The 486,958-nt window shown below is 39.0% G+C and overlaps 4 protein-coding genes, 1 non-coding gene and 1 pseudogene across 22 annotated transcripts; 3 read left to right on the forward strand and 3 right to left on the reverse strand.

The window, feature by feature from the left end:
- Positions 1-668: 668 nt before the first annotated feature.
- Positions 669-3,109, reverse strand: FGFBP3 (fibroblast growth factor binding protein 3). Its single transcript, XM_023240723.2, has 2 exons — positions 3,016-3,109; positions 669-2,747 (listed from the first exon to the last, which is right to left on the reverse strand). Exon 2 carries the CDS (start codon positions 2,656-2,658, stop codon positions 1,876-1,878), a length of 783 nt encoding a protein of 260 aa, XP_023096491.1. The 5' UTR covers positions 2,659-2,747; positions 3,016-3,109; the 3' UTR covers positions 669-1,875.
- An 11,585-nt stretch (positions 3,110-14,694) lies between these two features.
- On the forward strand, positions 14,695-137,119 carry BTAF1 (B-TFIID TATA-box binding protein associated factor 1). Of its 2 annotated transcripts, XM_011287417.4 has the most exons (38): positions 14,695-15,012; positions 28,374-28,497; positions 34,800-34,914; positions 37,844-37,990; positions 45,523-45,686; positions 48,177-48,313; positions 51,675-51,804; positions 52,061-52,129; positions 53,224-53,313; positions 53,965-54,060; positions 54,157-54,333; positions 55,455-55,595; positions 56,604-56,728; positions 59,208-59,328; positions 78,215-78,319; positions 79,492-79,641; positions 79,953-80,095; positions 80,363-80,537; positions 81,995-82,198; positions 91,774-92,200; positions 93,360-93,550; positions 95,074-95,227; positions 95,306-95,415; positions 97,424-97,625; positions 98,619-98,767; positions 105,809-105,961; positions 106,190-106,311; positions 106,418-106,585; positions 118,287-118,364; positions 118,493-118,622; positions 120,934-121,075; positions 121,164-121,294; positions 123,447-123,572; positions 125,162-125,314; positions 131,119-131,330; positions 133,047-133,206; positions 133,586-133,756; positions 135,564-137,119. In XM_011287417.4, exons 1-38 carry the CDS (start codon positions 14,999-15,001, stop codon positions 135,705-135,707), a joined length of 5,550 nt encoding a protein of 1,849 aa, XP_011285719.1. In that variant the 5' UTR covers positions 14,695-14,998; the 3' UTR covers positions 135,708-137,119. The 2 variants fall into 2 exon arrangements, with proteins under 2 accessions (XP_011285719.1, XP_019669095.1); XM_019813536.3 differs by lacking the exon at positions 28,374-28,497.
- A 23,169-nt stretch (positions 137,120-160,288) lies between these two features.
- Positions 160,289-356,814, reverse strand: CPEB3 (cytoplasmic polyadenylation element binding protein 3). 17 transcript variants are annotated; one of them, XM_023240731.2, is made up of 13 exons: positions 356,441-356,576; positions 355,725-355,810; positions 322,017-322,130; positions 320,782-321,794; positions 285,028-285,187; positions 275,004-275,060; positions 257,587-257,610; positions 243,878-244,045; positions 241,679-241,768; positions 214,722-214,840; positions 199,756-199,870; positions 190,060-190,241; positions 160,289-166,105 (listed from the first exon to the last, which is right to left on the reverse strand). In XM_023240731.2, the coding sequence occupies exons 4-13, from the start codon at positions 321,781-321,783 to the stop codon at positions 165,878-165,880; spliced, it is 2,145 nt and encodes a 714-aa protein (XP_023096499.1). In that variant the 5' UTR covers positions 321,784-321,794; positions 322,017-322,130; positions 355,725-355,810; positions 356,441-356,576; the 3' UTR covers positions 160,289-165,877. The 17 variants fall into 17 exon arrangements, with proteins under 17 accessions (XP_023096499.1, XP_023096498.1, XP_023096502.1 ...); XM_023240730.2 differs by lacking the exon at positions 355,725-355,810 and having other exon boundaries at positions 356,441-356,573; XM_023240734.2 differs by lacking the exon at positions 322,017-322,130 and having other exon boundaries at positions 356,441-356,570.
- On the forward strand, positions 339,524-339,630 carry LOC111557224. Its single transcript, XR_002737071.1, has one exon. It is a non-coding gene; the product is annotated as a U6 spliceosomal RNA (small nuclear RNA).
- Positions 356,815-356,911: 97 nt separating the features above from the next.
- MARCHF5 (membrane associated ring-CH-type finger 5) lies at positions 356,912-414,200 on the forward strand. Its single transcript, XM_003994212.6, has 6 exons — positions 356,912-357,043; positions 376,280-376,482; positions 401,242-401,372; positions 409,821-410,004; positions 410,136-410,302; positions 411,265-414,200. Exons 1-6 carry the CDS (start codon positions 357,009-357,011, stop codon positions 411,379-411,381), a joined length of 837 nt encoding a protein of 278 aa, XP_003994261.1. The 5' UTR covers positions 356,912-357,008; the 3' UTR covers positions 411,382-414,200.
- Positions 370,436-373,274, reverse strand: LOC111557107 (annotated as a pseudogene).
- Positions 414,201-486,958: the final 72,758 nt, after the last annotated feature.

Consider the following 486,958-nt stretch of genomic DNA (forward strand, 5'->3'; position numbering starts at 1 on the left):
AGGGAGACACAGAATCTGAAACAGGCTCCAGGCTCTGAGCCGTCAGCACAGAGCCCGACGCGGGGCTCGAACTCACGGACCGCGAGATCATGACCTGAGCGGAAGTCGGACACTTAACCGACTGAGCCACCCAGGCGCCCCCTGGCCCCAGTCTTAAGGGAGTGGTCTCTAACTACTCTGAACTTCCTTTCCACGGCCAAGATGAATTTTATCTAATGGTCAACATTACTCAGAATGTGGCCTCATAAAGCTGGCCTGAAACCATGTGCAGTCCGAATGTTTTGCCAATTGTGTGAATACAAGAAGGTACAGAAAGGTGAGACATAGCTAACATTTCTTAGAGGCTGGTCAAAGAAAGTTCAGGAGATGTTCGGTATCTGTAAGATTGTTGCATTTACCACTGTTTTAAAGGAGTGGGTGTGAGAAGAACAGAAGGTCAGAAAAAGGTAACCTTATATCTAGCAGTGGCTTAAAAGTCCCATGGGCTCAGGCCTGTAATATGAATGAATAAAGTTTACAGATAAGATTTCTAGGCACAGCAGAAAACTCTACACAACATGCCTGAACTACAATGGGCAGCCAATATTCAGTGTCAGCCAAATGGTTGCCTTGTTGGAAGGTAGATCAAAACATGTATAGATCTGATTTTTCAAGAGAATTCAGAAATCTTAATTTTTATATGAAATTATTTAATTTTTAAATGCTGGCAACACCTCCAAATTGAGAGGGAGGAAGAAGAGAGGAAAACTGAGAGAACCACATGCAGGCCAAAAGAACAATGATACAACCCAAGGTTTGCCAGTTTGACACTCCTGCTTTATGCAGACTTCTTGTCTTTTCCTTACCATTCAAGAGATGTTTGGGAACTTACTTCAAGCTACACTCAGAACTATATCAAATGCAGTCAGAATTTCCATTGCCCTGCCAGCTCTTTCAAGTTATCCATACAGTCTTTATTGAGCACCTAACATGCGCAAAGTTATCATCGCATCTTACTTAAAATGAAATATGTTAACAGTTAATTACATGAAACAGATACAACTTCCATACTGGTCCAAATGACTCTGAGATATATACTTAATTTCAGCTTTTTAAAAAAATATATGGTCAATTGTAAAGAGGATCCTTTTTTTAAACCTACTGGAGCACTACAATCCACCTCTGAATTTAGAAGATTAATGGGAAAATTTCAGAACATAAGGCATCCCTCTGCTTAAAAGTAACACTTCTAAAAGAATTCAAGGGCAACCATCCTGAAAATCTTTTCATTGGAGGCAATTTTGACCTCTGAATGGCTTCTATCCCAATAGAGGTCATCTATGACACGAAGCAGTACCCAAGTTCATACTAATTCCAAAAGGAGAAAAAAAAGAGTTGGGAATCTCGTCAGCTGATTGGGTGAGAAGTCACTAAACAATTCAACCTGGCTCAGGGTATCAATAGATCCTGATTACATTTTAATACAAATGTGTTAAACAGTACATGTTGTATCCTGATTCCCACATGAGATTTACATCACTCTCCTCACTTTTCCCCCGTTAGTTTTTTCCAGCCTCCCTCTATACTCCTGTCTCTCTCCCCAGTCTACAGTTTTTGCACATTTAAGGTATGCCTACTTCTGTTTCCACTATTTTTTCTGCTCTTAATCAGGGTTGAGACTCTTCAAAAATGTTTAACGTCTCTGCTGTCTCAGAGATTCTCCATACCCCTTACACTCTCATCCCAAGGCCCACGCCCTCCCACCCCCTCGCCCCATTCTAGAACCTGGACTCCTCCCCACTCTCCATCCCTTATCTCCTGGCCTAAGATGCCCTTAACTTCTCCTCCCCGGCTGCGTACCTCCCCCCACCCAGGTTCCTCCCCAGGCGGGCAGCCTCAGCCATTCCAGAAATTGACAAAGAAGTTGCAGAGGGAGTGCCACTTCTCAGCACAGTAGGTCTCCGTGAGCTTCGCGTTCTCGTCCAGCCCGTCGGGATCGGGCCCGGTCCCCAGGGGTCGCTCCTGGTCTGGGTCCGAGGCCGCCTTCCTCTTGCCGCCGTTGGTCTCAGACGGCTTCCCTCTGGGAGACGCGCCGGCGGGAAGTCGGGCCCCTCCGGAGGGGCCGGGCGCGGGCTCCCGGAGGCGCCCCCGGCTCCTGGCGCGGGGCTTGGGATCCGGGGGGAAGCCCGCCGCAGTGGGGCGCGCGGGTGAGGACGCGTGGGGCACCAGGCGCAGCTCAGCGCCGTGGCCCTTCTTGCCCGCGCACACGCGAGCCTTGAGCGGAGCGGGGTCCTGGCACGGCCGCCGCTTCTTGCGCAGCCCGCCCAGCACCTGCTTCCAGTAGTGCGCGCCGCGGGCGGCGTAGGCGGCGCAGCGCTCCGGCTCCCCGCGGTAGGCGCACTGGTGGCGCGCCCCGTCCGGGTCCTGGCAGCGCAGCGCCAGCTCGCTGCCCGCCGCGGGCCCCGGGCCGGGCAGCAGGAGCTGCCAGCTGCACGCGTGCCGCTCGGGGCTGACGAAGCGGCCGGAGGAGCCGCCCGCGGGACCCGGGGCCGGCTGGGCCGCGCTGCCTGCCGCCCCCTTGTCTCTCCGGGCGGCCACGAGGAGGCAGCCGCCCAGCAGCAGCAGCAGCGGCAGCAGCAGCAGCAGCGGGACCGACGCTCGCTGCCTCCGAGGACTCATGGTCCGCGGGGTCTGCGCTCAGGTCGGATCTTCCGGGACGCCTGGGCGCTTCAGTGATGGCAGGGCCAGGAGAGCAGCGTCCCTCGGACCTGGGCACAGAAGCAGAGACCGCTGCTGCAAACACATCTACGAATTCCCCTTCCCACAGCAGCCTGAGAGAGGCCCTCTGAGAAAATTGCTTACTGTCTGAAAAATCGTTTTAAATCTTTTTGAAACCCTGCGCGAAGACGAAAAGAAAGCGATGCCTGAAAATTGCCGCTTCCACCCCCTCCCTTCTTCACCCTCCAGTAAACTATCTACAAAAACGTTTCAGATTATTTCCGGGAAACATGCATTTTGACTGCACTTTGGACTTACCGAGTTCTAGGAGAGGTGGTGGATCTTTATTAGGGTAGAGGGAATGACTGCGTGAGAGATTAGTCGGTCTTAGCCGGCTCCCAGTGAATGAACGTGTTATGAATGGGACAGGAGGGGCCTCCCCCCACTGTGCCCCTCCCAGACTTCTCTCACACTGGGAGATTTCCCACCATCACACACATACATACACACCCCAAATGTATGATAGAAGTGACACTGTGGCATGAAATATACATCTTGTGTTTAGCTTCCCATGTTTAAAATAATCATGCAAATTTTAACAAGTCATTCTTTTCTTTCCTTTTACATGTTTAACCATCCGAACATAAAGTTAAACAGATCTAAATTTTAAGAGTTAATAAAAAATTTCATGTTAGAAACAAAACAACTGTCCGTGTTCTAAACCAGGCATTGCATTCTCTTCATATCATTCTGAGTTCTGTATTTTCACCGAGCACTTCCGTAGTGTTTCTTATCCTAATAATGTAATCTGAATAAAAATAACAAAATGTACAAATAAAAATGTATCCTAGTTTATTAATATACCATAGTGTCCTGCAGTTCACCCAGGGATGGGCATTTGGGCTTTTGATTATTTTTAAGTATTATAAATCAATTATAAAACTGCTTGCAAAAATTAGAAGTTAAAAAAATAACTTATTTGGATTATAGTTACAAGGTAATATTACCAATTCACATGCTGTCATCTTTAAGAGTTAATGTATTCTTGAATCTTGAAAATTTTATATTTAAGCAAAGCTTAAAATATTTCATCTTTAAAAAAGTGTTCTCAGTAACAAATGTGTTTTTTCATTTCAAGAGTTTGTAACACTTTATAATTGTTCTATACATGTGAGTATTTTCCTAAAATAATTACCCACGATGTCAAGAAGTCTCATTATATTTCCTAGTGTTTTACTGCAGACAGTATTTTCTATGACTGAACTCCTTTTTGGTATTGTATTTGAACTGTTATAATTTGATCACTTATAAAAACCAAAATATTTCAGAATTAGAAGAATGAATTTAAATATATGTTAGTATATATTAAATATATAGTAGTCTATACTGATCTAAGAATGGAAATTTTTATCTCTGGTGAGATCAGACAGATTAAATGACTTACCCAAGGTCACACATCATTTAGCGATAAAGCCACAAGCTTTCAGCGATCAATAACCTTTACATTTCAGTTTTGTATTACATTATCACTTTCAAAGTCAGTTATGTCTTTGTTACATCAATTCGATGTTTAATGAAAAGCAATTAGTACCTATGCAGTTAACAAATATTAATGTAAGTTTCATAAACAAGAGTAGCATATTTATGTACTTCAAAGATGGAAACTTCTCTCTTTCCCAGCAAACCATGTTTGTAGAGTAAAGCACCGCTAAGGAGAGTTACAGACTTGTCTGTTGCTCTGGCATTACTTCTGATCGGCTACTGAACGGAATTGGAATCGTTTCTCAGCTAAAGAGTGACATCTTGTGACATTCTGTACTAATTACAATGAAAAAGTTGATTAATTTGAAAAGTCCTAATCCTTAAGAGAGAGATTCCAGAGGCATTGTCAGAAATATTGTTCCCCGAGGAAAAAGGATACACAGATGTGCTCTGCCACGTCAGAGAGGGGTAATGTCTTACTACAAGTTACTTTTTATTAACTGTGGTAAAATATACATATCACAAAATTTACCATTTTAAACATCTTTCAGTGCACAGTTCAGCAGCACAAGTACATTCACACTGTTGTGCAACCATCAGCGCCCTCCATCTCCGGAACATTTTCTTGTCTTCCAAATGTACCCATTACACAGTAACTCCTCATGCCTGCCTTCCTTCACCTCCTGGCAAGGGGCATTCAACTTTCTATTTCTAGGAATTTGACTATTCTGGGTACCTCCTGTAAGTGGAATTAGATAGTATCTGTCCTTTTATGACTGGCTTACTTCACTTCGTATAATGTCTTCAAGGTTATTCCTTGCTATAGCATTTGTCAGAATGTCCTTCTTATTTAAGGTGGAGTAATACTTCACTGTATACACCACATCTCGTTTGTCCATTCGTCTATTGATGGGCTCTTGAGTTTCTTCCACCTTTTGGCTCTTGTGAATGATGCTTCTCTGAACATGGCTGCACAAATATCTGTTTGAATTCCTGCCTTCAATTCTTTTGGGAATATACCCGGAGTGGAATGAATGGATCATATGGTAATTTTATTTTTAACTTTTTGAGGAAACCCCATACTGCTCCCATAATGGGTGCACCATTTTACAATCCCTGTAACAGTGCACAAGTGTTCCAATTTCTCCAAATCCTTGTCAATGTTTGTTATTTTATTGTTTGCTTGCTTGCTTGGTTTTGTTATTATAATAGCCATCCTAATAGGTGTGAATTGACATCTCATTGTGGGTTTTTTTTAAGTTTATTTATTTTTGAGAGAGAGAGAGAGCAGAAGGAGGGCAGAGAGAGAGAATCCCAAGCAGACTCCCTGCTGCCAGCACTGAGCCAGATGACGAGCTTGAACCCATGAACCGTGAGATCATGACCTCAGCAGAACCTGGACCTCTTGAAGTCCTTTGCCCATTTTTTAATCAGGTTATTTTTGTTGTTGTCTTTGAGTTGTAGGAGTTCTTTATATATCTAGATGATAACCTCTTTTTCAAAATATTTTTAAAGATTTTATTTTTAAGCAGTCTCTACAACCAACATGGTGCTCAAACCCACAACCTCAAGATCAAGAGTTACATACTCCACCAACCGAGCCAGGTGGGCGCTCCTAGATATTAACCTCCTATGGATATATGACTTACAATATTTTCTCCCATTCTATAGGTTGCCTTTCACTCTGTGGATAGTGTCTCTTGATGCACAAAAGTTTTAAATTTTGATGTAGTCCAAGGGAAGACACTATTTAAAATATCGTGGTGTGACATATGTAAGAAAACATGAAATATGTGTCTTAATATTGATTTTAAAAATGATCTTGTTCGCATCAATGATCCAATAGGGCTGTTTGGATTCATACTAGGCTACCTAATAGTTTAGAATGGGATGAATTTCTTGATAATTTCAGTGATTAGCTGCTTAGTCCTGCCCTGTGAACTGTACGAAGGAAATTTATTACCATAAGGAACAGTCTATGGGATACCTCCTTCCCTTCTCCTAGAGGTTAGCTGCAGCACCTGACTCAATAAATTTCTGAGGTGATAGGCCTCCTGCATTTTGTTTTTTTTTCTTTCCTTTTTAATTTTTTAAAAAATCTTTGTTTTTGAGAGAGAGACAGAGAGACAGAGTGCAAGTGGGAGAGGAACAGAGAGACAGGGAGACACAGAATCCAAAGCAGGCTCCAGGCTCCGAGCTGTCAGCACAAAGCCCGACGCGGGGCTCAAACTCACGAACTGTGAGATCATGACCCAAGCCCGAGTCAGACGCCCAGACAACTGAGTCACCCAGGTACCCTGTTTTCTTTCCTTTTTAAAGTAATCTCTACACCCAACGTGGAACTTCAAACTCATGACTGCGAGTGGAGATCAAGAGTTGCATGCTCTATCAACTGAGCCAGCCAGGTGCTGCGGGCATCTTAAGACCACATAATATTTCTGGGAGGGAAAAAAAAAAAAGACCACATAATTCTTTCTGTATGTAAAATCACCTTTGCACAGTTGAATATTCAAATTTCGTTTGTTTTATCTGTATTTGCCTAATCTTGCAAACTATATTGTAAAGTTTTTAGACAAGGATGATTTTTTTAGTTCTTTTGTACCTAATACAGTGTTCAAGGCAAAAAGTTGATTGCTTGAACTCTCACACATTGCTGGTTGGAGTATAAAGTGGTACAATCACGTTAGAAAACTGCTTGACATTTTCTTATAAAGTTAAATACTTTATGATCCAACCATTCTACTTCTAGATATCTACCCAAAGTAAATGAAAACGTATGACCACAAAAAGACAGGTAAAAGAATGTTCATAGTACTTTATTCATTGTAATAGACTCGAAGTGGAAACAAACTAATTATCCATCAACAAGTGAGTGGATAAACAAATTGTAATAAGAAATCTGTTTATTATCTGTTTGTGAAAAGGAATGAACTGCTACAGCATGCAACAATTTTGAGATTAATCTTAAAACCGTAGTGTTGGGGCACCGGGGTGGCTCAGTTGGTTAAGCGTCCGACTTCAGCTCAGGTCACGATCTCGCGGTCCAGGAGCTGGAGCCCTGCGTCGGGCTCTGGGCTGACGGCTCAGAGCCTGGAGCCTGCTTCCGATTCTGTGTCTCCCTCTCTCTCTGCCCCTCCCCCGTTCATTCTCTGTCTCAAAAATAATAAACGTTAAAAAAAAATTAAAAAAACAAAAACAAAAACGTAGTGTTGATCAAATGAAGCCAGACAACAAAAGACAGATACAAAATGTATGATTGCATCTATATGAAATTCAAGAGCAAACAAAACTAATCAATGGTGGGGAAAAAATCAGAACAGAGCTGCCTCTGGGGGATGAATGATGGCTTGTGTTAGCCATGAAGGGATATAAAGGAACTTTCTAGGGGTTATATATTTCTAGGGCAACATATTATATTTTGGTAGAGGTGTAGGTAACACCTAAGATTTATATATTTTATTACATGTCAGGTTTGCGTAAAAAAGAACCCAAACCTGTAAACAATTATTCCACCTAAGTTAATGATATCCATGTTTTGTATTTAGGGATAAAATGTACTGATGCTGGCAACTTGTTTTTAAATGTATAAAAAAAAATCTGGATGATATGAATAGAAAGACATGAGGAGTAGATAGTTATGTTATAAAGCAAATATAGTAAAATGTTAACTGTGGAATCTAGGTGGTAGGTATATGGGTGTTCACTGCATAATTTTTTTCAACATTTCTGTATTTTTGAAATATTTTAAAACAATTGTAAAAGTAGAAAAAAAATTCAAAATTATATCCCTACAATTAAGAATTAACATATATTAATGTCTTGTTGTATATGTGTTCCATGTTTTTTAAAGAAAAAAATGTTACGTAACTCTTATATTTTCATTATCCCTATCGAATCCCATTTTCCTCCCACCCTATGCCCAGAATTTTTATCATAAGTTGGGGTGTATTCTTTCAATCCACTTGTAATAACTTTTTATGTTTACGCACATATATGTAAAGTTCATGTCAAATATATTCATTGCAGCTTTATTTATAATAATGCAAAATTGGAAAAACCTAAGTATCAGTCAGTAGAGAAATGAATAAATTATGGCTTTTTGTATAATGGACTAGATCTTAGAAACATAATGTTAATTAATCGGTTAATTAAAAATGAGCTTATAAATGACACTTCTTATTGTTTATGGATACACACATATATATAGCAAAACGATAAAAACATGGACAAGAAGTATACACACAAACTTCCTAACAGTTATTTTTGAGAAGGTAGGGAGGAGAATGGGATTAGAGAGGAGTAAAAGACCTTGATTACATCTTTTTTTTTTTAATATTTAAAATGTTTTTATTTATTTTTGAGACAGAGAGAGACAGAGCATGAGCAGGGGAGGGGCAGAGAGAGGGGGAGACACAGAATCTGAAGCAGGCTCCAGGCTCTGAGCTGTCCTCACAGAGCCCGACGCGGGGCTCGAACTCACAGAGTGTGAGGTCATGACCTGAGCTGAAGTCAGACGCTTAACTGACTGAGCCACCCAGGCGCCCCACATCTTTAATTTCTTGAAATTTATCTGAAACAAATATGGTAAAATATTAATACATGTTAAACCCGGAGGATAAGTACATGGGTGGATTTTATTCTCTATATTTTTCTGTGTGTTTAAAAGAATTCATAATTAAAAATATAAATACTATTGCTTTGTAAGTATAGTTTTTAGAATTTATAGAAATTTTATGATATCGTACATATTGTTCCATATCTTGCTTTTTTTTACTTATGGTTTTGAGCTTCATCTATTTTTTTTTATGTTTATTTATCTATTTTTGAGAGAGAGAGCAGGGGAGCGGCAGAGAGAGAGGGAGAGAATCCCAATCAGGCTCTGCGCTGTCACAGCAGAACCCAACATGGGGCTCAATCTCACAAACTGTGAAATCTTCACTTGAGCTGAGATCGAAAGTCAGACGCTTAACTGACTGAGCCACCCAGGCATCCCAAGCTTCATCCATATTGGCATATGTAGATCTAGTTAATTTATTTAATTGCTGCTGTTGGCATGTCACTATATGGCTATATTACATTTAATTTATCCACCACTCTACTGATGGATATTTAAATCATTTCCAGGTTCTAGATGATAAACAATGATGCAGTAAACACCCTTGTAGAGATCTTCTTGTGTACAAGAATGCTTCCTTAGAGCAGTGGTCTTTGAACTAGAGTATATGTACCACTGAGGATACCTAAAAACTTTTCAAGAAATGTATAGGCTTAAGTAGATTTTTAAAAAAATGCAATTTCAAGGGCACCTGGGTGGCTCAGTTGATTAAGCCCCTGGCTCTTGGTTCCCACTCAGGTCATGATCTCATGGTTCATGAGTTTGAGCCCCACATCAGGCTCTGTGCTTATGGTGTGAAGCCTGCTTGGGATTCTGTCTCTCCCGCTCTCTCTGCCCTTCCCCTGCTCATGCTCTCTCTCTCTCTCTCTCAAAATAAATAAATAAACATTAAAAATGTTTTTAGGGGCGCCTGGGTGGCGCAGTCGGTTAAGCGTCCGACTTCAGCCAGGTCACGATCTCGCGGTCTGTGAGTTCGAGCCCCGCGTCAGGCTCTGGGCCGACAGCTCAGAGCCTGGAGCCTGTTTCCGATTCTGTGTCTCCCTCTCTCTCTGCCCCTCCCCCGTTCATGCTCTGTCTCTCTCTGTCCCAAAAATAAATAAACGTTGAAAAATTTTAAAAAAAATGTTTTTAAATAAAAAGAAAAGAAAAACAGAACTCTAAAACTATCAGGAAATTATATTGAAGAATATTTGATCTTGGGATAGGAAAGGATTCCTTAATGCATCTCTTATCATATTTACCATTGAGGAAAAAATAGGTAAACTTGAACTCACTAAACCATAAAACTTGTATATTACGAAAGCAAAACACACAAGGAAAGGGGACAGGGTGGGGTGGGGGGAAAATTGGTTTCCATGAGTCTCTTTTTTAAAAACAGGACTTTCTTAGAAGCTGACAGCAAACTTCACAACAAAGTGTGCAGAATTAGGTCACACACCCATAACTAAACTAACCGTTGGCAAAGGGAATGGAATTATCCTTAGACTACCCAGAGGATGAGAATAGAGTCAGCTTCTGAGACAACCTTTTCTGAGAGAGCTGGAACGAAGGCTGCTTCACCTCCAGGCATCATACATCCAGGAAAACAAAGGAGTAAGAGGTAATGTTTGTCTCAAGAAAGAAGAAAGTCTTCCCACTAATTCTTAGCGGACTTATATCTCATTGGCCAGAACTATGTCATGTGGCCACTATAACTGCAGGGGATGCTGGGAAGATTGTGGAATGATACATCCACTAACTTTATCTTTCCTTCTCATGTGATCAAAGGGAGTTTGATATGAATAGAAAAGTGTAGATTATCCAGTTAAATTAACTAGACTTTCACATCAAAGTTATTAGGACTACATAGTGTTGCCTCATGCTTAAATTTTAAAAACAAAAATTTAGGGGGTCCCTGGCTGGCTCAGTCTGTAGAGCATGTGACTCTTGATTTCAGGGTGTTAAGTTCAATCCCCACATTGGGTATGGAAAAAACTAAAAATAATAAGAATAAATAAAAATATATAAAAATGTACATGTAGTAAATATTATATAAAATCTCAAATGAGATTTGAAATAGATGATAACTATGCCTTTCTTTAGTCAACTGAGAGAAAGGCAATTGTGAAAGGAGGTATAAAAGGAGAACCAGAATAATACTCCAACCATAGGTCCATATGCATGCCTATGGTCGAGATAAACAGGTGGAGGAAAACATGCACACGGAGGTTGAGGATCTTGAAATTGAAAATTTTTAAAGTTTATCCATTTATTTTGAGAGAGAGAGCGAGCGAGCATACGTGCAGGGGAGGGGCACAGAGAGAGGGAGAGAATCCCAAGCAGGCTCTGCACTATCAGCACAGAGCCTGATGTGGGGCTCCAACTCACGAACCATGAGATCATGACCTGAGCCAAAACAGAGTTGGACGCTTAACCGACTGAGCCACCCAGGCAACCCTATTTTATTAAGAAAAATTTTTTTAATGTTTATTTATTTTTGAGAGAGAGACAGAGAGAGAGAGAGAGCGTGCACGCGCGCACAAGTGGGGGAGGGGCAGAGAGAGAGAGAGAGAGAGAGAGAGAGAAACCGAAGCAGGCTCCAGGCTCTGAGCTGTCGGCACAGAGCCTGACACGGGGCTCAAGTCCACGAACCATGAGATCATGACCTGAGCCGAAGTCCGGCACTTAACTGACTGAGCCACCCAGATGCCCCTATTTTTTTTGTAAAGTAAGTTCTACAGCCAACCTGGGGCTTAAACTCACAACCCTGAGATCAAGAGTCACGTGCTCTACCAACTGAGCCAGCCGGGCACCCCTAGTATAGAACTTTTTCTACTTTTAGTAGAAGTTTTTCACTTTTAAAACTTTAATCCATCTGAGATTTCTTTTGGGATATGGTATGAAGTAGGGATTTGATTTTTCCCTGCACATGGAGAGCCAATTTTCCATCATTCTTTGTTCAATAGTTTGTTCTTTTTCCATTGATTTTTGAAACCACCTTTCTGCTGGTAAAAAATAAGAGCTAATATTTATTTAGCACTTAATATTTTTTAAGTGTATCATGTATCACTCATTTAATCCTTACCATAACTTTACAGAGTACAGGTTCATAATCCATTATTTACAATTCTGAAACTGAAAAGGATCTAAAAACCATACTTAAAAAAATTCATTTGGCAGCAAAACCTGACCTGACCTGGCATAGAGCTATTTACAGTCTTTGATTTATTCCTGTTAATATGGCTATTCATACATTTTGCTGCAGAGCTATAAATGTATTTGATTATAGGGTGCTGCCCTAGGAGCTGTTGGGGTATGACATAATACAAGGTATATGCATTGGATTACTAAATCCAATCAGAACCTAAAATCTAAATCTAAATCTTAAAAAAACCTTTAAATTCAGAAAACCACCTGACAGAGATTTCAGATATGTGTTGTGGACCAGTATAATGATCATCCCCATTTCACAGATGATGACACGGAGACATAGAAGTTAAGTCTCTTGCTCAAGGTCACATAGTTAACAAGAAGAATAATCAATGTCATTAATAATATTTTTGCGTGCTTACTGTGGCAGTCACTTGGCTAAATGCATTTTATTCATTATCTCATTTAATCCTCACTACCACCCTAAGAGGTCCTATTATTATCCCCATTTCACAGATGAAAGAATTGAAGCTAAGAAAGGTTACATGGCTCCCTTGGACACACAGCTGTTAAGTGTGGTGAGGAAGGATTTAAAATCAAGTCAGTCTGACATCAATATATTTGATTATTACACCATCCCTTACAAACCCATGATATTAGTCATTTCCTCTCTTCTAAATGTCATTTAGAACTATATAGCTACTCACCTCTTGGATTATCACAGAGTCATATTTTTAAAATATATATCAGATCATTTTATGCACATGTTAAAACTCTCCTGCGACTTTCTACTGCATCTAGAGTGAAATTCAAATTCCTTACGATGGCCCCTTTCTATCTCTCCCAGTTTGTTTCCCAACACAGTAGACTTCTCCTTGGCTTTTACACTAGGTGTATCCTCTACCTGAAAGTCTCCCCGGATCTTTACACAGCTGGCTCCCTCCCGCCATTCATGCCTCAGGTTAGGTGCCTCCTAGTTTTTCCTTTATTACCCAGTCTAGAGTCTAATCATCCTAGAGTCTAATTTACCCCAGCATTTGGTTTTACATGGAATATAAACATGATGTTTTCTTTTTTTTTTTTAATGTTTTTATTTATTTTTGAAGGAGAGAGAGAGACAGGGCATGAGCTGGGGAGGAGCAGAGCAAGAGAGAGACATAGAATTTGAAGCAGGCTCCAGGCTCTGAGCTGTCAGCACAGAGCCCGATGCAGGACTCAAACTCATGAACTGTGAGATCATGACCTGAGCTGAAGTCATATGCTTAACCGACTGAGCCACCCAGGCGCCCCGTAAACATGATGTTTTCTTGTTTACCTGTTTGCTCTTTTTATTTCCGTTAGGGTGTAAGTTCAACCAGAGTGGGCACCCTGTCTGTTTTGGTTTCTTTTGAAGCTTCAGTCTCTAGTAGAGGTCAGCAAGTGGTAGATACTAAATTTTGGCTGAATAAATGAATGTAGTGCGTAATCAGTTAAGTAGGTACCTGCTTGTCAGTTTCAGTGGTGGGAAATACATTGAGAAGGCAGGTGTGAAAATACCATGAAATGTGAAGATACTTGAACATCAGCTTAATCAGATGTTGTCTAACAGTACAAACAGTGCCTAGTTAAGTGTCTGACACAGAGCAGGTGCCAAGCAAATATTTGTTGAATAAATGAACAACAGTAAATATTACTAACTTGGATCTTGGGCAAATTATTTAAACTTTCCAATGTTAGTTTCTTCACCTCTAAATTCAAGATTAAAATTTACTTTACAGGGTTGGCCTAGGAATTATGAGATAATGCATGCCAAATGCCTACTACATAGCAGGCACTTGTTAGTTTCTTTCCCCTTAATATACTAATTTGTGGTTTACAAATTTCTTGTAAGCTCCCCTAGATACATGACCTCATTTTATTTCCATAACCTTCTACAGTACTCACTAGCTTCATTTTATAGATGAAAACCAGACTCAGGGGTTGAGACATAGAGTCTTCAGGTAATGAGACGCCAATGGACAAGTTTTATATACAGTGACACGATAAAAGCAGTGTTTTTGAATATTCATCTGCTTGTGGCCTCTAAGATGGGCTCGACTACAGAAGCTGGAGAAATACTTTGGCCACTATCATAAAAATCAAGTTTAAGGTGGTAAGGACCTGCACTAAGTGACAGAAGAATGTTTGAAATCAAAACGAACTAAGGGACTGAATAGCCACATTAGCAAAAAAAAAAAAAAAAAAAAAAAAAAAAAAAGAGGGCTGGAAATTTTTACCTCTGGTTGAGAAAATTATGGTACCTACAACATAAACAGGTAAGAAGAAAAACTTGGTTTGGCAAAATGGTTGGCGGAAGACCTTCCCTACAATAGCTACGCAGAACTTCTGGCAAATATGGCAAACACCGGAGCCGTGTCCTAAGTGCCACTGCAGATCTTTATTACTTTCACCCCTCCCACTGGCATCGCCACCTGGAGCAGAGCATCATGCCCAAGGTCTTTCGGATCCTGCGTTCTCCAGCAATCTGGTGGGATGAGGGTGAGGGCAGTAAAGGAATTAGAAACCAAGTTTTTGAACTTCCAGAACCTTGGCTAAATCGCCTTTTTTCCCTTCTAGGAAATAAGGGGACCCTTATTTATCTTTCCTGCGTCGCTAATGACAAACAGATGACCACAAACGTTTTCTCCCAGGCGCATGCCGCCAAGCAAAAACTGCTCGCACTCTTCGGCCTCACCCTCCGTAGCAAAGGCCCTGGCGGTGAGCTGACGTCACTTCCGGCGCGCTGACGCTCAGTCCGGCGTGCCGACGCCTGCGTCAGCAAAGAGCGGGGCTGGGGGCCCCCGGTTTGAAGTCGTGCGGGTCGGAGGACTGCCGCCTCCGCCGCCGCCTCAGACCCTTGCTCCCTGGCCGCGGCGGGGACGAGTTCGGGCAGGCGGCGGGGCAGATGCTCCAGGGCCCGCGGCGGGACACCCCGCGCCGCACCGGCCGCTCCCCTCTGACCGCGGCCTGGGCCTGCGCCGCTCCGCTCTCTGGAAACTAGCGCCTCGGCGGCGCGGCGCGTAGCTCGCGGGAGCTCCGAACCGCCGGCGCCCGGCCATGGCGGTCTCCAGGTGGGTCTCGCTCCTGACGAGCGGACGGGAAGGTGGCCCAGGCGAGGCACGGTCCCCTCTCGGTGCCCCCACTCCTAGATAGGGTCGGTTCCCATTGTCACTGGGCTCGGGCGCCTTCTTCCACAGACTTCGGAGTTCGCCCCAGCGTCTGCGAGGGTTTGGGCTCGAGTTACTCCTCGTAAATCGGTTCAAAATGTCTTTTTCTTGTTGAATAGACCCCGTGCCACGTTAGAGCTAGTGTTTCTCTTTCCTCACCATGCTTCTCTTCTCTGGTTTCTCTTCCTTCTTTCAGTTCTAGAGCCTGTTACCTCTCTTAGTGTTCTAAGGCAGATCCCTAACCTCCATTTCATGGGAAAACTTGGTAATAACTGTCGAGGTCTGGGAGCGTTGAATTACTTGTCTAAATGAACTTCTAATTGTGTTAGAAATTATTTGTGGCTTTAGGGATATGTTCTTTATGAGGGCTTTTTTTCTTACGGTATAATTCTTTTGTTCAACAAACATTCAGTCGTCAGGAATCTTTGGCAAGTTATTCTGTTAGCACCGTCTTTCTTAACTAAGGCGTGAAAGTTATCACAGATCTTAAATTATTTTAAAATAATGTTGCCTATCAACAGGAAAGACTAGGAAACCTGCAGACCAACCAGTAAGACATAAGGCTATGGGAGGAAAGTCTGATAGGACGGTGGGAAAACTTTGTTAGAGGTTTGATTTTGGACGTGTAAGTAGGGGGATAGTCCCTGTGGTAGCAGTCAGGAATCACCACGTTCACTAGAGTTGATAAAGTAAGTTTTCGTGAGAACTGGGTCTTTCTACCACTTAGGCTAAAGGAAGCAAGGATAGTTCAGAAAACAAATAGTTTTCATTCATTTTTGTACAGTTAATTGGACACCTTCCTTGACACCATAGATACTCAAGCTCTGTCTGTTTTGCAAGTGAAGAGAATAACCCACCCCTCACAGACTCCCTAGATAACTGATGAGATCGTGTGTGGGAGAAGTCCCTGGGAGTTGATTTAAGGGGGTTGCTAGGTACCTGTAGAATGGAGCATCTAATTTTTATTTCATAGATTAATTGAATCCATTCAATGTGAGGAAATTCTTATTTTGGGATATATAAAATTGCCTTGAAAGAATAGAATGGCATTAAAAATTTTTGCAAGTACTGGAAGGTGTATCTTCTAATTTGTTACCTCCCATGTAAATATATACATTATAAATACATAGGTATATCAACTTAATAAGAGATTTGTTTAACAGGTGATACAATGTTTAAGAGAAAGAGTAGCTCTTGAAATTTCTCTTAGAGCAGACCACGTTTTCACAGTATTGGATGTAGTTTTGTAGAGACAAAACGAAAGTATTTAAAAAGAGACTAATCTGCTTGGCCTATGCTAATCTATTTACAGAAGTTTAGGGCACCTAAATTTCTGAATGAATGGGTTTTGAAAGCTGCTGTCTTTTGTTCTTGATACTGGATTTCAAAGAGTGGTGCTCTTTTTTAATGTAGATTCTTTGCCAAAATTCTGTTAAATTCTACTTTTAAAATTTTTGAGAAAAAAAGCCTGTCCTAGTTGTATGAAAAACCTATTCCTGTGTTTATTTTGGTAATATGATCATTCAAGGAAGAAACTTTTGAGACACTGTGTCTGTGTTTTGGGATACCATCAGTCCTTGCCATTTTAATTTGCAGATTCACTTTGAATAGCAAACTTTAATTTCAAGCTGGCCTTCTTTGTACACTAAGCATGTTTCTTTACTAATTAAATTTCCTTTTTCCCCTGTTGGTGTGTGCTTGTAGAATACAGACTTATTTTGATATTTTATGCAGAATAGGTGGAAGATAGCTCAAGAGGTAAAAGTCATATTTGCCAGAATCATATCTAAAACATTTTTTTGCACTGTAATATTTTTAGGATCTTGTAAATATTTCCAGCAGAAGGGAAATGATTAGCTGGTACCATCATTCCCTCTAATTGCCAGGAATCTGGGAATAATAAACGATTTCTCCCTCTCTCTTCCTCCCCCCATCCAACCAGTCACCAGATCCGATCCTGTTAATCTATCTTTCCAATCTTTCTCTGGCCAGTCTTCTTTCTTTCCATACCAGTTACCACAATCCTGCTCCGTACCACCATCATCTCTAATCCAAGACACCTGCAACAGCAGCCAGTTGTCTTCCTGCCTCCCATGGCATCTCTAATTTTTTTTTTGGAACTTTTTTTTTAAGTTTTTAAATTTATTTTTGAAAGAGGGAGAGAGAGTGAATCCCAAGCAGCCTCCAAGCTGTCAGCACAGAGCCGGATGTAGGGCTTGATTTCATGAACCGTGAGATCATGACCTGAACCGAAGTTGACGCTTAACTGACAGAGCCACCCAGGCGCCCCTCTAATTTATTCTTCACTTCAGCTATATTATTGCTAATATGCAAATTTTACGGTCATTTTTCTGCTTAAAACCTTCTAGTTGTTTTCTTTTGCCTTAGCATGAGTGCAAAATAGATTCTTTGTGATCTGGTTCCTGCTTCACCTTTTTAGCTTCATCACCTTATATCAGGTTCTCTGTATCTCTTGCATCTCTCTCTCTCTCCCTCTCTTGCTCTGTCTCTTCTTCTTTCCCTTTCATTTTGAATCTGTGTTCTCACCTCCCATTCTTTCTTTCTGGAACATTTCTTTCCTACCCCCCACCCCAAGTCTAACCTTGGTTTTTGGGTCTAAGCTTATATGTACTTAGGGAAGCTTTTTCTAGTTTTACTTCATCTGAGTTACTTGCACCAATATGTACTTCTGTCAGTCATAATATCATATTTTGTAATTGTTTAATTATTCTCCCTGCTTGGATTTACATGCACTCTGGAGAGAAGGAACTATGTCTGATCTTTCTATTCCCAGCAGAGTGCCTGGCTCTTAGTGTCCTATACACTTTTTTTTTTTTTTTTTTTAATGAATGAGTGATTTTGTTTCTTGTTTTAATAGCTGTCATGATTTTACCATAGTTTATGTATATAGTAGAGTATTTCCAGTGTTTTTCAGTGAGTCCTTGTAGTTTAGCTATAGTTTTTCCCCAGGAGGACAAACTTTCACCATAGCTTTGAATATCAGCCAGGATTATAATTTTAAAAACATAATGTTATCAGAAAAGTTTATAATATAGTGCAATTCCATGATAGTGTGGTCTTGTATAATGCAAATTTGATATAATACAACCTTGTACTCTGTGATTAAATTTTTTAGACCCTACTTACAGTTTTATAAAGGCCTTGTTTTACTGTACATTGAATTGTAAGAATGTGGCAAAATTATCAAATACATGGCCAACTGTTAATTTGTGGGAGAGTTAAGTCTTACAAACAAGCTTTGATACTCTAAAAATGCAAATACAATTGTAGTTATTTGAAGTTCTCTGTAAAATGCAGAGAAGTATTACTGAAAAATATACGACTCCTTTAGACTCTTTTCTTAAACGTTTTTATTAAGTAATCTCTACACCATTGTGGGGCTTGAACTCATGACCCTGACACCCCAAGGTCAAGAGTTGCATGCTCTTCTGACTGAGCCAGTCAGGCATCCCTTCCTTTAGACTCTTAATGTAGGAGTTGAGAACAATGTTGCCCTTAAGATGTGAATGCTGGAAAGTCAGCTAAGCTCATTCATGAGCTACTTGCTCCCACAAAACCAACCTCAGCAAAAAGACATTAATATACATTACAGCTTTCAGTGTTGCTTGCCAACAGCTGAAATAATAATTGTTAAATCTTTGCTGCTGTTTTGCCTTGTGAACCTTTCTCCCAGTAACATTTATCACTTGGTTGGGCCATCAACAGTAAAGGCAACCTTAGAGAAATTAAGACTTATGTTCATTACAGAAGGTGGTGAACCCATGGGCGTTAATGTTACCTTCCACAAGTTACTACAGGATTTTTTTTTTAAGGTTGTTTATCATACCTTTGCCAGTTTATGCCACAGTTGGTTGAACTGACCCTTGTACTTTGACTAGCTAATATGAACATATTTTTCCCTTGATCATATAAATTAAAAAATGCAATTTAGAGAATTTTTCCTCATTGATCTAAACTATAAAGGTCATGTCTAAAATGTCTACACAGTAATTATGATTTGCCTGCATTATTAGACTCTGCATTATTTGTATCTGAAGTCTGTGCCATATTTTTGCATTTGAAAATGATGCACTGTTCAGAGAAGTTTCTGGAAAAAAGGGATCATACCCTCTTATGGAAGAAACAAATTACTACATTTGATCAGAACTTTGCTCAGTTTTGTTAATTCTCTCTGTACTGCTGATACTTCAGAGAAACATTGTTTCAACAGTCCTGTTCTGCCAAATAAAAGGAAGTTTCTTAATGTGGGGGAAGTTCCAGTGGATCCTTCCTACTGACAGAGAAGATGCTAAAATGATACTCATGATCTCTAGGACAGCACAGGTTTCTTGTGTTTGCTAGTCCTTTTCCTCCATTACTGCTAATTTCAACTCATTATAGGATTGACAGAAGGAACTATTGTAAATTACAATATGTCAAATATTTCATACTTTAAAAAAGTTAGGGACAAAAAAGCCAGGAGAGGGAGAAGAGGTATATAGAAGCTTTTACATTTCAATCTGTATAGTTTCCTTTGGTTTATTCCTCAAAGGGTTTTGTTGTTGTTAAATTGTGATAAAATACACATAACATAAAATTCACCGTTTTAGCCATTAAAGTGCACAATTTTTTATGAACTTATAAAATAACATATTCCTTCTGAAGAACCTAGATGTTATCTTTTTTTTTTTCTCCATTGGAATTGTGGATCTTGGAATTTTTATTTTTGTTTTTGTTTTTTTTTTGGTACAAATACATTTATTTTTTAATTATTATTAAAATTTACATCCAAATTAGCATATAGTGCAACAGTGATTTCAGGAGTAGATTCCTTAGTGCCCCTTACCCATTTAGCCCATCCCCCCTCCCATAACCCTTCCAGTAACCCTCAGTTTGTTTTCCATATTTATGAGTCTCTTATGTTTTGTCCTCCTCCCTGTTTTTTGTATTATTTTTGTTTCCCTTCCCTTATGTTCATCTGTTTTGTCTCTTGATGTCCTCATATGAGTGAAGTCATATGATTTTTGTTTTTCTCTGGCTAATTTCACTTAGCATAATACCCTCCAGTTCCATCCACGTAGTTGCAAATGGCAAGATTGCATTCTTTTTGATTGCTGAGTAATACTCCAGTGTGTGTGTGTGTGTGTGTGTGTGTGTGTGTATACCACATTTTCTTTATCCATTCATCCATTGATGGACATTTGGGCTTATTCCATACTTTGGCTATTGTTAGTGCTGCTATAAACATTGGGGTGCATATGTCCCTTTGAAACAGCACACCTGTCTCCCTTGGGTAAATACCTAGTAGTGCCGTTGCTGGGTCTAGAATAGTTTTATTGAACCTAGATGTTATCTTTAAGATAAAGTAATGCAAAAGACTGTAGCTTGATGGATGGATCAAGAATGGAGGTTAGAAAAAAATGTCCTGGAGAAAATAACTCAGTTTGATTGTACTTTTTCAGCATTTATTTAATGAGTATTTGTGGAATGCTTTCTATGTTCTAGGTGTTAGAAATACAACAGAACAAAAATGGAATCCCCATTTTAAGAAATTCATGTTCTACTGTGGTAGTGGGGGAATGCAATTTATTCTAGCATGCACCTGGCCTTCCACCTGCGTTTGGTTTGGTTTCATATCTTCATATTGATTCTCAGTTTTGTCTGTGGTCTTAACTAATCTTTCTTGTTTAAAGAATATGCCATTAACATAGTTTCAGATTACCCACGTTATGATCTAGAAGGTATACATTTAAAAACAGCAGTCTAGGGGCGCCTGGGTGGCTCAGTCGGTTAGGCGGCCGACTTCGGCTCAGGTCATGATCTTGCGGTCCGTGAGTTCTAGCCCCGCGTCGGGCTCTGTGCTGACAGCTCAGAGCCTGGAGCCTGTTTCAGATTCTGTGTCTCCCTCTCTCTGACCCTCCCCTGTTCATGCTCTGTCTCTCCCTGTCTCGAAAATAAATAAACGTTAAAAAATTTAAAAAAAAATAAAATAAAAAAAAATAAAAACAGCAGTCTAGAGAATTTCTTGGAAGTTGTTTCTTTTGACCATAACTTTCTTGTTTAATAATAATATGTGAGACTTTATAATACAGTGTTCATATCAGGTATTTACTTTCTTATTTCCTAAGTCACACAGAAAAGTAAAAAATTCGAACAGTTTGTTTTAAATTTTACTGGACTTTTGTTAAATGTGAAAATGTGTAACAAACTGGACAGACTTGACTGATCATTCTCTTAGTTAAGGTGAGGTATTCTCCTAGTTGACCTTATACTATTTTTCAAAGATGCTTAATTTAAATTCTGAGAATATTGGGGTTGGGAGTAGATTGAAGAAGTTATTTTTATACCCCCTGCCTTTTTTTTTTTTTTTTTTTAAAGTAATCTCTACCCCCAACTTGGGGCTCCAACTCACAATGCCGAGATCAAGAGTTGCATGCTCTACTGGGTGTTATATGTAAGTGATGAATCACTAAATTCTAATCCTGAAATCCTGAAGTCATTATTACACTATATGTTAACTAACTTGGATTTAAATTAAACAACAACAGTAGTAAAAAAAACAGTGTTAAAAAAGATTGAGTTGGGCTCAATGTCATGCCCCTAAATAAACAAAAAAACTGACATACTGAAGAAATAATCATTTAATAAAGCCTCCGGAATTGGGGGGGAAAAAAAAAGAGTTGCATGCTCAACTGACTGAGCCAGCCAGGCGCCTGTACCTTTTCTTCCCCCCTTTAATCTTCAAATGACCAAGGAGTTGGGAACACAACATATACTTCTTTATTTTTTTATTTGTTAAAATAATTTTTTTAAATGTTTATTATTTTTGAGAGAGAGACAGAGACAGAGAGCAAGCAGGGGAGGGACAGAGAGAGAGGGAGACACAGAGTCGCAAGCAGGCTCTAGGCTCTGAGCTTTCAGCACAGAGCCCAACGCAGGGTTTGAACTCACAGACTGGGAGATCATGACCTGAGCTAAAGTTGGCTGCTTAATCGACTGAGCCACCCAGGCGCCCCAACATATACTCATTTAATAAACGAGTGATGAAGTAGTAACCTAGGATATAGTTCAAAATGTCTATGATTTTCTTCCATATCTTTTTATATCTTTACATCATTATGCAAACAGCTGAAGAGAAGAGGGGTTAGGTTGCACCTGCCTGAATAACCTTTACAAACTTCCATGTACTCTTTCTTTTTTCTAGGCAGCCTTTAGAGCACTTGCCTGTAGTCACAGGTTGGTAAACAAAACATGAATCATATCTTGTATAATTCTCTCTGAATTAAAGTCCAAATTGAAAATGGGCCAGATTTCTTATCAGTAAATTCATAACCAGTAGGTATTGTCAAATATAATTGCCTTCTGTTTTATTTATTTTTTCAGTCTTTGGTACCTTTCATACAGCTTGACATCTATTACCTCTTTCTGCTCCATCTGTCTGTCCTTCAAAGAATGAAGAATGGCATTTTTCCCCCCTACTAGCTATTCTGCAAGAGAAGGTTTAGCCATAAGAAATATTGTGGGGCTCCTGGGTGGCTCAGTCGGTTAAGCCTCCACTTCTGCTTAGATCATGATCTCACAGTTTGTGAGTTTGAGTCCCGAATCTGGTGAACACAAGCCCTGCTTCTCTCTCTCTCTCCCTCCTTCCTCCTCTCCCTGCCCCCCGCCCCCTGCTTGGCCACTTGCACGCTCCCTCTCTCTCAAAAAGTATTGGTGTAAGTACTGTGTTTCCTCAATTAGCCCTTCTTTTAACTTCCTTTCTCTTCTGACCACTTAGCTTCCATCACATCTCTCCCTCACCAAGGGCCCTATCTGCCCTCCAACCTGGTACTGACCCTGGCTCATGCCCCTTCTCCTTCCCCCACCAGTTCACTATACCAGCCTTTTCCATTGAGTCCTGACCCTGATGCTTACCCTGCTTGCTCATAGCTGGCTACCCCAGGGTAACAGATCATACTGCCCTCTTGTCAGATCCTGGTCTGCTCACCCCTTTGTTCTTCCTTTTGTGTGGTGTTTATTCTGCTGTTTTGGATAGAGGAAAGGAGAACTCCACAAACAAACAAACAAAACCCAAGGAAGCATTCTTTTATCCCCATTCCTCTATTCAGGGAGGCAGGCTTTGCTACTACCAAGGTGGAAGATGTGAGAATAAATAGGCCTGGATTAAAGGAGAGAGTGAGCTGATCTACTACCCCCTGGACAGTTGGCTGATGGAAGAGCAGAGGTTACATGACATGGCATTGGGATAAAAGGCTTTGCAGAGAGGAGAGGCAGGAAGAACTATATGGATGTGAGAGGGGATCAGCATTAGTTAGAGAGGAGTTGAAGGTCTTTGGGCAGGAGTGTGGTTCCAGTGAAGCTGGCTAGAGGGGACTAAAGGAAAGTTTAGAAAGTATGGAGATTATTGAAGGAATACAGTACCCATTTCATGGTCTCTTTCAGCTTGCTATTTGGAGCAGGCATAACTGCCTTGATGTTCAGAATGCTGAAGTACTGCTGTGCTGATCTTACCACTTACTGAAGCATTACCTTAGCATCAGTTGTTATTTTTACAACTTGTTTTCATATAGTATAGGTATTACAGATCAAGGGTATTTCTCAAAGGAAGCAAAAAAAATTCTAATATAGCACCACCTCCCCCCCCCCCCTTTTTTTTAGCACACAAAATTTTTTTTGCTTAAAAATGGTGCCTAAACTTGGCCCTAAGAAATGTGTACTTTTCTTTATAATTTTAATTTTAGTAAATACCAACTAAGCAAATATTTGAATACTAAGCAAAGACTTTGCAGAGACACTATGCAAAGTATTGTGGGAGACAAAAAGAATCACTGAAGGAGGTGAAGCCTAACGAGCATAAGACATCATGTGACAAATTAATGTAAGAGGTGCCATAAAACAAAACATAATAAATACCAAAATGGCTACTCAAAATGAGAATTTGTGTAGATTACAGGAGTTCACCTCTGTAATACAGTAGTCTGAGATCGTTTCAAAAGGGTAAAGGATTTTAAGTCTTGATGGGTTGTAGCTAGCTCAAGAACTGAACCAAAAAAAGACATTCCAAGTGGAAGAAATGATATAGATGAAATTGTGGAAACCAAAAAGGCCCATGTTTGGGAGATACTTTTTTTGATTTTGATTATTGTCTGATAGGTAAGGGTGAGCCATTGACAGTTCTAGGGTAAGGTAGTAATTTGGTCAAAGAGTACTTTAAGAGTACTATAAATCTAGCAATAAGATCATGTTACGAGGGGGTTATGCTTACCAGGCAGTTGGAAGTGTGGCACTAGAGCTCCTAGATAGACTAGTTTTGGGGATTATTTGTACCTTGTTACAGTTTAAACAAATAACCTAGTTTCCTAAGGGAGAAACTGGTGGGGTAAGGAGCCAAGGATTGAATATGGGACAGCAATAAGAGGGAAACCAGGGGAAAAATGGAGAATTCAGATGGAAACAAGGTAATACAAAGTTGTGAAAAGTCAGGAAGAAAAATGTCTTAAAAATGGGGTACTTACTGATATCAGATGTTATAGAAAGGTCAAGAAAATTGAGCTTAAAAAAATTGGATTTAGAGCTTACAAGTTTATTGGTGACCCATCAGGTGTGCTATTTTAGTAGAAGAGAAGAACAGAAACTTGACTGATAAGGATGAAATTGTGTATAGTGAGGAAAGAAACGATTTCTTAAAATGTTTTATTTACTTATTTCGAGTGCGTGAGAAAGAGCACGTGCAAGCAGGGGAGAGGCAGAGAGAGAATCCCAAGCAGGTTCCATGCTGTCAGTGCAGAGCCTGAAGCGAGATCATGACCTGAGCCAAAATCAAGAGCTGGACGCTTAACCGACTGAGCCACCCAGGTGTCCCTAAAAGAAGTGATTTTAAACACTTGTTTGTGATGCTTGGCAGGAAAAAAAGTAAACTAGGAGATGAGGAGCAAGCTGTTTATTTTCTCTTTAGAGACACACTTTCGCATATTTAAAGGTAGAAGGGAATAGATTAATAAGGCAGTGATTTAAGGTATTAGAGAAAGGATGATTGAATGAAGCTAGAAGAGGATGATATCAAGGACACAGTGGGACAATATCTAAGCCTTAAAGAGAAGTGAGGACTGTCTTTCCATTTGAAATAGGATGAGGGTAGCGAGCAATCTTTAGAGGTAGTGAGGAGAGAACTTGAGATCTGTTACAAAGCCTAGAGATCTCCTCAGTGAAGTAGTGCATTCCTTTTTTAAGGAATGAGGAATGGTAATGGCGTCTTGGGGAAGGTGGAAATGATGGGGGAAAATGTTGCAATCTGTCCATTTTCTTTTAACTTTATAAACAGGGTAGTGTCACTTCCTTACAGTGTTCATTTTGCAGCCAGCTTTGCTTTTGGTCATAAAAAGCAGAATCTCCATTCTGGAAAAAGAATTAATGAAGTTAGTTGAAATCTTTCCAGAGGTGAGGTCTAAGGAACTTCACATCAAATAAGTCAGAGATATGACAAATATTACGTTACATAAGAAAAAAGGGAAAAAAAAACCCCACAGTGATGTGAAACTAAAATATGCCTAAATTATCTAGTTTTACCCTCCAAAATAAGAGGTTAAATGAAGTAAATTTCCCTGAATCCTCCAACGTGTGACAGCAGTAAGACTTCTAAAGGTCTCCTAACTTTCAGTCTAGTTTGTTTTCCATTTTACCACAGTTTTCTACAGGAAAGTCTTGAATCTCCATGAACTGTATACATAGAAGAGAGCCCAGTATTGTTACAAAAAAGACATGCAGCATATACAAATATAAGTCCACTTAGAGTAGCATAAATTTGACCTAAGACTAATCATTCTTTGTAATAAAACTTATTTAATTTTTGATAATTTTGCCTACCATATAATATACAAAGGTTTTTTTTTTTTAAGTAGGTTCCATGCCTAACGTGAGGCTTGAACTCACAACTCTGAGATCAAGAGTCGCATGCCCTACCAACTAAGCTAGCCAGATACTCCTTAATATAGAATATTTAAAATGAATTTTTGTCTTGATAATTACAGAAAGTTGTTCATAGATGTTTGAAATCTCTTTTTGCAAATTTCATTGACAAAATCATATGGTAATAGCAACATGCAAGTATTTGTTGTGGAGGCTCAGAGATGATTCTCCTGAACATTAATATCACAACTTGATTTAAAAATGAAAATAACTCAAGGGGCATTCTGAGCGTTATGTATGGGATGGGGGGAAGATCATTTTATGGAGAAGGGATTTGGGTCTGACAGGCATAGAATTTTTTAAATAATACCAGTTGTCAAAAATTTTTTTTCTCCTATTCTTTTGTCCCACTATTTCTGAGTCACTGTTCACCAAATCTGTAGCAAAACCTGATAAATAAATGGGTAAAGGCAAGTATTTAGACAGCCTTGAATTAATAAGGAGAATAATTGTTTCAGCAGGTGGATTGTGTCATACATGGTGTATATATAAAGTAAGTTAATTTTTGTGTGTCTTACAAAAATTAGTTTCTTTATAATCACTCTGTGTGCCATTCATTGTATCGGAAGCAAAAACTGTGTTGTGTTTCTGTTTTTCTTTGTTATCACTGGCTTTTTTATTACCTCACATATTTTTCTTGAAATTTGTCCTTTCTATATACCCTTAACTATAAATTTGAACCTTACCTCTTAGTGTTTTGTTCTGAAGCAGTTGAAAACTTTTCAAAGTACCCTTACTGTTCTTGACTGAAAAAGATTTTAGTTCTATTTCTTACTAGTTATAATGATTCTGTGCTTATTAGTGACTGGCTAGTTTGATAAATACTACCAGAGAAAAGAAAAGAACAATCCAGCCCATTTCATTTGCCCCTTATAGGTTTATCTTACAAAAGACGTTTAGAGCTTTGTTGTGTAATTTTTTTTAGCTCTTTGTGAAAGAAAAATACCTGTAATCCCAGAAGTAAAATACAAGCTTCACTGTAGTTTATTGATGCTTAATGCTCATGGTTAGCTTTGGGACCTTACTTGCTTTCTCTTTCTCATTAGATAAAATTTGAAAATGTATTCTTTAAATTCCCCTTTGTGTAGGATTAGGCAGTTGATATAACTTTACCATCCTCTGTATTTTTTAAAGTACCGATTTATTCCCTATATGAAGTATGAGGCTCTTTTCATTACTTCTGGCATTCACTTTGCATTACTGAGCCTGATTAGTAGTGTGATAGGAAAGCTAGATCTATATATGATAGGTGGACAGCTGGTGGTAATTACTTGTGACTTGGCCTTTCTCCTTTCTAAAACCTTAGGATTTTCCTGTATCCCAAAACCACAAGAACATAGTGTTCCACTTCTCCTCACCTGTTCCAGGTATAAGGCATTGTGATATTCCAAGCTTTAGTCATTGGTTAAATGGTAGAACTGGAGTTTGAACTGTGATGTTGTGATTCTAGAATTTGTGCCAGTATGCTGTATGCCTTTGGAAACTCTTTCTCAGAGATTTTATTTATTGCCACATTTGTCACTTCTACGCACATGACTTCATATACCTATATACCTGCAGTCTCAATTTTTCCTGAACTTCACATCTCTATTCCAACTATCTTTTTTGGTTTCTTGTAGCTGTCTTGTCCCTGCCACTAGTAAGCTTGTCATCATTTCCCACAATATTTCCTCTACTAGTTCCCATTTTTTTAAGTGACCTCTTCATTTTCTAAGATCCAGAGTCTGAGAAATCTTTCATTTCCTTGACATTTCTTATTACACTGTGTTTTGCCTCTGCAATGTCTCTCCCAACTTCTTTCTAGGCTTCTAGTCATGATGGTAGTTTAGGTCTGCACTTTTAGACTAAAATTCTGTAAAAGTTTTCTTCCATTACATTTCATGCTTCACACTGCTGCCAGATTAATCTTCCTAAAATAGAGCTCTAGTCCCATCTCTTTCTTGAACCAAGACCTTCATGGCTGACCTATGAAAGTCCATCCCATATACTATTTCTTTTATGAAGCCTTTTCAATATTACACAGTTGGGGATATATAGTATTTACTTCCTCTGTTCCCACTCCTCAAAGCGCTTTGCATTTCTTTTCTGGAATATGTGTTATTGTACACTGTATTCTAATTATTTGTGTACTTGCCTTCCTTCCCACCCTACCCCCAATTGCAAGTTCCTTGAGTGTAGAGATTTCTCCTGCAACCCTAGAATAGGTCTTCTTTCATAAATGCTCAATACATTTGTTGACTCAAGCTTACACCTATAAGGAAAAATGTTTCAGAATAATCATTGTATTTTTGTTATTTTAGGCTTGACCGTCTTTTTATCTTACTGGATACTGGCACTACTCCAGTTACAAGAAAAGCTGCTGCACAGCAACTTGGAGAAGTGGTAAAGCTTCATCCCCATGAACTAAATAATCTTTTATCTAAAGTAAGAACCCCCCCCCTTTTTTTTTCCATTGAGTATAATGCTATTGTAGAAGTTTATTTGTGGGTAGGAATATAATGATAGAAATTGTCTTATTTTTATTTCTTTACTTATTTATTTAAAATTTTAATGTTTATTTTTGAGAGACAGAGAGACCCAGAGTAGGCACAGGGGAGGAGCAGAGAGAGAGGGAGACACAATCCGAAGCAGCTCCAGGCTCCAAGCTGTCAGCACAGAGCCCATCGTGGGGCTCGAACTCACAAACTGTGAGATCATGACCTGAGCCAAAGTCGGATGCTTAACCGACTGAGCCACCCAGGTGCCCCAGAAATTGTCTTATTTTAGTCACAGTTGTGGTCTTCAGAGTCCATTAAATATCTTACTGTGTCTCCAAATATTTTTTTAAATTTCATCTTTTTGTCACAAGATTTAAAATATTTTGGCTTTTTTTCTGGTATCAGGTTTAATTGTCTAAGGGATTTGACAACATAGAACCTTTTGCCTGTGGCACAAATTTTAATCTGACCCAGTTTGGTAATGAGCTAAGTTGTTAATCTAGTTCATTAGTGGTCTAACCTGTTTTTAACAGCTAGTAATTATAGTTGTTGGTCTTCAGATGATTGAGTACTCATGGGAAATGATTGAAATATATGAGAAGCAAGTTGTCATTACATTTAAAAAAAAATTTTTTTTAACGTTTATTCATTTTTTGGGAGACAGAGACAGAGTGTGAGCAGGGGAGGGGCAGAGAGAGAAAGAATTTGAAGCAGGCTCCAGGCTCCGAACCAATAGCATAGAGCCCGACTCGGGGTTTGAACTCGCAAACTGTGAGATCATGACCTGAGCGGAAGTCAGATGTTTAACCGACTGAGCCATCCTGGAGCCTCTGTCATTACATTTTTCGTTATCACCTGTTTTGAAAGTGGAGGCTTTCTGCTTTGATGGATCAGTGTTTTCATAATCCTAGCCCGTATTCTTTCCCTAAGCAATGGCTGTGTATTTATTGAACTCTGTTGACTTGTAGAAGTGTGCCTGTATGATAGTAAGCAATACATTCCACATGCTTAATAATTCTCTGGCATGCAGAATAAAAACAGGAGCGCTTTGTGTGTTGGGGAGCTTGGGTAGGGAGGAGGGTGGGAGAGCAATATAATAGCCCAGACATTAGAAATCCCAAGATGACTCTCTTCCTGCTGGTATTACCCCCTCCTTTCATTCTCATCTGTTTCTCTTTGATTCATATGAGTAGGAGTTCTAAGCTGTTGTGAATGTACAAATCTGTACTCTATAGTTCCTGTCATGAGGGCTGACAGTGATTGTCTTTTCCAGTATGTTTCCCAGTTAGATATTATCAGTACTTTCTAAACAGTATGTAGACGAAGAGACAGTGGTTTGACATCCACAGGCTCCATGTTCTCAGAATGGAGAAGGATGCATGTTTTGTTTTTTTAATTTCTAAAATGTTTATTTATTTTGCAAGAGAGTGTGTATGCAAGCAGGGGAGGGGCAGAGAGAGGGAAAGAGAGAATCCCAAGCAGGCTCTGCACCATCATCACAGAGCCCAATGTAGGGCTCAATCTTACAAACCACAAGATCATGATCTGGGCTGAAATCAAGAGTCAGACGCTTAACTGACTGAGCCATCCAGGTGTCCCTGGAGAAGAATGCATATTAGATGCATTATACTCATGTGTAGGGTAGGGGGATAGAGAGGTATACCCATTTCTTCTCATCCCAAGGGAAGAGATTGAGGACTGAATGAGCTGAAACTGGAAACAGTGAGCAAAACTAATTTGTGCTGAACTGAGAAAAGGTTTCCAGCCTTCCAGGTGAGTTCTGGCCTTCTTAACTTAGGTCCCGGCTTGCTGGCTGTCATCAAATAATTCCAAAAGAGGCAAAGTTTGTCTTTAGTACCTTCTCACCTCCTATCCTCTTTTTTCTCCCTTCATTGTTTTCCTGTTGCCTTTTGGTTTTGTTTTTTAAACTTATTGAAATATAATGTACATACCATACAATTTGCCCATGTAAAGTGCACAATTCAATTATTTTACCTTTTTTTAAGATTTTATTTTTGGGGCGCCTGGGTGGCTCCGTCGGTTAGGCGTCCGACTTTGGCTCAGGTCACGATCTCGCAGTCCGCGAGTTCGAGCCCCCCGTTGGGCTCTGGGCTGATGGCTCGGAGCCTGGAGCCTGCTTCCGATTCTGTGTCTCCCTCTCTCTCTGCCCCTCCCCCGTTCACGCTGTGTCTGTCTCTGTCTCAAAAATAAATAAATGTTAAAAAAAAAAAAAAAAAAGATTTTATTTTTAAGTAATCTCTATACTCAGTGTAGGGGTCGAACTTACAACTCCAAGACCTACAAGATCCACTGACTGAGCCAGCCAGGTTCCCTCTCAACGATTTTAGATATGTGCAATCATCACCACAATCTAATTTTAAAATATTTTTATTTCCCCCAAAAGAAACCTCATGCCCATTAGCAGTCATTCTCTAGTACTCCTCCCATACCCATCCCTAGGCAACCTAATCTGCTTTCTGCCTATAGATTTGCCTATTCTGAATATTTTATATAAACATGACTGGTTTCTTTCATTTAAAATAATATTTTTAAGTTTCTTTCGTATTGAAGTGTGTCTCATTACTTCATTCCTTTTTTCCCCATTTTTATTGTCAAATAATATTCCATTGTATGGATATGATATGAATATATTATATGGATCTATCACATCTTATTTATCTGTCCATCAGTTGATGGACATTTGGGTTGTTTCCATTTTTTGGCCTTTGATGAATAATGCTACTGTGAAAATTCACATACAAGTTTTTGTGTGGGTGTATGTTTTCATTTCTCTTGGGTATATACCTGCAAATAGAATTGCTGGATCATATAGTAACTACGTTTAACTTTCTGGGGACCTGCCAGACTGTTTTCCAAACTGGCTCCATAGTTTTACATTCCTAACAGCAGTTTATGAGAGATCTAATTTTTCTATATCCTGGTCAGTGCTTGTTATTAACTGACTTTGATTATTTCCATACTAGTGAGTGTGAAATGATATGTCATTATAGTTTTGACTTGCATTTTCCTGGTGACAGTGATGTTTTATGTGTTTATTGACCATAAACTGACTGAACTGTCTAGATCCTTTACCCATTTTTAAGTGGGATATTTGTTCTTTTAATATTGAGTTGTAAGAGTTCCTTATATATTTTGGATACAAGCTCCTTACCAGGTATTTGATTTGCAAACATGTTCTTCCAGTCTGTGGTTGTCTTTTCACTTTCTTTCTTTCTTTTCTTTCTTTTTTTTTTTGTTTTGTGTTTTCACTTTCTTAAATGTATCCTTTGGAGTACAAAAGTTATTAATATTGATGAAGTCATATTTATCCTTTTTTTTTCCCATTATCTCTGTGCTTTGGGGATCAATCTAAGAAATCTTGCCTGATCCAAGGTCCCAAAGGTTTACCTCTGTATTTTCTTCTAAGAATTGTATAGTTTTAGCTGTTATTTTTAGATTTATGGCTCATTTTGAGTTAATTTTTGTGTATGGGATAAGGTAGGTGTTCAGTCATCATTTTATTGCCCCAGCACCATTTGTGGAAAAAACTATTCTTTCTCCATTGTATTGTCTTGGCATTCTTCTTAAAAGTCAGTTGACCATAAACACAATTTTATTTTTAGACTCTCAGTTCTTTTCCATTGATCTCTATACCTGTCCTTTTGTCAGTACCACACTGTCTTGATTACTACCACTTTGTAGCAAGTTTTGAGATCAAGAAGTGTGAATATACCAACTTTATTATTTTTTTTCAAGATTGTTTTGGTGATTCTGGGTCCCTTGCATTTCCATATAAATTTTAGGATCAACTTGCCCATTTCTGCAAAAATACCAGCTGGGATTTTGATAGGAATTATGTTGAATAAGTAGATCAATTTAGGGAGTATTACTATCTTAACAATATTAAATCTTTTTCTTTGTTTTAAAGTTTATTTATTTTGAGAGAGCATGTGTGTTCATGAGCCAGGTAGGGGCAGAGAAAGAGGAAGAGAATCCCAAGCAGGCTCTGCGTTGTCAACCTTGATGTGGGGCTCGAACTCATGAACCATGAGATCATGACCTGAACTGAAATCAAGAGCCAGATGCTTAACCAGCTGAGCCACCCACGCGCCCCAACAGTATTAAATCTTTATATCCATGAACATGAGGTGTCTTTCTGTTTACTGTATTTAGATTTTATTTGATTTCTTTTGATGCTGTTTTGAATTTTTTGGTAATGTTCGGTATATGAGTCTTGCATTTTAAGTTTATTTTTAAGGAGGGAGCCAAGATGGCGGAACAGCATGGAAGTTTTTTATGTGTCTTGTGTCCATGAAATACAGCCAGACCAACACTAAACCATCCTGCACACCTAGAAAACTGATCTAAGGATTAAGTTTATTTTTAAGTATTTTATACTTTTTGATGCTATTATTAATGAGATTTTTAGGGGCCTGGGTGGCTCAGTCAGTTGAGTGTCCAACTGTTGATTTTGGCTCAGGTCATGCATGATCTCACGGTTGTGGGATCTCTACAGCCCCAACAGGGCTCTGTGCTCAGTATGAAGCCTGCTTAAGTTTCTCTCTCCCTCTGTCCCTCCCCAGTTCGTGCGGGTAGACTCTCTCTTTTTAAAAAAAAAAAAACAACAGGGGCGTCTGGGTGGCTCAGTCGGTTAAGCGTCCGACTTCGGCTCAGGTCATGATCTCGCAGTTCGTGAGTTCAAGCCCCGTGTTGGGCTCTGTGCTGACAGCTCAGAGCCTGGAGCCTGTTTCGGATTCTCTCTCTCTGACCCTCCCTGTGTCTCCCTCTCTCTCTCTGACCCTCCCTCGTTCATGTTCTGTCTCTCTCTGTCTCAAAAATAAATAAACTTTAAAAAAAACAATTAAAAAAATGTGATTTAAAAATTTTTATTTTCAAGTTGTTTATTGAAAGTGTATTGCAATGCAATTCATTTTTTTAATGTTTATTTACTTTGAGAGACAGTGTATGCCCTCGCTAGTGGGGGAGGGGCAGAAAGATAAGGAGCTAGAGAATCCCAAGCAGGCTTGGAGCTGTCACCCCAGAGCCAGACACCCCAGACCCTGGGCTTGATCTAGGAAGTATGACATTGTGACCTGTATGAGATCATGACCTGAGGAGCCAAAATCAAACGTTGGAAGCTCAACTGACTGAGCTACGCTGGCATCCCACAATTAATTTTTGTATATTGATTTTATAACTTCCAATCTTGCTTAACTCATTTATTCTTTCTGCTAGTTTTTAAAAAATGTTTATTGTGAGAGAGAGGCAGAGAGCATGAGCAGGGGAGGGTCAGAGAGAGAGGGAGAGAATCTCAAGGAGGCTCTGTCAGAGCAGAGCCTGACATGAGACTCCATCCTACAAACAGTGAGATCATGACCTGAGCTGAAATCGAGTCAGATGCTTAATTGACTGAGCTACCAAGGCGCCCTTATTCTTTATACTAGTTTTTTAACTCTTTGCAATAAGTAATGGGACGTCATGAAAATACACATTGTACTTTTTAGTATGTTAAAAGCTAGGTTATTTTTTAAATGCACTTAAGTATTTATTTTTTTTAATGTTTGTTTATTTTTGAGAGAGACACGGAGTGTGAGTGGCGGAGGGGCAGAGAGGGAGGGAGACACAGAATCCGAAGCCGGCTCCAGGCTCTGAGCTTCCAGCCCAGAGCCCAGTGCGGGGCTCACACTCACAAACTGCAAGATCATGACTTGAGCTGAAGTCGGATGCTTAACCGACTGAGCCACCCAGATGCCCCAACACTTAAGTATTTTTTAAATAAAAGTTTCCTGTTTCCCTTTTTTTTTTTTTCTCAACGTTTATTTATTTTTGGGACAGAGAGAGACAGAGCATGAACGGGGGAGGGGCAGAGAGAGAGGGAGACACAGAATCAGAAACAGGCTCCAGGCTCTGAGCCATCAGCCCAGAGCCTGATGCGGGGCTCGAACTCACGGACCGCGAGATCGTGACCTGGCTGAAGTCGGACGCTTAACCGACTGCGCCACCCAGGCGCCCCAACCTGTTTCCCTTTTTTAAGGTGTAGTGATATTTCCCGTGAATGATAGAATCTTGTAAACAGTAATTCCAAGGTGTATGTATTTATATGTATTCACATATATATCTATAATTTACATATAAAGCCCAAGTACTAAACTATAAATTAACAACAAATAAATTTGTATTTCTCTGTTCTGACTACCTTGAACAAACAATATTTTTTGGAGTAACTATTGTATCTTTTAATTTTTTAAGGTGTTGATATATTTAAGGAGTACAAATTGGGATACCCGCATTGCAGCAGGACAGGCTGTTGAAGCTATAGTGAAAAATGTACCTGAGTGGAATCCAATACCAAGAACCAGACAAGGTGCTTTTAAGTGGTAAAAGTAGTTTGCAATAAAAATCTAACTGTGGAATTAATTATACTATACATTTTATATTTTAAAAATTACAGTTTTAATTTAAAGCCTTAATTTTCAGGTACAGCTTTGTCGGGAAATGACATTGAATAAGGTGATTTTCACCATGCTTTAAGATATTAGATAAATTATATTTTCATATATATTTTTTAAATTATTAATTCTATGCTTGATTTATGGAGATTATTGCTTCCCTCAAGGAATTTATGTCCTTAAAAAAAAAAAAAAAGGAAACCAAATCAGTGCAGTGTAAATATTTGAAAGTGTTTTCTCTTGTTACTGGGAGACTAGTGTAATTATTTTTTAAATTTAAGCACAGTTGTATATGGATATTTGGAGGGGTCTTTAATTTCTTATGTGTCCTTTAGATATCTTGTAGTGGAAATTATTTTTCTGACTGCCTGCAATGATAGTTAAAAATGAATGTATGCTTTTAAAAATTTGTATGGCACAAAAATAGACACATAGACCAATGGAATAGAATAGAGACTCCAGAATTGGACCCACAAAAGTATGGCCAACTAATCTTTGACAAAGCTGGAAAGAACATCCAATGGAAAAAATACCGTCTCTTTAACAAATGGTGCTGGGAGAACTGGACAGCAACATGCAGAAGATTGAAACTAGACCACTTTCTTACACCATTCACAAAAATAAACTCAAAATGGATAAAGGACCTGAATGTGAGACAGGAAACCATCAAGACCCTAGAGGAGAATGCAGGAAAAGACCTCTCTGACCTCAGCCACAGAAATTTGTTATTTGACACATCTCCACAGGCAAGGGAATTAAAAGCAAAAATGAACTGTTGAGACCTCATGAAGATAAAAAGCTTCTGCACTTCAAAGGAAACAATCAACAAAACTAAAAGGCAATCAACGGAATGGGAAAAGATATTTGCAAATGATGTATTGGACAGAGGGCTAGTATCCAAAGTCTATAAAGAACTTACCAAACTCCACACCCGAAAAACAAATAATCCAGTGAAGAAATGGGCAGAAAACATGAATAGACACTTCTCTAAAGAAGACATCCGGATGGCCAACAGGCACATGAAAAGATGCTCAACGTCGCTCCTCATCAGAAAAATACAAATCAAAACCACACTCAGATATCACCTCACGCCAGTCAGAGTGGCCAAAATGAACAAATCAGGAGACTATAGATGCTGGAGAGGATGTGGAGAAACGGGAACCCTCTTGCACTGTTGGTGGGAATACAAACTGGTGCAGACACTCTGAAAACAGTGTGGAGGTTCCTCAAAAAATTAAAAATAGATCTACCCTATGAGCCAGCAATAGCACTGCTAGGAATTTACCCAAGGGATACAGGAGTACTGATGCATAGGGGCACTCGTACCCCAATGTTTATAGCACCACTTTTAACAATAGCCAAATTATGGAAAGAGCCTCAATGTCCATCAACTGACAAATGGATAAAGAAGATGTGGTTTATATATACAATGGAATACTACTTGGCAATGAGAAGAATGAAATATGGCCCTTTGTAGCAACATGGATGGAACTGGAGAGTGTTATGCTAAGTGAAATAAATCAGAGACAGATACCATATGTTTTCACTCTTATGTGGATCCTGAGAAACTTACCAGAAGACCGTGGCGGTGGGGAAGGAAAAAAAAAGGGTTAGAGAGGGAGGGAGCCAAACCATAAGAGACTCTTAAAAAAAACAGAACAATCTGAAGGTTGATGGGGGTGGGAGGGAATGGAGGGTGGGTGATGGGTATTGACGAGGGCATCTGTTGGGATGAGCACTGGGTGGTATGGAAACCAATTTGACAATAAATTTCATAAAAAAAAAATTGTAAACGTGTACATTTTAATTGAAAATATGGTGCAACCTGTTTTAATTTTCAAGTCACTTTGATAACTTCACTTTTATTATACATTTTAGCTTGTCTAAAATTATTGCTTTAATTATCTAGCACCTGTTATTTTGAATGATTATATTAATTTGTCTTCCCTCATCAAATGAAATACATGACCAGAAGTTATAACTTGTTCTAGAAAAGAGCTTCCTCTTTTTCAGCTTATTTCCATGCTTATTTTGGTATATAGAGATATTAGAACTTAGATTCTTTTTATAAAATAATAAATTAGTTACACCAGCATTAAAATTTATGGTAAGGTTGCTTATCATCACTGGAAAAGTTAAAGCAATTATGCTTTGTTTAATAGATGAATTATATGCAAATACCTGCTAGGTAAATTATTAAGTCAGTGAACAGTTACAGTAGATTTTCAAATTCATCATGGTATAACCTTTTTTGGGAGGAATACAAAACATTTTACGGATACTTTTAGGCCTCAGATGGATGTATGATTTTCGCAATTTACCAGGAGATTATAATTTGATCATATTATGAGGAGACCTATTGAATGAATAGTTTGCTTTGTGTCATAGATATTCCTCAGGTATAGGGAGGAATGATGATTATTAGCTTATTATATATGAATATAGTATGTGAATATGTTTGTCTTCCAATTTTGCACTATAATGAACTCAGGCTATTACGCTGGTATTTTCAAACTGTTAAACAGTAAATGGAGACAGTATGGCATTTAGCATACGTTTTTCAATATGGGATGCATTTCTTCATATAATGTGCTTTTGTAGTCAAAAACAGCTATACCTACACCCACTGGCATTCTGATAGTTTATAGAAGTGGGGGGGGGCTCCAACTAAATAGTTTATTCGTAAATAAGAGCTGATCATAAGTAAATCCACAGTAGCTTTTCTACTTAATTCTCCCTTTTACTTGTCTTAAAATGTTACCCAACCACCCCACATGATGCTGTTTTCTTTCATTCTATACTTTGACTTTATAATCAAATTAAATATTTTTCAACCTCATTTAGAATCTACTTCAGAAAGTGCTATGGAAGATTCACCTGCTACAGATCGCTTGAATTTTGACAGATTTGATATATGTAGATTGTTACAGCATGGGGCATCACTTTTGGGATCTGCTGGTGCAGAATTTGAAGTACAAGATGAAAAGTCAGGTATGTAGTAGTCCGATAGAAGAAAATCTGAAATGTGTGTGTACAGACTAATTTATTACTTGGCATGCTATATATCAGCCATGCAAAATCAACATAGATGTTACAAAATGTAAATTGACTGAAGTTTGCAGTTGGGAAGGTGGAGGCCCTGTGGGTGGAGAAGATAACCAAAAATATTTGGATCTAATGTACCATATGAATATTTTCTTTTAAGTGACTTTGTACTATATCTGTGCATTGTTAATATATACATACTAGTATTTGAACAGGCATTTTATTATGTATTAGCGAAATTATAAAGTGTGACCCAAGAGCCTCAGTTGAATAGATTTTTTTCTTTCAAGTTTATTTATTTTGAGAGAAGGAGAGAGGGAAGAAGAGAGAGAGAGTCTCTAGCAGGCCCTGTGCTGTCAGCGCAGACCCCAACATGGGGCTCACATTCATGAACCATGAGATCATGACCAGAGCCGAACTCAAGATGGTTAAAACCGACTGAGCCACCCAGGTTCTCCCAGTTGAGTAGATTTTAAAAGCCTGGATTAGTACAGATTGTGATACTGTTTTCACAATTCGGGACATTTGGGAGACTGTATGACAGTTTTCTTTTTTATCATGTGTTTTAAATTTTAAATAATTGGATCTACTCATGCTGGTGACCAAAGCAAACACTAAAAATGAAAAATAAATGTTGGGTAGGTACTTGTCCCATTATCTTTAAACTTATAGAATCCATCTGGATATAAAATAATGTTTTGGCCATTCAGGATTCATGCTTTGAGTGGAAAAAACCTTGATGTTTTTGATGGATTTCTGTAAGTAAATAAGTTGCTCTTTTGCCTAAGACCAAAAGAGAACAGTTTTTGTTGCTAATAAAATTAGTTATTACTCAAAGCATATCTGTCTAGCTAAGTTAATGAAGTGATCTTCACTTGTTCCTCTTAAAAAAAAAAAAGGCAAACAGGGCGCCTGGGTGGCTCAGTCGGTTAAGCGTCCGACTTCAGCTCAGGTCATGATCTCGTGGTCCTTGAGTTTGAGCCCCACATCAGGCTCTGTGCTGACACCTCAGAGCCTGGAGCCTGCTTAAGATTCTATGTCTCCCTCTCTCTCTGCTCTTCCCCTGCTCTGTCTCTCAAAAATAAATAAACATTAAAAAAAAAAAGACAAATACCTATTAACTCTTAATATGGTTTCTTTCTTCCTTTTTTTTTTTTTTAAGTTTATGTATTTTGAGAGAAGGAGCAGGAAAGGGGCAGAGAGGAGAGGGAGAATCCCAAGCAGGGATTTGACTGGGGGCTCAATCCCACAGACTGTGAGATCATGACCTGAGCCAAAGTCAAGAGTCAGACACTCAACTGAGTCACCAAGGCACCCCAGTATGGTTTCTGTTGAAAGATCTTTGGTTGACCTCAGAACAACATAGGTTTTTGAAATGTGTGGGTCCACTTATATGTGTTTTTTTGTTTGATAAATATAGTACAGTACTGTAATTATGTTTTCCTTATGACTTTTAATTTTTAATTTTTTTTAAGGTTTTATTATTTTTATTTTTGAGAGAGAGAGAGAGAGAGCATGAATTGGGGAAGGGCAGAGGGAGAGAGGGGGGACACAGAATCTGAAACAGATTCTAGGCTTCCAGCTCTCAGGAGCCTGACGCAGGGCTCAAACTGGAATGGCTAGATCATGACCTGAGCCAAAGTCAGAGGCCCAACCTACTGAGCCACCCATGCACCCCTCCTTATGATTTTCTTAATAACACTTTTCTTTTCTCTAGCTTATTGTAAGAATATGTAGTGTATAATATATAAATATATGTTCATCGATTGTTTATGTTATTGGTTGTGTTTATGTTATGATATGTTTATGTTATTGGTGAGGTTTCTGATCAACAGGAGACTATTAGTAGTTAAGTTTTTGGGGACTCAGAAGTTACACAGATTTTTAACTGCTTGGGGGATTGGTGTCCCTAACCCTTGTGTGTTATTCAAGGGTCAATTGTAGTTTAATTATTTTTGGAGAGAATTAAAAGGAGAATTTGGTTAAGTTCCAGAAAACCATAGTTTTTCTAATGTGGGAGGTAGAAGTCATTTCAAAAACTTTCCAATTTGAAAAAAGTTCTCTCTCAACAGTAAGCTTACTAATTTTACTATTGTCATCATATCAGAGATCATTGGTCCTTATCCAGGAGTAAAAGTCAGTGCCCCCCCTGTCACTTAAAAAAATACGTGTTTGGTCTTACTTTAGAAATTCTGATTTAATAGGTCCGTGGAGAGCTCTAGGTCTTTGTATTTAAAAGAAAAAGCTACACAGGTGACTCTGATATGTAACCAGGATTGGAAACCCCAGTTTTGGGGGAACTTGGATTTTAATGATGATAAGTCACAGTATGCTCAACAGTGCTCATTTAAAATCCTCTAATTAGATTTTCTTTAAATATCTCATCTGTTTGTTTCCTCATATATGAAGGACACATACATGATTTGTATAGGTGCTAGTCTGATTTTCCTTTGCGGTTGTGTGGGTTACTTTCTGCAGTAGGACTTTGCCTGAAATGAGAAGACTGATTTTAGACTTCTGTGTATCATGGACTTGTGATCCAGCAGTCTTCGCTTTTGGATGCCTAGTGTTTTTCTCTCCACGTAGAGCAGACTTAAATTTTTAAAAAAATAGCTTTGTTGAGATATAATCCATGTACCATACAATTCACTCATTTTTAAAGCATACAGTTCAGTGGTGTTTAGTATATTCATAGATATGTGCAGTCAGTTTTAGAGTATTTTCCTTATCTCAAGAAGAAACCCTGTATCCTTTGGCTATCAACCTCCTACACCCTTCTTTCTTCCCTCCCTTTCTGGGCCCTAAGCATCTTGCTGTCTCTCTAGATTTGCCTATCCTGGACAGTTCTTATCAATGGAATCATCTAAAATATGGTCTTTTGCAACTGGCTTCTTAGCAGAATGTTTCCAAGGTTTATCCATTTTGTAGTATAAGTACTTCATTTTGATTCCCTCTATAGTTTTTATTCCTGTTATAGGATGTGTCAGTTTTTTAATTGTGGTAGACTATAGATAACAAAATTTACATCTTAACTATTTTTAAATGTATAATTCAATAATATTAAGTACATTTACACTGTTGTGCAGATATTCAGAACTCTGTGTTTCAAAACTGAAACTTTATACAGTAGTCTTATCCATAAAGGATACGTTCCAAGACTCCAGTGGATGCCTGAAAACGTAGATATTACCAAACTCTATATATACCATTTTTTGTTCTACATACAAAACTATGATGAAGTTTAGTTTATGAATTAGGCATAGTAAGAGGTTGACAACAATATCTAATAATAGAAGTATTATAACAATATACTTTAATAAAAGTTATAGAAATCTCTCTTGAAATGTCTTACTGTATTGTACTTCACCTTCTTGTGATGATATGAGATGATAAAATGCCTGTTTGATGAGATGAAGTAAGGTGAATGACATAGGCATTGTGATGTAGTGTTAAGCCACTCTCTTCTTTATTTCTTTTTTATTTTTTTTTCAATGTTTATTTTTAGAAAGAGACAGAGCATGAGTGGGGGAGGGGCAGAGAGAGGGAGATACAGAATCCCAAGCAGGCTCCAGGCTCCGAACTGTCAGCACAGAGCCTGACATAGGGCTTGCACCCGCTGATTTCTGCCAAACACCGCAGCCTGAGACTGAGCATCCAAGCGTGGGAGGCCATCACCCACAATCCTCCAGAGAGAGAGAGAGAGAACAGAGAACACCTTTGGCTCATTTGTGATCATGTGATGTTCAGTGTCATGTACTACTAGCATTGCAAGACATTGCTCATTTATCAAGTTAAAATTTATTAGAAATGTTTGCTTGCCTTGCAGAATACTCACAGAACAAGTTACTCGCAATCCGGGGGTTTACTGTAAAAGTTTTTGTATGGACGTGTTTTCCTTTCTCCTGTATGGCTACCCAAGAGTGAAATGGTTTGATCATGTGGAAACTATGTTTTACCGTATGAGGAAATGCCAGACTGTTTTCTAAACTTGCTCTACCACTTTACATTCCATCAGCAGTATATGAGGATTTTGATTTCTCCGTGTCCTTGCCAACACTTGTTCTTAACTGACTGATTATAACCATACTAGTTAGTGAATGTGAAGTGATATCCTATAGTTTTGACTTGCATGTTCCTGATGATTCATGACATTGAACATCTTTTCATGTGTTTATTGACCGTTTGTGTATCTTCTTTGAACTGTCTATTCACATCCTCACATCCTTTGCCTATTTTTTAAATGAGATACTTGTCTGTTATTGAGTTGTAAGAGTTCTTTATATATTCTAAGTACAAATCTCCTATTGGTGACTTACAAACATATCCTCCCATTCTGAGTTCTCTTTTTACTTTCTAGATGATAGCCTTTGAAGCACAAAAGTTAATAATTTTGATGAAGTGCATCTTATCTTTTTCTTTTCTTCAAAATTTTTTTTTTCTTCTTCAAATTTTTGATGTCATGTCTAAGAAGCTATTGCCAAATCTAAGGTTATTTACTCCTGTGTTTTTTGTAAGAGTTTTAGAGCTTTAGCTCTTCTATTATCATGTATTTGACCCATTTTGAGTTAATTTTTGTGGTGTTGTGAGGTTAAGGAAGGGTTTAACTTCATTATTTTGCATGTAGTTAACCTGTTGTGTCAACACCTTTTTTGAAAAGAACTTAATGATGTTGGCACCATTGTTGAAAACCAATTGGCCATAGAACTATAGTTTTATTTCTGGACTCTCAGTTCTGTTCCACTGATTATCTTTATGCCAGTATCTCATTGTCCTGGTTACTTTGGCTTTGTGATAAGTGTTAAAATCAAGAAGCTTGAACCTCCAGTTTGTTTTGTTTTGTTTTCTTTTTCAGGATTGTTATGGATGTTTCTGGTTCCATATGAATTTTGGGGTCAGTTTTTCGGTGTCTCCAGAAAAGTCAGCTGGCATTTTGATAGGAATTGTGACTCTGTATCAGTTTGGGAAGTATTACAGTCTTAACGATAGTAATTGTGTTATGATCCATGAACATGGAATGTTTTTTCATTTACTTAGATCTTTAATTTCTTTCACCAAGATTTTTGTAGTTTTCAGAGTATAAGTTTTAAGTTTTGCTTTTAATGATATTGTAAGTAGAATTGTTTTTTTAATCTCATTTTCAGGTTTTATTTCTTTAGGTCTTTTTTTCCCCCTCCCTGTTCTTCAGATTGGGTACTTTTATTCCTCTCATCTTTAAATTCACTTATGCTTTGTCTGATATTTCCATTCAGACGTTAGGCCCAGTCTGATTTTTAAAATTTCAGTTTCTGTATAGTTCAGTCCAGATCTACTTTTCTTTTTTTTTAAATGCCTTTATTGGCATATTTTGCACATCATATAATTCACCCTTTACAAGTATATAGTTCTTTCAGCTTCTTTTTTATAGTTTCTGTTTCTTTCTTTCTTTTTTTTTTAACTTTAATTTTTTTTTTTATTTTGAGAGCGAGCATGAGCAGGGGAGGGGCAGAGACAGAGGGAGAGAGAATCCCAAGCAGGCTCCCTATGGTCAATTTGGAGTCGTATGTAGGACTCAAACCCACAAAGCACGAGATCATGACCTGAGCCAAAGCCAAGAGTCAGATGCTGGGGCACCTGAGTGACTCAGTCGTTCAAGGTGTCCGACTTTGGCGGTCTGTGAGTTTGAGCCCCGCGTTGGGCTCTGTGCTGATGGTTTGGAGCCTGGAGCCTGCTCTGGATTCTGTGTCTCCCTCTCTCTCTGCCCCTCCCCTGCTCACACACTCTGTCTGTCTCTCTCTTAAAAAGAAACATTAAGAAAAAAAAACTTAAAAAAAAAAAAAAAAAGTCTGACACTTAACCGAATGAGCCACCCAGGTGCCCCTATGGTTTGTTTCTTTATTGAGGTATTCTATATTCTCATTGTGACAGTATCTTCCTTATTAACCATTGTTAAACTTGCTGTTTAAAAATCATGTGTTCTAATTCTAACATCTGGGTCATCTCAGAGTTAGTCTTCCTTAATTTTCTTTTGAGAGTGGGATACATTTTTTGATTCTTTGTATGTTGCTTAATTTTGAATTCTGCCCCTCACGTGATAAATGCTATATATATTGTTTAGGCTGGATTCCGTTATATTCTTCGAAAAAAGATTTTGGTTTGATTTTTTCTTTTTTTGCTTGTTTTAGCAGGCATTTAATTATGTGAAACTCAAATTGCAATTCCTCTGAGATGGGCAACAGCTCAAATCTCAATTCACTTTTTAGCTTTAGCTGGACTGTTTGGAGTCTGCCATGTGCTCACATAGTTTATAATTAAGCTAGAGTTTTGGCTGAGGTTTTACAGAATTTGGGTCTTCTCTCTGGCTCTCTCTTTTTTGGGTTTTCTTTACCTTTCAGTGGCGATAGTGAACTTTAACTCTTTTTCCTCTAGTTCCTCAAACTAGAAAGACTGGAGGCTCTTTTTTTTTTTTTTTTTTTTTTTTTTAATGTTAGAGGAAGAACATGAGCAGGGAAGAAGGGGCAGAGAGAGAGAGAGAGAGACAGACAGACAGACAGACAGACAGAATTCCAAGCAGGTTCTGCACTGCCAGCGCAGAGCTCAGTGCAGGACTGGAACTCACAAGCCATGAGATCATGACCTGAGCTAAAATCAAGAGTCAGACACTTAACCAACTGAGCCATCCAGGTGCCCCTAGTATGCAACTCTTGATCTCAAGGTCGTGAGTTCAAGCTCCATGATGGGTGTGGAGAATGGATGAATGAATAAATAAATAAGATTGGTTTATTTCCATAAGCATGAATCTCCTTTTGTATATACTTGATAATTGATAGTGGGGCAATGGTGGGATCTCAGTGAAAATTCCTAGAATGTTTTGTTAGCGAGAACATTATTTTTCTTTTTAATGTTTATTTATATTTGAGAGAGATAGTACATGAATGGGGAGGGGCAGAGAGAGACAGAAAGAGAATCTGAAACAGGTTCGAGGCTCTCATCTGTCAGCACAGACCTGACGCAGGGCTCGAATTCACGAGCTGTGAGATCATGACGTGAGCCGAAGTTGGATACTTCACCGACTGAGCCACCCAGGTTCCCCTAGAACACTATTTTTCAATCATAGTTAGATAATAGAGTTTATGACATGTTCAGATTGTGAGTATGATTTGTTTTATTGTCAGGAGGGGTGGTTTTTGTTTGTTTTTAAATGTTTATTTATTTTGAGAGAAAGTGCATGTGTTAGCAGGGGAGGGGCAGAGAGAGGTAGGGAGAGCATCCCAAGCAGACTCGGCACTGTCAGCACAGAGCCTGACGTGGGGCTCGGTCCCATGAACCGTGAGATCGTTACCTGAGCCGAAATTAAGAGTTGGACTTTAACTGACTGAGCCACCTCCTGAGAGGGGTGTTTTAATAGTTAAATTTTTTTTACTCTTAATCAAGTTTGATCTTCATTGATTAGAAAACTTCTTACCTGATTTGGAGGAAATGTATTTCTTTTCTGTTTAAAGGTGAAGTGGATCCTAAAGAGAGGATAGCACGCCAACGGAAACTATTACAAAAGAAACTTGGTCTTAATATGGGAGAAGCCATTGGAATGAGTACTGAAGAACTCTTCAATGATGAAGATCTGGATTATACTCCAACTTCAACAGCCCTTGTAAACAAACAACCTGTAGGTAAAATCTTTGGTTATTTGACTGCAAGTAATACAAGCGTTTTGCTTCATCTTGCCATGTTATTGCAATGAAAAAAAAAATGCTGTTGCTCATTGCGGCTTGTTCCACCATAATTTAGTATTTAGTGTCTTCATAAATTGGATTTCTGGTAACAGATTCTAAAGAGATAGAAGTTCAGCCTACCTTATAAACTCTGGATTGACTGTTAGATAAAAGCTGTGGTGGGCCTTTTGGAGCCACTGCTATTGAGAGATCCCAGTTGCACCAATTGCTTTTTCCTTTGTTCTTCAGTGGAAAAAAAAAAAAAAAAAGAGTAAATGTTTGAGAGAGTAGAGGATAGTAAGGGCTAGTATGATATTAGAAATCTTTAGAGCAGTGATTTATTGTTCTATTTAGCAAAGTAACAGATATGATAAGAAAATTTTCAAACAATGAAAAAAGGTATACAATATGAAGTAAAAGTTTTTAATAATTGATGGACATGCATGTCCCCATGCCCCACAGGCAACCTTTCATGAATTACTTGCACATGCAGACACAAGTATTTGTATTTTAAGCCATATTTATCTTTTCCCATTTCATGTAGCTGAATATATCAGTATATACAGATTGATCATGTATTTTTTTGATAGCTTCTTTCTCTTTTGTTCTATGGATGTACCATAATTTTGCTCTGTATTTCTCCCTTTTCTCCATTCTTCAAATTCCCATTGGATGCTCGCAAGCTGCTGCTGCTTTTTTAACGTCCCAAACTGCTTAAGCTCCAGTAAAAAAGCTGTGGCTCTCTCCTAAGAAAAATTCACATGCAACTGAAATATTAACATTCAAGGGGGTTGGTATTCTTTCCTCTTGCCACTGCAGTATCTTTTTAGAGTTTCCTGGTCCTTATTAAGAATTCCTGCTTTGCAGTCATGAAACCCTTATCTTGTCTTTCTTTTGGCCTTTTCCTTTATACTGGTTCTCTAAACCATCAGAATTTTTGAACCTTTCTTTAGGGTTAATGGAGTATGTGTTGATGAATAACTTTTGCAGACAAAAAAAAAAAAAGAACATTCCTGAGGAAAAAAGAAGAGTATAAAGAGGCAGAAAATATGACAACTGTAAAGAAACAGAAAGAAATGAGGTGCAAAGAGAAGCATGAGGTGTAAATAAAAAATAAAAATAGAATAAAGGAGAACAAAAATGTAGTAATGTGATTATAGTGTGGTTATTGTGTATGGTATAAGAAAAAAGATGAGCCAAGTATATTAGAGAAGATAGGGTATGGACAGAATAGTTGTGTGTAGGATGGGCAGCAGAGACTTTGAGGTTTGTGAGATCCAAGTTGGGTTGGCCTTATATGTCATGGACCTTTGGGAGGAGGTGCTTAATGTTACTTGTTGCCATAGGTTTATCATTGCTTGTATATGCGCCATTGGTCTCTGGACTAAGACCATAGCGGGGTATCCATACCAGTGACCCAGATTAGTGGTCAAAGTGAATTTTAGTTGAATCTTAAATCAGTTAAGGGCAGAAAGGATTATTAGGCTTGAGCTGAAAGCATTTCTGTCTCACAGCCTTTATAATGTCTCCCATGAATGGAAAAGATAGCAAAAACAGTAGATAGTGATGGCTGAAGAGAAAAGGAGCAATATGAGTTAAGTTGACTATAGGATGCTGGATCACTTATGCCTATAATTTTTTTTCAATAGGTGATATTGAAATTAATTAATATTAATTATTTATTTATTAATATTAATTAATATTCTTTATTCCTACAACTTTAGGGTGGTATTACAGTTTTTTTGTTTGTTTTATTTTAAATCCAATATAATTAATATACAGTGTTATTAGTTTTGGGTGTACAATGTATTGATTCAACAATTCTATGTTACTTGGAGTTAAGGTAAGTATACTCTTAATCTTTTTCACCTGTTTCACCCATTCCTCCACCCACCTCCCCTCTGGTACCATCAATTTGTTCTCTATGATTAAGAGTTAGTTTTTTGGTTTTTCTTCTTTTTTTTTGTTTTGTTTCTTAAAAGTCCACATATGAGTGAAATCATGGTGATTGTCTTTCTCTGACTTATTTTGCATAGTGTTATACTCTAGATCTATCCAGTTGTTGCAAATCGCAAGATTTTGTTCTTTTTTATGGCTGAGTAATATTCCATTGTATCTGTGTACCACCACATCTTTATTACTGTGGTCATTTTGAAGTATCACCTTTTCAAAACCCTATCTGTGGGTTATGATCATACATTTGTGCTACGTCGGTGACAAAAAAAGTTAAGAAACATACAAACATCTGCTGAGAATTGGAAGAATAGGAAATAAGGAATAAAAGAGTGAAATTATGGTAATAACTATATAACAGAATAGCATGAAGCTGTCAAACTGTGGTCAGTTTGGATATAGTGAAATTTATAGACTTAGTACTGTTCTGAGGCTGTGGGTATTTATTTTAACTTCAAAAGTTCAAACTCAGCATTCTTTTATTCTTTTAGACTCTCCAGGCAGCTGAATTGATTGACTCAGAATTTCGAGCAGGAATGAGCAGTAGACAAAAGAACAAAGCTAAAAGAATGGCCAAGTTATTTGCAAAACAGAGATCCAGAGATGCAGTGGAAACTAATGAAAAGAGGTAGTAATTTTTTTTTTTTTTTGCTTATTCATTTAAAACAGTGATGCTTTATAGATTAAATTTGTGTCTGCCTGATTTTTAAAAATATTTGCTGACATTGTCTTTAGCTGTGGAGTACCATTTGGATTGTTTTGCTCAATTGTCAGAGATTATTTATTATTACTAGGGACTAGGACAGCTTCCCCAGAATAATCCACATATGCAGATTTATTTTTCCTTACCAATTATGACCTTTGAATGGGGGCTGAAGATCTTCCGAGGGAAGTGCATTCCAGGCAGAGGGAACAAATTTAAATGCCTTAATCATAGACTATTCAAGAAACAGAAAGGCAGTATATCTAGGATGAGTAGACGGAGGTGAGGGTAGGACCGAGTGAAGTCAGAGAGGTGGTCTAAGGGCCACAAGTTTGTTTTTGTTTTTGTTTGAATGTTTATGTTTGAGAGAGAGAGAGAGAGAGACAGCGTAAGGGGAGAAGGGGCAGAGAGAGGAAGACACAGAATCCGAAGCAGGCTCCAAGTTCTGACCTGTCAGCACAGAGCCTGACATGGGGCTTGAACCCACGAACTGCGAGATCATGACTTGAGCCGAAGTTGGACGCTTAACCAACTGAGCCACCCAGGCGCCCCTAAGGGCCACAAGTTAAGAATATTGATTAGTATAGAACTGTCACAGTGTTACATCATCTGTCTTCTAGTCTGGTGGCTAGACCAAATAGGAGGTAGTAATCCAAGTTTATTTACTTAATCTTGTAGGAAAGAACTCTGGATAAAATCACTGTCCACATTTTTTTTAATGAATTAATAAAAGTGGTATCTGTTTATGGTCTGGAACAGCATTTCTAAAAGAGTGGTTCAAAACAACCTTGTTCAGAAGCACTTTGAGGGGTGTGTTAAAATGCAGATTTTCATTTTCATTTAACAGAGCTGAATGGGGCATTCATTAAAATGCCCCATTCAGCTCTGTTAAATCAGAATCTTTTATGGTGTTCTAGAAATGTTTGAGTAATTAAACACATGAAAACTTACAAAGTTTTTTTTGCAGATGACAGGACCTTTTGTTTTTTCCATTTATAAATATAAAGCTAAAATGTAAGTGTTTTATAGTATTTATTTAAAAACTAGGTGCAAAGGGAGTAAATAATGAACATCTATCTACTTGGTATAAATTTTTACTTGTTCAGTATGAAATTTTAATTGAACTTCATTAAACTACAGGGTTTTTTAAGTAAACAACTTATTAGGATTGTATATAGTAACCTAATAGGTTTCTGTTGGCTTTATTTGTATAAGCACTTTTACCCAAATATTTGAATATAGAAATAGTAGACTTTATTTTTCAGAGTTTATGATTCATTCATTACACAAATATTTACTGAATACCTTCTGAGTGCTAGATACTGTTCTAAGCCCTTACGATGCATTGGTGAATAAAATAGATAATTCTGCCTTCACGGAGCTTACATTCTGGAGGAAAAAATGAATAAGGGAGAAGATAAATAAGTAGAGGCATCTGGCTGGGTCAGTTGGTAGAGCATGCAACTCTTGATCTCAGGGTTATAAGTTCAAGCTCCATGTTGGGTGTAGAGATTACTTAAACATAAAATCTTTTTTTTTTTTTTTTAAAGAGGATAAGTAGGAGTGCCTGGGTGGCTCAGTTGGTTAAGCATCTGACTTCAGCTCAGGTCATGATTTCACAGTTCATGAGTTCAAACCCCACCTTGGGCTCTGTGCTGATAGCTCAGAGCCTGAGTCTGCTTCAGATTCTGTATCTCCTTCTCTCTCTACCTCACCCCCTGCTCACACTCTCTCTCTCCCTCTTTCTCAAAATAAATAAACATTTAAAAAAAAAAGAAGATAGGAGCACCTGGGTGTCTTAGTTGGTTAAGAGTTTCACTTTGGCTCAGGTCATGATCTCGTGGTTCGTGAGTTCAAGCCCCACATCAGGCTCTGTGCTGACAGGTCAGAGCCTGGAGCCTACTTCAGATTCTGTGCCTCCCTCTTTCTCTACCCCTCCCCATCTTGTGCTCTGTCTCTTTCTCGCAAAAATAAATAAACATTAAAAAAAATTAAAAGATAAGTAAATATATATATGTATGTATACACACACACATATACGTATATATGCATATATCATGTTAATGATAAAAGTTAAGTAGGAAAAAGATAAAACAAGGAAGGAACATATGAAATGTGTTGTGGGGAGAAAATTTGATATTTTAGATAAGGATAGTCAGGGAGGGATTCACAGAAGTGACTTTTCTTTAAAGATCTGAAAGGAGTGAGGATACGAGTCCTATGAATATTTGGAAAAGACATTCCAAATAGAGGGAACATAAGGGCAAATGTCTGGAAGGAGAAAAATGCTTAACAAGTTCAAGGAGAGTAAGGTGGCCAACCAGTGTTTCTAGATTGGAGAGAATTAGGGGAAGATTAATAGAGAATGAGACTGAGGAAGGTTAGATTTCTTTCATCACATTTATTTATTTGTTTGTTTGTTTGTTTATATAAGTCTGTTTTAAGAGATAGCATAAGTGGGGGAGAGGCAGAGAGAGGGGGAGAGAGAATCCCAAGCAGGCTCTGCACTATCAGCGAAAAGCCGAAGAGCCTGATGTGGGGCTCAGACTCATGAACCACAAGATCATGACCTGAGCTGAAACCAAGAATTGGACACTTAACCAACTGAGCCACCTAGGTGCCCCTCTTTCATCACCTTTAGAAAAAATGGTTGGCCAAATAAGTCACATTATTAAGATACGGGGGATATTTTAGAAAATAGTGCTGTATATACCTCAACTGTGCTGATTGTCCTTTCTGTTAATACTGAATAAAGTGGTTTTGTCTTCTCATTTGTTATGTTTTATTATTACGCTAGCCTGAATATTTTTTTTCTAGTCATAAAGTAACATTTCTTCAGATTTTCTGGACACATTTTTCATTGGTCATTTATCTCTTTTTTTTAAAGAGCTAGTAGGACTATAGTGTGTTACTCAGTGTATTTCCTCTAGGGTAGAAAAGCCTAGAAAAGTTAAGCTGGGCCAGATTTAGGTTGTTAGGCCAAGGGAGTTTAAAATGAAAAGGAGAAGAGCTGGTTGAAGAGAGGAAGAAAGAAAGAAACTGTTAAATTTGTGATTGAGTTTGAAAGCAAGAATTCATGAACCTATTTTACATTCATTAGTGAGAGTAGGGGAATATATTCTGCTCACAACTTTTTACATGGTTGATCTTACTTATTTGATATACGAAGTTTTAAGTAAACCATGAATGTGGCAAAACAAGTGTTCATATGATGTATTCTTTTACATTCACTGTGGTTCACATTATTCTTTATTCACTTTTTAAAATGGTGACTTTTATTTTTTAGCAATGATAGCACTGATGGGGAACCAGAAGAAAAGAGACGAAAAATAGCAAATGTTGTTATTAATCAGTCTACAAATGATTCCAAAGTTTTGATTGATAATATTCCAGACAGTTCTTCCTTACTTGAAGAGGTACTATTGAAATACCCTAAAGTGTCTTTTGAAATTGTTTATAATTTTTTCATACTGATGTGTCAGTAGGTAATAATCTATCCATTGAGAGAAATTTTATTGTATCTTTACTTCATTAGTAAAAATTTTAATTATTAAAATTTTTAAAGCATATTTTTACTAGACCTACAAATAAATACACTTTTATTAAGTTACTTAAATTGTTAGCATAAAACAGACCTTTTGAATTAGTAGTAATTCTGTTTTTCTTATTCAGACAAATGAATGGCCTTTAGAAAGCTTTTGTGAAGAACTTTGCAATGACCTTTTTAATCCTTCCTGGGAGGTAAGATTTCTTCATTACAGCTTCTCTCAGCTCTATTTTTTTTTTTTTTTTTTGCTAATGAAGGGAACCATGTGAAACATCATTTTTTTTTTAGGGTCCCTATTCTTCCCACTGATCTGGGCACTTCATATCACTCACCTTCTAAGTGGAAAACTTTAGACTGATTTTCACCTTTCATACCCTTTTTGATCATATATCTTTAGAGAACTATTAGTTTCTTTTCATTTTTTTAGCTGTGGTATAAAGACTTGCGTATCTCTACCAAATAGTAAAAACTTCCTTTTTAAGAGGACAATTTGATTAAGAGTAATAGTTTCCAAACCAGCTTTTTAGTCTCAGAAATATTTCTTCAGAGAAAATCTTGATCATATCCCAGCATGTTAAAAGAGATGAAAGTGAGGTTCCTCTGATTGAAGTCGAGGGTTGGTGGTCTCAAAGCATTCTGTCCTACTTCGGTTGGCTTCTGGGTAATTTAAAACCACTGCTGTGGAATACCTTTTAGTGGTCTTTCTGCTCCTTGATGTACATCTGTTTAAAGTTATTCAAGTGTTAACTTAAATTGGGTCTTGAATAAGTAAGTGGGTGGGTGAGGTGCCAGTGGTCTGTTTCCTCCCTTCCAGATGATGCTTCAGAATGCTATAGGGTGACAGTGAAGCATTAGTCATGAGACAGTTGAATTGTCTTCCTTTCACATTTATACTGGTATCTTTGGAACTTAGTTTTAATATATATATTTGTAAAATATTGATGTTGGAGCTATAGGGAACAACATGATTCTTTCCTCACTTTTGCTGGGGATAATGCTAACTGCAGGTAAAAGGTAGGGAAATCATAGCCAAATAGATTAATATCTCAGAAGGATGTTAGGGTAGTTATTTTCTTAGCTTGATTTTAGAAAAATTCGACATAACCAAAATTGTGAAACTAATGCATGTAATTTTTCTTGGATAGCAGAAGAACACGTTTTTTTGAAGTGCCACTTTAGTTTATTCTGATTTCTTAAAAATCTAGAATCCCTTTTTCATATTGAAGAAAAGTTAAACTCAGTTTCTTAAGCATTTAACCTTTGACATTTGCGTCTTGTTTGTTTTTAGGTTCGGCATGGTGCAGGCACTGGACTTCGGGAAATCCTTAAAGCTCATGGAAAAAGTGGTGGTAAAATGGGAGATAGCACTTTAGAAGAGGTAAGTGTAGTAAAGGATCAGTTATCAACAGATTTTAGTAGTTTGCTTCTTTTCTCAAGACAGGGAAGTTACAGAGTTGTGCCATGACATAGAAATGAGAAAGATAAAAATATAGAAAGGTAAATATGAGGAAAAATGTTTAAAGGTCAGGAGGAAGTCTATTTACTAACAGAAAGAATGAGTTCATGGGAAAGATTTGTTCAGAAACATTGAGTGGAAAAATATATAAGAGCAAGATACAAAAGATTGGAAAGTAGAGTAGGAGGTGTAAGAAGATAGTTTAGATGTCATTGAGCAATATGACTGGTGTAGCATGAGACACAGGTAATAGGATAGATAATAGATACATGACTGATATAATTGAAATTAGAGCAACCTTTAGTAGTTTCTTAATTTCTCTTAGAGTGCAAGTAACATAATAGAATTCATGAATCTTAAAGATCTTGGTGTAGTATATTTGAACCTAATTAATCAATAAACACGATGTGGTTAATATTAAAGGTAGTAATTGGAACTTTTCTGTATTTTGGTTGTTGTTCCTACAGCAAAACCCGTCTGTCCCAATATTTTAGTTTTGATTTTGGACTTAATGTGTCCCCAACCCCCAATACAAAGTATGATTTTGGTAATTAAAAATGATTGTTTTAACAGATGATTCAGCAGCATCAAGAGTGGTTGGAAGACTTAGTTATTAGACTCCTTTGTGTTTTTGCATTAGACAGATTTGGAGACTTTGTTTCTGATGAAGTAAGTATCACCTAAGGGAGGCTTTGTCCGATCAAATTTCAAATTCAACAAAATACGTTTTTTTGTAAATGAGTTTTCTTCCTTTCTTATTCATAGGTTGTGGCACCAGTTCGTGAAACTTGTGCTCAGACATTAGGTGTGGTGTTAAAACACATGAATGAAACAGGAGTTCATAAGACTGTGGATGTGCTTCTTAAATTACTTACTCAAGAACAATGGGAAGTTAGACATGGTGGTCTGCTAGGAATAAAGTATGCTTTGGCAGTTCGTCAGGTAAACACTTCAGGTTTTGAAGCATGTATGGGAGAGGTTTTTTCCCTCTTATTTTTATTGTATGAAATGACCTTAGATTCTTAGTGTTACAGATGAGCCAGCATTTCAAGATTTGCCTTCTTGAGGTAGTAGCTTAGAGATAGGTGGTACTGTAAGAATTTAAGTACAAATCAAAAAAAAAAAAAACAAGAAAAAAACCAAACAAACAAAAAAAAGAATTTAAGTACAAATCAAAAGATGGTTCATTAGGTTTGAATACTTGTTCCTGTTTCATAGGAAGACCGATTCTCAGGGTGATTCCTTGTGTATGATCCCAGAAATAGACTCTGGGGGCTGGCTCTATTTAGGGAGGTTGAAAGGAGAATAGATTGAAGTATGGAGAGCAGGAAATAAGGAGAGCTTTTCCTGCCCTTTTCTCTCACACCCCTTTTGGTTGTCATTAGTGTTGAATAAGAAATAGAAATTGAGGGTCCAGCATAGCGGTATGTATCTGTATGTGTTTACACAGGGAGTTCATAGTTTTACCTCGAAAACATCTGATGTTTTAAGTCACATTTAATAGATACTTGATACTGTTGTGGTTTTTCAAATGGGATTAGTTACAAATAGACTTCTGTTGTTATTTTTCTTTTTTGTTTATGTGATTCTTTTTTAATAAAGATTGGGACTTTTAAAAAAAATGTTTTATTTATTTTTGAGAGAGAAAGAGAGCGAGAAAGACTGAGTGTGAGCGGGGAAGAGGCAGAGAGTAAGGGAAACACAGAATCTGAAGCAGGCTCCAACTTCTGAGCTGTCAGCATGGAGCCCGACGCGGGGCTCAAACTCAAGAACCGCGAGATCATGACCTGAGCCGAAGTCAGATGCTTAACTGACTGAACCACCCAGGTGCCCCTAAAGGTTGGGATTTTTGGGGCACGGGGCTGGTTCAGTTGAAGAACATGTGACTCTTGATCCTGGGGTCATGAGTTTGAGCCCCACGTTGGGTATAGAGATTACTTAAATACGTAAACTTAAAAAAAGATTGGGACTTGTGCTTTCATATGGTAAATTTAATAAAACAAATTTTAAGCACAATAATTGCATTAGAGAAAATTAATCTGTTTTGATGTACTGTTTTACAGGATGTAATTAATACTTTATTGCCTAAAGTTTTAACTAGAATAATTGAAGGACTTCAGGACTTTGATGATGATGTCAGAGCTGTTGCTGCAGCATCACTAGTACCTGTGGTAGAAAGCCTTGTAGACCTTCAGACACAGAAGGTAAATTAAATATTTTTGCATTTTCTTCTATAGAGCTTGTTTACACTTGGGTATAGAGTATTAGGAAAAACATTCAGTATTTTTTTCTCCTTCATTCTCCAATTTTTTAAAATACTTTATTTATTTATGTATTTATTTTTTTAATATGAAATTTATTGTCAAATTGGTTTCCATACTGAAGATTTTATTTTTAAGTAATCTCTGCATTCAATGTGGAGCTTGAACTTAGAACCTCAAGATTGAGAGTCACATGCTCAGCCAGCCAGACATCCTGTCCTCCCATTTTTCATATAACAGATAGTCCTCTGACATATACAATCTTAATTATATATTATCCTTGAAATAGTGAATTTTGTTTATTAATCTACTTCCCCTTTGTGTACAGAGTATATAAGGAACTTACTTGAGAAGAAAGCAACCATTTCTTCTTTATTTTACTCCTGGTTTTTAGACATATGGGATTTGTGTTTGTTTTGATTTTGGTTTTGGCTTTAAGTTGTTTTAATCTGGTCTCATTTTTTGAAATGCCTCTTTTAAGGTCTTTCTTTTTTATTATCAAAACCATAACATGTATACAGCATTTGGAAGTGCAGCAAGCAGTATTTATTTAAAAACTTAAAAACTAAATTTACCTTTTCATGATGACTAGTGTCGTTTTAAGTATATTAGTTTACAGAGAAGGTCATGTCTGGTGTATGTACACTATATTGTTTTCCAATTTTAGTTTTTTACATAAAATAAGAGTATTGGCTATCTTATTTCCTGAATTCTCCCTCCGTTATAAGCCTGGGTATGAAGGGAAGTGTCAAAGTAGAGTTGAGTGCCATTTAAAGAGGGGTAGAGAATTACTAAAGGCAAATAATGTCTCCTCTTTAATTTTGCTCAAAACTGACACTATCCAAGGGCATGGGGATTGTATATGTTTTTGAATCAGTAGTGACTACAATTTTGCATGGCTTGTGAGTATATTGTGTAAAATAACTGTTTTCTTAATAACTGATCCTGTAGGTACCATTCATTATAAATACACTATGGGATGCTCTTCTGGAACTAGATGATCTTACTGCTTCAACAAATAGTATTATGACTCTTCTTTCATCCTTATTAACTTATCCTCAGGTCCAACAATGCAGGTAATTATTTGTAGTTAGTAAAGTAAAATATGTTTACATACATTTCCAGATAATCCTAAAAATAAAATAGTTTGGCATCTTTAAGTACAGCACTTAAAGTGAGTTGGCAATGCCAAAGACTACTATTTTCAAATTGGCCTTTTCTTTACTCTCTAGCCACAAGCATAGTTGGGGCAGGAGCTTAAAAAGGTCATGTTTATCCTTGGGGTACTTTGGTTATATAATTCTTCATTTTGTTCATCCTGTGATAGTTAACTTCAAGAATTTAATCATTGCATATTATTTTCATATCCAGTCCGAATACAGAACATTAGCTTTAGAGACATTTAGCTAATAGAATTATCATTGAACATCAGCATTACATTTTCCAAAATTTGCTCCTCAGTGAACTTTTTCTTTGTAATGTTCATTTCAACTCTTGGTCTTGATTTCAGTAATTATCAGGAAGGGAATAATACATAATAATGCAGTATAATGTCCAAAGACAGAGGTTGAGTGAAGCCAAAAACATAAATCAAAAAGTGTCACCTATTTTCCTGTCCTGATACTTGAAATAAAGTTCAGCTAATTAATGTATTCCCTACCTTTTAGATTGCCTCCTGAATAATACTATTTCTATTAATAGTTTCTTTGGAGATACAGAAGAAAAAATTCACATGCAACTTTAAAAATCACAGATGAGAAAATTAATTACTGTTCTTAGCCTAGAGAGGATGTTTAGTGAATGTGCATATGCTCATGGTTATAAATGATTTCTGGCTCTGTAAGTCTATTTCTAATGAAAATCATAGGTGTGTTAAAAACATGTTCAGAACATTTCAAGTAATACTGGCCCTGCTAAGAGTACTTCAGGGGTAAATTTAGGGCAGTAGGACAACCTACAAGTTGGAATTGCAAAATAAATGCCTGTAAAAGCAAACGAAGAGAAAAATTGGTAGTGCATTTATGGGATTTCCTAATATTCAGGTATTTCACTTAGTAGTGAAAGCTATAGGGATTAAATGTGTTCATCTGTGTGAAAGCCCTTCTCAAGCTGCAGAATGCAAGAGTTTTTAATTACCCTAAATCAGAAGTTGGTAAACTTTTTCTGTGAAAGCCCAGATAGTGGTATTTTTGGTTTTGTGGGTTATATGGTCATTGTCAAAACTACTCAGCTTTGCCATTGTAGCTCAATAGTAGCCATAGACAACGCATAAGGAATGAATATGGCTGTGTTCCAGTAAACCTTTATTTAAAAACAGGGTGATGTGGGTTTGGATTGTGAGCCACTGTCCTAAATAAAGGGTTTAGGACTTAAAAAAAAAAACAAAAAACTTTGAGTAGTGTCAGGAAAGCTAGATAATGTAAGGAAATGAAAGAAGTAGTAAAAATTCTGTTAATTCAGAACTAATGTATGAAATACAATAATGTGTGAAATAATGTAGCTTTTATGTATTTATTTTTCAAAATTGCCCTGTTAGGAAATTTGCTTCACATATTATGATATTTGGCAGATACTTTCCAGCTATATAAGAAGAAATGCAGCATGTCATTTGGAGCATGAACAGTTAAAAGTTACTCTATTAACAAGACCTTGTTATAATGCTTTTACATAGTTTGAGTCTGTTTTTTGTCTCTGTTCATGTGTTTAATAATTTTGTAAGTAAATTTACTGAACATGTAAATAAATGTGAGAAGAGATGTTCATACAAACCTGCAAGTGATGAAAATAATGCTAAAATATAGACCTTAGGGTAACCACAAAAGAACATATAGTTAACACCTGCCATATTCTTTTTTATTCATGCCTTTTTCTAGAGTTATATATTTCAAATGCTATTTCTAAATCATTTCCTAATTCAAGGTAGTTTTTATAAATGACTCATGGATATGACAGGAATTCTATGGTCCAAGTTGTTAGTCTAGAAGTGGCTTTGCTTGCTTTTCCATTTAAATTCTAATTGTGAGAAGGAAGATAATCTGAGTTTTTCTAACTTTAGTAATGCTAAATCAGGATGACAGATTTCGAAGCTACTACCATGCCACCTCTTGCTCATTTGATAATGTGGCAGAGATGACCCCAATGGGGAATATAAGTTATGTGCATCTAATGGTTACTGATTGGGGTTAGCCATGGGAAAGAAGAAAAACTTAATCTTGAGTTTGTGTAGCTTACCAGTTAAGACACATGTTCCATTTTCCTAAGAACAGATTGAAAAAAGGGCAGCTATATTGGAAAGTTCTACTTTGACAAAGGTAATTCGTGGCATTAGTACCATAGAACTTAATGTTGATATTTATGACTGCATTTGTTCTGGGTATTCTGGGGCTATAATAACAGTTTTGAATGAGGATGTTAAATGAACGTTCATATGAAAATACTACCTTTTTAGAATTTATTCATCAAGAAAGGTATGAGGTCTACAGGACATATTTAGAAAATGAATCAATAGAATTTCAACTGAAAATGAGTAAGCCTAATTTGTGTCTTGTTTATTAGTATTCAGCAGTCACTCACAGTTCTAGTTCCACGTGTCTGGCCTTTTTTGCATCACACTATATCATCAGTTCGAAGAGCAGCATTGGAAACTCTATTTACGTTATTATCAACACAAGACCAGGTAAGAACTAATAACTATGTGTAGTGATACTGAAATTACATAGAATAATTTTATAAACTCAATCAATCTGGTTACCTTTGCTACATATCCAAAGATAAGGAGGATGCTGGGCCTAGTAGAAATGGTATGGTGACCATGTAGACATATAAAAATATAATCACCATGAGGGCAGAAATATTTTAATATTTTGTTCTAGGTCATATTCCCAGCACTTGGACTAGTGCTTAACACATAGGAGGCCTTCAGCAAATATTTGTTGAGTGAAAGATCAATCGAATAATCTCTTTGTCTCAGAGATCTATTATTCAGTCTTAGCTTGCTTTATGTGGTTGTCAGATAGGTGGTTGGCAGAACATATCCCAGGTTAGGAGGCTACATTTGGAGCTCTACAGTATGACTTCTAAAGAGTGTTGATGAAATTACTAGGCACTTGCCTCGCTTAAGAATTAATCTTAAGCACATGGTATTTCCAAGGATAGTAAACATCAGAAGTCACAACATGAAGTGCCTAGAGAGATCTTCAGGTAATATCAGTATGTGAATGGAGTCTGTGCTGACCTAAGGAATCTTTGCCCTGCCTATAAAAGACTTAACATTTCTATTTTTAAAGTAACTATAGGTCAAACGAAATACTAGAACGTAGGGAAGTATCATAATCCATTCTTAGGACATGCTGTTATTTGTTGGCACTACAGTTTGAGCCAGTGATCTTTAAAAAGCAGTGGGTTTTTGTGTTTGTTTGTTTTGTTTTTTTAAGACCGTAGATTCTAGGATGGGTAAATGTCTCTCTTATGTTCACTAACCACACATTTCTTTGTGAATTAGAAATATTCCATGTAGACTTGCTTTAATCTGCAGCATGGGATTGTATTGTACTTCTTTGAATCAGTGTCTATAAATTTTGTTTTGCTGTATTTTTTTATTTGATCTAATCAGAATCTTCTGAGGTCTATCTTTCAGGGGTGTTTTATAATCCTCATTTGATGAGGCATGGGCTGATAAGACACACTGGCATGGGTTGTTTTGAATTTTCACTTCATTTTTGTTTTGTGGTTTTTGTCTAAATGTTTTTGGTGTAAGGTTAAATTTGCTTTGGTTAATCCTCTTAAAGTTAACAGATTTCCTTATTTCATGTTATTGTTTTTCTAACAGATTTACTTTTAAGAGCAGTTTTAGGTTGACCAAAATATTGAGTGAAAAGTATGTAGTTCGTATATGCCTCCATATTCCCCCACCCACACTTTTCCCTATAGTTAACATCTTGCATTAGTGTAGTACATTTCTTATGCTTGGTAACCAATATTCATCCATTATTATTAAGTAAAGTCCATAGTTTATATTAGGGTTCACTCTTCATACTGTTTTGTATGGGTTTTGGCAAATGCACAGTGGTATGTATCTACCATTACAGTATCAAATAAACTAGTTTCACTGCCTTAAAAAAAATGCCTGTGCTCCACTTAAGTACCCCTCTTTTCCTCCTTCCGGATTCTTTTTTTTTTTTTTTAATTTTTTTTTTTTTCAACGTTTATTTATTTTTGGGACAGAGAGAGACAGAGCATGAACGGGGGAGGGGCAGAGAGAGAGGGAGACACAGAATCGGAAACAGGCTCCAGGCTCTGAGCCATCAGCCCAGAGCCCGACGCGGGGCTCGAACTCTCGGACTGCGAGATCGTGACCTGGCTGAAGTCGGACGCCTAACCAACTGCGCCACCCAGGCGCCCCCTCCTTCCGGATTCTTAACAGTCACTTACCTTTTTTTTTTTTTTTTTCAACGTTTATTCATTTTTGGGACAGAGAGAGACAGAGCATGAACGGGGGAGGGGCAGAGAGAGAGGGAGACACAGAATCGGAAACAGGCTCCAGGCTCTGAGCCATCAGCCCAGAGCCCGATGCGGGGCTCGAACCCACGGACCGCGAGATCGTGACCTGGCTGAAGTTGGACGCTTAACCGACTGCGCCACCCAGGCGCCCACAGTCACTTACCTTTTTTAAGTCTCCATAGTTTTACCTTTTCCAGAATGTCAAATAGTTGAGAGTCATGTAATATGTAGCCTTTTCAGATTGGCTTCTTTCACTTAGCAATGTGAAATTAGGTTTCTTTATGTCTTTTTGTGACTCGATAGATCATTCCTTTTTATCACTGAATAATGTTCCATTGTATGGGCATACCACAGTTGATTTACTCACTTATTGAGGATATCTTGGTTGCTTCCTGTTTTGGACAATTATGAATAAAGTTGTAAACATTCATGTGCAGGTTTTCGTATGGGCACAAATTTTCAGTGTGCTTAGGTAAACACCAAAGAGCATAAGGAGATGTTTAATTTTATAAGAAAGTGTCTTTCAAAGCGGCTATACCATTTTGTATTTCCATCAGCAGTGAATGAGAGTTCTTGTTGCTGCGCATCCTCACCAATACTGGATATTGTCTGTGTTGTAGATTTTAGCCCTTCTAATAAATGTGTAGCGGTATCTTACTTAAAATTGCAATTTTCCAGTGATATGTGATGTTGAGCATAGTTTCATGTGCTTATTTGCCATCTGTATCTCTTCTTTGCTGAAATGTCTATTCAGGTTTTTTCCTTTTTTTTTTTTGGATTGAGTTTTCTTACTCTTGAATTTTAAGATTTCTTTGTGTATTTTGGATACACATCCAACATTGTTCTTTTAAGTCTTTCTGTTTTTTATTAAGGTGATTAAACTACTTGCAGCCTCTTTTTAACTTCAGTGGTTTTTAATTATTTGGTAATATATTTACTTAAGTTAGGTATTTTAGTAATTTATTTATAGTATTATATATAAATGGATTTTCTAAATAACTGAAACATACTTTTTAACCAAAAATAGTTAACATTAAAATGATTGACACACCTGATCATGATCTTCAACTGTATTAAACATAAGGTAATATTTTTTGATCAATCAGCCCACCAATATTGTTTGTTGGTTATTAGTTTTTATATGGTGCTTACCATGGTATAGTGTGGGAATATTGTGATACATGAGAGGCGCTGCTGTCAGTGATTGAACTGTTCTTTTTCAATTGTTCTTTCCTATTTTTTTTTCTCTCTCTAATCTGTCAATCTCAATCTGACTTCTCTTGTTAGTCTTATAATGTGGTGTTTCCTCTTGTATTTCAAAATTTTTACAGTTTAGGTAAGATACCAAGGTTGTTCTAAATCCTCTTTGTTTTTTAGCCCCTAAATGATTGTTGATATTGGTTATTAAAATTACATGGTTGTGAAAACGTCTCTATGTTCTGCGGTGTTGATTTTCTTATCTAGGACTGAACTATTTTTGTCTTTTGAATTTGCCTTTACTGGCTTGTAAATGAAACTTTGGCCCTAGCATATGTAAAAAATTGATGATGATGACTCTTGATCATATACCAGAACTCTTACTGTTCTTTATTTGTGATTTGTAGTATGTCAGCCACCACTTATGCAGAGGTCTCCAATATTTATTAAATAAATTTGTATAAAATTCTATGCAGGTTATTCAGAGAAATTTTTTAAAAATCCAACATGGTTCTTATTTTTACCTTGTAAAAACTTACAGCGTGATTGTGACAAGACTCTTACATGATAAGTTTTTTTCTTAAACATTTATTTATTTTTGAGAGAGAAAATGTGAGCAGGGGAGGGGTAGAGAAAGGGGGACAGAGGATCTGAAGCGGGCTCTATGCTGACAGCAGAGATCCTGATGTGGGGCTTGAACCCATGAACCATGAGATCAGGACCTGAGCCAAAGTCAGAAGCTTAACTGACTGAGCCACCCAGTTGCCCCTTCCATGATAAGTTTAATAAAAGAGTTAAATAATGCAAGAGCAGAAAATGAGAGATGTCAGGAAGCAGCATTGAAGGTTAGACTAAGTGCTGAAGGACCAGGAGGATTTGGGTGATAGGGCTAAAAACTAGTCTTCCCAAAAAAACCCCACAAAAAACAAAAGACCCCTAATCCTCCCTTATTTATTTATTTATTTACGTATGTATGTATGTATTTTTGCATTTTTAAATGTAAATTTTAGTTAAAATACATTGCAATTTTGATTTCAGGAGTAGAATTCGGTGATTCATCACTTACATACAACACCCAGTGGTCATCATAAGTGTCTTCCTTAGTACCCGTCACGCATCTAGCCCATCTCCCTCTGTCAAACCATGGTTTGTTCTCTGTCATTAAGAGTCCCTTATAGTTTGTTTTCCTCTCTTCTCTGTGCCCCCCATTGTTCCTCTGTTACATTTCTTAAATTTGACATATGAGTGAAATCATATGGTATTTGTCTTTCTCTGATTGACTTATTTCACTTAGCATAATATATTCTAGCTTATTCACGTTGTTGCAAATGGCAGGATTTCATTCTTTTTGTTGGCTGAGTAATATTCTACTGTAAAGTATATGTATATAACACATCTTTAAATAAATTTTTTTAATTTTTTTAATTTATTTTTTAAATTTACATCCAAGTTACTTAGCATATAGTGCAACAGTGATTTCAGGAATAGATTCCTTAATGCCCCTTACCCACTTAGCCCATCCCATCTCCCACAACCCCTCCAGTAACCCTCTGTTTGTTCTCTATATTTAAGAGTCTCTTATGTTTTGTCCCCCTCCCTGTTTTTATATTTTTGCTTCCCTTCTCTTATGTTCATCTGTTTTGTATCTTAAATTCCTCATATGAGTGAAGTCATATATCTTTCTCTGACTAATTTTGCTTAGCATAATACCCTCTAGTTCCATCCACGTAGTTGCAAATGGAATATTTCATTCTTGATTGCAGAGTAATACTCCACTGTGTGTGTGTGTGTGTGTGTGTGTGTGTGTGTGTGTGTGTCTGCTTTCTCCTCGAGGATATATATATATATATATATATACACACACACACACACACACGCACGCATGCACACATACATATATATACATATATATACACACACACACACACACACACACACACACACACACCACATCTTCTTTATCCATTCATCTGCTGATGGACATTTGGGCTCTTTCCATACTTTGGCTGTTGTTGATAGTGCTGCTATAAACATTGGGGTGCATGTGCCCCTTCGAAACAGCACACCTGTATCCCTTGGATAAATGCCTAGTAGTGCAGTTGCTGGATTGTAGGGTAGTTCTATTTTTAACTTTTTGAGGAACCTCCATACTGTTTTCCAGAGTGGCTGTACCAGTTTGCATTCCCATCAGCAGTGCAAAAGAGATCCTCTTTCTCTGCATCCTCCCCAACATCTTTTGTTGCCTGAGTTGTTAATGTTAGCCGTGGCTATTCTGGCTGGTGTGAGGTAGTATCTCATTGTGGTTTTGATTTGTATTTCCCTGATGATGAGTAATATTGAGCATTTTTTCATGTGTTGGTTTGCCATCTGGATGTCTTCTTTGGAGAAGTGTCTATTTATGTCTTTTGCCCATTTCTTCACTGGATTCTTTGTCTTTTGCATGTTGAGTTTGATAAGTTCTTTATAGATTTTGGATACCAACCCTTCATCTGATATGTCATTTGCAGATATCTTCTCCCATTCAGTCAGTTGCCTTTTAGTTTTGCTGATTGTTTCCTTTGCTGTGCAGAAGCTTTTTATCTTGATGAGGTCCCAGTAGTTCACTTCTGCTTTTGTTTCCCGTGCCTCTGGAGACATGTTGAGTAAGAAGTTGCTACGGCTGACATCAAAGAGGATTTTGCCTGCTTTCTCCTCTAGGATTTTGATGGCTTCCTGTCTTGTGTTTAGGTCTTTCATCCGTTTTGAGTTTCTTTTTGGGTATGGTCTAAGAGAGTGGTCCAGGTTCATTTTTCTGCATGTCGCTGTCCAGTTTTCCCAGCACCACTTGCTGAAGAGACTGTCTTTATTCCATTGGGTATTCTTTCTTGCTTTGTCAAAGTTTAGTTGGCCATACGTTTGTGGGTCCATTTCTGGGTTCTCTATTCTGTTCCATTGATCTGAGTGTTCTTGTGTCAGTACCATACTGTCTTGATGATTACAGCTTTGTAATTCAGCTTGAAGTCCGGGATTGTGATGCCTCCAGCTTTGGTTTTCTTTTTCAAGATTGCTGTGGCTACTTGGGGTCTTTTCTGGTTTCATGCAAATTTTAGAATAGTTTGTTCTAGCTCTGTGAAGAATGCTGGCGTTATTTTGATAGGTATTGCAATGAATATGTATATTGCTTTGGGTAGTATTGACATTTTTAACAATATTTGTTCTTCTTATCCAGGACCATGAAATATTTTCCCATTTTTTTGTCTCTTCTTTATTTTCTTTCATAAGCTATCTATAGTTTTCAGTGTATAGATTTTTCACCTCTTTGGTTAGATTTATTCCTAGGTATTTTATGGGTTTTGGTGCAATTGTAAATGGGATTGATTCCTTGGTTTCTCTTTCTGTTGCTTCATTATTAGTGTGTAGGAATACAACTGATCTCTGTGCATTGATTTTACATCCTGCAACTTTGCTGAATTCATGGATCAGTTCTAGCAGTTTTTTGGTGGAATCTTTTGGGTTTTCCATAGAGTATCATGTCATCTGCGAAGAGTGAAAGTTTGACCTCCTCCTGGCTGATTTGGATGCCTTTTATTTCTTTGTGTTGTCTGATTGTTGAGGCTAAGACTTCCAATACTGTGTTGAATAACAGTGGCGAGAGTGGACATCCTTGTCTTGTTCCTGACCTTAGGGGGAAATCTCTCAGTTTTTCCCCTCTGAGGATATTAGCATTGGGTTTTTCGTATATGGCTTTTATGATCTTGAGGTATGATCCTTCTACCCCTACTTTCTTGAGGGTTTTTATGAAGAAAGGATGCTGTATTTTGTCAAATGCTTTCTCTGCATCTAGTGAGAGGATCGTGTGGTTCTTGTCCTTTGTTTTATTGATGTGATGAATCACATTGATTTGCAGATGTTGAACCAGCCCTGCATCCCAGGTATAAATCCCACTTGGTCGTGGTGAATAATTTTTTTTAATGTATTGTTGGATCCAGTTGGCTAATACCTAGTTGAGGGTTTTTGCATCCATATTCATCAGGGAAATTGGTCACTAGTGCTTTTTAGTGGGGTCTCTGTCTGATTGTGGAATCAAGGTAATGCTGGCTTCATAGAGTTTGGAAGTTTTCCTTCCATTTCTATTTTTTGGAACAGCTTCAAGAGAATAGGTGTTAACTCTCCTTAAATGTTTGGTAAAATTCCCCTGGAAAGCCATCTGGCCCTGGACTCTTGTTTTTGGGGAGATGTTTTTTTATTAGTAATTCGATTTCTTTACTGGTTATGGGTCTGTTCAAATTTTCTATTTCTTCCTGTTTCAGTTGTGGTAGTTTATATGTTTCTAGGAATTTGTCCGTTTCTTCCAGATTGCCCACTTTATTGGTGTATAATTGCTCATAATATTCTCTTACTATTGTTTTTATTTCTGCTGTCTTGGTTGTGAACTCTGCTCTTTCATTCTTGATTTTATTTATTTGGGTCCTTTCCTTTTTCTTTTTGATCAAACTGGCTAGTGGTTTATCAATTTTATTAATTCTTTCAAAGAACCAGCTTCTGGTTTCATTGATTTGTTCTACTGTTTTTTTGGTTTTGGTAGCACTGATTTCTGCTCTAATCTTTATTTCCTGTCTTCTGCTGGTTTTGGGTTTTATTTACGGTTCTTTTTCCAGCTCTTTAAGGTGTAAATTTGGTTATGTATCTGAGACCTTTCTTCCTTCTTTAGGAAGGCCTGGATTGCTATATACTTCCCTCTTACAACCGCCTTGCTGTGTCCCTGAGGTTTTGGGATGTGGTATGATCATTTTCATTGGCTTCCATGTACTTTTTAATTTCCTCTTTAACTTCTTGGTTGGCCCATTCATTCTTTAGTAAGATGTTCTTTAGTCTCCAAGTATTTGTTTACCTTTCCAAATTGTTTCTTGTGATTGATTTAGAGTTTCACCATATTGTGGTCTAAAAATATGCATGGTATGATCTCAATCTTTTTGTACTTGAGGACTGATTTGTGTCCCAGTATGTGATCTATTCTGGAGGACATTCCATGTGCATAAATTTTTTTTTTAAGTTTATTTTGAGAGAGAGAACGCGCATGCAAGAGCAGGGGCAGGGGGCAGAGAGAGGGGGGGAGAGAATCCCAAGCAGGCTCCACACACAGCCTGATGTGGGGCTTGAACTCACGAACCACTGTGAGATCATGACCGGAGCCAAAACCAAGAGTCGGATGCTGAACTGACTGAGCCATCCAGGTGCCCCAACCACATCTTCTTTATCCATTCATTAGTTGATAGACATTTGGACTCTCTCCATAGTTTGGCCTTGTTGATAATGCTGCTATAAACATTGGGGTGAATGTACCCCTTTGAATCTGTATTTTTGTGTTTTTTGGGTAAATACCTAACGGTGCAATTGCTGGATCGTAAGGTAGTGTATTTTTAGTTTGTTGAAGAACCTCTATACTGTTCTCCAAAGTTGCCGCACCATTTTGCATAACCATCAACAGTGCAAGAGGGTTTCTCTGCATCCTCTTCAATACCTGTTGTTTCTTGTGTTGTTTATTTTATCCATTCTGACAAAGTGTGAGGTGGTACCTCATTGTGGTTCTGATTTGCATTTCCCGGATGATGAGTGATGTTGAGCAAATCTTTTCATGTGTCTGTTAGGCATGTGGATGTCTTCTGTGTAAAAGTGTCTATTCATGTTTCTGCCAGTTTCTTAACTGGGTTATTTGTTTTTTAGATGTTTGATAAGGTCTTTTTTTTTTAATGTTTGTTTATTTTTGAGAGAGAGAGTACAAGCAGGGGAGGAGCAGAGAGAGAGGGAGACACAGAATCTGAAGCAGGCTTCAGGCTCTGAGCTGTCAGCACAGAGCCTGATGCCAGGCCCGAACCCAGGAACTGTGAGATCATGACCTGAGTCGAAGTTGGATGCTTAACTGACTGAGCCGCTCAGGCACCTCGATAAGTTCTTTATAGATTTTGGATACTAAACCCTTATCGATAGGATGAGTTTGGGAGTTTTCTTTCTATTTTTTTTGGAACAGTTTGAGAAGAATATTTATTAACTCTTCTATAAATGTTTGGTAGAATTCCCCTAGGAAGCCATCTGGCACAGGACTCTTATTAGTTGGGAGATTTTTATTCAGTTTCTTTGCTGGTTATGGGTCTGTGCAAATTTTCTATTTCTTCCTGTTTCAGTTTTGGTAGTTTGTCAGTTTCTACGAATTTGTCCATTTCTTCCACATTGCCCTGTTTGTTGGCATGTAATTTTGATAATATTTTGTTATAATTGTTTATATTTCTCTGTTGGTGGTTGTGATCTCTCCTCTTTCATTAGTGATTTTATTTGGATCCTTTCTCTTTTCTTTTTGTAAGTTTCGCTAAGAATTTATCAATTTTGTTAATTTTTTCGAAGAACCAGCTCTTAGTTTTGTTGATCTGTTCCATTTTTGTTTATCAATTATTTCTGCTCTAATCTTTATTATTTCCCTTCTTCTGCTGGTTTAGACTTTATATGCTGTCTCTTTTCTAGCTCCTTTAGGTGTAAGATTAAGTTGTGTAGGGACCTTTCTTGCTTCTCAAGATAGGCCTGAATTGTAATATACTTCCTTGTTATAACTGGCTTTGCTGCATCCCAAAGATTTTGGACTGTCATGTTTTCATTTTCATGTGCTTCCATGTATTTTTTAAATTTCTTCTTTGATTTCCTGGTTAATCTGTTCATTCTTTAGTAGGATGTTCTGTAACCTTCATGTATTTAAGGGCTTTCCAAATTTTTTTCTTGTGGTACACTTTAAGTTTCATAACACTGTGATTTGAAAATATGCATGCTATGATCCCGATCTTTGTGTACTTGTTGAGGGTTGATTTGTGATCCAGTATGTGATCTCTTCTGGAGAATGTTCCGTGTGTACTCGAGAAGAATGTGTATTCTGTTTTAGGGTGAAATAAATTCCATCTGGTCCAGTGTGTTCAAAGCCATTGTTTCCTTGTTGATTTTCTGCTTAGATGATCTGTCCATTGCTGTAAGTGGGGTGTTAAAGCCCCCTACCATAATTGTATTGTTATCAATGAGTTTCTTTATGTTATTAATTGATTTATATATTTGGGTGCTTCCAAGTTGGCATGAATATTTACAATTGTTAGATATTTTTGATGGATAGACCCCTTAATTATGATATAATACTGTTCTTTATCTCTTGTTATAGCTTTTGTTTTAAAATCTAGATTGTCTTGTATTAGTGTGGCTACTTCAGCTTTCATTGATGTCCATTAGCATGATAGATGGTCCTCCATCCCCTCACTTTCAGTCTGCAGTTGTCTTTAGGTCTAAAATGAGTCTCTTGTAGGCAGCATATAGATGGATCTTGTTTTTAAATCTGTTCTAATACCCTGTACTAGAGTATTTCATCCATTTACATTCAGAGTGATTATTAAAAGATATGAAATAGGGCCATTGTGTTACCTGTAGAGTTGGTGTTTCTGGTGATGCTCTGGTACTTTTAAGTCTTTGTTGCTTTTAGTTTCCCTCCCCTCCTCTCCCAACTCAAAGAATTCCCCTTGAAATTTCTTGCAGGGCTGGTTTAGTGGTCACAAACTCCTTTAGTTTTTGTCTAAGAAACTCTATCTCTTACTCTATTTTTTTTTTTTTTTTTTTTTTTTAGTATTTTTATTTATTTTTGAGACAGAGAGAGACAGAGCATGAGCGGGGGCGAGGGGGCAGAGAGAGAGGGAAACAGAATCTGAAGCGGGCTCCAGGCTCCGAGCTGTCAGCACGGAGCCCGACATGGGGCTTGAACTTACGGACGGTGAGATCATGACCTGAGCTGAAGTCGGCCACCCAGGCGCCCCTCTCTTACTCTGTTTTGAATGACAACCCTGCTGCATAGAGTATTCTTGGTTCCATATTTTTCCCATTCAGCACGTTGAATTTATCTTGCCTCTTCTTTCTGTCCTGCCAAGCTTCTGTGGACAGGTCTCCTGCAAACCTGATTTGTCTCTCAGTGTTAGGTTAATGACTTTTTTCCCCTTGCTGCTTTCAGGATTCTTCCTTTGTGTATTTTGTGAATTTCACTATGGTATATTGGTGATGCCTGGCTTTTGTTGAATTTAATGGAGCTCTCTGTGCTACTTGGATTTTGATATCTGTTCCCTTCCCCAGATTAGGGAAGTTTTCAGCTGTAATTTGCTCACATAAACCTTCTGCCCCTTTTTCTCTCCCTTCGTCTTCTGGGATTCATATAATATGAATGTTACTACTTTTTTAAATGTTTATTTGTTTTGAGAGAGAGAGAGCACACAAGCCTGGGAAGGCCAGAGAGAGAAGGTGAGAGAGAATCCCAAGCAGGCTCCTTGTTGTTAGCACAGAGCCTGACGTGGGGCTCGATCCCATGAACTGTGAGATCATGACCTGAGCTGAAATCAAGAGCCTGACACTTAACCAGCTGAGCCCCTCAGTCGCCCCCGAATGTTATGTTTTAATAAATCACTGAGTTCCCTAATTCTGCCTTCATGATCCCTGACCTTTGTTTCCCTCTTCTTTCAGCTTCATTGTTTATCTTCTGTACTGGTAATTTGCTCTTCTGGCTTGTCCATCTTCGTTTTTATGGCCTACATTTGGAATTGCCTCTCATGTATAGCATTTTAAATTTTGACCTTACTAGATTTTAGTTCTTTTATCTTTGTAGAAAGGGATTCTCTGGTGTCTTCTATGCTTTTTTGAAGCCCAGCTAGTATCTTTATAATTGTTGCTTTAAATTCTAGTTCAGACATCTTATTCATATCTGCATTAGTTAAATCCCTGGCCATCATTTCTTCCTGTTCTTTCTTTTGAGGTGAATTTCTCTGTCTTGTCATTTTGGAGGAAGAAAAAAGTAATATTAGAATGAAATAAAAATTAAAGAATTAAAAGAATCAAATAAAGGAAGTTAGATCCTAGGTGTGTTTTGGTCTGCTTATTAAGAGAAGCTTGATAGAAAAAAAGAAGAGAGAAAACATTTTTTAAGTAGTAAAATAAAATAAACTTTGCTCCTTCTGTATCCAAGAAAACAAAAATAGCAAAACCAAAACAGAAGCAACAACAACAACAAAAATGAACAAACAAAAAACCCAAATGAAGCTAGATCTCCTTTGCCCTGCAGGTGGAACTTTGCAGCAGTCTATGGTCAATTGACTAAGATAGAGGAAGGGATTTGTGCTGATCTTCTGGGAGAAGGACCTGCTACTCTGATTCTCTGGCCCACATGCCTTAGAGTAGAGGTGCCTGGAGGGCTCAGGGAGGTGGAGCTTGGTGTAATAGCTTCATTCTCCACTTGGTGGCACTGTTTGGCTCACTGGGGTTTGATCAGTGTTGGTGGCCTGATGATGAAAATGGTGTCTCTGGTCTACAGAACAGGAAGTTTGCACCCTCACAGACACACGACCAGTCATTCCTTCTGTGACCCCCCCCCCCCCATTCTGCCAAGTGTGATATTTCACTGTAGCTTTGATTTACATTTCCCTGATGATGAGTGATATTCAGCATCTTTTCATGTGTGTGTTAGCCATGTGTATGTCTTCTTTGGAGAAATGTCCATTCATGTCTTCTGCCCATTTTTCAATTGTATTTTTTTTTTTTTTTTTTTGGTGTTGAGTTTTAGAAGTTCTTTATGTATTTTGGATACTAACCCTTTATCAGGTATGTCATTTGTAAATATCTGCTCCCATTCTGAAGGTTGCCTTCTGGTTTTGTTGATTGTTTCCTTTGCTGTGCAAAAGCTTTTAGTTTATTTTTTGCTTTTGTTTCCCTTGCCTGAGGAGACCTATCTAAAAAAAAAAAAAAATGTTCCTATGGCCAGTGTCAGAGAAATTACTGCCTGTGCTCTCTTCTAAGATTTTTATGGTTTTAGGCTCACATTTAGGTCCTTAATCCATTTTGAGTTTTATTTTTGTGTATGGTGTAAGAAGGTGGTAGTCCAGGTTCATTCTTTTGCATGTAGCTGTTCAGTTTTCCCAACAGCATTTGTTGAAGAGACTTTTTCTCATTGCATATTTTTGCCTCCTTTGTCAATGATCAATTGACCATATAATATATAATCATGGGTTTATTTCTGGCTCTCTATTCTGTTTCATTAATCTATGTGTCTGTGTTCCAGCACCATACTGTTTTGATTACTACAGTTTTGTAGTATAACTTGAAATCTAGGAATGTGATACCTCCAGTTTTGTTCTGTTTTCAAAATTACTTTGGCCATTCAGGGTCTTTTGTGGCTCCATACAAATTTTAGGAATGTTCTAGTTCTGGAATGTTTGTTCTAGTTCTGTGAAAAATGCTGTTGGTATATTTTTTTAAATATTTAGGTTGACATTTATTTATTCTGACAGTGCTGACAGTGCAGACTCGGCATAGGACTTGATCTCATGAACTGTGAGATCATGACCTGAGCCAAAATCGAGTCAGGTGCTTAACTGACTGAGCCACCCAGGCACTCCCTGTTGGTATTTTTTTTCTTTTTTAATTTCAGTTTTCTTTCTTTTTTTAATATAATTTATTGTCAAATTGGCTTCCATACAACACCCAGTGCTCATCCCAACAAGTGCCCTCCTCATTGCCCATCACCTACTTTCCCCTCTCCCCCATCCCCTCTCCCTGTTGGTATTTTTTTAGGGATTGTATTAAATCTGTAGATTGGTGTGGGTGTTATGGGCATTTTAGCAATATTTGTTGAGCATGGAATATCTTTCCATTTGTGTTATCTTCAGTTTTTTCATCAGTTTTATTTTTCAGGGTACAGGTCTCTCACTTCCTTGGTTAACTGTATTCCTAGTTATTATTTTTGGTACAGTTGTAAATGGGATTATTTTCTTCTGTTTCTGTTGCTTCATTATTGGTGCAGAGAAATGCAGCAGATTTCTGTATATTAATTTTATACCCTGCAAGCTTACTGAATTCATCTGTCATTTCTAGTAGGATTTTGGTGAAGTCTTTAGGGTTCTCTACATATAGTATCGTGTCATCTGCAAATACTGACAGTTTTACTTCTTGCTCACCAATTTGGATGCCTTTGATTCCTTTCATGAGAGTATTTTGGCACATGGCTCATCACTTGTCCCTTCCCCCCCACATATTCACTGTCCTTCCAAAATATTATCTCCCTTTCTTTCTGTTCCTTCAGGGAATAGGGCAGTTCTCTAGTGCCACAAAACAATTCCAGCTTCTATAACTCACTGTGATTTTTTTGTTGTTATTACCTAACATCATGATGCAGTGAAAACTTAATGGTTATATTACTTTTATGATCTCAGCAACATTATTTACTGAGAAAATATCAGAGTAAACTATGTCCGATGGTTGTATCTGTTATTGTATTCTTCTCTACAGAATTACCTGATGGTTGCTATTGACTGCTTCATAGCTACCTGAAAACTGTCTTATAATACAAGTTCATGATCTCTTATTTGCAGTTTTGAAATCCGAAGTTTTTTTTTTTTTGTAAAGTGAACCAACTTCTCAAACTACTCATTTGGTGAAAAGCCTGCTCATCTTGAAGAGAAACTTTAAGTCTTTATCCTAGTAAATACGCCATTCACAAATTTTGCTTCAGAAATAATAACATATTTGGGTGCCACCACAGGCCCTGTTGAGGATATTACATAGCATGCAGTATATACAACCTCGGTATTGTTATAAAATTTGAAAAATTATGAATTTCAAAATATATTTGGCTCCAGGAATTTGGGTGAGAGATGATAGACATATGGTGATGGTAAAGGTCTATTCTCATTGGGGTACCTGGTGGCTCATTTGGTTAGGTGCCTGACTGTTGATTTTGGCTCAGGTCATAATCTCACTATTTGTGACATCGATAAACATTAAAAAAAAAATCTGTTCTCACTTGAACTTCCCTTTTTCTGAGCTGCTTTCTATGACTACTGTTACTTCAGTGGCTTAATGAAAAGATGCCTTAACTAAATAAAAAATCTGGATTCTAACCTTGGCTCTACTGTTTGTTAAATTTATGATCTTGGTCAAGTTGATTTAACTATTCTGGTGATAATCTTCACCCAGTGTTCCTTAGACTTATATGGGCTAAGTACGATAATGTAAATGAAAGTGCTTTATTAAAATGTTAATGCTGTACAAATAATTAATAGTACAGATAGTAAGAACGATAATACTTCAAGTTCTGGGAATTCTTTTCTAATAATTTGCAATCTTATTTGTATACTGAGGTGTAAGAATGATATTTGATTATAGTAATAATCCAAGTTATTATTGAGGCCTTTATGCTGTGAATGCTGGTAAGCATGTAACATGGGTGGCTACTGCCATTCTGTGTTGCCGATGAAGGAACTGGTGACCAAAAATTAAACTTTCCCAAGCTCTTGTAGCTGCACAGTTACTGATTTCAGGCTCAGAATCTGGTCCAATTCTGGCTGACTTTCAGTTTTAAATTTTACATGGAGGGGTGCCTGGGTGGCTCAGTTGGTTAAGTGTCTGCCTTCAGCTCAGGCCATGATCTCATGGTCTGTGAGTTCGAGCCCCATGTCAGGCTCTGTGCTGACAGCTTGGAGGCTGGAGCCTGCTTCAGGTTCTGTGTCTCCCTCTCTCTCTGCCCCTCCCCAACTTGTGCTCTGTCTCTCTCTCTCTCAAAAATAAAAAAAAATGTAAAAAAAAAATTTATAAATTTTACATGGAGACAAAATGGATTTAAGTGCCTATTGAATTGCTTTCTCACTTTTGTATATTAAGTCATCTTAAGTACAAAGTGAAAACATGAACTCTTCTTTAAATTGCCGGTAACTCTATTGCTGAAACTGGTTTCATTTTCTAACTTCTCAATCCATTCCTCTCAATAACTGCAGTGTTGAGGCTAAATCTGCACTGTACCTCTTAAAGACTGATGCCTCTATTTCCTTGAAAGGATTCTGATTATCTTTAGTAATTTTTTGTTATGTTTTACTTTATGAAACCAGAAGACTTTATGACAAAGATGCCCTTAATCTTAAGGTTTATCCCATTATGACTGTGTATGCAGGCATACACGTCTCTAAAATATCCTTAAATAAAACGACAGTTAATACAGTTATTTATGAAATCTTATTACCATTAGACTTCTCTGTGACATACCATACCGTTTGTGATGTTAACATTTGGAAGTATTGGCAAGCCTGGCTTCTTAGGGAGCATGAAAGAATAACTTCTAAGCATACCAAACTAGTTTCATTTGGTAAGGACTTAACATCAAAGTGTAACTTTTTTTGTTAAACTAGTAGTTTGGCAATGAAAGTGAAGGAATTTACCATGTGATTTTCCTTTATGTTTTGTCTCATTAGCTTATGACTGTGTGTGTACATACAAGAGTGCTGTCTATGGATCTCTATGTCTCTCAGTGAACTACTTTACTGGAATATCTAGAGTAACTAGTGTTGTAACCACTAAGAGTTATAGCTGGAACTTGACTCATCAATCTAGAAAAGTATGCCAGACATTAATCTTTTGTTCTGCTGACTGGGTCAACTTTTCCATTCCACTTGCATCACAGCCACTTTATGAGTCATTCCAAAATCTCAGTTACATACAGCATTGACTTGTTTGAAAGGCAAACTTTAGCAAGAAGCTTATATTTAGCATGAAGGTATATATGAAATTGAGTTGGAATGTGGGGATTCAAGATATAAGAAATTTCACATAGGCATATGTAGAAGACCAAAAGAATACACTTAAATAAGATTGGCATTAGAGAATATTTGCATAATTAGGTATGGGCCAGCTATTACAAACATGTTAAAAAGCAAGAGCAGAGGTTAAATATTTAGCTGACTTTCAATAAATATTGATTGGACAAATTAATAGAATAGAGCATTATAAATTGTGTAAGAGTTTGGCGCGCATGTGCGCGTTTGTGTGTGTGTTTCTCTTGTGGTGGGCCAAAATAGGATTTCAGACCAAATTTGTGGAAGAACTCAGTGTGATTCTTCACTTTGTTGTAACTTCATTTCAAATCTCCTTCCCTGCAACCCCAAATCATTTGATATGGATATAAATGATGATGAATTTGCCTCCAGGCAGGAAATCAAATCAGGTGTTCCTGGTGGTGGTGATCAGATTGTTGCTTTTTTTCCACATCTACTCATTTTGTGAGCATGCTTGTGGGAAGACAGAAGAGGTGTAGCAAAAGAAAAATGGCAAGATCTTACCCTGTCAGTTTTGCCAGTTAGGGATTTATTACCAACTATTAATTGTGGGAAATTTTACACATTACTGTCTGTGACGTTGGACCATTTCCTCTAAGCAATATGGATTTATTCAACAAATATTTTAGTGCCTAATATGTGTTTACAATTCTTTAGATACTGACCAGAAAGAGACAGGTCTCTACCCTTTTATAGAGCTTAAAATAGGAAACTAAACAAGACAGGAGAAACTCCCAGACAACTAGACAAGCTCTAATAACATAATGAGGTGAGTGTCTGGTAGAGGAAGTAGATGATGCTGCTGGATCCTAGCTAGTGAGGTGAGTGAAGGTCAGGGAAGGTCCTGCTAAAAGTGAAGTCTAAGCTGAGATCTGAAGGATGAGTAGAATTTAACCAGTGAAGAGCAGGGTAAAAGGAAGGAGCAGCAGGTGAAACTCTGGAAGCTGGAGAGAACATGATGGCAGTAAAGAGGAGGTGAAAGGAAATTGGCTGGAGGATAGAGTGTGAGGGAGTATAGATGGCTAGAAGTCTCACCTTGATTTTCAGGTACAGTGAACTGTATTATAATCTGATTTCTGTGTGTCATCAGTTCTCTTTATTCTGAGTTCTAGAAAGGAGTACATTAGCAGGGAACATCAATCTGAATAAAACAACTGGGAAGAAACTACCCCATCTGTGTCACACTAAATAACCACCATTTATTTTTCTCAGTAATGCCCACAGATGCACTCCCCTCTGTCTGATGCTCACTACAAAAATGTTGGGGACTACATGTAACACTAACATAAAGTGCTAATGATTGTTGTGTTAATTATTTAACACAGACCAAAACATTTTTTTCAAAAGCCATTCTTAAGCTTGAATTCACATATAACTTTAGTAATAGTGTTCCAGGTTACAGTTAATTTAAACTTGGTGAAGTAAACAGACTGTGGCAAGAATTTTTCTGTATATTAGTTTACACTGTACTGGATTAATGCTAAATGGTCATCAAACTTGGCAGACTTTCCCTAAGATTAGGGGGAAGTTTTTGATTAGTAGAGTCCTAGTTAGTAGCATACTACAGGTCCATTAACTACTTAAAAAAAAGTTGCGGGAGAGGAATTCCGAGGAGGATAATCTCTAAAGGAGTGAAAATAATAATGAGCTCCTCATTGCACCCCGTTCCCCCACCAATCTAATTAAAGAGACGTGTAAATACAAAGTAACAGCATTAGATTTCCTGCCTAAATCATTGCCTGCTAGAAGACAGGTGCAAAATTAATGAAAATAGGTCAGCCAGCTTTCAGATCTGCAATAGACAGATTGGCCCTGGATGGGCTGTCATACCTTGTGATTTTTTTAAGATCATACTAATAGTGAGCTAAAACCATATTACGTTTTGCAACCATATTGAAAAGGAGATGGTTGCACACTTGTCAGGTGAAGTGAATTCAGCCTCCAAATATTTTCCCAGCCTTATCTGATATTTTCTACTAAGCAGACTTTATGCTGTGCTACTACAGAATCTGCATTTTTAAAATACTAGTTCCTCTGATGATATTTAATTTCTCTAAATCTTTGAAATAAGAAATAGGATTCTCTTGCTCCAAAATCTTGTAAAAATTTATCACCCAGTTGAACCTTTTTGATAAAGCCATATAACAGTTGTATTACTTGACTTATAACTCTTTAAATAAGCTAACACCCAAGAATTGTATACTATAGATTTGCTGTTTTTGTTTTCAGAACTCTTCATCTTGGCTTATACCTATTCTGCCTGATATGCTGCGACACATTTTTCAGTTTTGTGTATTAGAAAGCAGCCAGGAAATTCTGGACCTCATTCACAAGGTACACAGTGAATATATCTGTACTCTTTTCCCCAGTGATTTGGTAGATTTAAAAAATTTTTCACAATCGCTATACTGTTGTTGGTCAGGAATTTTAAGAAATTAGAAATCAAAACATTTGAAAAGTCAGAGATTGCTGTTAGTTTGCTATTACTGTCATATCAAATGACCACAAATTAGTGGCTTAAAACAGCATAAATGTATTACTTCACAGTTCTATAGCTCAGAAGTCTGACATGGGTATCCTCAGGCCAGGGAAGAAATGACAAGAAAATAGTCTTCTTATGGAATATAATAGTTAAATCTACTAGGCAAGTGTTTTAAGCACTTTCTGATAGCCTCAGTAGAGAAAGTAAAATGAAGGAAAGACTTTTCTTTATCACTTATTTTGCTGTTTATAAGTATGCTTATTGATCCTGTGAAGTATCTTTTGGAATTCATTGGTAATACACAGAGTCTGATCGTTTTAGTTTAGATTTGTACTTTTCCCCCTTATTTGCAAGGTGTATTGGGATCTTTTAAGATGAGCCATTTGATATATTTAACTGTTTATAAAGGGAAATGGTACTGTTTGACCTTTCAAATCTGTTAATTGAGTCTCGAATTATTGCCTCTGAGGTGGCTCATTGTTAACAGCCTTGGATTAACAGTGGTGTTATTTCTACAGGCTTTTAATTACATTTAATGTTACGCATCAAGAAAGGTACCTTAGTAAGATCATGAATCAAGACTTACATTGTTCTTAATTTATGCTAGGACATTACCACCTCTAACTTTAGCAGAGGACATCTATCAGGAACTGTTAGATGTTGAAGAGTGTTATGTTGAATATAGGACTGCATTAGTATTGAGCTTTATGATACATGCAAAGGATTTCAACAGCTGAGATTTTGACAACTCTTATGGGTATCTTACATTTTAAATGATTTTTGCAAAATACTGAAGAAAACTCTTGTATTCCTCTCCTTAAAACTTTCTTTTGTGTTTTTTAGTATACAAAACTATCAAAAAGCAGCATTTAAAAATAAGCTTTTCTATTGCTTTTAAAATTGATCTCTGTGCTATTTCCAACCTTTTTTTTTTTTTAACTCAGTATCCCTAAAAATAAGTATTAGATTTTATTACCCCATACTAGAAAAATTTCACTTTTCATGTTTCTCTTTCACTTTGTAGGTTTGGATGGAACTGTTGAGCAAAGCTTCAGTTCATTATGTGGTAGCAGCTGCTTGTCCCTGGATGGGTGCTTGGCTTTGCTTGATGATGCAACCTTCTCATTTACCTATTGACTTAAATATGTTGCTAGAAGTAAAAGCCAGAGCCAAGGTGAGTGTAAAGGGACATAATGTATTTGTATATTTAGGTCTAAATATTAATATAGTAAACTATGTAAGAAATTTGTATTCCTTTATCTTAAGTGTAATTTAATTAATTTAATGTAAGGACAAATTACTGTTTTATGAGGACCTTGACAAAATGCATAGTAATTTTTATCCATTAAAATTTTGGGAAAAGAAATGTATTTTACTGGGATAACAAATGAGAGTATTTTTGCGTATAGAGGAGAGTTGCCTATTAAATTTTAATGATTAATCTTTAATTATAGTTTCCCCTCCTCCCCCCACCTTTCTTTCTAGGAAAAAACATGTGGTAAGGTACGCCAAGGCCAAAGCCAAACTAAAGAAGTCCTTCAGGAGTACATTGCAGGTGCAGAGACCATCATGGAAGATCCCTCCACTAGGGATTTTGTGGTTATGCGGGCCAGAATGATGGCAGCCAAGTGAGTATACAAAAATTGAGAAGGCTTTTAAAAGAACCAAAATATTCTTCTGTGTTTGTCAATACTTCCTCCATCACACTAGTTACAGAGTAAGAAAAAGTGTAATTAAACGTTTTTCTTTTTTTTTTTTGAAGTTTTAAATAAGATTTATATCTTTTTATGAAGATGAAAGAGGAGTTATGTCTTTGTTGTGAAAAGTTATACCTTCAATAGGGGAAACTTTACTTCAAGTAAGTTCTATAGTAACTTCTTTTTTCTCCCTCCTAGGTTGTTAGGAGCACTTTGTTGCTGTATTTGTGATCCAGGTGTAAATGTGGTAACCCAAGAAATTAAGCCAGCTGAATCCCTTGGCCAGTTACTACTCTTCTATTTGAACTCCAAATCTGCCTTGCAGAGAATTAGTGTTGCATTGGTAATCTGTGAATGGGCTGCTTTACAAAAGGTAAGATTTTTCCCCAAAAGTAATGAAGACAAGTTAAGTAAACCAATTTCCATTAGCTGTTAAGATTATTTTCATTATATTTTATAAACAGAACAAAATTTTCTCTGTATAAAAATCCGACAGTTCTAGAAAAGTATTCTAAATTGTAGTGAAACATTATTTCTCTTCCAGTTGCTTTTAACCTTAGACTTTTTTCTTAGAACCCCCAGTTTCGTACCTGAGACTACTAGCTATGACCATACTTAATGTTTGCTCTTGATACTATAATCTGTTAAGAAATGTCCCTCCAAAACAGTCATGTGTATGTGTGGAAGCAGTCCAGAAACTGTTGGTCATTCATTCCTTAATATCTGAACACTACAAAAGATAAGAGGCTTTGAGATTGATTTGTATGAGTAGTAGCAAGGGCAGAATTTTTGGTCACAGGAAGAATAAAACCTCCATCTTTAAAGTCTTCATGTTTCCAAGTAAGCCATTCTCTTGCAGCCCTTTTAACCTTTAACTTCTAATAAGATATGTGATTTTGTGTAAGACTTACTTCTGTAAATCAAAGAAACTTCCTGCTGGCTTTGTTTATTCCATTAACTGGAATTCTGGAAATTTAACTGTCTGCACTTGCTGTGAGAGTTTCTTGTTACTGCCTCTTAGCAGTTTGTCAAAGATATGTCTAAAAGTAATTGAGCCATGCTCTGTTGCATCTGAGACCCCAGCTTTGCCTCTGGAAAGAAGCAAGGCTCATCTGTTTTTAGGCAGGACTCGGTGTGCTGGAGAGGCAGTGATGCTGTGTTTTTGTGCCTCTCAGACTCAGCAGCAAGTGTTGACAGTTCGGTTTCTGGACCCTCACAGAGCTTCTCTGGACTTACTCTGTGAAGCCCAGGCTGACCACCCAGATCCCACAGAACCCCTCATGGCTCACCACTGAGGCCATTCCCCCTCTGGTTGGGGCAGGCAACAACCAGAGAGAGTGGGAAGGGTTAGTTAAATTTGGGGGCAGGTAAGTAGCTTTTAAATTATATATATCCATTTCTACAGTATGGCATGTGAAGCTATGGGTTCAACTGTTAAGAAATCTAATAATGAGTTTTTAAATAACATTTTTAGTGCATGCTAAGTGTTCTTTTCTGACTGATTTCTTTTTACAGTTATATTTTTAAGTCCATGCTATATATATATAAAAACTTGGTATAAATTCAGAGTAAAGTAGGAGTAATTAGGTGCAAAATTTAATGGAATTATAATAGTTCCATGTGCATGTTCTATAGTGATTCATATTAAAATTATAGTAGTTTGGGTGTGATACCTTTTCTCTGCAACTAACGATGTTCTGGGAGGTAACAGAACATAGATTCAAGATGAATAGGAATTTAGAACTTTGTAGTTTGCAAGTGAAAATGTATGCATCTCTAGAATTATGTTTATATATTTGTCCTGAATATTTCTTGTCTGTTATATTTTAGGAGTGTAAAGCTGTTACCCTAGCTGTGCAGCCACGTTTACTTGATATCCTTTCAGAACATTTATATTATGATGAAATTGCCGTTCCATTCACACGAATGCAGAATGAATGTAAACAGCTTATTTCATCATTAACTGATGCACATATTGAAGTTGGTAGTAGAGTAAACAACAATGTTTTTACAATAGATCAAGCTAATGACTTGGTGAGTAAAGAAGTAACTTTCTTAATTTTAGATAGAGCATGAAATAAAGATTAGAAATTTGTCATGTGATATTTACCACAAAAACACTAATTTGTTGAATCTATCCATGGCTTGATAGCCTGTCACTCCTGCCCTTCAGAAAAGTTTTCATTGCATTGATTTTTTTTTTTTAATTTTTTTTTACATTTATTTATTTTTGAGAGACAGAGACAGAGCACAAGTGGGAGAGGGAGGAGGAGATACAGAATCTGAAGCAGGCTCCAGGCTCTAAGCTGTCAGCACAGAGCCCAACGCGGGGCTCGAACTCACAAACCATGAGATCATGACCTGATCCGAAGTCGGACACTCAACCGACTGAGCCACCCAGGCGCCCCTTCTTTTTTTTTTTTTTTTTTTTTTTTTTTTTTTTTTTTTTTTTTTAAATTAGAGGAGGGGGAAGGAATTTTCTTTAAATCTCAGGTTCTAACAAACCAATGTGCCTTTATTAGAAAAACCTGTTCCATTTTTTTTGGTCATTTCTCAGTTTTGCTTAATACTGGCAGAGTATAGAATAAACTGCTTCTGTATAAGTTCCTGAGTATTTCTCAAGCCCTCTCTCAACTTATAATGAAAATATTTAAACATAAAAGTAAGGGAGGGGCACCGGGCTGGGTCAGTTGGAGCAGCATGTGACTCCTGAGTCATGAGTTCAGCCCTCATGTTCGGTGGACAGATAACTTAAATAACGAAAACTTAAGAAAGAGAGAGAAGGTAAGAGAATTACACAAAGAACATTCATATACTCCCCAACTAGATTGCAGAGTTAACATTTTACTAAATTTGCTTTATCACATATATTTGCACTGTCTACTCATCAGTCTGTCTTTTTTGATGCATTTATAAATTAGTTACAGGTATCAGTAAACTGATATATCTATATATGTACCTGAATCATTAAAATTCAGTATTTATGGTTTTTGCTCTTTTATGAGGTAAAATACTATGAAGTCCACAAATCTTAAACTATTTGATGAATTTTAACAGACGATACCTATGAAAACCAAATCCCTATCAAGATACAGACAGTACTGTCACCACTTTGTAGTCAATCCCTGCCTGTCCCTGGCCTCAAGTAACCATCGTTCTGATTTTTCCTCCATCATAGGTTACTTTTGCCAATTCTAGAAATTTGTATAATTGGAATCATAAACTCTGTGCTGTTTGGTTTTAAGGTTTTTTTTCCAGCATGATTTTTAAAAATTCATCCATGTTGTTATATATATCAATAATTCATTTTTTATTATTTAGTTTTATTCCACTGTATAAATACACCACAGTTAAGCCCTTCTCCTGTTAATGAACACTTGGGCTATTCCAGGGTTTTGGCTATTATGAAATAGCTGTTATAAACATTCTTGTACAAGTGTCTTTGTAGACATATTTTCATTTCTCGTGGGTAAATATGTGTGAGTAGAATTGCTGGATTTTAGGGTGGTTGTTTACTTTTATAAAAAATTGCAGACCTTTTCCCAAAGCGGCTATATCATTTTATCTTCTTACCAGCAATATGTGTGAGTTCTGGTTGTTCCACATCACCATCAACATTTGGTGTGGTTGCTCCTTTTCACTGAAGCCATTCTGGTCGTTGTATGATAGTGTCATTGTGGTTTTTACTTTGTGTTTCCTTGATGGCTAATATGTTCAACACTTTTTTATGTCTTAGTGGCCATTTGAAGACCTTCCTGTCTGAAATGTCTGTAGAAATCATTTGCCTGTTTTTAATTAGGTTGTCTTTTTATTACTGAGTTGTAGAAGTTTTTATATATATCCTGAAATACCAATCCTTTGTTAGATAGATGCTTCCTGCATATTTTCTCCCAGTGTGTGGCTTGCCTTTTCTTTTTCTTGTCTTTAGATGAGCAGATATTTTTAATTTTGATGAAGTCTAGTTTAATAGTTGTTTTCTTTTACGGTTATTGTGTTCTGTGACCTAAAGTACCTTTTCTTATCTCTAATTTGTGAAGATAGTTACATATATTTTCTTCTAAAGTTTTGTAGTTTTAGCTTTTGTATTTAGATTTATCATCCATATTGAATTAATGTTTATGTTTACTATGAAGTACAAATTGAATTGTTTGTTTTTCAAAAAGAACCATTTGAAACATTTTTAAAAATTTATTTTGAGAGATAGCCTGAGTGGGGGAGGGGCAGAGAGAGATGGAGAGAGAGAATCCCAAGCAGGCTCTGCACTGCCAGCACTACTTAACCAACAGCCACCCAGGTGCCCCAAAGATAACCAGTTTTGCAAGCATCTTTTATTGAAAAGATTTTCTGTTCCCAGTCCCAATTGGAATTCTCTGGCACCTGTGTCAAAAATTTGTTCAAGTATAGGTGTAGATCTATATCTGTATTCTGTTCAGTCGTTTTGTCTCTCATGCCATCACCAGTGTCTTGATTTTTGTAACTTTGTACTTACTAAGTTCTTAAAGTTAGGTGGTGTAAATGAGTTCTTCCTTTTTGAGTTATCGGATCAGGAACTGAGGCACTTGTGTTGATTCCTGTGAAACAGCAGTCTTCATTTCTTATCCTCTTTTCTAATTAGAAAAAATTATATACTGGAATTTGTTTTCACCTGTGAGAGAAGGCTAAAATTGCTATTTTTTTCCTGAATTATTTTATAAAGTTGTTTTTCTGATTGTTGTAGTTCTTTATCCATTTTGCCTTTGCTTCCCTTCTTCCCTCCCTACTATTTCTGACAACTTTTTTTTCTTATGCTGAAAACTTAAAAAAAAAAAAAATTAATGTTTATTTATTTTTAAGAAAGAGAGAGAGAGTGAGAGAGAGAGAGAGAGAGAGAGAGAGAGAGAGAGAGAGAGATTGGAAGGGTAGATAGAGAGGGAGACACAGAATCCGAAGCAGGCTCCAGGCTCTGAGCTGTCAGCACAGTGCCCGATGCGGGGCTTGAACTCATGGACTGTGAGATCATAACCTGAGCCGAAGTCAGGTGCTCAACCTACTGAGCTATGCAGGTGCCCCATTATGATGAAAACTTTTAAGGTTTACTATCTTAGCAACTTCCAAATATGCAGTTCAATATTACTGACTGTAGTCATCATGCTGTACATTACATTCCCATAACTTTATTATAGAACTGGGAGTTTGTACTTCTTGACCTCCTTTACCCATTCCACCTCCTCCTTATCCCTTTCCCCTCTGGCAACTACCAGTCTGCTCTCTATTAGTTTTGTTTGTTCCTTTGTTTTTCAGATTCCACAGTAGGTGAAATCATAAGGTATTTGTCTTTCTCTGATGTATTTCACTTAGCATAATGCCCTAAAGGTCCATCCATGTTGTTGCAGTTGGGAAATTTCATTCTCTTTTATGGCAAAGTAGTGTCCCATTGTAAATACATACTGCATCTTTATCCATTCATCCATCCATGGACACTTAGGTTGTTTGTGTATCTTGGCTATTGTGAATGATGCTATAGTGAACATAAGCGTGCATGTATCTTTTCAAATTACTGTTTCATTTTCTTCAGATAAATATCCAGAAGTGGAAGTGCTGGATAATCTGGTAGTTCTATTTTTCATTTTTTGAGGAACTTCATACTGTTTTCCATAGTGGTTGCACCAATTTACATCCCCACTAACAGTGCACAAGGGTTCCCTTTTTCCACATCCTTGCCAACACTTGTTATTTCTTGTCTTTTTGATAATTGTCATTTGGTAGGCATGAAATGATATCTCATTGTGGTTTTATTTGCATTTCCTTCATGATAATGAGCATCTTTTCGTGTACTATTGGCTATCTGTATGCCTTCTGAAAAAATACCTGTTCAGAACCTCTGCCCATTTTTTTAAAAATTATTTTATTTATTATTTTTTAAATGTTTTAATTAATGAAATGATTTAATTTACATCCAAGTTAGCATGTAGTGCAACAATGATTTCAGGAGTAGATTCCCTAATGCCCCTTACTCATTTAGCCCATCCCTTCACCATCAACCCTCTGTTTGTTCTCTGTATTTAAGTCTCTTATGTTTTGTCCCCCTCCCTGTTTTTATATTTTTGCTTCTCTTCTCTTATGTCCATCTGTTTCGTATCTTAAATTCTTCATATGAGTGAAGTCATACGATATCTTTCTCTTACTAATTTTGCTTAGCATAATACCCTGTAGTTCCATCCACATAGTTGCAAATGGCAAGATTTCATGCTTTTTGATTGCCAAGTAATACTCCACTGTGTGTGTATGTGTGTGTGTGTACACACACACACACACACCGCATCTTCTTTATCCATTCATCTGTCAGTGGACATTTGGGCTCTTTTCATACTTTGGCTGTTGTTGATAGCGCTGCTATAAACATTGGGGTGCATGTGTCCCTTCGAAACAGCACACCTGTATCCCTTGGATAAGTACCTAGTAATGCAATTGCTGGGTCATGGGGTAGTTCTATTTTTAATTTTTTGAGGAACCTCCATACTGTTTTCCAGAGTGGCTGTACCAGTTTGCATTCCCATCAGCAGTGCAAAAGAGATCCTCTTTCTCTGCATCCTCCCCAACATCTTTTGTTGCCTGAGTTATTAATGTTAGCCATGGCTATTCTGGCTGGTGTGAGGTAGTGTCTCATTGTGGTTTTGATTTGTATTTCCCTGATGATGAGTAATATTGAGCATTTTTTCATGTGTTGGTTTGCCATCTGGATGTCTTCTTTGGAGAAGTGTCTATTTATGTCTTTTGCCCATTTCTTCACTGGATTCTTTGTCTTTTGCATGTTGATAAGTTCTTTATAGATTTTGGATACCAACCCTTCATCTGATATGTCATTTGCAGATATCTTCTCCCATTCAGTCAGTTGCCTTTTAGTTTTGCTGATTGTTTCCTTTGCTGTGCAGAAGCTTTTTATCTTGATGAGGTCCCAGAAGTTCATTTTTGCTTTTGTTTCCCTTGCCTCCGGAGACGTGTTGAGTAAGAAGTTGCTATGGCTGACATCAAAGAGGATTTTGCCTGCTTTCTCCTCTAGGATTTTGATGGCTTCCTGTCTTGTGTTTAGGTCTTTCATGCATTTTGAGTTTCTTTTTGTGTATGGTGTAAGAGAGTGGTCCAGGTTCATTTTTCTGCATGTTGCTGTCCAGTTTTCCCAGCACCATTTGCTGAAGAGACTGTCTTTATTCCCTTGGATATTCTTTCCTGCTTTGTCAAAGATTAGTTGGCCATACGTTTGTGGGTCCATTTCTGGGTTCTCTATTCTGTTCCATTGATCGGAGTGTCTGTTTTTGTGCCTACTGGCACTGTATTGTCTTGATGTCTTAAGCCACTGTATTGTCTTAATGATTACAGCTTTGTAATTCAGCTTGAAGTCCGGGATTGTAATGCTTCCAGCTTTGGTTTTCTTTTTCAAGATTGCTGTGGCTACTTGGGGTCTTTTCTGGTTTCATACAAATTTTAGGATTGTTTGTTCTAGCTGTGAAGAGTGCTGGTGTTATTTTGATAGGGATTGCTTAAGTTTTTATTTTAATTCCACTTAGTTAACATACAGTGTTACATTAATTTCAGTTGTAAAATATAGTGGTTCAACAATTCCATACAACACCCAGTGCTCATCATGACAGGTGTTTTTCTCAAAATCCCCATCACCTATTTCATCCATCTCCCCACCCAGGAAGGGCAATTTTATTTTTTTATTTATATTTTTTGGGAGAAGGGCAATTTTAAAAGGTTAGTCTTAGCCTTGGCTAAGAGCCACTGCTTTTTAAATTTTTCACTGAATCCTGTTTTTTCTCTTACCTTCCGAATATGAGTGTTTCCCTAAGATTTTTATCTCTTATCATTCTCACAAGTTAGTTCTTACCCATGTGCTTTGCTATCTTCTCTTGATCTCTTGATGTTGTTCTTTTAGGCATTTTTAGTTGGATATCTCACTGTCACTTCAGCTTAACCAAAACTGGAATTAAAAAAAAATTTTTTTTGTAATGTTTATTTCTGAGACAGAGAGAGACAGAGCATGAGCGGGGGAGGGACAGAGAGAGAGGGAGACACAGAATCAGAAGCAGGCTCCAGGCTCTGAGCTGTTAGCACAGAGCCCAAGGCGGGGCTTGAACTCACAAACCGTGAGATCATGACCTGAGCCGAAGTCAGAGCTCAACTGACTGAGCCACCCAGGCGCCCCAAAAACTGGAATTTTTTTAACAGTAAAATTCCTTTTTAAATCCACAGTTGCAAATCTTGTTACCATTGTCTTCCAAAAAGCCTCATATGTTCATCTTTTCCCTGTTTTCATTGCGACAACCCAGTCAAGGGCCATAGTACTTCATGACTAGGTCCTGACTCATCTCTGAGGCTCTAGGTGGTCTCTGGTCCATTTCATCCTGCATGTTGTGCTAGACTTGTAAAGTCCTTTAGTGCCACTCTGAAGGCATCCCTCCCCTGCTTAAAAACATTATTTTTGTTTTCCTTTATTTTAGCTTTTTTGTTTTTCTTTTCACACCTTTAAATTCCTCATCTCTTAGCACTGGGTGTTGTATGGAAACCAATTTGACAATACATTTCATAAAAAAAATAATTAAAAATAAATTCCTCATCTCTTACTATTTCTCAAACTTCCTCCACTTAAGTGTAGTTAGCTTTCTTGCAGAAGTATACTATATGCTCACTCACTTTCTGTGCCTCACTCATTCTCCCTTCTGAGTCTGAGCTCCCGTTTCTTTCGTCAGGAATTCCCTACCCTCCACCCTCTATGCTTATCCAGAATTCATCTGTTGACATTCTTCCATTTATACCTTGTCCTCAGGCCATGATTAGCTGTTTTTAGGTCCCTGGACAATGCCTCACTTACCATCCTCACCTCAGTCTGTTTGCCAAGATGACCCTACAACTCCTGACTTACCCCATTCTTTAAAAACATCACAAGTGTTAACTTCGGTGGGACAAGCCTCCACTTATCTTATCACCTGAGAAGAGTTAAGCATCCATTGTGTCTCACGGCAGCCTGCGCTTACCTCAGTTATATGTTATGTTTTCTTATTTACTTATATGTCTGTCTCCCATATTAGTCTCTACATTGTTTTGAGGTTATGAAGACATTAGGTCTTACTCATCTTTTAGTATTTCTCAATAAGCACTTGAGTACTGAGTGAATGAATCAATGAACTTGGGCTGATTGGAAAGCTTTTCCTTAGCTGCTTAGAATCACTAAAAATTGACAAAAGCATATTACATTTAGGACAGTGTTTTCAAACTTTTAGCAGTGAGGTCCTGTTTCCAATAAATCTTATGCAGAAGTTGAATAAATAAAACAGATAATACAAAGTGGAAAGTATAAGCTAGAAATGGTATGTGATTGTGTTTCTGTATAGTGAGGAAACTGACAAGGTCAAGCAGATAGAGCTCAATTTAAAAATTTTCATGTTTTATAATGATAAAATCTTACTTGTGTGCCTGTTTTGTTTTTTATAAGAGGCCAGCATTATCAGTCTTGCCCATACTAGAATTGATAATTTCTTTCTCTTTTAAAGTTTATTTATTTATTTTGAGAGAGAGAGTGAGCGAGCAGGGGAGGGGCAGAGAGAGAGGGAGAGCGAGAATCCCAAGCGGGCTCTGCACTGTCAGCATAGAGCCCAACGTGGGGTTTGAACTCACAAACCATGAGATCATGACTTGAGCTGAAATCAAGAGTCAGACACTTAACTGACTGAGCCACCTAGGAGTCCCAGAATTGATCATTTCTAAGTCTGAAAAATTAGGTTCTCCTGATGGAGGAGGCTTCTCTGACCAATAGTCTTTAGACTGGACCTATTTATAGGGCCTCTCTGTGATTACAGTTACCTGTCAAACAAGAAGACTATTTTTGTTATGCAAGCCCTCACACAGTCTTTAGATGGTAATTTAAAAAACATGGCCCCACATGGGGCTCCTCTATGGCTCAGTCGGTTGAGCATCTGACTTCAACTCAAGTCATGATCTCACAGTTCATGAGTTCAAACCCCATGTAGGGCTCCCTGTGTGTAGGGCTCTCTCTTGTCAGTGTAGCCCGCTTCGGATCCTCTGTTCCCCTGCCCCCACCCCTTCCCTGCTCGTGCGTTCACGCTCTCGCTCGCTCTCTCTGTCTCTCTCTCTCAAATAAACATTTAAAAAAAAGAAAACATGTCCCCACAAAAATTTGTACATTAACCTTCATGAAATAACTTCATAATAGCTAATGGGTAGAAACAACCCAGATATCCATCAACTAATGAATGTATAAATACAATGTGGTATATTTCCATATAGTGCAGGATATTAATTGGCAAGAAACGGGAAAGAATACTACATTCATTACTACAGTACTGATGAATCTTGAAAGCATTGTGCTAAATGAAAGAAACCAGTCACAAAAGATTATGTACTGGATTAGTCCATTTATATGAAATATCTAGAATAGGCACACATATAAAGATAGAAAATAGATAAATGGTTGCATAGGGCTGGAAGGCAATGAAGAATGATTGTTAACAGGTATGAATTTTATTTTGGGTATGATGAAAATGTTCTAAAATTGTGATGGTTGTACAACTCTAACAAAATAAAAATCATTTTAATTGTACACTTTATTTCTTTTTAATTGTACACTTCAGATGGGTCTTTTGTATGTGAGTTATATCTCAGAGTTGTTAAAGATGTATTGAGCAGTCTTTTAATGTGGCTTGTAAAGTAGTCTGATATCACAGGGTTATAGCTTTAGGCAGCTCCTGGTAAGTAAAATATTTGTGAATATTGTACCAGTTTCTTTCCCTTTTTTGCCCCCTCCTACTTGGGCATTTTTACTGGAAGGGAGGTCAAAGAAAGAATGTAAATAATCCAGTTAGCAATACTTAGCCAATTATCAGTAGCTGCCCCCAAAGTTTTTAAGTTGAGAAGAAGAGTTTTTCCCTGAAAGGACATTTGTGAGTTTTGATATTTGTTAATTAGGTTAGTTTGTATTTGTTGATAGTTTTCTCATTTCACCAAACTACTGTGTTGGCCTTCTGTGTAATGTTCTCCTAGACTTATCAGATATGTTGGGGCGCCTGGGTGGCGCAGTCGGTTAAGCGTCCGACTTCAGCCAGGTCACGATCTCGCGGTCCGTGAGTTTGAGCCCCGCGTCGGGCTCTGGGCTGACGGCTCAGAGCCTGGAGCCTGTTTCCGATTCTGTGTCTCCCTCTCTCTCTGCCCCTCCCCCGTTCATGCTCTATCTCTCTCTGTCCCAAAAATAAATAAAACGTTGACTTATCAGATATGTGTAAAGGATAGGTAATTTTGTTGATCTCAGTAGACTTTGTGTATCCATAGCTGACACACAATGATCCGTTAGTTTCAGGTTTACAGTGTAGCATAAGCAGTATAGTCAATGGTATTGTAATAGTGTTACATGGAGACTGTCCTAGAGAATACAGTGCTAATGTTAAATTAATCAAGTTTCAAGTTGGGAGGTTTGGACATTTTTTTTAGTTTACTGAATACCAGCAATACTAAATTCTGTGAAACTTAAAATTGAAACAGCTTGCTGTTGCCCTTTGGTTTACAGAGTATTTGGGGTTAATGTCATTAATGATTTTTAATTTCTCTTTTTCTAATAGGTCACTACTGTTTTTAATGAAGTCACATCATCTTTCGATTTAAATCCTCAAGTGTTACAGCAGTTAGATAGTAAACGACAGCAGGTCCAAATGACAGTTACAGAGACCAACCAGGAGTGGCAAGTGTTGCAATTGCGAGTGCATACTTTTGCTGCGTGTGCAGTTGTGAGTTTGCAGCAGCTTCCGGAGAAGTTAAATCCTATCATAAAACCATTAATGGAAACAATTAAAAAAGAAGAGAATACACTAGTGCAAAACTATGCAGCTCAGTGCATAGCAAAACTCCTTCAGCAGTGCACAACAAGGACACCCTGCCCCAATTCAAAAATTATTAAAAACCTCTGTAGCTCACTTTGTGTGGACCCATATCTAACTCCTTGTGTCACATGTCCAGTACCAACACAGAGTGGCCAAGACAATTCTAAAGGTATATGTCTGAACCTTCATTTGGGATAGGGAATTAACCATTTACATCTGTTTTTATTGACTTGTAGGTATCATTTAAGCACAAATCCAGTTTATGTGAGAGCTTTTTCCCATTTTGTATATATTGGTAATAAATATAAATATATAATATATATAAAAAATATATATATATTTCTCTAAACTCAAATAAGGTATTCATAAAAGACCTAAAAAAACCCCTGATATTTCATATAAGATGACTGAAATCTGTGAGACAGGTGTTAACCCTTAACCTCTCTTTCAAGAACATCATTATAGGATTTTACTATTAATGAGGCTAGAAACTTAATTGTATCAAATGTTGAATACAAATTCTTCTATAAAACTCTTGTTTCTCTATTTTAATGCATGCTTTGTAAGATAAGTGAACTCTGTTACCTTTAGTAAATAATGTGTAGCCATTCTGATTTCATCTGGAAAATAAGAATTGCTTTCTATAGGCTAGTATCAAGGACCAATGTTTCTTTCCATGCCTTAGTCCAATATGATTTACTTATTTATTTTTGTTAGTAGGATTTTGGAAAAGCAAGTTATTCAAAATGTAATAAATTTACAACTTTAGTATGGTATATGTATTGAAAAATATGTGAACAAACTGGAAGAGGAAAGTTGCATTTTGAATATTAACATCTTAAAACTATAATAAGGTGACAGTCTTTCCCCAGCCCCACTCCTGTCACCCCCTTATGCTATTTGAGTCAGTAATATTTTGCAGTGGTCGATGTCTCTGAATTTATGGTGACTATGGACATTTCTTTTAGAACAGACATTTCTTGCAATGTTTTTAATTTTCTTTTTATGCCTAGAAGCAGTCGTTGATTTTTTAAAAATTAATATACTTTAACTGAAGGACCCAAATCATTCTTGTGTGTTCTATTTCTTGTTAACATGATTCTACAACTTTGTATTAAGTATAGTCTCATGCAAATATCAAAACAATTAATGTTACAAATTATTGACTGTTATGCTACCATTTCATTGTCTAAAGAAAATGTCATTGGCTTTTAGAAATTGAGGCTTAAAAGACATAGTTTTAAAAATAATGTTGTATCTCTTTTGGAGCAGGAAGCATTTGGTCACCTATATTATCCTTAAAAAGTTATTTAACTTTTTCCTTTTAGGATCCAACTCTGAAAAAGATGGGATGCACCATACAGTCACCACGCACCGAGGTATAATTACACTCTACAGGCATCAGAAAGCTGCTTTTGCTATCACAAGTAGGCGAGGTCCTACCCCCAAAGCAGTAAAAGCTCAAATAGCTGATCTTCCTGCAGGAAGTAGTGGAAACATCCTTGTTGAACTTGATGAGGTAAATAGGTGTTTTGTTTTTGACCACTCTGATTTTTAAACAGATATTTTACAGATTGAGAGCTAAATTGTCATATGAGCCTCCAGTATTGTATTTTTATATTTTTCAAAGTGAAAGAACTGGAATTAATAATCTATCATATTAGTTTCACAACATGATCCAGAAAAACTGCAAGCTTCTTTACAAATTTCTGTTGATACTTAATTTATAAGTGTCAAATAATTATTGCCTGCTTGACTTTTAGTCAGCCTGGAATTTACAGTGTGTGATGTGAGGTAGGGATCTAAATTTATTTTTCCACATGAACAGCCAGTTATCACATTATTGAATTCTTCTCTCCCTGATTTATAATGGCACCTTTGTTGTAGCTCATGCTTCATGTATGTGAATATCTATTTGGCTTTCTTTTCTGTTTGGTCTACTTGTTCTACAGTATTATCTTCTTTAAAGGTAACTTAAAAGTGTTTGGTTTTTGAAATTTTTGCAGTTCCATTATTAACAGTGAAATGAATGTTCTAGGTAGCTCTTTAGGTTGCATGACCTAGAAACTTACCTGAGTTCAGCAATAAATTATCAAGGCTAAAAGACATGTGTTTAATATATTTCTGTAACATATAGACCTATTTTAAGTTTCCTTTTTATTTTTAAAAAAAAAAATTTTTTTTTTCAACATTTATTTATTTTTGGGACAGAGAAAGACAGAGCACAAACGGGGGAGGGGCAGAGAGAGAGGGAGACACAGAATCAGAAACAGGCTCCAGGCTCTGAGCCATCAGCCCAGAGCCTGACGCGGGGCTCGAACTCCCGGACCGCGAGATCGTGACCTGGCTCAAGTCGGACGCTTAACCGACTGCGCCACCCAGGCGCCCCTTAAGTTTCCTTTTTAAATTAAAATCTTATTACCTGTATTTGTTTTAAAATCTTCTATCAGTGATTTTTCACCTATTCTATTCATTACATAATTTTAATAAAAAATTTACTGTGACTTTGATATTTATATCTCTATGGCTTGCATAGTTCTTCCTTTAGTTAAAAATAATTGTAAAAATATATGCCTCTTTTGGGGAGGCAGGGTTTTTTTTTTTTTTTTTTTTTTGTATTATATTGAAATTATTGCTGAGTAAGAGGCAACTAATCTTGTGATTAGATAAAACAGATGCTCTTATAGGATCCCTTAAGTGAATATAAATATAAGGACAGATCATCTTCTCTCCTTATCTTCTAACTGCTAAGTTTCTTTGGGAAGGGAGAAGAACTAAAGAACATGTCACTTAGGACTATCTCTAGAAACAGCACATATTCTTTATTTCCAGCTCCAAAGAATTATTTTACTTTGGATATAAAACTCTAGTTTGGGGTTTTATGTTCATGTAAATTTAATTGTTGAAAGGTGTTTATAGTGATAAATATGTTTATAATGATAAATATGTTTAGTTGCTTAATTGATTAAATTCTCATAATAGAATTTCAAATGCATTATAGTTTTTTCCAAAATTCTCTTTTCAACTAACATTTCATATTAGGCCCAGAAGCCTTACCTGGTTCAGCGGAGAGGAGCTGAATTTGCCTTGACAACTATAGTGAAGCATTTTGGTGGTGAAATGGCAGTGAAGTTGCCACATCTCTGGGATGCTATGGTTGGACCATTGAGGAATACAATCAACATAAATAATTTTGGTGTGTACGTTTTTCTGAGTTGGACTTTTTAAAATTATTTGCAAGGTGATACACACTTAAATCAATATATTTTAATAGATGGAAAGTCCCTCTTGGAAAAGGGAGATGGTCCTGCCCAAGAATTGGTGAATTCTCTGCAAGTTTTTGAAACCGCAGCAGCATCAATGGATTCTGAGCTTCATCCCTTGGTAACTAACTACTGCAAGTGTAGTTTTTTTCTAATAAAACAAATGGTTTTATTAAAAAGTCTTAAGGCTTAAAAAATGTAACTTTGATGTCATCCCTAGTAATTGCATTTTCTTTTATGTGTTATAACTAGATTCCTTCTTTATTGACAGCACATTTCTTTTTTTTTTTATATGAAATTTATTGTCAAATTAGTTTCCATACAACACCCAGTGCTCATCCCAAAAGATTCCCTCTTCAATGCCCATCACCCACCCTTCCCTCCCTCCCACCCCCCATCAACCCTCAGTTTGTTCTCAGTTTTTAAGAGTCTCTTATGCTTTGGTTCTCTCTCCCACTCTAACCTCTTTTTTTTTCTTTTTTTTCCTTCTCCTCCCCCATGGGTTTCTGTTAAGTTTCTCAGGATCCACATAAGAGGACAGCACATTTCTTAAGGGCTTCGAGTCAGACCTGGGTGCACAGACGTTAAAGAAAACCCACTTTGGGAGCTTTGAATATAGAGCAGTGGAAATAGGGCTCTGATGACACAGAAGCCAGGTGTAAACAGAAAGGAAGTTATGGCCCTATTAATTTATGCCATGTTAATAATATAACTCTAATTAACAGGTGATAAAAATTCTAAGTATAAAGGTAGAAGGAAGTTACCTACCTGAGATAAAACTAGTCAGTGGCAAAGAAAGAACACTGGTTTGTAGACTATTGTATATTAAAATGAATATTTCTTACAAAAAAAAATTGTGGCAGGAGAAAAATAGAATAGAGAATTAAATATCTGTTTTTTCCATAGAAGAAAACCGTATTCTTTCCATGTAACTGCAGTGGGAAGCTCTGCAGTATATAGCATTGTTAAGTGCGCTAGCTCCTGTTCTTTATTCATGTTAACAGAAAAGGGAGAATCTAGGAGAGAGAGAACGAATCTTTTCTATTTGTATAGTAATGAACTTCTGTCTTTTTCATGTTAAATTTTGTTGATTTATCATTAGTAGAGAAGGGCAGAATCTGTATGCTCTCACCCTTCTGTGATCAGCTTAACAGTCATCAGAGCTGTAAGGCTAGTCTGTTGAGCCTGTACCTGGCTCTTAATCAACATAAATCCTGGTGTTCCATGCAGTAGGCTTTCATTAATGAGATATGTCATGCTACTGTGATCATAATGCCTGTGGTAAGCCAGGAAGTTAAAGTGGAAAGTACTTACCAAAGGATGGTGCCTAGAACGAGTTCAGGATCACTCAACTCAGTGAATAGGAAGTACGTATTTAGGGGTGCCAGGCTAGCTCAGTTGGTAGAGCATGTGACTCTTGATCTCAGGGTCATGAGTTCAAGCCCCATATTGGGCATGAAGCTTACTTAAAACAAACAAACAAAAAAGTAAGTACTTAAACCTAAGCCAGAGCTACCAAATTGGGAGGGGACTGGTGATGTGTGGTATCATTTCCCCTCCCAAGGGGAGAATCTTAGTGCCTTTTGATGTGAACCCTGCTGCCTTAAGGGAAGAAAATGAAGAGTGAAGTTCTGCACCTTTTCTTTTTTTAGAGAGAGGGAGAGCAAGTGTTAGCGGGGGAGAGAGGCAGAGGGAGAGAGAAAGAGAATCTTTTCTTTTTTTTTAATGTTTATTTTTGAGAAAGAGAGAGAGTGTGAGTGGGAGAGGGACAGAGAGACAGAGGGAGATAGGATCTGAAGCAGGCTCCATGCTGACAGCAGAGAGCCCCATGTGGGGTTCGAACTCATGAACTGTGAGATCATGACCTGAGGTGGAGTCAGACGCTCAACTGACTGAGCCACCCAGACGCCCCCTGCACCTGTCTTTTAAGAAGAGTTTTAATATATTAATTTAGATTTAGATTAATTTTTTATTGAAGATGTTTTGACAATAATGTTTGAAGTAATTGGAGATACTCTTGGATTTAGAGCCATTTAGAATATTGAGAACCTCTGAGTATGGGCTATTATAGGTATATTTTAAACACCCCCTAATGAATATTCTGATTGTCTTAAACTTTTTGTTTTTAGTTGGTACAGCATTTGCCTCATCTTTATATGTGCCTTCAATACCCCAGCACTGCAGTGAGGCACATGGCTGCTCGTTGTGTAGGCGTTATGAGCAAAATAGCTACCATGGAAACCATGAATATTTTTTTGGAGAAGGTTCTTCCATGGCTGGGGGCAATTGATGACAATATCAAACAAGAGGGTGCAATTGAAGCACTTGCATGTATCCTTTTTTAATTTGACAAATGTTAGAAATTATATTCATTTTATTTAAGGATGACTGAAATAAAATTGACTTATTAAAAAGTATGTTCATAAATAACCTGTGTTGTTCCCAAAAGAAAACTGCTTTGTTACATTTCATATGAAAGTATCTTTATATTATAAATACATTACAAATATATTTACATTTTATTATGAAAATTTTCACACAGAATGTTTGAAGAGTTACTATTTTAAGAGATCTTTTTAATAGGCAAAAATAATTGTATATACTTATGAAACATATTTCTAGTAACCGATCTATTGGTTTATAATTAGTGTCTTATTAATACTAATTAGGTACTGTGTATGTAGTCTGTATATTATAAATATGTTTTCAAAGTTCATTATGTGGGTGGAAAATGACTACTAAATAACTAGAAATATATAAGCAAGCTTTTTGCTATTGGTACAGCATCCATTGATGTTCTTTAACTCGAAGTATCTGAAAGATATTTCTAAGAGCAAGAAAGATGGATGGAGAACAAATCAATAGAAACTCTGGTTCAGAAATGCTGAAGATTGCAGGAGGACTGAACTTACTGGGCCCTGCTATGTCCAGTTATGATTGTCAAGATCCTGGTGGGAAATTTGGAATTAATCTTTGAGTGACATTGAATTGTGCTACCTTGCTGGCAATGTAACTCACTTTATTTTGGTGTTGGAATTTTAGAAACTTGAAAGAATTTTTCTATGAGAAAAACCTGATTGAAACCTCTAGCATTTCTCAGATGATAAACAATTTTATAGTCCTAAGAGAAAGTTAAATGATGTTTACAAAAGAGCAACAGTGTACAAACGCTGTTATAATTGAATCAGGGATCTTGAGGGAGTCTATTCCCTCATGATATAGATGAGAAAGTGAGGAAGCATGTTACAAGTTACAGTCTTGGTGTATCAACTTGAAAATAATTACCTCAGAACAGCTTGAAAATTTCCTTAATAACTTATTCAGGTGTAATGGAACAGCTGGATGTTGGTATTGTTCCGTATATTGTCCTTTTAGTTGTGCCTGTGTTGGGAAGAATGAGTGATCAGACAGACAGTGTAAGATTCATGGCTACACAGTGCTTTGCAACACTAATTAGACTCATGCCACTTGAGGTAAGTTGAAGATACTCAGTTTATGGACTTCATGTTTTCTATATTTTCATTTGTAATAATTGTAACTCTCTTAAAACAGTGTCAGGTTAAAAACAGACCTCTGGAGTATGTTCACATTACAAGCATTAAAAGTTTTTTACCTTAATGGGTATTTTTTTAACACAGGGTTTTAAGTAAAACTGTGGTTTCTAAAAGAATGTTTACTCATTGATGCAATTCTAGAAATAGAATTGTTCCTAAGTATCCCTGGTAACAGCTAGGTAAAGATTCTGTGCTGAAGTTTACATGAAAGGTAAATTGAGAGATGATAACTGAAAGCTTAAAAAGCAAGTGAAGTCTCTGTGGGGGTGTGGAGAAAGCAGATTAGAAGGTCGGTTGGAGAATTTTGGAGTATACTCCTAGGCTGGAAATAATATATATAGCCAAGGCAGGAAAAAGAAGTGACTTGAAAGAAGGGAAGGGGCAAGACCTTGTTGCCAAGCTGCTTAAAACATTTTGATGGGATTTTTATAATTGAGGGAATAAGTAGATACATAGTTCATCCATGTTGTAGTATGTATCACTACTTCTGTTTTATGGTCAAATAGTATTCCGTTGTATGGATATACCATGCTTTGTTTATCTGTTCACCAGTTGATGGCAATTGATGGACTTTTGGATTATTAACCATCTTTTGACTTTTTTTTTTAATTTTTTAATGTTTATTTATTTTGAGAGAGAGAGAGAGAGAGAGAGAGAACGAACAGGGAGGGGCAGAGAGAGAGGGAGACACAGAATCCGAAGCAAGTTCCAGGCTCTGAGCCGTTAGCACAGAGTCCCATGCAGGGCTCGGACCCACGAACCACGAGATCATGATCTGAGCCATAGTCGGACACTTAACCGACTGAGCCACCCAGGCGCCTCCATCTTTTGACTATTACAAGTAAAGTTAACTGAACATGCACTTGCAAGTCGTTGTGTGGGTATATACTTTTGTTTATTTTTATAAATTATTTTAAATGTTTTGTTATTTATTTTGAGAGAGAGAGACAAAGTACTTAAGTTGGGGGCAGGACAGGGAGAAAGAGAATTCCAGGCAGGCTCTGTACTGTCAGTGCAAAGCTTGACGCGGGGCTTGATCTCATATGAGATCATGACCTGAACTGAGGTCAAGAGTTGGGTGCTTAACCAGCTAGGACACCCAGGCGCCCATTTTAAATGTTTATTTATTTATTTTTGACAGAGTGAGAGAGAGCATGTGCACATGTGAGTGGAGGAGGGGTAGAGAGAGAGGGAGAGAGAGAATCCGAAGCAGGCCCTGGGCTCCATCTCACTAACCATGAGATCATGACCTGAGCCAAAATCAAGATTCAGATGCTTAACTGACCGAGCCACCCAGGTGCACCTATATGTTTTAGTTTTTTTGAGCAGATATCTAAAAATGGGATTACTAGGGTCATATGATATTGAAATTCTTAAGAAATTGCCAGACTGTTTTTCCAGAGTAACTGTACCATTTTGTGTTCCTACCAGCGAAGTATGAGCATAAGTTGGGTAACCTCTGTGAAAAAAGTTTGGCTATATCTGCTGAAGTTGAAGATTCCCATCCAATAACCAGCAAATTCATCCCAGATATATAGCCTAGAGAAATTCATACACATGTACCAAGACATAGCTTTAAGAATATTTATCATAGTATTATTTATAGTAGTCTAAGACCACTCAAATGTTCATCATCAGTGGAGTAGATATGTTAACTGGATGGTGATGGTGATGATGATACTGCAAAAGAATGAACAAAGTAAAGGCACAACAGTACTAATCTTTAACATAAGATTCCATTTTTATGAAGTTCAAAAATAAGTAAAAGTACATGGGATGCATACTTAGGTGGTAATGGTATGAAGAAAAGAAAGAGGTTGCCATGAAAGTTAGTAAAGTGATTTTAGATTTTAGATTTCCCTTTAGTAAAGGGAAAGGAGAGTTGGTTATCACTGGGAGGGAACATATGGGGTCTTCTAGGATTATGGCAGGGCTATTTTTATTGATCTGGTAATGGTTATAAAGTTGTTTATTTATAAAACTGTACATTTATTTATATATTTGTCTATATGAATAGTTTATCCCACAATAAAAAGTATTAAAATAAGTACCATGACCAAAAAAATGAAATACTACACTATTATATTGAAAGACACAAGTCATTTCCAGAATAGTTTCCATTTTTGCTTCCTAGGTCTTACTCATATTTTTTAATTCTTGGACCTTGCATCATCTTATTTGTAAACTAAATTGTTAGTCCCCTTGGCCCTTTTCCACTTTGGAATCAGTGAGTGATAGGAAACCACCATGTGTTCTTTGAGCAAAGGAGTAGATGATGAACAAATGTTTTAGGAACATTAATCTAACAGCTGAAAGCAATTTAATAGCTGTTAGGAAATCAGTTTAATAGCTGTTTATGGATTAGAATGGAAGTGACCCAAAACACAGCCCAATCCACTGTGAGGAGATAGTCAATTGTTTTTAAGGGGATACTAACAATATTTGATAATCAGATTGGCAAAGAAAAGAGACTCTGACCATTAGAGGTTGAGAAAAGATTAGTCAAACTCTCTTTGATGTGATCTGTATTATACTCTCACCATGATAGAAAAACAGGAATCAGGGGTGCCTGGCTGGCTCAGTTGGTACAGCATATGGCTCTTGATCTCAGGGTTGTAAATTCAAGCCCCATCTTGAATGTAGAGATTACTTAAAAGTAAAGCCTTTAAAAAATAAAACAGGACCAGATATATCCTCCCACCATAAGTAGAAGACTAGACAAAATGAATCAAACAGTGGTTTTCGATACTGAAGAGCAGGCAACACAGGATAGAAATCATGAGAGAGAAGAAACAAATGAAGTGCCCTAGCTTACTGCCTAAAGTAAGTTTCCAGGCCATCGGACAGGGAAGTGAAACCTAAACAGAACCTCACAGTTTCACCAATTTGAATAGTCAAGAGTTCAGAGTGTAGGTAAGACAAGATTGCTAGAATTTGCAAGGACCCAAGAAGTAGTTGCAGAGAAGAAGCTCCAGATGTCCACACCAGGGCTGAGTATTCATCTGGGCATATGTGTGAGAATGTATGTTTGAGACTGGGAGAAAAAATGATTGAAAGGAGTAGGTGGAACAATTCCCAGAGCTCACACATGGTCAGGAATAATTTGTGTTTCCACAAAACTGAATCAGAAGACTTCCTCCCATTTAGAGCATTAAGCACAATTCTTAGAAGTATATTGCCCAAGTAGTGAGATCAAACTAGCCCTTGACAGAAGGCTGATTTGGATCTACCTTAACAAAGCTTAAAAATAAGCCCTAAAAGGAGGATCAAATTGATTTCAAGTAACTTTAAACCACATCCCAGAAAATAACTCTAAAATATTAAAACCAAAGAAGGGGTACCTGGGTGGCTCAGTTGATTGAGTTTTGGACTTCAGCTCAGGTCATGATCTTGCGGTTTGTGAGTTCGAACCCTGCATCATGCACAGAGTCTGTTTTGAATCCTCTGTCCCTCCCCCACTTGTGTGTGCATGCTCTCTCAAAAATAAATAAAAATATTAAAAAAAAAACCCAAAACACCAAGAAATCCAGCACCCAACAACATAAATGATGTTTAGCACCCACCAAAAAATGGCCAGGTATGAAAATATATCCAATAACCAGCAGAAAAGTCAGTCAGTAGAAACAGACCCTGAAATGGCCCAGATAATAGAATTAGTAGATAAGGATATTAAAATACATTCTATATGTTCAAGAAGGTAGAGGAAAGCATAAATATAGTGAGTAAAGTGGAAGAAGGAAGAACAAACCAAATTGAACTTCTTGAGATGAAAAATACAATTACAAATAAAAACACACTGGTTGGGATTAATGGGAGAATGGATGCTACAAAAGAAAAGATTACTGAGTTTGAAGATGTAGCAATAGAAACAAGAATATCATGCAAGTATATTCCTGTTCTGCACTGTCTTGATTTCCTCTATTACATCTTCACAGGAAGAACATGTACTTTTCTGAAATGTATACTGAGAAGGATTCAAGTAATTTTGACAGAAGCTCTAATTCCTTGCACTGTTAGTAACTGTTGGTGATTTAATAGGAATGTGGAATGAGGAATATATACATAGGAAGAGTTCCTGGCACTGAATAATATTTATGACTTCCCAGCTTAGAGTTTCATTGTTAGGAAATGTATCTACTTATATGGCCTTATGGCTGGTTGTCATTAAAAATTCCATGAAGATAGATGTTTGACAATTTTGTAAAGCATTTGTGCTTACAAAATGAGAGGCCTCATTTTGATGACCATCATTATACTATTAGATGTTCTAAAGTGTTAGATTCTATTTTATTAGATACAGTTGTTGATTCCTAAACTTTGTGAAAATATAACAGGTAGTCATTTTTAAGACTCAGTGTGCATACCTCATTCCTCCAATATATTTCTCATGTAATGTGGAATATATATTTTAAATGACCTTTTTTTAAATGTTTATTTTTGAGACAAAGAGAGCATGAGCGGGGGAGGGGCAGAGAGAGAAAGGGACAGAGGATCCAAAGCAAGCTCCACACTGATAGCAGCAAGCCCAACATAGGGATTGAACTCACGAATTATGAGATTGTGACCTAAGCCAAAGTCGGCTGCTCAGTTGAGCCACCTAGGCACCCCTATATTTTAATTGACCTTAATTGATACTCTGTTTCCAGGATTTTACATTTCTTAACTTAAGATATGCCATATGGCAGTAGTTCTCAAGCTTTTTGGTCTGAGTGTCTCATTACATTCTTTTTTTTTTAATATATATTTTTTATTCTTTTATTTTTAAAAAAAAAATTTATATATTTTTAGCTTTTTTAATTTTTTAATATGAAATTTTTTAAATATATTTTTATAATCTTTATTTTTGAGAGGGGGGAGAGAGAGAGTGAGTGCTAGTGGAGGAGGAACAGAGACAGAGGGAGACACAAAATCCAAAGCAGGCTCCAGGCTCTCAGCTGTCAGCACAGAGCCTGATGTGGGGCTTGAATTCACAAACAGCAAGATCATGACCTGAGCTGAAGTCAGATGCTTAACTGACTGAGCCACCCAAGTGCTCCTCATTATATTCTTAAAACTTGAAAACCCTAGAGCTTCTATCATATTTTCTGTAATAGAAATTAAAACTAAGAAATGTAAAAAAGATTCATTATTTCATTTAATAAACCCATTAGATGTTGCCATAAATAACATCTTTAAATGAAAAATAACTTTTTTTCTAAAAAATAAGCTAGTGAGAAAAGTGACATTGTTTGGCATGTTTGCACATCTCTTTTATGCCTGGTCTAATAGTAGATAGCTGGATTGTTACATTTACTTAGGCATTCAGGCTCTTGCAATATGTTTCTTGGGCTGAGGTATATGAAGAAAGTCAAGCCTCATAGAGATAGGTAGTTGGAAAAGTGAGCAGTATTTTGACAGCTTTTTAAATAATTGTGGACATTCTTTTATCTGATAACATACCAAAACTCAAAAAGAGAAAGGTTATTACATTTATGTGCAGTGTGGAATCTAAAAATCTTATCACTGAATATAAAATCTCTCTACATTCAGATTTATTGGTTTATCTTACACTTATGAATAGAACTTATATCCATACATGTTTTTTAACATCAGCATTGGTCACTTGGAAAATACTGATTCAATGAGTTATGTAAATCTTTTAAAGGTTGATAATATTTTGTCATAAATTAGCAAAAAATCAGATTCGTTAGATCACTAACAGAAAATTCTTCTTAAGTATTGGAAAGCTTATACTTAAGCTCAAGCTCACAGTGCTGTTTCTCTTGGAAGATTGAATTTTATCATTGGCAACAAGTTTATGTCAGTTGTTTTCTTTGGAGTGACAAATTTATATTTAAGAAAATGTTGGCCAGACAGCCAAGTCAGAATAACAGTTTGTCAGTCCATTCAAGTAAAATGTTGTTCTGTGAAAAATGGCTCACTCAGGTCACAATGTAAACAATCTCATAAGTGCTTTTTTCTCAACATAATTATATTCTGATATACAACAAAAGTGCTTTATGTGTAGTTCGCATTTGTTTTTTGCACAGAATGTTAAAAAGATGTGCATTCAAGGGTTAAGGTCTAATAAAGTTATTTTTACTACTTTAAGGACATTGTTTTTTTAATGTTTAATTTTGGGAGAGAGGAAAAACTCAAGTGGGGAGGAGCAGAATGAGGAGGACAGAGGATCTGAAGTGGTCTCTGCACTGACAGCTGTGAGGCTGATGGGGGCTTGAACTCACAAACTATGAGATCATGACCTTGAGCCAAAGTTGGACATTCACGTGACGCACTACCCAGGTGCCCCTACTGCTTTAATAAGGACATTCTTAACTGAAATTGGCTTTTAAAAAAATGCTGATACATGGCTGTAACACAGTGACTACTGGTACATTTAGTGATGTTGCCTTGATTCTTTTTGAGGCATAAGCAGTTTTGCCCACCATTACTTTTGGAGCCTCAGTGCAAATGTCAGCCAAGTGAAAAAAAGCAAACAATGTCTTTCCTTTATTATGAAATGGTTTTGACCTCAGTGATCCTTTGAAAAAATCTTGGGTATCCTGACGGGTCTGCAGACTACATTTTGAGAACTGATACCCTAAGGCATCATAACACTGAAATTGAGAAGCTCCTGTAACAGCCTTTTATTTAAAATAAGTTATACAATCTTGTTTGCCTCTTTATCAAGTAATGCCTGGTGTGGGGAACGTAAGTTGTAGGTGTATTGTTTAAAATACCTCATGTGCTTATTTAGTAGTCTGATAACACTTTTAATACTTGTCAAATTTAAACTCTATTTGTTGTCCAGTCTTTAAAATTATTTATTATTACTTATTACTATTATTTTAACTATTACTATTTCTGAATTATTTTTCTCTGTATTTACATTTTGATAAGACTTGTAGTTATTTCATAATCTGAGTATGAACAAACTAACTGTGGTAAATAGTTTTAATACACTCTAAAAAATCACTTTAGGCAGGCATTCCAGACCCTCCAAATATGTCAGAAGAACTAATCCAATTGAAAGCCAAGGAACGACACTTTTTGGAGCAGTTATTAGATGGGAAAAAATTAGAAAATTACAAAATACCAGTACCAATTAATGCTGAACTCAGAAAATATCAGCAGGTAAAGTTTTATACTTATATAATGAATAGTGACTATTCCTTTCAATGTACCCTGAAGAGTTTTTAAAATTTTATTTAGTAAACTCTTGTGTTTAGTGTCTTTTACCCGTTTATTACTCCTTTGCCTATAAAAACACGGATTTTTGGTCTGTGCAAATGTGTTTTATAAGAAAAAAATTTTTATGATCTGTTCACATTTATAATTTTCCTCTTTCTCCTAACCTTTCAGGATGGTGTGAACTGGTTAGCATTTCTTAATAAGTATAAACTTCATGGAATTCTGTGTGATGACATGGGTTTAGGAAAAACTTTACAGTCCATCTGCATTCTAGCAGGAGATCACTGTCACCGGTAATTTAAAATGTTATTTTTTTGGAAAAGGGGTTTTAGATGCTGAGAAATGTAAAAACCAAACAAATAAACACTGGTTAATTTATTGTGTTTTATTGTTGTAAAGGGCCCAAGAATATGCAAGATCAAAATTGGCAGAATGTATGCCACTTCCTTCCTTGGTGGTTTGTCCGCCAACATTAACAGGTCACTGGGTGGATGAAGTAGGAAAATTTTGCTCCAAAGAATATCTCAATCCATTACACTATACTGGACCTCCTACTGAAAGAATAAGGTAAGAACTCTACAACAAAAATATTTAATCTTCTGTTTTGAGAATCACTTTAGAAGAATACAATTTATTAAAAATGACTTCTAGTTAGTCTTTTTGGTTGTCAGAACCTCAACTTATTTAAGAAAGATGAGTGTATGTTATAAAGATAAAATCAGTGAGATACTTCAGAGTTTAAAGACTTTAGCCATTGTTAACAGTCAATTGGATTTTCTAAGTATTGGACCTAGGAACCAAAGCCATTCTCTATGCCCTTCTTGGGAGCCTTGTAATCACAGCATCTCTTTCTCTAAGAGCTCCCTCATCCCCAAAATGCTTTTGCTCCATAAGGGCTGCTCTGACTGTCCTGAGACCATAGCAATGTTAGAGTTCAATTAGCTTTACCCTTTCTCTCTTAAACTGGTACATCCCTTATGTTCCTAAATACAATTTTTTAAAAAATGTTTATTTTTGACAGAGAGAGCACAATTGGAGGAGGGGCAGAGAGAGAGAGAGGGAGACACAGAATCTGAAGCAGGCTCCAGCCATGAGCTGTCAGCACAGAGCCTGACGTGGGTCTCAAACTCATGAACCATGAGATCTGACCTGAGCCAAAGTTGGATGCTTAACCATCTGAGCCACCCAGGCGCCCCCCTAATACAAATTTTGAAGAGCAGAATTTCCATTGATCTCAGTTTACCTTTTTGTGTGTGTGCAAATTTTTATTTACATTCTAGTTAGTTAACAGTGTAATATTGGCTTCAGGAGCGGAATTTAGTGATTTATCAGTTACATATAACACCCAGTGCTGTCATAACAAGTGCCTTCCTTAATATCCATCACCCATTTAGCACATCCCCCACCCACATCCCTCCAGCAACTCTGTTTTAAGTCTTTAAGAGTCTCTTATGGTTTGCTTCCCTGTCTTTTTTTTTGTTCCCCCTTCCCATGTGTTCATCTGTTTGTTTCTTAAATTCCACATGTGAATGAAATCATGTATTTTTCTCTGATTTATTTTGCTTAGCATAATACATTCTAGCTACATCCATGTCATTGAAAACGGCAAGATTTCATTCTTTTTGATGGCTCAGTAATATTCCATTGTATGTATACACCACATCTTCTTTATCCATTCATCAATTGATGGATACTTGGGCTCTCCCCATCATTTGGCTGTTGTTGATAATGCTGCTGTAAACACTGGGGTCCATGTACCCTTTTGAATATGTATTTTTGTATTCTTTGGGTAAATACCTAATAGTGCAATTGCCAGGTCATAGGGAAGTTCTATTTTTAGCTTTTTGAACAACCTGTGTGTGTACTCTTTTCCAGAGTGGCTGCACCAGTTTGCATTCTCACCAGCAGTGTAAGAGAGTTGCCCTTTCTCCACATCCTTGCCAACATCTGTTGTTTCCTGTGTTGTTAGTTTTAGCTGTTCTGACAGGTGTGAGGTGGTATCTCATCCTAGTTCTGCTTTGTATTTCCCTCATGATGAGTGATGTTGAGCAGTTTTCATGTTAGCCATCCGTATCTTCTTTGAAAAAATGTATATTCATATCTTCTGCCCATTTCTTAACTGGATTGTTTTTTGGGTATTGAGTTTGATAAGTTATGTACAGATCTTGGATACTAACCTTTTATCAGATATGTCATTCGCAAATATCTTCTCCTATTCTGTAGGCTGCCTTTTAGTTTTGTTGATAGTTTCTTTTGCTGTGCAGAAGCTTCTTATCTTGATGAAGCCCTAGTAGTTCATGTTTGCTTTTGTTTCCCTTGCCTTTGGTGATGGGTCTAGTAAGAAGCTGCTCTGGCGAGGTCAAAGAGGTTGCTGTGTGTTTTACTCTTGTAGGATTTTGGTGGTTTCCTGACTCACATTTAGGTCTGGCATTCATTTTGAATGTATTTTTGTGTGTGGTGTAAGCAGGTGGTCCAGTTTCATTCTTCTACATGTTGCTGTCCAGTTTTCCCAACACCATTTGTCGAAGAGACTTTTTCTGTTGGATATTCTTTCCTCTTTAGCTAAAGATTAGTTGACCATATAGTTGTGGGCCCATTTCTGGGTTTCCTGTTCTATTCCATTGATCTGTATGCTTATGTTTATGCCAGTACCATACTGTCTTGATGACTACAGCTTTTTTTTTTTTTTTTTTTAATTTTTTTTCAACATTTTTATTTATTTTTGGGACAGAGAGAGACAGAGCATGAACGGGGGAGGGGCAGAGAGAGAGGGAGACACAGAATTGGAAACAGGCTCCAGGCTCCGAGCCATCAGCCCAGAGCCTGACGCGGGGCTCGAACTCACGGACCGCGAGATCGTGACCTGGCTGAAGTCGGACGCTTAACCGACTGCGCCACCCAGGCGCCCCAATGATGACTACAGCTTTGTAATGTAGCCTCAAATTCCGGAATTGTGTTGCCTCCAGCTTTGCTTTTCTTTTTTAAGATTACTTTGGCTGTTTGGGGTCTTCTGTGGTTCCATAACCAATTTTATGATTGTTTGTGATGATAGTTCTGCAAAGAATGCTGTTGGTATTTTGATAGGGAGTGCATTAAATGTGTAGATTGCTTTGGATAGTATAGACATTTTATTTTATTTTTTTATTTTTTTTTTATTTTGTTTTTAAACGTTTATTTTTGGGACAGAGAGAGACAGAGCATGAACGGGGGAGGGGCAGAGAGAGAGGGAGACACAGAATCGGAAACAGGCTCCAGGCTCTGAGCCATCAGCCCAGAGCCCGACGCGGGGCTCGAACTCACAGACCGCGAGATTGTGACCTGGCTGAAGTCGGACGCTTAACCGACTGCGCCACCCAGGCGCCCCTAGTATAGACATTTTAACAATGTTTGTTCTTCCAATCCATGAGCATGGAATGCTTTTCCATTTCTTTGTGTCCTCTTCAATTTCAAGTGTTCTATAGTTTTCAGAGTACAGATCTTTTACCTCTTTAGTTAGGTTTATTCCTAGGTATGTTACAGTTTTTGGTGCAATTGTAAATGGGGTTGGTTCCTTGGTTTCTTTTTCTGCTCCTTCATTATTGCTGTATAGAAATGCAACAGATTTCTATGTATTGATTTTACATCCTGCGACTGCTGAATTCATGTATTCTAGCAATTTTTTGGTGAAGTCTTTTGGGTTTTATATGTAAAGTATCATGATGTCGTCTGCAAATAGTGAAAGTTTGACTTTTTCTTTGCTGATTTGGATGGATGCCTTTTCTTTTTGTCTCTGATTGCTGAGGCTAAGACTTCGGTACTACGTTAAATAGTAATGTGGGGCGCCTGGGTGGCGCGGTCGGTTAAGCGTCCGACTTCAGCCAGGTCACGATCTCGCGGTCTGTGAGTTCGAGCCCCGCGTCGGGCTCTGGGCTGATGGCTCAGAGCCTGGAGCCTGTTTCCGATTCTGTGTCTCCCTCTCTCTCTGCCCTTCCCCCGTTCATGCTCTGTCTCTCTCTGTCCCAAAAATAAATAAACGTTGAACAAAAAAAATAAAAAATAAAAAAAGTAGTAATGAGAGTGGAAATCCCTGACTTGTTCCTGACCGTATCACTGAGGGTCGTATTAGCTGTGGGTCTTTCGTGTATGGCCTTTATGATGTTGAGACATGTTCTGTCTATCCCTGCTTTGTTGAGGGCTTTATCAAGAATGGATGCAGTATTTTGTCAGATGCCTTTTCTGCATCTTTTGACAGGATCACATGGTTCTTATCCTTTCTTTTATTAATGTGTATCATGCTGATTTATTTGCAAATATTGAACTAGCCCTGCAGCCCAGGAATAAATCTCACTTGATCATGGTGAATAATTCTTTTAATGTGCTGTTGGATTTGATATGCTAGTATCTTGAGAATTTTTGCATCCATGCTCATCAGCAATATTGACCTGTAATTCTTCTCTTAGTGGAGTCTTTGTCTGGTTTTGGAATCAAGGTAATGCTGGCCTTGTAGAATGAGTTTGCAAGTTTTCCTTCCATTTCTATTCTTTTGAATAGTTTGAGAAGAATAGGTATTAACTCTTATTTATTTATTTATTTATTTATTTATTTATTTATTTATTTATTTTAAATTTATTTTATGTTTATTTTTGTGAGAGAGGGAGTTAGGGTGTGAGCAGGGGAGGGTCACAGAGAAAGAGGGAGATACAGATTCCAAAGCAGGCTCCAGGCTCTGAGCTGTCAGCACAGAGGCTGACGTGAGCTTGAACCCATGAACCGTGAAAGCCGAAGTTGGACATTTAACCAACTGAGCCACCCAGACGCCCCAACTCTTCTTTAAATGTCTGCTAGAATTCCCCTGGGAAGCCGTCTGGCCCAGAACTCTTGTTTGTTGGGAGATTTTTTTTTTTTTTTAAGCTTCTTTATTTTTTGAGAAAGAGAGAGAGAGAAAGGCAGTGCCAGCTAGGGAGGGACAGGGAGAGAAGGAGAAAGAGAATCCCAAGCAGATTCCACACTCAGTTCAGAGGCTGATGCAAGTGATCTCATAAGCCATGAGAACACAACCTGAGATGAGATAAAAAGTTGGATGCTTAACGATCAAGCCACCCAGGCTCTCTTGTTGGGCTCTCTTGTTGGGAGATTTTTGATGGCTGATTCAGTTTCTTTGCTGGTTATGGGTCTGGTCTAATTTTCTGTTTCTTCCTGTTTTGGTTTTGGTAGTGTGTGTGAATTTCTAGGAATTTGTCTATTTTCCAGATTGCCCAGTTTGTTGGCATGTTTTTTCATAATATTCTCTTATAATTGTTTGTATTTCTGTGGTGGTGGTAATGATCTCTCTTGTTTCATTTGTGATTTTGAGTCCTTTCTTTTTTCTTTCTGATAAGTCTGGCTAGGGGGTTATCAATTTTATTAATTTTTTCAAAGAACCAGCTCTTAGTTTCACTGATCTGTTCTCTTGGTCTTTTTTTTTTTTTTTTTAATGTTTATTTACTTTTGAAAGAAAGAGCAGGAACAGGGGAAGGACAGAGGGAGAGGGAGACATAGAATCTGAAGCAGGCTCCAGGCTCCAAGCTGTCAGCACAGAACCTGACGTGGGGCTCAATTCCACAAAGTGCGAGATCATGACCTGACTGAAGTTGGATGCTCAACTGACTGAGCCACCCAGGCACCCCAGATTTTGTTTGTTTCTCTGTTGTTCATTCTGGTGGCTTTAGGCTTTATTTGCTATTCCTTTTCTAGCTCCTTTAGGTGTAAGGTTAGGTTGTATATTTGTGACATTTTTTATTTCTTGAGGTGAGCTTGTATTACAGTATACTTCCCTGTTCGAATTGCCTTTGCTGCATCCCAAAGGTTTTGGACCATCATGTTTTCATTTTCATTTGCTTCCATGTATTTTTTAATTTTTTCTCTAATTTCTTATTTAACCCATTCATTCTTTAGTAGGATGTTCTTTAACCTCCATGTATTTGAGGGCTTTGCAAATTTTTTCTTGTGGTTGATTTCAAGTTCCATAATGCTGTGGTCTGAAAATATGCATGCTGTGATCTCGATTTTTTTGTACTTGTTGAGGATTGATTTGTGATGCAGTATGTGATCTGTTCTGGAGAATGTTCCATGTTCATTCAAGAAGAATGTGTATTTTGCTTTAGGATGAAATGTTCTGAATATATTTGTTAAGTCCATCTGGTCCAGTGAGTCATTGAAAGCCATTATTTCCTTGTTGATTTTCTGCTTGGATGATCTGTGCATTGCTGTAAGTGGGGTGTTAAAATTCCCTACTATAATTGTATTATCAGTGAGTTTATGTTTGTTACAATTGATTGGTTACCTCCAAGTTGGGAGCATAAATATTCATAATTGTTAGATATTCTTGATGCATAGACTCCTTAATTCTGATATAGTGCCTTTCTTTATCTCTTGTTACAATCTTTGTTTTAAAATCTATTTGTCTGATATAAGTGTGGCTACTCTGGCTTTCTTTTGACTTCCATTAGCATGATAGATGATCCTCCATCCCCTCACTTTCAGTCTGCACATGTCTTTAGGTATAAAATGAGTCTCTTGCAGAGAGCATATAGATGGATTATGGGGTTTTTTAATATATACATTTTGATACCCTGTGCCTTTTGATTGGAGCATTTAGTCCATTTACATTCAGTTTAGCACACTGAAAATATCGTGCCAATTCTTTCTGGCCTGCCAAGTTTCAAAAGAGAGATCAGTCACGAGTCTTATAGGTCTCCCTTTATATGTGAGGGCACGTTTACCCCTTGCTGCTTTCAGAATTTTCTCTTTGTCCTTGTATTTTGCCAGTTTCACTATGATATGTCGTGCAGAAGATCGATTCAAGTTACGTCTGAAGGGAGTTCTCTGTGCCTCTTGGATTTCAATGCCTTTTTCCTTCCCCAGTTCAGGGAAGTTCTCAGCTATAATTTCTTCAAGTACCCCTTCAGCACCTTTCCCTCTCTCTTCCTCCTCTGGGATACCAATTATGCGTATATTATCTCTTTTTAGTGTATCACTTAGTTCTCTAATTTTCCCCTCATACTCCTGGATTTTTTTATCTCTCTTTCTCTCAGCTTCCTCTTTTTCCATAACTTTATCCTCTAGCTCACCTATTCTCTCCTCTGCCTCTTCAAGCCGAGCTGTTGTCGTTTCCATTTTGTTTTGCATTTCGTTTAAAGCGCTTTTCAGCTCCTCGTGACTGTTCCTTAGTCCCTTGATCTCTGTAGCAAGAGATTCTCTGCTGTCGTCTATACTGTTTTCAAGCCCAGCGATTAATTTTATGACTATTATTCTAAATTCACTTTCTGTTACATTATTTAAATCCTTTTTGATCAGTTCATTAGCTGTTGTTATTTCCTGGAGATTCTTCTGAGGGAAATTCTTCCGTTTGGTCATTTTGGATAGTCCCTGGAGTGGTGAGGACCTGCAGGGCACTTCCCCTGTGCTGTGGTATATAACTGGAGTTGGTGGGCGGGCCCGCAATCAGACCTGATGTCTGCTCCCAGCCCACTGCTGGGGCCACAGTCAGACTGGTGTGTGCCTTCTCTTCCCCTCTCCTGGGGGCGGGATTCACTGTGGGGTGGCGTGGCCCATCTGGGCTACTTGCACACTGCCAGGCTTGTGGTGCTGGGGATCTGGCGTATTAGCTGGGGTGGGTAGGCAAGGTGCACGGGGGCAGGAGGGGCAGGCTTAGCTCGCTTCTCCTTAGGTGATCCACTTCAGGAGGGGCCCTGTGGCAGCGGGAGGGAGTCAGATCTGCTGCCGGAGGTTTGGCTTCGCAGAAGCACAGAGTTGGGTGTTTGCGTGGAGCGAGCAAGTTCCCTGACAGGAACTGGTTCCCTTTGGGATTTTGGCTGGGGGATGGGCGAGGGAGATGGCGCTGGCGAGCGCCTTTGTTCCCCACCAAGCTGAGCTCTGTTGTTGGGGGGGGTGGGGCTCAGCAACCCTCCCTCCCTTTGTCCTCCAGCCTTCCCACTTTCAGAGCAGAGCTGTTAACTTATGACCTCCCAGACGCTAAGTCGCGCTTGCTGTCGGAACACACTCCGGCCGGCCGGCCCCTCCACTTTTGCAAGCCAGACTCGGGGGCTCTGCTTGGCCGGCGAGCCGCCCTTCCGCCCCGGCTCCCTCCCGCCAGTCCGTGGAGCGCGCACCGCCTTGCCGCCCTTCCTACCCTCTTCCGTGGGCCTCTCGTCTGCGCTTGGCTCCGGAGACTCCGTTCTGCTAATCCTCTGGCGGTTTTCTGGGTTATTTAGGCAGGTGTAGGTGGAATCTAAGTGATCAGCAGGACGCGCGGTGAGCCCAGCGTCCTCTCCTCTAGTCCATTTACATTCAGAGTGATTATTGGTAGATAAGAATTTAGTGCCATTGTGTTACCTATAAAGTTGGTGTTTCTGGTGATGTTCTCTGTTCCTTTCTAATCTTTGTTGCTTTCCGTCTCCCACTCAAAGAGTCCCGTTTGATACTTCTTGCAGGGCTAGTTTAGTGGTCATGAACTCTAATTTTTGTGTTTGAAGCTCTCTCTTTTATGAATGACAGCCTTGCTGGATAGTGTTCCTAGCTGCATATTTTTCCTATTTAGCATGTTGAGTATATCAAGCCACATTCCTTCTGGCCTGACAGAAGAGATCTGCTGTGAACCTAATCTGTCTTCCCTTGTAGGTTAATGGCTTTTTTCCCCTTGTTGCTTTCAGGATTCTTTCCTTTTCTGTGTATTTTGTGAATTTGACTATGATATTTTTTATTATGGTCCTGCTTTTGTTGAATTGTTGTACCTCTTGAATTGTGATGTCTGTGTCCTTCCCCAGATAAGGGAAGTTTTCAGTTATAATTTGTTCAGATAAACCTTCTCTCTTTTCCCCTCTCTTCTTCTGGGACTCCTATGATAGGAATATTATTTTGCCTTAAGGCATTGCCTGAATTCTACATCCATGATCCAATATTTTTCTTTTCCTCTTCTTTTCAGTATATGTGCTGCCGAAGCGAGCACTCCTTTTCAGCTTCATTATTTTCCATAATGTTTTCTTTTATATTACTGATTCATTCCCTTGCTTCATCTGTCCTTGTTGTCATTGCAGCCAGTCTGTTTTGCATCTCAGTTCTAGCTTTTTTTTTTTTCTTTCTTCCTTATTTTTTAAAAATGTTTGTTTAGGGGCGCCTGGGTGGCTCAGTCGATTAAGCCTCTGACTTCACCTCAGGTCACAATCTCACGGTCTGTGAGTTCGAGCCCCGCGTCGGGCTCTGGGCTGATGGCTCAGAGCCTGGAGTCTGCTTCCAATTCTGTGTCTCCCTCTCTCTCTGCCTCTCCCCCATTCATGCTCTGTCTCTCTCTGTCTCAAAAATAAATAAACATTAACAAATAAATAAATAAAATGTTTGTTTATTCTTGAGAGAGAGGGAGACAGAGCATGAGCAGGAGAGGGTCACAGGGAGGGAAACACAATGCAAAGTAGGCTCCAGGCTCTGAGCTGTGAGTACAGAGCCCAACATGGGGTTCGAACTCAAGAACCATGAGATTATGACCTGAACTGAAGTCGGACGCTCAACTGACTGAGCCACCCAGGTGTCCCTCAGTTATAGCATTTTTATTTTCAGCCTGACTAGCTTTTTGTTCTTTTATCTCTGCGTTAAGGAATTATCTAGTATCTTCTATGATTTTCTCAAGCCCAACTAGTATCCTTAATGTTGTTATTTTAAATTCTGGTTCAGGCATTTTACCTATATCTCTTTTGATTAATTCCCTGTTCTTTCTCTTCTTTCTTTTGGTGTTAATTCCTCAGTCTTGTCATCTTGTCTAGGTTACTGTTTTTGTGTATGTGTGTGTGTGTGATTGTTAGGAAAGCCTGCTATAGCCTCCTCCTGAGAGTAATGGGAATGTTAAGAAAAGATCCTATAGTGTTTTGGGCCTGGTGCTTTAGGAGATATTTCAGAGTGTGCAGTCTACTGTTGTATTTTGGCTCCTCCTTTCCTCAAGTCAATTCTTTACAGAGTTTCTCCTTGCCTGCAGTGGAGGGATGTTTGGACCTTGTCCACTGTGTGGCAAGTTTTAACTAGGTGTGTTTTGGTTTCCCTGTTAAAAGAACTGTACCTCTTTCCCCTAGAACTGAGGCTTCGCAGCATTCTATGATCAGTAGAGTTGGTGTGTGTGAGAGGTTTGTGCTGGTCTTCTGGGTGAGGGACCTGCTGTGCTGATTCTGAGGCACCTTGCCCAAATGGAGATGCACCTGCAGGGTGCAGGGGGGCAGTACTTGGTGTAAGCAGTCTCTGTTGGGGAGTGCTGTATAGCTCACTGAAGTGGGTCATGCTGATGGGCAGGGGTGAAGTGGCGTCATCCTGCTCTCTCGTCTTCACAGCAGGGAGTTCGTGCCTGCCATTCTTCAGGAAGCCCTCACAAAAGAGCAAACAGTCACCCCTCTTATGTCCCCAACTTCTGTCAGATCCCTGCCTTCACTCTGTGTCCATGCTGTCTGCCTGTCAGTGGCACAGTACTCCTGTGTTTTATTTATCTCAGATGTGTGGCTGAGTTTCAAAACTCCAAATTTTAGAGACCTGCACCAATCCTCTGGGGGAGGGTCTCACCATGCTGTGGCCAGTGGTTTGTCTCAGTAAAGCAGTTGCATGACTGCACAGTGGTTTGTGGTGTATGATAAAGCACAGCAAAAAGCTGGCACCAAGGTTTGCTGCCTTCAGCAGGTGTCTCTATTTCTATGCTAGTGAATAGCTATGCTAGGGCAGCACATTGGCACAGCCAGTTCTTGTACCCTAAGAGGCTGTGCCATCATTCTCAAATGCACTTCAGGAAGGGCAACTGTTTCTCCCTGTGTGACCCAGGGCATCCTCAGACTACACTGCCCACTCCCAGGCCTCCACCCTCCCTCCCCACCAGAGCACTGCTAAGGCCACAACCCCAGCGATGGTGGGGACTTCTAAAAGTAGTCAGCCCCTCTCCTTTTCCCAGTCAGTGATGTGGGGAAAGAATTTTTTTGTGCAATCCTCTCTGCACTATTGCATCCTCTCTTTCTCTCCTTTTCCAGTGTTCAGGGCTCCCTCCCCTCTGCAGCACCTGCTGCTCTTTTCTCCCCCAGATCAATTCTCTATAGCTCCTACCTTCCACGATATGGCCATTTTTCTACCTGTAGATGTGCAATTTGTTCTCTCTGCCCTAGGATCAATTTCTTGGGTGTTCAGAATGATTTGATAGTTATCTAGCTGTGTTTGAGGGACAAGGCAAGCTTAGGGCCCCCTACTTTTCCACCATCTTAACTCTAGTCCTTCAGTTCATCTTTTAAAGCACGGATAGTCATAGGTTGCTGATTAGTCCATAAATTTGCCACCCCTCTGTATTTATAATAGCTAACACACATTCAGCATTTATTAGCCAGGCATTATTCTTAGTAGTTACATTTATGTAAAATTGTGTATTGTGTATTCTCACAGTCACCACATGAGGTATGGTTATTAATTTTGTTCTCTGTTGGCAGATAGAAGTCTAATAAAACATGGGGCCTGGGTCTAAGGTCACTCAGCTAATTAAATAGGCAACAGCTTACACTCTTATAAAGAATTTACTATAGTGTCTTTAGTTAGAATTTATTCATTTACAAACTTAAGCAAACAGTAATTCCGTTTATTCACTAACTTTGAGAATTTCAGGGGTGAATTCTTGCTTCAGGTACATCTAAATTGCTCTCATTTGCTCTTCCTCTTGATACATAACTTGTTTTATTGGTCTGTGCATTCAATGAATAAGATGACGATAAACAGTCTGAGGCCCACATTCACCTAACTTGGCAACTGTCGTGAACAGAGATCTTCCCTCTCCCATCACGAATATATCAATACTAGAAATGACTAACTGCTTTGGGTCATGCTCCCAAACCAGTCTTTATGGTCAGGGGGTAAAATAATTGTGAATGGCCCAACCTGATTCAGTGTTTCATCTCTTTGGTGATTATGGGGACATGTGATTGATGGCTTCCCCTCACCCCCCAGCACAAAATAGTGCCTTCAAGGAAGAGGTGTGAGCACATAAAGTTACAATGTCCACTACATTTTGAATCAGGTACCCATCTCTTTTCTAATCGGACTGAGTTAGGCTAACAAGGCCAAATCAAAAGAAGAACGGTCTTCAGGTATCAGGGTCATGGATGTAGAATAAGCAGAAAAGAATGCTGGGCTTAGTAGGAACATTGAAAACACCTTGTAAGACGGTAGCTGTAGTTTCCCTCTTTGAAACTCTATTACAGACTTTGCAGATTCCTCATTTCCCAATCTTACTTATTTTTAAATGCAGGTTACAGCATCAAGTAAAAAGGCACAATCTGATAGTGGCTTCATATGATGTTGTGAGGAATGACATAGATTTCTTTAGGTAAGAATTAAAATTTTTTTCTTTAGAAAAACTTACGAAGAGTGTTAATATTTTCCTGTCTGAAAGACTTTATATAGTTCCTGCAATATATTAAAAGGTGCTAAATTTTTTTGTTTATTCTCCCTTAGAAATATTAAATTTAACTACTGTATTCTTGATGAAGGCCATGTCATCAAAAATGGAAAAACAAAATTGTCAAAAGCTGTAAAACAACTGACTGCTAATTATAGGATTATTCTTTCTGGAACACCAATCCAGGTAATTATTTACTGTTCTCCCCCACTGTTTGCCATGTGGAAAGAAGGTTTGACATTTGGCAGTGAATTAAAGACACGTTTTTCCGCCTGCCTGCTCCCTCCCTCCTTTCCTTCCTTCCTCTCTTCCTTCCTCCCCCCTTCCTTCCTTCCTTCCTTCCTTCCTTCCTTCCTTCCTTCCTTCCTCCCTCCCTTTCCCTTTCCCTTTCCCTTTCCCTTTCCCTTTCCCTTTCCCTTTCCCTTTCCCTTTCCCTTTCCCTTTCCCTTTCCCTTTCCCTTTCCCTCCCTCCCTCCCTTCCTTCCTTCCTTCCATTTATAGGAATAAATTCCAGTAGTTCATTTGGTTCATAATGGTTCATTTGATATGTAATAGCATCTGAGCAAACCAGGTTTTAAAAGCAATATGAAGAGCACTGGATGGTGTCTGGAATTTCTGAGTCACTATATTGTACAACTGATACTAATACAACACCGCATGTTAACTATACTAGAATTAAAATAGTAAAATGTGATTTTAGGGTATGTAAATAGAAGTCTTGTGTCCAAAATATGGGAAACTAGTCAGACTTTATTCCACACTGGCCATTCTACTTCTGTGGTATTACACCACAGTCTGATTTAATGTTGAAAACTTAGAGCTGATTCATAGGGGAATCATCATATAGTAGAGGTGTGAATACCTGGAGTTAAGAGAAAATTGGAAAAGATTGTAGAAGGTTGTATTGGAAAAGGAAAGAGATGGGTAAATTTATAGAAGTCTTCTGATACTTTTGAGAGATTCTGTTATCTTCCAGGGGAACTGGCTGCAAATGTTCACACCTAACTTGGATAGCCAACTCTGGTGGGAAAATACCCTTCATCTTTCTCCAGTTAGTGGAATGGTGAACACCAAGTGACCTCTAAGATTCCTTCTGACGCTAAAAAAAATCAACAGTTCTTAGCTTACATCTTTGTTACTTTTCTTTGAAATTTATTTTTGTTAATGGACTGATATAAGTATTAGGGTTTTGATTATTAAGTGAACACTTAATTGTTCACAATATTACTTTCACACCAAGTTTGGTTTTTTTGTTTCCTTAAAGGCCCTCTTTCTGCCCTCCCATCCTGAACATTTTAGCTCTGAAGCTATAAGGGTTTCTGCACTGAAGACCCATGGTAGCCTGGAGTTAGGAGGCAGAGCCTAAGTGGGATTAGAAGGGTATCCATATGGCAGGGCAGCCCACCATAATGAATCATAGCCTGAGCAGGGTGAAGAGGGCTTCTGGAAGTGGGTAAGGTGGTGGGTTGGTACCTTAGGATCCAAACATAGTGAGAATGCATCCAAAATGAAAAAGTGCTGATTTCTTTTTTTTACAAATGAAACTTCAATAGTAGAATTGGAAAGAACCTTTGCCTGTTCCTTATTGCTTTGAATACTGGATAGATTTGACCTATAACCAAACTCTTCTAGGTTTCCTTAAGAAACGGTGATGTTGGGGGCGCCTGGGTGGCTCAGTTGGTTAAGCGTCTGACTTCGGCTTAGGTCATGATCTCATGATTTGTGAGTTTGAGCCCCGCGTCGGGCTCTGTGCTGACAGCTCGGAGCCTGGAGCCTGCTTCGGATTCTGTGTCTCCCTCTCTCTCTGCCCCTCCCCGACTCTCACTCTGTCTCTCTCTCAAAAATAAATAAGCATTTAAAAAATAATTTTTTTTTAATTTTTTTTTCAACATTTTTATTTATTTTTGGGACAGAGAGAGACAGAGCATGAATGGAGGAGGGGCCGAGAGAGAGGGAGACACAGAATCGGAAACAGGCTCCAGGCTCTGAGCCATCAGCCCAGAGCCTGACGCGGGGCTCGAACTCACGGACCGCGAGATCGTGACCTGGCTGAAGTCGGACGCTTAACCGACTGCGCCACCCAGGCGCCCCTAAAAAATAATTTTTTTAAATAAAAAAAGAAATGGTGATGTTGGCCAAATTCTTTAAATCTTGATGTTACGTTTAGTGTCAAAGGTAAAAGAATCAGAAGCATATTCATCTTTCTGCTTTTCTATTTATTGCTTGATAGATGCCACCAGTAGGATTTACACACTATGGACCAAGGCTTATTCTGGTGGAGGAGACTTCAAAATTCTCTCCAGATAGGATAGAATATTTCCTTCAGGGATACTGATGTGAATTTTCTCAAATTAAAACACAGACTTAGACCATATGTATAAAAATGTAGTTGATTACCCCTCATGTATGTCCTCATAATGGGCTTTCATTAATATTCCAAGTGTAAGGAAATCATCCCAGTACAAAAGATTAACTAGTGTTCCTTTTTTATATTCAGAATAACGTTTTGGAGCTGTGGTCATTATTTGATTTCCTCATGCCAGGATTTTTGGGGACTGAACGCCAGTTTGCTGCTCGATATGGTAAACCTATATTAGCAAGTAGGGATGCTCGAAGCTCTAGTCGAGAACAAGAAGCAGGTATGAAAACTATATAATTATATACTATACAAGTGAATATAACTTATTCCTATCTTTTTTGAAGCTGTTTTCTCTTACTCTTTAACAGGTGTTCTTGCAATGGATGCACTCCACCGCCAAGTCCTGCCGTTTCTTTTGAGAAGAATGAAAGAAGATGTTTTGCAGGATCTTCCACCCAAAATTATTCAAGACTACTATTGTACTCTTAGTCCTCTCCAGGTTAGAAATCCAGTGATTGTGGTTGTTGGTGGTATGTTTATTAGGAGAGTGCTTTGAATAAGGCACAAAATTATTGAATAAAGGGGATTAGACTTTGGCTTTTATCACTCCAATCTAGCTTCTACTTTTTTTTTTTTTAATTTTTTTTTTTCAACATTTATTTATTTTTGGGACAGAGAGAGACAGAGCATGAACGGGGGAGGGGCAGAGAGAGAGGGAGACACAATCGGAAACAGGCTCCAGGCTCTGAGCCATCATCAGCCCAGAGCCCAACGCGGGGCTCGATCTCCCGGACCGCGAGATCGTGACCTGGCTGAAGTTGGACGCTTAACTGACTGCGCCACCCAGGCGCCTCTAGCTTCTACTTTGATAGACTTTAGGACTATTCTGTTCCAAAGAGAGAGAGCTAGGACCTGAATGGATCTCTTTGGACATGTGGATATACATTTGGATAAGTGCATTTGAATATGGCATTAAAACAAAAGCAAGTATCATAGTTGCTTTCTTATATGTCAAATTAATCGGAAAAGTTGCAAGGTTAATCTGATGATGAAATGAGCCAGTGTTTATAAGGGCCAGAAATCTGCCTGTAATGTCGTATCTTCACAACAGCATTATAGGTATTGTCAGTCCCCATTTTTGCAAACAAAGAAAGGAAAGTTCAGAAAAATTAAGTAAGTTGCTCAAGATTATATAGCTAATATATATCAGGACTGAGTTTCAAACCTGGGAAGTGGGACCTCACCCCTCTAAAAGTATTAACTGCATTGCCAGTAAATTTTTGAAATAAGACTGAGCTTTTGCACAGATCTAATTTTGTACAGAGACTATTATCAAAGGAATTTATTGTATGCCTTTCTTTATATAGTATTTTGTAAGGGGAAACCATCCCTTGTATTAGGGAGACATGGCCTATATAATCAGAATTTTCTTTTAACCTTACATTCTGGGTTAGTATGCATCAATCCATTTCAGTATTTTGATTTAGTATGGTAAAATGAATAAAAGATAAACAGGTACACCCCGAAACTTCTTTCTTCTCCTCCCTCTATAACTTGAGTTTAGAGCTTAGCAGCACACTAATCTAGATGCTGAGAGCTATGTGATCACTTATATTATCTATGTCATATATCTGGGCCTCCATTTCTCATGTATAAAAATTGGACTAGTATTTTTGAAAGGAATATTTTAGGAGCAATGAGCTGAAGACTTTTTGAAGTAAATACAAGAAAGAAAAGGTGCCATATGAAAAAAAAATCCATGGTAGGGGTGCGTGGTTGGCTCAATCAGTAGAGCATGCAACTCTTGATCTCAGGGTTGTGAGTTCACACCCCATGTTGGGTATACAGATTAAAATGAAATCTTTAAAAAAGAAAATCCATGGTATATGCCAGTGGTATAAAACATTTAAGTGGCCTGGAGGAGGAGCTGGGAGGGAAGTGACATTTGGCTTTACTTAGCATCCACAGGTTTTTATATTCTGACTTCTATTCTTTAGCACTCTAGATTTTCTTTTCTTTCATATTGTTTTAGCATGTACAAGGCAAGAACCAGGACCCTTAGGTAATGTTTTAACTTTTAGGAGTTCTCCTTTTAGGTAGCAGTAGTAGTCTTTTACTTCTCTGTACTTTTTTTTTTTTTTTAAGTTTTATTTACATAAGTAATCTATATACCCAATTTGGGGCTTGAACTCATGACCCTGAGATCAAGAGTTGCATGCTCTACTGACTGAGCCAACCAGGCACTTCAGCAGAAGTATTTTTTTAAAACTTGGTCTCTTGGAATGTACCTATAGGGTACCACAAAACTTCACTTAGAGAAGATTTTCTCATTTACTTGTAAGGATTCAGGTTCTCTTTTATTGGTAATGTATTTATCTTCCTCAACAGAGTGGAAAAATTGAGTCTAGGACTATTTGGCTAGTTTTTAATATTTTAGCATCCAAGCTTAATGTGCTACACTTGTTTTCTAAATGTAATTTTAAAGGAATTTACCAAGATGCAGTGGATAATTTGTAATCATTAGTGAAGCATAGGTATTATAATTTCTTTAATGAGGGCTGGTTTAAATTATTGCTCTTACTGTCATTTGCTAGCTATGTTTTTGAACAATTGAAAATAAATATACTTCTTTTGCGGGGGCAATTTTACAGGTTCAGCTCTATGAGGATTTTGCTAAGTCTCGTGCTAAGTGTGACGTTGATGAAACAGTTTCTTCAGCTGCACTCTCTGAAGAAACTGAAAAACCAAAGCTTAAAGCCACAGGCCATGTATTCCAGGTATAGATTATAATCTCTTTTTTAATTCTTCAAGAATCATGTTCTTCAGTGCAGCAATTTTTACATGGAATACTGAAATGTGGGTTTATTTAAATTTTTTTCAGTATTGTGTATACATTCTTGAAAATAGAGAACAGTACTAATTTATTTCCATAGTTATAATTAATAAGTAATTTAATACTAAAATATACAAAATGCAATATTTTTTGTATATTGCCAGTAAAGAGTTTTAGAGAATATTTTGCTTTACATTAAAAAAAATATTGGAATGCCTGCTATAGGGCAATAACTTTTGTAAGCTCAGGGGTGGAAAAAGCAGTGGAAAAAACAGACTCCTTCCCTAGAGTATGGGGTTATGCAGTATAAGAGTTGGGTAGATTGGTTTCTAGTAGAGAGATCAGGGGCAGCCTCACTGAGAAGGTGACACCTAAGCAGAGATCTGAAGGAGGATTGAGGCATGCAGATACGTGGAGGGGAAGCGATTCCAGACAGAGGATACCAAAAGTACAGAAGTCATGAGACAGGTGCTGCCTCATGTGCTCAAGGGAATTGCAAATTAAAAAGATAAAGTGTCAGCTTAGGCTTTCTGTCCCTTTTGAAATATTCCACAATAGAACCCCTCCCCCCCCACCTTCCCTTGCCACCAATAAATTAAATACTGTAACATTTTTAAGACCGAAGAGGGGTAAAGGGCTTATACCTCTCCCAGTTTCTATTATCGTGTCCAGCCGTTTCTTGAGCCTTGTCAGTGGAGCTTTTTGTTTGTTTTTCATTTTTTTTAATGTTTATTTATTTTTGAGGGAGAGAGAGAGAGTGCGAGAGCGAGCAGGGGAGGGGCAGAGAGAGGGAGACACAGAATCCAAAGCAGGCTCCAGGCTCTGAGCTGTCAGCACAGAGCCCAATGCAGGGCTCGAACTCACGAACTGTAAGATCATGACCTGAGCCGAAGTCGGGCACTCAAGTGACTGAGCCACCCAGTGCTCCTAGAGCTTTCCAATACAAAATTCAAAACCCAAATCATAAGCCAAGTAAAAGGCAAGAGAGAAAGAATGTGGCAAAATTAGAGAAAAGAAAGAAGGACCCTATAGGGTTCTGATTCTTAAACACAACCACTTGAAATAACCACCTTGCTCTGCCTTCTCCTCTCCCTGACTTGCTGAATTAGAATACTGTGTAGGGGAGAGATATGCAGATTTATAAGGTCCTCAAGAAATTTTTATACCCACTGAAGTTTAAGAAACCCTTAGGAAATCTTTAGGAAATGTTGCCTTATTCCAGAAGCATCTGTAAGCATTATCCCACTTTGGGCAGGAAAGAGGTCTTTCTGCCATGAGAAGTTCATTGTCTAGTGAGGGAGAGAGACACAAATTGTACAATTGATGCAATAAATGCTCTCATACACTTCACACAAGAAGCACAGATGAAGGCGTCACAGATGAGACATTGAACTGATTCATGAAGAATGAGTAGGAGGAGCAAGAAGAGGACAAAGGGCATTTTCTATGGATAGAGTAGAAATAGGAAAAGTTACTAAGATGTAGACATTTGTGGTATGTATGGACTTGCATATACTTTTTCCCCCCTTAAAGGCATTACAGTACTTACGTAAACTGTGCAACCATCCAGCATTAGTCTTGACACCTCAACATCCAGAGTTCAAGAGTACTACTGAAAAACTGGCAATTCAGAATTCTTCTCTTCATGATATTCAACATGCCCCTAAACTCTCAGCTTTGAAACAAGTAAGTAGGTTTCATGAATGTTCTATGTGTGTTACACATTCTTGATCTGTAACACTGTATAAATATACTTTTCCAAAATAGTACTGATGTGTATGCCATTTCTTTTATTTTTTAATTTGGTTCAATTTTTGGTACAGCTTTTTTAGAAACTGTGGTAAATATGTATAGTATAATACATACCGTTACTTTCTTCTAACCCCTGGTAACCTCTAGTCCACTTTATATCTGTATGAATTTACCTGTTCTAAATATTTAATGTAAGTGGAATCATACAATATTTGTACTTTTGTGACTGGCTTATTTCACTTGGTTTTCTTTTTTTAGTTTATTTTTTTTGAGAGAGTGCGTGCCTGTACGTGCATGAACGGGGGAGGGGCAGAGAGAGAAGTAGAGAATCCCAAACAAGATCCACACTATCAGTGTAGAGCCTGATGCAGGGCTCATTCTCATAAACCATGAGATCATGACCTGAGCAGAAATCAAGAGTTAGACTCTTAGCTAACTGAGCCACCCAGGCACCCCTCAATTGGTTTTCAAGGTTCATTTGTGTTGTACCATGTATTAGTACTTCATTTTTATAGTTGAATAACATTCCATCATCATCATTATTATTATTATTATTATGTATATACCACATTTGTTTACTTTTTTTTTTTTTTTTTTTTAGTTTGTTTTGAGAGAGAGAACACAAGTGGGGGAGGGATGGAGAGAAAGAGAAACAATCCCAAGTGGCAGAGTCCAGTGTGGGGCTTGAAATCATGAACTGTGAAATCATGACCTGAACCCAGATCAAGAGTTGGACACTTATGGGGCGCCTGGGTGGCGCAGTCGGTTAAGCGTCCGACTTCAGCCAGGTCACGATCTCGCGGTCCGTGAGTTCGAGCCCCGCATCGGGCTCTGGGCTGATGGCTCAGAGCCTGGAGCCTGTTTCCGATTCTGTGTCTCCCTCTCTCTCTGCCCCTCCCCCGTTCATGCTCTGTCTCTCTCTGTCCCAAAAATAAATAAACGTTGAAAAAAAAAATTAAAAAAAAAGAGTTGGACACTTAACCAACTGAGCCACCCAGGCGTCCCAAATCTTGTCATGTGTTGATGGTTGTTTTCACCTTTTTGGCTATTGTGAATAATACTGCAGTGAACCTTGGCTTGTGTCAGTTTAAGCCCCTCTTTTTAGTTCTTTTGGATGAACTAAACCTAGGAGTGGAATTGCTGGATCATCTACCAATTCAGTGTTTAACTGTTTCAGGAACTGCCAGAATGTTTTCCACAATGGCTGTTCTATTTACATTTCTATCAGCAATGTGCCATGATTCCAATTTCTCCACATCGTAGCCAATGCGTACTTTACTATTTTTTTTATTGCAGCCATCCCACTAGGTATGAAATGCTAGCTCATTGTTGAAAATGCCGTTTAACTTTGGATCATTTTTAAATTGTCTTTTGGTTGAATTTTAAGACGACTTTTTTTCTTTTTTTTTTAAGTTTATTTAATTATTTTGAGAGCGCGTGCATGAGCAGGGTAGGGACAGAGAGAAAGGGAGAGAACCCTAATAAGCGGGCTCCATGCTGTCAGCATGAAGCCCCACGTGGGGCTCAATCTCATGAACCATGAGGTCATGACCTGGGCCAAAATCAAGAGTTGGACACTCAACTGACTGAGCCACCCAGGTGGCCCTAAGAGTTCTTTTATATTCTAGGTATTAAACCCTTATCAGATACATAATATTGCAAATATTTTCCCCCATTCTGTAGATTGTTATTTGACTTTCTTTAGTAATGTGTTCCATGGTTTCTGATGAGAAATCCAATGTTGATCTTATAGAGGATCCCCTTTACATGATGAATTCACTTTTTTTCTTGCTGCTTTTCAGAGTCTCTTTCAATAGTTTGATTATAATATTTGTCAGTGTGTATCTCTGAGTTTTTTTGGGAGCTGCCTACTCTGCCATTTTCTTCATGTCGCTGTCTTAGTGTAGCTTTCAAAAACAGAATTTTTGAAAATTCTAAGATTTCAGAAATAAATATATCAGAAATAATTGGTTTTTAAAAGAACCAGTTGCAAGCACCAGATGTTAAAATTAACACCATTTAGTTCTAACTAGTCTTAAAAATTAAGAGCTTACTAAAAAAAAAAAAAAAAAATTAAGAGCTTACTGTAAAATGTGGACTTTAGTCATTGTGTTTGCTTTCTGTAGTTATTCTGGCCTAAATTTCATGAAGAATAACTAATAAATGAAGATTTTAGGTTTCACATGGGTTAGTATAGAAAATGTTATATAATGACATATATGACATCCAGGTATGTATCTTTATATCACTAAATGTAAAACACTGGATTTTTATCATAAAATGATAGAATGAGTATTGCTTTTAGATTGTCTGTAAATGGAATCGTTTTCTTATTTGGCCAAACTAATTTTGTACATAAAATGTTCATGATTTTCTTAACATAGCTGATAAAGTTATAAGATATACTTAGTCAAGGAATCAGCTAATTAGATTTCCAAAATCATTTGCATTTCATCCACACTTTAGTTATATTATAGGCTTTAAATTATTTTTAGTTTATCTTTTTGCACATTTTTCTCTGCAGTTATTACTTAAACTGATCTCTCATTTTAGAAGCTTATTGTCACTCTGAAGCTGAAGTGTCCGGAATTAAGATGCTTAGGAACTGTACAACTTAGGCCCAGATTGTTTCTGGCCATACTTCTAAGACTTTTGTAGAATCCATCTTTTCCATTTTCTCAGTTCTTTTCAGCCATTCGGAACAAAAGTTCTATCTTAGGGGAGAGAAAACAAGCTTCCTTTCATCTAAAATATGTCTGTTCTCTGAATTAGGGGAGAAGTCTTATTTGCTTTTTAAAAATCTGGCACTAGAAATACAGAAACCTGTATATCAGCAAGTACTAGTCCCAGAATTATCTAATAATGCCAGAATTTTTAAATTTCAGGATACTGAAATGATGAACTCAAACTGTAGGTGAAATTTAACGGAGATAAGCAAAGTCAATTTTAAAAGACTTAGATACAGGGGCGCCTGGGTGGCTCAGTCAGTTCAGCATCTGACTGTGGCTCAGGACATGGTCTCACGGTTTGTGAGTTCAAGTCCCAGCAGCAGAGCCCGCTTGGGATCCTCTGTCTCCCTCTCTCTCTGCCCCTTCCCTGCTCGCACACGCACATGCAAAAATAATAAATAAAAACATTAATTGGCGAACATTTCACAGAATAAAGTTGAGTTTGATGGTAGGTTCACTGTAAACCTACTGTATGAATTAATTGCCGGTAAATAAATCTTGTATGATCTTGGGTTGGATTAATAACAGTGGAATAATGGCCAAAATGAGGGCATCATAGATTCACTGTCTTTTATACCAGTCACACCAAATTTTGCGTATCATTTAGAGTTCTGGGCACTATAAGTGGAAGATCAAAAAAGAATCCAGAAACTGTTTTACCCCAGGGTTTTCAAGCTATTCCTCACATAATTTAGCCTGTGCTGAAGTTAGGGCAAGATAAAATTAAATTGCTCTCTAGGGAGGCAGCTGGCCTCTCAGATACCCATATCAAGTGGCTCTGGTAACCATTTTCTAGAGAATACTAATCAACTCTTCAAGGCTGCAAACTAGATTTTGTCAGAATACTTGGAGTTCATCAGTCTTCTCAGGGCAAACTCAGGTTATAAGAGATTATTGGGAAAGCCAGAATGCCATTTCTGCTGCCAGACAAGAATATTTATGCCAAATGATACATCCATACATCCAGTAGGATAGCTACCTGGAAGAAGATACTAGGAAGATTGTATGGTAAGTGTGGACTTGGAGACAAAGTCTTAGGTGGACGTTCTTAAAGTGACTGGTTGTGAGGTTTGATGTTGCTGCCTAAGGGACTAAAGATAATTGAATGTGTGTGACACAGACATTCTGATAAATTCTCTTCAGAACTCCTCTTTTATAGAAACTATATAGAATGTTCCACTGATGATATCACATTTCTTTTTTTTTATTTTTTTTTTATTAAAATTTTTTTTTTAACGTTTATTTATTTTTGAGACAGAGAGAGACAGAGCATGAATGGGGGAGGGGCAGAGAGAGGGAGACACAGAATCTGAAACAGGCTCCAGGCTCTGAGCTGTCAGCACAGAGCCCGACGCGGGGCTCGAACTCACGGACCGCGAGATCGTGACCTGAGCTGAAGTCGGACGCTTAACCGACTGAGCCACCCAGGCGCCCCAATATCACATTTCTTTATACTGGGCACCACCTAGTTATACTCTCCTAAAACACCTCAGATTTTTAAAAATCAACTTAGCTTAAATAGTAATCTGATTACAGATTTAGGGGCAAGAGATGGAGGTAATTACATTTATCAGATTTCTTTATTCCATCTAGAGGAATTCCTTGGTAGTATACCATATGTATACTCTCTATCAAGGAGGGAGGAAAAGCTTAGGGCAGTCTAATTAAAATTTACAATTTAAGGGCTGCAAAGGTAGAAGAGAAAGAACATTTGTTCTTCCCCTAGGATCCAATTATGACAACACTTAATGATGACGGTACATAGGAAGTGTTGCGTACCAGTTAAGCTCATTAGAAACTCAACGCCCAAAGCTTTTATTGGGTCTGATCCTGTAGACTCCCTCTGCCTAGTATGTACCAAAATTCTAGACTCCCAGAAAGAAAGCAGGTCTCAGCATAATCCTATTGTTTGCATAACAGTTTAAGCACAGTAGCCACCCTTATCAGGTAGAAAACAATGGGCAGACTCTCAAAACCCAAGTTTCAAGACTTCTTTCAGCCAAGGACAGACCTTGCAAGCTGGGCTTTCTAAGAAAAGCTTTTCCAGTCTGTTATAACTTTTTTTCTGCATAATATTCTGAGGGTTTTACCTGGAACTTGGGAGTTTGCTTGGATTTTGGTTATCTTTCCCGTTTGAGCTTTTGGTTTTCTAAGTAACCTTCATTAGTAGAAAGGAGAAAGCATCCTGCGTTGAGGTCTTACATTTTGGGCAGAATTCACTATCTTAAGGTCCTTAGGGATGAAGATTAATACTAGGCATTTTAGTTTCACAAACAGATACAAACATTGTTCTCTTGGATTTTGTTCATTTAGTTTTCTTTTTTTTTTTTTTTTTAAGTTTATTTTTGAGAGAGAGTACACACGAGTGGGGGAGGGGCAGGGAGAGAGAATCCAAAGCTTCCAGCACAGAGCCCAATGCAGGGCTCAGACTCACAAACAGTGAGATCAAGACCTGAGCCATATTCCCAAGTCAGATGCTTAACCGGCTGAGCCACCCAGGCACATTTATTTATTGTAGCTGCTATGTGCCAGGCACTGAACAATTTAAGTAGGCAGGAAGTACAAAAGATCTATAGCAGCATGGTTCTTGCTGTTAAAGATCTTGGTTGATAATCCTTTCTTTTTTGTAATTTTGATTTCGGCCAGATTTAGCTGCATTGTTTTCTTTATACTCTGTTCTTTTATAACTTTTCATGAACTGTTTTGCTTAAGGATCATCTTTTTCAGTAAACATTTATTGAGACTCTAGTGAGCCTCAAGTAACTCAGGAAGGGGGAGAAGGACCTGTTAGAGAATCTCCTAAAGAGGTAACCAGGAGATTCTAAGCCTGAGCACCTCAAAACTAGTTTCAGAGGCTTCAGGATGACAGATTACAGCTCAGAGTGCTAATGTGCTTTCCAGGTGACAGATAAGTTTAACCTTTTCTTAGCATAAGGGGAAGTATTTGTCACAGTGAGATTGATTATACTTTATTAAACACCTATATAACAACTGATTCTTTTTTTCAAGTTGCTGTTGGACTGTGGTTTGGGAAATGGCAGCACTTCAGAGAGTGGCACAGAGTCTGTTGTGGCCCAGCACAGGATACTGATCTTCTGTCAGCTTAAAAGCATGCTTGATATAGTAGAACATGATCTTCTCAAACCTCACTTACCCTCTGTCACTTATCTGAGATTAGATGGCAGCATACCTCCTGGTCAGAGGCATTCCATTGTTTCACGGTAAGTGGCTTCTAAAACTCTTAGAAATCAAGCTATAGTCAGTTATCACTGATAGAGAAGTTTGCCTCATGAAACATTGTTTGGCTAAATATCTGCACATGTGTTTTGTTACTGTATAATTCAGCCCAACTAAATCATTTTTAAAATTTAGAACTCCAAAAATATATTTGAATAGTTTTAGTTTTTAAAAAAAAAAAGTGTGACAGTGTTAGGGAGGCACTATGAAGGGCTTGGAAGAAATTTAAGGCATCAACAAAAAGTAGAGACAACTACTTTCCCCCCTCACCTTTTTTCGGGAGTTAGGGTAGGAAGAAGCAAACAGATGGCTTAGCTAAGATCTCTGACTGATCCCTGTGTGTGTCTCTGCCGAGAACAAGTTGGAAGCTGGCCCAGGTAGGAAGCCAAATTGGTGAGTGTGGTATTTCTTTTATTTTTTTAAGTAGGCTCCACATCCAGCGTGGAGCCCAACACGGGGTTCAAACTCAACAACCCTGAGATCAAGACCTGAGCTGAGATCAGGAGTCAGTCACTTAGCCACCTGAGACACTCAGTCACCTCCAGTGTGGTGTTTAAGTGTGGTTTGCATTCTGTGCTTTAGAAACCTCAGGGGTTGGGTTTTTAAATGCAGATTCCTAGGTTCTGTCCCAGACCTGCTGACTTCTAAGAGTGAGCATTTTTTCATGAGCATCCTTGAGAGATTGTTAGGCACAGTAGTATTAGAAACCTACAAAGGGGCTTTGGAGGTAGGCAGACCCAGCTTTGACTCCTGACTCTAGACATGTTCTGTTGGTCCTATTTATCAAAAATAAGGACGGTAATAATATCTTTATACAGCTTTTTATTTTTTTATTTTTTTATTTTTTTTATTTTTTTTTTAAATTTTTTTTCAACGTTTATTTATTTTTGGGACAGAGAGAGACAGAGCATGAACGGGCAAGGGGCAGAGAGAGAGGGAGACACAGAATCGGAAACAGGCTCCAGGCTCTGAGCCATCAGCCCAGAGCCCGACGCGGGGCTCGAACTCATGGACCACGAGATCGTGACCTGGCTGAAGTCGGACGCTTAACCGACTGCGCCACCCAGGCGCCCCTATACAGCTTTTTAAACAAATACCATAATGTATATAAAGTCTAAAGCCCCACCTTTTGATTCACAGTGAGAATGTAATTGGTAGCTTGGCAATAATGTTAGGTAATAATGTTTCTAGAAGCTATTAGATGTCAAAACACAATTGTAGCAAGCACCTCATTCTCTAATTTTCCTGACTGATCTAGCCTTTTCCCCAATTCTTCTCTTCTGTCTCCACATGTTAAAGGTTCATAGTTGGGTTTTGTCTTCATTAGTGTTTAATTACATTTTTGCAATTTACTCTTTATCTGGCATCCTAAAACACAACCCAGACTTATTTCTGTTTGTGAAATATCTGAAATGTTCTAGAATATATTCTTTGTACTGTTGAAGGTGTTATGTATATTTTTAAAAAATGTCCACATCATATATTTTTAAGTAAGCTTTATGCCCAGTGTGGGGTTTGAACTCAAAACCCTGAGATCAAGAGTTGCATGCTCTGCCAACTGAGCCAGGCAGGTGCACCTTTATCATAGATTTTTAAAGCAGTGTTCTCATTTGTGCTATTTAATTGTTATTTAACAGTCCAGTTTGTTACAGAAACCTTAGAAATGTATTAATTTTATTTTTTAATATCTATACTTTTAGGTTTAACAATGATCCATCCATAGATGTTCTTTTACTTACAACTCATGTTGGTGGCCTAGGGCTTAACTTAACTGGCGCTGACACGGTAGTATTTGTGGAGCACGACTGGAATCCTATGCGTGATCTACAAGCCATGGACCGGGCCCATCGCATTGGGCAGGTAAAAAGTCATCACTTGACCAGTGTTCACTTCTGCACTGGAAAAAATAACCCATCCCAAAAAAGACAGGGAGCCTTGGTTTAAGTTCCTTCTCTGATGCTGAGTGTTGTGACCTTAGGCAAGTCACCTAATACTGTGCCACCACTTCCTCATGCATTAAATAAGGTACTTGTGCTGAGGAAACCTTGGATACTGTCCATTCCTAATATTCTCTGCAAAATGGTAAGATTTGAAACTCATTAAGCCAGGTAAAGAAAGAAAACCCAACCCTAATTAGATACAAGTACTTAGTTACGGTATGCAAGCCCCCTGACTTGGTGAACCTCAAAGTTTATCAGTTTATTTGTGCTGCAGCTGCTTAACTTCTTTTTTCATTCAGAAACGTGTGGTTAACGTATACCGATTGATAACCAGAGGAACGTTGGAAGAGAAAATAATGGGTTTGCAAAAATTTAAGATGAACATCGCGAATACTGTGATTAGCCAGGAGAATTCTAGTTTGCAGAGTATGGGGACAGATCAACTTCTTGATCTGTTTACTCTTGATAAGGTAAAGAACTTCTACAAACTTATACAATTTGCTTTATCTTTAAGGTGTTCACAAACTTCTGGGACTGCCTGGTGAATGTATTAGAGTGAGTGGCAAAAGGCATTCACTTTAGTATTAAGTAGGCAACCCTTTGAGGGGATTTTTGATGTCCAGATAAAATTCTTCAGGATACTAAGGGATGTTTGAAGTTTGGACTTCCTGATGGCCATCTTTAGTGTTTTGCCTCAAGGTTTTTTTTAGCCCTTTCCTGCTAAAAGACAACTATCACTGGAGTCAGCTAGACCTGGGTCTGTGTTTTTTGCCCTGCCTCCGATTAACTAGTGACCTTAGGCAAATTAACTTCTTCCCTCAGAGACATCTTTGCTCTTGGGAGGATAAAAATGTCTGTATCACTGCATGGTTGTGAAGGGAAAATGAAATGGTATATGTAAGCACTTAGAAAGGGTACCTAGTAGAGATTCTCAGAAATCATAGATAGCCATTATTGTTACTGTGGATGATGGAACTAATACATTGGATAACAATCCATAATCAAAGGATGCAGCAGCCAGAAGTATTATTCAGTCTAATAATGTAGAACTTAATAGGATTGGATTTAAAGTCCTGCATAGGTTCAGGAAGTCAAATGTACACACAGTATAAATTATGGTGAGAAGTGGCCTTATATAATCAAACTAGCTTTAATAACAGAATTGTAATGTTCAAATATGAAAGAAAGTAGTTCCATTACAGCTCACACTTAGAATATTATGTCTGGTGCTAGGTGCTACATTTTAAACAGTAATTAAGTCCTCAAGAGATAGCCAGATGGAGGCAGGTTCTTCAGTCATGTCATATAAGTAAGGTTGAACAAGATATGTATAACCTAGAAAAGAGAAGGCTCAAAGAAACCTAGATTGCTATTTTTTTTTTAACGTTTGCTTATTTTTGAGAGAGTTGGAGGGGGTCAGAGAGAAAGGGAGACAGAGGATCCAAAGCAGTCTCTGCACTATCAATGCAGGGCTCGAACTCACCAACAGTGAGATTATGACCTGAGCCCAAGTCAGACAGTTAACCGACTGAGTCCCCGGGTGCCCCTGGATTGCTATTTTCAAATAGTTTTTATTCTGTTTGAAAGAATATTCTTATGGGTGACTTTCAGCAAGCAGAACTGTGCTTAGCGGATGTTCTAGGGAAGCAAAAGCTATTACCATAAAGGATCCTATTGTGACATTTGGCAAAATTTGAACATGGACTATATCACATAGGTGTTAAGTTCCCTTAATTTGATCATTGTACTTTGGTTATGTCAGAGAACATCCTTATTCTTAAAAATACAGGTTGATTTTGGGGCACCTGGGTGGCTCAGTTGGATAAGTATCTGACTTTGGCTCAGGTCATGATCTTGCAGTTCTTGAGTTTGAGCCCCATGTCAGGCTCTGCTGACAGCTCAGAGTCTGGAGCCAGCTTCAGATTCTGTGTCTCCCTCTCTCTCTCAAAAATAAACATACATTAAAAAAAAAAAAAAAAAAAAAAGAATACAGGCTAAATCCTATCTAGGGATAAAAAGGCATAATATCCACAACTTAAATGCTGATAATTTATATATTTAATATATACATATACAATTAATGAGGTCTTTGGAATGTTGTTATAATTCTTCTATGATCTTGAAATTCTTCCTAAATAAAAAGCTTAAAATAAAATTGTTAGGAGATCATGAAGTTGCACATTGCTTGAAGTGTTTAATGAATGAGTGCAATGTTAGGAACTATAATTTCTGAAGTTAATAATCTTTCACTTTATCTGTCTGCCAATTTTTTTTAAGGATGGCAAAGCAGAAAAGGCCGACACCTCTACTTCTGGAAAAGCAAGTATGAAATCAGTCCTTGAAAACCTGAGTGATCTTTGGGATCAAGAGCAATATGATTCAGAGTACAGCCTGGAAAATTTTATGCATTCTCTCAAGTAACTATCAAATATTGTAAATGCAATTGCTGCTAGTTCAGTTACATTTCTGCTGATATTCAGCAAATTTCAAAGTTTATGGTGAACTTTTAGCTCAATGTGTAAATAGATCTGAAGAATATTCAGCATAACGCTGGTTCTTGTTTCACTGGGGGGAACAAGTTATTCTCAAATATTTGCACTGTATTAAATTTAAATGTTAATGTGAAATGGTTTAAATTTTACGTGCTGAATAGCTGCAGAGCAGAGGAACCAAACCAGGTTTACATGTGCTACCATGAGGTGTTCTTACTGGGAACGAGCCTCCTGTCTTTACATAGTCCCTTTGTGCAGGATAATATCCATGAGTACTTTAGTGTTCATGTACATTTTTTCTTTTAAATAGAACTTGTTTTTATAAATGATTAAAAATAGGGCTTTTTTTTTTGTATAAAAGCCTTAATGAGCCATAATTTTAAGAATAATGACTACAATATTGGTCACTCTTGGAACATGAAAATCTTAGACAATGAATTGAACCTGGCCCTTGGTGGAAACCTTTATATATTTAATGCAGATGCATAGTGTTTTTCAAATCTTTAACATCATTTTGTCAACTTTTAAAATATATCAACTACTCTAAATACAGGTAATGGTCTATTTAAGGCTATCATAACATCCTGTTAAGAGGGTGTGTTTTAATTTATCTAATGGCTAGGATATAGCCCGATTCAGAGAACATATGTACTCAATAGGTTTCAATCATATATATATATATATATAATATATTTTTTGTAACTATGAACATATACAGTTTTCCAGAAGTAGATTTTACACTGTTTAGAATTCCAAACCTATGGTGAAAAGACTGTTTATTGTAGTAATGCATGACTGAAGCATAAAAGGGAGAAATAAATCCTTTATATACACAAACATACATAAATACACATATCTATAGGCACAGATGTACCTATCCTGCATCCTACAAGGTGCTTGGTATTGGCACTAAAATCATGTAGATATAATGGGCAGCAATAATTGGGCATGAAGCTGATTAGTGTTAGAAAAGTGAGCCTCAATGGTGAGGGTGGGTATATGTGTATAGATATGCATGTATGTGTATGTATATAATTTTATAAATTTCACACATAATACATGCCTGTGTGCATATATATGTATGGGATATATTTGTATATACATGTACAGGTAATAAACATCCCCAAGGTTTGTGGCTGGCCATACACATAGGCATCGGTTTATAAACCATCAGACCTCAGCTGTAAAATAACAACTTTTTTGTTTAAAATCATTAAAGTTATACTGTTCTGCAGCATTTAGACATGGACATTTGTCACATTTCAGTAGCTTTGACAACCATACTATAACATTAAATCTAGCATTCCATGGAGAATAAAAAATAAGATTGAAACTGTAAAATATATGCACTGTGTGTTATTTGTAGGAAAATATCACTAGAAGAAGAAAAAGAAATTACTAGTTCACATATAAAAGTTTTAAAAATCTCAACACTTTCCTTACTGAATGGTTATTTCTCCATTGTTTAGGATTTAAATTCAGATTGTAGAAGAGCAAGAGGAAACGCTTATCTAGAACATCCATTGTACCTAGCACTGGGTAGCTTGAACAAGTCTACCTGAGTTTAATTTTTTTTATTATTTGCCGTTTCCATAAGCCAGCTATTTAACATAGCTCATAGTAACTGATGTTTTCTAAGACTACATAGGCAGCAATATATAGACAGGAAGGGGCACACCATAAAAGTTAAAGGTCTTTTTCCAGTTTGAAAGGTCAGATAGGCTGGAAGTTAGAATTATATTTTGTTTTGTTTTGGTCACTTTCATCTGAGTTTTTTTAAGTTTATTTGAGAGAGCAAGGTGTGAGTGGAAGAGGGGCAGAGAGAGAGAGAGAGAGGATCCCAAGGAGGCTCCACGCTGTCAGTGCAGAGCCCAATGCAGGGCTCCATCTCGGGAACCGTGAGATCATGACCCAAGCCAAGATCAAGAGTCAGATGATTAACCGACTAAGCCACCCAGGTACCCCAAGAGTAAAATGTTTCTAGAAGCCCAGGCAGGAAAATGATAAATGATTGTCTCTCAGTGGAAAAAGAAGGGTCGGAGGCCAGAGGAAGACTTAGTGTGACTATAACATTAAAAAAATAACCATTTGAATTAAAATTAAATCATACATTCCAGCTTTCCAAATAAAAACACAAACAGGTAAGAAGTGTTTTCAATCAAGTGATCCATTTACAGTCACAGTACTATAGCTGAAGAGTAATGGATACATAGGGAAAACTGAACGGAGTAGTGAGTGATTAAAGATTTTTACAGCTGTTAATTTTGTGGAGTTATAAGGATGTGGTAGTTAACATTTTTTAAAAAGTGTGCATGTGGGAACAAAAGCATAAAAGAATGTTGATAATATTTTAAGCTGAGTAATGGGTTCGTGGATAGCCATTGTACTAGTTCCCTTTTTGTGTGTCTATTTTTAACTTGAAATTTTCGATAATTATCAGTCATCAGTTTTTCCTTTATGAAAAGCTTACATTTTTAGCACTAAAGAAACATTAAAATTTGGGGTTCTGGATATAATTTTTGTTTACGTATCCACAAAAATTTCTCCAAAAATTATTCTAGTCTTTCAACAAGAGCCTATAATGTAACAAGAGTGAAAGTCTCTGATGTTGAGACTGAATGAACCAGTAAAGTATAGCCTTATTCCTTCTGGATTGTCATATAAGCTTATTCAAAAGTAAACACTTCTAATAACACACCACATATATATATATAAAGTTTTATAAAATATTCTAAAAAGTGAAGCTGTTTGAGAACACAACCACTTAGAGGCAAAAGTGGTGTAACTATAAGAGTGTAATAGAAATTATAGAAAAGCAGCTACTGTTCCATTACATATCGGTTACAGATATTTAATCCTAATTGTATATGTCCTAATTAAGGATAGACCTCAATTTCCTAGAATACACACTGGCATTGGTGTAATCTAAAGTGAAATTGATTGCAGGAACATCTGTTATCAAGTGCCCAAGCACTCCATGTCAATCTATAAAGCAAAAAGTTGAGTTCTGCCAGTTAATACAAAATGTTTGCTATTCACACAAATCAGTGTTAGTCCTCATCTCTAAGATGACAAAAATTGCCTCCTACTTCAAGAAAGACTTCCTATAGAAATTAAAACCACAATAAGATACCACCTCACACCAGTCAGAATGACTAACATTAACAACTCCGGCAACAACAGATGCTGGAGAGGACGCGGAGAAAGAGGATCTCTTTTGCATTGTTGGTGGGAATGCAAGCTGGTGCAGCCACTCTGGAAAACAGTATGCAGGTTCCTCAAAAAACTAAAAATACAACTACCCTACAACCCAGCAATTGTACTACTGGGTATTTATCCAAGGGATACAGGTATGCTGTTTCGAAGGGGCACATGCACCCCCATGTTTATAGCAGCACTATCAACAATAGCCAGAGTATGGAAAGAGCCCAAATGTCCTCTGATGGATGAATGGATAAAGAAGATGTGGGGTGTGTGTGTGTGTGTATGTGTATATATACACATTGCCATTCGCAACTCCGTGGATGGAACTAGAGGGTATTATGCTAAGTGAAATTAGCCAGAGAAAGACAAATGTCATATGACTTCACACATATGAGGAATTTAAGATACAAAACAGATGAACATAAGGGAAGGGAAGCAAAAATAAAAACAAGGAGGGGGACAAACAGAAGAGAGTCTTAAATACAGAGAATAAACTGAGGGTTGCTGGTGACAGCTCAGAGCCTGGAGCCTGCTTCAAATTCTGTGCCTCCCTCCCTCCCTCTCTCCCTCCCCCCACTCATACTGTCTCTCAAAAATGCAGATTTTTTAAAATACTAAAAAAAAAAATGTAATGAGATCCTCAGACTGAAGAGTTTGAGAATTACTGCTATGTGGCATATCTAAAGTTAAGAAATGTAAAATTCTGGAAACAATTTCAATTAAGGCCAATTAAAATTTATGGGCACCTAAGTGGCTCACTTTGTTGAGCATCCAACTTTGGCTCATAATCTCATGGTTTGTGGGTTCAAGCTCCACGATGGGCTCTGTGCTGGCAGTGTGGAGCCTGCTTTGGATTCTCTGTCTCTCCATCTGGCTGCCCCTTCCCCACTCATGCTTTCAAAAAAATAAGCCTGAAAAAAAATTTTAATCATTCCATGCACGAGAGAGGAGCAGAGAGGGGACACAGGATCCAAAGCGGCCTCTGTGCTGATAGTATAGAGCCCAACATGGGGCTCAAACTCAGGAACCATGAGACCATGACCTGAGCCAAAGTCGAATGCTTAAATGACTGGCCACCCAGGTGCTCCCCCACCCCCAATTTTTTTTTTTGAGACTAATCTTGGGGCACCTGGGTGGCTCAGTTGGTTAGGTGTCTGACTTCAGCTCAGGTCATGATCTCGTGGTCCGTGGGTTCAAGCCCCATGTTGGGCTCTGTGCTGACAGCTTGGAGCCTAGAGCTTGCTTCAAGTTCTGTGTCTCCCTCTCTCTCTGACCCTTCCCAGCTCATGCTCTGGCTCTCCAAAGGAAAAAAAAAAAATGACTAATCTTAACAACCATAAAATAATAATGATTAATATAAAAAGGGCAAATTTGAAAAAGATCCAATAAATGAAAAATAGTAACTGCGGCACCTGGATGGCTCAGTCAGAAGCACATATGACTCTTGACTTCAGGGTTGAGAGTTCGAACCCCACGTTGGGTGTAGAGATTACTTAATATTTTGTTTTTAGTGTTTATTTTTGAGAGAGAGCATGAGCGGGGCAGAGAGGGAGACACAGAATCCAAAGCAGGGTTCAGGCTCCAAGGTGTCAGCACAGAGCCTGATGCAGGGCTCAGACTCATGAACTGTAAGATCATGACCTGAGCTGAAGTCGAACACTTAACTGACTGAGCCACCCAGGCACCCCAAAATCAAATCTTTAAAAATTTTTTTGATAGTTTTCAAAGCAGATATGACACAACTGGAGAGAGACTGAACTGGGAGATTGATCGTACAAAATCACATACAATGCGATACTGAAATGAATAGAAAATATGAAAAAGCATCCTGGGAGATGGAATGAAAGCATCTAAAACACACTTAATAGGTCTAGAAGGAAAGGGACATTATGAGAAACAAGTCACCTTTGACCTATGTCTGTTTCTTGCACTAATGGATTGATGCATCTAATCCATCAGCAAGTTTTACCATTTCTAGCTCTAAGATCTATTCCAAATCTGTTCACCTTTCTCTACTACTACTCCTGTGGTTCCCATCATTTTGACTCTTGAATGACTGTATTTTAACTAGTCTTCCCAGCTTGCCAAATTCTCCAGCAGCTTCTTGACCACTCAGACTGTGAACTCCTTATCACAGTCTACCAGCCTTATAGGTTCTGGCCCCTACCCATCTCTTTCTCTAGTTGTATCCCACCATCTTTTACCCCAGTCCAGTAAATCTGTCCTTCTGCCTGTACCTCAACATAAAACCCAATTTGTTTCCATCTCGATTTGGTTCTTGCACAGCAGTGTTGTAATGGGAAGATCTAGAAGACTAAAAAGGGAGGAAATTTGGGAGAGAACAAGAGTAGGAAATCAAGAATTGTCTTTTGATCATTAAATTTGAGATTTATTATGTATCAAAGTAGAGATGTTGAGTAAGCAGGTAATTATAGGAGTCTAGAGCTCAAAAGAAAGGTCAAGACTAGAAACAAATTTGGAAGATAATATTTGAAGGTATGAGGAGGTTATTTATGTAATGAAATACTATACAGCACTGAAAAATCAATGTGTAAGAAAACATGGATAAGTCTCCAAGAGAGTGATAAAATGTGTAGTTTGAATCCATTTATATAAAGACTCAAAACAGGCAAAAACTAAACACTGTTTGGGGAAATACAAATCACCTATATGGTTATCTCACATTTGAAAAACAGAAAATTTGAGGTGCCTGTGTGGCTCAGTCGGGTCATGATCTCACTGTTCATGAGTTCGAGGCCTGTGTCAGGCTCTGGGTTGATGGCATGGAGCCTGCTTGGGATTCTCTTTTGCTCTCAAACTTTATTTTAAAATAGAAAATTAAATGGCAGTCATCTGCACATCATTTGTTATTTTCTACTCTGTACCATACACAATGGGAGAAGCTCAAAGACCATTGAGGAGGGAGGATACCAAAGTCAGCAGCCAGTATAGGCACATTAATTTCAGAAAACATAGCCTTTGGGGGGCACCAGGGTGGCTCAGTCAGTTAATCCACCAACTGATTTTGGCTCAGGTCATGATCTCACAGTTAATGAGTTTGAGCCCCACATCAGGCCCTGCACTGATGGCAAAGAGTCTGCTTCAGATTCTCTCTCTTTCCCTCTCTCTCTCTCCCACCCCCTTGCTTGTGCTGTCTCACTCAAAATAAATAAAAATTTTTTTTGTTAAAAAAAAGGTAGCCTTCAAAGCAAATGATATTATTTGCAATAAAGGAGTAGCTCATAACGATGAGATTCAGCTAACCTGATAGAACAACTCCAAACTGATAACCTCAAAATCCATAATGCAAAAACAGACAAAACTAAAAAAAATATGGACAACTCCAAGGTCACAGTAGGATTTTAACACCCTCCTTCAGTAGAGCAAGCAGATTTAATACAATTAACAAACGTGACTTGATTGACACATACAGAAAGGTATCTACCCAACAATGGCAGAATACATTGTTTGGAAGCTTATGAGGAACATTTACCAAACTGACCATATGCTGAACCATAATGCAAGTCCTGGTCAGTTTCAAGAAATCACACATTGTATCTACTTCCTCCACGAGAGTGGCATAAAGATAGATCAAAGATATACTAGTGCAATGAGGCCATAAAAGGAAAGCATACAGATTAGAAACTAAAACTATTTACAATCATCATCTATTAATAAAATTCCAGAGAATCTAAAAACAAACAAAAACTACTAGAAGTAAAAGACTTTACCAAGTTCACAGGATACAAGGTCAATATACAAAAATTTATATGCTAGCCATATAAAATTAAAAATTGTAAACAGATTTTATATAATAGCACCAAAACCCATAAAATAGATCTGTCTTAAAAAATTTGTAAAAAAAATAATCTGTGTGCTGAAAACTACAAAATGCTGATAAAAAAAAACAAAAACAAAAAGACCTTGAAAACTGGAGAGATATACCATTTACATGGATTGAAAACTCAATATTGTTGAGGATATTTTGTAGATATTTGCAGGATATTTTGTAGAAATCAATAAACAGATTTTAAAATTCTATGGAAAGGCAAAAGAACCAGAGTAATAAAAAACTATAAAAAGAACAGTTGAACACTTACATTGCCAGATTTTAAAGCTTATTATAAATGTGTAGTAATCAAGAGAGTGTAGTATTGGCATTAAAGATAGATCAATGGAACAGAATTGATTGCCTAGAAATATACTCACACTTTATACAGTCAATTGATTTTCTACAAATGTGCCAAGGCAATTCAATGGAGAAAGATCCATCTTTTCAAAAAGTGGATATCCCTATGCTTAAAAAAAGAAGACCCAACAACCCCATACATACCTTATATCTTATGAAAAATTTAATTCAAAATTGATCATGTACATGGATAAACCAAAAACTATAATTCTTAAGAGGAAACATCAGAAAATTTCTCTGATGTTGCATTGGGCAACAGATTTTATAGATATGATACCAAAACCATGACTCATTGAAGAAAAAATTGTAAATTACACTTTTTAAAAAAATCAAGAACTTCCACTATTTGAAAAACACTTCAGAAAGAAGAGGCAAAGAGAAAATATTTCCAAATCACACCCTATAAAAGGCTTATATCTTGAATGTATCAAGAATATATAATGAGCTCCCCAAACTCAGTAAGCAACCCAAGTTTTTGCTGTTTTTAGTTTTTTTTTTTGTTTGTCTTGAGCATGAGTGGCGGTGGGGTAGAGAGAGAGAGGGAGAGAATTTCAAGCAGGCTCCATGCTGCCAGCACAGAGCCCATCATGGAGGGCTCGAACTCACGAAACTGGGAGATCATGACCTGAGCTGAAACCAAGAGTCAAACGCTTAACCGACTGAGCCGCCCAGGCACCCCTGTTTTTGTTTTTTTTAAGTAATCCCTGCACCTAACTTAGGGCTTGAACTCATTATCCCAAAATCAAGAGTCACAGGCTCTAACAACTAAGCCAGCCAGGCACCCCTAAACAATCCAATTTAAAAACAAGCAAAGATTGGAACAGAACATCACCAAAGAAGATCTATGGATGGCAATAAGCACCTGAAAAGACAGGCGGCACCTTTTCCAGTAGTGTAGTGGTATGTGTCACCACCGTTACACACCTATGAGAATAGGTCAAAATTTTTAAAACTGACAATTCAAACTGTTGACAAAGAGGCAGAGCAGCTGGAACTCTTGTAAACTGCTGTTTGGCATGCAAAATGGTACAGCCACTTTGTAATACAGTTTGGCAGTTTCTTATAAAGTTAAGTGTACACTTATCAGATGACCCACCAATCCCATTCTCCAGAATTTACACAAGTGTAATAAAAACATGTTCACATAAAAACCTGTATACAAATGTTTATAGCAACATTATTCATAATAGGCAAACAATACAAACAACCCAAACATTTAACTGACAAACAGAAAACAAAATGTGGCATATCCATATAATGGACTATTTGGCCACAAAAATTAATGGAGTACTGATTCATGCTACAACATGCATGAACCTTGAAAACATTATGCTGCATCAAAGACATCACAGAAGACCACATATTATATGATTCTATTCATATGAAATCTGTAGAGATAGAAAACTAATGATTACTTAAGGTTAGGAGGGTGGTATAGGTGGGTGATAGGTAATTTGAGGTGATGAAAATGTCCTAAAACTGGCTGTAGTGATGGTTGCATTTATCTGAATATATAAAAAAAAATAGTGAATTATACACTTAAACAAGGGTGAACTGTATGGTATATGAATTATATCTCAATAATTATCTGTTGAACAAAAAAAGAGTTTCTAGGGAAATCCAAAGAGGAAAGACAAAAGGACACTAGAGGAAATTGAAGGCCCCAACATCCACACTACAGCAAACATTAGAACCTAACTCAGCCTAAAACATAAAATCTACACTAAAGGCCCACCAACAATACATCATGTCCAACTTTTAACAAAAAAAAATTACAAAACATGCTAAGGCAAGAAAGACACAACATGAAGAGACAAAGCAAACAACACTACCAAACTCATATGATGAAGATTTTGGAATCATCAGAAATTTAAAGTGACTATGATTAACGTGCCACCAGCTTTAATGGAACAAGTGAAAAACATACAAGAACAGATGAATAATACAAAACCAAGAAACTAAAACAAGAATTAAAAGGAAATGCTAAAACTCAAAGCACTAGCAGAAATGAAAATACCTTTGATGGGCTCATCAACAGACTTGACACTGAGTCAGTAAATGAAGATATGTCCATAGAAACTTCACAAACAGAAATGCAAAGAGAAAAAAAAGCAACACTCAAGAATCAAAGGACAATTACAAACAGTGTACCATATGCATAATGCGACGTCAGGAGAAGAGAGAGAAAGCAAAAGAAATATTTTAAGTAATAATGACTGAGAATGTTTTAAAATTGATGCCAGGAAGCAAACAACAGATCCAGGAAGCTCAGAGAACAGCAAGCAGAACAAATGCCAAAAAAATTTATACCTAAGCCTATCATATTTAAACTGCAGAAAGCCAAAGGCAAAAATTTTTGAAACAAGTCCAAGTGGGAAAACTCCTTACTTATACAGGAAAATGATAAAAATTCATCAGACTTTTCTTCACAAACCATGCAAGCAAGAAACGGGTGGAGTGAAATATGTAAAGTGGTGAAAGTAAATAAACCCCACCAACCTACAATTCTGTAACAAGCAAAATTAACCTTTAAAAGTGAAGGAGAGGGGCACTGGGGTGGCTCAGTCGGTTAAATGGCCGACTTGCTCAGGTCATGATTTTGCAGTTCGTGGGTTCGAGCCCTGTGTCAGGCTCTGTGCTGACAGCTCAGAGCCTGGAGACTGCTTCAGATTCTGTCTGTCTGTCTGTCTGTGTCTCTCTCTCTCTCTCTCTCTCTCTCTCTGTGCTCCTCCCCCACTTGTGCTCTGTCTCTGTCTCTCAAAAATTGAATAAACATTTAAAAAAAATTTTTTTAAGTGAAGGAGAAATAGGGACACCTAGGTGGCTCAGTTGATTTAGTGTCTGACCAGCTCAGGTCATCATCTCACCGTTGATGTGTCTGAGCTCTGCATTGGGCTCTGTGCTGACCGAGCCTGCTTCGGATCTTCTGTCTCCCTCTCTCTGCCCCCTCCCCAGCTTGTGCTCTTTCTCTCTCTCTCTCTCTCAAAAATAAACATTAAAATAAAAAGTGAAGGAGAAATAAAGATAAAAACTAGTTCTCAGACAAAAATTTAAATCTCTGTAAAGAAAGGAAGAACACGAGAAGGAATAAATAGAGGTAAAATAACACCTTTAACTTTTTGCGTGCTTAATCTAATAGAAAACTTTTCAAAATAATAGTAACAATACAAAAGCTAAGTCAAAGGGACACATGCACCCCTATGCTTATTGCAGCATTATTTACAATAGCCTAAGTATGGAAGGAGCCCAAGTGTCCCTCAATAGATGAATGGATAAAGAAGATATGATGTGTATACACACAATGAAATATTCAGCCATAAAAAAGGAAATATTGCCATCTGCAATGACACGGATGGACCTAGAGACTATAATGTTAAGTGAAATAAGTCAGTCAGAGAAAGACAAATACCGTATGATATCCCTCATATGTGGAATAAAAGAAACAACGAAAGGAGGAAAAAAAAAGAGAGGCAAACCAAGAAACAGACTTTTAACTATAGAGAACATAAGTAACATGAGTGACAGCCATGTAATAAGGGACAAGAGGAAGGAATTGGAAATACTCTCTTATAAGGTATGTGGCACTACTCGGGAAGCACAGTACAGTGTTATTTCAAAGTGGACTTAGAGTAGTGTGAATGTAAATTGCATAACTTAGGGCCACCAGTAAAAATTTTGTAAAATAAGTCAGACTGAAAGAAAATGGAATTTATAATTTGCTCAAAAGAATCCAGAGAAGGTAGAAAAGGAGTTTGGGAAATTTTTAAAGAAACAAAAAATGAAAACAGTGAATAAAAAACAGCTAAAATGTGGTAGATATTAATCCAACTGTACCAATAATCACTTTAAGTATAAATTATCTAAATACACCAAGGCAGAGACTGAGAGAATAGATTTAAAAAATAAGACCCAACTACATGTTATCTACAAGAAACCCACTTTATTGTTTATTTCTTTGTTTTCACAACCCACTTTAAATATAAAGATACAGATTAAAAGTAAAGGCATGGAATCACTTCATACCAACTAGGATGGCTACTATCAAAACAAACAAAATAACAAGTGTTGGGAAGAATGTGAAGAAATTGGAACCCTTGTGCACTGCTGGTGGGAATATAAAATGGTATCACCACCATGGAAAACAGTATGGTGTTTCCTCAAAAAAATTAGACATATAATTACAATATGATCTGGGAGTTCTATTTCTGAGTATCCAACAGAATTGAAAGCAGGACCTTGAAGAGATATTTGCCAAACCCATTTTCATAGCAGCATAATTCACAAAACCCAAGAGACAGAAGCAACCAAAGTACATCAATGGATGAATGGATAACAAAATGTGGTACAGACCAACAATGAAATATTACCTTTAAAAAGGAAGGAAATTCAGAGTTGCCCAGGTGGCTCAGTTGGCTAAGCATCCAACCAACTCTTTCCTGATTTCGGCTCAGTTCATAATCTGACAGTTCATGAGACCAAACCCCGTGTCAGGCTCTGTGCTGACATGCTCCACTTGACTGAGCCAGCCACGCACTCCTGAACAACACATTTTTAAATAACAGGGGTCAAAGAAAAAATCTCAAGAAAAATTAAAATCATATTTTGAATTAAATGAAAATACAACATCAATTTGTTGGATGCAATGAAAGCAGCACATAGAGGGAACTTAATAGCACTGAATGTGTACATTATAAATGAAGAAAGATTTAAAATCAAAACCTAAGCTTCCCCTTCAGTAAACTATAGACAGAAGAGTAATATAAGACTAGCACAAACAGAAAAATAAAAATTCGAGCAAAAATCAGTGACACTGAAAACAGGAAAATGAGAAAAAAGTCAATGAAGCCAAAAATGTTGGTTCTTTGAAAAGATCAATAAAATTGATAAACCTCTGTCTAGCTAGAAAAAAAGAAAGAAACGAAAGAAAAAAAATACTGAGAGGCAGTAGAGGCTACCACTACTGAGCCCATGGACATCAAAATGATAATAAAGGATTATAAACAATTCTATCCCCACAGATTTGATAATTTACATGAAACAGATAAATTCTTTGAAAGGTATAATCCACCAAAACTCAAAGAGAAAGATACTCTAAATAGATTCAAATATATTAAAGAAATTGACTCAATCAATAACTTTCCAAAACAGCAAGCACCAGACTCAGATGGTTTCACTAATGAATTCTACCAAACATTGAAAGAAAAAAAATGATACCAATTTTCTACAATGAAAATAAAAGTAGAGTGAACACATTCCAACTCATTCTGTGAGGAGAGCATTATGCTCATGACAAATCAGATAAAGATATTATAAAAAAACAAAACTACAGACCAGTATCTCTCACAGATGCAAAATGCAGATGCAAAAATCCTCAAAATATTAGCAAATCAAATCTAACAATGTATATATAGAATTATACACTATGACCAAGTGGGTGGGCTTTATTGCAGGCATAAAGGGCTGATTCAACATTCAAAACTCAACCCATAACCAGTAAAGAAATCGAATTGGTAATCAAAAATCTCCCAAAAAAACAAGAGTGCGGGGCCAGATGGCTTTCCAGGAGAATTCTACCAAACATTTAAGGAAGGAAGAGTTAACACCTATTCTCTTGAAGCTGTTCCAAAGAATAGAAATGGAAGGAAAACTTCCAAACTCTTTCTATGAAGCCACCATTACCTTGATTCCAAAACCAGAGACCCCACTAAAAAAGAGAACTATAGACCAATCTGCCTGATGAACATGGGTCAAAAAATCCTCAACAAGATATTAGCCAACTGGATCCAACAATACATTAAAAAAATTATTCACCACGACCAAGCGGGATTTATACCTGGGATGCAGAGCTGGTTCAATATCTGCAAAACAATCAGTGTGATTCATCACATCAATAAAAGAAAGGACAAGAACCATATGATCCTCTCAATAGATGCTGAGAAAACGTTCAAAAATCAATTAATACACAAAAATGCTGATTCACCCCAATGTTTATAGCAGCACTATCAACAATAGCCAAATTATGGAAAGAGCCCAAATGTCCATCAATGGATATGATGAATGGATAAAGAAGGTGTGGAATATATAAATACAATGGAATATTACTTGGCAATCAAAAAGAATAAAATCTTGCCATTTGCAACAATGTGGATGGAACTAGAGTGTATTATGCTAAGTGAAGTAAGTCAGTTAGAGAAACACAAATACATGATTTCATTCATATGTGGAATTTAAGAAACAAAACAATTGAACATAGAGGAAGGGAAGGAAAAATAAGATAAAAACAGAGGGGGAGGCCAATCATAAGAGACTCTCAAATAAAGAGAACTGAGGGCTGCTGGAGGGAGGTGAGTAGGTGGATGGGCTAAATGGGTGATGGGCATTAAGGAGGGCACTTGTTGGGATGAGCACTGGGTGTTATATGTAAGTGTTGAATCACTGGGTTCTGCTCCTGAAACCAATACTACACTGTATGTTAACTAGCTTGAATTTAAATAAGTAAATTTTTAAAAATCAATTAATAGAATCCATTACATCAACAGGCCAAAGAAGAAAAATCATATGACCAACAGATGTAGGAAAGCATTAGATAAAACCCCCATTCATTATAAAAACTAGCAAACCAGGACTAGACAGGAACTTCAACCTGATAAAGAACAACTACCAAAAACCTACAGCTAATATCATACTTAATGCCAATGATCTAGATGTTTTCTAAGCTTAGAAATAAGGAGGGTGGGGGAGGGGGGAAAGTGGGTGATAGGCATTGGGGAGGGCACCTGTTGGGATGAGCACTGGGGGCTGTATGGAAACCAGTTTGGCAATAAATTATATTTAATAATAAATAAATTAAAAAAAAATAAGGCAAGGATGTCTTTCCTCTCACCATTCACTCCTATTCAGTATTACACTGGAGGTCTAGCTAATACACTAAGAAAAGGACATAGAAGATATACAGATCGGAAGGAAGACAAACTCTTCATTTGTGGATGATATAGCGTTGTTTGTAGACAAGGAATCGACAAACCCTCTTGGAAGTGATTATAGCAAGGTTGCAGGATATAAGGCTAAAAAGTTCATTGCTCTTGTATCTACCAGTATTAGCACCTCCAAAGTGAAATGCTTAGTTATAAATCTAAAAAATATGTGCAAAATCTGCATGAGGAAAACTATAAAATTCTAATGAAATAATAAACAGATATGTCATATATTCATGAAAAAAGACTCAATATTGTTAAAATGTCAGTTCTTCCCAATCTGACCTATAGAGTCCATGCAATCCCAATCCCAGCAAGTTATTTTGTAGATATTAACAAACCAATTCTAAAGTTTCTATATGAAAGAAAAAAACTTAAAATAGCTAACAATACTAAAAAAGAACAAAATTGTGGGATTGATACTACCTGACTTTATGACAATAGAAAGCTACAGTAATCAAGACAGGGTGGTACTTGGGACACCTGGGTGGCTCAGTCGGTTCAGTGTCCAACTCTTGGTTTCAGCTCAGGTCATATCTCACCATTCGTGAGTTCGAACCCAACATCCAGCTCTGTGCCGTTAGTGCGGAACCTGCCTGGGATTCTCTCTCCTTCTCTCTCTGCCCCTTCCCTGCTTGTGTGCACTCTCTCACACATGCACTCTTTCTCAAAGTAAAGAAACATTAAAAAAAAAACAAGATGGGGTGGCACTGGCAAAAGAACAGACAAATCAACACAGCAAAATATAAAGCTCAGAAAGAGACTCTCACAAATACAGTCAACTGATCTTTAACAAAGGAACAAAGACCATACCATGGAGAGAAGACAGTTTTCTCAAAAAATAATGCTGCAATTGGACATCCACATGCAAAAGAAGTGAATCTAGACAGATACTTTACACCTTTTACAAAAATTAACTCAAAATACATCTTAGACCTAAATGTTAAATGCCAACCTATAATACTTCTGAGATAACAAAGAAAATCTAGATGACCTTGGGTTTGGTGGTGAGTTTTTAGATACAACATGAATAGCATGGTCCATGAGAGAAGAAAATGATTAAGTTGAACTTCATTAAACTTAAAAACTTCTGCCCTGCAAAAGACACTGGTTTTGTTTTTTTTTTTTTTTTAATGTTTATTTTGAGGAGCAGAGAGAGAGGGAGAGAGAGAGAGAGAACCCCAAGCAGGATCTGGCTGTCAGCACAGAACACAACGTGGGGCTCCATCTCATAAACTGTGAGATCAGGTCCTGACCCAAGATTGTGTCAGACACTTAACCGACTGAACCAGCCAGGCACCAAAACAAAAGACACTGTTAAAAGAAGGAGAAGACAAGCCACAGACTGGAAGAAGATATCTGCAAAATGCACAGAAGACCTGTATCCAAAATATACAAAGAACTCTTAAAACTCAACAATAAGAAAACAATCAACCCAATGTAAAATATGGGCAAAGATCTGAGCATACTTCTCCCAAAGATAATACAGATAACAAATAAGCATATTAAAAGATGTTCAACATCATACATCATTAGGGGATTGCAAATTAAAACAATCAGATGCCACTACACACCTATTAGAATAGCAAATCCCAAATACCAAAGACACCAAATGCTGACAAGATTGTGAAGGAACAGGAAGCCTCATTCATTGCTGGTAGGAATGCAAAATGATACCACCACTCTGAAAGACAGTTTGGCATCCTCTTACGAAGCTAAACATAGTCTTATCCTATGATCCAGCAATCATGCTCATAGGTGTTTACCCAGATGAGTTGAAGACTTATGTTCACCAAGAAAGCTGCACATAGATGTTTATAGCAGCATTATTCATAGTTGCCAAAAACAAGAAGCAATCAAGATGTCCTTCAGTTGGTGAGTGGGTAAACTGTGGTCAATCTAGACAATGGATAATTATTCAGCACTAAAAAAGTAATGAGCTCAAAGCCGTGAAAAGACATGGGAAAAATCTTAAACGCATACAGCTTAGTGAAATCAGCCAGTCTGAAAAGGCTACATACTATGTGATCCCAACTATATGACATTTTGCAAAAGGCTCACACTACAGAGACGGTATAAAGATCAGTTGTTGCCAGGGGTGGGGGTGGGGGTGGGGCAGGGATGAATAGCTGGAACACAAGGGATATTTAGGACAGTTAAACTATTCTGGATGATGCTATAATGATGGATACATGACAAGATGCATTCATCAAAAGCCACAGAAATGTACAATACAAAGAACGAACCCTAATGTAAACTATGGACTTCAATTAATTTGTCAAAATTGATCACTTACAACACACGTATGACACTAATGCAAGATTTTAATAGGGGAAACTTGGGAGGGGGTCTGAATGGGGTCCATGGGAACTCTGTCTTATTTGTTCAGTTTTCTGCGAACTTAAAATGGCTCTATAAAATGAATTTAAAAAATAGGCACATAACAAAAAAAAAAAAAAACACCAAAAAAATCCAATTAGAAAATGGGCAAAAACAGAGACATTTCACTGAAGAGGATGTAGAGATGGCAACGATCCAAATGCACATGAAGAGATGTCCAACATTCCTGGCCATCAGGGAAATGCACATTAAAAGCACAGTGAGGTGTTATTGCACACCCAACAGAATGGCCAGCCTAGAAAGGAGTGACAAAACCAAATGCTGGAGGGGAGACAAATTGGATCACTTACACATTTCGGTTGGTATGTAAAAAGGTACACCCACTCTAGAAAACAATTTGGTAGTTTCTTTAAAAAACTAAACATGATACTACCATATGACCTTGCAATTGCACACTTGGCGTTTATCCCAGGGAAACTGAAGACATATTCACACAAAAACCTGGACATGAATGTTCGTATCGCAGCTTCATTTGTAATGGCCCCAAGCTAGAGACAATCCAGAAGTTCTTCAACAAATGGTGAAACAATGTCTGTACATCCATACCATGGAATAGCACCTGGCAATCAAAAGGAAACAACTACTGATACAACAACCAAGATGAATCTCTAGAGAATTATGCTGATTGAAAAAAGCCAACCAGGTTATAAATTGTATGCTCCCATCTATATACCATTCTTGAAATGAGAAAGTCCTAGAACTGGAGAACAGGTGAGTCATTGCTTGGATTAAGGGGGGGGAGGTGGGAATGGGAGAAAAGTGGGTGCAACATGAGTGTTATTCCTTGTGGTGATGGAAATGCTCTTTGCATCAATGTCAATATTCTGAATGTAATATTTAATCTAGTTTTGCAAGATGTTAAGAGAAAACTGGGTAAAGAATACATGGGGTCTCGGTCATTTCTTACAACAGTATCTGAATCTATAGGTATTTCAAAATGAAGTTTTACTATAGATGCTGGAGAGGATGTGAAGAAACAGGAACCCTCTTGAACTGTTGGTGGGAATGCAAACTGGTGCAGCTACTCTGGAAAACAGTGTGGAGGTTCTTCAAAAAATTAAAAATAGATCTACCCTATGACCCAGCAATAGCACTCCTAGGAATTGACCCAAGGGATACAGAAGTGCTGAGGCATAGGGGCACTTGTACCCCAATGTTTATAGCAGCACTTTCAACAATAGCCAAATTATGGAAAGAGCCTAAATGTCCATCAATTGATGAATGGATAAAGAAATTGTGGTTTAGGGGTGCCTGGGTGGCTCAGTCGGTTAAGCGTCCGACTTCAGCTCAGGTCATGATCTCATAGTTAGTGGGTTCGAGCCCTGTGTCAGGCTCTGTGCTGACAGCTCAGAGCCTGGAGCCTGTTTTAGATTCTGTGTCTCCCTCTCTCTCTGCCCCTCCCCTGTTCACACTCTGTCTCAAAAATAAATAAACATTAAAAAAATTTTTTTAAAGAAATTGTGGTTTATATACACAATGGAATACTACATGGCAATGACAAAGAATGAAATATGGCCTTTTGTAGCAACGTGGATGGAACTGGAGAGTGTTATGCTAAGTGAAATAAGCCCTACAGAGAAAGACAGATACCATATGTTTTCAGTCTTATGTGGATGCTGAGAAACTTAACAGAAGACCATGGGGGAGGGGAAGGAAAAAAAAAAGTTAGAGAGGGAGGGAGCCAAACCATAAGAGACTCTTAAAAACTAAGAATAAATTGAGGGTTGATGGGGAGTGGTGGGGAGGGGAAAGTGGGTGATGGGCACTGAGGGGACACCTGTTGGGATGAGCACTGGGTGTTGTATGGAAACCAATTTGACAATAAATATCATATTAAAAAAACCAAAATGAAGTTTTAATGTTAAAAAAATATCAACCCAACTTAAAAAAATTAGACTATTTGGAAGTAGGGCCAACAGATCTTGAATGCTAAACTTTTTTTTTTTTAAGTTTATTTCTTTATTTTGAGAGCGAGAGAGAAAGAGAGAGGCAGGCCATGAGCAGGGAAGGGGCAGAGAGACCAGGAGAGAGAGAATCCCAAGCCGGCTCTGCACTGTAAGCCCAGAGCCCGATTTGGGGCTTGAACTTACGAACCGTGAGATCATGACCTGAGCCAAAATCAAGACTGGGGACACATAACCAACTGAGTCACCCAGGTGCCCCAAGACTTTTTTTTTTTTTTTTAATATTTATTTTTGAGGGCAGGGAGGGGCAGAGAGAGAGGGAGACACAGAATCTGAAGCAGGATCCAGGCTCTGAGCTGTCAGCACCAAGCCCAATGTGGGGTTTGAACCCAGGAACTGTGAGATCATGACCTGAGCCCAAGTTCGATGCTTAACCAATGGAGCCACCCAGGCGCCCCTCCAAACCTTTTCAACTAACCTATCCTCTCTTGGTCTCACTTGCTCATCCAATTCCTGTCAACAAGTTCTGTCCCAATCTACAGCCTTTGCTAAAACATTCACTCAGCCTCAGCCTGTCAACTTCGTGCCTTCCATTTCAGTTCTTGAGAGCTACTCTCTTCCAAACAAAGTTCTCATCAGGGGTGTTTTTGGCTTCTCTGAGCTCAACAAGCATCTCCCCGTGCGCCCCGCCCCTTTCATAGCACCTCTGCCTGGACTTGGCACAACAGATACTGTTTGTGACAGAGCACAAGATGGTTCTGTTATTTATATGGCTGCTCAGGCTTTGTCTCCCTGCCTGTGCACTCCTCTGACTACTCCTTTTTCTTTTTAATTTTTAAACATTTATTTATTATTTTTGAGAGTGGGGAGAGGCAGAGAGAGAGGGAGACACAGAAGCAGAAGCAGAAGCAGACTCTGGCTTTGAGCTGTCAGCACAGAGCCCGACATGGCGCTAGAAGTCACCAGCCATGAGATCATGACCTGAGCTCAAGTCGGAAGCTTAACTGGCTGAGCCACCCAGGCGCCCCGAACAAGACTTTGTAAAGTCACGCAACACAGGCACCGAGACAGTAACTGGCTTTCATGTGTGATGCTCAGCCGTCAGCTGCAGAGATCAGTGGGTGGAGTTTTTTTTTAACTTTATTTCTCTACCTCTTCCTGCAAATTGACTAAATAAAATTTTTAAAGAAGTCAATCCCCTCCCGGATGTTGGTAGGCTTAAAGAAGGGCAGAAAGGAGCCTGGAGGTGGGAAGAGGGTGATTGGGAACAGGGAAATTGAGGTCTGGGGGACTGGGAAAGCAGGCCAGTCCAGAGGGGCAACTGCTGGCAAAGACCACTGGAAATCTAATCTGATTATTCGGGAGTCTGAATAGTGGATTCTACGGAGGTTGCCTGTAAAGAATTCCAAGTTGCCCAAGCATCAGTTTTACCTTTTGCAGAACTGTTTTTAAAAAAATGCGCCGTTGAACAGAAAAATGCAGATTGGCAGTGCATAGGTCAATGAGTTCTCACAAACTAAAAGTCACCAGCACCCCAAAAGCTGCCTTCGTGCCCCCTTTCAGTAACTCCTGTGCCCATTTATATAAATGGGAGTCCTCTGTTATATACTTTTTGTGTCTGGCTTATTTTGATCAACATTCGGTTTGTGAGATCCTTCTGTGATGCTGTACAAACTTAAAGATCTTCATCCTCCTATTGCTCTAGAGCATTCCATTTGTGGATATGATGCAATCATCCATTCTAATGTTGCAGGCCATGTGGACAGCTTCCAGTTTGGGGCTATGTGAGCAATGCTAGGATCATTCCTGTACCTGTCTTTTGAGAACATGCTACATATTTCTGTTGGGCATAGGAGTGAAAAACCTGAGTCATAGGTTATACGCACATTTAGCTCCTGTAAAACAGTTTTCTCAAATGGCTGCACCACTTTACATTCCTACCAGGGCTTATCTAGAGCCTCCCTGACACGTAGTATTTTCATTTTTATTCATTCGTATGGGTATTGATTGGAACGGTACTGTTTGTTTTTTTTTTTTAATGTTTATTTACTTTTGAGAAAGATAGAGACAGAATGCGAGTAGGTAAGGGACAGAGAGAGAGGGAGACACAGATCTGAAGCAGGATCCAGGCTCTGAGCTGTCAGAACAGAGCCGGACGCGGGGCTAGAACTCATGACCTCTGAGATCATGACCTGAGCCGAAGTCTGACGCTCAACCAACTGAGCCACCCAGGCGCCCCCAGTAGTGTTTTTTTTAATGTTTAATATTTTTGAGACAGCATGAGCAGGGGAGGGGCAGCGAGAGAGGGGGGACAGAGGATCCCAAGTGGGCTCTGTGCTGACAGTGGGGCTCGAACTCATAAATCGTGAGATCATGACCTGAGCCGAAGTTGGACATTCAGCTGAGCCACCCAGTCCCCCCAAACTGTGGTGGTTTTTTTTTTTTTTTTTTTGAAAATATTTTCAATGTTCATTTATTTTTGAGAGAGAGAGAGCGTGAGCAGGGGAGGGGCAGAAAAAGAGGGAGACACAGAATCTGAAGCAGATTCCAGGCTCTGAGATGTTAGCATAGCTGTTAGCACATGGGGCTTGAACCCACGAACTGCAAGATCATGACCGGAGCTTAAGTCAGACACCCAAGTGACTGAGTCACCCAGGCACCCCTGTGTTTTGGTTTTCATAAGTGATGAAACTGAGCAAAAGGGCCGTAGTGTTTGAAAGGGGAGGCCTAGCACCCAAAACGACTCCTCGCCTTAGGGATCCAAACTGCCTTGGGAGTTTTTCTTCGATTTAGGAAGAGTCTCATTGGTTTAGGCCTGCACTGAAGGTGAGAAGTTGGAATGTTTCCAATATACTTAACAATTCAGCTGGAACTTTTTTTTTTTTAAGAGAGCGAGAGGCGAGCTCATGTGTGGGAGGAAGGACAGAGAGGGAAAGAGGGAAAGAGGGAAAGAGGGAAAGAGGGAAAGAGAGAGAGAGAGAGAGAGAGGGAGAGAGAGAGAGAGAGAGGGAGAGAGAGAGAGAGAGAGAGAGAGAGAGAGAGAGAGAGTCTGAAGCAGGCTTTGCACTGTTAGCATGGAGCTGGACTCTGGGCTTGATCCCATGACCCTTGGATTATGATCTGAACCAAAAGGAAGAGTCGGACGCTCAACCGACTGAGCCACCCAGGTGCCCCTCATTACTGAGGGATACTATTGACACGGCGCATTAGTTTCAGGCGTGCAATGGTCACCATATTGGTTAGTTACCCTCCGTCACCTTACCGGGTCCATCCAACATTACTGACTATATTCCCCATGGTGTGTGTGACATCCTTATGACTTATTTTGTAGCTGGAGGTCTGTACTTTTGATCTCCTTCACCCATTTCGTTCCCCTCTCCCCGTCCCCTCTTCCGTTTGGCAACCACCAATCTGTTCTCGTATCTGTGAGTCTGGGTTTTGTTTTGCTTTGTGTTGTAGATTCCACGTAGAAGCGAAATGACAGTTCGAACCGCCTTAAAGATTTGACCGGTGACAACAAAGAAGAAAAGGAGACCTGGGCTGCCCCTTGCGGGGCCAGAATGAAACGCGGAGGAGAGCGCACACGCGGTTCCGGCCGAGCCCTCTTTACCTAAATCCAAACAACGCCCAACTCAGGATTTCATCCCACGGTCCGCAACACCGGGTACCGGACAGAGTCAGGGTGACTTCCAGTTATCTGTTCTAGTGGCTTCATTCCAGCTGTCTATCTGTGGGGGACCCCCTGGGTCCCCCAGAGTTGATCTGAAGAGGATTTCAAACGGAAGGCATGTGAGATTCAAAAGAAGAAAACGCAGCTCTGTCAGAGCTTCCCTTACCTGACTAAAGGCACCAACTCCGGAGAGCGAGGCTGCCCTCACCGGCCTCTCCGAGGAAGGTTTCGCTGGTGGGAAAGAAGGCGGGAAGCGCTCACACCTGCATCAACACACCTCATCACAAACTTCATTTCTTCTCCTGCAAACCCGCTCTTTCCTAAAGCCACCATTTGAAGCGCTTTTCTCCCCCTCCCTTTCTTCCATTAAGTTAGGTTAGAAACCCCACCCTTAATTCATACGCCTGGGAGTAGTCTAAGTGTATCGAATACCGTAACCCACATCATACGAATAAGCTGTCCTCTCTCCTGTTAATCTGCCCGTCGTCAGTGAATTCCAAGGCTCCTCATCACTGAACTTAAACGGGTAGAGGAAACGGTTTTCTTCTCAACAGCCCGGTGAATAGCAGGTGGGACCCATCAACCGGATTCCCCTCACCCGCTTTCGGGATCATTAACCTATTTAGCACAGCTGTTCCAGTTAAAATAGAATTTTTAAGTCTTCCAATTTGAGGGTGCCCAAGTGACCCTGGGCTGTGCCAAGGGTCAGGTGCGAAGCCACTCTAGTCCAATTGTAAAGCTGAGTGCTCATCTGTGTTTGCGGATGAGGAGTCCCCCAGGTTTTGGCAGCCAGGGCCCGTCCCGCACACGTGCTCAGCGGGGTTACTATGGAGCCAGGAGGCTGCTTCCGGCGACCGTCAAACAAGCGCGGGGGTGGGGGTGGGGGCTCCCGATTTCTACTCCTAGAAGTAATAGGCTCCCGCTCACAAACGCGCCATTCCCTTCCCTTCTCCCCCCTCCACTCCCAAGAGTCAGGGCAGCAGAACCTTTTTTGCCAGGGGACGAAGGTGGGGTCCGAGTCAGCCCAGGAGTCTGAAAGTCGTGTTCCACTTGGTAGTGTCGGAGGATATATTTTTAGGAAATCAAATATAAAAGGGACCTGAAACCTAATATTCTTCTGCCTGTTTTGGAGGAGGCTGCAAGAGGGATCCTGAGGTCCAAAGGTCAAGTGCGGCCTGAGGGCCAAGCTCCGACTCCGGCCTCCCGCGTCGGTGCCGGGTTCTGGGGCTCTCTGCTGGCCGCGCACGCGGGGCCCGGCGACCCGAGCCGCCCCTCCGGGCGCCGGGGGCAACCGCGCACCGGCCCGGTTTAGCTTACCCGCAGCGCGTGTGCGCGACCGGGCGCCCCGAGGCCGCGGTCCCAGCGGGGACGGAGGTAGCCTGCGGACGCCCCCAGCGGCCCCCGGCCCCTTCCGGGAGCCGAGCGCCCCGCGCGGCTCTGCGCGCGCCCGTCGGGGTGGCTCGGCGTGCCGGCTCCGAGCCGCTGCTGGGATCCCCTAGGGGCCCGAGCGCTGCGCCGCCGCCAAGTCCCACCGGCGCCTCCGGGCGCCCCCGTACGGCCCTGGGTCGTGGCGGACACCCGGAGAGCTTAAAAACACCGCGCCAGACCCCACCCCAGACCAGTGAAACCAATCTCGGGGGTGGGACGACTCCTGCACCCGCAGTTTCTAAAAGCTCTCCGAGGGATTCTTTCGTGCAGCCACTTGTGATCCATTTTCTAAAAAGATTAAATTTAGTGCCTACGAGAGAGCTTCTAGCGCGTCCAAAGGAGATACGGGATTTTAAAGACCCACTTTCTGAAATGATCAGAGAGAGTCTAGTGTAAAAATTAAGACAAAAGGGGCGTACTTACGTTTTCATTGCTTTTTCTTGATTCTGATTTTGCGGAAAATTGATTTCAAGTGCTGGCATAAAAACCCAACCGCCCCTCTAAAAACCTTGCCTTAAATACACGTGCATTGTGTTAACAAATACCTTCCTGTTTCAAATGTGCTTAAAAAAAAAGTGGGTCAGAGAAAAGGCGAATTTTGCATTAATCTGCTGTAATTCGTCCCCCAGCACCCCCCCCCCCCAAGGCCAATCAAGCACATTCGAATGCGCAAATGTTCCCAGATGCAATCCATATACTCCAGGCTATTCCTTAGCAAATGCAAAGGATGACAAGCGTCAGTACTTCATACAACTATATTTAATAAGTTGTTATTACAGAAAAAAATGAAGTCCAAACTACAAAGTTTAAGCAGTTGTAAGCAATAGCTGCATTGAGCTCCGTGTGTAGTCACAGTACTGCAGTTCCATACAAGCAATATTAGTCCAAGCCCCAAAGGCGGAAGCTGAGTAAGGGTTACTAGCAAAAACAATCTAAGAGAACAGGTAATAAAAGATACAATACATTTAAAATTAGTTGTTAGTTGAAAAACAAATACAGAGATCTTAGCTGTGAACACTCTAAAAGTTATGTCCATTGTTTTGACAGCAAAAATACAAATACCTAATACTTTATACCCCAACAGAACTATATCCAGAAAAGAAAAAGAGCAGAAGTTATCCTGTATTAGCACCCGAGTTTTCTACTTGTTGCCATTAATTCCATCATACAAATTTAAACGTCCCCAAATCACATATCCACTTCTTGACCCATTTTGGGGTATAAAGTCAACAGCATTAATTATAAAATACTCTGTGGTAAAATGGAACACTATTGCAGCTGAGATAGAGAAGTTTGGTTATTATAAAAAAAAAACAACAACAGAAAATGTTAGCTGACATACCATACAAACCGGTGAAAAGGCAACAATCCATACAAATAAGCCAGTTTTAACAAAAAGATACTTTTTTTTTCACTAATCTGTGACTAATCTTTCATTCAAACCTTGCAAGTAGAGATGTCACAATACTCAATATTTAGGTAGGAGCTTTACCCAGTTAAATGCCATTTTGTTGCTAATATAATAGATAAAATGAAAACTAGCAGTTATTTGCTAATTGCATAAATGCAGTACACTCTGCATTAGCCCATGCCTCACTAACAAGCTATAAAACACAAGAAATAGGCAGAAATCTAAGCATAATCTTTATACCACTAAGCAAGAATTTTCCAATTTTCTTCTGTTCCTAATCACTTATTTGTAGTTAATGTAAAATTCCGACCAGTAGTACCCAATTTGAGTTAAAATTTAACATCACAACTTGATCTAATCTATATATTATTTACAAAACTGAATACATAGAGCATACCCAAGAGCCAACTCTGGACACACGTTTCTCCAAGTTCTTGATAACCTCGCCTCCGTGGCAACGGAGCCCGAAGAGGCCATCAAGGACTAGTAGAAACACACCATCCGTCTAGAGCAAGTCATTGAATGTTCTGTTTACGCAACACCAGTTTTGCAGTTGTAGAACTTTTTTAGCGTGTTTTAATTTTAGGTGCCGTGACAATGACACGCTGCCTCAGCAGCACAGCTTCAAGGAGAGGTGGGTGGTGGAAAAGAAGCGGGAGGGCAGAGAGATCATGCTCGGAGTGGCCGGATGTTGCCATGGTAAGGGACAAACAAGGGGCACCATCACAGGGGGCAGGTGGGGTGGTGGAGGAAGACGAAGTCTGAGACCGGCCATAGACAGTGGTGACGTCCGAGTGTGCCTCCTCAGCACGCTGCCGGCACCGGCCAGGGAGGGAGGTCAGGGAAGACCCCGCCATCCAAGTCTAACTACACAGAAGGTGGCGCCCTCTCTGCGGCTTCCTCCCCCTTCAGTCGTCACCACTGTAAATGCCTGGGCAGAAGGCACCGTCTCACACAGGGACAGCAGTTGGTGGCCGATCTCTCTCTCTCTCTCTCTCTCATTCATACACACACACGCACGCACGCACGCACACAGGACACAATGAAGAGTTAGAGGGGAAAAACAATGAATCATTCTGTTGACCTAGCCGGGTTTTCAACCTGGTGGTGTTTCGGTGGGGGTGACTCCATTATCAGGGCCCCAGATCTGACTGCACCTGGTGTTGTATAAATCCACTGTGACATCCCTAGAGAACTGTACTGTGACATCCCTAGTCTTACACTAAACCACTGGAATAAAGGAAAAGGCTTGTCAAAATCTCACATGTTCTGCTCATTCTGTCATTTTATTACCCAATTATCCGTTACATTTTCCAATCACTTTACATAACCAACCATGTTCATCGTTGTCACACTATTGTAAACCACATCAGCAAGTTAATACATAAAGCTTTGCATTTCAAAAAACTAGACACTTTAGTAACAATATTACAAAGGTTTTAGCTTCAAAAATAACTGAAAATGAAAAAAATAAACTTTTAAAGAATTAGCATCATAAAATTAATTTATTCCAAGTAAAAATACAAAATAATATTATGACATTGACCAGATATGAAAGTCCCTCCCAGAAACAACTCTATTAATGATTGAGAAAGCACTCCTTAAAGAAAATACGAAATAAAATGAAAAATATGTAAATATGTTTAATTTTTTTCTTAGCAAAAAATCTTTCTAAAAATAACAATGAAAATTTGTCTCAGTACAAAGGCTACATTACTATTGAAAAAATACCAGCATGAAGAAAAGGTACATATTTGACAGTAGAAAAATGATTTCAGTGAATCACAATGTCTAAAGTTTGCAATGAAAATAAATCTGCAATAAAGATTTATGCCTTTTTTCTTTTCTTTTTTTTTCTATTTTTTATACAAACAGTACAAACAGTATTGCACATAACAACAAATAGTCGAGGTTAGGTTATAGCCTTCAAAAAATCGACTAGTTCAAGTGTCACGTCAAGGAAAGGCCACAACAGGACCTGTGATACCCAGGGGCTTCCCAGTCAAGTTGCAGGTCAGAACACCTCTGTGTTTTAAAAAATAATTTTTTTTGAAGGACCCTCTCTTTTAATATAACATTAACAACTTGGGGGGCACATTTATTTACAAAACAAAAGGGAACATGTTATAATTTAATAAACTAAAAAAGTTCTCTTTAAAAAAATACAAACAGAAGAACTCTTTCACAATCCTGGTCAGTCGTGCACAATCAACGCTTGATTATAAATATACAAATGAAGGGAAAGTAGTTTCCACCATCTATCCACAAACTTTCAGCACCAAAGGGAGTTTATTCTTTGTAACCTATTCTTGGTGACCATGGTTCTCACCTTCCCGTCAGCTTCCCGCTGTACAAGCTTCCAGCTTTTTTTTTTTTTTTTTAAATCTCAGTGTTGTTTTAGTACATGAAAGAGGGGTGCTTCTTCAAAAAGTTTTGCTTCTTTCACATAATTAGGTAGATTTCTGTAGGTTAGATATGATCTTTAATATTATAGTTATAAAGCTCTAACTTCTTCATTTTCAAAAAACACAAATAAGCATGAAAAAAATAAAGTTACCATCTGTTAAATCATTTTTCTTGCAGAATTAAATTAATATATATTTTTCTGAATAAACTTACTTAGAAAATATCATTTTCTTTCCTATATTTCAAAATTGAGGTATTGCAAAAGATCATGTCAGTCAGAAAGCATGCCTTTTTCCTTAAAAACAAACAAACAAAAAAATCTTCAGCCAACTTTTGAAAACTGTCTAGAATACAAAAAGTAGTAGTGCATAACAAAATTTCTTGTACAGATGAAAAAAAACCACAAACATAGAAAAAAAAAAACAACAAAACAAACAAACAGAAAACCACAGCTGGGCTGGAAAAAAGCAATTATTACCAAAAAGCCCAGAGGTAACTTCAAAAGGGGAGAATTCTAATAAGCACTTTTAATCCAGTAAAAAACTATTTTGTTTTTCCTTTTTGAAAACAAACTATAGCTTGAAAGCTGGTAATTGCAACTAAACACTGGAGAAACAAAACAAAACAAAAACAAGCCATATTAACTTAAGAGACAGGACAAGGACATCACAGCACATAAAAACACAGCGACTTAAATCTATTCTGCAGTGTCATATCCAGTCAGATTGTCCCCAGAACTCTAAAACATAGGAAGAAGATTAAAAAAAAAAAAAAAAAGAAAAAAGAAGAAAGAAAAAAGATTTTACATAGTCTCACAATCATTGTGTGTGTTTATATATTACTATCTGCAGCCCAAGAGTGAAGGCTAAAAAAATGTCCACGGTAGTACTAGCAGGCCTTAGTTCTATTCAAGCTTTACAGGATAAATCCAGGGAATTAAGTAGTTACTTTCTCACCCAGACAACCAGCCCTGCCCAGGCCGTCTTATTGTGGATAGACATTTCTTTAGCATCGCCATCACGCAACTTTCTTAAAATGTGCCTAGCTTGTCAATCTGACAACTTATCTCTATATACTGTATATATTCCTAGTGTTTGTAAGCTAAGATGAGCTCTTTGGTTTTCTGGACAAGGTCTGAAGCTATGTAAAATGGTGCAAGCACTAGGAGGTTGTAACTAAGAGCTCATGTGTTAGTTAATAATATACCAGTTATGAACTGTCAAGTTCGTTAATGTCTGACACAGAGGCTTTAAACAGTTAAGTTTGATCACAGTTAGACATAATCACTTTACTATATAAAATAAATTGCACAATATATAACAGAGCACCGCAAAGTACTTCATCTACCGTCCACAAATTTGCTTTAAGATATCCTACACCTAGGTTTTATATTGGTTGTAATATAGGTCATTCTGTTATGGGCTCTTCCTAGTTCAGAAGCATTCCATTTATTGAGGCATGCCTTCCTCCAGTCAATTACCAATTCTTTGAGTGAAAAAAAACTTTTAAAAAAATCAGTATTTTATAGCTTATATAGATTCTTAATTTGTGCATTGTGGGAAGGTTTTATACTAGACATTGGATATAAAATTTATTGCATGCAGCAACCTGATTAAGTAAACATGCAGTCAGAAATAGTGACCTTCCGTTGAAGCTTTCTGTAGTCTATTCTGATCTCCTTTCGGCAGCTGATTCTATCCCTAAATCACAGAAGTGTGTTGTTGGGTTTTTTTAAATTGATACCTTAGCCTGAAGAGAGTATTATGGTATTAATAATACCATCTTAATAGCAGCAAAAGCTATTGCAGCATAAATTTACATAACACTAAAAGATCTAACCAAAATCCTCAGCAAAACAAAATCAAACATGAAGGAAAAATAAAGATTCAGCTTATGAGGTATCCTTACATGTCAAAATAGAAAACTAAAGGCCTATTTTCATGAAGGGTTACCCTTACTCTAAATGACCCCAACTAATGATTGCTGAATTGTTGTGAAGTTTTTGCTACATCTGCCACCTACTCACGAGTATTGCCTTTGGTAAGTCTTCTCCTAGGGGCGACTCTCTAAGTTTCTGAAAATAAGTGCATGCTCCAGTTCAAAAACAATTGGAACAACAACAACAACAACAACACAACAACAACAACAACAACAACGTACAACAGCAAAAAAAAAAAAAAAAAAAAATCACAGACATCAACCTGATGGCCGCTGATGAGAATGGCAGTCTACGAGTGACAAATCAGGGGTGAGAAATTAAGGTACCAAGCAGACAAAGGTGTGAATCAAAGTGCAAATCAGTACCGTTATACACTCTGCAATTCTGCATTATACTGGACACTGAGTTCAGTAATATGACTGTAAATAATAGTAATAATAAAAAGACCCATTTCTTCTTTAAAAATCGAGAACGAATGCACAGATTTCCAGAACACTGTAAGCCCTGAGGCAGTGCCCTCTCTTTTCCCTCCTTGTTATCTACTCCAGTACTTGTGGCTGGGTCTGCCCTGGGCTCAGCTCCAGCGGAACGGGACGTGCCGAGGGCGGTCGCCTCCCTCCTTCACCAGCGGTTTGTGGAACTCCCGCCCGGCGCGGGAGTGTATGCTCGCCCAGCAGTATTCGCAGTAATACTGCAGACAGGTGACGTTGGCACAGAAGAACGGGGCAAACTTCCCACCACAGCGCGTGCCCTGGCACTCATCACACATCTGATCATCCAGCACATATGGCTTCACTTCCACCTGGACCCAAAGAGGAAAGACAGGAAAAACTGTTTAGCAAAGCTTCCTCATGTTTCTTTCTTTGAGACTTTACGATACAGCTTAATGACGTGTGTCAGTCAGACAAAGGGGTGAACCAGAGTGCAAATCAGTACTCTGAACTCAGTAGCTCGATTTACAGCTTGTGTGATCACAGGCGAATTCTTAACCTCTCTCTGTGCTTTTGTGTGCTCTATCCGTGTATCTGTGAAGTGGGCACGCTTTATACCCAGATACACACACGCACACATTTGTGTGTCTGCAAAACGGGCACAGCGTCTGCCTCCCAGGGTACTGGTGAGGATTAAGAGAGGTAGTATATAGGGGTGCCCGGGTGGCTCAGTCGGTTAAGTGTCCGACTTCAGCTCAGCTCATGATCTCACAGCTCGTGGGTTTGAGCCCCGCGTTGGGCTCTGTGCTGACAGCTCGGAGCCTGGAGACTGCTTCAGATTCTGTCTCCCTCTCTCTCTGCCCCTCCCCTGCTCGCACTCTGTCTCTCTCAAAAATAAACATTTAAAAAAGAATAAAAATAAATTTTAAAAAATAAGAGAGGTAGTGTATGTAAAAGCACACGAGCTGAATCCTGAAGGCCAGGCAGCACCTGGCCACGTGGGACGAGAGAGAGCAGGTCAGGGAGAGGAAGCAGCTGGGACAAAGCGCATAGGCCCTCGAAGGCAGGGCACAGAGTTGGGGACTGGTTTGGTGGCAGCCAGGCTGGGGGGGGGAAGAGTCAGTCACACTGGCTCCCAGGGCAGGCTGAGCTGTGATACTACAGTCAGGCTCTGGGCCTCAGTGTTTTACTGACAAGGCTTCCCAAAGTCTAACATCCCAATACCGTATACAGCAGACTGGAGGGGAAAGCGGAGGGGGCCAGTGAAATATTAGCTACAATAATTAGACTTTACACTTTTTTGGACTTTATTGCCTTAATTTCCCCCCAAAACTGGAAGCTTCAATAGAGAAGAGCTTTTCATCACAGCCCCTTAGGGCGTGTTTTATAATTTCAACGAAGCAATGCTGGGGATGTGGAAACCAGAAGCAAGGGAGAACAAAGTTACTGGAGTTTTCCCCAGGTCCCCTTCCTAGGATCTCAGACAAGGGACATCATTCAGGTTTTTATCTCAAATGTTAGAAAACAGCATGAAGGTGGCAAGTCCGTGATCAGCCCCTTCCCACACAGCCCTCCGGGCCACTGTGGGGAAGAGCCACGGCCGTGGCTACAGAGGCAAGGACCTATGGCTTCGTGACGGGGGCTAACTGCCTGGCGATTCAAGATGCTTCTGGGTGTAGCCAGGAGTTTCTAGCAGGACACAAGGCAGGTGCGGAAGAGGGGCAGCAGGGTGGACAGCGTGGGGCAGGCGGCAAAGAGGGCTGACTTAGAATTGGACACTCTACTTTTCCTGGCTCTCCTCCCCTTTGTAGAGTCGTCTGCTGGCCTCCTCTAGCCTTGGGCTCCAGTGCACAGGCCGGTCGGCCAGCCAGCCAGCCACTCCTTCTTGGAAGATCCACCTGAGAAGACCTGTATCGGCTCCCGGTTACTCAGGGGGAAATGTCCTCATTCTGACTCTAGTTCCCTCCCTCCAGTTTCCCCCTCCTCAACCTGACAAGTTAGTGAAGGGGCTTCTGAAAATCTCTTGCCTTGATCTCTGCATCATAATTAAAACTGTGGTAGCTCTGGGTTCACCTGCCTGGGTTTGGATCTAGGCCATGGTAGTAGTTGTGCAAGTTTCTCTTACGTGAGGCCACTCTGAGCCTGTTTCCTCATCTATACACTGGGGGAGAAGAATGCACACTTGATAGGGTTCCTATGAAGATTAAATGAGTTAAATAACACAAAGCACACAGAACAGGCGTGGCATACCCCAAGCATGACACCTGAGTCTCAGTCCTGCTGCCTCCACACTATTCCTGGCTGTCCCACCTCATACTGACAGCCTCTACACTGGCCACAGAGCTCCAGGCCTGTCCTGGCTCAATTCTACTATGAACCTGCTGATATTTCAATGAATCTACTTCCACAATGTTCCTCTCCTGGTCCCAAGCCATTCGAATTCTCCACTGCAGGGCACCTGGGTGTCTCAGTTGGTTAAGCATCTGACTCTGGATTTTGGCTCAGGTCACAGTCTCATGGTTTGTGAGTTGGAGCCCCGCCCTGGGCTGGACGCTGGCAGCGTGGAGCCTGCTTGGGATGCTGTCTCTCCCTCTCTCTGCCTGTCCCTGGCTCTGTCTCTTTAAATAAATAAACTTAAAAAATTTTTTTTATTAAAAAATGTTATCAAAAAGTCTCTTTGTGCTAGACTTGAATCTCCTTAATTGCTCTTTTCATATTTGTATGTATTATAAAAGGCTACTGTCTTTCTTGAAGTGAACAATCCTCTGCCTATTTTTAAATTGTACTCTTTTTGTTGTTGAGTTATAAGAGTTCTTTATATATACTAGATACGAGACTTTTATCAGATATATGATTTGCAAATATTTTCTATTTTGTAAGCTGTTTTTCTTTCTTGACAAGGTCCTTTGATGCACAGAAGTTTTTAATTTTGATGAAGTTCAATTTACCTTTTTATGGTTTCAGCTTCTGTATTTAGGTTGATTTTTAGTAAATTCTGTATTTAGTGTGAGGCCAGGGTCCAACTTCATTCTTTTGCATGTGGACATCTAGTTGCCCCAGCACCATTTGTTGAAGAGACTTTTCTTTACCCGTGAATGGTACTGGCAACCTTGTCAAAAATCAATTACAAGCCCGGCCTTCCTTAACTATTTCAGTCCCACAGGGAGCTACTCCTTCTTCCTTTAAAAAAAAAATTTTTTTTAATATTTATTTTTGAGAGAGGGAGAGAAAGAGCATGGAGGAGGGGCAGAGAGGAGGGGCAGAGAGTGGGCACAGAATCTGAAGCAGGCTCCAGGCTCTGAGCTGTCAGCACAGAGCCCAACATGGGGCTCGAACTCACAAACCAGGAGATCATAACATGAGCCAAAGTCAGACGTTTAGCCAACTGAGCCACCCAGGTGCCCCAGCTCCTTCCTCCTTTGAATTTAACACTCCATATTGCTCCTCTGGCATTTCCTATCTATAGTCCTGCCTTGGTCAGCATCTCTCCTGAGCTTCAAACAACTTGAGGACAGAGTCCTGGAGCAAGACAAGATACTGGCAGGCCCACTATCCTAGGAGGTGGGAGGAAGAAGGTGGTCTACAAAGATTGTGGACCTCTGGGGGAATGGAGCTATTAGCTTGTAAGAGTATATCTAATCTGGCCTGATCTCCCTACATCTGAATGCCAAGAGGGCGTCAAACCGGTGGAATAAATCCCCTCTGCCCTGCAGCTCGAGGCCTACCGGTGAAGGCAGGGCATTCAGGGAACTGGAAGCATCCTGCTTTTCCACCTTCAGTCCATGAGCTTGGGACCACTTTGCTTCTACCGCCCTAGAGATACCTATACCCAGCGTGTTCCAGCAACCAGATGTGATCCCCAATAAGCCTCGGTCAGGGAGAGAACTGGTCTCAACAAATAGCATTCACACTCAGCAGGAGAGAGCTGCTGGAGGAGAAGGACGAAAGCCATTTAAAATACACACAAATATAAAAAGAGCACACACGGAGATTAAAATCTAGCATAAGGGAGACACCCTAGGTGTAAAAATGGTATTGTAGTTATATGGGTTTTCCCCTCCTCTGTTTTTTTTTTTTTTTTAAGAGCTTAATTTTTTTAAACTGAGGTTAAAGTCATCAAAAATTAACCATTTTCAAGTGAACAATCCATGGGCATTTAATACAGTCACAGTGTTAGGTAACTACTGCCTCCATCTAGTTCCAAAACACTGTCATCACCCCAAAAGGAAACCTTGTACTCCCAATTTTGTGTTTTAAAGAACTCCTTTCCTAAAGATACATACTGAATTATTTAACTGAATTATTTCAGGATGAAATTATATGACCTGGGATCTACTTCAAAATAACCTGGGGTGAGGATGAGAAAGTGGGTAGAGATGTAGATGAAACAAGATTGGCCAAAAGTTAATGACTTTTGAAACTGGATGATAGGAACACTGCATGTGTTGTACAACTGTAAATGGATGATGGGGTTCATTAAAACATCCTCTGTACTTTCGTACGTATTCAAACTTTTTTACGATGAAGAAGTTAAAACATCTAACCCATAATTTTTTCAGGATCCACACAGGAGTGAAAACATGGTATCTGTTCTTCTCTGTGTGACTTATTTCACTTAGCATAACACTCTCCAACCAATTTGACAATAAATTTCATATTAAAAAAAAAAAACCATAATTTTTTGACTAAGTTATCAGCTGAACTGAAGACAGGATAATCACTGCTGAGGTCCAGTTTAGTGGCCTAGAAGGTCACGTGGTAGGCATATTTCAAAGCTCTGAGAAAAAAATGATTTCAAATAGTAAAAGCAAAGATGAGAAATTTTAGAATAGATTCAGGAGAACCTAACAGACGAATAACAAAAGTTCCAGAAGAAGGAATAATAAAGGGAAAAGTAATAAGCTGACAAGAGCCCTGAAACTGCATATCAAAAAAACCACCAGGTTCCGTCTGGACTGATGAGAAAAAAATATATACCACCAGGCAGATCCTGCTAAAATTTGCAGCTAAAATTTTAGAATTCTAAAGGTAAACAGAGGGGGCGCCTGGGTGGCTCAGTCAGTTAAGCGTCCAACTTCGGCTCAGGTCATGATCTTGCAGTTCCTGTGGAGTTCAAGCCCCACATCAAGCTCTGCACTGGTGGTGAGGAGCCTGCTTGGGATGGATGGATGGATTCATTCATTCTCTCTCTCTCCCTCTCTCTCTGCCCCTGCCCTACTTGTGCTCTTTCTCTCTCAAAATAAATAAACTTAAAATAAATTTTTAAAAAAATAACAAAGTTAAAGAGAAAAATGTTAACATGCTTTGAAGTGAAAAGAGCTAGTTATTTCTGCTACTAAGGATGGAAAGAAAACAGGCTGGCATCAGACTTCTCACTGGTAACACTGGAAGTCAGGACACCAAGGATTACTATTTATTAGTCTGAGAGAAAAAGACATGTTCCTCAAATTCTGAATCTAGTCAAGGTATTGTTTCTGTGTCAAGAAGACTTATAAGAAAATTAGTAGCCTAATGCATTCTAGCAATAAAAATGGAGAAAATACTCTATTCACAAGTGTAACAAAAGTGATCAATTACTCAGAATGAACCAAACCATAAAGACGTAAGACCTTTATACAATGTAAAAAAAAGAAAATAGTCTTAAAAAAACACCCAAACTAACTAGGTCTATATGTACAAATTATAGGTAAGTCAGACCCTGTAGATAAGAACTAGAAACCTAGAAGTTTCAAGCTTTATTTTTATGTAAAAATAAAACATGTTTAAGTGGCAAACGATACCGTAAAAAAAGTCAATAGGCAAATGATGGATTTGGAAAGAAACTGCAGACTGTAATTCATACCATACAAAGAACTCTTAAAAACTGGTAAGAAAAAGACCTACAACACAGTGGAAAATGGGTAGACAGTAATTCACATAAGAATTTGCAGCAATCCACATTAAAAAATGTTCACATTAGTAGTCAGGAAAAAGAAAATTAATTATGGCTTTATTCTCATCAGATCAGCAAACACCTAAAAGAGGTGATTACTACTTATCACTTGCGGATAGAAATGTGAATTGGCACAACATTAAAAAAAAAAATGTTTATTTATTTTGAGAGAGAGAGGGAGAGAGAGGGAATGTGCGAGGGGCAGAGAGAGAGGGAGGAAGAGAATCCCAAGCAGACTCCACACCTTGGAGCCTGACGTGGGGCTCAGTGTCACAAGAGTGAAATCATGGTGTGAGATGAAGTCAAGAGTTGGGCGCTTAACCAACTGAGCCACCCAGGTGCTCCCTTAAAAAATTTTTTTTAATGTTTATTTATTTTTGAGAGAGAGACAGTGTGAGGAGGGGAGGGGCAGTGGGAGAGGGAGACACAGAATCTGAAGCAGGCTCCAGGCTCTGAGCTGTCAGCAGAGTCTGGCCTGGGGCCTGAACTCACAAACTGTGAGATCATGACCTCAGCTGAAGTCAGACGCTCAACCGACTGAGCCACCCAGGTGCCCATTTTTTTTTTATTAAAAAAAATTTTTTTTAACATTTTATTTTTAAGTAATCTGTACTTCCAGTGTGGGGCTCGAACTCAAAACCCTGAGATCAAGAGTTGCACACTCCAGTGACTGAGCCAGCCGGGTGCCCCTGAATTGGTACATTTTAATTTAGTTTAATTTAATTTTAATTTTAGAGACAGAGAGAGAAAGAGAGAGAGAGAGAAAGAGAGAGAGAGAAAGAGAGAGAGAGAGAGAAAGCAAGAGAAAACAGGCTCCACACAATGTGGGGCTCAACCTCATGACCCTGAGATCAAGAGTCCGACGCCTAACTAACTGAGCCAACCAGGTGCCGCGGTACAATGTTTTTAAAAAGCAAACTAGCAAATTGTTAAAATTAAAACTATATACACTCTTTGGCCCAATAATTCCATTGCTGGTTGTTGTTAATGCTATTATCCCAAAGCTTGGAAATATAACCCCAGATGAGAGGATACATATAAAGAATATTTATTGCAGAACTGTCCATGATGGTAAAAAAAAAAAAAAAAAAAAAAGTAGAAAAAAAAGTAAGTGTCCACCTATAGAAGAATGAATAAAATGTGGTACATCTACCCCATAAAATATCATGCAGCCATGAACAAGACTGAATTAATGCTCTACCTGTTGATTTAAAAGGATTTCCACAATATAGGGATGTTAAGATCAAGTGGAATGATGGATACAAACACTGCAAGTGTAAAAACACTTAACAAACAAATGTAAGGTCAAGTAATAGGTTTGTGCTGATATCTGAAAATGTAATATGAATCAAACTGCACCTTCTGTCTATTCAGGCGTCCAGCTGAGCTCGGCAACAATGTTCCTTAACAACTAAGGAGTTCTGATGGATGTAGTCAACACAATACCTAGGCAGATAAGTCCTGAAACTCCACAGTCATGGCTCCTGGCCAGAGGTACACAGTATGCCTTATTTAATCAGCTTCCTTACAGAATAATGGATTCCTCATAAGTTACTTTTCCAGAGAGCATTTTTCCTTTTCAGTGCTCAAACATCTTGAATTTTGAGGGTTTTTTTTCATGGAAGTCTTCCTAAAATGTACTATTTATTCTGCCCCATCTGAAGCATGGGGCATTATGAATGTCTTTTAGAGCAGTGCCAGGTAAATCAACACAGGGGGCAGTTTTCACTTTTTTCTGTCGTCCCCTTTAAAACTTGTCAGTCTGGGGGCGCCTGGATGGCTCAGTCGGTTGAGTGCCCGACTTCGGCTCAGGTCATGATTTCATGGTTCGTGGGTTTGAGCCCCGTGTCGGGCTCTGTGCTGACAGCTCGGAGCCTGGAGCCTGCTTCGGATTCTGTGTCTCCCCTCTCTCTCTCTCTGCCCCTCCCCCGCTCATGCTCTCTCTCTCTCAAAAGTGAAGATTAAAAAATAAAATTTAAAACTTGTCAGTCTGCAATCACTTCTAATAATGCTTTCGATGACCCTTTATAAATTTGCAACTTCCAATTTTTTTTAAATCAAAGCTTTAAAATTTTTAAATGTTTATTTATTTAAATATTTTTTAAATGTTTATTTATATATGAGGCAGGGGGAGGGGCAGAGGGAGATGGGAGACAGAATCCAAAGCAGGCTCTGGGCTCTGAAATGTCAGTCAGCGCCAGAGCCCAACACAGGGCACCTCAGTGGCTCCATCAGTTAAGCATCTGACTTCAGCTCACGTCATGATCTCACTGTAAAGCCAGTTTTAGCACCTGCATGAAGGTGTTGATCCAAAGAGTAGAGGCTTGCCCAGAAGATAAGACATACACAATGACTCAAAACGATTCACAAACACAGATGTTCATGTTGGCTACCACACCATCTGAAAGGGCAAAAGTCAAGCAGTATCTCTGACAATTTAAATCAACAGAGAGAAGTAGATGTGTGAAGGACATTGGTAGGTATACCTACGCCAAAGAGTGATTTTTGTCTTAAGTGGATTCACTCATACGGAATGCCTGGTTTTTGTAAGCCATCATATTAAAAACTGAAATACAATGGAGAATAAGATGTATTTCTTCCCTAATATAATTTATGATCTGAGAGTTTCTTAAAGGCACTCCCAAAGCATTTGTAACTTTCGCCTTACCTGAATGCTATTTACTATTACACGATGTTTTACTTGACTATCCACATTAATCCTATTCTTCCCAATAACAGATATGTAGCTACTAAATTGAAAATGTGTTTCTCTATTAATTGCCTAAATCATCCGGAGTATCAATAAGCTGTAACACATGGAGACACTAATCTACTGGGATATTACTGATCTACACTCCATTATTAAAGTCCAAATACTACAGTTCTATGCAGACCAGTCATATCATGAAATAGACCCTCTGCTTCAAAGGGATTTACAGGTATAGGAGATGAAAACTTCCTACAAGGAGATACCTGAATTCCACGCATCTAATGGAGATGACCATGCCCACGGATTCTGATGAATATGTGCACTTATTCATGAACTGTGATAACCAATAAGGATAAGAAGGACTGACGTGGAACCTGGATAAGTGGCTATAAGATGGATAAGGGAAATAATATATTTAGAATGATATAGGCAAAGAGAAAGCCATACTTGAACACACTGTTCTCAATGTTGACATTGTTTTGTATCTAACAAGCTAGAGAAAATATTTCTGTCTGCAGCTTTTTTGATATCAGTCAACAAAATGACCTCCCAATATAAATAAAGCAATGACGAAATAGCTCTTGGTGGCAGAGAGGACATACCTAGGGAGAAAAGAAATGATTTACAGATCCAAAATTCGCTCTCCTTGGACCCGAAATGTTGTAGTAATGAGAAGAGGGACAGAAGTCAAGGTTAAGCTTGGTTTGAATGATGTGCTAAATGTCCTATTAAGAACAGCTAAAGAACGGCCCCTGCCATAGTCTGTCCAGTGGTGACAGGGACAATCAAATTAAGTCTGTCAGATACGCAGCCACCCCAAGGCAGGTGAGACACGCTTACAGAGGGCTGGAAGTCGAGTAGAAGCAAGATTTTAGATAATGGAGTCACAGTAGACAAACTGGAGAAAGAGGTGTAACTTAACAGGGACATATGTAAAGGCTTGCTCAGAAGTGAGGTAGGCCATTTCTTATCTGGAGCAACATGCTTCCTGGAAAAACCATTTTATTCGGTGTACTAACGCTTTTAAATACTATGTGCTCCTAATGTCCTTGGCATGTGTCACAGAGTACATCTATCCATGCCTAAAAACCATAGTAACCTCATTAACATTCCCACTAAACATAGTGTCTTTACAGCTGCTAAAGCAGGTCCTCTACCAGCAGGCAATACTAAGATTGTTTGGACATAAATTTTTCGTTTTCCAACTGACTATGAGCTGGAATCCTGCTGTTTAGAAAGCAGATGACAGATGCCTAGGAAATTAAAGCAGCAATGTGAAAATGGCTTTTCCTTAGCAACAAAGTCATCCACAACCTTCCAGATATAGCAAATATTCACAGTTATTAATTTTAGAAGCAATCTGGGGTAGATTAAACAAAAACATACGTGAAGCGGTTTGAACTTTCTTTTTACCTTTCAGAGGATGGGACTTGCTACTTTTCATATTCTCAAGTGTGAGGAGAAGAAAGGTTTTAAAATCGCCCTTGTGCTTTTTCCATAGTTCCGAGAATGCTTATGTTGCCACCTTTGCCATGTTTACAGAGTGCACAGAGATCTAAGAGGGCTCTGTCTGGCCTTAAGGTGACGTCTTCATGAAACAAAGAAGGGCCACCTGACAGGTTCCCACACAATCCATAGACTGACCCCCGAGTCTGGTTCTCTTCCATGCTGTTTGGGAATGGGGCTGGAGGTGAGGATATAAATCAGCCCCAAACCATGTTCTAATGGCGGAAGAGTGTATCATGTGGGGAACAAAGGGTAAGAAAATCATTAAAGATCTGCGAAACGCAAAACTGCCACGGCGTCACCACCACCCCAGAACAAATGCGGAAGTGCAGAGTGCCCTGGCTCCATCTGTTAATTGGCTATTTCACAGTCTTGCAGGCCTCAGTTTCCCCTAAGAAACTGCTAGTTGACTGATATTCCCTGACTTCTGGGGTTAAAGAACTTGAATGTCCTACTGAGATAACTTCTTAGAAAAATGGCGATGGTCTTTTTCCCATGAGTATGCTCCTAAACAGCCTCTATGCTCAAATATGAGCAGGAAAGAACAACATTTAATCACTCTAAAGAGTTTTCATATTAAAAATTATCCCAGGGGTGCCGGAGTGGCTCAGTCGGTTGAGTGTGTGACTTCGGTTCAGGTCATGATCTTGTGGTCAGTGAGTTTGGGCCCCGAGTCAGGCTCTGTGCTGATAGCTCAGAGCCTGGAGCCTGCTTTGGATTCTGTCTCCCTCTCTCTCTGCCCCTCCCCCACTCACACTCCTCTGTTCTGTCACTCAAAAATGAATAAATCTTAAAAAATAAAAATAAAAAAATTATCCCAATTCCAAGAGAAAGGATATAAAAAGAGCGATCAGGACAGGAGAGATCAGGGGTCAAGACTAGGAAGGAGAGACAAGACAAAAAGGTTCCATGCTGTTCAGAGAAGAGTATCTTTCTTTGGATGACCCGAACTCCATTAAAAAACTATTTCTAGTCAAAGGCTCTGCGATTCCCAGAGCTTCGAAATAAGCCCAGGAAGGATTAGTTCAGACGATATTTGAACTCACTTCTGGGCGTTGCTTCCTCTCAAAGCGTCAAATGAAACACAGCTATAGCTACAGCTGGGAAGTTTTCAAGCCAGCTCCAGCAGGGGCCAATAGGAGCAGCAAAGTAAAGGCCAGGCTGTAGGAGTCCCAGACTAAGGCTTGGAGCATAAATAGTCTGGGAACAGGTCATCAGAACCTGTACTTCTTTTGCTATTGAGTCATCGTTATCTATTCCAGCTGTGGCTGAGGACAAAGTGTGGTGTCATCAGCATTTCTGTTAGTATGGTTACTGGGGCATATTCATCTTCATGCAGGCTAAAAATATAAATCCTTTGATAGTCTGTGGCTAAAATTCAGGCCCAACATGTTTCTAGGGAAGAGAGAAAAAAAGATTAAATACGTGAGGTACTTGAAGTGCTTGCAAAGAAAGGTGTGATGGGTAACATCTCATTAAATCAAAAATAGTTATTCTAAAAGGATGCTATTCCAAGCAAATATTATGCACTATGGCTGAGCTCTCACAATGTTCCTTAAATAGGAGCGCCTGGGTGGCTCAGTGGGTTAAGTGTCCGACCTCGGCTCAGGTCATGATCTCACGGTCACTGAGTTTGAGCCCCACGTCGGGCTCTGTGCTGACAGCTCAGAGCCTGGAGCCTGCTTCAGATTCTGTTTCTCCCTCTGTCTCTGTGCCTCCCCAGCTCATGCTCTCTCTCTCTCTCTTAAAAATAAATAAACTTAAAAAAACCCCAAAAAACCCCAAACAATGTTCCTTAAATAAAAGTATCAGAAAGCTTCCAATTAGCTAACCAAAAGTCAGTCTCTGGTCCTCAGCATTAAACTAAAACAAAATCATCAAGGGTACATTATTTATCAATGGTGGATTGATTTCAAAACTACTGATCACCGTTCTTATATAGAGACTGGTACGTGAAAGAGATACAATAGATAGTCTCAAGTCATCAAAAAGACGAAGAACTGTAACTACAAAAGGCGATCATCAAACACCCAGTGTCCCACTTACCACCACGGATACACAGTTGTTCTTCCCTGTCCCCACCCCAGCTCTCTGGAGATGGAAAATACATGCCCAGCAATCCTACCTCTGTGTATTTATTGAAAAGAACTGAAATCAGGCCCACGTTCACTGCAGCCTTATTCTTCTTTTCCAAGATGTGGAAGCAACAACCTAAATTTCCACAGACATGGATAAAGAAATTGTGCTATACACATACAATGGGATATTATTCTGTCTTAAAAAAGAATGAAATCCTGACACATGCAACAACATGGATGAACCCTAAGGCCATTATGCTGAGGGAAGTCAGTCAATCACAGAAGGGTGAATGTTGCATGAATCTATTTATGTTTCTAGGTAGTTCCACCATAAGCATCTTTGCCCCAAGCATTTTTGTTAAAACATTTTTGTTGTGTAACTAATTGGCTACAAGGCAATTTTATTGTAAAAAATAAAATCATGAAAAAACAAAAGAGCATCCATCTAAAAAGGACATCATGAAACATGAAAATGGTAACAAAATTAGAATGACTATTGTGAGGGGCGCCTGGGTGGCTCAGTTGGTTGAGCGTCCGACTTCGACTTAGGTCATGATCTCACAGTCCATGAGTTCAAGCCCCGCATCAGGCTTTGTGCTGACAGCTCAGAGCCTGGAGTCTGCTTCAGATTCTGTGTCTCCCTCTCTTTCTGCCCCTCCCCTGCTCATGCTCTGTCTCAAAAAAAAAAAAAAAAAAAAAAAAAGAATGACTATTGTGAAATACAAAATATCTGAATACAATCAAACCTATAGTGTAAATACACAGCAATACTGCATAAATAACTGATTTTATTTTGTGGATTGTACCTAAGCACTTGACTTCAAGTCTTTTGTTCAGCGTATTAAACTTTTTTTTCTTATTGATTCATCTCATTTGGCATCACATTTTTTTCACTGAAATTTTTTCCTTCATTAAGAGAGGCTGTAAGTTTCCAAAAAATGGGATGCATATTTATAAGTGAACTTGGTATTGCTTTGTGAAAGCCTTCTACACCGTTCTTAGTTCTGGGCAGACTCACATGTTTACTGATAGACATTCCAAAGGTCAATGGGAAATCTGAGTTCAAAACTGTGTCACTGTGTAGACATTTCAGAGGGCTAAGATTTATACAATAAAAAAAAATAGGAGTACTGCGTCAATGGAGAAATAAACCAAACTGTCAACCCAAACTGCCAACCAGTTATTTTTTTCACCTTTTAGGGAAAAATTGCCTTAAGGCCAATTGGTTATGTGGTGAAACGCTTGTGACAAAACTACCTATGGCAAAGATGCTTACCAAGAAAATACTGGACACGTCAATTTATATGACAGATCTAAAGTAGTCAAACTCCTAGAAAGCGGGAAGTAGAATGGTGGTTGCCAGGGGCTGGGAACAGTGGAAAGTAGGGGGTTGTTCAAAGGGTATCAGCTTTCAGTAGGCAAGACGAAAAAATTCTAGAGATCGACTGTACAACACTGTGCTTATAGTTAACAATACTGTTATTGTGCACTTAAAAACTGGTAAGAGGGGAGATCTTACATGCTTTTTCACCACAATAAGAAAGAAAATAATGGTGGGTAGGACACACTTGGGAAAAAGGGATTAAGAAAGAGAAAAACAATCCCTACTTATTCAACTTCTAAATTTGAGGACAAAGAAGAAAAGAAGCTGAAAACACAGTGTTTTCTCAACTGGGTTCCCTGAACGTTATTCCCAAGAGATGGTACATTTTAGAAGAGTTCCATGATCGAAAAATTTGTGAAAAACTACGTGTTGTTTCCTGGAATCTTCACAACGACTGGTATATATACAAGATTCTAAGAAGTCCTAGAATATACCAGCCTATTTAACTTTCTTCTAGAAAGCATTTCCAAACACATTTGACTCGGGAAAAAAAAAAAAAATATATATATATATATATATATAGTAAAATAGATATTAAAATCAAAAGGGACTCATGTTTCACAGAGAATATAGGGAATGGTGGTTTAGGGGAACTTATTTTAGGGACAGATTCCTAGGCAGGCCAGACCTGCCTACAGAGAGCTCCTTCTGTTTCAAAAACTGAGATAACCAACCAGTGTTACCCCTGTCTTGCCTGAAATATTTAACCCATTTTATCATGTGAAATTTCAGTTAGATTGTCTAATGAATATCTTCCAGAAGAGTTCACATATTATTCATGGTTTCGTGTATATCAGTGTGTTCTCAGTACCACTAAATACTGACAGGGTGCTTTAAGTTTTTAAAATTGTTTTCATGAAAACACACACACACACACACACACACACACACACACACACACATCCTTCCTTCAAGTTATATAGTAAGTGGTATAGTGAGGACTAAATTCCAGAATGGCTGATTCTAGCCTAGTATCCTTTCTATTAGTAAGAAGGCCTCTGTGGGTTGAGTTGGCAGACTTTAACCTATGTCTACTGCATGAAGCATTTCAAGTTATAAACATCTAACTTGCAAATTTCTAGAAGACAAATGACTGAGTTGTGGTAAATAATAGTTGGGGAGAGACCACCAGATTTTTAAAAACAATTTTCTTTAATGTTTATTTATTTTTGAGAGAGAGAGAAAGAGAGACAGAGCACGAGTTGGGGAGGGACAGAAAGAGAGGAAAACACAGAATCCAAAGCAGGCTCCGGGCTCTGAGCCGTCAGCACAGAGCCTGATGCGGGGCTTGAACTCACAAACTGCGAGATCATGACCTGAGCTGGAATCGGATGCTTAACCAACTGGGCCACCCAGGCGCCCCAAGACCATCAGATTTTTAAAAAGAAATTGTTCATATCGATCAAATATGCTTTTGTTAGGCTAAAGGAGATTCAACTGATTTTATCCTTATAAACTTTCTCAGGACCACACAGAGTAGATAGAAGGATAGAGAAACGGCCATATTAGAAGGATTACCTATTTTTTAATGATCTCATTTTTTCACACTACAAAAACATTTCATATGTGAGTGACCTAGCCTTGAGTTATAAGGAAAACTGGATTTACCAGAGCTTTCATATCTTAAGTGTTCATCTGGCGTGACTTCTAAAAATACCATTAAAACAGACAGAATGAGTACAGGTGCCCTCTTCTGCCCTTATTGTACTTAAATACTTTAAACTGTTCCAGTTTTTCACAGAAGCACTGTTCGTGGATTATAAGCAAAATTTAATCCTAACCTTCCACTCAACTTCAGGTTCGAAATCTTTTCATTATCAGAGAAAAGATACTGGTTAAAAAAAAAAAAAAAAAAAACCACTTCTTTCTGGACTGAAGAAAAAAAAAAACCCTTAAATCCTTTACATGGAAAATGCATTTAAATGTTTACATCTATAAAAGGGACTTAAGAGACTCTATGTGTGTCTTGACTAATATCCAACCAACGTGTTGGCAGATTGGCAGCTAATTTTTTTTTTTTTTAGTGTCAACTTTAACTATTTCACTGTCTCTATATTAAAGATTCTTAGTGGAACTAAGTAGGTGCTTTAAAACTAAAAAAATAAAAAAAGAGAGAGAGAGTCAAGAATTAGCCTTGGACGTATGATTAGGCAGCCACACAATTTGAATAGGCCAGGCTCAGTAATGATACAAATCAACATCAGTGCCACCAAACAACTTTCCAAAGTGCTTCTTTCATCTGACGCTGTTTAACTGCATGATAAACTGTAAGACAGCTGGTGTTCTTACTACCACTGGAAAATAAAATCAATAAAATCAAGCTTCTACAAGGTGGTAAATTGCCCAAAGTCACGTGGTGACTGGGAGAGGAGCTAGGAGTATAGACTCTGACCTTACAATTGCCAAGCCACAGCACTTTTTTACTATCGCCATGGTTCTCTGGGTGGCAAGGACAGGGCTGGGCATGGGGTTTACCCCTCTAAGGTGCTGATGGTCGTACACCATAAATGCCCCACTCTATTAGTGCTCCAGGGGACCTGTTACCCGGGAGAGGGCGTCACATGCCTGTGTGTGCCAAGGCAGAGACATCAAGAACTGCTGTGCTGGGCATCACATAACTTTAATATTGTCAACACAGGGACAAATTACCAACTGGCTGATAACTGGTGAATATTATCCATAGCATATGCATAATGTAACCTTTAAAGGTTTACATTTAAAATTTAAAATTTTTTTTAATGTTTATTTATTTGAGAGAGAGAGAGGAAAGAGAGAGAGCAGGTGCACAAGTGGGGGAGGGGCAGAGAGAGAGGGAGAAAGAGACAATCCCAAGCAGGTTCCATACTGTCAGCGAAGAGCCTGACATGGGGCCTGAACCCACGAACTGTGAGAACACGACCTGAGCCGAAATTAAGAGTTGGACACTTAATTGAGCCACCCAGGGACCCCTAACCTTTAAAGGATTTATTTCAAGCTACTAACAATGTTTCATTAGAAGTAAAAACTAAGGCATAAAATTATATTTGTGTCATTTAAAATTATTTTTATTTTTTGTATCTATTTGTATATTTTATTTTTTTCTTTTTAAAAATGTAAATTCAAGTTAGTTAATATACAGTGTTGTCTTGGCTGTAGGAGTAGAACCCAGCGATTCGTCTCTTACATATGGCACCTAGTGCTCATTCTGAAAAGTGCCCTCCTTAATGCCCATTTAGATTTACCTCACCCCTTGTGTCATTTATAATAATAATGTTCCCATAGTAAGGGTCATGATGACATTTAAAATGCCAAATATCTCCACCAAATGCTATTAATCCAGTGCAGCTGCCCTGGTTCCTGCTCACTTGAAAAAGGTATCATATGAAGACAACATAAAAGTGAAAAGCAAAAGCAAAAGAACTGCAAAAAGGCACAGAACATTTTCCAGCTCATTTTGCTAAATTAAAAAGCGTCCAACTTCAGCTCAGGTCATGATCTCACAGTCCACAAGTTCAAGCCCCGCATCAGGCTCTGTGCTGACAGCTCAGAGCCTGGAGCCTGCTTCAGATTCTCTGTCTCCTTCTCTCTCTGCCCCTTCCCTGCTCACACGTGTGCGCTTTCTCTCTTTCTCTGTCTCAAAAGTAAAATAAACATCTAAAAATGTTTTAAAAATGGCTTACAGATATATTAGAAAATCTTGATAATGAACCCCAGATGCGCCCTGTTCTGTGTAAAATATGTTCACCTGGGAAGTTACATGAACTATTGAAACATATATAAAACCCACAAAAGGACCTGTGATCTAACTGAGGGGTTCCGAGTCTAAGGTCTGTGGAAAAAGGACTTCATGGAAGAAATGGGTATGAAGAGACATTAGACCCTGGGTGGGCAGCAAGGTTCAGGGAGGGACCCCCATGAGCAGAGGCACCTCTGCCCTTAACGGACAGGTATGTTGAGAGTCTCCAAGCCTCTCTTAGATTCTCCTTTGTTGCAAAGTAAAGGGGTTGGACCATATTATGTCTAAGGTTAAGTCCAGCTTTAATGTCAAAATATAAATTTATTATACAAGTGAGTGTTCTTAATGAAGTAGGAAAAGAAAGCCATGCAAAAGTGCCCTTTTGTGGGTAGCTGGATATGCCAAAGGTTGCTAAGGGCTTCCTACCTGGGCTACCTCTCAGGTGACATTCATTCAACAACTTATTCTTTCATCTAAAAACAATTAATTAATGTGTGTCCACTATGTGTCAAGTATTAAGTAGCTAACATGAAAGACACACAGTCATTGCCCTCATGAGTTGTACAGTTTAATAGGATAGAAGGACATTAAATGAAACAATATTTCATCACAGAGGTATTTAAGGCCACAAAGGAATGGTAGACGGTATCATGACAATGATCAAACAATGAGCTTACAGAGAGATGTAAGCTCCACTGAAGAAAAGATTCCTAAAAATATTACAATTCAGCTGAGACCCGAAGGAAAAGTGGGTATTAGGCAGGGAGAAAAAAAAAGTATGTATAAATGACCTTAAAAAAGAGAGAAAAAGGCCTTGACTGGCTCAAGACAAGGAAGAGAGCGCTAAGGCAAAAGAAGTATGTAGTGCATGAAGGGTCATGTAGGCAATAGGAATTAAGGATTTTGACCTTTATCCCAATGGCAATAGAACATAACCAAGGGGTTTAAAGGAAGGGAAGACATGATTCACACTACGAGTTTATTTTTTTTTCTACGTTTTTTTTTTAGTTATTTTGGGGACAGAGAGAGACAGAGCATGAACGGGGGAGGGGCAGAGAGAGAGGGAGACACAGAATAGGAAACAGGCTCCAGGCTCTGAGCCATCAGCCCAGAGCCCGACGCAGGGCTCGAACTCACGGACCTCGAGATCGTGACCTGGCTGAAGTCGGACGCTTAACCGACTGCGCCACCCAGGCGCCCCCACACTACGAGTTTAAAAGAGGCTGTTGGCTCAGTCAGTAGAACATGAGACTCTTGATCTCAGGGTCATGAGTTCGAGCCCCACGTTGGATGTGGAGCCTATTTAAAAAATATATATATACAGTAAGTAAACAAATAATCACTCTGGTTTTTATGTAAAGAATGAACTGAAGATTGGCTACGCAAAGTGGGGAGACAGTGGGGAAGCTCCCCTAGATGTCCAGGTGAGAGATGAGAGTGACTCATCCAGTACCCTTGACAGCCTTCCACGGTCGCTTCCAGTCCTTGTTCTCCCATATATCATCCCGATTTATCCTACACACTCACTGAGTGCCACCTGTGTGCCAAGCATTCCCATTCAGACCTCTGGGCACAGGATGCGGTCAAGATCCTGGCAGCTCTGTAAGGGAGCACCATTCGCAGACCCTTCCACCTCTCTGAGTCCTCCCACTGCCAGCCATACCACGGCAAGAAGTTTGTTGAAACGCAGATTTACCAGCCAACTCAGTAAGTCACATATTCTTGGAGGACTCTGATTATAGCTGCAGCCTGGGTCACAAGTTTGCCTCAACAGCCGGGGCTATCTCGTTCCTGTGACTTCACAGAGTACAGGCTAAATAAGGAGGATCCCCTCCATATAATAAATAAATAGGATACATACAGTGTCTCTGCCCCCTTCCCCACTGGGGGTTACTGTGCAATTGATCCTCGTACTGCGGGCTTGAAGGCTGTTCGGTTCAATACCTCTTCCTGTGTTCTAAATCTTACTGTGGTGATGGCTGCACAACTATGTAAACATGCTACAAATTATTTAACTATACATTTTATTTTAAAAAGTCTTTTTTTTCAGTTTTGAGAGAGAGAGAGAGAGAGCACGCAAGCAGGGAAAAGGCAGAGAGAGAGAGTGGGAGAGAGAGAAAATCCCAAGCAGGCTCCGCATCACCAGTGCAGGGCCTGAAGTGGGGCTCCAACCCATAAACCGCAAGGGCGTGACCAGAGCTGAAGTCAGAGGCTCAACTGACTAAGCCACCCAGGTGCACCTCACTGTACAATTTAAATTGGTGATTTGTATGGCATGTGAATTATATCTACGTAAAGCTGCTACCAAAACAAAACCCCAAACCGCCACCTCTTCCTTAAAAAGGGAGGGCATTCTGGGTGAGAGAAACGACGGGAGAGGGAGAAAAGTGCCAAAGTACAGGACTGACAGATCCCACAGATGTTGCATACTGACATATTTTATTTTACGATAAGCAAGCCAAAAGGTCACTAAGACTGTGAGAAGAAATCAAATCTATAAAGGTTGTATTTTCCCCATGAGCCACTCCATCTAAAAACTCAGCCAAAGTGCAGCAATAACAACAACAACAATAGATACATAAATGGTTAAATTCTCAAAAGAGAGGTCTTTTTTGAGAAAAGTTGGCTGGATACAAAAGAGGTAAAGGAAATACACCAAATTCTTCTTCGTGTGCCTCCCACAGTTTACCTAGGGAAGGTGCAACCTGCGAGCACACCTCAGTCCCAGAACTTTCCAAGTTGCTGGCACTGCTGCTCTGCAGGCGGCCCTCTCCCACTCTCCACACGGGCCCCAAAATGAAGGGGTTAGAGCCTGCAAACAGCAAGCAAGCGGTCCTTAAAATGCTATCTATAGGGGCACTTTGGTGGCTCAGACGGTTAAGCGTCTGACTCTTGATTTCAGCTCAGGTTGTGATCTCACGATTCATGAGATTGAGCCCTATGTCGGGCTCTGTGCTGACAGCATGGAGCCTGCTTGGGATTCCCTCTCCTCCCCTCTCTCTGTCCCTCCCCTGCTTGTTCTCCCCCTCTCTCAAAATAAATAAACATCGGGGCACCTGGGTGGTTCAATCGGTTGAGCGTCTGACTTCACCTCAGGTCACGATCTCGCGGTCCGTGAGGTCGAGCCCCGCATCGGGCTCTGGGCTGATGGCTCAGAGCCTGGGGCCTGCTTCTGATTCTGTGTCTCCCTCTCTCTCTGCCCCTCCCCCATTCATGCTCTGTCTCTCTGTCTCAAAAATAAACGTTTAAAAAATTAAAAAATAAATAAGTAAATAAACATTAAAAAAATGTTATCTATAGGTTGATTTTTTTTTTTAATTCACTGATGGCATGATATCTGCATTCATAATGATACCGACAGCAAATGAAGTTCCTGTGACCAGAAAGGTAATAAAGGTTGATGCTATTTAAGATAGTCAAGTCTTGGTTTAAAGGCAACTCTAGGCTAATGTAAGAAAGAAGGAGAATAAGGCTATAGCATTTTGGAATTTGCAATATCAAGGAAAAGGGATTATGGGCACAGGAAGATACATTCTCCTGACTTTTAGGACAGCAAATTTCAAAACCTTAGCTATTGCCAAAAACCTACAGGAGTTCTTCAGGAAAGAAGGTTGTGCCTAATAAATTTTCTGCAGACAATGAAGAACAGAGCCACTGAGAAATAAAAAGAGCATTACCTAAGGAAATACCAATGTAGTTATATATAATGGGAGATCTCTGGAAAGCTCAAACTTAAGCTTTAAGAGAAAGATAAAGAAAAATAAAACTAGGGATGAACTTTAAAAAGCATCTAAGAAGGGTGCAGTTAACAGAGGCTCAAAATGCCAGAGTCAAAAAAAATAAGGTATTGTTGGCTACTTTCAAAGCAAGAAGGAAACAAGAGGATAGAGTAACAATTTGGGGGAAGGGAGTGGAATGTTCACAGAACAGTGAAAAAGGAACCTATTTCAGCACGGAAGCTGGCTTACGTCTCTAAGATAAAGAAAATGGTCTCCATATTGGTCAAAGCAAACAAAGGGCGTGAAAAGGGAGCCAGGAGCCAGGAGCCAGAGAAGAGGGACTGGGCCACTTTGAATGACTTGCAATTTTCTCACTTAGATGACTCTCATCCCCCGGCACTGAAGGAACTGACAGGATGTGGATGGAGGTGGCATTCTTGTGACCACAGCAGCAGTCCCACCGTACATATGTATGATGTGTTACATTGTATATATTGCTTTCTGTCCACTCTCTCTTCTGGGCTTCTCACAGGGCTGTTACTACTGCCTTATACACCAAAGCTCAGCATTTAAGTAATGTGGCCACAACCACATAGCCCCCTGGGAACGAGACCAGACATAAACCCAGCCAGTGCTCTTTACACTAACCAGTAGTCTTTTCGTTACATCTTCAGCAGAGCAACTGATAAAATTCAAGCTACATGATTTTAACAACATGAGTATTGAGTGCATTTGTAGCAAGATGAATACTGTTAACCATCAAGTGCTAGTTACTAAATATCTATCCAAATGTCATACAGCTCTGGCTGATGTTCAATCCTCAAATCCCATTTAGTCTTCAGACCATCCCCAGGAGGGAGTTACAGATGAGGGCCCAAGGCTCCTGGCACTAAGTAACTTACTTGGAGTCATCAGTGACTAGTGCAGCAGAAATTTAAAAGTATTGAAATCTATTCTAGCTCCAAACTCCACACTCTTCCCATTACAATTAACTGCTACTCTAAATGGTTATCAAGGACTACTTTACGATAATGGAAGGTACAGATAACTCAAATGCAGTGGGAAGAAAATAGTCAATGGCTTTCTCAAGTCCTCGGGAGTTTGATATATTCTCATAAGCATGGCCCATCATCATGCTCACAAAAGCAAAGCCACTTCTCTTTTAGCCTGGTTCTATGTCTTGTGGGAAGACGTGCTAAAGGGCTGAGTATAGCAGAAGAAGGGGAAGGGGCTGTCAACAGAACAAACAGTATCTGAATTTACTGTGATTTTAAAAGAGGCTCGGAGATTGCCATGTTTCCGGGGGCAAGTGTACTTCCCTCTGGTAAGGAGTAGGTTAGAGGTTAGCCTGGGGGCAAAGGGAAGATAGAAGCATTGGGAATGGAGGCTTCTTTTCTCTTTTAATTTTTATTTTAATATTTATTATTTTTGAGAGAGAGAGACAGGGCATGAGCGGGGGGGGGGGGGGGGGGGGGGGGGGGAGAGGAGACACAGAACTCGAAGCAGGCTCCAGGCTCTGAGCTGTCAGCACAGAGGCCGACGCAAGGCTCAGACTCACGAGTTGTAAGATCATGACCTAAGCCGAAGTCAGATACTTAACCAACTGAGCCACCCAGGCACCCTGGGAAATGGAGGCTTCTTTATCTTTTCTAGTACCTACCTCCTGTCTAGTCACTAGTTCTGGCTTCACAGGGGGAAAAGCATACAGATGAGAATCTAAGGCTCTTCAGGTTAAGTTTATTGCCTGGGGTCACCAGTGACAAGTGCAATAGCAGTCTAAATGTAATAGAATCTGGTGTTTTCAGACTCACAAAAGTACAGGCACAAGCAGGTTCACTGGCACCAGCAGCAGTACTTAAGAAAATCCTCCAAGTATAGCCATTCGTCAGTTTAACAAAGGTTTATCGAGCACCTACTACCGTAGCTGTACATCAAGCAATGGGTAAGCACCGGAAATGGAGCAGAGAGACAGACAGACACCGACAGCCTATCTTCGTGGAGCTGACAGTCTGAGGGGGATTACTGCTATAAAACGGGAAGCTCAGAACGCTGTGGGTGCCTGAAAGCTAGGCACGGAGTTGGATCTTTATCACACCTCGGAGTCTCCATTAATTCAAAGAATTTCAAAATTCTGAAAAAAGAGTTCTTTTATTTAGTTTAATTACAAAAACAAACAAACCACCACTACTTCCTTTTCAGGAGCCCAGTAATGTAGCAACTAATTATTTTAGGCACTGGCTTTTCTAATTTGATCAGGTAAACGTCTTAATAAAAATATAACTTGCTGAATATTTAAAAATCCATCACCAACTGAAACTTCCACCTTCCAAGAAATTTAAGTTTGCTACACAAAATTAGTCAAAAGTTGACCATAGAGAGTACAGGTGGAACTTCACAGTAGGATATATTTATACTACTTTAATTTATTCCAGTCCAACGTATGCCCCAAGAACATCCTTTGCTGGAAGCTGTTAACAGCCACAGTACAATTGCACAGGGAGGTGTTCAAGACTTGAACTAGTCTACTTGCTCTATTCCTTCATTAATACAGGTGTCAGATGATCTCCTGCTACCTTCTATTCCCCCAAACTTCCAGAGAGTGGCAGAGCTGGGATCTAAGGGAATTAAACCTACGTCTGTCCACAAAACCAACTGAGCACACCAACCCCCTACAACTCTATTGCATGTCCCTTCTTTACATCAGAGGTAGCAAATCAGAGGTTACATCAGAGGTACCTGCCTAATGGCCAGGCAGGTAACACCATGGTGCAAAAGGGCAGGTAATGCATATGCATATACCATACGAGCAGGACTACAGGGAGTTGGAGAGGGGACTGGAAGGGGTAGCAGCTATTTTGTTCCAATGATTGCTATCATGTGTGATCTTGCAATTTTAAGAGAAACCAGAATTTCAAAATTTTATGTACACTCCTGAACATTAACATTAAACGTTAGTCCAAACTTATTTGAGAGCACCAGCTCGCAACCTTTGTTAACGCACCGTTGGCATCATCTTTTGAACAGTACCAGTTTGGTATGCTAAATTCTGCAGGGTTATTTTCATAAGCGTAACATCACCCTGGGGATGGGTGAGGTTCATTAACGCCCTAAATTTCATGGGTACTCTCTTTTTCAGACAGTCTAGAGGGAGGGACTCGTGGACTCATACCACGGAGGGCAGAGTTGCTCACTTTTGATCACAAGGTGCTTTTCTCCCCAGGGGCCCAGAAAACAAACTGCCTTTCTTCCCCCTAGCAATTATAGCCTAAGCAGTTGCTTACCCGTTTGTCAATGTCATTGTGTTGGAGCTGCACAAAGCGAGCGCTGATGGCTGCAATGTAACTCTGCTGATTGGAGAACGCCACGCGGCCAGCACCTTTGGGGTACTTCAGCTCTGGGTCCGTATCGATGCCAGCATAGCAGACACCACCATACAAACGGTCCATGATCATTGCCAATTCAACTGCAAGAAAATAAACACAATTTGGTATGAATGTTTAGAAGGCACTTTTGCCCAGGAGAAGGAGGAACTGTTTAAGGGTCATGCAGTATAATTAATAAAAGGAAAACCCATGTTAAGTATCATGAAGAGTGTCCACATCAGTCTTAACAAACTCAGGCAGAGGAGATCCTCATACTTACAAATAAAACAAAAAAAAAAATTACGAATTCACACAACACACACACACACACACACACACACACACACACACACACACACACACATTTACATAATTGGAACTTCAGCAAAAGTATAAAAGGAATCATCTATCAGCAATCCTCCTGTTCCACTTTCTGTTTAGTCCACTGGAGTGGGCCCTGGGTAGGCAAAGCATTTCAAATGATGCCTTACCAAGTTAATTCTAAACAGCCCTATTTACTGACCTCTAAGACTAAAAGCAATTACTAAAGTGACACTGCTATATTAAGATTAAGCTATAGAAAGAATTAACTCCTCTCTTTAATTAAAGGCAATATATTTATAACCTTAAGGTAAATCTCTACAATTAAATATTTTTTTAGTATATTCTATCCCAATTGAGAAATCTCCACACTAGCCTCTCACACTGAATTGTAAATAATAATAGTAATAATTATAATAGCAACAATGAACATTTATTGAGCACTTACAATGTATCAGGAAACACTAAGCTGCCTTAAAGGCAGTAAAAACATACCCTTCCCGTACTCTGCTATGAATCCAGAGGTCTGGTCTGCACTCCTTGCCACATTTCTTCTAAATATACCTTTATATTGGTATATTTACAAAACACCTATACAGAAGGCATTTGAAAATTGGACCATTCCAAAGGTCTGATATTCTAAAATTATCCTCATCATGTCAAGGAGAGACATGTAGCAGTTACTTACCTGGATCCAAATTTCCTGAAGGTAACTGTTTACTTGATACTGGATGGCACTTCCTCCACGTATGAACATTCCTTTCAGGCTACTCATATGATTTAAGTCCAAAAGACTTATCCCTACCCCTGGGGAACGACCCAAGAACCCACTTTCCTCAAACACCTAGATACGGTATTTAGAAAGGAGAAGACAGGGTAGGTGGATGATGGCCTGGGTCACAGCCAGTGCGCAAAGACCATCACATCACATAACAGACTTCCACAGGAATCAGTGTTTGGGGGGAAGGAAAGCAACACAACCCCCTGAGGTACAGGAGGAACTCTGTAGCAGCTACAAGGGCTGGAGAGTCGAATAGCGTAAGAACCCCACCAGACTTCTACAGAGGGAAAGCCAGGCACCACTGGTTCCTGAAGTATGAGACCGCTGAACTGGTAAGAAAAGGTATGCTGCCATGACAGAAAGGCTGTCTTTCTACTGAACTTTTTCAAGATTTCTCTCCATAATGCTGGTGATTTTTTTCCAAGTACCGTTCTTAAGAAGAATGATCTGCAACCAACAGATTTTGGAATTTTCAGAAGGTGAGCAAATAAGCAGGCAATCACTAAGCCCAAGAATAAGTGCTATTAAAGACAGAACCAAAAGCTATCCCAATTATCCCATTATGATCAGAATTACTGAGTCATATCAACCAAAGAACATGCTGATTAGAGCCCAAGTAGACTGTGATTGCAGTCGTGGGGCAGGATCCAGGAATCACATTCATTCAAGCAATGCAAGAAGAATCACGCACATACCCTGAATATCAGAGTTCAGTAAGTCCTCACACTTCAGCCCAAAAACCTCTGATGGTTTGAGGACCTCCTCATATGGCTAATGTTACTTCAGGAACAGAGACTAAGACACTGAGGTAGAAATAATTAAGTGCAGTCATGAATCAATTTCCCTTATTGGTCAAGGGGCTTAATAAAATAAGCAACCTCAGGAAGTGGAAATTAAACGCTAATTTTCCAAAGACCTAGCTTCCCCTGGAATGGAATAAGAGAGCAAGCACTCCCTCAGCCTGGTGAACAGCCAGGAGAAGAATGTCCGCAAGGAACTGAATGCCACTTGTCTTCCACCCTTAGAAAGGACTCATGAAAGCACTCATTTAGAGAGAAGGTATACTGCCTGAAAGCTTGAAGCCCCAGCTAAGGAGAAGAGTTACTATACCCATAGGCTCTTTTACAGCGCAGTGGTCTCCAAAGGAATTTTAGGGATCCTCGGACATCAGAGAAGGTGGTTCCACAGCACAAACATTCTATTACTTGGTGAATCTAGCTGCTGGAAAATCATCTTCACATGCCAAAGATTAGGTCGTGACTGATATTGCTGGCAGTTAAGTACTTTTGATATAAAGCAAAAACCCTCACTCATTCTTTTATGAAAGCTAATTATAAATAAATCCTTTCTACTTGTACACTTTTATACAGTCATTTTCTTGGCCACCAAAATTGGCAGACGTTTAAGGCAATGAAATCTCACTCAAGTGAAGGACAACTTGTTGAGAAGCTACAAGAAATCAAGGTGACTAAAGAGTTGTTTTGGGAAAGAGTTTGAAGATTTCCCATCCCTCTTTCTACCCTAATCTCTGTTTTAACTACAGAAGGTCTAATACTGTGATCACCCTTGAAGAAAAGTAAATAACAGTCAAACAACTGCTGTTTATATTTAATCCTTTACTCAGTCAGCTACTCTTCACTACAAGCACACTTGCTGCAGGCTAAACTCATGCTGGGTTCTAACACCAGATTGGTGTCATTTAAGTACTAAACAGAGTTTCTAATTATTGAGAAAAGTAGCCATGCTTGGTAAAAACAGCATTATAAAAAAGAGAGAGACCAATTTAATTCATCCACTACACAGGTGACTGACTAACAGAAACACAGAAAAAGACTTTCTTAAGTCCTATAAATTTCTAATCTAAAACATTTTTTTATAGAACATAAAATTCACCTACAGACGTCAAAATTTAAAACTATGTTTAGAGACTAGCTTTTATTTATTTATTTTTTTGTTTATTTATAAATGTTTATTTTGAGAGAGAGAGAGAGAGGAAGCACATGCACATGTGCACAAGCAAGCAAGGAAAAGGGAGGGACAGAGAGAGAGAGGGAGAGAGAGAATCTTAAGCAGGCTCTGCACTGTTAGTGCAAAGCATGACATGAGGCTCAATCCCATGACTGCAAGATCATGACCTGAGCCGAAATCAAGAGTCAAAGGCTTAACTGACTGAGCCACCCAGGCACCCCAAGAGACTAGGTACTAAAGGATTCTTTAAAAGGAGTATCACCAGTTAATACAGGAAAGTTAATATAAATTCCCTTCTGATGTGGGTGAAGCTGAGCCATGAGGAGGACTACCACTCTGACTACTTAGGAAGAAGAGAGAAAAACAGAAGAAAAGCAGGATCTGGCAGAAGTCAACTAAAACCTTCATGGGGTTATCTATATCTTGTGATCTCAACCCTGCTCATGAAATGTAGTTTTGATCAAGGATGTGTCTTATTGGAAAAATGCAGCCAACTCTACTAAGCCCATGACAACGAATCCTCATTCTAAACCATCCTCTGTAGAAGGCAGACAGTGCAGCTCCCAGGCACATTCCTAACATTTGACCTGAGGAAGATGAGGCTACCAGAGCAGGGAATAGAGGTGGAGGTTGGAATTCAGACAGATGGAAGTGACAGCAGGCATCCAGAGTCCATGTGGAAGGCAGGAATCTTCAGACGACTTTTTATTTTTCCCTTCCTATCCAAACAGTATTCACAGGATCTGTCTGGTCACCACAGGGGTGGGGAATCAGCAGGTCTGGTAGCCATATCCAATGGCATTTTGTACTTTCGATGAGACACTTTGTGCTCCTGACAATTCAAGTCATCTCAGGAATGGTAACAACAAAACTACTATGACTCTGATCTATAGATTGGCTCTTGAGATGAACTTCACTATGTCACAGCCGGAGAGGGAAACAAGAATATTGCAGTTGTGTGTAGCATACAGAAATCTAAGAATTCCTCTGGGTTGTGGAGACTATGCCTCTGAAATTGAATCTAAACCCCACTTATGGTTCCTTGGATTTTTTTTTTTAATGTTTATGTATTTGTGAGAGAGAGACAGAGTGTGAGTGGGGGAGGGGCAGAGAGACAGACAGACAGACAGACAGAATCCAAAGCAGGCTCCAGGCTCTGAGCTGTCAGCACGGAACCTGATGCGGGGCTCGAACTCACAAACCGTGAGATCATGACCTGAGCCGAAGTAAGACGCTTAACTGACTGAGCCACCCAGGCACCCCTGTTCCTTGGATTTGCTTCTGAATCTTCACAGAGATCTGAAAGGGACTTTAGCTCACCAGAGAGAAAATCATGATGACTCCCTCATCCTACCCCACACCAGGGTCCTGTTCCTATCATTTAACTAGATTTCAAAGCCAGCCATAGGCAATGTCTAAGTCTGAGATACTATGAGAACCAAATGGGGTAGAGCAGGAATGAGAATCCCCAAGGGAAATATCAACACATTCATCTTTCCAGATTCTAAACTGTGAATCTAGAAGCCACATTTCTTCTTTGTGGAAATAAGTACAAAGCAAACAGGAAAGAGGCATAAGGCACCTCGGGATGACAAAGAGATCTGGACTTCTGAAAGAAAGCAAGATTCAACTAGAAGCTGGACTGTCTAGGTTTTCTACCATAGCCGAATTGGTTAGCAAGGCAGTTCACACATTTTAAATGGTGAAAATACGCTCATAAACTTCCACTAAGAATATTTTCAAATAACTGTATGAACAACCAACTAAGTCGGAGGGAATGAGCACCAAACTTGATTAAATCAGACTGGTATCCAGTTGACTGTTAATACTGTTACTGAGACAACATCTCAGATCTCAGCTTGATAAAGCAGCTTCCTTCTGTACAAAGAGCTGCAAACTTGGAAGTCTGGAGATCTGAGTTTAAATCGTGGCATTTCTACTTATTGTGGCCTTGGCCAATCACCCCCCTTTGAACTCTGCTTCCTTATCTCTAAAATGAAAAGTCCACCACTTACAACGTTATCATGACAATTAAACATACATGAGAGCTCTGAACACACTGCTGAGCACAGAGTGGTGCTCTAATGTTTAGTTTTGCCCAGGGGGTGTTTTTCTCTCTACTCATAAATCTTTGCTTAATATTAACTTGGCCTGGTTTCTGCTCCAGAAGCACCAGTTCCTCCCAGTCTTACTTTGGCTGTACGCTAATGTTATTCAACCTGCCAATGATATGGCAATGTTTGACACCAGCTGTGGGTAAGGGTTTGAGGGGGAGAACGACTAGCATTAGAAAATCCTTAACCCTAAAGGCAATCCAATTAATCAAGTCAGTGTGCCAAATCTGGAGTTTATCTGGGACAACTCATACTGAACTTGGGACTTGTTCCCACTGAGAAACCTGGCTTTACCACTTCACAGAACAATAACAACAAAAAAGGATATGGTTCCAATACTATTTCCTAAATCACAAATCAGGATGTGATTCCTAATACATGTGAACTACCAGAATGTTTGTACAGAATGTCTAAAATAAGTGCTCTTAGAAAAATTCAGGATGCTCGCTAAATGTATGTCATATGTCACTGAGTATTTACCTCAAATTTTTTGTATTGTTTTGTTTTCTTCCCAGAAAAGTCATCCTAACAGTACAGGTGGTGGGGTGGGGGTGGGGGCGGGGTGGGGGAGATGGAGAAGGGAAATTCAGGGTCCATTACAGAATATTAGTAGAGGAGAAAAAGACAGGAAAGAATGATCAGAACAATAGGAAAGACAGGAGACCCAAAGATGATGAGTAATTGGCAGGCTCCAGGGACTCACGTGAGCAATCTCTCAAGATTGATCTGTTCTGCAGGACCTGATCAGATAAACTGTCAGAAGGAAGTCATGATGTGGAAGATCAGCTCACATGTCCCTAATGACAGAGGAAGTCTGAGGGTGTTCCAAGCCTTATTAAAGTTAGAAGTGGATGGGTCCCAAAGCTTGATCACTGAGGCAATCCTCATATTAGATATCTAAACCAAGAATCTGGGGTCATAAACTCATGTTTCTAAACTGGGGTGTGTACAAGGACCAGAAGCTTCATTCTCCACCTTTTCCTGATGGCCTATTCATAATCCCCAAGCCTGGCACTTATTTCCTCTCAGAGGAAAATAGGTCCTAATGCCACAGGGATATACAACAGGGCTGTTTCTGTGTTGAGATTCAGGAAGATGTGCTGTTCACATTACTTGAATGAAGACTGGTAACATGCTCTTGTACTTTCAGGTGGAAGCAGGTAGAGAACCAGACAGACCACCCCTTTCCTGGCACTGACTCTGAAGAATATGCAGACCGTAGCCACATGACGGCATGGTGAGTCTACCTATAGCCTTTCCAAGGATGGGGGTGGGAAGTGGTGGGGAGTGGAAGGAGAACAAGACCTGAGAAACACCAAGAGACTTAAGGCAAACCGTCTTTGGCTTGCCACTGTCACTGACAAGAGGGATGGAAGGGAGGGACAAAGAGAGTAGGAATGTGTATTATTTAACCTAGAGCAACCACCAATCAAGCAATCTAACTGGGTAAACTCATCTAGATTTTCCATGGATATTTTCCCATTTTCAGGGTTAAATTTTCTAGACCTATGATTTTTTTCCCCTCCCAACATGAAATTTAAAAAGGAAGGCTTATCAAAAAGACTGGAAGGATCTACTGATACTCAGCCAGGGCAATACTGCTTAAAACAGGTTGCCTTAATTCTTTAGGAGGGTTTGTGTGTTTCTGTTTGGTAGGATAAGGACTTTATTTAGAATAACTTATTAGGAATAATAGTCCCTGTCTTACAATGGTAAGATATCAAAGAGAAAAAGCCTCACAAAATTCAAAGGAATAACTGTAGTTATTACATTTTATTCATTATAACATGTTAAAGGACAATTTTTGGCCCCAGGTAAGGTGAAAATCAATCTGGATACCTAAAAATCTCACGTGTTGAATACTATCAACTATGTCTAGTCCAGGATCACCTTGTATATAGTGCCTGAGATAGCTTTAAGACTTTTCAGAATTCTATGACCACAATACTCCCTTAGAAGTAATAATAAATGTCCTAAAATACTTAAAAACCAAATTTGAGATCCAGTGTGTTAAAAAGCACAATTTAGTATCCAATTACTTCTGGATACTTCTATTAATACATTTCTTGTTTTCTTCTTTTCTGAAATCTTTGACTCTCTGTAGACGATGACCTATTTAACACGACAGTGGGATGTTCATTCAGTTTGGCATGACACATACTTGCTCTGTGCCAGTAACACGTGGATGCTCAATAAATGTTTATTGTTCAAGTGAACTGCATTGTATTCAACTCAAGACTGCCTAGCAAAGTCAAAATGAATTCCTTTAAAAATAGTCCTCTATTCCAAGGCACACACCAGTCCACAAAGCTCAGTGTGTTCCAAAGAAACCCAATTCTATGCATGTGGATAAAAGCTGCAGATGTTAATTCTTTTTGTTTAGATTACATAGATTCCAATCTCAAAGTCTTAGATAGACAGTAAAATTCTAAGATGCTAATACAGATTGCTTAGCCATCTAGAAACTAGCTACTCTTATGGGAGGTGTTGACATAGGGGAACATTTTCATTAGATCAAGTGAATGCAGACATTATCCACAAGACTGCAAAAAAAAAAAAAAAAACCAATTTTACAACAAAAAATTTAGCTTAGCTCAAAAAAGAAAGAGTACCTCAAGACTTACAGCAGGTAGGGCAGGGAACATAAAATCCCATTTCTGACTAAACAACTAAATATAATTCTTATCTAGTCCTAGGACTTGTAGCATCTTGTGAATAATAATGAAAATGGTGAATAATAAAAAAAGGAATTTAGCTTATACACTATTGTGTCTGTGACTTAAAAACAGACATAAAAGGTTAAAGCCAGTTCTGTTATTTTTATAAATGTGGGACTTTTTCTTTCAGAATTTATTTTTTCAGATCCCCATCTACAAAAGGAGAGGGGCTAGAATATTAAAACTAATTTGTGCTTGTAGTTAGCTGCAAAAAAAGAGTAACTAGAATGCTAGCAATGAATATCTATTCTTTAAGAACACCTATACAAGTAAAAGACTGTCAAAGGGGATTCTTCTCCCTTTCCACTCCCAAACATAACACCAGTTAGAAAAAGACAGGAATATTCCATGCCCCCACCCACATTTTTTTTTTTTTAAAGCACAAGAAGTTTAGAAACAAAGAGCTGCATTTGCCCTCATCTCATAATGCTGTCCACATCCCAGTTAGCGCTTCCTGGACTTTATTCTCTAACAGTGGATCAAGGCGAGACATCTCTGCCGCTTTGCTTTCTTACCCTCGGCACACTTTTCCACTAGAGTGAGAACAAGACCTAAAGATATTTGGCTTTCTGAAAAACTGTAAAGTTACAACCTTCACAGTCATAATTAATGTGTTTTAATGTCTTTCAAAATGGAATTATGGATATGTCTTTATATGGGTCTACAGAAAGCTTTGAGGAGCAGACTGAAGTTGAGATTTGAATAAATGTGTTAGAAATGTTGACATTTAGAATTAAGAAGTTATCAAAGTCAGAGACAAATAGCTGTAGGTACATTTTATAATTCTTTTTTCACAACTTGATTTTAATGGTCACTGCTTTTTCTCTTTTTCTTGTCTTCTTTTTTAGGTAGAGCTATGTCTGCTTGCTTCCAAATAACAGAGATCACACTGCACTGTTGCAACTGCTGTGGCAATGGTAACGTTATCTTGTCATCTCATTTTTGAAAAGCAAACTCAATTATTTTAAGCACTTTAAAAACTCCGTTCTAACAAATAATTTTATTGTATTTTACTGGTAGAACACTGATCCCCAACTGATTAGATCTGTCTTTGGACTTAAATATTGAACTCATTAGCTCAGCATCACTTCAAATGCCCCAGTCAATTATGATCTATCTGATTTCAGCAGGCACAATTATTTCATCATTGGAAAAGAACTTAAAAAAGAAAAAAACAGGGAAGCTTTTAAAAAGTCATAATAAAAATGCTCAAATACATAACTCATTTTTCAAAGTGCATAAGAAAAAACAGGAACCTGTTTCACTTAGGAAGATTCCCAGTTCAATTCCCAGGGACACAATTTCTAGCAAAGCAGCAGTTTGGCTTGTCACTGAGGGGTACACATCTGTGGTGGACAGATTTCTGATGGGGTCACTGCTTTTTCTGTCACACATAACAATGCTGACTCGCATAAGAACGCATACTGACAAATGTATTGTTATTATTTTAAAAATATGTGGTTGAATATGACAGCACTAAATAGAATTCATCCTGTCAAAATAACAGTTTAATGAAATTCACTCTTGTACCATAAGAAAATAAACCATCTGGGGAGAAAATGTTTAATCCTGAAAGAGTCAGTCAGCTCAGTGAAACTTCTTTTGGAGACTGTGTATAGTCGATCGGAAACCTAGAAAATATTGAAGACTACATACATATTGGGGATTTTGTTGTTGGTGGTTTTGTTGTTGTGGTGTTACTATTTCCACTCACCAGCTCGAAGGGGTCGTGGAACTCCCCCAACAAAGATAGTTTTTCTGGGGTCCAAAGGCTGAGAACCATCCATTACAAAGTCACTGTCACTTAGGTTCCATGGTCGAATTTGCACCTGAAAAAAAGTCGTTTACTTGGTCCTTACTTCATTTCCATCAACCCCAAATGAGAATAAGGTGACTAAAGACAAACCCACTGATTTGTGCATTTTACAACATACATAACCCAAACAAAATCCAGTTATTAACTTATATAATCTGCATTAGGTGCCTTTCAACAGAACTCTTGGGGAATCTATTTACAGATACTATACTCAACACTCTAGACATAAACCTTCAGAAACGACCTGCGGTTTTGAGAAAAGGCAGTCTTTCAGAGACAGACTCTGCGTTCTAAATCAGACCCATTTTAACACATGATAGACTGTTTACAACCTGTCACAGTTTAGCACTTAGCTTTTTAAGAGCTCACCTAAAGAAAGGGAACAGGAACATTAGGAATATTTTCTAAAAATTATCTATATGTCTGGCTTTTAAATGCTTATCAACCCCTAAGCTTGAAACATTTATCCTTCAGAAATGTGGTTTAACCCAAACAGAAGAAATGTGGTTTAACCCATCAAGTTAGCATGGAATTAACAGCAGTATCAAATACTGAAGCACACAGTGTTACCTATTTTTGATTTATCTGATTTTCTTAAACAAGTTTGGGTAAATAAAGGTGAGCCTTTAGAAACTGAAGTAACTTTTCAAAGAGCAGAGAAAGAAATCTTTATGAACATACTTCTTTCTATTTGGTAATATCTCTTCACTGGTACTCTGACTTCCTGCCTACAAAAAATAAAGTATTTCATCAGAATCTTAACCTTAAAACATATTTGTTTCAATCCCTAACTCAATCACCGAAGAAGAGCTTAAAACAAACAAACAAACAAAAAACCAAAAAAACCCTCCCACATCAAAAGGTGAGTGTCGGCACTGCCTGAGAATCAAGGAGCCACTCGGCCAGCCAGGTGCTCTGGGAAATGGTCTAGGTCTGTAGAAGCAGAGAACCGGGTCTGTCTTTATGGAACTCACCTCTTCTTTACCCTCACAGATTAGGATAGGAAACTAAACAGCTGAATTTTCATTTCCTTAGTATCAACACAATTCTTCATCTTCCCCATTGCTTAACTGTCAACACTTAATGCAAAAAAAACCGCATAAGATGATTTCTTATGTGGCCTGACTTATATATCTAGAAGTACTCTCATTTGAAAGGTAGTAAACCTGTCAAATTACGCTTTCAAAACACCTTGAGTCAACTCCAAAACTGGCACTGCTCAGTTAGAAACAGTCCATACATTCCTTATGACAGCTACAAAATTCACCCCCACCTAACTTTTTGCTTTTTACGACCTTGTTGCCTTCATCAGTTATCCAGAAGCAGTAAAATCTCCATTTCTTCCCTAAACCCTGAAAACAGGGACCTGTTTGCAATTCTGTTAATATTGAAGCATTTGTTCCACCTTTATCATGTGAAAAAGAAAAATCTAGTTTTTCCTCATAACATTTGCTGGTCTGTGTGACTAAATTACCGTTCCCTTGACATTTACCACAAAGGGAGATTCACAAATACCATAAAGCACCCCTTTTAAATCCCTTCATGAGGACTCATTATTAATTTTTAATTAAAAACATAATTTCTTTACATTATAAAAACAAAGATCCTAATATCACCAATAACAAAAAAGTAAGACCTATCTTTTTCTGCACAGTCTTCTCTTCTTCCAGTTTCATCCCTGATAAATTGAAGGCAGCTTCAGGACCTGGTAAGGCAACTCCAATCACTCTACGATAACTGAATTTAATTGTGGGTCACTTTGTTTCACAAATGAAAACAATTCCCTTGTGGTATCCATGGTGTTCTGGTTTCATTTAATCAGAAGTACAGAAAATGCAGCCTTCTCTAATAGCTGTACGTTACTGCTGCTGAAAAGAACTCTGCAGAAGATCTCAAACCTTCCGGCTGAGAGCCGTCATTACTGCCTCCTCTCCCGCCGCACCCTCATCTCAGTACATCACACATAACCCATTCCCTTAGCCTATTCTTGTACTATAGATTAGGTAAAAGTACAGGAAGAAGACTCAAGGACAGTAATGATTAAATCGTATTCACAAAACCTGCGTTTCCCAGCTGCCACCAGAAAACAGCTCCTCAGAGCTCCCATCCATACAGAATCAGAGAAATGTCAACATAGGCCAACATCAGCACATTCTTTTTTTTTTTTTTCAATATATGAAGTTTATTGTCAAATTGGTTTCCATACAACACCCAGTGCTCACCCAAAAGGTGCCTTCCTCAATACCCATCACCCGCCCTCCCCTCCCTCCCACCCCCCATCAACCCTCAGTTTGTTCTCAGTTTTTAAGAGTCTCTTATGCTTTGGCTCTCTCCCATTCTAACTTCTTTTTTTTTTTTTTTCTTCCTCTCTCCCATGGGTTTCTGTTAAGTTTCTCAGGATCCACATAAGAGTGAAAACATATGGTATCTGTCTTTCTCTGTATAGCTTATTTCACTTAGCATAACACTCTCCAGTTCCATCCATGTTGCTACAAAGGGCCATATTTCATTCTTTCTCATTGCCACGTAGTACTCCATTGTGTATATAAACCACAATTTCTTTATCCATTCATCAGTTGATGGACATTTAGGCTCTTTCCATAATTTGGCTATTGTTGAGAGTGCTCAACATCAGCACATTCTACACACTAAGCAAAAAGTAATACTGAGGTACTGTTTTGCACTAGGAAGTTCCATTCACCCTGGATTATCTCTGAAATATAAGCCCACTCTCACACAAGGCATGTTCTCCAGCTTCTAAGTTAATTCTCAGCCCTCAGGGCCTGATATTCATATTTTATCTTTCTTACTCTTCGAATACATTTTCTGGTCCTGATTTATATACAGAGATATTTCTCTACTTTTTGAATACCATACTTTTTAAGGTGACTCCAATATTTTATACAAAGGGGTGAAATACAAATAAGATAACTTCTTTTTGATTATCTTTCTTTAATAATTATTTTTGAGAATGGATGAAATTACAACTCTGTTCTAATTCATCATTTCTCTCAGTAAAACAACCATTACATATATAGGGATCACTGTGTGTGTGTGTGTGTGTGTGTGTGTGTGTGTGTGTGTGTGAAACAACTCTTTTAGTATGTTGTCAAATAGGCTATACTCTGGGCAGTAAGAGCCTCAATGTCCTGAGGACAAGTACAGGGGCTTTATCAGATATAGTGAAAATTCCCTTAAATGAGCCCGACATTGATTCCAACACTCTTTCCTGGAGACCACATTTGCTTATAAAGATCACTCTAGAAAGAGGCACCACCCATTAGCCCTTCAGCCATGCCATGTCCTTATAGCAGGAGTTACACAAAACCAAACGTCTGTAGGGATGGACGTATAGCATAAATTTGCCAGTCCCCAGGACAGCAGTTGGTAAGCAGGCAATGACACACTAGAGTAAACCATTCCTTTTAAAGGAAGCAGAGAAGTAGTTATCATTTGTGAATGTGTTGTAAGACTTTTCCATTTTTCAAGTTTAGCTAGAAATTCAGATTTTCACATGAAACTTCAAGATTTTAAAATGTTGAGAATGAATTCAAATGTTAAAATCACTGGGACAGGCTAAACAAAACTAACTGCAGGGGCACCAGGGTGGCTCAGTCGGTTAAGCATCTGACTTCAGCTCAGGTCATGATTTCACGGTACGTGGGTTTGGGCCCCGTGTCGGGCTCTGTGCTGACAGCTCAGAGCCTGCTTCGGATTCTGTGTCTCACTGTCTCTCTGCCCATCCCCTGCTCACGCTCTGTCTCTCTCTCTGTCTCAAAAATAAATAAAACATTAAAAAAAATTTTTAAAAGAAAACAAAACAAAAAAACTAACTGCAGCCCAGATCTATCCTGTGGGCCCCAGGCTATGATCTCAGACTAGAAAGGTTTACTTACCACACAGCTCTCAAAGTGGGAGAAAGTACTAAAATGGTTGGTCTTTCCTTAGTTTCTTTTTTAAGCGTGTATTCCTACAGAAGCTCAGTGAGGACTGTGAAACTACTCTTTGGCTGAATTATCTGTTTTTTAATTCTTAAGAATTAATAATCGCTTCCGATTCTGTGTCTCCCTCTCTCTCTGCCCCTCCCCCGTTCATGCTCTGTCTCTGTCTCAAAAATAAATAAACGTTAAAAAAAAAATTAAAAAAAAAAGAATAATCTTATTGTGTAATTGCTTATCTCCAAAGGCAAATCTTTTTAAGGAAAAGGCAAAAACTAAAGATAAAGGTGATGCTATAAATATATCAATTTATGCCACTCTTCAAGAAACGTAAAATAGTACTGAACGCACTCATTTTCCATTTCAAGGTTTCCCAGTGTATGTCCTGTGAACTGTCGGTCTGTAAGGTGGCTCTGCCAGACAAGCCTTGCTTAGGAAAAGTTATATACTATCTCTTCCTTCTTGGAGTTTCAGGGCACCCATTGGTGTACATTAACCAAAAGCTCTAAGAGGTTCTACAGGAAAGAAATCTGATCAAATGTTGTTTTAACCCAGCATTTCCTAAATTATTTTCATGGAACCAATTTTTTCACAACACCTATTAATAAACACACTTTGGATAATACTGCCCAATTATATCTTACTTTTAGTATGTATCAAAATATGGCATAACAAGGTTGAACCAACTGAACAAAATACTGTAGAAACTTCACTCTAATCAAGGCCTTTTCTCACTTATTTCCTGCTACTGCTCTAAAAGGGTTGCTCTTGTAGAAGTTAACTTTAAATGGTTAAGAATACAGTCAATATAAATAATGAATAGCTATTCAAAGAACTGAAAGTTTTCAGACTGAACTGCACAAAAGAGATGTTTCTCTATTTTGATATCAATGAGGAATAAAATAATTATAGTTCTATGTAAAAACTGAAGTTTCATCCTACTTAAAACTAAAAGTCATTAATAGGGATAAGATCAGGCCATGTGCTAGGAAAAAAAAAAAAAGAAATAAAGTATGGGTCGAGTATGGGTCATTCATTTCTGACAAGGAGCTATAACATTTTCTAAAAAGCAAATTCAATCGCTTCTCGGCCTTTTGGCTAAGATCAAGTGTAAAAAGCAAATTCATTGAAAATTTGCAAAAGCCCCTAAGTTAACATTCAATATAAAATGCATTTTTATTATATCTTTAATAACAGGGTAAGAGAAAACACTTAGCTTTAATAAAACAGTTTTTAACATAAACCTTAGGGCTTTAAGTTTCCAGACATGACCAAGCCACCCTATGGCTCTAGAATTCTCTCAGTTTATACCCGTATTTAGAATTTACACATTTACCTACCAATAAATAATAGTATGTTGAGCTCATTTTGAACATCTCACTCTATATTTTGTCTTGTCTGGTCATCTCCTGGTTACAAACAACCAACACATGATCATCCTACTGCACAGTGCCTTCCTTTTCATCTATTCATCTCAAGGCAGCTCTGCAAAGCAACCAAACTGTTCAGAGTCAACAGTGCAATCTGCTGGCCAGCTCCAGAAACTACCTGATCAACCCCTTCCTGCTGTTTTCTTTCCCATAAATTTCCCATAAAGCACATGGCCTAGCCTCCTCACCCTCATCTCCTCTTTCTCATTTCAATACCCTTCAAACTCCTACTCAAGCTCTTCAGGAGAAGGCCTCCATTTTTCTCTCCCTAGTCCTACAATCCTTTCACCCTACATGAACTACAAAAGCAATACTGCAGAACCATCAGGACCACTCTACCCAGCAAGCAGCAGTATCACCGCTCTTCTGACAGCCAGGATGAGTCAGCTGAACTCCAGGCCGCTGACATACAGCTGCAACAGTTCGGTTGGTAATGAACTCAGGCCCACCCCAGTTGTCAGCAATTCTATTTTAAGCATCACAGACCTCACAGAATGACTGGAGTGCCCCACAGTATCACAAACAAACTAGTTTGTGGTTTGTGAGGCATCTTTATCTCTTCCATGTTATAAGGGGCTGTTTTTATTATTATTAACTACCAAAACTAATAGCCACAACAGCAATAATTGTGGTTTGGATCCTTCAAAGAACATTCATATTTGGCATCTCATTTCAACCTAATTTTTACCATACAGCTCCCTAACAAGCAGGTCAGCCAATTTCCAGGAGTTTAGATGCTACCTATTATTCTCAAGTGCTGCTCTTCATCCGATGAAGACGGGGAGATACCCTCCTTGTATCCTCTGGGGGAAGTGGCCAGAAAGGAACCTAATAGCTAATGGTTTCATTGCTCTTGATAAGACTTCTGAACCCTGGGCTGCTCTTGGGCCTACAATCAGAACTCCACTGGGCCTCCAAACAAAAAACTATAACTCTCACACTCAGACTATTCCTCCCATTCCTGAGATACAAATAGATCGCAGGCCCCAGAGAGCTTCATCAAAATAGGCAGGATTCTTCCTACAGTGGATGCCAAAAGTAACCCTAGGAAATTTTCTCATGCCCTTCCAGAATGCTCCAGGTCTACCGTCAGGGTGAGGGAACAGTTCAGGTACTGAAAGGAAACCCTTGCCATCTTCAGTAAGCTGCAGAACCTACCTGATGCACACAGGCTTACAGCCCTTCAGCTATTTTTGAACAATTCATGTAACACTCTGCATACTGTTTCATAAGAGCATCCAGTAGAAAAAGCAGACCATGCATAAACTGTGCCCTGAAAATGGTGATGTACAGCCTTGCTCTATGCTGGACTTATAAAGCCATTATCAATTAAATGCAATGATTAATAACCATACTTATAACCAGAAGATTTAAGGGAATATCTTCTCTCTAAAGGCCTTCCTGACTCCCTCAGGAACATCTGACCACTTTGCCTTTGAGTCCCACCCCACAACTACTCCTCATAATACTTTTATCATACTTTGCCTCCTTATTTCACTTGGTATTTACATGTCTATTTCCTTCCACTGGGCTCTAGGGTGGAGAGCTAGGGTCCTCTAAGGCTGAGACCATATCTCTGTGTGGGTCCCAACTGCCTGGCAAAGCGCCCAACCCTTAGTGAGTGCTCTGTGCTCATCAGTGTTCTGGTGAATTAACAAAGGTTTTCCTGAGGGGCAGATGCTGATGCTACAAGATGTCCAGAATCTGCCCTTCTATAGCTCTCAGATTACTGAAAGCCTCCTTCCAGGGATAATGGAAATACAGTGTATCTGGTCATCACTGAGTGCCTCAGGGCTTGGCCTAATCAGCACAATTTCTGATGTCCCCCCCTCCCACCCCCACTGGGACCTACTCATTGATCAGAATTACCTAGTGCTCATTGTTGCTGCTGCTGTTCCTACATCACTTAGAAAACACAAGCATGACAGAGGATTTCCTTTTGAAGGAAAGAAGAAACTAGCACTTTTGAGCACATACACTACACCACTATGCTAGGCATTTTTTTTTTTTTAATTTACATCCAAATTAGTTAGCATATAGTGCACCAATGATTTCAGGAGTAGATTCCTTACTGCCCCTTACCCATTTAGCCCATCCCCCCTCCCACAACCCCTCCAGTAACCCTCAGTTTGTTCTCTGTATTTATGAATCTCTTATGTTTTGTCCCTCTCTCTGTTTTTATATTATTTTTGTTTCCCTTCCCTTATGTTCATTTGTTTTGTCTCTTAAAGTCCTCATATGAGTGAAGTCGTATGATATTTGTCTTTCTCTAATTTCACTTAGCATAATACCCTCCAGTTCCATCCACGCAGATGTAAATAGCAAGATTTCATTCTTTTTGATTGCCGAGTAATACTCCATTGTATATATATACCACATCTTGTTTATCCATTCATCCATCGATGGACATCTGAGCTCTTTCCATACTTTGGCTATTGTTGATAGTGCTGCTATAAACATTGGGGTGCATGTGTCCCTTTGAAACAGCACACCTGTATCCTGTGGATAAATGCCTACTAGTGCAACTGCTGGGTCATAGGGTAGTTCTATTTTTAGTTTTTTGAGCAACCTCCATACTGTTTTCCAGAGTGGCTGTACCAGCTTGCATTCCCAACTATGCTAGGCATTTTAACACACTGTCACACTTGAACTCACTATAACTATTATGCTACAAACATTATACCTACTCTAGAGATAAGGAAACTAAGACTAAAAGAGTGAACTCAGAACTGAAAACCAGGTTTATCTGACCCAAAGTATGTGTATGTGTGTGTGTGTGTGTGTGTGTGTGTGTGTGTGTGTGTGCGCGTGCACACACACACACACACACACACACACACACACTCTTTCCAATGCAATGATGTCCTGTTGCCTGCAAGACTCCTTGTCCTCCAGGTTACTGGCCACCAGTCATGCTTCCTGAGAGTCTCCTGAACTCTCAGGAAAATGCATTTTGATTTGTGAATGGTTAACTTCTCTTTTCTAAATTCATTCTACTCATTTTCAATGCGTTAAGAAATGACTGATAGATTCTTCTTAAACCTGCAAATAAAACTAGCATTTAGAAAAGCTGAAGAAAATGATTTAGTAATGAAATTGGCACCATATTTTCAGCTATTTTAACTTCCAGGTTCATAGTCTCAAGCAATTGTGCTCTGCAGCCAGACAATTTTGTCTAATGTCTACATAAATGTGTGTTTGCAGCTCCATGGTACAAGGACAAGGATGTTGTTACTGGCATGCTGATCACTAAAACTCTTGACAGTAACGTTCACATAAAAGTTCCACTTACCTAAGTTTTTCCTGGGAAGAAGCCTATTCTTTGAATGAACTTCATGGAATACTAATTCTACCAAAATCTTCACAGGTATAATCCCAAAACAGGTATATCAAATGGTGGCTTAAAAAATATTACACAAATTTATTTACTGCAAGACTTCTCAGAACCTTAATATATCAATTTTACCCAAATGTTTTCGGCTATGGGACCTTTAATTAAAGGAACAAATGGATATAAAGTGCACAAAGTAAGTTATGAACAAATGACACTTATCATTGCTACGAGCAAACCTTTTGTCAATGATCTTCTCAAGAGACCAGTGTCTGATGGGACAAGTGTAATTCATAACACACTTTGGAAAACACTAGATATGGTCCCTTGGAGGATGATACTGGCTATTTTACACACTAGAAACCATTTCAGTAGATCAGAACTACAGCATCTTTTAGACCTCTCTAGAAAGGGATTATAGCTTCCAAAGATTCAAGCACTAAGAAACTCTGGACTCAATTGCAAATTCAGAGACTGGGAAGAGGAGGAAGGATTTATTATAAATAGGAGGTATTTCTCTCATTTTAGAGAAGAAATTCCTCCTTTGGAGAAATTACTATGATAAAAGGTGCCCAAACCACAAATTTAGACCAAAAGGAACAAAAAATAAAATAAAATAAAGATCAGAAATGCTGAAGGTTTCTGAGGAGGGATATAGTGAATCTGATTTGACTGAGCCAAGATAAAATTATAGTTATTGTCTTAGGAGGTGGTAGGTGGAGAATGAAAGAGTTTAAGTAAATATACCACAAGTCCAAAGGCTGAGGCCATCAATCAAGGTGCCCTGTAACTTAGCCCCTACTTAATTTTCCCAATTTAATTCCCCTCTACTCCCTTTCACACATTTGTGCTCCATCTAACCAACCTATATGTTCTCCACTCAATCTGCGGTTTCTCTTTTCTGTGTTTATGCTGTTGCCTTTCTCTGAAATGTCTATTTCCCACACTTCCACACCTCCACCTCTCCCCTGGCCAATCTCCAAACCCTTTTCATCTTTCAAGGCCCAGTTTAAATGACACTTCATCCAAGAAGCTTTCTTTTATCACTCCAGGTATATATAAACTCTCCAAAGCACTTAATCTTATATGCATTGTATTTGGTATTTTTCCTAAATTTGACAAATATTTGAAAACCTGTTATGTGCCAGGCTCTATAGGTTTGTGTATTTATTTATATACTTGTTTTATCTACCCATTACACTATTAACTTTCTGAGCACAGGATTTTATGTCTGATTCATAGTAACCAGCTCTAATGCCTTGCCCATAGGAGTCCCTCAAACATGGTATAAAGGAAGGCCAGCACATTATTTTTTAAAAATATGGCTGAATGTGGGCTGAAGATAGCTATAATAGTAGGTGTGAGTCACTACAGGTGGTATAGTGATCACAGAAGGCTTCGGGAAAGAGACGGCATTTGACAGGGTCTTAAAATCAGTGTAGCAAATATAAAAAATTAAAAAAAAATAAGTGTAGCAATCAGAAACTGAAATGGGAGCAGAAATATTTCAGTTGACTGGAAAAGGGGTTCAGAAGGAAAGCAGAAAAAAGAAAGGTTGGAAAAAAACTTGAAATCAGACTGGGAAAGTCTTAAGTCCCAGGCAAAGGGATCTGGACTATCTTTGTACTAAAGAGGAGTGATTCAAAGTGCTGGAGATCCTATTGATACATAAAGGGGAATAGGAAAGACAGAATTATAGACAGATTGGACAGAGTAAAAATTAAAAAACTGAGCCAGCATCCAACCGGTTTCCAGCTTCTTTGCTCCCAACATTTTTTTTCCCAATTTTTGTTTTTCAAATTTTGAGTGGATGACCATGTTACCTGAGCAACAGGCTCCACAAGTGACCTTACACAAGCACACTTCAGTTTGCTAAGACAGTTTTATTTTATTTTTTTTCAACGTTTACTTTTTATTTTTGGGACAGAGAGAGACAGAGCATGAACGGGGGAGGGGCAGAGAGAGAGGGAGACACAGAATCGGAAACAGGCTCCAGGCTCTGAGTCATCAGCCCAGAGCCTGACGCGGGGCTCGAACTCACGGACTGCAAGATCGTGACCTGGCTGAAGTTGGATGCTTAACCGACTGCGCCACCCAGGCACCCCTAAGACAGTTTTAAATATACAGTTGACCCTTGAACAATACAGGGGTGAAGCATGCAAGTCCACTTATATGTAGATTTTTTTTATTAATACAGTATACATTTTTCTCCTCATGATTTTCTTAATAACATTATCTTTTCTCTAGCTTACTTTATTCTAAGAATATGGTTTATAATATATATACAATAGGTTTAATCAGCTGTATATGTTATTGTTAAGGTTTCTGGTTAATAGTAGGATTTTGGTAGTTAATAATATTTATGGGGAGCCAAAGGTTATATGTGGATTTTTCAACTACGTGGGGTGTCAGCACCCCTAACACCCCTACCCCACTGCTCAAGGGCCAACTGTATAGAAAATCAATCTGTCATATTTCAGGATATTTAGAAATTGTGATTATGTTATAAATTGTAAGGAGGAAGAAGCAGGAAACTTCTATAATACTCCTTTCAAGGTGTTTACTATCCCACATCTCTGGCCAAAGTGTTTTAGAAGGTAAGAGTCATAAAAATCTCCTTCCACACCTCTTCTTCGAGGTTACTGATTTTTAGTCCCTATCTCTGTTAGACTCTAACAGGTTTCCTGCTCTATCAGTTTGCTGTTTTGTACCTTCAGGTTCAGTCTATTTATACATTCAAAAAGTAGAGTCACCTTGACAAAAGGGACCACTGTCACAATGTCTGTCCACTTCACTGGAAGCCTGGACAAGAACACAGCTATCCTCTGGGATGCCCGGAACATCTGAGCTACGGAATTCCTTTTGCTGGAGGAGAGGTCAAAATCACACATCTAGGAGCTTTGCAATAGTTCCTGCTGTTGCCCATTTGTCTACCCACTCTTTGGAACTGAGAAGTCAATTAATCAAGCTATAAATTGTGTCTTCTGTCATCTTTAAGGATCAGACCTATACATACATAGGGTAGTCTAAGTAGAGTTATTTAATGAAAGGTAATCACTGACCAAAAATACCTCCTAATACTATCTGGAATCCACTGATTTGGGATTTGTTGAGTTAAAAAACAAACACAATCTTAGAAAGGTGAGAGGGAACCTTGCTATCAGGCTCTGTATTAGGAAAACAATCTGATTAACCTAATCCACACAAAGGGAAAGGGGGTTTGATCTGGGGGAACAGAATAAGGGAGAACGTCAATGGATAGGAAATCTGTGAGGTCATTCTGGAACATTGTGTATTTCCAAGGAGAACTCCAGAGAGGATCAGAGAGAACTAAATAACAGAATGAGGGCACTAGGATCCTGAAAAGTAGCCAAGCCAAGAAGTAGAAAAAGCCATAGCTCAGAAGGTTTGGTGAATGAGTTCCAAAGGTTGACTTTACCTTGAGTTATTGCCAAGGTCCTCATTTACTCCCAATAGTTCAACCCAGCTCTCACTTTCTGTGGGAGCATCCAAAACGAGGTGGAATGTACTGAAACCTGGGTGGGGAAGTGTGGCCAAATGAGGCTGGGAGTGATAGATGTGGAGTTAAAGCCAACAAAGACAAGGTTTCAAAAATGGAGCCAAAAGAGCTGGAACCCAAAATGGGATCCAGTTCATTAGAATTATAGGTATTTGGGGACTTTTCTGTTTCCCATCCTGAGTTTTATTCAAATTGTTTATGCTGGAAATTCTGAGTATGCCTGGGTTAAAGAAATACGTAATCAGCAGCCACCATTCAGAATTCACCAAGCTCCAATAAAACTGTTTCACTTGAGTTCAGAAAATGAAAACTGCAATAAGGCAGAAATTTGCAGAAACACAAACAGTGAAAGTTAGTTTCCCCATAAACATTTCCAAAACAGATAGTTACACTAATTATTTTTCAAAAGTCCTTCATGCTCAGGGTAATAAATGTATTTGGAGGGAAAACAATCAACATACCACCTCCAGCTGCAACCACCACTGCTCATTCCCTTCTCAAGAGATGTCCAGTCCTGGTGAAGGCATGCCCTGAAAGGCGTATTAGCCTCCTTTTCCCACAGAGCAAGTGACATGATACTTCCAAGGTACACAAGCTCATCTGCTCGTCTCTGGTCTCCTCCCCTCAATTCAACAGCTTCTTAGTCTACTTTGGGCGTAACTATCTTCATGTGGATCTCTATCACTCTGTTTTTTTTTTGTTTTTTTTTTAATGTATAAATCTATTTCTAATCCTCTCTTATGGTGGCAGAGGCTCTCTGGAGGTTAACCATTTACCTTTCAGACATCTGACTCTGCCAAGTTGGGATCGGTCTTTCTAATCTCACACTATTCCAAAGAGATTTAGAAATGTTACTCCAGCTTTCTCATTACGTGTTCAGAGGAAACACTACACCCTCCTATTCTAGCCACAGTGTACACAGCCTTTCCTCAGCTTAAATTAAGACCAAAGTTAGCAAAGGTTCCCTACTCTTTTTCCCCAACTGCATAGCTACTCTATCCAAGTCTGCTAACTGCTATAAAAATTTGGTAATGGCCCCAGAATGTGAAATACATGGTGGCACTGTCACACTTGCTAAAATCCTTGCTTCTTCTTCTGCATCGATTATTCTATAACCCAGTATCTCCATTCTTTGTAACTCCTCTGCTTTCCATGCTGCAGTCTCCCCCTTATAGGTGGACAAGTCCCAGCACCATTCTTCTGCAGCCAACTATAAACCCTGCTCTAGATGCCACCATTCTTTTCAGTAGATGTTACCCTGTAATAAGCTCTAATGTTGCTCTCCTGACTATAGCACCATACGGCTCTAACAGCATCATCCAGTTACATCTGCACAAGTACCAAGTGCTTTCACATTCATTTTCCTCTTATCTGAGCTGCTCAACATCGCAGAGAGAAACCATTATTCCTGCCATTTTATAGATGAGGAAACTAAGATCCTGCAAGGATTAGGTGACTTATTCTGAACCAAGCAGATAATTTAAATGCTAGAGTCAAGACTTCTACTTCTGGGGGCACCTGGGTGGCTCAGTTGGTTAAGCGTCCGACTTTGGCTCAGGTCATGATCTCACGGTTTGTGAGTTTGAGCCCGGCGTCGGGCGGGCTCTGTGCTAACAGCTTAGAGCCTGGAGCCTGCTTCAGATTCTATCTCTGTCTCTGCCCCTCCCCTGCTTGCTATCTCTCTGTCTCTCTCTCAAATATAAAAGATAAAACATAAAAAAAATTTTTTTAGAAGACTTCTACTTCTGACCCCAACTCTTTCCCCATGCACATTTCTGAGAATAAACTTAACTGCCAAGCAAGCCCCACATTTGGTGTAAGTCTAACAGGGGACGCTGCAAGCCCCGGGAGATTCCTGCCTCGGTCCCTTGGTCCATATCACAATTTTTACTCTATTTCTCACTCCTAGCACCAGCTCTTGACACACACTCATCCCCTTCCGAATTCCCTCAATCCTCTATCTGCCATGCTAACCAATTTCTTTTTTTGTTGTTCTGAATACAGCCTTGCCCCTTCTTCACTGATAACCCCTGTCAGGAGAAAGTAAGCAGTCTTCATCTCTTACCCAATGACTTACTCACATGCTTTGGCTCAGAAACCACAACCTCTTAACCATGAACTCTGTATAAGTGTACATTTGTTTATGGTCTGGGGTTCATGTTCTCTGTCCTTGCCCTCTCCCTCTCCCACCCTGTTTGAAGCTATCCATTTTAGAGTGTAAGCTCTAGGTAAGCCAGTTGTAGGTACCACTCACAAAACATTGCCAATTATGATCTTTTTTTAAAAAAAAAAATAATAAATTGCTCCTGTCCTTGATCTGAAAAATGACAGAAACCAGTTGCCAAAACCGCTTAGAGCATTGTTTACTTCAATTCAGAGTTACTGAATAGGAATTAGCTTAAAAGAGCTGTAAAGGGAAAGACAAGGACACATTTGTTTACACGCAGTCCCAAAGGTATAAAATGAAATACTGAGTAATTTGTTATTAGCTTCTCATCAACAATAGTCCAGCTCTATTGCATAGCAAGGTCACCCCGGGTAAGAGAATCCTAGTTACCAGCATTCCCATTACAAAAAGGAGGCGCTCAGCTATTCCAAATGCATATGTGCTCTGGAAAAGCAACAGCTGGCTACATATTACTTACTGGCTTATCCTTGATGGTGGGGCTTGACACACACAGGTACAGTTTCCCGTCTTCTTCCAGGCAGGCATCTATCAACGCTTGCACTGAGCTCTCCTCCTGGAACAGCAGAAAGGCATAGCCTTGGGAGGACAAAAACAAAAGGACAGAGGGAAAAATCAGTAAATTAAACTCAAAGTACCAAATAAAAATTTATCTGTTGTTTCACTTTGGCAGATTCTTACTAGAATCCAAGAACCTGAAATGGGACACAGGGAAGTAAAAGTCATTGAGACCCTCATATGCCAGGCATTGGATTAGGTACTCACTGACGCGGTCTCAATTCTTATAATTGCTCAGAGAAGCAAGTTCAGAACTCCTCTATGGAATTTCCATGAAATACAAGCATACCTAATTTTATTGAGCTTTACTTTATTGTGCTCTGCAGATACTGAGTTTTTTGTTTGTTTGTTTTACAAATTAAAGGCCTGTGGCAACCCTAAGTCAATTAAGTCTATGGAAGCCATTCTCCCAAAAGCATGTGCTTACTTTGTGTCACTGTGTCACATTTTGGTAATTCTCACAATATTTCAAACTTTTTCATCATTATTATTATATTGGTCATGGTGATCTGTGATCAGGGATCTTTGATTTATTATCATGATTGTTTTGGGGTGTCATCAACTGGGACCATAGAAGACAGAGAACTTAAATACTGTGTGTATTCTGACTGCTCCACTGACCAGCCATTCCACTGTATCTCTCCCTTTCCTTGGGCTTCCCTGTTCCCTGAGACACAAACATAATTTCAATCCCCTGAAATCAGGCCAACTAATAAACCTATAGTTGCCTCGAAGTGAAAGGAAGGGTTGCACGTCTCTTACTTCAAATCAGCAAGTAGAAATGATTCAGCACAGTGCAGAAGACATGTTGAAAGATGAGAGGGGCCACAGGTTAGGCTCTTGAGCCAGTTAGCCAAGTTGCAGTGCAAAGGAAAAGTTCTTGAAGGAAATTAAAAGTGCTACTCCAGTGAACACATGAATGATAAGAAAGCAAAACAGCTTTATGGTTGATATGAAGAAAGTTCTAGTGGTTTGGATGGAAGATCAGAGCAGCCACAACTTTCCCTTCAACCAAAGCCCCATCCAGAGCAAGGCCCTAACTCTCTACAATTCCATGAAGACTGAGAGAGGTGAGGAAGCTGCAGGAGAAAAGGTGGAAGCTAGCAGAGGTTGGTTCATGAGGTTTAAAGAAAGAAGCTGTCTCCATAACATAAAAGTGCAACGTAAAACAGCAAGTGCTGATGTAGAAGCTGCAGAAGTTATCCAGAAGATCTAGCTAAGGTTAATTCACGAAGGGGGCTACACTAAAAAACAGGTTTTTCAGTGTAGATGCAACAGTCTTCTATTGGAAGAAGATGCATTCTAGGACTTTCATAGCAAAGCTTCAATGCCAAGCTTCAAAGCTTCAAAGGACAGACTCACTCTCTTGTTAGGGGTTAATGCAGTTGGTGACTTTAAGTTGAGGTCAATGCTCATTGACCATTCTGAAAATCCTACAGGCCTTAAGAATCATGCTAGATCTACTCTGCCTGTGCTCTATAATACAGGAACAATAAAGCCTAGTTCACAGCACATCTGTTTACAATATAGCTTATTGAAATGTTAGGCCCACTGTTGACCTACTGCTCAGAAAAACAGATTCCCTTCAAAATGTTACTGCCTATTGACAATGCACTTGGTCACCTAAGAGCGCTGATGGAGATGTAAAATGAAATGAATATTGTTTTCATGCCTGCTAACACAATGTCCATTCTGCAGCCCATGGATCAAGAAGCCATTTCAACTTTCAAGTCTTTTTTTTTTTTTTAATGTTTGTTTATTTTTGAGAGAGAGACAGAGTGTGAGCAGGGGAGGGGCAGAGAGAGGGAGAGACACAGCATCCAAAGCAGGCTCCAGGCTCTGAGCAGTCAGCCCAGAGCCCGATGTGGGGCTCAAATTCGTGAACCTCGAGATCATGACCTGAGCCGAAGTGGGACGTTCAACCAACTGAGCCACCCAGGCACCCCCAACTTTCAAGTCTTATTATTTTTTTAAGTTTGTTCCTTTTTTGTTTTTTTTTATTTTTGTTTTTGTTTTTGTTTTTTTTAGTAATCTCTACACCCAACGTGGGGCTCAAACGCAACCCCAAGATCAAGAGTTACATGCGTCCCCAAATGAGTCAGCCAGGTGTGCTCCAAGTCTTATTATTTAAGAAATACATTTCATAAGGCTGTAGCTGCCAGCGATTCCTCTGATGGATCTGGGCAAAGCAAACTGAAAACCTTCTGGAAAGGATCCACCATTCTAGATGTGATTAAGAATATTCGTGATCCATGGGAAGAGGTCAAAATATCACCATGACAGAAGTTTGGAAGAAGTTGATTGAGCCCAACCCTTATGGATGACTATGAGAGGCTGAGGACTTCAGTGGAGGAAGTAACTGCAGACGTGGTAGAAACAGCAAGAGAACTAGAAGTGAAGCCAGAAGATGTAACTAAATGGCTGTAATCTCATGATACAACCTTAACAGATGAGGAGTTGTTTCTCATGGGTGAACAAGAACAACAAAAAAATGATTTCTTGAGATAGAATCTATTTCTGGTAAAAATGCTGTGAAGATTGTGGAAATGATAACAAAAGATTTAGAATATTACATAAACTTAGCTGATAAAAGCAGAGGCAGAGTTTGAGAGCACTGACCCCAATTTTGAAAGAAGCTTTACTGTGGGTAAAATGCTATCAAACAGTATTGTGTGCCACAGAGAAATAATTTGTTTTGGTGTGACAAAGTTGTCTTATTTTAAGAAATTTCCAAAGCCACACCAACCTTTAGCAACCACCACCCTGGTCTGTCAGAAGCCATGAACACTGAGTCAAGATTCTCCACCAAAAAAAAATTACAAAAAATTACAATTCACAGAAAGCTCAGATGATGGTTAGCATTTTTTTTTTAGCAATAGTCATTTTTAATTAAGGTATGCAGATTTTTAGACACAATGCTATTGCACACTTAACAGACTACAGTATAAACATAACTTTTACATGCACTGAGATACTAAAAAATTCATTTCATTCACTTTATTGAAATATTTGCTTCATTGTGGTGGTCTGAAACTGAACCCACAATATCTGCATAGTATACCTATAGATCTGGTCCTCCTGAGAGCAGGCAGACTCATCACTGGCCTGAGCCACAACCACTAGTCAAAAAACAAGCATCACCTGCCCTCTAACTTCCACCAAGCTTTAGGTTTGACACATGCTACAACATGGAGGTACCTTGAAAATATTATGCCAAGTGAAAAGGTAGGCACAAATATCGTATGATTCCATTTATATAAAATGTCCAGAATAGGCAAATCTATGGAGACAAAAAATAGATTAATGGTTGTCTAGGGCTAAAGGACTAGAGGGAATAGGTACAGGGTTTCTTTTGGGGATGATGAATATTTTCTAAGATTGATTGTGGTGATGGTGGCATAACTCTGTGAACATACGGAAAACCACTGAATTTTACAAGTTAAATGGTGGAACTGTATGGTGTGTGAATTATAGCCCAACAAAAGCTGTCTCCCCCAAAAGGCCCAATAATAACGTAGGGTTTTTCATGTGTTATATTTACATGTATATTTACATGTTATTTCTGATGATGATGCTTTCTTTCTCCAAGGATACACTCCTATCTCATGACAGAGTATACAATAAACATGGATACTAGCTGCAGAATTTCCACAGAGACAGCCAGTTTGTTCACTTTGATTCAGTAAGATTTACTGAGCAACTATTACAAGTAGGATACAATCTATGGCTTATGAGAAAAGTGAGATGGAAGAGAGTAGGTTCCTACTGTCAAGAGACTTATGTGGTAGAAGAAACAGACATTTAGACAATTAACTATTTGCTACAAAGCTGAAGGAGATACGTGGGAACAAAAAGTGCCATGGTAGCCCAGAGGAGCAAGGACTCTGACTTGAGAGAATCAGCAAAGACTTCAAAGAGATCAACAGACGTTCAAGGGACCAATTCTAGCATCTGCTGCCATGCTGGCATTCATGAATGGCAGCTGAGCAAAGGCCCATCATGAGCTAATCTAAGCTTGAGTATCCAACTATTTGGCCTCTCTGCAACCCCTCTAGCTTTGCTAAGTCTCTCAGCTGTCACCTCCACTCCCAGCCCTGCTACTGATCTCAAAACAAAAAAAAAAACAAAACAAACAAACAAAAAAAACAAAACAGAACAAAACAAAACAAAACAAAAAAAACAAACCAAAACAAAACAAAAAAACCATCACCAATATGGTTCTACTCTGGTGCCAGAAAGGTGTAAATGGTAGAGAAGGTTAAGAACTTCCAAATTCAGAAGATTCTCACACATCAAACAAAGATATGAATCAACTGGCCTAGAAGCAAAGCTCTTGGGAGTCCCGGGCAGCACATAATGACAGTAGCAACAGATAATGAATAATGGGTACTTTTTAAAAAATCTTTTTTCCCAATTCTTTGGGAAACTATACAAAGTATCCAAGCGAATACAGCACAAAAAGGTCAATTACTACCATCTAAGCAAACACAGAAGGAAACAGATCAACCACTACCTGGCACACCAAGAGTGGCCAATGCAACTGGCTGAAGCCAGCGCACAGGGGACAGCACCAAGCCCATGGGAGTGGGTATGTAGATACAACAGGGAGGCTGCCTAAGCGATAGGACCCAGAGCTGTTTTCTGGGCTCTGCTCCCAGGCTAGATGGGTCAGAGGATTCAGCAAGTGGCTAGGCAAGAAAAATAAAACCTAACTGCAAACTAGAAAAAAATATCATTTCTTCCTATCTTTTCCCTGTTGGAAACAGTACCAAACTATCACCAAGCCCCAAGGAATCTATTAAAAATTCAGTGTTTTCATTTAATGTGAGAACATTAATTCCACTTGCCAGAGTGAATATTAGAGATGAGTGGGTTAAAAAATGCAAATCATAAAGAGGAGGTCTCAGCATGTCCTCTCAAACCTCCTGGCTCACCATGTGAAATCCTGGTACAGATGGTCCACAAAGGTCCTAAGAGGCACACAGGCTATCTTGTTCTTGGAGAGGGCCCCATCTGTGTACACTATGCACAGGCATATCAAAAAGGCCTGGGGATGGGGCATGCTCACTGAGCTGAGGCGTTCTCCAGCTCCTTGCCACCAGAAGGCCACCAGGCTGACCGCATTTTTCTGGCACATCACTGTACACCCTCTGAAATCTTCCACATCAAATCCTGCACGGATCTCAACTTGGGCATCAGAGGAGAGGGAGTGTCTCCCCATAGCAGCTGAGTAGCTACCACAAAAGTGGGCAGATCTTCAGTCATGCCTCTCTCACAGCCATAAATGTCCCCATTAGCATTAGAGTACAAACAATGAGGAGTTGCAAGTAAAAGCCTACCACAAATATTATTACTGAGAAAAATATCTACAAACAGCTTCTTTTCCTTTCCCAAACAGTGGCCCATAACATTTAACCAACTTCTTCGGATAACTTTTATAGCAAGTCAGCTTTTATAATAAATCATCTCTACTCCCTCACCAGCAAGCTGCCACTCGCAGTAATGACAATACTCGCTTAGCATTACAAAGCGGTGTGACTCAAGTTCAACAATTTCCTTCAACCCTACTTCCTACCTTGGGCTTTCTAACCAAAACAAAATTCACCAGAGACATCCCAAATCACTCATGAACAGTACCTTCACCTACTAAAAACACCTTCTGACACCTCAAGGTCAACCAAACCCAGATGACAACAGAAATCAAGAGTATTAAAAACAAATCAGGAATGAAGAATCCTTCAAACATATTTCCCTTTTGATCTTCAGAAGTTTAAGGTCAAAGCAAACAAAGTAGAAAAAGATTCCTTCTAGAATAACAAGGTCAATGTGAGGTGAAAATTAAATCAATTATTTGCGAAAAGTCAAATTCCACATGGTACTATGAAAAGAGTTCTGGACTAGGAGTCAGAAGGTCTGGATTTAGATCTAAGTCCTAACATTTACTAGCTGTGTGTAATAATAGCTAGCATTTATTGAGCATCTATTATGCACCAGGCACTATTCTGAGTGCATTCTTTCATCATCACACACATCCTATAAGGTAGGCATTACTTTTAGTTGTTTTACAGTTAAAGAAATTGCACAGAGTGATTAAGCAAGTTGTTCAAAGTAACCTAGCAAGTGATGGAACCATGAACTTGAAAATCAACTTAAGGGGCGCCTGGGTGGCGCAGTCGGTTAAGCATCCGACTTCAGCCAGGTCACGATCTCGCGGTCCATGAGTTCGAGCCCCGCGTCAGGCTCTGGGCTGATGGCTCGGAGCCTGGAGCCTGTTTCCGGTTCTGTGTCTCCCTCTCTCTCTGCCCCTCCCCCGTTCATGCTCTGTCTCTCTCTGTCCCAAAAATAAATAAACGTTGAAAAAAAAAATTAAAAACGAAAATCAACTTAAACTTTCTGAGTCTTGGCTCTTTTCTCTGTAAAGTGAAAAAAAAAATAATGAGGCTCTTTGTCCTCATTATCTTACAGAGATGTTGTAGGTTATGAAATAACGCACATAAAGGTACTTTGTAAACCAGGTATTGTGCAAGTGTCAATTTTTCTTTTTCCGCATTTTCAGTTATTTGTGTGATATGTAAAACTGAATTTTGCATACAATCTCGTTATAAAAATTAGAGTTCAAATTAATGATATGCAGTTTCCACTGGGCATTTCCAAGTGTTTGGTGAATAAAGTGCAGTAATCTAGATACTAAAGCAAAACTTTAAAGCTATTTGAATAACAGGCTGAACGTTACCATAAACAAATGATAAAAGTGACTGAATATTTTGCTTTCATATATCACTAGCCATCTCCACCAGGAGACAGAATTATCAGATGTGATATTATTTGCTGATTCTAATACATTCTTTAAATAAAAGACAGATTATCTGGGGCACCCGGGTGGCTCAGTTGGTTAAGTATCTGACTTTGGCTCAGGTCACAATCTCACGGTCGGTGGGTTTGAGCCCCATGTCAGGCTCTGTACTGACAGCTCAGAGCCTGGAGCCTGCTTCAGGTTCTGTATCTCCTTCTCGCTCTGCCCCTCCTCCACTCACACTCTTTCTCTCGCATAATAAACATTAAAAAAAATTTAAATAAAAGCCTATTATGGCTACAAATCAAGCTCCTCAAACTGTCACTGTTGGCAAGTTCTTCTATTAGTATGAAAGGTATATATATATATATAAAAGCTTGGAAAAAAATTATTAGCTCTCCTGTTCTCCCTTGCCCTCTGAGCCAGTAAGAGATAACAGGATCATAAAACTCAAGTTTCAGAAATGGCGGTCTTGGGGCGCCTGGGTGGCGCAGTCGGTTAAGCGTCCGACTTCAGCCAGGTCACGATCTCTCGTTCCGGGAGTTCGAGCCCCGCGTCAGGCTCTGGGCTGATGGCTCGGAGCCTGGAGCCTGTTTCCGATTCTATGTCTCCCTCTCTCTCTGCCCCTCCCCCGTTCATGCTCTGTCTCTCTCTGTCCCAAAAATAAATAAACGTTGAAAAAAAAAATTTAAAAAAAAAAAAAAAAAAAAAAAAAAAAAAAAAAAAAAAAAGAAATGGCGGTCTTGTTTGCCACATACCTGAGGAGTGTGGCGGGGCTTCAGAGATGTTGTGAGCTATGGGAGGTCCTCAACTCAGAGCCAGTCTGTGGATGGAATTATGGGCTCCAAGGGAAGCAATAGGAATTCTTAGCACTATCAGCATCATGACTCTAGGTTGGGCAGAATGGATGGCAGGAAATTGCTTGCTTTCCCTTTCCCATTGGTGCCAAATAGGTTGAGGGAGGAAGGGTACAACAGTGAGAGATTTTTGGACAAGCCTGGACTGACCACACTACTCCAGGGTAAAGAGGAACAGGCAGGTATGGGGTTGTGGGGGGAGGGGGGACTCAATTGGGATTATTCCATTTTATTTGGCCAGGTTTTTGCAGGGTAAATTTAATTAAAAGATTATTTTTCTTTTAATACCTGACAACACACTAAGTATAACAACCTCCAAAATGTTCTTGGCTACCTGTCAAAAACAATGCTTTCTGAGCTCTTAAATACATAATTTTTCATGTTATAATTTTTTATACTTGATCCCCATAACAATCACCAGCAACTTCACCACCACAAACACCAGTTACTAAGTGCTTACAGTGCGCCAGGCACTTTGCTAATAATAAACACTTTACATCTGTCAGCTCTTTTCATCCTCACAGTTATTCTATGAGGTAAATACAGGTGTTATTATTATCATTTTACAGACAAGGAAACTGAAGCTCCAAGAGGTTAAGGGATACCTCAGAGATTAAAACCTAGAGATTAAATTTGGAATTAAAACCTACATCAGCTTTTGGAGTCCTCATTCTTAATCCATTATATTTTTTTATCCATTTTTTTCATTATCCATCTTTATCTATTATACTGTCTCACCTAAAAATGATGAGGCAAAAATTTCAATATCATTAGCAAATAGGGACTGGCCTAGTTATTATATATTTATTGTTACCTTTGGTAAAGTGATCATTTCACAGAAATGGTAGAAAGTAGCAGAAAGTGGTCACCTGTGCTTCAGTCCTAAAATATAAGGTCTATGCATATATATTTGCTCTAAATAAAGCCCACAAAACTATATTAAGAAGAACTGAAATGATGAACTTCAAAATCATCAGAAGTTTAGATTTAGTTTTATTTAGGTCAAATTGTCATATTTAATAAAGATGCTTATTGGCTTTCAATGTATTTTTAGGTTGTGTATTTAGAATGAAGGTACTTGAGGGAGTTAAAGAGCAGATCTCACTAAATTAAATAAGATTTTAACAAAATGAATATCATCGTCCCAGTAATAATTGACTTAAGCAAGAATCATCAGTGGATTCTAAAACCACTGAGTGAATTTGGGAAGGGATACAAGATATTCAACATACTTTTAAAGTATCATTTTACAGATTATTCAGTATTTGCAAAGGGAGGGAAAGGCACTTTTATTTTATTTATTTTTTTTAACGTTTATTTATTTTTGGGACAGAGAGAGACAGAGCATGAACGGGGGAGGGGCAGAAAGAGAGGGAGACACAGAATCGGAAGCAGGCTCCAGGCTCTGAGCCATCAGCCCAGAGCCCGACACGGGGCTCGAACTCACGGACCGCGAGATCGTGACCTGAGCTGAAGTCGGACGCCCAACCGACTGAGCCACCCAGGCGCCCCGGAAAGGCACTTTTAAAATGGAGGAATCCTGGAGTGTCTGGGTGGCTGAGAGTTGAGTGTCCAACTCTTGATGTTGGCTCAAGTCATGATCCCAGGGACATAGGATCGAGCCCTGTGCTGGGGCTTGCATTGAGTGTAGAGCCTGCTTGAGATTCTCTCTCTCTCTCTCTCTCTCAAAGAAAAGAAAAAGAAAAGAAAAGAAAAGAAAAGAAAAGAAAAGAAAAGAAAAGAAAAGAAAAGAAAAGAAAAGAAGGAATCTGGCAGACAACATCTTAACCAAGTGATCAAACTTAACATCACCAACAATAGGGCAAACTGATTTAACATGCACTATGTTAACTGACTTAACATGTACTCCTGTACTATGTCCTTCTTAGTGCAGCACATCATCTACATACTCTTCCTGCTGACAGTGTTTTACTTGAATCTCATTATGAGGAAACAATCAGATTAATTCCAAATTAAGTGACATTCTATAAAACATCTGACACTGACCCATCAAATGATACAGAAGATAAAAAGCTTAGGGAACTATCTAAATTAAAGGACAGTAGGAAGATATGACAACTAAATGTAAGACTGTATTTGGATGTTAAGACTAAATGTTTGAATCTTAGATAAAAAAACAGCTCTAAAGGACATTACTAGAACAATCTGGATATTTCTTGTTACAGGAGACACATGCAGAAGCACTTAGGAGTGAGAGGTCTTGATGTCTATAACTGAAAACTATACACACAGAAAGAGAAAAAAAGAGGAAGCAAATGTGGCAAAATGCTGACAACTGGTGAATCTAGAGGAAGCCTATATAGGTGTTTGTTGCATTATTCCTACGGTTTACAGCTTTTTTGTAGGCTTGAAATTTTTTTTTTTAATTTTTTTTTCAACATTTTTTATTTATTTTTGGGACAGAGAGAAACAGAGCATGAACGGGGGAGGGGCAGAGAGAGAGGGAGACACAGCATCGGAAACAGGCTCCAGGCTCCGAGCCATCGGCCCAGAGCCTGACGCGGGGCTCGAACTCACGGACCGTGAGATGGTGACCTGGCTGAAGTCGGACGCTTAACCGACTGCGCCACCCAGGCGCCCCGAAATTTTTTAAAATAAAAATTTGTAGGGAAAAAGTTAAAAATCACCAGGTCTTTCTGGGGAAGACAGTAATATAGTCTCCCATTCTCTAAAGAGCTGTTTGGGTGTTTTTAAAGACCCAACAGTTCTTAAAATCAACTAACGCTCTTAGTGATTTATATGTTTCAAGTATCAACTGCAATGGAAAAACAATTTCAGCTGGTAGGGCAGTGCCCCAAACCACTGCTACATTCATAAAACAGCTGACCAAGGGACAGTCAGTTTCTGATTAAGTGAGATCAGTCCCAGAAGGAAAGATCCATGGTCTGAACAGACGCACGCACACACACACACACACACACACACACACACACACACACACACACAGAATGAGAAAGAGATCTCTCCTTGCACAGAATCCAGGCTCCCTGATTTCTTGTGACCTTCCTAGGCAGGTCTGAAGGGCACCTCTCCAGCCACAGCTGCCTGAGTTCAGACACTTTTTGCCACAGAAGTCTGTTCTAAACATTCTTACTAACCTTGGCAATCAGGTCAGAAGACTTACCTGGTTTGCCTCAGGCGTCTTTGTCTTTGGATTCAATTCAATAGAACCAAAAATATTTATGAGGTATAAGGCATGAAGCTAGGCAAGGAAGCCACAAAGACAAAGAAGCCAAGGAAGAACCCTGTCCTAGAAAATTCCAACCTATAAATAAATGACTAAGGAACACCATGAAATGTATTATGTTGGGGGTGTGTCTGTCCTACAGAACACTGATGAAAGACAAATGGAGCAGAGGTGTCCAAACATCAGGGAAAGCCATAGAACAAAGGCCACATATGAACTGGAGGATAATTAGTCTTCCTGGAAATAAGAGCATTCCAAGTTCAGGACAGTGCAGGCCAAGGCACACAAGGTCAAAGGGTTGGCTCATTTGGAAAACAGAGACTAGAGGTCATTAATTAGAGTACAGGATTGAGGGCACTGGGTGGGAAGAGCTGAAGCACCTCACCAACTCCCGGCCTGCTGCCTGGAGAACACTGTAGGTCTCTGAACTGGATTCCCTATTCATTTTCCCTCTTGGATGAAAACATCTGAATTCCAAAATTTACTGAACACTTACTATGTGCTCTAGGCACTTCAGAGGAATGCAGACATAAGCAAGACTTTGTTCTCAAGGAATTTATAAGCTAGTACAAGAAAGTCATGAAGAATAAATACACAGAGAACTCTAATCTAGGAACAATGCATTAAGGATTCTAAGAAGTATTTTTTTAAGTATTTGTAGAAGTCGGACTTCATAGAAAGAAGACATATCTTTCAGTGAAGAAGACCTGGATAGAGAAATCAGGGAAGTCTTTCTGTAGGTGGTAGCAGATCTTGATGGTATGACATAGTTGAAAAAATGGAGGACATTCCAAGGGAAGGAATTAGCCTAAGTTAAGATGTAGAAGGGCGCCTGGGTGGCTCAGTCTGTTGAGTGTCCGACTTTGGCTCAGGTCATGATCTCACAGTTTCTGGGTTCAAGCCCTGAATTGGACTCAGGCTCTGTGCTGACAGCTCAGAGCCTGGAGTCTGCTTCAGATTCTGTGTCTCCCTCTCTCTCTGCCCCTCCCCCACTAGTTCATGTTCTCTCTCTCTCTCTCTCTCTCTCTCTCTCTCTCTCTCTCTCAGAAATCAATAAAAAAAAAAAAAAAGACATTGAAAAAAAAAAAGATGTAGAGATGACTCTGCAGATACTGCCCAAGTCCTTGGATTCCTGAACATTTCCCATGGATTCAGAACTAAACATATTTCTTTGACTATATTTACTATACAAGGCTGAAGCTCAAACATTTTGGTTCTAGCCTATTTTGTGTTTTCTATTGCACTAGTAAATGTTTCTTTGTGGATTTCTGGCTTGGCAGGCAGGGATAGGGGCAGGTGGGAATGAACAAGAAAACAAGTTTGATGGGTAGAACCACCTGAGAGTTGAAAATTGGCAATCTACTTCCTATGTTCTTAGTAAAGTCCTGCAGTCCAGGGCAGTGACCTGGGGCATTTGGGCTTAAAACCTGCTGTGTTTACATAACCTCACATTTCCTACATAAAGAGGTCCTTGTGAAGTCTGCCGGTCTGTCAATTCTAGTCACAGTCAGTTCTAACAAGCACCTGACCATGAAAACAGAGACCAGACTGGGGATGTGGGAGGAAACTGGTCAAACTAGTCAGGTGGTTTTATTATTACTGAGCATTACATTTTTATCTGGGGGAAGGACACTAATATTATTTAACACCTATTAAGCCTAAGTACTGTGTCGGTGTGTATGTAGACTTCACATAATCCATTTAATAACCCAATGAGTATCATTCAGATGAGTAAACTGAGGCTCAGAGATTAAATAACTAGCTCAGTGTCATATAGCCAGTGACTGTGGCCCACATCTGAGTCCACAAACCCCCAGCTCTTGACCCACTGCTTGTTACTCTCCCTCATTCAGCATCAGACAACTTTTAGTCTAGGCACTTCCCTATAGATGAAGCTTTGGCCCAACCCTGCTTGTAGAGGGCTTGAACTTTGACAATCTAATTTCCCCTCCTCCGTGTACCTTAATAATCCTCTGGTGAGTTCCTGATGCTGCTGCCAATAGGTTTTCTCTTTGCCACCATTTCTCCTTCTCAAGATGGAAGACTTGAGTAAAGCTTCCGTTTTATTTTAAAAGACAACCCAAGTCTTTGTTCTCAGCTTTCAAATTTTTTTTTACCAGATCCTCTCAGTTTCCCATTCCAAACCTTTTCTTCTTTTTTTTTAAATTAATTTTTTTTAACGTTTATTCATTTTCTTGAGAGAGCGTGAGTGGGGGAGGGGCAGAGAGCGGGGAGACAAAGAATCTGAAGCAGGCTCCAGGCTGAGCTGTCAGCACAGATCTCGAGCCAGACTTGGAGCTTGAACCCAGGAACCATGAAATCATTACCTGAGCCGAAGTCTGACGCTTAACCAATGAGCCACCCAGGCGTCCCTCCAAACCTTTTCAACTAACCTATCCTCTCTTGGTCTTCCTGTCAACAAGTTCTGTCCCAATCTACAGCCTTTGCTAAAACATTCACTCAGCCTCAGCCTGTCAACTTCGTGCCTTCCATTTCAGTTCCTGAGAGCTACTCTCTTCCAAACAAAGTTCTCATCAGGGGTGTTTTTGGCTTCTCTGAGCTCAACAAGCATCTCCCCGTGCGCCCCGCCCCTTTCATAGCACCTCTGCCTGGACTTGGCACAACAGATACTGTTTGTGACAGAGCACAAGATGGTTGTGTTATTTATATGGCTGCTCAGGCTTTGTCTCCTTACACAGCGGGGGAGGGGCAGAGAAAGGGAGATAGAGAATCTATCTGAAGCAGGCTCTAGGCTCTGAGTTGTCAGCACAGAACCTGACGCAGGGCTCGAACTCATGAGCCATGAGATCATGACCTGAGCCGAAGTCGATGTTTTACCGGCTGAGCCACCCAGGTTCCCCTGCCTACTCCTTTCTATACAGTCCTTCAAACTATAACTGCTTTGAAATCAAAGACTCTTACTATTCACCTTCAATACAATGCAAAAGAGATAGGTGTTTAATAAAACAGTTTAAACTGAGGGTGGGCTAAGATTTTAAAAGCAATAATAGGATACTGCCCCTTGTCTAAACAGGACAAAACAAAACAAAAAGCCCACTCTTGCTGCCCTGCAGTACAGTTTCCACGATTTTATAAGAAAATCCTTCCTGAGAATGAAATTCAAGCAATTAAATATTAAAATACGGAATTCACTAAAGAGTATGAGTATTATAAGCTAGGATCTGCTTAAAAAAAAAAAAAAGCCAAGTATTACTCAAAAGCTTACAAACTGCAAAAGGTTAAGTGCAGGCTAAAACCCTTTCGTTTCCTAACTTGGATCAGTTTATGTAACTCAGAAGGTGGAAAAACTTGGAATACGGGCCTAAAACAACACTGACTTATTTCCATTCAAGTTATACTACAAGGGAAAAAAATGTGAAGTTTGAAAACTTTCCTTTCCAAAGCCAGATTCAGATAAACTGAAGGAAAAAGAAATAGATGCCATGAATCCAGCCTATACAGCTTCACAATGATTTATTTCTGTCCATTTAAAGTAGAGTCTTCTTTCCTGTTCTTCAAACAGTATCTCTCTTTAGCTGGCTGCAGAAAAGCTAATCTGAAACCCATGTGGCCTGGCTTGTGCCAAGTTCACAAACCACGCTGGTATTGTATACCCTTCCATTACTGCATGACCTGGTCTCTAGGTCAAGCCAGCCTGGCCAGTGCAGAAGAAATACATGATGATCACCAGAAAAAACAGCCACTCAGAAGTACACACTTTATTCAAGGTGGGCAGGAATCAGCAGATTGAAAGGTATGTGTCATTCTTGCATAAATCTGCATGCCTGTTACTGTTCCCCTTCACCTTGCTGTGCACCTGAATCCTGTGTTCCTGGACTGCCAGAACTGAAACTGGCTGCCCAGCTGGGCTGGGACAGCCTCCTGCACTCCACTGCCAGCATCACCAACTTGTGAACACAGTTTTAGAGCCACGTGGCTAATCTCCTGTCCAACATCTGCAGCTGGCTGCTGTCCTCACCTTTGTCCCAGAAGTCTCTGTAAACAGTGGTATGCAGCTGTACTCACTGACCAGGAGATGCCAGCTCTTCTTCCTGGCCCCAGTCCCACTGCAAGAGGTGAGACTACTAGTGTTATCAAGAGCAGCTGCTTAGTAGTATAAAACGAAGGGTAGAAGGCTCAGGGTGGGCAGACAATTTTTTGTAGCTCTAGTGACAGCAACTTTGGACATGGGCTATTCTCCCAGGAAGAGCCTTTTATCATCATAAAATCTTTTCATGCCCAACTTATCTTCCTAGCAGTCACGTTCACAGAAGCAGAACTAAGCAGTTTCTTTATTAAGCAGTCAAGGACTCTATGGCCACTGTCTTTAGGATGGCCTATCTCACACCTAGGTGTTAAAAAATGAACTGGGCCAATCAGATTCCCTCTTTCTGGAATTCTACTAGAAATATAAAAAGTTTTCCCACTCGAAGTACAATCTGAGATGAGCACACATGCAGAGAAAAGCTGAGTCATGATAATGGCAGAGTATGAACAACGAAGAATTAATAGCTCCCACTGTTTGACTCCCTAGCATGACACCTCCATGATACCTGGTTCTAGCACAGCTTCTATTCTGAGGCTTTCACCACATCCCTAATTTGACGTAGTACAAGAGAACCTCTGACCTTTGTAGTCAAAGAACTCAATTACAAAGCAGTGCACCTATGTGCAGTAATGGTGTGGCATCACCCAAGAGGCAGACTCCCATGGTTAAGCTATACGCGATGTAATCCCATGCTTCTAGCTACAGCATCAGCCTAAACCAGATCTTGGAAATACCGTTATGTGAGTGTGACCAACAGAACAGAAGAATTCAGGAAAAAGCCAAGCAGCACTTTCATTTTTAAATAGCTGTGAAACTATTTCATGGGTCATACAACTTACGTTGCTAATTTTTATATAAAATCCAGTCTTGTAAATAACAGCATACTTTATCAATTATGTTTAAATCTTAGAATTTATAAAGTCCAAGTTTAAACCAATGTTCCTTTCCCACACATGATACATACTAGTCAAACAAATAAAAACTATTTCCTTTATAATTCACCAGATAAAACAGCATGAATTATTGGTCTGCTAGGTCCAAGTCTGTCTGATAACAGCTGTGCGCTCTTAGGAAAAGACACCTCACCTCTTCGAATCTCATTTTAAAATGAAGATTGTATTAAAATGATCTTTAGGGAACTTCCCAGCTCTAAAAGGTGATAGACTTCTGCTCTAGTACTCTAGGAGTGAACTCATCATTTGCAAAGATAAAATTCATTCATTTAACAAATATCTAAGGGCCAGCTACTGAGGCAGGTGTGCAAGGTACTGGGCATAGAGCAGTGAACAAAACATAAAAACACCTTACTCTCATAAAAATTACATTCTGATCCAGAAAACAGACAGAAAAACACATAAGTTTTCTAGGTCATGATAAGCACTTTGAAGAAAAATAAAATGAAGTAAAAAATAAATAAAATGAAGGTAAGAGGGAAAGAGAGCAAGAAGATAGAAGATAGAATATAAAAAGACTTCTATTTTAGATAAGGAAATCAGGAAAGATATTTCTGTTAAGGTGACATTTGAGTAGAGGTCTGTCTAAGGGAAGAGGTCAATAGCCCATTCAGAAATCTGGGAAAAGACAGTTTCAGACAGAAGAAAGTACTAAGGGCCTGAGGGACCTGAGTGGGCCTCAAGGAACAGCAAAGAAGTCAGTGTAGTCAGAGTGGGTAAGGGAGAGAACCATAGATGATGACCAAGATTCAACAGATGAGACCTGAGAGGAAAGGTTTAAATGCTTCCAGTAGAAAGAAGATTCATACCAATGTGGTTTCTGGCTTCTGCAGGAGTCCATTATATTCCAAACATATAGGCAAAAGGTAAGTCCACAACTGTAATGTACCATCTATCTAACTTAGAAGTAAGCAAAAGTGGGGCTGCAGATGTCCAAATTAGTATAAACTACATAGGGAAATTTGCTTTGGGAAGCCATGTGATATGGAATCTGGAGTCATTAAGATTTTCATTTCTTTAACTCCAGTTAAGCTTCGGCAAATCTATCCTAAAGAAAACACTATGAAAGAAAAAGCCACATACAAGGACATATTAACAGGAGCATTATTTATAATAGCCTAAATGACCAATAAGCAAGTAAATTATGGTATAACAATAGGTAAGGCAGACTCTTGAAAAATATGAAAATTATGTAGTAACATAGTAGGGAAGGAGGAGGATAGAAAACTGTATTTTTGCTACAATTACACCCCCCCCCCCCACAAAAAAGGATATGTATGAATAGAGAGAGACTGGAAGGAAACAAAAAATGATGGCGGTTGGTTCTGTTGGGGAAGCAGGATTATTCTTACTTATAAAGGTAACACTTGTTCAGTACAAACTAGATTGCTTTGCTCTGGTTTTCCTACTTCATTATAATGTATACTAAGACCTAGAATTAAGATAACAATAGAAATTCCTATGATCATGTACTTGACAAGAGGCCCACACTTATTTCTATTCCATGGAGGTCTTCTTAGTAACCCTGCAATAGCTAATGATGCTGATGTTCTTTCTTGAAGCTTCTTTCCTTCGCCTCCATGGCCACAGACATACCCCTAGTACTTCATTCACCCAGGTCTCTCCTGATGTGTTCTCTTCTTCCTTCTGGTTCCTAACAACATTTACATATTATCTGTTTTTCATCTTCTCCCTCCTCTCCAAAAAGATGACTCTCAAGAGATGTGTGCCCCCAGTGCCAGTCTCTTTCCCCAAACTATGTAACTGCAATCTCACTGCCCACTAGTAATTTCCTCTCAGATCAGATGTGAGGACATACCAAACTCTATGTGTCTTTAGTCAAATCATCACCACACCAAACTAGTTTTCTCTCAATTGACTCCCCTACATTCAAGAGAACTATAACGCCCCCATTCAGTGGAAGAAATTTTAACACAACCCTAACATCAAGTTTGCCACCATCCTGATCACTCCCACCGGTCTCTTACTGCCACCAATCCAGTAATACCTCCATGCTAATATCTTGGGTCTTTGTGGTCCTTATTACTTCTTATAAGCTAGATTACAGAAAATTCCTAAATAGTTTTTCTGACCCTGGCTAAACACTAAAACCGAAGAAAAATCTCCCAACCTCTCCCTTGTTTAAAAAAAAAAAAAAAAGACTTCAATATCTGGGTAAGATGAAAGTATTCTATGTGCATTTTCTTATTTAATCCTCAAAACAGAATTAGATACTATTATTATTTCCATTTTGTAGGGTTTTTTTTAAAAATAGAGAATTAGGAAAATAACCAGCCCAGACACATATATGGCAACTAGGCGAACAGGAATCCAACACAGGCAGCTTGCTCCAGAGCCTGTATTCTTCATCACTGGTTACTCAGTCTAAGTCCTAGGCTTGGCAGTCAAGCTACCACATAATCCTGCCTTAATTAAGCCTGCTGCCTACCTCTGGGCTGTCCTTATTCCCAAGTGAGAATAGTAGAGTGCAATATTTAAGAGCGCTGGGCTCTGAGGCTAACCTGTTGTCACTTAACATATGAACATGGACAAACTGCCCTCTTCTAAATCTGTTTCTTCTTCTATATAAAATGGGAACACTAAGGTGCCTACCTTGTGCAGTTGGGAAGATTAAATATAATTTAGAAAATTGTAACCCAATGCCTTGCTCATAGCAAGCCCTTAGTAAAGGTTTGCCATCCTAATTACCATAATTCCAGCCCCCTGCAATTCCTGCCTATTCTTTTCCTGCCTAGTTTTGAAGATCAAGGTCTTGTACAGCCCACAGCAATCTGCTTCTCTTCTGCATGCAGAGAGTATTTTTTGCTCACTTGTCATTAACCATACATTGATCTGTATTAAAAAAAAATTACAGTATCATTCATAATATCTACTGTATGCAGAGAATGCTTTAGTCACTCCACATGGACTTACGTACTCATTTTAATCCCCATCATGACCTTCTGAAATAGGTACTATCATTATCCCTCTTTTACCAAGTGACGAAACTAAGGCACAGAAAGGTTAAACAGCATGCCTATGGGTCGTACAACTAATATGTAGAGGAGTCCCACAAATCTAGTTCTAGAATCCATGTTCTTTACCATGACTTAATATTTCATATCCGTTGTTTCCATGTTTCCTCCAGGAAACTGCAATCTTCTCTAGATCCCCCATAAGGCCAAATATACACTCTTCCACAGATTGACAAGCAACAAATATTTGATGGATTGATATTCCCAATGCTGCATAATCATGTGCATCAGGACCTAAGCCCTCTGTTTGCATTTATTCTGTTCTTTTGCCATTCTTTTTCAATAACTGTCTTCAAATTACCTGTAGCCAAGCTATTATAAACATAAATGTCATTTATTACAATTCTGTATGAATGTGGGATTCGGTTCATGCCCTAAGATATGGAAGAACCTCTCTTTCCAGACTTCACAATTTCAACTTTGCTAATGCAGACCTAAAAAGTATGCAAAGATGATCTCAGAAAACTTCTCCTCAATAATTTGACTAGCGTTGATTTCTTTTCATCATCAAGAACTAAATGTAGAAAACACAAAGCAAGATTTTACTTCCATTTTATCAATAGCTATTTGAAAGTACTTTAAACTGATATTTCAATTCCATTCTTCCTCCACCCCAAAGACAAACACCACACAAATGCCTTCGTGTCTGCTCTCTGTGGGGATGAAGTCAATTTAGGGAAGAAAAATAAGTCCTTCTGTTTTGAGGCTCTTTCTCTTACATCATTTTCTCTTTTTTAACACTCCAACCACACTTCGTTTATTCAAAGGTACTAAAGCCCTTTCATACTCAGTCTTTCCCATATGGTACTCTTCCACTCGGGAAACGGCTTCCCTAACTTTGTGACTAAGTACTCAATTTTCAGATCTGTTTAGCTGTCATCTTCTCAGAGAAGCTTTCTCTACATCCCTCCTCTAAATTGAGGCCCACTTTTTAGAGTCACTGTACTCTTTATTTTTCCTTTACAGAACTATTACAGTTTATAATTGTGTTTATTTTTGTAATTAGTTGACTAATTTCTTATTTTCCCCACAGGACTACAAGTTATAAGGTCTGAGACCAAATATGAAAACACATATTCTGACTTCCATGCCTTCCTCCACCTTTCATGTTCTCAGTGGTGCTCTAGAGAACAACAAGGAATTATCTGCTGTGGCCTACACACAAAGTGATCCACAGGACTTTGCATATCCTCAAATGGCTGATCAAATACCTTGGTGGTCTGTGTGCTGGAGAGAGCCCCAGACTCCATTACCTCCTATTGTGTTGGCCAGACAATACTTAAGAGGACAACTGATGTGCCTGGACACTGTTTCTCTACATGGATTTTAAGCTCTCCACAGTCCACTGAAATGGTTATGGTTTTACAAACCCTACTCCATATCTCTACAGGTAAACCTGCCAGATGAATGAATATGTATTTCATTAGGCATATACTTTCTGAGAGAAAGGCTGAAGGGTTCAATAGAGGGTTTATGTTTTGCTTTCTACTTACACATAAACCAAAATGTATAGCCAAACAAACTGTACGTAATGGCCAACCTAGGACAACCTAAACAAAAGTACACTCAGCATGAAGGGCATTAACAAAAAGGCATGGATCTGAATTAAAACCTAAGGAATTTAAGGAAAAGGAGAAATAGCACAAGGGGGCATTATTAAGAAGGCACAGAACAGTTGGGGTGAAGGGCACCTGGGTGGCTCAGTCGGTTAAGCTTCTGACTCTTGATTTCAGCTCAGGTCATGATCTCACAGTCCATGGGATCAAGCCCCGCATCAGGATCTGTTCTGACAGTGCAGAACCTGCTTGAGATTCTCTCTGTCCCACCCCCACTAGTACTGTCTCTCAAAATAAATAAATAAACATTAAAAAAAAAAAAGAATAGTAGGGGTGAACTCCTTAGATGTTCCCAACATTCAAAGTAACGGACATGGATTCTCAAAGTTACTTCACTCTTGGAATAACATCAAATTTCTTTAGGTCCTCTCAAAACAGGTCAACCTTCAGATTTTAGCTGAAAGCAAAATACAAGAGGAGCCAACAGTATAATAATTATTTGTGTTCCTAACCCCTAATCACATGAAAGGCAATCTGCGATGCAAGCTTGCAGATCAGAATTGGGAGACCCCTAGATGTCACCAGCCTATCTCAACACTCAACCTCTGGTGTAGAATAAAGGCACCAGATCTAATGTTCCATAGTTCTTTATTAATATGCTATTATACAGGAATAGCATCAAAAACCATGGAATTAATAGAACTACTAAACTTTGTACTGCCCAGACCAACCCAAATGTTCTCTCTTCAATTCTCCATAACAAACTTAAGTAGGATATTGTAAACACGACACATATACAAAAAAGGCAGATGAGAAAAATGGTGATACAGAAACCACTAGACATAAGGTATTACTGAGAGAAGTGAAAATATTTATCTTTCAAAAGAGAAGACTTAAAGAGAAACTCATAGTCCTTTAAGTACCAAGAGACAAATGGTACAATAATGACTTATTATATTTTACTTTATGGCACACAATTAACCAGTAAGTAAAGATTTCAGGGAAGCATTTGACTCAACTGAAAAGCAAAATTTAATATCTATACAGACTTGCTTTAAAATATACAGGCTGCCTCCTTTGTCACTGGATGTCTCAGAAGCGAAATGAGTAGCTCCCTAGACTATTTTAGAACAGGAGTCAACAAACTTTCTTCAAAGGGATCTGAGGGCCACATATGGTCTCTGCTACATATTCTTGCATGTGTGTTTTTATAACCCTTAAAAACATAAAAACCATCCTTAGCTTACAGGCCATATAAAAACAGGTAGTTTACTGATCCTTGTTTTAGGGAGGTGATTTCCAATAGAAATATGAGTTGCATATGTAATTTAAAATTTTCTAGGGGCACCCACAAACATATGGCCAACACATGGCTTTGACAAAGCAGGAAAGAATATCCAGTGGAATAAAGACGGTCTCTTCAGCAAATTCTGCTGGGAAAACTGGACAGCGACATACAGAAAAATGGACCTGGACCACTTTCTTACACCATACACAAAAAGAAACTCAAAATGGATTAAAGACCTAAATGTAAGACAGGAAGACATCAAAATGCTAGAGGAGAAAGCAAGCAAAAACCTCTTTGACCTCGGCCCCAGCAATTTCTTACTCAACATGTCTCCAAAGGCAAGGGAAATAAAAGCAAAAATGAACTACTGGGACCTCATCAAAATAAAAAGCTTCTTCTGCACAGCAAAGGAAACAATCAGCAAAACTAAAAGGCAACCGACAGAATGGGAGAAGGTATTTGCAAACAACATATCAGATAAAGGGTTAGTATCCAAAATCTATAAAGAACTTATCAAACTCAACACCCAAAAAAACAATCCAGTGAAGAAATGGACAAAAGACATGAATAGACACTTCTCCAAAGAAGACATCCAGATGGCTCACAGACACATGAAAAAATGCTCAACATCAGTCATCATCAGGGAAATACAAATCGAAACTACAATGAGATATCACCTCACACCAGTCAGAATGACTAAAATTAAAAACTCAGGCACCAACAGATGTTGCCGAGGATGCGGAGAAAGAGCATCTCTTTTGCACTGCTGGTGGGAATGCAAGCTGGTGCAGCCACTCTGGTAAATAGTATGAGGTTCCTCAAAAAGTTAAAAGTAGAACTACCCTACGACCCAGCAATTGCACTACTAGGTATTTATCCAAGGGATACAGGGATGCTGTTTCAAAGGGGCACATGCACCCCAATGTTTATAGCAGTGCTGTCGACAAAAGCTAAAGTATGGAAAGAGCTCAAATGTCCATCAATGGATGAATGGATAAAGAAGATGTGGTATATATATACAATAGAGTATTGCTCGGCACTCAAAAATAATGAAATCTTGCCATTTGCAACTACGTGGATGGAACTAGAGGGTATTATGCTAAGTGAAATTAGCCAGAGAAAAACAAATAATATCATATGACTTCACACATATAAGGAATTTAAGATACAAAACAGATGAACATAAAGGAAGGGAAGCAAAAATAATATAAAAACAGGGAGAGAGAAAAAACATAAGAGACTCTTAAATACAGAGAACAAACAGAGGGTTGCTGGAGGGGAGATGGGCTAAATGGGTAAGAGGTATTAAGGAATCCACTCATGAAATCATTGTTGCACTATATGCTAACTTGGGTGTAATTAATAAATTAATTAATTAAAAACAAAATTTTTTTCTAGGGTCTCCTGGGTAGCTCAATCAGTTAAACGTCTGACTCCTGATTTCAGTTCAGGTCATGAGCTCACAGTTCATGGGCTCAAGCCCCGAGTTGGGCTGTTAGCACAGAGCTTGCTTGGGATTCTCTCTCTTCCTTTCTCTCGGCCCTTCCTCCACTCTCTCTCTCTCTCTCTCTCTCACACACACTCTCTCTCTCTCTCTCTCAAAATAAACTTTAAAATAGAAAACAAAAATTTCTAATATCTACATTTAAAAGGTAAAAAGAAACTGGAGAAGTTCACTTTAATATTTTTTATTTAATCCAATATATCAAAAACTTATTCTAACATGAAAACAAAATTGCTAATGAGATCTTTTACTTTTTTTTTTTTATAAAACTAAGTCTTCAAAATCCAGTGTATATTTTACACTTATAGCATGTCTCAATTCAAATTAGTCCTATTTCAAGCCCTCATTAGCTACATGTGGCTAGTGACTATCACACTGGACAGAGTGATTCCAGAAAAACTTAATGCATTCCACTGAAAAAGAGAAGAGATAACCTTCCAAGGAGTATCTGGGTAGCTCAGCTGGTTAAGTGTCTGGCTCTTGATTTCAGCTCAGGTCATGATCTCACAGTCGGGGAGTTCAAGCTTCATGTTGGGCTCTGAGCTGACAGCATGGAGCCTGCTTGGGATTCTCTCTCTGCCCTTCCCCAGCTCATACTTTCTCTCTCTCTCAAAATGAAAAACTTAAAAAAAAAAAAAGAGAGAGAGATAATGTTTCAATCAACACTTATTTCTAATGCTCCAAATCAATGAGAAAAAAAATGTATTAGTCAATAAATGACTATTGAGATGATTGGCATGCTACCAGGAAAAATACAACTGGATCGCTTCCTGTGCCTTACTCCAATATAAAGTCCAGACAGAAATGAGAAGTCAATCAAAAAAAGTAAAACAAATTCAAAGACCAGTAAAGAGAAAAGAATGCCCAAAACGGGGGGGGGGGGGGGGGGGGGGGAGGGGAATGTTATCTTAACCATCAGATAGGCAAAGATTGAAAAAGAGTCATTTCCTCTGATTCAATAAAACTGAGTTTTACAAATCAGATAATATTGATGGGAACATAAACATATATGATTTTTCTTTTTTTTTTTTTTTAACTTTTTAACGCTTATTTAGAGAGAGAGAGAGAGAGAGAGAGAGAGAGAGTGTGTGTGTGTGTGTGTGTGTGTGTGTGTGTGAACAGAGGAGGGGCAGAGAGAGAGGAAGACACAGAATCCAAAGCAGGCTCCAGGCTCTAAGCTGTCAGCACACAGCCCAATATGGGGCTCAAACTCACAAGCTGTGAGATCATGACCTGAGCCAAACTTGGACACAACCAAATGAGCCACCCAGGCACCCCCATATATGACTTTCCTTAAGGGCAGCTTTGCAATCTGTATAAAAAAATATGTACCTCACTTCTGGAAATTCACCCTAAGAGGTAATGATAAAGGCAAAAAGATGAAGGCATAAGGATATTCACTGAAGTGTGATCCCTGAGACAAAACAGTTAGAAGCAACTTAAGTGTCCATTAACAGGATGATTAAATCAAATACAGTCAGTAAGATAATGTAGGTCTCTTACAGAAAGATGTTGACATTGCTGAGGGGAAAATGCAGGTTATTAAACAGCATGCACAGCGTGATCCCATTTATGTAATTGCAAAATTTCATATAAATGTTTATGTTCATAAAGAGACAACAGAAGGATATTTAATAAAATGTATATAGTGATTATGTCTGATAGATATAGATTTGGATAATTTTCTTTGGACATGACTATACAGGTTTATCTTCATTTTTGTTTATATTTGAGAGAGAAAGAGAGAGCAGGGGAAGGGCAAAGAGAGAGGGACACAGAGAATCCGAAATGGGCTCCATGCTAAGAGTGGAGAGCCCCGTGTGGCACTTGAACTTACGAACTGTGAGATCATGACCTGAGCCAAAGTCGGACGCTTAACCGATTGAGCCACCCAGGTGCCCCTATCTTCATTTTTCGTGATGATCAGATCACCTGACACCTTTGATACTAGAGGTGTTTTTATACCTTCTCAGCATGATGATTTTTTTTCAACTAGCACTGTTAGAAATATCTTTTACACATGCAATTTTAGATAGTGTGCTACATGTACCACAGAGTAGTGAACACATTCTTTCAGTGAGATGACACTGTCTTAATGCTCAAATGCAACTGGTACTCTTAGGAATATTTTTTAATACATGTGACTTTACAGAGCATATTACCTGCGGCACAGTGTGGTGAACTCATCCATTCACTGAAATAACACTACTCTGATTCAAGGAATTATTAGCACTCTTAGAAACATGTTTTAAACATGTGTTTTTACACAGTGCTATACATGTACCACAAGGTGGTGAATACATTCCTTCAATGGAATAATCAGCTGGCGATTTTTATCTTTTCTGCTTAATATGAAACTTATTTTTTTAACTTTAAAAATTCTTGAAGAGAATTAAAAAGGAAATGTTAAAAGTAAACAGCCTTATATTTAGTGAGTAATTATTTTCACAGGTTGTTGAGAGAATGAGGAGAAATATAGGTGGCAAAGAAACCTAATAAACCAGACATAAGAAGAAGCCACCGACCTTTCCCAGGTTAAGCTATAATTTCATTCCTGTACAAAGCACAGGAAAGATAAGTATTTTAACTCCATCTTCTTGAAGGAATAATGTTACACAACAATACATATCAAAAAAACAATTCTTTGGAGATGAAACACATCTTTGAAATATAGCTACAGATGAAGAAAACTTCCTTTTTAACCCCAAACACTATTCCATGTAATTCTAGGAGTTTACCCAGAGCTAATATCACTAGAAAAGTTCCTTGAATTCTGCAGAAATTACAGACTATGAACAAAGTAATATATTTTCAGGTCTTCGTAAATTATCAAAAAAGCCTACCAAAAATAAGGGAAGAGTTCACGTGAAGAATTCTTTGCTAGTTTGCCTTCCACCCCTCAACACACTAAGTCACTTAAAATACAGACATGAATAGGGGTGCTTGGGTGGCTCAGTCGGTTAAGTGTCTGACTTCAGCTCAGGTCAAGATCTTAGGGCTTGGAGTTTGAGCCCCGCATCAGGCTCTGTGCTGATAGCCTGGAGCCTTAAGCGTGTTTCTGATTCTGTGTCTCCCTCTCTCTCTGCCCCTCCCCTGCTTGCACTCTATCTCTGTCTCTCAAAAATTAATAAACATTAAAAAAAAATTTTTTTTGAAGACAGACATGAATAAAGGTAATTTCATACAACGTCATATTTCAGCCACTAGGTTTTCAAAGTTTGGGTTTTATAAGACCTATAAAACCGGAGGACACCGGGATACAAATATTTGACTCTAAATAATCTTTCCCTCTCCACTCACTGACATTGCTCAAAATCCTAGATTTTTTTCCTCTCAAATAATGAAAGCTTAGCACAAGGTTCACTCACACAAGACTCACAAAATCTCACCGTTGATATAATAAATAGATGCTCTAAAACAATGAGTGTGCTCCTGGGGGGAACAGTCTCCAAGTGGAAACAGTAAGACACAAAAAGATGATCAACAATAAAGTATTTTCTTAATTAGGGGAAAAAATCCAACTGCTATTTCAAGAATTAAAAGGCTGTCATAATTTTATTGAACTGTCATGCTAGCTCTCCAACAGGCAGGCAGTGGAGACATTTTAAGTGCATTACCTTTAGGAGGAAAATACGACTTGCTTTCAGCTTTGTGAGGCCAGTCTACAACGAGAGGTCCAAACCTGCGAAAGCTGGCAGTGATCTCATCTATAAAACAAAAAAGGAATCTTAGCATAAGAGAAAAAAAAATATTGCAAACAGAATAGCATAAAGCATGTCTTTTTATTTAAAAAACGTTTTGAGAGCTATTTCTAAAGCATTTTTACAGAAGTCAAACCTACTAAGTGAAATACAATTGTCTGCTGGGTACATTTGGTTATTCACTTTCAACCATGCAAAATGTGTTTCTAACTATAATTCATTGCTCTTCACTGCCAGTAAATTTGATATAAAGAGTTTGGAAGAAAAAAAATCTGTCATTAACTAAGGTGACCTCTCAGTCAAGTAAAAAAAAAAAAAAAAAGACTCTAAAAATAGGAATGTTCTGTATTTAGAAAAAAGGCAAAAGCAAAAGATTACAAAATATTTAAAATGTGCTTTCCCTTATGCAAAATAAACGCTAAAAGATATAACATTATTAATCTTAGGTTATGATTATTAGTAATCTAAGGTTATGAATCTCTGAGATTATTTTAGAAATAGATACAATTCTTTGGGGCACCTGGGTGGCTTAGTCGGTTAAGCATCTGACTCCAGCTCAGGTCATGATCTCACAGTTCGTGAGTTAGAGCCCTGCATCAGGCTCTCTGCTGTCAGCACAGAGCCTGCTTCGGATGTTCTGTACCCTTCTGTCAGCTTCTCTCCCACTGATTCTCTCTCTCTCTCTCTCTCAAAATAAATAAACTTAAAAAAAAAAAAAGAAATAGATACAATTCTTTTGGTGAGGAATAGGGGCAAAAAGTAGGTAATTCTATTTGATGATAAAAAGTTAAAACCAATGATCTATTTCTCTCATACTTACCTATGACACATCCTATGAAGAAAATGTTTCCAACGTTATAGCTCAATAAATTTACCTTTTCCTTCTGACTTCTGACTCAAAGCAGAAGGTTATAACTTAGCCCACACTCAGATTTAAGTTGCCACTCTCTCAGCCATGATCTAAACTTTGTCTTTAAAAAAATCCAATTGATAGATTAGATTAACACCAGTATAAAAATAATTTGGAGGAAAATGAGTCTCCAGATCTGTACAACCTTAAAGAAAGAAGTCTAAAATAAAATTATTTTTACTTTTTAAAAATATTTTTTAAAAGTTTATTTATTTTGAGAGAGTGAGAGAGAGTACGTGCACATGCACACAAGTGGTAGAGCCTCACATGGGGCTGGATCCCACGAACCATAAGATCATGACCCGAGACGCCCAACCAACTGAGCCTCCCAGAGTGCCCCTAAAATAAAATTACTTTTAGAGACTATTCCTTTATCACCGTGAAAAAGAAAATCATGATAAATTAGAGAAATGCCATAGCTACAACAATACTGACAAAGCAATTGTTTTAATAATATTTTTATAGCAGATCCAAAACCTACCAGAACTAGAGTTGTTTTTTCCCTTAGGCTAATTCTGTCACAATTACATTTCATTTGTCCATTCAACAAATATCTACTGACAACCTACTATGTGCTGACTGGCTTTGAGCATAAGTGAAAACTCACTTTTGGATTGACGGTATCTCAAAAATATTAAGAAAAATTCTAATTAGTCTTCATTCTTTTAAAGGCAAAGGGTGCTTTTTACTAATCGATATATTAAAATATGAGATGGGATGGTGTGATAAATATGAGCAAAAGCACCGGAATCAGAATAATTCTGAGCACTAGGTGCACCATTAGCTACACAACCTTGGACAACCTGTCTCTCTCTGAGCCTCTTTCCTTATCTATAAAATGGAGTTGGTAGGATATGCCTTATAGGATAGCTATAAGGATTAAATGAGATAATGTAATGTGAAGCGCTTAGCACAATAATGGGTCTATGGAGAGTTTCATAAATATTAACTTTCATTATTATTTTAAAACGTATCCCCAAACGAAGGCCTAGGAAACAAGAAACTGTTGGGAGACTGCTATATATACACACATTTGAACAGCAGACCTGAAGTGCACAATCTATTACTTCCCCATCTATCATATATTTTCATCCTCTGAACACTAAAATATGAATGTCCTAAAGCTGCTTGGAGAGGAGAGACAGGGTCAGATCACACGAAGAACAAATCTGGCCTTTATAAAGTCATTAATGCATGCGTCATACCTTCATCGATATCAGGAGGAAGGCCTCCAACAAACACCTTTCTGGAGTAACGTTCTACTCGTTCTCCATTTTGACAGCGAGTGGGAGAACTTAAGCCAGATGACAAGGATTGATCGCCATGACTGTCATCCAGGAAGGCATCTTCAAAGGGAAAGAGAGAAGACCGACCTGAAACAAACGTGGAAGTTTCCACAGTTAAAATTATTTTCTTGGACAACAGATGCTTTATTAGGAGCCAAAGTGTAGAGTGAATCATACAAAAAATCAAAGAAGTATCCTGAACTGTGACTTTTACAATAGGATAAGTGACCGCAGATTACAGGGTCTAGATAATACAACCATTTTTGTGTAAAGGTATGTATAGCACGGAAATAATTGGATTGATAGCAAGAACAATAAAAAATTAGAGCTGTTTTTGCTGCTAAAAATCACTACCTTTTAAAACAGTCCTGCTGCTAAGAGTATTCAGCAGTTATTTTTCTTTTCCCCAGACATTTCTTAAAATAAATGGAAAAGTAGTCTTTATTCACATATTTTTATTTGTTCAAAGGTTCAGACTGGCCCTGACAGCAGAGGGAATGTTAAACTGACAACAAAGGCTGATAACTTCTCTGAGTGCAGGACTAAACATGATCGAATTTTCCCTGTCATTTCAAGCTAATCCAATTTGGGAATAAGCATTTGCATTAACAATAGGTGAAACTGCTCTGGAAAACAGTGTGAAGTTTCCTCAAAAAATTAAAAATAGACCTACCCTATGACCCAGCAGTAGCACTGCTAGGAATTTACCCAAGGGATACAGGAGTACTGATGCATAGAGGCACTTGTACCCCAATGTTTATAGCAGCACTCTCAACAATAGCCAAATTATGGAAAGAGCCTAAATGTCCATCAACTGATGAATGGATAAAGAAGTTATGGTTTATATACACAACGGAGTACTATGTGGCAATGAGAAAGAATGAAATATGGCCCTTTGTAGCAACATGGATGGAACTGGAGAGTGTTATGCTAAGTGAAATAAGCCATACAGAGAAAGACAGATACCACATGTGTTCACTCTTATGTGAATCCTGAGAAACTTAACAGGAACTCATGGGGGAGGGGAGGGAAAAAAAAAAAAAAAAAAGAAATTAGAGTGGGAGAGAGCCAAAGCATAAGAGACTCTTAAAAACTGAGAACACACTGAGGGCTGATGGGGGGTGGGTGATGGGTACTGAGGAGGGCACCTGTTGGGATGAGCACTGGGTGTTGTATGGAAACCAATCTGACAATAAATTTCATATATTTAAAAAAAAAAACAGGTGAAATACGTAAATGAGAACACATAAATTAAGATGTGGGAGTACAGATGTAGATGTGGTTATGATATCTCCACCCTACTAACCTAAGCAATATTTTATATCACTCAAAAAAATTATTTTCATTGTTAACTCTATGGCCAAGTAGAGTTTATACAGAAAAGGCATCTACCCATTTCACACGACTATAAGAAAGATACCAGCAGTTAGTCTGTTAATAAATGTAACACAATGATGCCACCCAATATTACAAAATAAAATCTAAGTTTAAAAACAAATATATTTCCTGTTTGAGTCAGTGAGTTCCTGGTGAAACTTTCCATTAGGTTACACTCTAAAAATGAACTTCTTGAGCTCTCGAACTTTTGAATAAATTCAAAATTCTAAAATAAATTCATACATTCTTCAAAAAAAAGAACAGTGTCTTCCCCATTTAGTCTATCCTGTCTATATTTCCCTGAAAGCTAGATTCTGCGTCACTACAGCCAACTCTCTAAAACAGAATATAAATAGTCTTACAAAAATACTGGACATTTATTTCTCTTACAAAAAAATAGCTACTAATATAACTCTGTTTATTTTATGAACAACCCAGGTGGTATAAGAAAGGCTCTATTTTGATGTTGGGAGTTAATAAATGAAAGGACCTAAGAATTTTTTGTTCAGCTCTTCCCAGATTAGCTACAAAGAAACAGAATAAAATTTGTCACCTCAGTCACCTAGCTTTCTTAGCCTGGCAGGAACAAACAATAGGCAGTAAATTCTCATCGCTTGATGTCTGTTTTGATCAATGGGGGTAAAAGAAATAGATTTGCAGGAACTACAGGCAAAATGACCTTCTCAAAGACATCCAGGGATGTGCTCCCACAACTGTTAGGTTTGCTTTTCACATAGTCTACACTCAGAGAGTTATATGCTTGCTCTGTGACAGGCACATACCCAAATCAGCATTTCCCACACAGTACTCCTATCCTTACCTCTTACCCTCAACACTAGTAACATTAAATGCTCAGAAAACAAAGGCTGATGGGGGTGGGGGTGGGGGGAGACAAATAAATAATACTGGAAAATACTGCACACCATATGCCCTTCCCAGACATTCACAATCCACGTTAGAATACAAACAGTTGGGAAAAGTACCACAGTAAAATAACTTAATCAACATGGACTTAAGATAAAGGAAACATTCAAATATATATAGTTCAGTGGAAAACACCCAAAGAAATATTTATCCATATTCTAGAATCACCAAATAAGATAGTTATTTGAAAGCTCTTGACAAAGAAGTCTGGTGAGAGACAGGCAAATGCATAATTATAAAACAGAGAATTAAGTACTAAGAGAAGAATTTACCAAGAGCACAATTTACTGCCCTACAGGAGATGGGATGGGGAGAGACCTTTAAAGTGATTTCATAGGAAGACAACCTTGAGCAGAATCTTGTGGGCTTTTGAATTTCTAAGGTAAAGAACAAGAATCCATAGAGAAAGAACTTTCAAAACAGCTTTGATATTCCCTCTAGCATTCCCTGCAATCTCAACAGAAATGACTATTTTCCACATCCAATTCAATCCAGAAATCTAGGAGTCCTCCTTGACATCTCCCTTTCATACTCCAAACCTAATCTCTCACTCACTAAATCCTATCAATTCAAGCTATGAAATAATTCATCAATCCATTCACTTCTCCCATCTTCAGTCCTAATGCCCTGGGGGTCCAGATCACTATCATCTCTGCCCTGAACTAATAGTTTAATGAGTCTATAACACACCCTGTTTAGTCTACTGATGTCTATCTTGAACCCCACAATGCTTTCTCCACAAAACAGCCAAAGTCACCATTTTCAAATATTAGTCTGAACATATAACCGCACTCACCTTTATCCTTAAAACCTTCCACTGGTGTGGGATAAAGTACAAAAACATCAGTGTCAATTTTTTAGGCCTCTATCATCTCCTATATCACAGTTGCTGCCTCTCTCCCTCTGGTTCACCAACGTCCAATCACATAAGACTTCCTTTGAATTTCCTGGTCATTCCTCCTTGCCTCTGGCACTAAGGACAAGGTGTTTCCCTGTTGCCCAAATAAATACTCTCTTCCCAACTCCCCAGTTTTCTAGTTAATTCCCACTTAATCCTTAATCTCAGGTGAAAAGTCACTTCCTCAAGGCAGAACCTTTCTGACCTTTTAGATTAGGTTAGTTCCCTTTTCTATCCACTCATTGCACTTCTCCTAACACTTTTCCTAATTACCATTATACTATCGTGTGGGTTTTTATTTGGTATCTCATTCCCCAATCCCATTAAAATGTAAGCTCTATGAGGACAGGGACCAATTTAATCTCATTTACTGTATCTTCTTGTCCTAATGAGGGCACATAAAAGGGATTCAGTAAATATTAAAAGTGAGGCAGCATCCAGAAAAGGGTGACGGTATGTGCAAACACACACTACTGCAAGTGTGTGCTGGAATACAACACACAGGTGTGACAATAGCAAGAGGTGAAACCACGTCCTAGGAAATTAAGACCCTTTCCATTGCTTCTATATGTTCAAGTATTATATTCTATACTCTATATTACAAAAGTAATAGGAAATTTCCCCATTTTCCAAATTTAATATTTCATTCTAATACTACCTTTTTTTTTTTTTTTAACTTCAATCACTTCCCGGAGACTGATATTGCCATCTAATCATCTTCCATCCTGTCAAAAATGACTTTTCTGAGATGCCTGTGACCCTGTCACTCCCTCTACCCCACATCCTACAATAGCCCCCATCACCCTCACCAGTAATTTGCACCTAAGAAAAGAGGGGATGGGAAAAAAAAAAAAAAGAAAAAAAAAGAGGGAGTAGGACAAGAGTTTGAAGAAATCTGGGACAGTCCAGATGAGAGATGAGGAAATCTTGAACAAGAGCAGTGAAGAAGGAGACAAAGTAGATATTCAAGACATTCTGGAAAAAAAGACACCTTTCTTTGTGCATGGCCAACATAACCACAGCTTCCCAAAATATTCTGGCAAAGAAAATAAAATCAAGAGTTAATTGTAAAAATTTGGACTATTTTAAAAATTGGTTATGGGTACGTAAGAAACTTGCCAAGGTTTTAAAACCGAACCTCTGTCTTATTAGTAGTATTTAGAGTACCATAGACTTCAGTGATAAAGTTGCCCTTGGAAATGACACTGCTAAGAATTCACATGTATGTGATGTTTCTCTGTGGATAAGAACTAAGAATATAGGTCTCAGAGCCCAATCCCCAGATCTACTTAATCTGAATGCATGGGGTTCAAATTTGAAAATCTGCACTTTTAACAAATTTCCCCAGTGATCCCTACACTCAAGTTTAAGAGTGAAATGGAGATTAACTGTCTGTAGCAGGCATCCACTTGAAAGTGATATTGTGTCAAGTATATGGAGCCTTGGGAAACATCCAAATTCAGTCAAGTTAAAGAAAGTACATCCTCAGCAACAGAATGTAAAATCTGTATCTAGTCAACCTTACTGCCTCGGTGCTGATGGAACAAATCGTCAGTCCATAGGAAGCATTTAAAAGACACAAGTGTAGACCAAAAGAAGTTAAAAGGATTTTATCATACTGGTAGGATTACTCCTCTGTGGGACAGAATTGTTCCTTTGATGTTTCCATAGCCTGAAAACCATCTATTTCCCTATGCTCTAATTATAAGTTCCTGAAGGACTGTTCTATTAATTAATTTAGTACTTTGCTACCGTGAAGAGGCACCACTGTGACTCTTAAGCTAGTAGACAAATAATCAGCCACTAAAATTGTATTTCTGTTACGTTCATCTCCTTAAGTTAAAACATTGGTATTCTGATTTGTCCAGGGTTCCTCATGCGATTAGTATTTGTGCATTCATTTGGCTGGCATAAATCCATTCCCCCCAAGACGAATCATCCCTGGGAAGACTGATAAAATTTTAGTTTCCAGATATGTGTTATTAGAAACTGAAACTTTAAGAGGCTACACCCAAATCATGTCCTATGAGAAGCCCTACTTCACTAACTAGCATCTCTCTGACATTATTTTTCTTTAATGAAAAACACTGCCCAAGACCAAAACATTTCTTTCATTTTTATTTTTGATGTTTATTTTTGAGAGAGAGAGGGCAAGTGTGAGCAGGGGAGGGGCAGAGAGAGGGAGGGAGACACAGAACTCGAAGCAGGCTCCAGGCTTTGATCTGTCAGCACAGAGCACGATGAGGGGCTTGAACCCACGAACTGTGAGATCATGACTGAGCCGAAGTCGGAGGCTTAACCAAATGAGCCACCCAGGCGCCCCACCAAAACATTTTAAGTAAGCCATGTTACTTCCCCAAAATTATACTTTTATGTGCCTAGCATATAAATCTGCTTTAGAATCTGATACTTCCAGGGGCACTTGGGTGGCTCAGTTGGTTAAGTGTCCAACTTTGGCTCAAGTCATGATCTCATGGTTCATGAGTTCAAGCCCCGCATTGGGCTCTGTGCTGACAGCTCGGAGCCCGGAGCCTGCTTTGGATTCTGTGTTTCTCCCTCTCTCTCTCTGCCCCTCCCCTGTTCACACTCTCTCTCTCTCAAAATGAATAAACATTAAAAAAAAAAAAAAAAAAGAATCTAATACTTCCATGTAAAACATTCATATTGGATATTTCAAGAGAAGCAGGAGAATACTTCCCAACAGCTGCAATTTGGCCATTTGGCTTTCCTTCCACCAATGGTTCTGCTTTTGTGATATCTATTTTCAATTAATAACCAGAATGTAGTTTTTTGTTCAGTAACGGAACAAATCATCTCTGAATACAGAGACAACTTAAAGCTAAAAGAGCCTTGTAAGAGAAGTGCCAAATATGAAACCCACAAAGCACTAGTTAAGCATGAAGGCTTATCTGAGAGAAGAACTCTTGCTTACTTAGGAGGCTCCCTTTCCTGCAACTTGCGATGGGAAAACAAGAGCCCACTGACCATGATAGTTCCCAAAGCTGCCCAAACCTCACCTCTCAGCTCCCACCAAAGCCTCTGTAGTCAATCCAGCAGCTTCACCCTACTTGTGGCCCAGTACTTCCATTGTAAGCCTGTTTAGTTTTGCAAGGAGCTCAGAAATTAGTGACTTGAGGAGTATGTTTTTTTTTTAATGTTTATTTATTTTTGAGAGAGAGAGTGGTGCACGAGGTGGGGGGGGGGGGGGCGCAGAGAGAGAAGGAGACACAGAATCCCAAGCAGGCCCCAGGCTCTGAGCTGTCAGCACAGAGCCTGACGCGGGGCTCAAACTCACAAACCACGAGATCATGACCTGAGCTGAAGTTGGACACTTAAATGGCTAAGCCACCCAGGTGCCCAGGAGTAGTTGTTGTTGTTGTTGTTGTTGTTGTTTTTAAGAATTATGAAGAATGACTCCCCTAAGGAAAAAAAATTGCCTGAAAGTCAAGATAGTCAGGTTCCAGCTTTACTTTGTAATCTTGGACAAAACATTTCACACATCTGAGTCTCATTTACATAATGAGAGATTTGAACTAGATGAATGGTTTTCAAATCTCTGGGAGCAGAATTCCTTGCATTACATAAACATCTTCCACAATACCCTAACATACAGATATTAAAGTGCATCTTACTTGGCATTACCATGTGGGTATGTCTTAGGCATCACAAACTTAACATGTTTTTAAATGAATTCTTGACACCACCTTGATCCTGTTCTCTCCTGGTCCCATTTCAATACATGGCATTGCATTCATCTGGTTGCTCAAGCTGGAACCTGCACATCAGTTTTGAGTCTTCCTTCTTATTTACTGCCCACATTCAATTCTTCAATTTAATGCCATTAAAAAAGGTTGATTCTATCCTCTAGAATATATCTTCCATTTGTTCACGTCTTTCCAACTCTACCGCCATCACCTCTTGCCTAGACTACTACCTTCACTCTGAACTAGACAACCCACTTCTCTCACTTTGCTCTAAATAATAGCCAGAGTGCTCTTTTAAAAACATAAATATGATCATTTGACCCTGCTTTAAAACATTCACAGATTTCCTCTTGTACTTGGACCAAGTTCAAAATCCTTACCAGGAGCTAAAGCCCAGAAAGATCATATTTCCTTCCTTCCTCCAACTTCATCTTAATACACCCTCCTCTCTCTCCTACCAAGCTCAGTCATTCTGGTCTCTACTTCCTCAAATACACAAAGCCCTTTCATGCCTCACCCCCCCCCCCCCCGCCCCACACACACTTTTTAAATAAAAGCTTTATTAAGATATAATTCACCTACCATAAAATTCATCCAATTAACCCATTAGCAGCCACTCCTCATTTTCCTTGAACTCTCTCAGGCCTAGGCAATACTAGTCTACTACTACAGACTACTGTAGTCTACTATTGATACTTTCTATATTAATAGAAAGGATATTTCATAAAAGTGGAATCTCACAATATTTGATCTTTTGTAACTGCCTTCTTTCACTTAGTATGTTTTCAAAGTTTAACAATGTTGTAGTATTTATCAGTACTTTGCCACAAGTACTTTAAGTATTTTAAGAGTAAAATAGCTGTCTTAAAATTTCTGGAATTTCCTTTAAAACATTCTAAAGAAAGAGGGGAAAAAAGAGGATATATGAAACAAGATTAGCAAAAATGTTGATAATCATTGAAGCTAACTGATGGCTACAGAGTTCAATAAACTGTTCTAATTTTGTGTATGTTTGAAAATTTCCGCAAGAGAAATTTTCCTTTAAACATACCTGCCTTCCCATCCTTTGGGTTTCAGTTTAAATAACATCTTTTCAGAGAAAACTATCCTAGGTTAGAGGGAAGTTCCCATTTTTCTTGCCTAGCACTCTTCACAATTATCGAGTGTGGAAATGTTTCTTTCACTTATTTATTGTCCCTCTCCTACTAGAATGAACATTCTGTAGGGAGACAGAACACATCTAGAGTCTAGCACTGCATCCAACCCCAAGTAAGCACACAAGCACACAAATGCAATTAGGGTGGACAGCTCAGAACCCCTGTGTCATTGTTTAAAACCCTCCCAGACCAACTTCTTGCAAAAACAAAACACCAGTGATCTTATTCCCCTCACCATTTCCTGTGTTCAAATCTCCCTATTACTATAAGCAGTAACGTTTCAGATATTATAACCATAAACAGGAATTTCTTCAGCTGTTCGTGTTTCACTGAGGGACCATCCATTCCTTTAGACAAGAAAACTCACATAACCATGTTTGAATTAGCAGGATGCCATGTCAGTATCATGGTCTCACTGACAGAGATGATCTCTCCTCCCTTCAACAAACTTTTGGCAAAAAGACCCAACTTCAACTGGAAACCCAAGTTTGTTTCATTGGATTTTTAGAACCTCTGTTATTACCTAAGATTAATATCTCATATCATGTCAATAGATTTTTATGGATTAAATATACACAGAAGTACATTTTATAATAGTAACTCTACTAGTAAAGTAACTGATGATTCTTTGTATTTGCTCATTTACATTGTTTAAAAGAATATTTTATATTTTCCTTGCTGCTTTTCAAGAAATTCTGTTAAACATCAAGAGTACTGGCAGAGCCAACATGTCTACTTATGGACAGAAGTCTCCTAGAGATCTTAAAAGCTCATATGAAAAAGGTAACATATATTTTAAACAGGTGTGAAATGTGTAGTCAAATATCTTGTATGACACTACCTGTTGGTCTAGTTTCTAACAGGGTCTGCAGTGTATAGGAAGAGATATATCAAAGCTTATAGAATGCCAGAATACTCCAGAAAAAAATATTAAAATTATTTGGAATCATTTTGATTCTATAGGGGAATATGGGAAGATAAATCAACATCTGTCTAATGAAACACATCTTTAAAACAAAAATGGGTATAATGGGAAACACACTTGGATATTTAAATACTTTATATATAATCATTAATTTTAAAAAAAAACTTATTTATTTAGGGGCACCAGGGTGGCTCAGTCTGTTAAGCGTCCGACTGATCATGATCAGGTCATGATCAGGTCATCATCTCAAAGTTTGTGAGTTCAAGCCCTTGTTGGGCTCTGTGCTGACAGCTCAGAGCCTGGAGCCTGCTTCAGATTCTGTGTCTCCCTCTCTCTCTGCCCCTCCCCTGCTCATGCTCATGCTCTGTCTCTCTCTCAAAAATAAATAAACATTAAAAAAATTTTTTTAACTTATTTATTTAAATTCAAGTTAGTTAACATACAGTGTAGTACTGGTTTCAGGAGCAGAACCCAGTGATTCATCTCTTACATATAACACCTAGTGCTCATTCCAACAAGTGCCTTCCTTAATGCCCATCACCCACTTAGTCCATCACCCCACACATCTCCCGCCCAGCCACCCTGTTTGTTCTCTGTATAAGATTCTCTTATGGTTTGCTCCCTTTGTGTTTTTAGCTTATTTTTCCTTTCCTTCCCCTATGCTCATCTGTTGTGTTTCTTATATTCCACATATATATATTTCACATGAGTGAAATCATAGGATATTTGTCTTTCTCTGCCTGACTTATTTCACTTAACACAATACACTCCAGTTCCATCCACACTGTTGCAAATGGCAAGATTTCATTCTTTTTCATCGCCAAGTAGTCCTATTCTTACACATCTAATTCTGCCTCCCTACCTCTGTTTCAACTACACTATTGGAAGTGCTTGATTTGCCAAGGTCTACCCTCCAGGACTTTTTTCCTATCTAAGCCTTCAGCTGATGTCCAAGTTCTCTCCTGTTTTCGTTACTTGATCATGAAACCCTCTTCCTAAAGCTGGACATATCTGTGTCTAGGAGTCTTACCCTCTGTTTCAAAAACCATTCATCAGGGCCTCACAGACCATTTCACTGCAAATTTTCCTCTCCAGCTGGCCCCCAATGCATACACTCAGAGACATAGGCTCCAAGGATCTGGCCATGCCAATCTCACCTTGAAGCTTTTTTTTTTTTTAAGTTGAATCACATACCTGGAAACGCTTGCTTCCCACTCCTCTTCCATTATCCAAATAGTTCCTGAAATTCTACCTATTCCAGAAAACTTTCCCAGGTGTATTAGGAGAGGTGAAAGATTCCACTGGCCTAATCCTTACTGAGAGATCTCAAAACTGTCACAAATAATTCCCTTTGCTTTCTACTCCTAAAATATTTACCAACATGTATATATAATGCATAGAATGAGTTATAGCTAAATCTTAATCATAGATAAAGTGCCATACATCAATGAGTTTTCTTAAATCTTTATTTAAATTCCAGCAAGTTCACTTTTTATGCTTTTGTGGGAAAGTCTAAACTTTAGAGGAAAGAAATCAATAATTAATATAATCCCTGATCACACAAATAAACGAGTATGAGGAAATCTGCCACTTTAAAATTTATACTATGCAGCAGTGGCCCAAATGAGTATATTTTAGGAAATAAGAATAAATATGTGGTACACCTGCCCCATCTCACATGGCTATGTCACTACATTTAAGTAAGATGACTTCTTTTTCAGCTTTGGAAATAAAAGACTAGATAAAAGCATGGAACAAAAATTCTCTACCTGGTCTTTTCTCATTACAGAAAGTCAACATTCAGTCTTTTAATATTCTCTCTCTCTTTCACACACACACTCTCTCTCTCATCATTATCATCTTCTTCATTGACAACTAGCAAACTACACACTTACGGTGAGCAGGGACCAAGTCATTCTAGGCAGTGTTTAGCGTAACACTTGATGCAAATACGACCATGCTTGTGAAAACAATTAAGTCAAACTTTACAAATAGATATGGGGAAGGTAACAAGAAAATAGAAGAGTAATTTTTTCAGGACCTTAGAAATTACAAGTGATCTTAATATTCTTGATGTCTGGTATTTAATATACTATGATTTGTAAAAGTAAAATAATTTGTTTAAAAATAGGATGCTATACTCTGGTCTGCATAGATGTAGGGTGTTACTTCAAAAACAATCCTCATCCATAAACATTTAATAAGTGCTAATTACATGTAGGTCACAGTACTAGGCATAAGACACAATTGTCCTCAAAGAACTTCTCTCCAGTGGAAGAATCAGAATGTACAGAAAAAACAAGAAGAATGTAAGACAGTAGAAGCAGAGGAAAAGGCTGCCTACAAGGCACTGGGCAAGGCTTCCTAGGAGAGAGAAGGCTTAAATTCGGCATAAATGCATGAACTAAAGATAGGCTTTAGATAAGGAAATGAGAGGAAGGGTGGATAGTACTTACGATGGCCAGGCTGTGGGAAAGTACGGAGACTGATAGGGGAAGGTGGGATGGAAAAAATGGAGACGATGAGGCTGGTGAAACTGGGAGAAGCCAGATGATGGGGGTCCTAAACGCAAGAGGAGCATGACATGGACAAAGTGGTGTTTCAGGAAGAAAGAAACAATAGAAATGAGGCCTGAGAAACTAGAGGAAAAACTCTGGCAAGATGTGGTAACTGATCGGTACGTAAGAAGTGGAGACGCTAGTCCCTGCTGTCTACCCTCCAGGTGGTGTCTGTTTCCTGTATAAAAGTGTCCATTCCTGGGGTGCCTGGGTTGCTCAGTTGGTTAAGCGACCAACTTCGGCTCAGGTCATGATCTCGCAGTTTGTGAGTTCGAGCCCCGCGTCGGGTTCTGTGCTGACAGCTCAAAGCCTGGAGCCTGCTTCAGATTCTGTGTCTCCCCCTCTCTCTACACCTCCCCTGCTCACGCTCTTTGTCTGTCTCTCAATAATAAATAAACATTAAAAAAAATTTTTTTTAAAAAGTGTCCTTTCCTTATTCCTTCTCAAGAGTGATCAATTTTCTACCAACATGAAAAACTATATGTATAGTACAGAATGATTTCTAGTAATACTATTATCTATGCTTTCAATTTATAAGCAAGAAGGTTAAAAATATTAAATGGTAATTTCTACAGCTAAAAAATAATCAACTACACAAATGTTTTTCTTCACCACGATTTAAAAACAAAACTGGGGGCGCCTGGGTGGCTCAGTCGGTTGAGCGTCCGACTTCGCTTAGGTCACGATCTCACGGTCCGTGAGTTAGAGCCCCGCATCAGGCTCTGCGCTGACAGCTCAGAGCCTGGAGCCTGCTTCAGATTCTGTGTCTCCCTCTCTCTCTGGCCCTCCCCCCGTTCATGCTCTGTCTCTCTCTGTCTCAAAAATAAATAAGTGTTAAAAAAAAATAAAAATAAAAACAAAACTGATGATACGATTCCATCATGAAAGTTTTCAATGGTAGTTCAAATACTTATTAGGTTCTGCCAATATCCATCTACTCAACAAATATTTACTGTGGAATCAATAATAAAATACTATGAATGTAATATTATTAACTTCTCTTTAAAACTCAATTACAACATCAGAGATATCCTGATGAAAGGTAAACAGCACTCAATAAGCAACCAAAAGACAAAGTTTCCAGATCTGGCTCTGACTTTAACTTGAGACCACATAGCAAGTAAATCACTTCATCTCTCCCAGATTCTGCAAGTGAGTCCCAAAGCAGCTTATACTGGTGGAATGCTTTTAGTGTACACAAAGAGGTTTTCCTCTCCCATTTTTTACACTATAACTTCACTAACACTCTTAAGGTTGGACAAGATTGGCTTTATTACCTCATAATCTACAGATGAAGATACCAGACAGAAGCAATAAAGCAGTGATTACAAACTAGGTCTTTGACCCTAAATCTCATACTCCTTCAAAACACTACATTAGGCTTACCCTACCAACTTAATAAAATTATTTGAATGAATTACAGATAGAAAAATGCTGTAGAAAGGTAATGGCATTATACAAATAAAAGCAGTATTATTTTGTTTGAGTGGGATCAGGAGACAATGCCAGTTTATGGGGCTTAGAGCCTATACAAGTTGGGGATCTGCTTCAAGAAAAAGAACACAAAAATAAGGTAAACAGGGAGTCCCCTTGAAAGTGAGGGTCCCTACAACTTAAGCTTCTTTACCTTCAAGGTAAATCTGCTTCTGGATTAACACTAAAGAATTCACCAGTAAATCTACTAAGATCAAGAATTGCCCTCTAAAACCTAACTTTTGCTTTCTAAATAGTACGAAAAGAACACAGTGGATAAAACACACACACACACACACACACACACACACACACACACACACACAATTATGCTTGGCCTTTATTCTCTCAAGATCATAATAAATCACGTAACAAAAATTTCCAGGTAGAAATAAATAGTCTTTGCTATGTCTATATTAGGATTAAAAGAACAAACTACCAACTAACAACAAAAAACAACTATAATGAAAGTGATGAGAATTATTTTGCTAAAATAAGCTAGAACATCATACCACACAATAATTATTGTTTTGCACACACACAGGTATAAACACACACACACTCATATTTACTCACAATTTGGCAAGCAAAAGATCTCATTAAAAAATTTACCTCGTCTCCGCCCATAGCTCCTGGCTGCATGTAAACACAGAAGAAAACCATGGGTATCTTTATCAAAATGGTGAATTTAGAAATAAAAAAATATTCACATAAACCTTTTCTAAGTATTTTCAGAATTAATCTGGAGATACTGTTCAACTCGACTGCAGAGATAATATATTTAAAAAAAAAAGAAAAACCTTTATGAAGCACAAGTTAAAACATAATCTTAAAGAGAAATTCACCTGGATATGGCAGCCACTGACAAAGATACAATGGGTGCTTAAATTACATAGTCTTATAGGGATTTATGCTGTGGTCCATTATCTGTATCAGATATAGACAGAGTTCTTTTAAATTTTTTTCTGATTAATCAATCTTCATTTGTGCTGTATTACCATCAGACATCACTTTAAAGGAAAACATTCATTCTAAATTAAAAACTGTAGTGTATGGTGGTCACTCTGAATTTCTTCACACATGCGCATACACACACACACACACACACACACACACACACACACACACACACACCTACATATAAACCCCATAAATAGAGTCCCCTAAAAACTACATAGAAGTTTAATGCACAATTAACTCTGGTTCTACAGAATGTGATGTGTCTGTGTGAAAATTTCAGTGAAGTCTCTTTGGTCTCCCCATTTACTTTCCACACAGTATCACAAACGGGGGGAAAACCACATCTTTTTCACCTAAGAAGTGAACTGAAAAAGTAGAAAGGGATTAAGTACTGGGTACATCCCAGGGTATATTGAAAAATAAAGTGCTTTGAAGATTTTCTTCCCTTTCAAAACTCAAGGCCCACAGAATGCATTATTACAACATTTACTAGAGCTAGACTATGGTATCATTCATATGTATATGTATATGTATATGTATATGTATATGTATATGTATATGTATATGTATATGTATATGTATATTGCAAGGATATCCTGTCATCTAAAATAACTTTCAAAGTAGAAAGTTTTTCAAATTTGAAAACTCAGGTTCTATAAAACAAATGAGAACTCTATTTAATCCATTTTTAAAGTGTCAATAACATGTTATAATATTAGCTTAAAACAAATCAAAACAAGAAACAGTGATAATTTGCGGTTACATTTGCAGTATGAGGTAGCACTGAAGAAAACGATTTCTCTCCTAGAAAAAGAATTCAGACTTTTCAGCTAGAAAGTTGAAATACCAGTTGGCCCGCTAGTTCCCACTTTTCTTCAGACATCATACCCTCGCCTACACACATTTGGCCTCTTCACTTTCCCATTACATAAATATTAAAAAGAATTTTCCAGTTCAAGCCCTACTTTCTCCCTAACTTCTCCCATCACTATAACCTTCAATTAAAAAAAACACAACCTTTTCTGAATTTACACAGCAGTACTGTTTACATCACTTACAAAAGGAACGCATTCCAAAAAAAGGAAAAATTAAGGAATTTTTATCCTTTTCATTGTTGGGAACCTGGAATTCATCTCCCCGCATAAATATATTTGCATAAATATCTCCCCATGTAAAATTCATCTCCTTACATAACTACCATGCAGTAAGTGGTAGTTTCCTAGTTTGGCCCCCCAAAAGCCTACTTCATTTATAATAATAGGGATGAGTTAATACTAATAGACAGCACTATTAGATTAAGAGGACTTTGCATGCTTAAGAGATTAAGTATGCTTTGATGTTGTACACCTATTTCTTTGTCCCTTCCCCCATCCCCAATGATGTCATACTGCCCAAAACCCCCACCACAAACCTCTATTTAGAGAGGAAATAAAACATTCTGTATTTCAAAATTACTCATTTCTCTCCCAAACAACAAATTCCCATTCTTTCATTATATCTGATTTTTGGCCAGATGCTCCAATGAAAAAGAATCTGATTACAATACCAAGGTACAAATGACTCATCAGACCTTAACACCCCTAAAGGATAAGGAGAATGCTGTTCACTCGAGTCTTCAACTGCCAAATTTTCAGGTAATAGAGAACATGAAGTGAATAGATCCAGTCAGTCTCGGGGGTGAGGAGGAGCATTCTGAGCTGAGGAGATGGGTAAGGCTTGCAAAAGCATACTTGGGAGTTTTAATCAAAGCTTCTTTAAACAGTTCAGGATTTTTATGGATTTTTTTTTTCATTTCTTATCAAAAAGACAGTAAATTAGTTCATGTCAGCTTGGTGACTGATACAGGGGCAAGACAGCATAAGGGATAGGCAACCAATTTAAAGCAGTTTTGTGAGAAGCTTCAATTTGTTTTCATCATTCATTGTGTAATTTAATTATGTGCAACCCTGGTCCTAATTTCAGAATTTTATCTATCATCCCTATGGTGATTATTATTATAGCAGCTAACACTTAATTAGTACTTGCTATGTTCCAGAACAGTTCAAAAGCTTTGCACGTATCAATGTCATTTAATATACCCCATAACTTTATGAAATAAGAATTCTTATTAGCCTCTTCTTATAGATGAAGAAAATGGGACACAAAATTAAGTATCTTGCCTAAAATCTTACAGCTAGGAAGTGGTGAGTGGTGAATCTAAGCACGCTGGCTCCAGAGTCCACACCTGCAACCACCTCACTATACTGTTAAATGCCTAGAGACCAAGGTCATTATCTTGTATATCTTTTACTATCCTCTAATGCACCTGGTAGAATGCTCTATACCAAGTTGGTATTCAACAAATATATGTTGTTAGCTGTGTGTGTAATCAAGGGAAGGAGTAACAAATGCCTTGATGGCCTTTAGAATGTATGCCACCTCTGTTGGGTGATTAAAGATTTGCTCATATGAGGGCCACTTGCAAATAGACTAATTAGAGTCAAACTCTTCCCTAAGGGAGATGTAATGAAATGAACACCAAGGAGAGAAATCTGGGAACACAAAAGTAATGCCTTCTCTTGAGAACAAATATGATTTTTAAACAAGAATACTGAATACATAAACTTATCATGAGTCTGCACAAAATGATCCCACATAGAAAAAAAAAGGGGGGCGGGGGAGTAAATATGACTAATTCCATTTGTATAGTACATTATATGCTAGTATGGATTTATACCAGATATAAGACATGATATGTATCCTAAGCAGGGCCTCTAAGAACTTTAATTCTTATTTAATCATCATCATCATTACAGATAAAGTTCTTTTCACTGTTTCACATATATTACTTTTAGAACTCACAAAAAATTACATTTAATTTTTAGAAATTGTGGTAGTTGTTACCCTTGGCTAAGGGTATTAACTAGAAGGCAGACTGAGGGGGGTTCTGGGGTGATGGTAATGTTTTGGTCTTGATCCAGGTACTGGTTATATGGGTGCGTTCAATTTGTAATAGTATATCAAGTTATATATTTATGATTTGTGCATTGTTTGGATGTATATTATAGTTCCATTAATAAAAATGAAAACATTACAAAAATTTTATTTTTAAATTGATTCACTGGGATAAAAGGTTATAAGATTAATGCAGAAAGTCCATAATGCTAACATTTTTATAGTCTTTAAGTCATAAATCTGGGGGCGCCTGGCTGTAAGAGTTGTAGTAGAGCATGCAACTCTTGATCTCAGGGTTGGGAGTTCAGGCTCTATGTTTCATGTAGAGATTACTTAAAAATAAAAAAATCTTTTTAAAAAGTCATAAATTTGAATAACTCAAAATTGAAAAATTAAAGATTTTTAATATATCAGAATAAATATGAAAAGGTACATGTACTTTACAATGAGATATAACAGAGTTACTCTAAAAATAAGTTTACGTAATCAATGACTAGTACATTGTGAATGGTACTCTCATGTTAATGTTATGGTTTATTAAGCATATGAGGCAATAAAGTAAAATGAATTACCTGTTACTCTTATGACTTGACCTACACTTGGGTCTTAAATGGCTGCAGTCATACAAGTGATTCCTCAAGGGCATGTTATGATCTGATTTAAAACCTAAACTAATTCTTCAGCTACATAGATTCACCCAAATTTAAAGTTTCTCTAAGCAAAGTAACATCATATACAGATTCCACCACAGAGGCTCAAAAATGAGATAGAGAGACAAAAGGAAGAGGGCCAGAGAGAGAAGGATCTCTGTTCCATTGTGTATCAAAGTAGCATGCACCATTTCAGGAACTTAAGCAGTCCCTAGGATGCTATACTGATGTAAAACAAATGAACAAGATAAAGACCTTAGTACAACATTTAAAAAACTGGCTTGGAAATATTTGCCAAGACTGTTAAAAGTCAACTGCAGGAACAAATTGTTAATTACTTTCCTTGTTATAAAATCAGTTTCTTAAAAACACCTTATGAACTTATGTTTTGAATACCATTTCAGTATGTAAAATTAAATTCTATTCAAACATCTAATGGTCCCTTTCAGCTTCCATCTAAGTATTAGTCATGCAAAAAACTCCACCTAAGATGGGTTAAGATCTCAAAGGTAGTACAAAAAATGCTCCCCCTTCTGTAATTAGATTAATTCCCAAAGAGCAGGAGTGATGGAGTTTGTTCCATAAATGCTCCTTCTCTATCTTTGTCTTTATAACGACAGGGAAGACAGTTTTAGCCCAATGATTCTCAGATATGGCAAATTATAATTGAAAAGAGATCAATTTTTCCATAAACAATATGAACTTACATGTAAAAACGATGCTTGAAAGGATGAGATACATTTTCAACTATTATATTCACATAAAGTATTTGGATGTTTTAAAATCTCTTCCTCCTAGTCTTCTCATTTTGATTCTTACCCATTTTTCTCAGACGAATCTTTCTATTCAATTTGCAATCCTAAAAAGTAACATGAGCAGCTATCATAATATACGTTTTCAGATGGGTAAACGGAGGCCCAAAAAGGATGACGGGCTCCAGGCTGTTCAGCTATGCAAAGTTGGGACTGAATCCAGTCCACATTGGTTCTAAACCATTTACTCTTTAAGTTGAGGTATTATTTACATTCAGTAAAACTAATTCCCTGTAAATTTGGACAGTTTGATAACAACAGTTTGGCCAGTTTTGATAATTATATATAGTCGTGTCACCACTGAGTTCTCTCCTACAGAACAGTTCATCTTCCTAAAAAACTTCCTTGTGCCCCTTTGCTGTTGACCCAATCCCCCAAACCATGGTCCTTGGCAAACATTAATCTGCTTTCTGTACTGTTTTGTTTGCCCTTTCTACAACTTCATATTAATACAATCAATGTGTTTGACTTCCTATACTTAGAATAATGTTTTTGAGCTTTATCCATGCTGTTACATGTGTTCATATTTTGTTTCTCTTTATTGCTGAGTAACATTCCATAGTATGGAAATACCACAATTTATCAATTCATTGGTTGTTATGGACTGAAATGTGTACCCTCATAATACATAGGTTGAAGTGCTAATCCCTAGTGTGACTTATTTGAAGGCAGGATCTTTAAAGAGGTAATTAAGGTTAAATGAGGTCATAAGGATAGGACCCTAATCCAGTAAGACTGGTGTTCTTATAAGACGAAGAGATACCAGGCATGCCCAGAAACACAGAAAAGGCCATGTAAGGTCACAGCAAGAAGGCAGCCAGCCCTCTGCCAGCCAAGGAGACAGGCCTCAGAAGAAACCAACCCTGCTGACATCTTGATCTTGGACTTCCAGCCTCCATACTGTGAGGAAATAAATTTCTGCTGTTCAAGCCATCCAGCCTATGCAGCCCTAGTAAAGTAATCTTAGCTATCAAGACTGAAGAGCCAGTATTTCAGTCCTTGAAAGCACTCGGCAATTCCCTTTAGAATTACTACAACTTCATCATCCTTTATTTATTTTTAAAATTTTTAAAAAAATATTTATTTTTGAGAGAGAAAGAGACACACAGAACATGAGCAGGTGAGGGGCAGAGAGACAGGAAGACACAGAATCTGCAGCACGCTCCAGGCTCTGAGCTGTCAGCACAGAGCTCGATGCCGGGCTCAAACTCACGAACCGTGAGATCATGACCTGGGCCACAGTCAGATGCTTAGCCAACTGAGCCACCCAGGCACCTCCATCATCCTTTAAAAGTATTTGCTGTTAGTAGCATAATCCAAGTTTAATAAAAAAGGGAACTTCTCACCCCAATTTTTTTGTTTTATTTCATTATTACTACCACAGCACTATTGTTTTCTAGTAGTCATTACATTTAAAGCTGTTACTTTATGAATTAAAATCAGTATTTTTAATAGGCATTTTTATGGATTGGTCAGAAAATCTAATGGTCATTAATAACATATGTAACTGTATCCTGCATCCTAAACAATGGAGTTTTTGCAATGTTCTACTTCACTGCCTAAAAAATCTTATAGGAACCCTAGACTTTTAGTCAATCTCCCAAACAAAACAGGAATTACTTCTGTAACCAAAACAAAGGTGTTCGACCTAGTTCAGCTAGAATACCTTAAAATGAGACTAAGGAGACTCACTTCAGCCTCTTCCAGTCTTGGTTTTTTCCCAGCAGAACTCTCTCTCCTCCCCAAAACAAACTCCAACAGATATGAAATATTTTGTTCCCCGGAGCAGCACCGGGATCCAGAGCCCAACCTGTCATGTACCCTTCCCCCATAGTGGCCTTTAAAGTACCTCCTTGGATGCTGGGGTTCCACAGAACAAGATTAGAAAACTAAAGATCTATACTCTATGGTAGGACCCTTCTTACAAGGTAGAAAGTTCCTTCTAATATGTGTCTCTCTATTTTCCTTAACAATAGATCCCAGCCTAATCCCAGTTTTATTTGAGGGTCATTGCTTTATCTTTTGGTTTTCCCTTTTCTATAACAAAAATACATTTAATTACTCTTCATAATAAATGGTTTTTCATAATCCATATCATTTTGAACATTCTCCTTTGGATAAACGTAATTTTCCAGGAAGACACTTGTCTGTCCAAGTTTCTCATGAAAACAAGGCCCTTCACCATCTGACCCCAACCACGTTTCAAATCCTCATCTTAGTCACACCAATTCAGTCCACTTTTCCCATAGTATCAATATAATATAAGTACTTATCTAGTCTGCATAAGAATCTAGATATCCATGTCTTGACATCTATTCTCCGCCCCGTAAGAACCCCTGAACTCCTCTGTCCATTTCCATCCACTATTATTTTTTCCATCTTGCCCAAAATGTAAGTTCAAGGCTTCTCTATACCATCTTGCAGTGTCCATTCACACCCAGTATGAGGTTAGTCTCCAAAGTACATTTACCATATAGGTTACTTATGGAGTCTCAGTGTATGGTATGTTATCAAAGTATCACTTCAGAACTTCTAAATTCATTTCCTAAACTCCTCATGAAAGCAGAAGAAAATCAATCTAAGTCTGTTGTATCTGACAAGATTTCTCTGGAAACAAACCTAAAGAATCTCTGCATTATTCTGTTATCCCTACTTGGAGAGAGTGTGCATGCACATCTCCCCACATCAGGTGATGTCTATGCCCTTCACATCTGTGGCCTAATAGCATTCCACAGCGAGTAACCATCACCTTACTTATATTTCAGTAGAACGATACTAAATGATAGAATAACTACCCCTCCCCCCCCAAAAAGGGGAAGAGATCAAGAAAAGTCCTGAGAATTCTAATCACATGCCAGAGTATATTATATTTTACACAGATCAATGTGTCCAGATCAGGTCAGGCCTATTATAGAGGTATGCACCCAAATATTTGGCATATATTCTCAACAAACCATCTTTTCTGAACCACTATGTCAAAATCTCATGAGGTCTCTTCAAACATTATATAAATACTCAATTTCTACACTGTTCAGGACAGCCAACACTTGCTAATTCTACATTTTTGAACTCCAAATAAAGTAGGAAACTATACAGAGAGAAGAGAGGGTAAACAAAATGGGTGCCAGTGTGCTCAGGAGCATAAGCAGAACCAAAGGCCCAGCCCCTTGGTCACTGTTCCTTGTGTCTTCCCTATCAATAAGGCTCTTCTCGTGCGGGAAGGAGGGTTCCTTCATGGAAGAAAGTTATGGAAAGGAACTGACTTGAGAATTTGGGAAGAGCTCCCGCAACATGGAGAGCTGCTCATTCCCCTCACCCCTGCCCTGACCTCCCCAAAACAGCTTCTTCTTCTGACCTGAACTTGGGAAAATCTTAGAGAACAATAAAGGCAGACTAAGCTTCGACAGGGAAGAAAGAATAGGAGGGAGTGCATAGCACAGTCCTTATGCTACATGATGCCTTCATGCAGAGACATCGGCAAGGAGTCGGAGTAGCAGCACTGGATCTCCCAAGAGGTAAATTCTAATTGTGGTCTTTTCCATCCACCTCTTGTCCACACCTCACAGCCAAGCTTGATCCCAAATCAATTAAATTACAGTCTCTGATGTTGGGTCACAGGTATTTTCTATTTTTGTTCCCATTTTGATTGTATAACTGGAATTAAGAATTACTGCTAACCCAAAGGGGAAGAAAGGAGAAACTAGAGGTAGAAGAGGGAAGAAGCAGAGGCCAGCATTTGTTAAGTGTGTATTTATTGCCAGGTTTGGTCACAGGGGCATTGCACACTTGACCCTACTGTTTGTAAAGAAGGGATTAAAAACTCCATTTAAAATTAAAAAAAACAGGGGCACGTGGGTGGCTCGGTCGGTTAGGCGTCCAACTTTGGCCCAGGTCATGATCCTGCACTTCGTGGGTTCGAGTCCTGTGTCGGGCTCTGTGCTGATAGCTCCAAGCCTGGAGCTGCTGCAGATTCATGTCTCCCTCTCTCTCTCTACCCCTCCCCTGCTTGCACTCCGTCTCCCTGTCTCCCAAAAATGAATATTTTTAAAAAATTATTTTTAATTTTAAAAATTAGGTAACTTGTCCGAGGTCACAGAGCAAGTAAGTGATGGATCCAGGATTTAAATTCAGATCTGTTTGGCCCGCCCAACAATGCATTATCCCCACTATACTGTGCATAGGATAACAAAGAAAAGAAGGCAAAGTTTCACCTCCTTAATTTTACCTAGGGATCATCTGCATACCAAGTCGTTGTTCAAATTTAAGACACTCATCTGCACATACTAAAGGTCTGAGTGAAAGAGTAGTTAAAACTCCTTCCATTAACAAGGGAGACTATGTTTTGAAAATAAAACTGATCACCTCTGCAAGTACATTCATTCTCCACAATCAATAAAGTATTATTTAGTTAACTCTTACTAAAGAAGCTAAATGAAACCTGAGTGATCTTTTTGGGAAAAATCCAAGAGTAGAAGTCACGTTAGATTAAGGAATAATCTCTCTGTCCAAGCCATAGATGGCTACTAGTTGGCCGTATGACATCAGCAAGTTCCTTTACCTTCTTTCAGAAAAGGAAGATCCTGCCATGTTTTAAATAAGACTGTGCTAAAGATGAAATGAATGACACGATTCTCAGCTTTTCTATCAAACTTCCCCCAAAGCAGAGGGAAACAAATAATGAAGCATTCTTAAAACTTGTTGAAATCTTAGGATACCCCTTAAAGTCTCCAGGTTTATCTTAAAAACTGCATGTCAGGGGCGCCTGGGTGGCTCAGTTGGTTAAGTGTCCGACTTCAGCTCAGGTCATGATCTCGCGGTCCGTGGGTTCGAGCCCCGCGTCGGGCTCTGTGCTGACAGCTCAGAGCCTGGAGCCTGTTTCAGATTCTGTGTCTCCCTCTTTCTCTGACCCTCCCCTGTTCATGCTCTCTCTCTCTCTCTGTCTCAAAAATAAATAAATGTTAAAAAAAAATTAAAAAAAAAACTGCATGTCAATTTCATATGCTACCCCATCACATACCCATGTTTTGTTTGGATAAGAGAAGAATCAGGGGATAAAACTGATGTTCAGGAAAGTGGGTTTTGACCATGCCCTGCCAACCCATAAATGCATTACAAAGGCACAGAGGTCTACGAAAGCACTTAATAAACTGTTAATTGCTAGATCCAAATATGTTATTACCATCTTCCAAAAGGAAGTATTAAAACAAATTTTTATAAAGGAACTATGGTGGACTGGATATTCTCTAAGGCTGTTACACTATGCTTTTCACAATTTCTTGGAGCTATCTTTCCCTCTCTGCTGGTCTCCAATATTGAGTACCTACTGAATAGGTTAGGCATTGTACTTGAAGCTGGTGAACAGCTGTGAATAAAAGCTAATCTCTGCTCTCTCGAAGCATACATATTAAAGAGAAAGACCAACATTAAATAGTCAATTATAAGTGTGATGAGTCCTATAAATGGGAAGTCCAGGTTCTACTGCCTACACAAGTGGAGAAAGCAAACAGGGAGGTCTGCAGGGGAAAGTAGGTAACTTTTCAGTTTCCTACATCTTTATTACTGGGTTGGAAGCACCCAATTCCTAGCACTTTAGACATATTCACACACACAAGGAACTTCTTCCAAAATCCAATTAATAAGTCAAGAATATTTCAGGCTTCACTTACAATGTTCAATGTCAGGACATGCAGACCAGGTTTATCACTCTATTTGTCAGGAAAAGAGGCTTTATTTAGTATTCAGAGCAAAATTAGGGTGACAAGTAATACTAGAAAAACAATTTTCCCAAAGACAAGAATGTATTTGTGCTAAACTAGTATAAAAATAATACAATCACTCTTAATAGTTAAGTATTTAAAGCAAAAGTTATTACCCTCAACCTGGAGGCAAAAGGTTCTGCTCCTGACTCCCTCACGTCACCCTACGCAATTCACATAGTCTCTGGAACCTCAGCTGCCCCCTCTGTAAAATGAGAAGGTCAAAACAAAACAAAACAAAACAGGGGCGCCTGGGTGGTGCAGTCGGTTAAGCGTCCGACTTCAGCCAGGTCACGATCTCGCGGTCCGTGAGTTCGAGCCCCGCGTCAGGCTCTGGGCTGATGGCTCAGAGCCTGGAGCCTGTTTCCGATTCTGTGTCTCCCTCTCTCTCTGCCCCTCCCCTGTTCATGCTCTGTTTCTCTCTGTCCCAAAAATAAATAAAAAACGTTGGAAAAAAATTAAAACAAAACAAAACAAAACAGCAATGCCTTTAGGTCCCCTACCACATTCATAAACAGCATCCACTCAAAATAGTTTGAAACTTGAGTTGAAGTTATAACTTAAAAGTTATAAACTTAAAAGTTATAGAATATTGCATATCCCTATAATTACTATTTTTCATTTTTAAATTAGCCATTTTTTTATAATATATTCATGTCACAATTGTACAATGATTTTACTTCTAAATCTGTTCAGATGGAAGCCAACAGCACTAGATCTTGTCTTCTAAAAGTTCAAAATACAGGGACACCTGGGTGGCTCAGTCAGTTAAGTGTCTGACTTTGGCTTAGGTCATGATCTCATGGTTCAGGAGTTCGAGCTCCATGTCGGGCTCTGTGCTGACAGCTCAGAGCCTGGAGCCTGCTTCACGTTCTGTGTCTCCCTCTCTCTCTCTCTGCCCCTCCCCTGCTCTCTCTGTCTCTGTCTCTCTCTAAAATATAAGCATTAAAAAAACTTAAAAAAAAAATGAAAGTTCAAAATACTCAGAGACCATGTCTTCAATCTGAGAATCTCAAAATAATTCCTGCACCATTTTATTGCTCTGTTAAAAAATTATTTACTTATATCCACTCACGGTACACAGGAATACAATGTGCTCTTCAAACTTGGGAAAATTCCATTTGGAATTCTAGAAAACCTGGCTCTCTTCCCATTTTGGCATAAAAGCGTCATGTGTTCAGCTCGCCCTCTGCCACTTCCTCTCAGCTGAGCCCTTCCCCAAGGAGCTGGCTCCCAGCACAGAAAGAAGGGAGGAGGAAGAGGAAGCCTGCAACCACACAGGAGTCTCTGCCCAACTTGAAAGTTTATAGAGAAACCCTTTCACGTTTCCTCTTTCAATTCAACAAATGCTCTAGCAGCCCAGAGTTCAAACAGAAATATAAGCAAAATCTTCCAAAACAGATTCAAGGCATTAATAAGAGGGAAAAAGTGGAAGACGGCATAAACTAAAGCTGCAAGTTTCCTGGTGTGTCAGCTATGTATAAGCTGTTGAACAGTTGGTGACCTCGGAGTTTCTCAAGCAGGTGAATGTCTTTGTGGTTTTTTAAGATATAAAAATTTTAAATCTTCACGGCTTGTATCTTGGAATAGACTCTAGTTAACAAGCTGAAAGATACTAGAAAACAAATGCCATGGAAGCTTTTTTAATTTAAATAAAATTGAAACACTGTTACATCACAAAACTATTGTCTAAAAACAAAATCATTCTCTGGCGTATCTTCTCTGAATAAGACTTTGCTTCCTACTATCCAAGTGCAGCAGTAATAACACCTTATTTGTACATGTACCAAATCTCATCTAAATCTCACAAAACAATGAGGTAGTCAGAGTATCCTAACTGTCCTTTAATAGGTTTTTAAACGAGGAGAGACTTAGATTCAGAAACCTGCTCGGCTAGTTGCCATCCTTATCACATGACTCCTCCAAGACCTAAGCTCTTACTTTGTGTCCTTTGACTTGTAGGTCTGCTGCCTTAAATCCAATCAGGAAAACATGTATCTAAATATAACCAATATAATATAAACTCATGTTTTGGAACATGCAAGAAAAAAAAAAACTTTAAAAGGCAACAATAAAGCTGATGTGAGCAATAGCAGCTCACCAAAGCATTATCACCTAGTCAGGCATGATGCTAAGCTTTACAAGATTTATCAATGGCCACTTCAGTGACCATTACCTCCATTTTCCAGGTGAAGAAACCAGAGGCCTAGGAGTTAAGAATGTGCTGGAAGAATGGCTTGTAAGAAATGGAACCAGATCTGCCTGGTTCTAGACGATGCTTTTCCTGGCTATGCTCTTTTACTGCTCCATCCTCCGGTTTTACACGCCTTCCAGCTGCTTAGAGGATGCCTTCTTGAAGCTGAATGATCCTACCCTTTAGCAACACTTCTTCCTGTTTCTAAGTTCATACTCATCAAGCAACTCTCCTGATACTAAACTGGTTTTCCAAGCCCATTCTCTACTTCGAAAAAGAAGAGCTGACCAGTCAAAAAAGAAAGTGGATACTCTTGGCGATGATTATTTTTTAGAGTAAATTACAAGACCAGGCATTCTGGTTTTGAACATTAAGTTGACCATAACTTTTTGATTCACCTAACTAATCATGAAAGCACCAATATCCTTTTCGGAGGATCATCGTAATAGAGAAAAATCATCAAGTCAGACATTAACCCTATACAAGCCCACAACTGCTAAGCTCAACTCTATACCTAAGAATTTAACAAAACAAAAGCTACTGTTACTGTTTAAAAAAAAAAAAAAACCTGGCTGATAGAACTACTACATATATAGCTGGAAGCACTTGCACTAGCCTCCTTCCTTCTCCAGCAGGAAAAATAAAAATACATTATGCAAACTTCTAGTGTTTTTGGTGTTAAGGTGAAGAGAATGAAAGAATTACTACACAGAAAAAAATATATTACCAGTTTAAGTGGAAGGGACATGTTGTTTCAGAACTAATTTTATTTTGGAAATACCAGACAAGTGGCAGGTCTTACTGACAGATCAGAATTTCTTCCCCCAATCTTCCCTTCCCTCCCATACTCTATAATACTTGAGGACCTAATATTTTTTGGGAAAAGCCAAAATTTAGATGTGTCCCTTACTTTCCTCCCCAAAGGTTAGCCGGCTAATTCTTACCAGAGTCATGGTCTTGAATAGGGAAAATCAGTAGATTCTTTGGCTTACACAAATCTTGCTAATTCTTCCAGACCCTACATGTCTACAGGTTCACTGTTTTCTAAAGTTGCTTTCCTATCCTCCACCCCGATTTTCTATCTTCTAGATGACACGAGCAGTAGCAATTCTCAGAGGAAAGGATAACTGGAAGGCATGCACTAAGAACACCACAACACGGGAAACTGGCCCATTCAAAGCTGGGAAGTGGTACTGAGAAGTGAGAATGCTCACCATGACTCCTGTTCATGCCCATCAAGTCAGGAGAGCCTAGAACATGATGTCTTTAGAAGAAATTTGCGTCTGGTAAAGTCAAGGAAATAAAATAAGGATGGAAGTTTTTTGACTTACAATGAATGGCAGCATTATGTACAGAATCAGGAAGCACAGATTTTGTAAAGCAAAAAAGGGTAGGAAAGAAGGAACCACAACTGACTGACATTTCTTTTTTTTTTTTTTTTTAATTTAAGCATTGATCCAATTCTCTTTAATTTTCTTAGCCAGTCCCTTTTTGTCTGAAAATACAGTTCAACCCAGTCCCTTTCAAAAAGCACCAATAAAGTTTCAGCGATTTCAATTATTCCTATATGAAAGCTGAGGGGAAGGGAGACAGACAAGTCCCAGGACAATATCTGTTGGGCTGACAAATGGTAGGCATAAAAGGAAAGACAATATGGAGTTGTGCTTGTGTATGTGTCATATATGTATGTCACTAGATGAGCTAGGCTCAACCACACAAAAGGGAAGAAAAGCCGTATCACAGCAAATCTGTCAAAATCTGTAGGTCCCACAAGTCTCTACCTACCAAGGATGGTATTTTATTTGTTCCGAATAGCTGGAGTCCACTTTGAATGAGGACTGACAGTAATGCAGATGTCGAGTTCTGGTTGCTTTTATGGTTTACTTTGAGGATCCTACAGGGCAGCACCCAGAGTCGTTTGAAGACAGATGCACTCTGATATCTGCCATAATGCATAACTCATCAACATTTGATATAGGTATTGGCAAAATGATCCTTTTGGTACTTTAAGAAAATATTACATGGGGCGCCTGAGTCACTCAGTCAGTTAAGCATCCGACTTCGGCTCAGGTCACAATCTCACAATTTGTGAGTTCAAGCCCTGTATCGAGCTCTGTGCTGACAGTGCAGAGCCTGGAGCCTGCTTTGAGTTCTGTGTCTCCCTCTCTCTCTGCCCCTCCCCTGTTCATGCTCTGTCTCTCTCTGTCTCAAAAATAAATAAATGTTAAAAAAAAAAAAAAAAAAAGAAAATAGCTAAAGATGGACTTCAAAAGGGTTTGGTTCTCCAAAGGTTTTAGCTTGCTTCGGATTCTGGGTCTCCCTTTCTATCTACCCCTCACCTGCTCACCCTCTGTCTCTATCTCAAAAAAATAAACATTAAAAAAAAAAATTAAAAAAAAAAAAATTTAGGGGCACCCGGGTGGCTCCGTTGGTTAAGCATCCAACTTCAGCTCAGGTCACGATCTCACGGTTCATGAGTTCGAGCCCCGCATCTGACTCTGCGCTGACAGCCCAGAGCCTGGGGCCTGCTTCGGATTCTGTGTCTCCCTCTCTCTCTGCCCCTCCTCCCTTGCTCACACTTTCTCTCAAAAAATAAACATTAAAAAAATTAAAAAATAAATACAAAAAAATATTACAGACTCACTGAATCTTCATTCTGAAAACAATCATTAAAGAGAACCTAATTCAGGGCTCAATTGGTTAAGCAGCCGACTCCGGCTCAGGTCATGATCTTGCACGGTTCATGAGTTCGAGCCCTGCCTCGGGCTCTGTGCTGACAGCTCAGAGCCTGGAGCCTGCCACAGATTCTGTGTCTCCCGTCTCTCTCTCTCTGCCCCTCCCCTGCTCACGCTCTGTCTCTCTCTTTGTCAAAAATAAATTTAAAAACATTAAAAAAAAGAGAGAGAGAACCTAATTCAGTCCCCTTCTCCTACAGATGAGGAAATTTAGAGGCTAAAAGGTGGATTTAAGCATAATGCACATACTGGAAAGAACATAAAATTTATTTGAAAGCAGTGAATTAAAGAAAATCAAATCAAAGAGAATTAAAATCTTTCAAAAGAAAAGTGTCTTTTAGCTTCATTTTGTACACAGAACAGTCATAAATTACATCCTCTTCCTCTTGCAGAAGACGACTCACACCATAGCAAATTAGGTCTTTTCTAAAATACACACTCATTCCTTCAGGCAGACACACTACCATGCTGTTCTTTCCATTTACATTCAACTCTAGATCCCATCACCTAACTGAAGTGTATTCACAAAGTTTCGCAAAATTGCTGAGGCTCAGCAAGTTAAGCGTGTTTATTAATCCTCACCCCAATGAACCTACTTCTAGGGAAAAAAACAGAGGTACCATAATCTAAAGGTAAATTGACCTTTCTTTTAAAAAGTAGAAAAGAAAGGTGGGTAGTTCTAGAATTTTTACTATTCGCAAGACCCTCCAGAAGAGTGGATACTAGCTATTTAAAACAAAATATGCATGCAGTGGATTGGGACCTGATCATCAAGCAATGCCAGTGGTTCTTAGCAGTGGCCCCTGGAAGGAGGCTACATGTCAGAACTAAAAGAAATGTGGAATGCATATTTTAGAGGTAACCTAAAATCTGCCCTAAGCAACTCCAATCTTAGGAAGGAAAGGGGTAATATTGTATATAACCCTAGATTTACCCAGTATGTGTCCTATGTGTATCCACAGTCAGCTTGTATATCTGGGAGGATGACAAGGAATAATCTGATGTCACTCACTTAATAGGGGGGAAAAAACCTAAGTCTTGAGGGATTCAATGGCTTTTATGGTCCTTCTGACAACTGACAATTTCTATTTAGAGACTGTTTTGCAAAGCTACTTGGTCCACAGACACTAGAAAGGAGAACTAATATCAGCCAGACCTTTCATCCAGGATTAACTAATACAATGACTTTCTGGTTAGATTTTGATGCTCCAGAACTCAACCCAACAATTACACTGACAAACCATTTCTAACCTGCAAAGCAGCTGACCACCTATACCATGCAAATTCCACTAATGGGAGACTCCTGATGTCCAGTTTTGAAGTACCTGTTGGCTATCTACCGAAATGAGAAAATTCTCAGTTATGTATAAGTTGACCTATTCTTTCACATTCTCTACCCTACTCCCTCTTTCCCTTTGCCTGCCTTCTTTCTTCCTCTCCTCCCTCCTTCCCCCACCCCAATGGTATGCACCAGGGACCAGCAAACTTCTCTGTAAAGAGCCAGACAGTAAATAGTTCAGGCATTTTAGGCTCTGCCATTATGGCACAAAAGCAGCTATAGATAATCCATAAATGAGTAAGTGTAGCTGTGTTTCAATAAAACTATTTATAAAACCAGGCAGTGGGCCACAGTTGGCTCATAAGGCTGTAGTTCATCAACCCCTGGTATAGAGTAGCAGTTCTCAACCTGTAGCCTAAATCAGAATCACCTATAGAATTTGTGAATACACAGATTTCTTGGCCCCATCCTTAAAGTTTCTGATGCAGCAAGTCTGTAGTAGGGCCTGAGATTTTGCATTTTTCTTAAGTTCCTAAATGATGTTGATGCTGCTGGTCTAGGCATCACACTTTGAGAACCACAGGTATAGAATAACAGTCTATCCTGGACTAAGTGGAAGGTTGAAATGTAATGAACAATTAGGAAAGTGGAAATTACATGCTGCAAACTTGTCTGCTAATTTTACAGAACATTTCATATGAAGACTTACTGTTAAGTGCCATAATATTATCTGTTCCTGGATGATGGAAATTTATTCCCATGCGTCCTGAAAAATAAAATAATTTTATTTTAAGCACAAAGAAAAGAATGCTTAATATAATCATTTCAAATACATAGTAAAAGACGGACATTACAAAAAGCTATAACAGATTAATCTAGAACAATGCTATCAAAGGCCATAGCAGTTACAATGGTTTTTAAATCAAATCATAAAACATACAAATGAAAAAAAATCTTAAAGCCAAAATCTCAATAACAAATAAATAAAAACAAAAAAGAAGCTTCCATTATAACAGTGTGAAATTTTAAAGCATTTCTTGCATTCCAATTTAAACATGCCAACTGGATTAAGCATTTTATTTAAACAACCATTCATACTGCCCTTCAAATTCAAGCAGCAAAATAATAAATTCAAAGAAGTATATAAACTTGAAGCTTAGTGGGAATAAAAAGATAAAGTTTTCACAGTGGCTCAAAAATGCAACATAATTATCAGAATGGCAACCCGAAGAAAGATGGTAAAATTTATATAACAGGGATAGTGGGGAACAACGACTGGCCTAAAAATCTAGGGTTCTTATGCTTCCCCTACTACTAACTAGTTATATGACCTCAGGTAGAACGCTCATCTCCAGACCTTCATCCTTACAGTAACAGGGTTGCAAACTTCTGCCCACCCTGGCTACCTGCCTGTTTTTCTATACCTCTGAGCTAAGAATCATTTTTACATTTTAAAGGGATTTAAAAAAAATTAAAAAACAAAGAATATGCAACAGAGACCATCTGAACCACAGACCTAAAATACTTACTCTCTGTGCCTTTACAAAGTCTGCCAACCCCTGGTCTAGAAGATGGTAAGTCTGAATCAGATGTTTTAACTCAATAGCCTCCAGGGTTAAAAGTGGAAGATGTAAAACAGTTGGTATGTTTTTCATGAATTATTTGGGAAAAGGAGGTGGATGTATTAAAAGAATAAAGAAACAGAAAGTCTGATATAGAAAAAAAATGTATAAAGTTTGTTTATTTAACCAAATACAAAATCGTTACTAAACGATTTAACAAAATCGTTACTATAACCATGCTTTTGTGTAAAGCTAACATACATGAATTTGGTTCTGCAAGGCCTTCATGTCCAATTATGTGAAGGGTTGTCATGAAGTTCTCAGAAAAATGTCCATTTTATGTCATTACTACTATCCAAAAAAAACGTCAACAGGAGGGGGGGTGGCCAGAGAAAGCTGGAGATATGGAGATATGATGATACGGTGATTGATTTTTCAACCAATACACTGTTATTATATATAATTGCAAAAGGTCAGTCATCATTTGGTGTTGATCTCTGTTATGGGGTACTGGAAGCAAACATCAGCAGCTCTTCTGGCCCAAAAGAGAAGAATCACAGTGGACAAAACAGAGCATTTACTTCAAATAAAAAGAATCATTAATTCTCAGTCAAATTAATGTTTTGCCTAGACAAGGCCACCCTGATCTCTTAAAAGCCCTCAGGTCACAGTAATTTGTGAAAGTCATTTCATATTAAAAGGCAGGGAAAAAACAAAACTCTTGTAAGTGTAACGTTGCTACTACTGATGGGTGTGTGTCTGTGTATGTGTATATGAGAGACAGTAATTAAAAATAGAAAAATCATCAACATGGGACTATTCTATTTTTACTATGAAGCATTATAGGACTTTCAATAAAAATTACTTTTAGTTTTTATTATTTTAAACTTTATTAGGAGGAAGATATTACATCTATGTCTAATTTTATGGAGGCTCTTGTTAGCATTTATATTATAGTAAAATTAGTTTTTAGAATATATTTTAATGTTTTCCAGAGAAAAATCTTCCTATTAGTACACAACCATTTTTTAAATAATAGAATTGCCTACTTTATGTTTTTATTGATTTCATAGATCTTTTCACGTTTACTAGAAGCTAAGTATTAGTAGTTTCAAAAACTACCCATTGTTCAAAGACACATTTAATAGTATCTATGTATGTAACTACTCTATGTGTCTTATTTTTTCCCAGTTCCTAAGCCATTTTAGAGTCTAAAAATTATAATCTATCCCAGAGGCTACAAGTGCTATCTCCTACCACCACCTTGATCAGAACCTAGAATACAAAAATTCGTCATGAGAAGAAGACTGACTCAACAGGGAGAGTTTACATTCTGGTTTCAGTTAGCTGCATCAATATTCTCTCCATTATTTTTAGATAATCAAACCTGATTTGGATTCATTACCCCCAAATACTAATATCCATAAGAACTACATGTGATTTACTCATTGTATTCTGAGATGATACTCAAATTTAACAGTAAATAGTCACTGGAAAGTAAGCCTGAAAACCCAACAAGAGTTCAAAATCACTGCCTAACAAAACATAAGGAAATGGCATATGGAGAGAATCTGTTCAATCTCTGACCAAGGAATATTCAGACATGGGTGTGGTTCCTAAAAAGCTAGAGGTGTTCCCTAGAATAATGAAGCATTATCAAGAAAACCAAGCAAGCCCAAATTTACTTGATTCTCATTTAACTTCTTTTATTTCCTATGCTATGGTAAAAGAAAAAAAAAAAAGCATGTGGTTTACAATCACTACATCAAATAATAGTTTTTATGTTTCTGGAACTACTGGTGTTCCCACACTTAGAGGGGTGCTTCTTTCTGTAGTTCTCCAGAAGTTGGGTCCTTTCTGGACCCTTTCCATGAGATCTTAGGACTCTTCAGCTTGAAAAGATGAAACTGAAAGGAAGCCTCAGTAGTTTTCCAATTATTATCCTCTAGCCCACACTGATTACTTCCAATTCAATCTTTCTAAAGATGTAGAAGAAAGAAAGAAAGAAAGAAAGAAAGAAAGAAAGAAAGAAAGAAAGAAAGAAAGAAAGAAAGAAAAAGAAAAAAGGAGTAGGTGATGTTTTATACATGAAGGCATCAGTATTTGCTGAAAAGCAGAAAACTTTTTGCCTTTCCTGGTATCCTCCCTAATTCTGTTGGCCTCCTTGACTTCAGTGGATCTTTGGATCAACATCATCCACAAAAGATTTTATAAGAAACTCTGTCATGTCAGACCCATCAGAACCAATTATTTAAATACAATCTAATTGTTTCCCAACTAAATGCAAATTCTTTGTAGCAAAACAACTTATGGCTTCTTTAAGCTACTTTTTTTACCTCTTCAAAAATTAATGTTTAGATTATAAAATCCGATATATTTTCATCAGTGAAAAATTAGATAATACAGAAAAATGCAAAAACTAAGATCACCAATTAAAGACAAGCTCTGCCAACACTTTGACTTATAGTCTTCCAGTTTAAGAGGTATATATGTGCAAAAGTTCTTTTCTAAAATTAGAATTATTTTTTATTTTTTTCTTAATATATTTTGCATCCTAAATTTTACAGTTATTATGAGATTTTGAAGAAGAGAGAAAATATATAGCAGCAAAAGAAAAACTGATTCCAAATTCAGATGAGGCCATTTATTTTTTTCTTCCTTTTATCCAACAAATACTGCTGTTTAATCAGCTGTGAAAATAGAATCAAGTGTGTGACATCTGGTGATTTTTGTTAATGCAGTCTGGTGCTGCCAGCGTGACATTTTGTCACCTGTCCATGGTCTGCTATTTTTAAATTGTTCTTGTCAGCCAGCTATCTTTTAAGTATAGTGTAAAATATAAGGTTTCGAAAACTGAAAGGCATACTTGGTTTTACGGAGTTAAATGATGCTGTGGACATCTGAGACTGTCCCACTTTCCCCACTGCACAGGGTCTGATAAATGGGGGTAAGAGGGGATAGAGGGAGAGGCTGGAGAATAGGGTTACACAGGTTTATCTAGACTGTAAAAACCACAGTCTCATAAGCTCGTCACATTCATATTTAAGAAGCTAGTTATAAAAAATGACCTCTACTGTTATTCAAAGTTTCAGAGTCCAACCAACCCATACTTCTATATGTCCCAAATAAAAATTGAAATTTTTATGAATTTCATAATTAATTATGAAAGCCACCTCTTTACTTCTGCAATATGTTATGAGATAAGGAACAACTACTGTATCTTTCTTTAACCATCCCCGTTTGCTCTAAAAAGTCAAGTCCTTCAGAGACTTTTACATAATAGAATGTAAGTGCTGCATTCTAGAAAAGGTTATAAGAAAAATGCATATTCCGCTGGGTTGTATTTTCCACCAATTTTCTCTATAAAATTGAAGATACATTCCTTCAGGAAAAGAATCCACAAGATGCAATAATGTTATGCAAGAATACAATAAAATAGTGTTTTAAAGCCCTTTTAAGGAAAAATGATAAAAGTTTGGCACTAAAATATTCTAACTATGTTCCAAAGAACTGAGAAACAAAAGCCGTGAGCTTAGACCTGAGGTCAAATCCTAGTTTCTTTTCATACCAGTAGTGGATAATTTTTGGCATGTTATTCATTCCTTTGTGTCTATGTTTCCTCATTTCAGGCTCTACTCTATAAACAGTTAACATCAGAATTTCTAGAATTTTCTTTTAAAACTCTCAGGTGATTACACTGCTATATAAGAAGGACCACTGGGTAAATTAATGGGAGGTACTAAAAAAAAAAAAAAAAAAAAAAAATCACTCAGCTTGTATTTACCGTCCTCCTCTTGAATAGAACCAGAACAATCACTTCTTGCTAACTCAGAATCTATGTCCCAAACAATTTCTGGACGCTGCTAACTTTTATACAAGACAAACTGATATGGGCCAGAGGTAGCACAAAAATAGAACTGGAGCACCAATGCAAGTAAGTAAAGAGACAGCATATTTCTGGAACAAACTAAATGTAATGAAGGTGCACTTTTTCTGAAACAAGGGAACCTCAACATTCCACAAAAGGGGCCAACTTTGTGAAAGGCTGTACAACACTAAATTTAAATTGTGATGAATAAAGAAAAATGCTTCCATAGTACCAAAAAGGGTGGCATTTCTTTCTTCCAAGCTTCTGTCAATTTAAATGTTTTAAAGCACTGTTATCAGGAGATAGCTATTTTTCCCCCAGATTCAGTACACATTTGAAAAGCAAACGCTTCAATATCAGTTTCTCAACTGACACCTGCTCTTTTCATTTTTCAAATTTCAGTTCCATGAATAGTGAGGAAAGAGAAAATTCAAATGTATAGAAATGTTTCATCAGGCACTAGAAATGTTTCATCAGGCACTACCCCCAACCCCTGGTTTCAGATCAGGTCCAACTGAGTCACCCAGGCACCCCTCCTTAAGTGTCCAACTCCTGGTGTCAGCTCAGGTCACAATCTCAGTTTCATGAGTTTGAGCCCTGCTTTGGGCTCTGAGCCAGCAGCATGGAGTCTACTTGGGATTCTCCTTCCCTCTCTCTCTGCATCTTTCCCACTTGCACTCTCTCTCTCAAGTAAATAAAAATAAGCTTTTAAAAAATGAACAATAGGAAAAGTCATATATAATATGGGAAGAGACAACAGGTAATTATTACAGTGTTACTCTGTTATAACCAAGGACTGTTTGAGATCTTTAAGAAGCCAAAAAAAAAAAATTGTCTAATTTTTATTTTAACAAGAGTGCTGTGGTCTGATCAACACTACTAAACATATTTCTCAGGTGCTGTGAAGAAAGCTCAATTTGACTTTCCCTCTACATTACTTGACATTCTTATCATGGGGGAAGAAGTAGGGACCTTTTAAATTTTCCTACAAACATCTTCAAGGCTGACCCAGAAGTATAAATGTGACTGAAAAGCTGTTAAAGCTCTTTACTAAAACACAAGTCTTATTACTTCCTGACTTCCCATGCTATCATTTCTCCCACTAACCCTTTTCCCCTACCGAAATCAACAGAACAGTTGAATAAGGGGATTTCTTATTGCATACATTTCTAAGATGAAATATCACTGTGAATATAGTTCATCAGGTTCACTTTATTTTTTTTTTTTAATGTTTATTTATTTTTGAGAGAGAGAGAGTGCGCAAGTGGGGAAGGGCAGGCAGAGAGGGAGACACAGAATCCAAAACAGGCTCCAGGCTCTGAGCTATCAGCACAGAGCCCAACGCAGGGCTGGAACTCATGAACCATGAGATCATGACCTGAGCCAAAGTCGGATGCTTAACCGACTGTTGCCACCCAGGTGCTCCTCATCAGGTTCACTTTAAATACATCATGAAGTACTTTATTTTTCATGAATGTGATATCCTGTTTTATTATATTTTGCTCACATTATTTAGATACACAATTTTGGAAAGCCAACACAACTTAAGAGAATTATTTTTCTTTCTCCTTTAGGTGGTTTTTGATAATGACAAAATGTTTATCCTTCAATAATTACTATGGCAAATATCTGTGTATGACAAATACAAAATTTCGACAACTTGCATTTAAAAGCTTTTAACATAGAGCTGCAGTCTAGCTAGAAGGAAGTAAATATTGTAGGAAAATAAGGTTTAATTCATTATCTAGGCTAGGCAGTAGGCACACCACTACCACTGCCAGCAAAAAAAATCATAGTTTCTAGTGTCAAGAACTTTATCTGACCTTCATAGCCACTCCATGAAGTAGGTACTTTATTTCAATGATGAGGAAACTAAGGCTTTGAAGAGGCTAACTAATTTATCTAAATCAATAGCCAACTAGAGGCAGAGCCAGGATTCAAATCCAGGTTTGAATGACTACAAAGTCAGAAAGGCTGAGTTGAAATTTAATCTCCTACAAAGAGAATATAAAATGTCTCGAAGAATGTTAATAAAAATAATAATCTTTACTATCTCTAGGTAGTAAGTCTCAGATTATTTTTTCACTTTCCTTTTTGTCTTTTTATGTACTATCTGAATTTCCTAAAATGAGTAAGGAAGTATTTTTTTCCCCTGGAAGAAAACTGAGCTCCAGGAAATAAACCAAAACAAGCATACAAGAAAAACCTAAATATGATTCTGTAACTTGAGTTTTGAGACCCTCAAAAAAGTGTTCCCACGTTCAAGTGGGAGAAGAATATATTAAAGGTAGGAGGAAAAACAGGATGGAATAGAGGGAAGTGTTTCTGGACAGACTCATAGAGAAGCCATATGGTAAGTCCCCTAGCCTACTACCTTTCTCTTAAAGTTCTATTCACCTACATGTTTACATCTTTTGACCCAGAGATCTTCTCTATGAATTTACCTTAAAGAAAAACTAGGTGCAAGAACTCATTCATGGCAGCATTACCTATTACGGAGAAAAAGCTGGAAACAACCTAAGTGTTCAAAGTGAAGGCCTATTAATAAATTATAAAGACCAGATAAAAATAGGGATACAGAAAATATCCAAAAATATGGATGCAGAAAAATAAGGATACACTATCACAATGTTTACTTTTTTCAGTTACATTTTTATTATAATTTTCTCCATTTTTAAAGTCAAAAATTGGGGCGCCTGGGTGGCGTAGTCGGTTAAGCGTCCGACTTCAGCCAGGTCACGATCTCGCGGTCCGTGAGTTCGAGCCCCACGTCAGGCTCTGGGCTGATGGCTCAGAGCCTGGAGCCTGTTTCCGATTCTGTGTCTCCCTCTCTCTCTGCCCCTCCCCCGTTCATGCTCTGTCTCTCTCTGTCCCCAAAAAAATAAATAAACGTTGAAAAAAAAATAAAGTCAAAAATTATTTAAAATCTTTCCTTTAAAATGCCAGCATCATAATTATGTTATTAGAAGTAATAAGAATCAAATACATGGTGCCATAAATTAGCTCTAAAAGTCTCCCAGCTGGAAAAGGGAAGCAGGAAGCCTCAACACGCTAACCAGAGGACAATGACATGGTGAAGTTATTGACCATGGGAAGCAGTCCACTCACAGGAAATCAAGGTGGGTGGTATAATGAACAGAAAAGTTGCAAGCATATTGAAGCTATAAAAAAGTACATATTATGAGCCTTCCAACTTATTAGGACATATTATAAGTACAATACAGAAGACTTTCACAGATGAAACCTCATATTTCCAAGTGTGGCAGAGAAATATATGTAGAGGGAACTGGATATGCATTAAAAAAGGGGCGCCTGGGTGGCTCAGTCGGTTGGGCGTCTGACTTCAGCTCAGGTCATGATCTCACAGCTTGTGAGTTCGAGCCCCATATCGGGTTCTGTGCTGACAGCTCAGAGCCTGGAGCCTGCTTTGGATTCTGTGTCTCCCTCTCTCTCTGCTCCTCCCCCATTCATGCTCTGTCTCTCTCCAAAATAAACAAATGTCAAAAAAAAAAAGTTTTGGGGCGCCTGGGTGGCTCAGTCGGTTAAGCGGCCGACTTCAGCTCAGGTCACGATCTCGCGGTCCGTGAGTTCAAGCCCCGCGTCGGGCTCTGTGCTGACAGCTCGGAGCCTGGAGCCTGTTTCAGAGTCTGTGTCTCCCTCTCTCTGACCCTCCCCCATTCATGCTCTGTCTCTCTCTGTCTCAGAAATAAACATTAAAAAAAAAAAAAAAATTAAAAAAAAAAAAAAGTTTTTTTTAAAGGGGCCACCAAAACTGGAATAAATATACATTATCCTGTAGCGAAGGACCTTCCTTACACTTTGCCAGTGCTGCTCTCAACAGCGCAGGATAGCTCCGATGTAAACAACATTCGCAAAATGCTGGAAAATTATTTTACAGACTATATTGTAAGATCCTTTCATAATCTTTTATTGCTGGAAGAATTCAGACCAAGATAAAACAGGTATGCATAAAGAACAAGGGCTGAATATTTTAGAATAATTAGGAGAAGCTTATAGCTGTTCGTGGTAGAGAAGGAAGACAAATGTAGCCTTAGAAGACACTAAAAACACAAAATAGTCTGTGAATATCATTAGGGGTTTTTTTTTAACACCATTCTCACTTCTAAGTGAAACAGGCTTTAAATTACCATATACCTAATCTTTCAACTGAGGAAAGACGTGGTAACAGTGACTAAATATAACAATGAATAAATGAGAGGGTTTTTTTTTCCTACTTCTGAAGTAGAATACAGCTTTTAAAATACAGCTTTTCTCAAAATGCTTTATTTTCTTCATAGCCTGTTAACTACCTTCTTTTCACTGGAAATTGAGGAAAGCAGCAGAAAATCATGAGTATGACAAGAAAATGATGAAATGGATTTCTGAGGTGGCTTGAGGAAATGATGATCAGGTGGCCATTGTCAGTCACACCCTATATAAAAAAGCCTGGAGAGAACCAGAGATCAAATTCTTCACAGCTCCGGAGAACATAAGGGTTCTTAAAAGATGGGCATCCTTGTAGCCAACTCTTCCCAGTTTTCAGATATTTTGGCTCTAAATCCAAGTGTAGTGGATATTTCCACAGGAAATTTCCATTACAGTATTTTAAAATATCACAGGGCCCCTAAAAAGCCCTATAGCACATAAAAAGAACTATCTGTAATTATGAATGTGACATCAACTGCTAACCTGAATTTACAGGGGCTCTAAAAATAGGAAGTCCTAATATGGCTGACCTTGGGACTTTCTGCCTTATATTTAACCCAAAACATTTACACACCTTAAGACATTTTCCTTCTGTTTTAGTCCTAAGACTGTGCAAAGAATCACTGGCTGGCTCTTAAGTCTGTGTCATGATCCTTGCTACACTAGGAAAGTGATTATATTTTAACAAAATGGAACTCTTTCCTATGAAGTTTTCTGAAGTAGTCTTTGGAGACTGATTTACTAAGTTTCATATTTCCTTGCAGTATACTTTGACTTAAATGAATTATCCAGGTTCAGCTAAAGGATTCCAAATGCACAAAGTCCAGAAAACTTGCCTTCTGGTCTCATGCTACCCAACACATGCTTCTGCCAGACATTATGATTAAAGCAGTCAACCTTGATTATTGTAGGCAGCTGAACCCAGCTTAAAAAAACAAACAAAACAAAAAACAAAAAACAAAAAAACTTTAAACACATTCCACAGTGCTTTACAGAAGCAAACAAAAACAAACGGGAAAAAAAAAAATCACAATTATTAAAAAGCTGATTTTTGTTTAAAACACCAAGCAAGGAATGGACATATGAATATTCCTAACCTGCAAAATGATTCCTCCACATTATATCAGCGAAACTCATTGGTGGGCCACTGGGAGGGTAGTGTTTACCTTTCAGAGGCTCATGATCAGTCCTTATCATATCCATTAAGGAGTTCTCCAACGAGTGCAAGTTAAAAGTGTCATAGGGCCTACTCCGGTCCTAAAAATAAAAACACAGAACAAGACAATAAATAAAATTAATACTATATCATTTGCTTCTTGCCATGGATTAATAACATGAATAAAAGTTCCAGATCTAATAACACACATTCTTTTCATTAAGAATGATGATTTGGCATTCCTCAGCACTGTGTAAGTTTAACACAAGTTTCTGTAATTGCATTCTTTCTTCCCCATATTCTTTAATGTATATGTCCCACTACTTCAGACTTTCTCTCAAATGAACTAAAAGAGTAAATTCGAAACAAAGAGCCCAGTGAATTGGCTTTGCCCTCGGCCCTTCACTTCGGCCTCCACTGTCAAATAGACATTCTATTCAAATGAATACAGAATTTTTTTATCTAGAGTAAGTCCATAATTAAAACCTTTTAGTCTACAAACAGAATCGCTTTTCTGAAAATTCAAAAGGTGGCTGTAGTTCTGATGTAATTTTATTGGGTATCTTTAATAATTACTACTGATAAGTTCTATACATTGGATACACTCTCTAAAATTTAAAATGTGTCCAAAGTACTACTAAAATTACCTTTTAAAATGCACTCACCTGAAAAAAACTTTAACTCTAGGTAGTGTTTTCATGATACTAGAGTCAAAAACATTTTGAAAACAGAGAGCTAACACTAACTGAAGAAAAAATCATTGTTCCACCACATTTCAATCAAGCCCATGGGAGACCATCATGTACAAATTATTTTTTAGTAGTCTGAGCTAAAAGGAAGTGCAACTCATAGCCTAACATTATAGATTTAACTGGCTTTTAAGAAAAGCAAAACAAACACATACTTCAACAACCACACCAAATCAAACTATTGCAATGACAGATTATTTTCAGGGTCCTGAACAGCTGATCCAGCATGCACATGATCATTTATTGTCTCCAATGAACAGAATAAATGAATGTCAGGTAAAAACCTCAACTTCAATGACCATTTTCTAGCTTAAGTGTTAACTCTTGAGAAGCTGTTTTTCTTCTGGCTTCTGGAAAGCATAGCAATGTATCTATCTACTTAGGGAGGCAGAAAGGAAAGTGGCATTTCCTCAGCACTGAGCATAAAGGAAAAATCAGAGGGGTATTAAATGAATGCGGTATGTATATATGCAGGTGCTAAGAAAAGCCCTGAACTGAGAACTAGGAGGCAAGAGTACTAGAATAACTACTATCAACTGGGGACTTTGGGGTACATCATGATCTACCTCTCCAGTCTGTGCCCGAAATTCCTTCCTTTATACAAATGTGAAGACTGAACTTAGAGTATGTCTAATATCTCTTATAACACTATATATATATATTTAACTCAGAGATGAGGAGTAGGGGTGGAGGGTATAGATGTTTTCAAATGCCAGAGACAGAAATTCCATTTTTACAAACCTTTTTTCCCCCTCAAATGGAACCACCTTGCTCATTTTATTTTAGAGAGAGAATGCGTAAGCAGGAGAGAGAGGCAGAGAGAGAGAGAGAGAGAGAGAGAGAGAGAGAGAGAGAGAGAGAATATCCCATGCTCAGTGCAGAGCCCAACACAGGGACCCATTCCACGACCCTGGGATCATGACCTGAACTGAAATCAAGAGTCGGACACTCAACCAACTGAGCCACCCAGGCGCCCCATTTTTACAATCCTTTAATGCACAAGTCAAGGGCCAAGTCCTGTACTAGGCCCTGGTGACTCAGAGGTGAATGCTGCAACCTAGTCCCTATGTGCAAGTAACTAGTAGAAAGAGAGAGACACAACCCATTAAAATTAGAGAATTACAGGTGTTTTGACAGGAGAATGTGTACAGTACAACAGACACTAAGTCAAATCTATTTCTTAAAGAACATGAATGTGTGTATTGTAATTTTTTTTTTAAATCACATTCTGTAAAGTCCTAGGTGTTCTGAATCTAGACCTGCCATCTGATCAGGTATGAGGCTTGTCTTAGTTATCCTTAACGGTCTTCAGTATTCTCATTGGTAAAATGGGATCTTACCTGTGAGGATTAGGTTGAATTTACGTATTTATTTTTCTCACACTGTGTTTGCTGAAAGGCAAGCACTCAACTTTTCTTAGTTTACTGCCACTGCCCCCCCCCCACACTTGCTACCTTCACCTCATTTCTTTTTAACACTCATCAACTGTCTACTGTTGGATAAGAAAGAGACGTGGAATATTTTCTTTGGCTCTCCATTTTGCTCTTTATATAATTCAAGAAGGTCTTGTCTTTTACCTTTAAGGTCTTCCTGCAGATCATTTGTTTTCCTCTGGGTTCAAGTTATCAGTGGAAACTCCAATTACTTAGGGAGTAAAGCTGAATTTCCAGAAATGCAGGCTTATCTGTCTCCATAAGAGGTACCATATTCTTTGTCCAGAGAAAAAGCCACAGGTGAAAAAAAGAAGTGTGCTGATGAGAAGCCAAAATGACAACCTATTTCTGGCACTGACAATCCTGGAATGGAGGTCTGGGAGCCTTCTAACATGTTTTCAGGGTCCTGAAACTTCTAACTACAGTCCTGCAGACATGGGGCTGTTTCAAAAAAGGCTGATAAGCGGGGCACCTGGATGGCTCAGTCCGTTAAACGGTCGACTTTGGCTCAGGTCATGATCTCACAGTTCGTGAGTTCGAGCCCCACATTGGGCTCTGTGCTGACAGCCTGGAACCTGCTTCAGATTCTGTGTGTGTGTCTCTCTCTCTGCCCTTCCCCCACTCTTGCGCGCGCGCACGCGCGTGCGCGCTCGCTCTCTCTCTCTCTCTCTCTCTCTCTCTCAAAAATAAACATTAAAGGGGCGCCTGGGTGGCTCAGTCAGTTAAGCATCCAACTTCGGCTCAGGTCATGATCTCACAGTTTGTGAGTTCGAGCCCCGCGTCGGGCTCTGTGCTGACAGCTCAGAGCCTGGAGCCTGCTTCGGATTCTGTGTCTCCCTCTCTCTCTGTCCCTTCCCTGCTCATGCTCTGTCTCTCTCTGTCTCAAAAATAAATAAACATTAAAAATAAAATAAAATAAACATTAAAAAAAATTTTTTTTAAAGGCTGATAACACGAAGGGACTATTAAAAATGACTGTTTGAAGGCATTCAAGAATTTTTCCAGCCAGGACAGTTTATTTTTTTCATTTAACTCTTGATATAACCCGTCAAGATAGATAACAACATACACATTTTACACATGAGGAAGGTGAGCTTCAGAGAAGATTCCAGCCTAGATCTGACCTCAAAGCCAATACCTACATCTGTCAGAAGAACTTGATCTAATCCATACAGGACAGTAAATGAAAACTCTATAGAAGCACTGCATTGCAGTTCACTACCAATGAAATGACCTTCTTGGCAAGATGGTAGTGAATTCCCATCAGAAGACAATATCGGATATTAGATAACTATCTGTCAGGAAAATTGGAGGGGGGTGTTTTGGTGGGGACCTATGCCTCTGAAATGGTTCTCAAACTTGTCAGATTGTCAAAAATCACATGTAGAAGGGTTAAAATGCAGGTTCCTGGGCTCCAGCTAAAACCAACTTAATCACAATTTGAAAAGAAATAAATGTCCTAGGAGACTCTTTTCACTGGCTATATTTGAGAGCCACTGGACTGGATGATTCTTTAAGGTGCACCCTTTCACCTGCATCTGATCGGTAAAACGGGACAGTAAAGTGAGGGAGGGACTGGAAGGATAGCAGCAGGAAATAAACAAGCCTGGCCACTTTGCCAAGGGTTAGCTTTGCAGTCTTCCAATGGATTGTGGGTTAGGACAGCAATTGGTGGTCTGAAATCAGACATCAGATTTTCTAATTCTGGCTCTGCCATGGGCTGCCATGTCATTCTGAACAAGTTTCTAAGCCTTGGTTATCTTCATCTATAAAATAATGATGATTTTTTCCCTTTGGTTTTTTTTTTTGTTTTGTTTTTTTTTTTTAGTACCTAATGACAATGTACAACAAGGCATCTGTATAGTGGCGGCTACTGGAATATTAGGGAGAACACAAAGAGACTTCTAGGATGCCACCTTAGAGTACTGGGACATATATTTAAAAACCAAGAGGCTCTCTAGTGCTCAACACATGAAAACATGATATGCAAAATGCAGGACAGAATTTGCACAGGCTTTGTTCACTGAAGTGAACAAACTTCAGTGCTGAGACTTATTTTCTCATTAAAATTTATTTATCTATGCCTCATTGATTTATATTTGCAGCATTCTATTCATCCTCTTTGTTTTATAAGTAAACATTACTAAAAACAACTGATTAACCAGGAAGCCTACAAGAAACAGAACAAAAAGGAATGAAAAGCTATAAAATTTGCAGCAAAATTCAAACAGAAATCATACATAGAGAAAACTAGACCATAATTTATCATTCAACAAAAGTTACAAGTGACAACTAACCTTTAAAATATTTTTAATAAGCTTTGTTTCCCTATAGAGGGAAAATAAGGAAAATATCTTTTTTTCATTTGTTTTTAATAAGCAAACACACCGGGAAGTATTAGAACATTACATTTATAAATGATGCATCCCATTATTGACTCCTTTTCTTTGAAGATAACCAATGGCAAATGTTATCAGTTAGCTGTACATGGAGGTAGCACACTCCCATTGTACAGTTCACTAGCCCTGCTTTTATTCTTCCCTCAACTCGACTTAGTAAATCTATCAAGTTCTTAATATGTGCCTGCCACTATCCTAAGCATGCTACATGCAATCTCTCATAACTCTATGAGGTAGGTAACTTTTACCTCCCTTTTGTAAGTTAAGCAATTAAATCTTGGTGAGATTAAGTAACTGGCCCAATATTACAGAGCAGTAAGCAACAGAGCCAAGGTTCCAATCCACTCAAATCTAGACTGTGCTCTTAAGGACTCTCACTCTACTGCCTCCCTGACTTCCTCCTACTCCCTCAACCTTTAATCCTTTTCACAAATACCCCCCTCAACCTAATCCTAACACAATCAGAGAGAGGCCTCTTTGACTACCACCCTGCTACATAGGCAACCTAAAATAATCCTCATCTGCCCTTAGTCAATTAACTCTTGTTCAAAGGACAGTTAAATTCAAGAAGTAGCTTGACCTACACTCCAGCAGAGCCACAGGCCCACCTCTATCAGTCCTATCCCACTCACCTGCCTTTTTCTTGAGAGAAAATTCTAGGACCCTTTTCTACCCTTTCTGGCTTATCCCCCAGACATATCCTCTCCTAGAGATACAAGGTAGAAGGCTGCAAGGACCCAAGAACATCTGAGAAAAAAAGCAGCTCTGGAACCAAATGATAAAATTAATCATTATGCCTACTATGTGCCAGGAACTGGGCCAACTGCTTTAGAGCCATGATCTTAATCTTCAGCACAACCCTATAGGGCCAGCATTATCTCCGTCTCACAGAGGAGAGAGCTAAGTTCACAAAGGTTATATAACTGCTCAAAGTCACAAAGCTGGACAGAAATCAGGATGTGAACCCAGGTCTATGACTTTCAAGTCCAGGCCAGTAATGTTCCAATGTTTCTCCACTGATCAGTTGCTTTGTGTTCCATGAACAATGGGGACTTGGCTAGCAAAAAAAGGGACACAGACAGGATCAAAAAGCAAAAGGTGGTTAGATGTTTGAATGGGCTAGGAAAGAATAAATGGGGTCGTGCAATAATATAGAAAAACAAGAGGTGGCATTCCTGAAGGAAGGCTTTTACATTTATCATATGGTCTCAACATATGTATGGATAAAACATTTCAAAGTTAAATACATTCAACACATAAGGGATTAACCCACAAAATTAGCCATTTCTGAATTTCCATCCTACTGCTCTTATTTTCTAATGAATTTATATTATTTGAAACTACCTCAGGTCCCTATCTACACTATAAACACCGTTTAATGGTAATTAATATGTTTTACCTATTTTAAATGAGTATTTAATCACATAACGAACACATAAACACATTCTTCCTGAACACACAGAAACAAAAGACCATTACATTAAAAGCTAGTCTCCAATCCTGCCTTCTTGCACTCTTCAGATGACTATGTACATTTGGCATGTATTCTTTGAGATGTTTAAAAATATATTCACACACACACACACACACACACACACACACACACACACATCCATAGAAAAATGTTTTATGTTATTTCTTCCCCTAAACATAGAAGTATGCCGACTGTTCTACAACTGCTTTCTTGGACCAGTATTGTGCTTCTGAGGTAGGCCTCTTTTATGTATATATATGGGATATATATATTCTTGTCTCTCACCAACCCAACCATAAACACATCCTTCCTACAAAGTAAATGCTCAGTTTTCTCAAATTTTCTGTTCTGGTCCTTTAAGCGCATCCCTTCCATGCTTGGTCTACTTTGGCAAAATGGTTTTCTGACCTCCAGTTTCTAGGAAAGATACTAACAATGAAACATAAGAATCTATGGAGCTTATAAATCCTGAGTAAAAACCAAAGAGCCAATATGTCCAAAAGTTCAACATGCAGTTATTTCAAGCATAGAATCTGCTTAAGAGTATCATAAAGAATAGACAGGACATTTAATAATGAATATTAGATAGGGGCAGCAAACAATTAGATGAACAATAATATAAAACTTCTATGTATCACAAAATAGAAGTCTAGAAATTTATAGTTCTAAACTAATTAATTACTGCCATTATTTGTCAGAACCTATCAAAAACATGAGGTTCCTATATCAAATTGAACTTTTACTATTGAGCAGCTTGACATACATTTGCCCTAAGATTAAAACCTTTCCCAAATAAAGGAAAACCTGTCACTCATATGAGGGAAAGGGAAAAACAATAACTTTTCAAATGCAGATTTTTATCCCATACTCAGTGAGTACCAAGTCTTTCAGTCCCCACAGGCAAAATAATAGCCCTCTGGAAAGCATGACTATAGATTCTTCTTGTCACTCAATAGCAAGTAAACAATGCTCCTTGTATCTAACCTAAAGTCCTTACAAAGCTGAGCCTTCTCCTTCTTTATCCTCAGAAGAGAAATAACTGATCAGCACCTGCTATGAATTTTAATATTCTTTAAGATTATTGTTAAATCCAGTCGTCCACATAAGAATTCTCCAGACCCCTCAATATAGCCTGGGATACAATGAGGGTATACAAAGAAATTATGACTTCCTCATCTTTTTCTTCTTGAGGTTGACTAATTCCAGTTTAACCTTTTTCTATTAGGTTATATTTTTCCTTGTTGTTAACAGCAAACTAACCAAGAACTAACCAAGGTTCTTTAAAAAAAAAAGGGGGGGGGGCAAGTTAAAAAAAAGCAAGAGGATAGTTCCACTCAACAACCAGAGGAGCATGCCAACCTGAAGCACAATCAGCAATTTTCACCCAGCCTCTTCCAGCTCCCTGCCATCCCCAATCTTCCTTCAAAGCTCTTCTCATTGGTGTGCCACATACATTCAGATAAGCAGCCCAGTTTATCAGACACTGGAAAACATGACTTTGGGATCACCTTATTCGCTTGAAGTAACTTACATATGAAGGCCAGATCTAGCTGGACAAATGGTGAAGAGGTAAACTGGACAAAAAGTACAAATGCCTACTGCTATGACCTCTGACTATGGTAAACAGTTCAGAGCTATGTATATACGCACTTAAAAAAAATAGGAGCGGATGTACAGGTTAGCAGTGTGTTGGTTAAAAGGCAGAAAGGCAGACCTAGGGAGGATACAGAAAGGGAGAGAAATAAATACAATGGTCAAAAGAGTAGGCTTCAAGGAACTACAAAAGTTAAAGTTGCCCCTTTCCTTGATTATTGTGTATATATGACTAGCTGGTATTACCCCAAATCACTAGGTTGTGAGTCAGCAGAATATCATCCCAAGCAGTTTATTAGGCATTAGTTTATAAGGCATGATAATGTAGGGGGAGTTTGACTTTTGCAACCAAAACCTATCTTAGAACATTAGGCAAAAGTACATGTAGCTCCTTGGGGCATTTGGGTGGCTCAGTCAGTTAAGAATCAGACTCTTGGTTTCAGCTCAGGTCATGATCTCACAGTTGGTGAGTGCAAGCCCCACATCAGGCTCTGAGCTGGTAGCGCAGATCCCTGCTTGGGACTTCCTGTCTCCCTCTCTCTCTGCCCCTCCCCTGATTGTGCTCTGTCTCTCTCTCAGAATAAATAAACATGAAAAAAAAATTTTTTTAAGTGCATGTAGCTCCTCACATTGTTTTCTTTTTACTAATCATAAATGTCAACACCTTTCCACGGTATAGTTGAGACTCTCCTTCTCTGCCCCAATATTTTAACTCCAGGTAATTAGCACTAACTCTGTATTGTTATTACTTCTTTACATGCCTATTAACAAATTGTAAATTCTATGGGAGCAGAGACATATCTTACATTCCCATCACCTAGCAGAGGGCACATCACAGGCATACAGTAAATGCCTGTTTTGCACTTAAATCATCCTTCTGAAGGTTTCAAATTACATGTTTTTTTTTTTCATTTAAAACTAACAAAGAACTGCACACCTATTAGAATGGCTAAAAAGCCAAGAAAACCCCTGACAATTCCAAATGTTGACTAGGACACAGAACACCAGAACTCTCATAAATTACTGGTGGGAATGCAAAATGGTACAGCCACTTGAGAAAAACAATTTAGTAGTTACTTAAAAAGTTAAATCTTACCCTAAATCATACAACCTAGCAACCCTACTCCTAAGTATGTACCCAAGATAAATAAAAACACATGTCCATACAAAACCTGTATATAAATGTTTATAACTTTATTTTTTTTAATATGAAATTTGTCAGACTGGTTTTCATACAACACCCAGTGCTCATGCCAACAGGTGCTCTCCTCAATGCCCATAACCCACTTTCCCCTCCTTCCCACCCCCCATCAACCCTCAGTTTATTCTCAGTTTTTAAGAGTCTCTTATGGTTTGGCTCTCTCCCTAACTTGTTTTTCCCCCTTCTCCTCCCCCATGGTCTTCTGTTAAGTTTCTCAGGATCCACATAAGAGTGAAAACATATGGTATCTGTCTTTCTCTGTATGACTTATTTCACTTAGCATAACACTCTCCAGTTCCATCCATATTGCTACAAAAGGCCATATTTCATTCTTTCTCATTGCCAAGTAGCATTCCATATAACAACTTTATAAAGTAACTTTATTCATAATTTCCCTAAACTGGAAACTACCCAAATGCCCATCAACTGGTAAACTGATAAACAAATTTTGCTACATCCACATAATGAAATATTATTCAGCAATAAAAAGAAACAAAGTATTGATATGTGCTGTAACACGGATAAGACTTGAAAACACTATAAGGGAAAGAAGCCAGTCACAAAGGATCACATGTTGAATAACTTCCAATTATATGAAATATCCACAATAGGCACATTAGCCATAGAGACAGAAAGTGGAGTGGTCATTAACTAGGGCTGGGGTAGTCGAGGGAATTGACTGCTATTGGTTATGGGGTTTCCCTTTTGGGGGCAATGAAAACATTTTAGAATTAGAGAGTGATTAGTGACATAATTTTTGTAAATATACTAAAAACCATGTTATTTAAATAAAAATTTAAAAGGTCAATGAACTTTATAGTATGTTAATTATATCTTAATACCTTTTTTTAAGTTTTTCTAATGCTTTAATAAGAACGATGATACCACCTGAAAATCATCTATTTTAGGTACAGGTCATAAGATATAACAACCTTCCTCAGCTATGAATGGAGGAAGGCAAAGTTTTGACTATAGCTGTTCCATTCAGGAGCCACAACAGGACTCAGGCAATAAAACCTAAACCAGACAGTAGTAAAGCTCAAAAGGCAACTATTGCCAAATAACTAATGCCATCCATTGTTACAATGTGTGTCATTTACACTTCTAAGGATGTCTTTAAAGCTCCTGCAGAGACCTACAAGCAGTTAATGACATTACCCACAAACAGCATCTTCTCATGTCTCCCACTGTTTCTGAATTTTTTATATTTCAGAGATTCCAATCTTAGAATGATGTGCTGTGTCTTCAGAGACCCAGCTCATCCCATTTGTAACCAGGGCACATTTTAAGAAGGATATGCTCCAGTATCTACCTAGAACTATTATTAGGCCATAAAAGATACCTACATTTATAAACACCAAAGGAGGCCCTGCTCCCATTCATTTCAATGGTCCTTTGATTTGAATCCACAAATACCAAGGTCTGCCCACCCTGCTGCTGTTCTTTTCAATTGCTGTTTGACTTGAGTGGATAAATGGGGAGTTACACAGCAGAAATTTACAGATTCACTGGCATCTGACAGGGGCCACGATGTGAAACTTCTGCTGTGGTCCCTGTTATCTTCTATGGTCTCTGTATTTAAAACCCGAGCAGCCAAACACAGCTGCTTTTATGCAAACAGTCCTATGGCAATGAAAGCAATAAAGGAACAACTGTGCCAATTTGATCTAGCAGCTAAGGATCTTCCCCCTTTCAGAAACCAAGGTGATGCCATGCCCAGTGCACACACAGACTAAGAGTGATGGACTTCTTCACTGTCACTCCCCTGCCACGACTGGAGAGGTCACCAATGTACATGTGTGTTTATTTTTAAGCAGGGAACTTGGTAAATACCAAAAAAATTCACTCCAAGTTGATGAACTGGGATCAGAAGAGAAGCACATTAGTTTTTCTCGTTTTCGAACCCTTTTCTTCTAATGGAAGGAGAAGGGAAAACAAACAAAAGCCTACATCTCAACTGTACTGTACAATTCTGATTCCAGATAGGAACAGTAATAAAAACAGATTAAGTAACCAAATATAATAGGATAGTATGGTCAAAAGCCCAAACTGCCTTAACCATTTTTAAAGCTTCATTATTTCTGAATTTGAGCAGGCTTACGCCCTTAGCCTCCTTTATGCCCAACCCGTCTCCGATAGAAGATAATGCTGGTTTCTAAAAATATCAATCTGCCTCCACCAATGTGCCTCTAGGGAGGGAGAAACGGATGTGTATACTGCTTTTCATAACAAGCCTCGTATAATTTGTCATAGCTACCATATAATGGATGATTAATATGTGCCAAAACCTGTGCTGAGTACTTTACTTAGATTACTTTATTTGGGGCACCTGGGTGGCTCAGTCGGTTAAGCGTCCAACTCTTGGTTTCGGCTCAGGTCATGATCTCAAGATTCATGGGTTCGAGCCCCACATTGGGCTCTGTGCTGACAGTGCATGGAGCCTGCTTGGTATTCTGTCTCCCTATCTCTCTCAAAATAAATAAAGTTTAAAAAATTATTTTAAAAATTAATCTTTACAACTGTGCTAAAAGGTAGATATTACAATCTCTATTTTACAGATGAGGAAACTAATTATTAAATTCAGTCCTTCATACAAATCAGGTGCCCTTGAAGAAGACTACACACGAATTATTTGTTATGTAAGCATTCCAGGGAGAAAAGAACGTTTATAAATCCTTAACCTAATCTTCAATTTAAATGTTATCACATTTAAGATGAACATACTAAAGCATCTAAATGAAAAGCATCTACATTTATTAAAATATTTGGTATTTAGAAGATTAAAAAATTCACTTTAAAATAAAGTCTGTATAATTCTAGCAATGCTACTTTAAGGTACTTTAGAGATCTTAACATAAATGCAACAATTTAGATTAAGGGAAGTTCAGTCAGAATTTCCAAAATGTCCACAACACAGAATGTTTTTTAGAAGAACAGCTTTCTTTATTACTTTCAAATGTTAATGCTAACAAAATTTTGCTGTGGGTGTTGAGGGCTGTTTTTACTCTTTCTTCACTTATTCCACATAGATTTATTGGGAACTTTAATGTGCCAAACATTAAAGATTAAAAAATTAAGAGAGGCATAGTCTCTGTCCACAAGAAGCCAGCTGTCTAGTTTACAAATAATTACCATATAATGAGGTAAATGCAATGACAGAGCTATGTGCTTGGAATTATGGGAGCACAAATGATGGAGAGATTGAAAAGGAGAGGAACAGTGACTTGCACAGACATCTGAGCCCAACTTCTCAAGGAATTTGGAAGGACCCAAGAAGAAATTCTCCAGAAGATATATAGGTTATATACAGGCTACAAATAGGTAACATTTGTTTGTAAATACATGGACATTAAGGATGTCGTTTACTAAATAAAGCCTTTCTACAGGACAGTATCAGGTTAACTTACATGTGAATAAGCACAATTTCAGAATAATATTCCACCACCACAGAGTCCAACTTTATCTTTTTTTAAGTTTTTAACATTTATTTCTTTTCAAGAAAGAGAGAGACAGAGTGTGAGTGAGAGAAGGGCAAAGAGAGAGGAAGACACAGAATCTGAAGCTGGCTCCAGACTCCGAGCTGTCAGCACAGACAACGCGGGGCTCAAACACACGAACTGCAAGATCTTGATCCGAGCCAAAGTCAGATGCTTAACCCACTAAGAGACCCAGGTGCCCCCCAACTTTATTTTAAAGACTTTTGGGTGTGTGTGGCCTTAAATCTTTTTCCTGGTATTCAACTCTGGGGGTCTAGAGGGGAATATTATCATTATTGAGCTAGATCTGCAAGCATTCACTCTCCAGCATACTAAGGTTATAAATAATCTAATTTCTTCCTATTACCTTTTATTTATAGACTACTTTACATCTCATAAAGAATTTTCACACACATTCTTGCTCATATGAACCTCATTAAGGTGTTCTTTTGAGCCTTATTTAGCATGACCTATACCACTCCAACATATCCCAGAACCTTCCTCCTATTAAACCAACAACAGGGCTGTCAAAGACTCTTGGAATTAAATAACAGCAGAACTGATCAATATTGGCTATATGGTACTGTTTCAAGCACTTTACATGTTTTATCTCATTTCCTCCTCAAAAGCCTATGGAGGTAAATAATATTGTCATTCCATTTTACAAACGAGAAAACTAAGGCACAAAGATATCATGTAGAAAGTATCTGAGACAGGAGTTAAACCCAGGCAATTCAAAGCCTTAAAATCATTGTGTTCTTCTGCTTCTAGGTTGAGAATCATTCCTAATTAAAAATTCTCATTTCTGTTCTTATCTAACCATTATTTTTCTATTCATCCTGATGCGTGTGGCAGGAGAAAGAGTGAAAAAGAAACGTACCTTCTTATATTATGGCTTCTTATTCATTAAGCTGAATTCCAGACCTACTAAAGAACTTAAAAAAACCCTAATGTTTTACTTAAATTTGTGTGTCAAACCTTATTTTGGGGAAATAGTTCAGTGAAAAACATAAAGCAATAATTTGCCTTTGAAAAGCAATTAAACTAGGATCTCCTTTTAAGGTATAGCTATTTGGAAGTTCTGAAACTGATTCAATTTACAAAATTTTTTTATTCCCAAAATGTTGTGGAAACATTTACTACCTAAGAAGTGAGATACCAATGTAAACAATTTTATATGTAAACATAAATACTTTATAGTATAAATACACAGACAGTACTCTTTCCATGAACTCTATCATCCCTGGAATATATTGTGCCTTCTAGAAGCAGAGGAAAAAATAAGCAAGCTGACAGGCAGTGTTATGATTACCCTCACTCAACGAAACTATAGGGTACATACAATATTCTAAAAGCAAAAATGAAGAGGAATTTCAAGGCATGATTTGAGGAAGGAAAAAGGAGAGAAAAGCTATGAAAATATAAAAAGCAAAGCACAGACAGAACTCACTATTTGCACAACTGTATATACAAGATAGTCTCTTCACTGGGATGACCAGTGACAGCCAGAATTCTAATGCTCTGGTGCTCAGCAGTTAGGTAAATAGTAAATCACAGCACATCATAGACACTTAAATTTCAGTAGAATTGGACAAGTTATTCAACCTCCCTGTGGATCAGTATCCTCATAAGTGAGTAATAATAACAATAAAACCGCGGATAACAGTAATACCTACCTCACACAGATGTTACTACAATATCTGTGAAGCATTTAGTACACTACATAGCATAAAGCAAGCACCAAATAAGTGTGAAATAAATAAAATAAGCAAATGAATACCATTTTTCACCATCATCATACAGGAAAGTGAAGATGGTCATATACCACGGTATGCAAGTCCACAATGAACTTCAATTCTGTCTTCATGAAATAATGATGAACTGAGGTAAAAGTCAGGCATAATTTATAGGCTGAAAACTATGGAAAGCAAGCGGCAAATAAATTACATCCAACTAAGTGGAACTGAATAGACAGAAGGCATATGAAAAATCCGCAGTGATTATTTTGAAATAATATAAGATAGGAAAGTTGTTGAAGACCAAAAGAAAGGAAGGAAAATATCACACACAGACACAGACATAGACACAGACACACACACACACACGCACATCTTTAAGGAATAATACTTAAATTACTGAACAATCTGTAGTCACTTGAAAAACTGAAGGTATGAACAAAGCTTCAGTGGATATACAGTACTTTTTAAAATGATTTTCACTTGAAAAATTTCATGATTTTGTTGACAACGCATCTATCCTATTTAAAAACAATCTCATTGGGGCGCCTGGGTGGCGCAGTCGGTTAAGCGTCCGACTTCAGCCAGGTCACGATCTCGCAGTCCGGGAGTTCATGCCCCGCGTCAGGCTCTGGGCTGATGGCTCAGAGCCTGGAGCCTGTTTCCGATTCTGTGTCTCCCTCTCTCTCTGCCCCTCCCCCGTTCATGCTCTGTCTCTCTCTGTCCCAAAAATAAATAAACGTTGAAAAAAAAAATTTTTTTTTAAATAAATAAATAATTAAAAATTAAAAAAAAAAAACAACAAAAAAAATCTCATTGGGGCGCCTGAGTGGCTCAGTCGGTTAAGCGTCCGACTTCAGCTCAGGTCACGATCTCACGGTCCGTGAGTTTGAGCCCTGCATCAGGCTCTGGGCTGATGGCTCAGAGCCTGGAGCCTGCTTCCGATTCTGTGTCTCCCTCTCTCTCTGCCCCTCCCCCGTTCATGCTCTGTCTCTCTCTCTGTCTCAAAAATAAATAAACGTTAAAAAAAATTAAAAAAAAAATAAAAACAATCTCATTTATAAACATTAAAAATAAATAAATAAAAATAAAAACAATCTCATTTAAAATTGTAAACATAGGCTCAGTCAATTGAGTGTCTGACTCTTGATTTCGGCTCAGGTCATGATCCCCGGGCTTTTGGGATTGAGCCTTGCATTGGGCTCCACACTGAGCATGGATCCTGCTTGCGATTCTCTCTCTCTCTGCCCCACCCCCTCTCCTCCACTCACACTCTCTCTCTCTAAAATACAATTAAAAAAGAAAATAGCATGTAAACATAAAACTCAAAGATAATAATTAGGAATATCTTTAGTGATAAAAATGAGAACATATTTAAAATGTTTTTCTCAACTGTAAAGAAAGCACCACATAAAATCAACAGAAACAGCAGCAGTACAATATATATATCTACCCATTTCGGAACAATATTTGTTGCTCGAAAACCTCAATAGCTTTAAAAAATGTGTTGAAATATTCTGCCTACTGGAAGCAAACACTTAATCTAATAGACAATCTATCAAGTGTACAAGAAAACTCTTACATGTTCCTTGTAAATTCATATTGTATCTCTTTGTGTAACATGTTTTATTAATAATGGCATGCTAATGGAAGACCTCAGATTTATGCATAAAAGTGCAAAATGAAACAGAAACCACAAATTATAAAACTATACTATGACTTCCTGTACAGATAAACTGTGCCAAATCATGACACAGAACATTATCTAAGATCAAATGCCTTTAAGTATCAGCTCACTCAGACCCATTTGTTCTAAAACAGGTCTATATATCTTCAGTGTCCAATATAGTAGCTACTACCTACATGTGGCTATTAAGCAACTAAAATATTGCTAGAACAAATTGAGATGTGTTGTAGGTATCAAATACACACTGGATTTTGAAGACTTAGTATGGAAAAAATAAAGCAAAATATCTTACTAATAATTTTTATATTGATCACATGTTGAAATGATATTCTGGATAAAGTGGGTTAAATACAATATATTATTAAAATTAATTTCACCTATTTCTTTTTACTTCTTAACTGTGCTACTAGAAACTTTAAAATTATCGTATGTGCCTTGTGGTCTATTTTTATTGGGCTACATATTTAACAGAAACTCAGCTTTGAATTCTTATATTCCAAAGTTAAGACCACTGGCTAGCCCAGCAACTAAACCAGTTTACTATGTAACCAATAATCCCTGCCCAAACTTTGTTTAGTAATTTCTGCCCCCAAAGCACCCAATTACTAACCTTAGCCTCTATTTAAGTACCCTAATTCCCCTTCCCCCCTTCTAAGACCCTCCTGAGCTTCTGTCAACGTAGAGCCTATTCAGCAAGTTTAGGAATGCCAGCTTTGTATGATCAACAGGTTTCCTGGTGGTCTTTGCATAGGGCTTTGGCAAAGTTAATAAACAAGCCTTGTAAAATGCAGTAAGTTATATTGAGGATGCATAATGAACAGGAACCGTCAGAAAAAAGTAATTATGACTGACCCTTGAACAGCACAGGCTTGAACTGCATGGGTCCACTTATATTTTTTTCAATAAATATAGTATAGTACTGTAAATGTATTTTCTTTCCTTATGATTTTCTTAATAACATTTGTTTTTCTATAGCTTGCTTTATTGTAAGAATACAGTTATATAAAACATATAACAGGAAAAAATAAAAATAAAAAACATATAACATGGAAAATATGTGTTAAACCAATTGTTTGTTATCAGTAAGGCTTTTGGTCAACAGTAGGCTATTAGTTAAGCTTTAAGGGAGTCAAAAGTTTTATGTGGGTGGGGCACCTGGCTGGCTCAGTTGATAGAGCATGCCAACTCTTGATCTTGGGGTTGTGAGTTTTAGCCCCATGTTGAGTGTAGAAACTAGTTAAAAATAAATTTTTTAAAAAAGTTGTATGTAGGGGCGCCTGGGTGGCTCAGTCGGTTGAGCGTCTGACTTCGGCTCAGGTCATGTTCTCACAGTGAGTTCGAGCCCTGCGTTGGGCTCTGTGCTGACAACTCAGAGCCTGAAGCCTGCTTCAGATTCTGTGTCTCCCTCTCTCTCTGCCCCTTCTCTGCTCATGCTCCGTCTCTCTCTGTCTCAAAAATAAATAAAAACATTAAAAAAAAAAAAAGTTGTATGTAGGTTTTTGATTGTGCAGGGGGTCAGGGCCCTTAACCCTCATATTGTTCAAGGGTCAACAGTGTATGTAAGTTGTTCTAAATGATTTAAATTACCTAAATTAAAATACACACTTGTAACAATCTACCTTATTTCAGAAGAATGAAAAAGCAAATCACATGGGCCCTATGGTTCCTGCTATGCCAGAGTAGAAGATCATAACATTTAAGTTAGAAACAGGTATACCAGTTTCACTGCTGTTTCTGAGTCTTACAAATGGGCTAGGACCATGATCTAAATTTTCAGATGCTGTAGAACTCATTATTTTCATGATTTGGTACCCAACTCCTGACTGGCTCTGTAGAGTAAAAGTGGGTGGGATTTTAGAGGAGACACAAAGCAAATGTGGTCATCTCTACTACTTTTTAGTCTCAGGACTTAGTGGAACACCATTTTAAATCCAATAGCCAAGGTAAACTCCCTAGTCTAGAGCAGACTATAATGTGGCCAATTAGCTGAAATCCACCAACTCTCCCCAGTTGAGTGAATTACACCCTGCCATTTTGATTCCTATCAGTGGTCACATTTAAACTCGAGAATTACAACTACTTAAGTAGGCCATATTTATGAAAAACTAAACTTATCCCCAAATCACTAAACAGAAAATCATATATATGACTCAATTTTCAACTTTTCACCATTGAACACATGTTAATGTAAAGTAACACATATTTTGCTTACCCCCAAATAGTCATCCATCCCACCCAAACTTATTTTCACCATTTACTTTTTCAACTTTCTCAGTGCTCTCCACATCAGTAAATTCAAAGATTTTTTTTTTTTAATAAAGACATCAGATACACTCCAAAACCTATGGCGACCTAACATACAACATCAGAATAAAAATCTTTCCCAACTTGTGAACCATATATTAATGAAAAAAACCATCATGGCAGAATCTAAATAGTACCACATTTGCTTAATTTATCAATATGATGATCCACAATCAATTTTGCAACTTTGGCTGCTTTACTTTGATTTTCAGTATTCTTAAGCCTCTCTACCACCAATGAATGCTTAAATCAAATTAAGTTCATTTTAACAGAACATGATTAAGAACAACCAATGATAGGGGCACCTGGGTGGCTCAGTCAGTTGAGCATACTACTCTTGATTTCAGCTCAGGTCATGATCCCAGGGTCATGACATTGGGCCCCACACTGAACATGGAACCTCCTTAAAATTCTCTCTCTCCTCTCTCATCTCTCTCTCTCTCTCTCTCTCTCTCTCTCTCTCTCTCTCTCTCCCTTTGCCCCTCTCCCTGGCTCCTGCGTGCTCTCTTTCTCTAAAGTAAAACAAAATGAATGACCAATGACAAACAGTACTCCAAAATCAACGAGAAATTTTGACTTTTACATCATTAATTCATGATTACATAGTCTATTCAAGATGTCTCCAACTCAAGTCTCTGCAAGGGTGCATGTATATGTGTGTGTATACATACATACATATTAAAGAGAGATGTGGGTATATGTTTTAATGTAAAAAGAAAATTACAAGCACAAACCGTTCTCCAGCCTACCTGCAAGGGTTCTATCCACAGTTAAGTCAACATAAATTGCTGAAAAGATACGATGACCCTTTTATGAATTCTACAGAGGTGGAGCCGAAGTTGTTATAGGGAATACTGCAGCATAAAAAGATGCTCTCATTCACTCCCAGAACTTGACCTTTTATCGGTTCTACTTCCCCAATTTTAATTGCATGCCTGTTGCTCATTCTCATTTGAATAGCCCCTCAGTGCCATAACACTCAATTTACTGTGGGGACAGAGAGTCAAGAAGTGGAAATATTCTTATCAGTAGTTTAAGAATGAGAATAAGCAATCGTAGTTTTGCCTTCTTGAAATTCAAATGATAAAATTCAGAGAGAAGGCTGCAGTTTGATGCTCTGGAAGTCCCAAAAAGAGAGAAGGGGGAAGACTATTTTCTTCTCTTCTTCCTCAATCCTCTTAATGGATAGAGACCTCTATGGGGAACGTTGTGGGCAATACAGTGTCACCTAGTTTTAGCTGGAGCAAAGCCATGTAAGGAAAGAGAAAGATTAAAAAAAAAAAAAAAAGCCTAAAAGTAGATACTGTTTTACACATAACAGCTCAAAATGATCTTGTTCTCCTTCACATCCTCTAATCCATCAGTCAGCACTCGTGACATATTTTCCTTTGCAAGTTTTCTCATAGTTATACCCTCCTAGATTTGTGCTAAATCCAAGATAACTATCATGCCTTCTCACCACCCTCCCTGACCCCAGGTTGTACTGTGGCACACACATTTCTCCAATCAGTGTGCCTGGTCTTTCTAAATATCTATTTTTATTGTCCCACTGCCCTGATCTTAGTTCTTCAGGGTTCCCACAGTCAGCAGAAGAATCCACATTCCTCAACCAGACATTCAAGACTGGCACTGTCATGATAAGCATCATCAGTGCTAGTCTCATTCTGGACTCCACTTTGAATCCTTACTCTTACTTTATGTCATCTTTCTCAGCTACTTCTAATCTATGTTCTCTTGCAATCTAGTAGGTACAAAGACATCTCTTTTTTTTTTTAAGTTTATTTATTTAATTTGAGAGAGACAGAGACAGCACAAATGGGGGAGGGCAGAGAGAGGGGGAGAGAGAGAATTCCAAGCAGGTTCCATGCTTGCCAGCGCAGAGCCCGATGTGGGGCTCAAAGCCACGAAACCGTGAGATCATGACTTGAGCCGAAATCAAGAGTCGGTCACTTAACAACTGAGCCAGCCAGGCACCCCTGTACAAAGACATCTTCAGTGCTTTTTAAAATCAAATAGAAAGTCAGCGGTAGCGTGGCCAAGCGGTGTAAGGCGCTCGATTAAAATCAAGTAGAATCTAGTAAATAAAAATGTATTTTCTTTTAATCCTAAAAAAATCCAAATCATTCTTATCTCCCAGTAAGATCTAAAGGTCTCCTACTCAAGTCAGGAAGTTCTGTTCAATAACCCCACTTCTTACTCATTTTTCTTTTCTTACTCTGGATTCTCATTCTCTCTAGCTAAATCCTTTATATGTTACAAAATGGGAGCTACAAGGACCCTCTCTATTAATTTTATCACTTTTTTTTTTTAAACCATTCTAGGCCAAATTATTTTTCTTTTTTTTTTTTAATTTTTTTTTTTTCAACGTTTATTTATTTTTGGAACAGAGAGAGACAGAGCATGAACGGGGGAGGGGCAGAGAGAGAGGGAGACACAGAATCGGAAACAGGCTCCAGGCTCTGAGCCATCAGCCCAGAGCCCGACGCGGGGCTCGAACCCACAGACCGCGAGATCGTGACCTGGCTGAAGTCGGACGCTTAACTGACTGCGCCACCCAGGCGCCCCTAGGCCAAATTCTTGCCCCTCCTTGGCTGTTCACTGCAACTGACACATCACACAATCTGTTACTTGCTTTCATATAATGTTCTGTTGCATGTATGTTAGTTAGTTCCTCAGGACAGGATTCAGATAATCTGTGTCATCCATTAAACTTAACACTAGTCCAAGAACACAGTATGTACCTTTTAAATACTGAATTCAAACTCCAGTTAACAACATTGCCACGTATAATGCATGTGAATTTCTTTGGATTTATAATAGAGATAAAAAATATACAAAAGAATATATAAGAATTTTACACAGCATGATGGTTTATAGAACTGTCTCTATGGAACATAAATCTACACATTTCTTTTCTACATAGGTTGACTTTTTACAGTAACTGAGTACCATAAGAAGTCATCAGACTGGATCATTAATAATATACACAATGCAAATTATGCTGAACACACGGTCTTTCTTTGATGGTTTAGAACAAACATGAAGTGTCTTAGAGGCATCATAAATATTACGATCATGCCACAGGAGATTAAAAGATTGTGTTTTGAACTTGCTTATGACATTTCCTAGAAGAAACTTCTTAATATAAATCCCTGATGTCAGCTTACTTGCCTATGGCCTGCTTGCATAAAACCAGAATATCAAATGAGCAATTGCTTAACTTCCTGGACAGTATAAAATGGCTGCCTTTTTGAATATTTAATTGTTGTAACAAAAGCTGAAGCATCCTTTTACCTAGCTTTGTCCTCTTCGTTGAAATCTTCTTCATGTCTTTCAATGTCCTTTGACGTCTCAGTATTCAATACATTCTCTATTATTTATGTCCCTCTAACAGAATGTGTCACTCCAACTCCCCTGTCTGCTTCAACCCTCCATTATGTCCCTCAGCGTGAAGCAATATATTCACTATCAAAAGATTTTTCTTTCTTTCCTCCTCACTCAGGCCTTGCATTTTTGATATTAAGCTATAATTTTCCTTAAGTCTCTGTGTTCCACATTTAACAGAATCTAGGCCTAAATTAGAATATCAAATAGCCCATTGTATTTTAAAATGAAAATCTTGTGCTATACTTGCATGATTCACCAACTTTAAAATAGCTACAATGGAATAACATTTCATATGCTAGATCATACCAAAGTTGGTGGGTCAAATAGGATCATCTACATTGGCAAATAAGTAGAAAGTACACAGTAAGCCCTAAAATGTTAACTAAATAATTTTGCTACCTTCAGATGAGCTCACGTCTTTGGAATGTTAAGGAATTCAAGGGCAAATTACGATAAAATCTATCTCCCCACCCAGGCTCAAATCTTCTAAAATGCTAAATTCATAATGCCTTTGAAGTGGAATTTAAAAATTTCCATTCATCAAAGTTTTACTTTGCAGTAGCCTGAAGCATTAACACAATTCATCTGTCTTCATTCTGCTTAAAATCAATACAAAGTTTAATCTCACAAGCATTGCAAAATAATGTTTCATCAGCATTGTAAAATGGTTCAAAGTATTTAGATTGTGTTTTTGTAGCTTAAGGAGCAACTATTTTTTAACCAGTTTCAGTATTTTGATACTGCCATTACATAGATTTAAGTAATAAAGTCTTTTTCTTTCTCCAGATAATTTTTACCCTTTGAATGAGCACAATGACAATGAGGAGCCTGGCAAAGCTTTAACTTAAGATACCAATCAAAAAACAGCAATTACCTCCCCCAAACAAAGAAACAAACAAACAGAACAGGGTCTTTTAGTTTAGGTATATGCAGAACACGATGCTGGAAAAAGTTGAGAACTGGCAAAAGTTTGGCCAATTGTGCTTACCAGGACTTGATATCACACATCTTAAATTGTATTCCAAAATGCTCTGTTAAAATGCTCTGTACCAATAGGAACCAGGAAATAGATGACGGATAGGTTTCCACACTAGCTTATAAGCAGTTAATTGGTTACAAAGCTAAACAAAAAACCCTGGATCAGCAGCCACCCTATTTCTATGTGAAACCTCAAGGTCTGATACACTTCTCTTCAATGAGCTGCAGGTCTATCATTGAGACCAAGGCCAATGGTCCCTCTACCACACAAGCCCTCAAGTTCTATCCCCTCCCCTAGCTCTACTTTCTTCATTAAGTTACAGTAATAGGAATGGGCCTTCTGAGGTCATAGCAATGACAAAGAAGTGAATGGGAGAGTGCAAATATTCCTCTGAGGAGAGGAGGTCATCTGTATACAAGCAATTTCTGAAAGCCAGTATTTCTAAATTGTACCTCCTATACCAAAATGAAACAACGTCCCTCTCTTGAATTAAAACTTGCTAGCCATTTATTAAAATACACAAGCATCTACTATAGTTGAAGCTTTGATTAAATGATTTTCCAGATTAACCCATGAGTTACATCTTCCCTATAAAAAATATCCACAGTATACTTAATACCTGTCACAGATTAGCCCAGAAATTTCTGTCCTATCAGATGAGCTGCAAGCTTACCTAGAGGTGGTGGGTTTGTCCCTAAGCCTTTTTTTTTTTTTTAAGTTTATTTACTTATTTTGAGAGAGAGAGAGAGGGAGAGAGTCTCCATTTTTAATGTTTGTATTACTGTAATTCTGTGATTTAATATATGTAAACCAATGAAATGAATGCCAAAAAATTATTATTTTTTTTTTTGAGAGTGTGTGCACATGAGCACAAGCAAGTGGAGAAAAGGGACAGAGGGAGAGAAAGAAAATCTTTTTGTTTTTTTTTTTTTAATATTTTTTGAGAGAGAGAGAGAAGATGTGAGCAGGGGAGGAGTAGAGAGAAAGATAGAGGATCCCAAACAGGCTCTGTGCTGACAGTGGAGAGCCCGATGTGGGGCTCAGACTCACAAACCGTGAGATCATGACCTGAGCAGAAGTTGGACGCTTAACGTCCAACTAAGCCATCCAGGCGTCCCAAGAGAGACAAAATCCTAAGCAGGCTCCACACTCAGTGCAGAGCCCTATGTGGAGCTCCATCTCACAACCCTGAGATCATGACCTGAGCTGCAACCAAGAGTCAGATGCCCACGCCCAACCAAGTGAGCCACCCAGGTGCCCCCCAAAAACTATTTTTATGATGAAAAGTATTTTGAATGCTCTAGAGAAAGCTAGATAAAAGAGGATTTGGGACCCTTTTACTTAGAAAGTTCTTAAAGTTAGGCAGAATTTCTCTGTGAATATATGAAAAGGGAGAAAAATTTTATGAGACATCAAAGGCTTCAAACTTTATAAAGGTTTATTGGGTTCCACGTAGCAGTGCTTTTACTCTAAATCTATGATTCTTAACTATTTTTGAGTTATGGGTCCCTTTGGAAATTTAATGAATGGTACAGCCCAGTTTTCTCCCTAGAAATACAAAGAAATAAACAAGTTACAGTTCTGGTGGTTCCTATACCCTGGCCCCATTTCCTTTCCCCTCTACCCTCTACCCTCCCACAAAGGACATCTCCTTGTGGCTCTATGGATCCTAAACTTCTAAATATTTTATCATGTTTATACCCATATTAGTACAGCCAACTACATACCAAATGGTCTAATATCAACTTTGTTAAGACCTTATTAATTATATTTCAGACTGTCTAATAATATCCACTATATCTCAAGAGAGTTTATTCAACATAAAAATAACAGATTCCAGGTTTCATTTCTCTTATTGCCTGTGATCCTCCCCTTTGATTGACTGGTTAGCAATTCCTTGTAGTTCTTTGCAATGCCAGGCTGTAACTCATAAACAAGATGACTAATCAGCTAACATATACTCTAATTCTCAGGGTACAACAACAACAAAAAATCAGGCTAGAATCAGTAAAAGCACTTGACTTAGAATGGTAGTTATTTCTTCTCTCAGATTTAGTGTTCTAATAAGCAGTCCATGAAGTAATCTATCTTAATAAGGTTTTCCTTCCCACACATTGAGAGTCACACAAAAGCATGGGTGGATAAGAGATGTCAAATCACTTGCTCAAATATTCCCAACACATAGCTTTCCCTTCTGAAGTTCCTCCACTCTAAACCCACCTGGCTTATGAGTCATGAAAATTCTAATCTGCCACTATTGAGCATTTTCACCTCTAGATCATTTTCTCCAGCTGCCTGAACTAAAACCTGGGAGTCATTCTAAACTCCTCCTTCTCTCTTCCTCACATCCAAGCAATCACCAGTGCTTCCAGTTGGCCTCCTAATTTTATTTCTCAAGTCTGTCTTTTCCTCTCAATCACTTTAGATCCTTACATTTTAACTGGTTACCCTGTGTTTGGTCCCTGACAATCTACAGCCCAGAATAATCTTTCTGAAACAAAAATGTGATCACTTCACTCACCAACCTAACAGCCTTAAAATGGCTATCTTTCTCAGCTTAAAAATCCTTGAATGTCCCCCTACCGGACAAAGTTGAAGGTAATGAATGCTGGAATGTCCTTGTGATCTGGCCCCTACCTGCTTCTCTAACCTCGTTTCTCACTCGCCTCATCCCTGCCCTGCACCATCTGCTCTCACAGCATACTGTGTTGTTCTTTCCTGTATACCTGCTGTTCCCTCTGCTTAAAGCAAATCTTCTTTGCTGCAACCCCTACCCTATCCCCTAGGTGTGCCTATGGAACCCTGACCATTCAGCTCTAAATAAAGCTTTAAAATGCCCCCAAATGTTCATAACGGCATTATGTTTAATAGTTAAAAACTGAAAACAACCTAAATCCTCCAAAAATAAAAATGATTTACTGGGGTGCCTGGGTACCTCAGCTGGTTAAACGTCCAACTATAGATTTTGGCTCAGGTCTTGATCTTACATTTGTGAGACTGAGCCCCAAGTTGGGCTCTGCGCTGACAGCACAGAGCCTGCTTGGGTTTCTCTCTCTCCCTCTCTCTCTGCCCCTCCCTTGCTCACATGTGTGCACATGCACACTCTCTCTCTTTCAAAATAAATAAATTAACATTTTTAAAAAGTGACTTGTTAAATTTTAATGGATTGCTGTGTTGCTGTGTTAGAATATTATGCAGTAATAAAAAATGTTTATAAATTTAATGATATGAAAAGCTAAAAAATACAGCTATAAATTGTTAACACAGAATCATCTCAACCACATAAATACATTTTACACATACATAAAAGAGATAACTGGCAGAAATACACTAAACAGGAGTACTTATCTATTACTTATCATAATAGGATTATGAGCAATTTTTTCCCTCCAGTTTTAATGGTGAACATGGATTACTTTCAAAATCAGAAAAACTGAAAATATTTTAAACTGTGAAGACTTTCCTGGAGCCTTCTCAACACACAAACACACACAGACACAAAAGTTTAATCATTCCCTCCTCTGATTCAAGTATAGACTCTCTTTGTTGTGTATATCACACAGTTATGAACTCATCCATGCATATATACATATGTGTATATATATATATATATACACACACACCTGTACGTATATATATACATGTGCATATATGTGTATATTGTGTATATACATACACACACATATACATATATATATACACACACACACACACATACACACACACATTTCATTTTAGAGAAAGAGAGAGTGAGTGAGCAGGGTGGGTGGGCAGAGGGCTAGAGTGAGAGAATCTTAAGCAGGCTCCACACTCAGCAGAGCCTGATGGAGGGCTCAATCTCACAACCTCGGGATCATGACCCGAGCCAAAATCAAGAGTAAGACACTCAACCAACTAAGCCACCCAGGCATCCCTACCTTCTATATTTTAATTCATGTTTGTCCGGGAGCTGTCTGACAGGATTTGGTTCAGCTTTAATCCCTAGTGCCTTATCTCTGATAAAGGCTAGTTTAATGTTTATAAAGTAAAATTACTTTTACATTGCTAGCTACATGCAGCTACATGCAAATGACCAATAAATGCCTAATCAATCATTTCAAAATGTAAATCATTAACACATTCAACAAATATTTACCATGTGCCTAAAATATCCCAGGCTGTCACAACCCCTGTGGACACTGCAGTGGAAAGGTCCTTGCCCTTGTGGGAGGATACACTCTAGTATGGAGAGACAAAACAAAATAAACCAGCTCATTTTGGAGAGTGACAAGTGTTATAAAGGCAACGTGGGATGAGGAGTATCAGGGAAGATCTGGGGAAAGAGTGCAACATCAAAGGCATATTGAAAGATGGTAAGTGACAAGATAAGAGGCAAGCAGGGATAGAATGGAAGAACTGGACATGGATGGAGTCAAAAGACCTAAGTTCCACTCCTGCTCCATCACCTTACTAGTCAGGTAATCTTCTCTGAGTTTCAAGTGGGATGATAATTTCTAATTCACAAAAATGTGTAAGGATTAAGTAAAGGATTAAATAAGATAATTTCCATGAAAAGGGTGAGGCCAGTACTTGGCATTCAGGGTCCCCTGTATTTTTAAGCTGTATCTACTTGGAGAAGGAGACATCAAAAACAATTCAACACCCAAGGGGCACCTGGGTGGCTCAGCAGGTTAAGCATCTAACTCCTAATTTCAGTTCAGGTCATGAACTCATGCTCAGAGCTGGGCATGGAGCCAGTTTAAGATTATTCTCTTTCTCCCTCTCTCTCTACCCCTTCCTGTACATGTGTGCAAGCTCTTTCTCTCTCTCTCAAAAAAAACCTAAACATGTATATAATATATACATGTGTATATATAATATATATAATACAATACCAAAAAGCTGGAGTACATGGATTATGACTGTGAGTAAAGATCCCAAAAGAAACTCAACAAGGTAAATCTCATCCCTTTGATCTAAGAGTTCTGTAATAGATTTGTAGTTAACAAAAATACGACCTATGCTATCCTTCTTAACTACTTATCTGAACTCAGGATTCTATTGATCACAATTGCTTTCAATAACAATGTGGCCAAGAGGTGACTAGTCTACCCACAAAACCAAATGCAAACACATAAAAACAGATTCATATCCAAAAACTGTATCTCAGCCTTTCCCCCAATCTCATAAACATTACTGGTCTTCACTATTTTTAATCCACTGCATATCTCAGTTATATTTCTCTAGTCCAAAAGAGGAAAGGAAATTTTCCACAGCAGATTGCAAAAGAGAGGTGCTGGGCACATTTACTTCTTGTCTTTTTTAATTGCTGTGTATCTGAAACCTAAGAACTAGGTCTCCTGGACTTTGAGTAGGGGGTTAAACTGTCAGATCATGAAAATGTTTCCTCTGAAGTATTTTAAGCCCTAATCAGTTACCACACCCTACCATGTATTTAAGATAGACAGTCTTTTGGGGTGCCTGGGTGGCTTAGTGGGTTAAGCATCTGACTTCGGCTCAGGTCACAGTCTCACAGTTCATGCGTTTGAGCCCCGCGTCAGGCTCTGTGCTGACAGCTCAGAGCCTGCAGCCTGCTTCAGATTCTGTCTCCCTCTCTCTTTGCCCCTCCCTCATCTCTCTCTTTCTCTCTCTCAAAAATAAATAAACGTTTAAAAAATTAAAAAAAAAAAAAAAAAAGATAGTCTTTGGCCCTTTACCTCTCTGCTTTCCAATCTCACATTCCTCAAATGAATGAATGACTGAATGGGCCTACTGCAACCTACTATGTCAACCTCTTAGACCAAAGAATTCTCTTCTTAATATGTCTAAGTGCTATTGTCAAAATTATTCTGACCCTCATTCTGGTCAGTTGTAGTATCAATAACAATTTGAGAAGGAAAAAAACAAATGACCATGACAGGATAAATTAACTCTAGAAGAATGAGTTGATTAACAGTGAGGAGGTAAAGAAAAATTTAACTTGTAAGATGCAAGCTAGTGTTCCCATGCATTGGCTCCCAAAACCTTTTATGTCAAAACAAGAACTCTGCTTGCTTTTTGACATACCAAACCTACAAAGAGAGTCATATCCCAGAAACTATTGGATGTCCTTAAACCTGGGAACACAAATGATATTTTCTATTTTTATAAATTGAAAATGTCCTTTGTGACATTATATACATTAACCTATTTCCATATCCTATGGACATATCCTACCACCTTGTAGAGAAATGGTGTAAGGGCAAATCTGTCTCAAAAATGTTAAGTATACTATATTGTAGAAAAACAAAACTATAGCACCTCGTGTTTAAATGTTTATTCATTCATTTGGGGGGCCTGGGTGGCTCCGTCGTTTAAGAGTCTGACTTCAGCTTAGGTATGATCTTATGGCTTGTGAGTTCGAGCCCCATGTTGGGTTCTGTGCTGACAGCTCAGAGCTTGGAGTCTGCTTCAGATTCTCTGTCTCTCTCTGCCCCTCCCGTGCTTGCACTCTGTCTCTCTCTCTCTCTCTCTCAAAAATAAACATTAAAAATAATAGTAACAGGGGCACCTGGGTGGCTCAGTCGGTTAAGTGTCCAACTTCAGCTCAGGTCATGATCTCAAGATTTGTGGGTTCAATCCCTGCATCAGGTTCTGTGCTGACAGCTCAGAGCCTGGAGCCTGCTTCTGATTCCGTGTCTCTCTCTCTTTGTTCCTCCCCCCTGCTCACGCTCTCTCTCTCAAAAATAAACATTTTTTAAAAATTAGAAAATAATAACAATAAACGTTTATTCATTCATTTAATCAGTAGCTACTGTCAGGTGCTTGTGAACTTCCAGACACTGGTCCTTTGATGGCACTGACCATTTAGTTAGTTGCACTGAGTTACTAAAGAAAGGGAATTTTTTTTTCCTCTGTACTTGACCTTGACTTCGAAATAAGTTTGAATGCCTAACAAATGAAGATATTTGGCTGTACAACAGTTTTATGCATACAAAATCAGTACACAATGTTTCCTTCCCTCCATGTGTATTAATTCTATGATCACCTAAAAATGATATAAAGGCTGTTTGGTGCCCATTTCTGTTTTTCTCCTCTGAAGTATCCCAATAAGGATTCATATTATGTATTTATTATTTCTGAGAATCATATACTAAAGCTTCTGGGGAAAGAAAAGTAGGCTGGATTCCAAGATACTAATTTATTGTATTATTTTCATTCAGTAGTACCTTTCTATTTCACATTAAGTCAAAATGCAAAAGTAAAATGGTTTCATATTAAGAAATTTACATGCTAAATATCTGTAAAGAACACTAAAGGATATGAAAACTAAATGTAATAGAACCAAAACATAACAGAACCCCCACAGAACAAGCCATTTACAAGGAATACGGACCAGCTGTAGGAAATCCCTTGTTAGGCTGGCTACTACAGCAAGCATGATGATCTCTCCAGGAAAGCCCCTTTGCAGTGGTGGTTATATTCCCCAACTCCCAAGATCCAAACTTGGAGCTGTATACTGAATTCTATCTCTAACAATCACATGGACTCCTACAGAGAGCCAGGCAAGGTCTTCGGGAAAGCGGTCATAAGGAGCTTCAAATTGGAGCCTTTATTGCTCCAAAACTACCAAAATCAACATTGCTGGCAGTTGGGAAATTACAAGTGTAGGCATTTCTCCCAACCCCAATTAAAATGCTCACAGAGCGAGAAAAAGTCTTATGCTTGCACTGGTGAGTCAGCCATAAGCAGAAGCAGGTAGTTACAAAAAGCAGGTAGTTACTGCCTTTCTAGGTCAGGCAGTCACCATAATATACAAAGAGCCTTTCACTGCTCTTCCATCCCTGCCAGACACATCTTTCCAGCCCTTCTCCATTTCCAGATGCCATCAACTACTGTTTAACTCTGGACTACTGATTATCAACAATATTTCCTCTATTAAACTCTAACTGACTATAATTAGAGGTAGTTAGGCAGACATCTAAGAGCCATACCAGTATCTAATTTTCTGAAAACTTTGTACACATTCTCTGAAAGCAAACCCAGAAGATGGGTGCTCTCTCTCCATTTTTGCTGACTGGTAAAAAGAATCATTGGCTAAATGATGTGACCCAATCACCAATGACAGAGCTGTGGCTTCAACCAGTGTCTTTCTCATTCCAAGCTTCATGGGTTGTCCACTACTCTATGCTCCTCTCCATTTCTCTCCTCAATAAAATCCACACGACTTAATCAAACTTTTCATATTGTAAAAAACAAAGCCATAATCTTCTGACACTTGCAGATCAAAACACTACAAAACCCACCTGAGCAATGACAAGTTCCAAATGGACAAGCATTACACCTTATATAGCACTTGAAAAAAGCAAAATAGGCCAAACAATGGAGAAAGCTATTTAAGCAGAAAATTGTATCTTATACAGTATCTAAAAACATTACATTTCTGAAGGCATACTTTTGTATCAACTCACTGCAAGGTCATAAAAAGTTTAAAGCTAACTACTTTTCAACACTGAAAAGCAATTTTGAAGTATACTGTTTATATTATCAGATTAATGTTTTCAGTAGCATAGAAAACCTTCTAATATTTCCTAACCAACCTGTCTTTTAAATAGAATATAGATAATGTAGCTTTGTTGGCATTCACAGTAACCATGCCATAATAGGCTCTGAAACAGTTTGTGGGGTTGGGTGGACCTTAAGTGGTTTTGCATTAAAGCAGTATTTAAGAAACCATCAACCGAAGAGTCTCCAGTTTTAAATCTAGGTCATACTAACCTTAGTCAAAAGCAAGCATAAACTAGACAATTTATATTACTTCCTAAAAAGGTGGCTTGTGAAATAAAAAGGAGCACAGACTTGAAAAATATTAATGTTTCCTAAGAATTATAAATAAGCATATTTATTTTTAAAAATAATCTATATTCCCATTAATTCACATAAGGAATTTTTCTTCTGTTATAGATAACCCACTAGCAAAATTAACACTATATTTAGTTAGACTTACCTCAAAAAATAAAAAGTCTTTCAATTTGGAGGGAAGAGGAGAGGAATAAAAACAGAGATGCAGAAAGAAAACAAAATATGATTTGAAATTTTCCCCCAAAAAATACAATATTCAAAAATACATAAATTAAGTAAATAAATAATAGAGGGAAATACTGACTACTGTTGCAAAAAAGTGGTAGTAAATACATGACACCATATTTTTCTTCCTCCATTTCCATCAATACAAATTTTTTAAAAGCACTATTTCTAGGGTATATCATAAGGTCAAGTACAGATTCAGCCCAGTCTCCTGCCTCTACACTGCACTGTTAACTGATGTCCTGGAGCTATCATACCCAAGATATTAAGAGTGGAGACTGGCTCTGGAGGCAGACTGCCTGGGTTCAAATCCCACCTCTGAGAGTTATTGGCTGTGTGACTGTGAGCAAATGAAGTAAATGTACTAACTCTCAATTTCTCTGTCAAGTATAATGAGGATTATAACAGTCCTGAACCTCAAAGGAGTTCTAACGAGAAACTATACCTAAACTGTTTAGCACAGGGCCTGGCCTGTAAGTAAATGGTGGGTCACCATATTGTTACAGTAACCAGAGGGTACCTTTAGACAGAAAAAAAGACCAAACGATGTTGTATAGAAGTTTACAGTTATTCAGATTGCTCTGTATGAGAAATCAGTAATCCATACTATGAAAAGATCATGCAGAACTCCTGGTCACCGTTACAATAACAGTAGCTGTAGCCCAACATTTATGTGATACTTTACTATGAGCCAAGCACTGTGCTAATGCAGTTGCTCTTTTGAACTCATATGAAGCAAGGAATTATTATTCCCATTTTATAGATAAGGGTATTGAGGGTCAAAATGTCTGCATAATTTGCTCAAGATTACAAGGCAAGTGACTGGCAGGGTTAAGATTTTGAAACCTAGGCAATCTGCCTCCAAAGCCTACTTCTGATACAAACTACCCACCCAAACTTGGGCAAGGAATTTCACATACTGGGATTTCAATTTCCTCCTCTGGAAATAAACAGAATGGTAGAATAGGTATTCTTAAAAGTCCCTTCTAAACTTCTCTGGACAAAAATCCACATTCACTACATATAGAAAACATCTCTGCTTTAGTCCTTTTACAGACCCAAGCTTCTCTGTCTCATATAAATACAGAATGGTGCATATTTAGAATTCCCCCAGTGGAGTGCCTCACTGTTCCTGAGCCAGTTAGCAGAAAGTACATGATGCCAAGAGGCATCAGCCAGACAGAGAGCCTCACTAGATAGTTCCATAACTAAGTCCCTTTAAATGGAGCCCAAAGCGAACCTGACTTAAAATTAATTCTACCTGACAGCACTAATGCTACAGGGAAGTTAAGGACACACATCAACAAAATTAGCCAAACCTTTAGACTAGAGCTATGTCACTACACCACTCAGGACCTCAGTTTCCTTATTTACAGAAATGAAATGGCTTTTAGATACAAGTTAACCCAAAGGAAGAAGCCACCCCAACTCAGGGAAACCAATCAACTTTGTTAGAATTGAGGGAAGGGGGTAAGGAACATCTAGTTTGGAAAACCACATTCAAATACAGTTATTGCTTTTATAATATAAACCACAGAAGAAAGCTCCGGGAAAAAAAAAAAAAATCTATTGTGTTGGTTGGCAAAAGAGGGTGAAGCAGCACTGAGGGGATATGGATTTCAAAAATACATATTAAGATACATTACAGTAGATCACTGTTGCAAGCCCCTTTTAGCTGAGAGTCTGTAAAATAAAGTCTCTAGGACTACTTAAGATATTTTCTCCCTTGGGGTGCCTGGGTGGCTCAGTCGGCTGGGCATTCGACTTCGGCCCATATCATGATCTCACGGTTCATGGGTTCAAGCCCCATCAGGTTCTGTGCTGACAGCTCAGAGCCTGGAGACTGCTTTGAATTATGTGTCTTCCTCTCTCTCTGCCCCTTCCCTACTCACTCTCTGTCTCTCAAAAATAAACACTGAAAAAAAATTTTTAAAAGAAGTTATTTTCTCCCTTTCACAGGAAAATGATTTAAATAAATGCACAGACATAAAATTCTAAACACAAAACTCAAGGTGTTTTTAATTTTTTAAACATATGTGATATACTTAACTCAAGTCTTGTAATATTCCAACCCAAAACCAAAGAACAACCAGGTTACTCCTAATTTGGTTCTACTATTGCTTCAAAATACTGAAGCTCCATTTTAAGTAAGACAAAGAAGTGAGACATAAAGTCAAATCTTGTGGCCGTCTTTGCCTACTCAACAGCACCACTACGGATGAAAAGACAAACCAAAGTCAAACCAGTCTGTCTGGCTCTCATTAGCATAGCCTGTAAACGACTGGCAATCCATACACTACTTGTCATGGGTAGTGTCATGAGTTTGAGGGAAATTTTATGGATTTAATCTCTCCCCAGTCCTCATTTCCAGAGACAATTATCAAAAGCTAGTTGTATTCATATTCAACTCTTAGAAAAAGATAAATGATGTCTACACCATCAGCTCTCACCCTTAAACGTTCCTATCATATTTCAGGTTAACTTCTAAGACTGGACTTGGATAGGGAGTGACAGAGGAACTGTTAGAAAAAGGGCTCTCCTACCAAATGCAGCCTCCCTGTTCTACCCCCTCACCGCAAAAATAAGCACATAGAGAAATTCCAGAAAGCAGATTCCTCCTTTTCTTTACCAAACTAATCCCATCTCGCAGTGTCTCATTTTATTAAAACAAACTTTAGAACAATGGAAAGAAATACACCTTAATATCAAAATCCTCCATGCCTAAAGGACCCCGGTGAAAATTTGTCAAGATCCTCTCTCATGAAAAACTCTCATACACACAACTTTCATGAACCCCCTTGAACTGTCAAGGTTAAAAATCCTTGCTCTGGCCTAGAGAATCATGTGCTTCTCAATAACCCTATCTCCTCCTTCATGGATGGGAGCCACCCCAAACATCACATCTGAAACGTAAAGAACAAAATGAAGGCTCCAATTGCACCTGATGCTTTCTACCTCTGTCAAACGTCGGTTCTGCCATTTTTCAGCAATGCTCAAAGGATTTGTTTCATTTCCTTGACCACCCAAATTGGGTCTTGTCCAAAGCCCTCCTCTCTCCTTCCTTTCTTCTTTTCTTTAACTGAGCCTAGGAGCTTATAGCCAAATCAATTTGTAAGTGAAGGATAAATGTTTGCCTGAGAACAAAAGCTCCCAGTGAACACTCACCCTCACCACCCCTTTTCCAACTCAAGATGTTCAGGACACTGCCAACTAACTGATGTGGTCGTGGGCTGGATTAGAAAACAAGAACAGAATAAGGACACTCCATTCAACCTTTTTGTCTGGGGCATTTCCTGGGTTTTTCACTGGTATTTAACACCAAGACACAAGGCTCATTTTTCATTAAAGTTGCAAGACTTTCACTCTGCCCAGTTTCAAATGGTGTAATTGATCTGCATTGTCTTCTTAAATAATCTAACTGAAGGACACTGCAGCTTTAAATATTTCAGTGCTAGCTAGCAAATAGACTCCATTGCAATATGGCTCTGAAGGTCGCGTCCTATTGTCTCTTTGCTCTAGAAAAACAATGTCTAAGTCTTTCTTCTAGGTAACATCGGAAGAGTTACCCCTAGAATTTCCATTCTCCCCAACTGGGTCCCTGGAGGAGTTCGCGAGTTTATTGGAATCTCACACTCATAATTTTCCCGGCAGGGGCAATATGCTGATTGCTATTAATGATGCCAGCACCTTAGCGAGACATAAACGCATGTGTTCACATTAGTTTAATTGAGCATATGCAACTGTCTGAAATAGCACCACTCAAGGGCTGTTAACCTCTTTAAGAGTAGGCCCAGGGTAGTTTAGGAGTGGATGGCTTTCAGGCGGCACTCTGAACCCAGGTTGCATAACCTGAAATGTGTAGCTACTTAAAATGACAGGAATCTCAGTCTACTCATCCTGGGACCATGCCAGCACCTTGCACCTTTACTTGTAAAATAAGGTCAAAATAAGAGGCAAACGCACGGTGAAGGAAAAAATAAACCAAAAGAAAAAGGCCCTTTTCTATCTTATCAGGGCGCTTAAATAGGATTCCTCAAGCAGTCACAAGGTTCCCCCACCCTTGTCCCCGGAACTAGAACAGCCCCGGTGAAATGGAGGCTTTGGAAGGGGAGAAGGGAGCTGGACATCGATGCCTTCTTTTAAAGAACAAAAATCAGTGGACCATTAAATGGCAGGGAAGAAGGGGCAAAGAAGCGGGGTAGAAGGTGTGTGCAGGTGCAATGGAGCATTACCTGAAATGGCAACAGATTGTTACCATTATCCGTCCGGAAAGCGTTATCCTCCATCCAGGACTTGGAGGTGAGCGGGGCCGCGCGGGGGAACTTGGGCGGCGCGATCACATTGCTGGAGAAGGGCTTTTTGAGCGGCGAGATGGGGTTGAGCGGTGAGGGCACCCCGACACCCACGCCCACGCCCACGCCGACCGCCCGGCGAGGGTCCCGGCCAGCCGGCAGGCCGCCCCACGGGTTGGATGGCGCGCTCCAGGCGGCGTTCACACTCTGGTGCGTGTTCCAGCTGGACGAGGCGGACGAAGCGGCGGCTGCGGCCGCGGCGGCTACCGCAGCCGAGGACGAGGACGGCTTGCTGGTCATGATGGGCTGGTGGCCGTACGCCGCGGCAGCACTCCTCTGCGTGTAGGGCGCCTGGCTGGGGCTGGCGGGCGAGCGGCGCTGCTGCGGGGGTTGTGCCTGCGGGGGCTGCGCGGGTTGCGCGGGCTGCGGCGCCGGCGGCGGCGGCTGCTGGTGGTGCTGGGTCTGCGCCAGGCCGATCTGCGGAGAGAAAGTGCCTCCGAAGACTGGGTTGACGTGGTGCGGGAAGTTCTGGAAGAGCATGGTCCCGTTGACTGGGGTGATCCCCTGGAAGAAGCTGTCCTCCACCGCGTTCGTGGTGCCCGTGGACCAGGTGCTGCCGAAGGACGGCGACAGCGACGCGCCCGGCGCCGCGGGCTCCTGCGGCGGCGGCGGCTGCTGAGGGGGCTGGTGGAAACTCAAGCCCGGCAGGAGCGGCGATTCCATCTGCATCTTGTCAGGACCGTTGGGGGCCGGCGGGGCCGCGGCGGGACTGAGGGCCGGCACTGCGCTACTGTCCTCCGGCTTGGGGGTCTCTGAGGAGAGGGGCGTGGACGGGGCTTCGGCTGCGCTGGGTTCGGGCTGGGGCTGCTGCTGCTGCTGCTGCCGCTGCTGCTGGGGCTGGGGCTGGGTTTTGCTTTTGTCCATCAGTAAATCATCCTGCATGGTTTGCGCAGCTGAAACGGGAAAAAAGAGAGACGCGTTATTGTTAATGTGATCGTTAATGCCCCTCGCTAAAGCGGGCGGGTGTTTTACTTGCGAAAATCCAGTGCCACCGCTACTAGCCAATTGCAATGCAAATCCATAATCTCCCATTTAGAAGAACAGGTCGGGCTGGGAATGGGGGCGGGGGGGGGGCTCGTGCAAGGTCTCTAAAAATACTGTGAGAGCGTCTTCACCCTTTCTGATGTCTTGGTTCCTTTTCTGTATTAGTGAGAGATGTGCTTATAAGACAGAAAGACAGCAATTTCGCCACGTCTCTTTTCCCTTCACCGGAACTCAGAGCGTTCACCCTGCAATGAGAAACTGATTCTGGTTCCTGTTTTTTCCCAAGCACCACCCTCCCCCAGTTATTTGCATACGTCAATAAATACTGCTGCGTCCTTCAGCAAGGTTAAAAAGACACCGCACACGACCCTTTCTTCCCCCTTCCCTGCTCCGCACTTTAAAGAAACAGCAGTCTTATCCCTCTTGATTAGCAAACTGCCTTCTTGCGTTGATAATTGTTTGATTTAGCAGCGGCGAACCGCGAGGGAGGAAATCCTTGGCATTTGTTAGGAGGAGGATTCAGCTGCACAATCATTCTCTGGCCTCCCAGTAGCTGCAGCTACTCCATTTTGTTAGGAGACATAAAAAACCACCGTTTTAAAAGAGGTAAAAAAAAAAAAAAAAATCTACTGAAACGTTTGTGTTTGCTTCGTGTTACTCCAAGGGTTGGAGTTTTTCTGCTTATTCTCCAATCTTCTTGTCTCCAATTCTGTCACACAAGAAATTTCTTGGCTTCTCAGGGGTTCAGGTCTCAACAGGAGCCTGAGAATTTCTGTGCAGAGTGGAGAAATGTTCTGGTTGGGTTTGAGGTCAGAGAGAGAGAGAGAGAGAGAGACAGACTGACAGTGAGATGGGGTAGGGGCGGAGCTTTAAAAAAAATCCCCCTGAGATTTAAGTAGAAAGTCAAGATACTTATGAGGTTGCCAGATTTTCATTTTTGAATCCTCCTGATGCTGCCTTGATCACAAGACTGGCAAATTTAGAATCCATTCTCTTATCACTGGTATTAGCAATGAAAGATTATGGTTTGAAGACCCTGAATTATGCTAGCAAAAGCGTTAAAAATAGCATAGTACAAAGTCCCAAATTCTCATACGTTGTAATTATAGTGCATTGCCATCACTGCTTCATTTAGCCATATAAGGAGTGTATGGTATTTTCCATCTCTCATAGAAGGGCTATATTCACCTCTGCCATACAGCCTGTTTTCCCATTCAAGGATGAAAATAGTAATCACTCAAAATCAAGAGATTTCCATACACATAGTTATCACTGAGTTAGTTTGTCCTTTAGAACATATTAAGTGTTTTAAATATATGAATATTAAGTGCTGAGACTCTGAAAAATATTTTGAGATGTTAAAGAAGCAAATGACCAAACATACAATTATTTTTAGATGATGATTCAGTATAATTGCAACAAAGTTATTAATATATATATAATGCAGTTACTTAATTAACTCAGATACTTGGGAAGCATCTTTCTCAGAACACTTGTGAAAGGACATTCAGATATACACAGAAGCTCTGCCTTTGGACATCCTCATGATAAATGTTATAAAATAAATGTATTGGAAAATGGAGATGCCACCGCTGTTAGCCATTAAGCAAAATATTCACATCAAGAAATGGAATTAAAAGTTCTATTTTATTAAAAAACTATCTTTAAAATGGTTACTCATTCATTTTAAAGTTTCATACACAGACAAAAAATAGTGGGCTGAACGAAATGCTTCATAGCCACCTTACTCTCTACTCTTTCCTCCCCTTCAACACCCCCCCCCCATAAAAACCCAGCCCAATATACCTCACAAATTGTCAGCTACTACCAATAAAACCTACCTAAGATTGATTTTATGTTTCTCAGGTCCCTTGGTCTAAAACAATGGCTTTGATCTGTATTGTAAAATATCACACAAAGAGGCAAGCAAAGCTTGGATTCACAACAGCACAAAGTTCTACCGCTGCCAAAGAAAATGGACATAGAAAGACATTTTCAGACTTGGTTTAAGCAGTGCTGCAGTAAACCATTATAATCTGGGGTCTGAGTTGCTTCCAGTGGGCTAGAATCGTCTTTACAATAGCCATATCATCATGGCTGAAATATGCATTTGATTATAATTTTAATATTCAGCTTTTCTGATGCTTGTATTGATGCTTTCTGTAATGCCTTCAGTTTAAACTACATGCTCTTGATAGAAAAATTAATGCTGTACTATATAGCAAAAAAGCTAAAAAAGTAAGCTGGACTCAGAATATTTTATAATATACAATTAATATATTTATTGAATTAAAAATTTTTTTATTATACCACATACCAGGAACACCCATTTCTCGTCGCAACACTCCTTAAAGATATAAATTTCACTTTCTGCATAAATTCATTCTGTCAAGGTCAAGACCCATCTTTAATAAATAAGACGCTTTTAAACAAAAGGAAAGCAATAGATTAAGATAACATTTACAAAGTTAACATACAGTGTTTCTCGGCAACTGCTCGTATAGTTTGTTTGGGTGTGTTTCTTTTTTTCTTTTTTCTTATTTACAGCAAAGTCCGAGAAATAGATACCTCCTTCCCCTCCCCCCACCACACACACAATAGATCTTCCTTCACATGCAATCACCCAATCTCAAGTAACAAATTCTTAGTAGCAGTTACCTTTGAGTGTCCAGTTTTTAAGGATCGATAAAATTAAAAAGTGTACAGTATTTATTTTCTTCTTTCAGGTTGATTATGTGACCGCTCTGGCAAAAGCACTTTGACAACTGTAAGAGGAGAGGGCATGCGCGCACAGGGAACTGTGGGGGCTGAAGTCCTTCACTAGGTACTCTGCCTGACTTAAGCACGTTCCGCCAAGGAAAGGAGGAAGCCTCGAAAATACTGATTCCAAGGGGAAGAGGTTGTGTTCGGATTACGTTACATTTTCCTACCAACCCGAATCACAAATTGTTGAAATGAAAAGGGAGAAAAATAAATTGGTTTGTCAACTTGATTTAGGAAGCCAGGTTAAAAGAGAAACTGAATTGAAGGACTCAAAATAAATGAATCCATCAGAGCTACCTTAAATGGTATTAGCATGGTGATAACTGGGTAGCCAGCAATAGGAACCCTATCCGAAGAAAAGAGATTGGGATGGAGAGGGCAAGGGAAGGGGAGACTACTAGGAAAAGATAAATGCTTAAAATCTGACCATCCTTAAAAAGAAACATTTTAATATTACAGAATGAAAAATACCTTTATAAATGTGATATTAACCATGGAGATCAGGTAAAAATAGGTTTCAGTCACAAATTTTTGACATCCACCAAGATTTCTTTGTATTTGAGTTTTCAATGAAGGCATAAATCACTTACGGTTCTACTTGACATGCTCTGAATCAACTCACCTCGTTATTTTACTTGTCAAAATGAAAGTTTACTTTGCATTATTCATACAATGATCAATCAAATAAAATTCAACTCTTTTAAGCTAAGACAATATTTGGTGAAATTTTAAAAAATAATTTGAAATTTAGTGTTTCATTGCATAGGGCAGTGACTTCTTTATTCAAAACAAAAAGTAAATACAGTTTCTGTTTTTCAAATCAAGACTTTTTTGGGGGGGGTATATTTTTTCTATCTTAGCCTTATGACTCCAAGGCTGGAATCTCACAGCATATTAACATCAACTCTTATTATCCATAGCTTCTGAGAGCAATAGTTCAACTACCAGTTTGCTCACGTAGGCAGAAGATATTATTTCTTTGGGATTTGGTTCAATTCCATTCACCCAAGGGGTTCAGAGTAAATGTCAGTTGATGACTATACTGATTGAACTTGGAACTAAAAATATTAAGTATCATTTCAAACTGTCTTAATTCTCTATTTCCTTTCTTCACCAATTAGAATTATAGTATTACCAGAGACTACCAATTTGTAGCATTAGTGGTCTTTGTTTCTAGTTATTTCTAAGGAAAAAAACAAAACAATTTAAGAGGAAAAAAATTATTTTTCAATCAACCTGTGAAAAGTCTTTTTAAAAGAACTAAATGGCCTTCTTATTCCTACCGTGAACTTATTTTATATTCCCCATTTTTTCTATTCCTCTACTCTCCTAAAGAAAGCCTTACTTCTGCCAACATGCTGTACTTATCATTTGCATTCCAGAGTCTGTCAGGATCACTCAAGGTTAATCTTATTCCTGAAGACTTCCCTAACCTACCAAACTTCTATGTTTTCAAGTACTTCAATTAAGTAAAAGAAAGTTCCCTCATAAAATCGTTATGAAGACTTATTTAAAAAAAAATACTTTAAAATTATTATTTTTTTTTAGTTTTTTTTTCAACGTTTATTTATTTTTGGGACAGAGAGAGACAGAGCATGAACGGGGGAGGGGCAGAGAGAGAGGGAGATACAGAATCGGAAACAGGCTCCAGGCTCTGAGCCATCAGCCCAGAGCCTGACGCAGGGCTCGAACTCCCGGACCGCGAGATCGTGACCTGGCTGAAGTCGGACGCTTAACCGACTGCGCCACCCAGGCGCCCCTACTTTAAAATTATTAATGTCAAGATTTTATAGGTAGTAATTATTTTTTTCAAGTTTATTTAGAGAGAGTGCAAGTGGGGGAGGGGCAGAGAGAGAGAGAGAGAGAGAGAGAGAGAGAGAGAGAGAGAGAGAGAGAATTCCAAGCAGGCTCCACACTGCCAGAGCAGAGCCCAATGGTGGACTCAAACCCACAAACCATGAGATTATGACCTGAGCCGAAGTTGGATGCTTAACCAACTGAGCCACTCAGGCGCCCCTATTGGTAGAAATTCTTAAGTTATTCAGGTGTGCTTGACAGTGGTTTACTTGGGCATTTATTAATCCACCTGACCACAAGTGAAGGTCTAATAATAATTCACACAATAAAGAAAAATAAACTTTGGCCCCTGACCCTCGATAAATGGCAATCAGTAATTAGCACTGCCCACACTAAATGTAATTGTATTATATTTGAAAATGAAGTAATTCCTGCTCTTCCTTTCCTAAAATAAGCATTCAAATCTAAAAAGAAAATGACTCAAACAAAAATGCCAAAGTGTAAATAAATACCAAACAAATAATAAATTATACAAGGAGCCCCAACAAGAAAAAAGACCTTCCCTACTGAAATCCTGTGTTTTATTTAACCAGAAAGAAAGCACTGTCTAAAATTTTGTCTTCAGATCACAGTGCTTAACCATTTATCGCTTTGAATGGTCATGGAAGGCTGTCAAAATAGAGACTGCAGAGTTAACTCATTGAGATATACATGGATCAAATACATCTTTCTAAGCTTTCTTCCATTCCTACACTACTCACATCTGTACTCAGTGTAGTACATGTGAGTCCTGGGTAATTGGTGGTTGCTCCAAAGACGTTTGCAGAATGAATGGATGAATAAATAAATGAACGGATGGATGGATGGATGGATGGATGAAATATAGTTTTTGCTTATCTAAAACAACCAAGATTTGAGTAAGTATTAAATTATTCTCCATTTAGAACAGCAATTACTTTTTCATCATGAGGAATATGCAGATCATTTGATTATCATCATGAAATAACATTCACTCAGCTCTAATTGAACAGGAAACTTTGTTCCCATCTAAAAGTTTACAGTCTAATAAAGACACACACCTCACCTCTCCACAGAAACTGCTTCATTAAGTTCTCAATAGTACTCAGCGCTAAATCCAGTGGATGTTTTGTCAGTCTTTATCTTGCTTGATCTTGCAGTAACACTGACATAACTGACCATAATTGCTGGATATACCTTCCCTTTGCTTCCTTCATGCCGTCCTTGGTTTTCTCACATGTAGGGTTATGGGCCCTCTAGCATATCGGTGCTCTCTCTCACTAGCTCTCAATCTTCTTTGCTAACTGACTTTAAATACTGAGTTTCTCAGGGTCTAGGCCATTTTTTTTCTTTTTAAATTATTTTAATGTTTAGAGACAGAGTGCCAGTTGGTGAGGGGCAGAGAGAGTGAGAGAGAGAGAGAGAGAGAGAGAGAGAGAGAGAGAGAGAGAGAGACAGAATATGAAACAGGCTCCAGGCTCTGAGCTGTCAGCACTGAGCTCAACCCAGGGCTCGAACCCATGAACCGTGTAATGATGACCTGAGCCAAAGTAGGATGCTTAACCAGGCGCCCCTACCCTAGGCCAGCTTTTTTTTAATATTTTAAATTTTTTATTTATTTTTGAGAGAGACAGGGTGCGAGTAGGGGAGGGGCAGAGAGGGAGACACAGAATCTGAAGCAGGCTCCAGGCTCTGAGCTGTCAGCACAGAGCCCGATGCGGGGCTCAAACTCAGGAACTGCGAGATCATGACCTGAGCCGAATCGGACGCTCAACCAACTGAGCCAGCCAGGCACCCCCCCTAGGCCATTTTTTCATCTCACTCTGTGAGTGGCTTTCCCAACTGTAACAAAAGAACCAGGCTTATCCTATTAACAGCTATATTCCCAACATCTATCACTGTGCCTAGCACATAGTAAATAGATATTCAGTAAATATTTGTTAGATTGGGATGACTGGGTGGTTCATTCCATTAAGCATCCAACTTTGGCTCAAGTCATGATCTTGCAGTTCATGAATTCAAGCCCCACATCAGGCTCTGTCAGCCCTGCTGACAGCTCAAAGTCTGGAGCCTGCTTCAGATTCTGTGTGTGTGTGTGTGTGTGTGTGTGTGTGTGTGTGTGTGTGTGTGTCTGCCCCTCCCCTGCTCACTCTCGGTCTCTCTCTCAAAAATAAATAAAAACATTAAAATTTTTAAAAAATATTTGTTGGATTAAAGTTACATTTATGTGCAAAGGGCCAAGAATGCCAAAACAATCTAGATGGAAAAATAATATACCTAGAGGACTTACACTACTAGATATCAAGACTTATTATAAAGCTATAGTAATTAGGCTATGGTTATTGGCACAAGGATAAGCAAAAGACACACGGAATAAAATAAAAAGTCCAGAAACAGATCCACATATGTATGGTCACCAGATTTATGAAAACAGTAACACTGCAGTTTGAAAGGAAGTTTTTTTTCAATAAAGGATATTGGAGTCAACTGAATATCCATATGGAAAAAAAAAAAAAAAAAGACTTTCACCCTTGCCACACCATACACAAAAATCATTTCCAGATGGATTGTAGGCCTAAACGTAAAAGGTAAACAATAAAGCCTTTAAAAGAACATAGGAGAGTATTTTCATGAGGTTGGAGTAGGCAACAATTTTAACAGGTCACAAAACCAATAACCATAAAGGAAAAATTTAATAAACTAAACAAATTAAATTAAGAACATCTGTTTACCAAGGACAGAATTAGAATGAAAACTCTTGGAAGGAGAGAAATATATGCAATATGTATATTTTTCAACAAAAAGACTTAGAATATATAAAGGACCCTTACAAATTAATAGTAAACATCTCAAAGAAAAAGACAAGCGACTTCAACAAAAGACATTCAAATGTTCAAAGAAAGTATATGAAAAAAGTACATGATTACCTCACTAATCATCAAAGAAATACAAAATAAAACCAGAAATGCTAAAATTGGAAAAGGCAGATAATGCCATACCTTAGCACAGATGTGGGAGCAACTCAAACACTGCAGGCAGAAGTATAATTTAGTATAGCTATACAACCACATTGCAAAACTATTTAGCAGGATCTACTAAAGCAAACATTCACATACCTTAAAACCTAGCAATTCTGCCTCTGGATATATAGCCATCAGAAATGCAAACATATGTTCACCAAAAGACATGTTCAAAGCAGCATCAATCAGAAATAACCCATACCTGGAGACAACCCAAATATCCATCCACAATCAAATGGATAAGTGAATTTGTGATAGATTCATATAATGGAATATCATAAGGCAAAGATAATGAATAGACTCTAATTCCATAGAACACAGATGAACTGCATGCATACAATGCTGAGTGAAAGAAGCCTAACAGGGCAAAGTACATACCATATGATTTGATTTATATAAAGTTCTAAAAAAAACTAATTTATGGGGGCACCTGGGTGGCTCAGATGGTTGAGTGTCCGACTTTGGTTCAGGTCATGATCTCATGACTCATATGAGTTCTAGCTCCGCATCACATCAGGCTCTGTGCTGACACCTCAGAGCCTGGAGCCTGCTTCAGATTCTGAGTCTCAGTCTCTCTCTGCCCCTCCCCAACTTGTACCGGCGCTCTCTCTCAAAAATAAATAAACGTTAAAAAGAATTTTTTAATAAATAAATAAAAAGAATTTTAAAAACTAATTTATGGATTAGAAGTCACCATAGTAGTTACCCCTGCAGAGAAATAATGATTGGTAGAAGACATAAAATGGACTGCAGACATGCTGGTGATATACTGTTTTCTTGAACAGGATGCTGTTACACAGGTGTATTTATTTTGAAAATTCAGAAAACCGGACATTTATAATATATGCACTTTTCTGTATTTTTGTTATATTTCCATTAAATTTCTAAAATTTACATATATACTTGTAAAGTTTGACTATCTTCTCTAAGTTAAAGAGAAAAAAATAGCACAATATGGCCAAATAAAAAGGGGAGCCTTAAGTCTAGGTCATGGAGCTAGAGAAATAAATGGGGGACTCCCTACATGCCAGGACTGTCCCTACAGGTGCTACATGCAAAGATGAAAAAATCCAAAGTCCCTTGACTTCAAATACCTCACAACCTAAGGAGGGAAAAGTAATTTTGGTCAACTATGGTAAATTAGATATCCTCTAGGTAACCTAGAAAGATTTTAAGATTGTTAAAGCCCAAGGCAATTTATAAGCAGGAAATCCACATCCTCTGAGTGAGGATCTATTAAGCAATTCTAGCTCAGACTAAGTTTGAGAACATAACAAGAGAAAAGGGAGCAAAAAGGGAGCCTGGTGAGCCAGATGTGGTTTGGTGGGCAATCTGGAGAGCACCTGGAGTTCTTTATGTTTCTTGCCTCTCCATTAGCTTTTGGTTCATGCATTCATCAACAATTTTATGAAAGGCCTCCTAGCTACAAAGTAGCAATTCCAGAACTTCACCTGCTTTTTTTTATTGATCTTGTAAGAGAAAACTGAGGCCATTAGACAGTAATGCCCTCAATTTCTCAGCTGTTTAGCACCAAGACCCTCCCCCCACCCCCTTCACAAACTTATCTGTAGTCCCCTCCATACTTTCCATACTTCCTTTCCTTCTATTTCAGAGGAAGCTGAGTTCCCCTACAGGTCCACAATTAATCACTCCACCTGTAGTCTAGAGCTTATTCCTTCTAGTTTCCTTGAGACCTAGTTCATTAGTTTATTATTCCCAACATTCTCCATCCCATTCACGACAGGGTGTTTGAAAGAAGCCCCTATATCCCAGCTATGCTTTCATTTCCAGTTGATTCCCAAACTTAACTGCATGTGGCTTCTGCCCCTACCATCCTGCTAAAAAGTGCTCGTGCTACTGATCTTACTAAACTTACCAATGACCAATTGACACTGCTCAATTCTTATTTTATTTGGCATTCATCCTTCATAAAACACTTATAAGCCGAATTCTAAGATGGCCTTTCAAGATTCCAGGCCAGAAGGACAACAGGAGCCTTAGTCCTGTAACTGTGATTCTGCCAACAAGAATGAGCTTGTAAGCAGATTTGACAACCTAAACAGAGGACCCAGTCATGCTGCATCAGATTTCCGATCCCTAGAACCGTAAGTCATAAATAAGTTTGTGTTAAGACATTAAGCTTGAGGTAATTTGTTACACAGCAGTAGCAAACTAACTCCAGACTGTTCTGTTTTCTTTGAAGACACTGCTTTCCTGGTTCTTCGGTTCTTAAGTTTCTTCTGTCTCTTGGATACTAGATAGATCTTCCCTCAGGGTTCTCCTAATTCTACATTCTCCCTGGACAATGTTATATTCATGAACTGGGAAACAGGAGTTCACTGCTATCCAGGTTTTCAGATCAAATCTTTTTGCTAAGCTCCAAACAACTATTTAACAACTTCTCTATCTCAGGATCCTGCAGCACCTCTTCTCACACGCGCCTTTGCCTTTATTCCTGGTTTACTTATCTTTCTCCTACTTAATGGGACCACGAACCATCTAGTCACTGAAGGTAGTAATTTGGACATGGTTTTGTCTTTTCTCACTCACTGAGGGACAAGTCCAATTGGTCACTAAAACCTATTACTTTGGCCTCCTAAATTTCTGCCTGACATCCCCGCCTCTTCATTCACAGCCAGTTTAACACTACACCTGAACTATGGCAGTATTACCCTAATGTCTCTCATCTAGTACCCTTTCAAATGTGGCCTCCACACTAAAGCCCAAGTAATCACTCAAATACAATTTTATTATGGTATGCCCCTTCCTAAAATTCTTTACTTTCCCCCTGCCAAGAGGATAAAATACAAACTTAACTCTTCTACTCTTCTTCCCAGCCATACCTAACTACTACAGGTCCCTGCACGGACCAAGCTCTTCTACCATAATGCCTCTGCACATATTCCTTCTGCCTGAAATACCTTTCTACCTCTTGATAACCAACTCTTACTCACCCAAAAGAACCCAGTTCAAACCTCTTTGAGGCTTTCCCTTGCCATGTGAGAATTGCCCATTCCCTCCTTTATATCCCTCCATAATACAAACATACCTCTATTAAAATATTCTTCATGCTTTAGTATAATTATTTATTTGTACATCTATCCTTCCTAGAAAAGATTCAAGATCAGGACTCTATTCATCTTTGTAAGCCAGGCACTGGGCCTAAAACTTAGAGATAAAATAAAGGTTTATTAGATAAAAGTTTGTTGACCAAATCAAAGAACAAAGTTCTTTTAGCTCAATTTACAGAGGCTGAAAGCACTTATTTAACATTAGGTGAAGAGAAATTCTCTTGCCATGAAAAGTATTTCAAAAACACTAGGTTTGATGACATTATAACATTTAATGAAGATACTCCATACTAAAATTTGGTGGAATTAATTTATTCTTTCTCCTATTACAGGACATTTAGTTTGCTTACAAATTTTCACTATTTTTCAAATTGTTATATTAAGCCATATTTCTAAAGAAAAAATTACTTGTTTGAAAGGCAGAACATTAAGGCTTTTGATACATATTAACAAATTATTTTTAAAAGGTTGAAGTTTATGGTTCCTACAGAAATTAAGTTCTAATATGAAAACAGTGCATGATTAGTGTATATAACAAAAAATATAGTTACTGTTCTGATAATAACCTAATGTGGAAGTTTCTATTCTTTTGATACGCCAAATAAAATTAAGTCTCTTTCAGCATCCCAGTATATTCAATATTTTGTCATTCGTCATCATAACTTCATGTGATAAGGAAATATTACATATAAGTCTGTATACTTAGAGCCTATGATTATTAGCTGGAGATTCCATTTCAAATGTCATGCCAATGTGTATGCACATGTATTCCATTAAAGAAAAAGAAACATCAACAGCCTTCATCTATATTCCCTACGTTTCTAGACTTCAATTGTAATTAATTTTATTTTAAAACTGAATATTCATGAAGGTAGACAAAAAAGTACAAATTTCCAGTTATAAAATGAGTCCTAAGGATGTAATGTACAACATGGTGACTATAGTTAATAATACTACATTGCATATTTGAAAGTTGCTAAGAGAGTAGACCTTAAAAGTTTTCATCATAAGATGGGGCACCTGAGTGGCTCAGTCAGTTGAGCGTCCGACTTTGGCTCAGGTCATGATCTTGCAGTTTGTGAGTTCAAGCCCCACATCAGGCTCTGTGCTGACAGCTCAGAGCCTGGAGCCTGCTTTATATTCTGTCTTCCCTTCTCTCTGTCCCTCCCATGCTCATGCTCTGTCTCTCAATAATAAATAAACATTAAAAAAATCTTTTTAAGTTTTCATCATAAGAAAAAAATTATAATGATGTGTGGTAATGGATGTTAACTTATTATCGTGATCATTTTGCAACATGTACAAATACTGATTATTTTGTACACCTGAAACTAATATAATGTTCTATGTCAGTTATACCTCAATTTAAAGGGGTGCCTGGGTGGCTCAGTTGGTTGAGCATCTGACTTTGGCTCAGATCATGATTTCATGGTTCGTGAGTTCGAACTCTGCGTTGGGCTCTGTGCTGACAGCTCGGAGCCTGGAGCCTGCTTCAGATTCTGTGTCTCCCCCTCTCTGCCCCTTCCCCAGTTGCGCTCTGTCACTCTCTCAAAAATGAATAAACATTAAAAAATTTTAATATTCATATATATATTATGTATCTGTATTCATCTTAGGTCTAAATAATGCACAGTGGCCTACGTATTTTTATATAAAAAGTTTTATGCATCAAAAATTTGTGAACTTGGGGCACCTGACTGTCTCAGTCAGTAAAGCATGTGACTCTTGATCTTGGGGTTGTAAGCTCAAGCCCTGTGTTGGGTATAGAGATTACTTAAAAATAAAATCTTAAAGAAAAAATTTGTGAACTTATGGAATAACTAAATTTGTACTCTTAAGAGATGTGCCCCACAAAATGGGTGAAGAGGAGTAAGAGGTACAAGCTTCCAGTTATGGAATGAATAAAGGCATAAAGTAAAAGTCACAGGAATAAAGAATAAAAGGCAGAGCATAAAGAATATGGTTAATAGTACTGTAGTAGCCTGTATGGTGACAGATGGTGGCTACACTTGTGGTGAGCACAGCATCATGTATAAACTTGTCCAATCACTATGTTGTACACCTGAAACTAATGTAGCATTGTGTGTCAACTATATTAAAAGAAAAAAAAGTATCCCACACTATTTTTAGATTTTACTGAACTGCAAATTGAGTCCCTCACCACAATGTCATCTCCCTTTATAAACTGATTTGATACAGCACCCCTCCCTCTAGTCAACTAGAGCTTATTCATTTTCCTACTCTTGTCATGGTTACTCAGTCATAAGAACCCTCTGAAAATATTTCAGGAAATATGGTTAAGTTCTATACAGGTCATTTTTCTCTCCCTATAATAACTATATTTTATATTTTAAATTTCCATTTTAAAAAATTATTCTGACAGGCCACATGTTCTTTCAGAAGACTTCAGAGAAGCAAACCCTACCCCCATTAATGTTTTAGTTGTCTTCAAATCTGACAGATTCACCATTTCACTTTAAATGCTTTTCAAAAGCCACCCTCATTAAATTGTAATCAACAGGCACCTCTCAAGGAACTGGCTTCCATAGTTTCAACTTCTATCCCCAAAGTTTTAGCTTTGGCTCTGAGCACTTTCCCAAGAGCTTTCCAAACACCTGCTAGACATTTTCATGCACAAAGTTCGTCATGTCACTCATCATTATCTATAGAACAAGAGTCAAACACTTACCCTATATTTAGGATTCTCTTCTTCTAATCCCAACCTATGTTCCCAGATAGCATTATCCCCACTTCTCCAGGCAAGTTGGTCTACTCAGGGTCCTGAAGCTTGCTGTTGTTACCGATCCCATATGGAATGCCCTCCTCATCCTTTCTACTTATCTTAATCTCACCTTTTTTCACAGCCTCATTCAAACACCAGTTCCTAACATCAGTTCCTATCCGTATCACACATTTGTTGCTTTGTATTTCTATTTATCTTTTCTGGTATAATTATATTAATCCCCAACGTGAACCCTAGGCTTCTTGGGGGAAGGCATGGCAAAGTCTGGTATTTTGCAGGGAGCTCAGTAATAAAAGCTAACATTTATGGAACACATACTGTGTGCTAGACAAAATGCTAAGTGCGTTCCACGTATTAGTTCATTTAATCCATGTAAAAAACCCATGAGATAAATACTGTTACTATCCCTAATTCCAGATGACAAATGGAAACTTAGAAAGGTGATTTACCTGCCCAAGGTTGTAAAACTAGTAAATGTCAGATCTAGTACCTAATTTCAGGTTTGTCTGACTCTAAAGCTGTTTCTTTGTTAGTGACTCATAAAAGCAGATCCTCTTGTCCTATTTGATCCACAGAGCCAGAACACAGCTTGGGCTTCAAAGCTGTGAAAAGAGGGCAAACTGTGGCTCAGCAACTTTTCTTTCTCCCATTGATACAAGCCTTTTATACAATGACCTTTGCCTGAAAACCAGAGATAAGCTCTAACCAAAGGATTCCAAATTCCACCCATGGGCAAGACCCAGTCCCACTCTAGGGTGTTCTAAAAACAGCCTGTCTTCAAGAGAATGAATCATCAAAAAAACCTGATTTTAGTCTTCAGGGATCTCAAGAGCAAGACTGGTCTAGGCCTGAAAATGATGTAGAAAGCCTTTCTTTGCCATAATCTTTGCTTTAAAAGCCAGTAATTTATAGGTGCTGTACAAGTTAGTGATCAGAGGGATCATCGAAACAAAGGGAAGGGCAATGCTCAGTATATCTACCCAGGTAACCCTTGGGTCCTAATATTTGAAACCAAGTAGTATTTGCCTTACATTGACAGACGGGATTACACTTTACCAAGCTTCCTCACCTTTATTATCTCACTTGATGTTAACGGCCCTGTGCAGTGGAGAGACAGCAGAGGTCCCTCATTGTGCAATGCACCAGAAGGCTAGTGGAGAATGAAATCTAGTATATGTTCTGCTCACTCAGCTCATGAACCTTAATGTAAAGCTGCATCTGCTTGGAAGAAGAGGCACCTTTTCCTAATGTCCATAAAGGGACTGTATGACCAGGTGACAGCCCCAAGGATAACTGTTGGAATCCCCACTTTAAACATGTAGATGTCCATTACACCTAAATAAAGCTAGAAAAAATACAAAATAGAGATGTGGAAACTCAGGCTCAAAGACGTTTCAAGATATAGTTAATAAGTAGTGGATCTAAGATTAGAATTCAAGTCTTCCAACTCACTAGGTGCATGCTTTTTCAACTACACTACAAGTCTCCCTTTGGTTCAGTTAATACAGGCTCTCTGACTTCTCATGTGGTCAGACTAGTATCTTCAGCACTTTGCTGCAAACAGCTGAACCAAAATCTAGAGCTTTTTGGTGTAGCTCTGTCCTAAGGCCATAACTGTTCTCTCACTGAGGAAACTGAGAATCAGATAAGTGTGCCAACTGTACCAAGAGGGATACTATAGATGGATCTCCCATCACTTCTGAAAAAACAAATTGGACCATCTGCCCTGATGTTAATGGATTGTACATCATCACAGTGGCAGGGAATCAACATTATTAATATTATGGGAGGTCGTGTATGGAAAGGACATTGGATATGAAATCCAATTATCTAAATTGAGATACCAGAATTACCACTTGTTAGGTGCCTGGCCCTGGAAGATAACAAAAACAAATATTAGGCACATCTACTTGCCTTGCCATGTACTTTGTTTACATGATGAGAAACTGCACACAACCCTAAGAGGTGATGTACCTTCATTATCCCCATTTCACAGGTGAAGATACTGAGACTCTGAGAAGTCCAAGTAACTTACCCTAGGTTATACCATTGGGAAATGAAGAAGCCAGGATTCAAACCACACAATCTGATTCTAAAACTTATGTTCTCAATTTCTTAGTCTTTGTTTCCTCTAGAATTAAATAGGGATAATAACAATGGCTGCCCTACCTAAGTCAGAATTATATTAGTGTGTATGAGGGCATTTTTAATAAACTGTAAAGTAGTAAAGGTCAATGTATGAAATCCAAAGCTAATACTGACAGGCAGACAGGTTTATCTGGAATATCTACATTCAAGTACAGATTTGTCTCCTTTCCACTTAATATTGAGAGTCAAATGACCTATGTTAAGCCCATGCTTCTTGTAGCAACACTGATCTTGTTATCCAGACATTTCATAGCCCACCTCTTTCTATATCCTGTGTTCTCTACCATGGAAGCTGAGTACAGTGAGACATATCCTTAAATTGCTACAGGATACAGATTTTATTCTTTATTAGTTTCAAAATTAGTGGATTGAGAGAATTTCTTCATCATTTGGTGATGACAATGATGATGATGTTCATACTAACTGATCACTTAATCTATGTAGGCATCTAGCTAAGCATTTTATATGCCTTATCAGTTAATCCTCATAATAACTCTAAAAAGACAGAAGCTATCATTATACTCATTTTTCAGATAAGGAAACCAGGGCTTAGAAACGCTAAATAATTTGCCCAAGGTGACATATCCAGTCAGTGAATAAGCCCAGGTCTATTTTGATTCTAAAACTCAAGCTCTAAAGTTTAACTCTTATCCCTTACCTCTTGCCACACCCTGAGGACTTAGAGTGCCCACCTTTTCTTCTTTACAATCAGGCTTCTGCCTCCCATTGCTTCTTCCTTTAGTGACTGTGTATTTTCCAAACCAAAACTGAAAACATGTGATCAGACAATCTTAAAGAAACTCCAGAAGAATCCAGCACCTGGAGTTATCCTTCTCCTCCATATGATCACCTAGAACAAGCCCTATTAGAGCATTCTTGGCTTTTCTTTTGAGCCCAGGCCTGGCTCAGCTTAGTGTTAAACCATCTCCTTTAATGTTAAACCCATCTTCACCCAAAAGCCTGAGAGTATCTTAGAGAATGAGACCTCAATTAGTCTTGTTATTCTGAAAAATTCCTCTCTTAAAAGAAACAGATGAAAGGAAGAAAAGTTCTACTTTATTTATTTATTTATTTATTTATTTATTTATTTATTTATTTAAAGAAAGAGTGAGAGTGGGGGAGGGGCCCAAAGAGTGAGAGCAGGGGAGGGACCGAGAGAGAGAGAGAGAGAGAGAGAGAGAGAGAGAGAGAGAGAGAGAGAGAGAGAGGGAGAATCCCAAGCAGGCTCTGTGCTGTCAGCACAAAACCCAATGTGGGGTTCAATCCCACAAACCATGAGATCATGACCTAAGCTGAAATCAAGAGTTTGATGCTTAACCGACTAAGACACCTAGGCACCCTTTTTCTTTTTTAAATAAGAAGTCCTTGAGACATCCCTTTGAAACATCCCACACCCTTCCAGCAATGGCCTCTCCTAGGGAGAGCAGAGGAGGAAAAGAGTTAATCTCTTAAGAGAAATACATTGTTTTGTCTCTCCTTTTATTAAGTTTATTTATTTATTTAAGTAATCTCTACACCCAACATGGGGTGTGGGGCTCAAACTCATGACCCAAGATCAAAGAGTTGCATGTTCTTCCCACTTAGCCAGCCAGGTGCCCCTGCCTCTCCATTTTAAAGTGGCTCTTGTTTCAGATTCTGTGTCTCCCTCTCTCTGACCCTCCCCGGTTCATGCTCTGTCTCTTCCTGTCTCAAAAATAAATAAAACATTTAAAAAATTAATTAATTAATTAAAAAAAATAAAAAATAAATAAAATAAAGTGGCTCTTAGTTGCTGTTTGCACTGTAGGTACTCCCTACAAAAGAGAGGACAAAGGAAAAAAAAAAGCCCTAAATTTCACTTACAGAAATAATTTGCAAATTCATCCATTCAACACATTTATTGAGCACCTATTATGTAGTAGGCTCCCAGCATTCACAATTGCTCTCTTCCATCTAAATACAAGATCAAGAAGGCTCAAAAGTTGTATACAAGAAAAGATCTTCCTGCATAGGGGAAAGAAGGAATGGTTGTTGGAAAAATAAAAATAAATAAGAAAGTATCAGATAAATGTAAGTGCTATAAAGAAAAAAGGTGACGTGTGCTCACTTTGGCAGCACATATACTAAAAATGGAACGATACAGAGAAGATTAGCATAGCCCCTGCGCAAGGACGACACACAAATTCATGAAGCGTTCCATATTAAAAAAAAAAAAAGAAAGAAAAAGGTGATGTGATTGAGAGAATCTGATTCTCTCATTAAAGGTCTCCATGAATTGAACTTGCTCCTGAATTTAAAAGGACCCATCCAGGCAAAGACTGGTGGCATAGGACGGAAAGGGAACAGCTAATGAACAGATCCTGATGGAGGAGGAATAAGACTAGAGCAGAGATTGCCAAACTATTTCTGTGAAAGAGCCACATGGTCAATATTTTAGGCTTTGTAAATCACAGAAGTTCTCCTGAATATAACTGGTTTTGTTCCAGTTGTTACAGTTGTTTTACAATCCTTTAGAAATGTAAAAATCATGCTTAGTCCTCTGGCAGTATAAAAATAGGCCTCTGGCAAAATTTGGCCCCTGCCTTAGTTTTCTGACCTGTTTTAGAGGAACAGCTATCTACTGTAGCTAGAGGGCAAGTAAACAACGAGGAAAGTGGTACAAGATGGGATCTGAAAGGTAGGCAGGAGCCAGATCCTGTAGGGTCTTTTAGACTAAGTTAAGACTTTGGATTTTTTTCTAAGTGTGATGGGAAATCCCTGGACAGTTTTAAGTAAGGCAGTAACATGATCTGCTTTAAGCTTTTAAAAAGACCACTGTGGTTCTCTGCAGAGAACAGATTGCATTTGGGATAAGAGTGGAAACCAAGGGGCACCTGGGTGGCTCAGTTGGTTAAGCGTCCGACTTCGGCTCAGGTCATGATCCCACGGTCCGTGAGTTCGAGCCCTGCGTCGGGCTCTGTGCTGACAGCTCAGAGCCTGGAGCCTGCTTCTGATTCTGTCTCCCCCTCTCTCTGACCCTCCCCTGTTCATGCTTTGTCTGTCTCTATCTCAAAAATAAATTAAAAACTTTTTTAAAAGTTAAAAAAAAAAAGAGTGGAAACCAAGAAATAGTTGATTAGGAGGCCAGCTATTGTATCATCCAGGCAAGCAAAGAGGGTGGTGGTGGTAAAGATAGAAAGTGAACTTAACACCCTCAGTGAAAGCTATGTTTATCACTGATGAACAAAATCATGGATGGATTCTTGAAATTTTACTTTAAAATCAAAAGAGTTGTATAAAGAGCTTAGGTTGAGCTATAAATAGTATTAAGTTTGATTCATAGGAAAATCTTATTCAAATTTTTAGCAATATTTTGACATTTTTGATTTATAGATATTTGACTTTCAGGAAGATCATCTTTTCCACTCTCTTCCTAGTAAAATGATTCACAGTTTCTCCTCTGATTCCTCATATTCATTATTTTCCCCTTTTCACCTAAATGTATTATAAAGTAGACTTAGAATGTTCCTCTCATTTCAGAGTTCACTGCAGTCAACCAAAAGATAACTGCTCTTTTAAAAATCTGAGAAACTTCCAACTTCCCTTGGCAACACACCCCTCTCTCTCAAAATTCCCATCACGAGGAAGTTGTAAATGTAAGTGGTTCTCACACTATCCAAAATCATTTCCTTGTTCTCTCTCTAATAAAAATATTGCTAAATTTTGAAAATTCATCAAGCTGTACCTATACTTTGGGTACTCTTTCTGTATATTTCTCGAGACTTTTTTTTAGAAACCGGGGGTGGGGAATGATCCAGACACATACGTAAAGAGGTTCCAATGATGGCAACCTTTAGGGGGTAGCCAGATGAGACAGTGTCAATGGTTGGGTTCCTTGGAGACAGATTCTGAGACTAAGTTTTGCATGCAAATGATTTATTGAGGATAGGACACAACTGACAAATATACGTGCAATGAAATAAGGAAGGCAGGAAGAGTCAGAGAGATACACTGACTCCCAAAGTGGTTACAACTGAGTACTCAGTCCATCTTGTGATGAGCTCTGGAGCTGAGACAGCCCTCAGACTTGTCCTCAAATGAGGCAAGGAAGCTAAGTCTTTGCATCTTATCACTGGCTGTGGGCTCTGAGGAGCATAACCTAGAGTGAGGCAGTTCCCTGCATCCTAAAGCAATGCCCAGTAAGAACAAAACAAAGCAAAGCTTCACATCACCAGGAGCCAATATTCCCATCAGCTATGTGATAAGCACCTTCCCTATGAAGAGACGATCTCGGTTGTAGCATCACATCCACTACAGAGGGACATTCAGGTATTCTCATGTAGTCGGTTTACTGTTTAATGTTTGTCATGGTGCATAGTATTAATTTAACATGGGTATACCGTATTTTAATTAAAATACTCTAGTAAAATTTAGTATGTCAAATATACTAATTAGCATGCTAATTAGTATTTTCACTAAAATACTTTTATTATGTAATATAGTATTTTACCATGGGCACACAACATTTTTATTAAAAATAAACAGAATTTGGGGCAACTGGGTGGCTCAGTCGGTTGAGCAGTTGAGCGTCTGACTTCACGTTAGGTCAGGATCTCAGGGTCTGTGAGCTTGAGCCCCATCTCAGGCACTGTGCTGACAGCTCAGAGCCTGCTTCAGAGCCTGTGTCTCCCTCTTTCTCTCTGCCCCCCTCTCTCTTTCTCTCTCTCTCTCTCTCTCAATAAACATAGAAAAAAAAATTTAAATAAACAGACTTCATGTTCAAGTATTTAGGAACATACTTTTAAAAAATACTGCTGGAGGGGCGCCTGGGTGGCTCAGTCGGTTGAGTGTCTGACTTCAGCTCAGGTCACGATCTCACTCTCCGTGAGTTCGAGCCCCGCGTTGGGCTCTGGGCTGATGGCCCAGAGTCTGGAGCCTGCTTCCGATTCTGTGTCTCCCTCTCTCTCTGTTCCTCCCCCGTTCATGCTCTGTCTCTCTCTGTCTCAAAAATAAACGTTAAAAAAAAATTTAAAAAAAATAAAAATAAAAAAATAAAAAATAAAAAATACTGCTGGAAAAGTGACTCAAGTGCCATTTCAACTGTGTACCTTTATGCAGTTGGTGATTAAATTTGCATCAGTTTTTACTCTTCCTTCTATCAAGTCATATGGCTCCTTCTGTGATAAGACTCCTCTATCCTTTCCTGTCACTGCCACCAATTCTGGTCCCCATGTTCATCTCCTCAAACCTAAAATGTCTCCTGTGTCCAATTTCATCCAAGTTGTTACAGGGGATATGGGAATGTTCCACTTCATAACTTGTATTAATTCCTCAAATAGTCACTGTAAGGCTTTAGGTAAATAACTTTGGGCAAGAAGACACAATCCCTCCATCTCTTATAAACATTAATTACCAGTGAGTAGGCTTTCGTCAATATCATGATAAATAATTTCATAGAAGCTGTGATAAAAATGCCATGAAAAAGTACTAGATGTTATGAAACCATATGATGTCAGGACATGAATTAGGGGGTCAAAATGTTTTCTTTTTTTTTTCAACGTTTATTTATTTTTGGGACAGAGAGAGACATAGCATGAACGGGGGAGGGGCAGAGAGAGAGGGAGACACAGAATCAGAAACAGGCTCCAGGCTCTGAGCCATCAGCCCAGAGCCTGACGCGGGGCTCGAACTCACGGACCGCGAAATTGTGACCTGGCTGAAGTCGGACGCTTAACGACTCCGCCACCCAGGCGCCCCAGGGTCAAAATGTTTTCTAAAGTAAGCAAGCTGAGGGGTAGCTTAGTCGGTTGATCATCCAACTCTTGACTTCCGCTCAGGTCATGATCCCAGGGTTGTGGGATTGAGCACTACATCAAGCCCCACCTTGGGCTCCTCGCTAAGTGTGGAGTCTGAATAAGATTCTCTCTGTCTCTCCCTCTGCCCCTCTCCCCAGCTCATGCCCTCTCTCTCCCTCTCCAAAATTAAAAAAATATATTGTGTAAGTAAACAAGCTGAGCCTTAAAGAGTTCAAAAGAAGTGTGTTCATTTCAAAAAGAATACCAAGGTTCCTCCTACCTTTAGGCTCTGAAGAGGAGGCAGCACATTGTATTCAAGGAACTAGGGAAGAAAGCCAGTAGCCAGCCAGCATTCTAGAGCTTAGGTAAGTAAGGGAAACTGGTAAGTAAGCAAGGGCAATATAAAGCCATTACAAGTAGGATTTTATTTTGGTCTTTTTCGTCCTTTAATTTTGAGATAATTTCAGAATCGCAAAAATATTATAAAAAATAATTTCCCTATACTTTTCAACCACATTCCCCAAATGTTAACAATTTAAATAGCTACAGTATAATTATCAAAATCAGGATATAACATTGATTTATTACACAATTTGCATACCTTATTTTACCAATCACCCCACTAATGTCCCTTCTAAGAATCCAATCCAGGATCACACAGTGCTCTCACTTGTCACGTCTCCTTAGTTTCCTTTAATATGGGATAGTTCCTCAGCCTTTATCTTTCATGACCCTGACACTGTTGAATGGCACCGGCCAGTTATTAGGTAGAATGTACCTCAATTACTATTTATCTAATGTTTCCTCGTGATCAAATTCAGGCTATACATTTTTGGCAATAATACCACAAAAGGGATACTGTGTCCTGCTCAGTGCATCATTTCAGAAGGAACAGGATGTGGATTTGTCCCATGTGTTAAGTTTGATCACTTGGTTAAAGTAGGGTCTGCCAGATTTCTCCACTGTAAAGCTATTATTCACTTTTTACTTAAATATCTTTGGGAAGACACTTTCTATGTGAATATTCTGTTTCCCAACATAATTTCACCCAGTAATTTTAGTATCCATTAATGATTCTTGCCTGTATCAATTATTTCTGTGGTGTTTGCAAATGGTAATCTGTGCTCTTTATCAACTCTTCTACATTATCTGGAATGCTACTCTAAGGAAGAGTTTTTCCTTCTCCCCTGATTTAGTCATTTATTTTTATCAGTAATGACTCATGGACTCATATTTTATTCCATGAGTTATGATTCATTAGTATTAGTATTTTGTTACTCAAAATGTCCCCTATTCCACTAGAATCCCTTCAAGTTGATTCCTAGGTCTTTTTGACATGCTCCCATCTTTTTTTGAGCACATCCCTACTTTCTGTCACCGCAGATTTTCCAGGCTCATGTACTTTTCCTGAGCCAGTTTAGAATTAGCAAAGAGCTAATTTCTCTAAAGAGCTTGGGTTCCCTTTATTGGAGATACCACTAGATACATTCACTGGTTCTGGGGTGTCATTGCTTCAGGTTCTCTCAGCAGATAGAGCTAGAAAGTATATGTATGCATACCTCTGTGTAGATCTATTTATATCTATAAAATCATAAGTTTGTATTGATACCTCCAATTCCAACCAAACATTACAGGGTTCATTCTAGCCTTAGAAGTGTCTTGCTTTTTTTGAATAAATATTTACTGAACACATGCCATGGGCCAGGCTCTGTGCTAGACATTGGGGATATAATATTGAACAAAACAGGGGCGCCTGGGTGGCTCAGTCAGTTAAGTTTCCCACTTAGGCTCAGGTCATGATCTCATGGCTTGTGAGTTCCAGCCCTGCTTCAGGCTCTGTGCTGACAGTTCAGAGCCTGGAGCCTGGAGCCTGCAGCCTGCTTCACATTCTGTCTCCCTCTCTGCCCCTCCCCCCCACACACTCTGTCTCTCTCTTTCAAACGTAAATAAACATTTATAAAAATTTTGAAAATACATTGAACAAAACAGATAGGGTCCCTGTCCCTGCCCTCATGAAGCTTAGATTCTATAAGGTACAATTTATAGATTATTCCTCTTTTCTCCAAAATTGCTAAATTTAAATTTATACTTTCCATTGGCTCCTTCTCACCAGGATTTAAACAACCCACAGAAAGATTTTAAGCAGATAATATGATCAGTCCTTTTTTTTTTTTTTTTTAGTTCTACATTTCTTAAAAAGTCACTCTACTGGAGAGTCAAAGGAAGAAAGAGCAGACTAGAAGGCCAATTGTCAAATCAGTTGAAGGGGGAGAGGGGTTAAAGTGAATGCAGGGAGGCAATTTGAGGCTGTTAAATAGTACAAGGTAAGAGAACACAGTCAACAGGACTGAGGTGAAGGCGGAAAGAATGGAAATAAATGTATTTGAGAAATATTTAGGAGATAAATGGACCATATTTTGTAACTGACTGAGGGGTAGGAGGATGAGGTAAAGGAGAAAAATGACTCAAGGAGGACTCCTAGGTTTTTCAGAGTATGTTCAAAAATACTGGATTCACATTTCCATATATTGTATATATGACTACATGTCTCTTCCATTAAATTGTAAGCAGCCTGATGACAAGAATAGTGTAATACGGGCACCTGGGTGGCTCCATTGGTTGAGCATCCACCTCTTGATTTCAGCTCAGGTCATGATCTCACGGTTAGGCTCATGGGTTCAAGCCCTGCCTTGAGCTCTGCACTGCCAGCGCAGAGCCTGCTTGGGATTCTCTGCCTCCCTCTATTCTCTGTACCTCTCCCCACCCCCATTGTTTTCTTTCTCAAATAAATAAATAAATAAATAAATAAATAAATAAATAAATAAATAAAATAAAAACAGTGTAACCATGTATTATTCATATCTTTGTATCCCCAATATCTCCTACAGTGTCTGGTACATAGTTGGAGCTCAAGAAATGTTCAATAAATGATTGAATGGATGACCCTCCTAAGACTTACCAAGTTGAGATTTCAGCTGTAGAAGCTCAAATTAGATAGAACACCTTCATAAAGGCCTAAAACTCCCTAAGTAGAGGAAAACTACTTATGCTGAGTATCTATTCTCCCAAAAGGGTATATCCTGGTCTATTAGTTTATTATGTATACTTTCTCTCCTACCATTAACTCATCTTACCCAAGACTAAAAGCCAGAAGCTATAAAATAGAGGTGTTTGGCTGTAACAACAAATTTCTCTTTTCACCTATCCGATTGCCAAAAATTAATGCCTATTAATTGCCTGTCCCTGGCAGGGGGTGGAGGTAAGGTGAGGCCTCTGTTTCCTCATCTCTCAAATGGGGATATGGGGCTGAGATGAGATGTTTCTAGCCTCGAGCAGGCATTCAGTAAAAGTTGACACGCTGCCTTTCTCTTCACATATTTATATACTCCTTCAAGACCCAATTCAAACCACTCCTCCAACTAGGAAACCTGCCCAGACTGCTCCAAATATGAGCAACTTCTTTTTCCTTCTCTCAGCTCCTGGAATACTTATCTGTAAAATTCTTCAAAAATTAACCAAGGGTAGTCCTGTGATTGCTTTTTTACTTTCCTTTTTACTTGTTATTTAACTATTCACATACTCACACACTGTTCTCCAGTAAAGTCAGATATACTGGGATTCAAATGTCAGCTATGCCATTATTTGCTATGACTTCATCTTCCCAATTTTCAATGTTCTCATCTGTGAAATGGGAGACCTAGATACCTATCTGGTACGATTGTTGTTAGGATTTGAAATGATGTGTATAAAAAGGGTCCAGCACATGCCACATATTTGGTGGTCAATAAGTAGATGCCAACAAGCACCAGTGAGGGCAGTTGTCAGATCTTTTTCAAATTTCAATCCTGTTCCAGATATGGCACCTCACAGTGTGCCTCACACATGGCTGATGTTTGATATTTATACTCCACCTTTTCCAAAAAAGATTTAAGGCAGCTAGGTGTTCAATAAATATTTGTTAAATGATTACAGGCCACACTTTCCAGTCAGATGTTCTTTCTTCCTTTCTGCTTTTCCATAATAAGCAGAGCACCACAATATTGTGATTTTTTAAAAGCTTTTAATCATCCTTCACCTGCAATGATTTCTTCTGTTGTTTTTTAATCTAATAAAACCTTAACTATAAAATACATGTTCATGGTGAAAAGGAAAATATTATGAGGTAATAAAATGAAAAGTAGACTCTTCTCCCCATATTCAGTCTCACTATCCAGAGGCAATATTTAAAAAAAAAACAAAAAACAATTTCCTATGTATCCTTTTAGAAACCTTACATATACATCCTAAATAAAAAAAAAAAAATAAGTGGGATAATACCTGCTTTTTTCACTTAATATACAGGTAGTATTTATTGGTTTTGATGTTTGGCAACTATTCTACCTTCTTTATTACTTAAAGATTTGCCCTCATTTAGCCTCTTAATAATATAAACTCCACAAGGATCTTTTCATTTCTGCTGCTCTACTCTATCCACAGCACCTAAATAAAGCCTGAAACATAAACATATGGTCAATAAGTATTTGCTAATGAATGTACTTCCTTTTGAGGAATTGCCTTCATTCACTCACGGTGTACTGCCTGCCCTTAGCCAAGTGGCAAGGAACATTGATTAGATCCTCCCTCCTTAGATTCTGAACTGTGAGCAGAATAAAAACAGTTGTAGTTTATTCATTCCAGTGCTGTACTCATTTAAACATGGAATGTTTTGCTACCAATATTCTCTAGTGTAGCTCCTACTTCACTGTTCCTAGCCTGGTCTTGCCTTAAGTAACTCATATCTTTTCAACGAAATTTCCCTTCAGTTAAGTTAGTTCAGAATATCTCAGCCTCAGCACCACTTTTTTTTTTTTTTAAGATTTTATTTTTTAAGTAAACCCTACACCCCACATGGGGCTTGAACTTACAAACCAAGATCAAGAGCTGCAGGCTCCAATGACTTGAGTCAGCCAGGCGCCCCAGCACTACTGACAGTTTAGCTACACAATTCTTTGTTGTGAGGGGCTGTTCTGTGCATTAGAGTACATTTAGCAGCATCCTTGGTCCCAGCAGATGTTAGTAAAATCCCCTTATGTAACAATCAAAAATGTCTCTACACATTAGCAAATGTCCCCTAAAAGGCTGAATTATGTAGTTGATTTCTGTGGAAAACAACAAAAAAATCCTAACTGATGGTTACTAAATCTTTGGCAACTTTTCCTTATGGCCTGTATAGAAATACCTCATTTGTTCCAATAGCTCAGCTATATGTTATTATGTTATATGGGTGTGTCATATGTTATTAAATCAGCCAACTAATAATGGATTTTAAGGTTTTATCTGGTGTCATTTCATAATTTTTTAAATTATTTATTTAGTTAGTTAGTTTTGTTCAACACTCTTTCCTCCTTTTCATTTATTTTCTACTATAATCCTGCCAGAAACTCCATAGAGGAGTCATGATATTACACCAAAGATTTATATCAAGGAAACAAGCTCAGACATTCACAATTTACTCAAGGTCAGAGTATCTATTTACTTCCTATTTAAGTAGATCTGTTTGATACCAAATTCAATGTTCTAAGAACACTCCCCTTTTATAGAATATATTCACATTTGAATTAAAAAATACTTAATCCTGATGCTATAAGCATGATCTATTTCAGAAAAAAATGATAAATTTTCTTCATCAAAATTAAAAATTCCTATTCTTCAAAAAATATTCCTGTGAAAAAGATGTGAGTTGGAAGAATAAACTTTATAAAAACACATCTCTCGGGGCGCCTGGGTGGCGCAGTCGGTTAAGCGTCCGACTTCAGCCAGGTCACGATCTCGTGGTCCGCGAGTTCGAGCCCTGCGTCGGGCTCTGGGCTGATAGCTCAGAGCCTGGAGCCTGCTTCCGATTCTGTGTTTCCCTCTTTCTCTGCCCCTCCCCCGTTCGTGCTGTGTCTCTCTCTGTCTCAAAAATAAATAAACGTTAAAAAAAATTAAAAAAAAAAAAAAACACATCTCTCATAGAGGACTTGTGTCCAGAATGTATAAAGAGCTCTTAAAACCAGTAATAAGGTGGGGCATCTGGATGGCTCAGTTGCTTAAGGGTCCGGCTCTTGATTTCAGCTTAGGTCATGGTCTCAGTTTGTAGGATCGAGTTCTGCATAGGGCTCTGCCCTGACAGCATGGAGCCTGCTTGGGATTCTCTCTCTCCCTCTCTCTCTGCCCCTCCCCTATGTGCACATTTGTGCTCTCTAGTCCTCAAAAATAATCATTTTAAAAAACAGCATTAAAAAAAAAAAACAGTAAGAAATAAGTAAACTCTGTTTTTGTTTTTTTAAGTTTTTATTTAAATTCTAGTAAGTTCACACGCTGTGTAATATTGATTTCAGAAGTAGAATTTAGTGATTCATCTTACATATAACACCCAGTGCCATTATTATTTTTTTTAAGATTTTATTTTTAAGCAATCTCTACACTCAACATGGGACTTGAACTCACAACCCCAAGATCAAGAGTACATTTAGTATCCAGTGCCATTGTTGATGTTTTTTTAAGATTTTATTTTTAAGTAATCTCTACACTCAACATGGGACTCGAATTCACAACCCCAAGATCAAGCGTTGCATGTTCTACCAACTGAGCCAAGCAGGTGGCCCCGATCTGGTGTTACTTTAAATAGCAGCTTTATGGAAATATAATTCAAACACATGTAATTCATCCAATTAAAGTATACAATTCAGTGGCTTTTAGTGTATTCAGAGTTGCAATCCTCACTACAATTTTAGAACACCTTCATCACCTCAGAAAGAACCCCCCTGCACACCTTAGATGTCACCACGCCCAAGACCCCATCTGCCATAGTCCTAGGTAACCAATAATCTATTTTCTATCTCTTAACATTTCATGAAATGGAATCCTAGAACATGTGCTATTTGGAACTATTTCACTTAGTGTAATGTTTTCAAGGTTCATCCATGTTGTAGCATGTATCAGTACTTCGTTCCTTCTTATTGTTGAACAATATTCCATTGCATGGACACACCACATTTCATCTATCCATTCCTCAATTGACGGGCATTGGGCTGCTCCACTTTTTGTCTATTATGAATAATGCTGTTATGAACGTTCACATACAAGATTTTATGTAGGCATGTTTTCACTTCTCTTGGTTATATACCTGGGGGTGGAACTGCTGGGTCATATGGAAACTAGGTTTTACCTTTTGAGGAATTGCCAGAGTGTTTTCCAAAGTGGCTGGACCATTTTACCTTCTCAACGGCAGTGTACTAGAACACCAATTTCTTCACATTCTCACCAACATTTGTCCTTTTTTTGAACTGTATCTCCCTAATGGTTAATGTTGGTTAATGGTAATGTATCTCTCTAATGGTTGGTGAATATCTCTGTATGTGTTTACTGGCCATTTGTATATCTTTGGAGAAATGTCTATCCAGATCTTTTGTTCATTTTTTAATTGGGCTATTTGCCTTTCTACTATTAAATTGTAATAAATCTCATGTACTCTAGATACAAGTCCCTTTTCAGACACATGATTTCCAAAATTTTTCCCCACTCTGTGGGATGTCTTTTCATTTTCTTTTTTTTTTTTTTTTTCATTTTCTTAACAGTATTCTCTATAGCATAAAAGTTTAAATTCTTTACTGTCAGTCCTTCAGGTAAAAATAGTCTGTCATAAGCAGCCAGTTCAGTTTGCATCTCAATCATTTGTATTTCTCTGAGACAACTATCATATTTGGATGCAGATGTGTGCACATTTCCCATTTCATCACACAGAATATTAAAGATGTGTGTATATAAGGGTCACGATTTAATCAAATATTTTTTACTGCTTAATCAAGAGCATTCTTTTTTTTTTTTTTCAACGTTTTTTATTTATTTTTGGGACAGAGAGAGACAGAGCATGAACGGGGGAGGGGCAGAGAGAGAGGGAGACACAGAATCGGAAACAGGCTCCAGGCTCTGAGCCATCAGCCCAGAGCCTGATGCGGGGCTCGAACTCCCGGACCGAGAGATCGTGACCTGGCTCAAGTCGGACGCCCAACCGACTGCGCCACCCAGGCGCCCCAATCAAGAGCATTCTTAAGTGAACTTTTGGTTTGTTTTTACTGCATGTGCATGGTGGTAAAAAATATATAACCATTAGTACAGGTTAGTACCAATGCCTTTAATGGTGTTAAGGCACAAGCGGTTTCATCCATCATTACTTGTGCCGTCAAAGTAAATGCCAATGCAGTGAAAGGGCAAATAATATTTTAGTATTATTATGAAAATAATCTTGACCTCAAGTAGCCCTAGGGATCTGCTGGACCACATTTTGAGAACTGCTGCTCTATGACATCCATGTTTGTTTGAAAAGGAAGAAAATTCATTATATGTACATTTTCTCATAAAACTGATACTTCAGGGACACAAGAGGGATACAAGAGGGAATATGTGACAAGTTATCTGTGATTTTTGTCTACTTTTGACACACCATTGCATATCCCAGGGACACATAACCCAAAGAGGAATTTAAGCAAAGATAATGAAAAGTAATGGGTCTTCCACCATATTTATGAAGAAGTGAAGAAGGCAAGTTAGTGCATGATGATATTATGTAAAATTATTTACTCTTTGTTAATATCTACTGCATTAGAGTGGATATAAGCTGTTAGGATTCTATTCTCTAAGCAGCAAATAAAGATAAATAGGTTTTAGGCTGTCCACTACAAGGGCCAGTGAAGCCTCTGTCCAGAATTAAGCCAATTCAAAGTAATCCTATAGATTCTAAGCCAGTAAGATGTACTCTGGGGACCAAAGTCCCCCCATAAAAGTCCTTTAGAGACATTATCTACTTAAGAACTACTTAGCCTATCCAAGGATCTTCAAGAACTAATAGCTGTGTTAAAGTAAACTTTTGAAAATAGTTCCAGACCATGGCCAAGTTACTGAGATCTAACTTGTCTTTGTTTCTAATTCATCCTGCATACTACTTCAAAATTAATCCCCCTAAATCATTCTCACCTTTATTCAAGAACTTTTAGTAATAATTAAGAGCTAACACCAATAGAGCTCTTACCATGTACCCAGCACCGTACTGAACAATTTAAATGAATTTTCTCATTTAATCCTCCCAGCAATCCAATGAAGTAAATGCTATAGCTCTTTCCCTTGGAGATGAGGAAACTTGACTTAAAGAGATTCAATAACCTGCCCACAGTTGCTGAGTTTCTGAGTGGCAATGCTAAGACTTAAACGTAGGCTCTCCACCCACTGCAGTATTTCCTCAGATACCAGTGGTCTAATAATCACTTACAGAACTTGTTAAAAAACAAAACAAAACAAAACAGCTAATTGGGCACAATGACAAGGCACATCAGAATTTCCAGGGTGAGTCTCTGACTCACAGCAGGCTTAAGAACCATAAGTTAACTTCCCATTCTCTATTCCTAAAGAATAGAGTTGATTTCCTACGTCTAAACTACTCCTCCCAGCAGGATTCTAGGATAAGGGCAAAATTCCTCAAATTAGTCTACAAAGTTCTTCATTTTCTATCACTTGATTCACCTTTTTGGTCTCATTCTGCCCCAAGTTCCCTTTTTGTTTCAGGGCCCCCCATTCATCACAGGCCTTTCCTTCCCTGGGTATTTGCACATGCTGTTCTTTGGCCTGGATTGCTCATTCCTCCTCCTCTTCTCTAGTTAACTCTTGCTCTTCCTCAGGTTTCAGCATAATGGACACTTCCTGAGAGACACTTTCCTGACCTCCCTATCTAGGTCAATTCCCTAGCTATAATCTCTCATAACACTATGTACATTTGCAAATTTAAAAAAATTATGTGATTCTCTCTCTCTCACTATAAACTCTACAAAGGTAAGCAATATGCTTGCTTTTGCTCATTATTGTATCCCCAGTGCCTATCTTATTCGTGCCTGTCACATAAATAGTGCGCATTCAATAAATATTTGTTGAAAGAATAGATTCAAGGCCTTTTTATCTATTCCCTACTTAGCCAACAGTGTATTTTTCACTCTCACTCAACAGAGACCTACAATAACAGAGGTTAACTCCTCTCTCTACATCTTTTCATCCTTATCCAGACCCAAGACCCTTCTCCACCTCCTCATCTACATACACCTACAATTCACTTATTCACCTACAATTCTTCCTACTGCTACAAGGTAGAGCCTAAATTTCCCTTATTTCGTAAAGTTCTCTTTAATACACCAGCCCCTAACAGATGCCTCTAAACCTCTAAATCACTTCGTATTTCCACGCTATTCATTTGGTACTTCATCATATGACGCCACATATCATTATGTAATATTTCATATGTAATTACCTTGTTTTATTTTTTTAGTATAAGCATCATTAGGGAGTTTGTATGTTCTTAAAACAGTAGTTTAATTGGCTACTGGAGTACCTAAGCATATCATAAGTCCTCTGTAAACATCTGCAGAGTGAATTAATGAAGAACTCTCTTTGGCCTGCAATGTGGACTCAGCCTGCAGTTTATTACCAAATTTAGCAAATGACAACTCTCCTTGGAGGGCACTTGTTTATTTTATACTATTTCTCCATGTAATATCTCCAGAGCCCCTTTTGGCAGACAGTTCAAAACAAGGGTGATGGAAGAACATTAAAGTAATATACTATTTTAAATTTCCGGACATATTTAGAGCCCTTCTGTACTCAGCTTATTCTAAACCCATTACAAAATTATTAATATATTCCATATTTTCTAGGATTCCATAACTCTCTTGCCTGAATATCATTTACCACAAGCCTCTAACCCTATATAAAATGCAGTATATTTCAACTTTTTCCCCCCCTCTGGTGAGACTCAGATCTAAGTAATTAAGACTTTTTTCCTTCAAGATCAGAGACTAAATTGTAATTCCAATTATTCTGAGTCTTATTTTTAAATCCAAGAGCTGAGGAAAACAAAGTTGACAGACAAATTGAAATTTAGGCTATACGTGTCACCCATTTCAAATACAAGGAATTAATTTATTTCATGAGTTTTATCAATCATGATTTTTACCCATACTAACTAAAATATATTTAAAAATTAAAATTCTATAGTAAAAAATCATGAGTTGTCCTTATGAACATTTTATATGGAGCTAATTACTTTTTTAACAGCTTTGAGATATAACTTACATACCATAAAATTCACCCATATTGTGTACAATTCAATTTTTTTAGTATAAAGAGCTTACCGTCATCACTAGAATCTAATTTTGTTTTATATTATTTTTTAAACTGGGATATAATTCACAATGTTGTGTAACTATCACCATTCAAATTCTGGAACATTTTCTTCACCCCAAAAAGAAACCTTGTACTCATTAACAGTCTCTCCTCTTTTCTCTCTCACCGCGCCAGCCCTAAGTAATCACTAATCTACTTTATTTGTCTATGAATTTTTTTATTTTTAAAATTTAATATAAATGGAATCATACAATAAATATGTGGTTTTTGTGACTGGCTCCTGTCACTTAGCCTATGTTTTCAAGGTTCATCCATGTTGCAAGAATCAGAACTTCATTCCTTGTTATCATCTAATAACATTCTATTGCATAGATATACCACATCTGATTTATCCTTTCATCAGTTGATGGATATTTAGGTTGTTTCCACTTTTTTGGCTATTAGGGAAAATGCTGCTATGAAAATTTGCATACAAGTTTTGTCTAGACATGTGTTTTTATTTCTCTTGGATAAATAACAAGGAGTGGAATTACTAGGTCACATGCTAATCACTTTTAAGATGAGTAACATCTATATTTTTTCTATTTTGAAGGATTTTTGACACAGCCAGGAAACAGACTTTTCATGAAAATTCTAATATAAAACCCTTTTAAAAGATAATGTTAATCTGCACACAGCTTTGTTATGAACAGACTGTATCGTATTACTTTGTAAGTAGGGGTTCAAATATAAATTCCAAAATGAGGTGAGAACTCCTTTTAGCGTAAATCATAAAACTAGATGGGAGTTTGCGCTAGCCTACTTAATCAATATGCTAGGATTAAATTCTATTTTTTTGAGCAGGATATATATATCCATCTCCTTGCGGTGCATAACTACTTAAGAGATAAATACACAGTAAGGGAAGGCTTACCCAGTAGGAGGAGCAATAAATAGGAATTTAAAATACCAAAAACCCTGAGTAAGTTAAATTCTTATTTCCCTCCACTAGCGGGGGCCTGTTTTACATTTCGTGAGAAAAAGGTGAATCGTTAATTATAAATAGTCATGTAAATTGTCAAAGCCTCTCATAAAAGCATCTTTCAGAAATTGGAGGCCAAATAAACTTCTGTTCACTTGTTGTTGTTGTTGTTGTTGTTTCTGGCAGTGTACACTCTAGTTCAAATATATTCAGGAAGCAAACTTGAAACAGAATTAAGAGCTGATTATAAAATTCCACATTTAAAAAGAGCGTAAAAAACACACTTTAACTTTAAAGAAAAATCAAACATCTTGCAAGACAAATCAAACATCTTGCGGCAGAAATTAGGCATAATCAAGGGAAAACTACCAGACGTCCTACCAATCACAGCACTGGAGAACGCCACAGGTCGTCCAAAAGACGCATTCGTTTTAGCCAACAGCTCTTTCCTCCCGCCAAAGCTGTCCCTAGAGCGTCAGAGAATAACCCATCGAGTGATTGATGATTTTTCCCTTTCGATTCCCACCCCCTCCCCCCCCCCAACACACACACATCCACCTGCTTGGAGGTGTCAAAGCGACTCTAAATGGTTAACAGTGACCAGCAGCACAGAAACAAACACCCCTGACAACCCACAGCTGAGTAAGCAAGAGCTGTTTATTCACGAACATGTTCCATTTGGAGACTGTCGGCGAGCCCTTGAAAGACCAAGCACATTATAGAAGGCTCTTAGAGAGGGAGAGAATAATCTTTTCTCCCCCACCACTCCCCCAAAACACACAGTGAGAAACTCGGGTGGGAACCATCTGGTTAAGGCGGCCCCCACGCCCCCTTGGGAATAATCTCCCGCACCAGTGCATCCGTCCCCTTGCGGGGGTTAACTCCCCAAAACGAGCTCAGACACGGCACAGCCTGGCCCCAGCGCCGAGGGCTTCCGAAGGCACTTCTGCCACCCCCACCCCCTCCACGGCCCGCCCCGACGCCGCGAACAGGGCTGGGGACCCTGAAGAGAAATGGCCCTTCAGCCCCCTCCCCTCACCTGGCTCGGTCCCACCTGAGGGCAAGAGCTGAGAAAAGAACAGGCAGGGAGGGCTGACCTTGTTGCTACTGACAGTGGAGAGGCACATCCTGCTGCTTCCTGGAAAGCGGCCCGAAGGACATTTTTCCCCCTGGAGGAAGGAAACGGGAGGGCGCCGGCCGGGCGGCTGCGGGCGCGGCGGCGGTGGTCGGGGCGGGCTGTGCAGCCTCCAGCGGGGACGGTCCGAGGACTACATCTCCCAGGCTGCTCTGGGCCGCCTTGCGTCGTGACCCCGGCGCGCACGGAGGCGGTGACTCTTACCTCACAGAGGTAGCTCCTCCGCCAGCAGCAACTCGGCGCCCGCGGTCCATGGACCGGAACCCCGGGCCGACGGGCAGGAACCCGGGCCGCGATTGCCGCCTCCCCGCCCCAGGCTCCTCCTCCTCGCTCTCCACCGCCTCCTCCGGACGCCCGCAGGACGCGCACCGCCGCCTCCGGGCTCGCGGAGCCACCCCGGGAGGTTGGGCAGCGGGTTCGCGGCTGCCGCGGGACTGAGGCCTACTCCGCCGCCTCTCAGTGCTATTGTCCCTGGGCCCGGCCCTGACCAGGTCCACCGGGGAGGGCCGAGTACGCCGGCTCCGCCGAAGATGCCGGACCAAGCCCTACAGCAGATGCTAGACAGGTACGGGCAGCTTTGGGGGAGAAAGCGAGCCGCAGACCCTCGTCTGGCGCTGGTCCTGCCCGCGCCCGGCCTCGAGGCTCTCCGTAAGCGGAGCCCGGCGTGCCGGGAGGAGTTCCACGGCCGGGGGGCCGTGTGAGGGGCAGAAAGTTTGGAGTCCGTGCTCGGGGAGGACAGAGCGGGCGGCTCGGATGCGTAGACTTAAAGCGAAACTTAGGGAGTGGCGTCGAGTTTTGTTGGAACGCCCTTTTCAAGTGAGAGGGGTTTGGGTTAACCCACGGCGTTAGTTTCTTTTTCTGTTTCTCACTCTCCTCCCCTCCCCCCAAAACTATGTTGTAACGTGTTTGCCAGCGATGTCACTGGCAACAACAACCAGACTATCTTTCAGGGGAATGATCCCCTACGATTTTAAGACTCTTTGCAAAAACCAAGGGTAAGTAAGCATTCTTTTGAGAAGGCTGATAGTCTGATTTTATTCCTCCTTTCCCCCATCCCATCCCCACCCCCAAACTGGAAGGGCAAGAGTATCCGCAAGGGAGCTTTAACGGCCAGAATAGAGGTTGTGGAAAACAGCCGCATGAGTACAACACTGAACAGTTAGCACATTTTGAGTTCACTAAGAAAGTTTCGTCTTTTACTGGGGCCAGTGGCCCATTCCTGGGGGGCTCCAGACAGTAAAACTCTTTTTTGCGAAGTCGGTTGCACCGCCCTCTGCTGTTCAAATTCTAGTTCATGGGTTCTTCCATGAGTTTTTGGAGACTCAATCCACCTTTCTCCCTCGCCAGGTCTTAAATTCCTGGGAATATTACAGGTTAATACATAATGTTTGCAGTTGCTTACAATTGTCAGACCACTTGCCACCTTGTTAAGCAAGTGATACAGTTCTTTGTACAGAGTAAAGTTCCACCAATAAGACGTTAAATGAAAGGCCTCCCTTAACTGAGATTATACCCAGTTAAACGCTGTTTGGATCAGCCACACCCAGAACGAAAATCACCCAAGAGTACATCTCCTCCCAGAGTGACAGAACAGACATTTCCTTTGGAGCTTAGAATTTGAGACACCAGAATTGATAAAAATCATATTGTGGACTTTATTCAGTTAGGGGTGACCCAGTGATTAATTCAGCTTTGTTTAAGGTCAGCATTCAGGTCAGGTTGTCAGGTTGTATTGACTAACCCCTTTTTTAATATAAGTAGTTTTATAAGCTCCTAGAAAGCAGAAACTTTCTCATTATTTATCTTAAATTCTAGAACAGAGCCTGGTACTCAGTAGGTCATCAGTAAATATTTGTTTTATGAACAAATGCATGAACTTTTGTGTCGTTTTCCCCAGTTGCCTCAGGGTGTGATAAGTTAGCAGGTTTTTCCTTCATTATAATTCAGCATACTGGCAAATTGCGTAGGACTACTAACATATGCCCAGAGAAGACCACCTGTGTCCACTGCCAGTTCCAATCAAATGAGACCCTATTCTGGTGCGGGATATGTTGTACTTGGTTTTGTTTTTTTTTTTCCTTTGAGTGTCTGGTGCTTTCACTCTTACATAGGTGACTTTTAGAAAGATTTTTGTGTGCAAAAGTGACCTGGCTTTCATACACTCTTTAGAGATTTCCATAGAAGTAAAAAGCCAAGGAGTGCTCATAAGGCATTCAGAACTTCTCAATGGAAACTTGGAAATTCTGACTCCGTTTATTGAAGCTGATGACTATAATATTGGCTTATCTTCATCTTTTGTACCTTTTTGACATACCTCAAGGTAGATTAAGATGACGAAGACTTTTATTATCTCAGTAGTTTGCAACCAAGCTGCACGTTAGAATCACCTGGAGAGCATTTTAAACTATGGATGGATGCCTAGCTCTGTTCAAGACCAGTCAGATCACAAATTTCTGAAAGATGGGGCCTGGGCATCTGTAGTTTTAAAAGCTTGCCAGGTGTTTCTGATGTGGTTCAAAACCACTGCTGTAAACCCTAAGGGATTGTTTCATGGTAAGAGTAGAGATTCCTGAAGAAAAGTTTGGGCTTTAGAGACAGTGATCTTGAAATTGTCATTTTGCCATTTACCAGCTATGTGAATTTTTGCACTTAAATCTGAGGCTATCCATCCTCATTTATAAAATAATATCCTACCTCACAGGATTTTATCAAATGAGAACACGTGTAAGCACTTTATAAAACAGTAAAATGCTATTTTATGTATTAGGCACACAGAAGGTGCTTAAGATTCTCATATAACCAACAGTTGTGGCAATTCCCCCCCCCCCCCCCCACTTCCTTTATATTTGTCATCTTGATGTGGGCTGGCCCTGCATACAAGTTGAATACAAAGATGATTGATTCACTTGAGGAATACTGACAGGCCCAACAGATTAAAATATGTCAACCTATTAGGGCTTATAATTGGTTTTTGGGTGGCGGTTTTTGAGGGACAGAATTTAGCTCCGAAACCTGCCTATATGTTTGTTTTTCTGATGCAGATTTTATCCTTGAGAAGACTAAGGAAATGTGTGCAACGCATAAGTTGTTTTTTTTTGCCTCTAGGTTAAAAGTTAGGTATTTGATAGTGAATTATTATTTGTATTTATTGAATTTATACAGTAAATATTGAGTGCCTACATATACCCGGTACCATTCTAGATCCTTGGTAGTGAACATAACCGAAAATGCTCATATGGAGCTTAAATTCTAGTGAGGTTTGTTCCAATAAACTGTGAAATTAAATGAAGATTGTGCTTCATTGTAACATGGATTGTGTTTATACTAGTCTTTCAGGGTTTTTTAACTAATGGCAACTTTTTTTTTTTTTTTTACATTTATTTATTTTTGATAGAGACCGAGCACAAGTAGAGAAGGGGCAGAGAGAGAAGGAGACACAGAATCGGAAGCAGGCTCTAGGCTCCCTAGAGCCTGATGCGTGGCTCGAACTCACAAACCGTGAGATCATGACCTGAGCCAAAGTCGGACGCTTAACCAACTGAGTCAGCCAGGCTCTCCAATGGCAACTTATTAATAGCTGAAGTTGAACTGCTTTGTCCTTTGTGAATAAATTTAATTTAGCAATTTATCTTGATAAATTTTATTGCAGTATTTGTAGGTGGAAAGAGCATATATAGATATTTTGATTGCCTTTCATTTTGGTAACAATAAGCACATGTCCTGTGTAAATTTATTATTGAATCTTTTAAATTGCTGTGGGTAGGGGTGCCTGGGTGGCTCAGTCGGTTAAGCATCGGACTTCTCACGTCATGATCTCACGACTGGCGAGATGGAGCCCACATCAGGTTCTGCTGTCCACACAGAGCCCTCTTGGTATTCTCTGCCCACTCTCTGTCTCAAAAATAAATTTTAAAGAACGTTAAAAAAAATAAATTGTTGTGGGCAAACAATTTTTGAGAGTAGTGGAAAGGGGGTGGTTTTCTAGTATCATGAATGATTTAGGATCACAAATCATTGCCTTGAAATTATAAGCATTTATAAACTCAAACCCTTTGGGGAGCCTTTGGGGTGACTCAGTTAAGCATCTGACTTCGGCTCAGGTCATGATCTCGCGGTTCATGAGTTCGAGTTCCACATTGGGCTCTGTGCTAATAGCTCAGAGCCTGGAGCCTGCTTCAGATACTGTCTGTCTGTCTGTCTGTCTCTCTCTCTCTCTCTCTCTCTCTCTCTTTCTCTCAAAAATAAACATTAAAAAATAGAAAAGTTTATAAACTCAAACCCTTTATATCATTACTCTGTCACCATCTGTTTTCTTGATTTCTCTTATGTTTCTCAAAATTAGGATTAAATGTATACAGAGTACAAAGAATATTGTAACAAACTGCAGGAATGGATCTTGTATTTAAAGCTTGGGCCTGCTGAGTGATCCTTCTGAAAACTTGACTTATGTATACCCCATCTCACAGTAATACTCAGGAGTTTGTTGATGTTGTATTACATCACTTACTTGCACCTGGTGAGTAGGCAAGGCACTTAGCCGGTGTCCCAAAACAGTCAGATGGGAGGGAAAGCTGGGAGAATAATCTGTTCCCTGTCCCTCTCCTGCAGTTACAAAGTGAATTAGAATCCTCACTCTAAAAGCGTTATCAACCAGAAGTGTACATCCCTTTAGAAGATGTAGACTATTCTGATAGGAACATGCCATATTATTTTCAGATTTGTATAATTATCTCTTAGTTTGCATTAAAGCAATTTCTCATTTTCTGTGTCAATTGGTATCTCTTCAGTCACATCTCTATCCCATTTTGACAATTAACAGACCAATACCTGGAATTAAAAACCATAGCAATTAGTTATGTTTGCTTTCATCTGTATGTTAAAAGTGGAAGGATTACAGAAAACATCTCCTTTGACTATTCTCATCAGTCCCATATCTTCTCTCCATCCCCATTTCACTCTCAAAAATGGGTTTATATTTTTCCAGGCTCCTTTGTTTAATGCTTTTATTTAAAAAAAATTTTTTTTAGTTTATTTTATTTTTTGAGAGAGAGAGCAGGGGAGGGGCAGAGAGAGAGGAGAGCAAGAATCCCAAGCAGACTCCACACTGTCAGCAGAGCCTGATATGGGGCTCCAACTCACGAACCATGAGATCATGACCTGAGCTGAAATCAAGAGTCAGACACTTAACCTATGAGCCACCCAGATGCCCCTGTTTAATGTTTTCAGGTATACCATATATAATTCGTGATTTTGTTTCTAAAATTTGAATGTATCAGTCTACAATTTGCTTTTTTAAATACAGTTTTGAGTTCTATGATACTCAGCAATTAAAGAGAATATATATATATAATATTCATTGGATTGACATTCTTTTTTTTCTTAATCCATTCCCCTGTTTATGATATTTAGGTCCTTATTTTCTCTTCTTTAGCTCTCCTTATAATTTGACTTTCATTCCCCTTTCTTAGCTCTACTAAAAGTATACTAAAGATCACTAATAATTTCTTAATCAGTAAATCTAATACCTTTTTTACTTGGTCTTCGTATCCTCGGTATATATGTAATAAAGTTGAAACTGATTACCACCACCCTCTAACTTCTTGAAATTATATTCTATTATACTGTACTGTTTTTCTATCTTTTGCTTATTTTCCCCTCATATATTACCTTTTCTCCCTTCAATCACATAAGTATGGTTTAAGCCTCCACACTTACCATTCTTCTCTGAAGTGTACCCACTTATTATCTCACTTTCACCTCTGTTTGAATGACTCCCAGATGAGCGTCTTTATTCCTGACCGCTTTCCCACATTTTAGTGTCTCTTTCCTAGCTGGCCAATAGACATTCCCATTTGTATATACATGTTATTACTAGCGCCTTAATGTGTCTAAACTGATATTTCCCTGGCTTTTACTTTTCTTCCCAATTTTTGTTCTTTGATTAGACCCCATCCTTCTAGTCCACCACTTTTTTTCTTTTTGCTTCTTTCTCTCCAGATTCACTCATCAGATATTGTAGATTCTTCTTTCTCTGGCTCTACTTTTTCTCTTCTCGTTTGACTTAGTGTGATACCAGAATTGGCCAAGGCATAATTATAATCACATCATTTCCATGCTTCAAAACCTGCCAGTCTACATCACCTATGGGATAAAATGTAAACTTTCAAGATCTAGTGAAGGGGTTTAGATCTATTAATGTAATTCAGCCTCAACCTACCTTAATCATACTCTTCTGCATTCCACTACATTGTTCTCTGAATATGTCATTTCCTTATTTTTGTTTTAGATGACTTCCTCCCTTTTAACACCTGGCTAACTCTTACCCTTCTTTAGAATTCAGCTCAAATATCACCTTGAAGCGTTGCACAGCTCCTTCAGACAAAGTGAGTTACTCCTTCCTGTGTTTCCATAGAACTTTTGTGCATTTATTATAGAAAATCACATTGTATTGTAATTTTGTTAACGCATCTATCCCATGTCTTAGAGCCTTCCACACACACCTGATACCACCACCACCATGCATGTTTAACTGGAAGTTCGCTGAGAATGGAAACTATTCCCTATCCCTTTTACCCACAAAGGCCTGGTACCTTGGATACATTATTGAATCTGTGTCTTTCTTTTCATCCTTTATGACGTATCAGTGGTTAGAATAATCTTAGCAGAAGCACAATTTAAAGAACCAACTCATTTGCTCAACCACCTGTATTTTATTGCTTATTAAGCTTAAGTTCAAATTATTTGGCCTGGCCTTCAAGACCCTTCATAATCATATGTATTGTGCTCCCTATTATGTTTAAGACACTGAGTTTATGGCTGGCACCAACTACCTTTTTAAACCTTTGCTTCTCTTTAAGAATGAGTATGTACAGACACCTGGGTGGCTCAGTCGGTTAAGCATCCAACTGGATCTCAGCTTAGGTCTCGATCTCAGGGTCGTGAATTGAAGCCCTGCATTGGGACATCACTGGGCATGAAGCCTACTTAAAAAGGAAGAAAAAACTAATAATAGTACATGCATGTTTGTTGCCCAGGCCAAACTGATTTGCTCACTGTCCTCTGAACACAAGATGTTCTTTTTAGCATCTTGTCTTTCAAAGTTCTACCCATCATTCAACACCCATTTTAGGTTCTGCCTCATTTATAAAGCTTTTCTAACCATCTCAGAAATATTTTTCCCCTCTTCTCGAGACTCTGTAGCAGTCCTTTACATGCCATACATACATACATACATACAGCAGTCCTTTACATGATACAACTGTTGTATCAGTTGTATCAACATCAGTCGATGAGACATAATATTTATATGGCACAGTGAAATAGACTGGAAGGAGTTTAGATCTCTGGTGAAAGCTCCTTATGGCTGTTTAAAAGTACCTTAGAAAAAATGAAACAATTTCTTGTACTGGCTATAATTTTCTATGAAATAAGAAGTGGAAACATTTCTCAGAATTCACTATACATATGGCAGCATGATGCAGTGAAGAAAGCCAATATTTTGGAGTTGAGGCCTAGGTTGCATCCGTGCCTCTCTGTAAGGCGTTGAGCAGATTACTTAACCTTTCTAGGCTTTTGTTTCCTTGTTTATTTAAGATGGAAATAATTACTCTTGCAGAGTTTCTGAATATCAGAGACAAAGAGGATGGCATGTATATGCTTGATTGGAGTGTATTTCCCTTCAGTTTTACCCTTTGGTAATGTGTTGTGATTGTGGTTTTATCTTTTGATGAATTCAGATACTTTAACTTCCATTCCACTTATGTGAACAGACACATAAAGGGATTTTTATTCTTCTTGATGGTACAGTTCCTGTACCAGAATACATGGGGTGTGAAACTTTTAATCGTGAGACAAAACAGTGTGCAGTTTTTTCCATTGTTAAATGAGGCCTTCCTTGCATTAACCAGAGTATGGGTCTCTAAAGCATGTTCTGAATTAAGGACTGCTTGTTCTCTTTACTTAAAACAGTCCTGCAAATACATTGTTGAGGCACCATATATAATACAACAGCAGTAATTTAAAGCTTGTTTCATCGTTCTCTCTCCTACCTCCTGGAATTCCATTCTGCTACACTCCAGTTTTAATCAAAGTGATCTCTAAGGCAGGAGCCTATGATTTCCCAGATCTTTCTAATAATCCAAGATAGACACCTGCAATTTGAGTCTGTAAAGATAAACTTTACTGACAGTTTTATTAGATAACCATACTTACTTATTTAGTAAATAAATATGCTATTGAGAAACTTTTATTGGTAAAGTTTCCTCCCCTTTTTTCCATGTACTTTTAAAAAATAACCATATAAGCAATGGATGAGTCACAAATGAGCCCTATGATGTGAGGTTATCTTTGTCATCCATCCTTTCCTAACTGGTTTATAATATCTAGGTTTACCTTAAAATCCGCTCCAACTATGTTGGTGTTCTTACTGTCCATGATCATATGCTCATTTCTGTCTTGTTTATGCAATTTTTCTTAGTTTGAATACCCTTACTCTTTTCATTTCCCAGTCCAGCTTAAATTCTCATCCGTAGTTATGTCCTTTTCATGAAACCATCTCAGCTGTGTCGTACTGTCATCCTCACATTTCTATATAACTTATTACTCACATTGTAATATCTTTTCTTGGCACTTAATGTAGTCCTTGTGGCATCAAATAATGAATGTACTTAGTAGGTACTCAAGCTGATTCAAGAGGAGATCTTGAATAATCTTAGGTTTTAGACAAACTAGCCATGTATTCCTTGAACAGTGTATAAAGCTTACTGTTAGGATCTGTACCTGGAAAAAAGTTACAGTTTTAAAATCATGTAGTATAAAATAATCTTTTGTAAAGGGTGGCATGTAAAGGGTACAGATTTAGTGATATTACCAATACTGTTGAGTCTACACATTTATTTTGAAGAATAACAATCTTTAGATTCATCATTTTTTTCTTCATATTGTGTTAATAGTGATTTGTTCTTTAACCTTTGAGCCAATTGTGATAATTCCCAGATTTTCCTTTACTTTGTAAAGTAATGTGCCCCAACTTGCCAGGTGGGAAGGTGTAGAAGTAAATAGTGTGTACCTGAGCAAGCAGGAGGCATTTAAAGAGATAGTAGAAGGAAAAGAAGGGTGGAAGAAAATGAATTGAGAGGATTTGAATGAATATCTTATGCAGTGGTATTGGCCTATTGAAAACATGTGTGTGGTGGGGGGGGGGGGGAGGGGTGGTGATTAGGAATCCAGGACTTTTTCCACTGAATACCAGGGTGCCAAGCAGAATTCCCTTATGTGCTAATTTAGGTAACAAATTGCATCCATAACATCTAGCCATAGATGTAAAGTTGACACCATCTTTTTTAAGTTTATTTATTTTGAGAGAGAGCAAGCTGGAGCAGGGGAGGGGCAGAGAGAGGTGGGGAGAGAGAAAGAGAGAGAGAGAGAGAGAGAGAGAGAGAGAGAGAGAGAGAGAGAATTCTAAGCAGGCTCCATGCTGTCAATGCAGAGCCCACTGTGGGGTTCTATCCCACGAACCGTGAGATCATGACCTGAGCCAAAACCAAGAGTCAGACGCTTAACTAACTGAGCCACTCAAGCACCCCAGACACCATTCCCGTCTTTATCAGTACCATTATTACTAGTGTTCATTTAGTGGTTTTATATATGGCAGGCAATGCTTATGTAGTTTCATGATCATTTGTTTAATCTTTTACAATAGGAGATCTTAACATTAAACCTTTTTAATGCTGACCATTCCTTTGGCAGACTGGTTAAGCCTTTGGGTTCCTGCTCAGAATGTTTTGAAAGAACACAAAAGAACACAAAATACATAGTATCAGAAATGAGGGGCATCTGGGTGGTTCAGTCCGTTAAGTACCCAACTTTTAATTTCAGCTCAGGTCGTGGTTTTATCATTGGTGAGTCCAAGCCCTGTGTCAGGCTCTGCACTGGCAGTGTGGAGCCTGCTTGCAACTCTCTCTCTGCCCCTCCCTCACTTGCCCTCTCTCTCTTTCAAAAATAAACAAACAAACAAGGAAAATAAATGAAACCAATCAACCTGTTAAAAATCTGATACAGTAACATGAGCTTTATTTAATACCTTAAAATACAAGCTGTATTGGTTGGTCTGATAACTACATTCAAATTTGCAATGAGTAAATGTTATTTTGGGATCTGCACAGGTAGCTGTAACATAATATGAAAATTTCTGGTCAATATACTGTAATTTCTAATTGCTGTACTGTTAATATTATTATGGTTTGCTTACATTCATCATTGGAGGAAAATTAAATTTTATTTAGAGGTTAGCAAAAGTGAAGATTTAATTTCTTTCCCCATCCAAATTTTCTGGGATAAATTTTCATGGACCCCAGATTAAGAACCCCTGCCTTACAATACAAGAGATTCTGTTGTTACACCTATAATAAGTGGTAAACAGGGGTTTGAACTTGAACAGTCTGGCTCTACACCCCAAGTTCTTTGCTCCGTTATAGAACACCTTGAAGTTGCATAGTCTTTTCCCCACATTTAGCTAGCTCTTTACCTTAGGAGAAAAAAAAAAATCTTGAGCATTTTACTTCTTGTTTAAATTAAAAACCACACTTGATCTTAGCCAAAAGGTTGAGAAGTGGTTTAAATTAAAAACCAAATAATTTAAAAATTTTTATGTTGGGTGTAAAATGAAATTTCATTTCTGTGTTATGGTGAATACAGTATTTGAGGCTTAAAAGAATAAAGAGGAATGACTATAGCAGAGATTCTCAAACTTTAGGTATTGTGATCACCTGTAGGGCTTGTTACAATGTCAGCAGTTCCTCAAAAAATTAAAAATGGAATACTGTGTGATCCAACAGTGCCACTTCTGGGCATATACCTCAGAGAATTGAAAGCAGGGTCTCAAATATTTGTACACCCATGTTCATAGCGGTGTTATTCACAGTAGCTAAATATGGAAGCAACCCAAGTATCTATTGAACAATGAACAGATAAGCAAAATGTGATATATACATACAATGGAGTATTATTCAGCCTTAAAAAGGAAGGATATTTTGCAGTGTGTTCCAACATGGATGAACTTGGAGGACATTATGCTAAGTGAAATAAGCCAAAGACAAATACTAGATGATTCCACTTATTTGAGGTACTTAGAATAGTCAAAACCATGAAGACACTATAATGGTGGTTGTCAGGGACTAGGGAAAGGAGGATTGGGGAGTTGTTTAATAGGTACAGAGTTTCATTTTTACAAGGTAAAAGAGCTACAAGATGAGTGGTGGTGATGGTTGTACAACATTGTGAATGTATTTAATACCATTAAATTGCACACTTAAAAATGGTTAAGATGGGGGGTGGGGGGTGCCTGGGTAGCTCAGGCAGTTGAGTGTCCAACTCTTAATTTCGGCCCAGGTCATGATCTCCCGGTCACGGAATTGAGCCCCATGTGTCAGGCTCTGCGCTGAGCGTGGAGCCTGCTTAAGATTCCCTCTCTCCCTCTATCCATCTCCCCCCACCTCTCTCTCTCAAAAAAAAAAAAAAAAAAATAGTGGGGTGCCTGGGTGGCTTAAATGTCCAACGTCGGCTCAGGTCGTGATCTTGTGTCCTTTGAGCTCAAGCCCCATGTCAGCCTCTGTGCTGACAGCTCAGAGCCTAAGAGCCTGTTTCTGATTCTGTGTCTCCCGCTCTCTGCCCCTCCCCCATTTGCTTTCTGTCTCTCTCAAAAATAAACATTAAAAAAAATTTTTAATAGTTAAGATGATACATTTTATATGTATTTTACCACAATAAAAATTTTAAGTTAAAAAAAATTTTTTAAGTTTATTTGGAGAGAGAGGGTGAGTGCTCTAGTGGGGGAGGGGCTGGGGGGTGGAAAGAAAATCCCAAGCAGGCTCCACACTGCTAGCACAGAGCGTGGGGGAGGGGTGAACTCACAAACCATGAGATCATGACCTGAGCTGAAATCAAGAGTTGGACACTTAACCAACTGAGCCACCTAGGCTCCCCTAAAATGTTTTTGAATGATTTTTTTTAAATGTAGTATCAGGTCCCTACCCGAGAGTTTCTGATTCTGTTGGTCTTGGGTGGCCTGAGAATTTGTATTTCTAGTAAATTCTCAAAAGATGTTTGTGCATCACATTGAATACCACTTTCTAAGAGATTGGAGGATTGAAGGTGGGTGGGGAATGACTTAAAGAGAGACTTAGAGGAGCGCCTGGGTGGCTCAGTCGGTTAAGCGTCCGACTTTGGTTCATGTCATGATCTCACAATTTGTGGGTTCGAGCCCCACGTCAGGCTCTGTGCTGACAGCTCAGAGTCTGGAGCCTGTTTCAGATACTGTGTCTCCCTCTCTCTCTGCCCCTCCCCTGTTCATGCTCTATCTCTGTCTCAAAAATTAGAAAAAATAATAATAAACAGTAAAAAAAGAAAAAGAAACTTAAAGTTTGGTCTGAAATTACAACCTTTTCTAGGGTGTGGACTTTGAAAAGTTTTGGGCTTTGTCCTTTGAAATGGGAAAGAGCCAGTTATTCTCACCTTTTAGGATATTCAAAATGTATCCCATAAATCATAACATTAAAATTGTAATAACTTGAATTCAAGTAGAATTGTTATATTGACCCTGAATGTAAATATTATGGTGTTATCAGTAAAAATTTTTAATTTGAACATGTTGGGGTTTTTTTATCTGTGTTTATCTAAAAAATGACCTGATCCAGTAGCAAAATCAAGAACGTATTTTGCCCAGTGTAAAAAATAGAAAAGCTTGCAAGATTCAAAGCACTTGGAGTAGAAATTAGGTGTATTTAAGACTTATTTGTTCAAGTTCTGAACAGTAGGGAACAAAGCTGTTGACAAAAAATACTGTGTGTATTTATAAAAGCTGTTTGGAGTTTATATCATATGATTGTTCTGGGGCCATCTCTTCTATCTAATTTTTCACACCATCAAGATTGTTTGAGTTGCACCTGTTGGGAAATCTGCCCCAGACTGGTTAAACTTAAAACCACACACACAGCTATAGGTTTATGTAAGTGAACAGTGTAAGAGTATATTTAGCTTTAAGCACAGCTTGATCCATGTCTCAAAGCCATCAGTTTCCATCTTTCAGCTTCCTCTGGTTTCTTTAGGCTGCACATGGTGGTTCTCTTGGCAGTAATACCATTACACCTTCATTTAGCCTCACACCTTCCTGCCTTAAAGCTCTGTAGAAAAGAGAAAACCTGTGTACCAGCTTTCCCAGCAAAAATTCTAAGATTCACTCTGATAATACCAGCTTCATGGGCCCAGTCCTCCAATCACTATAATTTGGAGTCAGGATACACCCTTAAACCAGTCTAAGGATTACTTTTCCTGGAGCTGGGGATAGGGGAGGACTAACTGCCTAAACCACATACAGGACTGATGTTAGAGGGAAGGGTGCGACATTGTTTGTTCCTTAAAAAGAGGAGAAATCGTGCTGTACATTCTTCTACTCTCTCATTCTAAGATCTTGAGAATAAACCTGTCATTTTCAGTCCCCTCTTTTTCTCACTATAAGAAGGCAGAGAGTTAGAGAATAAATAGCTGAAATAGATTTCACCAAAAAGGGAGTAGGATATGGGGAATCAGAGAGGGAAAGCATAATTATAAGACCTTCTCAGCTGTTGTTCCTGGTCAGTCTATCAGAAGTTTTTAAAAAATGAGGAAAGAGGCGCCTGGGTGGCTCAGTTGGTTAAGCGTCCGACTTCGGCTTAGGTCATGATCTCGCGGTTTGTGAGTTCGAGCCCCACGTCCGGCTCTATGCTGATAGCTCAGAACCTGGAACCTGTTCCGGATTCTGTCTCCCTTTCTCTCTGCCCCTCCCCCACTCACACTCTGTGTCTCTCAAAAATAAATAAATATTAAAAAAAATTTTTTTTAATGAGGAAAAAAAGGATTCATACACATTCATATTTTGTTCCTTCCCCTCCTTTTTTCCAACCCTGAAGACTAGTAACTCTGTCTTATATAATATAGGCTGTTTGCCTAAAAACATTCATGTAACCATTTTTATTTTTATATGGTTATATATTCCCATCTATCTGGCCCTTATATCACAGACTGATGTTCTTTCCAAATTAAATAGAATAAACTCCTATATGTAGTAAGGTTGTAAATCAATAAATTCTTTAGAAATTAACATTTTCTGTAGTGTTACCTTTTTTTTTTTTTTTTTGAAGTGAACATAACCTCAAGATTTTAAAATATGAAGCTTAGAACTGGACCATGTGATATGTGGCCCTTTTCTCTTATCTCCTCCCAGTTCAAAATGCTTGCCTCTCAATAGCCGGCATTCTCTTAGATCTGCAGTTGGGCTCAACCCATTAAAGCCTCAGCACAGTCTTCTTTGTAGTTTTAGCCTTTTTCCGGAAAATCGGCTTAAGCTACCCACCATAGCCATTCTGCTTCCTGTCATAAACGCCGCTTTTCCTGGTCATAAAGAGAATCTTTGCCTTCCTTGTACTGTGTCACTTCATGGAGTTGGTGCTTGCAACACTTCTTGCAGAAAGTTCGGCAGGTTTTTAGGAATTCACCAGGGTCGCAAGAGCACTGTCAGCATACATAGTTCTATACTGTTATTTATATGAAAAAAGCACTTATTTCTGACTTAAGCAAATCTACTAAATGTCTCCTTCATAACGGTTTGCTTTCACCAATCTCTTTGCCTTTTTTTTTTTTCCTACCTGCCATTTTTCTATACCATCAGTTCTCAAACTTTACCTCAGGATCACCTTCAGAGAATTCAAGGCGCTTCTTCAGAGTTTCAGATTAAGTAGATCTGGGGTAGAACCAGAGAATTTGCAAGTTCCCAAGTGATCTTGAAACTGCTGGTCCAGGAAACTTTGTTTCAAGAATCTCTGTAATCATTTGTCCCTGCTTTTGCTAATTTCTACTTTCACTCCTCCCTGAAGCCTTCTCTGATCTATCCAAATTGATCCTTCAATTTCTTCTTAAGGTATACCTATGGTAATTTCTGGAACCTTATTAAATCTTCTGTTTGTTGGATGTGACCCCAGTTAATTTATAGGATTTTCCAAATAGATACAATCTTCCATTTATTTTATTTGTGCAGCCACATGGACCCAGTGAATACTCAGTAAATGTTGCTGGCAATGTCTCTACTATTGTTAGAAATTTCCATTTCATATTTATCTGTATCTAAACTATAATTTTTAGATGAAGTGATTTAGTGTTATCAGAAGTTTCCTATTTGATCTCAAATGACCATCATCAGATTAACACTAACAGTGGAAATAAAGAGAAAATGGATGTGGTAAGTTGGTAGATGTTGAAAATCAGTCACACTTTTTTGAGAGTATTGGTATCAATAAGGTTTCTTTTAATATCTCATCTGTAAGATAATTTCAATTAATCTGTATGAGGCTTAGCTTCAAAACCCAAATTTGTAAACTGTATACTATCACTATGAATCAAACAAAACAAGGTTATTTGTGTTAACAATTCTTATTAGGTTTAACTCCTAATGAGTTTCCACTGTAAATCACCGTTCAACTACCTTATCTACCATAGTTGTGAAATTAGAAAACATCCGAAAGTGCTTGCTTTAAATGTCAGTTGAGTACCTTCTAAAAAGTAAAACTGTAAAAGTGTTTAGGAGTGAAATATACTGATGCCTCAACATTGGAGTACATCAAAAGTAAAAGATTGATAAATGAATATGGAGTAAAGGACATATAAAGCAAAATTACAAGAATTATAGAATGTAGATATTGAGAAAAAGGGTAATCACTGAACAGTTTTTCAGCTTTTTTTGAAAGTTTGAAATTTTTCGTAATAAAATTTTAGGAAAGGGGCACCTGGGTGGCTCAGTCAGTTGAATGTCCCACTCTTGATCTCAGCTCAGGTTATGATTTCACAGTTGGCAAGATCGAGCCAAGCCCCCTGTCAGACTCTGCGTTGACAGCACGGAGCCTGCTTGGGATTCTGTCTCTCTGCCCCTCCCCTGCTTGTGCGCTTGCTCACTCTTGCGCGCGCGCTCTCCCTCTCTCTCTCTCAAAATAAATAAATAAGGGGCACCTGGTGGCTCAGTCAGTTGGGTGTCCACCGACTCCAGCTCAGGTCACGGTTCCTGGTTCGAGCCCCACGTGGGGCTCTGTGCTGACAGCTCAGAGTGGAGCCTGCTTCTAATTCTGTGTCTCCCTCTCTCTGGCCCTCCCCCCTCACGTTCTGTCTCACTTTCTCACTCAAAAATAAATAAACATTAAAAAAAATTTTTTTTAATAAATAAACTTTAAAAAATGTTTAAGAAAAATAAACTTACACTGACAAGAATTTGTGGGGAATATAGTTATACAAGTAATTGCATTAAATTGAAATATGAGATTGACATTTATGTAGGTCTAAAACAGATGAACGTAGGCAATTTCGTTTGGTTCAGCCTGGTACTAAGGTTCTGAGGAGATATATTTTTACGTTTTATTTTTTTCCTGGTGACTGAAATTGGGTTTATTCAATTCACCTTAATGCTGATTAATTATGCTGGTCTAGATGTACTTAGCTACATATGCTGCTCATTGTTGAAATGAAAATCTTAGAAGAACCTAGAACGTTTCTAGGTATTATGCCTGTTTTGTTATCACAACTGTATATCTCATTTCCCAGAGGTAAACAAATATAAAATTTCCTCAGTTGTGGGGCACATATATTCTAACACCTCAGTTAACCAAGTCTGTTTGCTTATACTTGTCATTTGAAATGTATGCAAAACTTTGTAAATTATATAGTTATACCCAAACTGTGGATAGTGATGATGGTTGTACAACAGTAAGAATGTGCGTCATGCTACTGAACTATACTCTTGAAAGTTGTAAATTTTATGTATATTTTCCCACAATAAAATTTAAAAGATGGAGAGGAGGAAGGGGCACTTTTAGATAACCATAAGGTAGTATGAGAGCTGAGACAGCTTGACTGAGGTGGGTCATGGTGCTAAACAAACACTGCCTACCTCCTATTTTTACCTAGGTCGTATGAAACCTGATTGAATTTGAAAGCTGAATAAAGTCACAGTTTTGGATGTTGCTATGAATTAAGTATTTTTCCCCTGTTCTGGGGTACTTGGCTGGCTCAGTCAGTGGAGCATGCAACTCTTGTTCTAAGGGTCATGAGTTCAAGCCCCACAGTGGGCATGGAGCCTACTTAAAAAAAAAAAAAAAAAAAAAAGGAAGTTTTCTTACCTGTTCTAATTGGAAGTTTTTAATTGGAGCACCCAGTTAAAATATATGTTGTTCTGCAAGGACTGGAGACCTCATGAATCTACAGTACCTGACTAGTCTTTCCCATTGAGCATAGTTAAGCTAGTTCTGACAGAAGCAATTTATTTAATTAAATGAAAAGTGCAAAGTAGATGGACACCTGGGTGGCTCAGTTGGTTAAGTGTCCAACTTCAGCTCAGTTCATGATCTCAACTGTTGGTAGGTTTGAGCCTCCATGTCAGGCTCTGTGCTGGCAGCTCTGGAGCCTGGAGCCTGCTTCGGATTCTCTGGCTCCTCTCCCTGCCCCTCCCCTGCTTGTGCGTGCACACATGCCCGTGCACTCTCTCGTTCTCTTTCAAAAATAAACATTAAAACATTTTTTAAAGTACACAGTAGGGGCGCCTGGGTGGCGCAGTCGGTTAAGCGTCCGACTTCAGCCAGGTCACGATCTCGCGGTCCGTGAGTTTGAGCCCCGCGTCAGGCTTTGGGCTGATGGCTCAGAGCCTGGAGCCTGTTTCCGATTCTGTGTCTCCCTCTCTCTCTGCCCCTCCCCCGTTCATGCTCTGTCTCTCTCTGTCCCAAAAATAAATAAACGTTGGGAAAAAAAAAATTTTTTTAAAAAGTGCACAGTAGAGGGGCCCCCGGGTGGCTCAGTCAGTTGGGCGGCCGACTTTAGCTCAGGTCATGATCTCGCGGTTTGTGAGTTCTAGCCCCACATCAGGCTCTGTGCTGACAGCTCGGAGCCTGGAGCCTGCTTCAGATTCTGTGTCTCCCTCTCTCTCTCTGCCCCTCCCCCATTCACGCTCTGTCTCTCTCTCAAAAAAATGAATAAATGTTAAAAAAAAATTTTTTAAGTGCACAGTAGATAACAAGCTTCAGTTAGCAGTTTCTAATTGTACACACTTCAATGGGGGCGGGGAGAAGTGAATGGTCTCATGGAGTTAAACTGTATTTGCCGTAATGAAAATCAGTGCCAACTTGTGTCAATTGGGAGAAAAAATAATGAATTGCAACCTAATTCCACACGAAAAAATTAGACTTCATGAGGTACTTTCTCTCTTTTTTTTTTTTTTTTTTAATTTATTTTTGGGACAGAGACAGAGCATGAACGGGGGAGGGGCAGAGAGAGAGGGAGACACAGAATCGGAAGCAGGCTCCAGGCTCTGAGCCATCAGCCCAGAGCCTGACGCGGGGCTTGAACTCACAGACCGCGAGATCGTTACCTGGCTGAAGTCGGACGCTTAACCGACTGCGCCACCCAGGCGCCCCTCTCTCTTTTTTTAAGTTTATTTGAGAGAGAATCCCAAGCACACTCCATCCCAGGGCTTGAACTCACAAACCTTGAGATCTTGACCTAAGCCGAAATCAAGAGTCGGATACCCAAGTGACTGAGCCACCCAGGTGCCCCTAGACTTCAGGTATTCTTAAAAGCAAAATGGGGGGTGGGTGGCACCTGGGTGGCTCAGTCAGTTGAGCCTTCTCTTGATTTTTGGCTCAGGTCATGATTCCAGAGTTGTGGCATAGAACCCTACATCAGGCTCCCTGCTGAGCAAGGAACCTGCTTGGGATTCTCTCCCTCTGCACCTCACCCCCACTTGCACACATGCGCACACACTCTCTCTAAGAAAAGCAAAATGGGAAACATTTTTTTCTAACTTTTTTAAAGTTTCATTTATTTTTGAGAGAAAGAGCACTTGTGAGTGGGGGAGGGGCAGAGAGGGGGAGAGAATTTCAAGGAGGCTCTAAGCTGTCAGCATAGAGCCTGATGTGGGGCTCAATATCAGGGACCTGTAAGATCATGACCTGACCTGAAATCAAGAGTTGGATGCTTAACTTACTAAGCCACCCAGGCACCCCTGGAATATGTTTTAAAATTAACTGTCTCAATTGAATTTTTAATATAAACATCTCAGAGTTGAGACTTCTAGATTTCAAATATAATAAATATAACTCCAAAGAAAAAAGAAAGTCATTCATACTTGAAACATGTAGGGCCAAATTTACTATATCACTATCCTAAAACAGTTTATCCTGATGTCTTTATCTCTTCCCCCTTTATTTTTTTAAGACTTAATAATCTTTCCCTCTTCACATAGTCATTCTTTACCAGAAAGAGAAATTATTTTTCCCCTTCGTTGAAAATTGAATGAGACCATAGTGAAATTATTTGTATAATCCTTTAGTTTTCCAAGTTGAAGAGGTTTAGTGTTGTTGAAGTGGGGAAAACACTGAATTTCACATATTTCTGTGCTTACCCAAAGAATTATTAGGGTCTTCTAAAACAAAAGCAGCTTGAGGGTTGTCTTTTTGCACTCTGATTCATAAGAGAAGGTGAAGAATTATTGGAAAGATGGAGGGAATTACATAAAAGGAAAATTCAGAAAACAAGATTCTGCAGAAGAATATAAGGAAAAACCAAAAAGAAGAAACTCCAACTGGAAATCTATTGATTGTTTTGTCACCTTGGTATTTGAATGTAAAGTAGAGGTTCTATATTATAACATAGTAGGCTTATCTCATTAAGTGAGTGCTGCGGTGGAAGGGAGGCTGGGGTCTTAAAGATAACGTCATTATTTCTCTTTAATTTACAGAAGTTGCTGGGTGTGTTTTGCCACTGATGAAGATGATAGAACAGCTGAATGGGTGAGACCATGCAGGTGCAGAGGATCTACAAAATGGGTTCACCAGGCTTGTCTACAGCGTTGGGTAGATGAAAAACAAAGAGGAAACAGTACAGCCAGAGTGGCATGTCCTCAATGCAATGCTGAATACTTAATAGTTTTTCCAAAGTTGGGTAAGCAGATCATGAAAAACAACAAAGATATATGTGATGTTGTTTTTTAACTCTATGATCTCAGGTTTATTTAAAAGTGACCCATCTCTTTGCTTTTTTGTAAATTTCTCTATTCCCTTTCTGTTATCTCCTCTCTAAATGTTATTTTTTTGTTTTGCTAAGAGTTTACATTATCCTTAATATATCTTCAAATCCACCCATTTGTCTGTGTATTAAATGTTTTTATTTTGTTTGAGTGGATAAAAAACTGGGACATCTGACTCTGTGGATAAAATCAAATAACAAAACTATAATAAAGAGCTGACCAGAAGAGCCTTATTCTTTGGAGACCATTGATGTATGAGAAAGAAAACAACAATGTGTTCTTTCTAATACTTATCCTTAATTCTTCTATTAAGGAATAAAAGGGAAGTTAAAGACTTAATAGACAGTGTTAATCTCATTTTTGGATTCCAATTTATGTGGTTATCCTTCATGAAAACTACTTTCTTCTTTCTGCAACTTGGGCAGGGAAGTAATAACCAGAGATCTTTTAGAATGGGGCTAGCATTGAAAAAAGTAGAGCAGATGATTTAAAGGAAGCTGTAAGTAAGGCTGATATTTAGTTACCACGTTCCATTACAGCCACGTGATTATGGTGTCTCTGGTGTTTAGGTTATACCAGTTATTAAACATTTTTAATATCACCTTGGCTATAATAGGTATATGGAGGCAGTTCAGGTTCTGGGAAGGTCAGACGGAAAGAATGACTTTCAAGGGGAGTAGGGTTCAAGGAGAAATTGAAATAATTATCAGATTTGTTTTTCCTAGAGGCTATACATACTGAAGTAAGACCCTCTTTTAAAAAAAAATAAAAATAGGCAATGTAAATGCAGATAATGAAGTGCTTTTCTAATGTGAGAAGTTTAATAATAAGGGTAAACAAAATTTCCCTAGCATAATTCATAGGAAGAAATAATAGCTTCTTATAAATGGAAAGTAGTAGAGAAAGTAGTGTTTCTCAAACATTTAGAATTTGTGGACCACATGATGGGTCTTCAAATATACCATGGATTTTAAATAAAGACAAAAGAGTAAGTCACACATCTCCATTATACAGTTGACTCTTGAACACAGTCATTAGGGGTACTAACACTGTGCAGTCAAAAATTCACCTACAGCTTTTGATTCCCCTAAAACTTATCTACTCATAGCCTTGCTGCTAGCATAAACAGCCAATTCACATATATTTTATATGTTATATGTATTATATACTGTATTCTTACAATAAAGTAAGCTGGAGAAAAGCAAATGTTAAGAAAATTATGATAGAAAATACATTTATAGTACTGTACACTGAATTTATCCCCAAAAATCCACTTATAAGTGGAGCCATGCAAGTCAAACCTGTGTTAAGAGTCAACTAATAATATTAAAGCAGTATTCTAAAGTAATTTAAACATCAGGAAAAGCAATTAATTACTGCTGTATTCTTTCACCATACTGATACCTAGCTCACTAAAATCAAAGTTAAGCTTTCATATTTAACTTTTTTTTCCAACTTTTTAATTCTACTAATCTCACTTTTCAACTATAGGTTTTTGGGAATAGGAAGTATAGGATGATTCTGTTAGGTGTTTTAGATATTTATATTTGGATGGATACAAAAATTATTACAGGAATTCTCATCGAAAACTACATACAGTGTTAGGTGAGGCACTGAGTTGACAAATGAGTGGCACTCAGCAGTGACACTGAATATTTGGAAGGTGGCACTGGTAAATCTCTCCTTTTGGTTGTATTCATTTCTAAAAAGTTTTTAGGTCTAGTGTGATGATTGAATATGATTATTAGGTATACCTAATACTAAGACATTGATTTTTTTCTGCCACAAGGAGAGAAAATGGCTAGATGTTGGAAAGGTCAGACTTCTTTTGGTTGAGGCATTTGTATCATGATTTGCTCTTTATATACCTTAAGAATTTTGCCCTCAAATGACAAGTTCACACTATTCACTCTACTGTCGGCCATGGAGATCTGCCACTTGAGTAAACCACAGATAATCGTAGAAATTATTTACTGACTATCATTTTCGTGAAAAAAAGTTTGTATACTTCATTTGAATAGTTTTTATTAGCATTCTTTTTTCTTGACGAGATAACATGCTAAAGATACCTGCTCAAGGGCTGCAGTTTGAATTATATTCATAGTTTGCCATGCAATTTTTTTCGTAACATTTTTTTTTAATTTACATCCAAATTAGTTAGCATATAGTGCATCAGTGATTTCAGGAGTAGATTCCTTAGTGCTCCTTACCAATTTAGCCATGCAGTTTTTAACACTAACTCAAGAATAGGCGACTTACTGGCAAATGCCAGCTGTTGTCGATAAATGAAGCCATGTGTGAATTGGCTTTCAGGTGCCATACTCTTGTTACACACATGGCTAGTCCTCTTGCTTGGCCATACTGATCCCAGTATACCTTTTCAAGTCAAGGTTCAAAAATAATTGTTGGTTAAAAGAAAATCCCTTCTGTTTCATGTTTTCACTGATAATCAGTTAAAAGTTGCATATATTTCTTGATTTACATGGTGTATATGCCATGAGTTGATTCATATTCTGAACACTAGTGGTTTCTTCCAGCCATAAAACAAAATATTTAAGAATATACATCTGTAATAGTAATTGTTCTTCCTTACTGTGTACCAAACATAAATGTCCAGTAGTGTCATCTGATGATAGAATTTTGCCAGCAGATTGTTTTCTTTTAGCATATTCGTGATTAGTGTTTCACTAACCATTTATGCCTGTTTTTGTTAAAGTAACTTGGAAGTTCCTTTGACTACAGTTTTTATCTTTGTTTTCAGTGATAAAATTCATAATGCAGGCTTTGATCGCAGGCTGGAGTGGTTGAAAATTCTGTGAATACTTCAGTGGCTTCTCGTCCCTGTTTTATAATGTTTCAGTCCCTGTTTAATAATGTGTTACAGTACAATGGGAACAAGGAGGTCTTCTGTGCAAACTAATTCTAATTCACTGGCCACAGTCCATTCCAAGATCACATTATTTAAACTCTGATAGTATATCATTTATCATTTATGACATTCTGAGTTAAATGTATTTTTATCACTTTTGCTCTTCAGTGAACCTTTGAGGCATTGATTCTTTTTCTTAAATTTGAGATTTAACACATAATAATAACAAAATACATGTTTAACCAATGTGAACAGTTCTCATGATGTGAAGCTTTGTTAGCCAAAACAGTCTCCTCTTAAGTATCCTTGTAGAGTATGTGTGACCCTGGAAACATAACAGTTAAAGACTTAAAAGAATTTTCTTTAAAGTCCTTATCTTTTCAAATTTGGGAAATGTTTGGTCAAAATTTTTACTTTTTCATCAAATTGTCTGTAGACCAGTTGATAGAGTAATCGCCTGGGACTATACCACTGGTCTCCAAATAACACGTGAAAGACACTGACTAGACAAAGGAATACTAGAGAAAAAATGCAGAGGAAGAGGTGACGGTTAAAGTTCTGTGGGATGATCTTTGTATAACAGGTTTTATAAGTTTTATATGGATTTAGCCTCAGTCTAGCTGGCTAGCTGCATCAGTGGTGGCCACAATGGAGGGGTGGTGGCAAGTGTGTGTTAATTACTGATAGGGAATATATTGTGTTTGGTTATGAAAACCTTAAAAGATCCATCAGACTCATTCCTCTCACGATTTGCTACCCATCTTATTGTTTCTTTCTCCTAGTGAGTTAGGCCGGTTGCATGTATGCAATTACTTAAAAACTGCTAGAAGTGTGGTCTGAGAACCAACAATATTGGAATCATCTGAGAGCTGTTAGGAATGGAGAACCTCGGCCCCTTCTCCCACGCATCCCCAGTTTGAATCAAAATCTGCATTTTTATGACATCATCAGATAAGTTATGTACATGTTAAATTTAAGAAACATTACTTTAAAACATGAAGGGAATACCAGCTGAAAAAAGGTTTGTCTTTTATTAAAGCATATCCATGAAGTTTAAGACCAGGTAGTATTCTTGTTTAGCCAAACAGAAGAGTTCAAAAGGCAGAGTTCTTGATTCCCAGGAGAGTACCAGAGACTTTCACATTAGATTCTTTTTCTTTCTTTCAGCAACATTTTTATAGTTTTCAGTGTGCAGGTCTTTTGTTTTATAAAATTTACTCCTAAGTATTTCACTCTTTCTGATGCTATATTATATATATTGAATTATTTTATTTTCAGATTGGTTATTCAGATGTATCAAAATAGATTTTTGTATTTTAATCTCATGTCGTAAAACTATGCTGAACTCATTTAATGGTTCTGATCGTTTTTAAGTGGATTGCTTTGCATTTTCTTTATACAGGATCATGTCATCTGTGAATAGAAAGAGTTGTACTTCTTCTTTTACAGTCTGTTTGCTTTTATTTTATTCTCTTGCCTAATTGCTCTGGCTGCAACCTCCAGTACTTCGTTTAGGACAGACATCCTTGTCTTGTTTTTAATCTTAGGAGAAAAACAGTCTTTTGCTCTTACGTATGTTATCTCTGAGCTTTTCATCTGGCTTTCATCAAATTGAGAATGTTTCTTCTTTTCCTTATTTGTGGAATGGTTTTACCATGCAAGGGTAAATACTTTTTCTGAGTCTGTTGAGATGATTGTGTGTTCTTTTTCCTTTATTATTATGGTATAATACAGTGATTGATTTTCATATGTTAAACCAACTTTTCATTCGTGGACAAATTCCCAAATTCCTCTTGATCGTGGTGGTTAATACATTTTATTTCCTTATTTATTTTTAGTTTATTTTGAGAGAAAGAGAAAGCAAGTGGAGGAGGGGCAGGCAGAGAGGGAAAGAGAAAATCCCAAGCAGACTCTGACATGAGACTCAGTCTCACAAACTGTGAGATCATGACCTGAGCAAAAATCAAGAGTTGGATGCTTAACTGCTTGAGCTACCCAGGCACCCCTAATACATTTTAGATATTGCTGAATTTTGTTTGCTAGTATTTTGTTAAGGATTTTTCTGTCTGTAGTCGTAATAGATATTTGTTTGTGGTTTTCTTGTGATTGCTTTCACTGGTTTTGGTTTTGGGATAATTCAGGTCTCATAGAATGAGTTGGGATGTGATCCCTCCTCTTACTTTTTTTGGGAAGAGTTTGTGAATGATTGGTCATTAATTCAAATGTTTGGTGGCAGGGAAGCCATATATAGTCCTGGGCTTTTCTTTATAGGAAGTTTTTGGATTACTAGTTCAATCTTTTCACTTGTTACAAAGTGTTGTTCAGATTTTCTATTTTTTGATCGAGTCGGTTTCAGTAGTTTGTGTCTTTCTGGGAATTTATTTCATCTAGATTATCTCATCTGTTGGCATATAATTGTAGTATTCTTTTATAATCCTTTTTATTTCTGTAAGGTTAATATCAATGTCCCCTCTTTCATTCATGATTTTAGTAATTTGAATCTTTTTCTTCTTTCTTGGTCAGTCTAGTGAAAGGTTTGTCAGTTTTGTTGATCTTTTTAAAGACCCAAATTTTGGCTTCATTGATTTTTCTCCATTTTTCTATTTTCTATTTCATGTGTTTCCACACTAGTCTTTATTATTTCTGTTTGGTTTGGGTTTAGTTAGCCTTTCTTTCCTAGTTTCTTAAATTTTTTTTCCAGCTTTTATTTATTTTTGAGAGACAAAGTGTGAGCTGGGGAGAGGCAGAGAGAGAGAGAGGGAGACACAGAATCTGAAGCAGGCTCCACACTCCAGCACAGAGCCTGACATAGGGCTCCAACTTAGGAACCATGAGATCATGACCTGAGCCAAAGTCGAATGCTTAACCAACTGAGCCACCCAGGTGCTCCTCTCTTCTAGTTTCTTTCTTTTTTTTTTTTTTTTTTTTTAATTTTTTTTTTCAACGTTTATTTATTTTGGAGACAGAGAGAGACAGAGCATGAACGGGCGAGGGGCAGAGAGAGAGGGAGACACAGAATCGGAAACAGGCTCCAGGCTCTGAGCCATCAGCCCAGAGCCCGACGTGGGGCTCAAACTCACGGACCGCGAGATCGTGACCTGGCTGAAGTCGGACGCTTAACCGACTGCGCCTCCCAGGCGCCCCTCTTCTAGTTTCTTAAAGTAAGTTAGGTTATTGGTTTAAGTTTTTGGTTTTTTAGTAGACTTAATTTTTTAGAGCAGTTTTAAGTTCACAGCAAAATTGAGAGGAAGGTACAGAGATAGCCTTATATTCCTTGCCTCTTCGTATGCATAGCCTTCTCCATTATCAACATCCTTCACCAAAGTGATACATCTGTCACAGTTGGTGATACTTCATTATATTATTGACACTTTATTATCACCCAAAGTCCATAGTTTACATTAGGATTTGCTTGATGGTTGTATATTCTTCCAAATGTATAATGACATATATCCAACATCATAGTATAATACATAATATTTTTATTCCCCTGAAAATCCCCTGTGCTCCACATATTCATCTCTCCCTCCTTCCTATCCGCTGGGAACCACAGATCTTTGTACTACCTCCATATTTTTACCTTTTTCAGAATGCCATATAAATGTAATCATACGGAATGCATTTAGATTAGCGTTTTTAGATTGGCTTCTTTCACTTAGTAATATATATAAAATGTCTCCGTGTCTTTCATGGCATGATAGTTCATTTCTTTTTAGCACAGAATTATATTCCATTGTCTGGATGTACAGTTTATTTATCCATTCATCTACTGAAGGACATCTTGCTTTCTTCCAGGTTTTGCATTTAAAAATAAAGCTACAGTAGAGGCACGTGGGTGGCTCAGTCGGTTAAGCATCTGACTTCGGCTGAGGTTATGATCTCATGGTTGTGGGTTCAAGCCCTGTATCAGGCTTTGTGCTGACAGCCCAGAGCCTGCTTTGGATTCTCTGTCTTCCTCTCTCTGCCCTTCCCACCCGTGCTCTGTCTCTCAAAATAAATAACAGTAGACATCTATGTACAGGTTTTTGTGTGGACACAGGTTTTCAGTTGATTTAGGTAAATACCAAGGAGCATGTTTGCTGGATCATTGTGGTAGGAATATGCTTAGTTTTGTAAGAAACCCAAACTGCCTTTCAGAGTGGCTGAAATTTTGCATTTTTACCAGCAATGAGTTCCTGTTGCTCTGTATCCTTGTCAGCATTTGGTGTTGTCAATGTTTAGGATGTTAGCCATACTAATAGGTGTTTAGTGGTATCTCATTGTTTCAATTTGCAATTCCCTAGTGATACATAGAACATCTATTCATGTACTTATTTACAATCTTATATCTTTGGTGAAGTGTCTGTTAAATATTTTGATCTTTTTAAAATCAGATTCTTTTGTTCTATTGATTTTAAGTGTTTGTATATTGTGGACAAAAGTCCTTTATCAAGTTATGTCTTCAAATATTTTTTCTCCGTCTGTAGCTTGTCTTCCCGTTCTCTTGATCTTTCTTCTTTTTTAATGTGGTCATTTACAGCTATAAATTTCCGTCTAAGGACTGCTTAGCTTTCTTCTTTGACTCACTGATTATTTAGGAGTGTGTTGTTTTAAGTTTCACATACCTATAAACTTGCCAGTGTCCTCCTGCTATTGACTTCTCATTTTATTCTATTTTGATACAAAACCATACTTTGATTTCTGTCCTTTTAAATACATTAAGGTTTGTTTTATGCCCTGACATGATTTATTCTGGCAAATGTTCCATGTACACTTGAAAAGAATGAGTATTCTGTTATTAGGTATAGCGTTCTGTAAATATCTCGTTTGGTTCATAGTATTTTCAAATATTCTCTATTTCCTTGTTGATCTTTTACCTATCCTTCATTGAAAGTGGGATATTGGGGCTCCTGGGTGGCTCAGTCGGTTGGGCATCTGACTTCAGCTCAGGTCATGATCTCACAGTTCATAAGTTCGAGCCCCGTGTCGGGCTCTGTGCTGACAGTTCAGAGCCTGGAACCTGCTTCTGATTCTGTGTCTCCCTCTCTCTGTGCCCCTCCCCCACTCACACTCTGTCTCTCAAAAATGAAGATTAAAAAAAAATTTTTTTTTCTTTTAAAAGAAAGTGGGATATTGAAGTCTCCGACTATTGTTGAATTGTCTGTTTCTCCAGTTCTGTCCGTTTTGCTTTATTTATTTTAGGCTTTATTGTTAGATGTATATATGTTCCAAATTGTGCTGTCTTACTGATGGATTGTCCCTTTTACCATTATAAAATTTCCTTTTTTGTTTCCAATAATTTTTGTCTTAAAGTTGATTTTAACTGATGTTAGTGTTGCCACCTTTGCTATTTTATGTCTTAATATATTATTGGTATATACTTAGATTACTTTTTTTTTTTTTCCCTAAGGCTCCATGCCCAACATGGGGCTTGAAGTCAGGACCCTGAGATTATGTTCTACCAACTGAGCCAGACAGGCACCCCCTTAGATTCCTCAAGTTAAATTTTTATTAGTTTTGTTCTTCTTTATTGTTACTCTCAAGTAAACATTAATTCAAACTTCTGTATAGAGTTGAAGATAACAGTCACCCTCAAAAAGTAGTTAGCAAATATTAAGTGAAGTGTAAAACTTAGGGAAAGATATTCACTACGGATGATGAAGGATGACTCCTGGGAGAAACCTTTCCTAGAGAACCTACCAAATAAAATTTATTTTGTAATGTTACTTTATTAATAATAATAATAGTGATATCAATAGCTGTCATTTGCTAACAGGCTCCTACTATTTGCCAGACACTTTGTTGTCACTTTGCCTGTGCTCTTTTATTTAAACTTCTCAAAAGCTCTGCACAGTTAGGTAAGAACAAATTCAGCAAATTTATTTAATAGAATCCCGTGGGCTTCTAGCAAGTAAGTGAAGGAGCCAAGCTTTTAAACTGCTGAATTTCTTGTTACTGTCACTCAGTGAGTCAGCTACCAGGTCCCATATGAATAAGAAGTAGTTTCAGGTACTGTAAGAAGGAATAGGGATGGTGTGAATTTGAATTTACTTGAGATACTGCTAATAAATTATTTTTATTATTTTCAGTGATTTGATGCTATTAGAATTGAAGGAGAAACATGACCAAGAAGCAAAATGATGGCTAGATGCCTGCACCAAAAGATCTATTCTCTTTTTTCTTTGTGTCCACATTTACCCTGCTGGACACGGCAAAAGATAGCAAATGTGTGAAAGAAAAGATGCCCCAATGAGAGTATCTCTATTTTCTTTTGTCTCTTTTAAATGTTTCAGTTTACTTTATATATTTTCCCTCTAGATAATACATTCTCATGGACCAAATTCAAAAGAGTAGGGTGTGCAATGAAAGTCTTTTTACCACTTTCACCAGCCAAAATGCTGGTAAGTTTCTTACTCAGAGGCAACCATTGTTAGAAGTCTCAGTGTTTCTCTTTTTTTCCTTCTTCTCTCTCCCTCACTTCACCCTACCCTTGAAAAGCTATAAATATTAGGATAGAGTTAAAAGAATAAACAAGAGATAGGAAAATACCCAAGGATCAGCAACTGTGTGAAACTATTTCCACTCCTAGGCCTGAAAGTGCAGGGAAGGGAAGCTATTAACAGAACTTGACAAGAGCTTTAGCAGAAGCTGTTTAACAGGATCTGTGGTCTTAGAGAAAGAAATACAAACTGCCTAGAGTGAGGGAAGCACTTTTACCACCCTCTGATTTTCTCAACATTCCACTTACTGTTCAGACACATCAGAAGCTAGAGGGCAAGGTTGCCTGGAAGATGCAGTTTGGCGAATTGTGCACAAAGCAGGGTGGAGAAAGATGAGTAAATATGAAGAGGCAAACAATATTGAGCACAATTAGATTATATGTCAAAATATTCTAGACAAATATGCTATATATTATGTTCTGTATTTTTTTTCTTAGCAATATATGGAAGATGATGCCACTTTATATTAGTGTATAAAGAGCTTTTTCTTTCTTTACAGTTATATAATATTCCATTGCAAATGTGTGATTATTTATATAAACAGTCTCCCGTTGATGGGCATAAAGGCTGTTTCTAATCTTTTACTACTACAAACAGTGCTGTCATAAACAACTGTGAAATAATTTTATGCACACATGCAAATATATCTAAAATAAATGACTAGAGTAGAATTGCTGGGTCAAAGAGTACATGCATTTATAACATTAATAGATATCACCAAATTGGCTTTTGTAGAGATTATACCTATTTAATCTGCCCAACAGTGTATTGGTGTGCCTGCTTTTCCATTGCCTTTGCCAGCATGCTGCTATCAATATACAGAACTAATTATATCTGCTGCCTTAACATTGATCAAAGCTCAGCAGACTGTTCACTCAGGTATTTTTTTCTCTTTTATTATAAAATATTTTGTTGAAAAAGATTATATCATAACTACATATGAGAAATAAAGACTAATAAACCATCACTTGTTCACCTACTCCTCAGATTTAGAAATAAAATATCCTTGTGAGTTCAACACTTTATCATTAAGTAATGACTATTTTATCTACAATAATGCTTTTTTTTGTCTTACACTTGTGTATAATATAGACATGATAATATAGAATAGACATAGCTACACCATCTTTTTTTTAAGTCAACTTTTAGGACAGTTTCTGATTTATAGAAAAATTATAAAAATAGCAGAGTTCCGGGGCGCCTGGGTGGCTCAGTCGGTTAAGCCGCCGACTTCGGCTCAGGTCACGATCTCGAGGTCCGTGAGTTCGACCCCCGTGTCAGGCTCTGTGCTGACAGCTCAGAGCCTGGAGCCTGTTTCGGATTCTGTGTCTCCCTCTCTCTGACCCTCCCCCGTTCATGCTCTCTTTCTGTCTCAAAAATAAATAAACGTTAAAAAAAAATTTAAAAAAAAAAAAAAAAGCAGAGTTCCCATACATCCCACATCCAGTTTCCTCTATTATTAACGTCTTATTGTGGTACATTCATTATAATTAACCAATATTGCTACATTATTATTAATTTAAAGTCCATATTTTATTCAGATTTCCTTAATTTTACCTAATATCTTCATTCTGTTCCAGGATACCACATTACATTTAGTCATGTCTCCGTAGGCTTCTCTTGGTTGTAACAGTTTCTCAGACTTTTCCTTGTTTTTGGTGACCTTGACACATTTGAGAAGTAATGGTCAGATGTTTTGTAGAATGTCCCTCAATTCAGATCTGTTTGATGTTTTTCCCATTGTCTGTTGAGGTTATGCATTATAAGGAACAAGACCACAGAGGGGAAGTGCCATTTTCATCATATCATAGCAAAGACAAATACCATCAACATTACTTATCACTGGTGATACTGACCTTGGTCATCTGGCTAAGATGGTGTTTGTCAGGTTTTTCCACTGTAAAGTTACTCTTTTCCTCCTATATATCAGATTTTTTTTTTTTTGATGATGTTGTATTTGCCTGTTTATCTTTCCTTATCCTTTTATTTTCAGTTCTGTGTTTTTACACTTCTTGTGATACTGATAGAGTTGGGTTTTTACTGTCATGTTTTGTGTGTTCCATTTGTTCTACTTTTCCCTTCTCCCTTTTCTTGGCCATCTTCTGGATTGAAGTGTTTTTCCCTCTGATATTGTATTTTCCCCTGTAGCAATTTTTTTTAAGTTTATTTATTTTGAGAGAGCAAGCAGGGGAGGGGCAGAGAGAGAGGGAAAGAACGAGAATGCCAAGCAGCCTCCTTGCTGATGGCACAGAGCCTGATGCAGCATTTGAACTCACAGACCATGAGATCATGACCTGAGCCAAAACCAAGAGTTTGACCCTTAACTGACTGAGCCACCCAGGTGCCCCCCCATACTAAATTTTAGGTTTTATGCTTTTTTCTTTTTTTTTAATTTTTTTAAATGTTTATTCATTTTTTGAGAGAGAGACAGAGTATGAGCAGGGGAGGGACAGAGAGAAGAGGAGACCCAGAATCTGAAGCAGGCTCCAGGCTTTGAGCTGTCAGCACAGAGCCCAACACATGGCTCAAACTCAAACCGCAAGATCATGACCTGAGCAGAAGTCAGATGCTTAATGGACTGAGCCACCCAGGTGCCCTTCTTTTTTTTAATTTTTTTTTAATGTTTTATTTATTTTTGAGAGAGAGTATGAACAGGGGAGGGGCAGAAAGAGAGAGAGAGGGAGGGAGACACAGAATCTGAAGCAGGCTCCAGGCTCTGAGCTGTTAGCACAGAGCCCAGTGTGGGGTTAGAACCCACGAACCATGAGCTCATGACCGAGCCAAAGTTGGAAGTTTAATTGACGAAGCTATCCAGGCACCCCTGTGCTTTTTTTCCGCCCATTCTTCTAGAACTCTGATTAGAGTTATGTTAGACATTTCTATTTTCTTTTATGGATTTTCGTCTTTTGGTCTCTGTGCTGCAGCATTATAATTTCTTCTTAACTGTTACCCAGTTCTTAAATTCTCTCTTCATAATCTGCAAGGGGTTTTGTTTTCTGTAAGTTCTAGTTTTTTTTTTAAATGCACCTGGTGATTGTTTATAGTCTCATGTTTTTTGTTCATTTATAAGTTACTTTGTATTTTATTTTATAGTTTTTTATGTTTGGGTTGATAATTCCATTATCTAAAGTCTTTGGTAACCTAAACTGTTGTTTTCTTCTGGCTCTTGTTCATGATGCTTCATTTCTCTTGAGTGTGGGAATTAGGTGCACATTTGTGTTCATATTTGTGGACTGAATATCCTGAAGGTGAAAGAATTCCAGAAAGGATTTGCATTTGGGATTTCTCCCTTAGCACAGACAGATTTCTAACCTGAAATCTGCATGCCAGTTGACTATGGTTACAGATTTTTAGAAGAAACTGTCCTCATCATACTTTTTTTTCAAAAAAAATGTTTAATGTATTTATTTTTGAGAGAGTGAGCAAGCTGGAGAAGGGCAGAGAGAGAGACAGAGTCCCAAGCAGGCTCCATACAGTCAGCACAGAGCCTGATGCGGGACTCAAACCCACGAACCAGAAGATCATGACCTGAGCTGAAACCAAGAGTCAGACGCTCAACTGACCGAGCCACCCGGGCACCCCTACTTTTCTTCTTGAAGATAAGATAGTTTTCTTTGTTGGCTCACTTTGTTGTCATGTGGATTTTTCTGGCTTACCCTTTCACTCATGGTTCATATAACCCTTAGAGTCAGCTCTCCATCTTTGTATGGACCTAAGGCCTAGTGTGACTTGTAAGCCCCAGTATTTTAGCTTTTCCCTTGTAATTTTTTCATTAAATAAAAAAATAATTTATCATCATAGAATTTCCCATTTTATGGATTATGGCCCAAGAATACTTGAGTAATATGTTGCTGTATCCCTTACATTTCTTATAATGGTGGTTAGATCTCATCAGTGAAGTTAAATACGATTTTTTTTTGCAAGAATATTTCATAGTCCTGTGTACTTCTTACTACATCACAACCTGAGGCATATAATGTGTAGTTGTCTTTCAAAGAGGACATATTACAACTGACATGTCAGGAATACAAAGAATCCTGACAGACTTCTATGAACAATTGTAGCCAACAAATTGGATAACCTAGAAGTAAAGGTTAAATTCCTAGAAACATACCATCTAACAAGACCAAATCATGAAGAAATAGAAAATGTGAACAGGTCAACAGCAAGGAGATTATAAACCTCCCAACAAAAAAACCCAGGGCCAAATTGTTTCACTGGTGAATTCTACCAAACATGTAAGGAAGAATCAATGCCAGTCCTTCTTGAACTGTTCCAAAAATTGAAAAGGAGAGAAATTCCCAAATTCATTTTATGAGCCCTGATATCAAAGCCATATAAGGCTTACAAGAAAGGAAAACCACAAGCCAGTATTCTGCTGAATATAGATGCAGAAATTCTCAACAAAATGCTAGCAAACCAAATTCAACAGCACAGTAAAAGGATCAAACACCATGGCCCAATGGGATTTATCCTTGAGGTGGTTCAGCATCTGTAAATCAGTGCAAATCACCACATTAATAGAATGAAAGATAAAAATCATGATTATGATTATTTCAGTAGAGATCCCTGCCAAAATCCCAGTTGCCTTTTTTGCAGAAGTAGAAAAAATAATCTTAAAATTTGTATGGAACCACAAAAGACCCCAAATGCCCAAAGCAATCCTGAGTAGAACAAAAGGAAGCGCCACATTTCCTGATTTCAAACTTTGTTATGAAGCTGTGGTAATCAAAACAATAATGGTACTGTCCTAGAGAGAGACACATAGTCCTCTTGGAACAGAATTGAGACCCCAGAAGTAAACGATGTTCAACTAATATTTGACAAAGGAGCCAAGAATACTCAATGGAGAAAGAATAGTCTCTTTAATAAATGGTGTTGGGAAAACTTGATATTCACATGCAAAAGAATGAAATTAGACCCCATCTTACTAATACCACCATAAAAATTAATTTAAAATGTATTTAAGTAAAGGCTTTAGTGTGAAACTATAAAACTTCTAGAAGAAAACCTAGGGGGAAGCTTCCTTGACATTGGTCTTGGTAATGATTTTTGGATATGATCCCAAAAGTGCAAGTAACAAAAGCAAAAATAAACAAGTGGGACTGTATCAAACTGAAAAGATTCTGCACTCCAAAAGAAACAATCAGCAAAATGAAAAGGCAATTGCCTATGGAATAGGAGAAAATATTTGTAAATCATCTATCTGATATGGGGTTAATATCCAAAGTATATAAGGAACCCATAAATTCAATAGCAAAATAACAATCTGATTTTAAAATGCGCAATAGACTTGAACAGACTTTTCCAAAGATAACATACAACCAATGCATGAAAAGATGTTCAGCATCTCTGATCATCAGGGAAATGTAAATCAGAACCACAATGAGATGTTAGCTCACACCTGTTAAAATGGCTATTATCAAAAAAAAAAAAAAAATGCTATGGAGAAAAGAGAACTCCTATGCATTGCACTGTTGGTGGGAATGTAAATTGGTGTGGCCACTGTGGAAAACAATGTGGAGTCCTCAAAAAATCAAAAATGGAACTACCATTGATCCAACAACCCTACAGATATCTGAAGGAAATGAAATCAGGGTCTCAAAGAGATACCTGCACCCCCATATTCACCACAACTTTGTTCATAGTAGCCAAGACTTGGAAACAACCTAAGTGTCTATCACGAGATGAAAGAATTTTTTAAAAGTCAGATATATACACACACATACATACATACAATGAAATATTCAGCTGTTTAAAAAAGGAGATCCTGCCTTTTGCAGCAGCATGGATAAATCTTTAAGGCATTATGCTAAATGAAATAAGTTACAAAGACAAGTACTGTATGTTGTCACTTACCTGTAGAATTTAAAATAGCCAAATTCATAGAAATAGTAGAATGGTGATTGCCTAAGGATAAGGGATATTTGGAGATGTTGGCCAAAGGGTACAAAATTTCATCTAGTAGATGAGTAGGTTCCAGGGATCTAATACACAGTACGGTGACTGTGATTAACTACAGTTAGGAGAGTGGATCTTAATGTTACCAACACAAAAATGGTAATTAAGAGGACTGAGCGGCGGTGGCTCAGTCGGTTGAGCATCTGACTTTGGCTCAGGTCATGATCTCACAGTCCATGGGTTTGAGCCTCGCATTGGGCACCATGCTGACAGCTCAGAACCTGGAGTCTGCTTTGGATTCTGTGTGTCTCTTTCTGCCCCTCCCCACTCACACTCTGTCTCTGACTGTCTCTCAAAAAATGAACATTAAAATTTTTTTTAATATATATGTATATCAAATCATCACATTGTATGCCTTGAGTTTGTTGTATGCCAAAAATATCTCAATAAATCTGAAAAAAAACGTGTAGTCCTTTTTATGGTAAAACTATATTCGGTGCATACAGGTATTATCAACCTGATGCATCTGATTAGGTTCCCTATCACAGCTTCTACCTACTGGTTTTAGCAAAGATTGGTAATTTTTTCATTCATTGCCTCTAGACCTATTATTTTTTTAGGTGATACAGAAGAATGATACTGCAATTCTTTATGTCTTCATTTATTAGTTTGGAATATTTATGGAAAGATGAACTGAGAAAGGAATGCTGAGTCAAAGGGTGAATTGGATGTATACTTTTGCTGGATATTGCCAAATTCCTCTCTGTAGGTATTAATACCACTTATATATTCACCCATAGTGTACTGTTTGCTCACTGCTTTGCCAATAGAATGTGTTGACAAACTAAAATTTTAGCCAACCTGTTAGGTAAGGAAAGATAATCTCATAGTTTTAATTTATGTCTTTATAAGATGGCTGAACCATTGTAAAGCAAGTAAGAATGCTATAGATTGCAAAAGGGTGCTATAAAATAAGCATTAGTGTTTTTAAATTTTTTCAAGGCTTCAGTTTTATGGTAATTTCAATTTCTAATATTTCCTAAGCTATCAGTTACTCTCTAATAGGGACATCGTTTTCCTATAACCACATGTGGCCCTGTATTATTCATATGAATTCAACCTGTTACTTTTCCAGATGCTCTCATAAAATATATAGTTGGCTTATTTCACTACTTGAAAACCATTCTATAGACTTAAGAATTCAGGTACTTCATATTAATAAGTTTCTTAGTAATGTTTACACTTAGCCATTAGAGAAGTGTTTATTTTTACTTTGCTTTTGTATCCAAGTTACTTTGCTTTTGTATCAAAATGAATTTAGAAACAAAAATTCCATTCCATAGTGATTCAGTCTTTGAATACTTCCTGTTCTCAAAGTTTGTAGTTATACTTCATACTCATTAGGTCTTCTTTGGCTCTCATTTATATACCCTCTTATGAGGCAAATGACTAGGATACCTTCAAAATAGGATTTCTTTGCATTTACTGGATGCAAATCACTTCCCGTCTTGTTACCGAAGATTTAAAAGTAGATTAGTTTTAAGAAGCATCTTTTTTTTTCTTTTTTTTTTTTTTTTTAAGAAGCATCTTGAACAGAGTGAGACTTTGTGGGTGCACACTGCATATAAATACAGATAGCTGAATTATAGGTCCAAAACATAATTATAGAATCTTTTTTTTTTTTTTTTTTAAAGTAATTACTCAGTGTGCCCGGGTGGCTCAGTCGGTTAAGCGTCCAACTTCAGCTCAGGTCATGATCTCACAGCTCGTGGGTTCGAGTCCCGCATTGGGTTCTGTGCTGACAGCTCGGATCATGGAGCCTGCTTTGGATTCTGGGTCTCCCTCTCTCTGCCTCTCCCCCACTCATGTTCTCTCTGTTCCTCAAAAATGAATAAACGTTAAAAAAATGTTTTTTAAGTAATTACTGGGGCACATGGGTGGCTCAGTTAAGTGTCCAACTCTGGCTCAGGTCACGATCTCATGGTTTTTGAGTTCAAGACGGCCATCAGGCTCTGCGCTGGCAGTGCAAAACCTGCTTGGTATTCTCTCTCTCCCCTCTCTCTTTCAAAATATATAAGTAAATAAAGTTAATTTAAAAAAATTAAAAATATATAAGTCCCAGTGTTGGTTGAACCATGGATGAGTTCATTAAAAAAAAAAAATACTCATTATAGATCTAAATTCTGTAAGCCTTATATCCTCCATCTGCGTCTTCATTCCCAGATTTCCTGGCTCTGTGAATTGTCCTCCCCCAACCTTGTCCCAGACCTTGAAGCACATCTATCCTTTATTTCTTACTTGAGAATTTCCTGAAGGAGTCTTATTTTTATACTAGAACCTTATGCCATAAATTTTTCCTCATACATCTGTCTTGGATTATACCTCCTATCTCTAAGTTCTCATATCTAACTTAGTTTGCCATTTTTGAAAGAACTAATAGCTGACGTTGGTTGTTACTATGTAATACTAAGTACTATATTAAGACTTCAAATGCATTATCTTGATTTTCACATAAATTCTGAGGTAGTTAATAGCCTTACTGAACAGATACAGAAATTGAGGTCCAGGGATATCAGTTTGTACAAATTCACACAACAGACCCTACCAAATTCTTATGACCACATTGTTATGTTGGCTCTAAGAAGCCTAATATGAGCTTCTCACATAAAGGGAAGAAGAAAATGAAATAGTAATATCAGGTTGACTTTCCTCAGGGTTATAGTTACCTGAATCTTATGATAACCTTTTGTTATTCTCTAAAAAGTTTTCTCATTAGTAATTTCTTGGCATAGTATATGCATAATCAATATTGCCATCTGTTTTTATGTATTAACTAATGATAATTGACGGTGGTGCTTCTTTTATCACACCTTAAAGAACTTTTTCAACATTTTATTTTGAAATTCAAAGAATTTAATACTTTAGTCATTGTTCTCTCAAAAAAAAAAAAAACCGTATTGCATTTTCTCTGATGTTTCTTGATCTTTTCCTAATTCAGCTGTCTCTTTATATTAAGTTTCTCTGGATTGTTACTTTTTCTTTGTATTTGGTTTGGATACAAAATCTTGGTGGATTCTGTTCTAGTTTATTGACTTTAAATAATCTATTATAAGATTAATTTTCCTGAAATTTCATTTTCTTTTAGCATGTCTGTCATCAGGAACTTCCTTCCTATGAGGGTGTCAGCATCTTTGAACCCTAGTCAGGGTTTCTGTCAATTAACCCTGATATTACTGGTATACTAGCTTTTTTAAAACTATATAAACCTGTTGAAGAAAGTCTTTTGCCCCAGCTAGAAGGTCTTTTAGAATGCCCCTTTTCAGATCATAGACTTCTAAGATTCACTTCTGTTAATTAGTAAAATACACATGTATGTATCAATTGAAAAACTCTGAATCCTCATCCCCCTATAATGTTTACTTCAAATTCCATTCACGTATCTGTAAAGTCTGTGCATACGAATGTACATATACTAAATTTTCCTTAAAGTTCTTCATTTGTTTAATGTGTATTTATTGGTTGTCCTTAACTAGATTGGAGGCTCCTTGGAGGCAGAGGCTGGTGTATAAATTTCATTTACATTTATTTTAATGCAAAGTAGAATGCTATGTGTACAGTAGGTGCTTAATAGGTACTTAGTAGTTGACTTTATAGCCTACGAATGAATTCTATGGGCTATTCTCTTATGAGGATAAATTTAAGCTTTCTTTTGGCATAGACTATGTAATTAAGAATTACTATGATCTTTAGTTACTATTCATGGTATTATGCTACATATATATATATATATATATATATATATATATATATATATATAGTATTATGCTATATGTATATATGTATACACACACACACACCACACAGGAATGGTACTCATCTGCTTTGACTCTGGATCTTTTATTCCTCAGCATTGTTTTGTTTTGTTTTGTTTTGTTTTGAGGATTTGGGGCCAATTATTACTAGTTTGGTTGTCTAAAAAATTGCCCAACAACATATTCTTACCTGTTTACAATTTAATGTCTAACTTCTTGTTACTAAGCAAAATAATTGATAGCCTGAGTTTGTAGGATATTTATTCCTGCATAAAATTGGTATAACCTCACCCTACCAGCAGAGCAATCAAAGATGACATTTACATAAGCTTTCTGAGGCTCTTGAACCTGGCCTCTGAAGTCTAGTGTTTAAAACAGTGATGAATGCTAGAGAAAGAGTTAAAATTCTTTACTGTCCCATCAGGAGTTCCATATACTTTTAACTTCTGAGATGGTTGTTGTGGTATCACTTCATGTCTTCAATAAAATCCACATTTGTTGACTTGAGACCATATACTTTTTTTTTTTAAGATTTTATTTTTAAGTAATCTTTACACCCAACGTGGGACTTGAATCCACAACCCCAAGATCAAGAGTTGCACGCTCCACTCACTGAGCCAGCCAGGCACCCCTGTTAAAGGACCTTTTTTAACAATGGATTGAGTCAAATACTTGCCACAGAGTGCTGCAGCTAGGTCCTATGCCATTATATTTTAATATCCTATGCAACAGGCCAAAGTGCCCTAATGTACTGCCAAGTACCATGTGCTGAGATAGCTGTGGCCTACAGAGTCCCTGAGAGTGATGCCAATCATCATCAAAAGCATTTTTTTAAGCACCTATCTGTACATGGTTCTATCCTAGGCACTGTACAAAACGAGTTAAACAGACTTGGCCCCTGCCCCCTGGGAGTTTTCAATCTATGATGATGCTGACATGGACAGACATAAGGATATTGAGACAACTGAACAAACATTGAACAAGAACATAAAGTACTAACATTATGTACAAGCAAAGGGGTAAGTGCATTTTATGGGATAGTATTAAAGGAAGCCTCATGGGACATGAACAGGGTGGGGTAGAGCAATTAGTCAACCTCTGTCAGGTTAGATTAGTTTTCATTGGGAAGTTGGGTTTCATATAGACTTAAAGTAGGGACAGGACATTCCAGAAATAGAACACAACAAAAAGAAGACTTGGAGCAAGGAGAGAAGTTTAGGACTATATTGTTGGACTGTTGGTGGCCTCCAAAATCTGCAGTTCTGGATGGTTCTGAAGCTGAAGGTGAGGTTGTTTTGGCTTAGCAAGTTGGCATTTAAGTTGGGTCTAGATCAAAACTAGTTCAATGCAGAGCAAAACAACAAAAACAACAACAACAAAAAAAAACAACTGGAAACTTGAATACCTTTTGCAAACAGTCTTATTAAATCTCTTTTATGAACTATTGGCCACTTAACAGAAACTTTGGAGTTCAGTAAAGCTATTATCTTCTCAGGAATTTATACAAGGTTATCTTGTGAAACATCTATTTTTGCTCATTAAATTGTGTTCTGTGTTAGAAACTTTATAGCATTCTGGCAACATGTAGAAATTATTTCTCAAGAATTGGTCAAAGGTTTTTTTTTTTTTTTAAGGATACTTTTCTGTCCCAGAGAAAGGCCATGGGAATTCTGGGTATTACAGTGAGCAGTGCCCATAGATGTTGAGCCCTAAATATTTTCTGCCCTTCAGTCATTAATTTCTTATCTTCCAAGATGTACCTTTAACACCATGCATACATGAATTTGAATGTAAATCACCAGTGCAACAAATCTCCTTTTGCAGTGTCTTCCAGATAGAACTGATTACTTATTTTTCAGTAGACATGGATTTAAGAGTTTCTCCATTAGGTCTCAGCTTGCTGTTTGATGTCATTCATATCTGAAATGTGAAAATTTGAATTTATCCAGAATACTAGGGTGTAGTTATTTTCTTTACAAAAGCTTCTTTATTGTACAAAAGAATTCGCAATAGATTCTCTCTTAATTGCGAGCTTCCCTGGTGCCCTTTAAATTATTGGGTTTTCAAAACTTACATTTATACAGAGCTTCTTCAATTGCCATCCATTGTGTAAATACAGTACATTGAAAAGTAAGTGGTGAAGCCCACCGAGACATTAACAATTCAAAATGCCTTTTAAAATATTGAAGTCTTTTTATGCCCTTAGGTATTTAACTTATGTGATATGCATTTACTCTTCTTCCTCTTCATTAGAATTGAGGTTGTAAATGGCTAGTCTTGCCTTTCCTCACTTCCCACTACTCTCTGTGCTATAATCTGACAGTAAGAAGAATCTAGTAACTTCTCTTTCGATCCCAAGTTAAGAGATAGTAGCATATGGTAAGCTTCCTAGTAAGAAGAGTGACTCAGGGACTGTCATCCAGAGAAATTCAGTAATTGTTCTTATTCACTAAATAGCTTGCCTAGATAATCTTTAAGAAATACCTCCCCTGCATGGCAATTTACTGTTCTGTTGGTATGTTTACTATTAGGCATTTATCTTTATTAAACTATTCTTGGACTAGTCTATCTGGAAGAGCATGGAGAGTTTTAGGAAAAATAAAGACAAAAGATTAGACAAGATTATTTCAGAAAAACTGGAAATAAGGACTATGAAACACAGCCAGTGTCTTCATGTAATCCGGCACATCTTTTGTATGTGACCCAAGGAATAAGTAGAAAATTTCCAGAAGTAAGTGGATTTTTTGTTTGTTTTTGCTTGTACAAAAAGAATTCACACCCGTGGATTCAGGAAGAAAATTGAACCTTCTGAAATCTTTAAAGGAAGACAATTCAAACATCTCTAAATTGTCCATGCTCATGATAGATAAAAGTGATAGTGATTGACTACCATGTTAGGAATTATATTGCTTCATCCTATCTACTGATGGATGTACCTTGTTGAAGAGGGAGGAAGGAGTTACATTGGAAGCATGCAAAATACCTTCTTTCCATACCAATTTTGATTCTGACTCAGTAGAAAATACCCCTATAGTTAACTTGGGCTTGGTACAGAAAGATTTTCATGGCGTAGTTTTACATAAGTACCTTAGTAGAGAATTCAAATATTTAGAATCATAGGAATTGGGATTCATCAATGAGCAAAACAAAAGTGTTATTTTTCCCTTTGGAGCATATATTCTAGTTCAAAAGTCAGCAGACTTTTTGTTATAAACCAGACAGTAAATATTTTAGGCTTTTGCATGTGGCATGTTCCATATAAAACCTTATTTACAAAAGCAGCCAGCTGGGTTTGGCCTAGCCCATAGTTTCCCAGCCCCTATTCTCACAGGTGAAAATAGAATGAGTATGTTATACTAGTTTATTAGAGTATGTTTACTCTAATAAATTAGAGTATGTTAGGTGGTAAGTGCTTTGGGAAAGAGAAAAATAATGCAGAGTAAATAGAGAGTATCATGAGGTAGAAATTGGCAGGGTGGGTTTCACTGAGGTCAAGAAGAGGAGGAGGAACCAAGAAAGAAGACTGAAAAGTTAATGACTGGTGATGGAAAGAACACCAAAAGATGATGATGTCCTAGAAGTACAATGAAGAACCATATATGAGGAAGAAGGGAATATCCATGTCAGATACTTCTGTTAGGCCAAATAGTCCTCCCTTTTGCATTCAGCTGTTCATAAGTTGTTAGTGACCATTATGAGCAATTTTGGTGGAGTGGATTCAAGAGGAGAATTGAAGGAGAGTGAAAACAGATGAGTCTTTTGAGGAATTTTGTAAAGGGAGCAAAGATCAAGCAGTGGGGGAAGAAAGATCAAGACAATAATTTGTTTTTTTTTAAGATAGAAGAAACAACAATATGTCTGATTGGAAACATTCCAATAAAGAGTAGAGAGGAAATGATGTAGGAAACAGTTGCTGGAGCTGTGGCTTTGAGTTGGCAAGAGATGGGATCTGGTATGTCAGTGGAGGGATTGACATCAGATAGGTGTGATGTTGGTAGTGGCTGCATGTGCTGTGGAGAGTCTGGCCTTGTTCTTTTGTGGCTTCAATTTTTGATTAAAGGATTATCAGTAGAGAATATGAAAGTTGAAGTGTGGAGGTTTTATATATACTTTATGGTCTTTAACTTTTAGTACCAGCATTTGACAGATCTTTGGTGACTCACTAAAATGACTTCTGTTGTGCCTTCTGAGGGAGTTTTAAACTTAACCCAGCAAATTTGTATATTTTAAGGATAAAACTATACATTATAAGATTGAATAATGATGCATGTAATGCCTGGGGCACAGCAGCTGGTATCATGTAGACTTAAGAAGCGCAAACTATTGTTAGAGGAGATAGTAAATACACTGAATTGAAATCATAGGTCCTTTAATGTGGCTCCCAATGTTCTTTCTACTTCACAATGGGGTCTCTCTTACAGTGACTAGTAATGTTACTGGCTCTAGTGATCAGGGGAAGTATTGATCAAGGCTCTATAGATCGATGCTTGTTCATACGTGTTTATCTCCTATTGCTATGTTAATTTCTTTCTACAATAAAAATAATTTTTTACATTCTACAGCGTCCTCATAGATTGTAAGCCCTCAGAAGGTAGGTAATAATTCTTATACATTTCTAAGAAAATGTCTCAAGTGATAGTTTGTATGTGGAGGGTATTCAACAAATATGATGATTACTAAATCAAGGTTTTATATTTCTTTGATTAAACTTAGATACTCAGTTCTTTAGGCCTTGTTCTAATTCAGTCCTGAGACCCTTTCACTATTCTGAAAAATTCTGGAGCTAAATTGTATTGGGCTTAAAAGCAGTCTAGAATACCTCCAAATATAGCTATTCTAAATAACTTACAGAGAAAGGTAGTAGCCAAATTTCACAGTAAGCATTTAATAGAAGTATAATTGGCACATACAGCTGTTGGAATGTCATAAAAACTCGCATGGTGATCATTAAAAGAAGTTTGTTAGATGGGTGTTACATGTAAGTGATGAATTACTAAATTCTCCTGAAACTAATAGTACACAATATGTTAACTAAATAGAATTTAAATAAAAACTTGGGGGGAAAAAGTTTGTAGAGAATAATACTCAACTAAATGTTGCATATTGAAACATCAACGTAAGATAGATTGACTTCTTATAACTACAAGAAAATAGCATTGGTTACCTTCACATACTGCACCAAGGAAGTAATGAGTGAAGTCAAAGAAGTGATATTTTTACCAAGTACTAGAGAATATAATTATGGGCAGGAACTGTTCTGAAATGGCCATTTCATTCTGCAGTAGCCAGTGTGAATAAAATAAGTAAGAGAACTATTTTTTTCATAAGAAGCAGCTGCGTTTGAGGCTTTATTTGATTTACTGATAAAGATAAAAATTTGAAGAAGCTATTTCCTAGAATTTAGGAAGCAGAACTTAACAACTCAGTTGTCTCAAGACAACTGAGAAATTCTAAGTTTATTCAAATCTAGGTTCCCATCACATTTATAACAGTTACCTCTAAAGCATCAGAACATCCAACTTCATAACAACATTTTAGATCATTGGAAAATAGTGAACAAGTCATTTTTTAAATATCTGTCTTGTGTTGAAATATTACTTTCTTTTATTATAGGTCCAGTTGTTTACGTCTTGGATCTTGCAGATAGACTGATCTCAAAAGCTTGTCCATTTGCTGCAGCGGGAATAATGGTTGGCTCTATCTATTGGACAGCTGTGACTTATGGAGCAGTGACAGTGATGCAGGTTCAGTATTTTACTCTATTCAGTGATAATACTTTTAATGTGAAGATCTATTAGATTTCTGTTAGGAGTTTTAAAAATTATTTTGAATAAGTAATAACATTCTCAAGGCTTAAAAATAAGAAAATTTATTAAAAAAAAGTATATAGTGAAAAGTCATCTTCTTACTCCTGTCCATTTGCCCAGGTTCCCCCTCACTTCCCCAGGTAGCCATTTATATTAGTTATGTAATATATTCTAGACTTTCTTTGTGCATGTGCAAGAAAAAATAAATTTGTTCTCCTACACACATACGTTTTTTTCCCCCCTAAAAGGAAGCATATTAGAACTACACCCGCCTTTTTTTTTTTTTTTTTTTTACAAACAGTGAATCTTGGAGATCTTTTTATAAGTATGCAGAAATCTGCATACCATTCTACATATGGAATTAGAACAATTTACTAACCAGTCTGTTGTTGATTAGAAATGAGTTACTTCCCGTTTTTTGCTACAATCAATAACTGTTGGTGAAGATTATTAGACTTAAATTTCAAGATTTAGTCCCAGGCCCTTGATTCCTCTCTTTATACTTTTTCCCTAATGATTTCCAGCTATCAGCTGTGTGCCTTTTATGGTTAGATCTACATCTTTTGCCCTATTCTGTCCTCAAAAGCAGTCCTGCCGTTGCAGCTTGACCCTTCTCCTTATGTGACCACTTGTGATTTCACACTCAGGATTTCTGAAATCAAACTAGTCTTTTCCTCAATTTGAAACCTAAATTTATTTATATTTTATAATATTATAATTTCTCTATACCTCTGATTGCTACTATCATTTTCCCATCTACTCGGTTTATATCCTACATTCTTAGGATTACCTTTAACTTTCTGCTTCGTAGCCCTATCTCCAGTCCACTGACCAAATCCAAGCAGTTTCCATTTTGATATCTTATATCTGTAGCTTCCTTTCCACAGTCTTTATAACACCTGACTTTGTTGTCACTCCCCTATCATACCGTATGGCTAAAGGAACCTTTTGATTGGTTTCTCTAATTTCATTCTCTTCTGTCAGTCCATCCTTCCAAATTAATCTTCCTAAAATAATCCCTTCAACATCTACTCCAGGCTGTCTCCTCTGTCTTAAGTAGGACTTCCAGTGCAGCAGTTAGATTGGGTAAGTGTTTCATAAGTAACTCAGTAATAGTTTACACACTATGTCATATTCTAGAAATTGCACATAACTTGCCTATGCCAGGTCCATAGTAAGTAGCCTTTCTGGTTGTTTAGTCATGGTGAAACAGAGTATTACAAGGTTTCTTCATGAAGCGTTGAGGATACCCCCAAAATCTGGATGTAGTCACTAGAATGAATTACAAATAGTAAACCATCATTTGTCATGAGTGTAATGGATAAACATTAAGAACCACTGACTTAAAAAAGATTCTGTTTCCTTGACCTGATTTGTTATGCCAAATCCTTCATAGTCTTACTTCATTCTACTTTGAGGCCTATTGGGCTGTCCCCTGCATCCTATTCTTTTGCTCCTGTTTAGTTTTGTACCTCTGTCCTTTGACTTTTGCCACCCTCCTTGCCTCATACCTGTCTCTCCATTCTCTTCTCTACTTCTCCAAATCTGAACTCTTTTCAGGCTTAGTTCAGCTGCTTTTCCCTCCTGAAACTAACCAGACAACTCCTGCCACTGTCATTCTTTAAATGGCAGCAAATCTTGTGCTGACCAAGTGATATTGATATAGATTACTGAAGTTATTTAATTTTTCCTATATTTAGCCCTTTGCTTTTCCTATTAGAAGGTAATTTCCTTGAGGGGTGCTGGGTGGCTCAGTTGGTTAAGTGTCCGACTCTTGATTTTGGCTCAGGTCTTGATCTCACAGTTTGTGGGATCAAGCCCCACGTGGGGCTCTGCACTGGATTCTCTCTCTCCGCTCTCCTTCCCTCCCCTGCTTGCACCCACTCACACTCTCTCTTGCTCTCTCTCAAATATTTTTTAAAAAGTAATTTCCTTGAAAGTAGAGACTGTCTTACACTTAGGTATTCCTGCTATTGCATATACACAGAGACTAATACTTAAAGGGCTTTCATAAATATCGTGGGGTTTTTTTTATATGACTAGTTCTGTCAGGTAGTAGCAGGTTTATTTGATTATATTCTCTGCAATAATTAAATAAAATAAATTAAAACTCCAGTTTTGATTAATGAGTAGATCATTAGTTCAGGGAGGTTTAGGTAATTCACTAGTACTGACGAAGACACAAAAACTTAGAGCAGATATATACATTATTGAATGTACAATACGGATGTATATGTATATTTTTTGCGGGTGAGGAAACTAAGGCCCCATGAGATTGAGTGATTTCTCTTAATACCTAATTGACTACAAGAAATAGGATGGCTCTTTTTGAGGAAAGATTTTAGGCTCACTCAATCTTTTTTTTTTTAATTTGAGAGAGAGGGAGAGAATCGAAAGCAGGCTCCACACTGCCAGCATGGAGCCCAGTGTGGGGCTTAAAGCCACTAACTGTACAATCATGACCTGAGCCAAAACCAATAGTCAGACGCTTAACCAACTGAGCTACCCAAGGACTCCAAGCGTCGCTCAATCTTAAAAGAAATTTGTTAATGATTCCCAGGCCCAAGGAATATAGTTCTAAGACAAGGTGTACGTAAGTGAACAACTGGAGAACAGTTATAACATTATGTAAACAAATATGAAGAGTACAGAAGACTACATAAACAGTATTTTAATTCAGTACAATGAAAGATCGTTTGAAGTTTCATAGAAAGTAAATCTGGAGCTGACTCTTGAAGGCAATAATTTGGATCTGTAGAGGAGATACAAGCAAGGAGACAAAAATGAACATGTTGGTTAATGGTGATGGTAAAGAAAAAGACTAAAATTATGGTGATACATATATTTTGTGTTACCACTTAGAAATAATCTTCATATACACTGTGGCACTTGGAAAGATTTTTTAAGCCCTGAATGAGAGAGATTACAGTAGATTACAGACGGTAGGTAGGTAGGTAGGTAGGTAGGTATCATATGATTTAATTGTATTGGGAAGACTTTTACCTTTCTGAGCATATTTGTTAGGGAATGTGCCCCACTTATACCATCAGCAGTATTTAGGGTTTTCTTTTTAACCCTTGACGGTTTTCTTTTCCTTTTGTTCTCCGACTACTCTAAAGTACAAGTATATTAGGTTAAGGAATCAGACCACTATTCTTTTCCCATTTATTTCCCCATGAGCCAGTCTTAAGTTCAATCCCAATTAGTTGTGAGGAACTTGAGACCTTCTGCTTATCTTTTTATTGAAAAGACAACGTGATAGGTAACTTTTTCCCCCAGCACTGGGCTAAACACCTTCCAGCACTGATGTTTTTAAACCTTGCATCAATCGTGTGATCTAGATACTATTAATTATTCCTAGCTTACAAATTTGGCAAGTTTATGTGTCCAATACCACACAGTAAGGAAGAAGCATTAGGACCCCTGTCCCTAATCTAGGGCTCCTTAAGTGAAACTTTGTTCCACAGGCAGTGGGAACATTTTACTCTGGAACAACCACCTTCATGTCCATTTTCGTTCCATTTTTCCCTCTGGTGTAAAAATAACCCCCATAAGCACTGTCAGTTCTTAACTCATATACTACACTTAACTATCCTTAAGTCTGACTAAGAAAACCTCTTAATTCATCAGTGTTCATTCTCCCATTTAAAAGTAGGGCCATAGGAGCACTTGGGTGTTTCAGTCAGTTAAGCGTCCGACTCTTGGTTTCTACTTGGGTCATGATCTCATAATTTGTGGGATCGAGCCCCACATCGGGCTCTGCACTGACAGTGCAGGAGCCTGCTTAGAATTTTCTCTCTCCCTTCTCTCTCTGCCCCTTCCCCCATGCTTGTTGTCTCTCTCTCTCAAAATAAGTGAATGAACTTGGGAAAAAAGGTAGATTTTAAAATAATAATAATAATAATTTAAAAAATAAAAGTAGGGTCCTAAAAGGAAGTGATTTAAAAGATCAGATTAGGGATCTGGGTGCCTGGGTGGCTCAGTCGGTTGAGCATCCGACTCTTGATTTTGGCTCAGGTCATGATCCCATGGAATTGAGCCCCTTGTTAGGCTCTGCACTGAGTATGGAACCTGCTTAAGAGTCTCTCTCAGACACCTGGGTGGCTCAGTCAGTTAAGCAGCTGACTCTTGGTTTCAGCTCAGGTCATGAACTTATGGTTTGTGAGTTTGAGCTGTGCAGAGCCTGCTTGGGATTCTGTCTCCCTTTCTTTCTGCCCCCCTCTCTCTCTGCCCTTCCCATGTCTCTTTCTCTCTGTAAATAAATTAAATAAATAAATAAATAAATTTTTTTAAAGTCTCTCTCTTCCTCTGCCCTTTCTCCCCACTTGCACTCTTCTTTCTCTCTAAAATTAAAAAAAAAAAAAAAAAAAAAAAAGATCAGGTTAAAACAGCCTTTCAACATTGGTGAACTCCTGGATATGAAGAACTAGCTTTTAGGCATCAAGCAGAGAAACAAACCTTTCTTTAAACCTACAATTCCTAGGTCTTTATTTTATACACAGATAACAAATTCTTAGAGAAGACATTCTATAGTTCCTGAATCTCACCCCCAAATTGAAGTCTTAAAAATAACCTGTTTTGAAATCTTGGAGCATAAAACCAGAATGTTCCTGATGATACACAAGGTATGCTGGGTTTGTTTTGACCAAAGTTAAATCAGCCCCATTGCTTTACTCAGTCCTCATTTACTGCCCTTGAGTCTGATTATAGTAGCAGGGGGTATACTATAGTTATACTATTGTTTCCATTTTAGCATTTATATTTGCATGCTTGTTTAATTTGTCTCTCTCCTCTCCAAAAGATATCTGTTTAGCTCACCATTTTATCCGCAACACCTAGGCCTATTTCTGGCACACAGTCAGTACTCAGTTGAATGAATGCATTCAGGTATGCGTGCATGGTGAGCCCAGCTTGAGTATAAAGCATCTCTGTCGACTTTAGGTATAAGAAATTGGGCAGTGGGTGGCGCCTGGGTGGCGCAGTCGGTTAAGCGTCCGGCTTCAGCCAGGTCACGATCTCGCGGTCTGTGAGTTCGAGCCCCGCGTCGGGCTCTGGGCTGATGGCTTGGAGCCTGGAGCCTGTTTCCGATTCTGTGTCTCCCTCTCTCTCTGCCCCTCGCCCGTTCATGCTCTCTCTCTCTCTCTGTCCCAAAAATAAATAAACGTTGAAAAAAAAATTAAAAAAAAAAATTGGGCAGTGGGCCTTTTGCTCAGTTTGCTATTTCCTTTTTTTGTTTCCTCACTCTGAGATACCTGGTTGTAAGGCTTTTACCGCTACCCATGAGAAATAAACTGTGCCTTACTGTAGTCTCTACCTGAATATTCACTCTGCTTTATATTTCTAAACCCCAAATTTTAAAAAGAATAGCATAAACCACAAAAGGGATTTTTCAGATTTCTCTAGCACTTTGAGAATATTTAAATCACATTTAGTTATAACTTTATATGTGATCATTAAACTGAAAATAATAGAATGAGGGGCACCTGGGTGGCTCAGTTGGTTTAGCCTCCGACTTCGGCTCAGGTCATGGTCGCACAGCTGGTGGGTTCAAGCCCCTTGTCCGACTCTGTGCTGACAGCTCAGAGTCTGGAGCCTGGTTCAGATTCTGTGTCTACCTCTCTTTCTGAACCTCCCCCATTTGTGCTCTCTCTCTCTCCAAGATAAATATTAAAAAAGAAAAAATATATAAAAATGAAATATTCCTCAAAAAGCATAGGTAAATACACAATCTCTGGGCTAATCCACATTTGTCCCACATTTTGGGATTAGGGTTTATGAAATACGGTGTACCCTTGAACAACATGGGGATTAGGGGCACTGACAAATCAAGAAAAGTTATATATAAGTGGACCAGTTATATACAAAACTCATGTTGTTCAAGGATCAACTATATTGTGAACCAGACTCTTTCGCTTTAGGGCAACTCAGAACAGTCATCCTTCACATACAAGGTGTCAAGTTTCTACAAGGAGACACAGAAGAATATTAGATACCTATACCTGGTCTTTGGCACTGAGAAGAGGCTGGCCTCCTGCCCTTTAATATTACACTGTGGTTAGATAATGAAGTACAAACCTGGACTATATCCCTAGCTCAGATTTTAAAGCATCCATTTTGGTGCTCTCCATGTACGTATAAAATATTTTTACCTGGATTGAATGTGTTTAGAATTTCAATTTGTTCTTACCATTCTCAGCTTGACCTTATTTCACATGTCCTTGTAGTAGTGAAAAATTTGCTATGTAGTAGTAAAAAAATTTGCTATGATAGTTGACATGAAGAGCATCTCGTTTTTGAAAAAAAAAAATCCCATTTACTTTTTCATGAGCTTGTTTCCTGAGTGTACCTGGCACTTTTAGTTTTCCCTGCCTTCTTTCTTTCCTTCCCTCCTTGCCTATCCTTCCTTCCTTTTACCTCCTCGCTTTCAAAGAGACTGTTTCTTCCCAGTCCTCTCTTCATGGCTTACTCCTCAAGTGTGATCAGAAAAACTATTTGGAGTTTTTATAGTAGTGTCTTCCTAGCAAGCTGTCCTCACTGTGATACCTGGGTGGGCTAAAAGCCCAAGATTCTGAAATCGTCCTCTTCTGTCATAACTGCCAAAAATAATCCTTCAGAGAAATAGGTTTAATTTGGAAGCGATTGAGACTTTGGCTAAAGGGAGGATCATTTGAGACGTTTGAAAGAGAATTTTCAGGGAAGTTCTCCAGTTAAAACTAAGAAGCTCACCAATAAAATGGAGATGTTGAGAGAAGTATAAGGCCGAGATGGAGTAAAAAGAATTTTCCTGGGAGGGGGATGTATGGAGATTCACAAGTAAGAATCATATCCTGGGGTGCCTGGGTGGCTCATTTAATTGAGTGACCAACTCTTGGTTTCAGCTCAGGTCATGATCTCACGGTTCATAGGTTCAAACCCTGAGCTGGGCTCTGAACTAATAGCACAGAGCTTGCTTGGGATTCTCTCTCTCCCTCTCTCTCTCTCTCTGCCCCTCCCTCGTGCTCACTCGCTCTCTCAAAAATAAATAAACATTTAAAAAAAAATAATCATATCCTTCTTGCCCTCTGGGATCTAAACCAGGGGAGAAATAACCCTAAGACCCAGATGAGAGGGAAAGGATTGTTTTAGCTTCATTACCCTAGAGTTAGGATACCCTAGAGTTCCTAGATTAGAAAAATGACTGGAACCTGTAGCAAAAACTGCCTTCACTCAAATGTAGATCTTAGAATTGAATTTTAGCAGAGTTTGGTCTGTAGAACAAGCATTTAGCCAGCCAGAAAAATCACTCTATACCAGAGATCACTGAGTATGGAGAAAGAACCAAAGAGAAGTGAGCTTTTGGGCCATCTCCTAAAGGCTGGTTCTGCCCCTTGGTTATGCTTACCCTAGTAGGAAGAGCAGAAAAACAGATGCTCTGCTGGAGGACAAACAGGACCTAGAATTATAGCCCAGTCTAACCATATCAAATAAGAGGAACAAAATAACCAGAAATCCCCTTCCCTCTATTGAAATGTAATCAGTGTGGGTCAACCTTTTTTTTAATTTACATCCAAATTAGCAGGGCAACAATGATTTCAGGAGTAGATTCCTTAACACCCCTTACCCATTTAGCCCATCCTGCCTCCCACAACCCCTCCAGTAACCTTCTGTTTGTTCTCCATATTTAAGAGTCTCTTATGTTTTGTCTCCCTCCCTCCCTTGTGTTCATCTGTATCTTAAAGTCCTCATGAGTGAAGTCATATGATACTTGTCTTTCAATACCCTTTAGTTCCATCCACATAGTTGCAAATGTCAAGATTTCATTCTTTATGATTGCCGAGTAATACTCCATTAGTATGTGTATATATATATATATATATATATATATATATATATACACCACATATTTATCCCTTCATCCATCAATGGACATTGGGCTCTTTCCATACTTTGGCTATTGTTGATAGTGCTGCTATGAACATTGGGGTGCATGTGCCCTCAACCATTTTTTTTTTTCAATATTTATTTTTGAGAGAGAGAGAGAGAGAGTATGAGCAGGGGAGGAGGCAGAGCATCCAAAACAGGCTCCACATTGACAGCAAGAAGCCCAACATGGGGCTCAAACCCTCAAACCACAAGATCATGAGCTGAAGTTGGATGCTTAACCGACTGAGCCACCCAGGCACCCCACTGTTTTTTAAAGCTTTTATTCCAATATAATATGAAGGAGCTTTTTTTCCTTTGAGAGACACATAAATAAATCAGGACTGATAACTTTCTGACTTATTTTTAAAACTTTTTATATTTTTATTTCAAAATTTACCATTTCCTCTAAAATGAATTCAGCTCAAGCATGCAACCTTTCATTAGATAAGGAAATGATTCTAGTGAATGCTGTTTGTTTCACAGGTTGTAGGCCATAAAGAAGGTCTGGATGTTATGGAAAGAGCTGATCCTTTATTCCTTTTAATTGGACTTCCTACTATTCCTGTCATGCTGATATTAGGCAAGATGATTCGCTGGGAAGACTACGTGCTTAGACTATGGCGCAAATACTCAAATAAACTACAAATTTTGAACAGTATATTTCCAGGTAAGGCCCTGAATTGTGGTTATAATGAGCACACCAGATTAACCTTGTGGAAGAATCTTAACATGTGAAGTTATTTTAGCTATTGTGATTTATGAGCACTAATACCTCCGTTTCTTTTTCCCCCCCAACAGGGATTGGTTGTCCTGTTCCTCGAATTCCAGCTGAGGCTAATCCTTTAGCAGATCACGTCTCTGCTACCCGAATTTTGTGTGGAGCCCTTGTCTTTCCTACTATTGCAACAATAGTTGGTAAACTGATGTTCAGTAGTGTTAACTCTAATTTACAAAGGACAATCTTGGTAAGATGGTTTTAATACTACCTTTTTTTTTTTCCAAGTGACTATACAAAAAAGAAGGAACTGTGTTTAAAAAAAAACAAAACAGTGGGACTTCATAAATACTCATTCTGTGGCTTCTGTGCCTTGAGGTTCTATTTGATCCCCACTGTTATCCAATAGCAAGAAAGAGGGGAAGATCCTTTGCATTACTTCTGGCCTTCCGGAACTATGCTGCAGGTGATGTCTCTCCTAGAATAGGCATGAATTATCACACCCATCCTTGCCAACAAGATTTTGGTGAATAGCTTCAGCTCTAGGATCAGACTGCCTGGTTCATATCCTATCACAGATACTGCCTTGCTGAGAAACCTAAATCAAATTTCTTCACTTCTCTGTGCCTGTAAAATGAAGATCATATTGGTAGCTACATCAAGGTTATGTGGTGGATTAAATAGTTCATTTGAAGTGCTAGCACATAATATGCCCTTGTATTGTTTGCTATCATTGTTATTCCTCCCACTTCCCTTCTCTGATAGCAGCCTGCACATGTGCCCAAGCCTTCTCTCTGCTATATCAGAATGGACGTCAAGCTAAGTGGAGAGAAGATTACCTCAATAGGAGAACAGGGAAGGGGGCACCTGAGTGGGTCAGTCATTTGAGCGTCTCCGACTCTTGATTTTGGCTCAGGTCATGATCTCACAGTTCGTAGGATCAAGCCCACATCAGGCTCTGCACTGGCAGCACAGAGCCTGCTTGATTTTCTCTCTTGCTCTCAAAATAAATATTAAAAAAAAAAAAAAACAGGGAAGGTATCTCTGTTGGGTGTAGTGATCCTGCCTGTCTTACCCCCTAAGTAGAAAAGAGAACTGTCTCATTTGTGTTCATCTGAGTTAGCAGCAATGGCTCTTTTCTGATCTAAGTAAAATTATGTTATTATGTTTCTCTAAATCTGCATTATAAAAAGCTTTTTATTTTTATTTTAGGGTGGAATTGCTTTTGTTGCCATAAAAGGAGCATTCAAGGTTTACTTCAAACAACAGCAATATTTACGTCAGGCACACCGCAAAATTCTAAATTATCCAGAGCAAGAAGAAGCATAAAACTGTGACTTCTAGTTGTTCTGCAGTCCTATCATCCTTATGAGTCTGTTGTGTTGTTGATTCCATCATTAATGCACAGTAGTGGAGACTTATGATAAGCTGCTGCTCATATTTTTAAGAAATAGAATAAAGCACTTAGGGCAGGGGAAATCCTCTCAGTAATCACGGAACCTAAGGTTGTGATTTGTTTTCATTGTTTTGTATGTACTTCTTTTATGGCAGTCATCTGAACCATTATCTTAGCATGGTAGACCTGGGTTTTGTTCATATTTTCTCCAGACAGAAATGTAAAGATCAAACTGTGCAAATATTTAAAAATGCACATGCTGTTTTATTCAAATGCCTCTTTTGTACATGTTCATGTTCAGTGTTTTCTTAGAATCAGCAACTCAATGAAGGTACTATGAGGATTTTTCTCACTGGCATAATTTGATTACATGCTAAACAGGAATATATGTTAATATGAGGAAATGTAAATTAGTTATAAAAAATAACAAACCAAAAATGTATGTAAACATTCAAATGATTATCTGAACAAATGCAATTTTGTTTTTCTTAACCCATGTGACGTCCTCCAAAATGTGTAGGGTAAAAATTCACAGGGCTTCCAAATCACTTTTTCACTATTAAATTTTATTTATATAATGTCGACATCTCATAGCTCATAATGTAATTTTGACTCATGTCTCTTGTAGTCGTGTGTGTGTGTGTGTGTGTGTGCGCGTGCATGCATGTAAGAGAGAGAAAGGGAGAGAGTCGTCAGGTCCTTCAATCACTGGAGTACAGTTTTTAAATCCATATTTCTAGAAATTAGAGCTGCCAGTTTATAGTAGTTTGAGCACAGAGAACGGTTTGCAAAAAAAAAAAAAATCAATAAAGTTATTTTACTCTTCTCTTTCATTGATTCAGTTATTCAGGTATTTGTTGATCACCTCCTATTTGCCCAGGCATTGTACAAAGTGCTGTGGGATACAGTGGTGAGCAAGACAGATTTGGTTTCTGCTTTTATGCAGTTTACCATCTAGTTTCAACAGATAGAAAACCAGCAGTGAGTAAACCAAGGTGAGGTTTACTTGAGCTCTTTGTTTTTATATCAGTCAGCAAGAAGATCATTATGAAAACAAGAAGTCTTGAGTAAATATTGAGGTTATTGTTTTTTGGCTTAAGTCCATTTATTAAATCCAATACTAATGTTTTTAGATTTTAATTGCTTGTCGTGTTGATGAGGCTAGCACCTTAATCACTGTTTAACTAGTTTTTATGTTCATTTTTAAAAAAGCAATTATTTATTTTAAGCCATTTTTAATAGTGGCCCTTTTAATGTTGTTCAATCTGAATGGTCTTGCAGTTATTTTCATTAACTAAAATTTTTAAAAGATAGTTCCAAAAACCCTATTTATTTTCTTGTTCACAATATATAATGCATGACAGTAATAAACGTTTCCCTTACTGATACATGGCCACTTCTCTTTAGGAGTGTAGCAAATATAGATTGAGCTATGTTAGATTGCAATAATGTATGTTAACTTTAGTAATTTAAGACTGGTACCTTTCTATAGTATGAATGTCTTAATCCTGTCTTATAAAGTTTATGTGAATGGCTGTTGAACATTCAGAGTTGTAATTATTTTGGGAGGAAGGGAATATTTGACTGACAGTGAGCCTTATTAAGAACACTGCTGCAGTTGTAAAGGGGAAATATAAAATCTATGAGTATATATAAAAATAACTTAGATTATATTGCTGTAATTATAAAATATATTGGCTTTTCTTTAATTTTCAATATAAGAAGACATAGTAGATATTTCCTGCATAATTTTGTTATATAGAACAGCTTTTAGGCAACCTTTAATAAAATTATACAAGCACACTGTTCCCCAGTTACTACTTTCATGCCGAAGATGGGGGGGGGGGGGGGGAGTAGCTGCTTTTGCGTTTATTGGCATCAGGGTTCTTGAGGGCCAAGGAAACAACTCTAATCCTTTGGGGGCAGCAGGGAGGGTTTTCTAGAGCTGTGGGGAGGGAATTGCAAGTGCCTGGGGACCAGAGTGGCCTCTAGCCCTGGAATTGAAGACTTTTAAATCCCAAAAACCTTCGCTCAGAAAGTTCTGTGTACCAGTCTTCAGAAAGGTGGCTTGCACCACCATGAACAATAGAAGAGCATGGGCTGACTAAAGTTAGATGGACCTGGGTTCCAATTCTGATTCTGCTTTTAACAACTGGATGCATACCTTGGCCAAGTGGCTTTCTCTCAGCTAGTTTTCTTCATCTCTGAAATGCAAGTAATACTTCTATCTCAGAAGACCATTTCTAGGATTAACTGAGAAATTAAAGGATAGAGGCACTTTAGGCTCGAAATAGCCCCTACAGAGCAGTAGCTGTTTCTTAATTGTTAGTCTGTTCGTGCTCTATGAAAAGGGAAAGGAGAGGTAAGAGAATGGTGTTAGGGGACAGATTAACGGGATGTTACAGACTTTTGGGATGGGTGGATATATTTTGTGTTTTCGTGTTTAATTTTCACATTGCTTTACTGTGTTATTTCTATAAACTTTAATGTTTTAAACCTCTTTTATAAAATTCAGTGACAACTAGTAGAATTCTTTTCTTTGCAGAAGTTAACTTATCTCCAAAGTGGCCGAAAATATTGTTCCTCATTACATGATTATCAAATGACTGTGAAGAATATAAAATTAAACTTAGTGACTTAATTAGTCACTGCCTTGCTAACTGTGCTGTAATTTTTTTAAACGTCTTGTTTTTAATATAGCAGACTATCTCAATACTGGCTGGATTAGGTTAAATAAAGAATTTTTATGTTCTCTAGGTGTACTTTGTCTGTTGCACAACTCCAAAAATGTTAATTCTGCACCTATATAGTTGGTTTTTTTATCCTAGTTACCAAGATGTTAGTGAGACTTTTAGTAAAAATAATCTGAATTTTTAAAAACTGAAGAGGAATTGTCTTAATTTTGCAAGTAAGCTAGCCCAAATTCCAACTACATTCTGATTTTTAAAATATATACCCCCTCAGCCACTTGCACTATGATTAGACAAGCAACCACACAAGAACTGTGGGTGGTCTCATGCTGCAGGGTATCTTAAAGTGTATTCAAGTGGGCTGGGGATACGTTAAAAAAGTTGCTTCCTCTCAGATACTAAGAATTTAAGTTTCTGAAGGTTAAAATCTTCTAGAATGAGTACATCAAATAAAGGCCCTTCCATCCATGGAGATTTTTTTTCCTAGGTTATTTCATTGCCCCCATCTGAGAGACTAGCAAAAGAGAAACGACAGATAGTCCCAGATACATATTCTGATATTTGTGTGGCAAGTTACTTTAAGATCATAAAACCTATCCCTGGTTATTAGAATTAAGTGAGGTAACATTCTACAGCAGTTTGATATACAGAGAAACAATCTGTGCCAATTTAAGTAGAGGTTGGTTTGCACATAACCTTCCTTTGGTCTCCTGGGATCTCAGGGTTGCCTCTTCTCTGACCTGCCACCCCACACACCCATTAGAAATGGCAGAGTGATAAAATGTCTTGTTTAACTGCCTTCCTAGAACAAAGATTCCGAGCAAAGGGAAGAGAGAGAGGGTTTGCAACTGAATGTCTGTGGAAGCTTTGGACAGGCAGCAGAGGTTAGGCTGTCATTCTGGTCAACCCCATGTGGATTTAAGCCTCTTCCTGATAACAGCCTGCTAAGGTTACCATATGTCTGCAATATATACTACACTCAACCAGGTATTTGTTGAATTCCTCTATGCTCCAGACATTCTCAAGTCCTGGGGTAAAATGGAGAATAAGCCTACTTTGAGATACTTAAGAGTATAATCTAAGACAACTGTGGAATACTTTGAACCCTTAGAAAATGTGCCCTGCTTAAATATGGACTGTCCCTAGCTTAAAATTAGCAAGAAACGATCTATAACAGGAACTAGAGGTAATATGTTCATGATCCTTCAGTAAAACACATTTATCAGTGTATTTGTATGTATCTGTGTATTTACCAATTCAGATAATTGTATACCAAAAATAAGACCTGCAAAAGTGCACAATTTTTAAGTAGAAGTCGAATTTTTGCAAGATGATCACATGTAACACATCAGCCAGGGTACAGTCAGACAGAAATCACATCAGCTATTTGAACAAGAAAAATGTAATATAAGAAACTGTTAGCTGATACGAAGTAAATGAAGACAACTTTAAAGAAAAGTAGCAGGGGCAAAACAGCTACTGCTTCTAAGCTGAAGGAGGGTAGAAAATAAGGGAACCAGAAATTAGAGAATGTCTCTTTTCCTGAAAGGCTGAGATTCAGACACTTTGAAAAGGGTGCGGCTACCACAGTTGTTTCAAGGGGTGACAGAGGAACTTGCCAGAGGGCAGGTGGGAACTGGTGTGGAGAAGCTGAGTTGGTGGGGATAGAGAGGCCGGAGGACGAAACTAGACAGGTACGGGCTGCTGAGCTCCAATGCTTAAAAGGTCATAATGGAGGCTGGAATCTAGAAGGAAGGAGTCTTCCTGACACAATAGCCTTGTGCTGTCACTCCTGTGCCTTCTGTTGAAAAAGCCTAATGTTCCAAAGGAAAAATGTTTACAGGATCCAGTTTCAGAGCCACAAAGTTGGGCAAAGAAGGGTGGATTTGCAACTGAGACAGTAAGTTGGCAATGTACCCAACACCCCTCTTTGTGCCCCTCCTAGTCAATCTCTGACACTCTGCCCTACCCCTACCACAAGGAAACAATCCTGATATATTTGATTCACAGAAAGGTCCATAAGTGATTTAACAGCATAACATCCAGGATGATAAATGAGCCATTTTCATATATTCTGGCTAGGGTATAAAAATTGTTATGGAAGGCAATTAGTATCTGTTAAGATTACAAATATATGTATTCATTGACTCAGTGGTTCCAATTCCAGGAGTTTATCTTAAGATTTTTTGCACTTAAGTACAGCAATATGTCTATGAAGTTGTTCATGGTATATTTAATAACGAGAATGGAATCAAATGTCTTTATGGAATCGGTTGAATAAATTAGGGAACATCCATAATGGAATACTACAGAGCTATAAAAAAGAATGAAAGCTGTTTACCTACTGATATGAAGATAGTTCTAATGTATATATATTTTTTAAAAGATGCAGAACAGTGCTTATAATGTATTACCACTAGGAGGAAATGGGATGAGAAAATTATATAAACATTTGTTTATTCCTTTAAAAAAATCTTTGGAAGGACACATTAGAAAACGAGTCTATAGAAGATTTGAGAACTGAGAGGATTCAGGCTGAGGTGGAGAGAGAGTCTTTCCTGTTACCTTTTATACTCTTTTTCCTAACTATGTAGCTACATTGGGTTTTTTTGTTTTGTTTTTAGTTTCTGTATTTTGAGAGAGAGCAAGCACATAAGGGGAAGGGGCAGGGAGGGAGAGAATCTCAAACAGGCTCTGCACTGTCAACATGGAGTCCAATACAGGGCTCAAAGTCACAAACGGTGAGATCATGACCTGAGCCAAAGTCGGGCACTTAACTGACTGAGCTACCCAGGCACCCCTGTAGTTACATTATGTTTGAAGTAATTAAGAATTAAATTTTGCCATTGAGGACAGTACTGAAAATCAAATAGGACTTTGTTTCTCTTTGAAGATAATATTTGAGCTGTATGACAATAGTTTCTTCTTTCTAAAGATTGAAGTGATTGTTTTTTGAGAAGTAATTTTACGTCTCCCTCAAGTGGATCTTCCTTGGGTATTCAATAAATGCTTATTGGACTGATTTTGCATCCCATAAGATTAATTCTTGATAGAACATTTTGCAACTAGTTTTGTCCAGCAATGTACACAATGAGTGTGTTTTGACTCAAAGTTATCAGCCCATAAAAATGGATAGAACTTATTAAAGCAGGGAATTAACATATCTAAAAGGCTTAACTACTCATTTCTTGTATTTATGTATTCATTCATTTGTTGAGTCAATATTTCTTGAAAACTTAGTATCTAGGCACAGGAAATTCAGAATTAATAATACTATGGCACAAAAACAGACACTCAGATCAATGGAACAGAATAGAGAACCCAGAAATGGACCCACAAATGTATGGCGAACTAATCTTTGACAAGGCAGGAAAGAATACCCAGTGGAATAGAGTCTCTTCAGCAAGTGGTGCTGGGAAAACTGGAGAGCGACATGCAGAAAAATGAACCTGGATCACTTTCTTATACCATACACCAAAAACAAACTCAAAATGGATGAAAGACCTAAATGTAAGACAGGAAGCCATCAAAATCCTCGAGGAGAAAACAGGCAAAAACCTCTTTGACCTTGGCCGCAGCAACTTCTTACTCAACACGTCTCTGGAGGCAAGGGAAACAAAAGCAAAAATGAACAATTGGGACTTAATCAAAATAAAAAGTTTCTGCACAGCAAAGGAAACAATCAGCAAAACTAAAAGGCAACCAATGGAATGGGAGAAGATATTTGCAAACAACATATCAGATAAAGGGTTGGTATCCAAAATCTATAAAGAGCTTATCAAACTCAACACCCAAAAAACAAATAATCCAGTGAAGAAATGAGCAAAAGACATGAATAGATACTTCTCCAAAGAAGACATCCAGATGGCTCACAGACACATGAAAAAATGCTCAACATCACTCATCATCAGGGAAATACAGATCAAAACCGCAATGAGATACCACCTTACACCTGTCAGAATGGCTAACATTAACAACTCAGGCAATGACAGATGTTGGTGAGGATGCAGAGAAAGAGGATCTCTTTTGCATTGTTGGTGGGAATGCAAACTGGTGCAGCCACTCTGGAAAACAGTATGGAGTTTCCTCAAATAACTAAAAATAGAACTACCCTATGACCCAGCAATTGCACTACTAGGTATTTATCCAAAGGATACAGGTATGCTGTTTCAAAGGGGCACATGCACCCCAATGTTTATAGCAGCACTATCAACAGTAAACAAAGTATGGAAAGAGCCCAAATGTCCATTGATGGATGAAGGGATAAAGATGCAGTATAGGGGCGCCTGGGTGGCTCAGTCGGTTGAGCGGCCGACTTCAGCTCGGGTCATGAGCTCGCGGTCCATGAGTTCGAGCCCCGCGTCGGGGTCTGTGCTGACAGCTCAGAGCCTGGAGCCTGTTTCAGATTCTGTGTCTCCCTCTCTCTGACCCTCCCCCGTTCATGCTCTGTCTCTGTCTCAAAAATAAATAAATGTTAAAAAAAAAATTAAAAGATGCAGTATATATATACAATGAAGTATTACTCAGCAACCAAAATGAATGATATCTTGCCATTTGCAAGTATGTAGATGGAACTAGAGTGTATTATGTTAAGCGAAATTAGTCAATCAGAGAAAGACAAATATCATATGACTTCATTCAGATGAGGACACTAAGACACAGAACAAATGAACACAAGGGAAGGGAAGCAAAAATAATATAAAAACAGGGAGGTGGACAAAACATAAGAGACTCTCAAATATGGAGAACAGAGGATTACTGGAGGGGTTGTGGGAGGGGGATGGGCTACATGGGTAAGGTGCATTAAGGAATCCACTCCTGAAATCATTGTTGCACTATATGCTAACTTGGATATAAATTTTAAAAAATAAAGAATTAATAATACTGATGACTATTGTAGTATCCAACATTTATTGCTTACTATATGCCAGGCACTGATCTAGATATGAGTATTAACTCATTTAATCTTCATAACAACCCAAATATACTGTTTTTATATCATAACTTATACTACAAATGAGGCAACTGAGGTAACCCTGTTTTGGATATTGTTTTTTAAGTTAATTACCCCGGGTTACATTTCCTCTACCCTCATAGAACTCACAGTCTAGTAGAGAGGACAGAAAGGAAAACATAAATCCCAATACAGAGTAAAAAGTGTAATGACAAGAGTTACAGAGATAGAAAGGAAGTGGAGCTTCTTAAAGGTGGATCCTGGAATATAAATATGAACTTGACAGATGGGAAGAAAGGGACATAGACACAGTGTCTTGAGAAAAATTCTGAAAAAGGAGAGTAGTATTGACATTCCAGCATCCTATACTCAAATATATGAAAAAGGGAACCTTTAAACCTTAGGTTCTGTCATATAAATGAACAAAACACTGGAAAGACCGGAAGTCCTAAAACAGACCCAAATATAAATGGGTATTTTGTATATGAAAAAGGTAGCATGTAAATCAGTAAAAATGAAGACGGATTAATCAGGATATGGTCTTGGAACAACTGGTAGCCATCTGGAAATTCCCTTTACCAAAATAAACTCCAGATGGAACAAAAATTTAAACATGAAAAATTTAACCATTAAAATACAACAAATGGGAGAAAATATTTTTTCTCATATCTGATAAAGGACTTGTATCAAAAAAACACAAATAACTCTTATAGCTCAATGATAAGAGAACAACTCAATTAAAATTGGGCAAAAGATCTGAACATACCCCTCACTAAAGAAAACATACAGATGGCATAGATATATCAGGGAATTACAAATTAAAATAACAATGAGATATCACTACACCCCTTCAGGATGGTTAAAATCCAAAACACTGACAGTTATCAAATGCTGGTAAAAACGTGGAACAAGAGGAACTCTCACTTATTCTGGTAGAAATGCAAAATGGTATAGTTACTTTGGAGGTTAGGTAGTTTGTGACAAAGCTGAACCGTTTTCCCACGTCATCCAACAGTCACACTCATGGCTATTTACTCACATGAATTGAAAACAGGTCCACACAAAAACCTGCGTACAAGTGTTTATAGCAGCTTATTCATATTTGTCAAACACTGGAAACAGCCAAGATATCCTTCGAGTTGAAGGGATAATCTGTGGTACCTGCATACAGTGGATTATTATCCAGCAAGGAGAGGGAAATGAGCTATAAAGCCACAAAAAAGACACGGAGGAACCCTAAATGCACATTGCGAAGTAAAAAACTAGTCTGGAAAAGCTGTGTGATTTCAACTACACAGCATTCTGGAAAAGACAAAACTATGGAGACAAAATTTGAAAATCAGTTGTTTCCAGGGGCTGTAGCAGGAGGTAGCAGGTAAGGATAACAAACAGGTGAAGTACAAGTATTTTAAGGCAGTGAAAATATTCTATATGCACTGTTAATAGTAACTACATGATATTATACATTCCTCCAAATCCGTAGAATTGCATAACACAAAGAATGAACCTTAATGTAAATTACAGATTTGGTTAACAATAATGTATCACTATTGCTTAATTCACTGTAACAAATGTAACAAACTAATGCAAGCTGTTAATAATAAGGGAAACTAGGGGCGCCTGGGTGGCGCAGTCGGTTAAGCGTCCGACTTCAGCCAGGTCACGATCTCGCGGTCCCTGAGCTCAAGCCCCGCGTCAGGCTCTGGGCTGATGGCTCAGAGCCTGGAGCCTGTTTCCGATTCTGTGTCTCCCTCTCTCTGCCCCTCCCCCGTTCATGCTCTGTCTCTCTCTGTCCCAAAAATAAATAAACGTTGAAAAAAAAAATAAAATAATAAAATAATAATAATAATAAGGGAAACTAGGTGGGTGGGGTAGAACTGTTTTGTACCATATGCTCAATTTTTCTGTAAATCTAAAACTGTTCTTAAATAAAATATACTAATGTAAAATTTTTTCATACTACATGAAAACATACAAGAATTGTTTTTTAAGATTTCATTTTTTTAACGTTTTATTTTTTGAGAGACAAAGCGCAAGCAGGAAAGGTCAGAGAGAGAGACACAGAATCTACAGCAGGCTCCAGACTCTGAGCTGTCAGCAAGGAAAGAGCCTGATGTGGGGCTCAAACCCACAAACGCTACACGGTAACCTGAGCTGAAGTTGGACACTCAACCGACTGGGCCACCCCGGTGCCCCAAAAAGATTTTTAAGTAATCTCTATACCCAACATGGGACTCAAACCCACAACTCTGAGATCAAGAATTGTACACTTCACCAACTGAGCCTGCCAGCTATCCCCAAAATTGTATTTTTAATAATATCACAGCATAAAATTTTTTTAGGAAATCAGAAGGCACATGGAAAGATGCTCAATATCACTAACCTTCAGGGAAATGGAAATCAAAATCACAATGAAATATCACTTCACACCCATGAGAATGGCTATTATCAAAAAGACAAGAAATACCATTCATGATTAAAACCCTCAACAAAGTAGGTTTAGAGAGAACATACCTCAACATAATAAAGGCCATATATGAAAACCCACAGTTAACATCATACTCACACTGGTGAAAAATTGAGAGTTTCCCCTAAGATAAGGAACAAGACAAGGATGTCTTCTCAACACTTTTATTCAACATAATACTGGAAGTCCTAACCACAACAATCAGACAAGAAAAAGAAATAAACAACATCCAAATTGCTAAGGAAGAAGTAAAACAATTTGCAGATGACATGATACTATAGATAGAAAACTCTAAAAACTCCACCAAAAAACTACTAGAACTGACAAATGGATTCAGGAAGGTCACAGGATAAAAAAACCAATATACAGAAATCCATTGTATTTTTTTTAAGTAGGCTTTGTGCCCAGCACAGAGCCTGACATGGGGCTTGAACTGAGGGGCTTGATCACAACCCTGAGCTGAGATCAACGGTCAGACACTTAATCGACTGAGCCACCCAGGTGCCTCAGAAATCCATTACATTTCTATACACTAATAATGAAGTCATGGAAAGAGAAATTAAGAAAACAGTTCCATTTACAATTGTACCAAAAATAATAAAATACCTAGTAATAATCTCATCCAAGGAGGTTAAAGACCTGTAATCTGAAAACTATAATACACTCATATAAGAAATTGAAGATGACACAAACAAATGGAAAGATATTCCATGCTCATGGAATTGAAGAACAAATATTATTAAAATGTCTATACAACCCAAAGCAATCTACATATTTAATGCAATCCCTATCAAAATACTAACAGCATTTTTCACAGAACTAGAACAAATAATCCTAAAATTTGAATGGAACCACAAAAGACCCCAAATAGCCAAAGCAATCTTGAAAAAGACAAAACTAGATATACACAATCCCAAATTTCAAGATACACTACAAAGCTGTTCAAAACAGTATGACACTGGCACACAAATAGACACATAGATCAATAGAACAGAATAGAGACCCCAGAAATAAACCCACAATTATATGGTCAGTTAATCTTCGACAAAGGAGACAAGAATATGCAATGAGAAAAAGACAGTCTCTTCAACAAATGGTGTTGGGAAAATAGGACACTACATTCAAAAGAATGAAACTGGACCACTTTCTTACACCGTACCCAAAAATAAACTCAAAATGGATTAAAGACCTAAATATAAGACCCAAAACCATACAAATCCTAGAAGAGAACATAGGCAGTAATTCTCTGACATCTACTTTTGCAAGTTTTTTCTAGATATGTATTCTGAGGCAAGGGAAACAAAAGCAAAAATAAAATATTGGAACTACATCAAAGTAAAAAGCTTTGCACAGCAAAGGAAAATCAACAAAACTAAAAGACAACTTACTGAATGGGAGAAGATATTTGCAAATGATATATCTGATAAAGGGTTAGTATCCAAAATATATGAAGAACTTACACAACTCAACCCCAAAAAACAAATAACCCAGTTTAAAAATCAGCAGAAGACATGAACACGTTACTCCAAAGATGACATACAGATAGATGACTAACAGGTACCAACATCACTCATCAGCAGGGAAATGCAAATCAAAACCACAATGAGCTATCACACCTATCAGAATGGCTAAAATAAAAACACCACACCTGAAACCAATATTATACTGTATGCTAACTAGAATTTAAATAAAAACTTTAAAAAATAATAAAATAAAAAACAAAAGACAACAAGTCTTGGCAAGGACATGGGGAAAAAGGAACACTCATGCACTGTTGATGGGAATACAAAGTGCTACAGTCACTGTGAAAAGCAGTATGGAGATTCCTCAAAAAATTTAAAAACAGAATTACCATATGATCCAGTAATTCCACTATTGAATATTTACCCAAGGAATATGAAAACGCTAATTTAAAAAGACATACACACCCCTATGTTTAGACCAGCATTATTTACAATAGCTGAATTATGGAAGCAGCCTAAGTATCCACTGCTAGACGAATGGATAAAGAAGAAGTGGTATATATATACAATGGAATATTATTCGGCCATAAAAAGGAATGAAAACTTGTCATATGCAACAATATGAATGGAGCTAGAGAGTATAATGCTAAGTGAAATAAGCCAATCAGAGAAAGAAAAATACCATATGATTTCATTCATATGTGAAATTTAAGAAACAAAACAAGCAAACCAAGAAAAAAAAGAGACAAACAAAGAAACAGACTCTTAGCTATGGAGAACAAATTGATGGTTACCAAAGAGAAGGTTGGTGGAGGGATGGGTGAAATAGGTGAAGGGGATTAAGAGTACACTTGACACTGAGTAATGTATGGAATTGTTGAATCACTGTATCCTGTACACCTGAAACTGATATGACACTGTATGTTAACTATACTGAAATTAAAATAAATTTAGAAATAAGCTATATTCACAGACAGTTCAGCAAAACCAGATTTGGTGAGAATGATTGCATTCTTACCAGGAGATTGTGAAAAAGACAAGAAATAACAAGTGTTGATGAGGATGTAAATAAAAGAGAGCCCTCAGGCACTGTTGTTGGGAATGTATATTGGTGAAGCAACTATGGAAAACAGTATGGAGGTTCCTCAAAAATTAAAAATAGGGAAACCAATTTGACAATAAATTCATACACTAAAAAAATTTTTTTAATTAAAAATAGAACTACCATATAATCCAGCAATTCCACTTTAGATATTTATCCTAAGAAAATGAAAACACTAATTAGAAAAGACACATGCAACCCTATTTCATTGCAGCATTATTTACAATAGCTAAGATATGGAAGCAACCTAAATGTCCATAAATAAATAGACAAAGAAAATGTTGTACACACACACACATACACACACTGGAATATTACTCAGGCATAAGAAAGAATGAAATCTTGCCATTTGCAACAATGTGTATAGACCTAGAGGGTCTGTATACTTAGTGCTTATGCTTAGTGAAATAAGTCAGGGGCACCTGAGTGGCTCAGCTTGTTTCAGATTCTGTGTCTCCCTCTCTCTCTGTCCCTCCCCCACTTGTGCTCTCTCTCTCAAAAATAAACATAAAAAAAAAAAAAGTCAAAGAAAGACAGATACCATATGACTTCACTTTTATGTGGAATCCAAAAAATGGAGCAAATGAATGAACCAAACAGAAACAGAGTCATAGATACAGAAATCAAACTGATGGGTGCCAGAGGGGTAGAGGAATGGATGAAATAGGTGAGGGGATTAAGAGGAACAGTTATAGAATAAATAAGACATGGGGATGTAATGTACAGCATAGGGAATGGTAACTAGAATTATTGTGGTGACCGTTTCATAATATATATAAATATTGAATCACTATGTTGTACACCTGCAACTAATAAAGTATTGTATGTCACTTATTCTTCAATAAAACAAAACATCAAAAAACAAACAAAAAAAGATTGTATGTTACCTCTACTGGAATTAAAATTAAAACTTAATAAAAAAATAAATTAAAAAATAAAAGATTAATGGGGCAGCTGGGTGTCTCAGTTGGTTAAGTATCAGACTCTTGATCTTGGGTCAAGTCATGATCTCATGGTTTGTGAGTTCAAGCCCCACCTGGGGCTTTGTGCTGACAGTGCAGAGCCTGCTTCGGATTCTCTGTCTCCCTCTCTTTTTGCCCCTCCCCTGCTCTCTCTTTCCCTCTCTCTAAAATGAAAAAAAAAAAACAATAATAAATAAAAATTAAAAGATTAAAAATTCTAAGCTACATTAAAAACTGCATAAAGTAACATTAAGTTAAATGCAAAAAGGGAAAAAAATCACTCATACAAAATTAATTTCCTTTACATATAAAAGTCTCTTTAAATCCATAAACAAAAGACTAATAACCCAATATTTAAAAATAGTCAGAGGATGTAATTAGTTTACAAAAAAATGCGGCATTGAAATATATAAAAATACATTTAGACTAAATCATAAGAAATATCCGAATTAAAGGACATCTGGGTGGCTCAGTCGGTTAAGTGGCCAACTCTTGATTTCGGCTCAGATCACAATCTGAGGTTTCATGGGTGCAAGCCCTGCATTGGGCTCTGTGCACTGATCTTGTGGAGGCTGTTTGGGATTCTCCCTCTCTCCCTCTCTCTCTCTGCCCTTCCCCCACTCACAGTCTGTCTCTCTCAAAATAAGTAAACTTATAAAAAGTAAATATTCAAATTAAAATTATAATGAGATACTATGTTTCACCTATCATATTAACAAATAGTAAGAATTATTGAACACCTGCTCAGTGCCAAGTGGTATTCAAAATCCTTTATGTGTATTAGCCCATTTAAATTCACAACATGAGTCAATTTAAAACTCTTGCTATCTAAAAGTATGGGTTAATATGTAAGGAAACAGGGACTATCTTATAATTGCCTGTCTATTCAGCATCTCACATCCAGTAGATGACCTCCTCACACTTTCTTCTCTTTCTTTAAAATCTCTAACACCTCCTTGACCATCTTCATTCTCAACTAATGATCTTTCTTCTTGCCTCCTGCTTCACTGAGAAATTAGAAGCAGTCAGAAGAAAACCCATTAACTCCTCCAAATCTTTCACAACTGCAGACGTCTATATCTACATTCATCTACACTTATCCATATATAGTACATATCTACACATTACTCTATACTATACCTACACTCACCCATATATAGTTTAATCTACCTTTCCTCTTCTTATATTGAACAGTGTTCCTATCCAAGGCCATCTAAGAAAATGTTCCCTTTTTAATGAAATATTAACACATATGGACACGTGTACACACACACACACACATTTCCATCTTTAAAAAAAAAATGACCCACTCCCCTTCTAGACACTGTCATTTTTCTACTCTTCTTACGGCAAAGCTACTCAAACTTTGCCCTGATTCTACCCTCCAATTCTTTTTTTTCTTAATTTTTTTAAATGTTTATTATTTTTTTCAACGTTTTTTTTTTTTGGGGGGGGGAGGACAGAGAGAGACAGAGCATGAACGGGGGAGGGGCAGAGAGAGAGGGAGACACAGAATCGGAAACAGGCTCCAGGCTCTGACGCGGGGCTCGAACTCATGGACCGCAAGATCGTGACATGGCTGAAGTCGGACGCTTAACTGACTGCGCCACCCAGGCGCCCCTTAAATGTTTATTTTTGAGAGAGAGGGAGCACGCACGAGTAGGAGAGGGGCAGAGAGAGAGGGAGACAGAATCAGAAGCAGGCTCCAGGCTCTGAGCTGTCAGCAAAGAGTCCAACATGGGGCTCAAACCCACGAACTGTGAGATCATGACCTGAGCCAAAGTCAGACGCTAACCGACTGAGCCACCCAGGTATCCCCAATTCTCTTAAAATTAATAAGAGGAATAAATCTAATCAAAGATGTAAAAGATCTGTATGCTAAAAACTATAGAAAGCTTATGAAGGTAATTGAAGAAGATTTAAAGAAATGGAAAGACATTCCCTGCTCATGGATTGGAAGAATAAATATTGTCAAAATGTCAATACTACCCAAAGCTATCTACACATTCAATGCAATCCCAATCAAAATTGCACCAGCATTCTTCTCAAAACTAGAACAAGCAATCCTAAAATTCATATGGAACCACAAAAGGCCCCGAATACCCAAAGTAATTTTGAAGAAGACCAAAGCAGGAGGCATCACAATCCCAGACTTTAGCCTCTACTACAAACTGTAATCAAGACAGCATGGTATTGGCACAAAAACAGATACATAGACCAATGAAATAGAATAGAAACCCCAGAACTAGACCCACAAACGTATGGCCAACTCATCTTTGACAAAGCAGGAAAGAACATCCAATGGAAAAAAGACAGTCTCTTTAACAAATGGTGCTGGGAGAACTGGATAGCAACATGCAGAAGGTTGAAACTAGACCACTTTCTCACACCATTCACAAAAATAAACTCAAAATGGATAAAGGACCTGAATGTGAGACAGGAAACCATCAAAACCCAAGAGGAGAAAGCACGAAAAGACCTCTCTGACCTCAGCCGTAGCAATCTCTTACTCGACACATCTCCAAAGGCAAGGGAATTAAAAGCAAAATGAACTACTGGGACCTTATGAAGATAAAAAGCTTCTGCACAGCAAAGGAAACAACCAACAAAACTAAAAGGCAACCAACGGAATGGGAAAAGATATTTGCAAATGACATATCAGACAAAGGGCTAGTATCCAAAATCTATAAAGAGCTCACCAAACTCCACACCCGAAAAACAAATAACCCAGTGAAGAAATGGGCAGAAAACATGAATAGACACTTCTCTAAAGAAGACATCCGGATGGCCAACAGGCACATGAAAAGATGCTCAACGTCGCTCCTTATCAGGGAAATACACATCAAAACCACACTCAGATATCACCTCACGCCAGTCAGAGTGGCCAAAATGAACAAATCAGAAGACTATAGATGCTGGAGAGGATGTGGAGAAACGGGAACCCTCTTGCACTGTTGGTGGGAATGCAAATTGGTGCAGCCGCTCTGGAAAGCAGTGTGGAGGTTCCTCAGAAAATTAAAAATAGACCTACCCTATGACCCAGCAATAGCACTGCTAGGAATTTATCCAAGGGATACAGGAGTACCGATGCATAGGGGCACTTGTACTCCAATGTTTATAGCAGCACTCTCAACAATAGCCAAATCATGGAAAGAGCCTAAATGTCCATCAACAGATGAATGGATAAAGAAATTGTGGTTTATATACACAATGGAGTACTATGTGGCAATGAGAAAGAATGAAATATGGCCCTTTGTAGCAACATGGATGGAACTGGAGAGTGTGATGCTAAGTGAAATAAGCCATACAGAGAAAGACAGATATCATATGGTTTCACTCTTATGTGGATCCTGAGAAACTTAACAGGAACCCATGGGGGAGGGGAAGGAAAAAAAAAAAAAAGAGGTTAGAGTGGGAGAGAGCCAAAGCATAAGAGACTCTTAAAAACTGAGAACAAACTGAGGGTTGATGGGGGGTGGGAGGGAGGGGAGGGTGGGTGATGGGTATTGAGGAGGGCACCTTTTGGGATGAGCACTGGGTGTTGTATGGAAACCAATTTGACAATAAATTTCATATATTGAAAAAAAATAAAAAGTATGTACTTAAAGCTAAAAAAAAATTTTTTTAATGTTTATTTCTGAGACAGAGAGACAGAGCATGAGCATAAAGGGGGGAGGGACAGAGAGAGAAGGACACACAGAATCAGAAGCAGGCTCCAGGCTCTGAGCTGTCAGCACAGAGCCTGATGCAGGGCTCGAACTCACAAACCATGAGATCATGACCTGAGCCAAAGTCAGTCACTCAACCAACTGAGCCACCCAGGCGCCCCTTAGAATTTTTTAATTGAGATTCAATTTATATAACACAAAATTTGCCACTTAAATGTGTACAGCCCAGTGGTTTATACTGAAGCATATAGTATTTTCATGAAGTTCTGCAAACACTACCACTAATTCCAGAACATTTCTATTATCCACCCCCCCAAAACCTGTACCTAATAGTTCTAAATTCCTCCTCCTCTGGTCCCTGGAAACCATTAATCTAACTTCTATCTGGAATTGCCTATTTTTGAGATTTCATTTAAATGGAATGTTATAATATGTGACCCTTTGTGTCTGGCTTCTGTCACTTAGCCTGTTTTCATGGTTCATCCATGCCGTAGCATGTTTCAGTACTCCTTTCTTTTCATGGCTGAATAATATCCCATTGTATGAATATACTGCATTTTGTTTATCCATTCATCCATTGATAGACATTTGCCCCTTTCTTTCTTGAACCCACTTCAATCACAATTTTACCTAAACCCCACATCCCATACTTCACCAAAACTATCCTAATCAAGGTCATTAGTTACCTCATTGCTAAATCCAATGCTCAATTCCTAGTCCTCACCTTACTTAATTTACATGAAATATTTGACAATGTTATAGCTTCATCCTGAAAGACTTTTTTCACTTGCCTTTTGGAGTACCACACTCCTGATTCTCCTCCCACCTCATTGGCTGCTCATTTCCAGTCTCCTTTGTTGGATCTTCTTTATCTCTCCAGCCTCTAAGTGTTGAAGAGCCTCAGGGCAGAGTCCTAGGGCTTCTCTATTTAAGTAAACACATCCAAACTCCTGACCATCTATTAGAAGACTGGCCACCTATATGGGGCGCTTGGGTGGCGCAGTCGGTTAAGCGTCCGACTTCAGCCAGGTCACGATCTCGCGGTCCGTGAGTTCGAGCCCCGCGTCAGGCTCTGGGTTGATGGCTCAGAGCCTGGAGCCTATTTCCGATTCTGTGTCTCCCTCTCTCTCTGCCCCTCCCCCGTTCATGCTCTGTCCCTCTCTGTCCCAAAAATAAATAAACGTTGAAAAAAAAAAATAAGAAGATTGGCCACCTATAATATGATAATAATTCCCAAGTTTATATCTCCAGCCCATACTGCAAATTGCTTCACTGAATTTCCAACTTAAATATTTCCTATTACACACACACACACACACACACCCCTCAAATTCATCCCAACCTGTGTAGAGAATCTGTAGAGGGTGAGATGCTAAATGGAGAGATGCTACACGGGATGGGAGAGAACAAGAAGCACACAGGTGGCAGACATGTGAGTTACGAAGCCATTCTGGAAATCAATCTTCCAGCCCTGCCTGCCCCAACCTGTCCCAGCTAATGCCATGTGGATCAGAGACAACACATGTGGCTGGGCCCTTCCCTCAATTCCTGACACACAAAATTCCTGACAAAATAAAAGAGGACTTTTTCCCCCCAGCAATAAATAACTGAGACACAGAGCGACAGCCATTAGTCATTGATGTGGGGTGTCTTAGGGGGTGGACTTCAAGTATTTCTGGTTCCATTGTTAAGGGCATCCCTGTGGTGAAGAAGGGCCCCTCAGCCTAATACACTTGGAGCTGTCCAGCATTTCTTGTTCTGATGACATGTGCACCATACAGCTCTCTGAGGCCTGCAGAGACCAGCCTAAAGAAGATGCTACCTACATCTTGGATGTCCCAGCCTGGCCTTGATGATACCCATGGTGAATTAATAAAATCATCTGTTTGTCTTTCCCTGTAGCTTGATCACTAGGCCAGAATGTGCTGATTCTAAGGCCACAAGTATGCAGGTCTGTCCATATGGGAACTTCGATTCTCACTGCAGCTCAACAAATGGGCATTCTGAAAACCGCCTCTTTCTTAGGGAATTTTTTCAGTTAGTTGGTCTTCCAGGACAGAGGAGAACAAGTATTTAAGTCTTCAGAGACGAAGAGTACAGTTTCAACTGTTTTTTGCTTAGATGGCTCATTTATGAACCAATTCCAGATGTACTTGTCTTCTGTTAGTTTCTACACTTTTTATTCTCTCAATTTAGCAACAGAGAACATGGAAATTAAACACATTAAATGCTCTACTCACCTCCCTCTGCCTGTTCTATCATTCCTTGGGAAATCTACCACATATCTATGATTTTGAATTTGAGGCCATTTTTTGAGTTATAAGTACGTATAATAAATTATGCAAACTTTTAAAGGTAACAACTCAGTGGATTTTTATACATGTATAACCTCTGTGTGACCAATATCCACTCCATACAGAACATTTCTATCACCCTAGAAAAAAGCTCTCTTCCCAGTTAATACATCCCCCACTCAGAGGCAACCCTATCCTGACCTCAATCAACAGTCTTTAATTTTAGCCATGCTGATGGGTATATGGTAGTACATCATTACAGTGATATAATGTTTAACAAAGGTTGTTAAGGTTACAACTAATGTGCTACCTCAGTCCTCAGACTGCTACAAAAGAGAGTTAATAAGTGGCAAGGATTTGATTGCTTTGGCTGAATAATCAAGAAACCCCATTTTTTTTATTATTTAGACAGTTAAATTATAACCCTATTTCTTCACTTCTATATAAAAAGGAATCCATTGATATACATACAATTAAAATCCTGTAGTTGCATTACTAACCCAGAAAAAAATAGCATTTAGAGCAAATATTGTATTTCGTTTATTCCACAAATAATTATGTGGCTTTCCTGTATGCTACAGCAATGAATGAGACAAGACATGACCTTTGCTCTCATGGAGCTTGTGGTCTATTTACAAGGAACCTCTAACTTCTAGTTAATATAGCCATTAATTTAACTTATCTATTTGAAAGACTTCTTTTTTTTTAATTTTTTTTAATGTTTTTATTTATTTTTGAGACAGAGAGCAACAGAGCATGAGCAGGTGAGGGGCAGAGAGAGAGGGAGACACAGAATCCGAAGCAGGCTCCAGGCTCTGCTCTGTCAGCACAGAGCCCGATGTGGGGCTTGAACCCATGGACTGTAAGATCATGACCTGAGCTGAAGTCAGATGCTTAACCAACTGAGCCACCCAGGCGCCCCTCTATTTGAAAGACTTCTAAGAGGCTTTGAAGACTTTGCTATACCCTCTTCTTTCACCAGTAGCTCCTGGCCCTAATTTGGTTGGTTGTTCACACCAGTGTGTAATTATTTGTGAATTAATGGTCCTCTCTCTCCTTTTTATAGTAATTAATCAAAAATATAAACTTTCTGATCAAACCCTGTTTAATCAGTTCATCACCCCTCTTTGATCATTTCTTTTCAAAGCTACTCCAAACTACTCCCTCTAGGTCCCCCAAATGGTTTTAACTGTAATTTTAAAAAACATCTACCATCTTAACCTCAAAATGAGTTCTTAACAAACTGACTTATCTTTTAAAAAGTTTTCCTTCCTTCATACATTACTCAATAATACTACATTTATCATTTTTACCTAATACAAACATTTTGTGATTCTTCTGAGGACTCTGTAGGGTGATTTTTAATCCAGTAGTCAACTAGATTATGAGTCAAAGTGAATTTCATGGGCTTCCTCGAGGCCCAGAAACTAATTAAAGAAGTAGGACTAGGCTCTGACCAGTGATACATGTATATTGTATATTGTATACATGTGGAATTGCTAATAGGGACGTTTAGACACCCAGTGGCCCACAGGAGTCCTCTAGAGTTCCAGGAAGTGCTGAGCTATCAAAAAGTAGAAGGCATAAAGCATGGGGTGCCTTGTTTTTTTTCCGGGGCGCCTGGGTGGCTCAGTCAGTTGGGCATCCGACTTCGGCTCAGGTCATGATCTCACAGCTTGTGAGTTCGAGCCCCGCATCGGGCTCCGTGCTGACAGTCCAGAGCCTGGAGCTTTCTTCAGATTCTGTGTCTCCCTCTCTCTCTGCCCCTCCCCTGCTCAGGTTCTGCCTCTGTCCTTCAAAAATAAATAAACATTAAAAATAATTTTTAAAAATATGTTGTTTGCCTAAAGTCCTGGTGAGAGCAAGTGCACAGAGTTTGGCCTGACAACTGTAGGTCCTCACTTTGATAAAAAATATTTCCAGGTATAGCTTACCACATGCAGTTATTTCACATCTGGACCTGGAAATCAATTTTTCTCCTGAAAATCAATTTTAAAATTAGTTTTTATTTTTATCAAAGTAACACATGGTTATATCTGTAAAAAAAACAAATCTCCAAGTCTCATTCCCCCAAGGTAGATCCTCAACATTTTCAGCTACTTCTCCTGGCATCAACCTCTATATTTCTTTATTTTTTATGTTTATCTATTTATTTATTTGAGAGAGAAAAAGAGAGGGAGAGAGGGGGAGGGGGAGAGAGAGGGGGAGGGGGAGAGAGAGAGGGAGAGAGAATCCCAAGCCAGCTTGATCTCATGAACCATGAGATCATGACCCCAGCTGAGAGATCAAGAGTCAGATGCTTAACTGACTGAGTCACCCAGATATCCCTCATATTTCTTCTTTAATTTTTAAAAAGTGTTTATTTTTGAGAGAGAGAGAGAGAGCTGGGGAGGGGCAGAGAAAGAGAGACACTCCAAAGCAGGCTTCAGGTTTCATGTCAGCACAGAGCCCGATGCTGGGCTCAAACTCATGAACTGTGAGATCATGACCTGAGCTGAAGTCAGACACTTAACCAACTGAGCCACCCAGGCACCCCCATATTTCTAAATAATCTACAGCCATTTCTTGTTTTATCTTTTTTTTTTTAACCATTATCTATTGACTTCTCACTCTGGTGTATAGGAATTAGCTCTCTCAAAAAAGCCAACACTTTCTTTTCCCCTTCTCTTCATCCCCCCAATATATAGTTATATCACATTATTATGACTACATAAATGTATTTACTGAATCATACCTTGGTTTTTCTGTTATCCCTTTATTTTTTCCTATAGTTTATAATTGCCTCTTTTATTTGAGAGGTAAGCAAAAACTTTATTTTTTGCCTGACCCTGTATATAGTTACTAAAAATTTTACTCAAATTCTATACTACCTGCCACTTGCCTATCAGTAATGTTTTCCATTCTTCCAAATATATTATTTCCATTCTTTTCCTAGATACTTTTCTCCTTGAGTCTTTTGTCTTCCTGCTCCAAACTAGAAGGCCTGTTATCTTAGCTTGCCACAACTGAAATCCTGGGATTTCACTCTCCATGTTGGTAAATTTACCTCAGTTTGTGCCCAGCTGAGGAGGCAATGAGGTAGAAATTTAGTTCATCCTTAGCTTACCAACCTGTGCATCCTAGCAGTTGCAACTGGCTACAGGGGACCCTTTTTCTAACTCATCCTTACAGAAGGGAGAGTTGTTTATGGTTCACACAAAAGCTCCATTTAGGCAGCGCTGGCACTAGATTCCTATTTCCTTGATCTGGTGATATCTTCATTTCTTTATGTCTTGTATTTTTTTTTTTTAAAGCAGAGTACATCTAGTAAAAGGAAAATTTTTTAAACTTTGTATGTTTTTAAATGTTTTTGCTCTTACACTTGATTGAATAAATTCTGCCTCAGAAATCATTTTTCTGCAGAAATTTAAGGTATTATTTCATTGTGTTTTGCTTCTAATGCTGATGTTGAAAAGGCCAATACCATCAAATCCTGATCCTTTGAACATGACCTGTGTTTTCTCTAGATGCTTTTAGAAAAGTGTCTTTTTATCTGCGGTATTCTGAAGTTTTGTGACCATATGATCGACACCTGGTGGCCTTTTCAATCTTGAATCCTTCCTTCCATTCTTTCTCCTCCCTCCCTCCCTTCCTCCCTCCCTTCCTTCCATTCTTCCTCCCTCCCTCCCTCTCACCCTCCCTCCCTCCATCCCTCCCTCCCTTCCTTCCTTCCAAGAGCCTGTGCAGGGGAGGGACAGAGGGAGAGAGGGAGAGAGAGAATCTTAAGCAGGCTCCATGCCCAGCACAGAGCCCCACATGAGGCTGATCTCATGACTGCAAGATCATGACCTGAACTGAAATCAAGAGTTGGTCATTTAACTGACTGAGCCTCCCACGCCCCATGAATCATTTCTTGATAATGTTCTCCTCTTTGTTTGATCACTTTTTCTGCAATTCCTATTAGTCAGGCATTGAATTTCCTGAATCAATCTTCTCATTTTCTTATCTTCTCCCGATCTAACTATTTATCAAGAGTTACTTGGCTTTGGGGTGCCTGGGTGGGTCAGTTGGTTAAGCATCTGACTCTTGATGTCAGCTGAAGTCATAATCTCACAGTTTGTGGGTTTGAGCCCACACTGGGCTCTACACTGACAGTGCAGAGCCTGCTCAGGATTCTTGCTCCTTCTCTCTCTGCCCCTCTCTCCCTTCTCAAAATAAACATTTTCTAAAAAATTAAAACAAAGGGTTACTTGGCTTTGACTTCCAACATTTTTACTGCAATTTTCATTTTGATTATCCTATTTTGAGTTTCTAAGAACTCTTTCATTATTATTCCCTGGAATTTCTATCTTTTTTTCCGAATAGCAATAACATCCTGTCTTTGCCTTTGGCTTGTGGATATAATATCTTATTTATCTCCCCAAGTGTATTAATTATAGCTATTAAAATATGATTTTTTCTGCTCTCTGCATTGCTTTGTTTCTTCTGAGTTTTCTTCCTTGAATGGGTGGTGATCCTTGGCTGTCTTTTCATATTTAAAATTAATGCGTTAGGGGCACCTCTCTGGCTCCGTAGATACAGCATGCAACTATTGATTTTGGGGTCATGAGTTCAAGCCCCACACTGGATATAGAGCTTACTTTAAAATAAATAAATAGATAAATAAAGTGTAAAATTAGTGCATTGAAAAGCTGACTGGAAGTGTGGGGATGGGAGGTGCTTGTCAATTGGTGCCCCTTCCTGTGTAGTGAAAAGGTAGGAAGCCAGCTTTTGGGGAGGACTTCCATAAGTCAGTGTCTGTATTGGTCAGCTTCTTTCCCTTATAAACAACCACAGAATTGCAATGGCATATAACACAAGCATTTATTTCTTGTGTCTTCCAACTGCAGGCTGGGTTGTGCTGGGCTTGATTCCAAGCCTCGGGATGTAGTCAGGTCTGCTCTCCATGTCTCTCATCCTCCTCAGACCATGGTATGCATTTGTCTCATGGTAAAGCAGGGGACCAAGAGAGCAAACCAACCATGCAAGCCTCTCTCGAGTCTCTGGTCATTTCATGTCTGCTAACAGTGCCAAGCAATTCACACAGCCAAACTCAAAGTGAAGAGTGAGACAGTACACTCTACTTTCCATGAGACCACATGAACGAGGAGATGAACTTTCTTACACAGGAGTCAAGAACTGGGACCAACAATCCAATCTAATATTCTACATCTTTTATCTCAGGCCATTTGGTGTTTCTCCAAAACAGTCCTCCAATCTAGTCAGGCCTGAACACACCAGGCTACTGGTGTTCTCAGGAGCAGGTAGGGGAGAAGATTAGGGCTCTCCTTCACCAGTGACAGCAGTCTGTCCTTTACTCTTCCCATTTGTCATCTAGCCCTTACTACTGTACTCATTGCTGCTTTCCGTGTGCTTAATGTTCTTCAGTCCTGAATTTCTCAGGTTAATTTCCTCCAAAGAATACACCTCTAATATCCTGTGAAAGTGAAGGAGGGAGATTTGCCTGGTTGCTACAGGTGGTGTTAGTCTAAATGGTTTTTGTAAAGTCTCAAGTTGACCTTATTTTCATCCCTGTCTTCTGAGGTGTTGTCTCTCGGTCTCCCTCATTAGTTTTCCCTTCTTCAAGTTCTTGTATTTTTACCTTTCCTCTACCCTGCTAAATCAGTTACCACTCCATTATCTGCTTTCTGTTCTCAGAACTCATACAGAGTAGTTCGATTTACAATTTCATCAAAGATGCATTTTGTGGTTTTGTTCCTCATTGGTTTTGTTTTGTTTTGTTTTGTTCTGGATTGATTTACAAGGGTTGGGAAAGAAATGTCTTTTATTCTTCATCTTAAAACTGGAGATTTGAAGGAGAAATACAATTTGTATACCTATCATTTATTGCCATGTGCAAGGCACTTCAGTAAGCATTTCACCTATGTCACCTTAGTAAATCTTTATAAAATCCTGAGAACTAAATATAATTATGATTATGCCCATTTTATAGGTGAGAAAATGGGGCTGAGTGAGGTGTAGTAACTCAGCCAAGGCCAACAAACTAGTAAACAGTTGCATCAAGATTAGAACACAAGTCTAAGAGTCTACATTGTGGCTAGATTTTATACGGCACTCATTCACCTTTCATCCTTGGCTAAGGACCAACTCCAGGCCAGGCTCTATGCTGAGAGACTGGGATACATAGATAACACAGCTAGCTCATTACTTGGCACACCTAAGTACTCATTAAGCATTGGCTCCTAATTTTTATTATCAATAAGATTAATAAATAATCCTAAATAATTGTAATTATCATCACTTTTCAAGAAAGCAAAAACAGGGTAAATTGAGAAATAGTAATTATTTAAGAAAATTTATACCATTACCACTTAAAAAGACACTTCCTCTACCTGACATGTCAGTTAATGGAAGTGCTTTTTCACATGTGAAGAATTTTATTTAAAAAAAAATTTTTGTAACGTTTATTCATTATTGAGAGATAGAAACTGAGCATGAGCAGGGGAGGGGCAGCGAGAGGAGGAGACACAGAATCTGAAGCAGGCTCCAGGTCCTGAGCTGTCAGCACAGAGCCCAACACGGGGCTCAAACCCACAAACCAGGGAGATTATGACCCAAGGTCGGACACCCCACCGACTGAGCCACACAGGCACCCCTCACAGGTGAAGAATTTTAAATTAAACTATTTACATGAGAAAATCCAAACAATTTGTGCTTTAAATAAGAGTGAATAGGCCTTCTGAGGCCCACCGGGAAAGAGATTAACTGGCAATTAGAAAAATCAATCTCTTAACTGAAAGTTTTAATAGCTTCCTTTGTTCTTTTATCCTAATGTGTTACTTGGCCCTAAGCAGAGCCTGAAGAGGAGGCAGAGCTGTGAGGGTTCCTTGCAGAGTGGGAGTGGGGGGGGGGGGGCTCCACCTAGGACCTCATAGAGATTAGCCTGCGTCTTAGTCACTTAAGTATTATGAATATCTTCTCACTGGGGATTCTCTACCTCTTTTACAGTGTGGAAAACTATAAGGAAGCTTGGGAAGCTTATAACTTGGGAAACTTTTATAGCTTGGAAACTGAGGCTCAGAAACCACATCATATGCGATTTCTGTTTTGCATCCTTCAGAAACCAAAGCTGGCTGACTGAAGGGAAGGGAATTTTTAGGCAGGGATGTTGGGAGCAGGGTGGGAGGGGTGGCTGGACAGCCTGGACCAGAAGCAGGCAGGATCCTGTGGGTGACAAGGGGCAGAGGCAGGAACCAAGTCTAAGAGCAGGAAGGTCTGGCCTCAGCTCTGCCAAGCTTTTCAACACTCAACTCAGATTTGATTTCCAGAATCTGGAATCACCCGACTGCCAAGCACTTTAGAATGTATACATAAGCCAGCAGCTTCAGCTTCACTTGAGAGCTTGTTAGAAATGCAGAATCTCAGTCCCCACCCTGGACTTCTACATCAGGATCTACATTTCAACAGATTGCCCAGATCTGTGCATGCCACAATTTGGGAAGCACTGGGCGGAGCCCCTAAAAAACGTCCAATCGCTGATCAACTTCCTCCTGGGGAAGACGCAATTTCTCAACAGGAAACTTGGGGTGCTTCTAACAGTGAGCAGGATGAGTGAGGAATGGACTCTAGGAGATCCATAAAAAGCATCCCTGGAATTCCAGCACAAGCTGGTCTCCACCAAAGTGCCACCTCCTATCCATCCTCAGGACCTGTGAACAGACAGTTCCTGGCGGCAGTAGGTCAGGGTTTTTTACTCTAGCTTTGCTTTCTTAGGGGCTTCTGACATCTGAGAGATCTGAGAGAGGCCTCTGCTAGAACACCATCGATCTTTTTATTTTTTTTATTAAAAAATTTTTTTTTAATGTTTACTTATTTTGGAGACAGAGAGGCAGAGCGTGAGCAGGGGAGGGGCAGAGAGAGAGGGAGACACAGAATCTGAAACAGGTTCCAGGCTTTGAACTGTCAGCACAGAACCTGACGCAGGGCTCGAACCCACAAACCGCGAGATCATGACCTGAGCTGAAGTCAGATGCTCAACCGTCTGAGCCACCCAGGTGCCCCGCCCTTGATCTTTTTAAACTAATGAATGTTAAAACCTTTCCCCCACTCTTACACAACTTTTTGGATAAAGATGGACTGTTAAGCAAGCAGCTGCATTCTCCTTTTCTCAGTGGTGCCTCTTTCAAAAGGAGCAGCTATAGATTTATTGCTGTATTGGGGGATGATGAAGATTAAAGTTTTGTAAGACTTTGAATCCAGTTGCCAAGGGACATAGCAAGAACCAGGCTTTGCAGCACAAAGGCTCTGAACAGTAAAAGTAAGATTTGAGCTCCGGAATGAGCAGCTTTACATCCCTTCATCTGGCATTGCCTTAGCAAGTGGCTTTTACAGAGGAGGCTCTCTTTGGAGACTTTCCCCCTATCCTGGAACCCTATCCCCTTTTCCCCCCAGGCCTCTCCTGTGTGAGCATAACAGACTCACGGTGGTCTGTTCAGAGTAGGGCAAGTAGACCGCTATCCTTGGTCCTGAAGCAACGTTATGAATTGCAGCAGTAATTCACAACCTAGCTACAAATCTAAGTCAATGGGGGAAGCTTGATAAAGGTACTGCCCCATCCCCAGATACTCTGACTCAGCTTCTGCCTTAAAAACAAAGGAACAACAAACACACCCAAAACAAGAACCCAGATGAATCTGATAGTTGGCCCATGGATTACAGCTTGGAAATCACTTTCCTAGGGTATGCTTATTGATAAACCTATGCAGTAGGCATCTGTTGGATTTTTTTTGTGTTAGCTTCCATTCCCCGATCTTTGTAAAATGTACCAAAAGAAGAGTCATTCCTCTCCATTCTCAGGTTTGGGCAAGGCTGGCCCAGGTCTAGAACATCTAAATTATATCAACTTCCCAACCTCAGTTACTGACTATGAGGTGCCTCAGCATGAGCCACAGATAGAGTTGGAAGGTGTGAGGTAAGGCCCTTCATTTTAATCGAGCCAGCCTAGAGGCTGGCAGACCTGAGAGATAGAGAGAGGCCAGGCACAAATGACCTTGTTTGAGCCCCTGAGCCAAGTGGGTTTGAAGTCAGAAATTCCCCTGGACTTTTCAGATAGGAGAGCCAATACAATACCTTTGTTGCTTAAACCTGTTTGGGTCGGATTAATGTCACTTGCAACCAAATCTGACTACCTTTCTTGGGACTCTGGTGACTCTTATGTATCCTCTCCTGAGAATTCTCTTCTCCAAATTTTGAACCAAGCAAGAGAAGAGGCAATATGGAGGAGAAGAGCTGGGGCCAGAGTGAGAACAATGGAAAGAAGCTAAGAGGTTGCCAGGGAGGAATGACTCTAATTTGGACACTGTTTTCAAATAATAAGTAAACAAGGATGAAACCTCATCCAACCATGGCCTAAAGATCACTTGACCAAAGAAGACTCAAAAGCATGGGTGGGCCCAGGGGACCAGGCAGGACCAATATCAATATACCAGGAGAAATGTCCTAAGTTCCTACATTGAATGTCACTGAAGTATTAACAGATATTCTTTGTTTTTATTTTCTATCTGAAAAACATAGTTACTTTTACTCTGTCCCTGATATTTTTATTTCCATGGTTGGTTTCACTGCAGCTTTTTGTCTGACATTTACAATGTTTGTCCTCTCTGAGGAGCTTGGGCAGTGTGACCCCTCCAGCAGCACACTGGAAGCTCAATTTGCTTCCTCCTATGGTACTGCAGGGTGGTGATTGTGTATGATAGTCACACTCCCAGGAATATTAGATCAATAACAAAAATTTCCAAAAGATCAAAAGGTCTTCAGGACTGGATGCAATAACCCCCAGTGGTATAATTCCAGAGCATCATTTCTCTAAGTAGAACATACATACAGGAGTGGAGAAGCATGACAAAAGTGTGTGTGCCTTTTCCATGTGGTTTTAAGAGTACCCTGTCTGGCTAGGGTAGGAAAAAAAAAATTCCAATTAGTGGATGTTGAAGTGGGTTAATGTTTGCATTATGGGAGAAGGTAGAATTGCCCGGCAGAGGTTCTGGGACAGAGGTAATTAAACAAGGAGTAAGGGCCCAGATGAGAGACCTCTAGGGAGATGTGAAAAGTCAGGGTAAAACATAAAAAAGAAAGCTATTTTTAGGCACACAAGATCCGACTGCAGGACAAGTGGATCTAGGCATCTGAGGATGGTCATTAGAAATGACTTGAAAGCCAGTGAGTCTAAGCGGAAAGTGTTAAGGCAAAAGCTATGGTGTTTGAATGACTGTCAAGGGATGTGAAATTTTTAACAAATTCTGGGGGATCAGATGCCCCTGAGCTATATGCAAAGCCCAGGAAAACAATTTGTCCCTTTTTGGACAAAGGTTGCTCCTCTAATGTGGTGCAAAGTAATTAGATCATGAACATCATTATTATACCCATCTTTTAAGATGTTGTAGCTGAAAGTTTGGAGTAGAGAGGGAGACACAATGGATTCTGGGGGCTGCTTTATTATCTGATTCTTGGCCTGGGAAATTGTTATAAGTGAGCTCATCTTTGATTGTTTGTTAAACTATACAATGGCGTTATTGGACTTTTCCATATATTTCAAAATAAAACAGTAAAAAAAAGTATTCAAGTGCTAAGAGAGAAATATTCTAAGTCATCAAAAGAGACTGACAATCAAGAAAGAGGGACCATCCTCTAGGGGGATGTTATTATACAGCCATTAGAAATAGTGTCTGGGGGCACCTGGGTGGTTCAGTCAGTTGAGCGACTGACTCTTGACTTCGGCTCAAGTCATGATCTCGAGGTTTGTGGGATAGAGCCCCATGTTGGGCTCTACATTGGCAGCACAGAACCTGCTTGGAATTCTCTCTCCCTATCTGTCTGCCCCTCCTCTGCTGGCACTTCTCTCTCTCTCTCTCAAAATAAATAAATAAACAAACATTAAAAAAAAAACTTAAAAAAAAAAAACAAATAAGGCACCTGGGTGGCTCAGTCGGTTGGGCATCTGACTTCAGCTGAGGTCATGATCTCACAGCTGTGAGTTCAAGCCCCACATCAGGCTTTGTGCTGACAGCTCGGAGCCTGGAGCCTGCTTTGGATTCTGTGTCTCCCTCTCTCCCTGCCCCTCCCCTGCTCACACTCTGTCTCTCTCAAAAATAAACATTTAAAAATTTAAAAAAAGAAAGAAATAGTGTCTGAAATGCTTTTCTATGAGAAAACACTGATATGGTGTTGAGTAAGGAGGCTACATATACGTAGGTACCATAATATCTATAAAAATACAAAATATGTGTATGTACAGGAAAAGGATTGGAAACAAATGTGCTGTCATCACATCACTTATCCCTATTCCCTAAAATGAAGGAAGGTTGTTTTGGTAGGGCTTTGGCTAGTGCTGGTACAATAAATACAGTGTAATTGTTAAGAGCATGTTTAAGGCTTTAGAAGTCCCATTTATTAGTTGGGTCCCTTGGACAAACTGCTTGATCTCTCTGGAGTTATTATAATAATGCTGTTGGGGAAATGGGTTCTGAGCAAAACAGACAGTCTACTTAAAATCTCCCTATCCTGCCACCATGGTTTAAGGAGGTCTGATTTATTAGGCCTACTCCAGCCCAACTTTGAGGAGATTTTCATAATCTGAATTTTTTTTCTTACTTCTTATGGAGTAAGAATGAGATGATTGTAAAGGGTTCAGAGCCCGTTTGGGACCATGACTTGCTGCTCGCATCTATTTTTTGTTTTGTTTTGTTTTTTAGTGATATTGCTTGATCCTGTGGGGGAAGTTGGGAAGGGTGAATTGGGGCTCATGCCATGCTCTGGGACTCTAAGATGTACCTCACTGCAGCCTGTCTACCCAGATTTCTGTCACACAAGCATCAGGGCTGGTTGGCAGGGGGCAAATTCCATCGACTTTGATCCTACTTAGGGAGACAAGCTTTGGCAATACTAGAAATCAAAACATTTCTCTTGCCAATCACTAGCATAGAAATATTTTGAACCTATCAAATCTTTAAAAACAACTTTTTCTCTCTGAACCTTGATAATTAATATGATCCATGGTTATCTTTTGCGTAAAGAACATTTATGATGAGATTTAGCAGAGGAAAATTCCCAGAACATGGGCCCAAATGCTTTCATGTTTCTTCATTCTTTTGTAGGTTAGAGGAATACAATCAGAACTTTGCAAGTGTTCTAAAATACCACCCTTGAAAGTTGTTTTAGAGATTTGCTGAGAACAGAGCAGTAGTCTGGGACTCAGGTTCTAGTTCTGTAGCCAACCAGCTGTGGAATTCAGAACAAGGTGCTTCATACCTCAAGGCCTGGCTTTCCACTTTAGAATGGGTTTGTTCTAGTCCACAATCTCTGGATACATGAAATCAAAGTTTACCCAAGCCACATCAGGTAAAATGTGTATGTGCAGATACTGAGTGGGAAGACGGAAAGATCACATAGAAGCTAAGCACAGGAAGTGAGGTCAAGCAGGGCTTCATGGGAACATTTTCTTTCTGTTTGCCTCTCTTGGGGGCAGTGTGAGTGTGTCTCTTGCTGGTTTCTGCTTCTCCCTGTGTTCCTCCAGTCTTTTCTCTCTGAGCCCCTCACCTTCCAGTTTGAGTGCCCGACAACTAACCATAACACTTCCAGTCTCTTAAATCAACTTTAGAAGAGGATATTTGATTGATCATTTTGTGCCCATCAGGGCAAGGAGGTAATAAGTTATAAAATATTAGCTGGTCTTTGAAACGGCTGTTTAAGTCAAGTACCCATCCCTGGTCCAGTGGACTATGGTTGCGGGTAGCTGGGTACAGACCTGTCCTTGATGAGGCTTGGATGGCACAAGCAGTTAATTCTATCTTGTGGTGAAGTAATATAAACCTCATCAGACAAGGATCATAGGACAGAATTGTGAAATTGCTTTAGAGATTGTCAAGTGTAAATTTACAATATCCTAATTATTATTCAAAATTATCGGGACTTAAAAGAGAACAAAGAATGAGAGTCAGGAGATGACTTGAAGGAGCTCCCAATGGCCAAGTCTGGGTACAGTTTGAGCAATGAAATGAGTAATAATGGTGATGGATTATTGCTCACAGTAAAATAAGTACAAGTCCTTGGTGACACAAGTAGTTGGATGGGGCGCCTGGGTGGCTCAGGCGGTTAAGCATCAGACTTTTGATTTCTGTTCAGGTCATGATCTCATGATTGGTGAATTTGAATCCCACGTCAGGCACCACGCTATTAGTGCAGAGCCTGCTTGGGATTCTCTCTCCCTTTCTCTGCCCCTCCCCTGCTTGTGTGCTTTCTCACTTTCTCTCAAAATAAATAAATACACTTAAAAAAAAAGTAGTTGGATAAACTTTAAAATGCAGGAAAAGGGAAAATTTTTCCTTATAATAGAATGCCAATTTAAAAATGTACAAGGGATGGGGTGCCTGGGTGGCTCAGTCAGTCAAGTGTCCACCTTCGGCTCACATTATAATCTTGGGGTTTTTGAGTTCGAGCCCCACATCAGGCTCGCTGCTGTCAGTGCAGTCTGCTTCAGATCCTCTGTCCTCCTCTCTCCTCTCCCCTGCTCATGCTGTCTCAAAAATACATAAAACATTTTTTTAAAAAAAGTTCAAGGGATGATTGAAATAGAAAATCACCACTTGGCAAATACCATAGTAATAATTGTTACAGGCAAGGATTATCAATGGATGCTAAAATTTGTAGGTAAATGTATGATATTCACATAATCTCAAAGTATTTCTCCATAAGATACTTACTACTTGCAAAGGGGAAAGTAGTAACTTTGCAGTGGAGAAATATGGCAGATACCACTTATCTAACAGTTCAAAGTTAACATCATTAGTAATATTATGTTTTGGCATTCTGATTTGATACAATGAGAAAGATACAAATTAACTTCTGTGGTATCTTTTTTAAAAAAATGTATAACCTGGGGCGCCTGGGTGGGTCAGTCGGTTGGGCATCCAACTTTGGCTCAGGTCATGATCTCATGGTTTGTGGGTTCGAGCCCCACGTTGGGCTTTGTGCTGACAGCTCAGAGCCTGGAGCCTGCTTCGGATTCTGTGTCTCCTTCTCTCTCTGCCCATCCCCTGCTTGTGCTGTCTCAAAAATAAATAAATAAATGTAAAAAAAATAATAATAATAATCAAAAAAACGTATAACCTGAACTCAACCATGAGGAAACATGTAAACTTAAATTGAAAGATACCTTATGAATCACTGGACAGTGCTTTTCAAAGTGTCAAGGTCACGAAAGACAAAAAAGTCTGAGAAACTCTCCAAGACTGGAGAAAATTAGGACACATGAAAACTAAATGCAACGTATAATCCTGAATTTGATCCTGGGCCAGAATAATACAATTCAAGAGATCATCAGAAACACTTGAATAAAGTCAGATTACTAATAGTGTTGTATCAATTCTAATTTCCTGGTTTTGATCATTGGTTTGTGGTTACAGATGATGTGAACCTATGGGTAAGCTGTAGAAAGGATGTGCAAGAATTCTTGTACTACTTTTATAACTTTTTTGTTTTTATCTATTATTTTATTTTTTTAAATATCTCTAAATCCAACGTAGGGATCCAACTCACAACCTGGAAATCAAGAGTCTTACACTTCACCAACTAAGCCAGCCAGGCACCCCTACAATTTTATTTATTTATTTTTATTTGAGAGAGAGAGAGAGAGAAAGATGGGGGAGGGGGAAGGGGGAAGAGGGAAGAGGGAAGAGGGAAGAGGGAAGAGGGAAGAGGGAAGAGGGAGAGAGAACCCATCCCACAACCCTGGGATCATGACCTGTGCCAAAATCAAGAGAGTTGGACGCTCAACCAACTAAGCCAACCAGTCACCCCTACAATTTTATTTTTGAGCTTGAAATTATTTCAAAATTTAAAAATGTTCAAAATTCAAAAAAATATTCCCTTTTGTGTAAAAAAGGAATATACTCACTGACATTCTTGAATCTACGTGGTCTACTTCCTAAGGAAAATGCAAACAATTGGTAATCTTTGTTGCCCCTGGGGTTGGGAACTGGGAACACAATAGTTGAGGGTCAAGGTTGAAAGAAAGACTCTTTCTTTCAAAAAAGACTCCTTTTTCTTTCTTTCTTTTTTTTTTTTTTTTGGTATTGTTTGAGATTTTAAAAATTATTATGTATGCATTATCTTTAAAATATCATTAAACTGGGGCGCCTGGGTGGCTCAGTTAGTTAAGTGTCTGATTTCATCTTAGGTCATAATCTCACAGTTCTCTAGTTCCAGTCCCACCACCGGCTGTGTGCTGACAGCTTGGAGCCTGCAGCCTGCTTCGAATTCTGTCTCCCTCTCTCTGCCCCTCCCCCACTCACACTCTGTCTCTGTCTCTCTGTCTGTCTCTCTCTCAAAAAATGAATAAACATTAAAAAACTTTTAAAAAATTACATATCATTACACTACCAAAACCAATTTGTCTTGTAAAATCCGGATTCATTTCACCAAAGCTTAGTAGAGCCAGATATGCCCTTTTAAAGACACTCACTTCTTACTCATTGTCCCTATCTCTCGAAAGAACTTAACCCAATGTAATTATTCCCATGGAAACTGAAGAGATACAGACCAAGGTGGGGGCGGAAAAAACAAGAAGCAAAGTTTATTTATTTATGACTATTTGAAACTTTTTAGGTCGCTCTCTATTTTATGTACATGCTACACGAAGTCTTTAAAAACTGCTAAATGTATAACAATTCTGCATTAAAGGAAATGACTTTTACTACTAAAACCAAGTGAAATGTCGCCTTTAGTATTAGGCAACATCTGGATAACTAAGACCAATATAAAATGTAAAAGTCTATCTTTTTGTGCTTTAAAATCTTGGAGACAGAAGTGTGGGACTCAAGGAATTTAACAAAAATCCCCTGCCCCTGGACAAGCAGAGCAAGACTAACTCAACCCACCATCTCATGTATAACCCCCACATGACCTACTTATTGCTTAAGACACTCCCCCACCCTAGTCAATACAGAACCCCTAACCGCCAAAGAATGAAAACCCCGCCTTTTGCCCGCCAAACTCGCGCGCCAATTCTGACCAGAGTGATAGGCTACTTCAAACAGTTACTATAGGGTAAATTGTAATTCAATTGGCCACCTGAGTGTGGACTGACAGGACTATGCAACTTTCTGTGTGTGTTACAATCTCATTGGCCACTGGCCCCCATAAAACTGCTATGCCTCTTAACCTAGGGGTCCAAGTCCCTGCTCCGCTGTGTCGGGTATACTTGGGCCCAAGCTTGAGCTTGCAAATAAATCCTCATGCGTTTGCATCGGTATCGGCTCCTTGGTGGTCTCTCGGAATCGATATTGGGGGCATTACATTTGGGGGCTTGTCCGGGATTCGAGAGACCCCCCAGGACCCCATCCGGAGGGTCCCACGTCTGGTGAGTGCACTCAACTTCTACCTTTCGCGCGCATATTTTCTGAGAGCTCTATACTGTATCTCTACCTGTAGGAATTCCAAACTGTCTTTGGGTCGGCATTGGCTTAAGCGGACATGCTGGCGAGCCGTCGACCAGGGGTCTTGGGAGACATCCCTTGCCCCCACCAGGAGGACGAAGTCCTCATCTGTGAGGAGGGCTGGCTGCCATTACAGACAGCCAGTCCTTTGTTTTACTCTCTGTTTGTGTCTTGGTGTGGATTGAAATGGGGCAGACCCAAACCACCCCCCTGTCTCTTATGCTCTCCCAGTTCTCAGACGTTAAGGAAAGGGCTCATAATTTGAGCACAGACATAAGAAAAGGGAAATTTCAGACTTACTGCATGTCAGAATGGCCAACCTTTGACGTGGGATGGCCCCGAGAAGGAACTTTCCACCTACCTATTATTTTGCAGGTCAAGGCTGTAATCTTCAAGGACAAACGGGACGGCCACCCTGACCAGGTGCCCTACATCCTGGTCTGGCAGGACATGATCGAAAACCCCCCTTCTTGGCTAACACAATTCTTAGCCCCCAAAGCAGGACCTACCAAGATTCTAGCCCTGCGGAAAGCCAAGAAAGAGACTGACACAAAGGCCAAAACGCCCCTTTATCTGGTCTTGCAGGATTCCTCTCAGGAGGACCTGATTCATCCGCTGCCCTACCAGGCTCCCCCTCCCCCTTCTGCCCCTCCATTGGAAACACCAGGGGCTGCAGGAGGGGCACCACCCTTCCCTGATGAAGGAATTCCTGTGTGCAGGCCAGCAGCAGGGACACATGGACGGACCCACTGGGCGGCCCCACTCTCAAATATGGGGCCAGCCAACTCCACCGCCCTTCCCCTCTGCACCACGGGGCCTCCCAACAAGTCTGGAGAACAACCAATGTTATATTGGCCGTTCTCCACCAGTGATTTATATAATTGGAGAACTCAAAATGCAAAATTCTCCGATAACCCTAAAGATTTAATTGGGCTTTTAGATACTGTTCTCTTTACCCACCAGCCTACTTGAGATGACTGTCAGCAGCTCTTGCAGGTTCTCTTCACCACCGAAGAGAGAGAACGAATACAGGTGGAAGCTCGGAAGTCTGTCCTGGGAAAGGACAGACAGCCGACTCAAAACCCAGACCTCATAAACGCTGCTTTCCCCTTATCCCGCCCTACCTGGGACTACAACTCAGCTGAAGGTAAGGAGAGACTCTGGGTCTACCGCCAGACTCTAATGGCAGGTCTCAAGGCAAGCCTATTAATCTGGCCAAGGTGTATGAAGTAAGACAAGGTAAGGATGAGAGTCCAGCAGCCTTCTTAGAATCACAGAGGCTTTTAGGCAGTACACCCCTATGAACCCAGAAGCCCCAGAAACAAAAGCTGCAATTATCATGGCTTTTGTTAATCAGACATCAAAAGGAAATTACAAAGAGTGGAGAGGCTAGGAGAGAAGAGCCTGCAGGACTTAATAATAGTAGCAGAAAGAGTTTACAATAATAGAGAAAGCCCGGAGGAGCAAGAGACTCAACTAAGCGACCGGCAGACCCGAAATCTGGCTAAGATCCTGTTGGCTACAACCATGGATGACCCACAGGAAAAACGGAGGCACCTCAAGAAGCTGACTTCAGGGACAGGTAAGGAGGATGGCCCTGGTCCCCGACAGGAGCGCCCTAAGCTAAACAAAAACCAATGTGCTTATTGCAAGGAAGAGGGCCACTGGGTGAAAGACTGCCCTAACAAAAGATCTAAGGCCCCTGCCAAGATATTGGAGATGGAGGACCTGGACGACTAAGGGAGTCGGGGTTCAGTACCCCTCCCCGAGCCCAGGGTAACTCTCAGAGTGGAGGGGCAACCAGTTGAATTTCTAGTGGACACTGGGGCACAACATTCGGTCTTATTACAACCCCAGGGAAATTGGCAAGCAAGTCCTCATGGGTGCAAGGGGCCATGGGGACCAAACAGTACTCATGGACTACCCGAAGAACTGTGGACCTCGTCATGGGCCGGGTATCCCACTCCTTCATGGTCATCCCTGAATGTCCCTACCGGTTGTTAGGTTGGGACTTACTCACCAAGATGGGGGCACAAATTTGCTTCCACCCCGGAGGGGCAAAAATCCTAGACAAAGAAGGACAACTGATTCAGGTGCTTGTCCTGAGTTTGGAAGACGAATATCATCTCCACCAGATGCCCCCAGCCCCAATGACTGACTTTGACCGTTGGCTACAGGAATTTCCCCAGGCATGGGCAGAAACTGGGGGAATTGGGCTGGCCCGACACCGACCGGCTATGTACATAGAACTAAAACCAGGGGCAGACCCTGTCAGGGTCCGCCAATACCCCATGCCTCTCGCAGTGTGAACGGGAATCACGCCCCACATACAGCGACTACTAGACTCAGGCATATTAAGGCTCTGCCAATTGGCATGGAACACTCCCTTGCTGCTGGTGCGAAAACCACACTCTAACGATTACAGGCCAGTCCAGGAATTAAGGGAAGTCAAGCGGCGAGTCATGGATGTGCACCCCACAATCCCAAGCCCATACACCCTCCTCTCCACCTTGCCTCCAGACAAAAATTGGTATACGGTATTAGATTTAAAAGATGCCTTCTTCAGCCTGCCTTTAGCACCCAAGACCCAAGACCTTTTTGCCTTTGAATGGACGGACCCCGAGAAAGGCATCAATGGCCAACTCACCTGGACTCGACTACCACAAGGATTCAAAAACTCACCAACCATCTTCGATGAGGCCTTACTCGAAGACTTGGGTGAGTTCCGTTCTGAGCATCCTCATTTGACCTTATTGCAACATGTAGAGGATATCCTGCTGGCGGCAGAGGACCAGGACACTTGCCTGCGAGGCACCAAGGACTTACTCCAGACTATAGCGGCTCTAGGATACCGGGCCTCAGCCAAAAAGGCCCAAATCTGCAGAGCAGAGGTGAGCTACCTAGGGTACAAATTAAAGGATGGACACAGATGGTTGATGGATGCGCGGAAGGAAACCGTCCTAAGGATCCCACAGCCGCAAACCATCCGTCAGGTACGTGAATTCCTGGGGTCGGCAGGGTTCTGTCGATTATGGATTCCAGGTTTTGCTGAGATGGCCAGACCCCCCTATGAGGCCACCAGGCACCAACAAAATATTGAATGGACAGAGGCCATGAACAAGGCCTTTAATGACCTTAAATAGGCCTTGCTGTCTGCCTCAGCTTTCGGGTCGCCTGACCTAACCAAGCCCTTCTACCTGTATGTAGACGAGAAAGATGGGGTGGCAAAAGGGGTCCTTGTCCAGTACATAGGTCCCTGGAAAAGACCCATAGCTTATCTCTCTAAAAAGCTGGACACGGTGGCCACTGGATGGCCCCCATGCTTAAAAATTATTGCCGCGGTGGCCACTATGGTCAAGGACACAGACAAGCTAGCCATGGGGCAAGAGCTATATGTTACCACCCCACATGCTATTGAAGGGGTACTCAAATAGCCCCCAGACCGCTGGATCAGCAATGCTCATCTGACCCATTATCAGAGCTTACTGCTAAACCCCACCAGAATTTTATTCAAGCCACCTACAACCCTGAATCTGGCAACGCTACTCCCTAACCCAGACTGGGACCCCCCCTCTGCATAACTGTGAAGAGATTTTGGCACAGGTGCATGGAATCAGGGCTGATCTCCGGGACCGGCCACTGCCGAACGCGGACGCCACCTGGTATACGGACGGCAGCAGTTTTGGCCCAGAAGGAATCAGATACGCGGGGGCAGCCGTAACCACAGAGACGGAGATCATCTGGGCAGAGCCACTGGCAGCCGGAACATCGGCTCAACGGGCAGAACTGATCGCCCTGGCCGAGGCACTAACCATGGGAGAAGATAAACGAATAAACATTTACACCGACAGCAGGTACGCCTTTGCCACTGCTCATATCCACGGAGCCCTTTACAGAGAGAGAGGGCTTCTGACAGCAGAAGGAAAACTATTAAAAACAAAACAGAGATTCTTGAGCTCCTAAGGGCCCTCTGGCTGCCCAAGGCGCTAGCTATCATCCATTGTCCAGGACACCAAAAAGCAGACACACCAGTAGCCAGGGGAAACCAGATAGCCGACTCAAAAGCAAAGGAGGTGGCCCTTTCGGTGACCCAGGTTTTAACAACCACACTACCCGATCTGGGGGCACCGACCCTGCCGGACACCCCCAACTATACTGGCACTGACTTACAACGGATTAAACGCTTGCCTATGACCCAATGCTTGCGTGGCCGGTGGAGGGCCGCAGACTCCAGCATCACCTGGCCAGAGGAACTAGGACGACGAGTCCTATCCAAAATGCATCGGAGTACTCATGGGAACAAGAAAGATGGAAGACCTCATACGACATGCTAAGATCATTATTAAGGACTCTTGAGCAAAGATCGAGCAGATCGTGGCAAGCTGTCACGCATGCCAGCTAACCAACGCCACCACCCATGGGTCTAACCCCGGAACCCGACTCAGGGGAGACCGCCCAGGAACATACTGGGAAGTAGATTTCACTGAGGTAAGGCCTGGAAAGTATGGGTACAAGTACCTGCTAGTTTTCGTAGATACCTTTTCAGGGTGGACAGAGGCATTCCCCACCAAGCACGAAACAGCACAAATCGTGACCAAAAAGCTGCTGGAGGGCATTCTGCCAAGGTATGGATTTCCTGCCAGGATCGGATCCGACAATGGACTGGGGTTCATTTCTAAGGTAACACAGGGAGTAGCACAAATACTGGGGGCAGATTGGAAATTACATTGTGCTTACAGACCCCAGAGCTCAGGTCAGATAGAGAGGATGAATAGGACATTAAAAGAGACCTTAACTAAATTAGCCTTGGAGACTGGCGGGGACTGGGTCACTCTCCTCCCCTTCGCCCTATATAGGGTGAGAAACTCACCATATAAGATGGGACTGACTCCCTACGAAATCATGTTTGGTATACCCCCACCTATCATTCCTGGCTTGAACCCGAAGTGCTTGCTGAGTTCAATGACCAACAGCTTCTTTTCTCCCTCCAAATGTTACAAAGAGCCCATGAGCAGGTGTGGCCTAAGCTGAAGGCCCTTCTATGAGACCGGGCCGCCTCCTGACCCCCATCGATATCGACCAGGTGATTGGGTGTACGTGCGGAGGCACCAACAGCAGACACTCCAACCTCGCTGGAAAGGACCGTACATTGTGATCCTGACCACACCCACTGGTCTCAAGGTGGAGGGAATAACTCCTTGGGTCCAATACACCCACGTCCGGCCAGCTGATCCACACGCCGTCCTCAAGGACTTTGTTCCAGAATGGAAGAGTCAGCCCGACAAGGACAATCCCTTAAAGCTAAGGCTGCGTTGTTCCCACTTACCCCACTAATATTACTTGCACTGTATCTCCTCGCAGTTAAACCCAACCCCAACCCCCACTAACCACTTAATCTAACCTGGCAAATCATCACCCCAAGCTCTAATCAGGTAGTAACCCAGCTGTCAGAGCTACACCCTAGAGGGACCTGGTGGCCTAATCTGACTATCGACTTGTGTGAACTATTCAGTCAGGACCCCTGGCATCAAGGCAGAATAGGAATTCCGGGATGTGGCACCGAGAGGGCCGAGACGGCCCTCCGAGATACCTGTTTTTACGTGTGTCCAGCCCTCTCTCAGTCTGACCATAATAAGGCCTCCAAATGCGGTGGCTGGACGGACTACTTCTGCAAAACATAGGGTTGCGAACAAACTGGGACATGCAATTGGCTGTCACAAAACCCATCCGGCTTCATAAAAATCCAACTGAATACTATGCACCCCTCATGCTCGGAACGCCCTTACTGTAATCCAGTCACCATTTCCTTCACGGAGACCGGGAAACAAGAAACAAATTGGGGGGTAGGACTTCTGTGGGGACTCCGGCTTCACCAAAGCGGGTATGATAACGGAGTCCTATTCACGATCAGACAACTAGAGAAACCGAAAGGTCAAACCAAAGGGATAGGTCCCAACACTGCTAGTGCCTCCTCAACCTCAGGCAACACCCGCAGCACCCCCTCTGAATCTTGCCCACAACACCTCCGGTGGGGGCACCCCAGTTCTGACTCTCCTCTCCCCTCTCCTCCCCCTCGACCCTTCTCAGCACCCTCTTTGCACCCTGATGTCCAAGGCTTACAAATTCCTCAACGCAACTAAGCCCAATCTTACCTGATCCTGCTGGCTGTGCAATGACGTCCGCCCCACCTTCTATGAGGGTATAGCAATAATGGGTCAATATAACATGACCACGGACCCTAATGCTTGCAGGTGGAACCGAAAGCTTGGTAAAGCCCTTACCTTGCAGTCCGTGTTAGGTCAGGGACCCTGTATAGGCACTCCTCCACGCCACCACCAGGCTCTGTGCAATGTTACACAGCCTATAAATAATACAGGGTATTATCTACCGCCCCAAGACAGTTGGTGGGCTTATTCCAAGGGTTTAACTCCCTGTGCTTATAGTCAGGTTATAAACAGAACTGGGGGCTTCTGTGTGCTGGCTCAGCTACTCCCTAGAATCATCTACCATTCAGATGAGCAGGTACTTCAGTGGAAGGGCGCATATACCCACGGGCGAAATAAAAGGGAGCCCATCTCCGCTATCACCATCGCCTCCCTACTGGGAATTGGATTGGCTGGCGCAGGGACGGGTATTGCCTCACTAGCCACCCAGGCCTCCCACTACAGTAGCCTTAGAGCTGCCATCGATATAGACCTAGAACGCAAAGAAACCTCCATTTCCCACCTCCAAGAATCCCTAACGTCTTTGTCTGAACGGGTGCTCCAAAATAGGAGGGGATTAGACCTAGTTTTTCTACAACAAGGGGGAGTCTCGCTGCCCTGAACAAAGAGTGCTGTTTCTACACTGACCACTCAGGGATAGTACGAGAATCAATGGCTAAGGTAAGGGAAGGATTAGCCAAGTGAAAACGAGAGCAAGAGCAGCAACAGGGATGGTTTGAATCATGGTTCAATCATTCCCCCTGGCTGACTACCTTATTGTCCTCCCTAGCCGGTCCCCTGATCATCCTTCTCCTCCTTCTGACCTTTGGGCCCTGCCTCATCAATAGACTAGTGGCTTTTGTCAGGGACCGAGTCAATACAGTTCAACTCATGGTACTCAGGCAACAATACCAACCACTGACTCTCTCGACAGAAACCCAGAACCCATGATTGGGTCCTGCATAGGATCCTCTGGAAAAGGGGGGGAATGTGGGACCCAAGGAATTTAACAAAATCCCCTATCCCTGGACAAGCAGAGCAAGACTAACTCAACCCACCATCTCATGTATAACCCCCACATGACCTACTTATTGCTTAAGACACTCCCCCACCCTAGTCAATACAGAACCCCTAACCGCCAAAGAATGAAAACCCCGCCTTTTGCCCGCCAAACTCGCGCGCCAATTCTGACCAGAGTGATAGGCTACTTCAAACAGTTACTATAGGGTAAATTGTAATTCAATTGGCCACCTGAGTGTGGACTGACAGGACTATGCAACTTTCTGTGTGTGTTACAATCTCATTGGCCACTGGCCCCTATAAAACTGCTATGCCTCTTAACCTAGGGGTCCAAGTCCCTGCTCCGCTGTGTCGGGTATACTTGGGCCCAAGCTTGAGCTTGCAAATAAACCCTCATGCGTTTGCATCGGTATCGGCTCCTTGGTGGTCTCTCGGATTCGAAATCGGGGGCATTACAGAAGTAAAGCCTGTTTAAGATCAGTTTGACCACAGGTATTAAAAACTTTAAAATGTACAGAAATAAGACTTCCAGCTATGACAATATGAAAAACTAGGCAAATCTTCCCTCCCAAAACACAAGAATAAAACTGGACATAGGGGCGCCTGGTTGGTTCAGTAGGTTAAACTCTTGATTTCTGCTCAAGATCTCACGGTTTGTGAGTTCAAGCCACATAGAACCTACTTGGGATTCTCTCTCTCCCTCTCTCTCTGTCCCTCTGCTCTCTCTCTCTCTCAAAAATAAATAAACAAACTTAAAACAACTGACAAAATTATCAAAATCAAATTATCAAATCGTGTCAAGGCTCTGGAAACCATCCACATGCAAACAACAAATTGAGAGATATTTATTCATAAAGAGCTGCTGGAACTTTGTGTAAGAATAACAGGAAGCTGCAGCCTTCTTGCCCAGGACTACTTTCAGCCCACCACCCAGCCAGGAAGGTGCAGTTGTTTTACCAGGGCAGGACAGGGATTGAAAACCAGATTGGGTGCCAGCAGGGACAAACCGGAGTTGGTAGAGAGAGAGGAGTCCATGCCTGGTAACACTGTCAGTGAAAGTAGCAAGCTCAGTAGAAAATGAACATAGAAAATCTGTAGCTTTACTAACCTATGGCTGTCGTCTCAGTTGTGGTGAGTGCTGCATCAGCCAGAAATTTCATAGGAAGACTCTGGAAATGATAGAGCATTAAGAGGCCTAAATAAGATCTTACATCTCTCTGGTTGACTGGGAAACTACACACATGTTCAGGAAATCATGAGCGGAAATGTAAAAACCAAGGCAGATTTGAGAACTGCCAGAACTTTGAGTGCCCTCTCCATCCCCATACGCTGACCCAACAGTGCTCGAGGGTGAATGTGTTATGAGTTCAAGGTGTTTATTTTTTTTTTAACATTTTTATTTATTTTTGAGACAGAGACAGAGCATGAACAGGGGAGGGGCAGAGAGAGGGGGAGACACAGAATCCGAAGCAGGCTCCAGGCTCCGAGCTGTCAGCACAGAGCCCGAGGCGGGGCTCGAACTCACGGACTGCGAGATCATGACCTGGGCCGAAGTCGGACGCCCAACGGACTGAGCCACCCAGGCGCCCCAAGTTCAAGGTGTTTAAACACAATGTCTGCCTGAGTCAATGGCTAAGTACTAAGCTATGTAGACACAGGAGTTTCCTTAGGAAGTCAGGCTAAAACTAAGAATTAAAAACTGAGCAGAGATGTCCAGTTGTTTGTAAGGAAAACAGATTCTGCAGATTAATTCCAGGCAAGTTACTAAAACCAAACCAAAACAAAATAAAACAAAGAAACAAACTAAAAGATGCACTCAGAAAAAAAGAAGAACTCGGGGGAAAAAAAATTAGAATTTTTAGGTGCTATAATATGTTAAATGTTCTTTATCTTTAAACAAAAAAAAAAATTACAAAACATACAAAGAAACAGGAAAATGTGCTCCACATGAAGCAAATAAAGCTCTCACTAGAAACTGACTCTGGGGGTGCCTGGGTGGCTCAGTCAGTTAACTGTCCAACTTCAGCTCAAGTCATGATCTTGCAGTTCATGAGTTTGAGCCCCGCAATAGACTCTGGGCCGACAGCTTGGAGCCTGGAGCCTGCTTTGGATTCTGTGTATCCTTGTCTCTCTATCCCTCCCCTGCTCATGCTCTGTCTCTCTCAACAATAAATAAACATTAAAAAAAAAAAAAAAAAAAAAAAAAGAGGAGCATCTGGATGGCTCAGTCAGTTAAGCATTTGACTCTCAGTTTCAGCTCAGGTCATGATCTCAAAGTTTTGTGAATTTGAGTCCCATATCAGGATCTGTGCTGGCAGCATGGAGCCTGCTTGGTATTCTATGTCTCTCTACGCCCCTCCCCCCATTCATGCAGTCTCTGTCTCTCTCAAAAATAAATATTAAAAAAGAAACTGACTCTCAATAAGCCCAAATGTTGATATTAGCAGATAAAGAGTTCAAAGCAACAATTTTGAATATACTCAAAGTATTAAAGGAAACCATTTAAAGAATTAAAGGAAAATATAATGACAATAATTCAGTGAATAATGAATATCAATCAAAAATATCAACTAGATTAAAGCAAAACTAATGGAAATTAAAAAAAAAATTTTTAACATTTCTTTATCTTTTGAGAGACAGAGTGGCACAAAAACAGACACATAGACCAATGGAATAGAATAGAAACCCCAGAACTAGACCCACAAACGTATGGTCAACTCATCTTTGACAAAGCAAGAAAGAACATCCAATGGAAAAAAGACAGTCTCTTTAACAAATGGTGCTGGGAGAACTGGACAGCAACATGCAGAAGGTTGAAACTAGACCACTTTCCCACACCATTCACAAAAATAAACTCAAAATGGATAAAGGACCTGAATGTGAGACAGGAAACCATCAAAACCTTAGAGGAGAAAGCAGGAAAAGACCTCTCTGACCTCAGCTGTAGCAATCTCTTACTCGACACATCCCCAAAGGCAAGGGAATTAAAAGCAAAAGTGAATTACTGGGACCTTATGAAGATAAAAAGCTTCTGCACAGCAAAGGAAACAACCAACAAAACTAAAAGGCAACCAACGGAATGGGAAAAGATATTCGCAAATGACATATCAGACAAAGGGCTAGTATCCAAAATCTATAAAGAGCTCACCAAACTCCACACCCGAAAAACAAATAACCCAGTGAAGAAATGGGCAGAAAACATGAATAGACACTTCTCTAAAGAAGACATCCGGATGGCCAACAGGCACATGAAAAGATGTTCAACGTCACTCCTTATCAGGGAAATACAAATCAAAACCACACTCAGATATCACCTCACACCAGTCAGAGTGGCCAAAATGAACAAATCAGGAGACTATAGATGCTGGAGAGGATGTAGAGAAATGGGAACCCTCTTGCACTGTTGGTGGGAATGCAAATTGGTGCAGCCGCTCTGGAAAACAGTGTGGAGGTTCCTCAGAAAATTAAAAATAGACCTACTTTATGATCCAGCAATAGCACTGCTAGGAATTTACCCAAGGGATACAGGAGTGCTGATGCATAGGGGCACTTGTACCCCAATGTTTATAGCAGCACTCTCAACAATAGCCAAATTATGGAAAGAGCCTAAATGTCCATCAACGGATGAATGGATAAAGAAATTGTGGTTTATATACACAATGGAGTACTACGTGGCAATGAGAAAGAATGAAATATGGCCCTTTGTAGCAACATGGATGGAACTGGAGAGTGTTATGCTAAGTGAAATAAGCTATACAGAGAAAGACAGATACCATATGTTCTCACTCTTATGTGGATCCTGAGAAACTTAACAGAAACCCATGGGGGAGGGGAAGGAAAAAAAAAAAAAAAAGAGGTTAGAGTGGGAGAGAGCCAAAGCATAAGAGACTCTTAAAAACTGAGAACAGGGGTGCCTGGGTGGCGCAGTAGGTTAAGCGTCCGACTTCAGCTCAGGTCACGATCTCGCGGTCTGTGAGTTCGAGCCCCACGTCAGGCTCTGGGCTGATGGCTCAGAGCCTGGAGCCTGTTTCCGATTCTGTGTCTCCCTCTCTCTCTCTGGCCCTCCCCCGTTCATGCCCTGTCTCTCTCTGTCCCAAAAATAAATAAACATTGAAAAAAAAATTTAAAAAAAGAAAAAAAAAAAAAGAAACTGAGAACAAACAGAGGGTTGATGGGGGGTGGGAGGGAGGGGGGGTGGGTGATGGGTATTGAGGAGGGCACCTTTTGGGATGAGCACTGGGTGTTGTATGGAAACCAATTTGACAATAAACTTCATATATTGAAAAAAAAAAAAAACAAAAGAGAGAGACAGAGACAGAGCATGAGCCGGGGAGGGGCAGAGAGAGAGGGAGTCACCAAATCTGTAGCAGGCTCCAGGCATTAAGCTGTCAGCACACATCCTGACATGGAGCTCGAACTCACAAACTGCAAAATCATGACCTGAGCTGAAGTCAGACACTGAACCGACTGAGCCACCCAGGTGTCCCAACAAATGGAAATTTTATTTTATTTTATTTTATTTTATTTTATTTTATTTTATTTTATTTTATTTTATTTTATTTTATTTTATTTTATTTTAATGTTTATTTATTTTTGAGACAGAGAGAGACAGAGCATGAATGGGGGAGGGTCAGAAAGAGAGGGAAACACAGAATCTAAAGCAGGCTCCAGGCTCTGAGCTGTCAGCACAGAGCCTGATGCAGGGCTTGAACTCACAGACTGTGAGATCATGACCTGAGTCAAAGTCAGAAAGAAGCTCAACTGACTGAGCCACCCAGGCACCCACAAATGGAAATTTTAGAGTTGAGAAGTAAAATAGCCAAAATGAAACTTTTGGTTTACCAGATAGGTTCAATAGCAGATTTGAGAGGGCAGGAGGAAGAATCACTGAACAAAACCAGATCAATAAAAATATCCAATCTGATGAACAAAGATGGGGGGAGGCAGGGAAGAATGAAGAAATGTGAATGGAGCCTCAAAGTCCTGTGGAAACATCAAACAAACCAGCTTATATGTGATGAGAGTCCCAGGGAGAGAGGAAAGAGATACATAAAAACTACTTGAAGAGGGGCTTCTGGGTGGCTCAGTTGGTTAAGCGTCTGACTTTGGCTCAGGTCATGATCTCACGGTCGTGGGTTTGAGCCCCACGTTGGGCTCTGTGCTGACAGCTCAGAGCCTGGGGCCTGCTTCAGATTCTGTGTCTCCTTCTCTCTCTGCCCCTCCCTTACTTGTGCTCTTTCTCTCTCAAAAATAAACATTAAAAACATTTTTTTTTAAATATTTGAAGAAATAATGGCCAAAAACGTTCCAAATTTTATGAAAATCTCAATAAGCCCCAAAATAAACACAAAAAAATCCATAGCTAGAAACATCATAGGCAAATTGCTCAAAGCCAAAACAAAGAGAAAATATTGAAAGCAACAAGAGAAAAAAGACTCATTATGTACAGAGGAACCAGAATACAATTAATGACTGACATCATCAGAAGCAAGGCCAAAAGGCAGTGAAATGGCGTAAAGTACAAAAAAGAAGTCAACAAATAATTAGGGATTCAGCAAAATTAGTCTGTAAAAATGAAGACAAAAGAAAGACAAAATCTGAGAGAATTGGTTGCTAGTAGAAAGAAATACTAAAGAAATCCTTCAGGCTTACAGGAATTCACACAGGGTAAGTAAGTAGAATCCACAGGAAGAAATGAAGAACTCCCTAAATGTTAAATATATGGACAAATTTAAAAGAGTATATCAATATAAATCCTTCTCTGTTCGCCTCTTAATTTCTTATAAAGTATAATTATGTAATAAAACCATTGACTTACACACTTTAAGCATGTAAACTTTGTGGGACCTAAGTTATACCTCAAAATTATTCAAGAAATACAAGCTGTATTAAAAATACATAAATAGGGGTGCCTAGGGGCTCAGCTGATTAAGTATCCAACTTTGGCTCAGGGTCATGATCTCACAGTTCGTGAGTTGAAGCCCTATATCAGGCTCTGAGCTGTCAGCACAGAGCCTGCTTCACATCGTCCTCTGTCCCCCTTCCTTCTCTGTCCCTCCCCCATGCTCTCTCTCTCTCCCTTTCACTCTCTCTCTCAAAAATAAATATTTTTGAAAATGCATAAATAAAATAAAAACAAAAATACTGTATTGTTGGATTCATAACATATATAGATGTATTAAAAATGACAATAACAAGGGGCGCCTGGGTGGCTCAATCAGTTGAGCGTCTGACTTCGGCTCAGGTCATGATCTCGTGGTTTGTGAATTTGGGCCCCGCTTCAGGCTCTGTGCTGACAGCTTGGAGCCTGGAGCCTGCTTCGAATCCTGTGTTTCCCTCTCTCTCTCTGCCCCTCCCCTGCCTCTGTCTCTCAAAAATAAATGTTAAAAAATTTTTTTTAAATGACAATAATAACACAAAGGATGGGGAGGAAATGGAGCTTTACAGGAATATAATTTCTATATTTTACCAGAACTAAGTCAGTATTAATTGTAAGCAGATGTGATACATTAAGATGTGTATTGTAACTGTTGGCATTATTGACATTTTGGCCCAGATAATTCTTTGTGGTGATAGGCTGTCCTTTGCATTGCAGGATATTTAGCAGCATTCCTTACCTCTTCCTGCTAGCGGCATACCCCTATCCCCCAGCTGTGGCAAAAAAAAAAAAAAAAAAAAAAAAAAAAAATCTCTAGATATTTCCAGATGTCCAGGTTGGAAGAGAAAACCACCCCTAGTTGGGAACCACTGTCCTAGAGCAACCACTGAGAAAATAACCCAAAGAAATATATTTTAAGGGAGGCTGGGTGGCTCAGTTGGTTAAGTATACGACTTTGGCTCAGGTCATGTTCTCACGGTTTGTGAGTTGGAGCCCCGCATGAGGGTCTGAGCTGTCAGCACAGAGCCTGGAGCCTGCTTCAGATTCTGTCTCTCCCTCTCTCTCTGCCCCTCCCCCACTTGTGTTCCCCACCCCCGCCAAAAATAAATAACCATTTAAAAAAGTAAAAATAAAAATCAACAGAAAGAGCCAACAAAAGAATTAAAATGATACATTAAAAATATTCATTTAATACAAAAGTCAGAAAATGAGCAATATATACAAAATAAATACATAATACATAAAATATCTCATTTCAATTGTCAGCTTTTGTTTCCCCGCATGTTCTGAGTCATATACATGCATACAAAAAAAAAAAAACCAAATAGTAAAGTGGCTGATTAAAAATTCAACTGTATTAATAATTACATTAAATACGAATAGACTAAATACCCCAATCAAAAGATAGGAATTCTCTGGGTGCCTGGGTGGCTCAGTTGGTTGGTGGAGTATCTGACTCTTGATTTTGGCTTGGGTTATGATCTCATGGTTCATGAGACTGAGTTCCACATCAGGCTCCCAGTGTAGAGCCTGCTTGGGATTCTCTCTCTCCCTGTCTCTCTCTGTCCCTCCTCCACTTGCACATGCTCTCTCTCTCTCTCTCTCTCTCTCAAATAATAAATAAATAAACAAAGACACGAATTCTCAGATTGGATTAAAAAAGCAAGATCTGGGGCACCTGGGTGGCTCAGTCGGTTAAGCATCCAACTTTGGCCCAGGTCATGATCTCAGGGTCCATGGATTCGGGCCCCACATTGGACTCTGAGCTGACAGCTCAGAGCCTGGAGCCTGCTTCAGATTCTGTGTCTCCCTCTCTCTGCTGCTGCTGCCCCCCCCCCCCCCCCCGCCCCATGCCACTCACACGCTCTCTCTCAAAAATAAACATTAAAAAAAAAAAAAAATCAACCACGATGCTCCATAGAAGAAACACACTGTTGTTTTAAAGACATAAATAATTTGAGGGGTGCCTGGGTGGCTCAGTCAGTTAAGCATCAGGTCAATTTTGTCTCAGGTCATGACCTCACAGTTTGTGAGATCAAACTTCCTGTCAGGTTCTGCACTGATGCAGACCCTGCTTGGGATTCTATCTCTCCCTCTCTCTTTGTCTCTCCCCTGCTCACATGTGTGTGTGCTCTCTCTGTCTCTGTCTGTCTCTCTCTCTCTCTCTCTCAAAATAAAAAAATAAATTAAAAAATAATTTGAAAGTAAAAAGGATGGAAAAAGATACACCAGGCAAAGAGCATCCAAAAGAGAGCTGGAATGGCGATATTAATACCAAACAAAATGAACTTTAAGAAATAATACTAGAAACAGAGAGGGACGTGTCATCCTAATAAAAGGGTCACTACATCAAGAAGATAAAATGAGGGGCGCCTGGGTGGCTCAGTCGGTTGAGCGTCCGACTTCGGCTCAGGTCGTGATCTCGCGGTCCGTGGGTTCGAGCCCCGCATTGGGCTCTGTGCTGACTGCTCAGAGCCTGGAGCCTGTTTCAGATTCTGTGTCTCCCTCTCTCTCTGACCCTCCCCCGTTCATGCTCTATCTCTCTCCGTCTCAAAAATAAATAAACGTTAAAAAAAATTTTTTTTTAAAAAAAGAAGATAAAATGATTATAATTGTATACACAGCTAATAATAAAGACTCACAACATGCGGGGAAACAAAAGCTGACAATTGAAATGAGAGATAGAACAACCGGAAAGGACATCAGTGAGGATACGCATACAACACATTCCAACCTGATCGGACAGTTACAGAATCCCCAGTGACAGCCGAATATACACTCTTCTCAAGCACAGTGAGAGCATCTTGCAGGTTAACAGCAACAGGATAAAGAAGGCAAGTCGCAGTAAATACGGAAGAATTGAAATCACAGGAAGTATGTTTGTCGGCCACAATGGAATGGAGTTATAAAGCAAAAGCAGCAGAAAATGTAGGCATTCCACAAAGATTTGGAAAGTAAACAATGCACTTTTAAATAACTCACAAGGGAACTGTTTTCTCAAGGTCCCTGTAACAGGTTCCCTAGCTAGTAAGCCATTGATCCAGGATTCACACAGAGGTCTGTCCCAGCCCAGAGACCAGAATCTTGAACACATGTTCCCTACGGACGGTCGGGTCTCAATATAGGAGTGAAAATCCTGCAACAAGATTCTGTTTCTCCTCCTGTTCCCAGTAAGATTGGCTAATTAATGACCAAAAAACCCCTGTGAGGGGCTGGAGAACCTCTGCTTTCCAGAGAAACCTAGGATTGTTCCCCCCCACCACCAAGGAGAAAGCTAGAGGTGGCAGAAAAGAATGTAATATCATATTTAATGGAATGTTCCAATTCATAAGAAATAATGTTATTCCATTAGAGCCTATCATTCAAAATGCCTCATATCAGAGAATGAATTATTTAACTAGGTGTTCAAACCAGACTTCAGAAGGACCCATTCATAATACATCACAATATTCTCAAGCTGAGAATGTGGGTCATCTTGGCATTTTCCCTGTCCTGCTTTTCACCACAGCTATTTCCCAAAGCCGGAGCACTAAGTGTCAGTACTAAATGTCCTCATTCAGACGGGGAGGCGTAGGTCCACATCAGGCACATTTACAGAGTCAGGACACGGCGATCTACCCCACTGACCCCTTAATTAGATCCAGCAAGTCACATGAACGTAGGAATCAGGAGGCGGTTTTGCACCTGCTCCGGAGCAGGGGCTTTGGAGTCAGAAGCACTGGGTGTGAGCCCTGGCTCTCCTGCTATGTGCCCCCCAGGCAGCAGATCACTTAACCTCTTTGAGCCCACTTCCTCTCATCTGAAAAGCAAGGGCTGAATCTGCCCTCTGGGGCCGCAGCAACAAGAACAGAAGGATGTGTTTCCAGTGCCGATAAGAGGGCCTAGTCCATAGAAGTGATTGGTAAACGCTGTGACACGTGCCTGGCAGAACTGGTAGCAGGGCTTTCATTTCTGGATTCCCAGGCCAACCGTGGGAGCTCCTTATCTCCCCACCAACCCTTCCCAACCTGCTCTTCCCGTTCCTCCACCTCTGTTAACCTCCGCCTTTCCAGTCAGCTCAGTCCCCAGATCTTGAAGCCTTCTGTTACTCCCCAGGGCTAATCCATCAGCAAATCCTGCTGGCTCTACTCCCAAAACATATCCACCATCCAGCCACACCTCCCTGCACTGCTGGCCCCTTCCTGGCCCAAGGCAAATCTAAGGCGCCATTATCTTCCACCTCCTAAGTGGTCTCCTCCCTGCTTTGCCCTCCCTCCCTTGCAGACCAACAACCAGAGGGCTCCTATTGAAATGTGATGTCACTTTCTGCTTCAGCTCAAAGGTCTCTGAAGAAGACAGTTTGGCAGTTCTGGAACCTGTACCTGGGTACATCGGAGGCAATGGGGGTTCCTTGACCCAGAAAGAATGGGAGGGATTACAAGTACAGGGAGGAGGTGGGATTTGATCCAGAGGCCTAGGCCACCAGCTACTTTCAGGGCCCTGAGAGCAGCACTTACTTCCAGCAGGGCCTCCAGAGGCAGGATGTGGAACAGAAGCCCAGGCTTGAAGGCCGAGAAGGAGACGGTGCTTCCCTTGCTTCCTAGGCTTCTGCTCCTCGAACTCTGGTATCCTCTCCAGCAGCCACCCTTGTCTCCCCAACGCTAAAGATGAGAGGCAGAGAAACAGCTTCACCAGTTTCCTATGAACCAACTGGCCAATTTATTGAAAGCCCACAGCATAGGGTCGTGCTGACAGAACTGGCTTCACCTGTTTCCTGGGCTGTTGCTTCCTTTTTTTTTTTTTTTTTTTAATGTTTATTTATTCTTGAGAGAGAGAGAGGGAAGGGGCAGAAAGCGAGGGAGACACAGAATCTGAAGCAGGCTCCAGGCTCCGAGCTGTCAGCACAGAGCCTGATGCGGGCCTCGAACCCACAAACCGTGAGATCATGACCTGAGCAGAAGTCAGACGCTTAACCTTAAAGCCTGGCTCTGGAGTAGCTGGGGTTCCCAGGGAAACCCTAGGTGCCCCTCTTCCCTCAAGGCATTAAGTGAGATGTGGAAGATGAGCGGGAGACTAGGAGGGAAAAGATGAGATAGATGAGGAGGTGGGGTCAGGAGGGTTGGTGTGATGCAAATCTCTGTGCAGGGCCTCAGGAGGCCTGTGAAGAAAGCAGAGTGCACTTCATTAGTCACAATGGCCCTGTGGTCCCAGCATCTGCATACATTTGTCAACCCAGGAGGCAAACACAGCTGACTCTCTCCAGGAACAGGAATGAGTCAATTCATTAATTCATCAGGTCAGCTCAACTCAACTGCTCCAGGAAGAGGGACTTTTATTGCCTTCACCCAACAGTGACTAGCTTCTGCACACAGGGGTGTGTGTGTGTGTGTGTGTGTGTGTGTGTGTGTGTGTGTGTGTGTTTGCATGTGAGAGACAGACATATATACTCACTGAGAAGAAAAGAACCTCATTTAACAAGGAACAAAGAGATCATTTGGTTTATCCTCCTCATTTAACATTTGAGCAAATTGAGGCCATTGGGGCCAAATGGTTTGTCCTAGTTCACACAGCCAGTTAGTGGGCCTGGACTAGAACCTAGGTGTCCTGCTTGCCTTGACACCAACTACAAGTTCAGGTTTCCAAAAACACCCTCAGGTTGAACAATTTGCTAGAAGAAATCACAGAACTCATTGAAAGCTATTATACTCGTAGTTAGTTTATTTCAGGGAAAGGATACAGATCAAAATTATCCAAAAGAAGAGACACATAGAATCTGAGAGGGTTCTGAATGTGAAGCTTCCATCGTCCTCAGAATGCATTACCCTCCTGGTGTTAACACTGATATTGTGTTCAACCAGAGAAGCTCACCCAAGCTTCAGTGTCTATAGGTTTTATTGGGGCCTTATATGAGTGACTAACTGCCCATGAGATTCGAGCTCAGTCTCTAGCCCTGCTCCACTCCCTGGAGGTCAGGTTCATATCATATGGCCTAAGCAGCCTACCATGAGTCACCTTAGCATAAACTATCAGGGATGAGCTAAGGGGCCTACCATGAATAATAGACACTTGGGAAATTCTAAGGGTTTAAAGGTTACCTCCCAGGAACCAGGGACAAAAGCCAGACCTCTTTGGGCAAGGCCTAATTCCTTAAATTCCTTATACACAACTTTCATCTGCTTATGCCTTAAAAAGGCAGTTACAATGAACATAACAGAGTATACTGGATGCCAGGCACTGTACACATACTTTGTCTAATTGCCATAATAGTTCTGCAGAGTCAGCATTAGGCCCATTTTACAGATAAGAAAATTGAAGCTCACGAAGTTGTCCAAAGTTTTAGAGCTGGAAAGCAACAGATTAACACGCATACTCTTTAGGCTGTTAGGTCCATGTTGCCAACTGTGTTCATTCATTCTACAAACATTTATTCAAGACCACTAGGTGCTGAAGAATTAGCAAAGAACAAGACCCGAATCCTCCTCTGGGAGAGATACGCAATAAGCAAAAAATATGTAAAATATATAGCATTTTGGACGGTGATATTGCCATGGAAGCAATTTAAAGCCATGTGTGTACTTTGGACCTTTATTCAAAAAAATTTTGTAACGTTTATTTTTGAGACAGAGAGAGAACATGAATGGGGGAGGGTCAGAGAGAGGGAGACACAGAATCTGAAACAGGCTCCAGGCTCTGAGCTGTCAGCACAGAGCCTGACGCAGGGCTCGAACTCACAGACCACGAGATCATGACCTGAGCCGAAGTCAGCCGCTTAACCGACTGAGTGGACCTTTATTCAAACATATCAATTATAACCTTTCTGAGACAACTGGGAAATTTGAATGTAGCTTAACATTCAATTTTGTTAGATTTGATAATGGTGTGATGATTGTGTTCCCTGAAAAAAGTACTTATCTGTTAAAGATATAGACTGAAATAGTTATGGATGAAATAAGATTGCAAAATGATGCTAATTGTTGATCTGGATAATAGATACATGAGGAAAGGTCTTTATACTATTCTAATTTTATAACATGTTTGAAAATTTTGTTGGTACAAAGTTTTTGTGTTTTTTTTTTTAAGTGATGAATAAGGATGGCAGATAGATGTATGAAGAGTATTGTGAGACCTAATAGGTAGATCAGGGAAGGCTTCAACAAGAAAGGGACAGTGGAGCAAAGACTTGAAGAAGATGGGGAAGAGACCTATGTGAATCTCTGGGAAAGAATATTCCAGGCAGAGATGGGAACTAGTGTAAAGCTGAGGTGGGAGTGTGCCTGGGGCAGGGCAAGTTCCCAGGGAATGAGAAGCCAATGGCTGGAAAAGGATGATCAATGGGTAAAATAGCAGGAGATGGCCATCAGAGAGTAACAGGGATGAATGGGGAGGAAGGGAGCTACTTACAAGGCCATATCCAACAAAGAATCTATGCCTAAACTATATAAGAATACTTATAAACCAATAAGAAAAATGCAGGCAACCCAACAGAAAAATGGGCAGAAGCCTTGAACAAGCACTTTGCAGAAAAGGAAATGGTCAAGAAGCATATGAAAGGTTTTCTACTTCCTTAATCATCGGGGAAATGCAAATTAAAACCACAATGCTATGCTATCACACACCCATAGAAAGGTTAAAATTAGAAGACAAACAATACTAGTTATTAGAGAGGTAAGAACTCTCATATATTGCTGGTGGTTGAGTAAGTTGGCACAGTGTCTACTAAAACTCAAAACATGCATACCTTTTAAGCAATCAATTCCATTTCTAGGTATATATCCAACAGAAAACCATGTAAATGTTCACCAAAGACTGGAACAAGAATGTTCAGAACAGCACTATTCTTAACATCCCAAAACTGAGAACTACCCAAAGGCTCAGTAACAGCAAAAACAATGGGTAGTATACTATACAGCATTTAAAATAACAAAGTAATCCATACAGATGAATCTCACAAAAATAGTGAGCAAAGGAAGCAGACACAAAAAATCCTGTGACTCCATTTATGTAAAGTTCAAAAACAAACAAAACTAATCTGTGCCGGTAGAGGACAGATTTGTTGGTTACCACTGTGAAAGTCGTTGGAAAGGAGGATGGAAGATTGGGGAAGAGCTGATAATGTCCTGTTTCCTGATCTGGATGCTAGTTAAGTACATGTGTTCAATTTGTGAACACCTACCAAGTGTCACACTGATGATGTGTGCACTTTTCTGTATGTTATGCTACAATAAAACATTTTTTTAAAAAAATCACGCATCTTCGTTCCCTTCTCAAAGGTAAGCAATGACATGTTCACCATGCAGATGCCCCTATCCCCCATCCCATGCTGAATAAAAGCAATACAGAGTATGGGTATTGTTGCCTGGAAAACAAAGAGTAGAAGATGTGCTTTCTCAGCTCACAGCTGCAACCTCTAAGGTTAAAGACACTGAAACTGACATGGTGAGTTTTCCAGCTCCTGGGTGAGAATCTACTCCCAAGAAATGGGGCAAAACTATAAAAGAAATACACGATGACAGCTATCTTCCCCTCAGCATTACAGATACCTTATTGTATCTTATCCAACAGAACATTTTTATACAGGATCATGACACCAGTTAAGTTGTGGTACCATTTTGAAATCATTTAAAGAAAAAGGGATTGAATATTTTTAATGTAGACATTGTAAGCTCTTTAAAAGCCAAAATTAGTAGCTTTTCAATCTAGAAATAAAAAGGCACTGAACATCCCACAGGTTTTAATTTCTAGTAAGATAAATATCAATAGCCATAACCCATATAAACAAAGCTCTTTGGGGTCCTCAATAATTTTAAAAGAGTCAAAGGTCTCACTTGGGACCAAAAAGTGAGGTCACCGTGGATGATCCCCACCCAACCTTGTTGACAGGTCTGTTTCTTCCTATGATCTCATATGGAGCTATTGTTTTTGGAATTCCAATAACCAAATAAATCCCTAGTTGGGCCTAGGTTATTGCTACCAGCTCAGTAAGCTGTTTTTTTCAGTGACGTCAAGGACTTCGACCAAAGTTAGTTTCTTTTCTCCTTGGCATTTTGGTCTATTTTGGTTGTTGGGGGCTCCTCCCCTCTGCCCCATTCTTTTTTTCCTTTTCTTTTTACTGTTATTTTTAAATTCTTTTTACTCATTTTTTTTTTTTTAGTTTGTTGATATTTTCTTTATTTTTGCCTGTCATCGTATTTTGACTGCATTACCAAGATTAGTTCCTCAGGAGAACTTCGAACTGGTTTCCTTTTGAGGTGATCTGGACCAAACTTGTCACCAGCTTTTCCAAATGTGAGCCGACCTTAGGACACCTTGACTCCAAGTGCAGCATTAAGTCCAACATGCTGCGGGGCCTCTCAGTCACCTCTGCCAAGGAGAGACTCAGACAACGGTGTCCTCAAGCCATTGGCCAGGGTAACGGGGCTGTGGTGAGGCTGGCCCAGCACGTCCTGACCGGGAAAACGATGGCCGTGAAGATCAAAGCTGAGACCCCACAGAACTCCGCCAGCCTCCAGAGACTACCCCGCAAAGCAGGACTCGTGAAGGGCAGAGCACCTCCACACGGCGAAACACTTAAAGTGACCGGGGCTGCAGAAACTGCCGGCCTCGTGAGGAGGGGCACTGGTGAAGGAAAGGTGTTCGAGCACCCGGTGGCCCATGGCAGTAGGAGAGAGAAGAGGCTGAAGGCAGATTCCATCACATAGCGTCCTCTGCGCAGACTGTCACCAGGGGTCCGTGCCTGTCACTAAGTATGACAGGCGCTGTCCATAGAGACTTAAAGGCAGAAAACCTGCCCTTAGATGCTGGTATGAGTATCGCGACTGCCAACTCCGGCTTCAGCAACAAGCTCACCTTTTTCAACAAGCCGGATGCCTTCTGTGGCAGCCCCCCGTGTGCCGCCCCCCCCCACCCCCCGCTCGTCCAGGGAGTCCTTCAACACACACGGGTCAACACATTCCTGCCTCTTGAGGGACAGAGCTCCAAGGAGCTATGCCAGCCGGTGCTGAGCAGAACAGAGCACCTTCCATTCTCGCCCGTGGAAGGTGGAGATCTGCTGGAGAAGTTGCCCTTTCCCACCCGGTAAGAGGGGCAGGTGGGGGATGCTAGGAAGACTCCGTGGGTTACTGTGGGTCATGAATCTGAGGGCCTGAAGGCCCAGGTGGAGACCCTCTGTGACTACAAGGACCTGGGCCGGCTGAATTCGGGGTGCCCGTGGGTTACCCCCGGAAGGAGAGACCCGGGACTCACTCACAGGCCGGAAGTGCAATGAGGCCATGGCCACCTACCTGCTCCCGGGGGGTGAGAGACCCGAGGGCGACCTCCCGCCCTGAAGCCTGAGCCTTCAGCTGATCTAACCAACAGCGGCTCCTGTCCCTGCCTCCGAGGGACGCACAGGGGTCTCTGCCAACCCGCCTGAGGGGAAGACCACCCTGTCCCCCCTGCCCTGTCACCAACCTCTCCACCAGCAGGAATCAGAGCAGGAATTCCTCACTTTGGGAGACAGCGGCCTGGGCCAGGCCTCCATGCAGGACGGCCAAGACAACCTAAGCCAGCCGGGGCCCTGGGCGGAGGCTTTCCGCTTCTGCCACCGCCACCGTCCCGCAGGGCCCCTGCAGGAACCCAAGGCCCAGGCAGGCCTCTGGGCTGCGCCCTTGCCGAGTCCCCGCGAGGAGCCACCGTCCAGCACGGCCCCCCAGCAGGTCCCGGTGGCCTCCCCTCTACCCACACTGTCGCAGGGATGGTGGAGACCCGGTGTCCATAGGGAAGGCCCCATGCTGGGCAGCCCGGCAGGTGCTAGACCCAGAGCCTCTGCCTTGAGACCCTGGCCTCTCCCCTCGAGGGCCGCTGCCCGCAGGGGGCCACTGGGGGCGTCTTCGGGAAGTTTCAGTTCAAATCTCTAGGAGGAACCTTTGTCCAAGGGTGGCCGGTTGGAACCTAAAAGAACCTGAAAGCAAAGACAGAGGGAAGACACCTCGCTCTCGGCGCGGCCGCGGAGCCGGTGACACCGAGGGAAAGACCCGCCGGCGACCGCGGGGCGCCCCCAGCGCTGCAGGTGCAGGACGGAGGTGACGGAAGTGACAGCTCCGCGGGGTTCCCGAGCCGCTTCGGGAGGCGGCCGCCGGGACGGGAGGGGACGGCCACACCGCAGCCTGGGGGCACTGCTTCGCCGCCGCGTCGTCTCCGCCGCCTGGCGCGGAGGGCAGACGGCCCTGCGGGGGGACAGACAACGGCGCCAGTGAGAGCGCACGAGGCTGCGGGAGCCCAGCTGGGCGGCCCCGTCGCCACCCTCCCTGCGTGTGGCGGCGACTCCAGCAGCCGGGACAGTGGGGGGCCTCCCGGTGCAAAGGGAAGACTCCACTGTGCGCTCGGAGGCCGTCGGCCAGCGGCCACCGAGGCCCCCCGGTCTGCTAGCCTCGCTCCTGGTGTCGGAATGGATGGTTATGGCCGCCGGCTGGTGGCTGCTGCATCCCTCGTTATTTCTCGGCTGTTTCTGTCCTTGAGAAATAAGGCTCAGATCTAGGGCTCCCCTTCCCCGCCCTGCCTACTCCTGCTCTGTGGAACTTCCCCGATGCTCCAACAGGTCCAGGAGGGCATGGCCTGGCTCCTGGGGCACCCCAGCCAGGGCCCCACCCCACCCAGCATCCCTCCAGCACTTAGTTTCTCCTGAGGATCGAACAGAAAGTAAAAGAATATTTGGGTGGGGGAAGGGACTCTGTAAGACTTTTAATCTGAGAGGAATCGGGACACACTAGAGTTTTCACAGAGAATTGACATAAGCTGACTGATGTTTCAGTGCGATCCCTGTGTCTGCTAAAGTGTTTAGGGGACCAGGGCAGAAGTGGGGAAGTACCAGGAAATATTGCCATGATCCAGGTGAGTGGAGATGGTGGATTGGACCAGGGTCGTGGAACCAAAGGTGAAGAGGAACATGGCCCTGTGACTGGCAGCTTGTACCTGCTGAATTAGCCCTCGGGGCTTGATTTCCCAGGGGCCTCCTGCAGGGCCCTCTGCCTCCCAGGCCCAGTATGGCCTTCCATCCTCTCCTATCTCTTCTCCCAGACCCCCTCTTCTAGCTAATATCAGAAGGGCCAAGTAGCAGAGGCCAAAAGAAGCCATCTAAGATGCAAACTGTGAAGTATAGAGCTAAAGGAGACACATCACAGAGGAAGAGGAGGCCCGTCGGTTCATGGTCTCAGCTGTAAGCAACAGAAACCAACTCAGATTGATTTCGGCAGAAAAGGGGTTTATGACCATGATACTGAGCGGATCACCAAATCGCCCGTGTGCATGGAGAGTCAGGTTCTACGAAACACCGGATCAATGCCCACTACCGCATGGCACAACTCATCAGGTGTGGACATCCCTACCACCACCAGCGAGGCAAAGACTCTACAGCTTGCACCATCCACCACCCCCCCCCCTCCCAGCACTGTACCCTGCATCCCACCCCGGCCCCGCGGCCACGACTGCCCTAGGAACCCAGTCCAAGTGGAGGCTCCCAGTCCCTACCTCTTTGAGTCCCTGGCTCCTGCTTCCAAGTCAATGCAAGTCACCTGACCATGCTGTAGCTGCAAGGGAACCTAGGGAAGGAACCATTTGTCATTTTCAACAATGACATACAAGGGCCAGCAGATGCTAAGCAGCCTTAAAACAATATACACACAATTGTCCATAAGAAAAAGTGTATCGAATGGGGCCCAGCAAATGTCGTATGATTAGGAGATTACCAGACTGATTTCTTTCTGCGGCTCTAATGCACACTACCAGAAGGAAAATTCAAGAGAAAAATTACTCTCCTGAGGGAACCACCTTAAATGAAAACACTTGTTTAGATATTTGTTTGAATATTGTCAACAGCATATAAAAATTTTATAAAACAATATTTGTGATAGAATAAACACTCAAATCCTGACAATATCATTTGACATCCCCCTTGACCCAGCTCTTACTAGAGCTGAGTAAACCCTTGGAATTCCCAGGTATTCCAGCAAATTACCTTTTTTAAAAAAAAAATTTTTTTTTAATGTTTATTTATTTTTGAGAGACAGAGTGTGAGTGGGGTTGGGGCTGAGAGAGAGAGAAAGAGAGAGAGAGAGAGAGAAAGACACAGAATCTGAAGAGGCTCCAGGCTCTGAGCTGTCAGCACAGATCCTGACGCGAGGCTTGAACTCACTAGCCGTGGTGAGATCATGACCTGAGCCAAAATTGGAAGCTCAACCAACTGAGCCACCCAGGCTCCCCACAAATTACTTTTTTTTTTTAATTTTTTTTTCAACGTTTATTTATTTTTGGGACAGAGAGAGACAGAGCATGAACGGGGGAGGGCCAGAGAGAGAGGGAGACACAGAATCGGAAACAGGTTCCAGGCTCTGAGCCATCAGCCCAGAGCCTGACGTGGGGCTAGAACCCACGGACCGCGAGATCGTGACCTGGCTGAAGTCGGACGCTTAACCGACTGTGCCACCCAGGCGCCCCCAAATTACTTTTTAATACCAGTTAGTTTGAGGGACATTTCTATTATTTGTACCTAAGAGAATCTGGAATAAACAAACAACTATATTTGAATTAAATTGGCACTTAACATTGGTTGGTTCTATTTGTTTGGACTACACACATAAATGGACATAAGCACTTTTACATTCTATCAGAAGGAAATAGGGAATAAAAATGGAAATGATTATAGATTTATTTTTATAACTCTCCATCTGTGAGAGCTTTGGTAAATTTTATTTTCTTTACAATTTTTTTCTTAGCTTTTAAGGTTTAGTTTTTCTTTTTTTATTTTGAGAGAGATCAAAGAGCAAGCAGGGGAGGGGCAGAGAAAAGGAGAGAGAGGGAATCCCAAGCAGGCCCTGTGCCACCAATATGGAGCCTGATGTGGGGCTTGAACTCACGAACCATGAGATCATGACCTGAGCCAAAACCAAGAGCTGGTTAGTCTGACACTTAACTGACTGAGCCCTAAGGTTTAGTTTTTCTTAATGTAAGTAGGACAAAAACATGTTTAACAAAGAGGTCTTACTGTATGTTGAAAAAATTTTACATTTGAGGCAAAGCAGGTTCTATTCGTTTCTGGAAAGAAAAAAAAACTTTGACATAGATTTTATGTCAATATGTGAAAGAATAGATTTCAAAACTTAACTATGTATAAAATATGAGGGGAAAGGAGTAAGGGAGATTAAAACTGTCATTAAGTAATAGTATAAAATTAAGGTTCCGCTAAGCATCCAAGTCTAGCACTGATGCCTTCTTATCCTCAATACACACACACAGTAAAATGGTTACTCTGCTCTAAGGGATCTAGGGCACTGGATTACACTTAAATAATGAAGTAAAACGTACGAATTTTGAAACACTTCCCTCTAATCATCAAAAAATGGACATGAACATTTACCTCTACTCCCGCCTATAACTTAGATTAAAAGGTCAAACCACAAGGGTAAATAGAAGTGGCAAGGAGACAACAGCAATAACATTTTGGAAGCAAGAGGTAGGAGTAGTGACTTTTTAGCAAACGTGAGGAAACCAAAGCCCAAGACAGCAGCGGCCGGCCCCTCTCAAGCTCGGAACTGGAGGCACCAGGGACCCTGGATGGGGTGGGGGTAGGGTGGAGGTGGTGGGAGAGAACAGGTGGGTAAAAAATCAGGGGGAGTCCCTGGAAGTATGAATACAGAGTGGTTAGAGGCCTATATTCACTCCCCACTGGCAGAAGATTGGAGGTTTACTCTCTGGAGATGTTCATCAAACAAATGAAACTCTGGACTTCAGGGCCCAAGGCTTTCTATGGAGTCAGCAAGCTGAGCTGAAAACAGCAACAAGTGAGCATCTGCACACCAGACAGTGAGACCCCCTGGCCCTCTTGTCCACTAGGCTCCCCGAATACTGGTGAGTAATTCGGATGTAGTTTTCAGGCTACCTTTACTTTCTTCTTTCTGATTATATTTATATGTTTTGAATTCTTTACAATGACATGTATTATTTTTATATATAAGCAAACATTCAGGAGGTAAATTATTTCCAACTTAGATATTACCAGGCACCAAATAATGTGTCAGTTTGCTTCAACAGTGAAAAGACATCTGAAGCAGCAGCTAAATTGGGGTGGCCATCTGATTAATTTGATAATAGTCCACTATTATTCACCAAGATCGATCTGCCCTTTGCATAGACATAATTGAGCCATCCTTTAAAGATAAAGAAATTGGCATTAAGGTAGCACAAATAATAAATGTCTGACCAGAATTCAAACCCATCTGTCTGGCTCCAAAGTCTAAGCCCACGTCCCAGCACCTTAAAACCTCAGTGCCTCAGTAAATCACGTCAAAATGCCACCCACAAATCTGGACTTGCAGCCTCATTGCTAGAAATTAGTTATTCTCACTTTTTTGGTAAAGAGTATATTAAAAAAATTCAACCTCTTTCTCCAATGTTAAACAGATTGCCAGGTAGGTACCCAAAATAAGATCCAGTCCTTCTGCGATAATTGAATGGTTTCTGGTGGACATCCACAGGGTGACTGGCTTTCTCAGTGGCGGTTTCATAACGTGTCAATATCCTTAACCGCCGCTAGGGGCGCGAGGCCCGGTCCCGCCGCCCTCCTGCCCGCCCGCCCGCCTCACGCCCAGATGAAGATGTCCTCTTGGCGGCAGCTTCAGCTCTCAGACTGGGAACTCGGGGCCGCGGAGTTTGGCGGAGTTGCAGAAGGCGTTGAAGCGCCAGGAGACACCTTGCACAACGAAAAATTCATTTGCAAGTTGCCCACTGAAGGTAAAAAGACTCTGGGCCGAACTGCAAGCGGTGGTTGCAGAACGTGGAGAGTGTAAGCCAAGGGGAAAGACCCCTCTGGGAGTGGATGTGGATGCGATTAAGGCCTGGAATTCTGACACCGATTCTTGACATTTCATGACTGGTTCCTGGCTGTTCCTCTGTGGATGACAGCAGGTCATCTAAAACAACCTCAGACAAAGAGGGACAATCCATTCCTTTGAAAAGGGATGAAGAGCCTTCCGAGGCCAGACTCTGCAGTGGCCAAGTGCAGGGCTTCCGGGACCGAGACAGTGCAAGGAAAATTACCAGGGATAAAGAGAGGCATTGCATAATGAAAAGGGGGTCAATTCACCACGAAGACATAACAACCTTTACTGTGGTTGAACCTAACAATAGAGCATCAAAATAGCTGAGCCAAGATTTGGTAGAGATGCAAGGAGAAATAAACCAATCCACTGTTAAAGTTGGAGACTCCGTCACCCCTCTATCAGAAATGGACAGATCCAGCAGGCAGAAAAGCAGTAAGCCTATAGTTGAAGGAACTGAACAGCACCATCAATCAATGGGGTCTATTGACATTTATAGACTACTTCAACCAGGGCAAGAATAACATTTTTCTCAAGCTCATGTGGAACAGTCACCAAGATAGACCATATTCTTGGGCATAAAACACATGTTAACAAATTTGAAAGACTAGAAATCAAACAAAGCATGCTCTCAGAACACAATGGAATTAAACTGGAAACTAATAACAGAAAGCTAGCTGGAAAATCCCTAAATAGTAGAAGGTTAAACAACACACGGGTCAAAGAAGTCTTAAAAGAAATTTAAAAAATTTTTTGAACTCAATGAAAATTAAAATACAACTTACTAACATCTGTGGGATGCAGCAAAAGCAGTGCTTAGAGGGACATTTATAGCACTGAATGCATATATTAGAAAGGAAGAAAGATCTAAAATCTATCATCTAAGTCCCACCTTAATAAACTAGAAAAGAAGTGCAAATTAAATCCAAAGTAAATGGAAGAAAATAAATTTTTAAAAATTGAAGCAGAAAAAAAAAATTGGAGCAGAAATCAATGAAATTGAAGACAGGAAATTAATAGAGAAAATCAAGAAAACCAAAAGCTGGTTCTTTGAAAAGATCAGTAAAATCAATAAACCTAGCCAAGCTACTGGCTCCTTTCCAAGAAAAAGAGAGAGAGGACACAGATTACTAATAGAAAGGAAAAAGAGGCTATTGCTACTGACCCCACAGACATTAAAAGGATAACAGAGGAAAGTTATGAACAACTCTATGCCCACAAATTTTGTTGATCTTTTTAAAGGACCAAATTTTGGATTTGTTAATTTTCTCCATTTCTTTCTCTCCACCCCCTGCCCCATGGTTTTTCTATTCTCATTTTATTTATCTCCTCTCTTATCTTTATTATTTCCTTCCTTCTGTTATCTTTGGGCTTAATTTGCTCTTCTTTTTCTAATTGTTTAAGGTGTACAGTTAGGTGATTGATTTGAGTCTTTCTTCTTTGTTAATATATGTATTTATAGCTATCATTTTCTCCCTTAGCATTGTGCTGTATCCCATAATTTTTGGTATATTGTATTTTCATTTGTCTCATAATATTTCCTAATTTCCCAGTGTGATTTCTTCCTCAACCTTTGAGAGTTTTCCACTTTCTTCTTCTGTTAGTGATTTTCAGTTTTATTCCCTTGTGATCAGAAAAGATACTCTGTATGATGTCAGTCTTTTAAAATCTATTGGTATTTGATCTGTGAACTAACATATGATCTATTCTGAAGAACGTTCTATTTGTACTTAAGATGAATGTATATTCTGCTATTGTTGGGTGAAGTGTTCTGTACATTTTGATGAAAGAAATCAAAGAAGTTCTAAATAAGCAGAAAGATAGTCCATATTCATGGATAAGAAGACTTATATTGTTAAGATATCACTTCTTCTCAATTTCATCTATAGATCCATCACAATCCCAATCAAAATCCTAGCAAGTTGGGGCGCCTGGGTGGCTCAGTCGGTTAAGCGTCCGACTTCGGCTCAGGTCATGATCTCACAGTCTGTGGGTTCGAGCCCCGCATCGGGCTCTGTGCTGACAGCTCAGAGCCTGGAGCCTGCTTCAGATTCTGTGTCTCCCTCTCTCTCTGCCTCTCCCCTGCTGATGCTCTGTCTCTCTGTCGCAAAAATAAATAAAAACATTATAAAAAATTAAAAAAACAAAAAAAACCAAAATCCTAGCAAGTTACTTTGTGAATAACAACAGATTCTAAAGATTATACAAAAAGGTAAAAGATCCAGAATAACCAAAAAAAATTTTTTTTTAATTTTTTTTAACATTTTATTTATTTTTGAGCGAGAGAGAGAGAGAGCCGAGAAGGAGCAGAGAGAAAGACACAGAATCTGAAGCAGGCTCCAGGCCCTGAGCTGTCAACACAGAGCCTGACATGGGGCTCAAACCCACGAACTCTGAGATCATGACCTGAGCCAAAGTCAGGCGCTTAACTGACTGAGCCACTAAGGTGTCCCCCAACAATATTAAAGAATAAAGTTGGAAGATTGACACTACTGATTTCAAGAGGTTACAAAGCTACATTAATCAAGACAGTGTGGTATTGGTGAAAGAATAGACAAATAGATTAATGCAGCAGAATACAGAGCCCAGAAACAGAGCCACATCAATATAGTCAACTTGTATTTGACAGAGGGGCAAAGGCAATACTATGGAGAAGGATGGTCTTTTCAACAAATGGTGCTGGAACAACTGAACATTCACATGCCAAAAAATCTGAATCTAGACACAAAACTTACACTTTTGACAAAATTTAGCTAAAAATGAACCATACTGGGTACCTGGCTGGCTCAGCCGAAAAAGCACGTGGCTCTTAATCTCAGAATAATGAGTTTGAGCCCAATGTTGGTGAGATTACTAAAAAATAAGTAAATTTAAAAATGAACCATACTTCATACTGTAAAATACAGAAATTTCTGGATGATAGTATAAGAGAAAATTGAGGTGACCTTGGCTGGCAATAAGTTTTTTATATTTTATTTTATTTTATTTTATTTTATTTTATTTTATTTTATTTTTAATTTTTTTGAATGTTTTATTTATTTTTGACAGACAGAGAGACAGAGCATGAGTGGGGGAGGGTCAGAGAGAGAGGGAGACACAGAATCTGAAGCAGGCTCCAGGCTCTGAGCTGTCAGCACAGAGCCCGATGCAGGGCTTGAACTCACAGACGCCCCAATAAGTTTTTTACATACAAAACCCAAAACAAGATTCATGAAAGAAAAAGTTGATAAGTTGGACTGCATTAAAATTAAAACTGTCTGTTCTGTGAAAGACACCATTAAGAGAATGAAATGACGACCTACAGGCAGGGAGAAAATATCCAGTAATAATACCTGGCAAATATCTGGCCAAACACATATCTGGTAAAGGATTTATAACCAAAATGTACAAACTACTCTTGAAACTCAGTAATAAGAAAACAAGCAATCCTCGGGGCGCTTGGGTGGCTCAGTCGGTTGAGCGTCAGACTTCAGCTCAGGTCATGATCTCACAGTTCATGGGTTCTAGCCCTGCATCGGGATCTGTGCTGACAGCTCAGAGCCTGGAGCCTGCTTCAGATTCTGTGTCTCCCTCTCTCTCTGCTCCTCCTCGGCTTGCACTCTGTCCCCTCTCTAAAAAATAAACATTAAAAATAGAAAAGAAAGTGGACAAAACATTTGAGCAGATACCTTACCAAAAAAGGCAAATAGCAGATCAAAATATGCTCAACATCAAATGTCATCAGGAAACTGCAAACTAAAACAATGAGATACTGCTATACATCTATTAGGATGGCTAAAATCCAAACACTGAGAACACCAAATGCTGGCCTGAAAATAGAGCCACAAGAGCTCTATTATTGCTGGTGGGAAGAGTGAAAGAGGATGGCCACTTTGGAAGCTAGATCGATAGTTGCTTACAAAGCTAAACATAGTTTTACTGTATGATTCTGCAGTCATGCTCTTTGGTAGTTCCCCAGATGAAAACTCATTCCACACAAAGAGCTGCACATGCATGTTTACAGCAGTCTTACTCATAATTTCCCAAAGTTAGAAGCAGCCAAGATGTCCTTTAACAGGTGAATGGATAAACTGTGGTACATCCAATAATGGAGTATTATTCAGCAATAAAAAGAAATGAACCAAAAAGAAATTGAGCCCAAAAAAGACTTGGAAGAAACGTAAATGTATATTGTTAGGTGAAAGAAGCCATTCTGAAGACTACATACTGTATTATCCTAACTATGACACTCTGGAAAAGGCAAAACTTTAGAGATAGAAAATGATCAGTGGTTGAGAGAGGTTCTGGGGGAGGGGTAGATGAATAGATAGAACACGGGATTTTTAGGGTAGTGAAACTATTCTGTTTGGTTCTGTAATGATGGACACGTGTTTGTACAAAAACTCTTTGTACAAAGGATATCCAACACAAACGAGTGAACCTTAATGTTAACTCTGGACTTTAATAATAATGAATGAATACTGATTCATCAGTTATAACAAATGTCCACACTAATGTGAGAAGTTAATAATAAACTAAATCACGCTGGGGGTGGGATGGGGGAGAATGTAATATTCTGGAATCTGTACTTCCTGCCCAATTTTTCTATGAACCTAAAACTACTCCCCCCAAAATAAAATCTATTAATTTTTAAAAAGTGGGTTGATTTTTGACATAAAATGGGAAACCTCTAGAAAAGCTTTAGGCAGAAACGCAGCACGGTCAGATGCAGGTTTTGGATAACGCTGTCTGGAGCAGTCTGGGAAGGGATGGGGGTGGAGTGCAGGGCAAGGGGAAAAGTGTACAAAGTCTGGCATCAGCAGTGCATGGTCCATACAGAAGACAGAGACAGTCTTGCCGAGGGTAATCAGGAAGGGAAAGAGGTTTGGGGTTTGAGAAGTATTTACAAGATCAAATAGGAGAGACGTGGTTGGTTGTGTATGAATGGTAAGGGGGAAGGGTAAGAATGAAGCCTGGTTTTCTAGCTTGGGTGACGAGGTGAGTGAAATTTTTGCTGAAAGAGACATAAAGTTCCCCTAATCTCAGACTGCATCCTGTGTGCCTTCCTTTGTCATCACAGATTGAAATATGTCAATGTTGTGTGCTTACTTGTTCAGTAGCAGCCTACCTCTTGGACTGAAAATGTAGGGGCAGAACCACGTGAGGTCTGCAGGCCCTGGCGTCACCAGCACTGGCTGTGGGGGTGGCACAGAGTCAGCACACAGTAAGTAGTAATTAAATAGTGGTAAATAGATAGATAGTATCTATCTATATATATATAATGAGAATGGGAGCATACAGGAAAAAAGACACCAATTGAATGAGTTCCCTTCTGGACACGGCCAGTCTGAAATGATCCTGGTGTGGATAATCAGAGGCAGCAGGAAATGAGTTTGAATCTTGGGGTCAGAATAGGTTTGGATATAAAGATGTGAGTTTCTAGCAAGTAATAAAGTATGAAAGTGAGAAGAGCCTCAGGGACCAACCCTCATGACTGTTACACATTTAAAGGGATTTACTTCCTCCTCCTTCCTAGTCAATTACCTTTGTCTTCTAGACATACACTGTCACTGCCCCCTGGGCTGCTCACAGAGCTGGCATATGACACAGCTCAGGGACACATTTCAAGGTTGTGCCCCAGGGAGGGCCCACCTGTGCCTTAATGACCTTCCCAAGGCAACATTATATGCCTATAATGTCTTTCCCCCTATTTTGCCTGAGGGTTCTCTAAACAGCCCCTGAATTCTGTGAAATTCTCCTCCATGAAATCCTCCCGTTCTGGGCCGAAGAATAATTGTCCTGAATATCCTGGCCATCAAATAGCAAAATGTCATTCTGCTCAATCAAATGTAGAAATCTTACTCCTTCCCAGTTCTTTTCCCAACTAGATACTGTTGTTAGTCATCTATCCTTAAGACCAACTTAGGCCTATGTTGATATAAACACCTGTTGCCTGTTACTCTATGGTTTATTTTTTCTATTCTGTTGATTGTGTGTTCAGTCACAGCAGGGTTCTGTGTGCTTTGACCTTGTGGTACCCTGAAGAAATCTCAGGCTATGCCAAGTGGGATGGGGGGATTTCCTAGACTTTCTAGCTCATTCTGTTGAAAACATGTACTCTATAGTCAGGTAATACATTCAATTATGCATTTTGGCTCAGATAATGTTCATCAAGGAAGGATCCAGGCTCCTCCTGCCTGTCTTCCTTAGTTATCTTGGCTTTGTCTTCATACTTGTCATCTCGTGGACAGTGATAATTGTTTCACCTACAAGTTCTGTATCCCCAAGAAGATGGGGGCAGGAACAAGGAGGAATAAGGGAGAAAAGAAATTTCTTGGATTATGTCTTTGTCGTTTTATTCTGGAAGGGAAGCCCTCCTCATTGGTTTTTACCTACATCTCACTGACCATCTGCAGCTACAAGAGGACAGCAATCAAACCTGTAGCTTTTCAAGCTTCTATGATAGAGCTTAGAAATGGGAGAAATGAAAGCCAAGACTTGCCAATCAAGTATTTCAGACTTAGGAATAAATGTAAGTTACATTATTATATCTACATATTTCTTAAAATCCTGTGAACATACCTTAAGCTAATTTACTCATACGGATGTCAATTTCTATTTGTGTAATTTTGGGGGTGGTCATATTTCAAAAATTTCCACTCTATTATTGTATTCCTATCCTTTTTTATTTTCAGTCTTGGTGTCGGCTCATATGGTCTATTTTATTAAAATGAACTCAGAAAGGATAGAAAATATTTCTAGATGCTAGCTCAGGTAATTGGGGGAATAGAATATATTTTTAGCCACATGTTATTTTTTAAATTGGTTCCTGGAATTTTCCCCAGTGGTGGCAAGAATATCTTTGGTTGGCAAGCAACGGTACCATGGATAATTTTACCTATCTTCCCACATGTTTGCCCTGCTTGGTACATTACATAAATTGGAGCTGGTACAGATGTAAAGTCAGAGAATGGGTTTTATATGTGTGGAGCCTTTTGCACAGAGAAGTGCTTTGTCTCCATCTGGCGGACAAACCCATCTTTGCAACGTCAGCCATGGTTCTCAAGCCTGCTGCACTTCAGGATCACCAGTGGGGCTTATAAACAATCAGGATACCAGGCTCCTCCCCAGACCAATTCAGTCCGGTCTGGGAAAGGACCAGGCTTCAGAATTTTTTTTTTTTTTTTTAATTTTAGAGAGAGAGAGCTAACTAGTCTGAGTGGGGGAGAAGGGCAGAAGGAGAGGGAGAAAGAGAGAAAGAAAGAGAAAATCTCAAGCAGGCTCCATGCTCAGCGCAGAGCCTGTCATGGGGCTTGAGCCCATGACCCTGGGATCATGACCTGAGCTGAAATCAAGAGTCGGACCCAGGTGCCCCTTCAGTATTTCTTAAAGGTATGTAGGTGGGGTTGTCTGGTTGGCTCAGTTGGTAGAGCATGTGACTCTTGATCTTGGGGTCATGAGTTCAAGCCCCATGTTGAGTATAAAGATCACCTAAAAGTAAAATCTAAAAAAAAAAAAAAAAAAAAAAAAAAAAGATACGTAGGTACTTTTAATGTGCAACTAAAGTTAAGAACCACGGAGGAAGAGAAGCTGTAAATTGGTAAATAGTGGACATTCCTCCTATAAAATTTCCATAAAGGAAAAAGAGTAATCTATTCAGGTAATCTATTCTGTACTCTTCCAGAGACCTTTTCCCACCTTCCAGAGGGGAAAGTGGCAAGTGTTGCCAAGAATATAAGAAGTCTAGGGGTGCCTGGGTGGCACAGTCGGTTAAGCGTCCGACTTCAGCCAGGTCACGATCTCGCGGTCCGTGAGTTCGAGCCCCGCGTCAGGCTCTGGGCTGATGGCTCAGAGCCTGGAGCCTGCTTCCGATTCTGTGTCTCCTTCTCTCTCTGCCCCTCCCCCATTCATGCTCTGTCTCTCTCTGTCTCAAAAATAAATAAATGTTAAAAAAATTTTTTTTTAATAATAATAATAAAAAAAAGAATATAAGAAGTCTAAATTACTTCCTGTGTTACTCTGTGTAAGAGGCTGAATGTGCTAAGACACATGTGCCACACACAAAATCAGATTGTAGTAGTTTCAATCTGATTTTGATGTTAGGTATTTGCTGAAAACTTTATTACATATTTTCTCATTTAATTCTCTCAAGAACATGTTAAAATGAGTATTGTTTTTCTTGGGCACCTGGGTGGCTCAGTTGGTTGAGGTCCGACTCTTGATTTCAGCTCAGGTCATGATCCCAGGGTTGTGGGATCAAGCCCCCATGTCAGGCTCCAAACTCAGTGTGGAGATTCTCTCTTTTCTCTCCCTTTGCCCCTCTCCCCCATTCACACTTGCTGGCTTTCTCTCCCTCTTTCTCTCTAAAATAAAATAAAATAAAAATTTAAATGAGCATTTTTTTCTTCCCGTGAGTGATAATACTCCCGTAAGAACACAAAGTCCTAGAATATCGTAGTTGCCCCCTCAGACCCTGCTTTTCCTTTCATCTTTTTTTTTTTTTTAATGTTTACTTATTTTTGAGACAGAGAGAGAGAGATTGAGATGAGGGAGGGGCAGAGAGAGAAGGAGAGAAAGAGAGAATCCCAAGGAAGCTCCATCCACACTGTTAGTGTGGAGCCCGACTTGGGGCTTGAACTCACAAACCACAAGACCATGACCCAAGCTGAAATCAAGCCACCCAGGCACCCCTCCTTTCATCTTTTTGCTTAAATCTTACATTACCAGAATCATCTTCCTTTTCAGCTTGCTATCTTTTTAAAAAGCCTCTCAAACTAATTCCCATGGATAGCAGCTCAGCCTTCATCATGCTACATGCATTACTGATAAAAAATTCAGTTATTAAAAAGATCAAGTTCTGGGCCATCTGGCTGGCTGATTTGGAAGAGCATGCGACTCTTGATCTCGGGGTCGTGAGTTCAAGCCCTACATTGGGTGTAGAGATTACCAAAAATAAATAAATAAACCTAAAAACAAAAAAAGATCAAGTTTGCTCCTGGCAGTGGTTGACTGGTGGTTCTGACTCTGACTGAAAACAATTAGAAATAGAAATACTATGAAAAGAGTGAAAGGGAAGCCAGAAGTAAGAAATAATACTTGCAAGGCATCCAACAGACAAAAGAGCTCATAACCAGAATATATACAACTCCTGTAACTCACTAAGAAAAAGACTGACAACGTGATAATAAATTGGCAAGAGACTTCACAAAAGGGATTCTTGAAATAGTAAACATATGAAAAGACTCAACCTCATTAATATTCAAAGAAATAAAAACTCAAGCCGCAGTGGGCACACCTTCCACACCCAACACAATGGCCCAAATTGGAAAGACTGACGATACCAAGCGATGGCAAAGAGCTGCAACTCTCACACCCGGCTGGTAAGAGTGTAAATTGGTGCAACCACTTTGGAAAATGGTTTGGCAGCGTCTCTTAAAGTCGAATATGCATACACAACGTAGCAATTTCACTCCTAGAGACACCCACAGAAATGCACCCCCGTGTACCCAAAGACATGTTGAAGAGTGTTTATAGCAGGGACTCCTGGGTGGCTCAGTCTGTTAAGTGTCCGACTCGTGATTTCAGCTCCGATCATGATCTCACAGGATGAGCCCTGGTCAGCCTCCACGATGGGCATCGACCTGCTTGGGATTCTCTTTCTCCCCCTCTCTCTCTGCCCCTCCCCTGCTGACTTGCTCGCATGTGCGTGCACTTTCTCTCTCTCTCTCAACTCTCAAAAAAAATGTTTATAGCACTGTTATTTATAAGTAACCCTAAACTGGAAACCTAAATGTCCTTCAGTAGAATGGGTAAGTAAATTATGATATAGTCATACAATGGAATACTATATAACAATAAAAGTGGAAAAACTATGGCTACACACAATAGATGTGTAAATGTGACCAATGCAATGTTGTACAAAATCAGACGCGTATTTAAAAATTTTTTTGTTTACATTAAGCCCAAATGAGGCAAAACTAATCTAGGCCATAAGAAGACAAAAGTGGTTGCTACTCTAGGTAATAGAGAGAGAGAGAGAGACAGAGAGAGAGAGAGAGAGAGAGAGAGAGAGAGAGAGACTGCAAAGGGGAAAGAAAGGATGATATATTTCTTGCCCTGCGTTATCATTACCTGGGGTGTGTTCACTTTGTGATAATTCATTGAGCTATATACCATTTTTACGCAATTCAATAAAAAAGCTAAAAAAACCAAAATAGGATATTAAAAAAATAGTTTTATGAAAATTAAATCTTCCTTGTGTTTTTTTGCCTCAGTGGGAGAGTTTTCATGGATGACACAAACCTGGTAGTTCTCCTCCAACTTCATTGTACAGATGACTCACCTGGGTTTCTTGTTCGTTTTAAAAAAATTTTTTTAATGTTTTTATTTATTTTCAAGAGAGAGAGTCACAGAGTGCAAGCGGGGGAGGGGCAGAGAGTGAGGGAGACACAGAATCCAAAACAGGCTTCAGGCTCTGAGCTGTCAGCACAGAGCCCGACGCGGGGCCCGAACCCACAAGTGGTGAGATCGTGAC

The sequence above is a fragment of the Felis catus genome, chromosome D2 (assembly GCF_018350175.1).
Source record: "Felis catus isolate Fca126 chromosome D2, F.catus_Fca126_mat1.0, whole genome shotgun sequence".
In the NCBI taxonomy this organism is placed as follows: Eukaryota; Metazoa; Chordata; class Mammalia; order Carnivora; family Felidae; genus Felis; species Felis catus.

Excerpts from the sequence above, each read along its gene's own strand:
- CPEB3 (XM_023240724.2), bottom strand. The coding sequence starts at position 356,470 with ATGTGCCTCTCCACTGTCAGTAGCAACAAGGTCAGCCCTCCCTGCCTG. Across the intron at positions 285,188-320,781 it reads ACAATCTGTTGCCATTTCAG|GACCGGAGTAGGCCCTATGA; the intron begins GTAATGCTCCAT and ends TTTTATTTTTAG. Across the intron at positions 241,769-243,877 it reads TCCTCCTGATATCGATGAAG|ATGAGATCACTGCCAGCTTT; the intron begins GTATGACGCATG and ends TTTGTTTTATAG.
- FGFBP3 (XM_023240723.2), bottom strand. The coding sequence starts at position 2,658 with ATGAGTCCTCGGAGGCAGCGAGCGTCGGTCCCGCTGCTGCTGCTGCTG.
- MARCHF5 (XM_003994212.6), top strand. The coding sequence starts at position 357,009 with ATGCCGGACCAAGCCCTACAGCAGATGCTAGACAG. Across the intron at positions 357,044-376,279 it reads CTACAGCAGATGCTAGACAG|AAGTTGCTGGGTGTGTTTTG; the intron begins GTACGGGCAGCT and ends TTTAATTTACAG. Across the intron at positions 410,005-410,135 it reads TTTGAACAGTATATTTCCAG|GGATTGGTTGTCCTGTTCCT; the intron begins GTAAGGCCCTGA and ends CCCCCCCAACAG.
- BTAF1 (XM_011287417.4), top strand. Across the intron at positions 34,915-37,843 it reads AATACCAAGAACCAGACAAG|AATCTACTTCAGAAAGTGCT; the intron begins GTGCTTTTAAGT and ends AACCTCATTTAG. Across the intron at positions 95,228-95,305 it reads AATCAACATAAATAATTTTG|ATGGAAAGTCCCTCTTGGAA; the intron begins GTGTGTACGTTT and ends ATATTTTAATAG.